Source organism: Monodelphis domestica, chromosome 4, assembly GCF_027887165.1.
Source record: "Monodelphis domestica isolate mMonDom1 chromosome 4, mMonDom1.pri, whole genome shotgun sequence".
Classification (NCBI taxonomy): domain Eukaryota; kingdom Metazoa; phylum Chordata; class Mammalia; order Didelphimorphia; family Didelphidae; genus Monodelphis; species Monodelphis domestica.
Window position 1 is genome coordinate 72,275,664 of NC_077230.1, and position 487,225 is coordinate 72,762,888.

The 487,225-nt window shown below is 37.2% G+C and overlaps 2 protein-coding genes across 2 annotated transcripts; both read left to right on the forward strand.

Annotated features, from left to right (window-relative positions):
• Positions 1-11,468: 11,468 nt before the first annotated feature.
• Positions 11,469-190,220, forward strand: CD96 (CD96 molecule). Its single transcript, XM_056826082.1, has 11 exons — positions 11,469-13,320; positions 17,176-17,532; positions 32,233-32,357; positions 48,789-48,981; positions 54,810-54,865; positions 72,020-72,110; positions 74,254-74,442; positions 85,330-85,422; positions 88,194-88,298; positions 97,944-98,033; positions 190,135-190,220. The coding sequence occupies exons 1-11, from the start codon at positions 13,260-13,262 to the stop codon at positions 190,218-190,220; spliced, it is 1,446 nt and encodes a 481-aa protein (XP_056682060.1). The 5' UTR covers positions 11,469-13,259.
• On the forward strand, positions 190,067-281,197 carry PLCXD2 (phosphatidylinositol specific phospholipase C X domain containing 2). The gene is given in 6 exon segments (XM_003341211.4): positions 190,067-190,818; positions 252,025-252,485; positions 267,704-267,767; positions 267,770-267,899; positions 267,901-267,942; positions 273,934-281,197. Coding segments are annotated over 6 exon segments (1,029 nt in total). The 5' UTR covers positions 190,067-190,649; the 3' UTR covers positions 274,097-281,197.
• Positions 281,198-487,225: the final 206,028 nt, after the last annotated feature.

Below are 487,225 nucleotides of genomic sequence, written 5' to 3' on the forward strand. Positions count from 1 at the left end.
GAGACAGTTTATATGCCTGAACTAAAAAACAAAGTCTTCCATCAGGCACAACTTATCAGTTAAAATGACAGGATGATAGAATTCCTGTTCATCTCTCATTTTCTTAGTAACTAATTCTTTTTTAACCCTTAACTTCTATCTTCGAATTGCTACTGAGAATCACTTCTAAGGCAGGAGAGTGGGAAGGACTGGTTTGTCCAGGGTCACACAGCTAAGCAGCATCTGAGGCCAAATTTGAATCCAGGACCTCCCATCTCTCTACCTACTGAGCCATCTAGCTGCCCCTCAATAAGTAATTCTTAACTGTGACTTATCTATCCAACTGCTAGTGCCTTTCCTTTGAAATTACTGTATATTTGCCTTGAATATGGTTATATGTGTGCATCCTATTTTTTAATAGTATTCAAGCTTCTCAAATTCAGAGATGACTTGATTTTCATATTTTTATCCCTAGCACAGTGCCTGGCACATAATGGATGCTTAATATGTGGCCTTTCCCTTCTTTTTCCAGGTCCTTCTTCACAGCTTGGCAATCTTATATTCTTTTCTGCTCTATCATCAACTTGTTCCTTTAGATGCTTTACCTTGAATATGCAGGGGAAAATTGTCACAGTCTTCTCTCTGTCTCTCTTTGTTTCTCCTTCTCTCTCTCTCTCTCTCTCTGTCTCCCCATCTCTGCATCTCTCTCTCTCTCTCTCTCTCTCTCTCTCTCTCTCTCTCTCTCTCTCTCTCTGTCTCCCCATCTCTGCATCTCTCTCTCTCTCTCTCTCTCTCTCTCTTTCTCTCTGTCTGTCTCCCCATCTCTGCATCTCTCTCTCTCTCTCTCTCTCTCTCTCTCTCTCTCTCTCTCTCTCTCTCTCTCTCTCTCTCTCTCTCTCTCTCTCTCTCTCTCTCTCTCTCTCCAGGATTCTACCTGGATTCATTGTGAGGATCAAATGACATAATATCTCCAAAGTTCTTAGTACAATGACTGTCCCAAAATAAGTATGCTTGTTTTCTTCTTTCCTTTAGCAACTCCAGTCTTTAAGCAGTTCACATTCTCACTTAACCACAAAATATAGTGAATTTAGAATATCTTTCTAATTTAGAATTCAATCTAAATATCCACTAAAAATTCATAGCATTTTTCAAAACCAGAGCTGTTATAGTACTGAAAAACAAGTATGTATAAGAAGCCATCATGAAAAATAAACAAATCCCCAAATACTTAAACAACCATTTAGTCGTTATTGTCCTTCATACTTGAAGAGGACCAAAATGGTATCACTATGTCAGGGTAGCCCCATGGCCACTTCCTGTGTTATCCTGGTCAGTCACTTAACCCAATTGCATAGTCTTTAGCTCTTCTCCTTTGGAAGCAATACGTAGTAACTTAACATTGACTCTATGACAGAAGGTACAAGTAAAATGTTAGAAAAGACCTGGTCCCTGACCTTAGGAAGTCTCTAAGCTGATAAATGCAGATGATTTATACTCTGTAGGCTCCAAGGACAGAAATGGCTAGATGATACAATAGAGATAGTACTGGCCCTGAAGTCAAGAAGACTCCTCATCCTGAGTTCAAATCTGGCCTCAGACACTAACTGGCGGTGTGACCCTGGGCAAGTCACTTAACCCTGTTTGCCTCAGTTTCCTCATCTATAAAATGAGCTGGAGAAGGAAATGGCAAAACATTCCAGTATCTTTGCCAAGAAAACTCTCAATGGGATCTCAAAGAGTTGGGTATGACTGAAAAACAACTGAACAACAATGCTCCAATGCCTTGGTGATGGTGTCCTGTCAGGAACTGGTTGAGAAAAAGAGTTCATTAAATATTTGTTGATTTGTTGACAAAGACAAATTTTTGATATTTCTGAAAGCAATTGTCTAACCATGTTGCTCCCCCATGCTCAGGATATTCCAGTAGCACCTTCTTGCCTCTTGAATAAAACACAAATTCCTCTGTTCGATTTTTAAAGCCCTCCTATCTCCATGTCTTTGTCCAGGTTGTCTCTCATGCCTGGATTAGATGCCTTCTCACCTATATTTTAGAATCTACCTTCTTTAAAAACCAACACACAAACAAAAAGAACCTTACTTGTCATCTTAGTACTCTATATTAGTTTCAAGTACTCAATAGTACTCTATAGTACATCAGTACTCTATATTAGTTCCAAAGCAGAAGAGTGGTAAGGGCTAGAAAAGGGTTAAGTGACTTGCTCAGGATCACATAGCCAGGAAGTGTCTGACATCACATTTGAACCCAGGACCTCCCGTCTCCAGACCTGACTCTCGATCCTGAGCCACTTAGCTGCCCCCTCAGACCAGCTGCTTTTAAAAACTCAACTCAAGTATCACTTAATACATGAGACTGGTCCCATTTAGTGCAAAAAATGAAACCATTTGGAGGCAGCTAGGTGGCATAATAGAGGGATGGATCTGGAGTCAGGAAAAGCTGTTTGTATTTCCATATTTAAATGTTTCCCTTGGTTTCTGGGTGACCCTGAACAAGTAGCTTAACCGCTGTCTGACTCAGTTTCCCCATCTGTAAAAAGAATCCACTGGAGAAGAAAATGGCAAACCACTCCCAGTATCCTTACCAAGAAAACCCCCATGGAGAACCATGGCCCCAAGGATCACGAAGAGAGTCAGACACAACTGAGTGACTGAACAACAAAATAGGAATAATCATAAAATCTACCTTCCAAGGTTGTTGTAAGAGATAATATTTGAGAGATAAATGAGGTAATATTTGTAAAGCACTTACTGCAATGTCTGGCACATAGTAGATGCTCAACCAAATACTAAATTCTTTCTGTATCTGAAGTAGACACATTATCTGAGTTTGAACAACATATTTCCATTGGGCTAGAAGCAAATGCTATATTTTACATAATTATTATTTTGAATAGTGTGCATTCCAATTTATTCAGCCACTTAAGCAGTTTCACTGTTTGCTCTAACCAAATCCTATCTATGAGTTTAATCCCGTGCACACTAAAAATTAATTCGTATTTACTTTCCCTGTATTGTGCGTTTACCTACAGGGGTACATAGAATTTCTTCTACTAGACTGTAAGCTCTTTGAAGGGAGGCAATTACATCCAGTAACTAACATAGGACCTGGCATATGATAGATATTAACAAATTACCTATCGACTGACTTGTTGGAAGACAAAAACTTGAATAAGCAAAGCCTTCTACCATTTTCATTATTTATTGATTTATGACTAAGAGTCAAAGTCAAAGACTGGCCTTTGAATGAAGCTGGTGCTCACTATATTCAAATGTTTTTTCTTTTGCTCAGCTTCCTATTTCGGGGCTTTTTCCTTTCTCCCTGGAGACAAGAGCAGGGTGGTAGCATTTAAAAGACATTTTGTCCAGAAAATACAATCATGGCTTGCCTAGAGCAGAAATTATGTTTGTTCCTGCTTCTCTTTGTAAATAATTGAATTTGTCTCTTAAGTTCAAGAAGTTCAAGATTCGTCTTTATATGTGGAGCTGACTGGCTCTGTTTTCCTCATATATGCACCAGACTGTAATCTAAGGCGGAAGAAATAGTGTGCAATTGAAATTTTGGTGAACAGGAAGAATAATAGAGGAGATTGACATGTCTTCCTTAGAAAAGTTATTTTTAAACATAGAGAATGCCTGTTCTCATGCTGAAAAGGCCTTTAGAGAATCCTACTGGGACCGAAAAGTCGCTGGGTGAAATTCCCATCACCTGGGATACTTGGGAATATGAGTTGTTGGTGCCATCTGCTGCTTGCAAGCAGCTATTAAGGAGCTGCCACTTGAATTAGGAAGAGATAGAAAGACCACAAAAGAAACCCCAGAGGCAATGTCCCATCATTCCATGCTGCTGGAATTTCTAGGGACAGCAGATTATTGCTGCTCTCTGTTTCACTTCAGCCCATACCTCTCCTTCACCAGGGAGAAGAAGCTCTCCTAAGTCTTTGCCTGTAAGTTATTGAGTTACTGTCTTTGGTAGTCCAATGCTGCTTAGAGACAAGACTGGCTATTTTTTTTTAATGAAAAGTGAGTCTTGGAATCTTGGAGTAGAAACTTGGATTTTTCCTTTTACTGTATTTTTAAGGATGTATTTTCAAGAACATGGAATGGTATATTCAGACTTGGAAGAGATTAAAGATCATCGAATCCAACCCCTTTTTTACAGATTAAGAAACCAAGGTTCAGGGGAGTTCTCTAGGGTCCCTTATCTAGTTAGTAAGGTATTTGATATTTTTTTATTTGAAATTTGAAAATAAAATTTGAGGTAGGATTTGACCCTAAGTCTAGAACTCAGCCTTCCTACTCCACACTGTTATTCTCTAAAGACTAGGAAATCTTTGGACATTCCTAAGGCCTGGAGTTTGGGGGCAGAGAGATGCAGAAAACTTAGGCTTGGGCAGGTTTCTACTTTTGTGAATTTATCAGAAGCCGAAAAATCACATAAGTGGCTCTCACTTATATAGCATTTCTGAGATTTACAAAGAAATTCTGAGGTGATTGAATATCATCCAGCTATCTGCTTGAAGACTATACTTTGCAAACTTTCAGAGCAATTTACATTGGTAGGTACTCACTAAAGAGTACATGATGCCAAGTAAATCATAGGTCTTGCCTAGAAAAAAAAATCTGCTCAAAAGCCTTCCTTCTTTACCATGTCTGATCCTTTCAGGTGGGTTTGGGAAATAAATACGATTCTGTCAAAACTAGCCCAACTTTTTTCTCTGTTTCTCTCTTTTTTTTTTTAACAGATGTGAGATTTGGAAAGGTTGTTTGAACAATAAACAGATGAATTTCTTCTCTCAGCCTGAGACTGTGCTTACCTCCTACCCAGGTTTTTGTAATGGAGTTGTTATGAACTGTCCATATTCTGTCAATGCTTTTATAGTTATCCATTATTATTATTATACATAATAATAATAAACTTAAGTGTTATAAAAATATTAACAAATGAACCAACTACAGAGTGAATTGCTAAATAAAACTTAAATTTGAATAATTTATGTTTTATTTAAAATAAATGTTAATTAAATTTTAAAATAAATATTAATAAATTAAAATAAATGTAAATAAATATAAATAAAGCCAATATAGTGGAGAGATTGATTTGGCCTGGGGGGGGGGGGGCGGGTAGTTCCATGGAACACATTCAGAAAGGTCATTGCTGATTCTGGTCAGTAATACTGAGCATGCTCCATGTAATGGTCCCTGTAAACCAAATCCATCTCACTATTCTCTGGTACTCTAGTGAACCCATGAGGTCATCGGTCCAAGCGTTCCTTTCGGTGTTCCTTCCAAACTACATATTTACTTCTTCTTAGCATCTAAGATTCTGCTCACTCTTTTACATTTCTGTGGTCATTAGTACAGAAGCTTGCCAGTTTACTCTTCCTCTCTCCACAACTAGAGCGCATCCTTTTCTGAGCAGAAATTTTCTGGATGGTATCTTCTGTGATACTTCTTCGTATCAAACACTCTTACTAATATGCTGCCACTTACTAATGCTCAGCATGCCTCTTCCCATGGCCCTTTGGGTCACCCATCATTTTGATGCTTTTCAGGATTGTATTAGATGATCTACCATCATATGAGATTTGTATTTGAGAGCAGCTTTGGAGCATCAAGAGATATGAGGTTTCCTCAGATACAACCCAGTCCACTCTTTGCCATCCATTTCCTGCCCCATCTATCTTGTCTCCTCAACATAATATTAATTGGATTAACTAAATATTCTGCCAATCTAACTGCATTTCTTTATCTGGAAAACAACCATTTTCTTTTTTTTTTCTTTTCTGTGCCCCCTCCCCCACCCCAGCCAAAAATATTGTTAGGTTGCTTCTTTTGAGAGGATTTTTTTTCTTTTTTGAGGAGAAACTCTAGAGGTTTGGGGCTTGGTGCACAGAGTACAATATATGCCAACAAAAAGATCTCAGTAAACTTACCCTCTAAAGAATATTTAAACCCTATGAAGGATATGTTTTAAATCCGTGCAAAACACTTTTGGTAAGTTTACAGATTATGTCTTTTGAGATTTTGTGTTTTATTTTGATATTAATAATTAGGAAAACACAAAATAAGATTTGTGGAGGGGGCAGCTGGGTGACTCAGTGGATTGAGAGCCAAGCTTAGAGCTGAGAGGTCCTAGGTTCAAATCTGGCCTCAGACACTTCCTAGCTGTGTGATACTGGACAAGTCACTTAACCCCCATTACCTAGCCCTTACCACTCTTCTGCCTTCAAATCAATACACTATATTTTGATTCTAAGATAAAAATAAGGGTATTTTTTAGAGAGATTGTTTCAACAAAATCTAAATTAAAACAATATTCTGCCTTTATTTTCTTCCTCTTACTTTTTTAATCCTTTCCTGGATAATACTCCTCAGTCTAGAAATACTTATTGAGCACTTGCTATGATGCAGGATGCTATCCTAGATAGAAGATATAGGACCTTCCGTAGAAGACTTTATAATCTAGTTGGAAAGATGAGATATCCATATAAATGCTTCATTAATAATATAAAGCATTCTATGGTAAGTATTAAATAAGTGGAACAGATAGTAATTGCTTTGAGGAGTGTACTAAGCATACAATATGGAATGCAAATAAGAGACACATGATCTTGACATTGTCTGTGCCAGTGAGAAGGAATCACCTAGGACCAGGTTGGTGAAGCTGTGACATTGGTGCCAGGCTGGCACGGAGGGGGTTGTTCCATTCCCCCTCTCCACAGCACCCCAAGATATTTTGCATGCCTTGCCCCTTTGTCCAGCTGCTCAATGCAAGCACTTGCTCCCTCCACTGTCTAGGGTAATGTGAAGGGCTACAGTTTGACCATGCAATCTTGAAAACATTCACCAACACTGACCTAAGATTATCTGGGAGCTGAATGGCTGAGGGGTGCCAAGCTTTGGAAATATTACATTTTGTAGTAAAGTAGGGAGTCATTACAATATAAATATAATGAAGAGTTTGGAAAAACAGGTACACTGATACCCTCTTGGTGGATCTGGGAATTTGGTACAGTCATTCTGGAAAGTAAGTTAAGATTATGCCCCAAAGTTACTGATCTGTGCAGACCCTTTGACTGATAAATATCACTCCCTATAAGAAGGAGGAAAAAATCCCCTACATCAAAAAATATTTACAGATCTTTTGTGGTAGCAAAAACTAGAAAATAAGAGTGAGCTAAACAAATTATTATTTATAAATACAATGGAATCTTGTAGTGCATGGGTATCAAACATGTGACTTATAGATAACATGTACTCATTCTCCTGAGAATATCCTGGACCATATTAAAATGTATTTAAGAGGGACAGCTAGCTAGCTCAGTGAAAAGAGAGCCAGATGAAGAGACACACAGTCCTGGGTTCACTGGTTTGAGATACTGCCCATCTGGAGGACCCTAGCTAAGTTACTTAACCTCTGTTCCCCAACCCTTACTTTTCTTCTGCCTTGGAACCAATGCACTGTATTCATTCTAAGATTAAGGTAAGGATTTTCAAAACATAATTGAGAAATATTTAACAAAATAAGTAAAAATGAAATAAGGTATAGATAATATTACATTTTAAAACTGTCATTGTGTAGCCTATGAGAATCTTTACGTCACAGTTCCTGTTTCTATTTAAGTCTGACACTATTGCCATAGTGTTCTAAGAACTGAAGAGGATAATTTTGAAAAAAAAATCTGTAAGACTCGCATGAACTAATGAAGAGTAAAATGAGCAGAACCAGAGGAATAATTTATTCTATACCATCAATATTGCAAAATGAACGATTTTGAAAGACTTAAGAAATATAACCAAAAGCAACGAGCAGCCATAATTCCACAAGATCAATAATGAAAATTCTGCCCACTTTCTGAAAGAGAAGTCATGGACTAATATATTATACATAATGAGACAGATATTTTTTGGACATGACTAATATGAGGATTTTTGATGATCAGTTTATTTGCTATGAAGGTTTTCTTTTCCTTTTTCTTTCATAAATCTTTAATAATTTTTTTTATTTAAACCCTTACCTTCGTCTTGGAGTCAATACTGTGTATTGGCTCCAAGGCAGAAGAGTGGTAAGGGCTAGGCAATGGGGGTCAAGTGACTTGCCCAGGGTCACACAGCTGGGAAGTGTCTGAGGCCAGATTTGAACCTAGGACCTCCCATCTCTTATAAATCCTTAATAATTTTTAAAAGTTAAAAAAATTAATGTGGTGGGAAAAGTCCTGAATTGGTAGTCATGAAATCACAGAATTTTAGAGTTGAAAGGGTCCTTAGGCTTTAACAGATGAGCAAAGTCATCCACAATATAGGAAAGGCTAAGATCTATACATAGTATAGATTCTAAGATGGAAGCTAAGGATTTAAAAAATTCAATTGGGAAAGAATTAACAGAACAAATACAAATGCAATAAAATATAGATAATACATTTTTAAACCATCAATATGTGGTCTATAAAGATCTTTATATTCCTGTTTCTATTTGAGTCTGACACTACTGCTTGCCCTCCCTCAGGGACAAGAATCTTTCCCCTTCCATGCTAGGAAGTTGGGGCAAGACATATATAGAGAATCAAGAGGAAAACCATCTTTATTCAATTTAAAGAATTCTTCTCATAAGATTAGAATTTCTATTAAATAAATCACATCTAAATCTACAAAAGCATTTAGTCATATGCTGAATTAGGAGTCAGGAGACCTGAGGTGACTTCCCACCTCTGATGCTTTCTATCTATATTAAAATAGACAGACCCTCTCAGAATCCATTCCTCCATCTTGACAATGAGCATAATAAACTGGTGTCATCTGCTTCACAGAGTTGTAGTAAGGAAATCATTTTTCAAACTTTTGTATATTTAGATAAGTAAAGGGACTCATGAGTTCATTGATATAAGGATTTCTAGGTGATAAAACTGGCACCTCACAATGCAGACTGGCAAATGTCCTGCATATCACATACTAAGAAAGTTAGCTGGGGGCCCAAGATAGGGCATTCATTTATTAATATTAGTCAAAGGAAGGTACCAAACCCAGGTCTTCCCAACTCTGAAGCCATTTCTTTATTCATTCTGCTATCCTATCTTGCTTTATAAGCATGAATTGCTATTCTTTTTTGGACCATAGTTGTGATTTCTTCAATATTGGGAACACCTATTGAGGAAATTCCTTATTTTGGAAGACTAGTACAAATGTATATATATAAAAATAATTCATTTCATTTGAACAATAATTATTGACTGCCTTGTCTTGTCAAACACTGTGCTTGGTGCTGGGAATCAAAATGAAAATCACTGCTTTCAAAGATATTTCATTTCACCAGATATATGTTGGTGGGGGAAAAAAGGTATAGCAATCATTTCTTTCAATGGATGATTGGTTCTGTTTACTCTTAACCGGGTTGATTCTTCATAAGCTCTGTACGGAAGTACTTTTGTCATGCAGCTGCAAAGATTGCAACTTTGGTTTATATCATTCAGGAAGACTTTTTAGATTTTTCTTGGTTAGTAATTTGGTGGCACAACTAACAAATTGGTCAGGTTATTTGTTGTTAGAAGCATTATTGTCTGTAGATGACTTTAAAGAGACTAATTAATATAGTTCAATGACCAGATACTCATATTTGTGGTTACCAAAGTTATTACAATAATTATTTTCCTGAATTTTTGAGAGGCTGTATATTAAGACAGTTCTAAATCAGTTGGTGATTCTAATGTTTCGCTTAGAAAATGAGGGCAATTTTTTCTAAAATCACACAATGATAAAAGCAAAGACCTAAGCAAATACCTAGTCCAACCCATACACCAAAAGAACACATTATAGCACCCCAAAGGGTCATTCAGTCTGTTTTAAGGATTCACAACCTCTCAAGACAGCTGTGATTTTTAGGAAGTTTTTCCTGACATCAAGCTTAATTTGTTTGTATTTTTTTTGTTTTGTTTTTTACAATTTCTACCCTTCTCTCCTTGTTCTGCTCCAGAGGCTAAATAGAACAGGTGTAAGCTTTCTTCTATATGATCACCCTTTAAGTACCTGAAGATACCTTTTATAAAACTCTCTCTATTACCTTCAGTACCCATTCCATTCCACCCCTTTCACCTTTTCTAGCCTCTCCAGTTTTCTGTTCTTTAGATTAAACATGTCCAATTGTTCTAAATTTAATTTTTTTCAACTAACACTTTCTCTCCCCTATATTTCCCATTGGAGAAGGAGGAGATAGAAAAAAAAACCCTTGTAATAACTTCTAATAAATTTGACTTAGCCATGTGAAAAAACATGTCTTATTCTGCAGTTCAGTTTGAATCCACTAACATCTCTAATAGGGAAGGGGAAACAGAACAAGCATTTATTAATTGCCTGGAACTGTGCTAAGTACTTTACAGATATGGCCTCATTTGGTCCTCACAACAACCCTGGGAAGTCGGTGCTATTATGACATCCATCTTATAGTTCAGGAAACTGAGTCAGATAGAGATTGTGTGTTATGCCCAGGGTCACATAACCAGGGACTGTCTGAGGTTGGATTTAAACTTGGATCTTCCTGACTCTAGGCTCCATGCTCTATCTTCTGTACCACCTAGCTGCCTGACAGGATGTAGATAGCATGCTTTGTCATCAGTCTTGAGAACCTTATTAGTCACTGCATTATCAGATGGTTTCAGAGAAACCTGGTAAAACTTGTATAAATAGATGTAGAATACATTGAGCAGAACCAGGAGAATAATAACATTGTAAAGAAAATGACTTAGTTTCATGTAACGTGGACTAGGGATGCTCTCCAACTTGCTCATGTCCTTTTTAAACTCTGACACCCAGGACTGAGCACAATGCTGAAGTTGAGATCTGAGGAGAGGAGAGTACAGTTTCTTTCAAGTTTATCAACTGTTTTCTCCCCAGTTTTTTTTGTTTTGTTTTTGTTGGTGGTGGTGGTTTTTTGGTTTTTATTTGCTGTCCAATAGGGATCTTAGATATAGAGCTGGAGTGGGTTTTAAATAGTATTTAGTCTCACTTCCTTATTTTAAAGATTAGAAAAATGAGTCCCTGAGAGGTTAAATGACTTACCTAAAGTACACAGAATATAGCAGAGCTGGTGTTTGTTCTCCAAATTCAACACTCTTTCTACTGTACTTTGCCCTTCCTTTTCTTCTATTCCTTTGTCAATGGCTATGTAATTTAGTAACTAAAACACTAAACTTAGGGGACATCAAGGTGGTTTAGTAGATTGAGAGCCAAGCCTAGAGACAGGAGATCCTGGGTTAAAATGTGGCCTCAGACACTTCCAGGTATGTGACCCTGGGCAAGTCACTTAATTCCAATTATCTAGCCCTGGTGCCTCTTCTGCCTTTGAATCAATATATAGTATTAATTGTAAGACAGGAGGTAAGGGATTATTTTTTTTTAATGAGACCAAAACAAAGAACACTAGATTTGAAATCAGATGCCTTCGATTTGAATGCTAGCTTTGTCCCTCCCTATCTTTGGCACATTGGATGAGTCATTTATCTGCACTTGTTTTCAATTTTTCTTTTTCTTTTTTTTAAGGTTTAACATTTATTTTACATCTAGCTTTCCACATCTGTGTTCAAACAAGCAGTAAAATTGCACATAACTGTTAAGTAGTGCAAAAACATAGCTCTAGAAAAAAGTCACAGATGTACTAAAAACTGCAAGTACAGAGCCATAAGAAATGAAGTAAAAGATAATCAAAATGACTAAGAAAAACAAGCAAAAACTTCAGAACTGAATGCATGCATGTTTGAAAGAAGAATGACTAAAAAACGCCTTATTGTTATAAACTAGTGGTACAGATCTAGCACTTGTTGAATGAACCTCCTCCCAGTGGCAATGACTTTTATTCATTCATTTTCAGTCTCTTGAAATGTCTGTTGCATTAAAAATGCTCAATTTAAATGGCTGAACAAATCCTTTGTAATAAGGATAAAAATCCTACATAAGTAAAGTCACTTTGACCCAGTCTCATGACAACTCCCACACCAAATAGTGCTTTATTTCAGGTGTTTTCACATGTAAAAAATGTGAATAGTAACCATATGGCTTCTAAGATTTCAATTCTTGCTCAGAAAGCACTCTCTTCTTACACAGCCCCAAGCTCGTGTAGAGGGTGTCTAGGGAGTGGGGCAGGTGGTTTCCTTTCAGTCCAATTTCTACCATGGACCAGTACTGCTCAGTGACAGAGGTTAGGAGAGCTCAAGAAATTCTGCTGCTAAGAGCTACATTGACCACTAGCCAAGGACGAACAATCTTGGTCAGCATAATACAAGCCTACTTTAGGAGAATGGAGGAGGAAAGTAGTTGGGGAAGTCCTCTGATTATTCCATGCTTGGAGAAACAATATGCCTCTGCAAGAAGTGGAGGTAATCAAGTCTATAAATCAATCCCTACTTCTTGTTACTATTCATATTATTTCTTTGTCATTGTGTACCGTATAGCTCTAAAGTGAAAGGAATGCACATTAAAGCTGAAGATAAAGATATGCGCCAGATTGATTTCCCCTTTATTAAATGGCTCTTTTAGCTCCTAGAGAGGTAGAGACCATATATGGGATTTCATGGGTATAGGGGACTCCCAGGTAAGGAAGCTCCCTCCACAACGCAGATAGACACCTTTTCTAGAATAGTTACAGCCTTAGAGTGTTGCCTAGAACACTGGAAAGATAAAGAACTCACTGGGTGGGGGAAGGAATGGTGCAACAACTGCCTCAAAGTTGTTATGCATTTTCTTTTGGATCAGTGTTAAGTTATCCCATTTGCTGAACAACTTTATGTATTCTCTTACAGGAGAGAAATTCTGGATAATACTTAAGAATATACACATTAGCAGAAGTTATTTTATCTCTTTAAATGTTTCTTTGTAACTTTTGTTTTTGTCACGGCCACTTCTGTATACCTCTTTCCTCTCCCTAAAACTGAACAAAGTAGCTAAAGAAAAGTCACCTGCAGTATTAGAGAGACTGCATGTGTAGACCCTTGAGAGGAGAGAGGTAAGGCCATTACTTTGATCATTTGCTTATGGAACCTTACACTTTCTCACCTACTAATTAAAAGTAAACCTCAGCTGTAAACCACAGCTTTCTGGTCTAGTGTTCATTTCCTGGAGCATTAAGCAACTGACAAACAGCCTCGTATATGTCATATATTGAGGGTATTTCTTTTCTTGTATGAAACAGATTCTTTTAGTTTATTTATGCTAGTTACAATAACCAATTCATTCCTGTGACTATAATAGAACTACTGGTATAGGCCATTTAGGAGACCATGGAGAAAGGATGGACATATGGAATGATTTATTCAGTCATCCAGATACATCTTGTCTGGGGTAAGCTTCCTAACTGTACTATGTTTACCATACTGCTTTTTTTTAGGGCTAATGGGACCTTTGTTTATTCTTTTTTTAAATGGCCTGCAAATATCTATTGTGATGGATCACTAAGAAGAAAATTATTAACACAATTTGAAGAGTATATATTTAGTTGTAACTAATATTCCTCCATCACAACTTATAGATATTACGTTTCCATATGAGAAAGAGAAATAGAAAGTGAGCTTGCTTCTCGGCCCAAAGACATTTCCATCTACCCTTTGCTGAGACAAGTTTCTACAGTAATTTTTAAATTTGTGTCTGCTGGTAGATGAAATGCTCTCCGAACACTAGTTAGGATACCTCTAAAACACTGGCAGGGGGTGGTGGTGTTAGAGATGCAGAGAGACTCCTTACCACACCTTCCCTCTCATTAGTGTCTTTTTAATATAAAAAAAGCATTTCCTCTTCAAATACAAGTTGGGTCCTTGGCAGCTGAGCATATCTTGGACTTTAATGAGGTATGTGCTTTAGTGGACCTAGAAGAGAAAATAGAGCATCCTTATGTCAGTTGAAAACTGAGCCTCAAAAGCCTCATTTAAAAATAGAAAGGAAAAAGATTAATTTTGCATTCCATAGTATGTGTGTATTAGAGTGTGTCTAAATGTCTTTGGAATTAACTACATTACTCAGATAGACTACAGTGATCAGGAAGTATTTAAGGAGAATTTTGACATCAAAGAGGGCATTGCAGAAGAAAGAAAAAGAGAGAGGGGGGAGGGAGAGACAGAGAGACAGAGAAAGAAAGAGGGAGAAAGAAAGGAAAAAAGAAAGAAAGAAAGAGGGAGGGAGAGAGAGAAAGAGAAAGAGAGGAAGAAAAAGAAATAGAACCAGAGGTATATTATAAGCAACTATATACCTCCCTGGATATGACATTACATTATGCTAATCTCTGGCTACTCCAACTTTCTTGTCTACAAAAGTTTGACAACTTCTATTTGCAAAAATCCTCACTTGATCTCTGTTGCTTGCTGGCTTGCCTGCTTTTCTTTAAATGTCTTCTGTTGCATATTTGGTTCATAGTTAGCATAATATTTCAGTCCTCAGTACTGTACACAAAACAGGCAAATACTATCATCAAAGGACCTATAAGAAGTATCACTATTAGAAACTCCATTTGAAACAACCTATTTAAAAATTCCTCTTCTGTCCCAATCTTCCTTTGATGTCTCACTTTGGAGTAAACACAAGCCTGAGTCCTGCAAGGTCATGTATGTTAGCCAAAAATAAGCTTGATAGGTCCTCTCAGGCTGAAACAACTTTAAATAAGGAAGAAGAAGCCCCATTTTGTAAGACAGCTTAAGAAACGTGGATTCTTTTTCTTCTAAGACTTTGGACTGCTGAGCCAGAGAAGACCCTACTGGCCAATTAGATTTTTACTTTTTTCCTTTTTATTTTGGTTTTAACAATCTAACTCAAAATGATTGGATTAATTTTCAAAGCTGTCCTTTCAACTAAATCTTCCCATTCTTCCTCCTCAGTAACTAGAATAAGGAGGATAGAACATGGAAGACTCTCTAATGATGGTTTTGATAAAGATGATGTTATCCCCTCAAGATCAGTGTGTGTGTGTGTGTGTGTGTGTGTGTGTGTGTGTGTGTGTGTGTGTGAACCTCTTTGGTAATCCAATGAAACCTACGAATCCCTTCTCAGAATAATGTTTTGAAATGCAAAAGCAACAGGATTACAAAAGAAAACAATTCTATCAAAATATGTGTGTGTGTATATATATAGATATATATTTTGGGGGTTCATTAGTCTCAGGATAAGAACCCTCCCTCCCAAATATTGAATTACCTCTCCCAACCTGCCAAATATTAGATCTACATGTGTTGTATAGTATTAATGGGTTCAAAATTCAATCCAATTCAATCCAGTCCAATAATCTTCTAATAAGTACACATTTTATGCTAAGCACTATGCAAGGTCCAAGAGATATAAAAAACAAGACAAAAAATGATCCTCCCTTTCAGAGAGATAACATGCTCTTGGAGGGATAGGGTAGTAATAATATGCCAAACAGCTCATTATATACATAATGGTGGGGCAACTAGTGCCAACCATAGAGTCAGAAAGATTCATCTTCTTTAGTTCAAATCTGACCTCAGATAACTTACTATTGTGTGACCCTAAGTAAGTCACTTAACCTTGTTACTTTCAGTTTCCTCATCTGTAAAATGAGGTAGAGAGAGAAATGGCTAACCACTCCCCTATCTTAACAAAGGAAAGCCCAAATGGGGTCACAAAGAGTCAGACACAACTGAAAATTACTGAATAGCAACAATATAGACATGACAGTTTATATGAAGAGGAAAAAAAACTTTTTAATGAAATCAGGAAAGGTTTCCTAAAGGAAAGGTGATCTAAACTGAGCCTTGAAGAAAACACAGAAGTCTAGAAATTGGGCTAAAGAATAGAATGCATTCCAGGAGAGGGGAGGAAATCTTTTACAAAGTCAAGGAGGTAATGGAATATTGAGTTTAAGCAAGTAGTCTGGATAAGTAATAACTTAGAGCACATTAATGGGTGTCTTGTGAAATAATAAGCCTTTAAGCACAAGACAGAGCCAAGTTTTAAAGAGATTTAAATGCTAAATGGAGACATTTCTATTTTTCCTAGAGATATTCAAGAGCCATTGAAAGTTCTTGAGCAGAGGAGTGGCAGAAGTAGGCTTCTGTTTTAAAATATTGATTTTTTTTCATTGAACAAAATTCTATTTTCCCTTCTACATGTATTACTTCCCTCTCCAAATAAAAAGGAAACAAATATGTGTGTGGACACAAAAAAAAATTCTTCCTTTTTCCATGTCCCAAAAGTTTATCTGAGGCTGTATTATAAATCCATCATCTCTCAGATAGAAGATATGTAACCTGGAGGCAGCTGGGTAGCTCAGTGGATTGAGAGTCAGACCTAGAGATGGGAGGTCCTAGCTTCAAATCTGGCCTCAGACACTTCCCAGCTGTGTGACCTTGGGCAAGTCACTTGACCCCCATTGCCTAGCCCTTACCACTCTTCTGCCTTGGAGCCAATACACAGTATTGACTCCAAGACAAAAGGTAAGGGTTTAAAAAAAAAAAAAAAGAAGAAGATATGTAACCTGTCCCATCATCAGTCCTCCAAAATCATGGTCAGTCATTAAGAAGATTATATTGGCAGCTTTGTGGAGGGTAGATTGGGTCAAGGGGAGGCCAAGTGCCAGGAGTCTGTTGTATATATGTCTGTTGTAAAAGATTGGGAACAGGTGACATGGGCCTGAATTGGGATTGTAGACATATGATTGGAGAAAAGAGAATAGATGTTCCAGATGTTGTGAAAGTAGAATTGACAACACCAAACAAATGAAGAGATATAGGAAGAAAAGATAAAGAGGGAAGATGCCAAGGGTGCAAACAGTGTCTAGACAGGTGGTATTACTCTTATTAGAAATAGGAAGCACATTATCAAACCAAGGAAACAAATCACCCTAAATTTTAAAATTATCTTATCAAGAACAGTTTAATTCATATTTTCAAATAGTTTGAACTATATTTAACATTAAAAAATTTTACCAACCCATTTCTAGCTAAGTGGATGAGTTGGCTTAGCCTATCCTGATACTACGTCCTCTGGGCTGCCCAGATTCTTCCCTACCACCATCAAAATGACAAAGGCCTCCTGTGGACAAGTTCCCCCAGTTTGAACAGCAATCTCAGAAAACCATGGAAAAAGGAAGAATTTTTTTTTGTGCCCACACACATATTTGTTTCTTTTTTATTTGGAGGACCAAAAAAAAGTCAACCAGATAAATTGATGTCTGGTATTCTTCTCTTCTAGGTCTCGTAAAAGCGACATCTGATGGAAAAAATGTCATCTATGCTTCTCCTGGCACGGATGTGAAATTGATGTGTGAGGTTCAGAAGACATCCTCTTTGGTGCAGACGCAATGGTCTAAGCTCACCAACAGCACAGAAATGATAGCTCTCTACCACCCTCAGCATGGCTATCATTGTAATGCTAGGACTGCCTGCACATCCTTAGTAACATTCACCAAAATATCTCCAAATGTTTCAGAATGGATTTTGCACTTGAGAAACGTATCTGCGGCAGCGAATGGGAAATATGAATGTAGTTTTACTTTGTTTCCAGATGGCATTTGGACAAAGGTCCTGAACTTACTTATACAGACTGAAGGTAAGCTATAGAAATAGAGCAAAATTAAGTATGAGAGGTGATTGTGCCTTCCTGTATTATTTCAAATTAAGAAAGTAGTGTGGAGTAGTGAGTACAGACCTGGTCTAGTCCCAGGAAGTCCTGGGTTCAAATTTTACCTCTACCCATTATATGTGTTATTATTGTTCAATCATTTGTTTTCAGTCATGTCTAACTTTTCCTGACCCCTCATGTGGGGTTTTCTTGGCAAAGATTCTAGAGTGGTTTCCCATTTCCTTCTCCAATTGATTTTGCAGATGAGGAAACTGAGGCAAACAGGTTAAGTGACTTGCTTTGGGTGAGACAGTATCTGAAGCAATATTTCAAGTCAAGAAGATGAGTCTTCCTGACTCCAGGAATAGCACTCTATCTGCTGCACCTAGCTGCCCTAATCAGACTTTGTAAACCTCAAATTTCCTTAGACTTATAAAATGTTGGAAATTTCACCATTGGGATATTTCATACTTGGAAAATTTCTTACTGATAGTCTATTGGAATGGGAACCCCATTGGCATGGGAGGTTCCTTCTCTTCCCTTCTTAAGATTACTTTAGGACAGAAACCTTTTGCTGAACAATGGAAAGGACTTTGACCTATGCTTAAGCATAGAACAGGAATTTCTTTGAGTCTTGATTGATTTTAGAATTGATACAATGGAGATACTTGGAATAAATCTCCACCCTATTCAGTCCTAATAGGATTGAGTAAGGGCTGCAGCCTAGATCAAAATTTAATTATTCCAATCTCTACCCTACTCAAGTTAACCAGGATTTAGAAAGGGCTGTAGCAAAGGAGTATAGATTTAATCATTTGAAAATATGACCTTCAACAGACATGTGCAAAAGCCAGAAACCTCTGGGCAGTCCTGGGTTAAGCTAGAGCCTCCATTGGCACAAGGAAATTGATGAAGAGTGATTGGTAGATGGGGGAACTGAGGGGATGAACTTGGATGGTTTTCCTTAAAGATAGGGGGTCTGGAGACTCCAGGGGTTGTTGAGGTTTTGGTCGGTGTGGTTCCTGGGCTCTGGGAAGGCTTGCTCTGAAGGAAGCTGAAGGTGGGGGCCTCTGAGACTGTTTCTCCATTTTGGACACGTGAGTAATAGGGACTGATCTCCTTTCTTTGCCCCAGCTATCTAAGGGCTTGGGCCTTTTGGCCCAGCCTAAACAGAAGGGGTATTTAAGCCCTATTCCCTTCTCTCCCTTTTTCTCTCTCTCTATCTCTAATTCCTTTCTTACTCCTATTGTAATTAAACTCCAAAAAAGGCTGACGGCTGACTTGAGTTTTTCATTTAGGAATTACATAGCTGGATCCTTGGCGACCTTAAATTAATATATATCAGTCTTTTAAAGTGATTCCCTTGTCACAACTTCCACAGAAATACTAAAAAGGTTTGCCACACCAAGCTTCTCAATACAAAGGCTAAGAAAAAGGATGAAATCTTATTTTTGATATTACCTGGGTGGCTTTAGGTAAGTCACTTAATCTCTCTATGCCTCAGTTTGCCTATTTGTAAAAGGAAGGAATTGGACTAGATGATATCTGACCTTGTAAATCCAGATTGAGGATCTCATGCTGATAAGAAAAACAAGGAGCCTTGCTTGCATTTAACTCAAAGTTACTCACCTTCTCAACCTCAGGAAACTGCAAATGTCAGTCAGACCAGCAGCTTACCTTTGTCGAGTAATCACTTTAAAGCAAGTCAGGTTTTTTTTGGAAGGAAACAAAAGGGAGTCCTCTTTTTCAAGAATTAAAAATAAAACACTGATTCCATAAAACTGAAGCGAGCGAGAGAGACAAAGAGAAGGTTATGGCTTTTCCAGGGATATACAACTAGGAAGAGTCTGAGGTAGGATTTGAATTCAGGTCTTTCCGACTCCTAACTACAGAATGATTACTCTTTTCACTATACCGCTTAGTTGAAAGAAAAAAAAAAAGGAACAAAGAAAAAAATAAAGGTAATAATTCAGGGATGAAGGATGAAGGATGAACAGGTCACACCATCTCCTTATTAGGCTTGACAACTACAACAATATCGGGTACTAACAAGTACATAATTCTTTAAGGGTTGGTTGCAAAACACTTTACATACGTTATATGTTGCTCAATACTCATTGGTGCCTAGGTTATCAAGTAGTCATGGGGCTAAATGTCTTGCCACACAGCCAGGAAGTGTGTTAGGATTCAAACCCATCTTGGCATATGATGCCATATGATTCTGGAATCAAGAAGATTTGAGAATAAACACAGCCTCAATCGTTTTCTAGTTGTGTTACTCTGGACAAGTCACCTAACCTCTATCTTCCTCAGTTTCCTCAAGTGTAAAATGGGGATAAAATTAGCTCTGACCTCCCAGGATTTGGGGAGGATCAAATGAAATAATATACATAAAGCACTGAGTACAGTGCCAGGCATGTTGTAGCATATAGTAAATGCTTGTTTCTTTCCTTCTTATCCACTGCAGCAGCTAACTGCCTCTTAACAATTGAATCCAAGAATAGGAATCAAGGTATCCAGGGACCTGATTGCTTTGTTTGCCTGACCTTGTTCAAAGAAAGGTCTTTCATTGATTTGGCAGGTAATCAAGGAAGAGAAAGAATGCTTTGAGAATAGAACATCTGTAGCTTTAATCAAGGAAGTCTAACTGAACTTAAAAGTCCTACAGACAACTTTTCACTGACTCTTCCTGTCACCTGTTGTTAATTTGACAAGTCCTTTGGCTTGTCATCATCTTGATTTTCCTATAACTTTGTCCATGGGGTCATTCACAGCATTTTCAATTGTGAATGTTCAGCAATCTCCATAAGCAAGGAGGTTTGAGACTCTCTCTTAGAAGGTACTATGCAGGATGACAAGGAAAAGAGCAGTTGAAGCATCATCCAAAAGATACTGATACAACAACGAAAATGGATTAAGAACCTGAATATGGCACATCGGCAACTCCAATGCTTAGTCTCACCTCTCCAGCATAGCTTTGATGTAGTAGATAAGGCTTCAACTTGGGAATCAGGGAGACTTCAGCTCGAATCTTCCCTCATCTTTTACTAATGGTATAAGACTGGGTAAGCCACTTAACCCTAGGATTCTTCACTCTTCTTACAATGAGGGGTTTGAACTGGATGGACGTTAAATTTCCTTCCAACTTTACATTTATAATCTGCAAATTTAAATATAATACAAATGTAAATAACTAATATATGTTAATCAAAGATGCTCTCATGGTTTTTGTTGTTTTGTTTTCTAAAAAACTATGTAGGCAACAGGGGGGAAACTTCATGATCTAAGCATACAAAATGACTTATCTAGATGTATGACTTCTTTTAATGTTGCATATATTCATATATCTATGGTAAGTAGCTCTGTGACCAGGAGCAAGTTAATTAGCCTCTGCAATCTAAATTTCCTTATCTATAAAATGGGGAGGATATTTATACTAGCTACCTATCTACCTTAATTTAGTTTTGAGGTTCAAATGAAATAAAATATGTTAAGATCTTGGTGAACCTTAAAGTCTCATATAAATGCCATAATTCTTTCTTTTCTCCTCTCTCTCTCCTTCCATCTATTCATCCATCCATCCATTTATCCATCCATCCATCCATTTATCCATCCATCCATCCATCCATCTATTCATCTATCTATTCATCCACATATACATATGTAGATATATATACATTCATACACATATGTATGCATATATTCACCCACACATGTATGTTGCAAAAATAAAAAGTAAGGTATTGGTTAACCTTTTGGGGCTATATTCAGTAATAAAAATAATGGACAAGAGATGTGGAGAAATCCCACAAGTATGCAGTTCTGGCTTGACTATAAGTGATATCCAAGTATTTTGAAAGTAATACAATGAGAGCATCTCAAAGTGAGTGATTCCTAGTTCCACTATGGGATAAATATGCTTATATAAACCACATTAGGGGAAAAGACAAACAGAGACCAAAAATGAGACAGAGACAGCAATAGAGAGACAAAGTCAGAGAGATAGCAAGACAGAGAAACAGAGACATAGAGAAAGATTAAGAGACAAAGACAAAGACAAAGAGATGGAGATGGAGACACAGGGACACAGAGACAGAGAGTCAGAAAGAGTCACACGCAAAGAGAGACAGAGACAGAAAGGCAGGCAAAAATAAACATCTATGAACAGAAACAAGAAAGATATAAAGACAGGCACAGAGAGATGGAGAGAGCCAGAGAGACCCTACAGAGATAGAGAGAGACAGAGACAGAAAGATAGAAGAACAATTCTGTGCTATAAATTGCTGTAGATTTGGAGTCAAGAGAACATGGGTTCATATCTCAGTTATGCTATTTATTACCTTTCTGACATTTGTTACTCTTTAGTCCTCAGTTTTCTCATCTGTAAAAGGAAGTTAAATTAAAAGATCCTTAAGATCTTTTCCAAATCTAAACACTATCATTCAAAATAGAAGACACCTGGCTAAAAAAAATTAATATATGGGAAATATGCTTTTATAGCAAAAGGATATGAACATGAGTCATTGTGATAGTAGGATGCTGACCAAAATAAGCAAAATCCAAAGTTCAATTCCTTGTTGCCCACTCTTTAAATCACAGCTGCTTGTGGCTTGGATCTAAGGCCACAGTATTGGTATAGCCTACTGCTATTGGTCAAATTTCTTCAACATTCCACTCTGTTTCCACATTGAATTCAAAGAAAGATTTTGACATATGGTGGCATAAGAATGAGGGAGACTACTGCCATGATCTTTCACTTCTCGGCTCCTATTTTTGTTTATAAGATATATTTCATAGAATGATAGATTCAGAGATTGAAAGGAGTTTAGAAATCATCTAATCCAGTTCCTCCTTTTATAAATGAGGAACTGAGTTGCATAAAGGTAATATGAATGGCAAAGCCTCACAGGTAGTAAATGTCAAAGCTAGGATTCAAACTCAGTTCCCCTTTCCACTTATCAAAATGAAAAGAGCACAATGTTGGGAGGAATAACTAACACCATGGATAAAAAGAATCAGGAAACGAAAGTGATCTGGGGGCAGCTGGGTGGCTCACTGGTTTCAGAGCCAGACCAAGAGATGAAAGGCCCTAGGGAGCAGCTGGATAGCTCAGTGGATTGAGAGCCAGGCCTAGAGACAGGAGGTCCTAGGTTCAAATATGGCCTCAGACACTTCCCAGCTGTGTGACCCTGGGCAAGTCACTTGACTCCCATTGCCTAGTCCTTACCACTCTTCTGCCTTGGAGCCAATACACAGTATTGACTCCAAGATGGAAGATAAAGGTTTAAAAAAAAAAAAGAGATGGAAAGTCCTAGGTTCAAATCTGGCCTCAGATACTTGCTAGATGTATGACCCTGGACAAGTCACCTAACCCCCATTGCCTAGTACTTACCATTCTTCTACCTTGGAACCAATACACAGTATTGATTCTAAGATGGAAGATAAGGGTTTTAAAAAAAAGTGATCTGTATGGTCTGGAATTAAAGCATTAAAAAGGAGAATTTTAATAGTGAAAAAGGAAAAGTCCTTCATTTAAGGATTTCTCAAAAATTGTATATTTTTATTTTCAATGAAAATTTATTTTCACAATCTGAAAATAATACAGAATATACTTATCTGATTCCATATCACAATTCAAGATTTTTTTTTTAGGAAGTGTTATCATATCTTTTAAGTAAGGGATATTCAGAGGGTCATAGTGGTCTGGCAATCCATTCAGATATTTTTGGTTTCTAAGAAACACAGAAGTTATTCAATACTTCCATGGGCTTGGAGCAGATTAATCTGACTCTGAATGTATTCATACTTCTTTCACTCTTACAACCTATTATTTATAGACAAGGTTGTATGAAGTTCCTATGTATAAGTCTATCTAGAGGATAATACATAAGAAAGGGGGGTATGGGATGTTCCAAGAGACCTGACCTCTAGTGTAAGGGCTTTCTAAGTTTTTTCTTCCTTTCTTCCTTCCTTATTTCCTTCCTTTTGGTTTTCTTTCTTTCTTTCTCTTTTTCTTTCTTCCCTTTCATGCTTCTTTCTTTTGTTCTTTCTTTCCTTTCATGTTTCCCTTTCTTTCTTTCTTTCTTTCTTCATTTGTTTCTTTGTTTCTTTCTTCCTTCCTTCCTTTCTTTCTTGGTTTCTTTCTTTCTTTCTTCCTTTGTTTCTTTCTTTCTTTGTTTCTTTCTTCCTTTGTTTGTTTGTTTCTTTCTTTCTTTCTCTTCGTTTCTTTGTTTCTCTGTTTCTCTGTTTCTCTCTTTCTTTCTTTCTTTCTTTCTTTCTTTCTTTCTTTCTTTCTTTCTTTCTTTCTTTCTTTCTTTCTTTCTTTCTTTCTTTCTTTCTTTCTTTCTTTCTTTCTTTCTTTCTTTCTTTCTTTCTTTCCCTTACCTTCTGTCTTCGAATCAATACTAAGTGTTGGTTAGAAGGGAGAAGAACAGTAAGGGCTAGACAATGTACTTTAATGACTTGCCCAGGGCCACACAGCTAGCAAGTGTCTGAGACCAAATTTAAACATGCACAGTGACCATATCCTGGTAAAACCAGCTGGAATGAAGACTAAACCAGGTTGAGGGTAAAAGACAGGCCACAAGTTCATTTATGAATTATGGGGATGTTTGCCCCAAACATGTGAAGACTTCCCTCAGCAGAATGGGCAAATGAGAACAATCTATTCTAAAGGGCATGAAGGCAGCTAAAGTAGGTGCTATGAAGTATCTAGATTTTGGTCAGACATGGAAGACATCAAGCCCTCCACTGAATTCCAAGTCATCAATAGTCATCCTGAATTTGGGCTTGCAACTGTACTTCAATGACTCCAGAAGAAACAGAGGCTGATGATTTTATGCAACTTCACTTCACTTCAAGAGCAAGTCAAGACATCATCCCATGATGTCATTTGTCCTCTTTGAGAACAAAGGATGAACAAGAACATAAAAAGAGAAATGTAAACATAACTTAAATGTGTGATGTAGCAAACAAAAGGAAATCTTTCCAACCAAAAACTAATATGATTTTAGACTACATTAAAAGAAACATAAGCATCCAAAAAAGATAGGAGATAGTGCCATTATATTCTACCTTTGTTAGGACACATATTGTGTTGAGTTCTAAAGGTCACACTTAAAAATATATATTTTATTGTCATGTAAAACACATTTTCATATTGGTCATTGTTGTAGGAGCACACTCATACACAACCAAAATCCCAAAATAAAACCATCAATACACTGATGTGAAAAATGACCCCAACAGTTCTTTCTCTGGAGGTGAAGAGCATTTCCTGTCATAAGTCTTCCAGGATTGAGCCAAGTTTTCACAGATGATCATTGTCCAATATTGCTGTTACTGTGTATAATATTCTCCCACTTCTTTTTATCTCTCTGCATCAGTTCCTGCAGATCTTTCCAGCCTTTTCTGAAATCATCTTATCATTTCTTATAGCACGATAGTATTCCAACACCAACATGTACCACAATTTGTTCAGCCATTCTGAACTAATAAACATCCCCTCAATTTTCAATTTAAAAGTCACGTTTTAAAAAGAACAAACCACAGTATATCCTGTGCCGAGGCTCAAATCCTGTGAGAGGATTTGAAACCATGTCATACAAGGACTAGGGCTAGGGGGAATATGATTTCTATTTATTTGAAGCATTATCATGAGGAAAAGGGACTGGATATTTTTGCTTAGACCCAGAGGGCAGAACTAGGACCACTGGGTGTAAGTTATAGGGAGTCAGTTCAATTTTTCTATGCAATTAAAGGAAGAACTATATTTTTTTAAACACAAGTTTCTAAATGTGGAATAGACTTGCCTTGGAAGAAAGTGAATTCTTTTTCTAGAGGTCTTCAAGATAAGATTAAGTTATCAGTTATTATTAATTTTACAATGCTGCACACTTTAGGGCTATTAAAGTAGGTGACCTCTTGGGTACCTTCTATCTTCATAAATCATAGTTTAGAAATTAGTGATTCTTCTTTCATTTCACTTCCTGCTAATGATTTACATAGTTGCTCTGAAAATGGACACAAGTATGTTCCATCTTGTCTTCATTCTTGCCATTAAAAAAATCTACTGTCCTAGCCAATGAGTCATTATATTATTTTATTCTGCTTCAGTAACTTATATGAATTCACCATCCAAAGGGGGATTTGCTGAATGGCGTTGCAGATGAAAGGAGACAACAGATGATGGGTTAAAAAAGAAAGGAGAGTCTTGTTCACTTTTAAAGAAAGTACATTCTTGACAAAAAAGAAACCATACAATGTGAACCTACGTCCCTTAAGCTGGAAGCTATCCCAAACCTCCTCAGACCAGTAGGGAGATAGTAGTCACACAGATACACAGAGGCAGAACTAATTCTACCCTGTTCTGACTGTAACTTTACAAAAAATTAAATGGATCACTTTCAAGGTCATGATCTGAACCTTTCAGAAATGGACCTGCTGCCTTTTTACAGACAGGGCCAGCCTATAGCAGACAAGTAATCAACATGAGCTTAAAAACTATGATAAAGGCAAAGGGAGAGGGTTTTTGGCAGTTGATTTTGAGTTCTAGTAATGTACACTGTAGTAGAGTATACTTTCGTATGTTGGATTTGAAGTAAAAAGATTACAATTTCATATACTTCCTTTGCCAGTCACCACCTAAGTGACTTTGAGCAAATGATTTAACTATTCAATTCCTTCATTCCCTCAACTTTTAGAAAAATTGGGATGAATTATATAACATTAAGGATCACTCTTCTGGGGGCTGCTGAGTGGCTCAGTGAATTGAGAGCCAGGCCCAGAGACAGGAGGTCCTGGGTTCAAATCTGGCCTCAGACACTTCCTAGCTGTGTGACCCTGTGCAAGTCACTTGACCCCCATTGCCTAGCCCTTACCACTCCTTTACCTTAGAACCAATACATAGTATTGATTCTAAGATGGAAGGTAAGGGTTTAAAAAAAATGATCACTCTTCTATCTAAATCTATGATCCTATCATCTGCCACCAGAGATCCTTATTAGTGTTAGTTCCCTTCCCTCAAAAAAGACTTTTCTTTTTACCCATTTTCCCTTTACCTTTCCTCCCTTCCTCTTCTTTCACTACATCAGACAAAATTTCAGGGACTTCCATTTCTTCTGCTGTAAAATAGGAAAAGAGGAGACATAACTAGATAACTTTTAAATTCTCATCTGCTATAGAGATTCTTTCTTTCACCTCTTTTTTTTCCATTTTTTTTTCTTACTTGAGTCACAGAGTTGCCAGGCAAGAGATGTATCATCTCTGTTGTTAATTCTTGTGACTAATGTGACCTCTGACTCCTATAATTTTGATGTTGTCATTGTTTCATTGATTTAGTTGTGCCTGACTTTTTTTTTTCGATTTTAGCAAAGCATTTAATAAAATATCTCTTAGTTCTCATTTTGGAAAAGATGGAGTGGTGTTGACAAGATGATAATATTATTGGATATATTTGTTTATTTTTTGTTTTTTAATTGAAATTTTTTATTTATTTAATTAATTTAGAATATTTTTCCATGTTTACATGATTCATGTTCTTTCTCTCCTCTCTTCACCCCCTCCCATAGCCAACATGTAATTCCACTGGGTTTTATATTATCATTGATCAAGACTTATTTCTCTATTTTTGATAATTGCACCAGGGTGATTGCTTAGAGTCTACAACCCCAATCATATTCCCATTGACCCATATGATCAAGCAATTGTTTTTCTTCTATATTTCTAATCCCACAGTTCTTCCTCTGAATGTGGATGGCATTCTTTCTCATAATTCCCTCAGAATTGTCCTGCATCATTGCATTGCTGCTTGTAGAGAAGTCCATTATATTTGATTATACCACAGGCTTAGAGAGTAGAGCCTGCATTCTCTCAAGGTTCAGGGTCCTCTGTCTAGGTGTGACAGTCAATCCGATAAGTGGCGAGAGATACTTTATGCTCAATCCTGTGTTTAGGCATCACACAGGCAGGGTTTGCATTTATTTTATAGGTTCAGTGAGTACATACATTTCTGGCGCACAATCATTTCTCAACATACATGTTTCCATAGAACCTAACAATACATGCAAAGCCTAAGGAGATAATCAATGAAACATTGTTGCTATAACAGAAATAGATGAATGACATAAACTGGGTGATGTGAAGGTTAGTTCCCCCTGACCAATGGGATGACCAGCTAGGAGAATCATTGTTGCTTTTGATCAGATTTCACAATCAATTACAATTACTTAGGAAATGGGTAGCAAAACATTTCATAGCTAGGTATGGGGTTAGAAGGTAATTTAAAGCAGACCAGAATTGGAATTTTCCTCAATTTCCAAGTTGCATTTTTCTTGTGTTTGATTCAAGCTCCTGGAAAAGTTGCCTGGTTATGGTATATATATATATATATATATATATATATACAATGAACCAATGAAGCATGTCTGTAACTTATGTTTCAGAGGAATGATTAATGTATCTGTCATGCTTGGTCTGCAATGGGTATGGGGCCTCTGAATGTACCTCTGCTAAGAGAAAGAATGGAGGGGTAATGGGTTTTAATTCTGTGAATGTAATATTTTGGGGTACTATTCTAAGGGGGTTAAAGTGGGACATATATGTATTAACTCTATAAGTATTTGCTCTCATATTATTTCTCCTGTATTAGGGAGAGAACAATAATCATAACAAGTCCATTAGTAAGGGAAATTAAAGAGAGAAGTCATATAGAGAGGGTTCTGTGGGTGCCTTATTGTCTGGGGACTGCTTTGCAGTCTCCATTTCCCCAGAATGTGACTCTGTCAGACAGTGGGGGTAAGATGGCTTCCTACACACAGTGTATCAGTCTCTATGTATAATGTTCTCCTGGTTCTGCTCCTTTCACTCTTTAACAACTTCTGAAGGTCGATCCAGTTCACATGGAATTCCTCCAGTTCATTATTCCTTTCAGCACAATAGTATTCCATCACCAACATATACCACAATTTATTCAGCCATTCCCTAATTGAAGGGCATCCCCTCATTTTCTAATGTTTTGCTACCACAAAGAGTGCATTTATAAATATTTTTGTTCAAGTATTTTTCCTTATGATCTCTTTGGGGTATAAACCCAGCAGTGGTATGGATAGATCAAAGGGCAAACAGTATTTTAAAGCCCTTTGAGCATAGTTCCAAATTGCTATCCAAAATGGTTATATCAATTCACAATTCTAACAGCAATGCATTAATGTCCCAATTTTGCCACATCAACTCCGACATTTATTACTTTTCTTTGCTGTCATGTCAGCTAATCTTCTAGGTATAAGGTGGTACCTCAGAGTTGTTTTGCCCATTTATAAATTGGGGAATGGTTTGATTTTTTGTACAATTGATTTAGCTCCTTATATATTTGAGTAGTTAGATCTTTGTCAGAGTTTTTTGTTATAAAGATTTTTTCCCAATTTATTGTTTCCCTTCTAATTTTGTTGAATTGGTTTTGTTTGTACAAAATCTTTTTAATTTAATGTAATTAAAATTATTTATTTTAAATTTTGTAATTTTTTTTAAAATTCTTTCTTGGTCTTAAAATCTTTCCTTTACCAGATTTGACAAGTATACTATTCTATGTTCACCTAATTTATTTATAGTTTCCTTCTTTATATTCAACTCATTCATCCATTCTGAGTTTATCTTGCTTTAGGGTATGAGATATTGATCTAAACCTAGTCTCTCCCATCCTGTTTTCCAATTTTCCCAGTAGTTTTTGTCAAATAGTGGATTTTGGGGGCAAAAGCTGGGATCTTTTTATCATAGACTGTCTTGCTAAGGTCACTTACCCCAAGTCTATTCCACTGATCCTCCCTTCTGTTTCTTAGCCAGTACCATATTGTTTTAATGACCACTGTTTTATAGTAAAGTTTGAGATCTGGTACTACTAGGTCACCTTCCTTCACATTTTTTTCATTATTTCCCTTGATATTCTTGATCTTTTTTTCTTCCAAATAAACTTTGTTATAGTTTTTTTTTTCTAATTTGTTAAAAAAAAGTTCTTGGTAGTGTGAATTTTAAAACTATTCCTCCCTAATCAGGCTGTACTTTAGAAGATCTGATTTAGCTATTTCCTGGTCAGTAACAATGGAGATACTTGGAATAACAGAATCAGGTCTTGGAAACTCTACATTTCTCCATCCTTCTTAGTTTAATAAGATTAGGAAGGTCTGCATCAAACTCCAGATGTAATTATCTGAGGAAATGACATTCAACATACATGTGCAGAAAAATGGACAGACCCCTGGGCTGTCCTAAGTCAAACTAAGCAATCATTGGTACAGATGAGATGCAGGAAAGTGATGTAAAACTGTCCATAAAAGGCACATCACTTCCTCTCTCTTCCTCTTTCCCTGGAGAGGTGACTCTGGCTGAGAGTGTGCTAGACGTTTCGACATCTTGGAATGTTGGTGGTGATTTTTGCCCTTGAGCTGATTCAGGTTCGGGCATCTTAGCTGAGCCCCTTTGGAGGTTGGGCTGGTTCTTTCCTCTTTCACACTCAAAACCTTACTTTCTAGATCTCCTAATCTTCCTGCCCAGTACTGGCCCCGTCCTTCTTCCTTCTTCTTAATCTCCTCCACTATATCAATTAAATCACCATAAAATTTCCAGCTGAGTTTGGGTATTTCATTAGGATTTTATAAATAAAGTCCTTGGTGACCAAATATAATTATTACATTCAGTCTCAACCATAATTTTAACTTCTACAGTAGTTTGATGGGTATGGCACTGAATAAGTAAATTATTTTGGGTAGGGTTGTCATTTTTATTAAGTTAGCTCATACTACCCATGAGCAATTAATGTTTTTTTCAGTTGTTTAGATCTAGTTTTAATTGTGTGGAAAGTGTTTTGTACTTGTGTTTGTATAATTCCTGTGTTGTCTTGTGTCTGACTCTTCTTGACCATACTTGGGATCTTCTTGGCAAAGATACTGAAGTGGCTTTCCATTTCCTTCTCCAGCTCATTTTACAGATGAGGAACTAAGGCAAGCAAGGTTGAGTGACTTGCACAGTTTCACACATCAAGTAAGTGTCTGAGGTCTCAGTTCCTCCTGATTCCAGGTCTAGCATTCTATCCACTATACTACCTAGGGTTGCCCTGGGGAAAACAGAGGAATCATTCACTCATTCACCCACTCATTGGTGAATCAGTAGTTACTAAGCACTTAAAACATGTTGCCTTCTAGGAATTTGCAAGCTAATTAGGTAGTTAAATCTTATGTGGGAGTTAAATTATTTCTAAAGTATTTACATACAAGCATACACACAAACTCATGTTCAAGATGGTTAAGTGTTTAGGTCTTTAATGTTAATAAGCTTTTCTTGTTTGTTCTTAGAGTCTTTTGAGTCTTTTCTTTTCCTCTATTTATAAAATAGGATGTGCCTATAAAATAGGACGTGCCTAATGGATCAGCCCAAATTTCTTCCAGAACCTGGTAGTTTCTGAGAAGCCATTCTGGACTCTTCTGCCTTCCAGAGGTGTTTCAAATGTCACGTCCATGTTTATCATCCATGTTCTGATCTTACAACACTAATGTAAAATATGACAGTTTACACTTAGCAGAAGGACCAATAAAACCCCAAATAGGGTCACAACTGAACAACAACAGCAACAGCAGAGATAGATATATGTGTGTGTATATATGTAGATACACACACATATGTGTACATATATACACACACATACATGATATATATGCTTGTGTCTATATGTATACATTTATGTATAAATTCTATAAATTTGTTTACAGTGTTTTGGGGGGGTTTGTGTGATTTTCTGATTGTTACTAAAGCTTTAGAGATATTTTCTATTCTTACCCTTTATACACATCCCATGACTGATCATCTTTTTTCCAAGTATTTGGGAATGTGAGGATAGGTTCTACTGCTTTTACATAGAAAAAATATACTTTGGTTGATCTGTGATCTCATTAATACAAAATATAAGCATTTCAAATCTAAAAGCAAAGAGTTGTTAAGTCCTCATATGGGAGAGACAGGGACCGAGGTCAGACAGAGAATTGTATAAGTTAAGGGAAAAGGAAAAGGATAAGGAAAAGGAGAGAGAAAGAAGGAAGGAATGAGAAAAAGGATATTTTAAATCTACTCTATGTTATATGAAATGAAGGAAATTACCACACAATTCCATGACATATAAATTTCATACTTTCAAAATATAGCCTCAATAGGATCTCTGGATAGAAAAAATCTGCTCAAAGGTTATGGGCCAGTTCAGCTTTATTTTTAGTTTATTACTTCTTGAGGTTTGCCTATATGTATAATATGCATTTTTTTCTATTTTTAACTAAAAGTATAAAATGAGTATGGGTTAAAAGATAAAAAAAAAATTTTGTGAACTGGGCAAAAATGGCCAGACTAGACAAATTAATTCAGGATCGAGACTTATAATTTTCATTAGTTTGAATGGCCATTTGGTTCTGTTCTCTTCTGCCTATGAATTTCGATCTTGCATTTACAATTTATTTTTAATTTTGGCATCTCAGTTTTTACTTGTGAAGTGTGGGATGATAGTCATTGTTTCTCCACTATTTTATAAGAATGCTCTGAAGATGAATGTTTCCTGTTTGGCGACGGTGACTATGTTCTTTGGATGGAAGAAACTTTATAAGCTTAAAACATGATTGTTTGTATTATCTTTTTTCTTCTTGCATTTTGCTACAGTTGCACAAGAGGAGAGGGGAGGCAACTATACAGCAGAAGTATTATTCAACCACACCCTGGAAATCCCGTGCTTTCGAAATATATCCTCAGTAGCTTCATCTGGAATTACTTTTGCCTGGCTGATGGTGAGCATTATTCTTTTCAGTGGAAAAACTAACCTAAATTTACACATTGGTGGAGATTTAAAAGTAGTAAAATCCAGTCAACAAGCATTTATGATGTGCTTTTTACTTGCTAGGCCCTGAAGTAGGTGCTTGAGATTTGGTCACAAAAATCAGAGCAATTCTCCCTTCTAGAAGCTTACATGCTTTGGAGGAAGACAATGTATATATATAATTGTAGAAATATGAAAATACATTAAAATAAATTCAATGTAAATGTTGGGAAAAAGTAGAAAAGAAACTGTAAATGAAATTAATTTTAAAATTTTGAGAGGGAGGTAGTAGAAATGTGAGGAATTGAAAAAATGACTCCTGACTGAGTTGAGTCTTAGAGAAAAGTAGAGATTCTAAAGGAATGAGGAGAGGAAGGAATGCTTCCTAGACTTGGGGACACAAACAGTACAGAGACATGAAGGTGAGAGATAGAGTGTATTATGAGACTATTTAGGCAAAAATGCCCAGTTGTTATGGAGAAATATATGTAAATCTAGCCATCGTCCCAATTTTCCAAATCCTGAACTGCTTTTCTCTGTTAATTTGTATTTGCTGTATTATTGCTTTGTAGTGTTCTTATCTAATGGGCATAGAGTATAGTTTCCCCAAGTAAGGTGGTATTTCCATTTTGTTTATGATACTTCCCCATCCCCTTCACCCCACAGAGTGACCCTTTACTGTGCTATATATAGTAGGAGAGTAATAGTGTTTTGAATGAGCAGGAATTCACTGACTAGCCAACTCCTTCATCTAATACTTTAGGCCTTAGCTCAGTATCCTGCTGAGACATCTGCTTAGATAAATGGAGGAGGTAAAGAGAGATCAAATGACTTTCTGGAGGTCATACAGTGAAAGAATAGAGGAAGCAAATTTCAGATCTGTCTTACTTTGATTCTGCTACCAGATCTTAGAAATCTGCCCCTTCACTACAAAAAAAGGGGGGGGGGAGAAAAAATGATACTGTAGCTTAGAGTAGTCTCTTTGGAATAAACCTTTTCTTAAAAAGGATTATTGCATTAGCACGTTTGTGTATTTCTTTGTGCAAAAAAAAAAAGGCTGCTTATATTTTTAAGCCCTTGACTCAGATTGATAGCTATGGGATTGGAAGAGTCATATATAAAACAACTTAAAAACTTACTTTCATCCCTTCATAGAATAAAATGTGACTTTTCATTTTATAGTAGTTAATTTACCTCAAAAGACTTGCAATTTCTAAAATATTACCTTGGGAGGTATTTTATTGGCTATTAAATTAATATTAGTATGGTTCCAATATTAGTGATTATTATCCATGCATGTTGGGCAGATATTTTATGGAAGATTTGGAAAGGGGGAGGGGACATGAACAAGAATTAAATAAAATGAGAATGTCTGCCCAGGTTGAAGGAATATGTACAGCAAAGATGTCAACAATTATGTAGATTGCCTTACTGAGGATGACCCCACCCTAAAATTTATTCACTTTTTGCTAATTCTTCAACTGGTTTACCTCCACACTGGCTGCATTGCCCCCATCCTCCAATACCCTATCCTCTTGATCTTTTTCTCCCTTCCAGCTACTCTTTATGTTTCCTATCCCCAGTTCTTAGTACAGTGTTTGGGACATAGTTAAGTATTCTTAATAAATGTTCATTCCATCTATCTATTTATCATCTCTGTTTGTATAACTATAACCAAGAGATAACTTTGCAATCAAGTAGATCTAGGTTCAAGATGTACAGTGATTCCTCACCTATCACAGGTGTTACATTCCAGAAACCTCTGCAATAGGTGAAAATCCACAAATTTGCAGTGTTATATTAATTTTATTATTCTTTGATGGTAAGCATCTTCCTCTGGCATTTGGGGTCACTGCCAGAAGCCTTAGAAGGCACAGAACATTTGGGTGAAATAGGCTTGGAAAAAATTCAAACTTTTACCAAACTTCACAAAAGCACACCGCAGAGCAACACTATGCACACCAATAAGACATAGATGTGAAGAGGACAAGGGGAGATGCTGAATATATGGGTACAATGCAGGAGAGCAAACAGTCTGATTCTAAGAAACTGATTCAATCAGCACCCAGGATACAGAACACAGTGCTGTGGTTGGTTGTTTTTCATTCCATTAGCCAATAGTGTGCGTATACAATTTCACATTGGCAAACTTGTACAAGTGGTAATAGCATACTGCATTTTTATTGTGTACAGTATGGTATTCATTCACAAAATCCAGCAATGTAGCAAAAATTCTGCAATATATAATTAGATATATATTTTTTAAAAACCCAAGATAGAGTGAAGGTTCCATAAGTGAACCTTCATATAGCAAGAGACAACTACACTTCTCAGAAGTACTAGTAGTGAGGCAGTCAAGATGGTGGCTTAGAGGCAGCGAAAGTTTAGACCTGTGAAAACCCTTCCTTACAGATAACAAACTAAATGCTCCAAGGGGACTGAAAATCAAACCTAACAACATGACAGAGCCAAGGAACTCTCCTGCTGGACTCATCTTAAAATATATGCCCCCAAAAGTCTGATTTGAGAATACTTGGGTTTAAGAGGAAGGAAGAAGAAAGGTCCTGGGATGCCTCCCCCACCTAGAGCCCTAAACTTCCAGTGGCAGTTAGAACCTGTGGAAGGGCAAGGGTGCTAATCAGGAGGGAGTACCTTGTGGGCAAAGCTGTGCCAGGCTTAGAGCATTGAACACAGGCAGTGAGAAAGCAGCTAGAGAAGAAGTGCAGCACGCAGAGCGAGCAGCCTAGTTGCAGCAGCAGATACACTCCATATTCCCCCCCTCCTTTCAGGAGGTTTTGGCCTTAGGGAATATACAGCTCAACCCATCTGTACTTAATCCCATCAAAGCTTTCCGAGGGCAGGAAAGCTCAATCTCCAACATCCCTCCCCCACCAACTGAGCTGAGAGATTTGCTGGCAAAGCTACAAGGGTGAACCTGACAGAAAAGCCCAAAACTACAAAAAAAAATGAGAGAAGCAAAAGCGCAGGCAACTGCAGGGAGTAAAGAAGGGGGTAAATATGAGCAAACAACAGAAAAAAGAAATCAGAATTGACAGCTTTTATACAGGCAATAAACAAAGAGCAAATGGAACAGAGAAGGATGAGGGAACACCAAGCAAAAAAAAAAAAAATAACAGAAACCACAGCGAATTGGATACAGACTTTGGAAGAACTCAAAATACAATTCAAAACACAATTAAAAGAGGCTAAGGACAACTGAGGAAAAAAAAAACTTAAAAATCAAGATAAGTGATATAGAAACAGAAAACAGTGTCTTGAAAACCAAAATTAATCATCTTGAAAATGAGACAAAGGAGATGAAAATTAAGGCAAAAAATATGAAAGATGAGGCAAAGAAAATGAAAGATGAGACAGAGAAGATGAAAGATGACCTCCAAAGAAAGTCAGATCAGAAGGAGAAGGATGACCAAAAAAGCCAGAGAAGAAATCCAGTCTTTAAAATCCAGAATACAACAACTAGGAGCAAGTGACTTCACAAGGCAGCAGGACACTATAAACAAAATCAAAAGAATGAAAAAATTAAGAAAAATATGAAGCACCTCATTCACAAAACAGAAGATTTATAAAATTATTTCTGGAGGGACAACTTAAGAATCATTGGTCTACTGAAAGACCATGACAGAAGAAAAAGCCTGGACATCATACTACAAGAAATTATCCATGAAAACTGCCCTGATATTCTAGAACAAGAGAGAAAAGTGGAGATTGAAATAATCCAAAGATCACCTCCTGTCCTTAATTCCCAACTGACAATACTCAGGAATGTTATAGCCAAATTCAAGAACTACCAGACCAAGGAAAAACTATTACAAGCTACTAAGAAGTCATTCAGATACCATGGAACCACAGTGAAGATAACACAGGATCTGGCTGCATCTACACTGGAGGACCAAAAGGCATAGAATATGATATTCTGGAAAGCAAGGGAACTAGGTCTACAACCAAGAATCAATTACCCAGCAAAACTGCAAAACTGACTATATTCTTACAGGGGAAAGTATGGTCATTTAACAAAATAGAAGAATTCCAAGCATTTGTAAAGAAAAGACCAGACCTGAACAGAAAATCTGATGCCCAAGCACAGAATTCAAGAGAATCATCAAAAGGTAATTAAGAAAGAGGGAAAAAAGAAAACAAAACAAACAAATAAAAACCCTATTTTTAAGAGACCCAATAAATTAATATATGTATACTTATAAGAAAAGAGGTCATTGGTAACTCTTAAAAAACGTTATCACCTGAGCAGCTAGAAGAATTACACTTATAAGGAACAGTAACAAACTGTATAGGATGAAATGCTAAGACACAAATATGTATATATATATATATATATATATATATGAATGCATAAAAACATATATATGTAAATATATATATATATATATATATATAACTAGAGCTAAAAAAGAGGTTAATACTAAAAGAAATGGGAAAAGAAATAAAAGGGGGTAAATTTATATGTCACAAAGAAGCTGATGGTGGGAGAGGGGAGAACATCAATACACTGGAAGGGTAAAGGGGTTGGAGATAGGAAATATTCAACTCTTAAGAGCATTGAAATTGACTCAGAGAGGGAAGAACAATCAAATACATTGGGGCAAAGAATTGATTTGCACCCTATAGGTAAGTAGAATGGTAATAAAAGGTCTGGTGGGAAGGGAAGCAGTTCAAGGGAGGGAAAGGGAGTGGGTAGTATAAAAAGAATGCAAAGAAAATAAGAGGAGAATAAAAAGGGAGAGGGTAGAAAGGGAGGTAAAATAAAGGTGGGAATTAGGGGAATGATTAAAAACAAAACATTGGCATAGAAGAAAATATTGAAAGCAGAAAAGGCAGAACTAGGAGTAGAAATCAAAATGTTTGGAAATACACAGCTGATAATCATAACTCTCAATGTGAATGGAATGAACTCAACCATAAAACTCAAGCAAATAGCAGAATGGATTAGAAACCAAAACCCTACCATATGCTGTCTACAAGATACATACATGAGGAAGGGAGACAAACATAGGGTAAAAGTAAGAGGATGGAGCCAAATCTATTGTGCACCAACTGATAAAAAGAAGGTAGGAGTCACAATCATGATATCTGACAAAGCCAAAGTTAAAAAAGAAAGGGAAGGTATTTACATCCTGATAAAAGGCAGTATAGACAATGAGTAAATATCAGTACTCAACATGTATGCACCAAATGGCATAGCATCCAGATTTCAAAATGAGAAACTAGTGGAGCTCATGGATGCAATAGATAGCAAATTATACTAGTGGGGGACCTGAAACTTCCTTTATCAGAACTAGATAAATCAAACCAAAAAATAAATAGGTAAGATGTAAGAAAAGTGAATGAAATCTTAGAAAAAATAGAATTAGTAGATATGTGGAGAAAAATAAATAGGGACAAAAAGGAATACACATTCCTTTCAGCAGCACATGGTACATTCATAAAGATTGACCATGCATTAGGGCATAAAATATTGCAAACATGTGCAAAAGAGTAGAAATAATAAATGCAACCGTCTCAGATTACAAAGCAATGAAAATAATAATTAGTAGCAGTACATGGAGAGTAAAATAAAAAATTAATTGGAAATTAAGCAATATGATTCTCCAGAATTGGTTAGCTAAAGAACAAATCATAGAAACAATTAATAATATCATTGAAGCAAATGACAATGATTAGACATCCTTTCAAAATCTATGGGATGCAGCCAAAGTAGTACTCAAGGGGAAATTTATATCCTTGAGTTCATATATTAACAAATTAAAGAGGGCAGAGTTCAATGAATTGAGCATGCAAATTAAAAAACTAGAAAGTGAACAAATTAGAGATCCTAAAAATCAAAGGAGAAATTAATAAAATTGAAAGTCAAACAACTATTGATTTTATAAATAAGACTAGAAGCTGATACTTTGAAAAAAGAAACAAAATAGACAAAGTACTGGTCAATCTAATTTAAAAAAGGAAAGAAGAAAACCAAATTGGCAGTATCCAAGATGAAAAGGAAGACCTCACCTCAAAGAAAAGGAAATTAAGGCAATCATAAAAACTATTAAGCCCAATTATGTGGCAATAAATATCGCAATCTATGGGATATGGATGAATATTTATGAAAAATATAAATTGCCTAGACTAACAGAAGAAGAAATAGAATTCTTAAATAATCCCATATAAGGAAAAGAAATCCAACAGACCATCAAAGAACTCCCTAAGAAAAAATCCCCAGATCCAGATGGATTCAGAAATGAATTCTATCAAACATTCAAAGAACAACTAACCCCAATATTATACAAACTATTTGACAGAATAAGCAAAGAAGGAGTTCTACCAAATTCCTTTTACGTCACAAATATGGTACTGATTCCAAAGCCAGGCAGGTCAAAAACAGAGAGAGAAAACTATAGACCAATCTCCTTAATGAATATGGATGCAAAAATTTTAAATAGGATACTAGGAAAAAGACTACAGTAAGTGATCACAAGGGTTATTCACTATGACCAGGTAGGATTTATAAAAGGAATGCAAGGATGGTTCAATATAAGGAAACCGTCTACATAATTGACCATATTAACAAGAAAACTGACAAAAATCACAATTATCTCAATAGATGCAGAAGAAGCCTGTGACAAAATACAACACTCATTCCTATTGAAAGAACTAGAAAGCATAGGAATAGAAGGATCTTTCCTAAAAATAATAAACAGTATATATCTAAAACCATCAGCAAACACCATCTGAAATGGGGATAAAGTACAAACCTTCCCAATAAGATCAGGAGTGAACAAGGATGTCCATTATCACTTCTATTATCATTGTACTAGAAACACTAGCAGTAGCAATTAGAGAAGAAAAAGTAATTGAAAGTATTAAAATTGGCAATGAGGAGACAAACATATCACTCATTGCAAATGTTATGATGGTCTACTTAAAAAATCCTAGGGAATCAACCAAAAAGCTAGTCAAAATAATCAACAATTTTAGCAAAGTTGTAGGATACAAAATAAACCCACATAAGTCATTAGCATTTCCATATATTTCCAACATATCTTAGAACCAAGAATTAGAAAGAGAAATTCCATTTAAAATCACGCTAGACAATATAAAATACTTAGGAATCTATCTGCCAAGACAAACACAGGAACTATATGAACACAACTACAAAACACTCTCCACACAATTAAAACTATATCTAAACAATTGGTAAAACATTAATTGCTAATGGGTAGGACAAACTAACATAATAAAAATGACCATCCTACCCAAATTAATTTACTTATTTAGTGCCATACCCATTGAACTACCAAAAAACTTTTTTACTGAATTAGAAAAAACATAACAAAGTTCATTTGGAAGAACAAAAGATCAAGGATATCCAGGGAAATCATGGGGGAAAATGCAAAGAAAGGTGGTCTAGCAGTCCCAGATCTTAAACTATACTATAAACCAGTTGTCATCCAAACAATTTGGTACTGGCTAAGAGACAGAAAAGAGGATCAGTGGAATAGACTTGGGGTAAGTGACCTCAGTAAGACAGTATATGATAAGTCCAAAGATCATAGCTTTGGGGACATAAATCCACTATTTGATAAAAACTGCTGGGAAAATTGGAAGACAGTATGGGAGAGATTAGGTTTGGATCAACATATCACACCCTACACCAAGATAAATTCAGAATATAAAGAAGGAAACTATAAGCGAATTAGGTGAACACAGGATATCATACTTGTCAGATCTTTTGATAGGAAAGACTTTAAAACCAAGCAAGAGCTAGAAAAAAATCACAAAGTGTAAAATCAATAATTTTGATTAAATCAAATTAAAAAGGCTTTGTACCAACAAAACTAATGCAAACAAAATTAGAAGGGAAGCAAAAAATTGGGAAATAATCTTCATAAAAAAAGCCTCTGACAAAGGTCTAATTACTCAAATTTATAAAAAGCTAAATCAATTGTACAAAAAATCAAGCCATTTTCCAATTGATAAATGGGCAAGGGACAAGAATAGGCAATTTTCAGATAAAGAAATCAAAACTATTAATAAGCACATGAAAAAGTGTTTTAAATCTCTTATATTCAGAGAGATGCAACTCAAAACAGCTCTGATGTATTACCTCACACCTAGCTGATTGACTAACATGACAACAAAGGAAAGTAATGTATGCTTGAGGGGATATGGCAAAGTTGGGACATTAATGCATTGCTGCTGGAGTTGTGAATTAATCCAACCATTCTGGAAGGCAATTTGGAACCATGCCCAAAGGGCGCTAAAAGACTGTCTGCCCTTTGATCCTGTCATAGCACTGCTGGGTTTGTACCCCAAAGAGATAATAAGGAAAAAGACTTGAACAAGAATATTCATAGCTGTGCTCTTTGTGGTGGCAAAAAATTGGAAAATCAGGGGATGCCCTTCAGTTGGATAATGGCTGAACAAATTGTGGTATCATTAATTATGGAGGTGTAAAAGATAATTTTATAGTTGTGACTTAAAATCTAAATTAATTGGTCACCAAGGAAAAATCCCAAATATAATACCCAAGTCAGCTAGAAGTTTATGGTTATTTTAATTAATATAGAGGAAGAAATTAAGAGAGAGAGAGAGAGAGGAAAAGAGTTAACTTAAACTGCTCCAGCTTAGGCTGAGCCTGGAAGGAGTTCAAGGCCTTGGCCAAGGGGACCTCCCCTGAGAGCCAAGGGAAAGGGAGTCAGTCTTATCACTCACCATGTGACGGTCTCAAGGAAGCTGTCTGAGGGAGCTTCTCCAGGCTCGAGTTCCAGGATCGAACTCACGCTCAGGCTTGCTCACAGGAAGTCAGCAGCCAGATCCACATCTTAGGGGAAAGGGGCCAAAGAGAGGAAGTGACGCAAAATATATGCATGGTTCTACATCACTTTTCTGCATCTCATCTGTACCAATGGTGGCTTAAGCTTCTTTTAGAACATCCCAGGGGTCTGTCAGCTATTTTCTTCACGTGTCTATCAAAGGTCATCCTCCTGAACACTCAATCCCTAAGTATGGGTATAGACATTCCTGATTTTTGTCAGACTAAGTATCTTCATTGTTACAATCAAGAGAAAGCTAAATCCAATCTTCACAGAGGGGATGTGGCAGAAATGGGAAATTAATACACTTCTGGTAGAGTTGTAAATTGATCCAACCATTCTGGAAGGCAATTTGAAATTATGCCCAAAGAGCTTTAAAAGACTGCCTACTCTATGATCCAACCATACTACTGCTGTTTTTTTTGTCCCAAAGAGATAATAAGGAAAAAATGCCTGTACAAACATATTTATAACCATACTCTTTGTAGTGGGAAAAAAATTGGAAAATAAGAAGAAGTCTATTGATTGGGCGATGGCTGAACAAACTGTGTTATCTGTTGGTGGTGGAACACTATTGTGCTGAAAGGAATAATGAACTGGAGGAATTTCATGTGAACTGGAAATACTTTGAGGAATTGATACAGAGCAAAAAGAGAAGAACATTGTTCACAGAGACTGACACACTGTGGCACAATTGAATATAATAGACTTTTCTACTAGAAGCAATGCAATGATCAAGGACAATCCAGAGGAACTTATGAGAAAGAACACTATCCACATCCAGAGAAAGAATTGTGGGAGTAGAAACACAGAAGAAAAATATGGTCGATCACATGGTTTGATGGGTACATGATTGGGAATTTTGACTTTAAATGATCACTCTATTGCAAATATTAATAATATAGAAATAGGTTTGGAAAATGATACATGTATAACCCAATGGAATTTCTTGTCAGCTCTGGGAAGGGGGAAGAAAAGAGAGAAGGGCATGTAATGATGAAAAATGTTATTAATTAATTTTTAAAAAGAAAAAAGGCAAAGAATTTACAGATCTGATTCTTGTGAAATTATTTTTTAAATATATGGATTTTCCTAAAGATATTCTATCTCTAGACTCTTCCTCATTCTCTATTCACCATTAATTAATCAATCAATAAGTATTTATTAATTAAATTCTTAACTTCTACTATCTTAGAATTGATACAAAGTATCAGTTCCAAAGCACTGGAGCTAGTCAACTGAGACTGAGTGATTTTCCTAGTATCACACAACTAGGAAGTGTATGAAGCCAGTTTTGAATCAAGGACCTCCTATCTCTAGGTTTGGCACTCTATCCAATGAGCCACCTAGCTGCCCCTCAATGATCATTTCTTAGTCACTAGGGACATAAATACAACATGGGAGATTATACTTACCTTGAAGAATGAGCAAGCAACAAAAAAAAGAAACTCAACATAGAGTCATTATGGTGACAGGGAAAACCAAAAATACAAACTCAAAGAAGTCAATCAATTCAATTGACAGCAGTATTCAAGGTCACCAAAATAAAAACATGAACTTACTCTTCAATGCAAAATGAATTAATGGAGGACCTCAAAAAGGATTTTAAAAATCAAATAGGAGAGGTAAAAGAAAAATTAGGGAAATAAATGAGAATAATACAGGAAAAGTATGGAAGAAGAGTCAATAGGTTAGACACAAAAAAATATATTGAAGCAATTAATATCTTAAAAATAAGAATAGGCCAAAAAGTAAGAGAGATAAAAAAAAAATCCATTAAGTGAGGAATTTCTTTTTTTTAATTAATTTATTTAGTAAATTTAGAACATTATTCCTTGGTTACATTAGTTACATTTTTTCCCTCCCTCCTCTCCCCCCACCTTCCTGCAGTCGACATGCAATTTCATTGGGTATTACATGTGTCCTTGTTCAGAACCTGTTTCCATGTTGTTGGTGTTTGCATTAGGATGTTCATTTAGAGTCTACATCTCCAGCCATATACCCTCAACCCATGTATTCAAGAAGTTGTTTTTCTTCTGTGTTTCTACTCCCGCAGTTTTTCCTCTGAATGTGGATTGTGTTCTTTCTTATAGATTCCTCCAAGTTGTTCAGGATCACTACATTGCCACTAATGGAGAACTCCATTACATTTGAGTATCCTACAGTGTATTGGTCTCTGTGTACAATGTCTCCTGGTTCTGCTCCTTTTGCTCCACATCAATTCCTGGAGGTCATTCCAGTTCCCATTGAATTTTTCCAGTTTATTATTCCTTTGAGCACAACAGTATTCCATCACCAACATATACCACAATTTGTTCAGCCATTATCCAACTGAAGGGCGTCCCCTCATTTTCCAATTTTTGGCCACCACAAAGAGTGCAGCTATGAATATTCTTGTACATGTCTTTTTCCTTATTATCTCTTTGGGATACAAACCCAACAGTGCTATGGCTGGATCAAAGGAAGACAGTCTTTTAGCACCCTTTAGGCATAGTACCAAATTGCCCTCCAGAATGGTTGGATCAATTCACAACTCCACCAGAAATGAATTAATGTCCCAATTTGGCCACATTCCCTCCAGCATTCATTATTTTCTGTTGCTGTCTTGTTAGCCAATCTGCTGGGTGTGAGGTGATACCTCAGAGTTGTTTTGATTTGCATCTAAGAAAGGAATTTCTTAAAAAGCAGAATTGTCCAAATTTAAAAAGATATACAAAAATGCACTGAATCAAAAGAATATCTTGAAAGGCAGAATGGGCCATATGGAAAAAAGAGGTACAAAAATTCATTGTGGAAAAGAACTATTTACAAAGTAGAATTGGCCAAATGGAAAAGGAGTTTAGTTGGTTGGATAGGGAAATGACATAGTTAAATTTGCATTTAAGGAAAACCACTTTGCCAACAAAGTACAGGGTCAACTGGTGTGGTTAAATTTGGAGAAAGATCAATTAGGAAGCTCTTGCAATAATCTAGATGAAAGGTGGTAAAGGCATTCTAAATGAAAGCTGCATGAGGAGAGAGAAAGGGTGGGACATGGAAGATACTGTGGAGGTAGATAGAAATCATAAGTTCTGGCAACTGATTAGATAAATAAGAAGGAAGAGGTTAGAAGCCTAGATGGCTGGAAGGAAAATGGTGCCTTTATACAAATATTGTGGGGATTAAATGAGATAATGGATATAGAGCACTTTGCAAACAATAAAGTATTATATAAGTTCCAGTTATTATTATTTTATTATTCATATTTTACAGTCTCTACATCTCCTGTGTAGTGATATTTTCATGCTATTAACCTTTAATTCTATTCCTGGTGAATTCAAGCAATGTTTATAGACCAACACAGAGATATATTGAAAAAATTTTAACCACAGAAAGATTTTCCAGGCTCTCTGGGGGAAAAATGTATGCACACATGCTTATAAATTTAATCTTCATTATTACCATTTCTCCCTCATTTTCTTAGGTTTAGATATTCAGCAAAACAATAAATGAAACCCTTATATTTTTTCTGAGCAAATGTCTTTCTGAGATGTAAATGCTCACCCTACAAATTTAATAATTGTCTTTTAAACTAAGTTAGAGTTGGCTCCAGCACAGCCCTGTGCTATTGACAGTAATAGGGAAGGTTGGAAAAAGAAAAATGTTTCAAGGAAAGATAATGACTGAAATGGCCAATAGGCAATTGGTGATACAGGACTGAAGTTCAGAGCGGATATTGGAGCTATCGATAGATAGATAGATAGATAGATAGATAGATAGATAGATAGATAGATAGATAGATAGATAGATTCATAGATTCATAGATTCATAGATTCATAGATTCATAGACAGAGAGATAGAGTATATAAGATAGTTATATGGATATATAAAGTAGATATATCAATATATAGATTATAGATACATAAATATATCCAAGTGTACACATATGCATATATATGTGGGGGCATAAATGTATAGGTATATATAAGAATATAAATGTATTTTTATACTTTGAAAATATAAATTTTACATCTACTTAGAGATAACAGTTCAATCTAAGAGAAATGATGGGATGAGAGCTAGAGTAAAAGAGTGAGAGAGGGATAGGGGAAGATGGAGGGAAGGGGGCAGAGGAGGAGAAAAGGGAGAGTGGGAGGATGAAGAGGGGAAGGGAGGAAGAGAAAGAAGTATAAAAGGAGGGAGAGAAAAGATCCCTAGAGCAAAACCCTAGGACACATGCATAGTTAGTAATCATGACACTAATGATGAATCAGCAATGAAATATGAGGGGGGGGTGGAGTCAGAAAGGCAAAAGAACTAATCAACCATAGAGTAGTTATAGAAACCCAGAGTTGAGAGAAAATGCAAGAGGAAATGTTAATTATGTCATATGTGCCAGATTGACCAAGAAGGATGAAGACTTAAAAAACCCTACTGACTTGGAAATTAAGATATCATTGATAACTTCAGAAAGAGTGGTTCAATTGAGTGGTGAGGTCAGATAGTAAAAGCATTAAGGGATAAGTGAAAGGAAGAGGAAAAGAAAAGGGAAGGGAAGAAGTATTTATTAAGTACCTAGTATGTACCAGGCATTGTGTTAAGTGCTTTATAAATATTATCTCTTTTTATCCTCACAAAAATCTCTTAAGGTAGGTGCTCTTATTATTCCAATTTTACAATTGAGGAAACTGTGGCAGATGGAGATGAGATGACTTGCTGAATATCATACAGAATGGATTTGAACTTGTGTTCCTAATCCATATACCAGTACTCTATCCACTCTGCCACTTACTTAAAAAAAAAAAAGGAAAGTGAGGCATATAAAGATTAAGTAACTTGCCCAGGGTCATGCAGCTAATAAGTGTCTGAGGCTAGATTTAAACTCTCGTCTTTCTGAGTCCTGGTCTTGTGCTCTATTCGCTTCATTACTTAAGTACTTAAGGAAGCAAGTATAGACAGCTTCTTCAAGAAATCTGACTGAAAAGGGGAGAAGAGATAAAGATAATAGCATAACAAGTAGAAGGATCTAAAATTTTGTTTTTTTTGTTGGAGGGATAATATCAAGAACACATTTAAAGGGGTTGGCTTCAGCAAAGAGAAAAAAACAAACAAACCCCCTTTTCCCCCCAGAAACTGGGGGAAAGTTGGAAAGGGAGGGGATGTCCTGGTTTTCAGATGACTAGAAAAATGGAAGAGGGAGCTTACCTTTAATGGCCTTAATTTTAACTTCACTAAAACTAAGTTTCCTCACCTGGAAAATGATTCTAATAATTACACCTCCAACCTACTGGATTGCTGTAAGGAAAGTGCTTTATAAATCATAAAGTGCTCAATCTATCAGTCCATTAACAAGAATTTATCAAGCACTAATTATGTACTAGGGAGCATGCTAGGAATTAGAGATACAAATATAAAAGAATGAAGCAATTCTGAATTTCGAGGTTTTTTTTATAATCTAATAAAAATATACACAATGCTATGCTTTAACATACCATAACACACTTCACTGTACCATACCATGCCATGCTATTTGTTGTTCAATCATTTCAGTTGTGCCTGACTTTTCATGACCCCATTTGAGGTTTTCTTGGCAGAGGCACTAAAGTACTTTGCCATTTCCTTCTCCACATGGAAATGAGGCAAAGAGGAAGAAGTGACTTGTCCAGGGTCATACAGCTAGCAAGTGTTTAAGGCCACATATGAACTCAGGAAGATGAGTATTCCTGATTCCAGGTCTGCCACTGTTAAAATCCTCCATTCTATTGGAAATCTTTCAAGTCTCATGACTTCCCCATGTCAATTATTTCAAATTTGTGTTGTATATAGCCTATATGTATGTCATTAGATGGGAAGAAAGAAAGAAAGAAAGAAAGAAAGAAAGAAAGAAAGAAAGAAAGAAAGAAAGAAAGAAAGAAAGAAAGAAAGAAAGAAAGAAAGAAAGAAAGAAAGAAAGAAAGAAAGAAAGAAAGAAAGAAAGAAAGAAAGAAAGAAAGAAAGAAAGAAAGAAAGAAAGAAAGAAAGAAAGGTAGATAGAGAGATAGAGAGAGAGACAGATAGAGAGATAGAGAGAGAGATAGAGAGAGAGATAGAGAGAGAGATAGAGAATGTATATATGTGTATATATGTAGCTTACAAATTCTTTCTCCCATTAGACTGTAAAGTCCTTGAGAATATGGACTTTTGCATTTCTATTGCTTAGCACAATGCCTGGCACAGAGTATGTGCTTATTTATTGACTTGTAACAAAAAGCTTGAGATAGATGCCTGCTGGTTTGAGGCAGAGTTTTCCCAGTCTCTTTCTCAACTACTTGGGGAGTTTTACCTCTTGACCTTGGGACTATTGAAGCTTATCTTTGAGAAACTAGTTTCTTCCATCCTAAGGCATTGCAGGAGGAAAAGAAAAAGCTCAGACCTGGACAGGAACAGTGGCAGAAAGACTGTAGGGAACTTGAATAGAGAAAGCCACAGAGAGAGTAGTTCCTATATGTTTATTACTGCCAGATTCTTAGACTGAGTCCAGGTAGATAAATTATGCACTGGATGCATCTGGGGTAACCTTTTGCTTCTAATTAATTTCCTTTGGCTTACATATGGAGCCTGGTGAGTTTTATATCTTCCCTTCAGACTCTCTTTCTCTCCATGTTTCCCTTGTTCTCCAAAGATGTGAGACAATGTCTTTGAGTCTGATGCATGCCCCTCAGAAAGAGATGCTTCCTTTAAGACATAAAAGTTTATTTACCTTTCTATAAAAATTGTTTACTTTTTCTTGTAAGCAGGAATACTAAATAGTACTCATCTAAATGTGTATTATTATCACTCAAATGTAGCAGCAATTAGGGGGCCCCTGTAGTGAGAGAGATAGATATAAAACAATAACATTTTGCCAAGGGGTTCAGGGCAGAGAGAATATTTAAACCAGGGTTGCCCTACACAATGAGTTATGCAGTATGGAGTGCTGTAATTAGTTAGATCATAATAGAGGCAGGGCCTTTGCTATTTTTTTTTTATTGTTGTTGGATCAATTAGTTGTATCTAATTCTCCATGACTCCATTTGGGATTTTCTTGGCAGAGATACTGGAGTGCTTTGCCATTTCCTTCTTTGGGTCATTTTGCAGATGGGGAAATGGAAACAAACAGGGTTTTTTCCAGGGTCACAGAGTAAGTATCTAAGGCCACATTTGAGGCCAGGTATTCCTGACTCCAGCCCTGGTGTTCTACCCCCTATTCTACCTAGCTTCCAATCAGCTATCTTGCCTTGGCTAAATTTGAAAGAAAAGTTATTGTTTGAGGATAGAAACAAAGAGAGTAGCTTAAGAAGGTCATTGGGAAAGGAGAGGTAGCACAGACCCCCCAAAAGAAGGGATAAATGAATAAAAGTGATTGACAACTCTGCCTGCCTGCTACCTAATATAACCATCCCCCCAACACTATTATGACTTTAAATCAGATCCCTTAATATGATGGATATTCCTGGAGAGCAAAGACTGCTACATTTTGTATTTGTACCCGAAGTAATCTAGCATGGTACCTGACAAATATCAGGCTCAATTAATGCATGTTTACTGATTGATTTTTATATTCTCAACAGGAAGAAAATGGAATGCAAGAAACTCGTATTATCCAAAACAACACTTTTCCAGACAATAGAATCATCCTACGTAAAGACCATGCACTCTATCTGTCACCAATTGAAATTCTTGACAATAACAGAAAGTTTTCCTGCCATGTTACAATCCATTCTGGCAAAATCCTGAAGAATGTCACCAGAATTACAGTTTTTGGTAAGGACTTTCTTATTCTCCTTTCAGTCTCACTGCTGTTTTCAGGTATATCTCCTGCATTTAACTCTACCATGCATTCAGAAGAGCAAGATTTGGTTCTGCACAGTCTAATTGAAAACTGTTTTATTATATATTTGGTTCAGAAAGGCAATAAAAAAAATAACTACAAAAACTCAGCTAGCAAAATAGAATAAAATAAAAAGCAACAGTGTTGACTGTTAACTTGCTGGTGACCATTAGATCATGTATAACTCTATTTTTTTCTCCATAGTATTGGAAGTCACTTTTATTGTCATTGCTAAAAACCTAATCATAGAGGCTGGTGAAGTTGCTCAGTTGATTGAGAGTCAGGCCTAGAGATGGGAGGTTCTGGGTTCAAATCTGTCCTCAGACTAGCTATGTGACACTGGGCAAGTGATTTAGCCCTCTTTGCCTAGTTCTTCTTATTCTCTGCTTTTGAACCAATACACAGTATTGATTCTAAGATGGAACATATGGTTAAAAAAAAAAAAAACCCTGGCCATCTGGCATTGCTTTCTGGAACACCAAGATGTAAAAGTAGAAAGAGACTGGGCAAATGAGGAAACTTATCCAACCTCCCATTCCAAGTAGTCCTTGCAGGCACAATTTCAGACCTGGTGAATTAAATAAATACCCAAGCTCTTCCAGGAAAGTAATTTGTTAAGATTCCCACTGTACCACCTCTTGATTAAGTAATACTGGCTTCTTAGGGGTTCAAGAACAAAATACTTCCTCTCTTATCTCCAAATATTTTCTTTGTCTCTCCCCTGTATCTGGAGCCCTCTCTCATATCTGTTTCACTGCTCACCTTCTTTGGCTTCTTTTTAAGTCCCAAATAAAATCCCTACCACTATAAGGAGCCTTTCTTAACCCTCCCTAAGTCTAGTGCCTTTCCTCTGTCAATTGTTTACCATTTATCCTATATCTAGCATACTTTGTATATGTGTGTTTACTGTGAAATTTATTATGGTGGTTGGACTTGAATATATTAATTGGTGGTCTCCAGGGATTTTATTACTAAATTCTAAAATGAATTACTCAAGTAAATGAAATTTATGGTAATTTATTTTTACAATAAAGGAAAGATAAAAAAGAGGAAGAGATAAAAGGGAGAGAGAGAGAGAGAGAGAGAGAGAGAGAGAGAGAGAGAGAGAGAGAGAGAGAGAGAGAGAGAGAGAGAGAGAGAGAGAGAGAGAGAACCCTCTGGCTTCCTCAGAACCAGGTAGAAATTCTAACCCCAGCCAGGGGAAAGGAGTCTCAAGATAATGGGCCTTTCCCAGAGGTTCACACCTCCAGAGAGGGCAAGGAAACTAAGTTAGCCTTTCACTCACCACAGTGAAAAAGAAGCAGTCTGAGGTATCCTTTGTGAGCTCCTCCAGGGGTACAGGACTATGAATATAATTTTAGCGTTGTGACTTAAAATCTAGATTTAATTGATCACCAGGGAAAATTCCGAATAAAATACCCAAGTCAGTCTGGAAATTTATGGTAATTTAATTAATATAGAGGGAAGGAATTTAAGGATAAGGAGGGAAGAGGATATAGGATTTCTCCTGCGTGGCCTGTGCCAGGGGGAGTTTTAAAATCCCCACCTCTAGGTCTCTGAAGATTAGAGGCTGCTAAGAGGATAAAATTGGAAAGTAAAGGAGGAAAACTCAGCCAGAAACTCACCACCAAACCAGACAATAGCTTGTAGCCATGCTAAGATGCTGAAAGACCCAACATGCTGCTATCAGTCAATTCTCTGCCACAAAAAGTACCAGAGAGAGGGAATGAGCCAATATATAGACCTTTCACCCTTGTGTCCCATCCTCTAAATGCTAAATGCCCATTCTTTAGTTCTCCTCTCCTTTGATTAGATTATATCTTTAGTTAAACTCTTCTTTGTTAAATTCACCTTTTATTAATTACTTGACCTTTTTGTGATTAATTTAATCTTTATAGTTACTTAACACCTTTTTGTGTATTAAGATCTTAAAATAGACTTAGCTTAAAGTTCTAGCTTCACTATAAGGTAAGAGTTTAGTACCTTCATTGTTCAATCAGGAGATTACAACTTTATCTTCCCTTAAAGTCCAGTCTAAGTAGGATGGAGTAATTTAGAGTTCCCAAGACATTCATGATTTTGTTAAATTAAGTATCTTCATTGTTACAATAAGGAAATAGCTAAATCCATTCTTCACAGTTCCACAGCCAAGTGTCTTCATTCCAAGTCTGAGTGACTGATCTTCCAGACTCTCTTCTGAGTGACTGAATCCTCCTGTGCCTCTATGTTCTATATTTAAAGACCTTTTTCTCTTGTGTCACCTCCCCTAAATTTTAGGTCTACCAATAACAGCAGAAGCTCCTCTCCAGGACTGCCCATTCTTTCACACATGGGTCACAAACCTCCCACTCAATGTATGAAATGGGTGTTCATATTTTTTGTGGTTAAAATAGGTAGATCTTCTTTAAATACTGAGTTAACACTTTGGGGATTAACATATAAAAATAGACCAGGGATTACAATTTTATCTTCACTATCAAGGAAGAGCTAAGTACCTTCATTGTTACAATCAGGAGAGAGCCACATCCAATCTTCACATTACATGTTGGTGTCCTCCATTAGATTTTAAGTTCCTTGAGTATACAGACAGTTTTTTGCCTCTTTTTGTATTCCCAGTGCTTGGTACAGTGATTGGCACATAAATGTTTATTCATTGATTGATTGTTTGGAAACAAAGGATCTGGGTTCATGTTTTTAACTCTGTGTCTTTGGACAAATCTTTTCACCCCAGTTCCCTCATCTGTAAAGTGAGAAATTTAGTTGAGATGAATTTTGAGCTTCCTTTCAATTCTAAATCTATACTCTAGTGATCCCCAAAAGACCAGGGGGACCCAGGGCCAGTTCAATTCCCTGCAGCTGTACTGAACTGGAAGAGATCTTGATTCTAATACATTAAAATAAGCATGAAAACTGTACAACTACCCACTCTTACCATTTCTAAGTCTGGTATTTACTCATCACTCACCTTCCTTTGTCTGATTTCAACAGTGCTAGCCTCCTGCAATTGTGTCCTCTGGTTTAAAAGAGGTTCATCAGTCCCCTTCTAGCACTTGTTTTGACATCACTGAACCCTTTGTATCCTAACTCTAGAGTCTAGCTTCCAAGGATCTGGCAGGTAGTTTGTTGTCTATCACAGATCCAATCCATACTTTAGTTCAAAATGAAGTCAGCCATAGTCCAGGGGCAGTTTGCCTCATTGATAAACCTGATCCTGTTCAGCTTCTGACAATGGCCCCATTCTACAGTCCTTCAATTCTCCCAGCATTCCTTTGTTAATAGGCATAATCAGGCATATGTTCCTCTCTCATATCTCTTTGAACATGATGTTAATCTCTATATCTACTTTGCTAATGCAAATTAAGCCTTCACAAAGCAAAATAATCAAATGTTCCTTATATTTTTATGGCACTAGACATTCAAATCATAGCTCCCACCTAATAATAACCTATAATATTGGCTCCTTTAGCCTCACTTTCTAACCAAGTGAGCTTAACAACTGAGTTGAAAAGTATAAGTGGCAATTGGATTGGGAGTGGAATCTTTCTCTAAGAGTGAATAAGAACCAGAGGTAAGAAAGTCACTTAACATCTTTGGACCTCAATGTCTCCATCTTGAAAATGAAGATGTTGGAGTAGATAAGACTTTTGGTCTGTGAATTTCTTATTTTTATACTTGTATTTAAATATTATTAGCCTCCATTGTAATTGTATATATTTTATTTTATATATCTTAAAACATTATTCTGAGAAGGGGTCCCTAGACATCAATCAACTCAATTAAGACAGAGCACTATGTGCCAAGCACTGGACTAATCTGGGAACACAAAAAAAAAATAGAAAAAAAATATTTGACCACAAGGAATTTTTATTCTAATGGCAAAAGACAACACATTAATAAAAGATTTAGGTGTGGGGAAGACAAATGCATAAGATATGAGGGCACAGTAAAGAAAGGGTAGTGAGTAAAAAAAAAGAAGCCAGAGCAGTCTTCTCCAGGGCAAGATATCATTTTATTAACAGTAATGTGTGTGTGTGTGTGTGTGTGTGTGTGTGTGTGTGTGTGTGTGTGTGTGTACACTCTAGAAAAAGGATCTCAGTAGCACCTTAGCAAGAAGCCAAAAACCTGAGCATAATCCATTTATTAGTTAAGCTAGCAATAACCAATAAGTTGGATCAGGGGCATCTTTTGATAACCAAAGACTCAGTGAAGGCCCGAAGGGTCTTTTAAATCTAAGTGTGTCTTCCCTCAGATTGGCCTGGAAGTATATTATTTGGAATTACCCTGGCAAAGATGAGACAATCCTAACTGGTAGAGAAGGATTGAGAGTTACCTCAGCTCCTCCCCATTCCTTCATCATTACAAGGCAGGAGTAATCTTCAGGGGACAGGATTAGTCTACAGCTGGGGAAAGTGAGCTGGCCTTCACATATGGCCCATTCTTCCCCTCTCCGACACTTAAGGAATGCTAGTTGCTTTATGAGACTCAGCTGCCTCCCGCAATCTTGGTTACAAAAACCAAAACCATTTCAATTCGGTCCTTCTGCTCTCCCTTCCACCCTTTTTGGCCTCCCCTCAGAGATCAATTCACCTCTAAATCTGATAAGGAAAAGCAAGAACAGGACAGTGTTCCCCTGGAGAGGGTCTAGCCCAAGCTAGTTAACAAGCAGGTCACTTGGGGGGTTGGGAGTGATCACATTATTCAATCCTACCCTTCAGAAACTATCTGATGAGCTAGACTAAGTAGTCTGACAAAATGAGGAAAAGGATGGATTACAGAGTAATTTTAGTTATTAAATAATACAACATAATATTAATTTTCCTTAGATGAATACAGTCTGGAGATGAATGATACATTGCTAGATTAATAACCTTCCTGAAATGGGGGTTCTGGGAAGAACCATTAAATAGCAGGGAGAAGTCACAGAGGTGCCAAAATGTCAAGAGGCTTTTGACACACAAAAGACTTCAAAACTTCTAGTCTATATGATCTTTACAAGTACTCTTCTAGTTTTAAAATTCTCTAATTCCTTGTACTGGGAATATCTTTAAAGTAGAGCCTTGACCAAAAATTCATCCCTCTAGTGTTAAGACCTCAGAGTCTCTCCTATCCACCATCATAACTACTCAGGATCCTCCCCCCTTCTCTCCACACTTCCTTTTAGATGCCATCGTCAAAGAGCCTATTGTCTGTCTTGCCACTATTAGCTAAGAACAAAAAAAATTAAAATGAAATAATTAATATGGACATTTATTAGGTCAGCCATCAGATGGGAGACCTGAAAAGGGTCTTTCCTGAGTGCCGGTTAAGTTACATATTATATTATTGTTTTTTGAGTTGTGTCTGATTCTATAAAATCTAGACATAAAATATATCTCTATATAAATATACATATACATAGAAAGCTCTATGCAATATATGTATATTATATATAATGCATAGAGAGATATATGTAATATCTGCATATAAAACCTATTTGAGGTTTTCTTGACAAACATACGTAAGTGGTGTGCCATTTCCTTCTCCAGCTCCTTTAACTGATGAGAAACTGAAGCTACACTAAGATTAAAGTGTTTGCTTAGATTCACACAGCTAGTAAGTGTCTCAGGCTAGGTTTGAACTCATTAAGATCAGTGTTGCTGATTACACACACACATACACACACTCATTTGAAACCTGGCTCTAACCTGTTATGAAATGATTATGAAATTTAAAAAAATCATGAAATGATCTGCAATTGACCATGTTTATATTTTCTTTCAAGCTAAACCAGAAATCTCTATGGATATGCAGAACAGCTCCACTGATATCTTGGAAGAGGTAAGTAACATTAAAGCTTTTAGAAAACCTTAGGCTCTATAATAGGCTCAAATTTATGTCCATCAAGAACATTTTCATTAAACGATTTGAATTTCAATTCTATTAACACTTACTTATTGGAAAAGGTGGAAAGAGAGAGACTATGTTGTCTCTGTAAAAGACAAACTGGATCCCCCATTGTTAGATGTGGTTTTCAAATGACCCATGGACTCTCCCCCAGTCTTTAATATCTTTTAAAAAGATAGCTTCCAGTTCTATAGTCTTCATTTCTGAGGTACAGTAGATACGGTGCTGGACCTCTCTTAGTCTCAGTTTCCCTGTTGGTAAATGGGGTTGATAATAACATCTATCTCTCAGAGTTGTTAAGAGGATAAAATAAGATGATTCATAGAGTGCTTTGCAAAACTTAAAGTACTATACAGGGTGTCCCAAAAGTCTTAGTGCAATTTTAAGCTTTGCTAGCTGTTATTTTGGCAAAAGACAATAGAAACTCAATGGCGAGGATGAAGCATTAGCTCAGATAGTATTCACACCAGCTTTATTTCCTGTTTTTTCTTCCTGTTATTTTTATTTTGAATTGATAAGAGATAAATGGAAACCAGTGGGTTCTTCATAGTGGTCCAGTTATAAAGCTTCCAATTTCTAGAATGTGTACTAGAGGGGTCAGGAACCAAAGTTAGAAAGGTCTGAGTAAGAGAGAGGACAGATAAAAGAAAGCTCTACTTCCTCTCTTAGGTAATCCAGAGCTGAGAGGTAAAGAGGAAATCCCTTTATTGGTCTCTGATTTCTGGTTTCTTCCCTTGATAGAGATTATCCTGATTCCCTTAGCCCATTAGATGAAAAAAGATGATCAGTCTGTCCTAAATAAAAAGGTCTGTTTATTCTTTGGAGTGTACAGGAATGTGAGGTTTAGGATAGAGGGGAAAATAGGTGTCCCTAACTACTGTTAATCTTAAACTTCCCCTCTGGGGTTGATGGCTCCAGGGACCTAAGTCCGTGAAGAGAAGTAGAGTCAGGCTGTTGGATTTTCCTGATCTAGAGAAAATACAGATAGAGAATATGTCTTCTGGTGATTAGTCTCTTCTGTTCCCCAAAGGAAAAGGTCTTTATTCACTAATGAGGAATTGATGACTAATCTGATTTTTTTTTCATATAACTGAGGGACCACAACAGGTTGAGCTCAGCAGGATGCTTCTCTCTCTTCTTGTTCGAGAGAGAAAAGAACCCTTTCTCCAACTGTCCAGCTGGTTTTCTTAGCTAGAGATTCTGTTCCATCCCCCAGTGGTAGAATTCCATCATCTTCCTGAATGATGTTTTTTCAACAAGTCCTTGAAATGCAATCTGTAATTCTCTCATCCACAAATGTCTATTCTTTGATTCAAGGCTCCATACTTTCTCAGCTCTTCTCTATGCATCCTTTTTAGGTTCTTCCACAGAGTTGTCTTACAATCTACTAAATAAGGCATTTTTACTACTACAGGTTTGTTAGCAGGAAAAGATGGGTGAATGAAACAAGCAAGGATATCAAAGTCAGCACATGTGGGACAGTGAGAAAAAGGTCATCAGATAGGGAGTAATACCATGACTCCTGGGAAAAGGGAAATCAAAAAAGTCTGAACATGACCCTATGGTCATGATGGATATGGCAGTCATAAAGGCAAAAGTGGCATATTAGTTGTGGTAATAGCCAGTGGGGACAAGGACCAGATGAAAATATTCCTTTGGTGGGCACAGTACAAGTGAGGGAACCAAGGAGTCCTCCATTCTCATTGTTCTTCACTTCCTCTTTCATCTTCACATCCTCCTCTCCCTCCATCCCAGATTGCTCTTCTTCCTTTTCTTCCTGCTTCATTCTTCCCCTCAACCAATTCTTTGCTTCACAAGTGCTCTAGGAAGCTTACTGGACATAAATAGGAAACCTCAGGATAGTGCAAAGACTAAATATTTTAATCTTAGAAGTAGTTATTAGTGATCATCATTTGGCACCCTGAATAAACCCAATAATATCTGGGATTTTATGTGAATGAAAAATATGGAGATATCTGCTTGATCTAGTCTTCCTTTCTTCTTCATTAGAGGGTCTGAGTTGGGGCTGGGGTAAAACCACACCTCCAAGCACAATGTTATATGAGGTCTTTCCCTAATGAGACCAATAAAACCAACCAGGGAAAAAGTAATGGGGCCCTATTGCTAATGACTTCCTTTCTGGTAACTACCAATAAACTTTAGGGGGTTCTATATCCCCCTGACCACAGATCATCACTATGTTTTCTAAATAGAGGGAGGTGAATTTTAAGCCAATATCAGTTTTTCTTTCTGTTGCTTCTCTTGTCTGCTACCTTCTAAAACACAATTTCTGAGCTGGGTGCTATTCATACAAATTGCCTCCAAACTCTGACTGCTCCTGGTCTTTTTACTTTAAGGGAGCAGAAATTTGGCCTGTGTGCTCAAAGATTACTAGCCTTCCAGTAGTAGATTCAGGAACTTAGAATGATGAAATCTTTCCCCATAGAAGTGTCTGAGAGGATCCAATGCACCAATAAATCCAGCTAGTGGGACAATTTTCAAAATCAACAAGCCATCAAGTCTCCATTTTCCTCTCCAGAGAGGCCACAACAAGAATCTTAATATTACACAGAAAGTTGAAGATGAGATTGACTTGGTCTTTGTTAACACTAGAATCTCAAGACCTGGACACGTCCAAACCCAACATTCACCTTCACCCATTTTGTTTTCCCGTGTAACTTTATGATTTCTATAGTAGCAATAGCAATAGCTGGTAAGAATTCTTTCTGGCTGGAAGTTCTTATCAATGCATAAAGCTGGCTCTATTCATACAGGACGTTCGTTAAATATGTCCTGTGGGGGAAAAATAGATAAAGTTAAAGTGCGTGTTCTTCTTTTCTGTCAACAAATATTGTTCTATTAGGTAGTTTTGCTAAACTCTTTTGGAGGAATGACTTTAGAAGGGCATCGTATTTGTTGTGTCATGAAGCAATTTTCTAAGGCTATGTTGCATAGAAGGTGCCAATCTGTACTAGTAGAGAGTTTCCTTACTTAGAAGTTTCCCATATCAATAAAATCACAGGTCCAATCCCCATTCCTATACCCATATATTTCTATGTCCAAAAGATTGTGTCAATAAAGTACATAAATCTCATGAACTATAAGTAATACACAATTAAGTCGGGAGTCAGAAAGACTCATCTTCATGAGTTCAAAACAACCTCAGACATTTTTAGTAGGTGGCCATGGATGAACTACTTAACCCTGTTTGCTTCAGTTTTTTCATCCATAATGGTAAGAAAATCCCAAATGGGGTCAAAAAGAACCAGACATGATAGAAATGACTAAACAACAAAATATGTGTTTTAAAAATAGACAATGACATAAAGATGTATTCTCACTTTACTTCCTTTCTTGGATTCTTTATTATGTTGAAAAATAGACAATGAAACTTTGCAAGTCAGAATAGTATGGAAGGCTACACCATGTCACCTGTACTCATTTACCAAACTCGGGTTTTGTCTGTCTATCTTGCATAGTGCTTATCTTTGACACTCTCTCTCTGATTCTGGATCACTGGCTGATTTCTTCTTCTAATGAGGATGCCCTTCTATTCTTTCCTTCTATCTTTGTCAAGGAATCTAACTTATTAGTAGCAGCATGCCCAACTGTCAGGTTTGGCGATATCTCCCCCTTAAATCCAATTGAAAATCTTGTCTTACTAACTGCTTCCTTGCCATTATTTCTCAGTCTCGGAATCAGTAGAGTGCAGGAGGTACTTTCTCACTCTCCTGATTATGTCATTCTCAAAACAGAATATTTTTTTTAATTTCAAATGTCTCAAGAAGCAAGATGATATAGTGGAAAGAATAGTGGACTTGGAATTAAAGGAATTGATTTCAAATCCTACCTCTACTCTTATTAGATAGCCTTAGGAAAACTAGTTTTAGCACTCTGAGATTTGCTTTCATTCTATATAAAATCAGGTAGGAAGAAAGGATAAGGATTGACCCAGGATAATCTCCAACATGGTATGGTACACTGGAGAATTCCTTGGCTCTTAAAGCTTTCTGGCCCTCAGCTTCCTCATCTATAAAATGAAAGGGTTAAACTAGATAACCTTAGATATCCTTTCCATTCCCTGGCTACAACTACCTTTTACAACTCCAAATCCCTATAAAGAACAAATCCTTCCCACACCTATCCCTTTATTTCTTTTTCCTAGACATTTGTGTCATGGTAAACAGTTTTCAGAAGAGACCTGAAAGCTAGAAATAATTTTAAGAGAGCAAAGAGGGAATACTATTAATAAATACCTGAAATGAAGGAAAGAGCCTGTTGGGGTATAAGTATTTCAGGCAGCTAGGTGGCTCAGTGGATTGAGAACTAGATCTAGATATGGGAGGTTCTGGGTTCAAATTTGACCTCAGACACTTCCTGACTCTAGAAATACAGACATTTGTAAGATTGTAACTTTCTGAGGAGATGCTGACTTGCATTGGTAGAGGGAATCTTTTCATCTGGGGCTTCCTTATGTCAGTAAAACAATAAATGCTGTCCTTTTGTTGTTGTTTAGCAGTTTCTAACTCTTCATGACCCATTTGGGAATTTTTCTTTTACAAAGATACTGGATAGTAGCCTTATCTTTCTCCAGCTTGTTTTTTTTTTTTTTTTAACAAATGAGGAAACTGAGCTAAATAGGATGAAGTGATTTGCCTAGGGTCACATAAGTAGCAAGTGTCTGAGGCATGCTCACATTCACAAAAAACGTCTTCTTGACTCAAAGCCCTGAGGTTTATCCATGGTGTCACCTAGTGGCTCCAGCTCCAGTCTCTTTTCCTTACTTTAGTACTTTCCTAAAAACTTCATTAGGAAAGTTCTTTAAAAACTTTTAAATCTTTGCATAAATGTGAACCATAGTGAGTCTTAACTGAACTCAAATGTGGGATAGGCTATTCAGTGAATTACCCCAAACCATTTTTGCCAGTGGTTTCCATATTTCCTTCTAAATCAGAACCAGGAGAATGAATTAGAAATTTGGTTGTAATTGTAAAAATAAATAAATAAATAACACAATCATAGATTTAAAGCTGGAAGGAAACTGAAAAGCCATTAAGTCTAACACACTCATTTCATAGACAAGGAAACTGAGGTAAATTAATAAGTGACTAACTCAAAGTCACACAGCTGGTAATCCAATAAATCCAATCCAATAAGTCAATATTAACAACCTATTATGTGCCAGACTCTATGCTAAGTGCGAGTCTTTCCTTCAGAAGCTTGCAACCTAATGGACATACAGATGCTAAGTACAAAAAACAGGATTTGATTCTAGTACTTTCTGACTCCAAGTTCCCTATCAAGTCTACTTTTATAGTATAAGGTCATGAATGTCATGATTATAACAACTTACATTATTATAAGACCAGACAATTTTTAAAATTATTTTTAAACCTATAATCAAAACTGTTTATTGGTTCCAAGGCAGAAGAGTGTTAAGAGTGTGTATTTGGGGGTTGGGAGTTGGGGGGTGGGGTGGTGAAGTGACTTGCTGAGGGTCAAATAATTAGGAAATGGCTAAAACCAGATTTGAACCCAGGAGCTCCTGTCTCCAGGCCTGGTTCTCAATCCACTGAGCCACCTAGCTTCCTCAGACTTAGCAATTTTTAGGGTGCTTTCATGAAGGTCATTTCATTCAGATTTTCAGATTTTTCAGATAATTCCAGAGTAGGATTCTTTTTTTTAAAAAGATTATTCTATAAAATGTGGATCTTCAAATACACATTTGCCTAGATGAAAGTGTATTCTGTAAAGACTGGAACACATTTCACAAAACAGATGGAGCTGATTACATGTCCTTCTCTTCTTGCAGGCATCTGTTATTTGATATTAAGACACAAAGTCTAATAACACTGCCTCCTCAACTCCCAACCCCCTAATATTCTTCAGTTATTTCTGTGAGATGAAAAAGTGAGAGCTAAAGAACCCTCTTTTATCAATCACCTCTATTACACTACACAGAATACAAGCATAACTCCCCATTCCCATGCCTTCCAAAATAGCATCAAATAGCTTAAATGTACTGGAGAGTTCACAGAATAGATAACTCTCATGTATCTTATGTAGCATCAAAGGTATAGTCCTCATCAAGCCTCTCTCCTATTCTTCTGTATTTTAAGATTTTAAAAATTATTTTGTTGTTCTTTTTTTCATTTCAACTTGATAGCATTGGTGTAGGGAACTCCTGGTAAAGCAATTCCCTTCATTGAGGATGCAGACAAACAGTTCATTTCCAGCATGAAACTTTAGTGCCCAAAACACTGAGAAGGGTCAGCTGGCAGGATTCAGAGGCAGTATCTACTCTGCCAAACTGCAGACCTAAAATGATGGCTCAAACAGGGCTGTGAAGCTATTCTGCAAAGATGGAAAGCATTCAGAGACCTCATGTAATTGAAATGCTAACAAATTAATTCCTTTGTTCCAAGAGTAATTGTGCATTTGTAATGCTGCTGTTATTGTTATTATTGTCATTGTTTTATTTTAAGTTTAGCTTGTTTTAAATGTCTGGACTACTCTTGGAAAAAAAAAAAAGGTGTTAGTAACCCTTAGAGTTAGTAAGCCGCCTTGGAGTTTACTAAAAGGGTTCTAATGGATCTCTTCTATGTTTTTAAGTCTTCTATCTCTCTCCCTCTGCCTTCCAAACTTAACTCCAGGTTGAACTAATCTGGATTTGTCTAACACTTGTTTACTATGCTCATTTACTGCTGTGTGTTGAATGCCTAAACTAGTCCACTACTACTCTCTTTTCTTTCTCTATTTTTCTCTTCCTAGTTTTTATATCAAGATTATATTTGTGTCATAAAAGGAATTTCATAGTTTCTTCCTCAACTATTTTTCCAAATATGTTATTATAATTAATTGTTCTTTAAATGTTTGATAGAATTCATTTGTGATTCCAACTGGCCCTGAGATTTTCATCTTAAGGAATTCACTGATGACTTGTTCAACTTCTTTTTTTAAGATGAGGTTGTTCAAATATTCGATTTCCTCTTCCATTAATGGCAATTTATATTTTTTTTCAATATTCATCTATTTCACTTAGATTATCAGACTTATTGGCATATAATTGAGCAAAATAACTCTCCATAATGGCTTTAATTTTCTCTTTGTTGGTTGTGAATTTGCCCTTTTCATTTTTGATACTGGTAGTTTGGTTTTCTTTTTACTTTTTTTTTTCAATTGAATTAACCAAGGCTGAGGAAATTTGGGTAGGATAAGCCTGAATACCTACCCAAAACATACTAGGTGCCTTCATTTTCTTTCTGATGTCTCTGGGCTTATAAGAGCCATCAAAAGGTGCATCCGATGGGTATTATAGATTATTAAATTGGAGAAGGCACAACCTAAAAAACAACTCCTAGGTTTTCTTGCTCCTCAGCTATTGCAGAATAACTTTTGTTATTCCATTTGCTCAACTCTCAGGGAAATAAAATAAGCAAGCCATTTGCCTCTTCTCAACAACCTTTTTTGTTGTTGTTCAGTCATGTTTCATTCTTGTCAGATATGGCATGACCTGGGTTTTTCTTGTCAAAGATAGTGAGGTGGTTTGCCATTTCCTTCTCGAGCTCATTTTACAGTCAAAGAAACTGAGACAAAGAAGGTTAAATGACTTGCCTAGGGTAACATAAATAGGAAGTGTCTGAGACCAGATCTGAATTCAGGAAAATTTATCTTCCTGACTCAGGCCCAACACACTATCTACTATAACACCTAGCTGCCCCTGTGTATGCTTTAGCTAGAGAAAAAGGTGATCTTAATAGATGTAGAAGTGCTTCAATTCAATTATTCACCAAATACGTATATCTTGTCCTCTTTCCCAAAGCACTGTGCTAGGCACTAAGGGTTAGGGGATAAAAAAGCAAACTAGAATACTGTTTATGTAGTCAAGGTACTTACTTGAAGAGGGACTATGACACTGTGGAAAGTGTATTGGATTGGAAGTCAGAGGATATGTGTTTAAATCCCATTTTTACTCTTTACCTGTATGACCATGAGCAAATCACTAAAAGTATAGATATTGATTCCTATTTTGTGGCAGGAGACAGCTGGACCAGTTGTCTTCTAAGGTCCTTTCACTCAAAATCTCTTAAGGTCTTGCAATTGAGTAGAGGGGAAGGGAAACAAGGGTCACACAATAAAATGGCAAGGGAAGGTGCTCCAAGTACATACTTCTGTGTTTTGTCCCACTAGAGTATTATGATTCTGTGATGTTAAAACAAAAGGCATTGTAAAAATTAAGTTGATATCTCTAATAATAAAATTATTATATTTTACGATGTTTATTAATGATCATTAGAAATCAAGGAATCAAGAAGATACAAAATAAAGACCACATGCCCATGGCTGGTTAGCCATCTTTAGGCCTCCCCACTTACCACCATCATTGTGGATTCTACATCAGAGAGGAGGAGCCTCCAAAGCCCACACCCTTTATCCTCTGTCTACAGGAAGTATGTAATGACAGGAAGTCAGTGGGCTCTTGGGATATGTAGTTCTTTTTTAGGGTAACAGATTTTCAATCATATATTCCCCCCTTAGACCCACGGAAGACTAGTCTCTCCAATGGGTCTTGTAAACATACCAACTTTGAAATTGCAGTAACTTGAGGATAAGAGAAAAAGAGAACAAAACCAATAATTGCTAGGCACATTGACAAAAAGCCAGTTAGGGGGAATTCCCCTTTTGGCATAAGAGTATACATTCAAATTAAATGTTCAATCAATTTTCAGTTCAATCAACCACAACCAAAGCTCATTCTGGATCTTCTTGATAGAGCTTGTGGTCTGTGGAGGCATCTTCATGGTGCCTTCTAAGAAGAGTTCATTTTCTGGATTTGGAGAGGTAGCATGTTTCTTAACCTAAAATTACTCTAAAAAATAATTTAAAATTTGCAATTTAAAATAATAATAATACATTTCCCCCTGAAGAGGGTGTTGAAAAACACAGGGATTGCTTAGGGATACATGACTGAGTTATAAGGTATATGAATCAATTGGCAGGAGAAATAAAAAAAAAATTTAATCCAAATAAAAAATAAGTTATGGATGAAATATAGACTATCAAAGTCTTATGTGTAAAAATTCTAAGTAAAGGAAAAATAAATACATAACAGGTCCTTGAATCAGGGCCCAATTAAAATGATTTAAGCAATTATGCATTTACCAAATCAGTAGCCAGCACTACAAAAAGTTGCCACATTATGAAAGACAGAATAGGGTCTAGATTGTAGGAGCCAGGTAGGAGCCAAATTTGAGATACTTGGTAGAATGTGGGACAAGGAAGACCTGCCTTTAATACATGTTAAACAGCCACAACCTCAAACCCCAAACAAGTTCAAGTCCTCTTATCTTGGCTCAAAATTTTCATCAATCCCATCAGGATTGGTTGGTCTCTTTGACCTTGTGCTTGATTGGCACTATGCAGTTTAGCTTTATGCTTCTTTGGCATTGTGCAATGGCTCTTTTTATATTCTCTTGTCCTGGAATCAGACAGAATCATTAAGCAAAGTCCCATAATTTTTTTTCTTAAACAATCAGTGGCATCATGTTTATAGTTTAAAGCTTTTTGGGTATGCATTGGCATTATAGCAAATATATTTTAAAGTTATAGTACTGCAAAATCAAAAAAGTTAAAGAAAATCTCAATGCTGGTGACATGTGCTTCAAATACAAAAAGGAAAGAAAAAATAAAACTGAAATAGTATGTTGCACATACAAGCAAAAACAATAATAAAAGTTTTAAATATATATATATATATATATATATATATATATATATATATATATATATAACTTAAAATCATTGACACACTGTGTCAGCTAAGGAAATGTAGAATACAAGGTTTCTCACCAAAAATGAGATCCATTTCCTCTTCATACCTGGCCATGATCCACTGTGAGTGCAAAGCAAATGATTTTCACAAAGAAACAGCTTTTTTATTATAAAGAACAATAGTACAACATGTAATGCACATTCAAAAAGTATCAATATCCCCAGAGTTATATTAGCCCATTTAATTACAATAGCAAACAAACCGACTATCATATTTCATATAAGTTGCTCTATGACAAAAATCAAACAAACAAACAACAAACTATGAACTGATGAATATTTGTCACAATTTTTATAGATGTAGCAAATCTTTCAACCTTGGAAAATATATTTTTAAATAAAACTTATTTGGGTCTAGAACATCACCAAGAAATCTAGATTGTTCTGGTGGAAGTAAATTAAACTGAAGAATTTTGCAGGAGCTCTTTTTGGCTTCTTGCTTCATATAAATACCTTGGTAGGAATATCTCTTTGTTTCTTTACCTTCAATACAACATTCCTTAAAATATAAATATAAAAAAACTCATCCATTCAGAAACCACTAGTTAATTAAAATTATTTCTGAGGACCCCTTAACATTACAATTAAATTCTTAGCTTATTAAATTCTCTCAAGGTTGCTAGCCAGGTTGAGTCCACCCATCATCAATTAACAAATGCAAAATGGAAAAAAAATGCTGTTTATGGGCTTTTACAATATTTTACAATATTTTCTTCAGTTAGTCATAAGGGTAAAGTAATAGACTATATCTAATAATTAAAACACAGTAGATTAAAATGATTCAGTGTAACAGAACAGTATTGAATACATTAATATATGCACTTAAAACAACAAAATTAAATTTAAAAAAAAACAACCAGCAAAATACAATAAGATGCAGACTTTCATTAAAAAAAAATGGAGTCTGAAAAGGCTTAAAATTTCACCTACAGACTCTTTAAAGTTCCTTTTTTTAAAATTCAGATTCCTATTGTCAGCACTGTGGGATCTCCCATAGGGAGGGAGAACATGGGTTTAAGGAATCTCAAACTGGATGAATTTTAGAGATTGGGCAGGTGCAAAAAATGGCAAAGGATTGTAGGGGGATGAATTTCTCCCCTGAATCTAAGGCAAAGTAATTGGAAGGATCAGTGGTAGAAAGAAAAAATATCCTAAAGCTAGAAGCTGTTTGAAATAGGTAGTGAAGTGCTCTTTCATAGAATACACCATGATTGTAATCAACTTCCTGTTTGGAAGAGTCTCTTCCTTCTCCCCTTCCCCCTGTGAGGTAAAAAGCTAGTTTCCCCAGAGGGAGTTAGGAGGCTAATCGTTGCCTAAAGAAAAATACACTACAGTTTTTAGGGGGTTTGGGGGGTTATTTTATGCCCTGAAGAGAAATTCCAAGTACTCCTAACTTCTTGGTGGCAGCAAAAAGCCCAGCAAGAGCAGCATCATTGATCAGGGTCAGGTCGGAGGCAAATTTAGGATCAGAACTGGAGATCAGGAGGATTTTTGGAGGCCAGGGGCTGGGGCTGGGTGAGCGATCTAGGTCAAGAAGATCAAGAGGAAGCAGTATCAGCAGAGTCCCCCTGCTAAAAATAGCCTGGCCAGTAGGTAGAACAAGCATCTGGGCAAAAAGTAGGAAAAGAAAAATGAAGCAAAATGCAGAAGCTCCAAAGAGAGTTGGAGTTTGTGAGGGGGACTAGGGTGGGCAAAAAGCTTTGGCAGGAGAAATGTGATTTAAAAAAATTTTATCTAGCCTATATTAAAAATTTGAGAGGTTCTTCTCTGACTAGTGGTTGCCATCAATGCAAAAATTAAATTTATATCTCTAATAATAAAAAGATTATATTTTATGTAGTTTATTAAAGATCATTAGAAATCAAGGAATAAAGACGATACAAAATAATGACCACGTGCCCATGGCTAATTAGCCATTTTTAGTCATCCCCACTCATCACTATCACTGCTGATTCTACATCAGAGAGGAAGATCCTCCAAACCCACACCCTTTATCCTCTGTCTACAGGAAGTATGTAATGACAGGAAGTCAGTGAGTTCTTGGGATATGTAGTTCTTTTTTAGGGTAACAGATTTCCAATCATACAACATTAAAAGTGTATATGGGTGGAAATTAATGAGAAGGAAGCAAACTCCTCTCTTTTCCTCAGCCAAAGAATATTAAATGAAAAGAAATGAATCAATACTCAACATACCTCAGTAGGGAAATGGATGAGGAAATAGACCTAGGGCTAAATTCTTTTTCCCTCATGTAATTATTTGAAGAGGATGCTGAAATATAACTAATCTAATCTCAGAGTTACAACGGTGGGAAATATGACCCCAAACATGAAAATAGGGAAATGTATAAAGGAGAGACAATTTTTCTAAAAAAAAAAACAACACATAAAGCAAGAGGGAGGAAATGGAAATTATCATAGTAGAAAGCATATTTTGAGGGAAATAATTTTAAATGAAAAATGAAAATGAAAGTCACATGTCTATAATTTGAAAATCACTGGGCTGAAAAACTAAGGCAACTAAAGGGAATGGGAACAGGGAATAGAACACGAGGCCTAGTGTCAGGAAGACTCATCTTCATGAGTTCAAAATTGGCCTCAGACATTTATTACCTGGATGACATTGAGCAAGTCATTTAACATTCTTTGCCTCAGTTTCTTTATCAATAGAATGAGCTGGAGAAGCAAATGGCAAACCAGTCCAGTATTCTTGTCAAGAAAATCCCATAGGAGACCATGAAGAATTGGATACAACTAAAATTAATGAACAACAACAACAAAAAACCCTGAAACACAAAATTTAGAAGTGAGTTTTATGATAAATATATAGCTAAAACTTAGGAAGACTTTAAAATATTGATAAACATTATCTATAGATTGAAGACAAGCCTACTTAACACTTACAATTTCAGTCTTTTATTAATAATGATATGAAATTTGACCAAATCTCTCCATTTATATAGACCTAAAAATAATGATTTCTTTATGTGACTCCCCAGAGAAATTTTTTTAAAAAATAATTTGTAAATCCCTATTTACAGGGATAAAGTACAAACTTCTCCTTTTGGCTTTTAAGACCCCATAATCTCCCATTTTCTCCATCCAATCTTATCTTCCACTATTTCCCAACACTGTATGATGGCTCCCAATTAGGGGATTTGGGTCATTTCTGACTCTTCATTACCTCAGTTGTAGTTTCCTTGGCCAAGACACTGGAGGCGTTTTGCCATTTCCTTCTCCAGCTCATTTTACAGATGAGGAACTGAGGCCAAGAGGATGAATGCAGGGCATATGGTTAGTAAGTGTAAGAGGCCAGCTGGCTATATTTTACTTCAGGAGACAAAATAGAGAACTAGAATAAAAGTCATGAAAGTCATGAAAATTTTTAATTTAAATCCAGTCTCACACATTTGCTATCTATATGACTTTGGGCTGGTCACAACCTCTTGGAAACTTAGTTTCTTCATCTAAATGAAAAAGGGGTGGTGGAAATTGCCCCTTCTTTATAATGCTGTCATGAGAATTAAATAAGGTAATGTATGGCAAGGATTTGCAAAATTACTATATATAGCTATAAAGATAATTCTCATTTCATTGATATGGGTGCACTGTACAAAAGGATCGAATGTACTTGTTCATACCTTATCCTGTGTGAGTCTTGTCAGCTCCTACCCCAGTACTCTGGAAACCTTATCACAGCTCCCATCCTTAAATCTCCGTTCCCTGAGTCCCCCGCTTTCTTTTCCAGTCATATACAACGTGACCCTGTAAAATTTTAAATTATTATAGTAAAAATATTATAATTTAAGGGATTTATTAAGATCATTAGAAACCAATGAATAAAGAGGATGAAAAATAAAGACCACATGCCCATGGCTGATCAACCCATTTAAAGTCCCTGTGCTTAGCTTACCACCACCACCAAAATCAATGTCATCATGCCAAAGTGAGAGAACAGGACCACCCATTCAGTATTTATCCCCTATTTACAGGAAGTATGTAAAAGGAAGTCAGTGGGCTCCCAGGAAATGTAGTTCTTTTTTAAGGTAACATTTTCAATTATACAACCCCAAAGCCTTAGTGTCATTAAAAACTTTAATAACTTATAAAACAATGCAGTTTATTTAAAACAATGAAGTTTTAGTGTAAAACTGAACTAAAACTTTTGGACTCTCTATTTCCTAAAGAATATATACATACATATATAATGATTACTTTCTGTCTTAGTATCATTTCTAAGACAGAAGATAGTTAAAGGGTAGGCACACAGGGTTTAGTGACTTGCCCAGGCTTACACAACTGGAAGTTGACTAACGCCTGATTGGAGTCCAGTTCCTCCTGACTCTAAGCCTGGTGCTCTATCTACTGTGCTACCTAGCTTCCCAGATAGACTTTTCTTCCTGCATGATTTTATTTGATTCTGACAACAGCCTGATGAGGTAGATACTGTTATTTATATATTTGCTGTTTTTATTGTTGTTGTTATTTTACAAATGAAAGTGGGTACAAAGAAAGCAAATGGGTTGTGCAGGGTCACAGATTTAGGAACCATTTGATATTGGATTTGAACCCAGGTCTTTCTGACTCCAGTCTCAACATTCTCTGTCAACTATGCTATCCTGCCTTAAATGATTAACATGTTTTTAATGATTAAAGTGTTTGACCAAACTTAATGCAATATAGAAATGTGAACCATGTTTTTTCAGCTAGTTCTTACAGATAAAGCATTATATATTTTAAACATACATCTCACTATTGATTTTTAAAACTTTAAATTATTTTAAATTTTTAAACTTATTTTAATTTTAGTATTTATTTTTAATTTAATGTTATATTATTTTATTTTTAAAAAATTTATATTAAGTTCTTTATGAGAGAAACAAGTATTAGATAAGCACCTATTATGTACTAATACTAGCCAATGTGCTCAGTGGATTGAGAGCCAGGCCTAGAGATGGGAGGTCTTGGGTTCAAATCTGGCTTCAGACACTTCCCAGCTGTGTGACCCTGGGCAAGTCACTTGACCCCCATGGCCTAGCCCTTACCACTCTTCTGCCTTGGAGCCAATACACAGTATTGACTCCAAGACAGAAGGTAAGGGTTTAAAAAAAATCCTTTCTTTCCTTTTCTTAATCCTTAACCTCTACTTTCGTATCAATTCTTTTGTTAAAAACTCTTCTCTCTTAGAATTGATGCTTAGTAACTGTTCCATGAAAGAAGAGTGGCAAGTGCTAGGCAACTGAATGAATGAATGGGGCCATTAGATTTTTCTTCCCCAAATCTTGTCTTATCAATACATGCTGTCCCAGTAGTCTATTGGGGCATCATTTACAGAGCATCCCCAACTTACAGATGCATCCAAAAGCTGATGTAAAATTGGAATTGCTGGCCCCAAAACACATAGTTAGGAAGACTCTGAGGCCAGATTTAAAACCAAGACCTCCTGATTCCAGGCCTTGGAGTTCTATCCACTGTGCTACCTAGCTTCCCCCACAAATATTATTGCATTTAAACCTCATTGAACATTTCATGTGAACCTCACAACAACCCTGAGAGGTAGATGCTACTATTATTCCAATTTTACAGTTGAGGAAATTAAGGCAGATAGAAGTAAAGCGACTTGCCCAGGATCACACAGCTAGTCTATGTCTGAGACCAAACTTTAATTCAGGACTTCCTAACTCCATGCCCAGTGCTCTATCCACTGCTTTTAGAATCCAATATTCAAAATAATCAATCAATCAATAAACAATATCCACTATATACCAGACCCTGTGCTAAGAGATAGGGATACAAAGCGGCAAAAGACAGTCCCTGACCTCAAGGAACTTACAATCTAATGAGAAGATGACCTGCAAACTAAGACATGCAAAGCAAGCTATATATATTTCATATAATCTTATTCCTATTACCTAGTATGCTGCTTTCCCATAGTAGGCACTTAATAAATACTTGCAGATGGATTAACCAAATAGGGGTTAAACATGCTCTCATAAAGAGACAATTTGGAATAATGAAAAGGGTTGCCAAAATACTTGGACCCAGCCTTGACTATGTGATCTAAGTTGTCACTTACCTCTCTTACCTTAATTTCTTCCTCTGTAAAATGAGGGGAATAATTGTAATAGAGGGTTAGTCAGGTGGTAAATAGAGAGAGGGAGAAAGAGTGGAGACCTCCCCTCTCAAAGTAGGGTTCAGGGGAGACAGCTGCTGTTTAACTTGGCCAAGGGAGAGGAGAGGAGAGGAGTGAGTAGTTTCCCCCTTCAGCCTCTCCTCAGCTTTGGCTGCTCACTCCAAACTGCCTCTTGACTTCCCTCTACTACTAATGTTTTTCCTCAGAGGGAGAAAGAGTTACCCTCTCCCCTCAAGCTGGAACTGGTTTCTACTCACACTAGAGTCAGGGGGGCAAGAAGACAAACTTTATTCTAACTGATCAATTTGGGAAAAATTCAGGGAAAGGGCTGCAAGAAGGGTTTTTGTGAGGAAAGAGGGAAAGTGGTCCCTATTCTAGCTACCTTCACCTCCCTCCTCAATTTGGGGAACCCAGGCCTTGGCAGCTTTGGGCCCCTGAGAGATTCAGGCGTGGCTGGCCCTGGTCCTGGCCCTACAGGCAGAGTTCAGACCCTGGGCACCAGGAGCTGTGAGGTGATCTTGTCAGCTGCTTGGTGTCTTCTCAAACTGGCCATTTCAGTTGGGAATCAGTGGTGGGGAAAGGTGTCCACTCACCAGGAGAAGATGTAAGTCTTTCCTCAGGAGTTAACTCTTGACCTCTCCTTAGGCTGTCTCAGAATTGAGAGAGCTAACTGCCTCTCTCTGACAGAAAACTCTTGTTCTCCCAAGATCCAGAACATCTCCTGGAGTCCCTCCCTCATTGTGGCTGAGGCTCCAGCAACTTCCCAGACTGTAACTCCAGTTCTAGGGTGTGAAACCTCTATCATATAATCCATAGATTGCTTGATATTCTGTTGAGATTGTTGTGAGGAAAAGTTAATAAAAATGCACAAAATATTCTCAAACTTAAAAGCAATTCCAATTTTACATCAGCTTTTGGATGCATCTGTAAGTTGGGGATGCTCTGTAAATGATACCCCAATAGACTACTGGAACAGCATGTATTGATAAGACAAGATTTGGGGAAGAAAAATCTAATGGCCAAAGAAGTACCAACTATCTGAGTTATCAGAAGAATAGGAAGTCCCAAGCCCTAACATAATCAGAACATAAGAGTGATTGTTTCTGTGTTTTCTCTCTGCTACAGAAAAATTTTAGCTGTTTGGTGAGGAATGTATTCCCCACAGCAAACCTCTCATGGTATATAGATGGAGAGCTTCTTCAGGACCAAAAAGAAGGTGAGAAAATGAATGAATGAAAATGTTTGTAGAAGACAGATGGGCTACAGTAAGCGCCAATGCCATTGGCTAAATTGCGTTTGGCATTGAAGGAGCATTCCCATTCCAAGAAAAACATTGAATTGCCTGCCAGATGCTATTCAGTACCTCAGCTTACTCCTTCAAGGAGGGAGGAAACATTTCCCAGAACTGAAGAAGCAGGATTGAATTAATCAAACCACAGGCAAATATGCTAATTTGCTTTTTGTTTGTTTGTTTGTTAAATTGTAAGTAAAGAGAAAACTGCTTTGTGGACCTACAGGATTTCCTCAGGGTGATGATAGTCAATTAAATAAGTTGAAAGAATGCTCTCATTATTTATAATTCAATTAACTGTGATTGTTTTAAGCAAAGAAAACTATTATTTCTTAGGAAGGCTGAAGATAGGTAAAGGACCCCACAGTCACAAAGAGAAGGACACAAGGTCCCAGTTACTCCTGAGACAAAGAACATTTCCATCAAAGGGAGTAAAAGACACTGAGCAGGAATGTACACTGAAGACAAATCCAGCTGATGAGAAAGGAAGGCATGTTTTCCATGAGTGGCGCGACATAATGCACTATATAAGAAGCATCTTGTTTTGGCTGCTTCAAAGCGTACCTCTTCTCTCTGTGATTACAGTTTTTGCCCTTCTACTAAGTCATTTTTTCTCACAATGTCTACTGCATTTTACCAGCAACAATCCCTATCACTGACATTAACATATATAATGATATTATTATGTATATATACATAATAATATCATTATATAATTATATTGTGCCATAATATAGTAGATTATAATATATAATTGTATGCGTGTATATATATACATATGCATATATACATGCTATATATATATAGTATGTATATATATATATAAACATATTACATGTTTATATATATATATATAAACTTTAGGAGAAAAAAGACCAGGCACCATGGTAAAATTAGTAGAGTATTCTATAATAATCAGGAAGACCTAGAATCCAAATTCAAACTCTCAGGCACTTACTAGCTATATAACCCTGGGCAAATCACTTAACCTTTCTAGGCTTCAGTTTTCTCATTTGTAAGAATGAGAGATTTCACTTAACCTCTAAGATCCTTTTTTTTCTTTTTATCTATAATTCTATAAATGATTATGAATGTTTCTCAAAGCATTCCTCTATCACTACTATTTGTATAGTCAACATTCATAAAATAAAAACAAAAATTCAACCATAGCAATAAGTTTCCCAAGATTCTACAATGAAAAAAGATGTTTTCATGGCTTATAGTGGCTTTGAGCTGTTAACCTCTGTGTGTGTGTGTGTGTGTGTGTGTGTGTGTGTGTGTGTGTGTGTGTGAGAGAGAGAGAGAGAGAGAGAGAGAGAGAGAGAGAGAGAGAGAGAATGAGAGAGAGAGAGAGAGAGAGAGAGAGAATGAGAGAGAGAGAGAGAGAGAGAATGAGAGAGAGAGAGAGAGAGAGAGAGAGAGAGAGAGGCCCTTTGGCAGTCTGATAAAGGCTATATATACATCACATCTCAGAATAATGTTTTTAAAAGCATAAAATAAATTTACAAAGCTACAAAATAATCTAATTATGTAAGGCTACAAAATAAACTAATTACATAAAAAATACAGTCTTCTATCTATATAAATATATTGAAATTTCCCGTCCCCATGAAATCTCTCCCTGGACTTCTTAGGGATTCTGTGGTCCTCAGGCTAAGAACCAATGCTTGAAGGATATCTTATGAATGAAAATCGTCCCAATTTGCTCTGCTCTGCCTTCAGCTTTGGGGTCTGCAGTTGCAGCTAAAAAACCACAGGCATACATCTCTATTGCCTGCCAACTTTAGTTCCAGATGAAATGTGCTGAAGGTATATGAAAAGAAACTCTGGGACTTTCATGGGCAAACTGGCTTCAGGTGCCCTCTGTCTGAAGGTGTCAGGGAGTGATGGCCTGGGCTGAAAGCTGACTCTCCCACTCATCTATTTGCAGCTGACAGCTTTAGGCTTCACCACCTCTGGTACCTCTCCTTAATGACATCAAGCAAAATCCCCACCCTTGAGGTGGTTTTGGCTTTACAACGTGCACAACACATGATTGTAGCTAACCAAGTTCCTTGTTCTCTTCTAGGCATAGACATGACCACTGAAAAGAGAAACAGGGATGAAGGCTTTTATGAACTGACATCTATGTTGAGGGTGCTGAAGCCTAACCAGTCAATTGTACCCAATAATTTGACAGTTTGGTGCATGACTCTATTTCCGGTCCCTGGAAATGAAGTGTGGAACATTTCATCCAGAAAAATAACTTTTTCCTTTGGTGAGTTACCTACCTAACAAGAGCAATAAGATTCTTCCCTCATCCAAAATCTGTCTCCCTGGGGCTGGCTGTCAGATTTTACATGATGCTTAGAATAGGTTATCATGCATAATTCATTTTTATAAAATTCAATTTGACATCAACACAAATATTTACTGGCAAGTGTAATCCTGTGAAGAATTCTCCCAAACTGGAGGGTTTCCATACAGAAAGGACTATAATACTTGCAGCTGGACCCTATGGAGCAATCCGTGAGGTTTCCATGACTCTCTATTGGCCCACACTCCAGAATAGCCCTGGTGATCTGTCTCTGCTCTCTCCTTCTCTGTCTGTATGTCTGCCTGTCTGTCTCTTTCCTTCTCTCCTCACCTCATCCTCATCATTTACTAGATGGCTTTTTGGGATACTTTGATTCCATCAGAACTCCTGGCTAGATGATCTATCTCTAGGGTCCCTTCTTGCTCTCAATCTATGGCATTGTGACTTACAGAGCATGGAAATCTCTTCTTAAATGTCAAATATGCACATACATATGTATTGTCTAATAAATGCAGTTTGTAGAGAACATAGATAGATATGATCTGAGATCTCACTTGCCTGTAGGTAGAGGAAAAGAACTAAGGAGTGTCTAAACCACCAGCTGAGGGAAAAGAAACAGGGCAAAGCCCTAGGAGCTAAGAATGAAGGATGCTCTTTTCTCCAATCTCCAGGGGGAACATTGGGCTAGAATTAGGTCTATTTTAGCCCTTCAAACATCTCTGTCCTAGTCATATGAGTGATTTTAAAGGAAAGTTACTTCCTTGGTTACTCTAAAGGGAAAACAAAATCCTTAGTTTACTTTTGCCAACTTAGTTCTTTCTTGTTACAAGCTGATCACACAGAAGATTTTATGTATACATGTAACAAATAGTGAGGAAGTCTATCCAAACAAAACAGCAACTAGAAATATACATTCAACAAATTAGAATATACCAAAAAAAAAATGAATCCTCAGTCCTGAAGCTCATTGGTTTGAGTCTCTCTCCTTACTGATGTTCCATGTTTAAGAATGAACGAGCTCTTCACATAGGAGTTAGTTAATATCTCAGCTCAAACTAAGAAATAGAACTTAATCTCACTCAGGGGCCCATTCTAGCAGCTTTTGTGAAGCAACCTGGAAATCTGGAACAAGTTGAGAAGCCAGCTTCCCCTACAGAAATCCTACTTGCCTTTCCATGTCTTTTCTCAAATTTGGATCCAATTCCTCCCCAAGATACTTTGAAATCTGCTCAGCAAGGCTCTTCAGTGGGGGTCCCATTATCTATGGAGAAATACTTAGACAGGACAGAAAAATCTCTATGAGAAGAGTTTATAGATCGCCAATTGTTTTTCTCACATCACCTTTTTCCTTCTAAGTAATCCTAACCACATGGCCTCAGGATTCTCTCTTCCAGTCAGTCACACCTCCTTTCAAATGTGCAGAAGCACAGAAAATCTAAGACTTGGTTGGAAGCCTGGTTCAGTGAGATATCCCCAGAATGGATACGGTTGGCTGACACAGTGTCCTAGGGCTAATTAGGTTTCCATTAACATTGAATCAGTATCTGTTTCAGCATTAAAGCAGTATATGCCTTCTTCATATTGGCAATTCTATAAAGGGGGTCTAATGCTTCCTCTAAAGGGGATATCAACATTGCCTCCATTTAATCAACATTGCCTCCATCACTTTTTAAACCTGGCTCCTTCCTAGCTAGGGTCTCTCTTTATAGAGAGTAATGATTCTCCTATGCCTACTTCAGAATCTTTATCACAAGCAATATAGTTTTCTTTTTCAGCATTCTGTTAATCAGACTCTATTAATTCATGTTTTAATTCATCTACAAAGCAGTAATAATTTAAATTCATCATGATGGCCTTGAAAGACTGGAATTTTTTAAATTCTTTCCAAATTTTCCCCCAAGTAAGATCACTTCTGGTGCAATTTTATTATCCAATATAACTTACTGTATTCTTATTTTTGACAACTGGAGTTATTGCACATATGGTAAATATCACCACTAACCAAAGTATTTGACTAATCAGAATGACTCATTCCTCAACTTTGCCAAGTAAGACTTGACCATATTTAGGATAAGAATTGGCCTCTCTACAAATACAGAGATAGGTAAACCTACACATACTGTAGTTTACAGTATGGAAATTCAAAATAAAAAATGTTTATTACTATCGAAGTGGGGGGTTTTGTCGTTTTTGTTGTGCTTTTGGATTCTGCAAATGAATATATTTTCCACTAATCCAAAGGGTCAAACTTAAATCAAAAGTGTCAAATACATGCTTCATGGGTTACATGTGGCCCACAAAACTTTCAAATGCCAGGAAATAAATTTAAACTTCAAAACTTAACAAAATAAATAAAATGCATTGAAACATAGTTAACATTACATTTTAAAATCTAAGTCAATATATAGCCTGTAGGAATCCTTTTGTATGGATTAGTGGCCCTGGTTTCTATTTGAACATAGCACATGACCTATGAAATTTAATTTGCTCTTCACAGCAACTCTGAGTGAGAGGCGCAATTATTATAACTATTGTAGAAAAAAGAAACTGAGGCTTGGAGATGTGTTTTGCTTAATGTGAATAAATTTTTGTGATGCAGAATTCAAGCCCATGTCTTTTAGAATTTGACTAGTACTCTTCCCATCATACACATTGTTCCACACAACTCTGCCATTACTTAGTATTATAATAATTATCATAATAAATGAACAATAATAATTACATATTTTGTCATATATAAATGCTAGCTATTAATAATAGTTACTTTTATTATTATAGCTAATACATTATTCCAGTATTCATGTAGCACTTTAAAGTGTGCAAAGCCTTTCATAAACATCATTTGCCTTTTATCCTCACAACAACCCTGAAAAGTAGTTGCTCTTATTGTCCTTATTTTACATGTGGGGAAACTGAGGCATGTGGAGATTAAGTGATTTATACAAGATACTATATGCAAGATATGTCTGAAACTAGATTTTCTCTCATGTTTTCCTGACTCTAGGTCCAATACTCTAGTAGCTGGGGTCCAAAATTCATCAATTAGTGGCCAAACTTCTGGAGATGTACCTCTCTTCTGAATTTAGCTAGGTTTCATCCTGAAATAAGAGAGAACTCCAGCCTATATTACAAAATGCTCATTTCTCACCTATCTAAGACTTCTTTGGAACTTCTCTGACTTCTCCATACCCCAAAGAATTGGGATATTCTCATTACCCTTCAAGATCTCATTTCTGCCTTGGTACTCTACTTCATCAATTTCTTCTGACTCTCTGATTGGCCAGTAGGGCCATGAACTCCAAACTTCCATTTAAGGAGAGAACTCTGCTCAGAAATCTCTTCATTTCTTATCTATCTATATTCCTTTCCCCCACTAGGTACCTTCTCCTCCCCTCCTCTTCCTCTTTTCAACAACATATAAAAGTTTTGTCTTCCCCCATTAGATTGTAAACTTCTTGAAGATAGAAACTTTCTCCTTTAGTATTTGTATCCCTAATTCCCAGTAGAATGCCCAGTACATAATAGATATTTAATAAATATTTATTGATTGATTAACTATTCCAGCTTGACTTTTATTTTACTTAGCCTCACCTAAGAGTTATCATCTTGGCACTCTGATGGAGTGGAAGTGTAGTGACTGATATCAAATGTAAAGTTAACTAAATTAAAAAGATAATTTTTAAAATGTGAACAGTTAAAAGCTTCACTTGTGCTAGATATTTACTGTCATTAAAGATAGGTTTATAATCAACCATACTAATTTAATAAATGCCTATTTTTCATCTGTGGGTAAGATACTTCTCATCCTACAAAGCACAAGTACTAATGAAGTCAAAATAATCCTTTCTGTTATCCTAAGAACCCACTATCTCCTTTCTGCTCCATGATCAAAACCTTGCCATTGTCACTGGCAGCTGGGTGGTAAACTGTAGTCAGTGAGGCCTGAATTCAAATCCATCTTCAAATATTTGCTAATTCTGTGACTCTGGGCAAGTTACTTAACCTTTGTATATCTGTTTCTTCAACTATAAGATGAGGATAATAATAGCATCTATTTTTCAAGGTTGCTATCAGCATTAACTATCAAAGGGAATCATATCTTAAGCAATTAGCACCTGGCATAGAGGAGGTACTTAATAGAAATTTATTTCCTTCCTTTCTTTGGCTCTATCCAATTATCTCATGAATTCCAGTCACTAGGTATAGAAGAGATTGAGTGAATGGGAGTAATGGCTGGAAAAAAAATAGAGCCAAAATCCCTAACTTTCTACTGTTAAATCTTTAATATCATCTTTGTATAAACAACCCATTACTAGAAGGCATCTCTACTTTAATTACCCAGGAAATTCACTGACCTAAGAAGTTGGTGAATATGTAGGTAACCCAAGTCTTCCTTAATTATCTGTGCAAGTTTAGATGAGCTACTCCAATTCTATGGGATGAAACGTCCTCCATTGTAAAGAGAGGCAGTATTGTAGGTAGCATGATGCAGTGGAAAGAATGCTGGATTAGGAGTCAGATGATTAGAATTTGGCTTCCAGCTCTGACACCTAATATCTACTCAGTCATTTTAGTCCTGTCCAACTCTTCATGACACCATTTGGGATTGTCTTCAGAAAATGCTATTTCCTTTTTGCTATTTCCTTCTCCAGCTCTTTTTATTCATGAGGAAACTGAGGCAAAAAAGGTTAAGTGACTTGACTACTAAGTATCTAAGTCCAAATTTGAATTAAGGAAGATGAATCTCCCTGACTACAGGTCCAGTACTCTATCCACTTTGCCACCTCACTCATTGTCCCTCCTGTGTAACACTAGAAATATCAATTAGCCTTTCTGAAACTTATTTTCCTCATATATAAAATGAGAGTATTGGACCATATTATCTGTAAGGTTCCTTCTAGCTCTAAATCTATGACATTAGAAATAGATAATTTCAAGTCCTTCCCAACTCTAGAAATCCATCATCTGAATAAGTGAAGAGTATTCATTAATCATTTGATCTTTGCCAAGTATTATACTAAACATGGTAGTAATGGCACCTACTTCACAAAGTTTCCATAAAGACAAAATGAGTTAACATATATAAAGGGCTTTGTAAACCTTAATGTGCTATATATGTCTTGGTTATTATTTTCATCATCATCCACAGTGGAATCTTTTCCAAATATTACTCAGATCCATAACATACTTACATGGCTTAATAAGTTTCATCCTAGAAAATGCCAGGAGAGTGCTTGGTAGTCCCTTCATAGTCACTTATGTACATACATAGTCATGCTTTGAAATGTTTTAAGAAGGAATCTCTTCCCAAAAAAGTCTCTCTCACCCATCTGAAAAAAACCTACCAACTCTCCTAGTTAATTGCATTTTAGGTCTATTGTTAAGCCTTGGTTCTCTGTATGGTAGAAAAAGTATTAGATTTATAATCGATCTTGGAGTAAAAAGACCTGGAGTTTCCATCCTAGCTCTGCCACTCACTTAAGTGTAGGATTTTGGACAAGTCCCTATATTTGTCTAAGCCTCACTTTCTTCACCTATAAAATGGAATGTCTATAATATCTATCTCCCCCCAAAATAAAATGAAACAAAACTCCCAAAAATTTTTGTATGAAGTTTAAAGCAGCATGTAAATGTGAGAAGTTGTTTGAGTTCTGGCTTTCTAACATTAAGCAAATCATTTCACATTACTTTCTCTTAGATTTCCAACTAAGTGAAGGACATTCAATGATATAAATTAAAAGTATACTAAAAATAGAAGAAAATTTTTAAAAAATGATACAAAACATTGCAGAAAACTGTTTTCTCAAGTGAAGAATAGTGGAATCTGACCTCAGATACTTCTTGGTTCTTTGATCCTGGGCAAGTCACTTAACCCCACTTGTTAAGTCCTTACTGCTCCTCAGTCTTAGAATTAATCCTTAAAAAAAAAGAATAATGGAACTATGATATTTAGATCCCAGCATCATACTCCTTGAGATACTCTCAAAAGAAGTAGGAATGGCAAGAGACAGATGACAGACAGAGAAATAGAGAAAGACAAACAACAATAGAGAGGGGCCGGGACAGAGTGCATTAATTTTTTATTTATTTAATTAATTTGGAATATTTTTCCATGGTTACATGATTCATATTCCTTTCCTTCCCTCCCCCCTCCTGTAGCTAACAAGCAATTCCACTGGGGTTTACATGTATCATTGATCAAAATCTTTTTCCACATTATAAATATTTGCAAAAGAGTGATTACTTAGAGTCTACATCCCCAATCATATCCCCACTGAACCATGTGATTAAGGAAAGGTGTTTCTTCTGTTTTTCTAATTCCACAGTTCTTTCTCTGGATGTGAATAGCGTTCTTTCTCATAAGTGCCTCAGAATTGTCCTAGATTATTGCATTACTGCTAGTAGAGAAGTCTGTTACGTTCGATTGTGCAACAGTTTTTCAGTCTCTGTGTACAATGTTCTCCTGGTTCTGCCCCTTTCACTCTGCATCAATTCCTGGAGATCATTCCAGTACAAATGGTTTTCTTCTAGTTCATTATTCCTTTTGGCACGATAATATTCCATCACCACCAAATACCACAATTTGTTCAGCCATTCTCCAATCAAAGGACAGCCCCTCGTTTTCCAATTTTTTGCTGCCACAAAGAGCACAGCTATAAATATTTTTGTACATGTCTTTTTTCTTATTATCTCTTTGGGGGTACAAACCCAGTAGTAGTATGGCTGGATCAAAGGGCAGGCAGTCATTTAAAGCCCTTTAGGCATAATATTGCCTTCCAGAATGCTAGGATCAACTCACAACTCCACCAGAAGTGAATTAGTGTCCCAATTTTACCACATCCCCTCCAACATTTATTAATTTCCTTTGCTGTCATATTAGCCAATCTGCTATCAGATTTGTTTGGATTTGTATTTCGCTAATTCTAAGATATTTAGAAAACTTTTTCATGTGCTTCTTGATAGTTTTTTTTTTCATTGCTGTCTCTGATACCTATTGTTTTTTAAAAATTGTATTTAATTAGTCAACTTAGAATATTTTTCCTTGGTTACAAGAGTCATTTTCTTTTGTTCCACTTCCCCAACCCGCTCCCATAGCCGACACACAGTTCCACTAGGTTTTACATGTGTCCTTGATCAAAACTTTTTTTCATATTTTTGATGTTTGTACTAGAGTGATCATTTAGTCTACATCCCCAAGCATATCCCCATCAACCCATGTGATCAAGCAATTGTTTTTCTTCTGTGTTTCTGCTCCCACAGTTCTTCCTTTGGATGTGGACAATGTTCTTTCTCATAAATCCCTCTGAATTGTTCTGGATCATTGCATTGCTACTAATAGAGAAGTTCATTACATTCAATTTTACCCCAATGTATCAATCTCTATGTATAATGTTCTCCTGGTTCTGCTCCTTTCACTCAGTATCAATTCCTGTAGGTTGTTCCACTTCACATGGAACTCCTCCAGTTCATCATTCCTTTGAGCACAATAGTATTCCGTCACCAACATATACCACAATTTGTTCAGTCATTCCCCAATCAGAGGGCATCCCCTAATTTTCCAATTTTTGCCACCCCAAAGACAGCAATGAATATTCTTGTACATCTTTTTCCTTATTATTTATTTGGGGTACAAACCCAGCAATGCTATGGCTGGATCAAAGGGCAGACAGTCTTTTATCGCCCTTTGGGCATAGTTCCAAATTGCCCTCCAGAATGGTTGGATCAATTCACAACTCCACCGGCAGTGCATTAATGTCCCAATTTTGCCACATCCCCTCCAGCATTCATTACTTTCCTTTGCTGTCATGTTAGCCAATCAGCTAGGTGTGAGGTGATACCTCAGAGTTGTTTTGATTTGCATCTCTCTGATTATAAGAGATTTAGAACACTTTTTCATGTGCTTATTAATAGTTTTGTTTTCTTTATCTGAAAATTGCCTATTCATGTCCATTGCCCATATATCAATTGGAGAATGCCTTGATTTTTTGTATAATTAATTTATCTCTTAATAAATTTGAGTAATTAGACCTTTGTCAGAGGTTTTTGTTATGAAGATTGTTTCCCAGTTTGTTATTTCCCTTCTCATCTTGGTTACATTGGTTTTGTTTGTACTAAAACTTTTTAATTTGATGTAATCAAAATTATTCATTTTATATTTTGTGACTCTAAGTCTTGCTTGGTTTTAAAATATTTCCCTTCCCAAAGGTCTGACATGCATACTGTTCTGTGTTCACATAATTTACTTATAGTTTCCTTCTTTATGTTCAAGTCATTCACCTATTCTGAGTTTATCTTGGTGTAGGGTGTGAGGTGTTGATCCAAGCCTAATCTCTCCCACACTGTCTTCCAATTTCCCCAGCAGTTTTTTATCAAATACTGGATATGTGTCCCAAATGCTGGGATCTTTGGGCATGTCATAGACTGTCTTGCTGAGGTCACTTACTCCAAGTCCATTCCATTAGTCCTCCTTTCTGTCTCTTCGCCAGTACCATATTGTTTTGATGACCACTGCTTTATAGTATAATTTGAAATCTGGTACTGCTAGGCCACCTTCCTTCATATTTTTTTTCATTATTTCCCTGAATATCCTTGATCTTTTTTCTTTCAAATGAACTTTGTTATGTTTTTTTCTAATTCAATAAAAAAGTTTCTTGGTTGCTCGATGGGTATGGCACTCAACAAGTAAATAAGTTTGGGTTGAATTATTATTTTTATAATGTTAGTTTGTCCTACCCATGAGCAATTAATGTTTTTCCAGTTATTTATACCTAGTTTTAATTGTGTGGAAAGTATTTTGTAGTTGTGTTCATATAGTTCCTGTGTTTATCTTGGCAAATAGATTCCTAAGTATTTTATATTGTTTAGGGTAGTTTTAAATGGAATTTCTCTTTCTAATTCTCGCTGCTGAGATGTGTGGGAACTATATGGAAATGCTGATGACTTATGTGGGTTTATTTTGTATTCTGCAACTTTGCTAAAGTTGTTGATTATTTCCACTAGCTTTTTAATTGATTCTCTATGATTCTTTAAGCAGATCCTCATATCATCCACAAAGAGTGATAGCTTGATCTCCTCATTGCTCATTTTAATACCTTCAATTTCTTTTTGTTCTCTAATTGCTACTGTTAGTGTTTTTAGTACAATGTTAAATAATAGAGGTGATAATGGGCATCCTTATTTCATTCCTGATCTTATTAGGAATGCTTCTAATTTATTCCCATTGCAGATGATGTTTGCTGATGGTTTTAGATGTATACTGTTTATTAATTTTAGAAAAGGCGCTCCTATTATTATGCTTTCTAGTGTTTTCAATAGGAATGGGTGTTGTATTTTATCAAAGGCTTTTTCTGCATCTATTGAGATAATCATATGATTTTTATTGGTTTGCTTATTGATGTGGTCAATTATGTGGATGGTTTTCCTCATATTGAACCATCCTTGCATTCCTGGTATAAATCCCACCTGCTCATAATGAATATCCTTCGTGATAACTTGATGGAGTCTTTTTGCTAGTATTCTATTTAGGATTTTTACATCAATGTTCATTGAGGAAATCTGTCTATAATGTTCTTTCTCTGTTTTTGACCTGCCTGGCTTTGGAATCAATACCATATTTGTGTCTTGGTGTTGGGAAGTTGTTCCTGGGCACTGTTTGCCATCACTATGGTGGTTTTTCCTTCCCTTTGAAATCAGAAATCTGAGTGAGGAGGGCAGTATAGCTCTCTGTATGTAGCTAAGGAACTAGGTTTTTGCCTGAGGCCACCTCTTGAGTCTCTGCAGCTTCTATTGTTTGCTGCCTTTCTCTGTACTATCTCCCTGCAGGCACCCAAGGTCTGAGCTCTTCAACCTACTGGGGTCTCATCTCTAACTGCTCTCAGGGGTAAGTCTTTGGTGGTCATAGTCAGCTGCCAGGACCTAGAGGTGCCCCTCACTCACTCACTGATTTTAGTGCACTGGCTCTGACTCTGGCTTCGTAGGTGGGGTGGGGGAGGGTTGATCAGCTCACATTTTGGTGGAAGTTATTTCACCTCCTTATAGTGTGGAAATGCCTAAATCCCATATACCTTCAATGCTGTGCCCTACTGTAGAGCCCCTTTATTCATATAAATTTGGGGGTTTGGGGCCTTTTGAAGTAGTATATATTGGTAGGTGGTGAGGAGAGGAAAAGTCCTAGGTCTACACTGCCACTATGTTTATCCAGAAGTACCTATTGCTTCTTGGTAGTTTTGATTTCTTTATCTGAAAATTGCCTATTCATTTCCCTTGCCCATTTAATAATTGGGTAATGGCTTGATTTTTTGTGCAATTGATTTAGCTCCTTATAAATCTGAGTAATTAGACCTTTGTTAGAGGTTTTTGTTATAAAGATTTTTTCCCCAATTTGTTGCTTCCCTTCTTATTTTGGTTGCATTGGTTTTATCTGTAGAAAACCTTTTTTTAATTTAATGTAATCAAATTTTACATTCTGTAACATTTTCTAACTCTTGCTTGGTCTTAAATTCTTTTCTTTCCCATAGATCTGACAGGTACAGAGTGCATTTATTAAAAATGTACTCTATGTGCCAGACTCTGGGCAAAATATTGGAGAATATAAAAATATCTTTATATATGTATACATATGTATACTTATACCAAGAAAATAAATATAATTATAAGCAAAAGTAATAGTCCTTGCCTCCAAGGAGCTTACATTCTAATAGGTAGAAAGAAGAGCTGGAAAGCAGGTGATGGAGTGAGGGGGAAAGCACATGCCTAAGAAGAAAGCTGCTGGTTAGTAGATGGAGAAGCAAGAAGAAATTTTTATAGAGAGAGTGACATATATATGTATATTTGCTGTTCTTATTGTAGGCTATGTGAATACTCCAACAGATTCATCCAATTTCACAGAATCTACCTTCTCTGCCTTTACATCTTCCCTCAGTAGCACAGGCACAGCAGCAGGTAAGAAGACTTCTACATCTGTTTTCTCTAAAAGAAAGAGCTACTATTTATTATTTAACCATATTAAAATATGCTATTATCAATATTATATATAAAAATGTATTATTATATATATACATAAATAGATGTTGATATAATACTGCACCAGGTCCAAATCCAAGTAGGTGTATGTAAAGCATTTTAAATTACTAACAGTGTGGGAGATGGGTTTTTAGTGGTTCTTCTACACTCATTTTTTTTAGTAAGACCACAGACCAGTTTTTATACTACATTAGAATGGGCTTGAAAGGCTGAGTAGCCAATAGCACCAAATGAGGAGAACACATTTAATAATTATACCAAAGCATAGATATCAAATTAAGAGGTGAAGGACATCAGTAAATAGCAATGCAAATATCTATAAGCATATATACATTCTTACTTTGTTTTTAAAAAACTAACAAAAAAACTGGATTGTAGCAGTAACAATGTTAGCATTTTAATACTGCAAGGATATATCTTTTTTTCCCTTCATAACTAGGGATTATGGTGAAAAATATTGGATTTGGAGTCAAGCAGACCTGGGTCTAATTAGGAATGCCCCCTCCCACATTTGGCACTGATTCCATGTTCTATGCCAAAGCCATTTTTAAAGTATACAGGATTACGATCCTGCTTAAACCTCACATTCTGACGAAATCCCCTCCCCTCACAGTATGAGTTTCTTGCATCCAGGGGGACCAACTTCTGTCTATTATTACAGAATATGGAGGGATGGGGAGGAGGTGGAGGTGGAAATGTGGGGGTGTCTACATACTTTGGGGGTTCTTTTGACTGATTGCTACTCCACATAACTTCTGAAGTACTCATGTCTTATATATTCTCAGACTCAGGACTCTGCTTTCACTTGAGCTGTGAGGCCAAATAAAGCAGCTGCGTTTTCCTATGTCAACTTATTTCCTATTTCAACTATCTCAAAGTGCAGAAGCCCTTTCAAGGGCCCAATCCCACTCCTCATAAATACCTAACCTCTGATCTTTTCCATTTCCAACATGGACTGGTTGATCCCTTCTTAGGCATCCTGGTGGCACCCATTGCTCCCCAGGAGCTTACCACATTGGTGCCAACCTTCATGAGGACCTCAGATCAGCTTAGTCTACTGCAACTCAGAAACCCCCAAGTTTAAGCTATCTAGCAACCTCACCCTCCCCAGGAGTGGGAACTACAGGAGAATGTCACCAATTAACATTACAAAGCATTTTTTATACATTATCTCATTTGATATTATGAATGTTACTGTTCAGTTCTTACAGTCCTGTCTGACTCTTTGTGACTCCATTTGGGGTTTTCTTTGGAAAGATACTGGAGTGGTTTACCATTTCTTTCTCCAAATCATTTTATAGATTAGGAAACTGAAGTTGAGTAAGTGACTTGTCCAAGGTCACACTGCTAATAACCGTTTGAGGCTGGATTTGAATTCAGGTTCTCCTGACTCTAAGCACCCAAACTCTTTCCATTGTACTACCTAGTTGCCCTTTCCTATGAATGAGTTATAATAATTCATATTGTGACAAGGAAATCACTTTAAAAGACTGATATATATTAATTTAAGGTTGCCAAGGAATTCAGCTATGTAATTCCTAAATGAAAACTCAAGTCAGCAGTCAACCTTTTATAAAGTTTTAATTAAAAACAGGATGAAGAAAGGTATTAGAGATAGAGAGAGAGAGGGAGAGAGAAAGGGGAGAGAAGGGAATAGGGCTTAAATACCCCTTCTGTTTAGGCTGAACCAAAAGGCCCAAGCCCTTAGATAGCTGGGGCAAAGAAAGGAGATCAGTCCCTATTACTCACGTGACCAAAATGGAGAAACAGTGTCAGGGGCCTCGACCTCCAGCTTCCTTCAGAGCAAGCTTCTCAGAGCACCTCTCCAACCACTCAGAGCCAAAACTCTCCAACCCCCTCAGTCCTCAGACCCCGCTATCTTTAAGGAAACCATCCAAGTTCCCTCCCCTCAGTTCTCACATCTACCAATCACTGTCCATGTCTTCCCTGTGCCAATGGTGGCTCTAGCTTAACCCAGGACCGCCCAGAGGTCTGTGGCTTTGCACATGTCTGTTGAAGGTTATATTCTCAATAATTAAATCTTGATCCTTTGCTACAGCCCTTCCTAAATCCTGTTACCCTGAGTAGGGTAGAGATTGGAATAATTAAATTTTGATCTATGCTGCAGCCCTTCCTAAATCCTGTTAGGACTAAGTAGGGTGGAGATTGTAATTTCCAAGACCTGGTTCTGTCATTCCAAGTATCTCGATTGTATCAATTCTAAAATCAATCATGACTCAGAGAAATTCCTGTTCTATGCTTAAGCATAGGTCAAAGCCCTTTCCATTGTTCAGCAAAAGGTTTCTGTCTTAAAGTAATCTTAAGAAGGGAGGAGGAGGAACCTCCCTTGCCAATGGGGTTCATATTCCAATGCTGAAAATTCCAACATTCATAAGTCTAAGAAATTTTAAGGTTTACAATATATGTAAATCATTAGAGTTCACAAAGCACTTTTTAAAAACATCTCTGTGAGCTGAATAATGAAAATCTTATTACCCTTATTTTGACAGATGAGTAAATTGAGACTTAGGAAAGTTAAATAATTTCCCCAGAACTAGTAATTGGCAGAGCTACAACTTAGACCAAAGACTTCCCATTTAAAGTCCAATGATTTGTTTCCATAGCATCACAAATACTCTTTCTACACTATAATAGAAATATAAGTACTCTACTTGTTGTTTCCATTGCAGGTTACACGAATACTTCAACACATCCATCCAATATCACAGCATCTGATGTCTCTGTCGCTACACCTTCTCTCAGCAGCACAGACACAACAGGTAAGGAAGCTTCTTGCATATTATTTTTCTTTAAAAGAAAGCTCTTAATTATTATTTAACTGAAATGGGAGCAGTTTATAGAATATTAGAGGACTACACTGAAGTTTCCTCAATTGGGGGCAAATAAACATAACAAAGCCATTGTTTTTAAATTTCAAATTTATAGTCATGAAATAATGCATAAGAGCTAGCTTGGAAACTAAGAAAACCTGGGCTGAAGTGCCACCTCTGATGCAAACTGGCAATGTGATGTTACTCAAGTCACTTAACTTCTCACTGTTCTAGGCAACTCCCTAAGTCAGTTGGTCAATAAGTATCTAAATGCCTACTGTGTGCCAATGTAGTATCAGGCACCTAATAAGTGACTACTTCATAGGCTTAATACCCCTTAAATGCTAAAGATGCAAAGAGAGACAAAAGAGTGCCCCCTGCTCTCAAGGAGCTCATATTCGAAATCTTTAAGTTGCAGGAAATGTGCTGATCTGGTTAGAAGGAGTTTTCTCACTGGGAGTTCCCCATGCCAATAACATCACAGGTCCAGGCCCTATCCCAAATTTATATAGCACATTAAGTCTTACAGAGCATTTCCTAATTTATTCTGTCCTGTCCTCCTTCACAAAGATTTTGTGAATTATTTGGGAGTGTTGCTCTTGCTTTTAGCCATTTGACCAAACTGAGATGATTTGTTCATTTGGGGGGCAATCATATTAAAGAAAACTGAATTCACTAAACATTGTAGCCTTAGAAAGTTATTCTAACTTCCAAAGAGGTGTCTGTGGTACTCAGGGAGGATTAGCACTTCTGGTGTGAGGTCTTGCCAAGCCCTTTTCAGGGCTGCTCATCCACCTCTGGGGTGCTTTCACCCACTCTCACCTGTGGTTTCAAGAAGCTACCAGACCCTGGTAAAAGCATCTCAGTAGCCAGACTAAGCCAGTTTGAATGTAACCGATAGACCTCCAACTCATCAGTGGGGTAGGGAGATGTCTCCCCCATGCCTGTGAAGATTTCCCAAGGCAGAATGGGCAGATGAGAATAAGGTATTCCAACGAGCATGATGGAGGCTAAAGCAGGAACTATGGAGTGCTTAGAGCTTAGTCAGACATCAATGAAGTCAAGGCCATCCACTGCTTCCTGAGTCATCACCCATTCTGCCTTTTACCTTTCCACTGGACTTCAAGGCTTGAAAGAGAAAGTGAGTCTGACAACTTTGAGTGACTCTGCCTCACTTAAATCCAGTTCATGCACAAGTCAAAACATCACTGTGTGGTGTCATTGATCTTCTTCAATAGTTAAAAAAAATCAACAACTTCCAAACTACCTCATTTAACACTAAAAAACAATGTAGTCACTGAGAAAAACTCAATAAATATTTAGTATGATCTTGAAATTATCATTATCTTTAAGCAGCTCACTTGGGCACTGTGGTTTAATGAAAAGAGAGTTGGATTCATAGAACTCTAAAGTCATTTCCTGCCACAAACCCTATGATCCTAGATACCATGTCTTTTAGGCAACTCCAAAGAGAGTATTCTTTTTCCACTGAGATAGGAAGGCACTTATTGGAAATAAGGCTCCTGTGGATTGCTCCTATATGAATTCCTTCTCCTTGCCCACTTCAGTGTATTTGTGATCTTGTAATATAGATGAACCTTTCATTGACACTAATTACAACCTCCTTGCCTTCTTATTCTCTGTGATATTGGCCCATGGTATTCACTAAATTTTCCTTAGAGTCCTTCCTCTAGCAACCTAGCTCTCATTTTTGAATGCCAACTCTGGGATCGTATGTAAGTCACTTTACTTATCTGGACCTCAGTTTCTTCCTATGTAGAATGAGGTGAGTAGATATGATGACTTCCGAATTCTCTTCAAGCTTTAAATCCTGTGGATATGGGGATCTCTTTTTAATGTGAAAAAATGTCTGCTGAATCTTACTTGATGGTAGTTGCAATATTTACTGAGAAAAATAAGATATGAGGATTAAAAGTTACTAGGAAAGAAATAATACTTAGTGAATGAGAGTGTACAGGATGTTTAGGGAGGACTAGTATCTCTGGTGTCAAGGCTTGCTGAGCCCTCTTCAGGGCTTCTCATCTACCTTTGGTGTCTTCTTTTCACCCAACTCTCACCTGTGCTTCCAAGAAGCACAACAGCATGCACAACAGCTACACTCTAGTAAAACCTTTTCAGCCAAAGTGCTAAACCAGGTTGAGGGTTATTGACAAGCCTCAAACCCATGGTAAGTTGGGGGTACCTACTCCAAGCATGTGAAGACTTCCTCTAGTGAAATGGGCAAAGAACAATTTGTTCCAAGGGCTATGAAAGTGGCCAAAGCCACTGGGGAGAGCTTAGAGCTTGGTCAGACATTGAAGATGCTGAGACCACCCACTGCATACTGGGCCATTACCAGTCACCCTGACTTTTGTGGGGCTTTCTGTCTTGCTTTCAATTCATGGCTGACCTCTTTTTTTCCATCAATTACCTCCTAGATGAGATATTTTATACCACTTTTGTCACACAAGTCAATGTTGGCAAAATCTGATCTATTGTTACATCAATAGCAGTAGTGGATGCTACACAGATTATGGCACCTTGTTATTCATAAGCAAAATATTATGGTAGAATATTGGGATTTAAAGGACTTTTTTCATAAGAGATCAATTTAGAATGGGTAAGAGTACTGCATATCTTCCTAAATGACTGTTCTCTTCTTACTCTTCAGTTTGAGGACCATTTTTAATACACATACAGCACTTGTCCAAGGTGTGTTATCTGTCAGATTAACTCAATGGACCATCCATCTAACCACATGCAATAGTCTAGATAATAGGTATTTTTTATCCAGAAAAAAAACATACACATTTACTATTATCTATTGGTAGACCAAGTTGTTTTTTTTTTTCTTCAGGAGATTGTGGATCTTCCTGGAGGTGTTTTGTGGTAATCTGAAGCTTGATACAGTTAGCACAATATCATCTAAAGATCCTATTAATCCTCCATGACAGCAGAGAACAGCTCTTGAGAACAAAATTTTCCATTTTTAATATTTCATTGGATGGTGACAATCAGATTAAACAAAGTTATCACCATGGTTACATCCATTAGGCACTCTTATTTGGTATTATCATTCACATGCAAGATAACCTGTTAGAAGAGTAGCTGGGCCAAACCAAGTTCAAATAAAAGAAATATTTAGTAAAGATAACATAATTTTTAAAGTATCAACGATGAATTTTCAAGATAACAAAAGAAGAGAGATTCCAAACGCTTAAAGAAAAAGGATGGGTGGGACTATTGTGATTAAAATAAGTAATAGAGAAGCCAATAATTATGGATCCACATGGCTTTTTTCCCACAAAAAAAAAATCCTTATGACAATGATCTATGAATGAATCAAGGGTACTATTATTTATTCAGTAAATCCTATTCAAATTGACCTAGTCTAAATTAATTTTGACAATATTCCTATTCAGGCAGTATGATTACACTTTCACCAAGGGCCTCTTGGAAGGAGTTAAGTCTGAATAAGCAGTGCAAAGGTAACAGATACTTTTAAGCATTTGTCCTTAGTACAATTGAATTATAAAGCTTATCAAAATTCTCTTTTTGCTTCTTTTATAATCAGGAAAAAACTAATGTGTTTAAGACAAAACAGAAAAGTTAGTTTTATTCCTAATTTAATTAAACCTATTAATTTGAGGAAAACAATGAGCAGTGATGTCAGAACTAAGTCACCAGAGTCAATCTTTTTGTCCTTTTTTCCTTTGTCTTAGTGACAATCTCATTATTATATGCTGGCTAGTTCAGAAATATCTGTCAACACATCCATTTAGTTTTTAACTTTGTCCTACTCTGATTACTTAGATTTAATCTGAGACTTGTTTTTTTCCTGATGACTCTGTCTAGGCAATATCTCAAAGAATGGCAAGATTCCCTCCTACCTTCTGCCTCCTTTCTATCTCTGTAACATTTATTAAGTGACAAAATAATGTACATAGTGCTCTGCTAGACACAGCCAACCATATGGTCTCTGGCCTCATAACTTTACACTCTAGTTGGGGAGATGGAACACACAGACAACAATACACAGGACAAAAACAAGTGATATCAGAAGACAGTATATGATCAGTGCCAAATGAGAGGTTCAGACTGTAAGCTCAGAGGAAAAAACAAAAAATTCATTGAGAGGGGAATGGTCAATAAAGCCTGAATGTGAAGTTAACAATAGACAAACAACCAACATAAGTAATGACACAAGGTGGAGTACACGTGAGAAGTGCTTTTCTTGGTCATGGAAGCCTTAATACAGAGGTCTGATCTCATCTTTGAAAACTAGATAGGATTTGGACAAGTGGAAAGAGTCAACAGGGCTATCTAAGGCACAAGAATAATATTTGAGGGATGGGAGAGAAGGAAAATGGTGAATTTGCTAGTCTCTTCAAAGCAGAGAAGCTCATGTGGGGAGAAATGTGGGATTAAGTGGGGAAGATGAGATTCAGATGTGAGGCAAAGAGTTTGGATTCTATACATATACGTAATGAAAACCATTCAAAGTGCTTTAGGCCCTCTGGTCCAGAAGAGGGGAGGATACATTCAGAACCAAAGCTCATGTAAGAATAAGAGTTACCAACAAAAAGTAAATGCAAAGGAAATAAATGGAGAAAATGGCATGTGGGGATTAATAAGCAGAAAAGCATCATACAGATACAAAGAGAAAGTAAATAGCACTTAATGCAATAAAGGACTATGAATTAACCTCTTGTGTCTGAGTCTTCTAAATGCCTCTGAAGTGAGCATTTACTGAGCACTGGCCAGTCAATAGTCAGGTGACAAAGATTTATTAAAAGCCTGTCATGTGCCAAGCATGGTACTAAGTGTTGGATTAGGGACCAAGCACTGTACAAGGTGCTATAATATATTAAAAGTACACTGCCATTGTCTTCAAAGCACTCATAATCCCACTGTGGGTTTGGAATCCACTGTGGTGCTCTCTCTCTCTCTGTCTCTCTCTCTCTGTATCTCTCTCTCTCTGTCTCTCTGTCTCTCTGTCTCTCTCTCTGTCTCTTTGTCTCTCTGTCTCTGTCTCTGTCTATCTCTGTCTCTGTCTCTCTCTGTCTCTGACTCTGTCTCTCTGACTCTCTCTCTGTCTCTCTCTCTCTCTGTATCTCTCTCTCTGTCTCTCTGTCTCTCTGTCTCTCTCTCTGTCTCTTTGTCTCTCTGTCTCTGTCTCTCTCTGTCTCTGTCTCTGTCTCTCTCTGTCTCTGTCTCTCTGTCTCTCTGTCTCTCTCTCTGTCTCTCTCTGTCTCTGTCTCTCTCTGTCTCTCTCTCTGTCTCTCTGTCTCTTTGTCTCTCTATCTCTCTCTGTCTCTGTCTCTCTCTCTGTCTCTCTCTCTCTCTGTCTCTGTCTCTCTCTGTCTCTGTCTCTCTCTGTCTCTCTCTCTCTCTCTCTCTCTCTCTATCCATCTATCTATCTCTGTCTCTCTCTCTCTCTTCAAATCTGAATTCAGATACTTCCTAGTTATGTGACCCTGGGCAAGTCTCACTGAACCCCTATCACCTAGCCCTTATTGTTCTTCTGCCTTGGAACCAATACTTGATATCAATTCTAAGAGAGAAGGTAAGGGTTTTATTTTTAAACAGATAAAGTTACTGAATATATGGGAGTGGGTCCTGGTAGGGCAAACCACTAATTCATTTGAATATCATTTAATCTCCAAAGGCTTCAGTTTGCTCATCTATGAAATGCAAGAGTTGTATGCAACGGGTTAGATGGTCTTTAAGGTCCCTTCCACCTCTTAATTCAATGGTTTTAAGTCTTGCTCCTTGATCTCCTCTAAAAGAGAAGTTGGTATATCATTGCACCTTCTTAAATTTTTGGAAGAGCTTCATAATAACAAGATGTCTTCTCTAGCAGAGTCCTACCACTTTGAACCCAAGGACATCGTTATTGGAGGAAAACTCCAAAACAACATTTCTTCAATTTTAGAAGTTAAACCCTATTGTCAAGATCCCAAGAAGACACAAAAACTTCTTCAGTATTACTTGTATGGTCAAAACCTACATTAATTCAGTGGCTAATTATATAGATATAGAAATTAACCTTCTAGCTTACCCCCAGAGTTGCTATAGGAATTTTAAAACCCTGTATTTAACCCTGCAGTCTAAAGTGTCATTATTGAATCAAAAAGCAAATAAGCTCCATCCTTGAAAGTTCTTTGAGCAAAAGGCCACAGCATAGAAAACGCCACAGTCAATCATTGCCTTCAAAGGCCCCTGCTTCTCTTCTGGGATCAGAGGACCAATGTACTATAATTTAGACACATCTATGTCAAGGCACAACTATCTAGCCTTTGTTTGCTCTCCCTCTGGGGAAGGATTTGTCAAAATGCAGAAAGCAATGGAAATAGAGCTTTTAAAGGGATGGGGAAACATTAAAATTCCTACATGCTATGAAAACCACACAGGGTACCTGGCTGAAGTAAAAGATATATGTCTTTATGGAGTCCTAGACTATATTCCCAATTCTATTCTAATAATTATAGTTTTCATTATCATCATCATCATTTATCATAAGGAAATAGTATAGTGGATGAAGTGCTAGACTAATAATAGTCGGGAACATCTGGGTTCAAATCCTTCCTATATTTATTATTAATATATTACTAGATGTTTACTAGCTATAGGAACCTGGATATGTCATTTAACCTCTTTTGGACTCATCTATAAAATGGGTATAATAGTAACACCCACTTAATAGGGTTGCCATGAGAACAAAATGTCACAATGCACATAAAATTACTTCACAAATCTTGAAGTGCTATATAAATATGAACTATTAATACTAATAATTATTATAACGAAAGGTAGAGGATATAGTTATGCTCTTGAGAAGATTAGAAACTGATTAGGTAGATAAAAGTATAATTTAAAAAATTTAAAATAGTTGTAATAGTAATAATAATAGCTTACATTTATATTGCACTTTCAATGGATAGAGTCACAGGCAGGAAGCTCATGCTCAGTTCGAAACTGGCCTCATTCATTTACTAGCTATAGAATCCTGGGCGAATCACTTCACTCTGTTGCCTCAGTTTCCTCATCTGTAAAATGAGCTCAAGAAGGAAATGGCAAACCCCATTAATATCTTTACCAAGAAAACTTCCCAAAATGGGATTATGAAGAGCCAGATATGACTAAACAACATCCTGCATTTTATAGTGAAGTATGCTTTCACAAATACTTTTCCATTTCATCCCCAGAACTTGGGAGGTAGTTAGGATATTATATTATTGTTTAAAAATAAAAAAAAAACAACGCCATGTGGGGGCAGCTAGGTGGGTCAGTACATAGAGGGCCAGGCCTAGAGATGGAAAGTCCTGGGATCAAATCTGGTCTCAGACACTTATTAGTTTTTCTGTCTATGTCCAGACTCCATGTCTGGCCCAAATTCTTCCAATGTTCTAGCCAGGTCCTCATGTGGCTGGCCCCACCCTACATGTTTCTCTTCTTGCTCTCACTTCCCTGTCCCACCACACCCCCAAATTCTTAGATACCAAATCAGCCCCCTCCCTCTGTGGGCATTCAGGCCCCCTTCCTGTTTCCCTCTCTATGTCAGTGGCAAATAAATATTACTTAAAAATTGCTTTACATAGAGCTCTGCAGACTAGTTCACTTAAGTAAATCAAGAATTATCTTTATGTGGTGCCAATAATTTTTATCTTTCCTTTAATTTCTGTATATTGCATAGCTAAACTCAATGACTGGTATATCACGAATATTTGTTGATTAATCATTTATGAAATGTTTCCTTTTGTATAAGACCTCTCTCTAAAGATGGGGACACACAGCTATTCTATTTTTCAAATTAATTTGTAACGTCTATAACACTACGCTTAAAGCCCTGTACTATTTACTATTGGTTTTCCCTAGAAGAGTTCTAAAAATTCTTCCTCAACTACACACATTGTCCTCTTCAACCATTTAGGAAATATATCTATCCCATTTCATAAAATCAAGCTAGAATGGGACCTCAGAGATCAAGCAGTTCACTCGCATCCTTTTACAGATGAAGAAAATGAGGTCTGAAGTGTGGCAGAACTTCAAATCCAAATTCCTCTGGCTCTGAATCCCACATTCCTTCCCCTGAACTACATTAGATAGCTTCTCACATTTGAATGTAGAGCATGGAGCAGAAATTAAGCATTCACACTGCATAGCTCCTTTCCATGGAGGCTGAAGGTCAGCATCAATCTTAGGACAATTGGGATTGATGAGGCTCCTTCTACAGTGTTTTTAAAAAGAAGGTGTATTTTTTGAAGTACTGTACCCCAGTTAATGTCACTGGTGTCTTAATGGCTTTCTGTGCCCCAGAAAGACCCAATAAAGTGGAATAGCACATTTGTCAAGAAACCTGAGCAAGTTAGAGATACTATAGAAATACATAGTGAATGGTCATGTTACAATGTCCCCATTGAAAGAAATAAGGTGACATTTGCTTTCAATTTTACTTAGAAATACAATGAAGCCTTGCTTCATTTGTAATCAGCTAAATAGGACATTCAATGGAGTTAATGGTACTTTTTCCAATGTCAAAAGTTTAGACTAAACATAAGAGAATCTGACACTCCTCAAATGATCCTATAGTCAAAAGGCAGTGAAACTAGAAGGAAAGTCTGTGATTGGTACTTCTGAAGTACTCATGTCTTATATATTCTCAGACTCAGGACTCTGCTTTCACTTGAGCTGTGAGGCCAAATAAAGCAGCTGGGTTTTCCTATGTCAACTTGTTTCCTATTTCAACTATCTCAAAGTGCAGAAGCCCTTTCAAGGGCTCAATCCCACTCCTCATAAATACCTAACCTCTGATCTATTCCATTTCCAAAATGGACTGGTTGATCCCTTCTTAGGCATCCTGGTGGCACCCATTGCTCCCCAGGAGCTTACCACTTTGGTGCCAACCTTCATGAGGACCTCTGATCAGCTTAGTCTACTGCAACTCAGAAACCCCCGAGTTTAAGCTATCTAGCAACCTCACCCTCCCCAGGAGTGGGAACTACAGGAGAATGTCACCAATTAACATTACAAAGCATTTTTTATACATTATCTCATTTGATATTATGAATGTTACTGTTCAGTTCTTACAGTCCTGTCTGACTCTTTGTGACTCCATTTGGGTTTTTCTTTGGAAAGATACTGGAGTGGTTTACCATTTCTTTCTCCAAATCATTTTATAGATTAGGAAACTGAACTTGAGTAAGTGACTTGTCTAAGGTCACACTGCTAATAACCATTTGAGGCTAGATTTGAATTCAAGTTCTCCTGACTCTAAGCACCCAAACTCTTTCCATTGTACTACCTAGTTGCCCTTTCCTATGAATGAGTTATAATTCATACATGTAAATCATTAGAGTTCACAAAGCACTTTTTGAAAACATCCCTGTGAGCTGAATAGTGAAAATCTTATTACCCTTATTTTGACAGATGAGTAAATTGAGACTTAGGAAAGTTAAATAATTTCCCCAGAACTAGTAATTGGCAGAACTACGATTTAGACCTAAAACTTCCCATTTAAAGTTCAATGATTGGTTTCCACAGCACCACAAATACTCTTTCTACACTATAATAGAAATATAAGTACTCTACTTGTTGTTTCCATTGCAGGTTACACAAATACTTCAACACATCCATCCAATATCACAGCATCTGATGTCTCTGTCGCTACACCTTCTCTCAGCAGCACAGACACAACAGGTAAGGAAGCTTCTTGCATATTATTTTTCTTTAAAAGAAAGCTCTTAATTATTATTTAACTGAAATGGGAGCAGTTTATAGGATATTAGAGGACTACACTGAAGTTTCCTCAATTGGGGGCAAATAAACACAACAAAGCCATTGTTTTTAAATTTCAAATTTATAGTCATGAAATAATGCATGAGCTAGCTTTGAAACTAAGAAAACCTGGGCTGAAGTGCCACCTCTGATGCAAACTGGCAATGTGATGTTACTCAAGTCACTTAACTTCTCACTGTTCTAGGCAACTCCCTAAGTCAGTTGGTCAATAAGTACCTAAATGCCTACTGTGTGCCAATGTAGTATCAGGCACCTAATAAGTGACTACTTCATAGGCGTAATACCCCTTAAATGCTAAAGATGCAAAGAGAGACAAAAGAGTGCCCCCTGCTCTCAAGGAGCTCATATTCGAAATCTTTAAGTTGCAGGAAATGTGCTGATCTGGTTAGAAGGAGTTTTCTCACTGGGGGTTCCCCATGCCAATAACATCACAGGTCCAGGCCCTATCCCAAATTTATATAGCACATTAAGTCTTACAGAGCATTTCCTAATTTGTTCTGTCCTGTCCTCCTTCACAAAGATTTTGTGAATTATTTGGGAGTGTTGCTCTTGCTTTTAGCCATTTGACCAAACTGAGATGATTGGTTCATTTTGGGGGCAATCATATTAAAGAAAACTGAATTGACTAAACATTGTAGCCTTAGAAAGTTATTCTAACTTCCAAAGAGGTGTCTGTGGTACTCAGGGAGGATTAGCACTTCTGGTGTGAGGTCTTGCCAAGCCCTTTTCAGGGCTGCTCATCCACCTCTGGGGTGCTTTCACCCACTCTCACCTGTGGTTTCAAGAAGCTACCAGACCCTGGTAAAAGCATCTCAGTAGCCAGACTTTGAATGTGACTGATAGACCTCCAACTCATCAGTGGGGTAGGGAGATGTCTCCCCCATGCCTGTGAAGATTTCCCAAGGCAGAATGGGCAGATGAGAATAAGGTATTCCAACGAGCATGATGGAGGCTAAAGCAGGAACTATGGAGTGCTTAGAGCTTAGTCAGACATCAATGAAGTCAAGGCCATCCACTGCTTCCTGAGAAAAAAATGCCAGTGGGGCTCTATGAACTGAATCCTGTGAGAGCCAGATCATAAAATAGGAGGAAAGTTGAAAAAATGCAAAGGGAATGAAAAAAAAGAGGCTCATTGAGAGGAAATGTTTCTCTTTCTTCTCTAAGTCCATCATCCCTCTTCTAGTCTCCTCCTGTTAACACGGGGTAAAATTTAGGGTTGCTACTGAATATATTTTTTAGTAGTCACCAAGTCACCATTATATTCTAAATACCAATGAAATACTGAAGTCAGGATGGAATTTTATGGTGGTTTATTTACAATAGAAGGAAGAAATTAAGAATGAGGGAGAGAGAAAGGGAAGAAGATCTTCTCTGGCCTGGTCTGAGCCAGGGAGAGTTCAGAGGCCTCAGCCAAGGGGCCTTCCCAGAAGATTAAATCTAGCTTGGCTTCCAGCCACGAGGCCTCCTTTAATATAGGGGCCTCCTTGGAGGCTAGTGCCTCCAGAAAGAGACAAGGAAAAGGGGAGTCAGCCTTATCACTCACCACGTGATCTTCTAAGGCAGGGGTCCCCAAATATTTTACACAAGGGGCCGGTTCACTGTCCCTCAGACCATTGGAGGGCCAGACTATAAAAAAATACTATGAACAAATCTGTATACCACTGCCTGAGATAGTGGAGGCTGCAGCACTGGCTTTGATGGGCCTGTTACACCTTGCACAGGCCCATAACCACCACCATTATCCCAGGCAGCAGTATACATCGTTTGGAATCCCCTCCCCCAAATCGCCACTCACCATGTTGACCTCTTCCATTGTGCAGCCACATAATCCTTTGTGTGATGCCTCATTCTCATTAAGTTACTCTCAGAACAAGGCACCATGCAAAGGATTATGTCACCAGAAGTAGTACTGTGCATGAGCAAAGCCACGCTTTGTGGTGCCACCACGTACAGTGCTCCTCTCGCTGACCACTAATGAAAGAGGTGCCCCTTCTGGAAGTTTGGAGGGGGCCTGATAAATGGCCTCAGGGGCGTAGTTTGGGAACCCCTGGTAAGGGAAGCAGTCTGGGGTCCCATACTCCAGCTATTCCAAGTCAAGTTCCACTGCCAAAGTCCCTCCCACAGGAAGTGACACAGAATATAAAGACAGTTCTTTACATCATTTCCAGTGTCTCACTTGTGCCAATGGTGGCTTAAACTTGGCTTTGGATAGCCCAGGAGGTCAGTCAGTTGTTTCTGACTTGTCACTTGCTAGCACACACCGGTCATAGACCTTCCTCCCCTATACTTAATCCTTAAGAGGGGGTGTATGCATTCCTGGTTGCTAAAATTCTAAAGACTAAGCAGGGTGGAGTAAATCTAAAATTCCCTCTTCTAAATTTATCCTTCATCCTGACTCTGACATACATTCCCTCTTCTTCTCAATGTTCTTCCAAGCCATCACCATCATGTTACCCTCAAGTTTCATTTTTGTTCACTACCAATCTAGAATTTCAAAATAAATAGCCAGCATTGATTAAAACATTGTGCTTTAAGTTTTGCAAAGTGCTTTTCAAATGTTTTATCCTCATAAAGGTAAAGTGTTATTATTATTCTCATTTGAGGCTGGCCAGGATTAAGTCATTTGTTCAAGATCTCACAGTTAAGATAAGTCCAAGGCATGATTTGAAATCAGATCTTTCTGATTCCAGGCCCAGCACACTGTCCACTGCATAATCTCGCTTTAATTAACTATTTCAACTTCACTGTCCTCTGCACTTTAATCCTTCCCAACTCCTTGTCCTATTCTCACTCATGTTTTATAAAACTCTGGCCCTAGGTTACCCACCTTATTTACCTTCTTCACAATCTCCAGGCTCCTGAATGTTGTTATTCCCTCCTGTCTATCTATTCTATCTATCACTCTATTGTGACCCCATTTGGGGTTTTCTTGGCAAAGATTCTGGAATGAATTTCCTTTTCCTTTACAAGCTCATTTTACAGATAAGGACACTGGGGCAAACAGGATTAAGTGAAGTTAACTTGCCCAGAATCATACAGCTAATAAGTGTTTGAGGCCAGATTTAAACTTAGGAAGATGAGTCTTCCTGATTCCAGACCTTCCACTCTATCCACTGATTCACCTAGTTGCCCCTCACTGTGTAATGCCACCATACAATCACACAACTATGATAACTGGATCCACCTATTAACTAATTTCTAATGGATCCTCATTGCAATGTGGCAATCCTTTTATTCTTCCCTAATTGTCAATCTTCCTACAGCAATTGTTCAAGATCCTTTCTTCTCTCCTCATCCTGGCACCACCCCCTTTCCCTCTTTTCTCTCAGAAGAATAGCTTGCTACCTATTTTACCAAGTAGAGGCTGTCATAAACTTCTTGTTCTTTCCTTCCCACACCTCAAAGCCCCTCAATATTGAATCCCTTCTTGTCTTCTTTGCTCCAGTCTCTGAATCAGTTTTTCTTCCTATTAAGGTTACTATGTTCTTCTGACTCCTCTAGGAACTTATCTCTTCCCTTGTTCCCTCTATCACTAATCCTCAATATCTCCCTGTGTCTTGATTACTTTCATGCTGTCTACAGATGTGGCCAAGCCCTCCCTCCTCTAAAAACCTTTACTTGACTGTACCATCTCTTCAAGTCCTAGTCCTGTATTTTTCCTCTATTTCTTAACCCAACTATCAGAAAAAAATAGATCTCCACTTGCAATTTCTTCTTCCTCTCCTCCCCATCTCTTCTCTATGCCTTGCAATCTAGCAACAGACCTCACCACTCAACTGAAGCCATTTTTTCCAAGGTTACCACTGATATATTGGTTGTTAAATACAATGACCTTTTCTTAATTCTTACCTTCTTGACCTCTTTGTAGCATTTTACATTTTTAATGATCCCTCTTCTTAGTACTGTCTTTCTCATAGTTTTTATCATACTGCTTGCTCCTAGTTTACTTGCTGATTGCGCCTTTTCAACATATCTAGTTATATCATCACACATAGCCTATCCCTTAACCACTGATGGCCCTATGTGTATGTGTATGGTTTTCCTTCCAATTTGTTCTTTTTTCTTTTTGTATCCTCTCTTAATTGTATCATCAGTTCCCATGATTTCAATGATCATATCTGTGTAAATAATTCCTAGCATTATATGTCCAGCCTTAAACTCCCTCCTAAGTTCCATTCACACATCACCAACTACAAATTGTATTGTATATCTCTAGCTAGATGTCTTGTAGGCATCCCAAACTCAATTCACCCCAAATAGAAACTTATCTTTCACCCTAAATGTACATCTCCTTCAGACTTCCTATTTCTTTCAAAAAGCCACCCAGATTCACCATTTTAGCATCACAGTCACCTCTTCCATCCGCCTCACTCACCATATCCAACTTCTCTGATATCCATCTCCTTTCCTCCAATTATACAATACCACCATATTTGGGACTTATCAGCTGCCTTCCTGGACTGTTAATCTATATTCCAAATCGAATCTCAATCTCCCTCTTCCCCAATTTATCTTCTAAACTATTGGCATATAATAATATTCATGAAACAAAAATCTGACTATGATACTCTCCTTGCTCAAGGACCTTTAGTGGTTCTCTATTTACTTTAGGAATAACAAGCAAATAAAGTCCTTGTCTTAACATTTAAAATATGACTACAACATTTATAGTCTTATTTCACATTATTTCTTTTGTTGAGTTTTAAGTTCCAGAAAAACTGACCTAATTGTTATCTTCTCCAAAACAGGTAATTCTTCTCTCACCTTCATGAGTTGAAGACCTATTTCTGACCCATATTAACTTTGTGACCATGCACAAATAATTAAATTTCTCTGTACCACCAGAAAACTCTAAGATAAGACTAACAAATCACAGGTGTTAAATGATAATAGCTAGCACTTATATAGTGCTTACCATGTACCAAGTAATATCTTTAGCATATGATCCCCACAACAACAGTGGGAATAGGTGCTATTATTATCCCCATTTTACAGATAAGGCAGAAAGGAGTTAAGTGACTTGCCCAGGGCCACACAGCTAGTAAATAGATAAAGCCTTATTTAAAGTCAGGTCTTCCTGACTCCAGGTCCAGAACTCAATCCACTTTACCACCTAGTTACTAATACATTAGCTACCTACATTGGTCATGAAATAATAGGTCCAAATTCCCCTTCTCCCAATTTTTTTCTTTTTTCTTTTTATTAATTAATTTGGTTTTTGGTTACATTAAAATTTCCAAATATCATCATCTCTCTTTCTCCTCCCTCCACCAGAGAAGTTATCATTTTTTAAAAATCCTATGTATATATAAATTATGTCTTTAGTGTTTCTATTTATCAATTCTTTCTATGGATGTGGATATTCATAAGTTATTCTTCAAATACTATTTAGGTAATTATATATAATATTCTCTTGGTTCCAATCATTTTGCTTTTCATAGTTTCATGCAGTTGTTTTCAAAATAAAAAAAAATTAGCTTGCTCATCATTTCTTATGGCACAATAATATTCCATCACAATCTGTGCCACACCTTTTTAGTCATTTCCTGGGTAATGGACATCCCTTCAATTTTCAGTCCTATGCTACTGCAAAGAGAATTGCCATAAATATTTTAGAACCTATAGATTATTTTCTTTTAACCTTGATCTCCTTGAGAAACAGATCTAACAGTGGTATTGCTCCATTTAAAAGTATAGTTTTTTACTGTAGGAGTAGAAACACCAAAGAAAAACAGCTGCTTGAATACATGGGTCAAGGGGCTACGATTGGGAATATAGACTCTAAACGAGCATCCTAGTGCAAACATCAACAGCATGGAAATAGGTTCTGATCAAGGACACAAGTAATACCCAGTAAAATTGCACATCGACTGCTGGAAGGGGTGGAGGGGAGGGAGAGAAATATTGTAATTAGAGTAACCAAGGAATAATGTTCTAAATTGACAAAATAAATAAATTCAAATTGAAAAAAAAATTTAAGTATACAGTTTTTTAACTCTGAATTTTTTTTGAAGGAAGTGTTCACTCTGAAAAAATAATCAATAAGGAAATCTATTTAATATCTAGGCATATAGAAGCATAGCTTTCATAAAACTAACCCAACAATAGATTAATACATGATAAACCATTACTACCCTCTAGTGAGGGTAACCATCATAAAATCAATCTTTCAGTAAATCCCAAAGACAAGCTCAGTCAACCTGTTCACTTTTAGACTTTATTTTTTCCACTTTAATTACTGAATATTACAGAGGGAGAAGAATGCTTCCTATATAAACAGCTCACCAATTAGAGTATTGCCCTTAGCAAACTTATCTGTATTCACAGCAAAAAAAAAAATGTCTGCTTCCTTATAAATGTTTTTAGGCCACCCAGGAAAAGAAACCAAGAAAAATGATCCTGACAGGTTTTTAATTTATTTTTAGCCCAATTTCTGCAACTTCAAAGTCACCTTTCCCTTGGTTCAATGAATTGATTGCATAAACATTGGAAGGGAGAGACATAACTAGACAATGGTTTCTGTGATAACAATCCTGAGACTCTTAGTGAACTGTAAGCTCAAAAGGAATCAAAACTGTGAGTTGGTAACCAAGAAATTTCATTTGAATTTGCTCTGCATTAGCAGAAGTACAGTGCTCAGAACAATGGAAATCCTATTCTCACTGAACTTTGCTCTCAACAGAACACATCTAAAGTATGTGACTCAATTCAATAAACAATTAGTAACTATTTTAAGTAACATTGATACAGTGCTGTAAGGCTAACAAAGTTCTTTGCAGATATTATCTCATTTATTCTGCACAACATCCATCCCTGTGAGGAAGATGCTATATTCATCCCCACTTTACAGATGAGGAAACTGAGGCTGAGAAATGAAGTAATTTAGTCAAGGGTGACACAGCTAATAAGCTATATGCTTTTAGTCTATATCCAATTAGTTTGTTTGGTCTAAGTGCATTCATTATGTATTCAAATATTCTTCCTACTGTTCCATTTAGCCACCTAAGACCTACAAAGAAACAATCAGTCAGTCCAGTCAACAAGTATTTATTTAAACACTTAACCATTTACCAGGCACTATGTTAATTTCTAAATATAAAAAGAAATGCAAAAAATCCCCCCAAAAAAAGTCCCTACTCTACCATCAATGAGTGAATATTCCAATGGAGAATTTAAATTTTATAGCATGTGGTTTAGTGGATGAAGGGCTGGCCTCAGAGTTAAGAAGATTTGGGTTCAAATTCCTCTTATGATACCCCCTGGTTGTGGGACCCCCGACAAGGTGTATGGCATCTCTATGCCCCTGGAAGCTTTCTAATTATTATAACTTGCAGAAATGCTGCCAAACTGAATGGATAGAAAGCAGTTCTTTATTAGAATTTCTATACTAGTGACATTACAGGTTCAAGAACCTACCCCCAAGCACAGAATAATAATAATCTCAAGGGTCTAGGCTGGTTGCTGGGGATCGAAATATAGAAAACGAAGCAGTCTGTTTTTAAGGAATGTACCTTCTGTTGAGGAAGAATATTATGTACATAGAAAATGAAATAAAAAGTGATTTTCTGGGAAAGAAGATGAATGACAGTAGGAAGTGAACTTTAAGTTGAGCTTTGATGGAGGTCAGAGACTAGCAGTGGGAAAGTTGTTTAACCTTGTTTGTCACAATTTTCTCATCTTTAATATGAGCTGGAGAAGGAAACGGCAAACCACTCCTGCATCTTTGCCAGGAAAATCCCAAATGAGATCATGAAGAATTTGGACATGACCAAAATGACGGAACAGCAAGAGGGAAACTATGAGGTAGAGATGAAGAGAGAATACATTCCACTTATAAAAGACAGCCTGAGCAAAGATGTGGAGATGGGAAATAGAATATCATAGAGAGAAACAAGTAGGTCATTTTATTTTTGCTAGAATATGGAGTGGGTAGAGAATAACGTACAATTAGTCTAGAAAGGTGGGGGCATCTGGGTGGCTCAGTGGATTGAGAGCCAGTACTAGAGACAGGAGGTCCTAGGTTCAAATCTGGCCTCAGATACTTCCCAGCTGTGTGACCCTGGGCAAGTCACTTAACCCCCATTGCCTAGCCCTTACCACTCTTCTGCCTTGGAACCAATACACAATTAGTCTAAAAAGTTGATAGAACCAGAATATGAAAAGTTCTAAAAGTCAAACCAAAGAATTTATGTTTTGTGTTAGAGGCAAGAGAAAAATTCACTAGAATTTCTTGAATGAAGTAGTCACAAGATCAAACATATGTAATTTTAATAAGGTCATTAACAATTTGGGGTATATTTAGAACAGGAGATAACCTTTTATTGTCATGGAACTCTTTGGAAATCTGGTGAAGCCCTTGGGCTTCTTCTCAGGATGTTTTAAGTGGATAAAATAGTGTACACAACCATTGTAGAGAGCAATGTGACCCTGCTAATCTCTGACCTCCATCAAAGCTCAACTTAAAGTCCAGTTTCTATTGTCATTCATATTCTTTCCCAGAAAATCACTTTTTATTTAATTTTCTGTGTACATAATATTCTTCCTCAATAGGGCCATAACTGTTTCTAACCTTTGACCCAGCAACACCATTGAGCTTGTATCTCAAAGAGATCATATATATGGGGAAAGGAACTACTTTTATGAAAAATGTTAGCAGTTCTTTCAGTAGTGGTGAAGAATTGGAAACTGAAGGAATAGCAATCAATAGAGGAATGGGTAAATAAATTATGTTTTATGATCATAATGGAGTATTATTGTTCCATAAAAAATGTCAGGATAAGTTGAGAAAACAAAAAACCTTGAAATATTTGTATGAACTGATGCAAAGTGAAGTTGGTAGAACCAGGTGAATATTACATACAGCAACAGAAATGCTATATGATGATCAACTCTGGAGGACTAAACTACTCACAGCAAAACAAGGTCCCAAGATAACCCCATGGAATCATGAGAAAAAATGCTCTCAAAAACCAAAGAAAGCACTAGCACTGTCAGATCAAAGCATGTACTCCTTCACTTTATGTCTATCGTGAGTTGTTTTTTTTTTGTTCTTTGTATAATAAGTCTTTTGTCATGGCATGAAGAATATGGAAATATGTATTGCATGAAAGCTCTGCTACAACCAACTTGGAAAGGAGGGGAGAAGGGATGGAAAGAGAGAATGTAAATCACAAAATGTCAGAAAAAATTGTAGAAATTATTTCTATATGTAATTGAGAAAAATAAAAGAAAGTAAAAAACAAATTAAGTGTATAAAATAAAATGCAGAGCATGTCAAAGGAAACAGTTATGTTGAAATAAGATTATCTAGCTCTAGTTATAGATATAAAATAAATTCACAGACTCCAAGTTAAGAAACTTCATTGGAGAAGAAACTGACCATGATTATGAGGGACCTAGAAATCATGCTGCACTTTTAGTTAAAGGAAAAAAAAATATGGGAAAGGAGAGAATTAGTGAGTGGGCAAAATAGCTGACTTCAGTTATTTGAAGGACTCTCTCATGGAGGATAAACTTCATTTACTTTGCTTGACTTCAGAAAGCAAAATTTGGAGTAATTCAAGAGGAAAGGAATAAAGCTGATTGAAAGTAGAATAGGTTGCCTTTTTAGGTAAAAAATTTCCCAGTCATTGGAAGTCTTCAATCAGAAATCAGATGACCTCTCCTCTGGAATATTATATTTTTAAAAAGAATTTTGGTTCAAGTTCAGGAAATATTATCCCAAAGGTTCCTTATAATTCTGATATTATTTGATTCTGTGATTGATTTGACCCTTCAGTCTCTTGAAATAGGGGAAATAGGAGGATTTGGCTTCTAAATGACCATACCTCAAATCTGATTGCTTTAATTTTATATTGGATCTCGGAGACAATATAAGTTGATGAATGGCACACTGGAGTTGGAGTCAAGAAGACCTGGGTTCAAAGCTTACCTCAGATATTTGTGACTTTGAGAGTAGCTAGGTGGTACAGTGGATAGAGTCCCTGACCTGGAGTCAGGATAACTCCTCTCCTTGAGTCCAAATCCCACCTCAGACACTTACTAGTTGTGTGACCATGGGCAAGTCTCTGTTTGCCTCTGTTTCCTGATCTGTAAATTGAACTGGAGAAGGAAGTTGAAAACCACTCCAGTATCTTTGCCAAGAAAACTCAAATAGTCTCAAAGAATCAGACATGATTGAAAATGACTGACCAACAACAATAATACTTGTGACCTTGGACAAATCACTGCTATGATTGAGGTTTCCTCATTTGTCAAATGAAGAGTTGGACCTGGTAGCACTTACGACCTCTCTAGCTTTAAATCCATGATGCTATGGGTTGTTGACAATAGGTTTATGTGAGTATTTGAGGTGTGGAGATTGTGAGGTTTTATTTTGTTTTGGTTTTTTGTGTGAGGTTGGTAGTTGGTTAGTTTTGAGAAAAAATTTTCAGTCATCTGAAAATTTCATTTCTAACTAGATCACAGATTTAAAATGAGAGATTTCCTGGAGAGAAAAGTATTTCCTTTGTTTCACATTCCTCTTCTTGAATGGTGATGGATTCTTCACTCTTAGTCCTTGAAGTAGCAATTTGTCCAACCCTGTTCTGTCCTCCTGGAAGTCATCTGCAAACCTCAAGTCCTCTTCTGATGTTAACAGGATCCAAGCAAAGTCTAGCCCAGCCTCCTGCTTTATTGTATAGTATCAACTACCCCCATGACCTAGGATGGTCACAGTCTCAGATCTCTGTAGAGGCTGAGGTTGAAGCTTTCATTATTTGAATTCAGGCTACTCAGTAACATATCTTCCATTTATAACATTTTATAGGACCTGTTTCTTGCCTCAACAATATCATTCTTAAATGATTTTATTTGAGGGGAGGTAGAGGTGAGACAACTAGGTGGTGTAGCAGAATAGGCTTAGAGCTAGTATGAGAATGACCTGAGTTCAAATCTAAAGTCTGACACTTACTAACTATGACTCTGAGCATGTAATCTCTCTCAATCTCAGTTTCTTTAACAACAAAACTTTTTTTCTAATAATAATTATTAATATTTACTAACAAGGGTTTGCAAAATGCTTTATAAATGATACTTTGTTAGATCCTTACACAATCTTATGCAATATGTACTATTGTTATCCCCATTTTATATGAGAAGAAATTGAGGCTGGCAGAGGCTGTGATTTTCAAAGGATCCCACAGCTAATAAGTGTCAGAGAATGATTTTAAATTCAGGCTTTTTCTCATTCCAGGTCTAGCTTTATATGCACTGTACCATCTAGCTACCTCCCATTCTTTCCAAATAAAATTTAAAAAAGAATGCTTTTGTAATGACTCTTATAGTTTTTTAAAAACCCTTATCTTTTATCTTAGAATCAATACTATCTATTGGTTCCATAGCAGAATGATTTGTAAGGGCTAACCAAGGACATTTAAGTGATTTGCCCAAGTTCTTCCCACTAGTAAGTGTCTGAGGACATATTTAAACCCAGGACCTCCCATCTCTAGACCTAGATCTCTAGCCACTGAACTACCCAACTGCCTCAGATGGATAGGTTTTAAGAAATAATTTTGTAAAATTTAAAGTATTAAGTATTAACTATTTTGTTTATTGTTGTTATTATTTCACCAAAAGTAATATTTATATAGCATTAATGTCATTAAATAGGGTTCATCTTATATAAATTCATCTCTTGGGATTCAAATACCACACAACACATTCCCTGCATTATTTTTCATATTTTCAATATGACTAGGAAATACAATCTTTTCAAAGTCTTGAGCCTGAGCATTCAAGGATCAATTCATTGGATTACAGATTTCAAGCTAGAAGGGACCTCAGAGGCCGTCTAGTCTGCACTCCATATCACCTCATGTTCATTTTCTTCAGTCACTTTTCAGTCACGTCTGACTTTTTGTGACCCCATTTGAAGTTTTCTTGACAAAGATACTGGAGTGGTTTGTCATTTCTTTCTCCAGCTCATTTTCTGGATAAGGAAACTGAGGCAAACAGGTTAAAGTGATTTGCTCAGAGTCTTTACACAACCAATGTCTGAGGCAGGATTTGACCTCAGGAAGATGAGTCTTCTTGACTTCCAGCTTGGCATTCTATCCACTGGTATCACCTATCTGCCATTTTTACAAGTGAGAAAAGTGAGACCAAGAGAATTAAGGTAACTTGCTCTCAGACACATCGATAGTAGAGCCAGAATTTGAACCCAGGTCTTCTAACTCCAGTGCCAATATTTTTCCCACTTCATCATACTGCCTCCTTATCTACCTCTATTTAAAAAAAAACGAGAATACTAAAGAGTGTTTTAGATTTTGTTTGTTTTGTCAAAATTAAAGTGCAGAATAAATATGTGACACTGAGCTTATCTAAGTCCTATAGAAATAATTTGGTGGAAAATGAATGTCTTTCCCCTAACCACTACTTCTGCCCATGAACTAACTCTCTTGGCTTGTAGTGGTTTATCAATCGAAACGATACACTGCTATTTCTTATTGACTATCCAGGACCACCCATTTCTAGGTCTGGCTCTCAATCCACTGAACCTCCCAGCTACCCACTAATTTTGCTCTTTCCTCAAACTCAGTATTCCATCTCCCATCTGAGACTGGGAAAAAGACAGCTACCATTCCTGGCATGTGCTCCCACCTTGGAATCAGGGTATCACCTCTCAGAACTAAAAGTCTCTGATTTTTCATGTAACTTTCCTTTATTGCCCGGTTGTTTGCATTCTTTCCATTCTCAATTTACCTTATATTATATGTGTGTATAATATGATTTATGTATATATATACTTATATATGTATACTTCTTATTTATGTGTGTGTATGAATGTATGCATGTATATCTATATCCCCCAGGAGAATATAAGCTCCTTAAAGGCAGGAATTCTCTCTCTTTTTCTGTTTGCTTCTCCTTTTTAACCTCATTTCCCCAATAGGAGAGAGACAGAGAGAGACAGAAAGAGATAGACAGACAGAGACAGAGACAGAGACAGAGACTTAAATTTGGGAACAGAAAAAGAAGCACTAAGAAAGGCATCCCTGTTCTCAAGGAACTTACATTGAAGGCAGGAAGATATCACATAAAAAGGATTTGGAAAGAGATAGAAGGTACATGCCTGAAGAAAAGGCAGAAAAGTGGTTCAAAATTTGCAAACCTGGAGTTTAGTCAATCAACTCACAAGTATTTATTAAGTACATACAATATGTGATGTACTTAATCTTGATAGATTGAAACAGAATAAAACAAAGTTGCAAGTCTATTCTTAAAAAAAGGAGTCACTTATCTACTGGAGGAACTCCTAGAAATAAGAAAAATCGATTTCTGGTTTCAGATTTGATAGAGGATTTGCCATGTACTGAGACATCCTGCTTCAAACAGGTGCTCCTTCCTGCTTCATGAGATTTAAAACTGAATTTGAATGAGCAAGACACAAATGTATAACCAAGGAGCACTATATCAATATGTTTATATGACTGACATTTAACATATATGTAAATGTGTGCACACACACAAATATTTCTATATGAGAAGCTAGTATAGTGATAGATAGCCAGCCTGAAAGTCAGGAAGAACTGAATTCAAATTCTTGTCATTTGTTCCTTTGCTCATAAGATTTCACAATTACCTGAAAGAAATAGACCTACATTAAGAGATTATTTCCAGTAGAAAAAGAAACTTCATTGAGCGATTCTTTTTTCTAAGGAAGTAGCAAAACAATAGTTATAGCTTAAGTATTATCAATTAACATATATTATATTATTATATCATACTATACTATATTATTTCCTTTTAGTTTTCTTATGCATGTATCATATAATATATCCATGACAAATATATATATGTATATATGCACATAGATATAATATGCATGACAAAATTGGAGAGAAAAAAAGACATCAGATAGGTATTAAAAAACCTGGGTTTTAATTTTAATTCTGACTCTAGTTTAATGTGTGGCTTTAGAAAACAGTATTTAACCCTTCTTGGACAGTTTCTTTTTATGTAAAGTGAGAGGGATAATCTCTCTAAGATCCCTTCTAACCCTTAGTTTATTCACCTGCAAAATGGGTATAATACTTTCACTACCTACTTTAAAGGGGTAGTATAAGGAATAAATAACTATGTTTCCAACTCAACAATTCTATGGTTCTTGGTTTGTTAGTGCCTAGGTGGAATGATCCTTCAAATCACTGCTTAATCACTGGATGACCCTTTAAGGCTCTTCTATTCTCTGAACCAGTGAATGAGGCCCCTGGTATAAAGAAATCATTTTCTAATGACATTGTAAATTTTGTGCAGACCTCACAGACACAAGTACTGTAAACAAAAGAAATCCATCTGTGGAAAAGTAATGAATCCCCCTTCCCTAAGTTTTTATCACCCTATATTCTAATGTGTGGAGCAGAAATCTGGGATAATCAAATTTTACTAAAAGTTAAATTCCTAATCCCATAACCTGTATTGTATCTCAGGTTTCTAGCACCTCCAGGTAGAATCAGATGAGATGAAAAATCACTAAGGCATTGATCACTGTGAGAATCCTTGAGTAAAATTTAGCTAGCTGGAAAAAAATTGTCTATTACTTGATACAAAAGATATCTTTATACACAGCTGCTAGTGATCTTCTCTAAATTCACTGACAAAGGTAGTGTTCTATATGTAAATGCAAAGGGCTGTGATTATAATTTTCTATTCACCATCATCATCATCATCACCATCATCATTATCATCATCATCACCTAAGTATTGCTTCTGACTATTCATTTGTGCTCTCACTCATTTAGTGGCTCAAAGCAGTACATCTGTATAGACTAGGACAAAGCTTTTTCAGGGACTACTAAAAGCTTGAAAATTGCATTGTCCCCACTGCCTTATGCCAGAAGATTGTACCTCTCTGTTATTCTCCATCAAAGGTTTGAGCATTCTATAAAACACAGGCTACTTACCTGTTCACAAAATAAATACCTCCTTGCCATAGAGAGTATGGTTTTCTGCTTAAAATATTTTAAGTAATATTTTAAAGTACCCAAAGTCTTGCACTCTAAACAAAAACCTACCCTATCTAGTCCTGACACTGAATGAAATTAGCCTAGAAATTCTGGGGAAAACATAGGCTTTTTGTACTAGCCATCTGCCTGCCTCACTAGAAAAAAATTCAGCTTTCTACAAGATGGGGGGTTTTGAGTCTGAGAAACAGGATTTAGAACTTTTTTTCTTTCCAGTCAGCATACAGAAATGCAACTTAAATACTCTTTGAAAATGCTGAGAATCTTTCAGTTCCTCAAGAAATAGATCTAATTTTTCAGTAAACCACTTTGTGAGTGTGGGTGCTTTAGGTTCACAGCTTTCCATACAGTGATGCCATCTACAGTCTTTAGTTATAGTAAACAGTAGAAAAGAGTCATTAGCAAGGAGATACTGATGTGCCACTTTTCTGTCAATCAAGATGAAATTGTTAATGCTACCCAACTCATCTGTGCCCTGTGTGTTTGTAAATCATGAATAATACAGTAGGATGCCCCCAAGTATTACGTAGTTGTTCTAGTCTGTGTTGGTAAAGGCACACATATCCCCAGCGTGCCTGAGGGAGCCACTCTGTTCCTCCTCTCTACCATGCCTGAGGACAATTTTCACATGCTTCACTCCTCTGTCCAGCAGCCCAATGTGAGCACTTCCTCCCTCTGCTGTCTGGAGTAAGGCAGGGGGCTCACAGGTGTAATCAAGAGAAGGCTTAGTTGCAAAAGACAGAAAGGTTAAGTCTCTCAGTATAGAGAGAGAGAAAAAGAGGGGAGACCTCCCTTCTCAAAGTGGGGTTCAGGGGAGACAGCAGGTGTAATGGAGAAAGGATTGGGGATGGTAAAGGGACCAGGATCTAGGAGAGGACAGCTGATGTTTAGGGTTGGCTCAGAGAGAGGAGAAGGGGTTTGAAGATTTTCCCCTTCTGCCTTCCCTCCTTAGCTATGGCTGCTCTCCTAGATTTGCTCTTGTTCCTCTTGTCCCTCTTGTCCCCCCTCCACTACAAAAGACCAAAGGGTTTCTTCCTAGGAAGATGTCTTTCCACTTGATCTATTCACTCACACTTGATTCACAGCTTGGGGAAAAGATAACTATTTTAATGTCAACTCAATCAGGGTAATACAAAGGAATACCTGGCAGGGAAAGAATGGGAAAGGAAAGTGGGGGAAAAGGGGGTCTCTGTCTCTATCTAAACCCCTTTTCCCTCCTCTTTGAGTTTGAGAGGTTTTGGCAGCCTGAGCCCCTGAGAGATAGTCATCAGGTTGGCTGACCCTGGGTTTGGTCCCTTAGCCACAGTTCAGACCCAGGGCAACAGGAGCTGAGGTAAAGTCTGACAGAGATTCAAAATGCCTTTTCTCAGGTTTCTCTTCAGTGAATCCCTTCAATTGGAAATGTTGGGGGGAAGATTTATATATATTTATATATATATATATATATATATATATAGAGAGAGAGAGAGAGAGAGAGAGAGAGAGAGAGAGAGAGATGATTCACAGTTCCCATCTTTTTCTCAAAGTCCTAATTAGGTTCCTTACTTCTTTAACTTTTTTTTATCACTGCTTAAATTTAAAAACGAATTTACTATATTTTATTTAAAACAAAAGATTAATTCAGTAAAATTCTTCATGCTTCCTTGGTGAAATGATTTTTTTAATAAAGGTTTCCCCAAATTTTAACATCAAATAAACAAATCCACTTGCTAATTATTATTTGGAAGCTCAATAAATGCATCAAAGGGGCACTGAGGTGGCTCGGTGAATAGAAAGCCAGGCCTAGAGATAGAAGGTCATGAGCCCAAAAATGACCTCAGACATTTCCTAGCTATGTGACTCAGGTAAGTCAGTTAAATGCAGTTACATAGTCCCTTCCCACTCTTCTGCCTTGTAACTGATATTTAGTAGCAATTCTAAAACAGAAGCATTCAAAACAATAAATATATCATTGCTATCATTAATCAGTCTAATTAGTACAAAAACCAGATTGTCTAAAGAACGTCTTTATATCTGTCTATCTGTCTAATCTTTTTAAAAAACACCTCTTTTCTATCCTTTGGATAGTTGAGAATTCTCTATGGTCTCTATGCTTTTTTAATGTTTTTAATGAATTTTACAAGTATAAGCAAACATTGATGTTTTAAGAAAAAAGAATTATATGTAAAAATATTAACTTCTTTGGTATACAGTTTAAATGCATATTAAATTTAACTCATGGTTTAAAAAAAAAAAACTTCCCTTGCTTATCTGTGTTCCCTGCTGTATTTCCTTCTGCTTTCTTCCAAATATTAAAAAATATTTTTTCTTTTGTTTGTCTTTATCTTTTGTGCATGTGACTATAACAAATAAATAATATATTATTCATACATCTGCTGATAGAAGTCCTATTGTGTAACAAATTAATATAATCAAGCATGGCCACATCAGAAAAATGCATGTCTCTATCTGCATCTCTACTGCATGACCTCCTTGCCAAGGGATGGGAAGCATCCTTCATCATCAGTCCTTTGAAGTTCTGATTTGTCACTTCATTGATCAGAAATCTCATGTCTTTCAAGGTTGTTTTCTTTTTATGAAAGAAACTTCTGGGTAACAATAACACCTAACAGATCAATCAGGTGCATAGTTATCAGGAATGGCTTAGTTCTCTTTGAACTTGTTGTACTGCAAGTCTAAGATAGCAAGATTAAAACAGTATCACCTTGTATATATAACCAACATAGATGTAAAGTAAATCTTCCCCGGTCTGCTTTGAGTCTAGAACTATCTTGGTTCCCAGTAGGTCATTTTTCATACGGTTGAATCAAAGTACACTTCTGTCCATTTTATACTGTATTATATATTCAAAAGACTCTCCACCCCCACCCTTATAGTCAACAAAGTCTTGGCAAGGAGAGGAGGATCATTCATTGGTTCCAAGGTAGGACTTGCAGCAGCATCAATAAATTATTGCCTCCTTTTGCATCATGTGTCTAATTCTCTTGCCTATTGAGTATAGTTCTTCTCTCACTTATAAGGATCACTTACAAGGCTTTCAGGGACCATAGCCTGGGCCTTCTCACCTAGCTGTGAAATGATGGATCATGAATTTGGAATTTCAATCTGCCTAGTGAGAATTAGAACAGAGGAAGGGAAGCCTGGATTACAAATTAGGTTCCAGGGCCAGTTCCATCACTAATTAGCTATATGACTCTGTGATAGTCACATTACCTCACTGAGCCTTAGTTTCCTCATCTGAAAAATGACATTTGCCTATGTGATTTCCAAGTTCCTGTCGATGATACACCCTGTATTCTGTTCCACTTCCTCAAGTCTATAAATGACAAGTATGATTATAAAGAGATAGAACAGTTCGAGAATTTGTCTTGAAAACAGAGTTTTCCTGTAATGCTTCCCCAACTCTGGTAGAGATGAGTTCTGCACTATTATAGACTCTACTTCCCATAGTTAGTATAATCAAAGCTCATTACTTGGCTCTGAATATTTAACACACTCACCAGTTCTACAAAGAAAACCAGTGTTGATGTCTGGGCAAAAAGCCCATTTAAATAGTACTCTTCATTGACTGTTGATGGTTCTTGGGTTTCAAGTTGGGGCTGTGGCCAATTTGTAATCTGATGCACTCTATGCTGATATAAACACTAATATGTGTTTTTTTTAAGGCATCTGTTGTCCTGTAGTATTTTCTATCTGCCTCAGGATTTTGCTGTTATTTTTTATTAGTTTTCAGAACACTTCTAGGGTTTGGGTTGATGAAAAGAGCCAAGAGTAGAAACATTCTTCTCTTCATCCTATAGCAAATCAGATCTAGCATTAAAACTTGTATTTGTATATTCAAAGTCAACTACTTGTAACTGTTCCTGCCCAGGGATATCTATTGTTTAAGTATAAGGCACCTTTATAAAAGGTTGACATCATTTCTTTCTAAATTCAGTAAAATCTTCAGATAAAGATAGTTTTTATGTAACTACAAAAAAACCACCAAAGTATGTGATTTGGTATTCATCATTATCATCATCATCATCTTGCTATTGATTCTGACTATTCATTTGTTATTTAATTCACTCAGAGGTTCAAAGCAAAAATTCTTATTTCTTTAGAATCAGTGATCTGTGATGAAAAGCTTGAACAGGAAAACTTCACATTATAAACTTTTAGGGAACTGATTTTTGTTGTGGTGGTAGTTTATTTGTTTCTTTTTGTTTTTGGACTTTCAGCTGACCAGTTCAATTCCAGTATAACTACACAAAGCTATCCAGACCATAGCCAGAAGGAAATAAAACCAAGTGAGTACAATGATGGTTCCTTCTGAGGTCATAATTTGCTCAAAGTAGATCTACACTTGAGGCTAGTGATGGTGAACTTATGGTATATGTGCCAAAGATGGCACACAGAGCATGCTTTGTGGGCAGGAGCACTGCCCCCTCCCTTAAGTTTGTTACTAGAAAGGTAGAGGGACTGGAGCAGAACTGCTCCTTCCCCCCCCCCCCACACTGTGTCTGGTGACATTTTCTCCCATCACCCACCCCTCTGCACAGAAGTCTAATGGGAGCACACAGGGGGTAAGGTGGGTGGCTCACAAGTGACAGAGCTGGAGGGAAACAGAGTGCTCCAGCCACTCCCCTCCCCTTCTTCACCTGTGCTGAGAATATTCTTCACTTCACCCACCCCTCAGCCCAGCAGTCCAATGGGAGTGCTTCCTCCCTCCCTTGTGTGGGGTAAGGGGGAAGAGAGTACACTATGGTACACAGTCTCTAAAAGGTTTGCCATCACTGCTCTAGGCAAACTAAAATAGGAAATGAAAGAAAATCACATAACCCTCCAAAGAGTAGTGAGAGGAAGGGAAGGAGGAATATGTGGATATATATGGATGTGAGGATCTGTGGTGGGGCTTACTGATACCCTCTGGACCTTTTTTCAAAACCTAGATGAATAAAAGGCGATTGGTCTTTATGTACATAGGTTGTATATGCTGCCTCCTAGTGATTTAAGTCAATGTCTGAGGCAGTGAAGAAGTTGTATAGAAAGAAGTTAGAAAATGGAGCACAAGATAAGGGAGAGTTGCAAATGCCCCAAATATAAAGTTTTGATTGCTCTACCAGTTTCAGAGGCATAAATGGGAATTTTGGATCTATTGAAAATTTCACAAATCTTCCAGGGCAAATGGTATCAGGCTAGTAGACTCAGAACTGGGAAGAGCTCAATTTGAATTCCCCCCTCAGAAACTTAGTAATTATGTGACCTTGGGCAAGTGTCTTCAGCCATGTGATCTTCTGTTTCCTCAACTTTAAAAATGAAGGGTTGGATTGGATTACCCCTAAAATCCCTTCCCATTTCTTATCATTGATCCTTTGATGCTAGATGTTCCCGTGGTTGAATTTGAGAAAATGTAGAGAGCAGTATGGACAACTGAGTTAATTCATTATTCTAAATTAACTACAATAAGAGTTAAGTTCTATTGTTTCCATCTGATAACAGGCACCAAATGTGGTCAGTACCCTCTCTAAATTCAGTGCTAAGAACAAAGCCCTTGCCTCACCACTCTAGTCAGGATACCAAATATGATTTGTTTACCATCAGTTTTTAGGGTTCAATCAATTTCAACCCTTTGTGATTATTTGGGAATTTCTTAGTAGATATTGGAGTGGCTTGCCATTTGCTTCTCCAGGTTAACCACCATGGCCTTGGGCAACTACATCAGCAGCTATGACCAGACCAGCTAATTCCTTACTCTAAGATCTTTTTCAGACTCTGGGAGTCTATAATTCTGTGGTTCTTTCCTGCAGTAAAGGCTGAGGGATTCCTGTTGAAAAGCATTTTGAAAATCACTATAATAGCTATTGGCATTTTCAAGATCTTCTCAATAAAAAAGAAAAGCTATGAACCCCCTTTCTCTCTTCTATTACCCCAAAACTGAATTTAGTAGACTAGTAAGTAGAAGGGGAATGGATATGAACTGAGGAGACTTAGATGCCAGTCCTGGCTTGGTCATTTGTTAGTTTGTGACATAGAACAAGTCTCTTTACTTCTATGGCCCTCAAATTCTTTAAGTATAAAATACTCTCTGTGAGGTAATATCCCATAATCTATAAATTGCTACATAAATGTGAATGATTATTATGAGCTATTATTAATTCAGGCTCAGAAAAACCGATCTCACCCTTGTAAATAAATTCTTTGCTGTTGCTATGATAGCTTCTACTAAATGACTTTGGAGACAAATAAGTTTCATTGGCAATGCAGGCAATATTCCCAGAGTTTTACTTAGGCAAGAATAGGAAAGTCTACAGCTTTCTACCTCATAGCCATCTTTTTTTTTCTTTCCTTTGAGCTTTTAGGAAAAATTCCCTGCCACTAGCTGCGCTATTTGCAATAGTTCACAAAAACAAATTAGGATCCAACAAGCTAATATTGATTGCTCCCTCCCAAACTGTTTTTGAAACATGTTCTACTAGTTAGATAGGACTGTAATGTGGCATCTGATATTAGATGACACATTTGGCAAGATTCATGACAGGCATTGGTAATTGGATTTTTTCCCTCATAGTATGTTTATGAAATAGGTTTATGAAATGTGAAGCAGCAGGAAAGAGAATGCGAGCAAATAGATTTCTAGTGAAACAAACTCAATAATAATGCTTAAGGATCATTTTTTATATGCTAACCAGCATGCTGCATGTAATATTTAGTATTCGTGTTTATTAATAATTCATATTTAAAGCACTTGAAGGCATTTGAAGCATTTCCCTCACAATCACCCTATGAAGAAGGTAATGTAAGTATTATTATCCACATTTTAGAAATGAGGAAACTATGGGAGAGAGAATTTAAGCCATTTGCTCATCATTTCATAATTAATAAATAGCTGATGCAGGACTAGAACTCATGCCTTCTGATCTCAAGACTTGTACAGTAGTGAACAAGACATTGCTGCACTGCCCCCAAAAAAACAGCCTAAAGGGGATAATGCCTACACAATGCCTCTTGAGTCTTCATTTTCTCATATGTGAAAAAGAAAAGATCAGCCTGGAATAGTATATGGAAAGTTGGCCTTGGGACAGAAAGAGATGTGTCTTCAAATCTTGCCTCTGACACATATTGGCTGAGTGACTGATGGCATATCATACCTCTCGGTGTCTGAGGCAACTCTCTAAGACTATGAGTGGCAAAATATGTTTTGATCTGTTTGGCAGAAAAATATCCCCATCTGGAGCTCTCTACACCCATGAAATCATAGGTCTGGTAAAAATAATAATAATAAAATGAAGGTAAGAGTAAAAGAAATCTTGTGTCTTGACTATATCTGTCTTAAGCCTAGAGCGTATATTTCTCCCTAAGTTCTCCAAGAAGTCCCCCCCCAAGTTCTTGGTTCCAACCTTTTGTTCTCTTTCAGGTAAAATAAAATTATTCTTCCCCTCAATAATCTTTGTCTTGTGAAGAGGCAATTATTTTCCATCAGTGGTCCAGTTTCTAGTTCTGGATTGAGGTTGAACTCAATCCTGGTTAGGAATTCTCCACCCTGACCTCCATTTCTTCTGAAGACTCCAACTCTTAGCTAAAATCAATTTCATCCCTCAAAGAAATATTGTTTGTCTACAAGATGTAATGATTTTTCTAGGTGTTAGGAATAAAAAGATGAATATGACATAGATTTCTGTTCTCAAAAAGCTTACTGTCTAACTGATATGCAACAGGGAGAAGAGGAAGACATGTAAAAGAATGCATTAACACAAGTACAATAAATATGACATAAATGATATTGGCAAATCAGTTAACTTCTCTCAATCTCAATTTCATCATCTGCAAAATGGGCATAATTAAAACACATACTTTAAAGAATTATTGTGAAAGTCAAATGTGATAATATGTGTGTGTATATATAAAGTTTTTTACAAAAATTTATAAATGTTAATTAGACAATTAATGACTTGTCACTTTGACTAATGAATGTAACTTATTCAATCCCCAATGTGATATCTACCATTTCAATCAGAAAAATACATTTCTCTCACAAATCCAGTTTTTATAAAAGCTGAATATCTCTTATACATTCTATAATTTTCCCATATATAGATATTATATACATTCATAAAATACATGTTTATTCTTTAATGAAATTACAGTCTCAGATATATAAGTACTACCCTCAGTAGTTATACATGCTTTCTCATTCTATTTAATTCTTGTTCACCTTTTCCTAAAAATTCTCCATAGAGGAGATATATAATATACTGGGGACCTTCTTATATGAGTTTTGTAACATCTTGTGGGTACCAGTGTATCACTTAAGCTTTCCATTAATATTCCTTACTCAACACCTTTTTTCATACATTTATTTGTATTTTATGCAATATTATATCAATTCTCTTCAGTAATATATTAAAGGCAGGTCACACCCATGATAAAGTTCTTTATTATTCATTAGGTAACTTGAAATTTTCATTCCTTCAAAATCTTGCTATTCCATGAATCTTAGCCAAATATTACTGCCAGAATAATATTGGTATAAAAAATTGTGTATACATGCTAGAGGGCAGCTTCAGTTCTTTGAAAATACAACAAAATTTCTCTAATTCATATTCTCTTTCTCCTATTAAATTCTGAGTCCAAGTCATTATCCATCCACAGTATATCTATAATGTATATACTGATTGGCAACTATCTATCCAATTATTTGTTATAATATAGGCAAAATCCCTTTTTTATCAATTCTTTTTTGTTTGTTTTGTTTTGTTTTTGTAAAAGGGCTGATAGTCTGATCTCTTTGAAGTATTTTTTAATTACATGAGTAGGTGCTATAGTATTCTAGGACTTGCAATTATCAACCTACTGTTAAGCAAAACAGAATTATCTAGGAGTCCTTTGTCATCTGGAGCCTAACCCTCTTCTATTTGAAGTCCTGAGGACAATTCATGAGAGTGGTATCTCCAGTTAACCACTACCATTGGGCTTGTCCATTTTGTTTTTACCTCATCTTCCTGGTTACTGAGGGCAGTGTCTTTCTCAGAGAACTCACACTCTGACTTAAGGTTAGAAATCCCTTGTGACTCCCTGATTAATTTCAGATTGCTAAATTGCCCTTAGTTAGTGTCTACTTAGACGTTTCTCTTCTGGAAAACTATCAAGGACTTTCTTAGTTCTGGGCCTCCTCAATTTGTGAAACCTAATACATTTTAATCTCCCATGCAAATCAATGGATAGAAAGGTAGGAAAGGCAAAGATTAAACGACAACAAAAACAACCTTAGACCATGGGTAAGGCCATTTTCTTTCAAATATATGCGAGTAAATTATATGTGGGTAAAATCAAACTATTATCTATATCCTTAGAACAAAGAGAAAGAAAAGCACACACACACACAGAGAGAGAGAGAGAGAGAGAGAGAGAGAGAGAGAAAGAGAGAGAGAAGGAGAGACAGACAGATACATAGATTTTAATGAACTTTAATTTAATTTTTAGAGTGGGCAGTTAGGTGGTGTAACAGATAGAGTATAAGGCCTAGAATCTGGAAGATTCATCTCCCTGAGTGCAAATCTGTCTTCAGACACTGGTCATGTGACCCTAGGAAAGTCACTTAATCCTGTTTGCCTCAATGTCATCATCTGTAAAATGAGTTGGAAAGGGTAATGGCAAACCACTCCTGTATCCTTACCAAGAAAACCTCACATGGGGTCATGAAGGATTGGACAATCCTAAAAACCAACTAAACAACAAATTTCAGGGCAATATGTGTTTCTGAACCATGGTAGTATCTTCCTTTCCAAATACAGGCAATATGCCCAATGAGCTTACAGATGTTGAAAGATGAATTCTAAAAGCCATATGCTCTGCTGAGTTTCATGATATCCTGTCAGGGGAGATTCTATTACTAATATCTCTCAAAGATTTACCCAACAGCTAACAGCTCCACTGGGGACCATGCTTTAAAAATTGAGCTCGAACATCCTTTCTAGTTCTAACAGCCTATGATTCCATGACTGCTGAAATTAAGTTCTAGTTCACATAACAGAATTTGAAGGACTAAAATCAGTGGTATGAGCACTTCATTAACTCCATATATATGTCTCCTAAATAAAAGTGAAAGTTTCCCCCCAATTTAGTGAGTGAGGGTCTTCTTTTAGCTGAAGAATACTAACTCTGGAGTAAAAGAATCTTAGTTCAAATCCTGTCTCTGACACTTAACTATGCAACTAACTTCACTGAACCTTCATTTCCTCCTCAGTAAAATGAAGAGTTTAGAAGTTATCTAGATAGCCTTTGAGTTTACTTCAAGTTCTAACTTTATGTTGTGATCCTGATCATGCCCTGTTATTACATTTGCCCTTCCACACCAGCTTTGATTTTCTTTCTCTCTTTGTATGTCAACTCATCTATGGAATCAGTCCCCAAATTTTCCAAACACTTTTTTTTAAGTGACTGAAGGAATTCCTCTTTTTTATAATACTTCTTTTTCTGTGCTTCTCCCTGCTACTTTGCTATTCTAGATGACTACTTTAAAATTATTTTCATTAAACCTTTCTAGATTACATTCTAGATTACATCTAGATTACATAGATACAGCACATTCATTCATGCAGTAAACATTTATTAAGTATTTACTCTGTGCTTGGTGTTGGTGGAGAGACAAAGTTTGGGCAATAGACATGGTAGAGTTTGAAGAAATAAAATCAGTGGTATGAGCAACTAATCAATCATGGGCAATAATTTAATAAGGTAAGTAATATAACTGTTATTATCGCCATTTTATGAATGAAAAAGTAGAAGATCAGAGGTATTAAATGAACTGACCGAGGTCACACAGAGAAGTGTCAGTGTCAGGATCTGAAACAAGGGTTCTTGACTCCAAGGCCAGTGCTCACTCTACTACACCAAAATGCCTTGTTTGTAGCTCTCTATTAATATACTTCCTGCTCAGGTCTATCACGGGTAAAGAAAACAAACTTAGCTAAGCATCTTTTTTTTTCTTAACTGATGAAAACTTAACTAAAAATTTTTTCCTGGAAAAGAAATTTTGTAGACTGAATCTCTTGAACTATTTTCCCTTTAGCAGATTTGTGGGCATCCACTTTGACCTACAATTCAACTCCTTCAAAAGCAAGCACAACATTGAATGGTGAGTATTCTCCAAGGACTGGGCACTGGGAGGAATGGTCCATTCCATGTGACTATAGTTGAAAGTAGAGAAAAGCTACTATGATATAATTAGAAGCAATTCACACATAAACACTTGAATTTATTTTGGATGGTGGCACTGCTAGTGGTGAGGATGCTTATGAATGAGCATAATTCATATCAGGAGAAGAAAATTAAATATTCCAAATTACTTATTGTGAAGAATCAGAGTCATGCTAAGCCTTGAATTTCCCTAGAACTATTTCGAAACAAGACTTAAATAATATTTCCCCCCAGTTGTGGGTATGGAAAACAAATTTCAACTCTTCAAAAGGAATAAATTAAAAAAAAAAGAATTTACCTACTTTAGTGATCTTTACTGAACTCATGCTGTGGTTTCTAAAGGCTTGATGTTTAAATGAGCCTATCCAGTCCTTAAATCTGACCTCTTTTTTGTTTTAGAGAAGAATGACATACAAGCTTTTATCAGGCATCACAAAGGGATGGATGGTGCTTCCACAAGAATCCCTGAAAGTTGTCAAAATTCTGATCTCATTAGGCACAATGTCTCTATTGTTTAGAATCTTCCTGTTCATCTTTTCTCCCCCTTGGAAATGAGAGATTGTCAGCCTTGGCCAAAATACTAGTCGGCTCACACTTTTCATTCTAGGCACTTGTTAGCATAATTCATTGGTTGTCTTATAACAAACAATACCCAAAATAGTTCTAGAGTGGGAGGGAAAGAAGGAGAGAGAAAGTGGGGAGAGACAGAGACAGAACAGAGAGACAGTGGAAAAGAGAGGGAGAAACAAAACCTGCTTCTAATTCTGATTCTATAATTTGATCATGTTACAGTTGAGATTGTCAATTAAATCCCTGTGGTCTCAAAGGCTAATAAAGAACACTACATAATATTCCCTTCATCACAAGCAGTGAATTACCTGCAGGGACCACAACTGCCAATCTGTTTACAGAAAATGATTATTCCCATGTCATTAGTAAGTCCCCCTCCATATATTTTCTTGCCTTTGTGTTTAAATATTAATGTTTTTGTTTTTGTTTGGCTTCTAAAATCATATTACTCAACTAGAATATCAAAAGTGTTGGACTATTTTTTTACAAGGAAGTTAATAGCATTATGGGCTTTCTGTTGGGGAAACAAAGAACCCTCAATGCCAGAGCTGTCAGAAACTGGCCACAATTAACCATTTCACTTCCACACAGGAGTTTCCATATGGCTTCCTTTTCCTTGGAGTATTCATCTCTAGATACTAATCAATTAGTGTCTTGGGGAATGGAATTAGCTACTTTAATTTCAATATTCAGAGCTGGAAGAGATCTTAAAAATCTTGTGTTTGTGGCACATCTAGGTGTCTAAGTAGATTGAGAGCCAGGACTAGAAACAGGAGGTCCTCAGTTCAAATCTGGTCTCAAACACTTCCTAAATGTGTGACCCTAGGCAAATCACTTAACCCCCATTGCCTAGCACTTAACCACTTTTTTGCCTTGAAACCAATTCACAGAATTCACAGTATCGACTATAAAATAGAAGGTAAGAGGTTATTTTTTATCTCCTATTATAACATTTATTACAAATGAAGAAATAAGAGCCCAGAAAAGTGTAATCACTTTCCCAGGCAGAAAAATGCAGTGTCAGGATAGAAACTCAAGTCCTCTGACTCCAAATCCAAAACTCTTTCCAGTGCTTTTGCTTTATTATTTACTTATTACTAAGTCATTAAATTCATTATGAAGGCCAAAAGGACCCCAAGAAAGGATTGCTTTTAAGGCCTAGAGAAGCAAATAGCTATCTGAGCTAGAAGTATGTTTACCCAAATTTAAGATTCAATTCAATAAAAATAGGGCAGCACTCAGTTTCTAAAAGGTTCACCATCACTGTTATAGGGTATTCTAGATAGAAAACCCTAGAAAATGAGCACTGAAGGAAGAGTCCAAATTCAGGAAGAAGTGTGGTTTTAGGTCTGATGCATCATCAGTAATCTTGAGGACACCAGCAAGGGAGTAAGGAGCATGTGCCAGTCCAGGGGATTCCCTTGGACTGCCAGAGCCCTTAAGGTACACATCTCATGTTTCCCCTCATTGCCTCACCTGCCATCATTTGTCAGTGTTGGAGAGGTCTTGCTACCCCTCTGTAATGCCTTCATCAAAAAGGGGACCATAGTGAGGATAGACAATCACTATAAGTAATTAATAATGCCTAACAGTTCAGAATGAAAGTAATTACAGAATAATATAAATGATTAATAATACAGAAGAGCACAAAGCTGGTGCACAGAACAGAATAGTACAGAACCATTATGAATGATTAAAAATGTGTAATGGTTAACTGATTAATAATACAGACTTTGCAATGTATGCTTACCTAGTACTAACTAGTGAGAAATACAGGATTTCAGAACATGAAGGTCTTGCTTCTATCACTGCCTATTACTGCCCACCACCTACAGCTCCCCAACAAACAAATCTACTGAATTCCTACTATGAGTAAAAAACTTTACTAGGCAGTAAATATACAGAAACAAAAAAATAGTCCCTTCCTTCAAAGAACTTATATTCTACCAATGTGGTAGCGGGATGATACCTATTATTGCTGCTTAGTTATTTTTCAGTTGTGCCTATCTATTCTTGACCACATTGGGGGGTTCTCTTGACAAAGATACTGCAATAGTTTGCCATTTCCTTCTCCATCTTATTTTACAGATAATAAAACAGAGATCTGTGGGGATAAGTGACTTGCCCAAGGTCACACAGCTAGGATCTGAGGTTAGGTTTGAACTTGAGTTTTCCTGATTCCATATCTGGTACACTATCCACTGTGACACTTAGCTGCCCAAGTGATAAATAAAGAAAGAAAATATAAAGTAAAATAAAATTATTTAAAGAGTGTTTACAAATGGGGAACAGGAGAGGAAATCAGAAAAGACCTCTTATAGGAAGTAGCTTCTGAGCTGTAATTTCAATAAAGTCAAGAAGAAATTCTATTAAATACTTACTATGTTCTAGAGATATAAAGACAAAAGAGAGAAGGAAGGAAGGAAGGAAGGAAGGAAGGAAGGAAGGAAGGAAGGAAGGAAGGAAGGAAGGAAGGAAGGAAGGAAGGAAGAAAAGAAGAATTTTTCCTTCTAAGTGACTTGAAACTATCATAAGTTTTAGAGCTAGAAAAGAATCCAACCTTCTGATTTTATAAGGATTAAATGACTTACCCATAGGTATCCAGCTAGTGAGTATCTGAAGTGGGTTTTGAATGAATGTTTTGGTTTTTTTTTACTCCAAGTCTAGCACTCTATCACTTATATCACATTTTCTCTTATGGCTTCAAGGAAGATATTATGTTCAAATACAAGTACATACAAAATATATCCAAAATCAATGCAAGGCATTTTGAGTGAAAGACTATACTAGCTGCCATGGGCATCAGGAGCCTCACACAAAAGGCATAATCTTAACTTAGAAGAAATAGAGAGACAGAGGTGAGAGAAAGTGCATTCTACGCATGAGGGCCAACCTGTGCAAAACACAGAGACATGAGATGGAATATCATGTATGAAGACCAGAAAGACAACTGGTGTGATGGGATCATAGAGTATATGAAGGGGAATGATATACAATAAGCTTGAGAAGTAAGGTTAAAGCCAGGTTATGCAGGTCTATTAATGACAAATAGAAAAGTATGTATTAGGTCCTACAAGTAATAGGGAACCATTGGAGTTTCTTGAGCAGAGGACTGATATGGTGATATCTAGGCTTTAGGAATATCTTTTTGGCAACAGCGTGGAAGATGTAATGAAGAGGGAAGAGACTTTAATCAAAGAAAGACAATAAACATTTATTTAGTACCTAATAGGTGCTAAAGACCATAGTAAATGATGGACATTCAAACACAAACAAAACGAAAGATGGTCTCCTCCCTCAAGGAACTTACTTTTTAATGGGGGAGTAAATACTAAAAATATGAGCAGGTAGGTGGCCCAGTGGTTAAAATGCCAGGCTTACAGTTAGAAAGGTTCATTTTCCTAAGTTCATATATTATTAGCTAAATTAGCTAAGTTATTTAGTAAGTATCCTAAGTTCAAATCAACCTCAGATATTTACTAGCTATGTGACCCTGAGCAAGTCATTTAACCTTATTTGTCTCCATTTGTTCATATGTACAATGAGATGAACAAGTAAATAGCAAGCCACTCCAGTATTTTTGTCAAGAAAATCACATATGGGGTCATGGAGAGATGGCTATTACTGAAAAACCAGTGAATGATCCCCCTAAAATATCCAAAATGGTTTTGAAAGGTGGCATGAAATAAAGGTGCTTACCAGGGGCTAGCAATGAAGTTCTAAATCCTATGTGAGAGGAGAATAAAAGTTTAAAAATTTCAGCCCCTCCTCCAAGTGGAAGCCCTGAGAAGAAATTATTAATAGGAGAGTCAAAAGAAGTGATTATAATAGTCTATTCAAGAGATGATGAGAGCCTATTTGGGAAGCCAAGTGTAGGGAAGGCATACATTCTAGACATGGGGACCATCTGTTCAAAGGCCTGGAGACAGAAGATGTAAGGTTCAGAAACAGATAGTAAGTCAGTTTGAGCAGAATGAAGAGTGTGGAAAGGGTAATAAAGTGAAATAAGATTGGAAGGTAGGGGGCAGCTGGGTGGCTCAGTGGATTGAGAGCCAGGCCTAGAGACAGGAAGTCCTGGGTTCAAATCTGGCCTCAGACACTTCCTAGCTTTGTGACCCTGGGCAAGTCACTTAACCCCCATTGCCTAGCCCTTACTACGCTTCTGCCTTGAAGCCAACACACAGTATTTGGCTCCAAGACAGAACGTAAGGGTTTTTAAAAAAAATTTTTAAAAGATTGGAAGATAAATTGAAGCCAAATTAGGAGGTTGGAGGGGGTTTTAAATAATAGGCAGAGGTGTTTGTATTTTTATTTTTTCCTAAAATTATTATAGGTGTTATTAAAGATTTTGAGTAAGAATATGGATTTGGTAGCTTGGAAAAGAGAGAGACTGATGTCAAGGAGAATAAACTGGAAGCTATTGCAGTAGTCTAGGCAAGAGGTAATAAAGTCCTGAAGTATAGAGTATGTTCTGTAAGACTGGAAAGATTATATGCAAAATACATGAAAGAAAGACCAACAAGACTTGTCAACTTATTGGATATGAGATCTGAGGGAAAGAGGAATCAAGGATAACTCCAAAGGCGAAAATAGGACAAGGATAGCATACCCACCCCCATTAACTCCTGACTCAACTACTTGAACTGATGTAACCATACTTCTGGGTTAAGATGGCTGCAATGTAGAAGCAGAACTCTTCCTCTCCTCAACACTGACCAATATAAACTACCTCAAAAAGTTAAAGAAAAAAAGTGAAGTTCAGATGAACAAAGTGACTCCATAGTTGGGTGCAGAAATGAAGGTATAGGGTATTTGGGCATTTTCATGCTATAAGGGGGTGAAATACCTCCCACCAAAATGTGAACTGATCAACCCTCCTCCACCTCACCAACGGTGCCAGAGTCTGAGCCAGAACTCTAGAATCAGAGCAAGTGAGGGGCAATGTTTAGGCCTTGGAAGCTGACCAAGAACACCCAGGGACATACCCCTCAGAACAGCTAGACTTGAGACCCCAAAAGGCTGAAGTGTGTGGACCTTGGGCATGGAGATAGAGTAGAGAGAGGCATTACACAGTAGAAGCCACAGAGACTCAAAAAGTAGCCTCAGGCAAAAACCACAATCCATAGCTTCCTACACAAAAAGTTTGCCCTCTTTGCTCAGATTTCTGACTGGGAAGGGAAGGAAAAACCAGCATAGTAATGGTCAGCAATGTCCAAAAAATACAACCTCCAACAAGCAAAAAGAACAAGAGAAAAGTACTGACCCTGGATCATTTTTATGGAGAAAAAAATCCAGACTACAAGAGGAAGAAGCAGATGACAAACAAGTAAATGAATCCAAAACTTCCAAAAAAAAAATGAAAATTGGTCACATGCTCTTGAAGAGTTTAAATCTGAGATTATGAGAAAGATAGAAGAGATTTGACAAGAAAAGTAGGAAATAGTTCAAAAAGAAAATAACAGTTTAAAAAACAGAAACTCCCAATTAGAGAAAGAAGTCCAGAAATCAAATGAAATGATAAGCAACTGGGAGACCAAATTAAATAGATGGAAGTCATAAAATGCAGGATAGTCCAAATGGAAAAGGAAAATCAAAAGATTATAGTGGAAAAACAGTCTTTAAAGACCAGAATTGGGCAATTAGAAGCCAACAACCTCACAAGACAGCAAGAATTAATAAAACAAAGTCAAATGACTGACAAAATTTAGAAGAAAACATGAAATATCTCACTGATAGAATGACTGACCATGAAAATCCATCTAGAAGAGACAATTTGACAATCATTGGTCTACCTGAAAACCCAGAAATAAACCGAAACCTTGACATCATACTACAAGAAATTATCCAAGAAAACTGCCCTGTTGTCCTTGAATAAGAGGGCAAAATAGACATTGAAAGAGCCCATAGATCACCCTCTACACTAAATCATCAAAAGACAACCCCCAGGAATGTAATTGCCAAAATCAAGATTTTCCAAGTTAAGGAGAAAATTTTATAAGAAGCCAGAAAAAAGACAATTCAGATATCAAGGAGCAATAATAAGGATTACACAAGATCTGTCAGCTTCCACACTAAAGGACCTCAAGGCTTGGAATATTCAGAAAAGCAAGAGAATTGGGTCTACAACAAAGGATCACCTTCCCATCAAAACTGACTATATACTTCTGGGGGAAAGTATGGGTATTCCACAAAATAGAAGCTTTCTAAGCATTTGTAAAGAAAAGACCAGAACTAAGTGGAAAATTTGATATCCAAACATAAAAATCAAGAGAAATATGAAAAGGTAAATACAAAAGAGAGAAGGAAAAAAAAATAATTTTCTTCAAGGGCTTCAATAAGATCAAATTGTTTATATTCCTATATGAAAAAATGTTATTTGTAACTCTCAAAATTGTATTCATCATTACAGTAATTAGAAGAATTATTAATAGGTAGATTTGGGAGTACAAAGTGATCTAAATTCATATGCAAAAAAAGAAAATGTGAAGGAAGGTTGCCTAGCAGTACCAGATCTTAAACTATGCTATAAAGCAGTGGTCATCAAAACAATATGGTACTGGCTAAGAGACAGAAGGGAGGATCAGTGGAATAGACTTGTGGTAAGTGACCTCAGCAAGACAGTCTATGATAAACCCCAAGATCCCAGTTTTGGGGGAAATAATCCACTATTTGACAAAAACTGCTGGGAAAATTGGAAAACAGTATGGGAGAGATTGGGTTTAGACCAACATCTCACACCCTATACCAAGATAAATACAGAATGGGTGAATGACTTGAATATAAAAATGGAGACTATAAGTAAATTAGAATAGTATAATAGTATACTTGTAAGATCTATGGGAAAGAAAAGATTGTAAAACCAAGCAAGAATTAGAATTACAAAATCTAAAATAAATAATATTGTTTATGTTAAGTTAAAAAGTATTTGTACAAACAAAACCAGTGCAACCAAAATTAGAAGGGAAGCAACAAATTGGAGAAAATGTTTATAAAAAAACCTCTGACAAAGGTCTAATTACTCAAACATATAAGGAGCTAAATCAATTGTACAAAAAAAAAAAATCAAGCCATTCCCCAATTGATAATTGGGCAATGGACATGAATAGGCAATTTTCAGATAAAGAAATCAAAACTATCAATAAGCACATGAAAAAGTGTTCTAAATCTCTTATAATCAGAGAAATGCAAATCAAAGCAACTCTGAGGTATCACCTCACACCTAGCTGATTGGCTAACATGACAGCAAAGGAAAGTAATGAATGCTGGAGGGGATGTGGCAAAATTGGGACCTTAATGCACTGCTGGTGGAGTCGCAAATTGATCCAATCATTCTAGATGGCAATTTGGAACTATGCCCAAAGGGCTTTAAAAAACTGTTTAGCCTTTGATCCAGCCATACTACTGCTGGGCTTATACCCCCAAAGAGATAATAAGAAAAAATACATGTACAAAAATATTTATACCTTCTCTCTTTGTGCTGGCAAAAAAATTGGAATATGAAGGGATGCCCTTCAATTGAGGAATAGCTGAACAAATTGTGTTATCTGTTGGTGATGGAATACTATCGTGCTGAAAGAAATAATGAATTGGAGAAATCCCATGTGAACTGGAATGACCTCCATGAATTGATGATGAGTGAAAGGAGAAGAATCAGGAGAACATTATACACAAAGACTGATACACTATGGTACAATTGAATGTAATGGACTTCTCTTCTAGTAGCAGTGCAATGATCCATGACAATTCTGAGGCACTTATGAGAAAGAACACTATCCACATTCAGAGGAAGAACTGTGGGAGTAGAAACACAAAAGAAAAACAATTGCTTGATCACACCAGTTGATGGGGATATGATTGGAGATGTAGACTAAAAGATCACCCTAATGAAAAATATTAATAATATGGAAATATTTCGATTAAAGTAAATAAATAAATGAACTGATTTAACCATAAAACTTTCTGTAATAAGAACAAGCCAGTGTTACAAAGCCTAGAGAGAAGGTTTGGGGAACTATTTTTTAAAATTCTATATATTAAATATGTAATTATTCAGACTTTTTTCTTTTTTCAGCCTTGGTAAAACATTGTGGGCATAATGAAAGAACTATAAGGCTCCATTTTCTACTTTTATAATATTTATTATCTAGCTAAATTAACTGAAAAGTTATTTTGATTGACTTCCTTTCCCTTTTTTGCCTTGTATTAGTGTGTCAATTACATATTATACATTTACTAGAAATTACAAACCTTCATCATCTTTTCTAATGCCCAGCTAGTAAGTGGCTGTGTGACCTTGGATGATTTTTTTTGCCTTTCAGGTTTTCAAGTTCCTCACACCTAAAATTATGGAACCAAGCTAATTGGTGTCTAATGCCACTTATAGCTTTAAAAAAATTCCCCGGGAAAGATTAGGTTTAGATCAACACCTCACACCCTACACCAAGATAAATTCAAAATGGGTGAATGATTTGAACATAAAGAAGGAAACTATAAGAAAATTAGGCAAACACAGAATAGTATACATGTCAGACCTTTGGGAAGGGAAAGACTTCAAAACCAAGCAAGAATTAGAAAGGGTTACAAAATGCAAAATAAATAATCTGGATTACATCAAATTAAAAAGTTTTTGTACAAACAAAACCAATGTAACCAAAATCAGAAGGGTAGCAACAAATTGGGAAACAATCTTCATAAAAACCTCTGACAAAGGTTTAATTACTCAAATTTATAAAGAACTAAATCAATTGTACAAAAAATCAAGCCATTCTCCAATTGACAAATGGGCAAGAGACATGAACAGGCAGTTCGCAGCCAAAGAAATCAAAACTATTACTAAGCACATGAAAAAGTGCTCTACATCTCTTATAATCAGAGAGATGCAAATCAAAACAACTCTGAGGTATCACCTCACACCTAGCAGATTGGCTAAAATGACAGCTATGCAAAGTAATGAATGCTGGAGGGGATGTGGCAAAGTAGGGACATTAATTCATTGCTGGTGGAGTTGTGAATTGATCCAACCATTCTGGAGGGCAATTTGGAACTATGCCCAAAGGGTGATAAAAGACTGTCTGCCCTTTGATCCAGCTATAGCACTGATGGGTTTGTACCCCAAAGAGATAATAAGGAAAAAGACTTGTACAAGAATATTCATAGCTGCACTCTTTGTGGTGGCCCAAAACTGGAAAATGAGGGGATGCCCATCAATTGTGGAATGGCTGAACAAATTGTGGTATATGTTGGTGATGGAATACTATTGTGCTAAAAGGAATAATAAAGTAGAGGAATTCCATAGAGACTGGAACGACCTCCAAGAAGTGATGCAGAGCAAAAGGAGCAGAACCAGGAAATCATTATACACAGAGTGACCAATACACTGTGGTACAATCGAAGGTAATGGACTTCTCCATTAGTGTCAATGCAATGTCCCTGAACAATCTGCAGGGATCTAAAAAATATTATCCACAAGCAGAGGATAAACTGTGGGAGTAAAAACACCGATGAAAAGCAACTACTTGACTACAGGGTTGGAGGGGATAAGATTGAGGAGAGACTCTAAATGAACACTATAATGCAAATTCCAACAACAGGGAAATGGGTTCGAGTCAAGAACACATGTGATAACCAGTGGAATCATGCGTCGGCTATGGGAGAGTTAAGGTGGTGGGAGGGGGGTAGGGGAGGAAAAGAAAATGATCTTCGTTTCCAGTGAATAATGTATGGAAATGACCAAATAAAATAATGTTTAAAATTTAAAAAAATTCCCCAATTACATGTCAATACAATTTTTAATAATTATTTTCTGAAATTTTGTAATCTATGTTCTCTCAGAGATTTCCCCTCCATGAGTTGGCATATAATATGATAAAATTGTGCATATTTTATCATACAGTATGCATTTCCATGTTCATTATATTGTGAAAGAAGACACCTATCATTTACACAATAAAAAATATGAAGGAAATGAAATGAAAAATGGTTTGCTTCAATGGGCATTCAGATTCCATCAGTTCCTTCTATAGTAGTGGATACCTTTTTGGTAATAAATCCCTTAGAGTTGTCCTGGATTCTTGCATTGCTGATAATAGTTTAGTCATTCACAGTTGATCATCATACTTTATTGTTGATACTGTATACAAGTTCTCCTGTTTCTTCTCACTTCACTTTGCATTTTTTCATATGTCTTTCCAGTTTTTTTTGTGATTGTCCTATTTATCATTTCTTATGGCACAATAACATTCCATTACAAGCACATACCACAACTTGTTTAGCCATTCCCTAATTGATGGACATTCCCTCAATTTCAAATTCTTGCTGTCAAAAAAAAAAAAAGAACTGTTATAAATATTTTTGTACAAGTATGCCATTTCTCCTACCTTTCATCTCTTTCGGATATAAACCAAGTTGCTAGGTCAAAGGGTATGCACATCCTTATAGTTGTAAAAGTCTTGAATTCTAAACAATCCCCTATATATATATATATATATATATATATATATATATATATATATATATATATATATATATACACACATACATATATATACATATTTCCAGAGATAGGCAGTATTCTGTCCTGTATCCATAGTCTTGTGGGGTGGAGGGATCATAATGTAACAATATACTGCCCTCTATTATTGCAACAGTTATTTGAGAGTTTTCTCTTTAAAATATATTCATGGATAGCATGGTTAAATGAAATTCAAAGATAATCCAAAGACCTCCTCTGTCTCTTGTTTTACACATGCCAGATACTGTGCTTGACAGGAAAATATATTAATTCCCAGGACAGAACAAGAAGCAAAAATAATTGTTTTTGTTTTTTTTCTTTTCCTTCCTCTTTGTGAAAATAGATAAAATGATTAAAGTACTAGGGGGGTCTCTAGTTCCCTTAGAAATCAGGGGTCCTTAATCTGTCTTTATGAAATTTTTGTGGGTTTTGATAGCAATATTCCAATATATGGAATTGATTTCCTTTGTAATCATGATACATTTAATTTTTCCATTTAAACATTTTATTTTTAAGTAGTAATTTATTTTTCTCAATTACTTATAAAAACAACTTCTAAAATTAATTTTCTAACATTTCAAGTTCCAAATTTTCTCTCTACCTCCCTCCCCTTCCTCTTCCTGAGAGAGGAACAAGAAGGTATATTTGCCCCAACTATAACAGATGTCCAAACTCCTGGTTTAGATCATCCTTACCTGAAGTAATGCAATCCTAGATAATTAAGAGTTGATTGGAGGAAAAAATCTTGACTGAAAGAACAATAAGGCTCTGTAGTCTTTGGGTCTCAAGAGGACTTTTATCCTTGTAATCTACAGGATTTCTATTGAACTTTTCAAGTTTCCAAATGACACATGACCCTTCCCCCAACATCTAGGCCATTAAATTTTGATCAAGTCTCAACCTTAATTAGCATTCTTTAATACAACATATTCAAAGTCCTCCAATCTCAGTCTCTAACTTCTATTCCTCCCCCATTTCACATCTTTCTTTCAAATTATACTGCACACTCTTCTCAAAGCCACTGTATCCTCTTCCATCTGCCATTACTTGGCCATACATTTTATTATTCCTCCAAAGCCATAACCCTACCACTGATTTTTTAAATCTTCATACTTTCAAGACCCAGCTTAAATGCTACTCTTACATGAAATCTCCCTATCTTCCATAAAATTGCCTTATTTTTAAGTCATCTATCTTGTCTCAAAACTCACAATCCCACTCCTATTGATCTATAATTATTTCAATTCAATAAACATTTATGGAGAGCTTACCACATGAAAAATATTGTATAAAGAGTAGGGAATCAAAAAACAAATATATTCATTCTCTGACCTCAAGAGTCTACTTTGTATTGGAGATTACTCTATGGAAACTAAGTATTTATATATGTATATATATATGTGATTAGGTGAAAGAATTCACAGTTATTCAAAGTGATTTCTTCTTTACAAATAATCTAAATCATTTTTTTCAATTTATACTACTTTATTTCCAATTATACATTGTATTTTATATTCAAATATATGTCCAAGTATATATACATACATGCATATATAAATATACACACATGAGTACATATGTGTATGTATATATAAAGACAAATGTATACATAAACACATATATGTATATATCCAAGTAAGGACCCACTTCCCTATGAATGAAACTACCCCTTATAACAAAGATTTTTAAAGTAGAAAAGAAAGAGTTCAATAAAGTCAACCAAAATGTCAACTGTGTCTTGACAGTATTACAATACCAGCGTCTTCCAACTTAGCAAAGTAGGAATGAGATACACTTCCTGAGTTCTGTACCAATGCCACGCTTGGCCATTATTGTTATAAGATATTTCATTTTAAAAATTTTTTGTCATTTTATTATTGTTCTTTCTGTACCTGTTGTGCAGATAATCAGAATGTCTCTTCAAGAGGTAGAGAGCAATGATTACTGAGATTCAGTAGAAACTTCTGAAGAATGAAGAACCTGAGCTGTGCTTTGAAACAAGCTCTAGGAGGTAGATGCTCCTGTTCTAGTCTGCAAAGGCCTGACATGGAATGTGTATAACTGTTGACTGAGGACTAGCTTTGCTCAGTACTGAGAGGCACATCAGATTTACTGAAAAATAATGAATTTTTCAGCCATAGCTAGGAGTAGATTCACAAGTCAGCACTAATTGACTTGAGAGCTGATTGTTAAATTTTCAATATGAGCATTTACACCTCAGGAAATCAGCAATTGCTTCAAATCAGTGCTTGATTTATTGCTTTGTTAAATGACTAAACTTAAGAAAAATGTTAATAATGTGGATTAAGCTTAAAAATTGTGTGCATATTTTTTTTCCTGGATAGCCTAGTTGTTAGACATTTGCTGGCACATTCATATTAAGCTCAAATGTTCTTGAACTTAGCAAGAGCTTCATGAATCCATCACTAGAGTGGAGGCTAATAAGTAATGATAATAATGACAATTGGCACTTACATAGAGCTTTAAGATTTGCAAGGTGCTCTCTCTCCTCTGGACTTCACCATGCCCCAGAAACTTCTTCATCCTGCAAGGTGGTTTCATCCCTAGTTCTCACACCTTCTTGGTACCTTTGGTCCCAAAAGTCCCTCCCTTCTCCCTCCCTCAGTTTGGAGCCCTCTCTCCTCCCAGAACTTCTATTTAAGGGAGAACTCGGGTCAGTGGATTCTTCTTTTCCCCACCTATCATTTTTCTGTTTACTTTTGTACCTTGTCTCTCCCATTATACTGTGAGCTCCCTAAAGGCAGGAATAGGCTTTTGTCTTATTTTGCATCCTCAGCACTTGTGGGCACTTAATAGATGTTTATTGATTGACTGACTTTATTTTTATTAACATTATCATTGTTCTATTGTACTTTTATTTACTTGGTTAAATATTTCCAAATTTACATATATATATATATATATATATACATATATATGTATATTTTAAACCTTACCTTCTGCCTTGGAGTCGATACTGTGTATTGAGAAGGCAAGCAATTTGATACAGACTACACATGTGAATTGATCAGCATATATTATCTAATTTGAATATCACAACACTCCTAGCTACAGCCTTGAACTACTCTTGAAGACTGTCTACAGAGAGGCAGAAATCAGTCTTGATCTGTCTTGGTGGAATGGAGTCCATGACCTGATGAAATAACAGCTCCTTTAAGTATTATACTGTAGTTATGTACAGCTCATCTCCCCTATAAGATCCTTGAGGGCAGATTTTGTACCTTGCATGCCTTTATATCCATTCCAGTGTCTAGTACAACTCTCTCATGCTTTAATGTTTCTTGATTAGAATCAAATGGACTAAAACTTCATTGTCCTAATGAAAAAAAAATCGAAGAATTGCCAAAGGAAACATTTTCTTTTCCATTTTCCTAGTGGGAAATCTTTTGAGTTATGCTGAACATTGAAATTGCTGTATCTGTATGTTTTTCTCAGGTACATTGCCTAATAAGTCAGAAGGTGGAATGTCCTGGCCAGTGATTGTGGCAAGTCTGCTTTTTATCTGCTTCTTTCTATTTGGTCTTGGAGTAAGAAAATGGTGTCAGTACTTGAAGGAAATGTGAGTATTCCATCAGGAAGAGGAAGTATATTGTTCAATGGGTGGAGGCTGGTGGTACTTTTTACTTTCTATTTTCAGTATTCTTTTAATTCATACTCATGGGAGTTCTTCAATGATATTATTCTTGTTCATTCATTTCAGTTGTGTCTGACTCTTTGTGAATCCTTTTTGGAGTTTTCTGGACAAAAATTCTAGAAGGATTTTTTCCTTCCTTCTCCTGTTCATTTTACAGAAAATAAACTGAGGCAAACAGAGTTATATGCTTTGCTCAGGGTCACACAGCTAATATGTGGCTGAGACCAGATTTGAACTCAAAAAATTGAGTCTTTTTGACTCCAGGCCTGGCACTCTGGCACTTTGCCTCATAGCTGCCCATTTTACTAATGGAAGAAAAACTTTAAAATACAGAGAGGTAATATAGATTGTTCAGAGTCATAAGGCCAGGAATAAAGGATTATAGACTTCAAATTTAGAAACAGCTAATAGACATCATGAAGTCAAAACTCTCTCCCTATTCAAAACATTATTTTATAATTGAGAAAATAAAGGCCAAAACTATAAATAATAAATTAAATGAATAATATAAAATAATAAAATAAATAAATGTCAAATTAGAAGGATTAAAACTGAGCTATCCTATCTTCAAACTCGTTTTTTTTCTCCTATATGCCACAATGAATAATAATTAGCCCTAGTGCAAAGCATTTTCTTCACAACAATATTAGAGTGGAAGCTAAAAGGGCTACGATCACAAATTTAGAGAAAATGAAAAAACATCTCAGAGACTTGGCCAGGATAATACAACTGGGATTTGAACCAAAGTGTACTAATTCTAAGACCAATGTGCACTCCAATATTCCACAGTCTCCTAAGACTATTCTTCATTCACTTGGCCAAGTCCTAGCAGTCATTCATTTATCAGGCTGAACAAATCAGTGTGTGTGAAATGAGAAATGAGCCTCACTCCTGTCCAAAATCTAAACTGGGTTTTCTTTTAAATCTTCATTATTTTTCATTTTCATGCATCTCTGAACTGTCTGGGCCCAGCTGAGCCTGGATGTCGAAGTGTGAAATTAGGGGAGAAAGTAATTTCAAGAAAAAATTCTAACCCTTTTTCAACAAAGTGAGCTTTTAGGGGATTTTTTTTTAGGTAGAGGGTGCATGGGAGGTAGAGGTAAGAGGTGAAGGATTTGTATATACCCTCTTCTATACCTGAAGAGACACTGAGTGACAAATTGAATAGAGTATAGAACTGGGGAGAAGGACTTGGACTCAAATCCTGCCTCAGACACATCTAATAATTTGTTGCCCTTTAGCAAGCCATAAAAACTCTGTATCCTCATCTGCAAAATGGTGATAATACTTACCTTCCAGACTTGCATAGCATTTAAAGGCTGTTCCTAAAAGCATAAAGCACTATAAAAATATGAGCTATTATCCTTATGTTTCAGGGAGGGAAAAAACACTTTCTAAAATCTTTCAGGTCCTATCAAATGAAGAGCTTTGAATTCAGAGCACTGAGGTTGATATCCAACTTCTTTGCTTCCTTTGTGACCTTGAGTATGTCATTTAATCTCAATTTTGTTTTGATTGTTTTTTATCAGTAAAATGAAGGATTGGATTCATGGCCTCAAAGAGAAGTCCTTTGCAGTTCTCTGTCTATGAATATCCAGCAAACCATGAGACCTCCTGAGCTCTAGTTTTCTCAGTTGTCAATTGAGAACAATAGCTGCCTTTCCCATTTGATACAGTTGTTGCGAGGATGATGTCAAGTAATAATTTATGTAAAGTAGTCAAGCTCCATGTCCAGAGAGACCACTAGCAACTAGCAGTCAGGGCTCTGTCCCAGGTACTAGCGTAGGGGAGGAGGAGTAGGAGTAATTCTTTCCCAGTTTCCATTCCCTTGCCTGGGCCCCAGGTTCTTATTCCTACAGTCTCAAAATCATTGCTTCTCTCACCTGAAACTCCTTGTGACAAATCAGTTCAGGATGAAAAAGGGGCAAGGATTAGCAGTGAAGACAAATGAAGCTGACAGCCACCATCCCTATCAGCTTAGCCTGATCATGCACAGTTCCTGCCTTCCCACTGTGCCCCCTGAGAACTGTTCTCTTTAGTTAACAAAATCCTCTTCATCTTAGATCTCTTCCGCCCATATTCTTAACATTTTCCTCATTAAAATCCAGTTTCTTCTGAGGACATCTTGTCTCTTGGCACCCTCTGCAAAGCTAACTGCTCCTCAGCTAACACCCTTTTATATACAAGACCAGAAGCTGACATACTCCTTGCTTTCCACTCTCATATTCAGTCCCTTCTTCTGCCAGCATCACTTAGCACTCACTTCTCCCTTAAATTTCGAATCCTTGTTGCAATCATCTATGGAATTCTAGAACACTTTCTCCTCCCCAGCAAGTTTAGTACCTAACTCACAGTCTTCTTCCCCATCTCAAAGCACTCCAAAATCCTAGACATCCTAGTTCTTCAATCTGTTTCAATATCATGATCTCTATTTCTAAACTAGAATTCTCCCTCATCCATGATTAGAAGTGGTTATATCTTAGGTCCCTGGTATCAAACTCAAATACAAAAAGAGGGTCACTGAATAGTAACTAAGGGTCTTTTTGGACACATACTAACTTAGAAAATCACATATTAACATTACTTATATTTTATTGTATTTTTATTTATGTTGTTAAATATTTCCCAGTTATTTCTTAATTTAATTCCGACAGGGCTATGGGATACATGTAAGCCTCAGGCTATGCGTTTGTCACCCATGCCTTAGTCTATATTTCTTAACGTACATTCTCTCAGTGGATAGATGGCAGAAGATCTGTGAAATTGGAAGGAGAAAGAATACCTCATGGTTTTTACTTTCTTCTAAATGAAATTTAACATTTTCTTCAGTTATTAAAAAACCGTATTTGGAGAAGGGGGTCTATGCTCTTTACCGGACTGCCAAAGGGTTCCATGGAACAAATTATGTTGAGAGTTTGTGACTTAAAGGCTGTAAGCCTCCAATTCAATTGGCTTTTCTCCAAGAATGTGGAACATATCAAAATGTAGAATTATATTTATCCATGTTAGTATCAATAACCATCACCACTATCATCAGTAATAGTAGCTATAAGCACTGCCTAATATAAATCTACTTTTCTAAATAAAAAGTTCATGTTAGTTTGGAAAAATAACCCACAATTAGTTCAAATTGGATGATGCATATAAAAGATCTTCTCTACCACCTGTTGCTATGAAAGGAGATGATGATCTGATTCATATAGCATTCTTTTTCTCAAAAGATCTCAGAAGATCTTTATACAGTTGTAAAGCAAGGATAATCCAAAAATTTAAGTTTTATATATGCTGTTGTCATCTAATAACTGAATGACCTTGAGGAAATCGTTGAAACTCTTGAGGCTCAGTTTCCTAATCTATAAAATGGAGATAAACACTGCCTATTCCACAATGTTGTAAGAATCAAGTGAGAGTGCATTTATGAAAGTGGTTTTTCCAAAACTGCAAAACCTCAATGAAAGGCATTATTAATTGTAATCTACAGAATACAATGTCATCTATGTGTACTCTACTGGAGTCTCAATCTGATGCCTCATTTATGAGGAGAAAATAGTCCTAGCCTCATGTCTAAGAGGATCATAGAAGCATAGAAGTTTAGAGCCAGATGATTTATGGGCCATCTAATCTAGCCCATCCTTGAATAGCAATTACTTCTAAAGAATCTCTAATAATTGGACTTCTTGAAAACTGAAGGAGGGAAGATTCCTCCAGTGGCAGCCCATTGTATCTCTGGACAAATGTATTTGTTAGAAGGTTTTTCTTTCTTTTGAGGGAAAATCTACCCATGCAAATTTCACCTGTTATTTCTAGTTCTTTCTTCTAGGATTAAGCAAACCAATAATAATTCTTCAAATAAATTATACATTGTCTGAAATAAGTGATTACAATTCTCATATGCTGCCTATGTCTTTCCTTTTTGGTGTAAAATTTTTATTTCCACCATGGATCTTTATATGACATGATAGTCAATCCCTCAATAATCCTGGTCACCTTCTGCTGAATATGTTATATTTCATCAATGCCCTTTCTAAAATGAAGTGCTCAGAACAAAACACAATATTGCAGAGATGTGACCTGACCAAAACAAATGATTATGTAACATTCTGACCCTCATTCTGGACTTAGGCTTATATTCCAAAGCCTAAGAGAGATCACATTAACTTGTCTGACTTACATATCACATTTTGAATCATTTTAAGCTTGCAGTCCATGAAATAATCCCAGATCTTGTGCAATTTGTGAACATGTATTAGTGCTTTTCTTATCCTGTATTGTCCAGTTTATTTTTATTTTAATCTAAGTTATGCCTTTGCTTGTATCCCTATAAAATATTGTCCATTTTATTTTGGTCTATTTTAATTATTTACTGAGATCTTTTGAGAACCAGATAATTTTATCATGAAGTTTATCAGCTATATTTCCTAGATGGCACAGCAGATAGAGAATTAGATTTAGAGTCAGGCAACCCTGAGGTTGAATCCTGTCTCAAATATGTACTAACAGTGTGGCCCTGAACAGCTCATTTAGCATCCGTTTTCTCTTCTGTAAAATAGATATTAGAATAGCATCTTCCTAACAGGGTTTTTGTGAGTATCAAATATACAAAAAATTTTACAAACACTAAAGGACTATATAAATGCTAATTATTATTATGTCATATACAAAAATGAATTAAATTCCTGTGAATAATGAATACCATAAAGCGGTAGCATATATTCAAATTCATACTATATAATAGTATAACGCATATATGTTTATGGTTATTGGCTCTAGTTTGACAGAAATACGCAGTATGAATTTGAATAATGTGACCACTTCTTGAGATTCATAATTCATATTAATTGGGACCTAGCTGTATAATTTAGATAAACTTGTCATAAATGTCTTCATCTTAGTCACTGATTTGTAGCCTGAACAGAAGCAAAAACAAATACTTAGGATATAAAGATATCATTAACAGTCATCCTTCAATTGACATTGATCCCTGATCACTGCTCTTTGGTTCTCAACATTTAATTATTTCCAAGTCTAGACTACTTAAATATAAACTCAGGTAGCTTGCATCCTTCTAGCTTGTCAAGGATATCCAGTTGAGTAATCCTGTCAAATTTCATTTTAAAGTACTCCTCGATTTCTACATGATTTTCAAAATTACTAAAATGTTGTTCATCCATCATATTTCCAAGTTCCATCGGTATCCTGGGTTATTGTTAATCTGGAGTTAGGAGATCTTTTATCTCAAAATATTATATATCAAGGTGGATTGAGTGGCTCTGTTGAACTTATTTTAAGTACAATGGTCTGGCCAGATGACAAAATGACATCTTCCAGGTCCTATCAAGGACACATGCCTCTTATGATGAAGTAATAAGGAAGTAGCTGAGGTCTATAAATCTGTCTCCTCAGGGACTATTTACCAAACAGAAATGTTGTGAGATGTCCAAGAGAAGGATTGAGTGGTGAGCTCTCCAGGGTTTTATATAGACCTTTGCCAGAGCTGAGGAGGCCTTTTGGGACTGTGGAGAGAGAGAATTGATCTGATTCAATTAATAAATTAACTTAAAATTTTAAAAATTATATAAGTTATTCTGTATTATTATTTTCATCTTATAGTTGGCTTAACAGAGTTATTGCTGTTGTTTTTAGTCATTCATTTATTGTGGTTATAAAATCCCTTTTAATTATTTTTGTACTATTATTTCCAAACAAAAGATAATCCTTTTTGGTGTGAGTCAATAGGCAAAATAACATCAAATAGTTCTGCTTTCTCTTCAGTGACTGTAATTATCATTTCTTGAGTAATGGTCTTAACTATTTGATGGTGGTTTTTTTTTTTATCCCCAGGATAGCCATAATAATCATAAGTAAGTTTCCTTTGCCTTTGTTACCAACTTCAGTTCATTCTAAGCTTTAACATGCCCAACATTAATCTTATAATACCATGATATTCTTTTGTATTTCTCTTTTATTATTTGCCTTTGTGTCCTTCTCCCATTCATTTCAACTTTATCTGAAAAAAAAAATAAACTCAGGAGATCAATGTATTTCTTTTACATCTAAAGTTTGCCTCTTTAGACAACTCACGCTTTTATCTTTATTAAAATATTTTATGTTTGTCTTGGCAACATTTCATTTTTATGCACATTCTTTATCATATAATGGTAGGCCATAAATCCTAAATATAATTATAGAAATAACAATAATAATTATCATAACAAAAACAACTACAGAGATAATAATCCAAATGAGTCAAATCAAGACTCACAACGATATATCCAAAATGGGACTCATCCATGTTATACTCAGAGTGGAAATCTCCTTCAAAGAGGGAAACCCCCAAGAAATGGCTAAGGACCTTTATGAAGGTTTGAGATGGGAGAAAAGACTCTGGAATCAGAGAGTGAAACCTTTGATTTCCCTTATCCTGGTATCTTAACACCAGTTATCTCGGCCCATTCTCCCCCACATAATAATGAAACTCACATAACCCTAAAAGTTGGGAACACATATTATGATTGCCTCCAAATACTGGAGCTTCCAGATCAGTTTTTATGAGTGAACCAGATGCTGAATGCAGTCCTATTGGCTCTCTAAAAGTAATAGATGTATCAGGAACACCTCTAAAGGTCCCAAAGCTTTCCCCTCAAATGCTATCTGTGGGACTCCTATCAGTAGAACATTCTTTTCTTTTAATGCCTAATTCCCCTATAAATTTGTTAGGGAGAGACCTATTATGTAAACTTAGAAGCACAAGAACATGCTCTCAAGATGGCGCTATGACACTAGAATTACCTGAGGAATCTTTAAATTTGTTCCCTGTACTTCTCTCAAGACAAGCCCTCCATACCAAGGGTGCTACCCCTCCCAGAACACCCCATACAACCCAATCCAGCACTTTGCTGACATGAAAAACTATAAACAATTTTTCAGTTCCCTAAAGACTGTCTATGGGCCATTAAAATCCGCCACCACCCCTTTGCTATCCTCTAACAGTGACACTCTCATAAAAGACAAAAAAGGCATCAGCAACAGGTGGAAAGAACACTTCAGTCAGCTTCTCAACTGACCCTCTTCAGTCGACCAAAGCGCCCTTGACCAGATCCCCCAAAACCGTTCCATTGAACAACTTGACATCCCTCCTTCAATAGAGGAAGTCCAAAAAGCCATTAAACAAATGAGTGCAGGCAAGGCACCCGGTAAAGACGGGATCCCAACCGAGGTGTACAAGGCCTTAAATGGAAAGGCGCTCCAGGGATTCCACATAGTGCTGACCAGCATATGGGAAGAGGAAGACATGCCCCCAGAACTCAGAGATGCCTCCATCGTAGCCCTATACAAGAACAAAGGCTCACGAGCAGCCTGTGACAACTACAGAGGCATCTCACTACTCTCCACTGCCGCAAAGATCCTCGCCTGTGTCATACTCAAAAGACTCCTGTCATCTGTTTCAGAGCAGAACCTGCCTGAATCACAATGTGGCTTCTGACCAGATTGCAGCACCATCGACATGATCTTCACCGTGAGGCAAATGCAGGAAAAATGCCTTGAGCAGAACCTAAGTCTCTACATTGTCTTCATAGACCTGACAAAGGCGTTCGACACAGTGAACAGGGATGCATTGTGGGTGATCCTCAGCAAGCTCAGTTGCCCAGCAAAATTCATCAAATTGATCCAGCTCTTTCATGTCAACATGGCAGGGGAAGTCATATCTGGTGGAGAGACTTCTGATCACTTCAACATCTCCAATGGTGTGAAACAAGGCTGTGTCTTCGCTCCGGTACTATTCAACCTATCCTTCACCCAAGTATTACGACATGCTGTGATGGATCTAGACCTGGGCGTCTACATCAAATACCAACTGGATGGCTCACTATTCGACCTTTGCTACCTGACTGCACAAACAAAGACAACAGAGAGACTCATCCTGGAAGCTCTCTTCACAGATGAATGTGCTCTCATGGCCCACCAAGAAAATCATCTCCAAACCATTGTGGACAGGTTCTCCACCGCAACAAAATTGTTTGGCCTGACCATCAGCCTCAGCAAAACAGAGGTGCTGTTCCAACCTGCACCAGGGAGGCCAACGAACCAGCCGTGCAATACAATCGATGGCACGCAGCTTTCTAACGTCAACACTTTCAAGTACCTGGGCAGCACCATCGCCAACGACGGGTCCCTAGACCATGAGATTAATGCCAGGATCCAAAAGGCCAGCCAGGCACTCGGGCGGCTGCGCTCCAAAGTCCTCCAACACAGCGGTGTAAGCACTGCGACGAAGCTCAAAGTGTACAACGCAGTGGTCCTCAGCTCGCTCCTGTATGGTTGTGAGACATGGACACTGTACCGGAAGCACATGAAGCAGCTGGAGCAATTCCACCAATGCTCCCTCCGGTCAATCATGAGGATCCGATGGCAGGACCGAATCACCAACCAGGAAGTCCTCGACAGAGCCAACTCCACCAGCATCAAAGTCCTGGTCCTCCAAACCCAGCTTCGATGGTCTGGACACGGCCTCCGCATGGACCCACAGCGAATACCAAGACAGGTATTCTAGGGTGAACTGTCAGCTGGACTCAGGAAACAAGGCCGACCAAAGGAAAGATTCAAGGATCAGCTAAAGTCCAACTTGAAGTGGGCTGGCATGACACCAAAGCAACTAGAACTCGCTGCCTCTGACAGAAGCAGCTGGCAAACCCACATTCACCAAGCCGCCACCACCTTTGAATATGAGCGACGTCGACGTCTTGCCGCTGCGCGTGAACGCCGACACCAGGCCACAGCCGCACCTCCCGTAACAACTGGCGTCCAATGCCCCATGTGCCACAGACTGTGCGCCTCAGCCTTTGGACTCCAAAGCCACATGAGGGTACATCAATAGATGATAATGCACAAAGACAATCGTCATTCTTGGCTTCTAAGAGACTACTACTACTTCTCTCAGACAGTCAGGAGGTGAGTCTTCCACCTTTGAAAAACAGCTGATATACCTGAATCTCTCTGGGTCATCTTTTTTCCAATGTAGGCCTACTTAAATCAGCTGTTCCTGTACAAATTAGGAAAAATAAAAGTGGCCCTTTTCCTTCCATTTTTCAGTATCTCCTATCAAAAGAGGCAATTGAGGGAATTATCCCAGTAATAAATTCATTAATTGAGCAAGGAATAATAATTCCACAAAAATATGAATATAATACACCTCTATTACCTGTTAAAAAGACAAAATTAGGCCCACATGGAAAATAAGTATATTGATTTGTACAAGATTTAAAGGCTGTAAATAATCATGTCATAAAAAGACATCCTGTGGTCCCAAGCCCAGCCACAATTATCTCCTGTATTCCTAGCACAGCTACATATTTTGCTGTAGTAGACTTGTGCTCAGCATTTTTCTCAATACCAATTCATGATAATTCCAGGAATATAGTTCCCTTCACCTGGAAATGTTCCTAGGAACCTAGTGCTTGCTTCCATGAGGTTATGTGGACAGTCCTACATTATTCTCACAAATTTTGAGTGAAGACTAGAAAATATTAAATTTAAGAATAGCTGCTTGATACAATATGTGGATGATTTGCTCTTGGCTTCACCAAATGCCGCAATATGCCAATAAAATAGAAAATATCTTCTTTTAGAACTACATAAGAGAGGTCACAAGGTATCAAAAGAAAAGATTCACTGGTGTATCCCCAGAGCGGAATATTTAGGGTTCATTTTAACTGCTGGTGCCCATTCCATTTCCCCCTAAGCATATTGAAGATATTCAAAAATTGAGTGCTCCCTCCACTAAAAAACAGTTGAGATCAATTTTAGGAGCAACAGGATTTTGTAAACAAAGGATCCCTTTCTATGGGGAAATCACTAAGCCCCTTATAACACTAACAAAAAATTCAGTCTCTGAACCACTTAGATTAGAGGTAGAGCACCTGTCAGCTCTTTTAAAATTAAAACAGGCTATCAGGTCTACCCCTGCTCTAGGCGTCCGGATTACAAAAAGCCATTTACTTTGTATGTACATAAACAAAAAAAGGTGATTTCATGTGCTTTAACCCAAACTTTGAGACTGGTTCAGTTGCTTATTATTCAGTCCAACTGGACCCAATAGCTTCAGGAACACCACCATGTCTTAGAGGTGTAGCTGCCACAGCTTTATTAGTAACTAAATCTGCTGATTTAGTATTGAGATTCACATTAACAATAATGCGTTGAAGCATTGTTGCTAAGGCATAGAACACGGGCAATTTCTGTCCAAAGATTCGCAAGATACACAGTACCTTTGCTGAGCAATGAGAATATTACTTTAAAACACTGTACAACTCTTACTGCCACCTTGCTTCCAGATTTACCAGTTTCAGGAGGATCATTACACAGTTGTGAATCTTTAGTGTCCATGACTGAAAAGCCTCAAGAGAATCTCCTGGACACTCCTTTAGACAACCCTGATCTAGTCTTATTCACCGATGGTCCTTCTTTCATGACGAATGGCATACATTAAGCTGGAGTTGCTGTAGTCACAGAATTTGCCACTCTGAGATCAGTTTCACTGCCCTCAAACATGTGCTCAAGGAACAGAACTTATATCTCTAAAACATGCCTGTATAATTTCCAAAGACAAAAAGGCAAAAATGTGTGTGGATTCCAGGTATACATTTGAAATTTGTCAGGCAGTGGGTGTCTTATGGCTTCAAAGGGAATTTTTAACATCTACTGGAAAATGTATAGCAAATTCAAAAATAATTAATGAAGTTATTTCTTCTCTCCAGCTACCTGAAGCCCTAGCCATAGTTCATTGCTCTGCCCATACAGGTGGGACTGACCCTACCTCTGGAGGGAACCACCAGGCAGAATCTGCGACAAAACTCGCTGCCTTAGAAGGGCCTGAATTAAATTTAACTTTGGCAATGAGTTACAAATCCAATTTGTTCCTTTCCTATAATGAAAAGAAAGTGAAAAAATAGAAACAAAAATTCAAAGCAAAACAGATCAATGGAATATGTGTGTCATCTGAAGGAAAACCCCTGTTCCCTAAAAGTTTTTATCACCAAATATGCCAATCTATTCATTAAAATGGTCACTTTGGCAACCAGGGCATTGTAGACTCTGTTAAAAGAGTATGGATACTACCCTATGATCCAGTTATAGCACTGCTGGGTTTGTACCCCAAAGAGATAATAAGGAAAAAGACATGTATAAGAATATTCATAGCTCATACTAGTGGGAGACTTAAACCAACCATTATCAAATTTAGATAAATCAAATCAAAAAATAAATAAGAAAGAGGTAAAAGAAGTGAATGAAATCTTAGAAAAATTAGAATTAATAGACATATGGAGAAAAATAAATAGGGATAAAAAGGAATACACCTTCTTCTCAGCACCACATGGCACATTCACAAAAATTGACCATACATTAGGTCACAGAAACATAGCACACAAATGCAAAAAAGCAGAAATAATGAATGCAGCCTTCTCAGATCACAAGGCAATAAAAATAATGATTAGTAATGGTACATGGAAAACCAAATCTAAAACCAATTGGAAATTAAACAATATGATACTCCAAAACCGTTTAGCTAAAGAAGAAATCATAGAAACAATTAATAATTTCATCAAGGAAAATGACAATGGCGAAACATCCTTTCAAACCTTTTGGGATGCAGCCAAAGCGGTAATCAGAGGCAAATTCATATCCCTGAAAGCTCATATTAACAAACAAGGGAGAGCAGAGATCAATCAATTGGAAATGCAATTGAAAAAACTCGAAAGCGATCAAATTAAAAACCCCCAGCAGAAAACCAAATTAGAAATCCTAAAAATTAAGGGAGAAATTAATAAAATCGAAAGTGATAGAACTATTGATTTAATAAATAAGACAAGAAGCTGGTACTTTGAAAAAACAAACAAAATAGACAAAGTACTGGTCAATCTAATTAAAAAAAGGAAGGAAGAAAAGCAAATTCACAGCATTAAAGATGAAAAGGGGGACAGCACCTCCAATGAGGAGGAAATTAAGGCAATCATTAGAAATTACTTTGCCCAATTATATGGCAATAAATACACCAATTTAGGAGAAATGGATGAATATATACAAAAATACAAACTGCCTAGACTAACAGAAGAGGAAATAGAATTCTTAAATAATCCCATATCAGAAATTGAAATCCATCAAGCCATCAAAGAACTTCCTAAGAAAAAATCCCCAGGGCCTGATGGATTCACCTGTGAATTCTATCAAACATTCAGAGAACAGTTGACCCCAATACTATACAAACTATTTGACATAATAAGCAAAGAGGGAGTTCTACCAAACTCCTTTTACGACACAAACATGGTACTGATTCCAAAACCAGGCAGGTCAAAAACAGAGAAAGAAAACTATAGACCAATCTCCCTAATGAATATAGATGCAAAAATTTTAAATAGGATACTAGCAAAAAGACTCCAGCAAGTGATCAGAAGGATCATTCACCATGATCAAGTAGGATTCATACCAGGGATGCAGGGCTGGTTCAACATTAGGAAAACCATCCACATAATTGACCACATCAACAAGCAAACTAGCAAGAACCACATGATTATCTCAATAGATGCAGAAAAAGCCTTTGATAAAATACAACACCCATTCCTATTAAAAACACTAGAAAGCATAGGAATAGAAGGGTCATTCCTAAAAATAATAAACAGTATATATCTAAAACCAACAGCTAATATCATCTGCAATGGGGATAAACTAGATGCATTCCCAATAAGATCAGGAGTGAAACAAGGATGCCCATTATCACCTCTACTATTTGACATTGTACTAGAAACACTAGCAGTAGCAATTAGAGAAGATAAAGAAATTGAAGGTATCAGAATAGGCAAGGAGGAGACCAAGTTATCACTCTTTGCGGATGACATGATGGTCTACTTAAAGAATCCTAGAGATTCAACCAAAAAGCTAATTGAAATAATCAACAACTTTAGCAAAGTTGCAGGATACAAAATAAACCCACATAAGTCATCAGCTTTTCTATATATCTCCAACACAGCTCAGCAGCAAGAACTAGAAAGAGAAATCCCATTCAAAATCACCTTAGACAAAATAAAATACCTAGGAATCTATCTCCCAAGACAAACACAGGAACTATATGAACACAACTACAAAACACTCGCCACACAACTAAAACTAGACTTGAACAATTGGAAAAACATTAACTGCTCATGGATAGGACGAGCCAATATAATAAAAATGACCATCCTACCCAAACTTATTTATCTATTTAGTGCCATACCCATTGAACTACCAAAATACTTCTTCACTGATTTAGAAAAAACCATAACAAAGTTCATTTGGAAGAACAAAAGATCAAGGATATCCAGGGAATTAATGAAAAAAAACACATATGATGGGGGCCTTGCAGTCCCTGACCTAAAACTATATTACAAAGCAGCAGTCATCAAAACAATTTGGTACTGGCTAAGAAACAGAAAGGAAGATCAGTGGAATAGACTGGGGGAAAACGACCTCAGCAAGACAGTATACGATAAACCCAAAGATCCCAGCTTTTGGGACAAAAATCCACTATTCGATAAAAACTGCTGGGAAAATTGGAAGACAGTGTGGGAGAGACTAGGAATAGATCAACACCTCACACCCTACACCAAGATAAATTCAAAATGGGTGAGTGACTTAAACATAAAGAAGGAAACCATAAGTAAATTGGGTAAACACAGAATAGTATACATGTCAGACCTTTGGGAGGGGAAAGGCTTTAAAACCAAGCAAGATATAGAAAGAATCACAAAATGTAAAATAAATAATTTTGACTACATCAAACTAAAAAGCTTTTGTACAAACAAAACCAATATAACTAAAATCAGAAGGGAAACAACAAATTGGGAAAAAATCTTCATAGAAACCTCTGACAAAGGTTTAATTACTCATATTTATAATGAGCTAAATCAATTGTACAAAAAATCAAGCCATTCTTCAATTGATAAATGGGCAAGGGAAATGGATAGGCAGTTCTCAGATAAAGAAATCAAAACTATTAACAAGCACATGAAGAAGTGTTCTACATCTCTTATAATCAGAGAGATGCAAATCAAAACAACTCTGAGGTATCACCTCACACCTAGCAGATTGGCTAACATAACAGCAAAGGAAAGTAATGAATGCTGGAGGGGATGTGGCAAAGTAGGGACATTAATTCATTGCTGGTGGAGTTGTGAACTGATCCAACCATTTTGGAGGGCAATTTGGAACTATGCCCAAAGGGCGACAAAAGAATATCTACCCTTTGACCCAGCCATAGCACTGCTGGGTCTGTACCCCAAAGAGATAATGGACACAAAGACTTGTACAAAAATATTCATAGCTGCGCTCTTTGTGGTGGCCCAAAACTGGAAAACGAGGGGATGCCCATCAATTGGGGAATGGCTGAACAAACTGTGGTATATGTTGGTGATGGAATACTATTGTGCTCAAAGGAATAATAAAGTGGAGAAGTTCCATGGAGACTGGAACAACCTCCAGGAAGTGATGCAGAGCGAGAGGAGCAGAACCAGGAGAACATTGTACACAGAGACTAATACACTGTGGTATAATCGAACGTAATGGACTTCTCCATTAGGGGCGGTGTAATGTCCCTGAACAACTTTCAGGGATCCAGGAGAAAAAAAACACCATTCATAAGCAAAGGATAAACTATGGGAGTGGAAACACCGAGAAAAAGCAACTGCCTGAATACAGAGGTTGAGGGGACATGACAGAGGATAGACTTTAAATGAACACTCTAATGCAAATACTATCAACAAAGCAATGGGTTCAAATCAAGAAAACATCTAATGCCCAGTGGACTTACGCGTCGGCTATGGGGGGTGGGGGGGAGGAAAAGAAAATGATCTATGTCTTTAACGAATAATGCTTGGAAATGATCAAATAAAATATATTTAAAAAAAAAAAAAGAAAAAAAAGAAAAAAAAAGAAAAAAAAAGAATATTCATAGCTGCACTCTTTGTGGTGGCAAAAAAAAATGGAAAATGAGAGGATGCCCTCCAATTAGAGAATGGTTGAACAAATTGTGGTATCTGTTGGTGATGGAATACTATTGTGCTCAAAGGAATAATAAACTAGAGGAATTCTGTGTGAACTGGAATGACCTCCAGGAATTGATGAAAAGAGAAGAACCAGGAGAATATTATACACAAAGACTGATACCCTATGGTACGTGTGGTATGTAATGGACTTCTCTACTAGCAGCAGTGCAATGATCCATGACAATTCTGAGGGACTTATGAGAAAGAACGCTATCCACATTCAGAGGAAAAACTGTGGGAATAGAAACACTGAAGAAAAACAACTGCTTGATTACATGGATCGAGGGGGATATGATTGGGGATATAGACTCTAAGTGAACATCCTAGTGCAAACATCAACAACATGGAAATAGGTTCTGATCAAGGACAAATGTAATACCCAGTGGAATTGTGTGTCAGCTATGGAAAGGGGAGGGGAGGGAGGGAAAGAATATGATTCTTGTAAACAAGGAATAATGTTCTAAATTGACTAAATAAAATTTTTTAAAAAGAGTATGGATAGCCCCTGGTATAGCTATCATAGTCTCTAAAGTGTATGCAGCCTGCTCCACCTGCAAAGCATATAACCAACACGCCTTTTGTGGCAAAGCATTTGGTGGGCATCCTCTGGCTTATATACCTTTTGAACATATGCAAATTGATTTTATTATAATTCCAAAGGCTGGACATTATAAATTTTGTCTACTCATAGTGGATCAGCTAACCAGATGACCAGAACCATTTCTTACCACCTGAGCCACAGCAGCTTTTGTTGCCAAGGTCCTCTTAAAAGAGATTATTCCTCACTTTGGCCTGCCAGTGTGAATTGATTTAGACAGGAGAACTTATTTTACCAATTCAGTTCTGTCCCAAATTTATTTCTGTTTGGGGATAACTCCTAAATTCCACGTACTGTATCATCTCCAGATTTCAGGCCAAATTGAAAGAATGAACAGAGAACTTAAGACCATGATGAGAAAACTGTGCACTGACACTCCCAAATGTGAAGGTGAAATTCATTGGTTGGACAATAATTTTATGAAATTATGTGGTCACCAATATTTATTATATCTCAAGTCAAAAATTTATTTGCAAAATAGAGCAGAAATGTGAAGGGGATAGAAAAGTTATCTATCCTATCTTAATCCATGTAGAGATTAATTAGCTCTCAACCAGGAAGGCTGGTAGTAGGTAACCAAGGGGCCTCCTCCAAGATGGAAGTTAGTCTCTTAGGAAAGTAGGAAAGTAATCAGCCTTTTACTCACCCAATGAAGTACTTCAAGAGTCAGAGTCTAAATTGAAGTCAAGCTCCACACCCACAATCCAAGCTGCACTCTCCAGCAAAGCTCCCTTGAAGACTCTGCCCAGTTAGAAGAATATCTCCAGAAGACAGTCTCTTCAGACTATCTCCTCAAAGACTATCTCTCCCTCTAGCTCTATTTTATCTCCAAAACTGGCCCAGGGAAGATATACACATCTCACCATTTGAGATGCTTTTTGTACATCCCTCTATATAGGCTAAGTCTTTTTCTCCTGCATATACATCACTACTAGGGGGGACACTTCTATTGCTCCATATACATAGGAATTACAGATCAAATTGCAAGAACTCCATGAATCCAGAGTTGCAGTACAAGCAGGACCTTTCGACTTCTCCTTTCATTACCTAAACCCAGGAGACAAGGAGTACATAAAGAACTTCTAGCTCACTGGAGCAATTCAGCCTGCCTGGGAAGGTCCATTTTACGTATTGTTAACCACTCCATCATCTATCAAAATTGGAGAAAAGGACTCCTGGACTCATTGCTCATATGTAAAGAGAGTACCTTCTATAAACACTGATTGACTGTATCCTATCATATGCATTAGAGAAAAAAGTCCATAGACAAGTGGACACTGTTTTTGTTGACACATTGAATTTCTCAATATTTTTATTGTATTGCTTTTCTTTTTATTTTCAATAGAATATTTGATTTTTTCCTTTTTTATTTCTTATACTTAAAGTACATATAATCAATATTATATTTTTGACAGAATAAGTTTAAAGTATCTATTAGTTTTCATATTAATGCATATCCAAAAGCTTTAGACTATGGAAACCTGCCATTAATTGATAAATTTTATGGGACTGTGATTAATAATTGTGTCTGATTCCAGGAGAAGGGATCACAAAAGAGCCATTACATTTTATTACATTTGCATTACAATCCAAAGAAGCACAAGGTCAAGAAGACCAACAACACTTGTGGGATTAATGAGATCTGCACCAAGACAGAGGACTTGTTTGAGGTTCAAGGTAGAGACTGTTTGACATTTGTCAGACTCAGGTCTTCCCTGTGCCACATTCCGACAAGTACCTAAGTTTGGCTGCCATTTTGGATCTCCTATCCCTGAGAGCGAAGATAAAATCTGGGCACATACTTCCCTTTTACATCAAAATTTAGTCCTTTTTTCTCTCTTACAGTATGGCAACTTTCTGTAGTCCTGGCTACCAATTGATAAGTGCAATATTACTGCATTTGTCCTACAGACTCATGGGACAGAAATCACTTTAATTGGACTCTGATTTAAGAACCTGTTATGGATTTATTCTTTTTTTAACTCAGAAATTTATGCATAAATTTTGATATTTTGGTTTTGATTTTGATTTTCTTTTCTCCCAAAGTTTAATTTTTTCTTCTATTTGTTTTTCCTTTTTCTTTTTTAATTTTTTTTGTTTTTCCTTTTGAAACTTGACTGATATACTCCATAACTCAACCATGTGTCATGAGTTGATCTGGGTGCTGGTCAACACCTTCCTTAGGGGGATTGTATAATTTTTGTAAAATCCAAGATTTAAAAATTTCTTGAGAAAATTTTTAGGAAAAGTAGCTTACTAAAAATGAACTGTTTGAAGAAAGTACCATTAAGAAACCTATACTGCATGAGAAGATCCAGAATGAACTTTGGGATATAATTGATTGAACTGAAGGGGGTTGAACACATTTATTCTGAATGTAAATTCCTATGCCAAAGGGGACTGAGCCCTGATTGGCTTTTTGTCAATGTACCTAGAAAACATTGGTTTTGCTCTCTCTCTTTCTTATTTCCCTCTTATCTCCAACTACTGTAGTTTCTTCTTTGAAACTACAATATTGTATGCACCTTTAGCTAGAAGATCTTTAGAGGTATAACCTTGTTATGATAAATGATTCATTGGGGAGACTAGTCTCCCAAAGAATCACAGGGGGTAATTGTGAAGAGTGAATCAAACTTTCTTTGTCTATCCATCATCAACTTTTAAATTAATCAATCAAAAATTTAACCCCTACCTAACACTAAGTAAGAGAGTTCACAAGTCACTTGAGAAAGTAGGTGACAACTCCAGAGGCCACTGCCCTGCCCCTGGGTAGTGCTAGGCAAATTGAAAGACTGCAACTGGTTCCCATAAAGTAGAAGAAGGGACAGGAAGTGATGTGGAAAAAGGACTATAAAAAGTCCTGAACTTCTTGTCCAGGGGATTTCTCTTTGGGACTACTTCTTTGGAGGCCTGCTTCAGAGAATCTGTGTCCATGAGCTGGAGTGAAGGAGGAGACTCTTTCCTGAATCTTGTGTTGGCTTACTGGTTGAGTAGCTGGCCTACCTCTTGTGGATTCTGGAGAGATTGGTTCCAGAGAGGTCTTCCTTTCCTGGAGGAGGCTGCATTGGTGGAACCCTTGCTGAAGATACCATAGGGTCCTCTGGCTGAAGCTTACCAAGACCTGCTGGGGCTGAGCAGGACATCAGAATAACATTTAGGGTGATAAGCTAGACATTTCTCTATCCTCTTCTTATAGTTCTCCACTTTCACTCTTTATACCTCTTTGTAAATAAAAGTCATCTTGACTTAAGCTATAATATTTTTAAATCGGAGACCACAATATTACTTTAGAACTTTCATATTAGTATATAAACCTAATTTTTTTTTATGTTCTGGCAATATGCCCCTGATTTGTTGAACTATCTCCAATAAATGCATATAGAATTTGTTTCAAGTCTTTTGCTATCAGCAGAAAAAGAATTCTCTAAATAATTTGGTATATAGGACCTTTCTTTTTGTCTTTGTCTTTTTTTGCTACTTCATTTAAAAAATGAATTATGCTTTTACCTTCCCACCCACTCCTTATGCAGTTAGGATTTAAACATTGATTTTTTTTCTTTCCCATAGCATGGAAAGACCACCACCATTCAAACCTCCCCCACCACCAATCAAGTACACTTGCATTGGAGAAGCAGTTGGAGATGATCTGCCCTGCCATGAGATGGAAACTCTCTAATATTTCCTCCTGGGACTTTATTGACTAGCAGTACCTGGCCTCTGTCCTACTGAGAAGATAAAGAGTAGAGAGTTGGTATACTACGTTACTCTGGCCCATCTGTCAAACTTAAAACAGTGCTAAAATGGATGTCAGATGTGAATAATCACCTCTTTATACAGTTGCTAACTGGGCCATCTGCATAAGCCTCCAATTGAAACAGGATGCTTGGAAATGTCTCTAGGATCAGTGGTACTCATTCCGAACATTATGATCTTCAGAGATTTTATTGGCTTAATAAGAAATATAATTTAAAAGAAATATCCTTTCAACTTCCTACTGCAGCTGAAAAATGTTGACGTTTTTCATTTTAACTGTGATTAATATGACAGCAGTGGCTATAAGCATATGGCAGACCCATATCAACCCACCTATTTTTTTCTGCCAGAATTCTGAGCTATTTACTCATGTGATAATGATCTCTGAAGTTTTGCTGGTTTGCTACGAAAACAGAAAAGAGAAAAAAAAAGTAGAAGCAAAATACCTAGCAATGAGACAGAATAATAAAGAGTTGAGGATGGCTTCAACAACAGCATTCCAAGTTGTTATTTTCACCTTAGAACTGACATAAGATTTACAAGGGCAAAATCATGAAACATCTTTTATTCCTTTCCTTCTTCTTGCAATATCCATGGTTTTGTTTTATTTTATTTTATTCTTCTTGATACTTGATCCATTTAGTAGGCTGAAATATTTGGGAAAACACAGAGCAGACAGGCTAGCAGAATAAAGACTGCTCTGGCTTTGGAATTACACTGTCCTCAATGTCCCCAAGCAAAGAATAGCTTACTGCCTTTTCTTCTTATTGCCTTAGAACACTTAATGACTAAATTGTTGGTTAGCAAATAACCAGTCTTCCCCAAATCTAGTCCATTACATTTCACTCATTCCATTTTTAAATCCAGAGACCATTTTAGTCATTCCCTCAACTTGCTTTGACCTGTCATGGGACAAGTCAGAGTACTAAGGCAAATCAGCTTTAAAAAAATTAGCCCTTCTCTCACTTTGCTATTATTTTGCATCTAAGCCAGAATTCTGTGCATCCAAAGATTGAACAGGTAATGGAGAAAATGTCAGTGAGGTATGCTATTGGTTTTCCTGGGTGACAGCCCACTTTTTTTCTCACCCCACCCCAAAAGAGGAGGAGGAACAGATGTTAGAGATCCATAAAATGGCTGGCATTTCCTGTGAGGTCTGTGGTCAGAAAAGGAATCTTTTAGCTAATGATCCATCTTTATTCTTTAGAATTCTTAGTGAGGTACTTATCTCTATAAAAGGAATAAAAGCTACCATTTCCTTTATTAATCATTCCTTTTCGCTCATCCATTTTAAAACTTCAACAAGGCAGCTTTACAGATGTTTCCTATGTAAAATCATTTGCATGTAAATACAGAAATCAAGTCTAGATTATCATTGACCTCCAGAAAGGTCATCATACCCTTTCTTCCCTCCCTTCCTTGCTCTCTCTCTTTCTTTTCTCAATCTTTTTTTAAAAGGAAAAATGTTCTATGAAAGACGAGGTACAGTGAAAATACTATAGCAAAGTTGACAGATTCATATTTTTCGGCTTCCCATTGTCATTTCCTTAGGTAACATTTCTTAGGATTATTAAGGTCTGAGTGATTTTTACCAAGCAGCAGAAGACCACAGAATTTTTGCACTGCAAGGTCTCAAAAAAATTTTTTTTCTGCATTATTTATCCTTTGTGATACCATCCCCCCCTCTCCTTTTCTCTTGTACATAAAAAATGCCCCCTAAGCATGTGCATGTCATTAAGAATGTCCACAGCTGCTTGCAAACAGAGCTCTCCCTAAATAAGATAAATCCAGCAGTGGCTTAGAATATAAGATGATATCATTCAATACTCTGTAGGGGTGTCAGGAGCCCTGGAAGGGAGAGAGAGAATGCATTCCAAGCAGCATGATCATAGATTTAGATCTAGAGTGAGCTTAGAGGCCATCAGATACAACACCAGCATTTAACAAGTGAGTAAATTGAGGCACCGAGAGATTGAATAATTTGCTGATGTCACACAGGTAATAAATAGCATAGATAGAATTTGAATTCAAGTCTTCCTGACTGGAAGTTCCATACCCTATACTCTATGCCAAGGGAAATAACTATCCAGCTTAGACCTGTTAGCTGTGCAGAAGTTCACACAACCTAAAGTATGGCAGTCACACTCTTCCTCTCACAGAAGGGATGGATTCAGTCCTAGATGCTAAAGAACAAAATCTCTTCTAGATTCTGGAGGAATCCCTATTTGTCATTTAATCATATCAAAGAGGTGAAGGAACATTTGGGGAGTATATATATATAATATACATACTATCCATACACTTGACCCAGCTATACCACTATCAGTCCTATACCCAAAGAAAATCAAAGAAATAGAAAGAAGGCCTTGTAAATACAAAATATTTGTATTATCTCTTTGGTGATGGCAAAAACTTAGAAAACTTAGAGATGTCCATCAGCTGGAGAATGGCTGAATAAATTCTGGTATTTGAATATTATAGAATACTATTATTGTGTAAGAAATGAAGAAATAAATATTTCAAAAAGACATGGAATAACTTATGTGAACTGATATGGGATTAAGTAAGCAGAACCAGAAGAAGATTTTATACTATGAATATTAGTATTATAAAAATGAAAATTTGTGAAGACTTGTATAGCTGATGAAGAATAAAATGAGCATAACAAAGAGAATAAGTTATACTATAACATTATAACAAAAACAATTTGAAAACTGTAGGAACTATGATCAATGCAATGAACATTTTGATTCCAATGGATCAATGATGAAATTCATTGTTTGGCAGAGAGATGAGAGATTTAGGATGCTGAGGATTTTATCTATTTTTGTATGTAGCCAACAGAGGAATTTATTTTGCTTGATTTTGCTTTATTTTGCTTGTTCTTATAAGAAATTTGTTATTTTTTCTTCTTTTCAGTGGAGTATATGTAATTAGAAAATCTTGAACCCTTGGGCTCCATCTCCCAGAATTCTGTTTCTTGTCCCAAAATTCCTTTCCCCTTCATGCACATAGCATCCTTACATATTGTAAATAAGTTTGCTGTAACCCCTCCTCTGACTCACTTTTTTCCTCATGTATGGCTAGAAAAGCTGGTTTTACTCAAGCTTTTACTTTTGTCTTTTTATTCCTTTTATATTTTGTTATTATTAATAAATCTTATTAAATATGATACTTGGAGTTATATATTAATTTTTAAGCTTACAAGTAGGAAATAGAGGGGATAAAAATTAATAATATCTTTTAATTTTTTAAATAATTAAGTTGCTGAGAAAAAAATAAGAGAAAAAAATTGATGGAATCTGAATATAGATCAAAACTTATTTGTTTTACTTTTCTATTTTTGGGGGGGTGGAGTTTTCTGTTTTCTTCACAACATGACTAGTATGAAAATGTTTTGCATGAATACACATGTATATCAAATTTCCTGCCTTCTCAAGGAATCCAAGGATAGAGAGGAAGGGTAAGGGGTAATCTGTACATTTTTATGATGCAGAAACAAGACATATCAATAAAATAATTTTTAAAAGAACAGACTTTGGATATGATATCAAATACAGCTGATAATTACATAGCGTTTTACATTATATAAATAATAACCTTGCAAGGCAGGTAGTTCAAGTATTACTATTTTCATTTTATAAATGAGGAAACTGAGGTTTAATGAGGATAAGTGATTTCCCCAAAGTCATAGTCATAAGGTATCAGAGCCAGTGTTTGAACCCAGGTCTTTTGATCCTAAAACTATTATTCTTTCTTCTAATTTCAACCCTTTCTTTCTGTCTTGGAATCGAAGGTAGAATAGTTAAAACAGTGCTAAGGGGTAGGCAATTGGGGTTAAGTGATTTTACTGGGGTCACAAGCTAGAAAGCTAGAAAATATTTGAGGCCAGACTTGAACCAGGATATCCCAACTCAGACCTGGTTATCCATCCACTGAACTACCTACTTGACCCCTTTCTACTGATTTCTAATACTAAATTCTTTCTAGTTTGACAATTGCCTCATACTACCTACAGCAGGTAACCATGAGTCTATCAGTCAACAAGCATGTATTAAGAGTCTGCTATGTGTGAGGCACCGTGCTAAGTTCTGAGGATACAAAAAAAAAAAGAGGGAGGGACATTGTCCATGCTTTCAGGGAGCTCATATTCTAGTAAGTAAGGAGAAATCAATGTAAATAATTAAGTCCATACAAAATAGAGTCAGAGTAGATGTAGTGGCAATTTCAGAGAAGGTACTAATAACTGTTCTCATTCTTTAGGCCAATGTAACTTTCCTCTGGGTCTAGAATTCCTAGTTAGGGCTCCGCTTACCAGACTAGAAAAATCTAATACCATATCACTAGTTGACAATCATGAGTACAAACAGAAGTGGCAGATGCCCTAAGTAACTATCCTAGTTCTTCAAAAATGATAAATGTCCTTACAATCCTGCAGATTTTGCACTGAAACTCAAGTATCTTTCTGCTTCAATCATGGTGGTCTTTCTCTAAAGAGAGGAGGCTGCCAAGTAATTGAGGATCTACCTTTGAATGCCTAGAATCTAATTTACTTACCTTTAAAGGGGAGGGAGGAATTTAATATCTATACTTGGCAAAATATTTTAAAATTGTAAAGGAGCTGTGTGAGATGTAACTTGGAGTAGTTAAAATAGTTAAAAGTGGGATGGATAGTTTATTAAAATGATTTTTAGTACTCACAGTAGAAAATTAAAAGATGATATTTTGATACTGCTCTGTAAAAAATCTATATTACAGGTCATTTGGATTTCTGTAAATAAAATTTTATGTACTCTACCTAAAAAGTATGTTTATGGGGCTCAATGGATAAGAGAGCCATGCCTGTTGGTCCTGGGTTCAAATGTGGCCCTCAAACACTTCCTAACTGTGTGTCCCTGGTCAAGTCATTTAACCCCCAGTTGCCAGTGCCTTATTACTCTTCTGCTTTGGAATTAATATTGACTCCAATTTATTCTAAGTCTAAAGGTAAGAGTTTAATATTTTTTTAAAAGGTTGTTCATGGATCACTCAATAAATAAATATTAAGAACCTTCTGAATGCCAGGCATTGTGATAAACCCCTGAGATGCAAATACAAAAGAAAAGAAAGACATTTCCTACCCTCAAGTAATTTACAATCTGATGGGGTAAAACAAAACACAAAAGGAAGCAGAAAGGGTGGGGTGGGTAAGGCAGTACATGTGGAAAGAGCATTATGAAAAAATAAAAACAGTAAGAGAGAGACATATAGATGGAAGCTGCTTTGACATTTCAAATATTATCTGTCTAAAAGATAACCTTTATTATGACTAAATTTCTCTGTTTTTCTCTAATATTCTACCATTTAATATGACCAATTATTTGGATTTATTTTTTCTAACTTCAAAACTCTACTCTCAGTTTCTAATTATTGTCTAATATGAAATTTAAGTGAAAATTTGTTCTTTGTGTTTCAAAGTTCAATCTGAATCCTGTTCTGACCTATGTATTGACTGAGATAAATCAAAATTTTAATCAGTATTTTTAGGAGGGTAATGAATGCAATTCTTTGCTTTTTCCAGCCCCCTAATAAAAACTTCTCTTTTCACCATTAGGCTATTTCATGTCAAAGTTAATTAATTTGAGTTTTTCACAACTTCATACAAGAAAGAATTCATTTCTTCCCATGTCTCTTAGGTAGAGTCCTTCCCCCCTCTCCCCCGCCCCCCCCCACACACACTGTTGATAGAAACCATGTAAAGAGTATTTTATTCAGACCAACTCTGAAGGCAGATTTCCCTCACGACTAATACTGATGGGAAAAGTTCATGCCAAATTGTGGTTTTATCAAACAGGAGTTTCTGAGTCAGAATCTTGAATAATTTTTTTCTAGTTTACATATGGATAAGTTGTGGTTTTGTAGCCTCAACTAGTTCAGTGGCTGGTATATAGTAGGTATTCAAAAACTGCCTATGGAGTATTTGATGTTATTAGAAATGTGCGTCGGTCAAGACTATCAAGTTCGGCAGCCATTGCAGATGGCCAAAAGGAAATGACAGAGATGTGTGGAAGAGAAGCACATATAATTATTATACATCCCACCCATGAGAGCAGTTATCCAAGGATGGGGATATTGTAATACTATTACAAAAATAGAATTACTGAATTACAAAAGCCCAGAATTGGAATGAATCTCCAAGACTGAGCTTCTGTGATTATGTGATTTAAATCACTAGAATCTACTTTAGACTATAAATACTCTTATTCTTTCTACACTGAAGCTACTATTTATGGCACCAAATCTAGTATGGCCGATATATGGAGATGATAGGGAACTCTTGGGAAATGAAAGCATGCAATGAAAGGTATAGTTCCTACTAACTTCAAAAGTCAAAGACTCATAGTATACAAAGAGCTATGAGCGTCACCTTGGCACTAATAGACCCTGGTATTTCTTCTCTGTTGATATCTACATATCCTGAGTCCCAACCGACTTTTTAACTTTTCCTTGTTTTCTCCCACTTAGCATCTTTCTTTATCAGTTCTGCTCCTTTCTTGACTGAACCTGCTAGCTACCAATCATGTTCTACAATAAGTTAAATCTTCACCCTTTGCTCTTTTCATTTCCCTAATACCACAGACTAATTCCTGGCAGAGTTGTCTAGCCAGAGCAGCAGATTTAATTGGTCAGGTCATGAACCGGTCAGATGTGATCCAGGAAATTTTTTACTCACTTGTAACCCCCCCCCCAATCTGGTTGTATGAATTGGTGTATCTTCTTTGGAATATATCCATTAAGATTTGGATCTAAGGAAGACTCATAATCTGTGCACTGCGAAAGAAGAGACTACTCTCTGGGGACCCTATTAGTCTATGACTAACTGGGTGGGAATGAAGAAATTAGGGAATTGGCCAGAAGCTACTAGATAAATCAGTAAACAGAGTACTGGATCTGGAGTTGGGAAGAACTGAGTTCAAAAGTTGCCTCAGATATTTACTGTGTTACTGTAGGCAAGTGATTTAAGTACTGTTTGACTTAGTTTCCTCAATTGTAAAATGAGGATAATAATGACACTTAATAATATTTTTTTAAACCCTTACCTTCCGTCTTGGAGTTAATACTGTGTATTGTCTCCAAGGCAGAAGAGTGGTAAGGGCTAGGCAATGGGGGTCAAGTGACTTGCCCAGGGTCACAGCTGGGAAGTGTCTGAGGCCAGATTTGAACTTAAGACCTCCCATCTCTAGGCCTGACTCTCAATCCACTGAGTTACCTAACTGCCCCTGCACTTAATGATATTTTTAAAACATAGCACAGGGGGAAGATGGGTAGCTCAGATGGAAAACCACTAAGAATTAAGCAGCCTGAGATATCATTGATGCCTGACAGCAAACTACCTAAAAGGACTCAAGATTCAAGGTGACTATAAAAGAAACATTAAAGATTATTCAGAATCATTTTGTAGACATTTAAAATATATACTTTGAAAGAACTCCCTGATTTATTGCTTCAAATTAAGTTTAGCTTATTTTAACTTGCATTTTTCATTTTTTGGGGGGGTGATACAAAACACTAGCTTAGTTAAACACTGCTATATTCTCCCTCTTCCTGCATGGTACAGTTGAAAAAGCACTTAATTATGTCCCTATGGTTTCTGGGTTTGTTTTGGTAGATACATTCCTAGGTATTCATCTTCCACCCATCAGATTGGCTAAAATGATAAAAGGGCAAAATATTAGAAGAATGGGCACACTAACACAATGTTGGTAGAACTGTAAAGTGATCCAACCATTTTGGAGAGCAATATGGAATTGGACCCAGACATTTATAAAACTGTGTATACCCTTAGACTCAATAATACCATTATTAGGTTTATTTCCTAGATGATCAGGGAAAAAAGGAAAAGAAATTTTATGTTCTAAATTATTTCTAGCAGCTCTGGTGGTGAAGAAGTAGAAATTGAATGGATGGTCATCAACCAGAGAATGACTGAAAAAGTTGTGGCAGAAGCTTGTAATAGGGATATTACTGAGCCATAAGAAATGGCAAACAAGTTAATTCTGGAGAAACATGGAAAGACATACGTGCAATTATGAAGAATTGAAAAGAGCAGAAAAAAGAAAGCATTATATACAGTAACAGAAATATTTTTTTGAGAATAACTTGTGTGTGTCCACCTCGAGAGAAAGAACCATTAAGTAGAAATAAGTAAGGCATAGTTTTAAATATACATATGCCTTTTTTTCAAATGATGCCTCTATAATGGGATACAAGATAGGGAATTAAGTGGGTATTTTATTTTAACAAACAAATTCATTTAAAATTAAAATTAAAATCCTCCTCCCTTCACTCCCTCCCTTCTCCTAACACTAACAAACGCTAACCTACAATCATAATACAATCTAACTTCTGTGCTTCAGAATTTCTATGTCTCTACTTTCTTAAGCCTTAAACAAAATCACTAGGCTATCACTATTGTTAGTGGTTAGAATGTTAATAAGTTACTCTAATATAGTTAGCAAGTTAGTTAGTTTAGTAATTATAGGTGCACATAGGATCCATGCAAATTTACATATGTACAACATTCTAAATTTCTGTGCAAACTCATGCAGAATGGAAAAATCTCTATCCCTTTGAATTTTCCACAGAAATCTTCATCGGTGTGTCTTTGTTTTGCAACTATGCATGTTGTATACTTACCCAATCCATGAGTATCCATGTGTTAGGAGGCATGGAGAGAGAGAGAGAGAGGACTTGTAAGCCAAGATGCAAGAAACAAGCTGGGGACCTGACCTGCCTGTCAATCAAGGAGAAGGTTCTAAATGGAATGTTCCCAGTTGTTGGCAGTTGGGGGTCTGGACACCCCCAGGGAGGGAGAGAGGGTAGGAGGAGATTAGGAGAAAGATTGATCTATTAGCCATCAATAGAGATCAGTAGGCAAACCCCAGTGCATTTCCCTTTAGCAGTATCCCTAGGGCAACATCTCAGTGTCCCTCAAAGTACTTCCATCTCCATTGCAAATAGGCAGGTGTGTCCCCATACTTGTAGCAGCTCTCTCTAGTCACAGTCACAAGCCAGAGTACATCAGTCACTAGCAACAAGAAATAGCACCACACAGATTATCCATTCTATTTCAGTTGGTATTTTATTTTAACAAATTAATTTAAAAAGACAAAGAAAAAAACACTTTCTCTAGACTTAGCAGAATAGTGTTCAAATCACACCACTGAAGCTTCTTGTTATTGTTCCTCCTCCATTTCCTAAGAGGACCAATGACATCATGGGTGATGTCTTCACTTGCCTGTGAAATGGATTTAAGTAAAGTGGAGCTGTACAAAATGATCAGCCTACTCTCTTCCAGAGTCATCAAAATCCAGTGAATTAGAGTCAAGATTACTGACTTTGGCCCAAGACAGACATCCTTGGATTCTTCGATACTTAACCCAGCTCTAGGCACTCTACAAAACCTGATGGAGCCACCCTTGTGGCCATTAAACAAATTGTTCTCATCCACCCATTCACTGGGTAAAGTCTTCACAGGCTTCAGGTAGACAGTCCCCTAACTCACCAATGAATTTGAGACATGTCGATTACCCTTAACCTGCTCTAGTCTGTCTGCTAGATAGTTTACTGGAATGTGACCACGTTGTATACTACAGGTGAGTCTTCTTGAAGCCACAGGTGAGTGTTAGAGGATAGGGAGATAACAAAGGCAGATGAGTAGCCCTGAAAAGGGTTCAACAAGTCCTCACAACAGAGGTGCTAGTCCCCTCTGAGCGCCCCATAGATCTCTGTTGAAGCTTAGGAGCTATATGACTTGGGTCAAATCATTTCACACTCCTGGACCTCTGTTTGCAAATCTGTAATATGAGGGGGGTTGACTAAATGGGTCTCTGACATCCCTTTGGGCTATCATAGCATGCTACTTAAATCACAGAGCTGCGGCTCAATAGTGTCACCTAGTGGTGTCATACTTAAATTGCTGGGTCAGATTGCTGGATATTGTTTTTGTTTTAGAGGCTAATGTTTTATATTTTTATGTATACTTCTGTATAATAATATAAATACAGATGTTTTATATTATATATATATGATAATATAAAAACATATTTGATATTATATGTATACATAGAATAATATAAATACATGTATTTTATATTATAGGTACATATATAATAATATTAATTATATCTGTTCTATATACATATATAATAATAGAACTACATGCATTTTATATTATATGTTGTGTTCTATGGAAAGAGCGTTATATCTGGAACCATAAGAACTAGGTTAAGAGTTCATTTCATCTTTAATCACTGGTGAATGGCTGTGTTTGGATCTGTTTTTACTATGGAACTCATTATATATCTAGTTTGGGGGCCACTTTCCCCTTGTGTGTTTCCTTCTAGATCAGTGCTTTGGATTCTGCTCCAGCAAAGATGGGTCAATGAAGATGATGTTACCTAAAACATGTTACCTACTGGTTGGTTATGAGAGTCAAATGAGTGGCATATGTAAAGCATTCCATAAGCTATAAAGCTATGTAAATGTACAGTATAAGGTAATTTACCTAGTCAAAATTAAGAAGCAACAGCAAGTGTTTAGGAGATCCTTCTTGTAAAGCTCCAAGTGTCTGAGTACAGACAGGCCTGGCAATGAGTTTCCTTTATCAATAGTCTCAGGGGGGATGTACTGACCTTTGCTGACCCATTTGCTAGTTGATCCTTCTATTGCTAGACATACAATTAGAGACTCAAAGCCCATTCCAGTACAGGAGCCAATGGACTAAGTTGAAATTCCCTCTCTTCAGTAGGTGCCAACTTCAGGTAAACTTACTAGTCTAGAACCCACTTCTAAAGCAGTTCAGCCCAGCACAGATGTACTTAGACAAGTAGACATCTACAGACAGCTTCATCTATCTCTGGAGCAGAACCCAAAGCACTGCTCTTGAAGGAAACACAGACTTATAATCCAGTCCAAGAACTAGATGCTGTATAACAGAGTTCCATGGAAAAATTGGATCCAAACACATTTCCCTTACATTTTACTGCTTGAAGACACAATTCTGTACTCTCTCTAGCTCTCTGGGACTCTAAAAATGAACCAGACTTCTTGTAATTGGTACAAAGGGATATCTTATTTGGTTATTATAATTATACTCTACAGTTGATTCAGTTGTGGTATATGAATGTGAAATGAAATATTATTGAGCTGTGAGAAATGAATAAACATGACTTCAGAGACATCATCATCTTAGCTAACATTTATATAGCACCTGCTATGTGCTAGGCACTGTGCTAAGTGTTTTACAATTATTGGATCAATTTAATTCTCACAACAATCCTGGGAGCTAGGTGCTACTATTATCCCCATTTTACAGAGAAGAAAACTGGGAAAAAGAGAGGTTAAGTGACTTATCCAGGGTCACACAGTTAGTGTAAGTCACTCCAGGACTGATACTCTTTCTATTACAACACCAAATTGCCTCTAGACATATGAACTAATTTAATTTAATTTTTTTAATTTTTTTTAATTTTTTAATTTTTAATTAATAAAAAAACTAATTTAATAAAAAAATAAAATAATTTAATGCTAAGTAAAGTGAGCAGAACCAGAAAAACAACTTATACAATAACAGCAATATTATAAAAAATATAAAAGTTAGAAGACTTTTATAAAATAATAAAGAATGAAATGAACAGAACCAGAACAAGTTAATCACTTCAAAACAATAAACTGTTAGAATTATGTTTAATACAATGACCAGCCATGATTTCAGAAAATCAATGATAAAACATACTAACCCCTCAGAATGAGATACATTTATTTTTGTACATAGCCAATGAGAGATTGTGTTTTGCTTGACTACGCACATTTGTATGAGGAATATAGTTTCTTTTTTTCTTCCAAAGAGTCTAGGGGAGAAAAAACAAATTTTTTCATTAAAAAAAAACTAGAAAAATAGAGCAGTAGAGGTGATAGTTCATATATGAAATGTTCTGTTCACTTGGAATGAGGTCATGGTATTGTTAGTTTTGCTTAAATTGTTTTACTTTGTTATAAGAAACTTCATTGTATAGATTGCCAGGTCTGGAGTCAGGAAAATCTGAGTTCAGATCCAATCTCAGACACTCACTAGCTGTGTGACTTTAGATAAGTCACTTACCCCAATTTGCCTTATTTTCTTCTTCTGTCAGATAAGCCAGAGAAGAAAATAGCAAAGCATTCTAGTATCTTTGCCAAGAAAACCCCAAATGGGAGTCACAAAAAGTCAGACACAGTTAAAACAACTCAACAATAACAAAAACAACAATAACATGGGACAGAGTGATTTGAAAGTGTAAATTATAAATTAATAAACATTCTTTTTAAGTAAGCAGCTTCATTGTTTCATAGACAATCATAGATGTGAATTCTAAGTGAAACCACAAGTTACACAGTCACAGGAGGGATATTAAAATTCAGCTAATCCAACCACTTCATTTTAAAAGTGAGGAAAGTGAGACCCTCAAAAAATTAGGTGACTTACAAAAACTACACAACTAGTAAGTGGCAGGCTGGGGACTCAGATTCAGTTCTTCCAATTCTCTAGCTAGTGGCCTAACAAATACACTGTATTGTCCTAAACTCTATGATTGTTCCTGGTCGCAAGAGTCTTTTGGGCAATTTCATGGATACTGCTCAAAGATTCCACAGCCCCATCTCTCTCCCAATTAAGGTTAACCATACATGTTCAGTTTAGTTCAGCACTCACAGGGATATCACAGATCTTTCGTAGACTAACCCAAAGTTCTGGACCACAACTTATCTTCCTATCATAAATGAAATCACAGAAAGAATTCAGAAAAACTACTCAATGCACTTTTGAAAAGAATATATTTTAAGGAGAAAAAAGGTTGTCCTTGGAAATATATCTGTTGTTTTGTTTAGTTTTTCAAAAATCTGATTATAGAAAAACAGACCACAATAAAGTTAAAATGTATCAGGCACTTTATACAAAAGGCAGGGTATACACTGCTTGTATACTGGGGATACAAAAGAAGGCAAAACATAGTTGCTGCCCTCATGATTTCTTTACTAATGTAATAGAGTTCTCCAAGATGTCAGTGGTCAACCCACCCCAATCACTGTTGTGGTCATCATCATCATTAGCATCACCAACACTAGTAACGCAGTCATCCTTATCAAACATTGGGTTGGGGGGCAGCTGGGTGGCTCAGTGAATTGAGGACCAGCACCAGAGACAGGAAGTACTATGTTCAAATCTGACCTAAGGCACTTCCCAGCTGTGTGACTCTGGGAAAGTCACTTAATTCCCACTGCCTAGACCTTGTTGATAGTCTGCCTTGGAACCAATTCACAGTATTGATTCTAAGATGGAAGGTAAGATTTTAAAAAAAATTTAGGTTAAAGGTATTCTCACACACTTTTTGTTGCTAGATGAAAAGTTGTCTCCATCCCCAAGCAGATGACACTAACAAAAAGGCCCCTGATGGAGTGCGCCAGGAATCTTTGGAGTCCTGGATCTAAATGGAGTGAGTACCCTTTGTTCCGTTCTATTTAACACTTTTTATGGATGACCTGGCTTAAAGAATAGATTACACACTGATCAAATTTATAAATGACAGAAATCTGGAAAGACAGCTTAAAAAAACTGAAAGATTTCAGAAATGAAACAGAATTCAGCAGGCTAGAATGATAGGCCAAGTCTATCAAGATGAAATTTAACAGAAGGTAAGAGTAATAATCTCATAATCCTAAATTTCAAAAAATCAACTGCATAAACACAGGCCAGGGATTGTTGTTGTTCCGTTGTTTTTCATCATGTCTGGCTTTTCACCATCCCACTTGAGATTTTCTTTGCAAAGATACTAGAATAGTTTGCCATCCCTCCCAACCCGACTTATTTTATAGATGCGAAAACTGAGAAGAATAGGGATGCATGACTTGCAAAGTGTCACAAAGCTGATGAATGAGGTCAGATTTGAACTCAGGAGATAGGGAAGGAATGGGCAAATAATAGTTCACCTAGAGTTTTCAGTGGATCAAGATTTCAACATAGAGCAATAGTATAATTTGATAGCTTAAAAAAAGTTATTTTGATCAAAGCCTGTGCTAACTAAATCACAATGTATAGAACTAGGGAGGAAATGATCCTGCTGTACTCTGTCCTGGGCATACTATGTTTGTAATATTATATGCTGTGTGGCACGCTTTAGGAATGACCTGGGCAAACGGGATAAAATTAAGAAAAGGTTAACTAGTTTGATGAAGGTCCTTGAAGTCATGTCATATAATAAGCTATTAGAAAAAGTGAGGATATTCATTTGGAGAAAAGAAAACTAAAATGGGACCTAAGAGCTGTCTTCAAACACTTAAAGGGCCATTTTGTGGGAAAAGGAGTAGACCTGTTTTATTTCACTCCAGAGGGAAGCACTAGAAGTGGGTGAAGAGAGATGTTCAAAAATGAAATGGGCAGCCATGAAAGGTGGTTAGTTCTGGGATTCTGAACTTTTCAAATAAGACTTAAAAAAAAAAAACTTACTTACTGTCTTAGTAACAACTCTAAGAGAGACAGGCACAGGCTAGGCAAATAGGTTAAGCAACTTGCCCAGGGTCACATAGCTAGGAAGGGTCTAAGGCCAGATTTGAACCCATCCTCCTGACTCTAAATAAAGTCTTGATGGCCTCTTATCAGGGATATTCTAGGAAAGATTTCTGTTCAGGTAGACGTCTCAATGGCCTTTATGATCTCTATGTCATTCACCTTTGAAGTTCTTTCCAATAATGAGATATTAGAGTTTTTAATCATGCAATCACATTCAGTTCTATAAAGTAGATGAATGTAGTACGTACAAATTTCCTTATAGCTGATGTTTGAGAACAGGTGGTACATATGATATTTTCTGAAACGGGAAAGGAACAATATTCTTCCATTTCAGTTAAACTGAAGAAATCATAGACTTTAGAACTGGAAAAAAACCATTAGAGATAATCCCATTCGAGACAATTAAAGGCAGTATATGTATAGCAATGGAAAAAATGCTGGATTTATAGTCTAGACACCTGGGTCCAAATCTAAGTTTTCCCACTAACAGCCATGTGATCTTTGGATCTTTGGAAAGTTGCTTAGCTTCCTAATCTGTAAACTGAAAGGATAGGACTGGTGGGTTATCTGCCTTTACGACCTTTTACACCATTTTCTGACCTTGGCATTTTAGAGAAGAGGAAACTTGGGTCCAGAGAAGGGAAATTATTTGCCCAAGTTAAATGAATCAAAAGTAGCAGTACATAGAGCTCATAGAGTGCAGGGAAAAGAGTATTGTATTTTAAGATAGGGGACCTGGGTTTGAGTCCAGTTCTACCACTTTCTAACTGTGCAATTTGGGGTAAGTTACTTCATATTGCTGCATCTGAGTTTCCTCAGCTGTAAAATAAGGGGAAAGCTCTAGATCACAGCCAAGTTCATATGAACCTATGGCTCCAGTGTAGACACTCTTCCTCGCTATACCACAGAGTAACTTTGGAGATGAGTAGGATCTCCAAAGGTCTTTGAAAAAAGGAAGAGAGGGTAGTAAGTGAATTGAAATGGCCATTTTCTCCATATCCTACAGAGCATAGTTCTCACATCTCAGGAATCTGAGGTATCAAAGGGCCGAGGGGGGTGGGGGAGAGGAACATCCCCAAATACTTCATTGAATGGAATTTACTCTGCAATTGTAGTTTACCTGTAATACCAGAAGGTGGCCTCATGGCATCTTAAATCAAGGCATTCTAAAGCTACAGATGAACTGAATCTTTTTTTTTCTCTGAGAATTTTAATTTTCTGTTGTTTGGAACTTGACCAGTATCAAGAAATTCAAATAGTTCCATTTGCTACAAGAAAAATAGAAGACTGATACAAAATGGAAGCTTCATTACACACAGCTTGGGAACATTACTGATGTTTCAAATATATAAAATAATCCAACATATTCATTTCAAAGATATTATACTTATCTCTATCTCCTCTCTAACTTCCTTCTGTTCTCTTTAGTCCAATGAAGAAAAAGTTTCATTGGCATTCTTTTTTTCCATTCCGTTCTCCTTTTTCTTCTCTTCTCCTCACCTATCCCTCTCCTTGCCACAAACTTCCTCTTAGTGAGAGAAACCCTTGTTTTTGCAACAAATGAGTACATTGAAACAAGACAAATTCACCCATTGCCCAGATCTGAAAGTGTATATCTCATTATGCATCTCTAGTCTGCTCTTCTCCATTAAGAAGTAGGAAATATGTTTAATTAGTGGATCTCTGGAGTTGTACTTGGTTATTGCATTGGTCAGAGTTCTTATGTCTTTCAAAGTTGTTTGTCTTTATAATGTTGTCATTATAGAAAATTTTTTTATGATTCTACACCAATAAAATTTTGAGAAAAGAGTGAAAAAAAAATTCCAATAAAGAAAAATAAATGTAATTAAGTAAAAATAAAGTTCAAAGGGAGGAAGGGAGGTGGCTCAATTTTTTGAGAGTCAGGTCTAGAGATGGGAGGTCTTGGGTTCAAATCTTCCCTCAAACACTTTTTAGCTGTGAAACCCTGGGCAAGTCTCTTAATACCCATTGCCTTGCTCTTATCACTCTTCTGCTTGGAACCAATACAGTGTTGATGCTAAGACAAAAGGTAATGTTTTTTTTTTTAATATTAAATAAACAAATAGATAAATAACTTAATTTCATATATATATGAATACGTGAATGAATGGGATAAGCACTTGTGGGCTCTGTTCAGTATAAAAAATTAAACTAGCTATTAAATTTATGACCAAAAAATTAACTCTGTACATACAAAAAATTCCAGTGTGTAGCCTTAGTTAGCCTCTGTTTTTATAAATATACACTCTCAGAGCACTGTAACCCAATGCTTTTTTTTTCTCAATAACCCAACATTTTCATTATCTCTTGGGAATATTTCAAAGTTCCCTTTTATTTCATATGTGTGTGTTTCTTTATACACATATGACACCACAAAATTTTATACATAAATACTTTTTTAAGTGGAGAGGTTATCACCAAATCAAGCAAATGATAAGCATTCATAAAAGAATAACTCTAAATATAATCTCTCAGAGAGGGAGCCAAGCTGTTTCCTCTGTTTCTCATTAATTCATTTTGAATGATGGGGAAAATGCAGGTTCATTCACTCCATATCTAAACTGACAATTGTGCTCATTGTTTCTGTTGCTGTCTGAGATCACTTACCCTCCTTGGGTCTCTCTTTCCTTATCTACAAAATGTCAGAATTGGACTAGATGACCTCTAAGATTCATTCCTGGTCTAGATCTATGATCCTTTGTTCCTGTAACCAATTCTGAACAAGACTTGTTCAACCATCTATGTGGTCCCACAGGATCTTAATTTACATTTAGTAAAATTGTTCCTCAAGGACTTGGTCTCTTATATGATTCTTATTTGCTTTCCTCAAACAGCCATTATGAAAGCAAGCTATCCTATGTGGCTGCCTGACTATTGTATGAATTAAACAACTTTTAATGAAATGTCTAAACTTTAGGCTCCCTGGAATATTTCCTCTGATGAAATGAGCGAGTATTATTGACAAAATTTTGCAGAAATTCAGTGACCAGAGAGTGTAAAAACTTCTGTCAGAGCAGGACCTACAGACACAAAAATGAAAATACTGCTTAGCATCTAGGTCTTGCTTTTAAAATAGTAATCCTTCCATAACAGATGTTAATGATCAGGACTTCAGGTAAGCATGGCGTGGGACGCTTCCTCTCCTCAGCACCCACCGGCATAGACTACCTCAAAAGACAATAAAAACAATTTTCAGAAGAAAGGAGGAACTCTGCAGTAGGGTGCATAATTAAAGGTCCATGGGATTTGGGCATTTCCACAGTATAAGAGGGTGAAATACCTCCCACCCAAATGTGAGCCGATCTACCCTTCCTTACCCCACCTACAGTGCCAGAGTCAGAGCCAGCATGCGCCAGAATCAGCAAGTGAGCAAGGGGGACCTCTAGAGCAAACAAGGGGTACCTCTAGGTCCTTGGGAGTGGACTAAGACTACCAAAGACCTACCCCTAGGAGCAGGTATACCAGAAACTTCGGCTGGCAGGGGAGCACAGACTTTGGGTGCATAGAGCCAGTGCATGCCAGAATCAGCAAGTGAGCGAGGGGCACCTCTAGAGGGAGCAAGGGGAACCTCTATGTTCTTAGGAACTGACTAAGACCACCAAAGACCTACCTCTGAGAGCAACTACACCTGAAACCCAGGTGGGTGAGGGAGGACAGACCATGGGCGCTCCTGGGAAGATAGCATAGAGAAAAGCTGCAAACATTTGCAGAGATTCGAGAGCTTGCCTCAGGCAAAATCCTCGCTCCTTAACTACATACACAGAGAACCTGCCTAGCTCACTCAGATTTTTGAATAAAAAGGGAAAGTAAAACCTCCATAGTGATGGCTAATTGTGCACAGGTGCTACAAACTTACTCCAAGAAAAGCAAAAAAAGGCAGTGACCCTCAAAAATTTTTACGGAGGAAAAACCCAGGCTACAGAAGAAACACAGAAGGAAAATCAAACAGAGATAAAATCTTCTAAAAAATGGAAATTGTCCACAAGCTCTGGAAGAATTTAAATTGGAGTTTCTCAAAAAGATGGAAGCCCTCTGGCAAGAGAAATGGGAAATAGTATAAAGAGAAAATAACAGTTTAAAGGGAAAGAACTCCCAATTGGAGAAACAGGTGGAAGCTGCGAAAAACAAGATAGAACAAACCGAATAGGAAAACCAATCTTTAAAGACCAGAATTAGGCAACTGGAAGCCAATGATCTTGCAAAACAACAAGAATTAATAAAGCAAAGTAAAAAGACTGTCAAAATAGAAGAAAACATAAAATATCACACTGAAAAGGTGACAGATCAGGAAAACAGAGGAAGAAGAGACACTTTGAGAATCACTGGTCTACCTGAAAAGCCAGAAATGAATGGAAATATTGACATCATACTACAAGAAATCATCCAAGAAAACTGCCCTGATGTTCTTGAACAAGGGGGCAAAATAGACATTGAAAGATTTCATAAAACACCCTCTACACTAAATCCCCAAAAGACAACTCCCAGGAATATAATTGCCAAACTCCAGAGCTTTCGATCTAAGAAGAAAATTCTACAATAAGCCAAAAAGAGACAATTCAGATACCAAGGAGCACCAATCAGGATCACACAAGACCTGGCAGCTTCCACACTAAAGGACCACAAGGCCTGGAACACGATATTTGGAAAGGCAAGAGAATTGGGTCTTCAATCAAGAATCACATATCCATCAAAACTGACCATATAGTTCCAGGGGAAAGTATGGGTATTCAACAAAATAGAAGATTTCCAATTATTTGTAAAGAAAAGGCCAGAGCTCTGTGGAAAGTTTGATATCCAAACACAAAGATTAAGAGAAACATGAAAGGGTAAATATGAAAGAGAGGGAAAAGGAGAAAAAAAATGTTTTTTTTTAGTTCAAACTCCCTTCTTTAAGGGTTGCAATTAGATCAAATTATATATATTAATATATGAGGGTAATGTTACTTGTAACTCTTAAAAACTGTATTCATTATGAGAGTAATTAGAAGAATCACTCACAGAAAGAGATTGGGGCATTAAGGGCTCTAAGATGATATACAAAAAAAGACAAAGGGAGGAGGTAATCAATGATGCTACTAAGAGATACTTGAAGAAATAAAATAAATAGAATAATCTTTTTCACACAAATATACACATGGGAAGGGGAAGGGAAGAACACTTCTTATAAGAAGGAGAGGAAGAGAGTGCTAATAGGTAATACTTAAACATTACTCTCAGTGAAATCAACTCTAAGAGTGAAGAACATCTAGATCCATTTGGATCTTGAATTCTATATTATCCTACAAGGTAAGGGAGAAGGGAAAACTCAGGGAGGTGGAGGGAGTACAAAAAAGGAGGGAAGGAGAGGGGGGAGGGAACTTAAGAGACCCTAAAAAAAAAAGAAGGGAACAAAAAGGGAGGGACCAGAAAGGGAAGCATATCAAGGGAGGGGATTGGGAGGATTGATTAAAAGTAAACCACTGATTTAAAAGGATATAGCAAAAATAGAAAGGACAAAACTAGGAGAGGATATCAAAATGCTAGGGAATTCACAAGTGACAATTATAACTTTGAATGTGAATAGGATGAACTCACCTATAAAATGTAGATGAATAGGAAAGTGGATTAGAATCCAAAATCCTACCATATATTGTGTACAAGAAACACACCTGAGGCAGGTAGATACTCACAAGGTCAGAATTAAAGGTTGGAGCAAGACCTACTAGGCCTCAATTGATAGAAAGAATGCAAGAGTTGTAATCATTATATCTGACAAAGCCAAAGTAAAAATAGACCTGATTAAAAGGGATATGGAAGGTAAATACATCCTGATAAAAGGGAGTATAGACAATGAGGAAATATCACTAATCAACATATATGCACCAAATGGTATAGCATCCAGATTTCTAAAGGAGAAACTAGTAGAATTGAAGGAGGAAATAGATAGTAAAACTATACTAGTGGGAGTCCTGAACCTACCACTATCAAATTTAGATAAATCAAATCAAAAAATAAATAAGAAAGAGGTAAAGGAGGTGAATGAAATCTTAGAAAAATTAGAGTTAATAGATATATGAAGAAAAATGAATAGGGACAAAAAGGAATATACCTTCTTATCAGCAGCACGTGGTACATTCACAAAGATTGACTATATACTAGATCATAAAAACATGGCATACAAATGCAGAAAAGCAGAAATAATAAATTCAAATCTTTCAGATCAAAAGGCAATAAAAATACTGTTCAATAAGGGTACATGGAGAGTCAAATCAAAAATTAATTGGAAATTAAATAATATGATTCTCCAAAATTGGTTAGAGAACAAATCATAGAAACAATTAATAATTTCAATGAAGAAAATGACAATGATGAGACATCCTTTCAAACTCTATGGGATGCAGTCAAAGCAGTACTCAGAGGAAAATTTATATCCTTGAGTTCATAGATTAACAAATTAGGGAGGGCAGAGGTCAACGAATTGGACATGCACATCAAAAATCTTGAAAGCAAACAAATTAAAAACCCCCAAAAGAAAAACAAATTGGAGATCCTAAAAATTAAGGGAGAAATTAATAAAAATCAAAAGTGATAGAATTATTAAGCTCATAAATAAGACTAGAAGCTGGTATTTTGAAAAAACAAACAAAATTGACAAAGTACTGGTCAATCTAATAAAAAAAGGAAAGAAGAAAACCAAATTAACAGTATCATATATGAAAAGGGAGAGCTCACGTCCAATGAAGAGGAAATTAAGGCAATCATTAAAAACTATTATGCCCAATTATATGGCAACAATTATGGCAATCTAGGTGATATGGATGAATGCTTATAAAAATATAAGCTGCCTAGATTAACAGAAGAAGAAATAGAATTTTAAGATAATCCCATATCAGAAAAAGAAATCAAACAGGCCATCAAAGAACTCCCTAAGAAAAATCCCCAGGGTCTGATGAATTAAGGAGTGAATTCTATCAAACATTCAAAGGACAGCTAATCCCAATACTATACAAACTATTTGACATAATAAGCAAAGAGGGAGTTCTAACCAAATTCCTTTTATGACACAAATATGGTACTGATTCCAAAGCCAGGAAGATCAAAAATGGAGAAAGAAAACTACAGACCAATCTCCTTAATGAACATAGATGCAAAAATATTAAATAGGATACTAGCAAAAATACTCCAGCAAGTGATCAGGAGGGTTATTCACTATGATCAGGTGGGATTTATACCAGGAATGCAAGGATGGTTCAATATCTGGAAAACCATCCACATAATTGACCATATCAACTAGCAAATCAACAAAAATCACATGATTATCTCAATAGATGCAGAAAAAACCTTTGACAAAACACAACATTCATTGCTATTGAAAACACTAGAAAGTAGAGGAACAGAAGGGTCTTTCCTAAGAATAATAAACAGTGTCTATCTAAAACCATCAGCCAACATAATCTGCAATGGGGATAAACTAGATGCATTCCCAATAAGATCAGGAGTGAAACAAAGATGCCCATTCTCACCTCTATTATTTAACATTGCACTAGAAACACTAGCAGTAACAATTAGAGAACAAAAAGAAATTGAAGGTTTAAAATGGGCAATGAAGACACCAAGCTATCACTCTTTGTGGATGATATGATGATCTACTTAAAATATTCTAGAGAATCAACTAAAAAGCTAGTTGAAATAATCAACAACTTTAGCAAAGTTGCAGGATACAAAATAAACCCACATAAGTCATCAGCATTTCTATATATCTCCAACACAGCTCAGCAGCAAAAACTAGAAAGAGAAATTCCATTCAAAATCACCTTAGACTATATAAAATACTTAGGAATCCATCTGCGGAGACAAACACAGGAACTATATGAACAAAACTACAAAACAGTTTCCACACACCTAAAACTGGATCTGAGCAATTGGAAAAATATTAATTTACTTATTGGATGCCATACCCATCAAACTACCAAGAAACTTTTTTACAGAATTAGAAAAAAACAAAGAAAGTTTATTCAGAGGAACAAAAGATCAAGAATATCCAGGGAAATAATGAAAAAAAAAATACAAAGGAAGGTGGCCTTGTAGTATCAGATCTCAAACTATATTATAAAGCAGTGGTCATCAAAAACAATTTGGTACTGGCTAAGAGATAGAAAGGAGGATCAGTGGAATAGACTTGGGGTAAGTGACCTCAGCAAGACAATCTATGACAAGCTCAAAGATCCCAGCTTTTGGGACAAAAATCCATTATTTGAAAAAAACTGCCGGGAAAATTGGAAGACAGAGTGGGAGAGATTAGGTTTGGGTCAACACCTCACATCCTACACCAAGATAAACTCAGAATGGGTGAAAGACTAGAACATAAAGAAGGAAACTATAAGTAAATTATGTGAACACAGAATAGTATACATGTCAGACCTTTGGGGAGGGAAATATTTTAAAACCAAGCAAGACTTAGAGTCACAAAATATAAAATGAATAATTTTGATTACATCAAATTAAAAAGTTTTAGTACAAATAAAACCAATGTAACCAAAATCAGAAAGGAAATAACAAACTGAGAAACAATTTTAATAATAAAAACCTCTGACAAAGGTCTAATTACTCAAATTTACAAAGAGCTAAATCAATTGTACAAAAAAATCAAGCCATTCTCTAACTGATAAATGGGCAAATGACATGAATAGGCAATTTTCAGTCAAAGAAATCAAAACCGTTAATAAAAACATGAAAAAGTGCTCTAGATCTCTTATAATCAGAGAGATGCAAATTAAAACAACTCTGAGGTATCACCTCACACCTAGCAGATTGGCTAACATGACAGCAACGGAAAGTGATGAATGCTACAGTGGATGTGGCAAAGTTGGGACATTAATTCATTGCTAGTTGAGTTGTGAACTGATCTAACCATTCTGGAGGGCAATTTGGAACTATACCCAAAGGGTGCTAAAAGACTGTCTGCCTTTTGACCCAGCCATAGCACTGCTTAGTTTGTACCCCAAAGAGATAATAAGGAAAAATACATGTACAAGAATATTCATAGTTGCCCTCTTTGTGGTGGCAAAAAAATTGGAAAATGAGAGAATAACCTTCAATTGGAGAATGGCTGAACAAATTGTGGTATATGTTGGTGATGGAATACTATTGTGCTCAAAGGAATAATAAAGTGGAGGAATTCCATGTGAACTGGAACAATCTCCAGGAAGTGATGCAGAGCAAAAGGAGTAGAAGCAGGGGAACAATGTACACAGAGACTGATACACTGTGGTAAAATTGAATGTAATGGAGTTCTCCATTAGTGTCAATGCAGTGTTCCTGAACAACCCGAAGGGATCTATGAGAAGGAACACTATCCACATTCAGATGAAAAACTGTGGGAGTAAAAACTCCCACAGTAAAGTGGGAGTAAAAAAAAAAAAAAGAAAAACAAATCCTTAATGACATGGGTCAAAGGGGATATGATTGGGGATGTAGACCCTAAATGAACAGCCTAGTGCAAATACCAACAACATGGAAATGGGTTCTGATCAAGGACATATGTAATACCCAGTGGAATTACTCATTGGCTATGGGAGTGGTTGGGGGAGGGGAGGGAGGAATAGAAAATTATGTTTGTAACCAAGGAATAATGTTTGAAATTGACCAAATAAAAAAATAATGTTTAAAAAAATGTTAATGATCAATGTTGGACAGGCTGTAGGAAGAAAGATACACTATTAATTTGATTCAGTCAGTCTGATAATGCAGTTTTAAATTATTCTGATTAAAACATCTGCACCTTTAGACTTTCAGATCTCACTACAGGGTATTGTAATAGTTAAAGGAATTGTAGAGAATTGAAGAGGTACAGGGGATATGGAAGGTTTTGTAACAGGGAATGGAGGGGTTAAAAGGATAGAGGGAATATGGATACTAGTGAGGGAAAAGGAGAGGGATACCCCCTGCTGAGAGACTGTCTTTGAAAAAATAGGATTCCTGAGAAATGGGCCAACTATGATAGCCTGAGGGGATGTCTTTTCTATTGACTGATGTTGAAGATACCTCAGGGCAGGTAAGCATGGACCCTCCTGAGGGACAAGCCTCCCCCCAGAACATGGTCACCTGGCAGGAATCCAATAAAAACCGTTTATGGTTGAATGGCTGTCCTTAGGTTCTGCTCCCTCTATGTACCCCTAAAATGATAGTCCTTCTCTTATATGACTGCAGGTTATTTAACTCAAGATGATGAACTTTTGAGTAATTTATACCAGAAAAGTTCTGAGTAAGTTTCCACCTCTTTGCTCCTTGTAAGTTCACAAGTTGCCTGACCTTTATGGGTACTTAGCACCCCTTTGTATTAGTTCTAAAAATAGGCATGGCTTAAGTATGAGTTTAAGTACTTTTCATTGTTCAGCAAGGAGTTTTTTCCCCCTAAAGCAGGCTTAAGTAAGGGTGGAGTAGAGGTCTTCACATTTCTGATCTAAGTAGCTTCACTGCCCAAATGGGGAATGATCCCAATGGGGAATTTTTAAGGTTTACAATCCTAACCCTATGAAGTAGGGTCTGAAAATGTTTAAGGTTCACATGTAATAACCAGTTTGGATTGAGAAGGTATCAGGGTAGAGGGAATAGGGATTGTCCTATACTTTGCCACAAAGTGAGTTTGAGTCTTCCTCAGCTTTTGAGCTGAGGCCAGGCCTCACAGGCTTGTGGAGGGTTTCTTTTATTCCTGTCTATGCTATATCTGTGCTAGTTTTCTTAAGTTCAAAGTCTTTAGCAGAAGACAGCAAGAGGAAGAAAACATTCTGACCTTCGGGGTTGGTTGGGCCTGTCTCTTCAGGCTAATGCCCTAAAGACCACTCTTACAGTTCAAGCTGCTCCCCTTAAATCCTTTGATCCCAGGAATCCAGGTAGAACACACAGTTGAGAAAATCCAGGAAGAGGTACTTCTAAGGAAAAAGTAACCACTGGCAAGCAACTCTCACTCTCCAACTCAGTGAATTGAGAACCAAGTCTTGATATGGGAGGTCTTGGATTCAAATTTGACCTCAGATTCTTTCTAGCTGTGTGACCCTGGGCATGTCACTTAACCCCCATTCCCTAGCACATACTGCTCTTCTGCCTTAGAACAAATATACAGTATTGATTTGAAGACAAGAGGTAAGGATTTTTAAAAAATCTATTGTGATTCAAAATGTGATTTTTCTGCTTTAATATTAAATCATCATTTCCCACTAAAGGTCTATGCAGTTATAAGACATTCTTTAAATATTCTAGTTTTAAGGACATCTTCTATATAAAGAAAACAAAACAGAAAAAAAAAAACCTATGCTTTTAGCTGAAAGAAACTAAACAGTGATCTGGAGGAGCATTCCTATGCTAGATCCAAACATGAAGTCCACAAGGAAAAGTAAATTTTCATTTTCATTCCCAACATACCAGAATTTTTCTCTCTCTCGTTAAGAAATATTCACTATGTTTTAAAAGGCAGTTTTCTATTTTGATTCACATGAGTATAATTTGAAATCAGATTGACAATTGGGCCAGACCAATGGTTCTTTCAGCCTAACATCTATTTCTGACTGTCCAGAGGAATTTTTTGTGAGAATAGTTGTCCTTGATAGTATTGTCCTCAGAATGTTATCAGACTACTTTGAAGGGAAAATGAACTTGGCTTGTCTAACTCACAATACTATATGTCTTTTCTATTCAACCATTTTTTGCCATAAAATTATCGATTCAGTTCTTTTTTTTTTTAATTAAATTCTTACATTCTGACTTAGAATCCATGCTAAGTTAATTTCCAAGGTAAAAAGAATGATAAGGGATAGGCAACTGGGTTTAAGTGACTTGTCCAGGAGTATACAGCTAAGAAATATTTGATGTCAGACTTGCACCTCTCATCTCCAGGCCTGGCTGTCTGTCCACTGTGCCACCTCACTGCTCCAACACAATTCATTTTAACAGACATTTATTCATTAAGTGTCTCTAGTTTTCTTAGAACCCAGGGGAGAAAGAAAGTCTCCTTTGGGTTCTAATTAGAAAATTAGATGCTTAGGAAATATAGATGTTTATAATATATCAGAAAGGAGGGAGAGGGGAAATGGGACAAAGAAACAAGTGTATAGTAAGCCTTTACTCTATATGCCAAGTATGGTGCTAAGTGCTGGGAACACAAAACAAGACCCCCAAAAAGTGAAGTTTCTACTCTCTCAAGATAGAATCAAAAAGGCAGATGAAGAGTAGGGGACAGGAGAGAGAGAGTACTTTTACAGGAGCATTTGTCAAATTCAGGAAAGATGGAAGCAGAGCTATGAAGGATCAAAGCATGGGCAATCTGGACCTGCTTTAAAGTGGGGATCCTTTTTGATGCAGAGTAAAAGGAACAGAATCAGGAGAACATTATACACAGAGACTGATACACTGTGGCACAATCAAATATAATAGACTTCTCTACTAGCAGCAATGCAATGATCCAGGATAATTCTAAGGGACTTGAGAAAGAATGCTATCTACATTCAGAGAAAGAACTGTGGGAATAGAAACACAGAAGAAAAACAACTGCTTGATCACATGGGTTGATGGGGATATGATTGGGGATGTCGACTCTAAATTATCATCCTAGTTGAAACACCAACAACATGGAAATGGGTTCTGATCAATGACATATGTAAAACCCAGAGGAATTGCACGTTGGCTGGGGGAGAGGGAAGGGAAGGAAAGAACATGAATCATGTAACCATGGAAAAAATATTCTAAATTAATTAATTAAATAAAAATTTTCAATTAAAAAAAATAAATAAAAGTGGGGGCCCTTGGAAGGAGCTCACTGATGGGAGGAGGGCACTGGCTTGGCAAAAGGATGTATAGTGCCCCGGGTTCTCAGAGAAGTTTCAGAGTGATAGATGGCAGATGAGGTAGCAAGATGGTATAGTCTGGTAAGTCATAAGAGAGCCTGGACATAAATGAAGGGGATAAGACAAACAAATATGATATAAGGCCTAGAAGGCAGTGACGTGGCTCAGTGGATACAGTACTAGGCCTGGAGTCAGGAAGACCTTAGTTAAAGTCTGGCCTCAGACTCTTCCAGCTGTGTAACACTGGGCAAGCCACTTGACCTCTGATTACCTGACAAAAAGATCTTCTCAAGAAGGAATTGACAAACCATTCATGTCTTTGCCAAGAAAAACCCAAGGATAGGTCCATGGGGGCCAAAAGAGTTGGACATGACTGCAAAACAACAATAATAATAAAGCAGAATATAGTAAGTGCAAAGTAAGTTTCTGGACTTTTCATAGTCATCTAGCATTGACAGAGTGCTATAAATTTTATCCTGGCTGTGTAAAATCCAGAGACAAACATCAAGTTCTATTTTCACAAATAATTTCAAACTTCTCTACCAAAATTGATTAAAACTGATGACAAGTTCAAAAAAAACCTCATAGTCACATACAGCCTCTTTCTGTACCTGTAGATGCAGGAAAGGGTGAGTAGGGATTAAGAATCAAGCAGTTCTTAGATTATCTAAAAACAAATTCTAACAATTGATCTTTCCTGGGTGATCTTTGACCAACAACTAACGAGTAGATGTTTACTGGACAAAACCATATTTAAGTCGATAGTCTCCTAACAGACTGTCAATTGGGGATCATGCTGTGTGGTCCCAGTTGGAGCCTGGAAACCTGGTTTCCAAGCCTTTTTCTCTATCTCATAACAATTATAACTGACATTTATAGAACAAATTTTGCAAATTTTGTTGTTTTTATTCAGTCCTTTTTCAGTCACATCCAACTCTTCATAAACCTGTTGCAGGTTTTCTTGACAAAGATATTAGAGGTGTTTGTCATTTCCTTCTCCAATATGGGGAAACTGAGGCAATCAGGGTCATGTGACTTGTCCAGGGTCACACAGAATTGAACTCAGGAAGATGTCTTCCTGACCTCAGGTCTTGTGCTCCATCTCCTGCATCACCTAGCAGTAAACTTTTATACCAGGTTATCTCCTTTAATATAATTACCATCTGAGGGAAATACTTGTATTGTTTTCAATTTGAAAAAGAGGAAACTATTCCCCAAAGAGGTTAAGTGGATTGTGTAGCTAGTGTCTGAGATGGACTATGATGAGTATTGATCATCTCTGACTTCAAATCCAAACACTGAATACTACACCAAATTGCCTACCCTACCAAGAATATTAGTTTGGGTAAGTTGCTTACCCCATCTATTTCTCATTTTCCTCCCCTGTAAAATGAATGAATTGGACTATATAATCTCCCAGATTTCCTTGGATTCCAATGTTTTATGCCATTTTTTAAAAGGGAGAGATGATAAGCATCTTCCTATCTGACCATGAGCCATAGCAACAGAATAGGTAGCTATCCCCTGAATGATTGAGAAGAGAACTTATAATTCAATCTACTATCTAATAATGCCATTGTTGAGGTAACAAATGGAAACATTGGCTTCCCCCCCCCCTTTTTTTTCTTTTAGATAAATCTAAGATTGGAAAAGGAAAGAAAGGAAAATATTAGCTCTATAAGGTCTTTAAAACTTCCTCAGCCTGAAATCTTCAGCTTAAATTTGTAAACAGTAATGTTTTTGAGCCCATAGATTTTGTTCTTTTCTTTGAAGACTTTCTCAGAAAGTGGAAAAAATCAAGAGAAGATTAAACAAGAGGGTGAGCATTTAGTATTTAACTTAAATCACAACACTAGGCATTTTTGCTGTTTAAGTTCAAGTACTATGAGATTTGAAGATATATTGGGAGGAGGGATTGAAAAGTTTGAGTTCATGGGAAACTTAGAAAGGAAACATTTCAAAATTCAATATTGTAGGATTTTTCCTCCTCCCGCCAAGGATGTAAGTGTTGGAGAAACTCATACAGGCTCATTCATGAGAGTTGAAGTTAAAATTTGTAGGGTGAATATTTACAACTCAGAAATCAGCAACTGCTAAACTTAAGAAAAAGTAATGAAGAAAATATTAACAGTGAAGATTAAACTGAAAAGTGTGCCAAAGAGCCAGTTATTAAAACATTTACTGTCACTGCCTAGTAGAGGGGAAACAACATTTTTTCTAATTCATATCAGGGTGTGAATACTTTAGAACAATGATTCAAAGGTAGCTTCCCAAAGAAGTCTTCTTTCTTATTGAAATAGGAAACCTGTTTCCACAAGGATGAATGCAATTTAGAATTAGGTTGCCTTACTTGACTTTTGCATATTATACTACCTTTATTCTTCTTACCAACAGGATATAGGACCAAGTTAAATAATTATTATCTGCCTTTCCTTAGAATCAGGGATTGATAGTTGTAAGGATCCTGTAAGTTTACCTAATCCAATTATTCCATTTTACAATTGAGGAAGCTGAGAACAAAAATAGGGAAATGACTTACCCAGGACCCCAAGAGAATTAGGATCTGAATACAAGTCCTCAAACACCAGAGTTAGTATTCCTTCCCTATTAAGATTTTTTTCAATGAGTGAACTAGGTAAAACAAATTGTTTAAAACAAATGATCCTGAGCAAATCTAAAGGATGAAAGAATGGAATGTGTCACAAAAGAGCAAAGAAAAGTGGGAGAACTTGGAGAAAAGGGAATGGAGAGCACAGCAGTCTAGCAGCCAACATTAGTGACATGGGTCATGTGCTAATTGTGTATATGAGCATCTCAGATGTTTTGTTTTCTTTTGAAGTGTTGTGGTGTCACCTCCTTCACCCCACTGGGGTTCCCCGAGTCACTGAAAAACTCTAGCCTTCTGATTCTTGAAGCATTGGTGGGCAGGTAGTGAATGATGCTTTCCGGACTAAAGATTTCTACTTTTTTGAGGCTTACCGGTGGACAAATGAATTCAAAAGTCACATCTGTATTGTTCTGGATGAGAAGAGATACTTTTATTGAAGAGAATACTGAAAAAGGAAACCTGGCTTTTGTGGCTAGGGAGCGCTAGAGTTTTGTGTTACCTTCCAAGCTGAGGTCTCATCTTTGTCACAGTCAGTAGTACCTGGAGCCCCTCATCCGTGTAACTTTGGGCAAGTCATTTGACCTCTCTGGGGCTGGATTTGTACATCTGTAAAATGAGGGGATGGAACTAGTTTATCTCTAAATTCCATTCTAGTTCTCAATTCCATTATCTTGCTGAATAACCTTAGACTTCCATTTCACTGCAAATTGGATGTGTCATATTACCTCCTTCTACATACTCCACAAAGTTGCGGTAAAGTCTCAGTCTAGATCTGCGAGGGACTTTAGAAGTCGGGTAATCCAATCTCCTCAAGAAACGAAAGCCCAGAGTGCTTTGCCCAAGGTCACATAGGTACTATTAATCTTAATGGCAGAGCGGGGGCATTTGACCTTATTTAGCGAATCCAGATTCAGCACTCCAAATTCAGTGGTTTTTCCACAAACGAGAAAATGTGCTGGACATCCCTCTGAAATCGGGGAACCTTGATAGCTCTGTCTAGGTGGGGGATTATTATTTTCCGCGCCTGTAAAATAGAAATGAAAGTCCTCGACCGCTGCTCTGTATTGTGTCTGTGAAATTTAATTTCTTAATTTTTGTAAACAAGTTGCAGAATTGTAGTTATCCCTATCGATCCCAGGGATCCAGAACTCGCAAGCCCCCTTCCCCAATTTGCCTTAGAATAGGAGACTCGCTTCCGCGTATGAGTGCCTAGGGGTGGAGTGGGAAGTGGGCTGTAAAATACCCCGATCCTAGAGGTTTACAGAAATATTCTTGGACAACTTGAACTATTGACGGCCTGTAAGGCCAGGAAGAAGAAGAAAAAGAAGCTTTGGGCATGGAATAATAAGTAAATAGCCTCTTACTTTTTTTTCTTTTTTTTTTTCCCCTGTAACTGCTGGTCTGTGGAGAGAGAATAGGAGGGGGGAGGGAGGGAAAAGACAGCAATCGAAATGACTGACAGTCCAAGAGGAAGCCAGCCAATCGCAGCTTCCTCTGGCACGGACCAATCGCTGCCTGCCTTGCCATGCAAATCTGCCCTGCAGTGAAGCAGTCAGAAAGTGGGCCGGGCGTAGTAGGGGAGGGGCTGCTGGGGAATTGGCTTGCTGTCTATGACACTCCTGGATGCCTTTCAGGAAGCTGCAGCGCCGAGGGGAATTCTCTACTGAGTAGCAGTGGGAATGATTTGCGGGCAGGGGGAGCAGATGTAGCAACAGCCTAGTGGCACGTTCACAAGCATTCATCAGGCTGCATATGGTGCCCGCACACCAGGGTATATGGATTGTGCATATGCTGCCTGTGCACCTGTCCTGTGCGTGCCTCTGGGTAAAGGTGCTCCTTGGCCATTTATTTGCTCAGGCCTACCTTCCCCTGCTTGGGAAGGCTTGTAAGAAGTTTAACCAAGCTGGAGCTGAGGAGATTAAGTGCCTGGAGCGACTGCGCTAGGATAGAAAGGACAGGGGATTTCGGGGCCGGTGAGCAAGGAGCCACAGACTCCCAACACACTACTTCTAGCCAGAAGGGCATTTGATTTCCTTCTTTCTTTTTGGAAGTCTGGGGTGACAATGAAGGGTGACCCTGAAAGGATTGCAAAGCTGGGGGTGATGCTCACTGAGTAAGTGACAGAAGCCTGAGAAGAGATGACTTACTGATGAGAGGAATGCTAGCTTTTAGGAAAGCGAAGAAGAAACTCAGGATGGGGACCATATGCTCCCCCAACTCAGGAGGGACAAAGACCATGGAAGTCTGCAATGCCGACTGGATGGGCTCACTCCCTCCTCGTCTCAGCACACTCCCCCTTTCCAATCTGGCTATCCCAGGTATTCATCTGATTTCCTGCTTATTCCTAGAATGTATTTGTGCCTTCACAGTGTTTGGGGTTTGGGCTATTTTTCTACTATGTGAGGGGAGTGAAAAAATATTATTTAATTGCCTGAACTTAACCTTATTTATTTATTTTTTTTAGTTCAAACTTATCTGTGAAATAGTTTTATGGAGAGATTTATATGCACTGCCTCGTTGATCATATTGCAAAATGGACAGGTGGGAATGGGGGAGATACAGGTCCTTTCTTTTGTTTTGACATTATACTTCTAAGATTCATTTATTCTTATTGTGCAGTCGGAAGTGATAATTAAGAGTGAGAGAGGGTTTGCTTCCTTGTTTCTTTAAAAGAAAAAGGGTGGCTTGTAAGCGTCTCATTGGAGAACTCCAGAACTGCATTGAATCTGGTACTGAGAAATGTTTCTTTTTTAATTGGTTGGTTGACCTGATTTCTTTGAGGAGCAAATAATAAATAGCTCAGCATTAGAGAACAGATGCAGAATTGGGAACTGATTTAGAGAACATCTGTTTCACTTATTGGAAAAGACAGAAATAGAGAATGTAAGCACTCATCACAAGCAGGCACAAATAGTCGCTGTCAGGTGTGATGAGCTAGTCTTGTTTCAGGCATTGTCTTTAACCTGGAACTTTGGACAATCTTGAACTGGGGGCCCCAAGATTTTTGTTCTAGCTACTATCACTCTGATGAGCAACTTGATGTCATTCTCATTCAGAGTGACATGGGGGCTCCCATTTTTTCCCTCCAAACCAGTGAAGTCATTCATTCTACATTGGATCTATTTAGAATGGGATGAACTTTGTAAAACAGACCTAGGCAAATTCCCATGATGCTCTTCCACTGAGCATTGTTTGTAAGACCAGGGATGAAGTCCCCACTATTCTTTTCTTTGATTTGAAAAAAATAGAAATGACTATAGCAGGTTATTTCCATAGGTCATCATGCAAGTGTCCAAATGCCCTCTGGGTAGCCTGACATTGCTACCAACTAGTCAGAGGGTTTTTAGCCATCTTCAGATTTTAATATCTTCCTATGCTGATTAAGAATGAGGAGGGGGCAGCTGGGTGGCTCAGTGGGTTGAGAACAAGACTCAGAGACAAGAAGTGCTGGGTTCAAATATGGCCTCAGACACTTCTTTCTGTGTGACCCTGGGCAAGTCACTTAACCCCCATTGCCTTTCTGCCTTGGAACCAATACACAGTATTGATTCTAAGACAGAAGGTAAGGGTTTAATTTAAAAAAAGAAGAAGAAGAATGAGGAGTGGATTGCCTTCATATTCATTCAGCTCTTCATCTGCCTCCCCTGTCAGACAATTTAATTAATAGTGAGGCCACAACCTTTCCAGTTCTTGGATGAGAGAAGTAATGTTGTATTGCCTGGTTTCTCAAATTTCTTTAAAATCAGATGTACTTGTAATTTTCAGGCTATTGGCTTTGGCTATTGGGAAAATGTCTGGTGGTTCTGCTTTAGAATTATTTTTTAAAAGTTATAGTGAATAGAATGGTGAACCTGATTTCAGGAAAACCTGGGGTTGAGTCCTTAGAGCACCAGGAGTGGAATTAGGAAGACTTGACTTTATTAAATCCAACCTCAGACATTTATTAGCTGTGTGACCCTGGGTAAGTAATTTCATCTTGTTTGCCTCAGTTTCCTTATCTGTAAAATAATCTGGAGAAGAAAATGGCAAACCACTCCAGTATCTTTGCCAAGAAATCCCAAATGGAGTCATGACGCGTCTGATATAACTGAAATAACTGGACAACAATGGCTGTTGTTGTTCCTAACACTTACTAGCTGTGTGATCAAGGTTTTACCTATCTGAAGCTCAGAAGCCTCATTTATATAATGCCCTAGTAATAGTACCTATCTCACATAATTGATAGAACCCCAAACTCAGAATCAAGAAGACCAGATTTCTCTCCTACCTCAGACATTTAATAGCTATGAGATCTTGCACAAGTCTCTTAACCTCTTGTAGCCTCAACGTCTTCATCTGTAAAATGGTGCCAAGTAGAGCACCAACCTCGGAAGTCTTCTTTGAGGATCAATTGAAATAATATGTAAAGTACTTTATTAACTTTAAAGTGCTATGTAGATGCTACCCTTTTATTATAATAATGTAATGGCAGCACTTTCTAGACCTTGAAGTGCTTTGCGAATGTTGGTTATTATTATGATTGTTATTATCTTTAATTACGATCTAGAGAGTCAACACAAGAGTATCTCTGACACATCTAGCATTAGTCATTACCCCAGAACGCTTTATTATAGTAGAGTTGCCTCATGGTTTGGTATGGCTAGCATATGATTGTCATTTAGAATGGAATCTTAGGCAGGGCCTGCATAGCTCTGCCATTCAGGGTATGTAAACAGGTTGTTGTTTCTTCCTGCCTCATTATATTTTGGACTGGCCTGAGATCAGCACCCTGACTGTTGGTTTGGCCCTGAAGCTCAGTTGCCACAGTAGTCAATCAAGCCACAACAGAGGGGAATCAAGCATTTGCTAGTAATCTTTTGGAATAATTTCATTTTTGCCCTTTCCTAGGAGAAGGGAAGGAGAGTGGCTTGCTGCCACTGGTAATTCTGCCTAATATCCTTGGCATCATGGGAATTTGCCAACCTTGTTTTGTGCAGATAAGGAAATCCTATTAAGAAGTCAGCTAAGGAATCTCCCCATGCCTAAGATCTTATTCATCACAGAATCTCTATGGTCACAAATTGTCACTATCCTGCTAGGTTACTTTTCTAAAGATGAAACAATAAAAGAGATTTGACTCTATCACTCATTCCAGAGAGGCAAGGGGGCTCCTAAGAAAGCTTGTTATTTCCTTTTTATTCCCCCAGAGTGCCGTGAAAATATCATGTCCCCAATAATGACTCTGTTCTCTTAATTCTTTCTGAAAATCCAGCCTAGTAGATAATGATTAAAACCCAGAAGACCTTCAGAGAATACAGAGTAAAGGAATCTAAAAAGAATTAGCACTCTCCCATAGAGGTGACATGGAAGCATTGAGAAAAATCTCTACATGAAACCTCCTCTTATAAATTATATTTTCTAAATGAGCTAGACTTTTTATGGTACTCAGGAGGAGAAAGAGAGGAAAGATGGAAGAGAAAAGGAGAGGAGATAAAAGAAAAGAATGAAGAGAAAGGGGGAAGAAAGAAGGAAAGGACAGAAGTGGTGGAGAGACAAAGAAAGGGAGAGGGAGAGAGAGAGAGGGATAGGGAGACAGAGAGAGAGGAAGAGGGAGACAGAGAGGGAGAGGGAGAGAGAAAGGGAGATGGGGAGGGAGAGAGAGAGAGAGGAAGATGGAGAGAAAGAGGAAGAGGGAGGGAGAAGGGAGAGAGAGAGAGAGAGAGAGAGAGAGAGAGAGAGAGAGAGAGAGAGAGAGAGAGAGAGAGAGAGACAGACAGAGAGAGAGAGAGAGAGAGAGAGAGAGGAGGTGGAGTCATTTTTATTCTGGGGAAAATGTACCTCTGTTTCAAGTTGGGTACAGAGTTGGTTTATAATTTTAAACTCAGTGATTGGATCTCATGTTTTTCCATGCTAGTCCATCAATTAGAGTTGGCTACCATCTGTAGGGAAGGATCAGATCTGTCAGACTGAAGGGAGCAAGGGAAGAGGATTCAAGGAGTTCAGACAGTAACAGTTAGGTTGAGATGAACTATATCTAGGTTGAAGCTTGGGTGCACCTGCTATATCTGCTTAAGACCATGATATGTGTGACCACATGTGTGTGTATCCTCTTAACATAGCCTTGTCATCTTATGTCACTTCTGCAACTGTTGAGAACACCTGTTAATAATCAGTGTCACTCGTAAGGCATAGAAATGCCCAACAAAAACCTCTCTGATTTTTTCACAGCAGGGCAGAATCACAGTGCAATGCCTTAAGCTTAAAAGAATCTGAAGTATTAAAGATTAGATATTTGAAAATTAAAACACAAACATGCTTTTAAAACTTCTAGGCATTATTTTAGCTAACAGTAGAGAAAAGTGTGATGCCTTTTGTTGTCTCAGGCTTATGAAAAAGCATTTTTCCATGCATTATACACTGCCTTTTACCTGCCCCTTGAATAGTGAATTCTTTTTTTAAAACAGTGAGTGTATGCCTTAGTGTTTCCCCCTCTTTTTTAATCTGCTAAACTGTCCTTTTTTTTTTCTTTCATTAGCAGGTAAAATCTGTGGTATAGTGGGGAGAACATGGGACTAAATCAGACCCCTTAGTTTCTAATCCTAGCTCTGCCTTTAATTAACTACTGTGCCTGAATTTCATTTCACCTGGAACCTCCTTCTTCATTTTAAGTCAATAATTTAATGCAAAAAAAAAATGTCTATAGTGTGCAAGGTACTAATGCAACACCCCTGACCCCAATAAAAATGCCTCTGGCCTCAAGTTACCTACACTTCAACATTCTACTGGCAGGATGTAGCATATACACATAAGTGCAAAATAATTCAAGGAAAGGAAAAATACAACTAGTAGGAGTCGAAGAGACATCTCATAGGAAGTGGCATCTGAGCTGCATCTCTCAGGAAGCTAAGGGTTCTAAGAGAGGACAATGAAAAGGAAATGTATGTCAGAAACAGGGAGTAAGTCTGTGCAAAGCGGAGAGAAGAAACAAGGATTCTGAGTTCAAGAAACAGCAAGAAAAGCGAATGTGGACAGAACACAGAGTATATAAAGGAGCAATATAGTAAAGGCAATGGATCGCTGGATCTGAAGTCAGGATAAACAGGGTTTGAATCCCTCCTAAGACAGTAGAGCAAGTTACTTAAACTCTCTTTTTCTCAGGTTCCTCATATGCAAAATGGAATGATGATAGTACCTTCTTTCCAGGGTTGTAACCCCATCGGGGGTTTTCTTGGCAAAGATACTGTTTCTTTCTCCAGCTCATTTTACAGATGAGGAAACTGAGGCAAACAAGGTTAAATGACTTTTCCAGGATCATACACCTGGTAAGTGTCTGAGGCCAGATCTGAACACTGATCTTCCTCACTCCAGATCCAGCAGTGTCCAACATGCACCTAGCTGCCTAGGGTTATGCGGAGGGTGAAATGAAAAAAAAAATTATATATATATATATATATATATATATATATATATATATATATAATGTTTTGAAAACCTAAAGCATAAAATCTGCATCATGATGATGGTGATTGTTAGTGATTAAAGAGAACAATATGAAATAAATTTTAAAAGGTAAGTTTAAGTCAGATTATGATGGACTCTAAGTAGCAGGCTGGGGAGTATGTAATTCATTCTAGAGACAACAGGGAGCTACTGAAGATTTTTAGGTAGAGGAGTGACCTTGTTGGAAGATTATTTTGTCAGCTATTTATAATATGTATTGGAGAGAGAGGATATAACAGGAGGCTAACACTATATTCCAGGCAAGAAGTGTCAAGTGCCTAAACTGACTGAAGATTATGTGACAAGTAGAGAAAACAGAAGAAATAAAGGGATGTTCTAAAAGGGAGATGCTGGTGTTGTTGTGGAGATAAAGTCAATATGTACAGTTCAGATCTCTTGATTCAGAATCAGGTGACCTAGGTTCAAATCCTAGCTCTGTTACTTTTTACCTATATGATCTTGGGCAAGTCACTAAGCCCTCTGGGTCATGCTCTTCTCATCCATAAAATGAAGGGATTTGACCAGATGGCCTCTCTAATTTCTTTCTGCTACAAATCTGTGATGCTACAATTGGATATGAGGTGTGAGGGAGAGCGCAGGGTTAGAGTTGACTCTCAAGTTGGGGAATTGGAATCATATTAAAATGAATGAGATAAGTTTGAGAGTCCCTACGGATCTACTGTTTTGTATGTACACTTGGATTTAAAATTTTTCACAACTAATAGGGATGAAGATGGAAGGATGAATAAGACTAGAAATGTGCTGGTAAATATTTAACAACCAGCTTTTGGGCATGGAGATGGAAGGGGAATACCCATCTGACACAATTTTAAACTTAATCTCCATTATTAATATTTTGTCCAGTACTTTATTAAGTCTAAACAATAAAGAAAACAGTAAAGCTAACCCTATTTGTAGTGTTTTGCTCATTTTTAAGGCATAAATGCTCACTCTGAAAATTTAACAATGGGTTTTCAGTATGAGCTGGTTCTAGTATACTCCTGAAAGGATCATTTTATGTCTATAAGCAATTTCTTAATTCTCTCTTGCAATTAAGACATTTTGTAAGAGGAAATACAATGCTATGAGAAGAAGCACTTTTGGGATCCAAAGAGACCTGGACTTTAATACTAACTTTTCCACTTCTATAATTTGGGCGATCATGGGAAAGTCATTTAATATCTCTATACCTGTCTCCTCACCTGTTAAATAAATGGTATGGACTAGATACACTATTAATAATAATAATAATACCTAGTATTTATAGAGTGCTTTAAGGTTTTCAAAGAGCTCTATAACTATTACCTCATTTGATCCTCACAACAATTCTGGAAGATAGTTGCTCTTATTATCCTCATTTTTCAGAGGAAGAAACCAAGGCAGGCAGGAAAGACAAGATTAGTCCAGTGGAATAGAACTAGTATCTGAGGCAGAATTTGAATTCAGGTCTTCCTGCCTCCCATTTTCATATGTTATCTATTGTACCATCTAGCTGCCAAATCTAAACCTTCTTCTGTGTTTTGTTCATTGTAACCAGAGACCAGACAGCATGTATTCTCTATATAAGTGGTGTGATTCATTTATTCTGTCTACATTCAATCTGCCTATAGTCATCATTGCCTACTACAAAGAGAGCTATATTGTTGTTGTTATTCAGTCATGTTAAACTTCATGATGCCTTTTGGTGTTTTCTTAGCCAAGACAATGTAGTGGTTTTTCATTTCCTTCTCCAGCTCATTTTATAGATGAGGAAACTGAGGCAAACAAGGTCACATGACTTGTCCAGGGTCATATGGCTAATAAGTTCTAGGACTGGATCTGAAATCTAGACCTGAGGCTATAACCACTATGGCCATATATGGTGCCTTTCTTCTCTTCACTGACTACAAACAACTGCAAGTTTTGGTCAAGCCAAAGAATGTCTGTGTTCCTTCCTTATTTATTCAACACAGTATCTCCATGACTATGTTAGATATCATATTTGTTGTATAGATGAGGACTCTAAGTCACCAAGTATCATAATATCAGTCACGTATAAGGGACAGAAATAGGCTTCTTAGGAGAAATCAAGACTACTAGAGACACTTTCTTTTTAAAATTAATACCTTTTACATTTGGCTTCTTCCTTCCCTCCTCAAATTTGAGCTTCTTATCTTCCCCGTCAGGTCTCTGCCTCACCCAGCTCTCATTTCCTATCACCTTTTTCCTCTCTACTGGCCTTGCTGTAAGCGAACCCATCCTTTTACCGAATTTCCTTTTTTTTGCCTTCCTTTGTATCTCTAGCACTCAACACAGTTCCTGGCACACAGTTAGTGCTTAATAAATGCTTTATAGATTGATTTGCCCAAGGTTGCACAGGTACTAGATGCCAGTGGAAGGATGGTTCTTTGAGTCTAAATCCAACTTGCTTTCTTTGGTACCTTGGTGTCTCCATCAAGGTCAGTGGGGTAGATGGACTGTTTTTCAGCACATTCACTAAATTATCAAAGGAAAAGGAATGAGTAGAATTAGAAGCTCAAATGGAGGGAGAAATAAACAGACACGCTTCCAGCTGCAATGCTGGAGAAAGGAGATAAGAAATAAATTACAATTTTTCCCCACCTCAGTAAGTACTGTGAGGAGAGAATAATAAAAGATAGAAGACTTAACATGGATCCAGGAAGGTTAGCTAGAATTTGTTAGAGTCTGACAGCCTTGCCGCTATCCCACAGGCAAAGAATATTTTTAAAGTGTTTGATCTGGGATTTTTGAGGTTGTTAGATGTTAACTCTGTGTCTAAGTATGTAGATAAATATGTATTTTAACCTTTTATTTATGTGTACATGCCATGTAATCTTAGGAGTTCATTTGGGCTGAAAACTGTTTCTTTATCAAGCTACCAAGTATAAAACACCGTGAGAGAAAAAAAAATTATCAAGGTTCTCCCTGGGAGAGGGGGAAGACAGGGAGGAGCAAAGTAAAGTTGATAATTTCATGAAGAAAAGAATTTTTAAAATTCAGAATTTTAAAATTGTGATCCTAATTCTTTGAATCTGTCAATGAAATTTTGTAAAACAATATTTAATAAAACTTGGATTGACATTTCTATCTGGCTAGTATAGGGCAATAAAATTGAAGCATAAAATTAATTGTGATGATCTACATAAATTTAGTAGCTGTGTCTGTAAAAATAAATTGGTCTATATGAAGAACATTTCCCTGCACAGTAGTCCAGGGCCACTGAAGTTATGATTTCAGTTGAGAGGATAACTTGGTAAAAGTCACTATAGTCCCTTTAAAAAAACTGTGAATTAGGTGCAAGTTATAATAGAATGGGGGGGGGGAGAATTGTCAGTTATCAATGACTATAAGAAAATGTGTTATATCCCTAATAATTAGAGGGATGCTAATGAAAACAACTCAGGTTTCATTTCAGACCCAACAAATTGATATAGATTATATAAATAGTATATATGTGGGGCTGAGGGAAGATAGGCATATCAATATACTCTTGCTGTATTTGTCCAATCATGATGAGAAGCCATTTGGAATTATTAAGAGTGTTATGTCCAGGGGGCAGCTATGTAACTTGGTGTATTGAGAGCCAGACCTAGAGACAGGAGGTCCTAGGTTCAAATCTGGCCTCAGACACTTCCCAGCTGTGTGACCCTGGGCAAGTCACTTAACCCCCATTGCCTAGCCTTTACCACTCTTCTGCCTTGGAACCAATACACAGTATTGATTCCAAGATGGAAGGTAAGGGTTTTAAAAAACAATAATGAAATAAAATGAAATAAAAAGAGCTTTATGTCCAGAAATTAATCAAATGTCAAAATAAAAGGCATCAGCACATTATTTTAAAAAATAATTACCCTGGAATAGATGTTAGGTTTCTGCATGATTCTAATTAGAGCTTTTTTATAATTGTTTTGAAATTCAGATTTTTATTTGCATATATTCACTTGCATGGTCTGTCATTGATAGGAATTGGAGTCTGACCCTTTTTAAAAGATAGTTTACCTTAAATTTCATGTTTTACTCTGTAATGGGTTTGTATCCACTATGGACTAAAAAAATTAGAGAATACTGGTATTCCATGTGAATTAGTTGCATAATCATTGTGCCTCATGTTATAGGGTGCCATAAGGTTTATAAAACATTTCATGTATATTTTACCCTCACAACAGTTCAGTTAGGTAGTTGCTAGTGTTATCCCCATTTTACAGATGAAGAAGTAGGCTGAGAAAGGACTTGCCCTGGATCATATAGGTAGTAAGAATCTGAGACTAAATTAAAATTCAGATATTTCTCACTCTAGGACCAGTACTCTATTATGTCATACTTTTTCCAAACTGCAATAAAACTTCAAAAAAGGGTATATTTAAATTCTGGCCCAGATCATATAGAAAGTGCAGCTGTACTTTTAAATCTTTCTTTTGGGGTGAGAACTCTAATAAATTTCTGCTTTTGATGCCTGCTAGTCTGTGTGACTGGGCAACTAAGTATCACAGTGGATAGAGTGTCAGGCCTGGAGTCAGGAAGATCCGAGTTCAAATTTGCATTCAGATACTTACTACATGTGGGACCCTGAACAAGTCACTTAACCCTATTTATCTCAGTTTCTTCATCTGTAAAATGAACTGGAAAAGGAAATGGCAAACCACTATAATATCTTTGCCAAGAAAATCCCCCAAAAGACCACTGAGTCAAGCATGACTGAAAATGACAGAACAAGGAAAAGTTAAATGACCACAGAAATATCATTTTGCCTAAGTTGTAATTTTTTTGTAAATTGCTCATAATATAGCTGTAGTACTAATCTCTCAGGGTTCTTGTGGGAATTGAGTGTGATGATATGTATAATAACTTTCATTTATAAAATGTAAGATTTATAAAGCGTTCTTGTTAATATACATGTAGAGTTAAAATGTTAGTTCTAAGGATTGTTTCATTGTCTATAATTGTTCCCCAAGTGCCTAATACAGTCCTTGGCACTTAGTAAGTGGTTATCAATGTATAATAGATATCATATTGCTTGCCTTCTCAGTGAGAAGGGGAGGGTCTAAGAGTGGGAGAAAATTTGGAACTCAAAGTTTTAAAAAATGAATATTTAAAAAATTGATTAAAAAATAAACAAATGGGGGGCAGCTGTGTAGCTCAGTGGATTGAGAGCCAGGCCTAGAGATGGGAGGTCCTAGGTTCAAATCTGGCCTCAGACACTTCCCAGCTGTGTGACCCTGGGCAAGTCACTTGACCCCCATTGCCTAGCCCTTACCACTCTTCTACCTTAGTGCCAATACACAGTATTGACTCCAAGATGGAAGGTAAGGGTTTAAAAAAAATAAATAAACAAAAATAAACAAATGACATATCATTAACTAGTTTAAAATGCTGTTAAGTAGGTGATTCAAATATTATTTTCCCCATTTTACAAATGAGGAAACTGAGTCTCAGAAGGTTAATTTATAAAGCTAGTGAATATATCATGTGGGATTTGAACTTCAGCCTCATGACTTCACTATCCACTATACATTGCTTCTCAAAAAAAAAAAATATTGTTGCTATTGATCTTTCATTTTCAGAGAAGATCAATTACCTCACAAGAGTAATGTCTTGATTTGTGTGAGTGGGGTTTAAATGAAGCGAGAGTTGGGCAAAATTGTCAGGATAACTGGTGATGGTCCATGATGCAGTAGGTCACTTTGGTGTCTTCAATGATGGACCAAGCTCTGAGTGCTCCATAGCATCTGCTTCAACTGCCTTCATGGCCTTTGCTACAAATTGTTCTCATCCACCCTTTCTGCTGAGAGAAGTCTTCATGTGCTTGGGGTAGACACCCCCCCCCCCAACTCACAGATGGGTTATTCTCAGCCTCATTTAGTCCATCTGCCAAGGCAGTTTTGCTGGAGTGTGGCCACTGTACATACTATAGCTTCTTATAGCCACAAGTGAGAGGTGGGTGAGAGTAGGTAGATGACACCAAAGGCAGATGAGCAGCCCTTAAAGGGCTCAGCAAGCCCTCACAGGAGAGGTGCTAGTCTTCCCTGAATACCCCATCCCAACAAGGATATAGTGTTGACTCAGCTGGGCATAGCTTCTCTCTTTTTTGCGCTGTCCATGGTGGTCAGATGTTTGAAAAAGAAATCACTTCTAACACAAGCTTTGAACTTAGGGCACCAGGAAATTATATTAACGACCTGAGTCTTAGTTTTCTGAATCAATTAAGTTTCGATGACAGTTTCAACATCTTTGACAGAAAAATTAGTCTAGACTAAGACCCAAGTTCAAATCCTACTTCAAACACTAACTAGCTATGTAACCCTAGGGAAGTCACTTACCTTTCATTCTCCTCAGTTTTCTCATCTATAAAATAGGAAAATAATATTATGTAATTAGAATTTTTTTCCCCAGGATTCATTCTCCCAGAATCCCATTTACATATCTACCTTACATAAACTAATGTAAGGAAGATCTGTGTAGCTCTTGCTCTGCTCCTGAGAGGGTGACTGGTAGAGGTTGAAAGAGTGCCAGGCAGGAAAATTTTACACACATACTTGAGTTTTGTACTTTGTTTCTTCTATTTCTTCTTCTTCAAGTGATTATTAATAAATCTTATAAAATATTTTAAATTTAAATTTTACAATACCTACATTCCAAGATTGTTGCGAGGTTAAAATAAGATGACATTTATAAAGCATTTTCAAATCTTAAAGGGTTATATAAATTTAACTAAAGATATTGTTCCTACCACAATCTTAGATGATAGGGAAGATTAGTTATACAAGATGTAGAGATACTCCCATTCAGTGGCAAGAAGAGAATCCTTCTGTATAACTTCTGGTGGCAAGGGGATCATGGGGACTACAGGGGAGAATTGCTTGGGATTTTCTGAAAGTACCCAGAAGATGAATAAGATTTGATCTTTGGTCCAGGGATAAGGTCATGTTCTGTCTTTTGAGTTATGCTAACAGCAGTCGGGTAAAAATCCAGATTTAACATTTGACTTTGCAAAGGTTCTCTCTTAAGATTAAGAATATTGAATTGTGGAAGCCACTAGGAAATACAATCAGATATAAAGGAAGAATGGTGTCATGTGGAATGAAGACCCAATATTAAGGCTACCTGGTCAGTTGAAACCCTCAGCCCACAGAGTAAACTTAGTATGAAAAAGAGTATAGTAAGGACCCAATAATTATAATGGCTTACATTTATAATAGCATTTTAAATTTTGCATGAAGTTTTAAATGTTTTTATTTGATTCTCACCACATCCTTGCTGTTATCATGCCTATCTTACAAATGACCAAATTTGAAAGATAGTAAGTGACTTGCCCAAGGTCACACAAATGTCTGAGGCAGGCTTCAAACTGAGATCAATCTGACCCCAAGTCTAGCTTTCTGTCCATGATGCCACCTAGCTACCTGGGAGTGATGAGTCATCCAACATCCTGGAGGTTTCCTGAACATTACAAAAAAACAAAACAAAACAAAACAAAAAAACTCATGCCCTATGACTTATTCTCATCCCTCATTTAGGATCTAGAAGAAACCTGAAATTAGGCATGACTTAATGGTGACTCTGAGTCTAGATGCCTGAAGCTATTTTTAGCCCAGTGAAAGAAAAGAAGGAGAAGAACTGCCTACAATGGTCATAATGTTGGGAGCAGGAATGAGTGACTATAAATTGTATCTCTGTAGTCCAGATGAAGAAAGACTGAACTCTAACTCAGAACTCAAATCTTTCCTCTGGCATATTCTCTGTGATCTTGGGCTTTCCTAAGACTCATTTCCTTTTCTGCAAAATGAAGGGGGTTGACAAGATAGCCTTTGCTGTCCCCTCTCCTTCTCCATCTATGTTTCTATTATTATTATACCTGGGGGAAAGGGTGCCATGATGGTCACTGAGTCTCAGTGCCCATGTGTACTCCTCCTACAATGGTGCTGATGGATGCATGTGGCCCAACCAAGGAATAAAAGCAGGTATGAGGAAAGGATCCTCCAAGCTCATCTGTGTCTCAGGTATATTATTGTCACATGTCTATAGAAACAACTCCAACCTGTAGATGAATCTGGCTACTCTTTCTATCATCACATCATTGAAGGATAATAGAGAATAGATAATGCATTCAAGGGAGAATTGTTTAAGGTCTAATTTTGCTGGCAACAAGAACTTACAGGTCAGTTGTATAGCATTAATCAGGAATTCTTAACCGGGGGTCCATAAACTTGAAAATTAACATATGTTGACAACTGAATCTCATTATAGTTGGTTTCCTTTTTCATTTTCTGTATTTTATTTTATCTAAGAAAAAAATTATACTGAGTAGTCTTTAGGATTCCCCAGGGATTCACAGCACAATTCTGCTATCTAGGAAATAAGGGAAATGGAATGGCTTTAAGGGGCCAAATAACAAACTCAAAATGCCTAAGGCTTTTATCAACAACATATTTCTAGGCTACCTTTATCCACTGGTCACCTGGGGAAACATGATAGGCCTAGAGCAATGCAGAGGAGCTAACTAATGTGGACAAAATGGGCCCATAGGCCTTGTTATTGAGAGATTGTCTCCATTTAAAAGATTCATCATGCTCTCCGTTTATAAGCCCTCAGCCTACCAATTCCTGGAATTGCTTCTTTCTTGTTTTTGCTGCCAATATTGGGCACAGATAAGACTTCATACCCTTAGGCAAATGGGGTTTGATGTGATACCTATGCTGCTGTGAGCTTCATGGGTTATAATTCTATACCCTGACTGGTTCATATGGAGCATGACTGCAAGAACCTGATCTTGCTTGAGAGAAGAGTATGCAATAATTCTAAAATGCTTGCCAATGTATGAGATAATGAGATGATATTTGTAATGAGTTTAGTGGAGTTCTTGGCATGTAATGGGCATGTAATAAATGTTTGTTCCCTTCCACTTATTGAAACACTCTGTCATGCTTTGCACAGAACTAAACAAAGCCAATTGGTTCAGTACTCTTTCTGGCTTATACTAAAAAGCTATTATCTTTCCCTTGCTGTCTCTCAAAAAAAGAGTAAGATTTGGCAACTAGATAGCTCAGTGCATTGTGAACCAGGCCTAGAGATGGGAGCTCAAATCTGGGTTCAAATCTGACCTCAGACATTTCCTGGCTGTGTGACCCTGGGCAAGTCACTTAAACCCAATTGCCTGGCCTTACCACTCTTCTGCCTTGGAAGTGATACTTAGTATTGATTTTAAGATAGAAGAGAAGGGTTTAGGAAATATATATATTTTTATTTTATTATTTATTTTATTTTTTAACATTATTTTTTATTTGGTCAATTTCAAACATTATTCCTTGGTTACAAAAATCATTTTCTATTCCTCCCTCCCCTCCACACACCCCTCCCATATCTGACATGCATTTCCACTGGATAGTACATGTATCCTTGATCAGAACCCATTTCCATATTGTTGGTGTTTGCACTACGATGTTCATTTACAGTTTACATCCCCACTCATATCCCCATCAACCCATCTTATCAAGCAGTTGTTTTTCTTCTGTTTTTCTACTCCCACAGTTTTTCCTCTGAATGTGAATAGTGTTCTTTCTCATAGATCCCTCCAGGTTGTTCAGGATCACTGCATTGCCACTAATGGAGAAGTCCATTACATTAGATTGCACCACAATGTATCAGTCTCTTTGTATAATATTCTCCTTGTTCTGCTCCTTTCACTCTGCATCACTTCTTGGAGTTCATTCCAGTTTGCATGGATTTCCTCCAGTTTATTATTCCTTTGAGCACAATAGTATTCCATCACCAACATATACCACAATTTGTTCATCCATTCTACAATTGAAGGGTATCCCCTCATTGTGGCAAAGTAGGGACATTAATGCATTGCTGGTGGAGTTGTGAATTGATCCAACCATTCTGGAGAGCAATTTGGAACTATGCCCAAAGGGCACTAAAATACTGTCTGCCTTTTGACTCAGACATAGCATTGCTGGGTTTGTACCCCAAAGAGATAATAAGGAAAAAGACATGATATTCTTGTACATGTCTTTTTCCTTATTATCTCTTTGGGGTCTTTTTCCTTATTATCTCTTTGGGGTACAAACCCAGCAATGCTATGTCTGAGTCAAAAGGCAGACAGTATTTTAGTGCCCTTTGGGCATAGTTCCAAATTGCTCTCCAGAATGGTTGGATCAATTCACAACTCCACCAGCAATGCATTAATGTCCCTACTTTGCCACATCCCCTCCAGCATTTATTACTTTCCTTTGCTATCATGTTAGCCAATCTGCTTGGTGTGAGGTGATACCTCAGAGTTGTTTTGATTTGCATCTCTCTGATTATAAGAGATTTAGAACACCTTTTTCATGTTTTTATTAATGGTTTTGATTTCTTTGACTGAAAATTGCCTATTCATGTCATTTGCCCATTTATCAGTTAGAGAATGGCTTGATTTTTTATAAAACTGATTTAGCTCTTTGTAAATTTGAGTAATTAGACCTTTGTCAGAGGTTTTTGTTATGAAGATTGTTTCCCAGTTTGTTATTTCCCTTCTCATTTTGGTTACATTGGTTTTGTTTGTACTAAAACTTTTTAATTTGATGTAATCAAAATTATTCATTTTATATTTTGTGACTCTTTCTAAGTCTTGCTTGGTTTTAAAATATTTCCCTTCCCAAAGGTCTGACATGCATACTCTTCTGTGTTCACATAATTTACTTATAGTTTCCTTCTTTATGTTCAAGTCATTCACCTATTCTAAGTTTATCTTGGTGTAGGGTGTGAGGTGTTGATCTAAGCCTAATCTCTCCCACACTGTCTTCCAATTTCCCCAGCAGTTTTTTATCAAATACTGGATATGTGTCCCAAATGCTGGGATCTTTGGGCATGTCATAGACTGTCTTGCTGAGGTCACTTACTCCAAGTCTATTCCATTAATCCTCCTTTCTGTCTCTTTGGCAGTACCAAATTGTTTTGATGACCACTGCTTTATAGTATAGTTTAAGATATGGTACTGTAAGGGCACCTTCTTTTGCATTTTTTTCCCATTATTTCCCTGGATATCCTTGATCTTTTGTTCTTCCAAATGAACTTTGTTATGGTTTTTTCTTATTCAGTAAAAAGTTTTTTGGAAGTTCGATGCGTATGGCACTAAATAAATAGATAAGTTTGGGTACGATGATCCTTTTTATTATGTTAGCTCATCCTACCCATGAGCAGTTAATGTTTTTTCAATTGCTCAGATCTAGTTTTAGTTGTGTGGAAACTGTTTTGTAGTTTTGTTCATATAGTTCCTGTGTTTGTCTCAGCAGATAGATTCCTAAGTATTTTATATTGTCTAGGGTGATTTTGAATGGAATTTCTCTTTCTAATTCCTGCTGCTGAGATGTGTTGGAGATATATAGAAATGCTTATGATTTATATGGGTTTATTTTGTATCCTGAAACTTTGCTAAAGTTGTTGATTATTTCCACTAGCTTTTTAGTTGATTCTCTAGGACCATCATATCATCAGCAAAGAGTGATAGCTTGGTGTCTTCATTGCCAATTTTAAACCTTCAATTTCTTTTTGTTCTCTAATTGTTATTGCTAGTGTTTCTAATACAATGTTAAATAATAGAGGTGATAATGGGCATCCTTGTTTCACTCCTGATCTTATTGGGAATGCATCTAGTTTATCCCCAGTGCAGATGATGTTGGCTGATGGTTTTAGATAGATACTATTTATTATTTTAGGAAAGACCTTTCCAATCCTATACTTTCTAGTGTAGGAATGAGTGTTGTTTTTTGTCAAAGGCTTTTTCTGCATCTATTGAGATAATCATGTGATTTTTGATGGTTTGCTTGTTGATATGGTCAATTATGTGGATGGTTTTATCCCACTTGATCATAGTAAATAGCCCTCCTGATCAGGTGCTGGAGTCTTTTTACTATTATTCTATTTAAAATTTTTGCATCTCTGTTCATTAAGGAGATTGGTCTGTAGTTTTCTTTCTCCCATTTTTGACCTGCCTGGCTTTGAATCAATACCATATTTGTGTCATAAAAGGAATTTGGTAGAACTCCCTCTTTGCTTATTATGTCATATAGTTTGTATAGTATTGGGATTAGCTGTTCTTTGAATGTCTGATGTAATTCACTCGTGAATCCATCAGGCCTTGGGAATTTTTTCTTAGGGAGTTCTTCGATGGCCTGTTCGATTTCTTTTTCTGATATGAGATTATTTAAGAATTCCATTTCTTCTTCTGTTAATCTAGTCAACTTATATTATTGTAAATATTCATCCATATCACCTAGATTACCATAATTGTTGCCATATAATTGGGCATAATAGTTTTTAATGATTGCCTTAATTTCCTCTTCATTGCAGATGAGCTCTCCCTTTTCATTTGTGATACTGTTAATTTGGTTTTCTTCTATCCTTTTTTTAATTAGATTGACCAGTACTTTTTCTATTTTGTTTGTTTTTTTCAAAATACCAGCTTCTAGTCTTATTTATTAGTTCAATAGTTCTATCGCTTTCAATTTTATTAATTTCTCCCTTAATTTTTAGGATATCTAATTTAGTTTTCTTCTGGGGGGCATAATTTGTTGACTTTAAAGTTTTTTTTTTTATTTGTATGTCCAATTCATTGACCTCTGCCCTCCCTCATTTGTTAATATATAAACTTAAGGATATAAATTTTTCCCTGTGTACTGCTTTGTCTGTAGCCCATAGAGTTTGAGAGGATGTCTCATCATTGTCATTTTCTTCAATGAAATTATTAATTGCTTCTATGATTTGTTCTCTAACTAATCAATTTTATTATTTAATTTCCAATTAATTTTTGATTTGGCTTTCCATGTACCCTTACTAATTATTATTTTCATTGCATTGTGATCTGAGAAGGTTGCATTGATTATTTCTGCTCTTTTGCACTTGTTTGCAATGTTTTTATGACCTAATACATGGTCAATTTTTGTGAATGTACCATGTGCTGCTGATAAGAAGGTATATTCCTTTTTATCCCTATTCATTTTTCTCCATATATCTATTAACTCTAATTTTTCTAAGATTTCATTCACCTCTTTTACCTCTTTCTTATTTATTTTTTGATTTGATTTATCTAAATTTGATAGTGGTAGGTTCAGGACTCCCACTAGTATAGTTTTACTATCTATTTCCTCCTTCAATTCTACTAGTTTCTCCTTTAGAAATCTGGATGCTATACCATTTGGTGCATACATGTTGATTAGTGATATTTCCTCATTGTCTATACTCCCTTTTATCAGGATGTATTTACCTTCCATATCCCTTTTAATCATGTCTATTTTTACTTTGGCTTTGTCAGATATCATGATTGCAACTCCTGCCTTCTTTCTATCAGTTGAGGCCCAATAGGTCTTGCTCCAACCTTTAATTTAGACCTTGTGAGTATCTACATGCCTCAGATGTGTTTCTTGTAGACAACATATGGCAGGATTTTGGATTCTAATCCACTCTCCTATTTGGCTATGTTTTATGGATGAGTTCAAACCATTCACGTTCAAAGTATTGTCACTTGTGACTTCCCTGGCATTTTGATATCCTCTCCTAGTTTTGTTCTTTCTTCTTTTGCTATATCCTTTTAAAGCAGTGGCTTACTTCTAATCAATCCCCCTAATCCCTTCTCTTTATATGCTTCCCCTTCTGGTCCCTCCCTTTTTGTTCCCTTCTTGGTTTTTTTTAAAGATCTATTAAGTTCCCTCCCCCCTCTCCTTCCCTCCCTTTTTGTACTCCCTCCGCCCCTAACCCCCTGAGTTTTCCCTTTTCCCTTACCCTGTAGGATAATATAGAATTCAAGATCCCAATGGATCTAGATGCTCTTCACTCTCAGAGTTGATTTCACTGAGAGTAATGTTTAAGTATTACCTATTAGCACTCTCTTCCTCTCCTTGTTATAAGAGTGTTCTTCCCCTCCCCCTCCCATGTATATCTTTGTGTGAAAAAGATTATTCTATTTATTTTATTTCCTCAAGTATCTCTTGGTACCATCATTGATTCCCCCCCTCCCTTTTTCATTTTTTGTATATTATCTTATAGCCCTTAATGCCCCAATCTCTTTCTGTGACTGATTCTTCTAATTACTCTCATAATGAATACAGTTTTTAAGTTACAAATAACATTTTCCCCATATATTAACATATATAATTTGATCTAATTGTAACCCTTAAAGAAGAGAGTTTGAATTTAAAAAAAATTTTTTTTTCTCCTTTTCCCTCTCTTTCATATTTACCTTTTCATGTTTCTCTTGATCTTTGTGTTTGGATCATCATGGCAGCATGAGTATAGCTCATGATGCCCATACCAAAGTAGTCTGGAGTCAGTGCTGAAGCATAAGAAGAGAGACTGGATTAGGTCTATAGGAAATGATAAATGCATCTAGATTGTATTGTGGCCTATTTACTAGCAAATTAAATTTAGTGGCAGTCAGGATTTAAATCCTGCCCCATTCTCAAAGACCTATGTGACCCTGGCTAAGGGATTTAATCTATCTGAGCCTCTGATTCTTCATCAATAAAATGAAAATAATAATGTTACATATTTCAGGATGGCTGTGTGGATGAAGTAAGAAAATGTTTGTAAATGTATGTTTGCTTTGTAAACTCCAAAGTGCTATGTAATTGCTAGCATTTATATAATGCTTTAAGATTTGCAAAGTGTTTTACAAATGTTATTTCTTTCTTACCACAAACCCAAAAGATAGATGCTATTATTATCATCATTTTACAGATGAGGAAACTGAGACAGACAGGTTACGTGACTTGCCCAGGTTTGAACAGCTAGTAAATATCTGAGGTCAGATTTGAATTCAGGCCTTCCTGACTCCAGTGTACTACTGGTACCACTTAGTTATCACTGTCATTGTCATCATCATAATCATCATTGTTATTTATTAATAGTTAAATAAAACTCTTATTCTCATTCCTAATATATTAGGGTTGACCAGAATTTTGACTTTTCCAGATATCCTGAAGCTTTTGGAAAATTTGTTTCTCTAGGACAGTAATTGCTGTCTCTTGAATGTCTCTATGTTTAGTTTCCTTGCTTTGCTACCCCTATCACTTGGCCCTCTATCCCTGATCCTCCAGTCATACATTAAAGGCTTGAGGAAATAAAATATGTCTCCACTGGAATAAATTTTTCCTACATTTTACAAGCCTCTCGCCTCCTGATAATCACCCCACATACTTAGCCTGTGCTAATAACCACAACATCTACAAAATCCATTTCTAAGGTCTCATGAAATGTACTACTCCTCATCAATTATCTCAGGTCTTGGGGTTTTTAAGGCTCACATTTAGAGTGTGTTTAGTTGATAGAATGCTTTTCTCATATCATCTCGAGGGATGATTAGAGATAGTAATATTATCTCCATTTTACAGATGGGCATACAAAGTCTTGAAAGGGCAAGCAGGTTCAAACAACCACTGTGTGAAAGAATCAGGAATTCTATGTGCCAGACCACTGCTCTTTATACAACCGCATGCTTTTTGTCATGAGAGAATTAATATTATTATTTTATGGCTTATTTATATATATTTTTTTCATTTATGAACTGTTTATTTCAAAGCTCCTAGTTATGAGGAGCCTAGCAGAATCAAGGAATGGTTTTCTAATCTATAACCAGACTTGCTCATACAGTTATAGAAGGTCATCTTCAAAACTTTCTAAGCCATTATCAAAAACCTTCCAGTCAGGACAAGTAGGTGGTTCAGTGGATAGATAGCTAGGCATGGAGACAGGAGGGCCTGAATTCAAATTTGGCCCCAGACATTTCCTATCATTCATGATCCTGGGCAAGTCACTTAAGCCCAACTGTCTATGCCTTACCATTCATATACTTTGGGAATAATATTTATTGATTCTTAAATAGACTTAAGAATGTAAAAGGAAAAGTTATTCAGTTTCAGAGAGAAGACATGCCTTACTATGAAATTCCTTAGTGAATTAGTGAATATAATTTACTCTTCAGGGGAAAAAAAAAAGTCATGCCTTTTTGCAGATGCGGACTAATTAAAACCTCCAACTGGGCTTGCAGAAGAGGGAGTATTTTTACCCAGTTAATAAATGGATGGGTGTGTATGAAAAGTATCTGTGTCAATAATAAACCAAATTTAGATCAAGGAAAGCGATGACTAAAATGCTTTGGCCATTTGTATGTGTAATTGGGCAGAGAAGCTTCTGTTTGCCCATTTGGGAGGGTAGAACACCGGAGGGAATTTGGTTTAGACATTTGCTAAAGATCCAGAGAGAGACTGGATACCACCTGGGACTCCATTAGAAAACCTCTGAATGACAACACGTGGAAAAACCTGAAACCTCCAAGTTTGTTATATCTAACGTTGTAGAGTCACACTGTGTTAAGCTGTTATAATTACCTTTTTTAAAAAAAAAATTCCTTGTCTGTTTTAGAATCAATACTGCTACTGGTTCCAAGGTAGAAGTGATAAAGGCTGGTCAATGTGTGTGCGGGTGGGGGAGTGGCGGTATAAAATGACTTGTCCAACTACTCTCAGACAGCTAGGAAGTGTCCCAGGCCAAATTGAAAGCCAGGACCTCCCCTCTCTGGGTCTTTCTGTCGATCCACAGTGCCTCTCTTCCTTTCCAGTTTAAAATGAATTCTTGGAGACCATTCATTTCCCCCCATCCCCATCCTCAGTTTTCCTCTCAATATTTTTCCAGTTCTAAGCCCTACAGATTTGAGGATTGTTCTTTGAAGAGGGGTCAAGCTCAAAATAGGGCTAAAGGGGAAGAAAGGGGCAAAGCATTCTGCGCACACCTCAGTGAAGTTTAGAAAAGCAAAATCCCTGCATTCCATCGCACAAGAGCGAATATGTTGTGATTTGGTTGTGTGTGATATGAGGGCTGTATACGAGACTGGCAACTGTTTAAACAACTAAGTTGTGGTGATGAGCAAGGAGTCAAATTGTCAGTCACCTAGAGCCCGGGAACTAACTGCCGAATGAAGGAAATTCACTTGGCCCTCCCTTTAGGGGGTGGAGCTTTCCCAGTCACTCCGTGGAGGAGGCTTGCTTTTGTTTTAGGTTCTCTGCCTTCCTGGAAAGAAAAACACAGCTACCTCACTCATTTGCTTACTTTGGGGGCGTACTGCAGTATTTTTCTAGAGATAGGGGGGTGGGAGGATGAGGAACGGGGAGGGGGGAGACAGACAGACAGACAGACAGACAGAGACAGGCAGACAGAAACACAGACACAGACACAGACACAGACACAGAGACAGAGTCAGAGACAGAGACACACACACAGAGACAGACAGACAGAAAGAGAGACAGAGACAGAGACACACAGAGAGAGACAAAGACAGACAGAGAGACAGACACAGAGACACAGAGAGAGAGAGAGACAGAGACAGAGAGACAGAGACAGAGACAGACAGAGAGAGACAGAGAGAGAGCTAGAGAGCGAGTGAGAGCTCGCTCTCTCTCAGGACATTTATTAGAACAACCTAATCTCTGTTCTCTACCCTCAGAGAGATTAAACCCCTTAGCCAGGGTCATACAGGTCAGTAAAAATGGAGCAGGATTTAGATCCAGGGCCTCCCAGCTCTCAGTTCAGCCCTCTCTAACCACTATACTACAGTGTCCTCATGCTGTATTTAGATTATCCCTCCCCTCACTCTAGATAGAAACTAGCAAAACAGTCCTGATAATCAGTGTCCCTAGTTTAAGTTAGTTCAAGTCAATAGTACTCCAGATTCCTAGATCAAATGCAAGGTGCTAGTTTAGGAATACTAGAAAAAAGTTTTCCAGTACCTGGAAGATCCCTGACTCCCCATAGCATTCTATGGAGAAGCACTTGATGATTTTTCAAAGGAAAATTTCAACAATATTTTAAGATGCCTATTTTAAAAAACAAACCTATATGGGAGAGTCCTCTTTTCTCTCATTCATGAGTTTAAATTCTGGTGAAGCCCATGTAGAAAAGGAATCAAAAACAATACTATATTAGAGGGTTGAGTTGGATGTGAACATAAACTTGTACTTTATTAGTTTTGATTCTTTTGGTTTTTCAGTATCTATAAGAAAGAATTTTTTCCTTTCCCAGGAAACTAGAACTAAGCTGTGATGAAAAGAAGAGGCTTCATTTAATTTAATAAGGTTTTGTACTTAAACAGAGAAGAAACAGATATAGGGAAAGATATGAATGAGGTTAGAAAAGGATAAGTTAAAGGATGAGAAGGGATGTTTGAGAATAGAATAAAAAAAAAACAAGAAAAGAAGAGAAAGTGACATTCAGTTAAGACCTTTTTAAACAGTGAGCTTTCCTACCTCACACTGTATACCTTCCAACCAGAAAATCCTGCCAAAGCTAGTAGAAAAGGGTATGGAGGAATCATCTAAAAATCCTTTATTTCTGTGAGTCAAGGAAGAGTTCATTAATTCCAGAGTCGGAACTTCTATTCAAATCCTTTCAGGAAACTCATTTTCCCACTTTGTTTTTCCATCTTTCCATCTGTAAAATGGTTAGTCTAGGTAGCCTTTCATGTACTTTCCAGATCTAAATCTATAATCCTGTCATTGTAACCTTGAGTAAGTCACTTTGTATCTTAAGGTTCATTTCTTCCTCTATAAAATGAGAGTTGTACTGGGTGATAGAGTTGACAGATCATGGCTACAGTTAATGTTTTGTTGATTGTCTAGACTTAAAAAACATGATGGAGAAAATGTTAAAAATAAGGATCAAATTTTATAATGTAATTTGCATTAATTTTCCCCCTGGAGAACTGGATGGTAAACAATTACCAGCACACCCCTGCTTACATTTCAACTTTGCACTTATGGCACAATGATCTAGGAAATGATAGAAAACCACAGATCTGTATTGTAAGAGACGTTTGTGATATACTAGAGAATTGAGTTCAGCCCAGATAATGTCATTTAGTACCAGATGTCAAAAGAAGAATAAATCATTGCATATCACCACCCTTATTAATGTTTGTCAAGAGACCTGAGATCCATATAGCTTCAAATTAAAAGTTTGTGGCAGAAAATTTCTCAGACTGCTTTTCCTCCTAACCTAGAAAAATTTTCACATAATCCCTTCAACACATCACTTGAGTAGTATTTCATGCCTAATGAAGCATAAATGTGCTTAGCAAGGCTTTAGCAACTCACTCATAGTAAATATGGTCAAGTGCCAAAAATAGAGAAATTGAGGAAAAGCCATTCAAAACAAACCCTCTCCTTGGTACTAGGTTTATAATACTGGACTTATGTTAGGTTGGGAATAGGGAAATGGATGCCAGTTCAATTATAACATTCTTTTCTTTACCTCTCCTATTTATGACATAGGGTTGGCTTAAAACTCAGTGAGTATTAGCACTATGGCTGAACAGCTCTTTGTTTTCCCTACTGATTTAGCCCCAGGGGATGGCCCCAAACTGAGCACTAAGGGAATCTATTATGTTCATTCCAACACTTTCCCTAAAAATCTAAGAGCCAAGTCTAGTGTGCTAAAAGTAGTTTTGATGGATCAAAGATGAAGAATTAAAATATAAAAAGGAGGAAAATGAGTAGAACACTGAAAGGGAACGATGGGGAGCAGTTAGGAGCTTCGCAGTATATGGAAAACTAAAGGATTGTCTGACTGCAAAGAATGTGGAGACCTTCTGCTGGGATATTTGATTGGGCAGTTTATTAGTACCTACTCTTCTGAGTGGCAGCTAGTGAAAAATGTTTTATGTTTTATCTCTTACCCAACTGCATATAGTCATATTACATCCACACTGCCAACAGTATCTCTAAAATCATTAGTTCTTTTAGTTCCTTATTTGTCTCTAGGGGACACTTGGATAGAGCTTGAAGTAAAGAAGAACTGGGTTCAAATGTGACCTCAGACTTTTGCTACCTTGAGCAAGTCCTTTAATCTTTGACTCATTTTCCTCATCTGGTCAATGAGGATAATAACAATACCTACCTTCTAGAAATGTTTTGAGGATTAAATTTGTAGTGTTTGGTACAGTTTCTGGTACATTGTAGGTGCTTATCAAATGCTTCTTTCCTTCCTGACACATAGTAGGTGTTTAACAAATTTTTCATTCCTTCCTCCTTCCTTTTTTTCCTTCCTTCCTTCCTTCCTTCCTTCCATCCTTCCTTCCTTCCTTCCTTCTTTCCTTCTTTCCTTCCTTCCTTCCTTCCTTCCTTCCTTCCTTCCTTCCTTCCTTCCTTCCTTCCTTCCTTCCTTCCTTCCTTCTTCCCTACAGAAACAGGTTTTGGGGAAAAAACCAGTTGATTTATTCCTCTTGAAGTCTATGCCTATCTGTCCCTTCTTAGAATTTTCCACTAGCCAATCCTGATCACACACACACACACACACACACACACACACACACACACACAACATCCTCTAAAGTTTTTCCTAAAAATATTCTTACTATGCTTTCTAGAATTGCTCTGTCTCTTAAGTGATGTTAAATGAATTACATTTCATCTGAGAAAAAAATTAATATCATTGTCCTGGGGAAAAGAAGACTAAAGAATTACCTAATGCCCTCCAAGCATGCAAGGGAAAAAAAAATTTTTTTTTGACTCAGAACAGTGATTTCATTAGTGTAGGGATTTTCACATTGTGGAAACCCCTGTTATCCATACAGATTAGCAATTTATTTGTGGAAACTTAAAAAATTGTCTGAGGCACTGAGAAGTTAAATGCCTTCACCATGATCATATATTTAGTGATATATCAAAGGAATGATTTGATTTCCAGTCTTCTAAGTTCCATGTCTCTCATGTTAGTGGTCAATATGTGACCCCCATCCCCCCCCCAAAAAAATCATGCCAATCTATTCTTTTTCTTCTTTGCTAGGGAAAAGAAAAAGGTTGATTTTTAACTTAAGTCTCATGTAAGGAAAAATATCATGTGAGGATTGTTAGAAGTTTGTAAAGGACTGCTTGGTGATGTGAGTTGGAGGTGGAAATATTTAAAAATAAAATAGGCAGCCATATGTCTGGACTAACATGAATTCATTTCTGCCAAAATGCCTAAGGATGGACATGTATTCCCTTGTGACTATGGAAGATAGGATCCCTGACTATCCTTTTGGTCAACAGAAAAGAGCCTTGAGAGAATAAAAAGGATTCAGCCTCCAAAGCACTGCAGAGATGGCTTTACTGCATTATGAATAATTAAGAATTTAATAGGTGACTGATTAAAAATGAACGTGGTCACATGGTCCTGTGAGTGGCCAGAGGCAGTGTGTGGTTACGGATTATTATTAGCATTCTCCCCATCCCCTGAGATGAGAGAAAATTAGATCTGATAAGTTTGTCCCTAAAAATTAGCAAAAAGATTTTTAAGATGTTAATCTTTTGACTAGGAAGTCTGGATGCCAGAGACCCCAATGCTGAAGCCTTGAGCTAGAGATGGAGGTCATCAAATGTGGCTTGTTTATCCTCAAGACACCTCATAGACTCAGGACTTTCTAAATGAGCAGCACTGGAGCCTAGAGAAGAAGTACAGTCAAACAGCAATTTTCTGAGGGCTCTGTCCAATTAGGGAGCATTAAACAGAAAAGACACAAACATGTTTGCTTTCCTGTCATTTAAGTGCCATTCTCATATGCACAGACAATCTACAGTGTCCAGGCAATTTTCCATTTACACTTTTCAAATGAACATTTTATCACAGGTACCATTTCAGTTTTGACATTTCGTGGTTTCCTTTGTACTTTCTTACACTTTCATCTTCACTGACATGCACCCTGCATAAATCAGAGAGAAGGCATGCGCCCAGAGCCAGGGTGGAAGCCCTGGCACAACAGGTAGGATGTTCGCTGGACAAGGGCCAGGAGTCTTGTTCAAACTTAGGACTCAGTTCTGTAAGGAACTAGGAGAGAATTGTAAATGCCTTTGAGAAGCAGAAATTAGTACAGATACAGAAGATAATTAGATTATACTCAGTACAGTACTTATAATGAATTTTGGGCAGAATTCCAATTATGTTGATTAACTTCAAGACCTATTTCTCATACACACAGCCTTGCAGATTTCTGTCTGTGAACTAGTCAGCCCATGGAGAATTGTTATTGTGCTATAACTATCAATAACTGCCCCAAACTTGATAACATTTTAGCAATGGAGCTAATGAAGGTGAACATCTGAAGTATGATGCCAATCCTTCTTCATTCCTTTAAATGTCTAATCAAAAGCAAATGCTTTTCACTGGATAAACATTTCATATGTTTGTTGCATTGAATTGATTATGATCAGGAGCAATGGGGGCATAGAAATTTACATGAATCTCTTGTCCATATTTTGTCTATTCTTGTTTTGGGAAGAACTTGATTTTGTAACATCCAGAACAGTGCGATGCAGACAGTGCTAAATTGTCCTCAGAAGCCTGATTCTGACACTTACATACTTATGTGACCTTAGGCAAATTGCTTCACTTTTCTGAGTCTCAGTTTCTTCCTTTGCAAAATGAAGAGTTTGGATTAGATAAACTCTAAGTTCTCTTCTTACTCTAACTCTAAAGCTGTGATCTTATAATCTTTCCTTCATTTTTTTATACTGAATTTAACAATAATAATAATAATAATAATAATAATAAAAACAATAAAAAACCTCAATATACAAGAAAAAAGACAATATGAAATTATGATTTAATATATAAATGTTTCACAATAATAATAAAACTTTCTGGACACTGTCACTTTCTGAACTTCTTTTACTTGTTATTATTTATTATTATTTGTGTATTTGTTATTTATTTATTATTATTTTAAAATATCTTGTTGATACTCTTTGCTTTAAAAATATATCTCTCTGGTTACAAATTTACCTATCCCTCCTTCATAATAATCAGTATTATAATGTTTCTGCCAAAATATTTTATGAACTCTCAGCGATCTTTATAATGCTCATCAGAGAATTACACAGTAAGGATGGCTATTCCCAATTCACAAGAGGAAAAACTAGGACACCAAGAGGGAAACTTAGTGACTGGAATTTGATCACAATAGTGTAGTTACCTTATAGAGAAAAGAAAGGCGAAATAAAAGAAAAATAATAGCTAAAGTTCAGGAAAGGATGTCAATACCTTTCTTATCCCACTGCAATGTTGGAAGATATTTGTAGACTCAAAGACTGACCCAGTGTCTTAGATGCCACTGGTTGTGCTTGCAGTGATGAAAGTAAGCCTTTGTTTCAGAATGTTGACCTGCATCCAGAGACTTCTCAGCAAATCCATTTACTGGGTGTAGTTTCTGAATGTGTGAGCTACTCCAGATAGCAGAACTGGCTGCTGACCTGCTCCAACTGAACAATGCCCATTTTTCTCAAATGAAACAACTGAAAAGCTTTTTTATTGACCCAAAGTCAAAATGGTTCCATAGAGTAATTATCCAGCATTACTCCAACATAGAAAATAGACTTTTAAGTCAATATTTAGAAGTACAAGCATGAGGTTTTTAGTAAATATAGCCAGCTTGTCAAAATACTGGTCTTTCTGTGTTTATATATATGTATGTATATGTATACATTTTAATTAACTTTTCCCACTGGGTATAATGTACAAATTCCCTTCCAGTCTATTCTGAACCATTTAGACCATTGCTTCCTGGAGTTTTCTTTCCATCTTTTTTAAGAACACTTGGCTTACTCTTCTACTAACATAATAAGAGAAGACATGACAATAAATTAGTTGTTGGGCTTTACTATGTATGGATGGTAAAATGATTTAGTTCTCTAAAAGATTCCAGCCAAGCAAAAATGAATATGGAGGTACCCTCTCTCACCAACTAAAGAATTCCACAATCTAGTCTTATTCAATCCCCACAAAGCAATGAGATAGCCTTTGGTATAAATGTAATTTTCTCTTTGTTCTATTTTTTATTTTAAAATTTTATTGGTATTTTTCTTTCCAAATGTATATATCCTTCCTCCCCCTCTCCCCACCAAGTTCCCTTTTGTAATTTAAAAAAAGAGGAGAGGGCATCTAGGTGTCTCAGTGGATTGGGAAGCAGTTCTAAAGACAGGAGATCATGCATTCAAATTTGGCCTTAGATACTTACTAGCTGATTGATGCTGAGCAAATCACTTAACCCCAATCCCCAGTTCTTATGGATTTTCTATCAAGGAACCACCACATACTCTTGATTCTAAGACAGAAGGTAAGGGTTTTAAAAGGTGGGGATGTGGAGGAGTTTAACAAAACTAACAAATATCATCTTGGTTCTGACAGTATATACAATGTCCTACATCCGTAATCCACCACCTCCACAACAAAGGAAAGGAATGTCATTTTCTCATTTCTTCTTGGTAATAAACTTGTCTACCCTAATTCTTAAAAAGGAAAACTATTTTCAATAAAATTAGTGAAGAATAGAAGCAGAGAGGAATCAAAGCAATATGAGAGAATCAGTCTGGATCTGTATTAGACTGGACTTTTGTCCATAATCTGTATATTTTCCATGTTTTCCTAACTCTGCCGTTCCTCACACGATTCCAAAAACAATTCTATTAAGCAAATATTTATTCAAGTTATGTCTCTTCTCCCTTTCATAACTAAATTACTAGAGTTTCCTATACTAGTTGCTTCTACTTTCTCACCTCCCACTCACTTCTCAATCCTATGCAATCTAATTTTCTATTTACACTCCACTAAATTGCTCTCTTCCAGGTTACTGTGGATCTTTTATGGCTGATAAAATCGAATGTCTTTTTCTCAGTCCTAATTCTTTTTGACTTATGTGTAACTCCCCCCCCCCCTTCTTTGTTTATTTTTAAAAATAATATATCATTTTCCCCCAATTATGTGTAAAAACAGTTTTAATTTAAAGTTTTGAGTTCCTGATTCTCTCCCTCCTTTCTACCGTCTCTTCGCCTTCTGAGATGATAATCAATCTGATATAGATTTCACTTGTACAGTCGCCATATGTAACTTTTGGCGTGGTTAAACTCTTCCTACTGGACACTACATTCTCCCTTAGCTTCTATGATACTGATCTGTCTTTGTTCTCTTACTGGTATGACTGTTCCTTTGCTGAATTACTCTCTCCCTTTTCACTAAATATAAGTACCACCCAAACCTCTGGTCTGGGATCTCATTTTCTGCCATGTAATAAATTATCACTTCTGTGGAAATTATTCCCAAATCTCTATTTCCTGCCACAATATCTCTTCTGAATGTTACTGCTAGTTACTCCAAAGTTAATCTAAACTTATATATGTGTATATATAAGTGTATATGTAAATGTATATTTATCTTCTAGACATCTCACAATGTACAAGTCTAAATATATATATACATATATATATATATATATTATATTTTTATATTTATCCTTTCTTCTCCAAACTTCCCCATTTCCAGTGATCCCATTGGAGCCATGGAGTATGGAGTCATTCTTGATGTTTTCCTTTTCTTCAAACCCCCATACTCAATCAGTTGTCAAACTTTGTCAATGCTAAATCTATATCTCTTATATCTAACCCCTTCTCCTCATTCAGACACCTTCTACCCTAGTTCATTCTTTTTTCTCTTTTAACTATTTCAAGAACATCCTAATTGGTCTCTCTACCTCAATCTGTCATTTTGACAAATTCATTTGCAACACAGCTGCCAAATTAATGTTCCTAAAGCACCAATTTGACCAGGTCCCCATCTCCTCCTCTCAAGAAAATCTTCAATTGCCTTCTTTGTTCATTAGAATAAAATAAAAAATGCATAGCCTAGGACTGAAAGTCCATTGTAATCTAATTTCTATATACATGTCTAGTCATTCTATTCCCTTTCATATATTCCCTTTTCTTCTTAAACTGGCCTACTAACAAGCTAAATCTCAGACTTTTCATCTGTTTTTCTACATATTTTCACGAGTTATCCCCCTTCTACCAGTATGACTCTTCCTTCTCAGTCTTTTTTTTTTTTGCTGTATTTCCTTCTTAGTTCCACCTAAAAGAACTTCCATTGTAATTTATTTTCCAATTCCTATTTGAGGACCATTTTGATCCCTCTAGCTATTACCTTTTTGTGTATCTTAAGATTGCTTGTACTTTGTATTTACATTTCTTTTGCACAGGACTTATTTACCTCATTTCTGTCATACTGTTAATTTCATTTGCATCTGATGCTTTGTAACTTCATTTGGAATTTCCTTCCTTTCGTCCCTCCATGGCTTCTCTTCCTTCCTTCCTTCCTTCCTTCCTTCCTTCCTTCCTTCCTTCCTTCCTTCCTTCCTTCCTTCCTTCCTTCCTTCCTTCCTTCCTTCCTTCCTTCCTGCCTTCCTTCCTGCCTTCCTTCCTGCCTTCCTTTCTGCCTTCCTCCTTTCCTTCTTCCCTATCTCTCTAAAGCTAGACCTAGGGTGGAGAATTTGTTGTTCAGTCATTTTTCATTGATGTCCAAATCTTTGTGACCCAGTTTGGGGGTTTCCATATTTGCTTCTCTGGCTAATTTCACAGATGAGGAAACTGAGACAAAATTGTGACTTACCAAGGACATACAATTAGTCAGTGTCTGAGGCTGGATTTGAACTCACATCTTCCTGACTTCAGGCCCAACATTCTATCTAGTCTGCCACTTAGCTTCCCATAGCATATTGTAAAATACCTCAGGGGATCTCTAAGGTCTTCAATACAATATGGCAGTGATTGCAAATCTATGGCATGTGTGCCAAAGATGGCATGCAGAGACCTCTCTGTGGGTACCTGAGCCATTGCCTGCCAGAGTTAGTTACTAGAAAGGCAGAGTAACTTGGGCAGAGCTATTCCCTTCCCCCTCTCCATCCCACCTCCCCACCCCTCTGCCCAGCAGTTGAATAGAAGCACTTACTTCTTCCCCTGGGCATAGCATTCAGGCCAGTCCCCCCCTTTTTTTCCTCCTACATCTGGGGTATGGGATAGGGAGTGGGGAGGGGAGGGGCAAGAGCTTCACTTAGTCAGGGGTAGGGTGGGGCAAGGGCATCAGCATTTGTCATTTTCCTGTTTTTTCATTTTTACCAATCTGATAGGTATGGGATGGTATCTCAAAGTTGTTTTAATTTGTATTTTGCTAATCAGTAATGATTTAAGGCATTTTTTCATATGACTATATGTAGTTTGGATTTCTTTTTTTCAAAAGCTATCTGTTTGTATCCTTTGACCATTTACCAATTGGAAAATGACTTGTTTTATAAATTTGAATCAGTTCTCTATATATTTGAGATATGAAGCCTTTATCCAGGAAACTGACTTCAATTTTCTTCTAGTTTTCTGCTTGCATTCTAATCTTGGCATGCTGGTTTTATTTGTAAAAATACTTTTTTATTTAACATAATAAAAAGTATCCATTTTGGATCCTATAATTTTCTTTGCCTCTTACTTAATAATTTCTTAATAATTAATAATTACTTAATAAATTCTTCTTGTATCCATAAACCTGGTAGCTAACATGTTCCATGAACCTCTTATTTGCTTATGATATCTTCCTTTATACCTAGATCATATATTCACTTTGACTTAATCTTTGTAAATGGTGTAAAATATTGGTCTAAACCTAGTTTCTGCCAGATTGCTTTGCAGTTTTTCTAGAAATCTTTACCAAATCATGAATTCTTATCTCAAAAACTTAGATGTTGGCATTTATCAAACATAAGGTTACTATTGTCATTTATTACTTTGTATTGTATGCCTATTCTGTTCTGCTGACCTATCTTTCTATTGTTTAGCTACTACAAGAAAGCTTTGACAATGACCACTTTATAGTACAATTTAAGATCTGGTCTTGCCAGACCCCGTTTCTTTATATTTTTCCCCATTAATTCCTTTGTTATTCTTGACTTTTCATTTTTTCAAATGAGTTTTATTATTTTCTCTTGCTCAGTAATGTAATTTTTTGGTAGTTTAATTGGAATGACACACTGAATAAGTAGATGAGTTTAGGTAGAATTATCGTTTTTATTATAGTCCCAGCCCATCCATCAACAATGAATATTTTCCCAATTATTTAAATCTAGCTTTATTTGTGTAAAAAGGATTTTTATAATTATGTTCATATAGTTCCTAAGTGTCTTGTCAGATATACTCCCAGGTATTTTATATTGCCTATAGTAATATAAATGAAACATCTCTTATGCTCTTTTCTTTCAGGGATTTGTCTGTATTACATAGAAATGCTAATGATTTGTGCATGTTCATTTGGTACCCTGCTACTTTGCTAAAATTATTGTTTCAACTAGCTTTTTACTTAAATCTCTAGGATTTTCCAAGTATAGCATCATATTATCTACAAAAATTGATATTTTTATTTCCTCATTGACCATTCAATTGCTTGTTTCTAGTCCTACTTTAAAGATGAGGAAGCTGAAGCTTGGAGAGTTTAGTATCTTCCTCAGGGTCGTACGGTTAAGTAGGAAAGGCAGAATTTTAACCCAATCATTAGATACCTGATGTAGCATTCTTTCTATTATAACATGCTGACTCACTGTATTGCTTTTGGAGTTTCTCTTTACACTGCCCATAGTAGTTAGTAGAAGCTTTTATATATTAGATATTTCATCCATATTCATGGTATGAATGAAATAAATGAGAGCTCCCCAGTAGTCTCCTTAAAGATAGAGTCAAGTTGTGATTTATGATTGTGATGGAATACCGTTGTGCCATAAGAAATGACAAATAAGATGATCACAAAAAACCTGGAAAGATTTATATGAGGGGATGAAGTAGGCAGCACCAGGAGAACATTGTACATATAACAAAAGTGTACAATGATCCAACTATAAATGACTTAATTATTATCAGCAAGACAAGGATCCAGGACAGCTCCAATGGACTCATGGTGAAAAAGGCTACACTACGAAAGAAAAGATAGGAACAGTTGGGAGTCTAAATGGCAGATTGAAACATACTGTTTTTCACTTTATTTCGTCCATTAATTTTTCTATAATGTAAGCAATGAGTGTCTTGTTTCACAACTTGATAATCAGGAAAATATATATTACATCATAAAATGTGTACAACTTATATGATATTACCTGCCTTTTGTGGAAGGAGGAAAGGTGGGAAAGAGGAGGGGAAAGAATTCAACACAATTTTTTTTGATATAGCTAATGTGAGAATTTTTTTCTCTTAGAGAAACATATTTATTACATATTTATAACAAAAAAGTTAAAAAGTCTTTTAATTTTACAAAGAAAATTAATTGCCTGATGTAAATGTCTCTTTTGATAGTTGGTTAGAGTACCCTCTTATATCTATATTTTAAGATTATATTAGGACTTTAAAAGGATATTTGCCAAATCTCATAAGTAATGTAGTTAATTACATATATACACTAAATGCATTAAATATGTATAACATATGTATATGTTAGAGAATATATACACATAAGAATATGTGTATATAGATTATATATTTTATACATATAAATATATATATTAAAAATTAGTCAAGGGTTTCACTTAAAGCTCTAAAGAGCTTGAGGAGTAGGTCCATTGCAGTGATTATTCCCTGTTATCTAGGCACACAAGAATTTTGGACCTGGAAAATAGAATTAAAGAGGATAATAATAATATGCCTAGTGCAAGAGGCTACGCTGATAATCTGGAGGTTAATGATTAAGAAGCAGAGCCATGGGCTTTAAGAGGACAACCAGAGGTCTGTTTGTTGTTGTTTTTAATGAGAAGCATTATGTAAGCAGGAGAATTCAAGCATTTTAGAATTTCTGAATGGCTGTGTTATTCTCATGAAATATACCATCTTATCAGTGGGAAAGCTCAAACAGGATTAGAGCAAATGAGTTGATAAGCACTAATTATTTATTGCCTCCCTAGTTCTGAGGTATTCACATTTTTAAAAAAATAAAACAAAAGAAAAACCTCTACAAGAAAACAAAAAGGCAAAAATTGAATTCTTTATAGATGAATCAATAGTCATAAAAAATAAAAAATCTATCTAACATGTTGAATTGAATTCCATCTAATTGACTATATGGAACTGAAATTAACCTAATCTATATAAAAAGTCTATCAGTCCTTGAAAGCCTCAGTTTATAGGTCAAACATATTAAAACTAATAAAATACAAATACTAGGTTAGTAATACTTAGTGCTTATAAATAATAGCAGCCTTTGATTAAAAGAAAAATATATGATGATAGCTATTAGTAGGGCAAAAAATAAGATAGGAGCTAGGTGACAGAGTGGGCCTGGAGTCAGGAATACTGAGTTTAAATCCAGCCTCAGATACTTACTAGATGTGTAACCCTAGGCAAATCACTTACCCAGGTTTGCCTCCATTTTTTTATCTGTAAAATGAACTGGAGAAGGAAATGCTCAATCACTTGTGTATCTTTGCCAAGAAACCCCAAATGGGGTCAGAAAGAGTCATCCAAGAATGAAAAATGACTGAACAATAACCTCTTGATTCCAGGCCTAGCTTTAAAGAGACTGAAGAGATGGAAAGGAAAAAAAAAGGAAAGAACAAAGGAACAAAGGGAGAAAAGATGACAGAAGAAATTGCATATGAAGACTATGAAGAATAATCTTTCCCAACTTGGGGGATACCAAGAAAAGTCTTCAAGCCACCTAGAAAAGGAATATTTTTTAAAGATTTTTTTTAAAGTTAGGTAATATTTCCTTTTTCCCAATTAGATGTAAAAACAATTTTAAACATTCATTTTTTAAAATTTTGAGTTCCAAATTCTCTGCTACCTTCCTCCCTTCCTGAGAGGGAAGTGATTTCATGTAGGTTATACCTGTGCTTTTACACAAAAAAATATTTCCATACTCATATTGTAAACATTTTTTAATGAAAAAAATGAAGTGAAAAGTAGTATGCTTCTACCTCTATTGAGACTCTATCAGCTCCTTCTCTAGAGGTAGATAGCATTTTTTATAATGAGTCCTTCGGAATTGTCTTGGGTCATTGTATTGCTGATAATAATTAAGACATTCACAATTAATCATTGAACAATATTACTATTACTGTATACAATGTTCTCCTGGTTCTACTTACTTCACCTTGCATAAATTCATATGTCTTTCCAGGAGTTTCTAAAATCATCCTGCTTATCATTTCTTAGCACAATAATTTCTTATCAAAATCAAATCCCACAACTTGTTCAGTAGTTCCTCTATTGATAGACATCCCTTCAATTTCCAATTTTTTGCCATCACAAAAAGAGCTACTATAAATATTTTTTTGTTCAAATAGGTCCATTTTCTCTCTGCCTCTCTGCCTCTGTCTCCCATGATGGAATATGGGGAAGCAGTTGAAATCTCGAATTTCACCTCCTGTTTTAAATCATCCAAAATTCAAGATTTGTAGGGGAGGTTCAAAGGACACACTGTCATGTCAGTTAGAATAAAAGATAGCCTTGGTATAAAAGATGTTTGGCATTTTTCTGCATACTTAGGAATAATTAGTCCATCTTTTAACAGTAGATTGCCTGCCTATACTAATAAATATTATTCTTGAAAAAAAATAAAAGAGTAGTCAGAGAGAAAATGACCAAATGTAGAACCTAAAGGATTGTATAGCAGAAGCTACTAGCTTCAAAATCATAGGATCTGAGTTTACATGCCACCACCAAGAATTGCTACTGTACAACCTAAGGCAAATCACTTAAACCTCTCTGGGCCTCAGTTTCTAGGAGACTAGTCTCATGGAAGAAAGGAGAAGAAAGAATGATAATAAAGGGAGAAAGGATTAAAAGTGGTAGATGAAATCTACAGGGCCAGATGAATTCACCAGTGAATTTTATCAAACATTTAAAGAATAATTAAGCCTAATGCTATACAAATTATTTGACGAAATAAGCACAGAAAGAGTCTTAACAAATTCTTTTTATGACACAAATATGGTACTGGTTCCAAAGTCATGCAGACCAAAACCAGAGAAAGAAAATTACAGATGAATCCCCTTAATGAACATAAATGCAAAATTCTTAAATAAAATGCTAGCAAGAGATGATAGCAAGCTATAACAAGAATTATCTACCATGACCAGGTGGGGTTTATACCAGGAATGAAAGGTTGGTTTAATATTTGGAAAACCATCAAGGGGGAATGAGCCGCAGTTGGACAGCTTGAGGGGGCGGAGGGGTGGTGATGGTGGTGGGGTGGCGGTGGTGAAAACTCCGCAGAAAAGCAGCTTTTGGTTGCAAACCAGTAGCAACTTTAAACCATGGGGCTGCTCAGCTGCAGCCTGGTTGCCAGCTTTAAAAAAAAACAAAACAACAACAAACAGCTCTGAGTCCTAAAGTCCCTTTGTGGTCACCAAAAATGGAAGGATTAAAATTAATATTCAATACTCCAAGTATTATTTTAACACTATTTTTAAAAATCCACTTAGAACTGAGAGAATTTAAGAAATAACCAGAGAAATTAAGAGAAAAAAAAAACATAGAAAAGCCAAAAGCTGCTCCCTCCTTCCCACTGATACCAGCCCCAGAGATTTCTGCCCACTGGGCAGAAATGGAAACTCAGAACTCCATCCATGCAAGGAGACACACAAACAGGAAGAGGAAAGGGGGATTGTGGGAAATGTAGTCTCTACGGTACAAGATTCTAAATCAATACATTACCATATCAATAATCAGTCTAACAGAAATCACATGATTATCTCAATAGATGCAGAAAAAGCCTTTGACAAAATACAACACTCATTCCTATTGAAAACACTAGAAAGCATAGGAATAAAAGGGCCTTTCCTCAAAATAATAAGTAATGTTTGTTTAAAACCATCAGCAAGTATCATCTGTAATGTGCTAGCAGTAGCAATTAGAGAAGAAAAAGAAATTGAAGGAATTAAAGTAGGCAGTGAAGAAATATTGATCTTTGCAGATATGATGGTATATTTAGGGAATCCTAGAGAATCAACTAAAAAGCCAGTGGAAATGATAATTTTAGCAAAGTTGCAGAATACAAAATAAACCCACATAAATCTTCGGCATTTCTATATATTTCCAACAAAAAATAGCAAGTGTTAGAAAGAGAAATTCCATTTAAAAACACTCCATGGTAGCCAGGTATCTCAGAGGAATAAGAATCAGGTCTAGAGATGGGAAGTCTTAGGTTCAAATCTGACCTCAGACATTTCCTACCTGTGTGACCATGGGGAAGTCACTTAACCCCCACTGCCTAGCCCTTACCACTCTTTTGCTTTGAAAACAATACATTGTATTAATTTTAAGGTGGAAGGTAAAGGTTTAAAAAAAATCACTCTAGACAATATAAACTATATGGGAATCTTTCTTCTAGACAATATAAACTATATGGGAATCCATCTGTCAAGACAAACACAGGAATTATATGAACACAACTACAAAACACTTCACACAAATAAAACTAGATCTAAACAATTAGAAAAATATTAATTGCACATGGGCAGGATGAGCTAATTTGGTAAAAATGACAATCCTATCTAAATTAATTTACCTATCATAACTATCAAAAAACTATTTTATAGAACTAGAAAAAAATAATAAAATTCAACTGGAAGTACAAAAGATCAAGGCTATCAAGGGAACTAATGGGGGGGAAATGTGAAGGAAGGGGCCTAGCAGTATCAGATCTTAACTTGTACTATAAAGCAGTGATCATCAAAACAATTTGGTACTGGCTAAGAGATAGAAGGGAGGATCAATAGAATAGACTTAGGGTAAATGACCTCAGCCAGCTAGCGTTTGATAAACCCAAAGATACCAGCTTTTGGGATAAGGACTCACTATTTGACAAAAGCTGCTCAGAAAACTGTAAAACAATATGACAAAATTAGAATTAGTTCAATATCTCACATCCTATACCAAGGTAAGATCAAAATGGGTTTATGATTTAAACGTAAAGAGTGATATTATAAGTAAATTAGGTGAACATAGAACATACTATATCTGTCATATCTATGGAGAAGGAAGGAAGGAAAGAAAGAAAGAGAAAGAGAGAAAGAGAGAAAGAGAGAAAGAAAGAGAGAAAGAGAGAAAGAAAGAAAGAAAGAAAGAAAGAAAGAAAGAAAGAAAGAAAGAAAGAAAGAAAGAAAGAAAGAAAGAAAGAAAGAAAGAAAGAAAGAAAGAAAGAAAGAAAGAAAGAAAGAAAGAAAGAAAGAAAGAAAGAAAGAAAGAAAGAAAGAAAGAAAGAAAGGAAGGAAGGAAGGAAGGAAGGAAGGAAGGAAGGAAGGAAGGAAGGAAGAAAAGAAATTTTTGAACATAAAGTGCTTTGTAAACTTGTAGAAATGCTTATATAAATCAGTTGTAATTAAAGTTAAGGCACATGTTCTTATAACAAACTATATTATCAAAGTGTAAGATGGCATATATTATCAGTCAACTTATTTATGCTCTTTTGTTCTAATATTTTGGTAGAATATGCTTTGCTGAAGGTGTGTGAGGATTCTTATGCTTTTCTGCTGGGTCAAAATGTACCTGCAAAAATAACAGAGGAAGTGTGTTCTACCACTTATCTTCCTTATTTCTATTGAGGACTCCAGCTTCTTCAGAGCCATCTAGCTGCTTGCCTTTAAGTCAACTCAAGTCACATCAACAAATATATAAGATATGCTAAGCACTGGGAATACAAATACAAGCAGAAAACAAACAAACAAACAAACCCTACCCTCTAACTTTCCAACAGGGAATCAGCACATAAAAGGAACCTGGAGAGGCAACCAGGTATCACCATGCCTAAAGAAGAGAAGGCTTAGGTTCAAATTTGATTGGCCTTTGACACTTCCTGTGTGACCCTGGACAAGTCACTTAATCTCAGTTGCCTACTCCTTGCCACACCTTTGCCTTGGAACCCATACTTAGTATTGATTCTAAAAAAGGAAGTAAGGGGTTTAATAATTGAAAAAGAAAAGGAACCCTGAAAAGGAGGGGTGAAATGAGGAAGAGATGAAAGCATCCCATGGAGGAGGAATTGTACAGAAAATCTGGAACTGGGGAATGTAGCTTGGAGAGCAGTGAAAGCATGGAAATTCTAAGCATCCTCCTCAAAAGAAAGGTTCGGAAAGAGCCAAACCAGACAGAAGGAGAGGCAGAAGCATGGGAGAACATTTTCAATGTGTGAAATCCAGAACTGGAGTGAACTTTTAGGGTGAAGAAGTTTCTCTATAGAGCATTGTAGGGAAAGTCAGGGGGAGCCAGAATATAACCAGGAGAGGAATGAAGACCCCAATGGCCCTTGATTCCTCCTTCTGCACATAAAGACGGAAGGTCCCTAAATTCAAACATTTTTCTTGTTCTGTTCCTTCTCCTTCCACATTTCTCATATAGGCATCATCCTTGTTCAGACCTTATCAGATCTCACCTAGACTATTATAATCACCTCCTAATTGCTGGCCCTGTTTTCAAATGCTTTCCTCTTCTCTACATTTTTCATACAGCTGCCAAAATAATCTTGCTAGGGCTCAGGATGGACTATGTCACTCTGCTGATTGAAACATTTGTTGATTTCCCATTGGCTCTGGGATAAAATACAAACTCTTGAATCTAGTTTTGAAGGCCTTCTTCCAATCTAGTGCCCCTTTCCAAACTTATTTCATGCTACTCCTCATTAAAAATTCCAGCCAAACTGAAGTCTAGAGTGACGTCCATATTATGTTCTCTGGATTTAACAATCTAATTCCACATAGTATTTAAGCCATCTCATGGCTTGGAATGCACTCATTCCACATCTAAGCCTTTCAGGGTTCTTAACATTCTTCCAGGCAGATGCCACCTTCTCTGTGAAGCTTTCTCGGACCACCCCTTCCTCAGTTACATGTATTCTCACCCTCATCAAGTTACTTTTCCTAATGTTTATTTGCATAAATCTTTCATTCCCCCAATAGAATGAAGGCTCCTTGAGGACAGTGACTATTTTGTTTTGCCTTTGTAGCCCCAAAAATTATTTAAAATTAATAAATGAGGGTCAGCTAGGTAGTTCAGAGGATAGAAAGCCAGACCTGGAGACTGTGACAAGGAAATCACTTTAAAAGACTGATATATATCAATTTAAGGTCGCCAAGGAATTCAGCTATGTAATTCCTAAATGAAAACTCAAGTCAGCAGTCAACCTTTTATGGAGTTTAATTACAAACAGGAGGAAGAAAGGTATTAGAGATAGAGAGAGAGAGGGAGAGAGAAAGGGGGAGAAAAGGGAATAGGGCTTAAATACCCCTTCTGTTTAGGCTGGGCCAAAAGGCCCAAGCCCTTAGATAGCTGAGGCAAAAAAAAGAGATCAGTCCCTATCACTCACGTGACCAAAATGGAGAAACAGTCTCAGAGGCCCCCACCTTCAGCTTCCTTCAGAGCAAGCTTCTCAGAGCACATTCCAACCACTCAGACAAACTCCTCAACCACCACTTTGAGTCTTCAGACCCCTCTATCTTTAAGGAAACCATCCAACTTCCCTCCCCTCAGTTCTCACATCTACCAATCACTGTCCATCAATTTCCCTGTGCCAATGGAGGCTCTAGCTTAACCCAGGACCGCCCAGAGGTCTCTGGCTTTGCACATGTCTGTTGAAGGTCATATTTTCAAATAATTAAATCTTTGATCCTTTGCTACAGCCCTTCCTAAATCCTGTTAACCTGAGCAGGGTAGAGATTGGAATAATTAAATTTTGATCTATGCTGCAGCCCTTCCTTAATCCTGTTAGGACTGAGTAGGGTGGAGATTGATTCCAAGTATCTCCATTGTATCAATTCTAAAATCAATCATGACTCAAAGAAATTGCTGTTCTATGCTTAAGCATAGGTCAAAGTCCTTTCCATTGTTCAGCAAAAGGTTTCTGTCCTAAAGTAATCTTAAGAAGGGAGGAGGAGGAACCTCCCATGCCAATGGGGTTCACATTCCAATAGACTATCAGTAAGAAATTTTCCAAGTATAAAATTTCCCAATGGTGAAATTTCCAACATTTATAAGTCTAAGGAATTTTAAGGTTTACAAGACAGAAGGTCCTCAGTTCAAATTTGGCCTCAGACACACAGCTGTGTGACCCTGGGCAGGTCACTTAACCTCCATTGCTTAACCCTTACTGCTTTTCTGCTTTGGAATCAATACTTAGACTAGTATTCCAAGACCAAAGATAAGGGTTCTTTAAAAAAAAAAGGAAATTAAATTAACAAATGAATCACAAATTAAAGTTCATTCTCTAACGATTCTTCAGATTTTGTACTTAACTTTCCACAGTGCTTGTCATATGGTGAACATTTAATAAGTTCTTATTGGTTGACTGATTAATTGACTAATGTTATGGGGAAGCATTTATAATATGTTGTATTATCTTTTATGAGAGACATGAAGTATAAAATCATAGCAACTCAGGTTGTGTATCTACATGTGCAAATTTGAAAATCTGAGAAGCATACTGATAGTTGGATTTTTTTTAAAATCCAACCATAACATCACAATAATTTCTTAATTTATTTGCATTCTTCAGGTGATGGTTGGCATGTTGTAGGATATTGTTGGCAATGGTATAGGACAGCTGCAGTGATAATAAAATTCACTTACCTTGTTCTTTCTGTGGTTTCCTCCATTACTAGAATTATTAAAATCATATCAGGTTACTGACCTCTTAGATCCTTCCTCTTCCAATGATTAGCCAGTCTTTTCCTGAAACATTACCTTGAAAGGAGTTAGAGGCAGATCCATTTATTATTTATAGTTTGTCAATAATTAAATTTATTTCTGATTGTTGCAAAGGATAGTGAGTTTGTTTCTGAAACATAGTAGTGCAGACTACTGTATTTTGTAGCATTTTATGTTCACATTTTTTCATAACTTTTTTTTATCTCATGCCACCAAATAAAAGGATCTTTTCTGTCCTTTTCTGTAATTCCCATCAGTAGTAGTACTTTGGAACTAGACCCCTCATGACCTTCTCCTATGTTGGAGAGTATTTTAAAACTTTTTTTTTTCCATTCCTAGAGTTTATTCTGCTTTCTATGTCATAACTTCATTTATTACTTTGTACAGATTTATTCTCCTTTAATGACCTCAAAATCCATGCTTATAATTTTTATTATTTGAAAGTGAAGCACACATACAAAATCAGAGGCTGCATGAAATAAATTCAGAAAAGGCCTTTCTTTGGTTAGTTACAAAAGATCCTTCTCCATACGAGAAGGATCTGTCCAAGGTATGCTTTTCCACCAGCCCTACTCTAGTACAGCTGCCATTTAAGCAACACCCACTCCAACTGTTTCAGTGCCAGGCTGTGGTCACAGGGGGGGAAGTAGACTTAGGGGAGAAGGAGCTGAAACTGGGAGAGCCAAAGCAAAACAAGGAAGACTAGATAGCTAGTGACCAGAATAGGCTTGATGGTCAAGTAGCTATAGACGAAGCTGGGAAAATCTTGAAAATAGAAAACCAGAGTGAGGGAGAGAATATTATGTAGGCAGACAAAGGCTTGAAGGATTAGGGAGATGTCTCAGGGTAAAACCAGGGAATGAGTCACAAGTCCAAAGACTTCAGATATCAGGTACCCAGGTCAGAATCCCTGATGCCCAGCAATAAAAATGAAATTTGATTACAGACCAAAGATTATTCTCTATGTTGTTTCTTGTTAAGGAAGAAAATGTATTCAGAGTACAGGTGAACTTGAGTGATAGTTAAAATTAAATTATCTACTCTAGACAACGTGAGCATTATAAACTTTTGATAGACTTGGAAGGGACATTTGCGATCCAGTTTAATTCCTCCATTTTTAGAGGTGAGAAAACTGAAAATAAGATTGTATTCTGATATTGTACTCATGGATTACCAGGGGTTCTTAACCCTGAAGTCCACAAACTTGTTTTTAATTAATATTTTTTCTAATCCTACATATTTCATTTTATACATTTTTAAACATTATTCTGAGGAATGCATAGACTTTACCAGACTTCCAAAAGGGTCCCTGACATACACACACAAATTAAGAACTTCTAATCTAGGCCTCCCAAGGCAAACTCCCTGAGTAACCCTAACTTTTCTGATGTATACATATATATAAACATATATATGTTTTAATTATTTATGTATAAAAATAATTAATCTCTCAGACCATGAAAAATTAACCAATGTTGGGCCAAAACAAACTTGAATCATTTTAGTTTTACCTGAATTTGAATTTTTTTTTAGTCTTTGATTTGGCAGAAACTTAAATGTCCATGTAACTAACTTCAAACATCTTTAACAGGGTCATTTGTTTGAAATTTATATGTAATTCCACACCTTTAGATTAAAGAAAATTATACTGTTTGAAATGTATTATGTACATACTCAGAAGTCAAGAGCTTAGGGATTTTTAGTTCACTATGTACTATAAGTATTTGTGAGTTGGAGAGAAAGAATTCAATATTTTCTTACCAAAAGTTAACCTTTTTTAAATGAAAGAAAAAAAAAACAGAACCATTCTTTTCAGAGGTACTAAGAATTAGCTATGGTAGAATGAATCTTAATCCTGCATTAAGAGACTATTAGGAGCTGCCATTTTCCTAGCTAGGTATGTATTTTTCCAGCTCTATTTATACTTGGGTGCACCCTCTTCTTCTCTTTTTTCCTTTGCAATAAAAAAAAATGCTTATTTGTCTTTTTTCCATTTAATCTTCTCTTTATGGAGCCTACTACTTTTCTTTTTCCCATCTACTTTTTTCTCATTCTAGAAGTCAAGAACTCATTTGTGTGGTTTCTTTATTACTCTTCCTCATTCTGCTTCCTTCCTTATTCCTTCTCTTTCCACCTTCTTCATACCTCATCCTCTTTTTCTCTTTTTCCTTTTTATTCTCCTTAATCAGACATCATTGTTTCCTTTACTCTCTACCTTCTTCCTGTTTTTCTTCCTATTTTTCTCTATTCTCTCTCTTCTTCTCACCTTCACATTTTTCTCTCTTCTCCTCCCTCCCTCCCCCTTTTCCCCTTCTTTCCATCTTCTCTCTTCTCATCCTCCACCTTGCCTCTCAGTCTCTGTTTCTGTTTCTGTATCTCACTGTGTTTCTGTCTCTTTCTGTCACTGTCTCTCTGTCTCTGTCTGTCTATCCTTCTCTCTCCTCCCCCCCCCCTTCTCTCTATCTCTGACTCTCTTGCTCTTTTTCTCTCATACCTCTTTTTTCTGGTTTCATACTGATTTAGTTCCTTCTCTCCTATCGCACTTTACTCAGGCTTCTAGAAGGACCTCACTAACTTTATTTCTATCATTTGACTACTAAACACTGTGTAAGCTAATGATGCTTGTGATTTGTTTTAATTAAGATTAGACCTCAGTAAGAATCTAGCACTTCTGTATTTTAGCATTTTTAATAGTCTGCAGTACTTGTCTGCTTATATTTTTGGCTTTGTGTCTCAGATTCTGTTAGTTCATATAATTAAAATGCTCACACTTTTTTCTCAAACCAAGAATCAAAGAATTTAGAACAGGAAGGAGACTTGAATGTCACTGAGTCCAAACTCCTTCTTTTATAGATTAAGAAATTCAGGCCCAGAAAGGTAGTGACTTACAGAGGGTCACATAACTAGTTAATATCAGAAGTAGGACCAGAACCCACATCTGCCCACTCAGGCTCAAATTCATTCCACTACATCATTCTCAAAGTGTTACTCAGAGACCTCTGGGAGATCCTGTGACACTTTTAAGGAGTTCAGGAGATTAAAATCATTTTTATAATAATACTAAGAATATTGATAGATATAATTCCTCTAAACAAAAGCTCTTTGGGAGGTTTTTAGTTATTTTGAAGCATATAAAGGGGTCCTGAGACAAAAAAAAGTTTCGGAACTGCTATACTACATGATGCTACATTCTTTATTTCATGGTGTATAATATTCTCAACTCTAAGAAATGATAGACTCTAGGTATATTTTATTAATTATGAGCAGTTTCTAATTTATTGACACATTGTGTTCCAAAATTCAAATATAAATTATTTGTTTGTAATTTGGAATGGAGAAACATCATTACAGAGGATGATAAAAAGTTTCCAGCTTACAAAAGTCCATTGGACCCATAAAGTCCCTTCCCTCTAATATTAATAGTAATATAAAACCTTACCACCATAATTACAATGTTTCTCTATAAAGGCCTTGTTCTGGAGTCAGGGTAGGGGGGATGTTTGTAGGAGGAAAGACCTGGATTTTTGTCATAATTCTTTTGTTTTAAGAACTTATCCAGAAACCTTAGGTAATTCTTCTCTGGGACAACCTAGAAAGCTGTCACCGACTTTTCACTCACAAAAAAACACAAAATAATGAATCAAGAAAATATTTTACTGAAAGAAAAAAATTTTTTAAATCAACATTTTATATTCTGTAAAAAGTAAGTTATAGTAACAATAACTGCAAATCCTAAAGATCCAAGAGTGTCAATCTTCCAGTTTCACTTATAATCCCAGAATGAAGAATCCCAGAACTTCAGAGTTCTGAAGAACCACAGAGGTCATCTAATTCAACTTACAATAGAACAGGAATACCTTGCCAGCATTTTTGATACTGTTATCCAGGCTTTATCTGAGGACTTCTAGATCTAAGAAACCATTCCCTCCTAAAGTAATCCATGTCACTTTTGAACAGATTTTATCATTAGATATTTTTCTCTTATGCTGAGCAAAAATCTGACTTTCCACAGTTCCCACCTATTGCTCAAACTATTTATTCAAAGCTTCACTCTTTTCCCACCAAAAATCAGTACCACAAAAAAACACAAACAGCAAATTGGGGGTGGGGGTGGAGAGAGGAACCATCTATCTAAACTGATAGCAAACAGAAATCAGAGAAGGTACACAATTGAAAGCATACCAGACAATGCTCATAGAAAATGAGTTCTCTCATTGAGAGTGAAGGTAAGGTTCTTAAATGAGAAGGTGGACAGAAAAAGAACTGTAGGGGGCTCAAAGAAGGAAGAAAAAAATGGAATAGTTGCTACTGTAAATATATTAATGAGTTGATTATGTTATTCTAAATACAATACCATCAGAAAAATATTATACATGAACAGGACAACATGGAAGACTTCATCTTTTATAAAGAATTTCTCTTTCATTTGGATTCTGCACAGGTAATCCTTCATGACAGTTACGAATGGGAATCTTCTGTAATAGTTATGACACCATGCTGATTATATTACTAAAGTTTATATTATATAATCTCAACTGGTTACTCATTATAACAATTATTCTAAATATCTTTTCACCCCTCCTCAAGCCTCCTGTAGCTTACTTTCTGTCCACTTTCTCATTTCAGCACCTTACCTAATATTTTACTGAAAAAAATGTCTACTTGCCAACTGTTTTGTCTCCTATCCCTCCTATCTTTCCAATCTTTTTATATTCCATTCCTATCTCTGTGCTGGATGTTCTAATCAGACTAGCCTACATCATGCTCCATCTCTCACCTCTGAGATTTTGTACTTGCAAATTGAGATTTGCAATTGATAATGCAAATTTGAAGAATGATGGTACCTTCCATTGTAATATAATCAGAACAGGAAAGAGTTGAGGAGGAGAGGATAGATCAATCACAATCAAGAAGCATTTATTATGTGGACATTGTAGGATGTTCCAAAGGTTTAACATGTCTAGTGTGAGAGTTTGCCCTTTCACCCAACTCTCACCTGTGGCTCCAAGAAACTATAGCATGCCCAGTGGCCACACACTGGTAAACCATCTTAGCAAATGGACTAAACCGAATCAAGGGTAACCAATAAGCCTGAAACCTATTGATGAGTTAGAGGGATGTCTTTCCCAAGCATGTAAAAATTTTCCACAAGACAATGAGTGGATGAGAACAGTTTGTCCCAATAGCTAGGAAAGCTGCTGAAGCATGTGCTATAAAGCACTTAGAGCTTCCTCAGACTTCAAAGTTGCAGAGAACATCCTCTACAACCTGGGTAATCACCAGTCATCCTGACTTCTGTCTTGCCATTGGACTTAGATGACTTTGGAAGAGAGAATGAGGTTGACAACTTTGTGCAATTGTGCCTCACTAAAATTCAGTTCAAAAATTCAGTAAAAATCAAGACATCACCCTGTGATGTAATTGGTTTCTTTGAAAATGAAGGATGAACAACAATTTTCTATTATCCCATATTTATCCTCTATTTTGTAGTTAAGTTCCTTAAGAAGACCATCTACAATAGACACCTTCCTTATGTGTTACCATTCTGCCTTCTGACCTCATCTTTCAACTGAGACCACTCTTCAAAATTACTAAAAATCTCTTAATTGCCAAATCCAATGGATCTTTTATCAATACTCATCATTCTTGACCTCTGAGACTTCTGATGCTCTTGATAACCTTGTCTTCACAATACCCATTTTTCCCTAGATATTCAGGGTAAGTCCTTTCTCCTGGTTCTCCTCCTACCTATCTGATAGCCCTTTCTCTGTCTCCTGTGCTGGATCTTCATCCCAGTCATGCCTTCTAAGCCACAGATAATCCCCATGATCTCTATCCTGGGCCTTCTTCTCTTCTTCTAAACTATTTTATTTGGTGATTTCATCAGCTTCTATAAATTTAATTATCACCTCTATACTGATGGTTCTCAAATCTACTTATATTCTACTTTAATCTCTCTCTCTCTCTCTCTCTCTCTCTCAACTGACTTTCAGATTTATATTCAAAGTACCTATTGTGTATTTTTAACTGAATGTCCCATAGATAGCATAAACTCAACATGTCCAAACTTGAACCCATTAACCTTTTCCCCAAACCTTTCCTTCTTCTTAACTTCTTGGTGTCAAGAGCAACACCATCTTTCCCAGTCATAGGGGCTCCCAACCTAGATTTTATCTTCAACTCTTCAACATACTCACCACACACATCCTGGTGACAAGGGCTATAGACTTTATTTTGATAACATCTTTCATATATACTCCTCTCCATCCTTTGATACCACCACCAACCTACTGCAGTCCTTCATCACCTCAATAGCCTTCTGGTGCTTCTCTCTGATGTAAGTCTTTCTGCATTCTTGTCCATCCTCTCCTCAGCAGCCAAGATCTTCCTAAAGTATAAATCTGGCCATGTCATGCCTCCCCCAACCATTCCAAAAACAAACCCCAGGGGCTCTCTACCTCCTCCAAGATCAAATATAAAATCCTTTTTTGACATTCAAAGCACTTCATACACTGCTGCCTTCCCAACTTACCAGTCTTCTTATACTATGCAATGACGCTGACTTCCTTGTTGTTCTTCACACAAGACACTTTACCACCAGATTCCAAGCATTTTCACAGGTGATTCCCCATACCTGGAATTCTCCCTCCTTACCTTGATCTCTTGACCTCAATGGTTTCCTTCAAATTCCAGTGAAAATCTTATCTTTTATAAAAAGTCTTTCATAATCCCCTATTATTCTAATATATTACCTCCATTGATCATTTCTGATATGCCTTGTTTATAACATATTTGTTCAATGTTGTTGGCATGTTGGCTCCTCTATTGGTCTAAGAGCTCCTTGAGAGAATGATTTTTGCCTTTGTATTGCCAGCATTTAGCTTGGGCCTAGTACATATTTGGTGCTTAATAAATGCTTAATGACTAAATGACTATCACAAATACTGTTAATGAATGAACATAAGTATCCTTATCTGTCTTTCATTAATAAGAGAATCTTTGAATAAAGTTATCTCTGCATTTTCTCTTGTAATTGTGACAGGATCCATAGAAGGGGGGGGGATATGGATAAAAAGTAATGCCCCCCATCTTTATGGAGCTACTCATTGACTCTATCATTTCTCTGCCTCTTTCTTACCTTTGTTCTCTGGTCAACACTATTCTATATTTTCTCTTTCTTCTCTCTTCCTCAGCCTTGTTCTCTAAAATCTTTTTCCTTTTCAATCTTTGCTTCTCAATATATTAGGAATATTATTAACAGGTAGCCTAGTGTCATTCTTTTTAGTGTTTTATCCCTTATACTTTGTGTACATGATGATAGATGATGTACATGATGGTATAGCAGTCACTGATCAAGAAACTGAATGTGCAAAATGACCTGGATGATTGGACACCAAGGAAATCGGGCAGAACTGATTCACAGCATAGTGTTAAAGCAAGAAGTCTGTGGAGAATTAAGCTAGGAAGGCGGTCCTAGAATGCTCTCTTATAGGATCCATGCCAAAGCACACAGTAGTAAGCATTGCTAACTTCTATTCAAAACTCTCCTCCCTCAAATTCTTCTTGCTCAATCCTCATGTAATAAATGCTTGTTGAATATTGGGCATTGTTCCTGAATTCCAGGCTCTCTCGCCCAGGCCAGTCCAGATAACAAAAGGCTTACTTAACCTCAAGAATCTCATCTAATTGACCTAATAAAAGGGGTAGGCATGCAATGTGTCTTACCTTTACTCAAGCCATTAATCAAAGGACTAGGAACATTATTACTATACTAAGTATGTAGTAAGAAGTGCCTTTTTCCTTCATTCACAGGAAGATGGTAGAGACGACTTTTTACTTAAATATAACAGAGACACGCTTTTGACACATGCCAGACGGTTTTAAGATCAAAATTAAAATAATACAACTTTGAAGACTTCTTTGAAATAGTGCTGACAGACTAAATAAAGGCCCAGAAGGGGACAAGGACATATGCTTAAAGGAGTAAAGAATTTAAATTAAGCTAGAGTTTGGGATGGAGAAAAATGAGCAAAATACTTTTTGCTTCACATATATGAGTCTGTGTATAGAAATTTGAAAAGAAACACTAGATTCATAATCCTTGTCATGAGGAGATGGGGTTAAGGAAAAGTGGGAAAATTGCCAATAACAGATGTGGGGACCACAAAAAAAAATCTCATAGTTTTCGACTTCTTAACCTAAGAAAGTAAGACTAGGCAAAGTTGCCAGGATTGTGGAATTGGGAACTTGGTCATGTTTCCCCAGAATGCTGACTGACTCTGCAGAGAACTAACTTGAGGTGACTTGAGAAGTCTCTGTGCCTTGAAAGTAACAAAGACTAATCTCCTGTTCAGTGCAAAACATTTCCTATATCTTTTCCCAGAAAGGAATATAAAGAGAGAAAGAGAGGAGAAATTCTATTGCTGACTCCAAGATATAATGAGCTAGGAAGATGAATCTGACATGAAATTCAGGGAAACATAGGAAGATTTTCATGAGCTTGTGAGGGTAAAATACAGAGATCCAAAATGTACACCATTACTCCTCTACTGTCAATGAAAAGATCCCTAAAAGGAAGCTGAGCTCCAAATAAATGAAAAACAAATACTGTTTCCAGAGAACAGTTACTAAATTCTACTTCCATCTTCTCAGCAAAAGGAAGTGAGTAACTGTTAAGACTAGGTGCTTGAAGGAGTCAGTGGTTGAGGTAAAGAAGGGCCAAGTTAGGAAATTATTGAAGAGGAATAATTGATCCAGAAGTCTGTAGGGGACAGCAGCAAAGAACTAGACAGAACCCCAGATAATAAGTACGATAGCTTTGAAAGCAACATGTAGAATTTCATATATAGAATCTCATATAGAATGCCCTGCCACCTGTATAGAAATGATCTCTTTATATTTAAATTTAGAATGAATTTCTATTTCCAAAATTAAAAATAAAACATCAAAAGAAAGGAAGTGCTTATCAAGTGATGGTGGAGGAGGAAGGACTTGAAATTTAGTGAGGAGCAGAGTTCATCTATTGGTTCCAGATGTGTATCAGGTGCACATAAAAGAAGGAATGTCAAGAGATATGGAATGTATAGAAGAAAATAGAGTTTCAGTGAGATCCAGAAAAGAGTGGAGGCAGGAGGAAGAGATCCAATCCTCTTACTTTATAGATAAGAAATAGTCTCAGAGAGTGAAAGTAACTTGCCAAAAGTCATACAGGCAACAGAACCAGGATTCATGCGTAAGATCTCTAAGACTGGGGTTCTTAACCTGAGATCTGCGAAACTGTTGGATTTTTGTTTGTTTGCTTTTTAAGATTTTGATAACTGTGTCAATATAATTGTTTTATTTTTCAAATCTATAAATTGTATTTCATGTATTTAAGAGAATCCACAGACTTCAAATTGCTAAAGGGACCTATGACACAAAAAAGACTAAGAACCCTTACTCTGTAGGAAACAAGGCTAATCGTATGACTTTAGGGACCTAAAAAATCATTTAGAATGCCTAGAACCTTTATCAAGGACTTGTTTCCAGGTTACCTCAACCCACCAGTTATCTGTGAAAACAATTGGTTTCTAGCAAGTACTGCCAGAAGCTTGTTTTAAATCTGTCAGAGAGAGAACCGAAAAGGATTAAGGTCTGTGGGGTGGGAAGTTTGTCCTCACTAACAATCATGATCCCAAGACATCATGATCTAGGAACTGGTTCTAGCTCTGATGAAAAGACATAAAGACTGCAGGCAGGAACTAGGGTCTAGGAAGGAGGATGATTTAATTAGACAACCAGTCTACCAACATTGATTAATTGATTGACTATGGGCAACTAGGTGGTACAACTGATAGAATACTGAGCCTGGAGTAAAGCTCATCTTCCTGAGTTCAAATCTGGTCATAGATACTAGCTCTGTGACCCTGGGCAAGTCACTTAACCCTCTTTGCCTCAGTTTTCTTATCTGTCAAATGAGCTAGAGAAGGAAATGGAAAACTACTCAAGGATCTTTGCCAAGAAAACCCAAAAGGCTGTCACAAAGAGTTGCACACAACTGAATAACTACTAAACAACAAATTGCATGAGATGACCAAAGGCAAGTCATAGGCAAGATTAGAAAAGGCAAAGTAATGCATGGGACCTGATCAGAATAGTGTGCCCCAGAAACAAAGATTAACTAAGAGAGGTTGGTGGGAATCAGAGATCAGGCAGCCCCCTAGAACATTAATATGACCCAGAAATGCAGTCTGACCTGAAGTACTTAATACATATAAAACCAAGTCAGAAAGTATCTAAGCCATTCATTGTAAACTTTTGGTGAATTGAATTGGTAAAAGGAAAACTAAGAGTGTGTCATCACCTAAAGATCAATGTTGTTCAGACTTTCTGACTCTCTGATCTCATTTGGAGCTTTCTTGGCCAAGATAGTACAATGTTTTCTCACTTCCTTCTCCAGCTCATTTTACAGTTGTCCAAACTGGGGCAAACAGGGTTAGGTGACTTGCCCAGGGTCACACAACTTTTAGGTGTCTGAGGCTAGATTTAACTCAGGTTTTCATGATTCCAGGCCCAGTACTTTATACACTGCATCACCCAGATGGTACACATGAGAAAAGAATTAGAAAGTGAAACTGAACTGAGTTGATTGTAAAAACTTTGCCACCATGTCACACAACATATTGACGCCATGCTGAATTGGAAAAACTGGGTTTTGTACCTATATATTTCTTCACATATAGATTATGTCTTTTTTTTTTTAACAAATCAGAAAACTGTAGACTTGGAAGAAACTTTAGCTATCATCTAGTCCAACCTCCATCATTTTTCAGGTGAGATAATTAAGGCTCAGAAAGTTAAAGGGACTTTCCCTCAAGAAGTTCATATACTCAGTCAGTGATTAAACTAGGACTAGAACTTAGATACCATGACTTTCACTCCCCATAGTCCATTATAATTTGTTTGGAGGCAGTGTGATAGAATGGTGGGTTGAGTCATATTTGACATCAGAAAAAGACAGAGTTCAAATCCCACATCTCATACTTCTTAGCATTGTGATGTTGTGCTAGTCATTTAGTCTCTGAGCCTGTTTCCCTATCCATAAATTGTGGATAATAATACCTGTAGCATTTACTTCACAGACATAAATATTAAATAAAATGATATATGTTGACATGCTTTACAAATCCTTAAAGAACTACATAAATGTCAGCTATCATCATACCATTCCCTCACATTATGGACTTTTTTTGATGCCATATATTGATGAGTAAACTTGAATTATGGTGGAATAAATATATAAGAAAGAAGTAAAGAATTGAGGTCTTAAATTCAAGGAGATGGTTTTGAAAAAGAAGCTCTGGAGAGATCAGGTAGTGGCACTGGGAAGTTTACTGAGGACAGAATGTTGGGTGCTCATTTTGGAGGGGAGTCAAGCTGATTTCAGTGCAGAATTGACAAGTACTTTGCATCTTTTAAGGCTATCTCCTGAGCCACTTTTAAAAACATTTATTCATTTATGAAAATTCCTAGGTTTCTCCTGCCCTTACTCATATATAGAGATATAGATATAGATGTGTATATGTATGTATATATGCATGTATATATTGGTTCTTTCTCTAGAGGAGTATATTCACAAGACATTCTTCAAACAATATTTCTTTTGCTGTATATAATGTTTTCTTGCTTCTGCTCATTTTGCTTTTATATATATATCTTTCCATTTAAAAAAAATACTAACCTGCTTGTTGTTTTTTACGGTGTAGTAGTATTCTTTCCCAATCATATACCATTGTTTGTTCGGCCATTTCCCAATTGATGGACATCTTGTCAATTTCCAGAATGGCTCAATTCTTTGTGATAGCAAGGAACTGAGCTACATTTAAGGGAAACAATATGGCTGGAAGCATGTAGGCCACTATCCAAAAAGAAGCAGATCTTTCCTGGAGCAAAATAATACATTAGTGCCATGTGAAGAAAAAATGTGGGTTGAGGCTGGAGGCAAAGTTTTTTTATCCTCTCACATTTAAGAATAATATTGCTTTCGTGTTCCTGGATCAGAGAAACTCATTATCTTCAAAAAAATATCTTTTAAAAGGATAATATTTGGGGGAAATGTTGGAACTGTTGATGCTAATACTCAGAACTTATTAGATATGGATTATAAATTCTTAGACTTAGATGTATGTCTATCTGCCCATGCCTTTGGGTGTATTTTGTGGCTTGTGATTGGCTAACACTGTAGGATATAAATTTTATACCTCAGTTTATCTTGGAAGAAATAGTAAGGATGTTAAACAAAGGGCAATTTAGACATTTTCCCTTTTAGACCAAGGACGAGCTTTGGAAAGATCAATCAATAATGACCGATTTCAAATACCAGAGGCTTACCAAGCACAGCCATTTACAAGCTGTTTAATATTTGAAAACATGTGGCTATATTGTCCAACTCAAAAAAACAGGGATCAGACCCCCTTTAAGCCTACCTCTTGGAAATTACTTCCTTGGTCTAAGGGTAGAGGGGAAGGAGGAGAGCAGTCCTTTCTCTCCCCAAGGCTTCCCTGTGAATGATTAGACTCATCACCTTCATCTCCTATATCCTGTTCATTTTACACAGAGCATCTATCACGTGCCATCCCTGAGCATTCAGAACAGGTCCCGAGAGCCTCATTGTGTCACATTTTAGTGCATGACTCAGACACTTAGAAAAAGTGTTGAAGGTCATCATCAATTCTCTCTCTGGGGAGAGTTATGGGCACAGCTCCAAGAGAAAATACCAGAGGGGACTTCCTCTGCTCTCTGTGCTGGGCAAATGCATGTTCCCTAATGCCTACGGAAGAACTGCCTTCAATAATAAATGCTGGTTGAATTGAATTGGACAGAATATTACTTCCACAATTGTATGGCTGCACTATTAATAAAATCCACAAAGGAAAAGTGAGGTCTGGTTGTTCATGGAAGCTTTAATGCACTAATAATGTATCTCTGGGCGAAGAACTGTAACAATTGCCCGTCATCCTCTCAATTGCATTCAAATCTTTCTGAGAGAGTAGCCTCCCCCCCAGTCCCCCCTCCCCATAACTGTGCTCCAATCTTTCCCTCTTTCCCTTCAGCAATTAAATATACCATTCACCTGGGATCTATGACCGATATTTCGCTTCAAATTTTTAATTAGAATTTTGAAGCTGATTTGTTTCTCCATCTCCTTCCTATTTCTTCTACCCTCGTCCTGGCTGCTCCCCTATTCCCCATCATTAAGGAATACTTCGAATAATAAACCTCATTCTATACTGTCATCTTCATGAGGACATCTCTGCCTTTCTTGTATCTTTGACTCTCTGCTTCTCCCCATTCCATTGTGCCTTTGTAACCTTTCTCTACTGTTACCGAACTTCCCATCATCCTTGAACTCACCCAACCTTGTGGTAAAAGCACTCCTTCCTTACTGTCATCCCCAGAGCCAGCTGTCTTCACCTCTCATCAAGAACAGTCAGCAGGCTCCATTGAATATGTTGTTGTCCCTTTAAGAAGGTGTGCTCCCAAAAGGTAGTAACCATTTTGGTTTAGCATGTGGGGAGAGAGAGAAAGCTGACCTTAGGGTTAGGAAGACCTGGGTTCCAGTTCTGCTTCTGAGATATGCTGGCTGAGATATCCTGGACGAGTCATTTAATCTCTCAGTGGCTCAGGTGGCCCATTCTAAGACAATAAATTATAGAGAAGGTGCTGATCTGAATTAGCGAAGGAATTTATTTGCTAGAATGTTACCTACAAGAAGGAAATTGTGTGGGGAGGAGAGAGAAGGGAGGAATGGAGGGGCGTTTCCTGGGAATTTTAATGTAACAAACAAATAAATTTTAAATTTTAAAAAGAAAAGTAATTTTTTCTTCAAAAAGGGGGAGAGGGTCAGTTAGGTGGCTTAGTGAATAGAGACTCAAGTCTTGAGATGGGAGGTCCTGAGTTCAAATTTGACCTCATTACATCCTAGTAATCTTCAATGCATAACACAGAGGAAGTATTTAACAAATCCATGTTGTTCATTGATTGGTTGCCACTTTCAGATCTTTGATATTCTAATTCTATATCTATAATCAATCAGAACTTCTCTTCCTTCAATGTTCTTACCATCTAATTATCTCCTCCTGTCTAAATCTTTGTTGATGCCACAATTTCATGTTCGTCATTAACTACACCTTTTAGCTGGTATCTCCTTTGATCATAGACTCTTGTCTTTCTACTTCTACTGACTATCTTCTTCTCAATTTGTTCTTTACCTTCATAATGACCATAAGACGTTGTCTACCCCGAAATCCCTTGATTTCTTGTCTTTCTGTTGTTGACAACCTAAAGTCCCCAAGACGGGATTGCCTCCATTTTAGTGCAAAAACCAGTCTCCTTTAGTTGTTCTGTCTTTTTTTAACATTTTATTTTTTCCACAATTACATTTAGCCCTCAGGCTTTTTTTAAGTAAGTTTGAGTCATATTCTCACCCTCTCTCCCTTTTCTCCCCCCCTAAGATGGCAAACAATCTGATTTAGATTTTTGCATGTGTAATAGTGTAAAATACCTTTCCATATTAGTAATTTCATGAAAAAGAACTAGAACAAACGAAAGTGAAGACATAAGGTAAAATATAGTATGTCTCAGTCTGGATGCAGACTCTATCAGTTCTTTTTCTGAAAGTAGATCACATTTTTCATCATGGATTCTTGAAGATTTTCTTGATTCATTGTATTGCTAAGAATAGGTGGCATTCATAAATGTTCATCATATAATATTACTGTTAACTGTGTACAGTGTTCTCCTAGTTCTGCTTTCCTCAATTTGTATCAGTTCATTATGTCTTTCCAGGATTTTCCAAAATCGTTCTGATCATTATTTCTTATAGCCCACTAGTATTCCATTACAATCATATTACACAACTTGTTCAGCCATTCTCCAATTGATAGGCATCCCCTCATTTTTCAATACTTTCTCACCACAAAAATATTTTTGCTAGAAATATTTTTGTACAGACAGTTCCTTTTCCCTCCTTCTTGACTTCACTGTCAAATTTATAGAAATAGTTTATGCTTGCTGCCTTCATTAGCTGCATTGTTAACTACTTACTCTTCAGACTCCTATAGTCTGACTTCTATATCTATCCCTCCTTTCAAATTGCTCTTTCCAAGGTCACTAAATATCTCTTAATTAACAAATCCAATATTTTTTCAGTCACCATACTCCTTGACCTCTCTTTAATATTTAACATGGTTATTGATTTTTTCTTCTTAATGCTCTATTTTCCTTTAGCTTCTAACACATTGTTATACTTGGTTTTCTTTCTCCTTGTCTATTCCACATGTCTCTTTATTGATTCATCTTCCTCCTCCTGTTCCTGAAGGATTACTGTCACCTAAGACTTTGTTCTCAGCCCTCTTGTCTTGTGTCTCTGCCCTGTTCTCTCTTGGTTACCTCATTTGCTTCTGTAACTTTCATTATCATATTTATCCAAATGGCTTCCAAAATCATGTGTGTGTGGTTCAGCTTTCATTTTGAAGAGGACCAGTGACATCACTGGGTGTATCTTGACCTGTGCAAATTGGATTTAAGTAAGACATTGTTGCACAAAATTATCATCCTCAGTCTCTCTTCCAGAGTCATTGAGGTCTGGTGGCTTATTTCAGAATCAAAGTTCTTCCTTGAGTTCTACTCCTACATTTCTAGCTACCTACTGCTTTTGGACATTGTCTTCTAAATGTCCCCAAATTAATTCATTATCTTCTCTCCAAAACTTGCATCTTCTCTCAACTTCTCCTTTACTTTTAATGGCCCCATTATCCCTGAATTAATCTAAATTAAGTTCAGACTCACTCATCTTTAACTCTTTATTTTTCCTTTGTGTTACAGTAGGAGTGGCTCAGGCCAATCTGGTTGTTTCTATTCAGAAGAGGAATAAAATAAGATACTCATAAATATTTTGAGATGAACAAAAAGAGGTTTACTTAAGCATAGGTACAGAATTGATTCATTTAAAGATAGTTTCCCTAACTCTGCATTGGACAATCTGACTGATACACTGATCAAGCCTGAGGACAGAATTTATGACTCATTTGGCTGGTTTTTGCCCTAAAGGTATCAAGAAGCTGTGAGAATGGTTTGAGCCAATGTTTTCTAAATCTTTTAAAGAAAAACCAGCCTAGCTTGGTAGGTGTCATAGATGCTGCACCTACAACCCCTACATCTAATGTATTGCCAAGTCCTGAGACTGTGACCTCCAAAAAGCCTCTTCATTCACACTATCATCCTCCTAAGTTTGCCCTTCATCACCTCTCACTTGAACTATTGTAATATCTTTTTATAAGGTGTCTCTACCTGCAGTATCTCCTTGTTCTAGTCCATCCTTCACACAACTGCCAAGATAATCTTCCCCATTCACATGTCTGACTCTTTCATTCCTCTTCCCCAAAACCTTTAATGGCTCCCTATCACCTATAAAATAAAATATAGGGGGCAGCTGGGTGGCTCAGTGTATTGAGATTCAGACCTGGAGATGGGAAGTCCTGGGTTCAAATATGGCCTCAGACACTTCCTAGCTGTGTGACCCTGGGCAAATCACTTAAACCCTATTGCCTACCTCTTACCTCTCTTCTGCCTTGGAACTACTCTATGGTATACATTCTAAGATGGAAGATATGGGTTAAAAAAATAGACAGAATATTAACTTCTTATCCTAGTGTTTAAGACCCTGCACAATTCACCTTCCATTTGTACAATATTATCTCATAATATTATTCTTCATTTTCTACATTCAAGCTGAAATGTATTACTAAATTTGTCATAAACTCTCTCAGCCTCCATATCTAGAATATATCAAATTCATATCTTTTCTCATTAAAATTCTCTTCTTTCAGGGCCCAGCACAGGTGACATTTCTTCTTTGAAATATCCTAATTCCCTCTCTGAAAGTGATCTCTCCCTCCCCACATTTTCTTATAGCACCTTCCCAGGTTCTCGTCTTTTCAATTATTACCTTATATTGTGTTCATTTGTGAACAGTCTCTGTGCCCCTATTAAATTGTAAATTTCTTGTGAGAAATGACCATTGAAATTATTACCTCTGCAATCTAAGAACTTCACATGGTTTCTTGCAAATGGTAGATATCTTGTTGAACTCCAATGATTTCACTGGTAGAAAAAAAGAAGTCTGAATAAACCTAGTAAAATATCTCTATTTTTTCTATTAACAGTTATTTTCTTTTACTTCTATATATGTATGAATATACATATATGTGCATATATACATATTTATACATATACAGAAGATCATTGAGATCTTCTGTTTTTATATCACCTACATTTACCAATTTATCCCTTCCATCCTTCAGCCAGAGGGTTATCTCAAATGAAGAATTTAAAAAGGGGAAGAAAGGTTAAAAAATACTTTGTCTTCCTATTTCAAGTCCAGTGTTATTCTGGGTCACTTTATTTGTCAGAACAAGAGTTCTGACTGCCTTAAGGCAAAGATATTTTATCACTACAAATTCTCCTTCCATCCCATCAGGAATGTTCAAAAGTACATTATTAACAAAGTGTCTTTTTGAATTCTAGCATTTCCAAAATAACCCATACTGGACACTAGAGAAACTAGAAATCTGCCCGCAACAGGGCTCTCTTTCCCCCTTCATCCTCTCCCTAAGTTGTCCCAGACTCCTCTGGGCTGCTTGATGGCTTGGGTAAGATAAGAGTCCCCAGCTCCATTCCTTCCAGTGAGATAAAGGTCTGCCAGGCCTTACCACCTTCCCTGCCATTCCCTCCTAAGGTCCTCCAGCCTTTACCATCTGCCCTGGTTCTATGCTCTGCAGGCCAATGACCCTATAATTTAATTACTCACAAAAACTTAAGGACCGACCGCTGAGCTCCACCACAGTGCTATTAAGATTTAGAGTTTTTCAATTTGCCCCTGAATTTGCTCCTTTCATGTGTTGTCTCTCCCAATAAGAGTGGGAGCTCCTTAAAAGCAGGGATGACCCTACTTTTTTCTATTCCCAGACCTGGGTTGAAGAATTTGAGGCAAACAGAAGCTAAGTGGCTCACCCAACTTCTTCAACTATAAAATGGAGATAAATTAGCTCCTATATCCCAGGGTTCTCATGAAGATCAAATGAGATAATGTTTATGAAAATGCTTAGCATGGTGCCTGGTACATTGTCAGTGCTACATAGATAAGCACAATGTTTGGCACATAGTAAACAGGTAAATGTTTGTTCATTCATTCATTCTAGAAAGGGCTCCGTATCTGGAGTTAGTGGACTTTGCTTCCTGCCTTAGATCTGCTATGTATTGACTGTGTAACCCTGTGAAAGTTAATTTCACTATTCCAGGTAACTTTTTTATCTATAAAATGATGGAGTTCAACTAGATGCTCTCTGAGTTCTTTCCAGCTCTAGATTCTGTAATTAGAGATGAGTAAGGGGATAAGAAAAGATGAGTATGCTAGATAATGCCGGTGGTTTTTGTCTCTCTGGGGGGAAAAACATTGGCTTAGCAAAATATATTTTTGCTACTAGCAACATTTATTGTCTGCCTTATTCTTTCTCCTCTTAGGGTCCCATGATTCCTTCAGCTACTGGGTAGATGAAAAGTCTCCTGTGGGGCCAGATCAAACCCTGGCTATCAAACGTCTTGCCAGGATCTCCTTTGTAAAGAAGCTGATGAAGAAATGGTCTGTGACTCAGAACCTGACGTTCAGGGAGCAGTTAGAGGCAGGGATTCGCTACTTTGACCTTCGTGTGTCATCCAAGCCTGGCGACACAGACCAGGAGATCTACTTCATCCACGGTCTTTTTGGCATCAAAGTCTGGGATGGGCTGATGGAAATCGACTCCTTCCTCACACAGCACCCCAAAGAAGTGGTCTTCCTGGATTTCAATCACTTTTATGCCATGGATGATGTCCACCACGAATACCTAATCCAACGGATCCAGGAGGCATTTGGTGCCAAGCTCTTCCCAGCTGGGAGAGTGGAGAATGTGACATTAAACACTCTGTGGGAGAAAAAATGTCAGGTGGGTAGAAGACTCCAAGATATTAGGCTCTCTTGGACCAGGTCTTCAGTAAAAATCAACTATTGCTATTGTTATTCACAAGAATTCTCCAAAATCTAAAATAGTTTTAGAAATTTATTTGGTAATTTAGCAGAGATGAGAGCCAGAAGTAGGAGCAGTTTCCTGCCATGTCTGTGTAAGTTTATATTACCTAGAGTTCAGACAAGAACAGAAAGACATTCACCCAGTTGGCTTCATGTAGGCAGTAGAAAATGTCCTGAGAAAGACAGTTGGAGATGAATATCAACAGATAAATCTTTCTAATTTGAGGGATCCAGAATGTGAGTTTTGAGTGAACCCAAAACAAGACCTGAGCAGACCCCAAAAAAGAACTGGATGGATTCTAACATTTCTTACAGCTACCCAGCTTCCCTAGAACATTCTGAGGTCAGTCTGATGTCTATAGGAAGCTTTTAGGTCAGACTATTTTTAGCCATGAAAAATGAATATCAACTAAATATTAATGAATAAATAAATAAAGCATTTCCCCCCTACTATCTTATACATTTCCAGACACTGCACCAGTTAACCAGCTTTTTAGAGTGTTCCGGGGGACAGTAAAGTAGTTCAGTGGAATGAGAGCCAAGCCTAGAAACAGGAAGTCCTGGGTTCAAATCTGTCCTCAGATACTTCCTAGCTTCCTGGCTTCCTGAGCAAATCACTTAACCCCCACTGCCTAGTGCTTACCTCTCATCTGCCTTGTAACCAATGCACTCAGTATTGATCTTAAGATGGAAGGTAAAGGGAGAGACAGAGACAGAGACAGAGAGAGAGGTGGGGGGAGAGAGGGAGGGAGGGAAAGAGAGAGAGAGAGAAGAGAGAGAGAGAGAGAGAGAGAGAGAGAGAGAGAGAGAGAGAGAGAGAGACAGAGAGAGACAGAGAGAGACAGAGAGAGACAGAGACAGAGACAGAGACAGAGACAGAGAGAGGAGGGAGGGAGAGAGAGAAAGAGAGAGACAGAGACAGAGAGAGAGAGAGGGAGAGAGGGAGGGAGGGAAAGAGAGAGAGAGAAAGAGAGAGAGAAAGAGAGAGAGGAGGGAGAAAGAGAAGAGAGAGAGAGAGGAGGGAGGGAGAGAGAGAAAGAGAGAGACAGAGACAGAGAGAGGGAGAGAGGGAGAGAGAGACAGACAGAGACAGAGAGAGACAGAGAGAGGGAAAGAGAGAAAGAGAGAGACAGAAGCAGAGAGAGGGAGAGAGGGAGAGAGAGACAGACAGAGAGACAGAGACAGACATAGACAGAGAGAGGGAGAGAGGGATATATATATTTTCATATATATATATATATATATATATATATATAGAGAGAGAGAGAGAGAGAGAGAGAGAGAGAGAAAGAGAGAGACAGAGAGACAGAGACAGAGAGAGGGAGAGAGGGATAGAGAGACAGACAGAGAGACAGAGATAGACAGAGACAAACAGAGAGAGGGATATATATGTTTATATATATATATATATATATATATATATATATAGAGAGAGAGAGAGAGAGAGAGAGAGAGAGAGAGAGAGAGAGAGAGAGAGAGAAAATTCTAGCCCTTATGGCTACTTATGGGAAATGTGAGAGAAAAGAATGAGCATTTATATAGTACATACTATGTGCTTAGACACTATGCAAAACATTTTTTATAAATATTATCTTGTTTGATCTTTACAATAGCACTGCAATGTAGATTATATTTTTATCTCCAGTTTATAGTTGAAAAACCTTAGGTAAACAGAGACTGAGTGACTTGCCAAGAGTCATATTGCTAATAAGTATCTGAGGTCAGGGTTCAGTTCAGGTTTTCTTGACTCCAGTGTCAGCATTTACCCCACTCTGCCATCAGTGGTTTCTCTCTGCCAGTTCATAGGAACCTAAAATACGCCAGTTTGCTGATAGATTTGGACATGATTGGGCTATTGGGCTTAAATGATACACAATCCAGGGTAGGCTGAGGTTGACATAAGGACATTGATAGAATGATGTAATTGAAAACAGTGATATTGAGAGGTGTAATTTTCTAGCCTCTCCTCTTCCTTCTTAAATAGAAAACATATGCCAAGCGTTGCCCCATTTCGCACAGATGGTTTAATATAGACATCAAAGTAAATAGTCAGAATATAAATACAGTCAGGCAGTTTTGAAAAGAAAAATTATAAATTATTCATGATCACTTAAAAATTCTCCCCTTGCTAATAACCATAGGAATAGCATAAAAAGATACAAATTAAAATAATTGTGAGATTCTACCTCATATCAATCAAATTTTGGAAAAAAAATATTAAAGATAATGAAACTCAATACTGGCAGGGTTGTGGAGAACCAGATTCACTCATTCTTTGCTAGCGGTTTATAGACAGAAATTTTTTTTGGCAAGCAATCTGGCAATACATAATAGAAACTACAAAAACAATCATAGCCTTTAGCCTAATAATTCTGTTATTGAGAACATGTCCTAATAGTTTGATGAACAACAAATATAAAAAGAAAGAAATAGCTATCTGCTCAAAATTTTTCATACTGGTATTATTTATAGTTGAAAAAAATGTATAGGCCAGCACAACATAGACATGTTTGCCCAAAAGACATACCTGGCAGGCACTTAGAGTAGCTTTCGAGATCTCCTTGGACTCTAAATGATGAGAAAGACCATGGTGAACAAATCCTAGAGCAGGTGTCGCTAACCTGTCTGGAATTCCAAATAAATCGGAGTAGCATAGGCATCAACTGCTGTAGCTAAAGTTCCCCTTTGGGGTCCTCTCACCTCCCTGATGAGTATTTTCTGCCTCCCAACTCGTGCTCCTGAGCATTCTCCTCTTCACTGCCCCACTGCCATACATATAACTCAAGAGCTACCTTATGTCTCAATCTCAGCATCCTCTAGATGTCAAATAATCTTTACCAGGACATGGCTAATTGTAGCATTAACAGATAAGGGCTGACTCTATCAGCCATTCATTTCTATTAAACTCTTACCTTCTGATTTAGAATCAATACTAAGAATTAGTTCCAATATGGAAAACCAGTAAAAATTAGGCAATGACTTGCTCAGGTCATACAACTAGCAAGTGTCTGAGGACAGATTTGAACTCAGGTGCTCCCATCTCCAGGCCTAACTCTCTATCCACTGAACCATCCAGCTGCCACCCATTCACATTTTTAATATGAATCTTTATTTAATTTAATTATTTATTTATTATTATTAATTATATATTTGTCAATATAATTTAATTATTTAAATTTAATTTAATTAATTTAATATCTTTATATACTCTTTGGCAGGGATGGAAATATAAACCAATAGCCACCTAGCTGCACCCCTATTCATTTTTTAAAAGTATTCTTTATAAACTCTTTGGTAGGGATGGAAATATAGGAAATATTGGAATGGAGAGTGGAGGAAGGAACAAAGAAGAAAAGCCCATTCTCTAGAAGTCTGTGACCAGGTGTGACAAGGAAATCACTTTAAAAGACTGATATATATATTAATTTAAGGTCGCCAAGGAATTCAGCTATGTAATTCCTAAATGAAAACTCAAATCAGCCGTCAGCCTTTTATAGAGTTTAATTACAAACAGGAGGAAGAAAGGAATTAGAGAGAGAGAGAGAGAGAGAGAGAGAGAGAGAGAGAGAGAGAGAGAGAGAGAGAGAGAGAGAGCGAAAGGGGAGAGAAGGGAATAGGGCTTAAATACCCCCTCTGTTTAGGCTGGGCCAAAAGGCCCAAGCCCTTAGATAGCTGGGGCAAAGAAAGATCAGTCCCTATTACTCACATGACCAAAATGGAGAAAAAGTCTCAGAGGCCCCCACCTTCAGCTTCCTTCAGAGCAAGCTTCTCAGAGCACACTCCAACCACTCAGACAAACTCCTCAACCACCACCCTGAGTCTTCAGACCCCTCTATCTTTAAGGAAACCATCCAAGTTCCCTCCCCTCAGTTCTCCCATCTACCAATCACTGTCCATCAATTTCCCTGTGCCAATGGAGGCTCTAGCTTAACCCAGGACCACCCAGGGGTCTCTGGCTTTGCACATGTCTGTTGAAGGTCATATTTTCAAATAATTAAATCTTTGATCCTTTGCTACAGCCCTTCCTAAATCCTGTTAACCTGAGTAGGGTAGAGATTGGAATAATTAAATTTTGGTCTATGCTGCAGCCCTTCCTCAATCCTGTTAGGACTGAGTAGGGTGGAGATTGATTCCAAGTATCTCTGTTGTATCAATTCTAAAATCAATCATGACTCAAAGAAATTCCTGTTCTATGCTTAAGCATAGGTCAAAGTCCTTTCCATTGTTCAGCAAAAGGTTCCTGTCCTAAAGTAATCTTAAGAAGGGAGGAGAAGGAACCTCCCATGCCAATGGGGTTCACATTCCAATAGACTATCAGCAAGAAATTTTACAAGTATGAAATTTCCCAATGGTAAAATTTCCAACATTTATAAGTCTAAGGAATTTTAAGGTTTACACAGGAAGATATCATAATTATTAATATTTGTACTGGGCAGCTAGGTGGCACAGAATATAGAGTGTGGAGTGTAAAGTCATCTTCCTGAATTCAAATCTAACTTCAGATACTAACTAGCTGTGTGATCCTGGGTAAGTCACTCCTATTTACTTCAGTTTCCTCATCTGTAAAATGAATTGGAGAAGGAAATGACCACTCTAGTATCTTTGCCAAGAAAATCCTAAATGGCTTCACAAAGTCAGACATGACTAAAAGCAACTGAACAACATTTATGTAAACTTATAAATGTACATATACATTTATATATCATTGCATAATACATAAAAATATAATGTATAATTTATAAATACATTATATGTTTATAAATATATACACTTTTAAATTTTGTAAAGCTTTTTATATGTATTATCTCATTTAATCATTTTTATTAGATCTTCACAATACTATGTGAAATGCTAGTATGAGCCCGATTTTGCATATGGGGAAACTGAGGCTAGGAGAAGCCAAATGATTTTCCCAGGGACACAGCTGTTAAATGTCTAAGGGACAATTCAAATAAGATTTTCTAATTCCAAATTCTGTGTGCCACCTAGTGGCGGCATCCAGCTTGTCCCTGATCAGTTCTGCTAAGAAGCTGGTTCTTGTCATTACCTACTCAGATGCTTTTCAGGGGCTGTACCCCTGTATCAATGAAGAAAAACCACTGCCACCATCTTTTTTGCTCCTTTCCTTCCATAGCCAATATATCTTAAATGGCTTATATCAATAATAATTTTTAAATCTTTTAATTTTGATGAGTGTTTCACATCCATTATTTAATTGGATCCACACAATATTTTTGAGATAGTCCAAGCAGATGGTATTATTCATACTCTTGAGAGATAAAGCTCTTAAGATTCAGAGAGGTTAAGTGTGATTCTCAGTCACAAAGGTAGCAAAGGACAGAGGCAGGTCTAGGTGCTTTTTAAAAATCCTAACCTCCACAGGGCCAGGTGGGTGACTCAGTAGACTGCCAGCTGGGGCTAGAGAAGGGTTCAAATCTAGCCACTTTCTAACTGTGTGACCCTGAGCAAATCACTTAATCCAAGTGGCCCAGCCTTGGCCACTGTTCTGCCTTAGAATCAATTCTAAGACAGAGGGAAAGATTTTTTAAAAGGGTGAGGATTGCTCTTTTCCCAAGATTTTCACTGCAGACCAGCTTATAATTAGAGGAAAAACAAGCAACCTAAATGTTCAATAGTAGGGGACAGTTTAAATGAATTAATACAAAAATATTAATATAAAATAATACATTAATGAAATGGAATGTGTTCAATCATTTCAGTAACATCCCACTCTTAGGGTCCCCATTTGGGGTGTTTTTAATAATGATGCTGGAGTGGTTTGCCATTTCCTTCTTCAGATCATTTTACATATGAGGAACTGAGGCAAGCAGAGTTAAGTGACTTGCCCAGGACCATAAAGCTAGTTGCTTCTGAGGCCTGATTTGGACTCGGAAGGATAAATCATCCATAATTCAAGTTTTGTGCTCTATTCAATGTGCCACCTAGCTGCCGTCTAATGTAATGGGATACTCCAATGCAATGAACATTGACGAGTACAAGAATATAAAGAAACTTGGACAATTTAAAGAATAATGGAAAGGGAAAAAAGTCAAACTTCAAGAATGGAATATTCACTAACTGGACGTATGTAAAATAATATTAGTGTGATGCCATTATTTGTGCCATTAAACAAGATTGTTTTTATTTATTAAAAGTACTTCTTGCCCAAATATCCCAGTGACTACACACATACATGATGATTATTAATTCCATTCAACATGTATCTAATAAAGTACCAACTAGATGCTAGACTCTATGATGATAATAACTGGTAACATTCATATAGAAGTTTAAGATTTACAAAGTACTTTTAAGTAACTAAGCTTATGAACCTTAATGTTATTAGGAGTGAGAATATACAAGATGATGTCATTTGGAAATCTTGATTATTTCCATGCTAATAAAGTTCCATAGAGGCAACCTTCATAGTCCTCACAAAAATAGCATTCTAGGTTAAAAGTTTATTTCATTCTAAATTGGACAAAAATCACTATCAAAATAACAAGTTCAGAAAAACAAAACAGACCAAATAGACCAGGAATGGGGGGAAGCTTGCCCTCTGCAGGGATTTAGAGCATAGCTTTTATCTTGTGACAAAAGGCTTTTTTTTTTTTTTAGTTAAAAAACCCCCTACCTTCCATCTTAGAATCAATACTGCATATTGGTTCCAAAGAAAAAGAACTGTAAGGGATAGGCAATGGGGCTTAAGAGACTTGCCCAGGGTCATGCAACTAGGAAGTGTCTTTGGTCAGATTTGAACTCAGGATGTCCCATATCTAGACCTGCCTATGAATCCACTGAACCAAATAACATTTATCATTGTGCTTCATAGTGTTTACAAGGAGGGCGTAATCATATTTCTTTTATGGTGAAGAAAGTCACTTTTAGACAGTTTTAAGTTTATTTTCATCCTTTTATTAATCTTGTCATTCAGTGAACAAATGTAGTAAATAGTATATGTGTACATATAATGTTGTATAGATATATACACACATATATTATTATCTGTTAAACTACAAAGTTCTCCAGTTGTAAGGAAAGTTAACTACGGTAAACAGAATCTAAGGAGAATAGAAAAGGAAAATTATTTGTTGGTGAGTGTCATCCATTTCATCTCTGATCCCTGTCCCCATTTTTTCCTTCCCTTCTTGTTTCTCTCTCATGGATTTTTTCATTGCAGGTTTTTTTTTTTGGGGGGGGGGTTTACATAATCAGTACACTTCAATAGAAGTGATTGCTACTCTTCACTGTCATAGCAAAAGCAGAATAGAGGCTTTTCTGGAAGGATTATCCCTCTGTTGAACAACGAAGTGAAAAATGTTTCACCTAATGCACCTGACCTTGTATCTAAGAGTTTCTACATATTTATTAGTATAAGATGGGAGCAAGGAGTGTTCCCCATTCAGTTGTCTCTCATTCTTCCAACAAGCAAGCACCTCTTACATAGAGAGCGGTGTACAGAGGAAGTACTTGAGTTGGGGAGAATTACAATTGATTTAGAAGACTCAATCTTTGCCTCCTGGGAGCCCTTAATCTAGTTGGAGAGACACAAGAAACAGCTATTACAAAGCAATAGATGAACAGTTTATAGAGGCTGAACATGAGCTCACTCATAAAAGAAAAGAAAAGCGTGTTATCATTTTCAATTCTGATCCCTGCTCCCATTTTTTCCAGTAACACCTCTCCTCCCCTTCTTGCTTCTCCTCCACTGATTTCCCCTTTTTTAAACCCTTTTAAAAACAATACTGTAGGGGGCAGCTGGGTAGCTCAGTGGATTGAGAACCAGTCCTAGAGACGGGAGGTCCCAGGTTCAAATCTGGCCTCAGACACTTCCCAGCTGTGTGACCCTGGGCAAGTCACTTGACCCCCATTGCCTAGCCCTTACTGCTCTTCTGCCTTGGAGCCAATACACAGTATTGACTCCAAGACAGAAGGTAAGGGTTTAAAAAAAAAATACTGTATATTGGTTTCAAGGCAGAAGAGTGGTAAGGACTAGGCAATGGAGGTCAAGTCATCTGCCCAGGGTCACACATATCTAGAAATTGTCTGAAGCCAGGTTTGAACCCAGGACCTCCTGTCTCTGGCTCTCAATCCACTGAGCCACCTAGCTGCCCTCTCCTTCCTTGATTTCTTTAGAAAGTTTCTAGTGAAGAATTCCTAGCTAACTATGAAAGGAAATTATAGATGAGAAGAGAATTTATGCATAAGCAATAGCAAAGAAATAGGAGCAAGTGCGATTGTTAAAATTGTTTTTTGCTAATAGTGAAATATAAGCAAAGAGCCAGTCAGTCAATAAATATCTATTAAGTACCTACTATATGCCACTGTGATTAGCACTGGGAATATAAATAAAAGTATGAGATAACTCCTACTCTCAAGGAGCTCACAGTCTAATAAGAGAGATAACATGCCAACAACTATGTACAAATAAGATATAGACAGAGAGAGAGAGACAGAGAGGGGGAGAAGAGAGGGAAATAGATATTGATCTATAGAGAGATCAGTAAATAAGTAGGTAGAGAAAGATAGATGGAAAAAGAGAGGAGAGATACAAAGATAAGAAGATGAAGAGAAAGACATAGATGGAGGTAGAGAGATGGCAAAATAGAGAGGAGAAGGAGAGAGAAAGAGACAGACAGACAGACAGACAGAGAGAGAGAGAGAGAGAGAGAGAGAGAGAGAGAGAGAGAGAGAGAAAGGGGAGATAGAGACAGAGATAAAGATAGACACTGAGAAATAGCTATCTGTCTATATTTTTGTACCTAATTATTATATACCAGATACAGATATTACTAAGTCTATATCTATCATGTTTGTCCCTAGTTATTTGTAAACATATATATTATGCATTATCATATATGATCATTGGTAAATAACAAATTAGAAGTAATTAACAGAGGGACAGCACTAGAACTGAGGAAGATGGGGAAAGTCAAAGAGTGGTAGAACTGAAAGGACCTTAGGAGTTATCTAATATTTCCTCACTTTACAGATGAAGACTTAGAAATTAGAGAGGTTATATCACTTGCCCAAAGTTAAACGAGTGTTCAGTTTTGTAGAACCAGATCATTGAATCATAGAATTGGAGAGATGGAAGGGATCTCAACAGTCATCTAGTCTAACCCATACAGTAAATGAATCTCTACTAGTGCATATTTATCTAACCTCTGCTTGAAGACCTCTAAGGAGAAGGGACTCATCCCCTGTCAAAGCAGCTCATTTCACTTTTGGACTATTCTGCTCATTAGGAAGTGTATCTGGACATCAAACCTATTAAATGGTTCTACTTACTGCTCCAATTCTGCCTTCTGGGGTCAAACAGAACAATAATAGTCCTTCAACCACATTACAATCCTTCGAATATTTAGAAATAAAAGCTTCTTATTCCCATACTCCGGCCCCTCAGTTTTCTTTTCCATACCCAATTTCTTCAATCAGTCCTCCTGCAATGTGATTCAAGGCCTCTCACTATCCTGGTTGACATCCTCTGGAAATTCTTCCATTTCCTAATGTATTTCTTAAACCTCAGAACTCAGAATTAAGCATAATATTCCTGATGAGGTTTGATGAGAGCATCATAAACACTCCCTTCTTTTACTTATGAAGTCTATTTTATAACCAAGTGGAAAATTTTACAATAATCCCATTATACTTCATCTTACTAGATTCAGTCCAATGCCTTTACTTGCCAGGATCCTTTTAGAGTCTGATTCTGCCTTCCAGTATGTTAACCTTCCCTCCCACCTTTGTGTCATCTGCAAATATGATGGGCATGCCATCTATGCCTTTGTCAAGTCATTGATAAAACATGTTAAATAGCTCAGGGCCAAGCACAGATCCCTGGGTCCTCCACTGGAAATATCTTGCCATATTGGTGTTGAACTATTCACAATTGTTCTTTGAATCTGGCCATCTAACCAACTCGGAATCTATATGCTTATTTTATTAGTATCTCTTGAGCAAGGATTTTTTAATTTTTATCTTTCAATCAGTCAGTCAATAAACAAATATTAGGCACCCACTGTGTGCCAGCAGCTGTGCCAAATTCTGGAAATATAAAGAAAGGCAAAAGACAGTGCCTTTCCTCAAGGAGCTCACAGTCTAATGAAGGAAGACAACACTCAACAATAACTTGAAATGTGAGGAAAAGAAAAGGACAGAATCATTGGGGCCATATTGAAGTCATGAGTGAAGCTGATGGAAATCAAATGATTGCCCTGGGTGCCCTCTTTAAATGGAGCATCTGAGAAGAGCTCTCTGCCATTGACCCTCCATCCTTTCCAGAGGGAGGGACCTCAGGGGAAGGGGGGGGGGGGGATGAAGAGATATGTTTCTGAGTCAATGTGACCTTGTAGGATGATGAGATTCTAATGAAATACAGCTGGATATGAAATGTCTGCATTCTCAGTGATTAGTGCGGTATCTATCACAAAGCAGATAATTAATTAATGAATGTTAAATTGAATATACTTGAATTTTATGTTGCAGAGCAGAAATAGGAATAACTGTGAGCCTTCCATTTGTAGAATCTTTACCTAGCGAGCTAGACAGTTCTGCTAACTTATATGCCCATTAGGATTAGAGCTCTAGGACCAGAAGGAATGTCAAATGATAAAGTCCAAAGACTTTATTTTACACATGAGGAAACTGAGGCCTGGGCAAATTAAATGGCACAAAGTCATACAGACCAAGATTAAAAAGTGAATATTCTTTAAGGTATATTCTAATTTTATGAGGAAAACATTTTACAAAGTTTAAAGCATTATATATAAATTGTTATTATTATTACTATTATTATTATTATAAGAATCTATAATTTGGTCTTGTTTAAATGAATTCAGCATATCTTTAAAAAGTACTTATTCTATGTAAGGCACAGTGAATGCATGGTCTCTTGACATTTTGTCCATTAATTCATTCTACCTTAAGAGATTATGCTAACAATATTTAACCCTTGAACAATAATATGACTATTTGGAGAAAGGAGTCCCTTCCCAAACTCTAGTGCAATCTTCTGCTTATGAGGAACATGTGGGTAAGCTTATTAAAATTCATATTTGCCACAGATATCATTAGCAATCAATTATTCAAAAACATTTTTTTGAAAAGCATATCCAGTCTCATTGACCTCCTGGAGTAATGAAATATCCACTCTTCAAGGCTGTTCTGTACTTAGCATGCAGAACAGGTTACTCAGGCACCGTAATCATTAGCTAGATGCCCATGACAGACAATCAAAACAGTCAGAACATTCCTATTCCCCAGCTGGAAGAGTCTTCTCTCAGCCAAGCTAGCTGGAATTTAGAGGGTAAGCAGATTTGCATTCCTTCCAGGAGAGGGCATTGGCACTGCGGCTGTATCCGTGTAATCATGGGACTCTTGGCATTTGTAATAGCCTTTTGGAAATTAGCTGTTTTCTGGGAGCATATTCATTGCCTTCACCCATCCCACCTCCCATATTTCCACAGAGAAATCCTTCTAGAAAACTGTGACAAATTGTCTTAGCTAACATAAATCCTAGTATATGATCGTATATCTTTGAATAAACCACAATCTATCTGAGCTTCATTTCTTAATCTATGCCTGAAGACAGACCAAAACAGGCCAAAGCAGCTAAGGAGCTCTCTCCATTAAAGGGTGCAACAGTGGGTAGAGTACCAGACCTGCAGGTAAGATTTATCTTCCTGACATCAAATCCAGCCTCTGACACTTAATAGCTGTGTGATCCTAGGCAAATCATGTGATAATCCTCTTTGCCTCAGTTTCCTCATCTGTAAAATAAACTGAAAGAGGAAATGATGAACCAGTCTAGTATCTTTCCCAAGAAAACCCCAAATGGGAGTCACAAAGAGTCAGACACTTCTGAAATGACTGAAAAACAACAATAACCAACTCTGCTTTGACGTCACCCAAACAGGGATCCATCCATCTTGGCAGAGTCAGCCTTTTTCTCATTGACTCTGACTCATTGCAACTCCAGCCCCAAGAAGAACTCTGGGAATAATCACTTTAAACAAAACTTCATTTTGTCTCACTTCTTTGATTTCTCTCAAAAAATTTCTTTTGGAAAAGTGTTCAGTGTACAAGTAGAGGAAAGCTATTTATTTCCTTAAGCACCAAAAGGATTCTTAGTACACAAAAGACCTCATAAGGTCCCATTGGCAAGGGCTTGGAATATGGAACATCAATCCACAACTCATATTCTATCCTTTGGAGAAGGTGGATGCTTAAACCATTAAAATAGGAAGCACTTGGTTTCTCCTCTTGTCACTGGAAGCCCAAGGGAGGGCTGTTGGAATCTCAAGTCACAGTCAGAAGAAAAGAGAAAAGAAAACAAGAAATGAAATTATCTCTGATTTTAAAGTCTCCTGAATGGGAAGCTCATACTGCTTAGTGACCAAACCTCTCATGGAGAAGATTGGAGGAGAGGACAGGACCTGAGACAGTGTCAAGCAGATGTCTCTGGTTGCAGAAGAAGCCCAAGCCTGTGCCTTGCCAGAAGCACCCAGGGCATGGGCTCAGCACTGAACAGGTCTCATGGGGTTCTTCCCCAACTCTGACCCCAGGTCCATCCCCAAATAGCCTCCACTGAGTATAAACTGCATCCTGACTCCACCTCCAACAGCTAGACAGCTCAGTGGATGGGGCACCAGGCTTGGAGTCAGACTTGAGTTCAAATACCACCCTCAGATTGGGTGATTTTGAAGAGGTGATTCAATATCTATTTGTTTCCTCAGCTGTCAAATGGAGATAATAATAATAATAATAACAATAGCATCACACCCCAGTGAGAATCAGATAAGATAATAGTTGTAAAGATCATGGCATAGTGCCTGGCACATGGTAGGTGCTTAATAAATACTTTTCCCTTCCCCCTTTCAAGACATAAAAATAAAGTTCTTGAAGATTTCACAGTCTCTAAGAACTCTTTTAGCTAAGGAATGTTGTGCTATCATTTTATGTATCACTACTGTCTCCCCCTAAATACATATTCCCTCAAATTAATTAACATCACAGACATGACCAACAATTCATTATCCAGTCTACTAGCCTGCTAGCTACTTTTATGAGTAACAATTAAAAAAAAAAAAAACCTTACCTTCCACCTTAGAATTGAAAAGGATAATTTTAGCGTTGTGACCTAAACTATATTAATTATTGGTCGTCATGGGATATCCCAAATTAAAAAATACCCAAGTCAGCTTGAAATTTATGGTGATTTAATTAATAGAGTGGAAAGAAATTAAGAAGAAGGGAGAAGGAAAGGGTGTAGGATTTCTCCTGCCTGGATTGTGCCAGGGGGGAAGATTAGAGGCTCTAGGCAGATAAAGTTTTAGAGTAAAGGAGGAAGGAATCAGCCTGAACTCCAAAAGGGCTCAGCCAAGATGCCTGAATCTGAATTAGCTCAAGGGCAAACTCATCACTAAAACCCAGACAAATAGCTGCCACCACACCAAGATTTTGGAACACTTAGCGCGCTGCCAGCCAGAGCCACCTCTCTGGGAAAAGAGACCGATGAGAGCAAGCCCTGTGAAAAAAGCTAGATGATTCTACCTCACTTTCCTGTGTCTCCTCTGCACCAATCATAGCCTAAGCTTGACTTAGGACAGCCCAGGGGTCTGTAGGCTGTTTCTGATTTGTCAATTTCTCTATCAAAGGCCACCCTCTTAAAACTCAATCCTCAAGCATGGTTACAGACATTCCCAATTTTGTTAGACAAAGTAGGGTGGAATAATGCAAAGTTCCCAAGACATTTCTGATTTTGTTAGAATAAGCATCTTCATTGTTACAAATCAGGAGATAGCTAAATCCAATCTTCACAGAATCAATACTGTGCATTAGTTCCAAGGCAGAAGAGTGGTAAGGGCTAGGCAATGGGGGTGAAATGACTTGCCCAGGGTCACACAGATAGGAAGTGTCTGAGGCCAAATTTGAACTCATGGCCTCCCATCTCTAGGCCTGACTCTCCATCCACTGAGATACCAAGATTTCCCCAATATGAGTAAAAATAGTTACTCATCTATCTAGATCTATATCTAGAAGTTATGCAGGTGCTTGTGGTTATCCAATACTTTGCTTTGCCATCAATTTTGCCATCAATTTTAATGTCGAGTCAAAATTAAGATTTTGATTTTTATGAGAGCAGACTACATTAAATATAATAATAACTGACATGGGTATAGTGCTTTAAGAACAAAGTGCTTTATAAATATCTCATTTGACTCTCACAGTGAAGGGGGGTGCTATTATTCCCCCCATTTAAAAGATAAGAAAACTGTGGCAGACAGAGGTTAAGTGACTCATCCAGGGTCATATATCTAGGACTTGTGTAAGTTCTGATTTGAACTTGAAAATGTTCCCAAGAGACAGCTGGGTAAGTCAAAGGATAGAGAGCCGGGTCTGGAAATGGGAGGTTCTGGGTTCCAGTCTAGCCTCAAGCATTTCCTAGCTGTGTGACCCTGGGCAAGTCACTTAACCACAATTGCCTAGCCCTTACTGCTCTTCTGCCTTGGGACCAATACATAGTATTGATTCTAAAATAGAAGATAAGGGAAAGAGGAAGAAAGAAAGAAAGAAAGAAAGAAAGAAAGAAAGAAAGAAAGAAAGAAAGAAAAGAAAGAAAGAAAGAAAGAAAGAAAGAAAGAAAGAAAGAAAGAAAGAAGAAAGAAAGAGAGAGAGAGAGAGAGAGAGAGAGAGAGAGAGAAAGAAAGAAAGAAAGAAAGAAAGAAAGAAAGAAAGAAAGAAAGAAAGAAAGAAAGAAAGAAAGAAAGAAAGAAAGAAAGAAAGAAAGAAAGAAAGAAGAAAGAAAGAAAGAAAGAAGAAGAAAGAAAGAAAGAAAGAAAGAAGAAAGAAAGAAAGAAAGAAAGAAAGAAAGAAAGAAAGAAAGAAAGAAAGAAAGAAAGAAAGAAAGAAAGAAAGAAAGAAAGAAAGAAAGAAAGAAAGAAAGAAAGAAAGAAAGAAAGAAAGAAAGAAAGAAGAAAGAAAGAAAGAAAGAAGAAGAAAGAAAGAAAGAAAGAAAGAAAGAAATCAAGCAGCTCTGGGTCCAATGTTCTATCTACCGCACCACCTAGTTATCAATCTATACATTAATTTCTCATTTTCTTCCTCTCCTTTCTCTGTTTCTACCAACTTCAGGTTCTTATTTTCTACCATTCTCCCTTCTCCACGCAATATCCCTTCCTATGGCCAGGACACAGGATTCAGCACCATGGGCCAACACAACGTGCGTGAGGAAACTCATTCTCTTCTTGGAAACAACTCTTGGTGAAAGAGCTCCCCGTGGAGCTTTCCATGTCTCCCAAGCTATTCTTACACCAGAGTGAAGACCATTGCCGAGGCCTGGTTGGTGGTCTCAAGAACACACTGGTGCACAAGTAAGGATTGGCATTGATTTCATAAGTGAAGCTTTTCATTAACCTTAGTTACTTTGGTTGCAGGTTGTATAAAGCAGCACACCCGCCATAATATTTTATGGATTCCTTCTCTGTAAATATATATACATATGTATTTATAAATTATATGTTATATGTATGATATTTATACTTAGTGTATATTATATTTATTTTATATATCCTATATAATAATTATTATTATATATCATTTATATTACATATAAATTTGTAAAAAACTAAATATAAATCCTTCTCATATCTGAGCCAGGTTCATCTAAAGGGACTCTAAAACATCACTAAAATATGTTCATGGCATGCAAGCTCTGTAGTTTCTTTTGAATGGCACCATAAGCAAATAAATACTCTCTGTGTGTCATCTGATCAGTGGCTGCTGCCCCTGTGACCCATGATGGACCAGACAACAAGACAGGTTTCTCTCTTCCATGGTGACAGCAAGGTCTAAGGAGCTAAGCTGTAATAACAGTAGCAACTACTCCTCAGCAAGTTCCTGCCCATTTGCCAGAGATGTAGGGAAATCAAAGTTTTATCATTTTAAGTTGAAAGAGGCAATCTGTTACGGGAGAAAGATAACTGTTGGTCCTTGAAACTCAAGTCTTGGTTTCAAATCCTAACTCTGATAACTTTGTCTGTAGTACCCAAGATCAATCACTTAACTTCCTGGGACTCAGTTTCCTCCTCTCTAAAATGAAAGAATTGTACTATGTTAATTGACAATCATTTTTAAGCACCCACTATGTGCTAGACACTGTGCTGTTGATAAAAAAAAAACATTTTTTACTCTTCTTATGAGAAAACAGAAACCTATATTAGTATAAGTAGTACAACTATGAAGAGATTTTGTTGTTCAGTCATTTTTCAGTCATGTCCAACTCTTCCTGACCCCATTTGGGGTTTCTTGACAAAAATAATGGAGTGGTTTGCCATTTCTCCAGCTCATTTTATAGATGAGGAATGGAGGCAAACAGGATTAAGTGATTTTCCCAGGATCGCATGACTAATAAGTGTCTGAGGCTGGATTTGAATTTAGGTCTTCCTGATTCTAGGTCTGGTGCTCCACTGCTGCTCATGTAAATATATACAGTATAACTTTGAAGAGAATAAATACAATTAAATATGAGGTGATTAAGTACAAGGTGATTTGGAAGGAAGCAACTGGGATAAACAAGGAAAGCTTCCTGTAGAAGGTGATACCTAAGCTGCATCTCAGAGGGGGAAAAAAAAGGTTCTATGAACTAAAGGTGGACAAGAAGGCAAAATTTGGTATGGGGGAGATCTAGTCCATAGACACAGGAGCTTGGAGAGAGAATGGCATTTTGAGGAACGCAGAAAAGGCCAGTTTAGATACACCAAAGTATTCAGAAGTGGAAGGGGAGATGATGTAGGAGTCTTTTGAAAAAAGAAGGATTAGGCACAAGTCTATCATGCCATGACCTATAAAAAAAAAGAGAGTGGACTTCATGAAATCTCAGTCCCTTAGAGCTCTTAATTCTTGGTCCCAACCATTCAAAACTCATATAAATAGCACAGAGTCATCCTAATCCATAGCTCTGCCTATGGGAGGGATTGCATTATATTAAATGCCCCAAAGATGGTGACCATAAGTTCCCATTGACCACAGAGGCTATTACCCTATAAGACATACTATTTCAGGAGGTCCTGAGTTCAAATTTTGTCTCAAATATTTCCTAATTGTGTGACCCTGGGAAGTCACTTAACCCCCATTTCCTAGTCCTTACCACTCTTCTGCCTTGGAACAATATAGTTCTAAAGTTAAAGGTAACGGTTAAAAAAAAAAATTCTACTATTTGCACAAAGGACAGTTAGGTGATGCAGTAGATAGAGTACCTGCAGGATCTGGAGTCAAGAAGAATTACCTTCCTGAGTTCAAATCTGGCCTCAGACACTTATTGGTTTTGTGATCCTGATAAAGTCCCTTATTCTGTTTGCCTCAGTTTCCTCATGTGCCAAATGAGCTAAAGAAGGAAATGACAAACCGCTCCAGTATTTTTGCCAAGAAAACCCTAAATGGGGTCATAAAAAGTCAGATACAACTGCAAAAATTGAACAATAACAACCATGTACACATACACACACCAAAAAAAAAAAAATTAGGAAGCCATGTAGAGGGTAAGTTAGAGACCTCAAAGAGAGGCTATATAGTTCTGGCAAAGAGCTTATTCCAGAAGATTGCATATAAAGTGAGACTAACTTGTCCTCTGGGCATGGAGACTGGAAGCACTGATGGTTCAGCACCCTTCCCCCTAAAGCACAGTCCCTCACATCCAATAAAGTCTAAAGTAATGCTGTGAAAATGGAAGTGGGCACTGTTTTCCTGACCAAATCCAACAGGGAAAAATTCTAAAGTGGGTTTGCTCAGTATAAAGTTGTTAACTTCCAGAGGCCTTAGATAAACAAGGTCAGTGGTGACACACTCTTTGGTCTGGACTGAAACCACCAGAAATACAGCCTTTCTGGCTGAATTCCGAAGGTAATTTGGACCAGACTCCCAGGGGCTAGGACTTCCTGTTGGCGGAGACAGAAATCAGACTTTTGCAAAATGGTGCCCTACCTCATTCCACCTTTGAGAAAATTTTGCCTTTTTTCTATTCTATCTACTAGCCACTACTGGTAGATAAGAGATGAGATTTGATTCATCAAATTCCCAAAGGATGGAATTCACATCTATGACTTAGATAAGTATTAGGGCCAACTGGAGCACATGGATTTGCCAGAGTTGCACAGCTGGCAAGGTTTGGAGGCTAGATAGGAATACAGAGCTTCCTAATTCCAAAAGCGGTACCCTGTCCACAATCCACAATGCTTCTTTTCATCTTAATACAAAAGAACTGCCTATGAGATTGCAAAAGTGAATTTTCTATTGTTTAATTTAAAAAATCAAATATGTGCAATTTTAAAAGTAACATTTAACATTCATTATGTGAATTCCTACCCTAAACAACTTCTTTTCTTCCCTACCTCAAATCTACCTCTGCTCTCTAGAATCAAAAAAGGTATGATTTTGCTTGAAAAATCATGAGCAAAAAAAGCTTCCTGGGAGCAGTAGAAAGGACCTCCATTCCTGCTTAGAACTCTGAGATCAGGCTCATTCAATAGCTTTCAAGATCATGGGGGATGGGGGGAATCTAGGTGAATCCCAGGACTTGATATGGGAGGTCTTGGATTCAAATGTGACCTCAGACTCTTCCTAGCTGTGACCCTGAGCAAGTCACCTAATCCCCATTGCCTAGTCCTTACCACTCTTCTGCCTTGGAACCAATATACATTATTGATTCTAGAATGGAAGGTAAGGGTTAAAAAAAAAAAAAAGAGCAGAGGCAGGTCTCTACCTCCCTACCTTATAACCTTTCAGAGTTAGTTAATTCTGATGCTTTGTGACCCCATTTGGGGTTTTCTAGGAAAAGATACTGGAGTGGTTTTTCATTTCCTTCTTTAGCTCATTTGACAGCTGAGAAAACTGAGGCAGACATAGTAAGTGACTTGCCCAGGATCATACAACTAGTAAGTGTCTGAGGCCAGATTTTAACTCAGGAAGAAGAGTCTTCTCGACTTCAGGTCCTGCAAGCACTCTACTGTGCCACCTAACTGAGCCAGTGAAGGATTCTTATTTTTAGCAAAACCTCTTACATCTTCTCTTACATCAAGATCACTGATTCTGATATTGACAGATTCATGTTTTGGTGAAAAGGGGAAAAAGAGGGCCAGAAAGTGTCTGAGCTGTTTCTTTGTTTCACCTTCCTTTCCTTCTTTGTAACCCCAGCTTTGGAACAAAGGTGACATCTGCAGCTTGAAACCTAAAACAAAGTTCTTTGTCTCTGGTGACCACAGAGAAACACAATACTTTCCTCTCCCTGCTTGACCTCCCCAGATCCTAGCTCAGGGGAGCTGGAATTGGCTACTTGCATTTTCTTGTGCTGAACAGAGAGGGGCACTTGTGTTCCATTTTTTAAAGCCTGCCACTGTTCAGAGAGTGCACAGAGCTGTGAAATTTCTCCTGACACTCAGCGTTGCTGCATCTTTTTAGTAGGTGGAGTTTCAAAGTTCCCTTTTTTCCACCAACCAGTAGTGTTTACATTTCCCATCAACGCTGTCTCCTTAGGACTGCCAGACAAAGTTAACCAGATCCTGGAGGCAGCCTTATAATGCAGTGAAAAGAGCATCCCTATGTAAACCCGGAGACCCGGATTCTTATCCAACCGTTTTCATTCATTTGCTGTGTTCCCTTTCTAGCACTAGCATTTTAGGTTTCTCTGAGATAAAGAAATCTGCTTGGATGGCCTTGGGACCGGTCAGGACTTTTGACCTGAAGGATTCAGTGATGGTTCTCCCAACTGAAAGGGCCCTCAGGCCAGATTAGAGCACTGTGTTGGACCAGAACCTTCAGTAGCCTGGATAACCATTGGCTGATTTCCCACATGAACCCACCACTTATGTGTTAATTTCTGCCATTTATTAATTTGAGAGGTAATATAATATAGAGGATAGAGAACTGGCCACAGTCAGGAAAACCTGACTGAAAGCAGAGCCATATTGTTTGTGTGACACTAGATAAGTCACCTAAATTCTCATTGTCCTAGATAATTGACTATGAGTGGCAGAACAGATTATTAATAAAAGTAATTTCCTCACCAGAAGTTATCCACAAAATTACAGGTTCAGTCCAATAGAAAAACATTATTTAAACTAAAGCAAAAGATTTGGGAATTTCAAAGGATCACAAGCTTTAAGCTGAAAGAGAATTTAGAGATAATATAGTCCAATTTCTTCATTTTACAGATGGGGAAACTGAGGCCCAGTTAGGTTAAGCAGTTTGCCCAAATTCCTTGCACATACGCTGTCAGAAGTGAAATTTGAACTTTCATCCTCTGTCTTAAGAATCAGTGACCAAGGATACTCTATACCACATCAAACCATTAATATCTAATTTAATATCTAATTGTAAATTGATTTCTGATTTTTTTCCCATAAAGAACCAAGTGATTTGGGGTCTTTATGGGAACAGGACATAGAACAAGTAGGTTCTGCTTCCTGAGAAAGTAGAGTAAATTAGGTTTAGAAAATAGTTTCAGTCTTGTAAATCAGGACCTCATACAACAGTGGGAGACTGTGAACACCTATAGACAACCCAAAAGACATTGTAGTGTTGGGATGGAGAGAATGGAAAAGTAAACCAGGAAAGGCCAGAGGATTGATAAATGCCAATTTTGCCATCTAACTCTTACCTAAGACTGACTCTACTTAAACGACTATCCTGTCCCAAGACCTTAAATTATGTACAATCTGTGAACCCACAGCAGCGTTCCTGATTCAGCCTTTTTTAAACCCTCACCTTTTGTCTTAGTAACAATTCAACAGAAAGCCAAAAGCCAAACAAACAGGGTTAAAAGACTTGCCCAGTGGCAGGTGGCTAGGAAGTTCCCAAGGTCCGATTTGAACCAGAGTCCTTCTGGCTCCAGGTCTGACACTATCCATGGTGCCACTTACCTCTGCCCCCTGATTCAATAAATCTTAATGGAAGTAATTCTTAATAGGAATACAGCACTGAAATAGCCCTTTGGTAATCACTGTGGTAATCACTCATATGCATCCTGAATTGGGAGATCTAAGCCAATTGGTAAATGGAGGAATGTGTTTTCCATTAGGTTTCCCATAGGTAAGCTTTCCATGTTAAGTCCATGATAGCTTCAAGATCTAACATGGCACTTCTTGGCATTTGAGTTAATTGGATGGTCGTCTCTCTAGCAGTATAGTTACTTGGCTAAACGCTGGAAGGTTTCCAATCATTCTCTTATTTGGAGAGGATCACTGAAGATCCCTGAAAGTAGTCTATAACCATCAAGCAGGAGAACTCCCTGGATATGCTGCCCTTTAATTTAATTAATTTAATTTAATTAATTTAATTAAATTTAATGAATCTCCATTCATTATTTTTAGGAACCTTCCTGTGATTTTGAACTGGGTGAAGACACAAAAGCCTGGAGAACTAGGGGTCAACATCATCACGTCAGACTTCGTCGACCTGGTGGACTTTGCCACGACTGTCATTGAGTTGAATGACCTCCTCCTACAAGGGGACAGAGCTCTGGCTACATGCTGATTTCGTTTTTATTTAACTCCGTATTGAATTTATTGATTCAGGGCAGAGTTTTGACAGGTGTCCCTGCCAATGGTAGTAGTCCCTGGGCAGAGTTTTGGAGGTGAATTCAGTGGAGGCCCTTTTCCTTTATTCATAGGGCTGTCAATTTTAGTTTTCCAGGTGAAACTTTTGGCATATTGGAAACTCTAAGGGGTGAAATCCCACTTTAAATAATCAGTGTCAGAGTTTCTTTTCACTGGATCATAGGATGGAATAATTGGTCAGGAATGTGGATAATAGGTCCCATCGGGGTATTTTATGTCCATTATCTGGTTTCTTTCTCTGCTGTCTTTCAAGATGTTGTGTTTATGGCAGTAAGAGGCCCGACATCCGTGAACAGGGAGACATCCTATTCCAAGTGTTTCTGTCCTGTGGTAGTTAGACACCAACTTAGGACTCTGATGGGATCCCCTGAGTATTAAAAAGAAAGAACTGGTGTTAGGGAAGGGGCGAGGAGATAAATGACCCACTCCTTTATAGAGCCAGCCAGTAGAATTTAGCATGGTGGTATTAATAAGGGGGCTGCTATTATATTTCTTGCCCTGTTCACATGCCAATTGATTTCCTCAGAGAAATAGAGCCCAGAGATTTAGGTGTATTTGATAGTCCCAAAACATTACTTCCTTTCCATTTGTTTTAGTTGTGTATAAGAGAAAGAAAGGAAGAAGAAAATTTTAAATTGGGTACGAAGAAGGGTTAGATTTGCATGCTATCTCATGTCAGGGTTTTTTGTTTGTTTCAGAATCATTACTTAATGGAATACCAGTTGAATTCTAAATTATTTTGGCAGAGCATGGTCCTCAAGCCAGCTACTGAGGTCATGGTCAACTCTGGGTACATCTGGGATTGGTGTCTGTCTTTTGTGACAGTACCACGGCAAAATCATGCTTGAAAAGTGCAATGGCATTGCATTGACATGTTCCCAGTGAGTTTGGAGCCATTCTCTGATTATCTGGAACCGAGACTACCTGGGGGACATTTAGGATGGTTTGCGTGTCACCCAAAACAAAAAAGCAGTAGTAGGAGAGCTTTGATTTCATTTGTCAATTTGATCAGCCTCCTACAGGGTATTTGGACTGGAGCTAACCATCACTAGATGAAGGACTTTGAAACTCAAAAGAAAACTTTTCTTGATTGATAAGAGGTGCTTACTAGATTGAGAAAGCTCTTTTCTCACTTAATTTATGTATTTATTTACTTATTTCTACACAGTTTATTGACAGTGCTTCCTAGGTCAGACGGAGCTTCCAGGACTCCTTCCTGCCCAGGACAGAGAGGATGGCCATTTTCTCTAGGTTGGCAGGACCACCTTTCTCAGTGCATCTGTGTGTGACTCAGTCTGCTATTTACCTTCGCGCTATGTTGTCTTTTCTCCTATGCTTTCTAAGGACTTTGTAAATTTGGTAGACTTTTCAGGACCATTCTTGCTGCACCAGTGCAATGGCTGAGGAAGAAATGGATAATGAGAATTATTTTTCATCTCATCTATGAAGAAAACCCTCCAGAACAGGAGTGAAAAGTGAATGCTAGCAGGAGAAAACAGGGAAAGATAATATGCATTTCTACCAATCTGGATCTGATTGCGGAGCACCTTATACAGCAGGGAATTCTCTAGAAATGGCAGCCTCTGGAGTCTGGAAAAAAAAGGAAAAACCAAGATGCCAAATGTATGTGGGTTTTGGTGGGGAGAGGGGGAAGGAGTGCACACACATATGTACATACACACATGCATTTGTATGCACACTTGCACACATGCACACACACGTGTGAGTGTGTGTGTGTGTGTGCGTGTGTGTGTGTGTCTTGCTGGGCATCTCTTTCAATTGCTTTCTGTTTTGTCCCTGTGTTGCTGGTAGCTGGAGGTTGGCATTTTTCTGCAATGGGAGCATCCAGCCGGCTGCTAAGAAGATATCTCTTCATTCTCCAGCTTTTTTTCTCTAGCCTTGCTACAAATGCCACTTCTTCAAACAAAGGGGAAGTTCAGATGCTCTGTCTACAGACCCTGAATTGCTCACATCCCAGTCCCCAGTGGAAAAATCGGGCTTTCCTTGTCTTGGAACGTTTCTTTAGAAGAGGCAGTGTCTGGGATTATACTGTCAAAGAAAGGGAGGGAAAGAGTAAAACAAAAAGGTATTGTTGCTTGAAACTAGAGGATGCTCCCTGTGTGCACCCTGCTTCAGTACAAACAAGGTGAAGAGGAGGAAGAGAAGAGCCTAAGACCCTGTCTAGTCTGGAGAAGTTGCATGGGGCTGGATCAGAAGCCTGCCAGCTCCTTGTCTGTAACCGTACAGTGACGGGGAGGCTAGGGAAGGACAGTTTGTTCTCCCCTGTTTTATGAGCCTCGGCACTTTCAGTTCCATGGTGCTATGGGGACAGGTGTTCCTAGCATTAATGAATAGAATGCCAGTGGCACCCAAGGGCTCCTTACTGATCAAAGAACTGTTTACTTGCTTTTCCCCTTCAGTATTTTGTTCTGTTTCATTTTAAGCATGTCATTGAGTTTCATTTTAATCATTTCCTGCTGTGTTGACCAAGTGGATTTCAGGTTTGGGATAAATAAGAAAAAAGTCCTCAATCTTGCTTCCAAAGTACAGAAACCAGCAGCTGCCCACATGAATATGGCAGGGTGCTGGAGATCATTATTGCCACTTCGGTTTGTCATCCTTGTTTACATTTGGGAAACAGTCTGTCTTGGAGTCAGTGGGATGGGGCAAGGGATGTGATTTATAATTCTACTGTAAACACTGGCCCAGATTTGGCTGCCTCTCAGCCCTAGGAAAAGGTTAACACAGATGTTAAAGGATACTCACATTCTCTTCCTTTGACAACAGAGTCGGGGAAGAGAATTGGGAGAGGAGAGGGAGGCGGGTGGAGAGGGACATCTGTTTGGGTCAGTGACCCATCCTGTGGCTGCCATAAGAAAAGTGGCCCCAACCACATTATTGATTCTTCCAAGTTGTGTGGGACTTAAAAACTAAAACAGTATTTATGCTTATTCAGAACTGAATATTGTTGGACTCCACAATCAGCTAAATGTTTGCTTCTGAGCCAAACAGGAACCCAGTTTCCTAAGATCTGGGGCCACATTTCTATGGAGATGTAATCTGAGTATCCCTTGAGTTGCCTGATCTAACTTCCCATTGGCAGATAAGGGTTGTCGTCCTGAACTGCCTATCATTGTTTACAAGACCGGGCTTTTGATCCTACTGGGGTACCAATATGGTTCATGAAGATGTCAGGGACAGAGAGAGATGGGGATAAGGTTAGGCTAAAGGGATGGTGAAAAAAATATGACATTAACATTTAAATTAAGGCAGCTGTCAGAGGCTCTCTGCAGACAATATTTGAAAATGCATGCATTAAACTAGAGCAATCACTTGAGCCAATGCTTCTTTAGTTTTATAGTCCCAGGCTACAGAAATTCTTGGTGGTACATTGGCCACCTAGGCAAAACCCAGGATTTTGCTTTAAACGCTAGAAAAGCACAAGGAATTTGATTCCAAGAAAATCCAAGCTCCTTAGCACCATAGGGCTCCCTCCTAATTTTCCTCTGATAGAATTCATATCATCAGATTTAAGAAGCTCACATTTCTTTAGGAAAAGGACTTGATTGTTTTAGGGAGCCACCAGGTCAAGCAAATTTCCCATTTGAAACAGTCAGTGTTGGCTGATGGAATCAGGTTAGGGGAGCATTGGAATGAATGCTATCATGTTGTAGTCTTTGTTTTTGCTTTCTTTGGATCTAACCTTTAGAAAGGGTTGCACAAAAGGATATTAAAACCATGCCCCTTGTGGGACAAAAGGGGAGGGTGGAGTGCCATTAAACCTACCCATTCAATGGGAGGAGGTAGAAGTTCCAACTCCAGCTGAAACCCTCTGCTTCCATCACCCTTGGAATTCTTTAGAGGGCCCCTCATAAGCTAATGGAAGTCTTGGATGGATACCATATGTATATACCTCCAAATTAAATGTACTTGGGAAAAAACACACTAATAAGTGAGAATCCAGTGTAGACCTTCCAGGTGCATCAGTCTGTCTCTTCTCATGGTGTTTCCAGCTTTGTGGAAGGTTTCAGCACAATTCCTAGCAAATAAGCAGACTCTTAATGAATGCTTTTTGACCAAGTTTTGGGGTCAAGGCTTTGTCCCACTGTGTCCCCTAATCTTCACCAATCGATGATGAGGGATGCCTTTTGCCACTAGCTTATTTGAGCATTTGGAGATGTCCAGATGAGAGATAGATCAAGAATATAATGTTTCAGGGAAGTCACTAAGACTAAGATTAATAGTATTCTGTATATGAAATTAATTTGGTCATCTGGGGGTTAACTGTGAAAAAGAATGAGACGAAGATTGCTCTTCAATAATGTTCTGGGTGAAAAGAGCATCCCTGAGTCAGCACACTCCCCCCAATTTTTTAAAAACTCTATGACCAATGATAAAGCACATATAGGCAATCCCATCCTTCAGAGTTATTTAGAGAAAAGAGTTTACAGGAATTCAAGGAGCCAATCCACCATTTAAAAGTCTCTGATCATTCCACTCAGTGTGATCAATGTTTTGAGTCCCAGTTTAAAGTTGAAGTGATATTAATTTCTTATAGGGCTAGTTGAAAAACCAAGGATTGAGTTTCATTTTTAGAGAAATGACAGAAGATGGCAGGGGAGGGCTAACTACAGGGTAAAGGTAGGTATCTTCTTAGCACTAACATGTAAGTGTATGCTTTCAGATGCTGAGAAGATAAATAAAGCATTGCTGCATTTTTTTAAAAATAGCAAACATTCTATAACTTCTAGGTTATAAATATTAGGAGAGTAGGAGAAAGGATAGAGATAGACAACAGGAAGTGAAACAGGATCCTGGGATTTTCTCCATGATAACCTTCCTTTGGCCAGTTTTGCCAATCATCTGACCAACACCACAATTCCTGATGTGTTTAGTCAGGCTTTAGTCAAATTGAGAGGCTTTGCTCCTGTTCCTACTGAGGATTTCTTGTTAGCTTTCCAGTTCTTTATCAGTGTTCATGTCCAACTCTTAAGAAAACCCATGCCAATCTCTCCCTTTACTTGCTGTTATCTCCCTACCTGGCTATTTATTTGTCTGCCCTCTCCTCCCAAGCCTTCTTTGGCAAGAACAGAAGGTTCTCCATGGCAGAGCCACCTGGCTATCTGGGAGATAGGAAAAGGGGGAAAGAGGAATATGCCTGTGAACTGTCAGCATAGTCATTGGCACCCATAATACATGCAGAATCCCAGAATGAGCTGCAGAACATTATGTGAAACAAGAAAGAAAAATCAATCTTGGAGTAGGGAGAACACTTAGTAAGAGGCAAGCTTGATAACATGAAACATTGGATGTGGAATTAGGCTTCTTTCTAGGGTTTAAAACATATTTGTTCATTTAAAAATGATTTATTTTCCAGCAAACTGTTGAGGACTTTTTCTTTCCTCTAAGGTACTTGACATTAAGGACAAGTACACTGAGCAAAACAAGACAGATTGGAGTGGCATGAGAAAAACAGGTTTGAAGAGGTAGAAACCAGCATGTTGGTTTGCCTCCAATTAAACTTGAGCAATTCTTTTGCACCCCTACGAGTCCTCTCTTCAAGTTGTGGCTTTTTCAGTTTCCCTCCAAAGAATGGCATGATTGCCCCATGACCCTGTGACATTTCTGAGCTGGCCCAAAACCAGAATGCATTATGGATTTCACACACATGTGTGTGCACACACACACACTCACATACATTTTTTTAAAACAATACCATGCTGGAAAAAACTCCCTCCCTCTTAACCCTCTCAGAATTAAGTTTAAGATGACCCTGGCTGGCCCCATCCTATGGTATTTATTGTTTGCAAGCTCTCCAAGAGAATTTGTTCACATGATTCTTTCAGCCCGTCTCCAGACCAAACTGGTTTCGATAAAGTTTTGTAGTTCTTATCTGTTGGCACCTAATCCCTCAGTCCCTTCCTATAATTCCATCACTAGAAGAGTCCTCTCTCATCACTTTCCTTTAACACCATCTTCTGTTCTTTACTCACATCTAACTTCCACCACCTGCCAAATGCTCTGGGTCACAGAAGGTTAGGAAGATCTGTGTTAGCCAACAGGAAGGGCATGCACAACCCAAGCTATAGGAGCACAATTTTTTTCTGACCTCATTAATGTGACTCTCACTCTTCTTCCTGTTTAGACCTTCTTCCCATCCCACCCTCACCCCCATCCCCTTTCAGTCTCCGTGCCTCCACCCACAGGGGAAGGAGGATGGCTAACAAGGGCTGTTTTACAAGTCTAGATGCTCTGGAAATTTAAGAGACAGCACTTTGAGATGTCACATGGAACCTATGTGGCTTTGTACATTTCCAGTTTGTATTACTAGAGCATGAATACATGCTTCCATCTTGGAATTGTAGTGTCCATGCGATAGCTTGTAGGAGCAGATTGTGTCACCTGTGGTTGCTGCTAAGATCCTTACTACCTTATAGCCTAATATTTAATCCGCATTGAGTAAAGTGTTACTATACACAATTTGTACAATGTGAATGCCTATTGTCATCTCAGTTAACCTCGTGATAACCAGGTAATGAGTTAGAACATATGCTGTAATAGTCAAAATAAGTATTGGTCAGTTTAGAAAAACCATGAAATTAATGATGTACTGTATGTACTAACTGTTGTATTTTGTTCTATATTGGCTGGATCACATTAAAGTGCATGAAACAAAAGGAATGCTACTTGATCTAATAATTAACAGTTTGCATATCTGTGCACTTTCACATTAAAATGTATTTTGTGGCTTAATTATACTGTATGTCTATATTTCTTTCATTTTTTTTCTTCAGGTAACAATTGTTCAGTTTATTCTCTATTCTCATTTCTTGATAGAATTATGCAATCTCCTCTGCATTGTTAAGCCAGAATACCTCATTTTAACTGTGAAGATTTTATTTTTTAATGGCCTATCATGTAACTTATTTTTTGGATTGGTTTGTTTTATGTTGTATTTTATCTGAATTACCCACAGAAGTTTTCATCTCTGACAATAAACATCACATTTTAGCACACAGCTCCTCTGTATTGGTATTTAGTCATTGAACTATTGTTTATCTTAACACATAATTTATTATTGACAACTCCCAGGAAAATGTATTTAGAGATCTATCTTTTGAGCATCTAGCACTAGAATCAACTGAGTGTGTCTGGAATCTCTAGAACGAGCAAGAAAGAAAATATGTAAGACCGTATCAGAGCTTCTAATTAGATAAAACAACCAGATTTTGTTCCTGGGAAGAGAAATAAGATGGTTCTGACAGCACAACCTCAGAGACAATATCTGGTCTGCTCCAAAATCCTCTGTTCCTAAACCTTTAGCAACTCCTTAAGTGAATCAAGATAATAAAGCCTCCAAGTTCTCTCCATAGTCCACCATGGTCCTCTAGGAATAGAATGACTGGAAAGCGTGATTTTATCCCTTTTCCCACAAGGAGTTCTTCCAGATGAGCAGCATATTCTTTTCCTTTATATTTTGTCCATATTCTTCACAACGCCCTGTGAGCAATTCTAGCTTTAGTGAGACTCATTCTAGGGATGGGTTGTACGATAACAAGGAAGGAAGAATAGAAAAAAGGTGAAAACCTCAATGAAGCTAACTTTACTGAGGTTGACCCATGCACCCAGAATGCAAATAGGACAACATAAAATCTGGGCAGACCTAAGGTATTTTTTTCCTGCTATTCAGTGTCATTTTGCTGTCTCAGGTGGCAGGTTCCATCTCCTGTCCTAGAGCAGCTGATTTTGATTAAATGAACAAAGTCTCTAGAAAATACAGTTAAGCCTCAGGAAGGGGGTCCATGTGCAAAGAATACTTTGTAAACCTGGGAGTCATATTTGCTTTTGGCCTCAGCAATTTACTTTAGTCATCTATTGGTGCTTTAGAGAAACAATAATCTTGCATTCCATTTCTAATGCTTTCAGAGAATTGGAATATGAACTTGAGCTTTTGTCCTTGCCACCATCTGCTCCTCTCTTTGGCCTGGATCAGACTCAATCTTCTCTCATTCTTTTCTCCTTTGATCAATTTCTCTCTCTCTCTCTCTCTCTCTCTCTCTCTCTCTCTCTCTCTCTCTCTCTCTCTCTCTCTCTCTCTCTCTCTCTCTCTCTCTCTCTTTTATGCTTTCACAGATATGCCCAGGTTTCCCTCATCCTTAAAAAAACATCATTTAATCTTGCCCTTAAGTGATTTCCCATAGCTTTTCTTCTGTTCCCAAACACCACAAGGAAAAAAAAGTCATTTTTGTTACCTACCCTTCCTCACTATCTATTCATTTCTCAACTCCTTGTCATGTGCTTTCCAACATACCATTCAGCTGAAACTTGATTCCAGGTGACTCCTGATGATCTGTTTCCTATTAGAAACTTTTCTCTATATTCATCCTTCTTGATCTTTAGCTGTTTTTGACACTGTTAACAAAGATTCTCTCCAGATGTGGTCTTCCATCTCCACTTTAATGACACTGTTTTCTCCTGGTTCCCTTCATACCTCTCTGACTTCTTCTCAGCCTCCTTTGTTGGACCATCATCCATTCAAGGTTCTTTCCTGGAGCTTCTCTTCTTTCTCCATAGTCTTTCTCTTGGTGATTCGGGCAGCCGCATGTGTTCAGATGCCATCTCTATATGGTTGACTCACCAAATAACACATGCAATCTTAATGTGTCTCCTAAACCCCAGTCCCATATCACCAATAGCTGGGTGTTTATATATGGATATTCTACAGACAGCACAATTCAGTATGTCTAAAACAAAATTGAATTATCATTCCTTCTAAGCCCAGTCCTCTTCCTAGAACCTCTATCTCAGCTAAGGGTGACTTTCATCCTTTTAGCCACTCAGGTTCATAATCTCAGAGCCATAGAACCATAGATTTATATCTAGAAGACTTCCTCAATTCTTCACTCAATTTCATTGGGCATTACTTGTGTCTTTGATCAGAACCTATTTCCATGCTGTTGATGTTTGCACTAGGATGTTCATTTAGAGTCTACATCCCCAGCCATATCCCCTCGATCCATGTATTCAAGCAGTTGTTTTTCTCTGTGTTTCTACTCCCACAGTTTTTCCTCTGAATATGGATAGTGGTTTTTCTCATAGATTCCTCCAAGTTGTTCAGGATCACTGCATTGCCTTAATGGAGCAATCCATTACATTCAATTGTACCACAGTGTATCAGTCTCTGTGTTCAAAGTTTTCCTGGTTCTCCTCCTCTCACTCTGCATCAATTCCTGGAGGTTGTTCCAGTCTCCATGGAATTTCTCTACTTTATTATTCCTTTGAGCACAGTAGTATTCCATTACCAACATATACCACAATTTGTTCAGCCATTCCCCAATTAAAGGATATCCTCTCATTTTCCAATTTTTTGCCACCACAGAGTACAGCTATGAATATTTTATGGGTGAGTTCATTCCATTCACATTCAGAGTTATGATTAACAGCTGTGTATTTCCCAGCATTTTGATTTCTACTCCTAGTCCTGCCTTTACTTCTTTCACTATTTCCTTCTACAACAATGTTTGTTTTTAATGTTTCCCTACTTCCTACCCTTATTTTACTTCCCTTACTATGCCCTTCCCTTCTTGTTCCCCCTCTTATGTTCTTTTGCAGTCTTTTTAAAACTACCCCCCACCCTCCCCCTCCCTTGTACTGCTTCCCTCCTCACCAGTCTGTTTTTTACCCTTCTACTTCCCTATAGGGTGCAAATCTATTCTCTGCCCCAATGGATTAGATTGTTCTTCCCTTTTTGGGTCAATTTTTTTTAATTTTTTTTTAAACCCTTACCTTCTGTCTTGGAGTCAATACTGTGTATTGGCTCCAAGGCAGAAGAGTGGTAAGGGCTAGGCAATGGGGCTCAAGTGACTTGCCCAGGGTCACACAGCTGGGAAGTGTCTGAGGCCAGATTTGAACCTAAGACCTCCCATCTCTAAGCTTGGCTCTCAATCCACTGAGCCACCCAGCTGCCCCCTGGGTCAATTTCAATGCACATAAGAATTGAGTATTTCCTATCTCCAACCTCTTTACCCTTCCAGTGTATTGATGTTCTCCCCCCTCCCACCCTGAGCTTCCTTGGGACATATAAATTTACCCCCTTTTGTTTCTTTTCCCATTTCTTTTAGTATTAACCTCTTTTTTTAGCTCTAGTTGTATATGTATATATATATGTATTTATGCATACATATATCTGTATACATATTTATGTCTTGTCATTTCATCCTATACAGTTTTTCACTGTTCCCTCTAAGTGTAATTCTTCTAGCTGCCCAGGTGATAATAACAATTTTTAAGAGTTACCAATGACCTCTTTTCTTATAAGGATATATATCATTTTAACTTATTGGGTCTCTTAAAAAAAGAGTTGGGGTTTTTTTGTTTCTTTTCTTTTGTTTTGTTTTTCTTTTTCCCTCTTTTTTAATTACCTTTTGATGATTCTCTTAAGTTCTGTGTTTGTGTATTGAATTTTCTGTTCAGGTCTGGTCTTTTCTTTACAAATGCTTGGAATTCTTCTATTTTGTTGAATGACCACACTTTTCCATATAAGAATATAGTCAGTTTTGCTGGGTAGTTGATTCTTAGTTATAGACCTAGTTCCCCTGCTTAATGGAATATCATATTCCATGCCTTTCGGTCCTTCAGTGTCAATGCAGCTAGATCCTGTGTTATCCTCACTGTGGTTCCATGGTATCTGAATTACTTCTTCACAGTTTGTAATATTTTTTCCTTGGTCTAATAGTTCTTGAATTTAGCTGTAACATTCCTGGGTGTTGTCAGCTGGGTATTAAATACAAGAGATGATCTGTGGATTCTTTCAATCTCCACTTTTCCCTCTTGCTCTAGAATATTGGGACAGTGTTCTTGGATAATTTCCTGTAGTATTATGTCCAGGGTTTTTCTTTTGTCATGGTCTTCTGATAGACCAATGATTCTTAAGTTGTCTCTCCACGAGCGATTTTCTAAATCTTCTGTTTTATGAATGAGATGCTTCATATTTTCCTCAATTTTTTCATTCTTTTGGTTTTGTTTTATAATATCCTGCTTCCTTGTGATGTCACTTAATTCTAGTTGTATTCTGGTTCTTAAAGACTGGATTTCATCCCTGGCTTTTTGGTCATCCTTCTCCTTCTGGTCTGATTTTCTTTGGAGGTCATCTTTCATTCTCTTTATCTCATCTCGCATCTCCTTTGCCTCATATTTCATCCTCTTTACCTCATCTTTCATCTCCTTTGCCTCATGTTTCATCTTCTTTGCCTCGTCTTTCATCTCCTTTGCCTCATTTTCAAACTGGTTGATTTTGGCTTTCAAGACACTATTTTCTGTTTCCAAATGACTTATCTTTGTTTTTAAGTTCTTTTCCCAGTTGTCTTCAGCCTCGTTTAATTGTGTTTTGAATTGCATTTTGAGTTCTTCCAAAGCCTGTGTCCAATTTGCTGGAGTTTCTGTGTTTTTGTTTGATGTTTATTGATACTCCTCTGTTCTATTTGCTCTTTGTTCATTGCCTGTATAGAAGCTGTTGATTGTAATTTTGTTTTCCTTTATCTGTTGTTTGCTCATATTTACCCCTTCTTTACTTCCCACAGTTGTCTGTGCTCTTGCTCCTCTCATTTTTTTTGGTTTTGGGGTTTTCTGTCAGTCTCCCCTCTTGGAGCTTTGTCAGGAGATCTCTCAGTGTAGTCTATGGGGGAGGGGTGTTGGAGCTTGAGCTTCCCTGTCCTCTGGAGGCTTTTGATTGGATTAAAGTCCAGCAGTCTGTGAGGGAAGGGGTGTTGAAGCTTGAGCTTCCCTGACCTCTGAAGACTTTTGATGGGATTAAGTTCAGCTGGGTTGGGCTAGATGTGCCCTGAGACCAAAACCTCCAGGAAGGTTGGAGCAATATGGAGGGTCTCCACCACTGTGACCAGGCTGCCTGCTCTGTGATCCCTCTCCAGCTCCTTCCCCACCACCTGTGTTCAATACTCTAAGCCTGGCACAGCCCTGCCCTCAAGGTACTCCCTCAAGACTTGTGCCTTTACCTGCCCAGAGGTTCCTGCTGCAGCTGGAGGCTTAGTGCTCTAGGGGAGGGGGGGCATCCTGGGACCTTCCTTCCCCTTAAACCCAAGTGTTCTCAAATTCTGGTTTTGGGGGGGGCATACCTTTTGAATTGAGTCCAGCATGGGGTTCCTTGACTCTGTCTTGTTGTTAGGTTTGATTTTCAGCCCTCTAGGAGCATTCAGTTTGTAATAAGGAAGGAAGGGTTTTCAGAGGTCTGAACTTTTGCTGCCTCTATGCCACCATCTTAACTCTGCCTCTCCCCTAGAGTATATCTTTATGGTATGCAAGTTCTTAATTTCCTCTGTCTCTTTTTGTTTCAATGATTCCTCTGTGCTTTGCAGTTTTTATTTTAGTTCCTGAATTTCTGCCTGTTGTTCATTATGATTCTTCCATAAGTAAGCTGCAGCCTCTTGGAGTTCAGACAGATTTACAGTGTCATATTTGGGGAAATAGTTTTTGAAGAAGTTTTTCAGATGTGAGGTGCAACCGTGAAGGAACTGTCTACTCACATGAGCCACAGACTCTTCTGAATCCTTGTCTATACCCATAATAGACTCAGCTGTTTTGGATAAGTGATCTATAAAGGTGGCAGGATGCTCTGTACTTTCTTGAAGCAATTTATCAAATTTTCCCCATGCATTGGGCTTTGAACAAAAAGAGTTTTATGGCCTGGAGAAGATCCTCCCTACATTTTCTTAAATATGTCATGCTTGCCAGATTGGAAAAATCAAAATCTTCCCTCTGCTCTTCAGTAGGCCAGTTTATCAGAGTGCTATCATTCCTCATCCTCTCAATAAATTGCCTGTGCTTGTGGGGGCTAAATAATTCTGAAAGGAAGAACTCTGTATCCCCAAAATTGGGTTCAAAGATTTTAAATGCTCTTTTTAATTCCTTGAGCGCACAGTAAGGCTTAGATACAAATTTTGGAAATCTACAGCACATAGATTTGAGTTCTTGGGTAGAAAACTATGCACTTTGGAATGAACTACGCCTGTAGTATCTGATATCTTTGCAATGTCCCTGAATGGAAAAATTTTTTCAGCCTCATTGTTGATGCTCTTGCCCTTTTCTTTGCCATTTTCTTTAACTCCTGTCTTATTCTTTCCTTTTGCTTTCTTATCTTTGTCCTTAAGCCCAGTATCTTCCTGCCCACTTCCACCCTTAGCCTAGTCTAATCCCTGGTTTATTTTTTTCCAGAAACTCCTCACACATATTCTTCACTAGCTGTTCCAGGTTTGTATCTACAACCATGATCTGAGCTGCCTTCTTTGGTGTTATGAACTTGATGGTATTCCTTAGATAAGTGAAGGTCTATATGGCAGCCATGGTGAAAATATACATCTGGATAAGGATTTGCCATATCACAGTGTCAGTACTGAAGAATATATTCATTATAAAAGAAGTAGAATTGGATATAAGGCCTATAGTATCCATCAAGATGTTAGTCACTGCACTGTACATCAGATTATAAATCCAGTAACAGGCAATGATTGAAAGTACCACCAGTCCACAGATTACTTGTAGAAACATTTCTTTTCTTTTCTTTTCTTTTCTGTCACTGTTTTATGGGAAGGGTAAGACCTTTTCCAGGGTGCCAAATTGTATTGGGGGTTCCTTTTACTGGGTTGATTAAGGTAACTGAAAGTGATGGGCAAACACACTGAGAAATAAGGTAATAGGAAAGACAGCATTCTTTCCTGTCCTCCCCCCCCCCAATTCTGCTATCTTTTCAGTTGGAGTCAAGCAGGGATTAAGAATTGGTAAGTTGACTAAAGCTTTTAACAGTTAAATCACTCTCTATAATACTGGAAACAGGGATTTATTTTAAAGGAAAGAAGTACAAGGGAATTTATATGGAAGAGAGGGAATTTAGGATTTCCCTAATTTAATATAAGGGTGTATAGTCTTTAATAGGGATATTATTAGCAACTTTCAAAGATCTTCAGAGCCAAGCCCCAAATCTTTCAGGGAGAAAACAATAGCCAGAAAGGCAGAGATATCTCTCTATAGATCCTTCTCCAAGGTCCAAAGAAAAAGAGTGAGTAAGAAACAGTTTGTTCCAGCTTGTTCAAACAGTCTTCCACCTGCTCACATTCTCCTTTGGAATTTTCCTTGATGGACAAATCTTCAAGCTTCTATTCATTGCATCTGCTTTGCAAGGTTTTCCTTAGCCTTAATCAATCCTTCACAGTTATCACATCTTCTTTCTACTTCCACAAAGTCTCTCATATCCACTTTCCTCTTTCTACTCAAATGCTTTATCACCCTAATTCTGGTCTTCTCCATTTCTCTCTTGAATTATATTTCAATAGCCTCCTGATTGATTACCTGCTTCCTCTATCTCCATTTTTCTATGTATCTCCTAAGCATCGGACAAAAATAATATCCTGGAAATTTTGTGGTAAGTTTGCCCATGCCACTCCCCTGCTCAAAAGTCTTCAGTGGATCCCTGTTGAATAAAATGGAGTTATGAGGCACAGTGGATAGAGCACCAGGTCTCAATTGAGGAAGACTCATATTCCTGAGTTCAAATCTGGCTTCAGACACTTACTAGCTATATGACCCTGGACAAATAACTTGACCCTGTTTACCCCAGTTTCCTCCTCTATAAAGTGAGCTGGAGAAAGAAATGGCAAACCACTCCAATATCTCTGCCAATAAAACCTCAAATGTGGTGACAAAGAATCAAACATGATTAAGAAACAACTGAACAGACTTCCGGTCAAGATGGCAGCTTAGAGAAAGCTAAAGTTCAGATCTTCAGGAACCCTTCCCAACCGAACTCAAACTATATGCTCCTAGGGCACCGAAATTCAAAATGAACAAGAGCATAGACCCCGGGAATCCTCCTCCTGGACCATGGACCAAAAGGTACACCCCCCCCCCAAAAGCCAGAACCCGAGACCACTCAGACCTAAGGGGTAGGCAGAAGGAAGGTCCCAGGACCCATCCACCCCAACCCAGAGTGCTGAGTCCCAGGCAGCAGAGGGAAACTCAGAGCCTCAGGGTCAGTATTCTGAAGGCCACTTCCTGAAAACAACCTGACTCAGTCGAGGGGGCACCCAACACAGACAGCAGGGAAACACAGAGAGATGGGGGGGGGGGAGCCTGTAACCCCCTGGCTGGATCCTTCCATTCGAGTCTCAAGGAAGGTGCCTGCCTCAGGGCATACTCAGTTCAACCCAGCTAAAGCTAATCTTATCAGGAGCCCTCAGAGCTCCGGGAAGCCGCGGCCCCTCCCCCCTCAGAGTGTAAGCTCTTCTGGCCAGGTAAGGCACTGAAAAACCTCGCGGAGTGTGCTGAGCCAGGTTCAGAGCATGGAAGTAAGGCAACAGAGAAGCATCGGGAGGGAACTGAGGAGGGTAGTAACACAGAAACACCAGCAATTCCTGGCTTCCCTGGGAAGACAGAACAACAACTGCATAGAATAGACAATCTGCCCGGGGCAAAAACCTCTGAACACCAGACAGAGATAAGAAAAGCTAGTCCTCCCCACTCAGATAGAGATGGCAAACTCCACAGAAGCACAAAAGCCCCAAAATTCCAAGAAAAACAAGAAGAAGGGGGCGAATTTGGACACATTTTATGGAGCAAAAATACAAAATACAGAGGAGATAGAAGAGAAAACAAGCAAATGCTCTGAAACCTTCCAGAGGAAACAGAAACTCTCCAAAAACCCATGAAGAATCTGAATCAGAAAGGATCAAAAAGATGGAAGCCTTCTGGGAGGAAAAGTGGGAAATAATGCAAAAGAAATTCACGCATCTACAAAACCAGTTTGACCAAAGTGAAAAGGAAAACCAGGCTTTAAAGATCAGAATTAGGCAACTCGAAGACAACGAGCAAGAACTAATAAAGCAAAGCCAAAAGACCAAGAAATTAGAAGAGAACATAAAATATCTCACAGACAAGGTGACAGACTTGGAAAATAGAGGGAGAAGAGACAATTTAAGAATAATTGGAGGAAAGTAATGAATGCTGGAGGGGATGTGGCAAAGTAGGGACATTAATTCATTGTTGATGGAGTTGTGGACTGATCCAACCATTCTGGAGGACAATTTGGAACTATGCCCAAAGGGCGACAAAAGAATATCTACCCTTTGATCCAGCCATAGCACTGCTGGGTCTGTACCCCAAAGAGATAATGGACAAAAAGATTTGTACAAAAATATTCATAACTGCACTCTTTGTGGTGGCCAAAAACTGGAAAACGAGGGGATGCCCATCAATTGGGGAATGGCTGAACAAATTGTGGTATATGTTGGTGATGGAATACTATTGTGCTAAAAGGAATAATAAAGTGGAGGAATTCCATGGAGACTGGAACGACCTCCAAGAAGTGATACAGAGCGAGAGGAGCAGAACCAGGAGAACATTGTACACAGAGACTAATACACTGTGGTATAATCGAACATAATGGACTTTTCCATTAGTGGCGGTGTAATGTCCCTGAACAATCTGCAGGGATCCAGCAGAAAAAACACCATTCATAAGCAGAGGATAAACTGTGGGAGTAGAAACACCAAGGAAAAGCAACTGCCTGACTACAGCGGTTGAGGGGACATGATAGAGGAGAGACTCTAAAGGAAACCCTAATGCAAATATTAACAACATAGCAATGGGTTTGAATCAAGATCACATGTAATACCCAGTGGAATCACGTGTTGGCTATGGGGGTTGGGGGGAGGAAAAGAAAATGATCTTTGTCTTTAATGAATAATGCATGGAAATGATCAAATAAAATATTATAAAATTTAAAAAAAAGAATAATTGGGCTACCAGAAAAGCCAGAAATAAACAGCAAACTCAACATCGTAATACAAGATATAATCAAAGAAAATTGTCCAGAGATCCTAGAACAAGAGGGCAATACAGGCATTGAAAGAGTTCACAGAACACCCTCTACACTAAATCTCCAAAAGACAACTCCCAGGAATGTAATTGCCAAATTCCAAAGCTTTCAAGCAAAAGAAAAAACCTTATAAGAAGCCAGAAAAAGACACTTTAGATATAAAGGAATGCCAATCAGGATCACACAAGACCTTGCAAGTTCCACTCTAAATGACCATAAATGTTCCATAAGGCATGGAACATGATTTTCAGAAAAGCAAGAGAGCTGGGCCTTCAAGCAAGAATCAGCTATCCAGCAAAACTGACTATATATTTCCAAGGGAAAGTATGGGCATTCAACAAAATAGAAGATTTCCAAATTTTTGCAAAGAAAAGACCAGAGCTATGTGGAAAGTTTGATATCAAAAAACAAAGAGCATGGAATACCTGAAAAGGTAAATATGAAGGAAAGGGAAAAGGAGAAAAATGTTATCTTTTTCTTTTACTCAAACTCTCTTCTATAAGGACTACATTTATATCAAACTATGTATACTAACATGTGCGGAAAATGTAATGTGTAAATAGGGGGAAAAGAAAGACCAAATAGAATAATCTTTCTCACACAAAGGCTCACATGGGAAGGGGAGGGGAAGAAAACTCCTATAAGAAGGAGAGGAAGAGAGTTTTTACTTAAACCTTACTCTCAGGGAAATCAACTCTGAGAGGGAAGAGCATCCAGATCCATTGGGATCTTGAATTCTATCTTACCCAACAAGGGAAGGGAGAAGGGAAAACCAAGGTGGGTGGAGGGGAGGGAACACAAAAAAGGGAGGGAAGAAGAGGGGGGAGGGGGAGGGAACAAAAAGGGAGGGACTAGAAAGGGAAACATATCAAGGGAGGGGACTGATTTAAAGTAAATTACTGGACTAAAAGGTAGAGCTGAAGAAGAAAGGTTAGAATTAGGGAAGGATATCAAAATGCCAGGGAGTCCACAAGTGACAGTCATAACTTTGAACGTGAATGGGATGAACTCACCCATAAAATGTATATGAATAGCAGAATGGATTAGAATCCAAAACCCTACCATATGTTGTCTTCAAGAAACACACATGAGGTGGGTAGACACCCACAAGGTAAGAATTAAAGGATGGAGTAAGACCTTCTGGGCCTCAACTGACAGAAAGAAGGCAGGAGTGGCAATCATGATATCTGATAAAGCCAAAGCAAAAATAGACCTGATCAAAAGGGATAGGGAAGGTAATTATATTTTGTTAAAAGGGACTTTAGATAATGAGGAAATATCACTAATCAACATGTATGCACCAAATAATATAGCACCCAAATTTCTAATGGAGAAACTAGGAGAACTGAAGGAAGAAATAGACAGTAAAACCATATTAGTGGGAGACTTAAACCAACCTTTATCAAATTTAGATAAATCAACTCAAAAAATAAATAAGAAAAAGGTAGAAGAAGTGAATGAAATCTTAGAAAAATTAGAATTAACAGACATATGGAGAAAAATAAATAGGGATAAAAAGGAATACACCTTCTTCTCAGCACCACATGGCACATTCACAAAGATTGACCATACATTAGGTCACAGAAACATGGCACACAAATGCAGAAAAGCAGAAATAATAAATGCAGCCTTTTCAGATCACAAGGCAATAAAAATAATGATCAGTAATGGTACATGGAAAACCAAATCAAAAACTAATTGGAAATTAAACAATATGATACTCCAAAATCATTTAGTTAGAGAAGAAATCATAGAAACAATTAATAATTTCATTGAGGAAAATGACAATGGCAAGACATCCTTTCAAACCTTTTGGGATGCAGCCAAAGCAGTAATCAGAGGTAAATTCATATCACTGAGTGCATATATTAACAAACTAGGGAGAGCAGAGATCAATCAATTGGAAATGCAAATAAAAAACTCGAAAGCAATCAAATTAAAAACCCCCAGCAGAAAACCAAACTAGAAATCCTAAAAATTAAGGGAGAAATTAATAAAATCGAAAGTGATAGAACTATTGATTTAATAAATAAGACAAGAAGCTGGTACTTTGAAAAAACAAACAAAATAGACAAAGTACTGGTCAATCTAATTTAAAAAAGGAAGGAAGAAAAGCAAATTAACAGCATCAAAGATGAAAAGGGGGACAGCACCTCCGATGAAGAGGAAATAAAGGCAATCATTAGAAATTACTTTGCCCAATTATATGGCAATTAATACACCAATTTAGGTGATATTGATGAATATATACAAAAATACAAACTGCCTAGACTAACAGAAGAAGAAATAGAATTCTTAAATATTCCCATATCAGAAAAAGAAATCCAACAAGCCATCAAAGAACTTCCTAAGAAAAAATCCCCAGGGCCTGATGGATTCACCTGTGAATTCTATCAAACATTCAGAGAACAGTTAATCCCAATACTATACAAACTATTTGACATAATAAGCAAAGAGGGAGTTCTACCAAACTCCTTTTATGACACAAACATGGTACTGATTCCAAAACCAGGTAGGTCAAAAATGGAGAAAGAAAACTATAGACCAATCTCCCTAATGAAAGAGATGCAAAAATCTTAAATATGATACTAACAAAAAGACTTCAGTAAGTGATCAGGAGGGTTATTCACTATGACCAAGTAGGATTTATACCAGGAAGTCAGGGCTGGTTCTATCTTAGGAAAACCATCCACATTATTGACCATATTGACAAACAAACCAACAAAAATCACATGATTATTTCAATAGACACAGAAAAAGCCTTTGATAAAATACAGCACCCATTCCTATTAAAAACACTAGAAAGCATAGGAATAGAAGGGTCATTCCTAAAAATAATAAACAGTATATATCTAAAACCATCAGCTAATATCATCTGCAATGGGGATAAACTAGACGCATTCCCAATAAGATCAGGAGTGAAACAAGGATGCTCATTATCACCTCTACTATTTGACATTGTACTAGAAACACTAGCAGTAGCAATTAGAGAAGAAAAAGAAATTGAAGGCATCAAAATAGGCAATGAGGAGACCAAGTTATCACTCTTTGCAGATGACATGATGGTCTACTTAAAGAATCCTAGAGATTCAACCAAAAAGCTAATTGAAATAATCAACAACTTTAGCAAAGTTGCAGGATACAAAATAAACCCACATAAGTCATCAGCATTTCTATATATCTCCAACACAGCTCAGCAGCAAGAACTAGAAAGAGAAATCTCATTCAAAATCACCTTAGACAAAATAAAATACCTAGGAATCTATCTCCCGAGACAAACACAGGAACTATATGAACACAACTACAAAACACTCCCCACACGACTAAAACTAGACTTGAGCAATTGGAAAAACATTAACTGCTCATGGATAGGACGAGCCAATATAATAAAAAAGACCATCCTACCCAAACTTAGAAAAAAACATAACAAAGTTCATTTGGAATAACAAAAGAGCAAGGATATCCAGGGAAATAATGAAAAAAAAACAAACACAAATGATGGGGGTCTTGCAGTCCCAGACCTTAAACTATATTACAAAGCAGCAGTCATCAAAACAATTTGGTACTGGCTAAGGGACAGAAAGGAGGATCAGTGGAATAGACTGGGGGCAAGCGACCTCAGCAAGACAGTTTACGATAAACCCAAAGATCCCAGCTTTTGGGACAAAAATCCACTATTAGATAAAAACTGCTGGGAAAATTGGAAGACAGTGTGGGAGAGACTAAGAATAGATCAACACCTCACACCCTACACCAAGATAAATTCAAAATGGGTGAATGACTTAAACATAAAGAAGGAAACCATAAGTAAATTGAGTAAACACAGAATAGTATACATGTCAGACCTTTGGGAGGGGAAAGACTTTAAACCAAGCAAGACATAGAAAGAATCACAAAATGTAAAATAAATAATTTTGACTACATCAAATTAAAAAGCTTTTGTACAAATAAAACCAATGTAACTAAAATCAGAAGGGAAACAACAAATTGGGAAAAAATCTTCATAGAAAACTCTGACAAAGGTTTAATTACTCAAATTTATAAAGAGCTAAATCAATTGTACAAAAAACCAAGCCATTCTCCAATTGATAAATGGACAAGGGACATGGATAGGCAGTTTTCAGATAAAGAAATCAAAACAATTAATAAATACATGAAGAAGTGTTCTAAATCTCTTATAATTAGAGAGATGCAAATCAAAACAACTCTGAGATATCACCTCACTCCTAGCAGATTGGCTAGCATGATACCAAAGGAAAGTAATGAATGCTGGAGGGGATGTGGCAAAGTTGGGACATTAATTCATTGCTGGTGGAGTTGTGAACTGATCCAACCATTCTGGAGGGCAATTTGGAACTATGCCCAAAGGGCGATAAATGAGTGTCTGCCCTTTGATCCAGCCATAGCACTGCTGGGTCTGTACCCCAAAGAGATAATAAGGAAAAAGCCTTGTACAAGAATATTCATAGCTGCACTCTTTGTGGTGGCCAAAAATTGGAAAATGAGGGGATGCCCTTCAATTGGGGAATGGCTGAACAAATTGTGGTATATGTTGGTGATGGAATACTATTGTGCTAAAAGGAATAATAAAGTAGAGGAATTCCATGGAGACTGGAACAACCTCCAGGAAGTGATGCAGAGCGAGAGGAGCAGAACCAGGAGAACATTGTATACAGAGACTGATACACTGTGGTATAATCGAACGTAATGGACTTCTCCATTAGTGGCGGTGTAATGTCCCTGAACAATCTGCAGGGATCTAGGAGAAAAATCACTACGCATAAGAAGAGGACAAACTGTGGGAGCAGAAACACTGAGGAAAAGCAACTTCCTGACTACAGCGGTTGAGGGGACATGACAGAGAAGAGAGACTCTAAATGAACACTCTAATGCAAATATTAACAACATAGCAATGGGTTCGAATGAAGAACACATGTGATACCCAGTGGAATCACGCATTGGCTATGGGGGTTGGGGGGGAGGAAAAGAAAATGATCTTTGTCTTTAATGAATAATGCATGGAAATGATCAAATAAAATATTATAAAATTTAAAAAAAAGAAACAACTGAACAACAGTATTGGACAAAATACACACTTTTCAACTTTGGCATTTAAGATCTTCACAATCTGATTGCAAATGACATTTCTAGACTTACATCATATTATCATTTGCTTTGATATACTTAGCATTCCAGACAAGACAGACTACTTGCTGTTCCTGAAACTCAGAATTCTATCTTCTACTTCTATGCCTTTTCACACACTACCTGCCTATATTTGCAATGCATTTTCTCCTCACTTGCACTTCTTAAAATCCTTAATCTGCTTTAAGAACCAACTTGGGAATTACTTCCCATGGGAAGTCTTACTTGATCCCTCTAATTGTTAGTACTTTCCCTTCCATCAAATTATCCTTAGTTTACTAATGTATTTACATGTTCTATCTCCCTAGTATAATTTATAGATCCATGAGGGCTGAATTTTTTCTTTATATCTTCAGCTGCCTACCACAGTTAATTATTCTGATGAAATGATTGATGAATGGAAATGGATTTGAACTATTCCACCCACATATTGCCTTACCTTGTCAACTTCAGTCAGTATAATATTAGATCTCAAAGATATTTTTTTGCATTGACAATATTTGAACCTCCAGTGCTCCCCCCCCCCCCATTCTGGGGATTAAATTGAAATTCTTATTTCTTCTAGGGAACTTCCTTTATACCTGCTTATGTAAAATAAAATTGTTTTGTTACTGGTAAACTATGAAATGTCCAAATGAGCCTAAAAGATGGAGTAATGAGAAAGAGAACAATTAAAATCATAGGACCAAAAAAAAGTAATAAGAAAAAAGCTCAACGTTGTAGTACGGTGTCCTGTGCTAAGCACCATATTTGAAATTGGCAAATTGGCAAATTAAAAATCTCTCTGACCAGCATGGTAAAGGGCTGTCAACATGGAATCTAGAAGCCCTCAAACTTGTAGCCTAGTAAGATTTGATGACCTCCCCCCAAATTTAGTTAGCTTAAAAGTTAAAAGTTTGGGGACTTCTAGATTCCATGTTGACACAGTCAATCATGAACAAGTATTTATCAAGTTCTTAGAATATAATATGCCAGGCATTGTTCTTAGTACTGAGAATACAAAGAAAAGTACAAATAGAAACATTGACCTCACCTCCCTTACATTCAGTGATAATAATTTCATATGATGGGTAAAGGGATGATTGACATGAAAGATGGTATGAGAGTAGTCTTCAGGTTTGATTTGTCCTGCTCCAGAGGTAGGAGTCAGCACTATTGCAGTAGAAGTAAGAAAGGGAAGAAGCTTCTAAGCTCAACCATAAGAGAATTTCCAAGAAATTGGGGCTCTTTAAGAAAAAAGAGGCTAAGGGGCAGCTGGGTGGCTCACTGAATTGAGAGCCAAATCCAGAGATTGGAGGTTCTGAGTTCAAATCTTGCCTCAGACACTTCCTAGCTGTGTGACTCTGCGCAAGTACTTAACCCCCATTGCCTAGCCCTTACCACTCTTCTGTCTTAGAACCAATATTTAGTATTGATTCTAAGATGAAAGGGTTTAAGAAAAAAAGAAAAAGGAAAAAAAAGAGACTCCTTTGTAGAATCATCAGTGGAACAATTTAAAGAGAGACAAAATAACTACCAGCCAAATGTTATAGAGAAATCAAATAGTAGATTAAATATTGAACTAACTCTACTCCATAATTCTACAAGTCAGTGACTGCACAAACCCAACAATGTCCCTTTCTAGTCTTTTGGACAAAACATTAATTTGGAACTTAATTTACTATATATTTTTGTTATAATAATTTATATGCTCCCCTTATGGCAGCAGGTACCAGGAATAAGGCTGTATTCTCTTATTGTTCCTGAATTTATCAAGAGAAAACAATTAAAATGCCAATCTTGGAGGGTGGGGCTAGAAGGGGGGCACCACAACAAAGATATTAATTCTACTTTCAAAGCAGATAATATGAAGAAAACACATTTCTGCTTGTTTGTTTGTTTGTTTGTGGGCTAAGAACTTTTAAATCAAAGCAAAAGGGATTCACAGCAAGGGAATTCTCTGCCTTGGAGTTAGCAGACATAAACACTTAGGGAAAAAAAAAACAACACCTCTAAGTTGTTGGAGAGGAATTAATATTGTTTACCTTACCTTATCTTATGGGATAAAGCAAGTCAATCATTTATTCTATTATCTACCTTTTATGTGTGATAAAAAAAAAGCTTCTTCTGCCAAAGTTTCCCGATTAAAGAAAGATGCAGAATAAAGGGAAAAACGAAAACAAAACAAAACTTTGTTTTCCCATGTTAAGAGACATCACATAATGGATTCAGGGAACTCAATGACACAAGACCCAGATTTGAATTCTGTTTTTTTCTCATTTCTAGCTTTGTGGCTATGGACAGAAGTCAGTAAACCTCTATGGTCCTATTTCCTTATCTGCAAAATACGGGGTTGGATCAGGTGACCAAATAGGCAGAGAGTCATAGAACTTGGAGTATTAGATTTGAAAGGCTTGGAAATTCAGATCCTGTCTCAGACACTTAGACTTTAGACAAGCCACTTAACTACTTTCTCAGCTGTAAAATGGGGGTATTATTAGTACCTGTTTCTCAGGGTGTTTGTATGGCTGGAATGAGATCAATTTATAAAGCTCTTTGCAAACCTTAAAGAATGAATATTCTTCTATTTAATTTTTTTTTAATTAACAACAACCTCATTTGTTCTCTCCCACTCATCCCAGTCTATCATTCTACACACATAAATATCTACTGCATAGAACAGCACAAGAGAGCCAATGTGCCCTGAGAAGTCCGTACTGCTCTGACTTTGACACCAACTGCTGTGAAACTTTGGATCTATCTGTGACTCACCTAATAAGAATGTTGTCAGGAATGACCGAAAACTGATTGATCTCCTTGAAAAGATGAAGAGATTAGATGTTCTAAGGAAAAGGCTTGTGTGTGTGTGTGTGCTTACAAATGTTACATTTGTAAATTATGAGTGATGAATTCAGCTGAAGAGAAACCAAGTTTTTCCTTGGGCATTCAGACTGATTGGTCAGATTTGTCCAAACCAAAAGGCAAAGACAATTTCCTTTATTGATAGATACAGTGTCTCCCGTACAAGTCAAACACTTACCAAGCTGGTTGTGAGGGTGTACTTGCTCTGAGCAATCCACATGGAGGAGAGGATCCAGGGCTCTGAAACTTCCCCTTTAGCACAGGGCTAAGCCTAGATACATCTGGGATAGGCGGGAGACACCCAACCTCCATGAAAGAGGCTGACCCTTTCTTCCAGCCCAAATCTTTCAGACCAAATGGTGCTGCCCAAAATTTAAAAAGCAATTTCCTCTGGCCCCTTCAGGGAAAGGTGTTCCAAGCCACAGTGGGCCTTCCTTCTGACCACAGGGCTTTCTTTAAAATTGCCTGCACTGATGAAAGCATACAATTTTTCACTTGTTATTTGGGTTCATGTTTTGGGGTTTGGGTTCTATAAGATTATTCACTTACAAAAATGGAAATAGGTTTTGGGTGATAATGCATGTTTAACCCAGATTGAATTGTTTCTCACCTACAGAAGTAGGGAGGGAAAGAAGGGGGGAGACCATTTAGAATATATAACTTTGGAAAACTTATGGGGAAATTTTTTGTTACATGTAATTGGTAAAAAAAGAAAATTTTAAAAATTAAAAAAAAAACCTTCACTTTAACAAATAAATAAAATAAAATAAAATTACCTGCATAAGGATCAATACAATCCCACATCTAAGCTTATCACCCATGTAACCTTGGACAAAGCATTTAATTTCCCTCTAGTATCCCCACTTTCACCTTGGATCCCTTTCCACCTTCTTTAGGAGCCAACTGCAGCAAACATTCCTTCCTTTCTTCCTTCCTTCCTTTTTTTCTTCCTTCCTTCTTTTCTTTGTTTCTTTGTGCTATTTTCTTTCTTTCCCCAGTCCTTACCTTATGTCTTTGTACCAACTCCAGAATAGAAAATCAAGGACTAGGCAAACAGAATTAAGTGACTTGCCCAGGATCACACATAGATAGGAAATATTTAAAGTCACATTTGAACCTAGGTCCTCCAGTGTCCATGCTTGGCATTATATTTACTGTACTATAGCTGCACCCTTCAGCAGGCATTTTAATTCTGTTTCCCCTTTGTAATATATGTCTAATTTTTCCAACTCCATTATTTTTTCTCTTTACTTCAGGTACTTTAAGTTTTATAAAATGGCTTTTTGTCTTTAGACTCTCCTATCAGAAAATAATAGGACTTATGAATTCTTTCATTACTCCCAATTAAGGTAGTTATTAAATGAACTGGTCTATATGGTCTAATAAGAACCATAGTCAGAATGCAAACCTTGTCTTCTAGCCTGTGCTACCTCTTATTTATTAAGTGACTTCTCTAAAGAAGGGTAGGTACAAGATACTAAAATCCAGTGCAAGGGGATGGGTAGATGGCTCAATGTGTTGAGAGACTTAGAGACAGGAGGTCCTGAGTTCAAATTAGACTTCAGACACTTCCTGGCTATGTGACCCTAAGCAAGTCACTTAACCCACATTGCTCAGCCTTTACTTCTCTTCTGTCTTGGAGCTGATACATAGTATTGATTATAAGAGAGAAGGTAAGAGTTAAAAACAAACAAACAAACAAACAAACAAAAACCCTGTGCATAATGAAATCATTTCCTGGTAATGTCTGCAACAATTAGTATATACTTTAGATTGGTATAAGCTCATATTTTGAATGCTTAAGGCAAAAAAAAAAAGGTAAAACCAGAAAAAATTTATTCTCCTTTGGTCATTGCAAAATAAACAACAGATAGAACCTACTCCTTTTTGTACCCTCTCCACAGTGCTGCCCAAATAAAATGAGTGCCAGGAAGTATTTTCCTTTTGATGTACTCAGCTGTCCATTTTGAACTATGCAATCCAAACTTGACATATTCAAACAAAACATGTTCTGTTCTCAAACCCTTCCCTCTTCCCAACTTCCTTTTAGCTGTCTAGGGCTTTACCATTCTTCCTCCCTGGCACCCAGATTCACAATACTGATGTCATCCTTGACCCTCTTCACCTTCAATCGCCACACAGAGCCAATCAATTGTCCAATTTTGTCATTTCCATCTCTATGACATCTCATCTCTTTTGTCACAGCTCCCCCACGGCACTGGCCCTGATCAACTCCGACCCCATCTATTGCAAGACCCTGCTTGTCTTGCCCCTTCAAATCTCTTCCCCCTCCAACCTATCCTCCACACATCTCCCCAAAAGATTTTCTAAACTGAAGGTCTTAATAAATGGTTGTTGATTGATTGACTAATCCTGTTGTGGTTAGAGTTTCTTATCAGAAAATAATAGCACTTAAGAATCCTTTCATTGCTCCCAAGCAAGATGATTGTTAGAGAAATCACTCAACAAATGTGTATTAAGCACCTACTATATGTCAAGCACTCTGCCAAACAGATAATTTTATATTTTATTCTAGAGATAATAGGAAGTCACTAGAGTTCTTTGATCAGGAGTTACAGAAAACAATAGAATAAGGCTCGTTGAGGCTATTTCTATTCATTGTTGGGCAGCATGGTACAAAGGAAGAGATTACTGGGTCTTGGGACCAGATGGACTTGAGTTTCATTCTTGACCCTGTTAATCCCTACCAATATAATAATCCTGATGCCTTCTAATGTCCCTTCTAGCTCTAAATATATCATCTATGATCTTTCTCCTATCAAACACTTCAAGAACTATATGCAATGGGGGCATCTGGGTAGCTCAGTGGATTGAGAGCCAGTCCTAGAGATGGGAGGTCCTAGGTTCAAATCTGGCCTCAGACACTTCCCAGCTGTGTGACCCTGGGCAAGTCACTTGACCCCCATTGCCTAGCCCTTACCACTCTTCTGCCTTGGAGCCAATACACAGTACTGACTCCAAGATGGAAGGTAAGGGTTTAAAAAAAAAAAAAAGAACTATATGCAGTGTTCAATATTCAGGCCACAATATGGATGATCAATGGCTGGGGATAGCGCTTCTTCATTCTGACAATAATTGTCCCAGTATTGTGGCCTTTACACTCTTCTTTCCAGACATATACCGTCCAGTACTTCAGTCAGTTTGTGATACTATCACATAATACGTTCCCCTTCATTGGAAGCACAGTTGTTCTGTAGTGGGAATTCTTTTTTAGGTATGGCTTGAATTGCCTCTTTCAACTCTAACATTTTGAGGATAATATCAGTACTTTCTCCATTGACACAGATTACAACTTCTCCATGTTTCAGAAAATGTTTTCATGGGTTGACAAAAGCAAATAAGCAAATGAAAGTTTATGATTCCTGAACCAACCTCCCAGAGGCTGCAGACAGAACATCTAGATGACAGACATATAGCCGATGGCCAGGTCCATACTCAAAGCTTTTCTAGTTTGGTCAAGACTTTTCAGATCTTGCTCTCTAAAGACATAGACTTTAAGAACTTTAAGAACAATGGAAAGAATCCTGTCTCTGAAATCAAAGGAGGACCTGGGTTTGAATCCTACCTGTCACTACTGCATAATTAAAATTACGAGGCTGATAGTAGCTTAATAACTTTATTAAATCAAAGTAGTAGTAGTAAAGAGAGGGAACAATAGGAGAAAAGTAGAGAGACACTTAGCTTTCTAATCTATTGACTGCCATGATGGGTCTGTGGCTAACTCTAACTAGGGTTCCTTTTGCTCTCAACGATCCAGCCAGCAGCCCCCAAAGACCACCTGATCTTCATTTAGGAGCTCTTTTCTCCATCCGCTCTCACAAGTCATATCTCAGGAACCAACAATAGTTTCTTAATTTGCCCAGGCTGTCCAGGGAGGGCAGTGCCTGTGGAATCAGTTTCCTCTCTTCTTGGTTCCTCAGTTCCTTAACTTCCTTTCTTTGAGGGTTTATCTATACCTGAATTTACTCAGTGGTCTTTAACCTCCAGGTCACTGAGAGATAACATTAAAGTAAAAGTGGCATAATGGAGAGAGAAATTTACTTCCAGCACTACCTGATTGGCCCTGGACAAGATATCTGGCAAGTGGACTCAGTTTTCTTTCTGTAAAAATGAAGGGTTTCCTCAGACACTTCCTAGCTTTGTGATCCTGGGCAAGTCACTTAACCCCCATTGCCTAGCCCTTACCACTCTTCTGCCTTAGAAATGACACACAGTATTGATTCTAAGACAGAAGTAAAGGTTTTAAAAAAATGAAAGATTTTCTCTATATTGGTTGCTAATGCTAATGCTAATCCAAACTCTAGATCCCATAATGAAATGCATGCTTACATGTTCACCTCCACACCATGGTGGCATATCAGAATAGAACTTTTGTGGAGGTTTTATTGTATAACTAAAGGAATGTTGAATAAAGACTAAAAGTGAAGAAGAAACTTTAAAAAGTAGAGAGGGGAGTAAAGGCAGGGACTCTTTTGAGCTCTTCCAAATTCATTTCCAAAAAATTTAAAAGAACACCTCAAAATGAATTCCAGAGTAGCAAAACCAACAAAAGGATAGGGTAAAACAATTTCAACCTAAAAGATTGGCAAGAAAGGTTTGTCTCACTGGGGTAAGAGTGAAGCACATTTCAGCACCCCAGTAAAGTCAGAAGCAGGCTTTAAGGGTGACTGAATTTGATAGAGTATTCAGTCCACTGATGGTAATGGGGTTAGACAACTAAGAAGAAGAAGACTTTTTGCTGGCATTAGGTGCAGGACTCAATTGCATTGCCCATATGTGGTTCCAGATCATAGTCCCAAAGTGAGAAAACACACTAGCACATTAGAGCCTATTATTCCGGGGGGTGAGGGGTGTGTGGGAGGGTCCTCACAGACAAGAGCACAGATCCCCAAAGTAGTCTGAAAACATCAATACAAAAAACAAAAACAAAACCTAAAGCTTAGGACAATTCCTTTCCACCCTGGGAGTACAACCCAACTTTAACATAAAGTTAAAAGTCAAGAAATAGACTAGAAAAATGAGCAAACAAACAAATAAAACAAATCTAATCACAGTAAGTTACCATAGTGACAGGGAAAATAAAAACACAAACTAAGAATAAGATAACAAAGCCAAAATAGCTATATCCAAAGCCTTGGGGAAAAAAAATGTAAATTGGTTAAGCCCACCCCCAACAAAAAAATTCCCAGAAAAGCACAAAAATATATATTAAAAATTAAATAAAAGAAGTAGAGGAAAATTAGAAAAAAGAAATGAGAGTGATGAAAGAAAATCATGGGGGAAAAGTCAACAACATAGTAAAGGAGACAAAAAAAAAAACTAATAAAATATCCTAAAAAACAAAATTGGCCAAATTGGTATAATAGGCACAAAATCCAGTGGGAGGAAAAGTTCTTAAAAAGAAGAATTGGCCAAATTGAAAAAGAAGTTATACAAATTTACCAAAGAAAATAATTTCTTAAAAGGTAGAATTGGGCAAATGGAAACTTATGACTCTATAAGATATCAAAAAGCAATTTTAAAAAATCAAAAGAATAAAAAAAGAAAAGAAAATGTGAAACATCTCACTGGGAAAACAACTCATCTGGAAAATGGACCAATGAGAGATAATGTTAGTTATTGTACTGCCTGAAACACATGAACGTTATCAAGGAAAACGCCTTGATATCCTAGAATCAAAGGGTTCTAGAAATTTTAAAAATCTATTGCTCATCTCTTAAAAGAGACCCCAAAATGAAAACTTTAGGAATATAATAGCCAAATGTGAGAGTTCCTATATCAAGAACAAAATCTTGTAAGCAGTCAGAAAGAAACAATTCAAATATTGCAGAGCAACAATCAGGCAAACAGAATATTTAGCAGTTTCTATATTAAAGGATTAGAAGGCTGGGGATATGATATTCTAGAGGGCAAAAGAGCTAGGATTACAACCAAGAATCACATACTTAGCAAAATGGAGCATAACCTTTCAGGAGGGAAATGAATATTTTATGAAATAAAGGACTTTTAAGCATTCCTTATGGAAAAAAACCAGAGCTGAAGAGAAAACTTTGCTTTTGGATTGAGAGCCAGGCCTAGAGATGGAAGGTCATAGGTTCAAATCTGACCTCAGACACTTCCCAGCTGTGTGACCCTGGGCAAGTCACTTGACCCCCATTGCCTAGCCCTTACCACTATTCTGCCTTGGAACAAATACACAGTATTGATTCCAAGATGGAAGATAAGGGTTTTTAAAAAAAGAGAAAAAGGACTTGAGAAGCATGGATAGGTAATCAGAAAAGAGAAATCATATGGGATTCAATAATGTTAAACTTTTTATGTTTCCACATGGGAAGATTATACTTATAACTTCTAAAAACTTTAGCATTATTAGGGCAATTAGAAGGAAGATGAGCAGACAGAGGGTATGTGTGTGATTTGTCTCTGATGGGATGATATCTAAAAGTAATTAAATTAACAGGAGATAAAGAGGAATGCAATAGGAGAATGGGGAAGAGAGAGGTAGAATGGGATCATAAAAAGTCATGAAAAAGTTTTTATAGGAGAGGGGAAGATTGGCAAGAATGGATGTTTGAATCTTATTTACAGCAGAATTGGTTCAAAGAAGAAATAACATACAAACTCAGTTGGGTATAAAAATCTTTTCCTTGTAGGGAAGTAGGAGAGGAAGGAGATGAGAGGGGGACTGATAGAAGGGATGGTATATTAGAGGAAGCAATGGTTATAAGCAAAAGACTTTTGAGGAGGGACAAGTTAAATCAAGAGAAAGAAGGATAAATAGTAAGGAAAAAGTAAGCCAGAAGGAAATACTGAGTAATAATAATGGTGAAAAAATTACAAGTTTCTCTAATAAAGGTCTCTATTCTCAAATATATAGAGAACTGAGTCAAATTTGCAAGAATATAAGTCATTCACCAATTGATAAATGATCAAAAAATATGAACAGGCAATTTTCCAGATAAGGAAATCAAAGCTATCAATAGTCATATTAAAAGGCTCTGAGTCACTATTGACTAGAAAAATGCAAACTAAAACTACTCTGAGATGCTGCCTCACATCTTTCAGATTGGCAAATATGACAGGAAAAGAAAATGACAAATGTTGGTGGGGAGCTGGGAAAATTGGAACTCTAAAACACTGTTGGTGAACTTATGAACTGAACTGGAGGACATTTGGAACTATTTCCAAAGGGCTATAAAACCTTGCATACTTATTGATCCAGAAATACCACTACTAGATCTTTATCCCAAAGAAATTTAAAACAAAAAATAAAAAGGGCCTATATGTGCAAAAATATTTATAGCAGCGATTTTTGTGGTAGCAAACAATTTAAAATGGAGGGATGACCATCAATTGGGGAATGACAAAACATGCTGTGGTATATTATTATGATAGAATATTATTGTGCCATAATAAATTACAAGCAGGATGATTTCAGAAAAACCTGGGAAGACTTAGGTGAAATGATGCAAAATGAAATAAGTGGATCCAAGAAAACAGTGTAGAGATTTGAACAATAATATTGTAAGGAGGATCAACTACGAATGATTAGCTATTCTCAGCAATACAGTGATCCATGACAATTGTGAAGGAGTTACCATGAAAAATGCCTTCCATTTTCAGAAAAGAACTGATGGAGTCCAAATGCAGATCAGAGCATACATTTTTACTTTCTTTTTTCTTATTTTTTTCCTTTGTTTTCTTTCACAATATCACGAATATGGAAATACATTTTGAACAACTAAACATGTATAACCTATATCAAATTTCTTGCCTTCTCAATGAGGGTGAAAGGAAGGGAGGAAGAGAATTTGGAAATTAAAATTCCTAAAAAATGAATGTTAAAAATTGTTTTTGTGTATAATTGGAAAAAATAAAATATTTTAAAGAATCATTTTTTTAAATAAAGAAAGACATCTAAGAAAACATTAAAAGTGTAGAGACATTATGAGAAGAGTAAAATGTAAGCTCCTCAAAGACATGGAATTTTTTTTTAATCTTTCCATCCTGTGTCAACTTATCTCCTATCTTACTATTATAAGATCATGTCAGGTTTGACTCCTGCTCTGCTGCTCCTGTGCACCCAAGATTGCATGCATTGCAGCACGTAGGGGAACCTTCAGCATGGATGATGTAGGTGCTTCAGCTTTAAGGATTATGACATTGCTCAACTGAATACTATTCAAATGAGACATATCCTTTCCCCTGAAGCTTGCTGGGATTTTGACAGCAGATATGGGAAGTACAAATCAATCTGGTTTCATCCTTGAGGATACTTTAGATCTCCACTAGGTTCCTTCTAAAGCTCACAAGCAACAAGAGGTCATGGAATAATTAGGTTTACAGAGGGAATTTCCTGATTTATTTAGAAGCCTGAAACTACTGTAAATTGGAGTTCCTTCCCTCCTTTCTCAACTAGAGGGGAAAGCCCCGATCCCAGTTCAGTACTTACCAAAACACAGAGATTAGATGGAATGAAGCCAACTTCAGGAATGTAGTGAATTGAGCAGCTGTTTAGGCCTTTGTACTCACAGCCAGATGCAGAGTTCCTAGAACCATGTGGATTACCTCTGTCTCCTGGAACATAGATTTAAAACTGGAAGAGAGTATGAAGACCATTAAGTTCAACCCTCCTCATTTTACAGATTAAGAAACTGAGGCAAAGGTTAAATACCTTGCCCAGAGCCACACAACTAATAATTGTCTAAGTTGGAATTTGAGCACAGGTCTTCCTATTCCCAAGTACTATGTCCTATCCATTGCATCATACTGCTACTAAATCTTCTGGCTTTTTTCTTTAAAAAAAACATACAAAGAAACAAAAACCCTCCCCTTCCATCTTAGTATCAATATTGTGTATTGATTCCAAGGCAGAAAAATGGTAAGGACTGGGCAATGGGGGTTAAATGATTTGCCCAGGGTCACACAGCTAGGAAGTGTCTGAGATCAGATTTGAACCTAGGACCTCCTGTCTCCAGGCCTGGCTCTCACTATATTGAGTCATCTAGCTGCCCCTTCTGGCTTTTAATACAGTCAAGAGTCTCATTTCATTTCAGACAAGTAATCTTAACATTTTTGTGTGTCATAGACAACTTTGGCACCAAATAAAGCCTATGAACTTCTCAGAATAAACTTTTCTTTCTTTTTTTAGTTAAACAACATTTGATTTTTCAAATAGCAAGGTATTTTTAAAAAACAAGTCTGTCTTTCCCATTTCCTTCCCCCATTAAGAAAAAGATCAAAATCTGAAAAACTCCAAATAAGGAAATATCTATAGAAATGCAAAGCTATACATGGGGACCACAAGTATTGCAGGATCACTAAATACATATATAAATATATATATATATGTATGTATACAAAGAAAAGAAAGGAGGGAGGGAGAAAGAAAAAGAAGTAGGGAAAGGAGAAAAGGAAATTTTGTATTATAAGACACAGTCAAACAAAACATATTCAAAAATTAACCTTTCATTTTTTGTATTAGTTAATCATCTCTCTGTCATGAATTGGGTACCATTCTTCCTCATTAGTCCTTATATTTATAACTGATGATTTAGCAGGTAATAATTCTTACGTCTTTCAAAATTGTTCATTTTTAAATTAATGGTATAGTACACATTGTTCTGATTTTTCTTAATTCCCTCTGAATTAGTTCACACATGTCTTTTCACAGCTCTCTGAAATCACCTTTGCTCCCTTCCCATTACAGAAAATAGTATTTCATCACATTTCTATATCACAAATTGATTAGTCATTCTTCAGTTGAGGAAACAACATATCAAAAAATTTAGGACCTTAAGATTCTCTGGAGACTGTATTTTAATTTATATTTATAATTATTTATTAAATAAATTTTAAAAGCAGGTCGAAGTAAGAAAAGGCACCAACCAGTCACATGTGGTAGGTTGTTCCACTGGCAAACTTCCTTCCCTAGCAAGGGCTTGCCTGAGCTCACACTCTCGTCACTCTAGTTAGACACTTTCTAGCCTCCTTCCCTGAGTCCACTGCACCGTCCCCCCTAATCACCTTCTCTGTCCTTCATTCTGGGCAAAAGAGATATATTTCCTTTCCAGACCCAAACTTATATCTTTCAGTGATGTCACTTTTTATGAGTCACTCTGATTTAGAGAACTGGACCTTAGTCTGGACCAGAGGTCCATCTCCCAAGTGCCAGGAGTCATATGGAACAAGAGGTTAGCATCTTCTGGATGCCAGGAAGCCAGGAGGTTGCTGGCATCCTTTCAGAGTGTGCATGTGTCCCCCTTATATAGATAAGGCCCAGATCTTGTACTTAATTAAATCAAAGGGTGGGAATGAATTGTACTTCCTAGAAGGAGCTATATTTGAATTCAACATGAAATTTTCCCCTTTGAAATACAAGAGTGATCTTAGGATACAGAGAAAAAGAAAAGGGGTTCAGACTGGGGTTAAACTCCAATAGCAAATAGTAAATAGCAAACATGAACTTGTTAAAGTCTCAAAGACAGGAAATGAAGCACCTTGCGCTTTATCCAGTCCTGAAAACAGGCTGATGTTTGAGACTTATACTTCTAGCTATGGGTGTTCCTAAGTGGTTTATCACATAATTTTATTGGTGGTTTACTATATAAATTTCTGATAAAGTTGTTTCTACTATTTTTCATTGATGATCTGTCCTCTATCAAAGGGTCTACATATGTCTATCAGTAATTTTAAAATGCACACATTTTTTTACTACATGAAAAGAAAGAAAGAAGCCAGATCCTTGAAGACTATACAGAAGTCTCATACCTCTAAGAGAAAGAGAGCTGAGAGGTATTGAATATTGAATAACATCAAAAAATCAAATCAAATGCATTATATTCTAACAGATGGAAAATGGTTGGTTGCCCATTTCAGTGCCATTTCTTCATCATTCATCTGTATGCAGAAAGATTTAGAACAAAGATAACAATTAGAAGAATAAAAATAAAATCTGATATTTAATTGCAGTAACCCCAAATAAATGACCCAAAACTCAACACTATTTCCTAAAGAACTTAAAACAAAAGTAAATTAATTACTATGGTAAAGAATCAAAAAGATACTTAGATAATAATTCCACAAGAAAGCTCCTGATCTTCTTGTCAACCAAAGAGCTTTGGAAGACAAGGACAACATTAGGAGTGATTTATGTAAACTCATCTGTAAAATATGAGAGAAGTGGGGTGGGGATGGGGAAGGGTGAAAGGCTAAGAACAATAGCTCCTTATTTTTTTTTTAAATGAGTTTACAGAAAACTTTATCAAAAGATTCAGCTAAACTAGATCTAAACTTTACTTGACAAGAGGTTATGCAGCCATTATCTGAATACTTTCAGATAGGTCCTCACTGATTCCCAGGAAGTCTTATTTCACTTTAGGACAGTTCGAATTTTTAGGAATTTTTTTTCCTGACCTCAAGTTTAATCTTCCTATATATCAAAACTTCTACCCATTGCTCTTAGATCTGGTCTCTGGGGGCAAACAGAAATCTCATTACTCTAAAATGGGACAATCCTTCAAATAATTGAAGACAGTTATTGTCCTGATTACCACTTACTAGATAGGTAGTCCTAACCAGGTCATTATACGTCTCTGAGCCATAATATTTAATTCCTAAAATAAAACATTGTGCTTATAGTGGAACTGGGTTTGAAGTCAGGGAAGTTGGGGTCGAATCCTAGTTCTCCCACTTATTAAAGTATATGACCTTGGACAAATCATATACACTCCCTACCACTCCCACACCTATGGAACTATTTTTGCCTTAGGTGAAAACATTCCTAACTGCAGCTCTACCCAGCATTGACATACCTGTGTGTCATTAATAATTATTCACCAACAAGCAGGAAGTCATGGTCATTATGGTTTTATAAACAAACAGGCATTAAGAGGTGAATAACACTTGCCCAAGGTTACTGAACATTATTATGAGTCAGATGAGTGTATGAACTACTTACGTCTCTACATCTAGAGATATGCAGAGCAATGTATGGGGATCCCAAGCTTTGGGAAACTGGTAAAAAAAAATAGAAGAAAGCTTCAAGTTTCCTTTGGAATCTGAGACCAGACAGATTGCTCCCCTCCTATGCTACTCTACTACAAGGGTTACTCACCCAGGTTGTTGCAAAATAAATGCTTGTTTCAAGTTTCTCCTCTTAAGTTTTATGAAAGGCTATTTGTAAGGAAGAAGAGAGGGGATGAATAAGGAAAGGAGGACTTCACAGACCTCTTCAGAATTCTTCCCCAGGGCACTGGAATGAAAACTATTCCCCCCACAACCCCCCACCCCCCACCAGACTTTTATCTTTATGTTCTTTTATCCTGAAGAAATGAATACTAATGAGGATTGACAATATGACAGAGTTCTATTCCTAGACTTAATAACAACTTTTTTGTCCCTTAGCAATCATTTTAACTTCCCTACAAAGAAAAAAACTAAGAGTCGCCATTCATTGCTTTACCCAAAAGAAAATAGTCCAGCAATCAGAGTGAGAACTTGATTCCTAATTCCTGGCAAAATTCTAGATTGTGATCTATATCGGGTACATGAATCTGTGGCTGTACCACTGCCACCTGATCATCTACCTACCCATGATCATGGACTCCTGAACTGAGAACAGTCATCATTCTCATGCTTCCTTCATTTTGTTTCTAGTGCTTCTAGAGACAGCCATGGGCTGGCCCAAGAGTCCAGAGAGATTAGAGAAGAAAAGCAAGGAGAAGAGGTGAAGAGTCTTTCAGAAACCCAAGATTCAGTAGGAAATGAGGTATTTGATATGGAAGGGATCACCCTAACAGAGAGGAGGTAAGAATAGAATAGAACTCAATAGAACAGAGATAAAAGAGAGAGGTTTCCTCCCCTACCTGAAGAAACCAATTACATTGAGGATTAAGGAAATAAAACCTGGGTAAAAAGGCAGAAAGTATTAAATGGCCTAAAGACATTGCATCACATTGTGATGTGACCAAAAAAAAAGGTGAAAAGTTTTCAAATAGATCGCAAACACATTGGCCCTGGTGTTGTTTTTAAGAAATATGAGGGGGCAGCTGGGTAACTCAGTGGATTGAGAACCAGGCCTAGAGATGGGAGGTCCCAGGTTCAAATCTGGCCTCAGACACTTCCTAGCTGTGTGACCCTGGGCAAGTCACTTGACCCCCATTGCCTAGTCTTTACCACTCTTCTGCCTTGGAGCCAATACACAGTATTGACTCCAAAATGAAGGTAAGTGTTTAAAAAAAAAGAAAAGAAAAGAAATATGGCATCATCCTTATAAAGGAAGAAACAGGCCTAGCAAGATTAAATTACTTGCCAGTTATCAATCTGAAAAAATGCAGAACTACCAAAATAGTTGCAAAAGAACATATCTTTAATCAGGAATATGGGAAATAATGCTCTTATGACTACCACACAGAGTCATACACACACCACAGAGAGCCAAGCTCTGGGACCCTGGGAACACTCTCTCTGGAAAAGACACCAATAAAATGTAGAACTCAGGAGTTTATATACACTTTAGGAAGTATAAGAAAGGAAGGACAACTGATTGGCTTATATGGTGTGACAAAGGCTGGCACATAAGAAAAGTGGATATGATCACCTTGACAGGAGAGGGGCCCCAGGAGATTGGAATCTTGAGGAGCAGAAGTTTCCTTCTGAAGAGCAGTTGGTCTCTCAGACTGGAGAAGCTGAAGAGGGGAAGGTGAATAAGACTTTTTCCTGAGGGTTACCCTATTTTTTCCTGCTTGTGACTGGAAATCCTTCCCCCCAACATCTCCCAATTGAAGAGACTCACTGAAAAGAAACCTGAGAAAGGCATTTTGAATCTCAGCTCCTGTTGCCCTGAGTCTGAACTGTGGCCAAGGGACCAAACCCAGGGTCAGCCAACCTGACTATCTTTCAGGGGCTCAGGCTGCCAAAGCCAGAGTTCCCCCCAAACTACAGGAGGGAGGGAAAAGGGGTTTAGATAGAGACAGGGACCCCCTTTCCCCCCACTTTCCTTTCCCATTCTTTCCCTGTCAATTATTCCTTTGTATTACCCTAATTGAGTTAATTGAAATTAAAGTAGTTATCTTTTCCCTAAGCTGTGAATCAAGTGTGAGTAAACAGCTCAAGGGGAGAGGCATGTTCCTAAGAAAAAACTCTTTGGTCTCTAGTTCTGGAGAGGGGACAAGAGGGACAAGAGAAAATCTGGGAAAGCAGCCATAGCTAAGGAGGGAAGGCAGAAGGGGGAAAATCTTCAAAACCCCTCTCCTCTCTCTGAGCCAACTCTAAACATCAGCTGTCCTCTCCTAGATCCTGTTCCCATTACCATCCCCAACCTTTTTCTAGATTACAATGGAGGCTACAGAAAGAAGAGGCTAGAATGCCTGGGAGAAGTCCAGATACAATAAGAGAAACTAAGAGGACAAAAAGGATACTTTTGATTTACTTATAGCTAGATTTATATATATATATAGGGTGATCAAAGGTACTTCAAGGTTCATTATTTGGTTTAGGGAACAAACCTACTAATTTTATCTAGGGTGATCAAGGGGTGCTTAAGGGCTTCATAAAATAAGGTTATCACAGTACAGGTCATTCAAAATGCAAGCTTCTTAGGTAGAATTTGGACATAGGTACTATGACTCTATAGAGTCAGTGTACCATGCTGCTGATTAGATCACTCTTTTGCTCAAAAGCTTGTGTCTCCTTATTGCCTATTAAAAAACAAATTACACTCTTTTCGACTGGCATTTAAGGACATCCAAACTTTAGTTCCCATCTGGCTTTCCAGCTTTATTTCATATTTTTCTGTTTGAGCATTTATGTTCTAGACAAAATGGCCTTTTGGCTTTTTCTTAATCTTGTTCCATGCTCAATCATCTCCACATAGTTATAAAAGTGTTTGGGGGAAAGAGGAAGGAAAGAAATGAGCTTTTATATCATGCCTACTATGTGCCAAGTGGGACATCTAGGTGACATAAACAATAGATTATCTGACCTTGAGTCAGGAAGACTTAACTTCTTGAGTTGAAATCTGGCCATAAACAAGTTGTTTAACTCATTTGCCTCAGTTTCCTTATCTGTAAAATGAGCTAGAGAAGGAAATGGCAAAGGACTCTAGTATCTTTGCCAAGAAAACCCTAAATAAGGCCACAAAGAGTTGGATACAACTAAAAACAGTTGAATGTGTTATATTCTGTGTTAAGCTCTGCAATTCTTATTTGATCCTCACAATAATTTTGGGAGGTAGATATTATTATCCATATTTTATAGTTGAGGAAATTGAGGCAGAGGTTAAATGACTTGCCCAGGGACATCCAATTAGTAAATGTCTGAGCCTGGATTTGGACTCAGTTCTTCCTTACTCCAGGTCTAATCCTTTATTCACTATCAGTTAATTGCCCTCAATAGGGTAGTCTTTCTGCTCCTACCCCTCCCCTCCAAACTCCATGCCTTTGAGAACGCATTCCCTTCTTATCTCTGCTTGTTGAAATCTTTATCTTCCTTCAAATCAGGTGACAGATTCTCCATGAAGCCATGCTTCACTCTCTCGACTTGAGCTAACAAATAACTCTTAAAAATCATTAACCAATCTACTAAAGCATGGAGTAGTTTTGAACTCTTATCAGGCCAGGAAGAATCCACATGGACCAATTCAATTGTAACTGCTTAAAAGTCTAGAGGAAACAGACAATAACTAGTCATTTGATTTAAAAGGATTATAAAAGCATAAATTCAATGATAGAAATGTTGTTATGGCCTAGATATACTTGATTTTTAGAGAGAGAGACTTTGACTCATTTTTGCCTTTAAAAAGAACTATTTTTTTTCCTTTCTTTGTAGCAGAATTGCGGTTGTCTAATTGATTTTTCTTTAGCTGTGGGTGCATTGAGAGGGGTGTATCATCTATGTATTCCCCTGTCCCTTCTCCCTGTTTAGAATTTAATATCTTGGGGAGTTATGAGGCTTCCTGTAAAATCTAGAGCACTTTTGATTACAATCCTCTCTCCCCTGATGGATCAGGAATGTATCTGAACCGAAGTGAATAAGGCTTCACAGGACCCTGAGCTACAAAGTACCTTAAAGGTCACCTGGTCCAACCCTCAATTTCTGTGGTTGAGGAAACTGATACAGGACACTCGGGAAGGAAGTACCAAAGCTGGGGTCTAAGTTCTCTGATTAATCCATCACTACTGCTAGTAGTTCAGTGAAGTGCCCCATGTTCCCTTTTAGCTGATCACTTCTGTTTTTACAATGCCTTCATTTCTAAATAGATCCCTCTCTTATTCAAAAGTCATCCCCTTTATGAAAGAATGAAAAAGAAAGATGGGAAAAAAGCAATTCATCAAAGCTAATCAATACTCAACGACTGAGTCTGACAGTATATGCAATGATCCAATTCAGCAGTCCTCTGCAAAGAAGGGAAAGAGTACTTTCTCCTTTCTCCTTCAGAGCCAAGGTTGGTCATCCTAATAATGAACACCAATTTCATGTTGCTGTTTTTTCCTTTCCATTTATATTGTTACAGTCATTGGCCATACATTGCTTTTCTGGTTCTGCTTTACATTGGTTTACATCTCTTTCCATGTTTCCCCAACAGTTTACAGCAAATCTTCCCATACTTCAATGCAGTCTTCATATTCATCAGTAGTATGCCTTTACATTTATATATCACAGTTTGTTAGTCATTTCCCTATAGATTGGTTTCTCTTTGTTTCTGATTTTTTTTGGGGGGGGGGGGGAGGAATGGATTTTTATTTTTTTACTTGACTTTGCTATAAGAATAAGTCCTGATTTAAACACTGGGTGTCCTTAAAGTCTTAATGCCGTTTTATAGTATCTGTGACTTTGGGGATTCCATATATTTTATGGCATATGATACCCTGCCTTTTATAGGCTCAGAATTTAAATGTAGTCATTGTCCATTTTATGCTGGGATAAGCAAGCCAAACATAATAATGAAAAGGATTCAATTCCTAATTCTTTAGTGGTTGAGAAGGGGTGTGGGGCAGGGCACAGAACTCCTTCACTCCCTTCCACTTGGGTTACAAAAAAGAAGCCATCAAACAAACACCAATCCAATTTTGCCTGACCCAATCTTACTCGAGACTAAGAGGAGCAGAAGCTGTCACAGGCTCTATGACCTTGTATCAGCTGGACTGCTCTGGGTGTGGTGGGGTTTGGCAGATGGAGGCTTTCCAGAAGCCTCAGGGGCTGTAGGCTTCAATTCCCCTAGTTCCCCTTGTCTGGCCTTCTGGGCTGCAAGGGCGGGAACATTACAAATAGAGAAGCCTTTGATACCATAAATATCCAGGGATGAAGAGAAAGGGACATCAACTGTCACGCTGTGACTTAATTGGCACAGAAATGTCCCATCATCAGGTGCCCTAACTCATAAGAAAAGTGCTTGTCTTGTTTGATGCTTCTCAGGGTGGTACAAATTCAAGTTTTTGTGTGAAAGACTGAATCATGAATCTTTTTTTTTTCTTCCCAATAATAGACTCTCTTGTTAAAAAGATTATAAAGGTATAGTTACCCAAGGTCCAAATATATATATATATATATATATATATATATATATATATATATATTTATTTATTTATCTTTATATTATATAATATTATGTTGTGTTGTGTTATGTTATGTTATGTTATGTTATGTTATGTTATGTTATGTTATGTTAAATGTATATTTAATTCCTGGAGTAAATAGGTAGTTCGGTTAATAACTGAGTAGTAGGATCCCAACTGGAAGGAACCCCAAAGGCTTCATTTTCTAGATGAGAAATTTGACACCCAAGGAGATTAAGTGATTTGCCCTAGGACAGACAGATAGTGTTAGAGAGAGGGAGATTTAAACCCAGGTCATTGGAGCCAACGTTCTTTCCACTGTACCTTATTGTGAATAACTCTCATACGCATAGCCTCTGAGGCTTAGAGAGCACTTTGCATAGCTTGGTGTCTCACTTGAACCTCATAACAAACCTAGGAAGTAGGAATTTTATAGATGAGGAAATTGATCCTGAGAAAGGTTAGAGACTTGACCAGGGTCATCTGAGACAGGACTTTTAAAATCATACTTTTAGCACTCTAACCACCGTGCTCCACTTCCTCTTATAAAATGTTGACTAGAGATGACACTTCGTAGCAGCTCCCTTCCCCTCAGACATCTACAGAATGAACATTTTTATCATTCTGAGAAACAGTCTAAGACAACAACCTTTGGTATGTAAAAAATGCTTTTGACATGTCTAGTTGAATCTCAACATTTCCAGGAAGGCTGAATTTTCCATCCAGAGTTGCCCAGTTAAGGGTGGTCCTCTTTGAAACACAATGGAAAGGAGGATTAAATAAATCAGTGATAAACTGATCATTGATGCCAGTTGTGTGAGATTATTGAAGTTAAGATGTACCCCATTTGGATCCATTTTCCCCCTTGCTCAAACATGCTTTCCCATTATGACTGCTTATCCCTGAACTCTGGCTGCTCCCTCTGTTTAAGAGAGCATCACCAATCCTTTTCCTTTTGGACAAAAAGTCAGATATCTCCAAGAAGACTTTGGGTCTTTTTTGTTGTTTTTTTGCTTTTTTCTATTTTTCATATCAATATTTCCTTTGAAAACTCAGTTCTATTACCCTTATAAAGCACAATGTAATGGAGAAATGTTTGACATGATTGCACATGTATAATCTAAATGAGATTGCTTATCATCTCAAGGGAAGTAGGGTGTTGGGGAGAGGGAGGGAAGAAGAGAATTCAAGACAGTATTCTTTGAAAAATGCTTTTACATGAAATCAGGGGGAAATTTTAATTTATTTTTTTGAAAAAGCACCAAAAAATTACATTTTGATAACATAAAAAAATATATCAAATATTTGCTCCCATATTCAGATTCAGATTCTTGTGTCAGGATGCAGGGACCAGGACCATTGCACACCAAGCCACAATTTCCCTTGAGGCTCCAGAGATCAGGAAAGGAACTAGAGTCCCTGTAGGGATGGGAAGGATAAAGAAGTCAGGAGCTACATCAAGGCAGGTATCTGGGAGGAAACTACCAGGAGATGGTAAGGAACTGGGTTTGATATAGGAAGAAGACATAAAAATAAGGAGATGATGGTGGAGGGAAGTAGAACAGGAGAGATTTGAAGAATTAAGGAAGCTGTCAGTGGATGTAAAACTTGTAATTTAACCTCAATTATTGGAGCCAGATGATGAAGACTATTACTCATCTTCTGATAGGGAGATGATGGATACAAAATCAAAAGACCTAGTTCTGGATATGAACAAAGTGAAAATTTGTTTTTCTTAACTATTCATATTTGTTACAAGGGTTCTATTTTTACAATAATGGGGATGGAGTGGAAGGGAGTGAATAAAAATGCTTGATAATTTAAATATTTATGTATATATATATATTTTTTTTTAAGTATTTAACCTTTCCTACAATTATCATTCCCTCTTCTAAATACAAATACAAACTTGAGATTTGAAATTCAAAAAGGGATGCTCCCAAAATCTAAGTGACCAGTCACTATACTCTGCCTGGTATAATAATCTCTTCATGGAAGTGGGGGGTAGGGGGTTGCTGGAATGGGAAATGAAACCCATAATGGGAGTGGGTGGCCCTTAGAAAGTTCAGAGTGGGAAGGAGAATCAGAGGGTATGAGATAGGGATGTGTTCACCCTGCCTCCCACAACTCTAACCTCTTAAAAGACTCTTGCTAGTTAATTTAGATGAATTCAAATTAATTCAGAAATGAAAGAAAGGCAAATTTTCTTTTGGAAGTCTGGCCCAATCTCCCAGGGAAAGAAGAACACTCACTCTGGTAGCTGACAAAAGAGATGGGTACAGTGACAGTGACCATGACTATGACTGTCCCTGCACTATCTCAAGGATAAATGGGAAAAGACTTATCAGGAAGTTGGCAGGCCTGGTGACTCTCACAGATCCTTAGAATTCCAAAGCCTGGAAAGAAGAAGCGGGAAATTGTGGCCAGAAGTTAGGGTTACTGTGGAATTTTAAGTTTAACAACTTGGGGACTTTTTTTTTTAATACCTACCTAGGGTATGGCCAGGCCTCACTTCCCTTCCATAATCATGAATATTTTTGGGGGGTACAAAGGATTGGTTTTCAATACATAATTTGACTTTGTTCTTTGTAAACTCTTTTTATTTAACAAAAGGGAAGTTTATAACAGAAATTTGAAGATAACCTTGAGTAAGTCATATGACCTCTCTTGGACTAAGTTTCCTCATCTATAAAATGATAAATTTGGACCAGATTATATTTCCCACAATGATTTGTTTTCAAAACCTAAATATTCTATTAGGTTTGGAAAAGTCAGAGCTTTTTAGGAAGTTTATCAGATTTCCAAAAGTGACTATTGGGCCAAGGACTCTCTTTCAGACTCCAGCTTCCATCTTTGGCCACCACTATATCACATTTACCATTCAGAGGTTGTAATAAGGTAGATTCTAAAGAGGAGGGGCATAATTAATGTCTACTGCATGAATGATCTTTGCACCAGTACAGCATTGGCTGATGGGAAAACAAGCATCATAATTCATATTTTTAGAGACTTGTTAAGTTTTACAATGTGTTTTTCTCCAAACCACTCTGCAAGGTGGGTAGTGCAAATACTTTCATAGAATCATAAAATTAGAGGCCATTTAGCCTCTTTTTATAGTAGAGAAAGTTGAGTTCCAAAGAGGTTATATGTCTTGTTCATTATTTCTTACTCAGCTGCTTTTCTGGACTTCATGATCTCTAGAACCATCATTCTTCAAGATGAAAGCAACTTAGAAACTCTCCCTTCCACATGTTCCTGGGGTCCCTTCTTAACTGATTGGGGAGAGTAGAGGGTTGACATTGGAGACATCTTCCCTCATCCTCTACGATGTAAGGAAAACTCTTTGAGAATTCACTTGATCATTTCCCATCCTGGACATCATGATCTCCAGAAATTTAAAATTTTGTGAGATGAAATAAACTCTGAAATTTACCTCTTTATATCATTTTCCTCTCCAGCTACAGAAATTCATCATGCTCCTGTGCTGGAAACCTTGCTCCCATCTACTTCTATCCCCCAACCCTCCAACCTCTGTCTTTTCAACTTCTTTCTATATGTCATTGTCTTTCATTAGATTGGGAGATCCTTGAGGACAGGAACTGTCTTTTGCCCTTTCTTTGTATCCTCAATCCTTAGCAAAGTGCCAGGCACATAGTAGAATCTTAATAAACGTTTTCTGACTCTGAGTCTGCTCAAGGTAACATGGATAACTCATGGCTGGGCTAGGATTCAAACCAAGGTCCTCAGTTTACAGATTCAGGCAATGGGTTGTTCTCCCACCTAAAGTCATGCCCTCTCCTTTGTACCATAGGCTCATCTGAATTGGTTCCTCTCTCATATCAGTCAAAATCAACCCACAGGAAGAATTTAAATATGAGAAAAAACCAATTTCTCATAGACAGGTACTGTAGCCAATCTATATATATATATATCAAGGATAGCAAATATCTTATAATCACTACATATCCTGCCTCCACATCTTGGAAATTATTATTTAATTGTTCACAAAACAGTTTCACATGTTCCTTTTCCCTCTACCCCTCCACTGGTTTCTCTCTGGTTAATATGCTATCATTAAAGGATTTACCCAATGTGTTGATGACTTATCTGTTGCTCCTTTCATCACCCTGGACTGTCCATTTGATATCTCTAATTCTCTAATATATCACAAGTACATTCCTTTCCCCAGCTTATGTCCTTGATAATATCTTTGTCACCACTTCTCACATGCAAGTTGTCTTTGACAATATGGTGCTGCCTATTTGCATCTATAATAGAAGGCAACCAAACAGAAACACATTTGAATTTTTAAAACAAAACAAAACAAGACAAATTAAAAAAAAAACTCTCAGAAAAGTAAAGCTTTGCCCTAAAAAATTGTTAGGTCCCGGGGTACTTGGATGGAGAAATCATTTGGGGCCTTTAGGGAATACCTGAAGCAACTTAAATCACACTAACATATAGCTTGGTGCCATGGAAAGAGCATCACATTCAAATTTCAGTTCTACAACTTACAACTGGAAAGACTTTGACAAAAGTTTTCAGTCTCTCTAGGTCAAGGTTTCTTCATTTGAAAAATGAATTGGATTGAACTAGATGGCTTCTCAAGTCCTTTCCAAATTTAAGTCTATGATTCTTTGACTCCTACTCTAAGTAGAAGGTAGATCCTTACCCTATGAAATTGGGTTTAATAGAATTTCCACAAATGCTCTTTGTCAATAAACATTTATTGAGTCAAAAATTTAATTGTGTTCTATTAACTAAGTTTCTTCAAAGCTTTATTTTCCTTAAAAGTCAGACTTTTCTCATTTAAGTCTTTTTATACTTCAAAAAAAGTTTATTTTCAGGATACATTGGTCTACATTCTTTAGTCATTAATATTCCCATTATAGAGCTCTTGAAGACTTACTTAATGGTACCTTAACACAGACAATGAAAACAACCACTGAATTGATCAGCTTGAAGGATAAATAGACCTTGCAAAAAATTATTAACAGCAAAGTTTTACTATAAAATGACAATATTCGTTGATATCTAATGACCCCAGGAATTGAACAGAATGGAATGGTAAGGAATGAACCATTAAGGTCACAAAGCTGAGCAGATTAAGTGACTTTGTCAAAGTTACACAGATAGGTAGTAAGTGACAAAACTAGAATTTGAACAAATGTACTCTGACTACAGATACAATATTTATTTCACAGCATCAAGATAAGAAAGGACAGTTAATCTTTATTGAAACTTTGATTAATTGAAATATTAATTATTAAACAGATCTTGGCAAAATGTCAGTGTTCTAAGACCTAATCTGAAGCAAGATCTCCTTGTCATCAGCAAATCTGACTCTTGTATTTATGACCACTCATCAATGTCTCCAGAAGAAATTTAAAAGATGTATGATCATCCCATTTCCTGTGTATGTTTTTCTCTCTTACTCTTACGGTAGGGGGTAAAGGAGAAGAAGGAGGTACTTAAGTGAAATTTGCCAACCAAAGTTTAATATTACAGGAATTCAGGTCAAGCTATTGAATAAACAACAGAGGCCTACATGAGGTCTTTCGTTGACTAGTCCAAAGAAACCACAGTTGAAGGGCTGAAATCTCTTCCTTTTTTTCTTTTTCTTTAAGTTTAATGGGCTCAAACCAACAATGGCATCTTTGTTGAATCTTTTCACTGAAAGTTTAACCCTACACTAGTACAGTCTAATTAAACTGAACAGCAAGCCACCAGTTGATAGGCTTAAAGAATGCACTTCCATTCTGCAACAGAAAGCAAAGGTGATTTTGTCAGTGTATGCAAATAGCTTCCAGCTTGATCTTCCATAGAGGAAACTCCTGACTTGGATTTTTCTTGTGATGGAACACTACTAACCTTCAGAACTGACTACACCAGGAGGACTATTTTGTTCCCTGGTGACTATCAAGGGATAGTGCATCATCAAGGCCACTGCCCTATTTACTTTTATAAAAGATTGAAGGATTGGCTGAGTAACAACTGCACCACCTAGGAGAAAACGAAGCTTTCCAAATCTTCCTGCTTCTTTATAGGTGGTCACCACATACAGGGAGCCTAAGAAACTCTACCCAGTCAGTGTAACTTAAACTCCAAGAATAGGACATTTTAAACAGACAAATCATTTCAATGGGTATTTGTGACTGTTATTTACTAGACATTAATTCATTTTTTTTTGTATTAACTGCTCTATGGATTAAGGATCATATAGAGATGTATGACTATTCCTGCCCAGGCTCAGCTTTACTGTATCAGATAACTGTTAAGTTAGGAGGGATTTCAGGGCACATTTGGTCCAATCCATTCACTAAAGGAGTCTCCTATGTAACATACCTGTTAAGTGGCCTCCAAATTTTGCTTGAAGAACTCTAAAGAGGAGGAATTTGTCACATTTCTTGAAGCATATTATTAAAACTTCTGGGCAACTCTAATTGTTACATTAAATTTAAATTGGTCTCTTTACAACTTCTAGTCATTGATCCTGGCTCTGCCCTCAGGAACCAAATAGAAAAAAAATCTAGTTCTTTGTCTCCATGATAGTCCTTCAAATACTTGAACTGCAATGACTCTGTCTACTCCCTCCCAGTCTTCTCTTCTCCATGCTAAACATGCTCAGTTCATTCAAATGACTTTCATATGTCTAGCTCAAGGTATATTCTTTGGACATTCTCTAAATTGTTTTGTTGTTGTAAAATCATTTCAAGCATGTCTGACTCTTCATGACCCCATATGGGGTTTTCTTGGGAAAGATACTGGAATGGTTTTTCCATTTCCATATCCAGCTTATTTTAAAAATCAGGAAACTGAAGTAAGCAAGGTTTAGCAACTTGCCTGGAGTCACACATCTAGTAAGTTTCTGAAGTATCCGAAGATAAGTCTTCCTGACTCCAGGCCCACTATGCTATCCATTGTGCCATTTCCCACTTATATAATATCTTTAAACCAGTAGGACCAATCACAGTTTTTCTTCTGCATAATTGAAAATCTGTTACCCTAAAAAAAGAACTACATTTCCCAGGAGCCCACTGACTTCCTGTCATTACATACTTCCTATAGCCAGAGGATATTAGAGAGTAAGTGGTCCTCTTGGACCTCTTTCTTGGGTTTACAGCCAGCATGGTGGTGGTGGTAAGCTAAGTGTGGGGATTTTGAAAGGACTAATCAGTCATGGGCACATGGTCGTTATTTTATATCATCTTTATTCCTTGATTTATTTTTTTTATAACACTTACCTTCATTTTGGAGTCAATACTGTTTATTGGCTCCAAGGCAGAAGAGTGGAAAGGGCTAGGCAATGGGGGTTAAGTGACTTGCCTAGGGTCACACAGCTGAGAAGTGTCTGAGGTCAGATTTGAACCTAGGACCTCCCATCTCTAGGCCTGACTCTCAATCCACTAAGCCACCAGCCTCCCCCTATTCTTTGATTTCTAATGATCATATCTCCTAAAATATAATATTTTATTGAGATCTAATTTTAATTCTTACACTTACTCAAGAATTCAAAGGTTGGAAGTAGGCACATGGCTACTATGGGTACTTCCACAATGGAAGTAAGGATGGACTTGCCTAATGGAGAAAGAGGGATCACCAGTATGAGAAAGACCATAGAAGTAGAGAGGTTGACAGAGGAGTCATGAGATGGTCAGAATATGAAGTGAGCATGGCTAGCTCAGATACTTCCTTGAATGGAGGTTGGGAAGTACCAAGAGGAGCCATTGATTAGAGATTTGTTGTTTTTCATTGAGTTTCTGTTTTTGCAGGTGTTAGTAGGAAAATTACTAAATCAGCTAGAACCACTACTAATTCAGACCTTAGTGTGAATTAATTAAATCAATTACTTCTTAATCTTTTTGGGCTGAGAAGGAGGAGAGTAAGGTGATTTTGGAACACGTATAGGGGTTTGTGTCACTTTGGGGACATCGATAGTCAAAAGACCAGTGCAAAGCCAGAGACTAGGGAAGCAGAGACAGGAAAACTGCTTTCATGCAGAATAGATTGATAATCTCCCTCTCCCTGGATAATTCCCTGTCCTTTAAAATTGTAAAACCTTAATCTTTTCCAATTTTCATAATATTGATGTTAATAACTGAATGAAAAGTTTAGGATATTTTCTAGTACTGACCTTGGTTTCTTCATAATTAATTTATAGTTTTGACATTTGTGTTGCTTTCAAAGGCTTGCCTTCCTTCCTTCCTTCCTTCCTTCTTTACTTCTGTCCTTCCTTCCTTCCTTCCTTCCGTGTTTACTTCCTTCCTTCCTTTCTTCAAGGAATTAAATTAAGGGTTTGACTAAAATATATGAGAATTTTAAGATAATACTGTGGTTGTGGATTTTAAAATTAATACAGCCCAAGTCAAAAAGACTTTCAGGAGCTTTATTTACAAAGAAGGTAGAGAGAGTGAAAGTAGGGAAATGTGAAAGAGAGTAGAGTAAGAAGTCTAGCTTATCACCCTAAATGTTGCCCAGCTCAACCCATGCAGGGCTCATTAACCCCTTAGTCAGAGGACTTGGTGGTGAATTAAGCAAGGGTTCAATCCACTCAGCCTCCTCCAAGAAGTGGAGGCCTCTCTGGAACTAAGCTCTCCAGAAGCCAGAAAAGGATGGTCAGCTTTTCACTCACCAGGAGAAAATCCAAAGGGAGAAGATACAGGAGCAGTCTTACCAGAAGCAGTCCAAGAGCTGCAGTCCCAGTCCAACCTCCTTCAACCCAAAAATTCAGGATGAAGACCTCTTTCATAGTCCTTTTTTTAATGTCATTTCTTGTCCCTTCCTTCACCTTATGGGGAATAATTGTAGTCTTTAAATTTGCTTAGCACTGCCCAGGGGGTAGTGTTTGTAGGTTCCACCTCTTCCTCTGAGGATGTAAACTCTAATCAAAGGATTCACAAGTTTCTGACTGAGTTGAAAGGATGGAGCTCTGTAAGTGGCTTGTGAACTCCCCCACCTAGTTCCAAGTAGGGGTGTTCAAGCTTTGGTTGATTAATTCAAAAATAAGCAAGGGGAGAGTCAGTCCTATCTCCACACTTTACTCTTACCTTCTATCTTAGAATTGATACTAAGTGATTTACCCAGAATCATAGAGTTAGGAAGTATCTGAAGTCACATTTGAACCCAAGACCTCCTATCTTCAGGCCTTGCTTTTTATTCATTGAGCCATCTAGCTGCCCCTTCTTTCATACTTATTGGATTCATCCCTCCCACAACCTCAGGCACTGAATTTACCTAGAGCCACTGTGGCCACTCATACTCAATTATCCTGGCACAGATTTGTAGGTTTTTCAGTTTTGGTTTTTCTTTAAGTGTTCCTGGCAATTATAACATAATCTCCAATTCAGGGTTGCTTTTTTCATCACCGAAAGACTGTTTACAAATTGACTGTGTGTAACACTACACAGAGAAAATAACATTGACCTCCTCTTTGACCTCTGAGAATTTACCATCTAAAACAGACACAGTATTCCAAACACAAGTGCACAAGATATGCAGACTCACACTCTCTTCATTCCATTCTGCATACCAGGCAGGTTAATCTCTAAAGTCTTTTCCAATTCAGACCATTTTCTGGCTTGCTCTTTGCAATACATCACTTTTGCAACATCAATTCCTTGTTCTAGGACTCCCTGCCCAATCAAAATGACAATGTAGTAGTGTGGAAAGCGAATGAAAAAGAATCCAGGACTTGTGCACAAATCCTGATGTTGCCACTAATTCTCCCTATGGCTTTGAACAAGTTGCTTCTTTTCTCAGGGCTTTAGGGGTCTCCTATGTAAAATGAGGGAGTTGGGATGAATGATCTGGAAGGTTCCTTTCAAACTCTCAGGTATATTCACTAGTAAAAACTTCAGTGAACTAGTGATTAAATTTATCCCTAAAATCTGTCCAGAGAGATAGAGAACTACAATTGGAAAATGAGGAATTCATTTTCAGACGTGACCAATATGTCGATTCATCTTGCTTAGTTTTATTCCTTCATTGTGAGGGTGAGTTCCACTTAGTATGTAAGGAAGACAGCAATTTGTTGTTATGTTCAGTCTTTTCCATCATGTCCAACTCTTCTTGACCCATTCAGGATTTTCTTGGCAAAAACACTAGAATGGTTTGCCATTTTCTTCTCTGGGTCATTTTACAGATAGGGAAAATGAGGCAAATAGAGTGAAGTAACTTGCCTGGGGTCATTTAAACTGCATTTGAACTTGGATTTTCCTGACTCCAGGCCCAGTGTCACCTAGCTGCCCTGAAAGAAATTACTGTAGGAAGTAATTTCAATGTTTAAAAAAGAACATTTTAAGAAATTTATTAGTGAAAGAAAAATATAAGTTCTATTATCCTACCTGTCCAGTTTCTTTCCCACAATTCTTCCATGATTTTTACCGTTTTGATATGGTCCATCTCCTTGTGTTAAAAAACATTCTGTGTAACATAATCACGATAAAATCCAGCACACTGGAAAAGCATAACTTTCACTTCAGGTTCATTCTCACCTCCTTGCCTTTACTAATGCTGTTATTCCATTTAGCATGTCTATCTGTGTCTCCTCTCTAACCAAGTGCCAACCATCCTTTGAGTTCCCCCTTAAGCCGAGATTACTCCATGAATCTTTTCTTCACTGTTCTAGACTTTCCCGCTTACAGAATTCATACAGTACTAATCTGACCACCACACAATTCAGCAACTAACTGAATGCTGCCTTGTATTATTCTACTGTATTTTTTTTTGTGCTAACATGTTTTATTGAATTAGACAATGACTTCCTTGAGGGCAGAAATCATTCTTCTACATCTTCCCACACTACATAGTAAATGCTCAGTAGTTGACACTGAACCAGTAGGTCTAGTCAACAACAGGTGCAAGCCTAATGATGGTGTATTTCAGGTATAAAAAGCAAAAGTAAACCATTTTCTTGAGAGAATATTATGTAAAAAAAATTATTGGAGTTCCATCGCTGGAGAATATATACCTCAAGACTTTGTACATGAAGATGTTTCAAAAATGTGTTGGGATGAATGTAGTTAAGTCAACAAGCATTTATTAAGCATCTACGATGTTCCAGGTAAGGCAGCTAGACAGCACGATGGATAAAGTACTGAACCTAAAGTCAGAAAAATTCATCTGCCTGACTTCAAATTTGGCTTCAAATATTTATTAGTTGTATGTCTCTGGCCAAGTCAATTAACTGGTTCCTTTTCTGTAAAATGAGCTGGAGAAATGACAAACCACTCCAGTATCTTTTCAGGATCACAAAGAGTTGGACAGAGTTAAGTATTGAATAATAACAATACTATGGTTCTACTACTATGTTAAAGAGGGAAAGAGAGAGAGAGAGAGAGAGAGAGAAAGAGAGAGAGAGAGAGAGAGAGAGAGAGAGAGAGAGAGAGAGAGAGAGAGAGACAGGCAGACAGAGAGACAGAGAGACAGAAAGATAGAGACAGAGACAGAGAGAAAGAGAAAAAGCAGGAGCAAAAGGAGAAAGAAAGAAAGAAAGAAAGAAAGAAAGAAAGAAAGAAAGAAAGAAAGAAAGAAAGAAAGAAAGAAAGAAAGAAAGAAAGAAAGAAAGAAAGAAAGAAAGAAAGAAAGAAAGAAAGAAAGAAAGAAAGAAAGAAAGAAAGAAAGAAAGAAAGAAAGAAAGAAAGAAAGAAAGAAAGAAAGAAAGAAAGGAAGAAAGGAAGGATGGAAGGAAGGAAGGAAGGATGGAAGGAAGGAAGGAAGGAAGAAAGGAAGAGTTGAAGGAAGGAACAAAGGAATGAAGGAAGGAAAGAACAAAGGAAGAAAAGAGAAAGGAAGGAATGAAAAAGGCTTATGCATCCAGGGGGACACTGCTGAGGTAAAGAAGACCATGGTTAAAATCCTGCTTTGATCCATACTTTCTGTGTGATGTTGAGGAAATCATTTAACCTCTCAGTATCTCAGATAATTCTCTAAGACTATACCAACTATAGACGAGTTGATTTGCATCAGCGAAGAATTCCTTACAAAAATGAATTAAAGGAAGGGCTACACATACTACACTTAAAAAAAAAATCAGTACATAAAATATGGTAATAATTTTTCATTCATTCTTTCTAAGTCCCCACTAGGATTTTTTTTTCTGTCCATCCATTCTCTTTTTTTTCCTCTTAAATGATTACAGCTAATGTGTATTCCATTTTTCTTTCCATCTTTTTTGTTTTTTATTTCATGGAAAGTCTTTCCAAGATTTCTTCTAGTCTATATTTTTTCTTAGTTTGTGACCTATATATAAATTAATTACATTCAGTGAAAATTGTTTTATGGACCATTGATTTTATGATTAGATTATCCTAGATTTTGTAAATCATATAGTAATACTAAACAAGAGTAGCCTGAGTCTGAAAGAGATTTAAACTGTAAGAAGGTAGGGGAGGTAGGGAAATCACTCATGTGTATTGTAGTGGTGGAGAGAACTGAAATTTTAGAAAAAGAGTCTATAGACTGAGTCTCTGAGGACGTATCCAGATGCTTATTAGATTGATGAATATCCTATGAAAGCCTGTGATAGAATGAATAATTCACTAGTAATTCAAAGCTGGTTAAGGGAGTTATAAAGAAAATTACTTAAAGCTAGTCTAGGGTCTAGGTGAGCCAGTGGATAATAAATTATTTTGACTATATTAGAGATGATCTCATGTTGGCAGAATGAAGAAAATGACAATACATTTCTCTGTCATTTTTGTTAATTCCTTAGTTCATGGTGCCATGCTTGGATATCAGAAGTTGGATTGGAGCAGACGCTATGGAGCATATTTGGGGATGTGGTAACAGCTTTTCCTTGGGCTCAGAATTGTGCAGAGTTCCATCTCATGAATCATGAATGGAACTGAACTGAGATCCCCATGACACTTATGGGGACATATGTGCTCACTTTTGAAGTGAAGGTGCAACTTCACTTGAGTGAAGATGCAACAATCTTTCAGGAATCTAAATAATAGCAAGGGAGGGTAGTTGTACCAAAAAGGCAGCTAGGTATCATGCTGGATAACCCTGATTTCTGGGACAGAAATCAGGAAGACTTGAATTCAAATCCAACTTCGAACCTTTACTAGCTGTGTCTGCACAAGTCATTCAGTTCTTCATCTGTAAAATGGGAGGAAGAGCAATAGTATCTAATCTTAGGATTTTTGTAAAGATCAAATAAGATAATTTTTGTAAAGTGCTTCAGCTAGTGCCTGATCCATAGCATGTGCTTAATAAATGTCTATTCCATCTATTTGCCAGAAGATTGGTCACTGAACCAGGAAGAGTATCCCATTCAATAGACTTCTGCTGTCATTCTCTTCTTCCTCTTTCCTAAAAATGTGACTAAGAACTTTCTGGAATTTCTCCAGAGTAGAAGAAAAGTGCCTCCTCCACATCCCTACAGCAATGGTGGCTGTTTGACTATGGCATAGAGAACATGTTCACTAGGTGAGACCAAGATTGGATCTCAAGGCTTTGCTGCCTCTTTTGCTTTGTGTCTTTTCTTGAACCCAAGTTGCAGAAGAGTAATCTTGACATAGATGGGACTACCTTTAGGAGTAGCCTCAAGAATTTAGGAGTCCTACGTTTTTCAGTTGGAGATGATTGGAAGGGAAAGGAGTTTTATTCAACTATAACCTTATACCCTTCTCAAGGAAGATGACTGCCAACAGGATGATGAGGTGAAGACATGCCCCTGTTGGCCAAAAGATAGACCTCTTGAGTGATTTGTTTAGACAGTGTGGAATTGAAGTGAAGGTGAAAAGGTAGCTTAGTAATCCCATTAAGTATTTCATTTTTGATGCTTTAAGTATCCAAATCCTAAAAAAACAACATGAGTAAAAAGCTATAGTTTCACGCTTTAAATTTTTCTCAGTGTAAGCTTACAAATCTTTTTGTGGAAAAATAAATAAATAGTTGCCCCATACCTGATTCACATTATGTTCTGAATACCTTTTTGATCCTACTAGATGTGAGTCAAATCTAAGCTTTAAGGGACTTTCCAAAGGCTGTGGGATGAGTAAAGGCATAAACAGTCAAAGACAGCAAGAAAGTCTGGACTCTATAAAGAGGAGTCAGGTTCCCACCCTTCCAACACCCCCAAGGACTAAGCAGATCTGGAGCTTCTTTAGGGGGAAAGGCTATTTCGAGTCCCCCTGAATTAAGAGGGATCTATTGTTATATATGGATTCTTATAGCATAATAGTACTTAAGTAATGCAAATCAGTTGATAGAGAGCTAGGCCTTAAGTTGAGCAGACTCATCTTCCTAGGTTCAAATCTGGCCTCAGACTCGTACTAACTCTGTAACCCTGGACAAGTTACTTAATCTGTTTGCCTCAATTCCTCATCTATAAAATAAGCTGAAGGAAATGGAAAACCATTCCTGTATCTTTGCCAAGAAAATCTCAAATGGGATCATGGATAGTTAGACACTACTAAAACAATAAGACAACAGAAAGTATTTATGTATTCAAACAGAATTGATAATCCATATCAAGGTATTCCTTCTCACACACAAATTAGTAATCCAGGTAACTGAAAATTCATGGGTTTTGAAACTGATTCAAATCATAAATGTGAAACAAGGTATTGCAAAAGATCAAAAGCACAATTCAGAAATGAAATCACTAATTTGCCATTGCTTAAATTCCTACACAACAGGAAAGACTATTGACTTTCTGGACTCTCTTCCTCACATTTTCAAAAGACAATTGTCAAGGGGGCAGCTGAGTAGCTCAGTGGATTGAGAGTCAGGCCTAGAGATGGGAGGTCCTAGCTTCAAATCTGGCCTCAGACACTTCCCAGCTGGGTGACCCTGGGCAAGTCACTTGACCACCATTTCCTAGCCCTTATCACTCTTCTACCTTGGAACCAATACACAGTATTGATTTCAAGATAGAAGGTAAAGGTTTTAAAAAAAAAAGACAATTGTCAAAGGAAGTATTCCACAACTGTTAATAATGCTTATATTTATATATATGCTCAATTGGAATAGAAATCTACCTCACCCAATAGGAAAGTAGGAGAAGAGTGTAAAAGAAAGCTGAGAGAGAGAGAGAGAGAGAGAGAGAGAGAGAGAGAGAGAGAGAGAGAGAGAGAGAGAGAGAGAGAGAGAGAGAGAGAAGAAAATAGGATAGGGAAAAATGCACAGTTAGTAATCATAACTGTGAATGAAAGATGAATCACCTATAAAATAGAAGTGAACAGCAGAATGGATTAAAAATAAGAATCTAACAATAATACTATTTACAAGAAACACACTTAAAACACTCAGAGATAATGCTAAAATAAAATTTTAGAGGAGAATCTATTATGCTCCAGCTCAAGTAAAAAAAAAAGCAACAAAAGCAGAGAAAGAAAACTATAGACCAATTTTCCTAATGAATCTTAATGCAAAAATTTTAAATAAAATGCAAGCAAAGGAGATTAGAGCAATATATCACAAAAATCACACACTATTACCAGGATTTCAGGGCTGGTTCAATACTTGGAAACTATTAGCCTAATTAACCATATCAACAATAATAACAAAAATCATATGATTATGTCCAGAGATGCAGAAAAAAGCCTTTGACAAAATACAGCACTCCTTCCTACTAACAACACTAGAAAACATAAGTCTCAATGGAGCATTTCTTTAAATGATAAGTAGCATCTATCTAAAACCAAATGGAAACATCTACAGTAGGTTTAAACTTGAAGGTTTCCCAATAAAACCAAGGGTGAAGCAAGTATGTCCACTATCACAACAATTATTCGACATTGTACTAGAAATCCTAACTATTGCAATGGGATAAGAAAAAGAAATTGGAAAGAAAAATGGACACTAAAGAAACAAAAGTATCACTCTGCAAATGATAATGGTATACTTACAGAATTCAATAAAATAAATTTTAAAATAGTCAAAAAAATTAACTTCAGCAAAGTTTCAGAGTATAAAATAGACCCACATAAAGCATCGACATTTCTTTACATCATCAACAAAGATATAATAAAAATGATTAAATGATTTAGGCATAAAGGGGAATACCATAACTAAATTATGGGAGAATGGGAAAATGTACCTATCAGACCTATGGATTAGAGAAGATTATATGATCAAATGAGAAGTAGAAAGTAATATGAGAAGTAAATAGATTACTCTGATTTCATGAAATTAAAATCTTTTGTACAAACAAAACTAATACATCCAAAATGAGAAGAAAAGCAGAAAACTGACAGAAAATTTTGCAGTAAATTTCTTTGAAAAAGGTCTCATTTCTCAAAAGTATAAGGAACTGGAGCAAATTTATAAAAGTGAAAGCCATTCCTCAGTTACTAAATGGCCAAAGGATATGAACGGGCAATTTTCAGACAAAATAATGAGTGTTAATATTGAATGAAATTTCATTAATATTGAATGAAAATTAATATTGAAATTAAAATGCTCTAGCTCACAATTGATTAGAGAAATGCAAATTAAAACAACTCAGATATTACCTTACACTTGTCCAATTGGCTAATCTGACTAAAAAGAAAAATGACAAATCCTGGAGGGGATATGAAAAAATTGAGGCACTAATGCATTGTTGGTCAAGTTGTGAACTAGTTTCACCATTCTGGAAAACAATTTGGAATGATGTCCCAAGTTCTGGTCCATCAATACTACTATTAGCTCCGTATTCCAAAGAGATCAAAGAAGAGGATAAAAGACCTATATGCATAAAACATATTTATAGCAACTTTTTTTTGGTGACAAAAAATTAGAAGTTGAGGAAATGCCCATCAATTGGGGAATTGCTGAAGAACCTGTGATAAATGATTATACTGAATACTATTGCACTATAAGAAATGATAAACATGATGGTTTCAGAAAAATCTGGAAAGGTTTATGTGAACTGATGCAAAGTAAAGTGAGCAGAACCAAAAGAACATTACAGCAAAAGCAGTATTGTAAGAATGATCAACTGCAAAAAAACAGTTACTCTGATCAAGACAATGATTCAAGGCAATTCCAAAAAACTCATAATGAAAAAATATATGTATTATCTGCCTCCAGAGAAAGAACTAATGATGAACTCTGCATGCAGATTGAAGTATATATATTTTTTAAATGTCTTTGTTTTTATTGTTTTATTTTGTTTGTGTTTTCTTTTGCAACATGGATAATATGAAAATATATTTTTGCATGACTGCACATTTATAATTGAAATCAAATAGCTGGCCTTCTCAAGGAGAGGATGGGGCAGGAGAGAGAGAGAGGACTTGGAACTCAAATGTTTTTAAATGTTAAATTTTTTGCATGTAATTTGGAAATATTTAATTAAATAAATAAAATATTTTAAAAATCAAGTCAAATGATGAAGATATTTGGCATAATGATATTCTGGAACAATCATTGGGTCTGGAGTTACGAGAACTTTGGTTCTAGTTCTGACTTTGCAAGTTGCTAGCGTTATGACAAGCAGAAATTCATTTCACCTTTCTTGGTCTCTGTAAATGAGAAGGTAAAGTCAGGGAAGGCTGGTCTGGTACTACATCCCATGAGACAAATACAATTTGGGTCCAGACACTTTGAATTGCTTCAGTGTTAGTCCTCCCAAAGTTCTCTCATTTCAGCTTTTTTTTTTTTTGGTGTTATTTTCAGGCTGTAACTATGGCAATCTGCTTTTCAAAAAGGCATCTGACTAAAAGTATCTGACATGCCTCTCCCTGTCTGCAGTACATCTATAAGTTAGGCTGACTGTCTCCATTCTCTAATAGCAGGTTTTAATACATATAATAAGTCTTGCTGTCGTGTATGCTCCTCGACCAGAGCTCATGGATTGCATTCTTTTGGTGTGTGTGGAGCAGATTAAAATGAGATGATGTAGCATCCCCGACTGCTGAGGCAAAGCTTTTGGAAACTCAAAAATAGTTGCTGGGAACTCGGACCAGGTTTACATTTTTTAGATTCCTGCTTTACCTTATTTGGATATGAGAGATGGAGTCAAGAGAACTCCTGGGACTGAAATTCAATTTTAGTGGTGCTTTGTTAAGAAAAAAGAAAATGTCCTTCTTCCTCAGAGACCCATTACTAAATACAGGTCAATTTAATAGCAATTGTTTTTGTTTTCTGACAAAGGCAAATACAATTTCCTATTGTCTCTTTCAAGTTAAGAAAGACAGAGACTCATCCCAAAGACAGAAACAGGCTTCTGTATTGACAGGAGGCACTTAAAGCAGTATATCTCAAGTTATGTTTACACTACTATTAAAAGAAAGATTTATACGGGATTTTAAGAAACATTGTACATTGGCCTCTGGAAAGGATGACCCAAGTGGGAATGAAAACTAACTTTCTTTCTTTCTTCCTTTCTTTCTTTCTTTCTTTCTTTCTTTCTTTCTTTCTTTCTTTCTTTCTTTCTTTCTTTCTTTCTTTCTTTCTTTCTTTCTTTCTTTCTTTCTTTCTTTCTCTCTCTCTTTCTTTCTTTCTTTCTTTCTTTCTCTCTCTCTCTCTTTCTTTCTTTCTTTCTTTCTTTCTTTCTTTCTTTCTTTCTTTCTTCCTTTCTTTCTTTCTTTCTTTCTTTCTTTCTTTCTTTCTTTCTTTCTTTCTTTCTTTCTTTCTTTCTTTCTTTCTTTCTTTCTTTCTTTCTTTCTTTCTTTCTTTCTTTCTTTCTTTCTTTCTTTCTTTCTTTCTTTCTTTCTTTCTTTCTTTCTTTCTCTTTCTCTCTTTCTTGCTTTCTGAAAATAAATCTGTCTACATCCCAATCCACTGAACTATATAGCTGCCCCCTCTTTTTTTTCTTTTCTAATTTCTATTATTTGAAATTAAGTTTTAAGTTCCTTAAAACAATCATAATCAGAGTAAAGTGACCAGGGCTTTGTCCTAGGACATCAACATCTGAGGGAGTTCTGCTTCCTCCTATAGCAGTCCTTCACTGATCTGCCCTACTTCTTCTTCTGGCCTGGGCATTTCCCTTGGGTCCTCTCATCATGGCATTCCTCTTCCAGAGCCCACTTTTTCCCTCTACTTCACATTGTCAGTAGCTGCTAAGGTTTCATTCTATCCAGCTATCCATTCAATTGAGGATTTCTGTCCTTTTAAGAAAAAGAATCAACCCAATGCATCTCATTCAGATATTTTTCATGACTCTAGCCAGTGTTATCAAATATAGAGATTTAGCTACATCCACGTTTAGCTGTCACAATAATGAAATTCTCTTCTGTAAACCTTATAATTTCCCAGACCCTACTTTATAAGATTGGATTAAGACCATTCCCCATTTGGGCAGTGAACTCTACTTAAAGCAGGAATGTGAGAATTCTACTTTACCTACTTGGGTCTGCCCTAGGGGAAGATAAAGTTGTAAACTCTTTTCTGAACAATGAAAAGTACTTAAACCCATACTTTTCTTAAGCTAAGTACCTATAAAGGTCAAGCAACTTGTGAATTTACAAGGAACAAAGAACTGGAAAACTTACTCAGAGCTTTCCTGGTGTGAATTACTCAAAAATCCATACCTTCTTAGGTGTGGACTAAGAATGGGCAGTCCTTTAGAAACATCTACAGTGATTGGTAGATGTAAGGACTTAGGGGAGGTGACAGAGGAAATTTTGCCCTTAAAAATAAGAGCTCAGAGAAGAGCAAAAGATCTGGTTTCTGATTCTCATTCTGAAGGAGAGCTCCTTGAGGAGCTCCTCTGAGGGGCTCTGTCCCTCTGGGGTAGGAGCTCTGGAGGCTCTTGAGAGAGGCCCTTTGAAACAATCTCTGGCTGGAAGACTCTTTGAGGAAGAACGCTGGCCTAGTGTCATTAGAATTCCTTACTTAGACAGATCTTATGGTGAGTTATAAAAAACTGACTGATTTCTCTTTTAAGACTCAGGTCTAGGCCATATTGCCTTGAGGCTCTTCATACTTATTCCTTTCTTACTCTCTCTCTCTTTCTTTGATTACTCATTGTATTGTTAATTAAAATCTCTATAAAACCCAATTGACTTGGGTATTTGAATAATTGGGAATATTTCCCTGGCGACCACCTTATATTTGATTTTAAACCCAAGACACTGTAGTGAAACATATTTCTGCGGTCAAATTTACTCACCCTCTCTTATATCTATTACAATTTATATCTTCCACTATTTTTATCACTACAGTTTAAGACCTCAACCATTTTAAATCTCACACTTCCTATTCATTGTTGTCTCACATTTTTATTCTGATTGGGTAACCTCCCTAGACTACCATATATTCCCTCTTTTTGACTTTCACTGCATTCTCCTGAAGACTGATTCTTTGGGAGAAAGTGCCTCCCTCTCAGTATGAATTGGAACATACAGGAAAGAGCATGGGACAGGGAAACACCATAACTATTCTCAGGAGAGAATTTCTACCACCATCATCCTTTCCTGTTTGGTACACAAGCATCTCTAGTTATGGCTCTAGAGTGAATCAGATCATATAAGAGTATCAATCTAGGTCAGGGTTTCAAAACTTGATTTAGACCCCATCAGAGGTTGAGAGTATATTCAGGAAACCAGAGAAATTTATTTAATCCAACTCTTTGTTTCAGGACCAGCTCTGTTTCTTCACCAATCTGAATTCTAGCACTAGAAACGACATGGCTCACTAGATTCATGTTTGGCAGGGAAGCTTTGAAAGCATGACTCAACCATGGCCCTGCCATTGGCTTGCTTAATGACATTCAAACCAACTGAATAAAACCCTAGCCTCAGTGCCCTCTCTTTCTCTTCTATAAATGAGGATTATAGTTACAGGCAGGAAAAAAAATGAGCCCGTTCTCAGAAATGTGCCCAAGTAGGTTTACTCATCCAGAATATGAAAGAAAGCAAGTGATGACAGGAACAGAATTAGGTCATGGTGACAGGTAGCAGTGGATAGAGTGCTTAGTAACACTGACTTTTAGGAAGGCATGAAACCTCATTCCAGATAGAGACACATTTGGGCAGATCCTTTATTCTAAAAAAGATAGAAATCCTAGAGTGAATGAAGGGATGGATAGAATGAGTCACTAGCAGCTGTTGACAGTGATATAGCACTCTGTCCCCTATTTAATTCTCCCTACTCCACTTGCTAGGTAACATCAGCTTCCAGAATTGAAGTCTGAAGGGGGGTGGTCTTATTGTTTACCTTCTAAGCTAGGGGAACATTTTTCAACCATGGATGCTTCCCTATCCACTTGGAAGGAAACTCTTTAAAAACCAAGACCAAGGAAGGTCATAGAGGTATAACTATCAAGCAATTTACAAATAAATAGTTTTTAGCTACTTATACTGTGATTGAAAGAGCACTGATTCTGGAATGATAAGATCTGAATTCAAATCTTACTTTGGTGTTATCTACCTTTGACTTTGGGCAAATCATTAAAATTCCTTGGCCTCAGTTTTCCAAGGGAAAGGGAGGATCAGGTGACCTTTGAAGTCCCACCCAGCTAAGGAGTTATGATCATCCTCTATAATTAAACTCCAACATTGTGCCTAGTTCACTAAGTCCACCAGCTTCTGAAGAGATAGGGTGATTCTCATCATCTACTTGATGGCTGGGATTAGGGTGGGAGTATTATTTTTTTTTTACTTTTTGTTGTTGAAATTTTTATTTAGTCAATTTAGAACATTATTCCTGGGTTACAAGAATCATATTCTTTCCCTCCCTCCCCTCCCCCCACCTTTCCCATAGCCAAAGAACAATTCCACTGGGTTTTACATGTGTCCTCCATCAGAACCTATTTCCATGTTGTTGTTTGCACTAGGATGTTCATTCAGAGTCTACATCCCCAACCATATCCCCTCGACCCATGTAATCAAGCACTTGTTTTTCTTCGGTGTTTCTACTCTGGGGTGGGAGCATTCTAAGGTGTGTTCTGGATGATTTTAGAGCTTGGCAAAGTTCCTCTATCATACCTCCCAGAGCCTGCTCAACTTGGAACAAGGTGCTATTCCCTCAGGCATTCTCCTAAGTATATTCTCCACTCTGCTGGCTCATACTCTGTACTGCCCAGTACCAATCTGAAATGGAAAACTTCGTAACATAAGATAAAATCCCTTAGTCTCCCAGGCCCTTCAGCCATTTTTGTGGAAAGGGGTAGGAAATGAAGTGGGAGGCAGGATTTTTAAAAAATAGAATTTAAATATAAAAAGAACCATTTCCCAGGGGTCTTCAGAGATTCATAAAGACTCCTGTTGGTTCCTCAGAATTCAATCACATTGCCCTGCTTTTCTGAATATGGAGAAAGAAGACCAGGGAGTGAGAAAAGAAAAGAAGGGGTGGGAGGAAGGAGGAGAGAGTTAATGTTTCCCTTCAGATTAAATGCATTGGTCTCTGCTCCCCTCCTTCCTCATCTCCTTTCCACAGTGTATCATTTTCACCCTAACCACAAGCACCCCAAAGAAAGCAAAGGGAATCCCAGCTATGCCCTAGCTGCATGACATCAGCCTGAATTTAATAGGACAGAGCTTTTGGAAGGATATTTTGCTCACTGACTGGGCAAAGTTCCTAGGATCTAGAATGTATACATGCTTCATGGTCAGGGTAAACTAAGAGAGCAGATCAAGTTTTTAATCTGTAAAAATTATAATCATTAATAATAAGAAAAGAAAAAATAGTTCATTATAGGCATATATAGGTAATACAGCCAATAGAGTAGACTTAATGTCAGGGCTTACTTAATATCATGGACTTAACGTCAAAAAGATCTGGGTTCAAATCCCATCTCAGACTAAGTGTCTGGACAAGTTAGTTAACCTCTTAATTTCAATTTTCTTCATCCATAAAATGTAAATGATGCTAACATCTGCCTCACAAAGTACTATGTAAATGTAGATAGGTGGTACAGGGGATAGATAGTGTACTGGATCTGGAGTCAGGATGACTTGAGTTCACATCCAACACCAGACACTTACTAGCTGTTGACCCACAGTAAATCATTTTGCTTGTTTGCCTCAGTTTTCCCATCTGTAAAATGAGGGTAATGATAGTACCTCATAGGATAGTTGTGAGGATCAAATGAGATATTTGTAAAAAGTGCTTAGCACGGTACCTGACACATAGTATGTGCTATATAAGTGTTATATATTAACAATAATAATATTTATAAAGATAAAGATATTCCCAAAAGTACTAAGCACAGTGCCTAGCACATAGGGGGTACTATGTATTATATTAATAATAATGGCAATAATATTTGTAAAGATAAATTATAAAGATAATATTTGTAAAAGTACTCACCACAGTGCCTGGCACATATTAGGTATCATATAAGTACTATTTATTAATGAGAATAATAATATTGATAAAGATAAATTATAAAGATAATTATTGTGAAAGCTCTTAGCATGGTGCCAACATATAATGGGTGCTATATAAGTGCTATGTATTATTATTATCAATAATAATATTCATAAAGATAAAATATAAGGATAATTTTGTGAAAGTTCTTAGCATAGTGCCTAGCACATAGTGGGTGCTATATAAGTATTCTTTTCTCCTTTATATTTATTTTATTTTATTTATTATTATATCTATATATGTTATTATTATATTTATTTATATATTTATAATGATGATAATATTAGTAAAGATAAATTATATAGATAATATTTATAAAGTACTAAGCAAAGTGAGTGAATATTATGAGTTCACTAGCAATACTTTCAGATACAGTGTGTTAGGTTGTACACTTTTGACTACATATATTTGGGGATTTCTCAATTACTTTAGAAAGCATGTCAGATTTTTTTTGTAGATATTTACACATTTTGGAGCTTGAATAAACTGGTAACTTGTATAGATTTATAAGATATATGAAGTACTTTGACGAGGCAAAAAGGTACAAATGAGAGTGTCACCTATTATGTTGCTTTGTCTGTCTATACTGCTATATATGCCAGTAATAATAGTTTTTGCTCCTAATTTAATTTTTTAAAATCAGATTTATTGTAGTTAACCCAAAGTGTCAATGTAAACTTAGAACCAGTCTTGATTAAAGATTTTTGTTAATCTCAGCGTAGATTAAAAAAAAAAAGAAATATATATATATATATATGTGTGTGTGTGTGTGTGTGTGTGTGTGCGTGTATATATATATATATATATATATATATCACATAGTAGGTGCTATATAAATGTAAGCCACTATTATTTTTGAGGTCAAAATGCTTTCCTAGGAACTACCCTGTCAGGTAGGTAGTACATGTTGGTATCTTTGTTTTACAAATGATGTTAAGGGACTTGGCCGCAGTCAATGAACATGGAAGACCCAAAGCTGGGATTGACTGCCAGGCTCTCTGGCTCCAGGCCCCAAAAGAGGGTTTCTTCTGTCCCTTCACACTGATGCTCTTTTAAACAAAGATTTTCTTTTTTTAATGCCCACGAGGCTGTTCTACCTATTACTGCCAAGAATTATAATTAAGTCATGATTATAGCAGCTAAAGAGGGAAGTGCAATACCTAGAACTGCAGAAATGAATATAAATTGGTTAAATATAGTGAAAAAGAGCTGAATTTGTTGCCAAAAGACCTGGGTTCAAATCCTGGATCTGTTCCTTACTACCAGGGTGATCTTGGCCAGGCTTCTTAATATATTTCTGGGTTTTGATGATCTCTTAGATTCCTTTCAGGACAAAAGCCTAGGACCCCACTGAAAATGGACAAAGATATTCTTTAGCTCTGAAAGTATCCATAGCTATCATGAGTATTTCAAGTGGTTAAACCCTTTCAAAGGAAGAAATTCCTGTGGTGTTGAGGGGGGGATGAAAAGTCAGGAGAAAAGGACAAGAGAAAATAATAGAGATTCATTCTGATTTTTGATTCTGCTTTTTCTCTGTTGGTTCCCTGTTGAACAAACTATTTGCTGTGGAGGTGATACATTTCTGGGACCTAGTTGCCTTTTCTTTTTTTGGTACTGTCTCCCTGTAGAGCATCATGTATGTACTTTTGCTAGGATTCCTAAATAACTGTAGAGGACCTCATATGCCCTGGGTTTTCCATCACAGCCTATCTGAGGTGACTCATCGTGTGTGTAGGTACTATGAAGCCTAGCAGAAATCCAGGAAGCAAGGTCTAGTTGCTCTGACGACATCACGTTTTAAGCCCCTTGCCTCCACTCTGGTGAGTCACCTTCTATCTGAAATCTTCATCGAGATCTGCTCAGCAACAGGGTTTGAATTACTCACTCACGCAACGTTTTCAAGAAGCCACTCTCTCCTATTTGTTTTCTGATCGCATTCGGTAGGTCTGGGAGAGAAAAATAAAAGGCTCTCAAGCAAGGACTTCCTAACTCTGTTGATACAAGGACTCCATGTTCCCATGTTTGGAGCCATATGATTCATCAGGGCTGGCGGGTGGGGGAGGGCAAATGACTCCTCATTGAAGGAGGGCAAAACTGCAGAGCTTGGATGGAGCTCAAGGGCATGGGCCCTGGGTCTGGCCTGTCAGGATCTGTAGGTGAAGCTCTCTAGTGAAGCCTGATGGTTTGGTTCCCAAACACCCAGTGGAGTCTTGGCCATTACCTTGGACCTCCATTCTGTTCCCCTGCTTTTGGATACTCTCCCCTTCACCCACACCAGTTTCATCCCAGAAAACACCATTGTCGTCGATGACCCAGATACAGCTGATGCTTTTAATGCTTAATCAATAAACATTTGTTAAACGTCGGCTGTGTGCCAGGCACTGTGCTAGGAATGGGGACACAAGTACAAAGAATGAAACAATCCCTATGCTGAAGAAACTTACATTCTAATGGGGGGAAGAACAAATATATATAATGTGAATATATAGAGAATATACTCATATATGTGTGCATATATATACAATATAGTATAGATATATGATATGCCATATAACGTGCATATGGTATAAATTCAATATTATATATTGCATTTAATTTATCAAACAACAAATATGACATACATTACATGTCATATGCATCATATATTGCATGTAATATATCAAATAATGACATGACATACATTATGTAATTACATAATATAATATAAAAATACACACAGCAGAGGGCACCTCTAGAGAACTATATTCTGAGAAGAGACAGCAAGGAACATTGTGTCCCAATCTTTCAGCATTTCTACTGATACAGATTCCCTGCTGTAGAGCCCACAGAGCTATAAAAATTTTCTGTCTTGAGATCAACTCAGGATAAATCAATACCCACTAAAGACTCCTGAGGATTCGAGGTTCTCATTGAGAATAAGATGTTAAATTTTGATGAATCAGATGTTTAATGTTTAAATTGTCATTAATATGTCTAGGAAATTACTACAAGTGAGAGACAAGAAGCTTTACCTCAACCCATATCAAAGTTCTAGTTTTTCTTTTTCCATCCAGACACACAAATACAGTTCAAGAAACATTTATTTAATGATTTATTAGACAATAGGGGGTTCAAAGAGGTATGTAATATGGGCTCTTGCCCTCAGGGAGATTCTTGTGTTTAAAAGGATAAATATATATAACTGTGTTTTGGGATTGGGATGGGAATGCTGAATTATGATGAATTCAAATTCATTAAAATTTTCAGACTAAGTATTCTGAACTTATATAGTCACAATCATGAATAGAGAGCTGGAAGGAGCTCCAGAAGCCTATAATTCAATTTTCTCATTTTGCAGATAAAGAAATTAGAGGTTAAGTGACTTGTCAACCAAGGTTACACAGAGAGTATCAGAGGAAGGATTTGAACTAAGGTCTTGTGACTCCAGAAGCAGTATTCTTTCCAGGGTAGCATGGTAGCTCCTCATATATAATCCATGTGACCAGCTCTTAATTCCTCAGGAGATTTATAATTGACCTGTATCCATGTATAACACAGGTGTCAAACTGACCCCAAGATGAAATCAGGTAACCCTGGATGTGATTTTGGCTTGCTTTTGGTTTTAGGACTAGAATATTCCCTCACGGTTTCTCCAGCTTGTTCCCTTTCTTGGGAATTGCTGGGAATGTCAGTATGTGTGTCATTTTTCTGTCTACCTCCCTTCGTCCCCCAAAAAAGATCTCTCAGCTTTTCTTCAAGTCCTTAGGCTAACAAGACATTGAACATAATTTTTTTTTTTCTAGATGATAAAAATACGGGAAAAAATTCATTCCTGAGTTTATACCCAGTCAAGGGAATTCTTCTACCTTTCCCACCCTTCCTACAGGACACATTTTACAATCCTTTGACTTATTATTCTAATACTTTGTTTAGTTTGAGTTATCTGAAGAATAAGACAAACCTGCAAAGCATCTGTAAGACTTTTTATAAGAAAATATTCTTCCATATATTATAAAATAGCCCTCACCTTTGTACTCTTGTGTCACAGTCCTGGTGGGCTGAAGAATGCAGAGCAATACAGAGCCCAGAGGAGAATGAAGCCATGACTGGCCTGGGTACTTTCCTCAAAATGGAGAGCAGAACACTTTCTTTGCTAAGCATCCTGGACAGTTTCCCTACACTTCATTCCAGCTGGGCAAAAAAAGGATACCTGAATCTATTTGTTCATCCTGATTTGCCATAATTTTCAGCCTCCCATCCTGCCTCTGATGCCCCAAACACTCTTGACTGAAGAGAGATGGTTGGTCAGCTCACATCTAATAAATTTGACACTCCCTCCAAATCAGCTGATGAAATCTCAGAAGGGAGTGGTAACAGAAATAATTGGGGGGGTTATAAATTAAACAAAGTACAAAGATATGTCAATGTTCTGTTATACCTTTATGAAGTATGAAGGAATTTTTCATTTTACTGGAATTTGAGGATGATGTCAGTAATGTCTAGATGAAGACTGGACACACACTACTGGTGGATTATAAAAAGCCCACTCTGGACATTCTTGAGGCAGAACATAGTGAAGGGTGATCCCTAAAATCTACTGGAGAGCTAAATATGCAGGAAGAACTAGCTATTGTATTTCTACCAAGCAGCTGAAGGGATGAGAGGAGGGAGATGTTTTTCTTTCCTCTCCTCTTCACTGACCATTGCACTTTGCATGTCTCTGCTCACACAATAGGAGACATCACACCAGAGAGCCAAAGAGACACTCACTAGAAGTGTCTAGGAGTGGGGCTCCTGGCAGCAGAGAAGAGAGTAGATTCAAGGGAGAAATAGACTTGATGGTCAGGAGAAAACCTGTAGAGAAAGGCAGATCTAGGTAGCCCAGCAACATGGCCTTCCCAACAGAGATGTGGAGCCCAGGAGGAGCAGCAGGGGAAGATCATGAAAAAGAGAAAGATCATTGGAGTCCTTTCCTTCTTGAAGCATTCGATGACTTTGCCACATGTGGTCACTGCCATTGTGCTCTAGGTTATTTTGTACTCTTGCTAGTTATATAGTATCTATTTATGAGAGAATGTGCTTCAGTTTTATGGAGAGGATTTTTGTAGCTATTGTTACTATGTCATCTTAGTAACTGTCTTTGTTTTGAGCTCATTGTGTCTACCAGCTGACTACTAATGGAAAGATATAGGTGGGGGATTATGAGCTACAGCTTTTGTTTTCTTTTGTTTTACATTAGAATCAATACTATGATTTGGTTCCAAGGCAGAACAGTGGTAAGGGCTGCACAATGGGGGTTAAATGACTTGTCCAGGGAAACACATGAGCTATAATTTTAAGAGTGCAAATTCAACAAGTATTTTTTTTTTAATCCTTACTTTCTATCCTAGTAACAACTCTAAAACGGGAGTACAGGAGCTAGGCAATAGGGTTTAAATGACTTTTCAAGGGTTATACAGCTAGGAAGCATCCAAGGCCGTATTTAAAACCAGGATCTTCTATCTCTAGTACTGTCACTCTATTCCCTGAGTCAGCTAACTTCCCCAAGAGTATCTTTAAAGGGGCAGACTTGGTGGATAGAGAGCCAGAACTGGAGACAGAAGATCCTAGGTTTAAATCTGACCTCAGACAATTCCTATCTGTGTGACCCTGGGCAAGTCACTTAACCCTCATTGCCTAGCCCTTACCCTCTTCTGCCTTAGAACCAATTCATAACATTGATTCTAAGACATAAGAAAGATTTTTTTTTAATTATCTTTGAACACAAAAGGAGGAGTCATCCTCTGAGACCCAATCCTGAAGTTAACATGAACCTTAGAGACATAGATCCTGAAGGTATTAAACTACAAGAGTCCAATAGTTTATGAGATTTGAATCTCTTTATATTCATGCTGAGTCATCAGTGAGTACCAGCTACATTCTTAGAACCAGATATGCCCCAGCCACCAGCTTTCCTCCAGCAGTCTAGCCATGCCCACGTGGTGCTAAGGTCCTAAGGGACAATACTGAGATTCATAGCAGGAATGTGGCTGCATACCACTGAACCTCCTCCCACTCCACATTGTCCAGAAAACAAATTCACAAATCAAAAGAACCTTCTCTTGCTTCTGATAAGCAATTTCTTAAGGTTTTAATTACAGCCCAATGAAAAGAATGCATTGAGTCGACTGCTGCCTCCCTTCCATATTTGGCTTCTCCACTAAAAATTCTGCTGTAAGTACTGCCAGATGGAAATTGTTATGAAAGATCCACACTTAGCCAGGACTAGTCTGATGACCTATGATCAGCACTTGCTTAGCTTGCCCTTGGCTTGAATAGGGGTTTTCATTAATATCTAACAACTCTAATCCCAGCACATGATGTTCAATGTATTTGGGCAAAGTTTGTGGTCTAGGTAGAAGATAGTTCTTGTTTTTTTCTTCAGAATCAAATATTTTTCTTCTCCTTGATAATCCTTCTAAAGACCCCAGCTATATCTTGTGTAGAAGAAATGGCTATTTTGTCCTATAAATTCATGAATGGAAAGATGTGATGTTTCATAGTTAGTCATTTCCATCATGACCCACTCTCCATGACCATATTTGGGGTTTTCTTGGCAAAGATCCTGGAGTGGTTTGCCATTTCCTTCTCCAGCTCATTTTACAGATGAGGAAATTGAGGCAATATGGTTAAGTGACTTGTCTACAATCACACTGCTAGTAAGTTTCTGAGGCCAGATTTGAACTTAGAAAGATGAGTCTATCTGACTCTAGGCCCAGTGTTCTATCCACTGTCCTTATGAATGGAAAGAATGTTATTTAAATGTGGGCAAGATGAAAGAATATGGAGTACATGACTCCTTTACTCAATCAACTCTAACAATTCCCTATTGACTCTAGGATAAAATATCCTATGTTCAACTTCTAAAGCCCTATAGAAATAGTCTGCAACCTATCTGTGTAGTTTCTTTGAACAGCATTTCCTTCCTTGAATCCTGTATATAGTACAGTTTTTCTGACTTTCTCTTTATTCCTCTCATGCATTGGCCACTCCAGTTGTCTGGAATGAATTCCCTCCTTACTTGTGCTTCATGTAATCCCTCTCCTTCCTTTAAAACATTATTTCCTCTCCAAAACTGGCCTTTTTTTGATCCTCATTCTTGACATCCTTCCCTATCTTAGAACCTTTTCACTAGCTATCCTTCATTCATTCTTGGAATGCACTCCCTCCTTATAAAGTAGCTGGGCTGCACACTGGATAGAGCTCTGAACTGGAGATCAAATTTGGACTCAGCCACTTACTGACTATTTCAGCTTGGGCAAGTCACTAAATCTGTTTGTTTCAGTTTCCTTAACCATAACGTCATGATGATGATAGTAGTGCCTGCTTCCTAGGTTATTGTGAGGATCAATGAGATCATATTTGTAAAGCATTTAACACAGTGTCTGGTACATATTAGGTATTTAATAAATGTTCATTTCCTTCCTTTCTGCCTTAGAGAAGATCTCTCTTCATTTAAGTTGCAGCTCAAGCACCATCTTCTTTCTGAAGCCTTTTCTGATGTCTTCAGCAATTGCTGTGCCCTCCCTCCTAAATTACCTAGTATTTAACTACTTTTATATATGTTTGTATCTAGTCACCTTATATTTATGCTGTATTTATATATATATGTGTGTGTGTGTGTGTGTGTATACATACTTGTCACTTCCTTAATAATTTAAACTCCTTGTGAATAAAGTTTTTTTCATTCTTTAAATTTATATCACCAGTTCCAAAAGTACCATGCCTGACATCTAGCAGACATGTACTTACTTTAAAGTTTTCTAAGACTATCTTAGAGGAGGAAGTTTATTTTCCTCATGCAACATGTAAATAGTTTATAAATACTATGTACATAGTCTATGATATAATTTGTACATAACATGTACGTAGATGTAGAAATTATATATACTGTATATTTATATAGATGTGCATATAGTTAAATTGTTACAAAGTTTTGATTTTATTAGTATAGCAAGTTGATTTTGAGTTTTAATGTCCTTAGTTTTGGTTTTCTGTATTAGTGATAGGATAATGTCTTAGTATAGTAAAAAGTTTCATTTGAATTGTTCAAATAGGATTTGTAAAAAGCAGTTTACATGAGTTTTGCATAGTTATTATTTTAGATAGACTTTAGTTTTTTGTAAAACATAAGTTAAATTGGTTTTTTGTAACTGTATTTTTTTGTTTCAAAGGTTTTTCAAAAGTTTGCATTTTGTATTTTGAATGTAATTGTATGTTTTGCTCTTGTATTTATGCAAGTATGTTTTCCTTGATTATTTGTTTTCATTAAAATTTTCTTTTCTTTGATTTATATCCCTAGTGCAGGTTAGCATAGATAAGGTGCAGCATTAAGAATAAGATAAAATAAGCATAAGATTAAGAATATTTTTTTTTTGGAAATGTAATAATAAAAAGGTTAGGTATAGCTTTAGAATTACATAGAATAGTGAGTATATGGGAGAGATTTTTTATCTCTCTATATGCTCAAAGGGGGAAAATTATTAGGATGATATTAGAAATTGTCTTGTTATATTAGTTTAGAGATAAGAAGTAGAGAAGCTGGCTTGAGAAAGAATTGGAGTTCCAAACAGAACTGAGACAGAGTGTCAGTTTCAAGTCTAAGGGTTTTTCTGTGGCGGTTGCTATTGGGGTGTGATTGTTGGTCTCTGAGAGTTAGAGTCTCAGTCTCTCTTGAGAGCTTGGAGGAGGTAACATCTTTCTCTCTCTCTCTCTTTCTCTATCTTTCTCACTGTCTGAGGGAGAAGGTGTGGCATTTAAAAGAGTGGATGCCATAAACTGTAAGAGTTAAAATGGTTGAAGATATAAATTGTGATAGATATAAGAGTGGGTGAGTAAATTTGACTGCAGGAAATATGTTTTCACCACAGTGTCTTGTTTTAAATCAAATATAAGGTGGTCACCAGGGAAATATTCCCAATTATGAATATACCCAAGTCAACTGGGTTTTATAGAGAATTTAATTAATAATACAATGAGGAATCAAAGAAAGAGAGAGAGAAAAAGGAAATAAATGAGAAAAGAATAGGCCGGCCCAGGCAGCCCTGGCCAACCCAGGCCTAAGCCCTAAAAGAAAAGATTAGTCAGTCCTTAATCACTCACCATAAGATCTGTTCAAGTGAGGATTCAGGGGGACAGAGTCTCCCCAGAGGGAGTTCCAGCCAGAGTCAGCCTCCCTTGAGAGACCTCCTTAGAGATTGTCCTTCTCTCAACAACCTCCTTAGAGACTGTCTCTCAAGAGATTCTCCAGAGAGACCCTGTTTTTCAGCTTTTCCTTTCCTTATAAAGGGAAATTTTCCTTTGTCACCTCCCCTAAATTCTTACATCTACCAATCACAGTAGACGTTTTTCAAAGGACAGACCATTCTTAGTCCACATCTAAGAAGGTGTGGGTTTTCGAGTAATTCACACCAGGAAAGCTCTGAGTAAGTTTCCCAGTTCTTTGTTCCTTGTAAATTCACAAATTGCCTGACCTTTATAGGTACTTAGCACCCTCTTGTATTAATTCTAAAAATAGGCATTGTAAACCTTAAAATTCCTTAGACTTATAAATGTTGGAAATTTCCCCATCCAACATTTATAAGTCTAAGGAATTTTAAGGTTTACAGCATGGCTTAAGTATGGGTGTAAGTATTTTTCATTGTTTCAGCAAGGAGTTTTCTCCCCTAAAGAAGTCTTAAGTACGGGTAGAGTAGAGGTCTTCCCATTTCTGATCTAAGTAGAGTTCTCACATTTTAGATCTAAGTAGCTTCACTGTTTAAATGGGGAATAGTCCCAATAGGGAATTGTCCCAATGAAAAATTCCCCAATGGGGAATTTTTTAACATTCACAAGTCTGAGAAATTTCAAGATTCACAAAGGAAAGGAGAGAAAAACCTGAAGGAGCTAAGTGTTTTCCTTTCCAAACTTAGGAAACACTAGTGATTATCTATTGCTGTTTTTATAGATTGTTTTAACTCTGAGAAGACCAAAAAAAACCATGGTCTTTGTTTTGGACTCTGCGTCAGCTAAGGCCTTCAGAGTCCTAACTTGGTTCTTGCTGAGGCTCAGTCAGCTAGCCTTTGTTATTTTTATAACTTGGAGATGAAGTTAAGAATTATAAGGATAATAGTGTTAGTTTATTTAAAATAGTAAAAATTTGGGTTAGTCAGATTAGGAGAGATCAGTGTAGCCTATGGAAACAGGAGAAACAGTTCCTTGAGGAACCAGGGAGTTTCATTTGGGTGGAGTTAGAATCCCTTAGAGTTAGAAATCCTTTGTATATTTATATTTTCAATAAATATTTTATTTTTTTATAACAAGAATTTCTTTATTGTTTTTGTGCCTGGTCCTGAAGAGAAGTTCACTTATGAGCTTTACTTCACTTATATAAACTGCAGATATTTTGTAAGCACAACAAGCAGAGTATCTAATCAGTTTATAATCCATAATCAATCCATTGCCTTTTATTTTTACAGTTCACCTTTTATTTTTACAATGGATTGATTGCTATCAAAAGGACAAGGTGATTTTTAAACCTTTTTTTCCCCTTTAAACCTTTTTTCTTATGTTAGCATCAATTCTAGACAATTAAGTTAAAATGGCTTGCCCAGTCACACAGTTAGGAAGTGTCTGAGGTCATCTTTGAACTCAGGGAGATGAGTTTTTTTTTTTTAAATTCTAAATTCAGTTCTCTATCCACTTCATAAAGATTATATATATATATTTTTTAAGTCTTTAAGGTGGCAGTTATGTATAGGATAGAGAAGATAGAGAGCCAGGTCTAAAGATAGGAAGTTCCTGATTTAAATCTAGACTCAGACACTTCCCAGCTGTGTGACTCTGGACAAGTCACCTAACCACAATTGCCTAGCCCTTACCATTCTTATGCCTTGGAACCAATTCCAATCAATATACAGTATTGATTTTAAGACAGAAGTATAGCATATTTAAGGCATAGGTACGCTTTTACATACATAAAAGATATGTAGCAAAATGCTAGGCACATAATACCAGCTATATAAATGTTTATTCTCCTTCCTACCGCTCTTCACCTCAACCTCTCACTTCTGCCTTTCTATTTCCTTATCTAAGAATAGGTCAGAGAATCATGATCCTGAGAATCAATGTTTCTAGTGAATGTTTTTCATCCTTATCTCATGAGTACTCTTGAATTTTAAACAGAGAGACAGACAGACAGACACAGAGACAGAGACAGAGACAGAGGCAGGCAGAGAGAGCACTCTGGAGTTAAAGAGTTGCGTACAAAATTCCCTAGGAAATATTTCCTTTACACAACATTTCTTAGAGATAAAGAACCCCAACATGACTGCTTTCTGCACAACTGATGTCTAAAACCATGTTCTTAAAGGTCAGAAGAACTTGACATTGCCAACCATCTATGATATTACTGTGAACTGCTTGAACAGTAGAGGTCTAAGGTAAATGGGGAATACTTGTTCCGCAGTCTTGTCTAATGAGTCTAATGGACTCTTTGAATACTTTATATTCACTATACTTATTTAGGGATGTCTATTAGTCTTTGGTGTCTTTTTCTCCCTTTGTGATAGGTGAAATAAAAGTTGTCCTTTAGGTAATAATTCATATGGTACAGTTTATCATCTTTGCTTATATTTGTATTCCTAATGTTTAGAATAGTGCCTGCAACATCATAAGTGGTTCCTCACCCCAATCTTTTATTTATTTATTTTAATGGTGAAATAAATATATACGTATACATATCAATTTTCTTCATACATAAAGTTGTATGATAAAATATGTCCATGATAAAATACAAACATCATAAGTGGTTTTATGTTTTAGTGGTAGAATATAAATATATATACACGTACCTATGAATTTTGCTCAAATATAAAGTTGGATGATAAAATATGTCCATCGTAATATATGAACATCATAAGTGGTTTAAAAATATTTATTTATTTTAGTGATAGCATATGATATATTTACTCATATGTAAAGTGGTATAAAATATGTGCATCATAAAATATGAACATCATAAGTATTTGACAAATGTCTTTTACCTTCCTGACTGTTATTCCTCACATATTATTCTCCATCTCATCCCCATGTTCTCCCTTCACCTCTACCTCACATTCCTGGTTTCCTTCAAGACATCGGTCAATTGTTACCTTCAACATGAGACTTTCTGGGTCCCTCTAGCTTTTAGTCCCCTCTACCCGCTTTCTGAAGGTTATCGTGTATATCTGTGTGTGGTCTTTATATATACTCACATACGGGCATGCTGTTTCCTTCTTCACAATGTAAGCTTCTAGAAGACACTTTGGCCTTTGTACCCCTAGCACCTAATACATGGCCTGGAATATAACAACTTTCTAATAGATGCTTATTAACTTTTGAGGAAATTGAGTTTCAGAGAGGTTAAGTAATTTGTCCTAAGTCCTACAGATAGCAGAGAGTGTCAGAAGTAGTTGACAATAGAAAGTAAGCTCTTTCGGGTCGACTATTTCATTTTTGTCTTCCAATCTCCATGAACATATTGTATATAGTGGGTACTTAATAAATGTTAGTAAAATTGAGTGAGGAAATAGCAGTAGAGATTCAGACCAGAAAGATGAGTTCTGGATTAATAGGATTAAAAAACTCTGAATGCAGATTGAAGTACACTTGACTTTTTTGCTTTTTTCATCCTTCAGCATGGATAATGTAGAAATAGGTTTCACATGACTTCAGTATATATTGAATGTCATTTTTCTTGCCTTCATAATGAAGAATTTGGGAGAGAATTTGGAACCAATTCTTTTTAATAAAAGAAGAAACAAAAATTGTTAGTGAGCAGTCATTTGACATAACATTTTCCAATACTTTCGATTGTTTTTCTTTTTAATACTTTTAACATTCTGTTTTATTCTTTAAAGACAATATCCATTCTCCCCCTGCTCCTTACCATGGCATACCGGTAGGGTCACAGACTATATCCTCCATACTCCATCCTGATTGGCTATTCTGATTAAGCCATGGGTTCCAATTGGCAGATCTACTATGAATAAATAAAAGTTACATAAAGCTGATCTTGTTTAAATGTAAAGAATTCATCAACAAAATTGATCAATAATAGAATGGATTGTTTTTTTAGGTGTTTGATCAGAGGCTAGATATGACTCCACTAAGGGGAAAAAAAGGAAGACAATAGGGAAGAGTCCCTTTGATGTAAGTTCTGGCTCCAAACCAGGCAAGCCAACAGCATCTGTTAACAGCTAAATGAATATGTTTTCAGCTTTAATGACTCCACTGGGAATGCTTATTTTGACCTAATAATTTCCCCCAAACCAGGAGCAAGGACAGAAGGCAACCTTCTAACGAAGCTAATTCATCTGAGATGGAAAAGGCAGTCTTGGTTCACATGCATAAGGACAAGAAGATGTGTCTCTATCAAACATTAGGGCTAGAACAACTAGGTGGCTCAGTGGATAGAGAGCCAGGTCTGGAGACAGGAGTTCCTGGGTTCAAATCTGACCTCAGATACTTTCTAGCTGTGTGACCCTGGGCAAGTCACTTAACTCCCACTGCCTAGCCTTTACTGTTCTTCTGCTTTGGAACCAATACTAGTAACAATTCTATGATAGGAAGTAATAGATTAAAAATTTTAAAACATTAGGGCCCATATAAATGGTCATTTCATTTAATCATCTTTAGAGCTTTAATTTAAAGTATTTGAAGGGGACGGGTAGATGGTTCAGTGGATTGAGAGCCAGACCTAGAGATGGGAGATCTTAGGGAGGTCAAGTCTGGTCTCAGATACTTCCTAGCTGTGTGGTCCTGGGCAAGTCACTTAACCCCCATTGCCTAGCCCTTACCACTCTTCTACCTCATACCAATAAACAGTTTTGGTTCTAAGATGTAAGGTAATGGTTAAAAAAAAATAAAGCATTCTAAATTATGTTCCTGCCCATTGGATTGAGGTTTTAATACTAAAGGCAATGTAGTTAATAGATTAGACTTTAAAATAAACAGGCAGCTAGTTAGCACAGTGGTTAGGATGTCAGACCTGGTGTCAAGAAGACTCATTTTCCTGAGTCTAAATCCATCCTCAGACACTTACTGGCTGTGTGACCCTGAGCAAGTCACTTCCTCTGTCTCAATTTCCTCATCTAAAAAATGAGCTGGAGGAGGAAATGACAAACCACTCCAGTATCTTTGCCAAGAAAACCCCAAATGAGGTCATAAAAGTCAGACATGACTTAAAAATAACTGAAAAATAAAGAAATAAATAACGATTAACATGTATATTGTGCATCAAAGTTTGCATTTTGTGTTACCGTCACTGAGACTGTCAAGTGGTTCAGTAGATATAATGCTAGACTTGGAGTCAGGAAGAATTGAATTCAAATACAATCTGAGTTACCTGCTAGCTGTGTGATCCTGGGCAAGTCATTTAACCTCTGCCTGACAAAAGGAACTGCTGGAGGAAACAACAAACCACTCCAGTATCCTTGACAAAAAACTCAACGGGTAGCAATGGTTCATAGAGATCTCAACTGCAACAACAGGTACCAGATCAGCCTAAGCTGATGAAATCACTAATCTTTCAAGTATTAAGCTTATTACTAAGCTTATTCATTTATCCAGGATCAGGGGATAAACCAACGTGGCACAGAACACTATCACCTTTGCGTATGGTGTTCCGAACAAAAGAAAAAAGGAATACGTGAAAGATACTTGGGGTATAGCTGGAGGTTTTCTAATTCTTTCAGAAGCTTGCCTGCCAACATTTTTAGGAGGTTCATCAGATGGTACTTTGCTGAGCAGTGACAGACTATAAATGAGGGTCAGGGAAACATTATTCATATGTGCCTTGAGATACAGTGGCATACACTTAAATTACAGAGAAAATTTCTTCCTTTGTCTGTAGCTCCAGAGAGGATACCATAGCTTGTGAAATAATAACAGCATAATAATAATTTCTAGCATTTACATAAAAGTTTTGAGGGACGGCTAGGTGGTGCAACGGATAGAGCATTTGGTCTAAAATAAGTTAGATCTAAGTTCATATCTGGCTTCAGATACCTACTAGATGTGTGTCCCTAGGCAAGTTACTTAACCCCTTATTTACCCCAGTTCCTCATCTGTAAAATAGGGACACACTGGAGAAGGAAATAGCAAACTCCTCCAGTATCTTTGCCAAGAAAACTCCATGGATGGAGCAGTTGGGTGGCTCAACAGATTGGGGGCCAGACCTAGAGACAGGAGGTCCTGGATTCAAATCTGCTCTCAGACTCTTCCTAGCTGTGTTCCCCTGGATAAGTCACTTAACCCCCATTGCCTAGCCCTTCCTGGTTTTCTTCCTTGAAACCAATATTTAGTATTGATCCCAAGATGTAAGGTAAGGGTTAAAAAAAGAAAAAAATAACTCCATGGACAAAGTTATCATCATTCTAGTTGACTGACTGAACAACAGTTACATCAACAACATAGAGCAGTTTAAGGTTTGCAAAGTACTTTGCAAATGTCGTCTCATTTGAACCTCACAACACCACCACCATGGTTGGTGCTAATATTATCCTGATTTGATCAATGAGGAAACTTAGGCAGAAAGAGGTGAAGTGACTTGCCCAGAATCACACAAATAGTAAGTGTCCAAGGCAGGATTGAGCTTGGGTTCAAATCCAGCATTCTACTCTTCTGTTAACTAGCTAGATATCTGTAAATTATGGTAGTTAGAAAGAAAAAAATTACATCAAAAGCTGTTTTAATACATAACATTGCACCATTGGTTATTGAATGGGACAATGAGCTAAAGAAATACACAAAAAGAAATATCTGGCTTTTATTTTTTTTTAATTTCACATCTCTCATTAGCTGTATTGATTGAGAAACCAGAAACATTCCAGAGTTAAGAGTGCAAAGACCAGTCCTGGATCCTGGGAAAGGGCATTCATTGTCCATGGTTGCTTCTGTCTGTTCTTGGCTTTCATAAAAAACACTGTAGGGGGCAGCTGGGTAGCTCAGTGAATTGAGAGCCAGGCCTAGAGATGGGACAAATCTGGCCTCAGACACTTCCCAGCTGTGTGACCCTGGGCAAGTCACTTAACCCCATTGCCTAGCCCTTACCATTCCTCTTCAGCCTTGGAATCCAAGACAGAAGATATGGCTTTAAAAACAAACAAACAAACAAACAAACAAACAAACAAACAAACAAACAAACAAACACTGTAGCCAGAGATAACTTGAAAGCGTTTTAGTGCTAAATGTGCATCTATTTCACACTGTGCTTTCTTCTTGTCCCATTTCCCTTTTTTTCTAGTTCTCATAAAGATATTGTTAAATTATTAAACCAAAATGGAGGCCTTAGTGAGTGCAACAGACTTTAGAGTTTGTCAGACTTAATCTAGTAATTCCTTTATTAAAAACAAAACAATCTGCACAGCTTGGGATATCTCATTTCACAGAAGGATACAGGGAGAAAAACACAATACAATAGTGGGGGAAAGAGAAAATGGCCTGGTAAATTGGAGTCTCTCAGCATGGAGATTGAGAGGCCAGCTGTGGAATGAAGTACAGAAACACAGAAAACCAAACACAATTTTGTAAGAGACCTAGACCAGAATCCATCAGTCAGGTTGCCAATACATATTCATTCTATGTTTATTATGTATTGTAAGGGTTAAATTAGGAGTTTTGACAAAGTAAGAGAGCAGCTTTTAATAATTTAAGCTTTAATGAGAATATATTAGGGCTGTAAATCAATATTATCCCTTTAAGCCAGAGAAAAGAAAACTTCTAGCAGCTTTTAACAATTAACAATTTAGTTTAATTAAAATATAGTAAAATGAATATAGTAATGGAGAGAAATATAGGAAAAGAGGTAGAGAAAGAAAATTTCCTAATATCTATACTAGTTATCCTATAACTACCTATGATTACTACCTAAAACTGCCTATATCAACCTATAACTGTCATTAGAGAAAGTCCAGATGATCACCCTTCAAGCTCAGCTCACCAGGGAGATATATATCTCCCAACCACCAACTTATCACCAATCCATGCCGCCAACAACCAACTCACTTCTAGCAGCCAACTTCCCCAAAATTGTCAGCCCTCAACTGTCAGCAACTGACCCACCAACTCACACTGGCTCCCTTTTTCTACCTCACTTCTTGTCTTTATTTTTCCTCCTTCTTGTCTCTATGGTTTTTCCTTCCTATCTCTATGGTTTCTCCTTCCTGTCTCTATGGTTTCTACTTCCGGCCACTGTGGGCTGATCAATCTTTATACATCTCTATGGTAAAAGGACCTCCAGGTCCCCTGTTAAATTAGGACAGGAACAAAGAATTCATTTTTACAGTATTATAACAAGTACTGGGCATAAGAGGGACAAAAAGAGCTCCTGCCCTCAAGGAGCTTCTTCATTATACCGTTGGAAAAGCAATAAATTTGGAATCTGTCTCCTGAATTCAAGTCCAAGCTCTCTTTCCTACTTACATAATTTTGGGTAAGTCATTTCTCCTTGGACTCAGGTTCCTCATCTATTCAATCAGAAAGGCTATGATCCCTTGCACACATAAGTCTCACATTCTGGTATGGAATCCCACATTTACTGCTTACTGGTTATGTGAATGGACAAGTAATTGTGCTTAGTTCTTCATTATTAAAATGAGATGATAATAATTAGAAGTACCTGCCTTGTATGATTCTGGAGCTATCACATAAGAAAATGTATATAATCACTTTACTCCCATAAGGTACTTAGAAAATGTATGTGGTTAGGGATAGCAAGGTAGTACAGTGGGCAGAGTGCCAGGCCAAGAGTGGAGAGGTCCTGGGTTTAAATCTGGCCCCAGAAATTTCCTGGGTCATCCTGGGCAAGTCGCTTGACCCCAGTTGCCAAGCTCTTATCTGTCTTCTGCCTTGGATCCAATTCTTGGTATGCATTCTAAGGTAGAAGGTAAAGATTACTTTTTTTTTAATTTATGTGGTTACAAAGCTACAGAAAATAAACACGGATACATATTTACAATGGATTTTGTTTTTCTTGTTTTCTTAGTTTGGGCAGGGGAGAGGGCAAGAACATTTATCTGAAAACAAAATAAAATTTAATTTTAAAATATTCAAAAATGTTTAAATATCAATAATTTAATTTGAAAACACTATGGATAATAGAGTTGAAAAAATATTAGATATGGAGCCAAAGCACTTGAGTAAAAAGAAATTCTCACTCTATTGCCATGTACCATCTGGCAAGACATTTAACCTGTAACAACTTCATCTAGAAGGACTAACTGATTTCCAAGTTCTGTTCTAACTTCAAATCTATGGCACAGATCTGATTCTCTCATAGGAAATGAAGGTAACTATTGGGGGGGGGGGGATAGGGGGAGGGGAAAGGGAGAAAAAATGTCACAGAATTATAGAATTTACAAATTGATAGGGATCTCAATGAACATGTATTCCTGCCCATTTCGGAAAGAAGGATTTTTTCCAGATTTTTTCCTGACAAGTCATTGTAGTAGAACAGGATGGACTCAGGCAGCTCTGTAGTTACAGATTGATTTTATCTTACATATTACAGGTTTGAGATTATAATGAGACATACCCAGTCCATCTCATAGGTAGCAAAAGGAGATTCCCTTCGCAATAGCAAGGACCACTGATATGAGCATGGGTTCCGTTGAGTATAGCTTCCTTATCTCTGTGTTTTCCATGCTGAGCCCAAATGCAGAACTTCTTTTGCCTCCTGCACTTGCTTTCTTTTATTTAAACCATTAGGAAGCTCCATCAAAGATCCAAGACTTAGTTCTTTGAGCCAATTAAGTCATAAAGATGATTCTAGTACCTTTTAAGGAAAAACTAGACTAACCTGCATAGTCTAGTACTCCAGTGTATTTTTCTTACCACAATAGTCAATCATTAAACTTAGACTTGAGGCCCTTCATGGAATGAGGAGGGATTATTGCATGGGTGACAGTCCTATAAAAAGTACTAACAAAAAGAAGTGAAGCCACAAAGCTGCGAATAATGTCCTGCAAAGGAGAGATGCTGGAGTTAGACAAAGAGCTAAATATACTTGTAGCAGAAAAAATATTTAAAAAGAAAGTGAAGGAAAAAACACTTTGATATGTCAGTAGAAAAGTGTTATCTAACCTATGATTCAGCTAAGTTTTTTGTCATAGTGTTTGGTTTTTTTTTTTGTTTTTTATTTTGCTCCTTAAAGTTCTTTTCTTTTTACCTTTTTTGGATTCTAAGCACCTAGCAAAATGCTTGGTACTCAATAGATCTTGCTGACTGACAGACTGACTGGCATATTGGTCTTCACTAACCTTTAAACTTCAAGTACATGGGATTCAAGTATGTGTATTCAAAAATAGTGTCTCAGTCAAAAGAAATTAAAAAAAGGAAAAAATCAAATAAACGTGCAGTTAGTATTACCTAGATACAAGAACAGTTGTATGATCTCCTCAACTTTGACGTTCACTCTAACAATGAATATTGCATCCCATCCATTTTTGCCAGCTTTTGTCTGTCTTGTTTCTTACATTCTTCACTGCAGCCTCTACCAAAGGAGCTAGGGGCCACCCTCTCTTTCTTCTTACATTGAAGGATATCAGTGGGTTGCCCACCAGTTATCCCCCAGGTTTCATCCTTTTCTAGGCTCTGATCTTGATTTTCTAAATGTCTTTCTCCATTATTCTACAGCAGTTTTCTCACTCTCAAACTTTCTTTTGTCCTTGATATCTTCAAACCCTGAAAGTTCACTTTCCTCCTGAAGGCCTCATCCTGGCAGATAACTCCACACCTGGTGTCCCATCCTTTGTCTGCATTTTAAGGAAATTACCCTGGCCAATCATAAACAATCCTTCATTCCTCCTCTCCAGGCTCCAAACCCCTGTGTGAGTACCTTCCCCTTTCTCATGTGTTGCTTTCTCCCATCCTAGAATATAACTCCTAAAAGGCAGTCATTTTATTTCTTTTTTGCTTTTGTCTGTATTTAGTCCATGTTTAGCATGGACACTGGAATGCAGTAAGCATTTAATAAATATTCATTGACATGAGTTTACTTGACTCTCACCATGTTACCTCAATTTATCATGAGCCTACCCAGCTCCTCTTTTTCATACATTTCATACATTTCCTTGATGACATCTTTTACTCTTATGTCTCTTCTAAAGTCTCTCTTCTGAGATTTTCATTCTTTAACTCTGTATTTCTTACGTGTGTTATTATTTGAAGTCATGTCCAATTTTTCATGAACCCATTTTGGATTTTCTTAGTAGAGATACTGGAGTGGTTTGACCTTTACTTTTCAACTCATTTTACAGATGAGGAAACTGAGGCAAACAAGGTGAAGTGACTTGCCCAGATTCAGATAACTAGTATGTGACTGAGACTATGACAGTTTGACTTGCTTTCTTCAGAAAGCACTGGTGAAGCCCCAGCCTTGGACAGGCAATGGCTCTCTCTAAATATCTATTGTCTTCTTGACTGTGATCCCTGAGCTCTATCCACTGTCCCACAGAACTGCCATTTTCTGAAAGGAGATTACGTTATAATGAAGGAGGCAACATGTAAATAACTAGGTACATGTAAGAAATGTTGTCTCCCTTCTCAGAATGTAAGCTCCTTGAGGGCAAGGTCTGACTTTGCCTTCCTGTGTGTTTCCCTTTCTTTGTTGAGATCATACATATACCTTTGTATCTTAATAATACTAACTGCACTAACTTACTTTGTTTTATGGACAGTGTTTGGCAAGAGCAAGCATCTCCTAAATGCTTCTTAACAAAGGATGAGTTTTGCCAGGTTCTACCATGCTAGAGGGACTTTGGCTCAGCAACAGATTAAGGCTATTTTCTGAAAAGCAACCTAAGTGTGGAAAGGTCCGCAACCAATGGAATGGCCATTTGGCAAGGCATTCTTTTGGCCACAGCAACCCATGAAACAAAAAGTTAAGGAGAGCAATAAGAAAATTTTAAATTCAAAGTTGGATAGGAACATAACCATTCTAGATAGAAATTTCGCATGGGCAGATAATCCTCTGATTGTGTGTGTAGTTTTTAGAAAAAATATTTCCTCACAATTTATACCTTTCAAAGGATCAACTAAATTTGTTATGTTGCCAGTTTATTGGATTGCCATAATTTGCATTGCATTTCCTTCAATGGTTATTTATTTCTCTGAGATGCTTGATAAATATCTCTATTAGCTTGCTATAGAACCAGCTTTGAAGATCACTCAGATTGCTGTTGAATGAATGAATAAATGAATGAATGAGAAAAGCATTTATTAAGTAGTTATGTGAAGGCAACTAGGTAGTACAATGGAAATAGTACCAAGCCTAGAGTCAGGAGGACCCAGATTCAAATTTGACCTCATAGTCATCCTAACTGCATGACCTTGGGAAAGTCACCTAACCCTGACTGCCTAGTGCTTGCTTTTCTGTCATAGAAATGACACTAAGATAGGAGTAAGTTGCTTTTTTAAAGCTCTTCTGTGCAAAGCACTGTGCCAACTAAAACTAGAAATAGAAATGAGGAGACTCTTCAAGGAACTCATTCTAATGGAGAAGAAAATATACATAGCAGGTTTAGATAGAAGTTATGAAGGTCCCATAGCCCATATAGTTTGGGAGCAGAGCAGGTGGAAATGCATCTTGCAAGTCATGTAAATAATTGAGTATGTTTAGCATCTTATTTTTTTTAGGTAGATGCACTGCAAATACAAAAACAAGGGTTCTAACCAAGGTACTTAAAATATTAAAAACACATTTAAGGTGCTTTGTGAACTTAGGTTGAAGGTGACACTGAGGAGGAGGAAATTAATGATTTAATTTGCTTTCTTTGGAAGGCACTGTTGAAGCCCTGATGGCTCACTCTATATACTAATATTATGATACAATCTTGGACAGGACTTCTTGACTCAAAATAACAACTTTCCTACTTATCAGTCAACAAATAATATTCCTTCCGACCTTAGAGCCTTTTTATTTCTTTCTTTCCTTCCTTCCTTCATCCCTCCATCCTTTTCATCTTTTCTTCCTTCTTCCTTCACTTTCTCCCTTCCTTCCTTTTCTTCTTTCTTTCTTTCATATTCAAGCATCTCATCTTAAAATAAGGATACTTCTAAGAGAGGATTTATATCCACTTTGTTATCAGTTACACAGTAATGAATAGTTACTATCTCACCAGGATTTAGTGCAGTGGATTCTTAACCTAAAGTCTATAAAAAATATTTTGGGCAATTTAATTGGTTTTCTGTTATACCTTTAAAAACATTATTCTAAGAAGGGTCCATAGGCTTTAGCAAACTACTGTTATGGTGAAAATATCACCTTTAAAGATTGTTATAATATTAAAACTATGGCCGCCAAGGAATTTACTTATGAAATTCCTAAAAATGAAACACTCAAGTCAAAATGGAATTTATGGTGGTTTTAATCATAATGGGAGTAAGAAAAAGGAGAGGGAGAGAAGTAAAGAGGAGAAAAAAGGAAAGGGGTTACTCAACCTCTGGCAGGGAGCCAGAGAGAGTTTAGGCCCAAAGGGGCCAAGGTAGAGAAGAATCAGTCCTTGACTCACGTGACCGATCTGAAGGGAAGCTGTCTGCAGGCCTCCTCCCTGTTCAAGCTCCTAGCACCAACTGCTTCTCTAGCTCTGTCCACAGGAAGTGAGCGAATCCCAGAGCTGCTTTCTCCGTCACTTCCTGTGCCTCACAAGTGCCAATGGTGGCTCAAGCTTGGCTTAGGACAGCCCAGGTGGGCAGTTAGTTATTTCTAATTTGTCATTGACTAGCACATGCCTGTGTAGTGTGGGTGTGCACAATTTGGGGTGCAAGATCAAGCAAGATGGAGATTTTAAAATTCACTCCATAAGGACCCCTATTTTAGTGGATGCCTATTTGAAAACAAGAATACAGCACAGAACAAATCTTAAAGAAATTCTGGTAAGGAGATAAGGAGGGATACAGGGAAGGAAGAAAACCAAAAACAAATGTAATCTATCTCATAATATTGTCTAGAGGTAGCCCCTAAGTGTTGATTGTATGGGCTAGAAGAAAATCTTAAGTCATTTTTTTAGTCTTTGCATTATGTTTTTTTCTCTATTGTTATTTTTTTCAATATTCTTTGTACTATACTTTAATGCTATTGATGATGCTATGGTCAGTTGATATCTTGTGCTAGTTTAATTTTAATATATTAATTTCTCTCAACTTAAACATTCTTCTTACAATATTTCAATTTGGTCATTGAAAATATTGACAGAAGAAGCTAATCTAAGTTCATAAGTCTAAATGCAATCCAGGTTAAAAATCCTAGTAGAGGTCATCATATTAGAAAACCCAGTAGTTATATTCAGTTTTTAATGTTTTATATCCGTCAATTAGATAAATGATATCTCCTTTAGACATCAGGCACCCTAAATAATGCAGTTTCTTTAAGGTTCATAAATCAGGACTTGCAGCCACTTGTAATTATTTTGTCTGTTGTAATTGTTGTTCGGTTGTTTCAGTCCTGTCTGCCTCTTCGTGACCCTATTTGGGGTTTTCTTGGCAAAGATACTGGAGTGATTTGCCATTTCCTTCTCCAGCTCATTTTACAGATGGGGAAACTGAAGCAAACAGGATTAAGTGGCCTGCTCAGGGTCACATAGCTAGTAAGTGTCAGAGGCCAGATTTGAACTCATGAAGGAGGGTCTTCCTGACTCCAGGCCCAACACTTTGTCAGCCAGCCAATTCTTTTACAAATAAATTCTGAACTCCCAATGCAAGACTGCTAGTGTCTGCATCTTGTCTTACAGTTGCCTGAGGACATTGAGAGGTGGAGTGAGTCACATAGCCAGCATGTGTCAGAGACAGGACTTGAGCCCAGGTCTTCCTGACTTTCAGATTGGCTCTCTTTCAGCTCCATGAGACTACTCTTCATACACACGTATATATATATATATAGCCATTAAATATTATTATAAAGTACTTAAAATGATAGCACTTTATTTGTTAAGCCAATCATTCGTACTTCCCTGTAAATATAAAACAGCAAATGAAATGGCTATTCATACATATCATCCCTGAAACATTTACCCTAAGATAGGAAGGAAAGAATTATGTGAACAATTCTCCACTGTCTACATTCATCTTTGAGATTCTTAGCATTCAAATATTAATTAAACATTTATTAAGCAACAAACCTGTATCGTGTCTTGTGATAGGGGAAAAATGAAGACAATATATTGCTTCTTCCTTCACTATGTTATAAGGAAGAGAGGATTTGAGCATATGAGGTGGGGCTGCAGGGAGATGCAGATGCAGAGAAAAGATCTAGAGTGTGCAACAGTTAACTGGGGTTGGAGCTGGGTCTTTCTCTGGTTTGACCAGGAAGGACTGGCTGCTTTCCTTTGATGGCTGCTTCTATCTTGTCTTTCCCATCCTACCTGCTTACTTGCTGGCTTGTTGTCATCTACTGAGCTTCCTGGTGTGGTCCTGAACCAATCTGGGCCATCTGTCTGTAAGATAGGTCTGGGGGTCCATCTGGATCCAGCACCACTCCTGGGCCCTAACCTGCCAAACTGCCAAAACCCACTACCTCTATTACCATCAAAAGGAGGGCTTTGGGGTTCGGGTAAATTTAGCTATTTCAGGGACTGCCATCTTTAGACACAAAGGTAAGGATTAGGTAGCTCAGAATCCGTGAAGACTCTCAGTGAAGAGATATTTAGATCTGGGGAAGGTTTAGTTTAGGATTATCCAAATTCCCTTTTCACCTTCCTTGTCCATCCCTGTATAGAGTGGTCTGTGTTTATTACCTCAGGACAGGCTCTGCCTGGCCTGGGTCTGTTAGCCTATCAGTCCACCTACTGACACTGCCTTCCCAAATCAGTTAAATCTTCTGACACTGGCCCTATCTGAACCATCTAATCCCATCCCCAAACCACCCTCCATTACAACTACCAGTTATTATGAAAAATGATTTAGGTCAGGGGAAGCAGGAGGATCTAGGTTCAAATCTGGCCTCAGACACTTCCTAACTGTGTGACCCTTCAATGGAGTCACCTAACTCCATTTGCCTAGGTCTTGCCCTCCTGTCCTAGAGTTGTTACTAAGACAGAAGGCAAAGCTTTAAAAAATGATAAAGGATTGAATGAAGTTATACTGCAGTAAAGAGCAAAACTATTTACATTTATAGCTCCTAACATTCTTTCCTTCTTTAGGAATTCTGAGCATCTGAAAGTGCTACTTTTTTTTTAAGTACACCCCAATTCTAGAGTACAATATTTACTTTTTAAAAAGGAATGCTTTAGGTTAGACTGTTAGGTGGTATTTGCATTTGAGAGAAAGAAATAGAAGGGGTAAAGTGGGAGAAGGAAATTATTTCTTTTTTCTGGAGTATACATGTATCATCATACAAAATATTTTTCCATATTGTTCATTTTTGTAAGTAATTTTATAGAACCCAAACCCCAAAACACATACCCAAATAAACAAGTGAAAAATCGTCTGCTTTCACTTGCATTCTGACAGTTCTTTCTCTGGAAGTGGATAGCATTCTTTGCCATCTCAGAATTGTCCCAGATCATTGTACTGTTGATAATAGTTAAAGTCTATCACAGTTGAACATTCCACAATATTGCTTTTACTGTGTACAGTATTTTCATGGTTCTGTTTATTTCACTCTGCATCAGTTCATGTAGGTCTTTTCAGTTCTTTCTGAAATCAAGTGGTTCATCATTCCTTATAGCACAATAGTATTCCATCGCCATCATATGCCACAGTTTGTTCAGCCATTCCCCAAATGAGTGACGTCCCTTCAATTTCCAGTTCTTTGCCATCACAAAAGATCAGCTATATATATATTTTTGTAAGAACAACTCCTTTCTTCCCCCTTTTTTTTAATCTCTCCAGACTCAGTCCTAGTAGTGGTATTACTGGATTAAATGCATTGTTTTATAGCCTTCTGGGCATAATTCCAAATTGCCCTCCAGAATGGTTGGATCAATTCACAACTCTACCAGCAATGTATTAGAGTCCCAATTTTGACATATCCTCTCTAACATTTATCATTTTTCTTCACTGTCAAATAGGTCGATCTGACAGGTGAGAGGAGGTACCTCAAAGTTGTTTTAATTTGCATTTCTCCCATCAAGGGGAATTTAGAACATTTTTTCATATGATTATTGATAGCTTTGAGTTCATCTGAAAACTGCTTATTCATATCCTTTTACCATTTGTCAATTGGGGAACAGTTTGGATTCCTATAAATGCGATTTAATTCTTTGTATATTTGAGAAATGAAACCTTTGTCAGAGAAATTCATTGTAAAATTTTTTTCTCAGTTTGTTGTTTCCCTTCTAATTTTGGTTTCATTGGTTTTGTTTGTACAGTAACAGAAATCATTTCTAAAGGGATCAAAAGTCAGTCTTTTGGGATTTCCTTTCTTTTTAGTTTCTGGATAAGCATTTAAACATCTCTGGTCCAAGCTAAAGAATGCTGCAATCTCAGTTTCATTGTACATCCTTTCCATAAGACTGGGCCCTTACCAGGAACAAAGAGCATTCTGCTTAACTGGCAGCTCTAGTTAATGCTTTAAATCAGAAGAGGAAAAAGCGAAGATAAGAAAGTTTTTCTTGATTTTCTATCCAAACATGGGGGTAGGGCCCAGTAGCAGACTCCTTCCTGGTAGTTCACATTTCAATAACACTCTGTTGTTTTCCTTTGCATATGAAGAGGACCAAAATGGCATCATTTGTGATGTCTTTTGAGTTACATAAATTGAAATTCAGGGAGGCAGAGTTGCCCAAAGTCATCAGCCTCACTCTCTCTTTGATCATCATCAAAGTCCAGTGGCAAGACAGAAGTCAAGATGACTGGTAATGGCTCAGGATGCAGTGGATGACCTCAGCTTCACTTTAAGGCTGACAAAGACAAAAATGATCTATCTAATAATTTTGCTGGAAGTGGTCCCTAGGTGTGCCTTCTTCCTCATGGATACTCTGTTAGTTGATAGTCCAAGAAGGGGATGGAATCAGTCAAAGGTCCTGTGTCCAAATTCTGACTCTGCCCTTTGCTACCTTGATAAAATGAAGTTATCACTCTAAGCTTTATCTATTAGTGAAGTGTCTGGACTAAATGGCTCTCCAGCTCTAAATCTATGATCCTTATTTTATAGAAAAATGATCTCAACCCCCAATTAGTGAAATGAAATTCAGTAATCTTTATCCTACCACTTGATGTCTTATCTATTACTATTAGGAGACAATAGGAAGGCAAATAATGAAGTCTAATAAGTAGAATTTCTTAAATGTAGGAGGGATGGAAAGGAAAGGATTCTTTCTGGTTTTTATTGAGTCAACCAACAAAACTCTCAGATGAATCTGAAATTAATATGTCAGCTTGTAAGTTAAATTCCAAAGCAGATTATTCTGATATTTCCCTTTTTTTATTTGCCAGTAAAGAAGCATTTAATACACTATCATAAGTGAGAAAGGCCTTCTTAAATGTGAATGTTGGAGAGAACAAAGAAACTGAGGACATTTTGGTTCCAGATTACTGGAAAGAGCTTTTCCATTTCCCCTTCATCTCTGGGTGATTTGCTTTCATTATTTACCACATAACCCCTTGCCCCAAAAGACATTGGCTACAGTAAGCCCTTATGCAAGATATTCATGTCCAGCTTCATGGAATCCATCTAACACAATAAAAAACAATTAGGCATTGTATCAGATGAGCTTGAATTTCCTGAGATCCTCTTCCAGAAAACATGTGTCCCTGCTGTTGTTAGCAAGAATCCTGGGCTGCTAAAGCCTCAGGATGCATTTCAGATGTGAAACACATGTTTCTCCTCAGCACAGATGTTAGATATTTGTCTACATCAGTGCCATCCCCTTTCCTGGTAGTATGATCTTTAAAAGTCAGGATTTAAGTAAATCACCTGGTCATGAATAATAGGGCTGGATAAGCTACAAATAAATGAATAATACTCTAACCAGGCATCAATATTATAATTAAAAAAAAATGAATACCTACTTCAGCCAACTGGCACATTCTCCAAAGGCCTTACTCAGAAAGATCTGCTTTCTCCTTGCACAGGAGGACTATAGGATTCCATTTCACTGAAACCCATCCATAATAAAGTAGGGGGGGAAAAAGCAACACAACTCCCTACACTAGAAATTTAGAAACATATTATAGTATAGTGGAAAGAGTATTAGATTTCCAATTAAGAAGACAGTCTAAGCATACAGCTCTTTTCCCACATAACAAATAGAGGGCTAACTTATAGAAGTGGTTCCCATTTTGTATTTTACAAAGATAGGTTCACTCCAATGGCCCAAGGGGTTCATACTAAAAATTCTTTAATCCTTAAGCAGTAAATAATTATAAAGAATTTTATGAATAACAGTTTAAATTTTCTTAGGGTTTCACAACTCACATTTTCCTTTGTTTAAAGGGATTCAAAGAACAAAAACGTTGAGCAAAAGGAAAGAACATTAAATTTATTAATAATAGCATTTATATAGCATCTTGAGGTTTGCAACATGCCTTCTCTATGTTTACTCATTTCATCCTTACTGTAACCCTGCTATTATTATCCCCATTTTACAGTTGAGGAAACACAGCTAGGGCAAATCTGAGGATCCATTCAGGTCTTCCTAACTCCAAACCCTGCTCTTTGTCCACTATACCATCTAGCTGCCTATGTATGATTAGAGTTTGGGGATTTGCATTATATCTCGGGGACTCTCCATGCCTTCATGAGCACAGATCATTTCTCTGGGCTTCAGTTTCTTCATATGAACAATTTGGGAGAAGAATTAGGTTAGTTCCAAGATCCCTTCCTATTCTATATTTTGTAATTTCATAATTGATTCAATTTAACTCAATCTAGCAAGAAGTGTCTACAATGTCCTGGAGCTAGAATCATAGTATTATCAACTTAAAATCATCAGAAACTTCACAAAGACAAAAAATGAAATAGTCCCTGCCTCTAGGGAGCTTACATTCTTTTAGGGCAAATAATATGTTGACAGGTAAAGGAATAAATAAATGAAAAAAGTATTTTTTAAGCAGTTAGACTGTGCCAGGCACTTTGCTAAACACTAATTAAACAAAGACATAAGGTAAGAGTTTAAAAAATATATAAAAATAAACTTTTTAAATTTACAAATTGATTATGAGAAGGAAAAAAAACATTAAAAAAAGTCATTTGCAGGATGTGGCATTTGCAACTATAGATTATTGACTAAATGAAATTAAGTATTCTTAGAGGTTTCTTCTGCTTCCCTTTCTGTCTGGTTCTTATTCAGCTTCACTTGGGCTGGTGGTACAGATCTGTTGACTCCCTCACTTTCAGTCCTGTGGAGAAAGCAGATTTTCTATAGTAAAACTCATCCACGTATGGCCTCAGACACTTTGTTTTGTTTTGTTTACCTCTCTGAGGTTCAGTTTCCTCTTCTGAAAAAATGGACCTAAATAATCGGAGTTCACTACCTACCTGAATGAATGAATGAATACAACAAAAATTAATTGAATGAATTTCTCCTTTTGCTCTATCTGTCATAATGGAGCTCTATCAAATATGAAATTTATTCTGATAGTCCATTTGCAACTCTGTAGAAAGGCAATGCAGTATCCTCGATAGAGAAATACTTGACATTACTGGCTATGTGAAGTTGAGGAAATCACATAATGATTCAGTGCTGACGGGCATCTAGCTGAAGATTATAATTGCATAAAGTTCTCATTTGGGTTGGTAGAAGAAGTTCCTCAATTGTAATCACCCTATAGAAATGAAATCCCAACAAAAAATGTTTCTTGTAAACTTTTTCTTTAAAAAAATTTTTCCATACAATTTTTAACAATCATTTTCTGACATTTTGTGATTCATGTCTTCTCCCTCCCTCTCATCCTTCTCCCCTCTCCAAGATTGTACATGCATTATCATACAGCACATATTTCTGTGTTCTTCATGTTGTGAAAGAAGATCCATATTGCTTAAACCAGAGAAAAATTCAAGGAAATAAAGTGAAAATGGTATGTTTCAATCTGTGTTTGGATTCCATTTGTTCCTTCTATGGTGGTGGCTAGCCTTTCTTATCATGAGTTGTCTTGAATCCTTGAATTGCTGATAATGTTTAAACTTGGTAAACTTTCTCAAAGATGTATGTCCACATCTCAACAGCCCAATTCCTTTAACATGTTATATTTCTGCCTCTATCAGATCAGAGAATTTAGAGCCAGAGTTACCTTAGAGATCATAGAATCATACCTTAAGTGGTCTAATGGGGTTTCAGAAGTCATCTAGGATAATCCCTTCATTTTGCAAATTAATTAACTGAGACACAGAAAAGTGATGCTAATTGGCTATAGTCATACAGTTAATAAACGACAAAATCAAATTAGAATCCTGGTCCTTTCATACTGAATCCAGTATGTTTTTCATTATGCCATCTTATCCCATATCTTCTCATTTTATAAAAATATGGTCCAAAGAAAATAAGTGATTTGCCCACAGTCACAAAGGATCAAAGTTCAAAACTGGGCCCTGTGAGCTAAAAATCCAGTGTTCTTGGCATTATGCAAAGGGAGTCATAAATACATCTTTTCTTCGATGGACATCACAATATTATTCACCATATCATACATGACCACATTCCCTAAATATGAGTTTTTAAGGCATGAATTTCCTCCACAGTTCTGCTGTGCAGAAGGCATTCTTTTCTCCCTATACTCTCATAAACCTTCAAATTCTTCAACAGTCTGTGTAATTTTTTTTCTCCTTAGCAAAAAATCCAAGGCACTTTGCAAGCTTTTCTCAAGTGCTCTTTACTCAAAAATATTCACTTGGCCACTCCTCTGAATCATGTCAGGACAGTCTTATGCAAAGAAAGCATTACTTCCAAAACCCTGGAACTGGGTACAGTTGGGTACAAGCACTGGGGATAATCTGCATGTTTAAATACAATTCCACAGATATTTATTAAGCATATATTATATACAAGGCTGAAAACTAGATAGCTCAATGGATAGAATGCTGAGCCTAGTCAGGAAGACCCCAAATCAACTATGGTCTCATGTATGTGACCCTGTACAAATACTTAACTTCCATTTGCCTTAATCCACTAGAGAAGGAAATAATAAGCCACTCGAGATCTGGGCCAAGAAAATTCCATGGGCAGTATAGCCTATTGAATTATGAAGAGTCAGATGTGATTGAACAATTGAAGAAAAACAAAAAATGTTCAAGACTGGGGACATAAAGTAATTTGTGTTATTTTATACATGAAGGAAACAGCCTTGGTCTACTAGTAGACTCAGTAACTATTTAGACGAATGGAATCATTGGAACAGAATGTGTCAAAACCATTCAGAACACTGGAAAACCTCTTTTAGTTAAAGGGGGGAAGAATGAGAGGAAATGGGGCACACAAATGGCTGCTAGCAATTAAAGCCAAAACTCAATCCTTGCATCCCTCCTAAAAAAGGAAGATTTTGAGCTGTATAATAATTGACCTTTTAGCAAGGTGGGAAATGCTGACTTATTTTTTCTTCAATAATGTTGAGTTCCTGAAGAGTTCTAGTATGTCAGCCTTAGTGATAAAAAAGGGAAATTTCCTGAGCAATATTGAGTACCTAAAGATTTCAGGGATCTGGATTTCTGAAAAGAAAAGAGAATTGTCCTGAGTAGCATCAACATTTTGGAGAGAAGAATATTATGAATGTGGCTCTAGGACTGAAGGAGTAACAAGGAACTAAGTCACAAAACAAAGAAAAGAAGAACTGAGTTTTCCTTTCTCCTATTATTATGTTCTCTGAATTTTTTGGTGTGTCAAATGAAGTAAAGGCTAATATAGTGTCCAATATACATTACTAAAATTTACAAGAATTGGAAAGCCTTTTCCCACTATATCTGTAAAAAGTCAAACACAAATTATATTTTAGAATTTCTCAAAAAGAAATTTGAACATGATGGTGGAGTCAAGATGGTGAATTAGAGGCAGCAACCCAACTGAACTCTCTCAATATTCCTCTCCAAACTACTTTAAAATGATTCATCAAATAAAATTTCAGAGAGGTAGAGTCAACAAAAGATCAGGATGAAACATTTTTCTAGCCGAATAAAACTTGGGAGATCAGCAAGTAACACTTTTTACAGCACAGCAATGGTGGTAAACCTTAGCAGTTGCCACAATATCAGCAGAAACTTTGGAAGCTCTCATTCCAGAGATAGTAAGGGACAACTAGTCCGAAAGAGATTATAGAGGACCCATTTCTGGTATTGGGTACATCTGGGACTGATTGAAAACTCTATTGTCCATAAATAGCTCTTGGTCAGGGAGCTGGGTAAGTAACTGGCCTTCCTTTCCAGGCTTCTGAAGAGATTGGTTCTGGAGAGGCCTTTCTTCCCTGGAGGAGGCTAGATAGAACCCTTTCTGAAAACACCACTGGGTTTCTGGATGAGGATTACCAGAAAATCCACATGGGCAACAAGGGATGTGGTGAAGCCCTCCCTACTGGGACTGAGCTCCAAACTGGAGCAACACTTTGGGTGAAAGGCTAGATAATTCTCTACCTTCTTCTTACATTTTCCCAGTTTCACTCTTTCCATCTCTGTAAATAAAGCTACTAAAAGTCATTCTGATTTGTTATAATATCTTTAAATTGGCAACCATAATATTACTATAGAATTCTTACATTAGCATAAAACCTAAATTTTAAATGCTTACAAAGCTCACTGCTGAAAATATTTTCTTAAAGACAAGAATTGGACAAATGAAACCTAATGACTCTGTGAGACATCAAGAAACAATAAAATCAAGTCAAAAGAATAAAATAATAGAAGGAAATGTGAAATATTAAATCATAAAAACAAATGACCTAGAAAATAATCAAGAAGAAATAATTTAAAATTTATTAAGCTAAGGAGCAGCTGGGTGACTCAGTGGATTGAGAGTCAGGCCTAGAGATGGGAGGTCCTAGGTTCAAATCTGACCTCAGACACTTCCCAGCTGTGTGACCCTGGGAAAGTCACTTAACCCCCATTGCTGTGAAGATTGGATTTAGCTATCTCCTGGTTGTAACAATGAAGATACTTAGTCTAACAAAATCAGGAATGTCTTGTGAACTTTACATTACTCCTCCCTACTTAGTCTAACAAAGTCAGGAATGTCTACACTCATACTTAAGGATTAAGTATTTAGGAGGATGGCCTTTGATAGACATGTGCTAGGAATGTCAAATCAGAAACAGCTGACAGACCCCTGGGCTGTCCTAAGTCAAGCTTAAGCTACCATTGGTACAGATGAGACACAGGAAAGTGATGTAAAACCATCTATATATATATTTCATGTCACTTCCTCTCTTTGGTCTCTTTCCCCAGAGAGGTTGGCTCTGGCTGGCAGCATGCTAAGTGTTCCAGCATCTTGGTGTGGTGGAAGTTATTGTCTGGTTTGGCAATGAGTTTTCCCTTGATACTATACTGGGAGAAGCTGAGTAGCTAGTTCAGGTTCAGGCATCTTATCTGAGTCCGCTTGGAGTTTTAGGCTGATTCCTTTCTCCTTTACCTTCCAACACTATCCTCTTAAAAGCCTCTAATCTTCCCCCTGGTGCAGGCCAGGCAGGAGAAATCCTACACCCTTTCCCACTCCCTTCTCCTTACTTTTTCTTCTATGTTAATTAAAATCACCATAAATTTCCAGCTGACTTGGGTATTTTATTTGGGATGTCCCCTGGCAACCAATAAATAATTTAGATTTAGGTCATAACCCTAAAATTATCCTTTACATTGCCTAGCCCTTGCCACTCTTCTGCCTTGGAGCCAATACACAGTATTGACTCCAAGATGGAAGTTAAGGATTTAAAAAAAAATTATTAAGCTACCTGAAAGCCATGGTCAAAAAAAAAAAGAGCATAGACATCATATTTCAAGAATTTATCAAGGAAAAATTTCCTGCTATCTTAGAACCAAAGGGTAAAATAGATATGGAAAGAATTCACTGATCACCTCCTGAAAGAGATTCCTAAATGAAAACTTCCAGGATTATAGCCAAATTCCAGAGCTCCAGGTCAAGGAGTATATATTTCAAGGAACTAGAAAGAAGCAATTCAAATATGGAGCCACAGTCAAGATCATATAAGATTTTTCATTTTCCATGTTAAGAGACAGGGGAATGTAGTTAGGTAGCAAATGGATAGAGAGCCAAACTTGAAGTCAGGAGGACCTGGGTTCAAATTTGGCCTCAGTCACTTCCTGGGGAAGTTATATAACTTCAATTGCCTAGCCTTTATATCTCTTCTGTCTTTGAATTAATACTTAGTATAAAATCTAGGATGGAAAGTAAGACTTTTAAAAATATATGAAAAATAAAGGAGAAGAGAACTTGGAATGTGATATTTTAGAAGACAAGAGAGGTAGAATTACAATCAAGAATGTCCAATCCAGAAAAACTGAGCATAATACTTTAGGGCAATAAATAAATAAATAAATAAATGTGTATTTAATTAAATATATGAGGTTTAAGCATTCCTGATGAAAAGACCAGAGTTGAATAGAAAATTTGACATTCAAACATGTCTCAAAAGAAGGATAAAAAGGCAAACAGAAAAAAGTAAAGTGGATAAAAGACTCAATGAAGTAAAACTATATTCCTATATGGGAAGATGCTACATATAAGTCCTATGAATTGTATCATTTTAGAGCAGTTAGGAGGAATTTACATAGGCAAAAGGCATGGGTGTATTAATTATATTAGGATGATCTTTGAAAATAAATGAAAGAATGAGAAAAAAATGGCTATCCTGGAAGAAAGGGGAAGGGAGATGCAAAATGAAGAAAATTTTCTCACAAGAAAGAGGCACACCCACACACATGCAAAAGGTTTTACCATAGAGGGGGAAATTACAGGCTGGGCAATGCTTGAACCTCACTCTCATCTGAACTGGTTCAAAGGAAGAACAAACATATCTACAAACTCAGTTGTGTATTGAAATCTATATCACCCACTAAGAAAATAGAAGGGTTAGGGGAATAAGATAAAGGAAGTGAGGATGATAAAAAGAGAGTGAATCAAGAGAAGCAGTGGTTTGAAGCAATGCCAACTTTTAAGGAGGGAGAAGGGAAAAAGGAGAAACATAAGAAAATGAGGCAGAGGGAAGCACAGTTAATAATCGTAACTGCATATAAATGGGATGAGCTCATGAATAAGCAGAATTAGATAGTAGAATGGATTAGAATTCAGAATCTAACACATTGTTTGCATCAGACATACTTAAAACAGAAAGACATAAAGAGTTAAAATAAAGAGCTGAAGGAGAATCTAATATGATTCAGTTGAAATAAAAAAAGACAGATAGAAATCATGATCTCAGACAAAACAAAAGCCAAAATAGACCTAATTAAATGAGAAATTACATTTTGCTAAAAGGTATCATAAACAATGAAGTAATATCAAAAGATATTATGGCAAGTTTCTCTAATAAAGGCCTCATTTCTCAAATATATAGAAATCTCAGTCAAATTTATAAAGATAGGAGCCATTCTGTGCTTATGATATGGTCAAAGACGGCAAACATGTAGTTTTCAGGACAAATTATAGCCTTCTGTAGTCAATATTGATTAGACAAAGGCAAATTAAAACAACTCTGAAGGAACATCTCGTATCTATCAGAAATGTCAAATGGTGGAGGGAATTGGGGAATAATAGGTACATTGATGCACTCTTGGTACAGTTATAAACTGCTCCATTCTGGAGAACAATTTGGAACTATGTCCAAAGGGATGGCATACCCTTTTCCTAAGCAATGCCATTATAATGTCTGTACACCAAAGAGATAAAAGGAAAAGGACCTATCTATGTGTACAAAAATATTTATACCAGTTCTTTTTACAGTGTCAAAGAAATGGAAATTGAAGAAATGCTCATCAATTGAGGAATAGTTAATTCAGTTATCATATATGATTTCCTCAAGTACTATTGTGCTATAAGGAATGGCCAAAGAGTTTGGTAGAGCTAATGTGAATTGATACAAAGTAAAGTGAGAAGAACCAGGAGGTCCTTGTGCTCAGTAACAGAAATGTTGTAATGATAATCAACTGTGAAAGACTTGTCTACTCTGATCAATACAATGATCCAAGACAATTCCAAAGGACTCATCATGAAAAACTGCTATCTATCTCAGAGAGAAAAATGAGGAACTTTGAATTGAAGTATAATTTTCTCTTTATTTTTCTTGCTTTTTTTTCCAATGTGGCTAACATAGAAATATGTTTTGCATAATTTCACATGTATAATTGATATCATATTGTTTGCCGTCTCAGTGGGTGGTGGAGGGGAAGAAGGGATGAAGAGAATATGGAATTCAAATTTTTTTAAAAGAATGTTTGAAATAAATAAATAATACTAAAAAAAAAGAAGAACTTTGGGCACAATCAAAATAAGCCAGAGAAAGATGTTTTGGGGGACTACTCTGGAGATTAAAAACAATTTTGCATAATAACAGTTTGGGATTCTGGGCCATGGGTTAAATGTGAGTTCAGACTCTCTTCATCTCATCCTTTCAGAACTCCAAGCTTTCTTCAAAGCCCAGCTCAGGTACCACCACTGTTAAGAAACTTTTCTTGATTCCTCAAATTGTTAGAACAATTTCTCTTCTCAAATTATCTAGTATATGGTTGTTTGTTGTAATTATAGATCCCTTAGTAGAATGTAATCTCTTTGAAGACAAAAATTACTTTTTTAATGCCCAGTGCGTAGCACAATACTTTGCACATAGCAGGTGCTTAAATGCTCATTGAAGAATAAGAGACGATAGAGAAGCAATGAGGATAATAAATAAATATGTGCTCATGGAATCAGAAAGACTTAGATTCCAATTCTGATCATAGGGAAGTGTCATTAAACTTCTCACTGCTCCCAGGTGACTTTAATGAAACAAGTTTTGGACCAGTATAGGTAAATAATGGAAATGGAAGGAAGTTAGAGGTCAGCTATTCTAACTCCCTCATCTTATTGATGAGAAACTGCAGTCTAGAGAGGTTGACTAACTTGCCCAAGATCTCCCAGAGAGTAAGTGGCAGACCTGAGATTAGAACCCAGATCCTCTGATTCCAAATACAGAATTCTTTGCATTGCACAATGTTGTAAATGGAGCTTTAAATGCTAATGAAATTATTCACTGAGACTTCTGGTCAAGATGGCGGCATAGAAGCAGCGAAAGTTCAGACCTCGGAAACCCTTCCTTACCGATTGCAAACCAAGTGCTCCTAAAACATCGAAATTCAAGCTGAACAACAAGATAGACCTGGGGAACCCTCCTCCTGGACCTGGATCAAAAGGTACCACACCCCAAAAGCCAGAACCCTAGATCACTCGGATCTAAGGGGTAGGCAGAAGGAAGGTCCCAGGCCCCATCCCCCCCAACCCAGAGTGCTGAGGCCATGGCAGCAGTGGGAACCTCAGGGCTCTGAGGTCTCACCTTGAAAGCAAACTGAGCCAGTCTCCGGGGAGCCCAACACAGAAGGCAGGGAAACATAGAGCGAAGGGGGAAGCCTGTAGCCCCCTAGCTGGGTGCTTCCATCTGAGTCTCAAGGGAGGTCCCAGCTTTAGGGAACCAGCTGAACCCAATCCCATCAGAAGCCCTCAGAGCTACTGAAAAAACAGAAAACTCAGAGCCAGCAAAGGGGTTGCTCCAAAGAGTGTACCTTGAAAGTAACCTGGGCCAGTCTCCGGGCATCCAACACAGACTGTGGAAGAGGAAGTTGTTTTTTTTCTCTTTTTTTTGGCTCGGGTATCATTAGGCCCACACCACCTGAACCTAATCCCATCAGGAGCCCTCAGAGCTTCTGAAAGAACAAAAACCTCAGGGCCAGGGAAGGGCTTACCTTGAAAATAACCTGAGCCAGTCTCCAGGCATTCAACACAGATTGTGGAGGAGGAGGTTTTTTTGCTTCAGGGCTCATTCGGCCCAAACCAGGTGAACCTAATCCCATCAGGATCCCTCAGAGCCCAGGGAAGTCATGACCCCTCCCCCCCTTAGAGAGCAGGGTCTTCTGAAAGAACCAGCTGAAACTAATCTCATCAGGATCCCTCAGAGCCCAGGGAGGCCACACACCTCCCCCCTTAGAGAGCAGGGTCTTCTGAAAGAACCAGCTGAAACTAATCTCATCAGGAGCCCTCAGAGCCCAGGGAGGCCACACACCTCCCCCTTAGAGAGCAGGGTCTTCTGAAAAAACAGAAACCTAGAGGCGAAGTCAAGATGGCAGCCTAGAAGGAGCATAGACCTGCCAGCCTGGCCAGAGCTTTGGAGATCCTCTATCTCTGCTCCAGCCATCCAAGAAGTTTAAAACTCAGAGTAAACCCAGCCCAACTAAGCTGAACTCAATCCCATCAAGTCTCCAGAACACAGGGAAGCCCAGGCTCCCCATCCATCCTCATTGACTGCTGGACTTTAAGCCAATCAAAAGCCTCCAGAGGGCAGGAAAGCTCAAACCCCCAACAACCCTCCCCCAGAGATTACACCAAGAGATCCTCTGTTAAAGCTTCAAGAGGGGAGACTGATAGAAGTCCCCCAAAAACAAAAAAAAATGAGAGGAACAAGAGCACAGACAAATACGGGGAGGAAAGAAGGGGTGAATTTGAACAAACAACAGAAACAGAAGAAAGAAACTACAATAGACATCTACTACTCACCAAATGGAACAGAGGGGGAGAGATCAGCAAACAATAAACCAGAAATCCCAGAGAATTGGATACAGGCTGTGGAAGAACTCAAAACACAACTAAGAGAGGCTGAAGACAATTGGGAAAAGAACTTAAAAATTAAGATAAGTCATCTGGAAACAGAGGCACTTGAACTAAAACAAGAAAATAGTGTTCTGAAAGCCAAAATCATCCAGCTGGAAAATGAGGCAAAGGAGATGAAAGATGAGGCAAAGGAGATGAAAGATGAGATAAAGAGGATGAAAGACGAACTTCAAAGAAAATCAGACCAGAAGGAAAAAGACGACCAAAAAGCCAGAGATGAAATCCAATCTTTAAGAACCAGAATAAAACAACTAGAATCAAGTGACCTCACAAGGCAGCAGGACACTATAAAACAAAACAAAAAGAATGAAAAAATTGAGGAAAATGTGAAGCATCTCATTCACAAATCAGACGATTTAGAAAATCTTTCAAGAAGAGACAATTTAAGAATAATTGGACTACCAGAATACCATGGCAAAAGAAAAAGCCTGGACATAATACTAGAGGAAATTATCCAGGAAAACTGTCCTGAGATCCTAGAACAAGAGGGGAAAGTGGAGATTGAAAGAATCCACAGATCACACCCTGTATTTAATCCCCAACTGACAACACCAAGAAATGTTATAGCCAAATTCAAAAACAATCAGATGAAAGAACAGATATTAAAAGCTGCCAAGAAGAAGCCATTCAGATATCATGGAAACACGGTGAGGATAACGCAGGATCTGTCTGCATCCACACTGAAGGACCGAAAGGCATGGAATACAATATTCCGGAAAGCAAGGGAACTAGGTCTACAGCCAAGAATAAAATACCCATCAAAACTGACTATATTCTTACAGGGGAAAGTATGGTCATTTAACACAACAGAAGAGTTCCAAGCATTCATAAATAAAAGACCAGACCTGAACAGAAAATTTGAAGTCCAACCACAGAAATCAAGAGAATCATCAAAAGGTAATTAAAAAAGAGGGGTAAACAACAACAACAACAACAACAAATTTTTAAGAGACTCAATAAGTTAAAATGATATGTATCCCTATAAGAAAAGAGGTCAATGGCAACTCTTAAAAACTGTTGCTATCACCTGAGCAGCTAGAAGAACTACACTCAGAGAGAACAGTGACAAACTGTATAGGATGAAAGGACAAGACATAAATAGGTATATAGATATATGCATGCATAAATACATATACATGTGTATGTATATATATATGTATATATATATATATATATATATATATATACATGACTAAGGCTAAAAAAGAAAAGAGGTTATGACTAAAAGAAATGGGAAAAGAAATAAATGGGGGTAAATTTATATGTCACAAAGAAGCTCATGGTGGGAAGGGGGAGAACATCGATACACTGGAAGGGTAAAGAGGTTGGAGATAGGAAATACTCAACTCTTATGTACTTTGAAACTGACCCAAAGAGGGAGGAACAATCCAACCCGTTGGGGAAGACAATAGATTTGCGCCCTATAGGGGAGTAGAAGGGTAAAAAACAGACCGGTAGGGAGGGAAGCAGTACAAGGGAGGGAGAGGGGGGGGGGAATTTAAAAAGACTACAGGGGAAAATAAGGGAGAGAATAAGAAGGGAGGGGGGTAGAAAGGGAAGTACAAGGGGGACTGATATAAAGTAAATCACTGGACTAAAAGGTAGAGCTGAAGAAGAAAGGTTAGAATTAGGGAAGTATATCAAAATGCCAGGGAGTCCACCAGTGACAGTCATAACTTTGAACGTGAATGGGATGAACTCACCCATAAAACGTAGACGAATAGTAGAATGGATTAGAATCCCAAACCCTACCATATGTTGTCTTCAAGAAACACACATGAGGCGGGTAGACACCCACAAGGTCAGAATTAAAGGATGGAGTAAGACCTTCTGGGCCTCAACTGACAGAAAAAAGGCAGGAGTGGCAATCATGGTATCTGATAAAGCCAAAGCAAAAATAGACCTGATCAAAAGGGATAGGGAAGGTAATTATATTTTGTTAAAAGGGACTTTAGATAATGAGGAAATATCACTAATCAACATGTATGCACCAAATAATATAGCACCCAAATTTCTAATGGAGAAACTAGGAGAATTGAAGGAAGAAATAGACAGTAAAACCATATTAGTGGGAGACTTGAACCAACCATTATCAAATTTAGATAAATCAAATCAAAAAAATAAATAAGAAAGAGGTAAAAGAAGTGAATGAAATCTTAGAAAAATTAGAATTAACAGACATATGGAGAAAAATAAATAGGGATAAAAAGGAATACACCTTCTTCTCAGTACCACATGGCACATTCACAAAGATTGGCCATACATTAGGTCACAGAAACATGGCACACAAATGCAGAAAAGCAGAAATAATAAATGCAGCCTTTTCAGATCACAAGGCAATAAAAATAATGATCAGTAATGGTACATGGAAAACCAAATAAAAAACTAATTAGAAATTAAACAATATGATACTCCAAAATCGTTTAGTTAGAGAAGAAATCATAGAAACAATTAATAATTTCATCGAGGAAAATGACAATGGTGAGACATCCTTTCAAACCTTTTGGGATGCAGTCAAAGCAGTAATCAGAGGTAAATTCATATCCCTGAATGCTTATATTAACAAACTAGGGAGAGCAGAGATCAATCAATTGGAAATGCAAATGAAAAAACTCAAAAGCGATAAAATTAAAAACTCCCAGCAGAAAACCAAACTAGAAATCCTAAAAATTAAGGGAGAAATTAATAAAATTGAAAGTGATAGAACTATTGATTTAATAAATAAGACAAGAAGCTGGTACTTTGAAAAAACAAACAAAATAGACAAAGTACTGGTCAATCTAATTAAAAAAAGGAAGGAAGAAAAGCAAATTAACAGCATCAAAGATGAAAAGGGGGACATCACCTCTGATGAAGAGGAAATTAAGGCAATCATTAAAAATTACTTTGCCCAATTACATGGCAATAAATACACCAATTTAGGTGATGTGTATGAATATATACAAAAATACAAACTGCCTAGTCTAACAGAAGAAGAAATAGAATTCTTAAATAATCCCATATCAGAAAATGAAATCCAACAAGCCATCAAAGAACTTCCTAAGAAAAAATCCCCAGGGCCTGATGGATTCACCAGTGAATTCTATCAAACATTCAGAGAACAGTTAATCCCAATACTATATAAACTATTTGACATAATAAGCAAAGAAGGAGTTCTACCAAACTCCTTTTATGACACAAACATGGTACTGATTCCAAAACCAGGCAGGTCAAAAGCAGAGAAAGAAAACTATAGACCAATCTCCCTAATGAATATAGATGCAAAAATCTTATATAGGATACTAGCAAAAAGATTCCGGCAAGTGATCAGAAGGGTCATCCACCATGATCAAGTAGGATTTATACCAGGGATGCAGGGCTGGTTCAATATTAGGAAAACCATCCACATAATTGACCACATCAACAAGCAAACCAACAAGAACCACATGATTATCTCAATAGACGCAGAAAAAGCCTTTGATAAAATACAACACCCATTCCTATTAAAAACACTAGAAAGCATAGGAATAGAAGGGTCGTTCCTAAAAATAATAAACAGTATATATCTAAAACCATCAGCTAATATCATCTGCAATGGGGATAAACTAGATGCATTCCCAATAAGATCAGGAGTGAAACAAGGATGCTCATTATCACCTCTACTATTTGACATTGTACTAGAAATACTAGTAGTAGCAATTAGAGAAGAAAAAGAAATTGAAGGCATCAAAATAGGCAATGAGGAGACCAAGTTATCACTCTTTGCAGATGACATGATGGTCTACTTAAAGAATCCTAGAGATTCAACCAAAAAGCTAATTGAAATAATCAACAACTTTGGCAAAATTGCAGGATACAAAATAAACCCACATAAGTCATCAGCATTTCTATATATCTCCAACACAACTCAGCAGCAAAATCTAGAAAGAGAAATCCCATTCAAAATTACCTTAGACAAAATAAAATACTTAGGAATCTATCTCCCGAGACAAACACAGGAACTATATGAACACAACTACAAAACACTCCCCACACGACTAAAACTAGACTTGAGCAATTGGAAAAACATTAACTGCTCATGGATAGGACGAGCCAATATAATAAAAATGACCATCCTACCCAAACTTATTTATCTATTTAGTGCCATACCCATTGAACTCCCAAATAATTTCTTTACTGATTTAGAAAAAACATAACAAAGTTCATTTGGAATAACAAAAGATCAAGGATATCCAGGGAAATCATGAAAAAAAACACAAATGAGGGGGGCCTTGCAGTCCCAGACCTCAAACTATATTACAAAGCAGCAGTCATCAAAACAATCTGGTACTGGCTAAGAGACAGAAATGAGGATCAGTGGAATAGACTGGGGGCAAGGAACCTCAGCAAGACAGTATACGATAAACCCAAAGATCCCAGCTTTTGGGACAAAAATCCACTATTCGATAAAAACTGCTGGGAAAATTGGAAGACAGTGTGGGAGAGATTAGGAATAGATCAATACCTCACACCCTACACCAAGATAAATTCAAAATGGGTGAATGACTTAAACATAAAGAAGGAAACCATAAGTAAATTGAGTAAACACAGAATAGTATACATGTCAGACCTTTGGGAGGGGAAAGACTTTAAAACCAAGCAAGGCATAGAAAGAATCACAAAATGTAAAATAAATAATTTTGACTACATCAAATTAAAAAGCTTGTGTACAAACAAAACCAATGTAACTAAAATCAGAAGGGAAACAACTAATTGGGAAAAAATCTTCATAGAAAACTCTGACAAAGGTTTAATTGCTCAAATTTATAAAGAGCTAAATCAATTGTACAAAAAACCAAGCCATTCTCCAATTGATAAATGGGCAAGGGACATGGATAGGCAGTTTTCAGATAAAGAAATCAAAACTATTAATAAGTACATGAAGAAGTGCTCTAAATATCTTATATTCAGAGAGATGCAAATCAAAACAACTCTGAGGTATCACCTCACACCTAGCAGATTGGCTAACATGACAGCAAAGGAAAGTAATGAATGCTGGAGGGGATGTGGCAAAGTAGGGACATTAATTCATTGCTGGTGGAGTTGTGAACTGATCCAACCATTCTGGAGGGCAATTTGGAACTATGCACAAAGGGCGATAAAAGAATGTCTACCCTTTGATCCAGCCATAGCACTGCTGGGTCTGTACCCCAAAGAGATAATAAGGAAAAAGACTTTTAGAAGAATATTCATAGCTGCGCTCTTTGTGGTGGCCAAAAATTGGAAAACGAGGGGATGCCCATCAATTGGGGAATGGCTGAACAAATTGTGGTATATGTTGGTGATGGAATACTATTGTTCAAAAAGGAATAACAAAGTGGAGGAATTCCATGGAGACTGGAACAACCTCCAGGAAGTGATGCAGAGTGAGAGGAGCAGAACCAGGAGAACATTGTACACAGAGACTAATACACTGTGTTATAATCGAACGTAATGGACTTCTCCATTAGTGGCGGTGTAATGTCCCTGAACAATCTGCAGGGATCTAGGAGAAAAAACACTATTCATAGCAGAGGACACACTGTGGGAGTAGAAACACCAAGGAAAAGCAACTGCCTGACTATAGCGGTTGAGGGGACATGATAGAGGAGAGACTCTAAACGAACACTCTAATGCAAATATTAACAACATGGCAATGGGTTCAAATCAAGAACACATGTGATACCCAGTGGAATCACGCATCAGCTATGGGGGTTGAAGGGGGAGGAAAAGAAAATGATCTTTGTCTTTAATAAATAATGCATAGAAATGATCAAATAAAATATTATAAAATTTAAAAAAAAGAAATTATTCACTGAGAGAGACAGAGATACAAAGATAGAGACAGAAAAAGAAGAGACAGAGACAGATAGAAAAAGAGAGATAGAGACAGAGACAGAGTCAAAGACAGTGTCAAACTGGGTTTTTGGGGACCCCAAGTTTACTCCTCTCCCTTGGGAAAATGTGTTAAGGAGAGTCACAGAATGACTTTGTTTCAGACTAAAATACTTAATGATCCCAGTTTAGGTGGGACTAGTAGATATAATCAAATATTAAGTACTCTTCTTGTCTTAGTTTCTCCCAGTACTTCTATGCTACTCATGTACTCTGGTTTTCCTGTTTGGTTTTCCATAAATTTGCTCCTCTCCCCTTCTCCTCTCCCCTCGATCCCATCCTATGCATGCTTAGCTCTTCAGCAATAACCATCAAATCACGGACTTCGGGGAAGAACTTAGAATACTTGTTCTCTTTGCATCTTGCTCCCAATATATGACAAACAGGTTGGGGTGACTTGGCAATCTTTTTTCCCATGATCTTCTACTGGCCCCACAACTCACCATCCTGTCCCCTTCTTATCCATCTCATCTCAAAAAAGATACAATGGGAGAGAAGGGTAGAAATTCCATGGGTCCAGCTTAGAAGGAAGGACCACCCTAGCTAGGGTAGATAACTGTCTCCAGAATTGCTGGCAGCCCACAGAAACTATTCTGGGGAAGATTAAGACCCATTGCATATTTTGCTAAAATAGCACATCAAGTTTTAAAAGACTCACTAAATATGTTTTCTCTAAAGGAAAAAAGACATGGGGTTTTTAAGATCCCAAAATTCAACCTCAGAGGAATCAGATGTAGACTAGCAACTTGGATCAAAACGTTAGGCAATTAGAAAGGAGCCTCCAACTGAAGAAACAGACAGGAAAGAGAGTGTAGTAGACTGTCAAGAGTTTAAAATGCCCCAGCAGGCCAGTTGTATACACATTGATCTCCTCGTGCATTCTGACCCTCATGGGGTTCATTGTTTCCAGGGAAGCAGTCCAGAACATTTCCCAGCAGGGGAGTTCAGCCTTATAAATGTGCTGGCCCAGCAAGTTAGCCCCCAGCAAGGTAGCTAACTGAGGTAGTTATTAATCACTCTGTGCTTTGGGGGATTGTAATTTCAGGGTGGTTGATGATTCACAACCCTTTGGAAAGCAGGTCAGTATTGTTGTTCTTATAAGTCAGGCAGGAATCAAGGCTGACAGTAAAGCTGTAAACAAGCAGCTACAAAACTAGAACCTGGAAGTCCTGAACACTGGGCCTGCCCTTGTGCTAAGATTTCTTCTTAAAGATGGCAAAGACTGAGGTTAGAGGGAAACGGTGCTCCATTTTTGCTCTTAATGAATTTTTTCTACCAGTCATCCATCATTTCTCTATTCCTTATGCCTTTGAATATCATTTTTTCTCATTCTTCTTCTGCCTTCACTGAAGTTCCTTTCAAATAATTTTCCCATTCTACTACCACATTTTTGTTTCCTGAGCAATCATTTTTCTTTTTCTCCTCTCAAAATCCAAAGTGGTGTGTGGGGATGTGGGTAACCATTCCAACTCTCCTACCTCAAGTTAGAGGATAAACAACCTTATTGGCTTTAAAACACTGACCCACCTTGTTTCTTGTCCTAATAGCATTCTTGTAATTCTTCTATTTTCACACCAGGAAGTCTCTTCCAGCTATAATGATCTATGGCTCCTATGAAGTTCTCTTAAGACCTATTTGTTGTTCTTGAGCATCCTCAGATTGCTTCAGTTCACTGACAGGAAAACAACATGGATAGTTAACAGTTTTCATTATTTCCTGATGTTTATTTTATAAGCTGTTGCTAAGGCTTGTGCTAGAGGCTATAGAGAACAACTCCAGTAGAAGGCATCTCTTTTATTTTAAGAGTAGCTCTTATTTTACATTCCAAGTGCTCTTCTGCTCAAGGATCGCACTGCTGATTTTTCTTAGAAATAGGAAAAAAGGGGGAAGCTGGGTAGCTCAGTGGATTGAGAGCCAGGCCTAGAGACGGGAGGTCCTAGGTTCAAATCTGGCCTCAGCCACTTCCCAGCTGTGTGACCCTGGGCAAGTTACTTGACCCCCATTGCCTGGCCCTGACCGCTCTTCTGCCTTGGAGCCAATACACAGTATTGACTCCAAGATGGAAGGTAAGGGTTTAAAAAAAAAAGAAATAGGAAAGAAACACTATTTGGGAAATGGGCAGTCGGGAAAGGAAGAGAGGACTGCATCTGGGATTTCATAGTACAAGGGATTTACTCACCTCCAAAGGTATAGATTGCCAACTTCTCCGCAACCTAGTTTTAGAGAATTACTCAGACATATCAGAGTAAAGCAATCACTTTCTGTTTTAGTGAATAGATATTATTATGGTTCAGTTATGTCTAATTCTTTGGGACCTCATTTGGGGTTTTCTTGGCAAAATTACTAGAGTGGTTTTCCATTTCCTCTTCTGCCTCATTTTACACTTGAGGAAACTGAGGCAAAAAGTTTAGGTGACTTTCCCAGGATCACATAGCTAGTAAGTGTCTGTGGTCAGATTTAAACTCAGAAAGATGAGTCTTCCTGACTCCAAACAGGATACTATCTATTGCTCCATCGCACTGCCCCATCAGATACTGTAGAGATTAAGTGATTTGTCCAAGGTCACATAACCAGTATGTATCAGAGGCATGATTTGAACCCAAGTGTTCCTGGCTCCAAAGCATAGGCATGTGTGGTCTTGGATGGAAAGATCAATAGAACAGGGGTAGATTTCATTCATACTTTTATGCATCCTGTCCCTCCCTCCACTCTCCCATGATGCTTCTAAAAATCTTACATAGAATCACAGGGCTGGAAGATAATTTAGTTTGCCTAATATTGCTCCTTTGTTTTAAAGACAAGGAAATCAGACCTCAAAAGGTTAAGTGGCTTCCCAAATTCATGTAGTTAGTCAACATCAGGGCCAGGATTAGAGCTCACAAAGGGACTGAATAATTTATGGCAAAGAACTAAAAAGCTGTTGCTCCCAGCTAGAAGCTGTGGGATGCCAATTAATAGGATTATGTGTACTCTTTCTTTCATTGCTATAAGAGGTCCTGATTTCCAAAGCAGGGCTTAGAATCCTAATGACAGAAGGACAAATCTCAAACTCCTTAGCCTGTCATTCAAAGTCCTCTGCTGTCTGGCCTCAATTCTCTCTTCCAGCCTTATCTCTTAATACTTTCTTATACAAGCTCTCTATTCTAGCCAAACTGGTGTGCTCACCACCCCTCCAGCCCAGCCTTGACTTCTTGTTCTCATTGTTTGGCCCATGGTAGCTAAGCACCAAGGGCTCCTCTTTTTTTACTCCCCAAATCCTCCTAGCTTGGTTGGTAACAACCACCCTTTCTCCTAGTCTGACTCCCCCAGCATGGAATAGCTTCCAGTGGAAAGGAATGCACATCAAGTCAACAAGCCTTTTTCTGAGTGATTACATACAGTGAATAGAACATTGGGTTTGGAGTCAGGAAGACCTGAGTTCCAGCTTAGCTTCAGACTTTTTGTGGGACCCTTAGAAAGGTATTTTACTCTATTTGCCTCAGTTTCCTCATCTGTAAAATGAGCTAGGGAAGAAAATGGTCAACTACGTCTATATCTTTGCCAAGAAAACCATAAACAGGGTCATGAAAAGTTAGATTTCCATTACTGAAACAACTGAAAAAGTACTAAGTACTAGGAATAGAAATGCAAGCAAAAAATAGAAAATAGTTCATGCTCTTAAGGATCTTATGCTCTAATAGAGAGTGAGGAACTTGATGGCAAAGTTCAGACATGGTAAGTCTCCACTTCTATCTTGCTCTGCCTTGCCCTTCTGGACTCAGCCTTTTGACATTTTAGAGAATAAGAAAGAGGGGTATTTTGTTGTTGTTTTGTTTTTTTACTGCTTATCTATACAGACAGAGGCTTAAAATAAGTAAAAGACAGACCTACAGCCCCCAAAGTCTTCAGGGGTAAGCCTAGTGTTGCAGTCAGATCAGGGAGTTTGCTTTCTTTACCTCCCTCTACATTCTCTGACTAAACTTTCAGATCTCGTCCCCAGGGCTAGGCTGGCCTCTACTCTCCAATTTTGGCTCATGGAAATCCAAATAAATCCCTGCTTCCCTCTTCTCTGCCCTGACTGATTTTTTCTGAAGCAGGCCAATGGAAATAGGAGTTCACAGATTTTGAGTTGGAAAGGATCTTAGAGGACATCTAAATCCAAACTCTATTTATAGATGAGGAAACTGCAATCAAAGAGGTTTGAAGGGTCACATAGTAAGAACCAGAGGTGGGATGTGAGCTGAAATTTTCTGGATTCTCTAGTGTTAGTCTCTGCAGGAGTGTGCTGCTAAGTATTTGACAACTTGCTCTCTGAGGGAAAATATGCATGCTGGACACACTTAAATTTAATATACACTTATATAAAATAAAATATAGAAATATATAAAATTAATATACACTTATTACCATTTTCTTCATCACTTTCATAAGTCCAAACAATCAACAAAACAGTAAGTCAAGTCTGTTTAAAAAAAAAGTATAGATACTCACACCAAAAATTTAACAATGGACTGGAGACCGGGCCAACCTGCCTCTGGCACAACCCATCCCTCTGTCTCCCAAGTTCATAATCCTTTTCTGAAATTTTATTACCCTTGGTGTGAAAGCATGAGGTCAACACCTATTACCCTGGACTGTCATCTGGGCATAACTCTGTCGTAGAGGCCTGTGACTAAGCATCATTAAATCTTGATGATCACTTACCTTTCTATTTGCCTTCTTTATGGTACTCCCTGCCTGTAGGCCCTATAGACCAAAATTTCCTTCCTGTTTCAAAGCCCATTGGACCAGCTCAAAACTTCTGTTTTCTGGCTGCCCCTTAACTCCCAGCTCTTTGAGAGATCTGAATTGACAGACAGTCAAAACTCTGTGACTGGCAGCTCAAATACTTAGCTCTACCCACATTGCCCCAAATCTCTCCAATGATGGACCTCTTAGACATTGAACCACCTTAAATAGAACCCGATTCAATATAGGTTTATAAAAATACATCATGCATGCAAAAATTCACCAGAAATGGTCATGGCACCATTTGATTACTTCAACTTTTAAAGAAGCCAAGCCATGGATTTTCTTATCTTATTGGACTTTCTAATCCCAACCACTCATCTAAAAGAATGAAAACAACAACAGACTTCACGACCCAGAAAGGTGAGATCTGAGGAGTGGCAAGGCTCCTCTAACCATCATCCTCTGACCGCCAGCCTGGGATTCTTTGCTGCTATGCTACATGGACCATCTTACTTTTCCTCCTTTCAAAGAATGCCACCTAAGTGAGATAAGGAAGTTTTGTCTGCTCATCAGAATCCTTTCAGAGATTAGGGCTCTGACCCAACACTCCTTTGAAATCTCTGTTCTTTTGGAGCCTGAAATGTATCCCATTTGGCCAATATCCCATGCATTTTAGTAATGTACTGGAAGGGGCCAGCCTTGCTGAGCCAAAGAGGGTTTCCCTAAATGACACGACTTTTTAGGTCTGCAGCCTGTCTGGCATCAGATTAGAAATCCCTTTGAAGAAATGATTGTATTTTTGAATAGAATACCTTATTAGCATCTCTTCCTAGAGGTTGTAATAATAGTTTTCTGTGGGTTATAGCAGGCAATTAAAGAAGCCCAGTCCATCGGCTTAGGCACTGTTTTAGTGCACATCTTCCTGTCTGGATGATTTTTTAGGCGATAAGAGTAGAAATGGTCTCCCTTAAGTCTGCCCGGTAGGCAATATTTGACTTGGCATGTATCGCTCAAGTCTGACATCTGAGTTTAATTTTTTGTCCTACTGACCATGATGCCCAGACCTAGCCTTCTGAGGCTGTCTCTCCTGGCTTCTCTACAATGCTTTGTTGGCCTAAATAAGGCAGGGGTTCTTAATCTCAGGTATAACGATCTCCAAGAGATCTACAGATAGGTTTTAAGAGGTCTGTAAACTTGAATAAGAAAGAAAAATACTTCTTTATTTCAATAAAATTGAATTCAGTTCCAATACTCTGAATTTTTACACATTGAAGACATTATTCTGAGGACTTCATAGGCTTCAATAGGCTACCAAAGGGGTTTGTGGTGCAAACAAATAAACCAATTTAAGAACTCTTGTCCTAAAATGTGTTTCTTCCGAAGATCTAGGTGATTGTTCAACCATTTTAGTTGTGACCTCATTTGGGATTTTCTTGGCAGAGATATGACACTGGTTTGCCATTTCTTTCTCCAGCTCATTTTGCAGATGAGGAATCTGAGGCAAATCGAATTAAGTGAGTTAGCCAGCTAGTAAGTGTCTGAGGATGGATTGGATGAGTGTTTCTGACTCCAAGCTTGGCATTCTACCAACTGGGCCACCTAGCTGCCCTTTGTGTGAATAGTGTAATTTGTACAGTATAGAGCCCCCGTGGTCCTTAGGGACCTATGAGGTAGGTGCTATTATTATCCCCATTTTATAGTTAAGAAAACGAAAGCAAATAATGGTTAAATGACTTTCCTGGAGTTATTCATCTGGTAAGGGTCTGGGGCCATGCTTGAACTCAGATTTTCCTGACTTCAGGCCTGGCACTCTATCTACCATGCCACCTCGATGCCCAGATTTAAGTGGAAGAACCACTAGCATGCTTACACTCATTCCCCATTTCTAATGACTCATTAGATCAGGAAACAAAAATGAACTATGCTTCCTATCTGCTAGGCTGACGCTACTGCCCTACCATTGGGAGGGTAGAAAGCATGGCATAGATGTTTTTATTTTTCAGAGTTGTCGTAAAGATCATAGAATCAGAAGTTTAAAGATAGAGGAGATCTGAGAAATCCTCTAGTCCCACCCCACCCCCAATTTTTTATGTGACATATTTTATAGGTTTTCTATATTTGTATATAAATTATAGATATAAAACATATATTATACATATGTAATATGTATAGTATATATAACATACCTAATATATACATATTTATTCATGTATAAATTATAGGTATAAAATATAAATATATATAAATTATATATGTAATATGTATAAACTATGTATTTAATATACAAATATGTAAATTCTATCTCTATAGATTTTATTGATTTTATAGGAAATGGAGGTTCCAAAAGGTGAAGTGAATGTCCAGGTCCAGACAGAGAGAAGATTACAGAACAGAGATAGTGTCCTTCCCCCCAAGCTCTGCCACCTCCTAAGAAAACACAACTGTACAGCACTTTACACACTGAACACCATTTTATGAGTCTCAGTTGCTTTTATAAGAGCAACAACAAATGCAGAATCAAAAAAACCTGGTTTCTAGTCTTATTTCTGCTGCCCAGAAACTGTATTATTCTTAGTAAGCTACTTAATTTCACTGAGCCTTAGTTTTCTCCTTGGTATAATGGGAATAATAATGTTTGTACCACTTACCTGACAAGGCTATTGAAATGATCAAATGAGACAATGTACAAAAACACCTTCTTGGGGCAGTTAGATGGGTATACTGGCTAGAGTACTGGGTCTGGAATCAGGAAGAACTGAATTCAAATCCAGTCTCAGGTGCTTACTAGTGTATAATCTTGGGCAAATCATTTCATCCTGTTTACCTCAGTGTCCTCATCTGGAAAATGAACTGGAGAAGGAAATGGCAAATCAATCCAGTATCTCTGCCAAAAAAACTCCACTATGGGGTCATGAAGAGTCAGACAGGACTGAAACAACCAAACAAAAGCAAAAAGTGTCCATGGAACAGAGCAAAACTAGCCAGCCTGTGATGGAATCATCCATAGCTGTCCTGATCCACCAAACTGACTAGTCATAGAGACAGAAGTGAATTCTGAGCAGGCAGCTAAGTAGTACAGTATATAGAATGGTGACTCTGTACTCAAGAAGAGCTGAGTTCAATTCCAGTCTTAAATACTATATGACTGTGGACAAGTCACTTAACAAGTAACTTAACTTTGGACAAGTCTCACTTAGGAGAAAGAAAGCTATCCACATCCAGAGAAAGAACCGTGGGAGCAGAATCACAGAAAGAAAACATATGATTGATCACGTGGTTCAATGGAGATATGATTGGGGGTTTGGCATTAAAAGATCACTCTACTACAAATATGAATACCATGGAAATAGGTTTTGAACAATGACACATGTATAGCCCAGTGGAATTGCTTGTCAGCTCCTGGAAGAGGGGAGGGAGCTGGAGGGAGGGAATCATGAATCATATACTCATGGAAAAATGTTAAAAATAAATAATTTTTTTAAAAAGTCACTTAACCTTTTTTAGTTTGCCCATTTATAAAAATGAGAATAATAACCATTTCTCAGACTTTGGGCTAAGATTAAGTGCAAAAACGAGAATAATAATAGCATCTAGTTGTCAAGGTCATTTTGAGGGTAAAATGAATTCATATTTTTAAATGCTCAGTAAATATTAAAAAGCTATATAAATGTTAGCTATTATTAGTAGTAGAAGTCTGGCCACCTTAGCATAGAGAAAACTACCTAGGAAAGGTATCACTTAACAGAAGCAACATTGACAGCTCATAGCATCATAGAACCAAGGGTTTAGAGCTGATAGAAACCTTGGAAATCATCTTTCATATTACAGATGAGTGAAATGAAGCCTGCAGAACCTAAGTGGCTTGCCTAAAGTCACTGAGCTGGTAAATGTGAGAAGAATTTAAACTCAATTCCCTTGATTCCCAACTAAGCACTGTTTCCACATTCCCAATGTTCTGGGTGGTCATTGATCTGGCTCAGGCTCTGTCATTATTTAATGAAATTGATGTGTGTTCTCATGGGAATCTAAAATTGAATTACCAGGTCCAAAACCAAAACAAGTGATCTGAGTGAAGCTATGGGATGCCCTCTTGTTCTCTCCTAAAGCCTTGAGCCTGGCCACTCCAGAACCATTGAGGAGGAGGCAATGGAGGGCATATGGTCAGGGAACAGTGCCATCTGGAATGCCAGCAATGCTTTTCTTTGCCTCTCTGGCCTGAATGCCAACATATGCTCTCCTGCTGTTTCAGTGTGCACTCATTCCAATAACACCCTCATCTTTGCTTTCCAATCCTAAAGAATTCTCATATACTCTTCCAACATTTCTTCTAGAATTGTACAGCTTCTCTTTCCTTAAGCATCCTTTACCCATACCCCTCTTGCCCCAATTAATATAGTTATTTAAAGTTTACAACAGTCCTCTAAGGTAAGTAAAGAATTAAGTATTGTTCTTTTTTCTACAAGATTTGGGATTTCAGTGGTGTTGACAGGTGCTGTTGAGGAACTCCTTCCTCCACCAGTGTAAATCAGGACCCATAGAGCAAATTACAGATTTGGAGCAATCAGTTTGGGAATGGCTAAATATATGATGGTAATGGATATTATTGTGCCATAGGAAATGAAAAACAGGATGATCATAAAAAAATCCTGGAAAGACTTTTGTGAAGCCATGCAAAGTCAAATGAGTAAAACCAAGAGAATGTTGAACATAGTAACAGTAATAATGTACCATGATCGGCTTAACTATTATCTGCAGTACAAGGATCTAAGACAACTCCAAGGGACTCATGATGAAAAAGGCAATCCACCACCATAGAAGGAACTGACAATCTGTATGCAAATTTAAATATACTATTTTCTTATTTATTTCCTTCATGAGTTTTTTTCTTGTATGTATATGTATATGTATACACACACACACACACACACACACACACACATATATATATATATGTTTCTTCTTTCACAACTTGGTGAACATAGAAGTATGTATTGTATGATAGCATATGTATAACCTAGGTTATATTACCTGATGCCTCAGGGAAGAGAGACAAGTGGGAAGGAGGGAGAGAACAAGGATCACAGAATATCAGGTAACAATTATTAAAAATTGTATCTGTGTAATTGGGAAAATTATAATTAAAATGAAATAAAAATTTAAAATGAATGCTTAAAAAATAGTAAAAAGCATCAAAGAAAGAACATTCATAGATGTATGTGTCAGAAAGGTAGTAAAGGAACAAATAACAAGGCATCCCAAGACTGGAAGAAGGAAAAAGCAATAAAGGAAAAAAATTGATACAACTGTCTTGCAGCATAAGTAGCATTCCACAAGCATAGCCTCCCCTACATTCCAACCCCCAATCTCACCAATAAAAGGAAGGAGTGTTTTGACTCTGCCTCCCGCTCCCATCATTTTGTATTATCTGATATATTGCCAGTAGAACTATTGCTAGTAATTCTGGTGCCCCAGGAAAGTACACTTGAGCCCTGAACCTTGGGACACAGAGCTCCATGTGAAGAGAGATCCAAAGATAACATTATGTTGTTCCAGAAGTGCCTTGGGTGAAAGGAGAAGGGCAGGGCTAGAATGAAAAGGATGAAAGATTCATTTTTATTGGTCACTGGGTGCTGAGCTCAGTTATTTCTACCTTCTGTGTAGTACAAGTATTTTCAGCCCTTCTAAATTTCAGCACCCTAGGGGAAAGTGCCATTTGCTTTGCCAATATTGATATAATCAATATTTAGGTCATCAATAGGAATATAATATTTCATGTTACTATGATTTACTTACTCATTCTTCTTTTGTGCACTCTTCGGTTAACTATTTTCTTACGGTTCATTTTTTGCTAACAAGCGTTGCATTTTATCTAAGGAAACTAAAGAAATGAAAATTAGAAACATTTTTTAAAATCTAATTATGCTAAGCAGAAAAACACATATCCCACTGAGATGTGTTTCCATTTAGATGTTTATTTGTTGTTTACCACAGACCAAAAAAATTAAAGGGTAAATTATTTGGACCTCATACTATGCAATAAATTTCTGACTATTAATAAATCCAATAAAAGCTGTTTTATCTGGAACTTTACCAAGGGAGATGGATAACTAAAAATTGACATTTCTGATATGCTCCAACACACATCTTTTTGAGGAGATGGAAAGAACTGTGATAAAAATCTAGCCATATTAAGTCATTACCCCAAATGGAAACCCTGAGATTCTAACTGGAGATCCTAAAACCAGAAAATGTCTGAGCTGGTCTTCTGACTCCAGTTCAGTCTTTTTTCTCCTTATTATTTTGTGTTGTGACAGAGTTTTTGCACTCAAGGAAGAGCGGCAGACTGAAGGGCTGCTGAATCTTTTCTCCTCGATGGAGGAGGGGCCCCAGGAGATCTGGAATCTTGAGAAGCAAGAAGATTCTGACTGAGATTCAGTTAGCTCCCTCAATCTTGAGAAGTCTAGGAGAGAGGTCTGGCCAAGACTTTCTCCTGGTGACTGGACATCCTCCCCCATCCTCTGTCAAACTTACCTCACAGCTCCTGGTGCTCTGGGTCTAAATTGTGCCAGTTGGGCCAAGACCAGGGCAAGCCAAGTCTGACTCTCTCAGGGGGCCCAAGGCTACCAAGGCCTGGGTTCCCCAACTCAAGGAGGAAGGAAAAAGGGTAGCTAGAGTAGGGACACTAACCCTGCTTTCCTCACAAACCTTTTCCTGCCATCCATTTTTGGTGTTATCCTCAGCTGACTTACTTTATAATAAAGGTGTTGTCTTTTCCCCAAAGAGACTCAAGTGTGAGTGGGCCAGCTTGTTAGGGAGAGTAATCTCCCTGAAGAGGAAGTTTTAGACACTAGTATTGGAGGAAGTCAAAAGCCAGTTTTTGAGAGCAGCCATAGCTGAGGAGGGAAGACTGAAGGGGGAAACTACTCAACAACCTTTTTCTCTTTCTGGGCCAACTTTAAACATCAGCTGCCTCTCCTGGATCCTGCTTTCAGGGGAATATCCATTCCTCCTCTATCCCTTTTACCACCAACTAATTCCTCCATTATAGTATATATGTGAACATGTGCATATGTGTGTGTCTACATTATTGTTGTGATTATCCAGCTGTTTTTCAGTTGTGTCTGACTCTTAGTGACCCCATTTGGGGTTTTCTTGACAAAGATTCTGAAGTAGTTTGCCATTTCCTTCTCCAACTCATTTTACACATGAGGAAACTGAAACAAAAAGGATTAAGTGACTTACCCAGGGTCACATAGCTAGTGAGCGTCTGAGGCCAGATTTGAACTCACAAAGTTTATGTATGTTGTAGATAAGTACACACAGTCAATACTTATAGAACTGTGATTTATTCAATAGGGATATTTGCTTTACTGATTCAAATAATCACAGCTTTCCCATAAAGTGGAAGTTGGTTTCATGACTTGCTGTGGCAACAACACTAATGGTAAACCTTCTTTTGATGAACCTCTCTTCACTTATGTAATTCAATAGACTGTCAACACACAGTCCATTACCAGGTCTTCATTCAGAGTCTTCCCAGTCTACTAAGACCAAAATTTCTATTCCTCTCCAGTGACTCTCCAGAGCCCAGACTTGGCTGCATGCCACCATAAGGCATTTTGCAGGGTAGATGGTGTTGGTTGGTGGAAGAAGAATCAGTTCCAGAGTCAGAAGATCTGGGTTTAATCACAGATCTTCTACTTCCTATCTGTATAAGAGTAAAAGAGTAATTTAATTTCTCTAGACCAGTCTCCTTGTCTATACAATGAGATTGTTGATATAGCAAGTCTCTGTGGTCCCTTACAGCTCCAGAATTATGGTCCTATAATCCTTAGAACAGCAATAGGAACTAGATCTGTGATTTCATTGGTATAGGCTTCTGATTAGGGAACTCCTTCAACCAATGCAAATTAGAATCTCCTTTGCAATTTATAGTATGAGAAATTTGGAGTGAAAGTTCCCTAAAGTCTCTGCTGTAGCAACTTAGGATCAAGGCATGATGGAAACTGCCAGATCCTTTCACAACAGCTTCTTCCCCAAGTTCTTTGCCTTTAACAACCTAAAGTGAGACTGGCATCATCCATCTTGTCTCTCAAAACGGGAAATCAGAATCTCCCAAAGTCCACAAAGTCTGAGTGACCCCTCAGAACCAAAAAACTGAAGAGCTCTCTTCTCTCTCTTGCCAATACCACCCCAGTCGTCACTCAGGAATGAGTCATTGATCTCAACAATAAGGAGAGTTCCATCCATCCCATTGAGATTTGGGACTAGGATTACATATGGGTGTGTGTGTGTGTGTGTGGACAGATACATTTTTATTTTCAACCAGTGGGCCTGGTAAACAGATTGAGCTAAAATCATACTAGAAATGTCTTTTTCAACATTGAGACTAGAATTCAGCAGTAAAATGAAAAGAAATGCATGAATCAACGTGTTCAGACTCATTTTTCTTTTCTTGACCTTTTCATAAAATATCACTTTTTTTATAAAAAATATTTGTATAAAATATCCCATGTGACCCTTTTTTTTTTCAGCATTTGTAAATGAACTCAAGTCTGTAGAGCATCCAAAGCCTTACCTGGACCACAAAATCCTTCTAGTCTTACATATTATTGAAAATTTTAAAAACCCCGTCTGCAACATAATCAATAAGTTACCTAATGTAGTCTTTCCTTGAAAACTTTCCATGATGCACAGCACACTACTTCCCAAGGAAATATGTCCTGCTTTTAGTTCTACTAGCACAGTTTTCTTTACATCAAACCAAATTCTCCTCTTTGCAGCTTATACAAGTTCTTCCTTCAGGTGCCAAGCAAAACAAGACTAATCTTTCTTCCATAAAATAGTACTTCAAAAATTTGAACAAATCTTTCATGCATAGCACCTCCAAACTTTTACCCACTCCAAGTTAAATGTGATCCTATAATGAATTGTGCATTATATATTTATAATTTGATCAGTTTCATGTTATACCCAACATTTCATAATTAACTATGATTTGTAAAACATTTTTCTTTTGTATTCCCTGGCTCTTCTGGTCATTTAAAATAAATTCAAGATCTCATGTTATATCTTTTTTTCTTTTCATTAAAGTACCAGCAAAATATGTTTGGGGAAACAATGGGGGAAATGTGACATAACACATACACACAGTCATTAATTCATTCAAAATTCATTGAATATATATATATATATATATATATATATATATATACAAAACATTGTGTAGAAAACAGTGACTGTCATCATAGATCTTAAAAGCTAAATCAAGAAACTGAGATCATAATATGCATGTTAACAATTATAATAAGACCAACTAGGTTATTCAGTGAAGAGATATCCAGGAGATGAGAGGTCCTTGGTTCAAATTTTACCTCAGATATTTCCTAGATACTAGTGTATAATTTTTGTAAAATCCAAGATATATTATTTTTTTTCTGAGAGAAGTTTCAGGAAAAAGAAGCTCACTAACTCCCTGAATCAAGAAAGTGAACTCTTTTTAAGAAGGCACCATAAAGAAGCCTGTGGAAACCATACACTGCATCAAAAGATGCAGAATGAACTTTGGAATGTAGAGAATCAAACTGAAGGGGGTTGAACACATTTATTTTGAATGTAAACTCTTATGCCAAAGGGGATTGATTACTCCTTAATTGGCTTTTGTCAATGTACCTATTAATCATTGGTTTTGCTCTCTTCCTCTTTTATTTTCCTCTTATCTCCAACTATTGTAATTTCTTAGAAAGTACAGTATTGTATTCACCCTTAGCTAGAATATTTTTAGAGGTATAAGCAGGATATTTGAAATGATTCACTGGGGAGACGAGGCATGTAAATCTGGGAAATTTCAACACTCATCTCCCAATAGAATCATAGGGGGGATTGTGAAAGGGAATTTTTTTATCTTAACTTAATCAAGTACTTGGAGTGCTCCATCCTTTTAACTTAATCAGTCAGAAACTTGTGAATCCTTTTGATAAGAATTAATCCCCTCAGAAGACAGGAAATGGATCCCATATGCACTGACCCCTGGGCAGTGCTAGACAAATTGAGAGACTTTGATTACTTCCTGAGTGAAAGGAAGCCCACAGTGAAAGAAAGGAGAAACCAGGAAGTGATGTGGAGAAAACTGCTTATAAAAGCCAGCCAAGAGTATTCTGGGGGACTTTCTCTGCTTCTGCTGTGTTGGAGGACTTCTACTTTTGAGGCTAAGACTCTCCTGTTCCTCTGTCCAGAGATTGGAACTTTGTTGGGAAGTGAGCTAGATTTCTTTGGAACAGACTTAGAGTGATAAGCTAAATGATTCCCCTATTGCCTTCCTACATTTCTCTCTTTACTATCTCTACCCTGCTGTAATTGAGCTACTAAAGCTGCTAATAGCCTCATGACTTTATTAATGGTAAGCACAATAACTTTTTTAAAAAATTCTTATGTTTGTCAAACCTATTTTTAATTAATATACTGGATACTCAGATACTAACTAGATTTAGCAAGTCACTTAACCCCAATTGCCTACCCACTCATTACCCATGCTTCTGCCTTGGAACCAATACTTAGTGTATATTCTAAAGCAGAAGTTAAGAATATATATATATATATATATATGCCTGGAAGTTTATGATAAATTTTTTTGAATGATATAGATGAAAGAGAAATCATTTTCATCTCAGGCAAGTGGAAAAGACTTGAATTTAAAATGATCTTTTAAGGTGAATAGGCAGTACAATTCAATGGAATGTAGAATGGATTTGAAATTAGAGGACCTAAATTCAGATCTTGGCTTTGCTTCTAACTACCTCTGTAATCTTGGGGAAGTAAATCATTTAAGTTATTCACATCTCAATATCCTCATGTGTAAAATGTGGAGTAGAGGAAATCCAACTCTAAGTCTGTGATGATGAGATTTCATTAAGTGGAGATGGGGTTCATTCTAAGTGGTGAGAACTAAATATTCTTCTTGCCATCATGGAACCTAGTCTCTTTGTCAATCATGGGCCTGAATCTATCACCTTCATTTTACAGATGACAAAATTGAGTTTGGTTCTAAATTCTTCTTTCTACTGTCCTTGTACCTAGGAATCTTTGAGATAATTTTTATAAGTAAGAGGGGGAAGGGGAAGGGAGGAGGAATTATGAATAATAAGAAACCAATTATAATTGGTCATATATTGCTTTTGTAGCATTATATTACAGAACAAACTATATTTCCACAATAAGGTTAATTTCAAGAGTGGAAATGAACTTCAGTGATCCTTCTAGGCCAACTTCCTCATTTTCCTCATAATGAAGCAGGGAGAACTGAATAAAGTTAATAAGTCCATAAATCAATTGGTGATCAAAAAAACTTGAATTCAAATTTCCCCTCTGACATGTACTAGCTGTGTGACCTAGGGCAAGTCACTTAACCTTTGTCTGCCACATAGTGAAAATGAAGAGGCTTGAATCAATGGTTTCATTTTTTTAAACCTTTCCTTATATGTCTTAGTATCAACTCTAAAACAGAAGAGCAGCATTTCAGTCTTCTGACTTTCAATTGATTGTTCTTTCAGCTACTTAATGCTGTTTTTCTGAGAAAATTAGCATCAGGAAAATGTTACTCTAGTATATAGTAACTTATGAAATGTTTTGGAAGAATATATTCAAAGATTATGAAAAGGATCACTTCTCATAAGAAGGAAGAGTGAAAGGAAGGAAACCAGGTCAGCAGAAGGCTTTTTATATACTCTAACTAAGCCATATAAATCTGAGTTTTTATAGAAAAAAAAATACCAACAACCATAGATGGAAAAATAGAATTGATCTAACCACTTCTGTGAAAATTTTTTAGCATTAATAATGGTGGAACCAAAACATTTTCACTTGCAAATGACATGAACAAAGACAAGGTAACTTGAAAAAGGCAACAGGATAAGCATTAAATCTGTCTACTATCCTATTATGCCTCATATTGGGCCATGCTGGAGGTCTTCTTTTATTTCTTTTTTTTTTAAAGCTTTTATCTTCTGTCTTAGAGTTGATATCAAGTATCTGTTCCAAGATAGAAAAGCAGTAAGGGCTAGGCAATTGGAGTTAAGTAACTTGCCAAGGGTCACAGAGCTAAGAAGCTTTTGAAGTTTGAACCCAGGACTTTCTGTCTCCAGGTTTCGCTCTTCATCCACTGAGCCACATCTAGTGGCTCCCATGCTGGATTGCTTCTGATACATACTTCCAAAAATAGTTCTATTCTTAGTTTTGAGCCCATTTCCAGAACCCAGGATCTCCCATTTCTAGGCCTGATTCTCAATCCACTGAGCCACCTAGCTACTCTCTTCTCTTCTCTTAAATGAAGGAGTTAGCCCAGAATTTTATCCTGTTCATTTTCTCTTTCAACATTTATATAATAGGACAATTATATGGGGTGGAGAAGTTGCAAATATAAGTTGCCGATAAAGTACTGTTCTGCACCAGTAAGAGAGTTTCTTTATCTTAAGAAATAAAATCACCAGCTTACTTCCCATCCCAAATTCTAACTCATGAAATCATTTGTTCACCAGAAATGGTACACAAACTATCATTTAGCATATGTAATCCTAGAAAAAAGGTGCCTTCCACCTTGAGGTCCAGCTGTCCTGTTTGGTGAGAATTCTTCTAAAAACCACTATTTCAGGAAAGGCCTTAGTCACATTTCATACTTAAATCTCAACTCACTCTCTGTACTGCTCACTCGACTTCTTACTCGAAAAAGTCCGAAGTCAGTACAGGTTCTGTTACTTGCCTATGGTCACACAACTGGGACACTGAACACAGGTCCTTTGACTATAAGTTCACTGTTATTTCTACTGTCCCACATTTCATAAAGATGCTCATTGAATCCAATGAAAGCTGATGAGATTACCAAGAGAGAAGGAAGGGACAAACGAGAAGATGGCCCAAGACCAATCCCTTGGGACATCTTGTTTAGGTGAAGGAAGATAAATGATGAATCCATGAATGTTAAAGGAATGTCATAAAATTAGAGACTTCGTGTCATGAAAGGCAAAGAAACTGTGTCCAAGAGTAGGGGGTGGCCAAAAACATCAAAAACTTCAGAAAAGTAAAAAAAGATGAGGACTAGATAGAAATATCAATGAATTTCTTTGGATGTTTTGAAAATTCTAAGTACTACATATTAAACTCTCATTCCATCCACCATACTGCAGGAGTCAGTGTCATTGTAATATAGGTGGAAATTTGTCTCTCTGTCTTAACCAGGCTGGAAATAAGTGAATTAACTTCTCAAAGATCTGACCTCTCTACTGATCTACACAGAGGCATTAGCCTGTATGTTATTTTGACTAAGGCCTGACTTTGCCCCTCTGTAGGCAATCTGGTGTCCACCTCCTTTCAGGGGCCCAATATTGGTGTCAAACTTAGTATGAACACCAAATTACTGTTGACCCATCACATTGTAGAATTTCTCAATTCTCAAACAAGCCACCAGTCCCAACCTCCCTCAGGAAGAGATCACAAGTGTTCACCACTATACCCAATGAGATGTCATTTTAAATGAGTGTTATACACTTGATTGGCAAATTAGGGCAGAGAGCTAGATGGGCAGCAAGTGACCTGATATGAGATTAGCTAGTCAGGTTCCAAAAGATTTCTTGCTCCTTGGGTTTAATCATATGAAGACAAAATGTCATCATATTCATTCAGCAACAGAAGAGGACCAAAGTCCTCAGTGGACTGGAATCTGTATCACTTCTTAGCTTCGTGATGCTTTGGCATCTCTCTTTTCCCCCAGGATATTCTGCCCTACAGATCACTGGGATCAGCTGGCTATTCCCTCTACAATAGTGGTATAGCTCTTCTGAAATGTAATATGAGATCTGTTTACTAGGACTATTCCTAGGGAATATAAAACAAGTCACCTTGGTCAACCCATCTATCACTAACAATGATGATAAGGATAAAGAAAAGATTATGTTCTGTAGTACTATATCACATGCAGCTTTGCTTTCAAAAATTAAAAAAAAAAATAAACCTTTACTTTCAATCTTTGAATGTAAGGGATAAATTTAGGGATTTTTGACTACTATATTATCCTTATGATCTCCAGGGATTAATTCAAATCCCAATAAAAATATTCAAGTCAGTTTGAGAATTTTGTGGTGGTTTAATTAATATAGAGGGAAGGAATTAAGAAGAAGAGAGAGGGAAAGAGGTATAAGAATTTCCGGCCTAGCCTAAGCTAAGGGAAGTTCAGAGAACTCAGCCATGAGGCCTCCACAGAAGATTAGGGGCTTCCTAAGAGGATAATGTTGTGGAAGGTAAAGGAAAAAGGAATCAGTCTAAACTACTCACCTAGTATGCCCAGGCCAAGATGCCAAAATGCTGCCCAGCACCCCCCACATTGCCAACAGAGACCAACGTCTCCACTAGTGAGAGACAGAGCAAGAGCCATGTCTCTGTGAAAAGAGCTGGAGAGAGAAAGTGATGCAAAACATATAGACCACTTTTTACATCACTTCCTGCATCTCACACATACCAATGGTAGCTTAAGCTTGACTTAAGACAGCCCTGGGGGTCTCTCAGTTATTTCTGATTTGTCATTTGCTAGCACATGTCTGTCATAGGTCATCCTTCTCAACACTTAATACTTAAGTAGGGGTGTAGACATTCCTGTTTGTTAGACTAAGCAGGATGAAGTAAATCTAAAATTCACACTACTCAATACTGTGTATTGGTTCTAAAGCAGAAGAACAGTAAGGGCTGGACAATGGTCACATAGCTAGGAAGTATCTGAAGCCAGATTTGAACCAGAACCTCCTATCTCCAAACTGGATATTTATCCACTGAGCCACCTAACTGCCCCTTCAAAGACTTTTAAAAATATAATCTTTCAAGGGCAGCTAAGGTTTTCTAGGAACCCACAAATTTGTATGTAATTAAATCTCTCAAGAATTCAAGAAATAGGTGTGTCACTATATTTCCTTCTATATTAGTCAAGTAATTAATAAAATAATGAATTTTATATAGCAATTTAAAGTTTGTAAGACAGTTTACAAATATTACCTCATTCTATCCTTCAACAACCCAAGGAGATGGGTACCATTGTGAACCTCATTTTGCAGATGAAGAAATTGAAGTTCAGAAAAGTTAAGTGGTTGATAATACTAAGAATAATAACATGACTTATATAGCACTAACTATGTGATAGGCAGTGTGCCAAGCACTTTAGACTTATTATTTCATTGAATCCTAACAAAAGCCCTGGGAAGTAGATGCTATCATTATCCTCATTTTACATGTAAAGAAACTGAGGGAGACAGATTAAGTGATGCATCCAAGCTCATACCATTAGTAACTTGTCTAGGGCCAAATTTAAATTCAGGTCTTCCTGACTCCAGACCCAACATTACATATGCTGTACTACTTCTACTACTGTAGCTATTTCTAGCAAAGAAAAGGGAATCTTGGTCAGTCAAGAGATAGAAGAATCATTTTTGGTCAGTTATCTAGTATTGATTCCTCAAAGAGTGAAGCTATTACATCTCCTTTAATTCTCACTCTCCCAACAACTATCCTCCAAACTCAACAAATGCTATCATCTCCAAGGAAAGGCCCTGCCTAAGAAGAAGGCATAGAAAAGGCAAGGGAGAATTTTTTCTGTCTTTTTTTTCATTTTTCTTTTCCTTTCTTTTCTGACATTTTGCAATCCAAATTCTTTTCCTCCCTTTCTCCCTTCCCTACTTCTTGAGATGGTAAATAATCTGATGTAGGTTGTACCAGTTTTGTCATGTAGTACATATTTCCATATTCATCATGCTATGAAAGAAGATACATATTGTGCGTACAAGGAAAAACTTATGAAGGAAATCATCAAAAATGGTATGTTTCAGTATGCATTCAGATTCCAACAGTTCCTTCTATGACTATGGAGAGCATTTTTGGTAGGAAGAAATTTTTAACAACATTTTTGATCTGCCCAACTCCCAAGATTGGTTTAACTCCAAATCTTACTTCTGGTTTCCTCCTTAGAACTCTCTGGGTTTATGTATGTATGGGTATATACGTGTGTGTTTGCATAAGTATGTACATGTTATATATATTTATATATATATACACATATATATGTATGTATATGATGCACGCAAGTAAGTATGTAACATGTTATATATAAATATATTGTGTAATATGTCGTGTATATACATAATATATGCATATATGTATGTGTACATGGTGTGATATGTTTATATGTATATGTATGTGTTTATATTCTGATATTTTATAGGTAAATGCATTCTGAGTACATGTGTGTGTATATATAAATATAGATGTTTATTTTTTTCTCCATTCCCTTCCTTCTCAAATGACAGCATGACATTTTGACTATGATTAATTATGTATCTTTTGGGAACAAGACCCTAAGATCTTATTTTTCCTGGCAAGAAAGCACATATGCTGACAGAAACCATAACTCCTTCACAGTTTCTGTACAAGAAAAGGTGGGGAGCTAGAAGAGGAAAGGTTATTTCAATGTCAATATAGCTCTGCTTCAATTCTCCAATGGATTCCAGTGTAGATATTATGTCCAAACATTGCCTCTCACCATCCATCCACACCTTCTCTTCTTATATGATTCTTGTCTTTCTCTCTCCCCAGAAATTAACATAATGGCATCTTCCCCCCAAATAAAAAATTTTTTGTTTTGTTTTGTTTTGTTTTAATTTCTTTTTTGTTATTTTATTTTATATTAATTTATTCCCTTAATAGTATCTTTTATATGATTTTTTAGGATGTCATATGCCACTCATCTTAGTGAGATTTTAATCTACTTTGGTGAATTTTAAATTTGGGGGGGGGAATGCTTTCTATTTCTACATAAAAATTATTTCCAGATATCAGATACACACACCAAGCACACATTATAAACTTTCTCTTGTAATCAAACAATAAATAAACAAAATCAACCCCCCCCCACAACATTTTTGACAATATATGTGACAATTCATATCCATTATCTCTCACCTGGCCAAGAAGATTACAGAAGTACATTCCCTCATCCTTTTCAGATTTGTTTTAAAGTTCTTTTCATTTACATTATTATAGTCATTATTTAAGGATATTCCTCACATGTTAGTCACAATAAATAACATACTGCAGCATCAATATCCCCAAGCACATGTCCATTATCATTTGAGTCACCCACAAATTTGGTTCTTCAAAGAGAGTAGTGTTCCAAGATTCTCATTCACAGAGTATAGTGGAGGAAATATTCTTTTTTTCTTTATTCAAAGATATTTTATTTTCCCAATTAGATGTAATAATGACTTTCAACATACATTTTCCAAAATTTTAAGATCTAAATTGTCTTCCTTCCTCTCAGAGATGGTAAGCAATTTGATTTGACTTATACCTATTTTATTATGCAAAACATACTTTCATATTGGACATTATAAGAGAAAGCTCAAATAAAACCAAAACCCCCAAATAAAAGCATAAATAAATGAATGTGGAAAATAGTATGCTATGTCCAATGTTTTCCTGGTTCTGCTTATTTAATTCTGCCTCAGTGCATATTGATCTTTACAGCTTTTTCTGAAATCATCCTGGTTATCATTTCATAAGGCACAATAGTATTCCATCATAATCATATACCACAATTTGTTCAGTCATTTCCCAATTAATGGACATCCCCTCAATTTCCAATTCTTTGACACCACAAAGACAATATTAGTATCATTAAAAAGATGAATTCTTGTTGAGGGAGCAATGGGATCATTTGAAATATTGCACAATTTCCCAAGGACAATCAAAATGAACCATTCTCTTCTTTCTATTCAATTTCAAGTTCAGATCATTGTGTATAATTAGTGTTTGTGCTAGATATATTTACTGATGAATCAAAATTTAATGTATTAACCATCTGAATCCATGTTGACAAACCTATGGTCCATGAGCTGGAGTGGGCTGCTCCCTTTCCCCTCTTCACCATGCCTGAGTGATTTCACTCACCTCTCTGCCAGTAGCCCAGTGAAAGTGCTTCTTCTCTCTCTTGTCTGGGATAAAGGAGCAGCTCACATGAGGCATGAGGGTGCAGTTTGGGCATTCTCTAAAAGGTTCACCATCATTGAATTCTAAATGAGTGTTGTAGTCAATATAGGCAATTTTTATCCATTTAATTTTCCAGTGTGGAGTGTTGGAAAAATATATTTTGAATAACTATGAATCTCATTGATGACGTCTTATGATGTTAGTCTCTGGCATATGATAAGCACTTAATAAAAATGAGGACATCACCATGTATCAGGAATGCCTCCTACATTTGTTTGGTTTATGTAAAGTTCTTCATGATGATAGCAAAATCCTTTGGAGAACATAGCTCACTGATTATATGCCTTGTTTGGTATGAATAATCTCTAGAGGTTCATTAAGCTGACTTATCTCTGTGATTGTATTTTTCAAGGATTCTTCTCTGATCTTCATAAATTTTAATGTGTCTTAGATTTTGAATTGGAAGTAACTTAGAGACATCTAGTCCAACTCCATCATGTATTTCACCAATGTGGACTCTGGGGTCTGGGAAGGTTGTGACTTGCTCAGAAACACACAGGTAGCAAATGGTAGAATCATGAAACTCTTTATTAGAAGAAATACTTTTAAATTACATTTTATTCTGATGAGTCAATTTTTTTATTAGAGAAGTCATCACTTGAAAAAATATATATGTGCATATATAAAACTGTCTCACCTATTTCTATTTCTCTGCTTTTTCTCTGGAGATGGGGGATACACAAGTCATTTTCTAAATAATATTTCTGTTGCTGTATAGGTGTTCTCTAGGTTCTGCTCATTTCACTCCTCAAAATTTCAGGTAGACTTTTCCATATTTTTTCCAAAATTACTCTGTTCATTTCATATGATACAGTGGTAGTATTCCAATACAATCAGATGCCACAACTTGTTTAACCATTTCATTCCCCAATTGATGGGCATCCGTTCAGTTTCTAGTTCTTTGCCACCACATAGATAGTTGCTTATAGGTTCTTTTCCTTTTTCTCTGTTCATCTTACGAAATAAACTGAATAGTTATTTCTGGGTCTAAAGGCATACATAGGTTTGTAACTCTTTGAGCATAATTCCATGTTGTTCTTCAAAATTGTTGGATTAGTTACATCAACAGTATATTAGTGTCCCCATTTTTCCACACCTCCTCCAATATTTGTCATTTTGTCCTTATATTAGCCAAATTGATAGGTTTGAGATATCTCAAGTTATTTTGATTTTCATTTCTCTAATCAATAATTATTTTAGAGATAGTTTTAATATAGTTATATATAGCTTTGATTTCTTCATCCAAAAAAGTCTGTTCATACCTTTTTATTTTAGGGAACGGCTCTCATTCTTATTTCACAAATTATAATATATAATTATATTATATCATCAATAATATAATTATATATGATATTATATATAATAATATATTATATAATTTGACAGTCTTCTATATTTTTTTAGATATGAGACTTCTGTCAGAGATAATCTGTAGAAAAAATTTCCCCAATTTATTGCTTTCCTTCTAAGCTACATTAGTTTTAATTGTACAAAAAAGTTTTCAGTTTAGCATATTCAAAATTGTCCATTTTATATCTTACAATGCTTTCTATTACTTGTTTATTCATAATTCTTTTCCATAAATCTGACAGGTAATAAGTTCCCTGTTCTTCTAAATTGCTTATGATATCTCCCTTTATGCCTAGGTCATGAATCCAGTTTGATCTTATTTTGGTAAATGGTGTAAGACATTTGTCTATTTCTAGTTTCTGCCAGATGTTTCTCAAAATTTTTTACCAAATATTGAATTCTTATTCCAAAAACTTGGATTTTTACTTTTGCCAGACACAAGGTTACTAAAATCTTTTACAACTATTTGTGGTATTTTTATTCTGCTCTACTGACCTACTTTTATATTTCCTAGCCAGTACCAGACAGAGTTGATCATTAATACTTTATAATATAATTCAAAATCTGATACTGCTAAAACTCCCTCCTTTATATTTTTTATTAATTCTTTTGATATTCCTGACATTTTGCTTTTCCAAATGAATTTTGTTATTTTTCTAGCTCAATAAAATAATGTTTTTAGTTTGAATATTTAGTTGGGATGGCATTAAATAAGTAGATTAGTTTAGGTAGGATTGTTATTTTAAATATTTTGGCTCTGCCTATTCATGAACAATGAATATGTCTACAATTCTTTAAACCTGAATTCATTTATATAAAAAGTTGTTTTGTAATTATGTTCACGTAGTTTCTGTGTTTGTTTTGCCAAATATACTCCTAAGTATTTCATTATATCTGTGGTTAGTTTAAAAGGGAATAGTCAATAATAATAAATACAGTAAGCTCTTATAAGCCCTGAAATTTAAGTAAATTGTTATAACTGAAGTTACATTTAAGAAGGACATAGTTCAGCCTGTACTTTATTATACTAAGACCTGTAAATAAAGCATGGAATTTTATTAATCAATCATTCAAGAATTCATTAATTCCATATATATCATTATTTCATCTTCCAAAGATTTCTGGCCCTCAGTGCTGTTCATTAGTTACAATTAACCAAAAAAAAATTATCACTCCCTGACCAACCTAATACTGAATTCCTTCTAACTCATCCTCAAGTTATAGATACACAACCCATACTCAGATTTTTTTTTTAATCTTAGAAGCATTACAATCTTGCTGTCACAATCTTCTGTATCATAATGAATCAGTCAAACTTTCATACAGGAAACAAATTATTCTTTCACAAAAACATCAATAGAATTCAGTCATAAATTTAACAATTATTCTATCTTATGTTTGATTATAATATAACCGCAATTGATCTTCAGTAAGTCCTTAAGGACTTTGGTGTATCTTCCATCTAGCACAATTCCCCCCTTTCCTTACCACCAACTGAGAATTGGAAACCAAAATTAGAAGAATTGCCATGGCCATGGAACTGAGGGAAAGTTTGTTTAAAGAAATGAAAACAACTCTAAATAGCAGAGTAAATATTTTCATCTGACTTTAGGTGACCTTATGTTAAACTTCTCTTCTGAGAAGACTGTCTCCAGACTTGTGGGTTTGTGGAATGTTAATAATTTTGTAGACTCCATCCACAGCAGCTTCCCAACCACATAAAACCTCATTTCCTCCCTCTTCTCTCAAAACAGTTGAGTATTTATTCAGGTTTATCATGTCTCAAGATAGAAGTCAGTTCTCTTATCACTGACTCTTGAATATACGTCATGCCTTTTTCTTTCAAAGTAGTTCTATATGATCTTCTTCTTATTCCTTACCTATGAAATACAGCCACTGCTAAAGTACAGGGAACATGTCTTCTTGAGTTGGAGGCAATTTCACTTTATGATTCAATCAGTTTGGTTTACAGTCATGTTCACTCCACAGCAAGTCTATTGATTAGCTATTTGAAGAGAATTCATGAAAAGCACAGATTATTTAAATTCCAGGCAGACATTTTATAAACCAGAGAGTTCTAAAATTTAAAGTGATCTTTTTTTTGATCATTTAATCCTATTCTTCTCTAATAAATTAATTCCATTCTCCAACATTCCTGATGAGTGATCATACAGTCTCTGCATAAATTCCATTGACAGAAAATTTATTTCTTCATGAGACAATTCATTCCATTTTTTAACAACTCTAATAATTAAAAAAAAAAGTTTTCCATGTGTTGAGCTGAAATCTGCCCCCATGTAACTTTTACCAATAGTCCTAAAGCTAAGTAGAACTCTAAGAAACCACAGGTTCCTCAAGAGCAAGGAAGGCTTGGGTCTTCTTGTATCTTTGTATACTCAAGACATCCTTTCAAATATGTGGGAAAAAAGCTATCATGCCCCATTTAAGTCTTTTCTTCTCCAGGCTAAACATCCCCAGATTTTAACTCTTCTTCATGTAGCATGATTTTGAATACCTTCATCATCTTTCTCTTCTTATTGTACTCTCTTCTTGTCATTTTCTTAAATAAGTTCCCAGAACTGAACAAATATTCCAAATATAATAAATTATGAACAAAGAATTATATGTGACTGACAGCAAAGAAATGCTATCATGAGAATGGTTTGCTGGCACCCAGAATGGGAAGACTTAGCCAAAATGACAAGCTTTATAATCCAGACACAAAAAATAACCAAAGAATAAGCATGCAAAAGTTTTTGTTTTTTTTTAAGATAGAGTATTGTAGTATTGTAGCCACTGATTGCACTATTCTCTTCTATCTGTTCTACATTATACTATTGATCATATCATTTACCACCACTCATTTTATAGTACAGCCAAATTATGAATTATATTACATTCATATACCTAAATTTGTTTGTCTATTTCCTAACTGATGAGTCCTCACTTTGTTTATAGATTTTTGCTATTGAAAGGAGTATTGCTATAAATATCTTTGTTCAAATGAGTTCTTTCCTTCTGTATTTGATCTTATTCATGTATATGCCCCAAAATATCATCGGGTGAAAGTGTGTATACAATTTAATAACTTTAGTGATATAGCTCTTACTTTCCAGAATTTTGTGATCAATTCACATTACCAATGGGGCATGAGTATGCCTGTCTTCCCATTGCTGCTCTAACAATTGTTTTTCTCATCTTCTGTCTTCTTTGCCATTCAACTGGCTATAAGGAGGTTTTTGTTGTTTTATTTATTTTTTTTTAGTTCTCATTTCTCTCATTATTAGTATCTTGGAGTATTTTTAATATGATTATTTATAGTTTTGTATTTCTTCATTTGTAAACTGTCCATTTATATCCTTTGACCAGTATTTATCAGGAAATGTCTCTTGTTCTTTTATTGTTGCTGTCAGGAAATAGATTTTAGTGCATTTCCCTTATGCTACTGTCAGTTTACTCAGGCACAAGTGGACAGTGGCTTCCTGCAGAGAATCTTGTGGGCACACCCCCACCTGCCATGTGATCAGTGTAGCACCAGAAGGACCCTCAGCTAAGCTTAAACTTTTGAGACCAAACATCCATAATACCTACCAGCTGTAAGCTGGCTATGGAGCTCTGGATATATCCTTTTAATAGAGCCAGCACTAAAACTTGGTTCTGGGCTCCTTGAAAACACAAGATTCTTCACCTACATCTGCTGGCTGTCCAGACATCCCTGTTACCATCATAAGAGGTTCTAGAGGATGTCTATCAAGGTCTACATTTTCCCCATTAGAATCTTGATAGTACTCCATCCTGTGGACCTGATGACTCCCCTCTCCTTCTTCTGTTCTGCAATTTGACTGGTTCAACCCTTCATAGGCAACTTGCTCCCTTGCCTATGGTCTATGGTTTCCATTGGCCAAAGAACTCTTTAACAAGGCATCAGCTTCCAAGTTTCTTCCTACTGGATGACTTTTGCTCCCTTCTATTTTCGACATGGAATGACTCCAAGTTGTTCCTTCCAGGTCTAGAAAGCCAAAAGAAAGGGTTTGCTTTCTCTCTGAACCCACTGTCTACCTTTCTCCTACTCAAAGAATACTCAGGATGGGTCTTCTAGCTTGGAGCCTATGAAAAATGCCTTCTGAATCATGAACTCACACTTTTCTTTGAGTGATGCTCAGACAATCGCCTGGACCCAGCCTTTGTTCATGTCATTATTTGCCCTCCAACTGCTTTCCTTCATGATATTCCTGCAGTTTCTTGAACTCTACATCCTGCTCTACTTTGATCTGTTGATGTCACACCCTAAGGGCGCTGGTCTCTAGCCTTTACACCAAGGTAACCTGATAGCTCAGGACAGTCCTAAACTGGCTGGAGAAACTCAGCACAAGCTTTTGCTTTTGGCTTTAACTACTCTTGACCCGAGAGAGAGAAGGCTGAATCTTTATCGTTTTCCTATACCGTTTAGGGCATCATGAGCTGTAAATGGAGTGAAAAACATTCTAGAGCATGTGTATTAGCCACCCATTTAATTAATAGCAAATCCTTTCTTTTGATAGCTGCAGAAGAGACCTCGGAGATGTCCAGTGCAAAATCCCTGGAGGAAGTCATAGATTTCAGTAGCATAAGGAAGGTCACAATTGTTGATGTCAAGATCAGGGGCTTCATGGTTGTGATAATCACATCTATGTTCCTTGCTGTTCTTTGTCCTCTCTTCTAGAAGTTGTTGATCCAGGCAGTCTTCCTCATTATTAAAGAAAGAATCCCTGCTGTCCTCTGGAATGGACACTTCTATCACTGGAGGAAGGATGAGGAGCTCTCTGTTCCAGCTGCCTGTCTGAAGATGCAGTACATTCTACTTTTCCAGAGTCATCTTCTTCATCTTTTTTGAACTCTTGGATTGTGCAAAGGCACTACAGTATCATCTGCAAAATCCAGGTCTCTGACTAAGGCCTTGTTAGAATGCAATTTTGTCCCATTTAACATGCAGAATTAGGAGTCTAAATAGGAACTATAACTATCTCATGCTACCTTCTAAATAGGAACTAAAGAGGCATAATCTGACAAACTCTTTGTGGGTCTTTCCAGTGACTTTTAAATTTTTTTTTAATTTTTATCATCATGTAAAACATTGTTGTAAGAGAACACTCATATAAAACCACTCCCCCCAAAAACATAAATACACAGATGTAAAATATACACTTTGATCCACACTTTTTTTAACCCTTACCTCCTGTCTTAGAATGTATACTAAGTATTAGTTCCAAGCAGAACAGAAATAAGGACTAAGCAATTATGATTAAGTGACTTGCCCAGGGTCACACAGCTAGGTAGTATCTGAGGTCACATTTGAACCCAGGACCTCCCACCTCTAGGTCTGGCATGCTATCCACTGATTCACCTAGTTGCTCCACCTTTTTTCCCATTAAATTTTTTTTTAACCCTTAACTTTCAGTTTTAGAATCAATATAGTATATTGGTTCCAAGGCTGAAGAGTGGTAAAAGCTAGGCAATGGGGGTTAGGTGACTTGCCCAGGGTCACACAGCCAGGAGTTTAGGTTAGATTTGAATCCATGATCTTTTGTCCTGGCTCTCTATCCAACAATCCACCTTGCTTCTCCTCCCCCCCCCCCCCATTGACTCTTGATATCTGGATGAAGTATCTTCCATGTATAAGCAGCTAAGTTGCTTGAATTTTCATTCCCATTCCAAGTTAGCTACTAAAAGCTTCATTATATAAGTACTTACTCCCATATATTCTAGGAAATGATTTATTCTGCTCCAAGCCTATTCAGAGATTCCACTCGCAACTATTGGGGTGCTGCTCACATATGTTCATCAGATATCCCATCTTTAATGCTCATACATTCCTGGTTGGTGATATCACTATCATTCTCCTGTTTACTACCTATAGATGGTTTCATCAGCAAAATCACCTAAAATATGAGATAGCACACCTGCGGCTCTTCAACAGGGTCATTATCCTTGTAAGACCTTTTACTTACGCACGTTGGATCTGCGATGGCATGGGCATTCTCTAATTTCCTGAATATATGCATGTGGTCAGAGAAGGGACCCCCAAACCCAAAAGTAGAAGCCAAACTTTTCAGATTCAAGATGCCAACTGTACTGTTGGTTGGGTCCCTGACATTCTTAGATTCATGTTTGATGATGGCACCCTCTGAGCTCCCCTGAACATCAATGTTCTTTATGTATTCAGAAGGTTTAGTATGCCACCTATCATAGGGATGCTTTCTGGCACAGTTCCAGAAGATGAATTTAGCTGTGTGGGGAAAGCACACTGTTAGGATTCAAAACAGAACTGCAACCTATATGCTCATTGGAAAACTGGGTGCTAGATACTGTCTGCCCTACTCTACAATCAGTATTAACGCTCTTTGCTCATCTCATTTAGTTCTTCCTTTGAAGTCCCATAATTTCACACTTCAGAATGGTTGACTGTGAAGCTAAGTCTCACAGGTTTCTGGATTAGAAGTCCTAATGGTACTGCCATATTGCTGGTTTTAGAATGCATACTTTTCTTTCTTTGGTTTAAAATGTTTGTGAAAATATATTAGAAAAACTACTAGGATACGGGATCTTTTGTTAATTTGCCATAGTAAACATTTCTTTGGGTGTTTCATTTCGAATATGGGATCTTCCTCTATTTTTGTCTTTCAAGTATGTGACATTTTTTAAAATTAGATCTCTTTCCATCTGTGGTCTCTGTTTCTGTTTGCTGGGATTTTTTTAAGTTCACAATGGACTAAAAATGTCATTCTTTAGGAAAAGATAACTTTCTTCTTGTCCTTGCTTCACTACAACATTCAAATGACTTTGGCTCATTTCCTATGATTTGATATGGGAAGCACACCAAACTTTGGGTACATAAATGGCCAAGGTCTACATCTATCACATCATTCTGTATGATGCCACTTTGATCAGAATACTACTACTTATTTCTGACAAGTTATAGAGGGACAGAAGAGAGACTATACACAAAAATATGGGGGAAATTAGACATTTTCAAAAGAAAAAGGAGGAAAATTCTCATAATGTCTTTATATTCACCAATATTGATACCAGATCCCAACCATCATCACCATTTCTGTAAGCTCTTCTGCTGGCACATGCCTCCCCCACACCAAATCCAGGCCCCAGCCTGGCTCTTGTTCTGAAATATTTCCATCCATTACTTACATATTTTGTACTCTAGTCCTTTAGCAGGATTCAAATTGGATTCAAAGATTTTTGTCAATTTATTCTTTTCCTTCTAATTCTATCTGTATTGATTTTGCCTGTGCAATTTCATTTCAATTTTATTCAAGAGAATTGGTCCATTTTATCTTTTGTTATCTTGTCTATCCCTTCTTTGTTTGAGAATTACTCCCTCTGACAGTTATTAATTCAATTCCCCCATTCAGGTGAGTAAATTGAGATCTAGGAAAAACTGAGTGTCTTACCTCAAATCAAATGTGTATTAAGTAGCAGATCTGAGATTCAATTCCAGTTACTTATGACTCTAAATCCAATGTTCCATCCCATTTTGCTCAGAATAAAGTCACATAAGCTATCAACCAATGGTGATTTCATATCGCCATGGAATCAGGGTAGAGTCAGATTTGGGGGTTTCTTTTTCTGCTTTATTTTAGTAACTAGCTATATCCCAGATTTTCTGAAAAGATGGAACTAAATGGTTTCATACTGAGTCACTCATTTCTCGGGTAGATCAAAGCACTCAATCCTGAATCTTATTGCCTTGTCACAAATTGTTAGCCATCCCTTCAGAAAGATAACATTTTGGCAGGTGACTGACAAAAAACAAGGGACCAAAAAACAAAGAATTTTCTTGGAAAAAGAATCAAAGCTTCATGTCAGGTGGGGAGTGGGGGGGGGGGTGTAGAAAAAGAGAGAACTCACCCTTGTCAGGATAGTAGAGAATGAAAGAATATTATAAAGAGGAAAATGTCAAGGAAAATGACTCCTGCACAATTAGAACCCCAAAAGAGAGGAAAAGAGGGTGAGAGTGAAGAGAGAGTTGTATGTTAGAAGGAAAAAGAAACTTTTTGTCCCCCTAAGAATAGTACAGAAACTATCCCATGAGAGATCATGCAGTAAGGAGCAAAGGAAAAAGAAAAGAGTATGCATTAGTGACTGATTACTCCAGGGTACTGAGGCTATTTGTTTACCTGTTAACAACTGAGCTATTTGCTGTTATCATGAGCACTGCACTATTTCTTGACCTGTTAACAACAATAGAGACATTTGTTGTCTTCCACAGGTTTATATCCAGAACATAATAGAGACCCTCCCAAGATTTATCAGAATGGATGACAACTACCCAATCCAGTGATTCATATAAGTACAAATTAAACTTCCAGATGTAACCTAAAAAGTATTGCCAAAGATTATTGCACCCTGGGTAAGAAACTAAAGATCACAGGGACACAGGTATTGTTTTCCCTACTAGTCCCCATTGTAAGCAAGGCGTGAAGAAGAGAAAAATTTGCTTGGGAAGTGAATAATTGGCTCAAAAGATGTTGTTAAAGGATAAGGTGCTTTTGTTGTTTTTTAATTCTGGACTTTGACTTACAGTATAGGTTTGCCAAATCCTTTTTTTTAAATCTGGCAAGAGTGTATTTGATTGTTGTATTACAAATCTAATCAAAAGTGCTTTAAACTAACAAGGATATGAAAAAAAGGCAAGATTGACTTAAGTATTTCCTTAAAGTTAAATGCTATAGAAATTAGCCACAAGGAAAAATAATAGTTGAGGGGGCAGCTGGGTAGCTCAGTGGATTGAGAACCAGCCCTAGAGACGGGAGGTCCTAGGTTCAAATCTGGCCTCAAACACTTCCCAGCTGTGTGACCCTGGGCAAGTCACTTGACCCCCATTGCCTAACCCTTACCACTCTTCTGCCTTGGAGCCAATACACAGTATTGGCTCCAAGACAGAAGGTAAGGGTTATTAAAAAAAAATAATAATAATAATAGTTGAGACACCCAGAAATTCACAGGTCACAAAAGCCAAGAATGGAGCTAGTAGTAAAACCCATGGCTTTAAATGCTAATAAATAAATATCCCAGGGGGCAGCTGGGTAGCTCAGTGGATTGAGAGCCAGGCCTAGAGACGGGAGGTCCTAGGTTCAAATCTGACCTCAGCCACTTCCTAGCTGTGTGACCCTGGGCAAGTCACTTGACCCCCATTGCCTACCCTTACCACTCTTCTGCCTTGGAGCCAATACACAGTATTGACTCCAAGACAGAAGGTAAGGGTTTTAAAAAAAAAAAATATCCCAAATGTAAACAACAAAGAAATAAAACTAGAGACACCAATGCAAGAGGCCAAATTTAAATTCATAACTACTATTAAAACCTGGTGGGATAAAACCTATAACTATACTAAATCTCTGGAAGATATATCAATCAAAAGAAATAGGAGAGGGAGGGAAAAATGATTGGAAAAGGTTGCTAAAACTGATGGAACTCTTGGTCTCAAGACTTGTGAACCTCAATAGGCTAAACCAATAAGATGTTGTTCACACTATATTTGGCAAAATGGTGAGGCTCTGGAGTTGAAAGGCCATCAAGGTTGCTTAGAGAGAGCAAAGGGGCAAATAAGCTGCAGTAAGAAATGGAACAGGTTAAATCTCCCATGTTGGGGGCAGCTGGGTGGCTCAGTGGATTGAGAGCCAGGCCTAGAGATGGGAGGTCCTAGGTTCAAATCTGGCCTCAGCCACTTCCCAGCTGTGTGACCCTGGGCAAGTCACTTGACCCCCATTGCCTAGCCTTTACCACTCTTCTGTCTTGGAACCAATACACAGTATTGACTCCAAGAGGGAAGGTAAGGGTTTAAAAAAATTTTTTTTTTAAATCTCCCATATTGATAAGCATGGTATCAGGCCTCTGAATGACCCCTGGTACATCTAGTCTGAGGGAAATAGAAAGACTCAATCTTTTTTTTTTTTAAAGAAAAAGATATAATGTGAGAAAATTAAGGAACTATAACAAAAGAAACATAATGGAGAATACTTTGAAGAGTCCCTTGGTAAAAGTCAGTGGAAGGACAAAGAAAAATGATTCCTGTCATTAAATTATACTATAGACCACCTGGCCAGAAAGGAAATAAATGAGGAGATTGGGACAGAGACACTATATAAGTAGCACATAGGGACTTCAACTATCCAGTGTAAAAAATAGACTCGAATACAGGACTACAATCCCCAAAAGCCTTTGCTCCACTTCCCCAAAATGCTTTGTAATCTCACGGGAATTCTGAGGTGGGCCGAGATGGAGGAAGGATTTAAGTTGGTGGCAAAGGTTTTTGGGTCTCTTTTTGGACTTCCGTTTTGGAGCAGATGTGGCTCTTTCCATAATGTAGGTGAGGTCTTGTCTAGGCCACTCTGGCCTAGGCACGTTTTCTTATCCTGTATTTTCCTTAATCCTTAATCTTCAATAAACCTCATAAAAATATAATACTCCTTGCAGAGAGAAACTAATTTCTACCTGCCTCAGTCTCCCCTAAATTTTAATCTTTACACCAGACATCTGCTATATCTCTCTATGCCAAAGCATGAGTAACAATAACTTCTTGACTCAAGTTAGTGATTATTGCATCCTTCAAAAGTTGGGCGAGATAGCTAATAGAATTGACAACAGAGACAGGATCCAAAAAGATCTTGACAGAATACAGCAATGGCCTAATCAAATGAGAAGAAGAAATTCAATATGGACAAATGTAAAGTCTTGCACTTGGATATAAAAGGGGAAGCTTGGAGAGACCACAGATGTTCTTTAAAAGAAGTTAGGGTAGAGGCAGCTGGGTAGCTCAGTGGATATGAGTCAGGCATAGAGATAGGAGATCCTGGATTCAGATCTGGCTCTGACACTTCCTAGCTGTGGAATCCTGGGCAAATCACTTAACCCTGATTGCTTAGCCCTTACCACTCCTCTGCCTTGGAATTAATACACAGCATTGATTTTAAAATGGAAGGTCAGGGTTAAAAAAAAGAACTGGCAGTTTTAGGAGATTAAAAGCTCATACTGATCAATAGGGTGTGGCAGCCAAAAAGAAAAAATAAAAAAAGAAAAACTTAATGTGATCTTGGGATGCTTTAAATAAGGGCATAGCTTTCAAGAATATGAAAGTGACAGCCCTTCCATACTCTTTCTTCCTCAGAATACCATGTTCAGTCCAAGATAGATGCTGATAAATTATAAAGTATCTAGAAAAGTTCCATCAGGATAATCAAGGGCTTTAATGCACAGGGATCTCCTGAAGAAACTGGGAACATTTAACCAGGAGAAGATGACTTGGGGGAAGGGCATAATAACTATCTTCAAAATTTTTTAAAGTAATTATGTGGAGGAAAGAGTAAACTCAGACTATTTGGCCCCAAGTGGCATAACCAAGAACAATTAGTAGAAGTTGTAAAGAAGCAAATTTAGATGTGGTGTCAAGAAAGACTTCCTAACAATCAAAGCTGCTTGAATGTGGAATCAGGCTTCTTCAAGAGTTTATAAGTTCCAGGGGCTAGAGGGCTCAGGGTATTGAGAACCAGGCTTAAAGAGAGGAGATCATGAATTCAAATGTGGCCTCAGACACTTCCGAGCTGGGCAAGTCCCTTAACCCTTATTGCCCAGCTCTTATCTCTCCCTTCTGTCTTTGAGCCAATGCAGAATAATGATTCCAAGACAAAGGTTATGGGTTGTTATAAAAGGAGGTTATGGCTTCCATCCTTGGATGTATTCAAGCTACAGATGAACAACCTCTGTCCTATCCTAAAAATGATTTGTAATCAGGTCTGAGGTGGGTATATTTCAATATTCTTATCTTGGGTACAAAATGGTCTAGGTTCAGTGGTGCTTTTAATCAATCTATTTGATACCTAGAACACACTTGGCATGCCTTTGGTTACAAGGCCCAGTGATTGGAAAAAATTATTTCTCATTTTCCTCTTCCCTAGCTTCATTTCAAACTGATCATATTATCCTTGACTATTAGAACCAGAAGATATCTAAATCTAGAAATATTTTGGATCAATCCCCTCATTTTACATATGAACAAACTGAGGCAAAGACAGATAGAATGACTCTTTAGCAAAAATGTGGCTCTGAATGGGGGAAGAAGACAGCATATAGTTATATAGGAACTATCTAGGATCACTCCTTCTACTATGTCTAGAACTTTGGAAAATAAAAAGAAGTGTGAAGGGAGGAAGAGAATGAATATTTTCTGGGTACTCTAGTTCCTTTCCTTTTGGTCCTGAGCCAATATATTAAATGGAAAATGGAGGGGAAAATGAAGGAAAAAAAACATTTTCATGTTTCCAGAATCACAAGGGATCCATAAAGTTTAGTTGTTTTTAACATATTTTTTTTCTTATTTTGGAATGTAAACATTATGGTTAAAGGCCTGAAACATGGTACTTTTTATGCCATAAAAAAATTATCAAAAGAAATGGAAAGAACATCTAGAAAGAAGGGAAAATGGTAGAGTGCCAAAAGATCTTTAAAATATAAACAAATTGAGGGAAAAAGGCATATGCAGGAAAAGATGAGATCAAGTCTTTTTGATGAAAAGAACTCTATCCCTTAACATGTAATTTGTTATTGTGGCATGAAAGATAATACCTATTGACCCAGAGATTTTCCCTTGTATTTGTTGTGGAAAAATACTTCATTTTGCAGTCAGGAAACCCTATGATTCAGAACACATATAGAATGTCAGCCTAGGATAAGTACAAAGCAATTTGTACTCCAGACCTCCTACCAACCACCACCTGCAAAGGCTAGTCTAGCTCCAGTGCCTCCCTGGTACAAGGACCTCTCACAGAATGGGTAGTTGGTTCAGGATCCATTGCAAAATGAGATTCTGGATGAAAGGTACTCTTCACTCACCCCCTGTCCCTACTAGGTTCTTTTGTCCATTTCTCACCTATGTCTACTTATTTGTGAAATAAGACTGGGTCCAATGTCAGAACTGACTTAAAAAAAAAAAAGCCAAACTTCTTTCTTTTTGAACTCCTTTTAAATCTCTGCAAAGTTCTTTTATGATGCCTCATCATGGCATGGAAGTAACCCAATGTTCTGAAAGCTATGTTAAAAGAGCACAAACTCTTTAAGTAGTAGTAAGTGTAAGTAGTTTCTGCCAGGCTAAAATGGTTTCGAGTGAGGTCCCAGCAACAGACTGAGTCTGTTTTCCAAAAACCAGACTGGCAAAAGAAGAGGGTCATCACATGGTGATGGTCACATGGAGAGGGTCATCACATGGTGATCAATTATTTGGCCATGACAACTCATGAATAAGACCAAAATGGCTCTTAGTCTAGTGAAGTCTCCTGCTCCTATAGTAATAATGTATGCTGAAAAAAGTGAGAGCAAATACTAACATAATTCACTCAAAATAATTTTCAAATGGAAATTCAAAATTATTTATCCAGAACTATACAGATTCAATGCCACTCCATCATGTTTATCCATTTCTTTCTGCTATTTTTTAAAGCATACTTAAATCTGCATTCAGATTCCATCAGTCTCTTTTTGGAGATGGATAGCACTTTTTATAATAAGTCCTTCAGAATTGTCTTGGACAGATGTATTGCTGAGAATAGCTAAGTCTTTCACAGTTGATCATCATTAAAACATTGTTGTGATTATATACACTGTTCTCGTGGTTCTGCTCATTTCATGTTCCGTTAGTTTGTATAAGTCTTTCCAGGTTTTTCTGAAAGCATCCTGCTTGTGATTTCTTATAGCCCTACAGTATCCTATCACAATCATATACCACAACTTGTTTAGCCATTCCCCGATTGATGGGCATTCCTCCATTTTCAATTCTTTGCTACCACGAAAAGAGCTGCTATAAATACTAACAACATGGCAATGGGTTCAAGTCAAGAACACATATGATACCAGTGGAATCACACGTCGGCCACGGGGGGTGGGAGGGAGGAAAAGAAAATGATCTTTGTCTTTAATGAAAAATGCATGGAAATGATCAAATAAAATACTATATAAAAAAAAAAAAGAAAAGAGCTGCTATAAATATTTTTGTATATAGAGAGCCTTTTCTTTTTATCTCTTTTGGTTTCAGACTTGGTTGTGGTATTGTTAGGTCAAAAGATAAGCTGTTTTATAATCCTTTGACTGTAGTTCCAAATTGCTCTCTAGAATGGTTGGATCAATTTGAGTGTGGACTTTTAAAATACATATAGTTTTACATACGTAAGTGTATGTATGTATACAAAATTGTCTTTAATATAATTGATTTCCTTTGGAATTCTAGGTATTTTATGTTAAGCATCTAAAAACATTACTCTGAGATGTGTATGGGTTTCTCCAGACTGCTGAAATGATCCATGACACAAAAAAGGTTAAGAACCCTTAGTAATAACAGCACATTTTTTAAAATGCAGTTTCATTATTTTAAGTACAATAACAACTGCCTTCCTAAAGCATTAGTGGATTAATTGCCAGTAGGCCATATGATTTCATAATATCAAAGTATAGACATTCCAATGTTTTTCTTCGTTTATCTGAAAATATATAACAAATCTGACAATAAACTTCTGGAGAAATAACTGGAGAGAGAAAAGAGTGGGAAAGGGAGAACAAAGAAATCTTCACTGATGATTGGCACTGTTATGGGAACAGAGTTGGGAAGAAACTTAGAGTTTTATAGGAACTGTAGGTTCAAAAAGACTGCCAAAGGTTTTGGAGCATGAGAAGATGAAAGAGATGTTAGAATGTAATCATCAAAGGCTAAAAGCCAGAAGAACTTTCAGAGGCTGGGCAGATCAGAGCTGTTAATCAGAGGGTTAAGTGCCAAGATAAGACAGAGTTTAGTTGAGGGACATTCTATAGACAGAATGCCTCTAAGCCTGGGGTTGCTTCACTGTAAAGAGAGCAGTCTCAACATGGAAGCACAGAAGTCTAAAAAGAAAAGACATTGCTTAACCAGTAACCATGAGAGCTGAGATATTCTTCCATCAACACATACGCTATATGAACCACTATTAAATTGTATAAACAGAAAGAAAGAAAGAAAAAAAGAAAGAAAGAAAGAAAGAAAGAAAGAAAGAAAGAAAGAAAGGGAGGAAGGAGGGAGGAAGGAGGGAAACAAGGGAGGGAGGAAGAAGGAAGGAAGAAAGAAGTACAAAACAATTGTATCACATAAGCATAGTTAAAGCAAAACAATTCACACTTTGGCCTATTAATCCATTGTTTCTCAGTCAAGCATTGTTCATCAGGAGTTCTCTGGAATCATGGTTGATTATTTTGTTGATCAGAGTTCTTAAGGCTTTCACAATTGTTTAGTTTATGCTATTTATACATAAGGACACTATGGTAAAGACAAAAAAAAAGCTTGAAAAATCTCTGATCAGTGCAATGCAATGATTCTTGACAAGGAGGTGATAAGAATGAAATGGACCTGTTTTGGACAAGGCCAAAACAAATATTTATTAAGATTGACTATGCATACTGCCAAAACGGTTTTCTTTTTCTTTTTTCCCCCCAATTTGGAGAATAGAATTCAGAGAAAATATTTTTTATTTAAATTGAATCTGAAAATAAATTGAATTGTTTAAGCAACCAAGAGTTGCAATGAGCTTACCTAGTTGTAAGAAGCACAGCGTGCCATTGGATTGGAGTGGCACAGAGGTCAGAATTTCAAAAAGAACACTGAAAAGAAAACGAGAGACAAAAGGAGGCAGGTGACAAAAAGAAATTTCTCTAGTGGCCTGCAACTTCTCATCTAGGCTTGCAGACAATAAATGAAATATTATTTTCCTGAAGAAGCAAATCATTTTGTTCCAGCAATGATCCTATGCCCTGCTAATGTCTTGATGTTAGATTGCCCATCCACATTAGGACAAATGAATACTAATTTTATTTCCATTTTTCATAGCAGGCTGTGAGGGGACCCAACACAAAATCTGATCTCTCATAGAACTCTGTAATGGGGACAGCCTAGAAGACCAGACATAAAAACCTATCTTTTGTGTTTATCCATGACACACCCTGCCCCTATCATTCCCCTTATCTCACTGTGTGATGTGATGAAACAGAGGTGGGGAGCAGAAGTGAAGCACCAAAGGCCCTGACTTGCTGGAACTATGAGTTGAATACATTCAAATCAAGTGTTCTGGGACCATTAATTTATTGTTCCTTTGATGTTATTGATGATATTATTAGTGCTTGCTAGTAAGCAATTAAAAAAATTTAACTGTGTTGCTTTTACTATCATACAAGATCTGAGTGATTTTTAATTCTTTAGATCTTTAATTAATTTCAATTTACTTGAAGGAATTCCCATAGGTGGGGTCTAAGCCAAGGAGACCATGTAGAATTGCAATTCTGAGTAGTGTCTTAGGAAGTAAAAACAAAAGAATAAGTCTTTAAATGACCCTATATGCCTTTTTATAGACATTGGAGGTTTTGTCTGAGATCATTCATTATCTTTCTTTTTAAAATTTTAATAGACCATTTGAGTACTGCAAGACAAACTATTCCAAGATCCTCTAAATAAGTTTTTACCCATTTTTATGTCCTAGTTTATAATTGACAACTTAAAGTTTTTGTTTTTCCCACTGGAAGTTACCCAGCCAACCTAGTTGTTGTTTCATGCTACCTCTTATATCAATGTGTATTCAATTCTACTGCAATGTTGTTATTTATTAACCTTGTTGAACTGCTTACCTATTTATGATTAAATAGGAATACTGTCTCATCACTGTGGTACACTGATTGCTGATGCAAAAAAAAGAAAGAAAGAAAGAAAATTTTAAATTATCCCAGACAAAATCTAGGAAAAACAAAAGGAGGAAGGAAGGAAGGAAGGAAGGAAGGAAGGAAGGAAGGAAGGAAGGAAGGAAGGAAGGAAGGAAGGAAGGAAGGAAGGAAGGAAGGAAGGAATAGAGGGAGGGAGGAATTATTTCATGCTACATGAGTAGTATTCTTCCAATGCCATATAAACAGTATATTTTTTGATCTACTTTAGTTCATTCTTGCAGCATTGCAATAGCATGTAAACAATATTACTGGCCTCATTATGGGTCTGTGTGGTGTTGAGAAACTATCAGTATATAATGATATATCTTGCTTATGTGGTGTTTAAAGAATACCATTCATTGTAAGGTAGGTGCTTTCATGACCAGCCTCATGAGCACTTAGATGATATTTAACTGAACAAATTCTGCATCACTGTCCTGGGCTCACCCTTCTTTGGAGATAGTCACTTTCTGAGCCATTTGATTTGAAAGCCAAGTATCACAAAGTCCAGTGATTACTGGCTAAATGATTTCATCAGGCTTTTTTGGATCCCACTTTTTCTAGTTTTCCTAGGAACTGTGGCAAACACTCAATTTGTCTTTTTAAAAAAAAACCCTACCTTCTCTGTTGGAATTAATAATTGTGTGTTAGTGCCAAAGCAAAAGAGTGGTAAGGACTAAGTAATGGGGGTTAAATGACTTGCCCAGGGTCACAAAGCTAAGATGATTCTGAAGTTATATTTGAACAGGATCTCCTATCTCCAAATCTGGCTCCCAATCCACTGAGCCACCCTCCAAACCCTGATCAACATATTCCCAATAATAGGTCAAGGCTGGTCAGTCAGCTAACAACTTGCAGTGGTAGGCTTTGGCTAATCAAGTAAGTTTCCCAATGGTCAAATTGAATATTTGGATGTTCCATGTACTATAACAATAGAATATATTTGAAAGCATTTAGTTCATCCAGGTCATCTACCCATACAAGGAAAGAAAAATTAATTGAGATGAGTCATATTCACAATTTCTTTGTTGCTGTTATGTTACCAAATAGCAACCCCCTTCACCACTAGATACACTGTCACCCATTTTATCATGTCAGAAGTGTACAGGAATTGTGCATCGGCTGTGGGAGAGGGTTTGGGGAAAGTCAGGGAAAGAACATGAATCTTGTAACCATGGAAAAATATTCTAAATTAATTAATTAAATATTTTTTTAAAAAGACTGGTATTGCACAGGTGTTAGTTCCTCTATATGTGTTCTTAATAAGCTTTGACTTCAGCATAACAATCTCAACATAAACAACCTCTACTTTCTCTATTATTTTTATTACATAATCCACATTGCTCAATAAGGCCAGGTTCCACAAGAATAATATTTTTGCAGTTTCTAACAGCAGATCCTGAATCACAATCATAAACTCTTCCATAACTATAAACAAATATGAACTATAGTTATTTTTTAAATGATTCTTTGTCTACATATTACTGGTTGAATTCATATGGAAGTCCCTTGGGGGGGGGCATTTATTAAGCATCTACTATGTGCCAGATGGTAAACTAGATGTTTTACAAATATTATCTCATTTGATCCTCATAACAACCCTGGAAAATAAGTGCTATTTTTATTCCCATTTTATAGTTGAGGAAATTGAGGCAGAGAAGATTTAAAGACTTACCCAGGACAACACAGCTAGTAAGTATCTGAGGATGGATTTGAACTGAGTTCTTCTTGACTCCTGGCACAGTGATCTATCCACTATACCATCTATCTACCCATGAAGAGTCTTTTGACCTAATTTTTAGATCATGGGCTTTTCATGGCCTCTATCTGGAGATGAAATAGTTTTAGTTACTGCATACAAAATAGTCATACTTCTAGTCTCTGCTCCTGGGGAGGTGAAGACTTGTAGATTGCTTGAGATCAGAGTTAAGAATTGCAGTAAAGCTAAAGCTAGTTGGATATCTGCACTAATTTTGGAACTTATATGGTGAGTCCTTGTTCAGGGAGGGAGGCATCAAGCTGCTGAAAGAGGGAAAAATTGGTTGAGTTAAAGCCTCTGTGACTATCAGCAGTGGGATCAGGCACATGCACTCTGGGCTAGAGAGAGAGATCGAGAGAGATACCCACACACAGAGAGACAGAGATGTACAAAGCCATGGAGATGTTGAGAAGACAGAGACAGTGAGGCAAAGGCATAATTTCACAGAAAGTTGTTTAATATGTTTTTCAGGAGTCTCATGATATCATCTATATACCTGAGAGAGGGAGGGAGGAAGAGGGAGAGAGAGAGGGAGAGAGAGAGAGAGAGAGAGAGAGAGAGAGAGAGAGAGAGAGAGAGAGAGAGAGAGAGAGAGAGAGAGAGAGAGGGCCTTTAGCTCCCCTTCCTGCAGAATGTGAATATGCTTTCTGTCCTCCATGACCCATGGCTGTGCAGTTCCTCATGAATCCTGGTTTCAAACCCTTTTATCACCAGATGTCAGCTCCCTCATCTCTCTCTGTGACCAGCTTCTTTTCTTCTACCTCCCTACATCACTACCACCATCAAATGTGTTACCTGCTCCTGGCCACATTTTCTCTTTCCCCTCAAGGAGAGGAAGTAAATGTAACCATGGGTCAAGGATACATTTAAACTTAGAATGTCACTCCAATGAGCCAGGAATGGTTTTCAAAACTCTTCAAATCCCATTTTGCTTTAAATGGGGGATTATTTAACATAGGCCTAAGGACAGCTGTGCCCAGAAAAACCCCAGCTGAATCACCTCCAAGACTCCTTTGTGTTCAGACTTAGAAATCTAAACCAGTGTTTGGTCTCTTGCCAGTACATAATTTCTCCTGGTCCAGCTGCAGTGTAATGATGAGTACACAACAGAGATTGTGGATTATATAACCACATTAAATGAAACATTCAGCAAATAAATAGGTAAGGCAGGCACTTTTCAGTCCCCTATGACCCAGAATGAATGATTCAAATTTAGTATGATACCCAGTGGATTAGCAAGTGGGACAGCTCATAGAACTAGCATTAAGATAAGAAAACAGATTTTCTTAATACATTTTGAAAATGCCCTGGTTAGAGAGGTAGGAGCACATTTAAAGTCTCTTCCAGCTCAAAATCTATGAGCTTGTGATCCCACATATATAACTGCCTATTATCTATTTTCTTTATTGCTCCTCCTCCTCCTTCTTCTTGTTCTTATTCTTCCTCTTCTTGTTCTTATTCTTTCTTCTTGTTCTTCTCTTTCTCTTCTCCATCCTTTCCCTTCCCCCTCCTTCCTTCCCTCCCTCCCTCTCTCTTTCTCTCTCTCTGCCCATCCCTTCCATTTTTCCTTGTTAAGATAATTCCCCAACTACCATCTTTCTGACTTCCAGATCTAGTTCTGAGCTCCAAACTTCCAGTAGAATATAAGTTCTTGAGAGCAAAGTATATCTTGCTTTTGTAGTTGTATATCCAGAACCTAGGTCAGTGCCTAAACTGAATTAATGTTTGTTTGATTGATTCTTTGATGACCTTTTGTACAAGATGATAACAAAATGCTAAAATAGCTGACTTTTAGATGCTTCTAAATATGTGAAAAAAAGAAATGTATTTCTATGGATCAAGTGGTCCAAGTGTATGCCTCATGATTGAACCACAGAGTTCATTTTCAAGGTATGGTATCAGAGAAGTGAACAGGAAATTAGAAGATTTGTGTTTTAGTCCTGTTCCTTTCCATGAGTAAATGATCTCAAACAATTCGTTTTACCTCTCTTGGGCCTCCAGTTTCCTCATTTATAAAATAAAGAAGATTAAATTAGATGCTTTACAGGATCGCTTCTATCTAACTCTAACATTCTATAATTCAAGATGGATGATATTCAATCAAAATGTGGCAAACCATACCTTTTATTTCTTAAGAACTTGCAACAAGGTATAAAAAATATCCTAAATATCCTTTACTGTTACTTCAGGATATACTCTGTTAGTGCTAATGCCTGGATCTTTCTCATCCCCACCCTTTTTTAGAAAACTGCAAGAAGTTGCCCAGAGTAATTTGCACAATTTGTCCCAGTTATATCTAAGAAATAAAGGAGAAAAATGGAAAGCAAGACCCTCAAAGACTCAGTGTTTATGGAGCAGGAGACATGCCCATCCCCAGGTGCTAGGGAAGGGAGAAGCAAATGGAACTACATCCTTGACTGGCAAGGAAATTATAAAATCCTTAGTTATCCAAGAAAGTAGAAGTCTAGCAGCTATCTGGAGAAATACTTTGTGTAGCTAGGGGAGCACTGGGTACAAAATGTAGAACATGTCAGTGGTGTTCGGGATGTAGATATAAAAGAAGAGGGAAAGAGCTGCAATATTTTCAACCCACTCCCCTTGGGTTTCAGTCTCAAGAACTGACCTCATCTCCTGAGAGAAGAGTTAACACAAGAGGATTGAAGAGAACAATAGAAATAAGAAGTACCGTATGGACAGGAATTCCACCAGAACTTTAGGAAATGGATATAGCTCCAATAGCAGAAAAACTGAGAAACTGGAGGAGCAAAAAGGCCCATTACCAGAGTCAAAACCAGAACATGGCAACTGGATCTTTGACCTCAGTGTCTCAAATTTAGAGTGTATAAAATTGGTTTTGGCAAGCTCCCACCAAAAGCTAATCCTCCAACTTCCTGTCAGGAATGAGGAAAGTAGCTATGCATTCAAAAATTGGAATGTAAAATAATGTTTGTAATTGACCAAATAAAAAAATAATGTTATAAATGCTAAAAAAAAATTGGAATGTAAGAACAGATTGATGGGGACCACTGAGACCCTAGGCTCTTCCTGCAGACATGGTTCATCTGGCATAGGACTCTGAACTCCTGAAATCTGAGGAAGTCAGATCTAGGCATGCCTTTTCTGAGAAGCCTACACAGACCCTGACATCCTTGGTGTCTACCATTAAACAAAGGCTAAGAGGAATGTATGGAGGTAGAAAGGCTAGGCAACCACTGAATCTTTACATTTAAAAGGTGCCAGGTCCCTGAGCATAGGATCTAGCAAAAGCATTGGGTTACCCCCTCCCTTTGTACCAAGATTTTCCTGTACTGAAAAGGAGGCTTGATTGGTCAAGGAACCAGGAGCAAAGAATTTATGGCACCTCATTACCTCATTCTCATAGGACTAAGTGAGGCCAGAGAGATAATCAAATCAAGATTAAAAGATTGCCATCATAAACTGCTGCCATCTTCTATGTCATAAGGTTCTTAATCCCTTACCCTCCAATAATGGGCTTCTCTAAAGAGGCAGAAGAGATGGGTCACCTGGATCATGTATGAAGCAGGGAAGGGGCTATGAGTAAGGGGCAGTGCTGATGATAACTGTCCTGCCATTCTCTGTCCATCCAATCCTCACATTCTAATATAAGGGGCAAAGCCATGGGATTAACCTTAGAGGATGCAGGACTATGTTCTAACTCATAACACTATCTCTCCTACCTGGATGAGGTCTCCCTCATGAGACAGTCAAGCAAGCACTTATTAAACATTTGCTAGCTGCTAGACATGTACTGAGTCCTAGAAATACCCCCCCCAAAAAAAAGGGGGCAAAAAAAATACCAGTCTCTTCACTCAAAGATTTCAGATTCTTATAGGGGAGACAACATAAACAACTGTATAGATGAGAGAAAGAGAGGAGGAGAGGGAGAGGGAGAGAGAGAGAAATGGAGAGAAAGAGATCTACATTTATGTAGGACAAATTGGAGTTAATCACAAGCAATTAGGGGGATTGGGAAAGACTTCTTAGGACTTTAAGGAAGCCATAGAATCCAGGAAATGGAGATAAGGAGGAGAGAATTCCAGGTGTAGGGGATAGCAAGTAAAAATTCAGAAGTGAGATATGGAGTATCTTGTGCTAGGTATGTCAAAATTGGCAGTATCACAAGATTATCCAGTATATGAAAGGGAGATAAGGCATAAGAAAATTGAAAATATAAGAAAGGGCCAAGTTGGGGGCAGCTGGGCAGCTCAGTGGATTGAAAACCAGGCCTAGAGATGGGAGGTCCTGGGTTCAAATTTGGCCTCAGATACTTCCCAGCTGTGTGACCCTGGGCAAGTCACTTGACCCCCAATTGCCTACCCTTACCACTCTTCTGCCTTGGAGCCAATACACAATATTGACTCTAAGACAGAAGGTCAGGGTTAAAAAAAAAAAAGAAAGGGCCAAGTGATAAAGGGCTTTGAAGGACCAAGAGAGGATTTTATATTTGATCTTGGAGGTAATAGGGAGTCACTAGAAATTACTGAATGGGGGATGCCATGGTCAGTCTTGCTCTTTAGGAAAATCAATTAAACCACTGAGTGGAGAAAGTGGGGGGAGACAAAGCAGAGACCAACCATGATGATTAGCTAGTAAGTGTCAGAGATGAATGTCCACTGGCTCTGAGTTCAGCATTCCTGTCTCTACATTATACTCTACACTTTAACTTGAAGTAAAAAAAAACAACAAAAACATCAAGCCCTAATAGATGCCCTATGGCCAGTATAAAGTCATGAATTTCTAGCTTTTCTTATGCAGTATATTGGCGGAGGGAGAGAGAAGCAAAATATACAATATAAATATTGAGAACATTAAACTATAACGTAACTATAATGACTAGTATGAAACAAATGAGGAAATATATCTTCTTTCACTTAGAAGTTGGGAACCATTTGGGAAGAATGCTACATTCTTTGGAAGCTGCAGTCAGTACTTTGATTGCTTTTGTTTAACTGACTCTGTTATCAGAAGAATCATTTCCGGAGAAGGAGAGAATAATATATCTAGAAATTCCCATGACAAAAAGCAAAAGATATCACTAAGATCTTTTTAAAACATAAATTAAAAAGTAAAATCCAATGTAAATCTGACATTCATAGAATAAGAACTTTTCTAAGGCTTGCAATATTTCCACAGGTAAATATTAAGTTCAGTAAATGAAATTCTATATTGAGGGTAGCTAGGTGGTTCAGTGGACAATCTAAGCATGGAGACAACAGGTCTTGGGTTCAAATCTGATCTTAGACTCTTCCTGGCTGTGTGATCCTGATAAGTCACTCCAATTGCCTAGCCCTTGTCACTCTCCTAACTTAAAACCAATATTTAGTATTGATCCCAAGACAGAAAGTAAGGGGTTTTGGAAAAAAGAAACTCTATATTGGATATAATGGAGTGAAGTGTCAAACTCTTTTTAATTGTAACCCAGGCTTCCAACCAAGCTGATTGGACTGCTGTATATTTAGAAGAGAAATAAGTGACTCATGAATGATGGAAAGAAGCAGAATACATGCACAAGATATTTATTGAGTTGGTTCCAGAATTTCTAAGAGGAGACAAGTGGACAGAGGACATTCCACAGAGGTGGAAGAGAAAGATTTGAAAATAGCAGGCATCTATGGGAAGCCAGCTCAATCTAGTTTGGACTTGTTTAAAATTCTAGTAACTGCTAGAATGGACCTGGCATGTTTGCTTTTTTTTTTCTTGGTTTGAATTGAGATCTGATCTCACTTCCCAGATAAAGAGCTCTTCCTATCTTTTATGTTATTTTATCTTTTCTAATATGTATAACATCTTCAATCTCTATTTAGTTGGATAAATTGTTTTACTTACTATTTTCTCTTTGGGATGGTATTTTGAATAACCAGCTTTTGATGGGAAGGAACTAAGTTGGTAAATATCAGCCAAAAGATCCACCATGGAAACAATTTTCCTTCTGAACCAGACTGATAACCTTGGGATACTAATATATAAAAGGGCATATATATATATATATATACATATATATATATATATATAATTCTAGTTTGACAGCCCTCTAAGAGACAGACAAGAGAACATATAAGTCCCTAGCCAACACTGTTCTTGATTCCTTCACTGTAGAAATTGGCAATTTTCTTGATCCAGAAAGGGGCAGATTCCAGAGACATTCCTCCAAGACACTCTTAAGCCAGGTTTATGCAGTTAGACAATCTATAAGGAAATATCACTCCTTTCTTATATAAATATAGGAAGGTTTTAGGGAAGGCCAAGTGTTCTTTTGAATTTTAGACAAGAAAATATATGCCTTATACATAGTACTTTTCTCTATATATTCAACTAAATATTCTATTTTCTCTACATAGTCAACTGAAAGCAAATGAACAAAACAAAACAAAATGCTTTGCATTTTCTAATGTCACTTGGAAATCCACTGAAACTTCCAGTGGTCTAGGTCAGTGGTCTAGGTCAAATCTGCCACATTTTCCAGATACTCAATTTAGAAACTGAAAAGACTTAGAGTAAATAGTAACTAGATAAAGATAAAAGGAAGAAAGACAGAAATGGAATTGAGGTGCCCTCTGTTCACAAGTCTCCTAAAAAACCTCTGGAACCAACTGGGTAAATATCTCATGCAGGTACAAAGGGGGGAAAGAGGAAAACTTGAATAATATTGTGGCAACTTCCTAAATATAGAGGAAAGCTGGAAAGAACCTCTGCTCTATTGAAGTAAAAATTCATTATGTGGCTTACACACTGACTTGTAGTTGGTGGATGCTTAAAAATTATTTATTGATGATTGACACCCCTGACTTTAGGCAGGAAGCTGCTTACATAATCCCAGAGAAATGAAATTTGATCTTTTTTTTTTAAAACCTACAGATAAGAAAATTTCAGTTGGGTTAGGTCAGCCTAGAGGATGAAAACCCTTTAAATAGGCATCAGGACATAGACCTTATTGTAAAACCTTATCAAACTTATTGAACATATAGAATGATTTACATGGTAAGAAAATAGTGAATTAGATGATTTAAAAAATTAGACACAAGGTAAATATAGTCCCTAAACTATTGTTCCCAGTGGTCTCTTAAAGCCCCTTCCAGTCCCTCCTTACTATGCAACACATAACATCCAAGAAATTCATTCCTCTTTAGATTCTCAAACTTTTAAGCCTGATCAGGAAGTCTGCCAGCTTTTTATAAATGGACAAAGGCTTCCTTTACACCTGTTTATAAACAGATGAATTCATAACAGTTGGCAGGCTTATACCTGTGACTAATGTGAAATTATCATTTTCAAGGTTTAGTATTTAACCCAATGTTTACAAGGAGCTGGTTGCTTTGCAGAACAGTTCTATATTCCTTTCCCTACATATTCCCTATAACTAGCACAAGATGAACAAAGTTTTCTATGATGATGCTGATCCCCACCACATGGTGCCTCCCCAGAAGAGAATGCTTCTACCCTGCAGCAACAGCCACCTCTGAGTATCACATCACCTTTCATCCTCTACTCAATCAGTCTGCTACATGGCATAATTTTCTCTAAATTAACTTCAAGTGCAGATCTTGTGCTCTCTTCAATGAGGCTTGGGACAGAAAATGAGCCTAAGCTCCCATCAAGATGGATGTGGTAGGAATATCTCTTGCAAGTTAGACTAGTTTTTCCTTAAAAGGTACTGAGATTGGTTGATGGGAACGAACGGCTCAAAAAGTTGACATCATTTCCTTACTATCTGAGTACAAAAAAACCACTAGCAAATTTATAGACTGATGCTTGGCTCTTCTTCACAATGAATAACTCAGACAAGAGCACACTTTCAGCTGAATCACTTCTAGGTGCCTTTACTGCCTCTCCTTGTTGAATATATTTCTTTGGCTATAGCTAAGAAGAGCTATGAGCATCTCATTTTGTTCTAATATCAAAATCTAAGCTACCAAAGCCCAGCCCAGAATAATTGATGCAGTTGTTGGTTTTTTTTTTCTTTTAAAACCTTTACCTTTTTGTGGAATCAATACTCTATATTATTTCCAAAGTAGAAGATTGTTAAGGGCTAGGCAATGGGAGTTAAGTCTCTAGACTGGGCTCTCAATCCACTGAGCTGCTAGCTGACCCCTGATGTAATCCTGCAAAACTGCAATATAATAATCTGGGGCAGCTAGTTGATTCAGTGTATTGAAAGACAGATCTAGAGGCAAGAGGTCCTGGGTTCAAATCCAATTTCAGACACTTCCTAACTGTGTGACTCTGGATAAGTCACTTGTCTACTGCTCTTTTACCTTTGAACTGATACACAGTATTGATTCTAAGATAAAAAGTAAAGAGAAAGAAAGAGAGAGAAAGAGTGAGAAAGAAAGGCAGAAAGAAAGAAAGTGAGAGAGAAAGAGAGAAAAAGAACTCAATGAAATTGGGATTGGGCAGTGCAGAGGAAGGTGAGTGAGCCCACACTGGCCTTTTTATACTTCTGGTGGTGTTTTTGTTAATGCCTCTAGAAATGGTAGTTGCTTACTATGAGGAACCCCAACTCTTAGGAGATTAAAGAATAATCTGACTCTCACCATTCAATGGAAAGAATTTTTATGTGAGTATGGTTGGTATTCTTGAGAACTGTGCCTTGAAGAGAATTGCAATCAGTAGTTTTAGTTCCTCTAGTCTTGTGGGCCTTCTGTCCTGGTCATGTAAGTCTCCTCCAAGGTCCAAGTAAGAAATTCTCAAAGTGTGATCTCGGGACCTGTGAAGATTGGATTTAGCTTTCCCCTGATTGTAGCAATGAAGGTACTTAGCTCTTCCTTTATTGTGAAGATTAAATTGTAATCCCCTGTCTATTTTTAGATTTTAATACTGTGATTTTTAAATTTCCTCTATCTTGCTTGGTCTAGCACCCAGGAATGTGCACACCCACACTACATGGGTATGGGCTAGCTAATGACAAATCAGAAACAACTAACTGCCCCTCCTGGTCTGTCCTAAGCCAAGCTTGAGCCACCATTGGTACATGTGACATGCAGGAAGTAAGGTAGAGAACAGTTTCTGGAGTTCCCTCACTTCTTGTGGAGAAGGCTAGATGACAGTTCTATTCTGGAGCTTCAGCTTGGAGGAGCTCCTCAGACAGCTTTCCTTCAATCAGTCACATGGGTGAGTGATAAGAACTGACTCCTCTTTTTCCTTTTGGCTCCCAGGCCAAACCCTTGAGCTCCTACCTCTGGCTGAGCCTGGGCCAAAGCAGTTGAGCTAACTCCCTTTCCTTCTCTGCTCTCTCTCTCTCCCTCTTTTAGTTTCTTCCCCCTGTTGTAATTAAATCACCTTAAAACTCCATTCTGACTTGAGTGTTTTATTTTAGGATTCATGAGTAAAATCCTTGGTAACCTATAATTAATATAATCAACCTATAACCATAAATTTAAATCTAATAATACCCAAAGTGTAAACCTGGTATTTAAAGTAGATCTACCCATTTTAACCACAAAAATGTATGAACTAACCACAAAAAGGTATGAACACCCACTTCATACATTGAATGGGAGCCCTGTGACCACTTGTGAAAGAGTGGGCAGTCCTGGAGAAGAGCATCTGCTGTGATTGGTAGATATAAAATTTAGGGGAGGTGACCCAAGAGAAAAAGGTCTTTAAATAGTGGAAACAGGGACACACAGATTCATTCAGTCACTTGGAGTTGGACTGGAAGACAGACAGTCAGACTTGGAGTGAAGACACTTGACTATAGAACTGGACCTCTGGAGCTCATGCAGGAGAACTCAGACTGCTTTCCTTTTAGACAGTCACCATAGTGAGTGTAAAGGCTGACTTCTTTGCTTGCCTTTCTGCAGGTGTGAACCTCCAAGAAGGCCCATCAACTTGAGACTCCTTTCCCCTGACTGGTGCCTTAGAATTTCTAACTGGGGACTTCTGATCAATTTGGTGGCTTAGAAGCAGCAAAAGTTCAGACCTCTGAAAACCCTTCCTTACTAATACAAACTGAATACTACTAGGAGACTGAAATTCAAACTTAACAACAGGACAGAGCCAGGGAACCCTCCTTCTGGCCTCAAATCAAAAGGTATGCCCCCCAAAAGCCAGAATCCTAGAACACTCGGTTCTAAGGGGAAGGCAAAAGGAAGTTCCCAGGACCCCTCTCCCCCCCAACCCAGAGCCCTGAGCCTCCAGCAGCAGCGGGAACCTCAGGGCTGGCAAAGGTGCTGTTCTGAAGGGCTCACCTTGAAAGCAAGCTGGGCCAGTCTTGGGGCGTCCAACACAGATGGCAGGGAAGCAGCCTGAGAGAGATGGGGGGAGCCAGTAGCCCCCTGACTGGGTCCTTCCATCAGAGACTCACCTGAGGTTTCTGCCTCAGGGCACATCCAGACTGACACAGTAGAACCTAATCCCATCAGGAGCCCTCAGAGCTCAGGGAGGCCAGGATCCCTCCCCACCTCAAGTGCAGGGCCCTCTGAAAGGACAGGAACCTCGGGGAGGGCAAAGGCACTGGGGTCCTTGGGGACAGTGCTGTGCCAGGCTCAGAGCGTGGAAGTAAGGCAGCAGAGAAGCAACTGGAGGGAACTGAGAGCAGTAATGCCCAAAACGCCAGCAGGCAGAAGAGGGCAGACCCTGGGCTTCCCTGGGAAGACAGCACAGCTGCGGAGAACGGGCAATTTGCCTGGGGCTTAAGCCTCGGATTAAAGGACAGATATACTGAGAGCCAGTCCTCCTCACTCAGATTTTTGACTGGAAAAAGGAGAAAAAAACCATAGAGATGGCAAACAGTACAGAGGTGCAACAGCCTCTGAACACCAAGAAAAGCAAGAAGAAGGGGGTGACTTTGGACACATTTTATGGAGCAAAAATACAAAATACAGAGGAGATAGAAGAGGAAACACAAACAAATGCTCCAGTACCTTCCAAAAAAAATGGAAATTCTCCACAAGCTCTTGAAGAATTTAAATTGGAAATTATCAAAAAGATGGAAGCCTTCTGGCAGGAAAAATGGGAAACAATGCAAAAGGAACTCAGCAATCTGAGGGACCAAAATATGCAAATGCAGAAACAGCTCAAAGCCTCAAAAAACAGGTCAGACCAAACTGAAAAGGAAAACCAATCTTTAAAGGTCAGAATCAGGCAACTGGAAGATAATGATATTGCAAAAGAGCAAGAATTAATAAAGCAAAGTCAAAAGACCAAAGAATTAGAAGTTAACATAAAATATCTCACTGACAAGGTGACAGACCTGGAAAACAGAGGAAGGAGAGACAGTCTGAGAATCATTGGTTTACCAGAAAAGCCAGAAATAAACAGTAATCTTGATATCATAATACATGATATCATCAAAGAAAACTGCCCAGAGATTCTAGAACAAGGGGACAAAATATGCATTGAAAGAGTTCACAGAACAACTTCTACACTAAATCCCCAAAAGACAACTCCCAGGAATGTAATTGCCAAATTCCAAAGCTTCCAAGAAAAAGAAAAAAATCTTACAAGAAGACAGAAAAAGACAATTTAGATATAAAGGAACACCAATCAGGGTCACACAGGACCTAGCAATTTCCACTCTGAACAAACATAAGGCATGGATGATATTCAGAAAAGCAAGAAAGCTGGGTCTTCAACCAAGAATCAGTTATCCATCAAAACTGACTATATACTTTTAGGGGAAAATATGGGCATTCAACAAAATACAAGATTTCCAAGTATTTGTAAAGAAAAGACCAGACCTCTGCGAAAAGTTTGACATCCAAACACAAAGAGCAAGAAAAACTTGAAAAGGTAAATATGAAGGAAAGGGAAAAGGAGAAAAATGCTATCTTTTTCTTTTATTCAAACTCTCTTCTATAAGGACTACATTTATATCAAGTTATATATATATATATATGTATATATATATATATATTAATATGTGGGTAAAATGTTTTGTGTAACTCTCAAAAATTGTATGCATCATTAGAGTAGTAAGAAAAATCATGCATAGGGAAAGTTTGTGGCATCAAGATGATATGGAGAAAGGGGGAGGAATTAGGAAAGAAAAAGGGAGGGGGAGAATTGTTGATGGTACTAAGATATACTCCAAGAAATGGAAAAAAAACTAAATAGAATAATCATTCTCACACAAAGATACACATGGGAAGGGGAGGGGAAGAAATCTCCTATAAGAAGGAGAGGAAGAGAGTTTTTACTAAAACAATGCTCTCAGTGAAATCAACTTTGAGAGGGAAGAGCATCTAGATCCATTGGGATCTTGAATTCTATCTTATCCAACAGGGAAAGGGAGAAGGGAAAACCAAGGGGGTGGGGGAGGGGAACACAAAAATGGAGGGAAGGAGAGGGGGGAGGGGAAGGGAACAAAAAGGGAGGGGCTAGAAAGGGAAACATATCAAGGGAGGGGACTAGGGGGACTGAGTTAAAGTAAATCACTGGCTCAAAAGGATTATAGCTAAAGAAGAAAGGTCAAAACGAGGGGAGGATATCAAAATGCCAGGGAATCCACAAGTGACCATCATAACTTTGAACATGAATGAACTCACCCATAAAATGTAGACAAATAGCAGAATGGATTAGAACCCAAAACCCTACCATATGTTGTCTTCAAAAAACACACATGAGGCGGGTAGACACTCATAAGGTCAGAATTAAAGGATGGAGTAAGACCTTTTGGGCCTCAACGGATAGAAAGAAGGCAGGAGTTGCAATCATGAAATCTGACAAAGCCAAAGCAAAAATAGACCTGATTAAAAGGGATAGGGAAGGTAAATATATTTTGTTAAAAGGGACTATAGACAATGAGGAAATATCACTAATCAACATGTATGCACCAAATGGTATAGCACCCAAACTTCTAAAGGAGAAACTAGGAGAATTGAAGGAGGAAATAGACAGTAAAACCATATTAGTGGGAGACTTGAATCAACCACTATAAAATTTAGACGAATCAAATAAAAAAATTAATAAGAAAGAGGTAAAAGAAGTGAATGAAATCTTAGAAAAATTAGAGTTAATAGACATATGGAGAAAAATAAATAGGGTCAAAAAGGAATACACCTTCTTCTCAGCACCACATGGCATATTCACAACAATTGACCATACACTAGGTCACAGAAACATGGCATACAAATGCATAAAAGCAGAAATAATAAATGCAGCCTTTTCAGATCATAAGGCAATAAAAATAATGATCAGTAAGGGTACATGGAGAGCCAAATCAAAAATTAATTGGAAATTAAATAATATGATACTCCAAAATCGGTTAGAGAACAAATCATAGAAACAATAATTTCATCGAAGAGAATGACAATGGTGAGACATCCATTCAAACCTTATGGGATGCAGTACTCAGTACTCATTACAAAGCAGTACTCAGGGGAAAATTCATATCCCTGAGTGCATATATAACAAACTAGGGAGGGCAGAGATCAATGAATTGGAAATGCAAATAAAAAAACTTGAAAGTGAATAAATTAAAAACCCCCAGAAGAAAACCAAACTAGAGATCCTAAAAATTAAGGGAGAAATTAATAAAATCAAAAGTGATAGAACTATTGAACTAATAAACAAGACTAGAAGCTGGTACTTTGAAAAAACAAACAAAATAGACAATGTACTGGTCAGACTAATTAAAAAAAGGAAAGAAGAAAAGCAAATTAACAGCATCAAAAATGAAAAGGGGGACATCACCTCCAATGAAGAGGAAATTAAGGCAATCATTAAAAACTATTTTGCCCAATTATATGGCAATAAATATACCAATCTTGGCTATATGGATGAATATTTACAAAAATATAAACTACCTAGACTAACAGAAGAAGAAATAAAATTCTTAAATAATCCCATATCAGAACAAGAAATCCAACAAGCCATCAAAGAACTCCCTAAGAAAATATCCCCATGGCCTGATGGATTCACAAGTGAATTCTATCAAACATTCAAAGAACAGCTAATCCCAATACTATACAAACTATTTGACATAAGAAGCAAAGAGGGAGTTCTACCAAATTCCTTTCATGACACAAACATGGTACTGATTCCAAAGCCAGGCAGGTCAAAAACAGAGAAAGAAAATTAAAGACCAACCTCCCTAATGAATATAGATGCAAAAATCTTAAATAGGATACTAGCAAAAAGACTCCAGTAAGTGATCAGAAGGGTTATTCACCATGATCAAGTAGGGTTTATACCAGGGATGCAGGGCTGGTTCAATATTAGGAAAACCATCCACATAATTCACCATATCAACAAGCAAACCAACAAGAATCACATGATTATCTCAATACACATAGAAAAAGCCTTTGATAAAATGCAACACCCATTCCTATTAAAAACACTAGAAAGCATAGGAATAGAAGGGTCATTCCTAAAAATAATAAACAGTATATATCTAAAACCATCAGCTAATATCATCTGCAATGGGGATAAACTAGATGCATTCCCAATAAGATCAGGAGAAACAAGGATGCCCATTATCACCTCTATTATTTGACATTGTACTAAAAGCACTAGCAGTTGCAATTAGAGAAGAAAAAGAAATTGAAGGCATTAAAATAGGCAAGGAGACTAAGTTATCGCTCTTTGTGGATGACATGACTTAAAGAATCCTAGAGATTCAACCAAAAAGCTAGTCAAAATAATCAACAACTTTAGCAAAGTTGCAGGATACAAAATAAACCCCCATAAATCATCAGCATCCCTATACATTTCCAACACATTTCAGCAGCAAGAATTAGAAAAAGAAATCCCATTCAAAATCACCTTAGACAAAATAAAATACTTAGGAATCTATCTCTCGAGACAAACACAGGAACTATATGAACAGAACTACAAAACACTCGCCACACAACTAAAACTAGACTTGAACAATTGGAAGAACATTAACTACTCATGGGTAGGACGAGCCAATATAATAAAAATGACCATCCTACCCAGACTCATCTATCTATTTAGTGCCATACCCATGGAACTTCCAAAAATTTTTTTTACTGATTTAGAAAAAAAAAACATAACAAAGTTCATTTGGAATAACAAAAGATCAAGGATATCCAGGGAAATAATGAAAAAAAAAAATACAAAGGAAGGTAGCCTTGCAGTCCCAGATCTCAAACTATATTATAAAGCAGGGGTCATCAAAACAATTTGGTACTGGCTAAGAGACAGAAAGGAGGATCAGTGGAATAGACTTGGGGTAAGTGACCCCAGCAAGACAGTATATGATAAACCCAAAGATCCTAGCTTTTGGGACAAAAATCCACTATTTGATAAAAACTGCTGGGAAAATTGGAAGACAGTGTGGGAGAGATTAGGTTTGGATCAACACCTCACACCCTACACCAAGATAAATTCAGAATCGGTGAATGACTTGAACATAAAGAAGGAAACTATAAGTAAATTAGGTGAACACAGAATAGTATACATGTCAGAACTTTGGGAAGGGGAAAGATTTTAAAACCAAACAAGACTTAGAAAGCATCACAAAATGTAAAATAAGTAATTTTGACTATATCAAATTAAAAAGTTTTTGTACAAACAAAACCAATGTAACTAAAATCAGAAGGGAAGCAACAAATTGGGAAACAATCTTCATAAAAACCTCTGACAAAGGTCTAATTACTCAAATTTATAAAGAGCTAAATCAATTGTACAAAAAAATCAAGTCATTCTCCAATTGATAAATGGGCAAGGGACATGGATAGGCAGTTTTCAATTAAAGAAATCAGAACTATTAATAAGCACATGAAAACGTGTTCTAAATCTCTTATAATCAGAGATATGCAAATCAAAACAACTCTGAGGTATCACCTCACACCTAGCAGATTGGCTAACATGACAGCAAAGGAAAGTAATGAATGCTGGAGGAGATGTGGCAAAGTTGGGACATTAATGCTTTGCTGGTGGAGTTGTGAATTGATCCAACAATTCTGGAGGACAATTTGGAACTATGCCCAAAGGACGATAAAAGACTGTCTGCCTTTTGATCCAGCCATAGCACTGCTGGGTCTGTACCCCAATGAGATAATAAGAAAAAAGACTTGTACAAGAATATTCATAGCTGCACTCTTTCTTCTGGCCAAAAATTAGAAAATGAGGGGATGCCCTTCAATTGGAGAACGACTGACCAAATTGTGGTATCTGTTGGTAATGGAATACTATTGTGCTAAAAGGAATAATAAAGTGGAGGAATTCCATGGAGACTGGAACAACCTCCAGGAAGTGATGCAGAGCGAGAGGAGCAGAACCAGGAGAACATTGTACACAGAGACTGATACACTGTGGTACAATCGAACGTAATGGACTTCTCCATTAGTGTCAATGCAATGTCCCTGAACAAACTGCAGGGATTTAGGAGAAAAAATGCTATCCACAAGCAGAAGACAATGTATGGGAGTAAAAACACCGAGTAAAAGCAACTGCTTGACTACAGGGGTTGAGGTGATATGACTGGGGAGAGACTCTAAATGAACACCCTAATACAAATACCAACAACAAGGAAATGGGTTCGAATCAAGAACCCATGTGATACCCAGTGGAATCGCGAGGCAGCTATGGGAGAGGGAGGGGGGTGAGGAAAAGAAAATGATCTTTGTCTCCAATGAATAATGTTTGGAAATAACCAAATAAAACAATGTTAAAAAAAAAAGAATTTCTAACTGTTTTAGAGGAAGCTGGAGCTTTCTCTCTCTCTCTCTCCATCTCTCTTTCTCTCTCTCTCTCTCTCTCTCTCTCTCTCTCTCTCTCTCTCTCTCTCTCTCTCTCGCTCGTAAAAATAAATTACCATAAATTCCATTTACTTGAGTAATTCATTTTGGGATTTAGAAATTAAATACCTGGTGACTACCAATTAAATATTAAGTCTAACGAGATAAATTTAACAGACCCCTGTGACTATGGGGGGATTTGTGAGATCCAAACTATGTTATAATAATGACTTCTTTTTGAGTTGTCATTTATATATATACATATATATATATAACATAATATCATATAACATTATAATAATATAATACATATAATTTGTTATTACATCCAAAAATTTATGTTTCATTCTCTTTTTTCTTTTTCTCTCCCATCCCTACTTTCTAGTGTGGTAAATGTCAATAGATATAACTTACAAAAAGCTCTTGTAGGAATCTCACAAATTTTTAAGAGTATAAGAAGGCTCCAAATCCAAAATTTTGAAAGCCACTATACTAGAGAATCTCTTCAAAACTACATACTTTTAAAGTACCTGGAGGGCTTGAATTTTGTGGAATCCAGATTCTTTTGTTGTTGGATTCTAATCCAGTTTGTTGGAAAGTCTCCAAAAAGCTATAGCATACACAGTGGCCCCAGTCCAATAAAACCATTTTAGCAGACAGACTAAACCAGGTTGAGGGTAACTAAACATCCTCAAATCCATCAATGAATTAGTCATCCTAATTTTTATCTTGCCACTGGACTTGGATGTCTTTGGAAGAGAGAATGATGACTGTGCAATTCTGCCTCATTTGAATCCAATTCATGCTCAAGTTAAGACATCACCCCATGATGCCATTGGTCCTCTTAAAAAAAAAAGAAAGAAAGAACAAACATCAACACTTTATCTTAAAGGTATCAAGACCTTCCTAGAGGCATGGTGGTCTCATGGGACTGAAGGAGCAACATAATCACTTCCTCATCACCTGAGAATAAAATATCTTTGAGGAGCTCCAGGTACTCTGGTGGATCATGAAGGGTAATTCAAGGGAACTTTTCTTAGCTGAATCAGCTCCAGGCATTCTAGTGTTTACTCTTATGAATATCCTCCTCTTTCTATTGCTAAGTAAATCACTTTTGAATAACCTACCAGTATGTTTCATTTTGTTCTCATACTGAATCTAAATTATCAGGGGACTAGCCTGAGTCAGTCCCAGGCCAGAACACTGGAACAATTTTTTCAGAACCTAATTTTCCCACAACCCCAAAGGAATGAAGATCAGACTTCCAACATCTAAGTACAACAGCTATGGTATGTCTTCTAGAAGGCTAGGCATGCCAGCCTCAAATGGTTTTGCCCCATATATTTGCTATATTTCTAGTTGTGGAGTGTCTGCTTCTCTTCTCCCTTGCTTTCTTCTCTCTCTCCCCAACAAAAGAAAAACTAAATAATGTGTGCAAGATCTCTTTATCAAATATATTGTTTTCATTTTTTAATGTACTTTTAAAATGACTACTAGATAATAGATAAATCCAAATCTCTCTGAAAGAGAAACTAAGTTCTAAAAAGGGATTTCATTTCCTTATAATTTCCTATAGTGAATATCCTAGGAATCCACTTGTTTTCCTGGTTAAAAATTTAAAAAAAAAATGAGTTAGAGTAATAGAATGTTAGAAGTCTTAGAAAAGAATGGGGGGGAGGGGTAATGACAAATAGGTGGCTCAATGAAGAGAAAATCAGGCCTGTAGATTGAAGGTATTGGATTCAAATGTGACCTCAGATATTTCCCAGTTGCTTGACCCTGTGTGTAATTAGAATCTGTTATCCTACAATCCCCACTTCACCAAAGCCACAACAGGAAGGAAAGAGAGTGAGATACGGAACTACACTCAATTTATATCCTGTCTATGTCAACACATAACACTTAAAGTGAGTAGGGTGCTAGGAATCGTAGTTTTGCTGGGGATTGTAGTTTTTAGGATAACAGATTCTAATTACACAGTTTATAAGTTGGTTATGTTTACAAGATCCATTGGGGAGACTAGTCTTCCAAAGGATCTCAGGGGGGTTGTGTAATTGTGTGATCTCTTATTCTCTTTCCTTCCTGTCATGACTTTGATGGAGCATGAATTTTGAGCAAGTAGAAAAACTCAGTCATGTGGTTCTGTTTTGTCAAATAATAAACTTTATAAAATTAATAGTTGAAGTATTGGACATTAATTTAAATCCTATACCTGGAGGTATAGGATTTAAACCCAGTTGGCTAGCCCTTACTGCTCGTCCAGCTTATAACCAATACTCAGTACCAATTCTAAGACTAAAGGGTTTGTTTTCTAAGAAAAGATAAAAATAAGGAAACTAGAGGCTCAGAAAAGTAAAGGGACTTGCCCAATATTACATAACAAAATTAAGGTTAGTATTCAGGATGCTAATTAATATAAGTTCACAAGACCATTACTAGAAATTACTTTATTGTTATTATTCAACCTTCCTTAAACTGTTTTTCTTCTATGGATATTAAGATCTATATTAGTAAATACAGATTAAATGAAATATAATTAAAAGAATTTGACAAAACTGAGATATCTAGCTCAGTTCTTTCAGTCAACCAACCAATTAATCAACAAACTTTTATTAATTATTTCCTGTGTGCCTGGCACTTAGCTAGACCCAAGATACACGAACACACTATGTAACAATCTCCACAAGAAGCTGATATTCTTAAAGGGGAGAACACAAGTATATGTATAAGCAGATATAAACACTAGATCCAGCTCCCAAAAAACTGTTAAATTTTCATTGTGAGCATTTACACTCCAGAGATCATCAGACAGCTACAATTCAGGGCCTGATTTTATTTTTTTAATTTATCATCTGAAATAAAGGGATGGGAAAACAGCTCCCTCCTATGTATAAGTATGCTAAAATAAATAAATAGAAAATAAACAGAGGGGATTTAGGGTGGAGAGACATTAGTCCCTGGAGGGATTAAGAAAGACTTTATGAAGAAGCTTTAACTGTATCTAGAAGAAAGAGAGTGATTCTATAAGCCCGAGGTGAGGAGAGAATACATTCCTGTCATGGAAGACCCAATGCAAAAAGAAGCAGAGATGAGGGTTGGAGAAAAAACCAGCATGACTGAATCATAGAATATTCACAGAGATCTCTATGTTCAGCCTCAAGATCCTGAATAAAATAAGATTGAATTCAGAGGTCCTTTCTACCTGATACCCTCTTTCTGCTGGTCTCCTTCTCTTTAACTTTCATTTTAAAAACTAAAATATTCTACTATGCCTCTGTTTGTGCCTTCTAAACTTTGGTTTTGCTAGGCCAATACCCAAAGGGCAACTATGTGGTGCAGTGGATAGACCTGGGCTTACAATTAGGAAGACATCTTTCTGAGTTCAAATCCCACCTCAGACACTTATTAGCTGTGTGACCCTGAGTAGGTCACTTAATCCTGTTTGCTTCAGTTTCCTCATCTGCCAAAAGAACTAGAAAGGGAAATGGCCAACCACTCCAGTATCTTTGCCAAGAAAAATCTCTAGAATGGGTTCACAGAGTCAGACACAATTGAAATGATTAAACAACAAAAAAGATCCTTATCCCACCGGAGAGTGAGCAGAGGAAGGAAAGGGAAAATGGGTAAAATTCAGTAAATTTATCGATCTTCTAGTAAAATTTTGCTATAGTTGATTAGTGAAAGTTTTTGATAAGTATCTGTCTGTCTGTCTCTGTCTCTCTCTCCCTCCCTCCCTCTCTCGCTCGATCGCTCACTCGAAAAGATCCTGGAGTGGTTTGCCATTTTCTTCTTCAACTCATTTTATAGATGAGGAAACAGGCAAACAGGGTACAGTGACTTGTCCAGGATTATAGTTAGTAAGTGTTGGCCATTTCCTTCTCCATCTCATATTATAGATAAGGAAACTGAGGCAAACAGGGTGAAGTGACTTGTCCAGGGTCACATAGACAGTAAATATCTAATACCAGATCTGAACTCAGAAAGATGAGTTTTGCTGACTTTAGGCCTGGCATTCTTTACTCTGAGCCACCTACCTACCCTGAAAATTCTCTTTTTCATTCTACATCTTCTTAACACATCTGTTTTATTAAGAATATGATAATATAATTCAGGTAATCTTATTTTTACTAAATTTGCAATGTCATCTAAAATATTACTTTGGCACAAATTAGGTACATGCTTTAGAAAGGGAAATGAGAAGGCAAAGTGCTTTTATAATTAATGTGCTAAAATAGTGTAAATAGGTATTTTAAAGCTTAAATAATTATTAAACTAGTATTTCAAGTAATATAATTTCATTAACAATTAAAATTCACTTTAAGGAGACCAATTTATCAGTAATAATAAAACATAGAATTATATTTAGCATTTGTTTCATATTTCAAATCCTTTTTTTAAAAGTTGACAATATTTATTATACATTTTTAATAAATTTCATCAAACTAAAAAAAAAGAATATGATAATATACTTAATATTTAGTGCTACAAAGACTTAAAGGGCAGACAAAAATATCAAAATTAGTCAGTCAACAAGCATTTTCTAAGTATTTGTTATATACCCAAAATATTGTGCTAAGTGGTCAGAAGTTCAAAAATAAAACCATAGTCCCTGTTCTGAAGGACCATCCCTACTACTACCATGTAAATACCTACATCCATATGAGAGATACATGAGCATCTGAAGATGATCTGAAAAGGGGGAGCGGAGGTGGTAGGAAACCAGAGAAGACCTCCGGTAGAAGGTGATACTTGAGCTGAGTTTTGAAGGAAGCCAAGGAAACTCAGAGGCAGAACTGAGAGAAAAGAGCATTCTAGGCATGAGGAGACAGACAGTCAAAAATGCAGACCTCTCGTACAAGGAAGAGAAGGCCAGAGACACTCAGTCATAGAATATGTGAAGGGTGGTTAGGTAGAAGAAGGATGTAAATGCAGAAAGGGGCCAGGTGGGAACATCAAAGAATAAGACCTAAAAAAGAGGAGGAGATGTGGTATAGAATGGAGAGGGTACTAGACTTGAACTCAGAAAGACTTGGGTTCAAATCCTACCAGCTCTGTGATCCTGGTCAAGCCATATAACTTCTCAGTGCCTCATTTCCTGAAATTGTGAAATAAGAGAGATAGACATTAACATCCCTAAATCTATGAATCTAGTCCATTGTTTTCATTTTTCTGTCGTGTTTGTGACCCTGTTTGGGGTTCTCTTGGTGAAGATACTGGATTGGCTTGACATTTCCTTTTCCAGGTCATTTAAAAATGAGGAAACTGAGGCAAACAGAGTTAAGTGATTTGCCATGGGCTACAGAGCTAGGAAATATGGGAGGGAATACAGGAACTCAGGTCTTTCTGACTCCATACCCAGCACTATCTACAGTCACCTAGCTGTCCCATTTTATTCTTGCAACTACCTATTGAAGTAGGTACATTTATTACCCCATTTTAAAGATGAGGAAACAGAGGCAAACAAGGTTCAGTGATTTGTCCAGAATCATAGTTAGTAAGTATCTGAGGCCAGATTTGAACTTGTGAAAATGAATCTTCCTGACTCCAGGCCCAGCATTCTATCCCCTGAGCCACCTAGCTGCCCTGCATCCTAGCTCCTTCATTTTGCTGAGGCCCAAAAATATAGCATGACCTGCCCAACGTCACATAAATGTAGTCAAAGTCAGGACTGGGACTTTAAACCCAGCTTTAAATCTAAATTTTATAATTTTAATTTCAAAATTTTAAACTTAAAATATAAAATTTTTATTTTAAAACTTTAAATTTAAATTTTAAAATTTTTATTTTAAAACTTTAACTATTCATATTCCAAAGCCAACATTACTACTATATCAATCTGTCTTTCTTCTTGATACTAAGCTATTGGAATAAGAATATCATTTTGTTTCTGATGATAAAATCAAGCACTCTATGGGAACTGTACACTCAAGGACTCCATTCAAGCCTAGAATGGTTAGTTTTGTGAAGCATAGAGCTAATTCAAACCACTTGTGCTGCCTTTCCTTCCTCTGCATCAGCACTTTGGAATCTTGGGAGTCAAAGCCAGAACACAACCTCGTATTGTCTTTGAAGCAGGTAAAGCTCAGTGCAAAATAATGAAAACTCATGAGGTTATCAAAAATGTCTGAATTTTGCTGCATATTCCCAAAAGGAAAGCAGGAACTTTGGCATGTTGATCACTTTTCAGGGGGTGGTTTTAAATGTGGTCAACAGAACTAGAAGCAGAAGGCACTCCTCCACTGACTATGCCCACATCCCTGAGGATGGAGAGCAGACAAGAACAGCAACTTGGGATTTAGGTTTACACTGACTCAGTCCACAGCTTTCTGGGTGGTCTTAAGTCCCCTTCCCCACCCATTCTTTTTATACTCCTGACTGACCTCACTAGGAGAATGCCAGATACAACTATGGAAATACACACAGATGCCTATTAACAGTTCTGAAGTGAGAAGGATTAATGATGTAGGTGGCTCTGATACTCTCCATTAAGAATTCCATTAAGGGGGCAGCTGGGTAGCTCAGTGGATTGAGAGCCAGACTTAGAGATGGGAGGTCCTGGGTTCAAATATGGCCTCAGACACTTCCCAGCTGTGTGACCCTGGGCAAGTCATTTGACCCCCATTGCCTAGCCCTTACCACTCTTCTGCCTTGGAGCCAATTTCTATTGGCTCCAAGACGGAAGGTAAGGGTTTAACTAAAAGAAAAAAATAATTCCATTAAGAAGTAGTTCAAGTAACATTTTTTTAGGCATCAAATGCATACAAGACAAAAATAAAGAGAGAGAGAGAGAGAGAGAGAGAGAGAGAGAGAGAGAGAGAGAGAGAGAGAGAGAGAGAGAGAGTCTGCCCTTAAGGAATTTACTTTCTATTATATAGATATAAGGGGGCAACTTGGTGGCACAGTGGCTAGAGAACTGGGCCTGGAGTCAGAGGAACCTGCGTTCAAATCCAGTCTCAGACACCAGCTGTGTCTAATCTATGATGTCTAGGCATCTAACCTTGTTTGCCTCAGTTTCCTCATCTGTCAAATGCACTGTAGAAGGAAATGAAAAACCATTCTTATATCTTTGCCAATGGACTCAAAGAGACTGAAATAACTGAAAAAAAACCATAGATACAAATGTGTGCAAATAATAAGAAAAAGCTATTTCTAGGAGGGAGAAATCATTAATTGCTGGTGGTAAGGGGAAAATCAGGGAAAGCTTTATAGAAGAAGTGGCCCATGAGTTATGCCTTGAGAGGAGTAATTTGTGGATTCTGAGATTCAGGGATAAGAAGGTAGTATATTTCAGACATGGAAAAAGTCTGGAGAAGGAAGGCACTGTCACAAAGAATTATTAGTTTAGTTTGGTTGAAATAAAGAACATTAGTTAGCCAACATGCATAAATTGAGCACTTACTGTGTGCCAGCACTATACACAAAGAAAGTGCAAATATCCCCTTCTCTCAAGGAATTTACTCATATTTTAATAGTGGGAGAGAAGATACGTACAAACATTTATTTATATACAAGATCCATACAAGATAAACTGCAGAAGTAATCTCAAAGGGAAAAATAGTTCAGAAAGAGGGATAAGAAAAAGGATACTGCTGGGAAGATCCTGTTGCTGAAAGCAAGATATAAGATGAGATGAAGAAAGCAAGAGGAAGAACATTCAGGGAGCAGGGAGATGGAAGAGGAGGAAATGCAAACAGGGCAGGATCACTCACTCATGGAATATATTGAGGTGAATAAAATATAAGAATATAGAAATACAGGAAAGAACCAGATTGTGAAGGGTTTTAAAAAGCCAGAGGATTTTATATTTGATCCTGCAGCTAATAAGGAGTCAATGAAACTTATTGAGTAAAACCCTTGATAAATAAACACAGAGCCCATGAATCCAACAAAATCGCACAAGAAGAAATAGAGATACTAAGCAGAGACAGTGAAACCAAAATTGAATAATGCCCAACACAGATAGTATAAATTTGGGTTAGTTAGATAAGGGATGATTAGTGTAGACTGTGAAATATAGGAGAAGTGGTTCCTTGCAGAACCTGGGAGTTTATTTGGGTGGATTTAGAATCCCTTAGAATTAGTAAACATATACAAATCTCCATCTCAAGCCTAGACTAAAATATCATTAACCTCTACAATCAACCACAAAGGAATATAATAATTGTCTTAGAATCACACATTAAGAAAGAAACCTACATTCATTACAAAAAAAAAATCTCACTTGCACACATGAAGATGGCACAAACATCCCGTATAAAGTTTCACTCACATGCATCAACATATTCACTTTTATATTCACACACATGCTAATCTTACACACATGCATGATCCTGTAGTTCTGGATATCAGAGATCGTCTTTCAAGGTGAGACGACAGGCAAGTATGTCTCCTGTAAAGGAGAAGATAAGGGACTGGTGACAAGCTTCAAGCAACATCAAAGGATGGAAGACATACTGACAACTGAAAAGAACTTTGAATCAAAGACATTATGGGGAATGAACTTCAGGAAAATGGGTCACATAAGATTAATCACTGATCACATTAAGTTCACAAATGGGGAATTGCATCCACATGCACATTGGAATTTACACAGGAAGAATGAAGAAGAAATCTTCAGGCAACATGAGAAGTGGATTTCCTGAAGAGGAATAAGTATACATCCACCACAACACATCTAGAACATGAAAAAATTTCACACTGACATTAGGGACTGTGCCGTAAATAAGAACAGCCCATAAATTGTATATCTGTAAATAGATCTCTACTATCAGAGGATGTATGTATATATATGTATATAAATAACATATGACATATGTAAATGTGTAGAAATATACATATGTAGCATACTAATGAGCTAATCCACTAATATATATAGAAAGGAAAGAGTTAACATACTAACCATTAGCAGGGACAGAGTAGTTTAGGGTGGAAAAGGGAATGTTATAACTAGAGAAGTAACATAAGGACAGAATAAATCAGATTTCATTTATATACAAGTTAATATACATATATATACATATAATTATTATTAATTGTTACATTGGAATTAGTATTACATAAGGCATAGGATAGTTCAATTTTACTTGAGATAAATTTTATATTGATTGCAATAGGAATAACGTTTGTATTAAGAAATTGTTAAATTGTAAAACTTTGTTGGCACATAATCCTAACCCTCTTCCCACAACTCAGTCTTAGCATAAAATAGGAACTTAGATTAGCAAATAGACAGATTAAGATAAGATCTATTATTGGGGGCGGGGGGGGGGGGGGGGGGGGAAGGTTAGATGGGAACAATAAGTAACATAGATAGGTTAGAATAGACATAGAAGGTAAGTAACTGGCACGGGCCAGGGTGGCACCACACAAACAACAGGAAATGGAGGATTTGTGACAGAGGCCAGCACTAAAGAAAAAGTGCCAGGCTGAAGAGTGTATGGGATTGGTCACCTCATCAGGGGAGGGGCCCCAGGAGTTTGGAATCTGGAGGAGGAGAAGACTCTGGCTGGTAGAGGAGTTGGTCTCTCAGTATTGAGAAACCAAAGAGAGAAAGTGGAAAAAGACTTTCTCTTGAGGGTTACCCACCTTTCCTGCTGTTGTCTGGAAACATTTCCCAATTGAAAAGGACTATTGAAGAGGAAGCTTGAGAAAGACATTTTATTTTTTTTTTAAACCCTTACCTTCTGTCTTGGAGTCAATACTGTGTATTGGCTCCAAGGCAGAAGAGTGGTAAGGGCTAGGCAATGGGGGTCAAGTGACTTGTCCAGGGTCACACAGCTGGGAAGTGTCTGAGGCCAGATTTGAACCTAGGACCTCCCATCTCTAGGACTGGCTCTCAATCCACTGAGCTACCCAGCTGCCCCCGAGAAAGACATTTTAAACCTCTCTCTGGCTTTACCTCAGCTCCTGTTGCCCTGAGTCTGGGACAAGGGGCCAAACCCAGGGTGAGTCAACTGACTTTCTCTCAGGGGGCTCAGTCTGCCAAGACCTGAGTTCCTCCCAAACTCAAGGAAGGAGGGAAAAGGGTTTTATATAGAGATAGCGACCCCGTTTCCCCCACTTCCCTCTTGCATTCTTTCCTTGTTAGTTATTCTTTTGTATTATCCTGATTGAGTTGACATTAAAAAGTTATCTGTTTCCCAAGCTGTGAACAAGTGTGAGTGAACAGATCTGGGGAAACCCTTTAGTCTCTAGTAGTGGAGGGGGGACAATAGGGGCAAGAGCAAATCTGAGAGAGCAACTTTAGTTAAGGAGGGAAAACAGAAGGGGGAAAATCTTCAAACCCCCCTCTTCTCCTCTGAGCCAACACTAAACATCAGCTGTCTCCCCTGAACCCTGCTTTGAGAAGGGATTTTCTCCTTTCTTTCCCCTCTCTATACTGAAAGCCTGAATCCCTCGGTTACAAATTAACCTCCCCTTATCATACAAAGGAATAACTAACAAGGAAAGATTAGGTGAGAGGGAAGTGGGGGGAAAAGGGGTCCCTGTCTCTATCTAAAACCCTTTTCCCTCCCTCCTCAAGTCTGGGGGGAACTCAGGCCTTAGCAGACTGAGCCCCCTGAGAAAAAGTCAGGTTGACTAATCCTGGGTTTGGCCCCTGGTCTACAGTTCAGACTCAGGGCAACAGGAGCTAAGGTAAAGTCAGACAGAGATTTAAAATGTCTTTCTCAGGCTTCCTCTTCAATAGTCTTTTTCAACTGGGAAATGTTGAGGGGAAAGATTTCCAGTCACCAGCAAGAAAGGTGGGTAAGCTTCAGGAGAAAGTATTTTTCCACTTTCTCTCTTTGGCTTCTCAAGACTGAGAGACCAACTCCTCTGCCAGCCAGAGTCTTCTCCTCCAGATTCCAACTCTTGGGCCCCTCCCCTGACGAGGTGATCAATTCCACACATTCTTCAGCCTGGCACTTTTTCTTTAGTACCAACCTCTGTCAGAGTAGATGCAGGACATCTTGATACCTAAAATCACTTTGGTAGCTGAAGGAAGGAAGGACTAGAGTGGAGAGACCTGAGGCAGACAGATCCACCATCAGGTTATTGCATGTCCAGGTATGAGATGATGAGAACCTACACAAGGTGGTTGTGGTGTCAGAAAAGGAAAGGGGATACACACAAAATGTACTGTGGTGTAAGAAATGACTTGGCCACAGAACTGGATACATTGGGTAAGGGCAAGTAATGAGTTAAGGATGAACTAAGGTTGCATGAACCTACCTAGGTGACTGGGAGGCTGTTATTGTCTTTACCAGTAACAGTGAAATTAGGATGAGGAAAGGGTTTAGGGAGAAAGATAATAAATTCTATTTTGGATATGCTAAACTTAAGATGTCTATAGGACAGCCAGTTCAAGATGTTCAAATTTCCAAATCAGTGAAATTACAGATCCAATCCTATGGTCATCATTATTATTATCTACATCAAATGGAGGGGAAAATCTTATCTGAAAGTCCCCAATATTGCAATGGATTCAAAATCTGCTTCACATGGGTACCTTTCCCCCCCAAATGAAGATTGCAACTGTTTCCCTATGAAATTCTTATCCAACTAAAGTAGTGGCTCCTCAAATGTTACACAACATATAAGTGGCAGGAAAGGGCACAAAACACATGTATTCCATGCCTTCTCTTCTTCTTATAGCCACACTCATTATTATATAAAGTAGCCTTTGGCCTTGATCTCTATTTTCATTTCCATGTATGGAGCTACACCCAGGTTGTCCTGCCTATATAGACAGAGACTTTCTTTGTAATATATATATGTACTTTCTTAATTGTTTTTGTCTTAATCTAGAGTTCAAATGATTTCGATTATAAATCAACGCTCAACAAGATCCTCTGTTACACAAAAAAAGATTGTCCCAGCTATCCATGCAGGAAAAGCAAAGTGGATGAAGAGAAAGTCTTCCAGGACACTAATATGCAATGTAGACAGGCAAACCATGAAGTTGATCCATTAATAAATATATCTTAGACTGGTACTACAGAAGGACAACAAACCTGGCCCAGAATTTAATGAAAGTAGGAAAGTAGGCTGGATCACATGTGTTAAACTACACACTGCTTTCAATGAGTCAAAGCTTCTTGCTGCTTCAGGACTTGTATTAGTGATATCATATGGCTGGAACTTGTAAATTACTGCGATCTCAGAGGAATTACAATTGCATGTGACTCAAAGGGCAATATAAAGACATATTATGAGTATAAACAGTCTGTATCCTAAAAAGACCATATGGAATAGTTAGAAAGCATGCAAGATTTAAAGTTAGAAGCTTAGATATGAATACGAGAACTGTTATTTACAAGGTATGTGTTTTTAGTAAAAACACACACACACACAAATAACTTTCTATATTCCATTTCTGTCAACTATAAAACATGGGAGTAATTCTCCCTTGAAGTGCCCATTTTCTAGCAGAAAGTTTAAAGAGCAGAAGCAGTAATAAATTAGTTAAAAGCATGAGGAAAAGATTATACCATCTATAAACCAGATAATGCATTCCTCATTGGATACCTGAAGGTGAAACCAGAAGACACTTTTTAGGTCCTCCAGGTCGACTTTCTTCTCTTATTTAAAGGATAAAGAAGAGACATAGGTCTAAAGAGATTGAGTGAGTTACCAGAGTTTATCCTAGTAGTAAGGGGGAAAACCAATATGCATGCATTTAGGTTATGTTGTATATGTATTGCATGCCTGTGTATACTATGTATGTCTGTGGGCATGTGTATTGTGTTGGTATGTGCATACATATTGATGTGTTTCTAGTCATTTTTATATAATGTGTATGAATGTACATATATAAATATATAAATGTGTACATATACATGGAGACAGCTCGGTGACTTGGTGGATAGAGGACTAGGACCAGAGAAGAATTTCAATCCAGCCTTAGACCTTCACTAGCTGTGTAACCCTGAGCAAGATGCTTAATTTCTGTTTGCTTTAATTCACAAAAGAAAAAAATTACAAATCACTTCAGTGTCTTTGTTAAGAAAACCCCATGAAGTGTCCATCAATTGGGGAATGGCTGAACAAATTGTGGTATATGTTGGTGATGGAATACTCTTGTGCTCAAAGGAATAATAAAGTGGAGGAATTCCATGGAGACTGGAATGACCTCCAGGAAGTGATGCAGAGCGAAAGGAGCAGAACCAGGAAAACACTGTACACAGAGACTGATACACTGTGGTACAATCGAATGTAATGAACTTCTCTGCCAGAAGCAATGCAATGACCCAGGACAATTTTGAGGGACTTATGAGAAAGATGCTGTCCACATCCAGAGAAAGAACTGTGGGAGTAGAAAAGCAGAAGAAAAGCATATGATTGATCAAGTAGTTCTTTAGGGATATGATTGGGGTTTTGATGTTAAAGGATCGCTCTACTGCAAATATGAATAACAAGGAAATAGGTTTTGAACAATGATAATATGTAAAACCCAGTGGAATTACCTGTTGGCTCCAGGATGGGGAGGGAAGAGGGGAGGGAAAGAACTTGAATCATGTAACCATGGAAAAATATTATAAATCAATTAATTAAATATAAAATATAAAAGAAAAAGAAAACCCCATGGATAATATGGTCCATCAAGCGTCAGACACAACTAAACTACTGAACAAGTAAATCCATGAAATATGTGCATCTGTAAAGTGTTTTATTTCATGTGTACATCTATGTACATGCAAATACATAAGCAATATAGTTTATCTGTTCTCCCTGCTTCTCTATATTGACATAAGAATCAGAGTGAATGGGGGGCAGCTGGGTAGCTCAGTAGATTGAGAGCCAGGCCTAGAGATGGGAGGTCCTAGGTTCAAATCTGACCTCAGCCACTTCCTAGCTGTGTGACCCTGGGCAAGTCACTTGACCCCCATTGCCTAGCCCTTACAACTCTTCTGACTTAGAGCCAATACTTAGTATTGACTCCAAGAGGGAAGGTAAGGGTTTAAAAAATAAAAAAAAGCATCGGAGTGAATGGCCAGAAGCATATTTTGCAAAACTTCAAATGAAGATTAGGAAAATGTTTTTTTTTAACTAACTAAAAAGAATTGATTCTCCTTTTGGTATTCAGCAGGACTCATAAAGTTTACAGGACCTTCTCTACTTACATCCCTTTTTATCTTTCTCTTCCACTCCACTCAAAACCCTTCTTGAAGGCCAGAAGTTATTAAGAAGAAACTGATTTTATAAGACTTTACTCCTGATTTCACAAGTTGTTTTTCCCCAGACAACTGGGAAGAAAATTCACTTGGTGCTGCCCAAGAACATCTTTGCTCGCCCACTCCTAGCCTGAGCATAATGCTAATTAAGGCCACTGGTCATGAGGAGAGCCAATAAGCTCTATTACACAGATACATGTTACACCATTTCCCAAGGCATGCCTTTAGTTACAAGAAGCACTGGGTGAAAGAGTGCCAATTCATCCTCACTTCTGGAAAAACAGCCCCAAGCAAGAGGTTCCAACTTCATCTTTATATATGAAGTCAGGACATTTATCTCTACCCTACCCTTCCAATTTCTGAGTTTGTTGAAAACACCTGAATCAATTTGGCAAACCCTAAACAGACTGGTTTACAAGGAACCCTACACTGGTTTCTACTTTATGTTCCATCATTCTAGTTCATTATTGCCATTTCCAAAGTCACATAGTATTATGATTCTTATTTTAAAAGACTCAGATACCTATATTCTCAGTTTGATTCCTACTTTCCACCCTTGTCATTGTTAACTATGAAAATCCTCAGAAAAGAAGTGAATGACAAGTAAGCTGGTTTTAGGACCAAAAAGTCCTGGATTCAAGATTCTAACACTTAACTGCTTGCTACTCTTGGAAATTCTCTAGAATACCTGATGCACAGAATGTGCTAATCTGCAGCAGTAGAAGGAATTTCCTCATCCAAAATTTCTCTGCATCAATGAAATCACAAGTCCAGTTCATTCCCTAAGGAAATGTGTAATTGTGTTTTTCTACGGAGTTGCATTAATGAAGCATTTCAGCTGCTAAAATTAGTAGGGGATCTCCATTTTCTCACTGTATGCCAGGAAATCAGCTTCTCTCCTACTTCCAGACCTCCATTAGATTAATACCAGAAGCATAAAGTAACTTCTAACAGGAACATATTGCTTTTTTTTTTTTTAATTTAGAGACTCTTGGCAGCATATCTGGAGATGATGACAGGAGGATGAATAAAATCAGAACCTCCATTTAAAAAATAAAACTATAAAATTAAAGCATCCTAGATTCTATGAACACAAATAAAATCTTGTTCCATTGTTTTATGAGATAATATAATTGCATCATCAATGACAAAATCATGAAGAAGAAGCTTCTGAATTCTGCTTTCCATTGCATAATTTTTGTGTCCCAAATTCAACTTTACAAGTATAAATAGTGTGACATAGGTAGAGAGCATTTTATCTGACAATAACCTTGGGTTTTTAGGGGAGTGCAAGATTACCGTAAGTTAAATAGTATAACATGGCAATCCAAAAAATCATTTGACTTGAGTTAGGCTTTGAAGAAAGCGGTCTAGTGTCCAAGACAAAATGAGAGTCCTGATAAACTCTGCCATAGTTAGATCTTATCTAGAAAATTGGTTTTGTCACAGAAGAAAAAATTAGGAAAGAATGCTTGACAATCTAGATGCTGGGGACTAGGCAAAAGCAATTAGTATGGTCAAGAGTCTTATGATCATGCCATTTACCATTGATCTAAGGAAACAGGATATTTAGCCTAGAGAAGATTTAGAGAAAATTTCAATGGTTTTCAAGCATTTGGAGGACTGACTTGTAGAATGGGGATTGTTGTTTATGTTTAGATATTTCAGTCATGTCCCACTCTCCTTGATCCCATTTGGGGTTTTCTTGGCAAAAAAATGGAAGGATTTAGGTATACTTCAAACTAAATGTCCTAGAGGCATTTCCAACTTAATATATCCAATACAGAACTAATTATCTCTTCCCCGAAACCCACTCCTCTACCAAACTTCTCTGATTCAGCCAATCTTCCACCACAATCATTCTTCCAGTGTCTTAGGTTAGCAACCTCAGAGTTACCTTCGACTCATCACTCTCCTTCACCAGAAATATCTAATCAGTTGCCAGATCTTACCATTTGTACCTCTTACAACATCTCTCATATGACTTATTCCTTCTGTCCATACAGTCCATACACTGCCTAAGGTCAGATTCTCATCACCTCTAATTTATTCTGTTACAATGACCTCCTACTTGGTCTCCCTGCTATGTCTTTTCCTGCTGCAATCCATCTTCCAATCAGTTGTCAAAGTTAAGCAAAGACCATACCATGTCTCTACCCTACTCAATCATCTCTAATGGCTTTGTATTGCTTCTACTATAAAATATTAACTTCTTTGTTTGACTTTTAATGTCCTTCAGAAACTAGTTCCAAACTATCTTTCTAGTGTCAAGATATATTATTCCCTTTTCTGTACTATGGTTCAGCTAAAGTAGTATTCTCTCTGTTACTCACATAGAAAAGTCTATCTCTGTGCATTTTCATTAGCTACCTCCCTCTCTGGAATTCACTTCCATTTTATCTCTACTTCCTAGAATCCTTTTCTTCCTTAAGTATTCAGCTTAAATACCACCTTCTACTTTAAAACATTTCTAGTTCTCCCAAGGGCTAGTGCCATAGTGGCCTCCATATCTACCTACTACATTTCTAATTGTAATTTCTTTTGTATTTGTTATATACACAAATACACACACATATATATTTCTCCTACAAATATACATATATTTATATATATATACACGTGTGTGTATATATGTGAATATTACGAGCATTTGTTTGTTATATTCTGTATTAATTTCCATATACATTGCATATAAATTCCTGTGTCTGGGATCTGAGTCAGAGATACCATAGAGTCTGTTACTTTTTACATTTTCTTTGTTCTTAGGAATCCCAAAGTATGTCTCCCTTTTTAATAGAATTTGATCAATTAATGAAGCAGACAAGTATCCTTTTCCCTCATACATGGCCTATCTACCTGTGGAGATGGAGAGTGGAGAAGGTGATAGACCACCTCTTAAGTAACTATCACCAATTAAAGATGTCTTAGGATGTTCAAGGAAGGAACTGAATAAAGAGCTCCTAAAAATCTATTTATTAAGTGACCTGACCCAGCTTGCATCATCTCTTGTAGCCAGAGAGCCATGGAAACCTATAGCACTTTTATCAGCTATGATTCTGGCCTAACCAATAAACATATTCTTACCTAAAAATCGGTGTCTCAAGATAATTTTAATCCTAGCAATATACATATATATCCAGACGGATGATAGATAGTTTCTTAGAGAGAATACAGATTCCTCCAGATTAGCTAGTGTTTCTCTTTTTCTTTCTTTCTTATTTTTGGTGGGGGGAAGTGGCACCCCAGTAACAGGTACAGCACCTAGCACTTAATAAATACTTTTCAACTTCTGGATTGACTTTTGTCCTTAATTTCTAAAAAAGAGCAAATAGTAAAGATGAATTCCCTTCTAGAAAAATCACAAGCCATTAGTAGTGTAATTAAAACATTTTATTAAAATGTATGAGTCCTAATAGCCTTTTGGGGGGGGGGATTTGGGGGCCTTTAAAGAAAAAATCTCAGAACTCCATGGCAAATGGGGATAGACGTCCTATATAACTCGAGTAAGTTCCCTTTGCAATTTTTTTTTCAAGAAAATACATTTTTGTGAGATTTGGAAGAGTCTTTAGAAGTTGCCTGGCATCAAGGTCAAGCCCCTCAAATTATACATGAGGAAACCATAGGCTAAAGAGACAAGTGATCATTATAAAGTCAATTTAAGAAAGGAAACCAAGATTCAAGATATTTTCTATTATATTAAAACCAGTCGCCTTGAAAATAAAAATCACCCCAAATTATTTTTTTATTGGTAAAGTCTGATGGCTATGGATGAGGTGGGCTTTTTTTTTTTAAGGGATCAAATAACTAGCCTAGGAAATCACTATTGCCATCAGCCATTTACTGGCCTTGTAGTACAGGAAACAACCTTGAACCAACATGGGACCAGATGTTAGAGTAGAGTTTTTAAAAAGAGGGATTCTATCCATGTTATTTCCCAGCTCATTAGATGCTCTATTGAGTGAGATAACCCAGTGTAATGAAAAGAACCCTAAACTTAAAGGCTTGCCTCCTGTTTACAGCTCTGCTGTTCTCTAGCTGAGAGATCCCCATAGAGTCATTCACCAGCCCTGAGCCCCAGCTTCCCCATCTATAACATTTGCATCTCTCTCTCTCCTGCTTGCTACAAAGGGTTGCTATTAGGCTCGTATGAGGTAATTCCTGCAAAGTGTTTCATAAACTCTAAAATGCTATGTATATATCAGTTTTCATTCTTATTATTCATACAACTAAAAAATACTAGTTAATTCAAATTCCATTTTCCCAGGCCTTTACATTTTTAATTTATAGGTTTTAAAATTTGGAAATACAGTAGCATAGAAACACCTCGAGGGTGAGTAAAGACTTTCACATAGCATAGTGCCTGGCTGAATAAATACTTGTTGAAACAATGAATGAAAACTGAATAGGCTTCTATTTCCTGCATAATTTTAAAAACTATGTGAAAAAGTGAAAGAAAAACATAGTCAAGTGCAACTTAATAATGAACATACAAATGACTATATTTTTGCCTGAGAGCTACTAATTTTACGTTCTCACTGATTACAAAATAGAATGAAAGTCTGATCTTTTTTTTATTTAAGTATTTTTCCATGATTCACATTTTTCCTTCCCTCTTCCCCCTCTCAGAGCCTACAAGCAATTCCACTATTTCCATATTAATCATTTTTTGCAATAATCTTTTTAAAAAAAACTCCACATCCAATACCCATATAAACAAATGAAAAATCAAATGTTTTCCTTTTGTGTTTCTATTCCCACAGTTCTTTCTCTCAATGTGGACATCATTCCTTCTCATAGTGTCTCCAGATTGTCTTGGATCATTGCATTGCTATCAGTACCAAAGTCAATTACATAAGATCGTCCCACAATGTTTCAGTCTCTGTGTACAATGTTCTCCTGGTTCTGCTCATTTCACTCTGTATCAGTTCATGGAAGTCTTCTTTCCAGTTCGTATGGAAATCAAACAGCTTATCATTCCTTATTACACAATAGTATTCCAACACCATCATATAGCACAATTTGTTCAGCTATTCCCCAATTGGACACTCCCTCATTTTCCAAGAAAATCTGATCTTTTAAAGAAAAGATAGGAATAAAATAGGGCCTGTGATTTCATTGGTATAGGGAACTTCCCGGATGAAAAAAGTTGCCTCTACAAATGCAGGTCAACACTTTGTCAACAAATGATATCTTAGCTGCCTTGAGCATTAAGCCATTAAGTGACCATTCAGTATCTATCATTAGTAACAAAACACTTGAAATTTTCCCCGCTGGGTAAGCAATTTCCATTTCATACTTACTTATCCTTAATAATTCTTAATATGTATTAGTTTGACTTAAAAAAATAAATATATGAAGTTGTCTGAGATGCTACCCATTCCACACCACAAAAAGTAAAGTCCCAAAAATAATAATAAAAGGAGAAAAACTTAGGAAAATGTAGGAAAGTAATATGTTTTCAGAGACAGGTAGCCAAATTACCAGACTAGTTACCCCAGAATGTGATATTGACTAGAAATATAAATAATTTCAAAAAATATTTAAATAATGTAGTTGATTAGATAAAAAATTGATTCATTATAGAAGGAAAAGGAGGGATTTTTTCAGTACTATACTCCTAAACTTATGAGGTAAATGGTCCAAATTCTTTTCCATAAATCATTCTTTAGTGCTTCCTTTCAGAGACAACATGTATATATTGGGCTGAATGAAATGTGGATCTGACCTAAAACAGTCTTATCTTATGTGATTTCCAACAACTCTGTAACACTTTGATATATCAAGATTTGGTTCCAACCATTCTGGAAGACAATTTGGAATTATGCCCAAAGGGCTTTAAAAGGTTGCATATCATTGCTGGGTTTGTACCCCAAAGAGATAATAATGAAAAATATTTGTACAGAAATATGCATAGCCACGCTTTCATAGCGGCAAAAAATGGAAAATGGGGGGGGGGTGTCCTTTGAATGGGGAATAGCTGAACAAATTGTGATATATGATGGTGATGGAATACTATTGTGCTGTAAGGAATAATGAACTGGAGGAATTCCATGGGAACTGGTAGAACCTTAATGAACTGATGCAGAGTGAATTGAGCAGAACCAAGAGAACATTCTACACAAAAAATGAAACATTGTTGAACTATCCAATGTAATGGATTTTACCACTAGTAGTAATACAGAACACTCCTGAAGGATTTGTGAGAAAGAATGCTATCCACATTGAGAGAAAGAACTGTGGGAGTAGAAATGCAAAAGAAAAACATCTGACTTCTCACTTATCACTTGTATATATGGGTATATGATTTGGGGCTTTGGCTTTAAAAGACTGCTCTATAGCAAAAATGAATAATATGGAAATTGGTATCAAGTGATAACATTAGTACAAAACAATGGTATTGCTGGTTGGTTCTGGGAGTGGGGAGGGAAAGAAAATGAGTCATGTAAACATGGAAAACTATTTTAAAAGCAAATAAATAAAAATTTTAAAAGAAAAAAGATTTGGTGCTCACTCTGCCATATGAATATATGGATAACACAAGGGAAAAGAACACTGACTGAAATCAGATCTGGGTTCAAATCTCACCCACAATGTTTACTTCCTATGTTATTTTGGAGCTAGATTGTTGGCCTTCATTTTCTTCATCTGTAAAATGAAGAGATTAGATCTAACTGGACTCTAAGGTCCCTTCCCAGATCTCTGATGCCATGAAAACATAGAGAGAAGTTTATCAGGTTCAATTTATATCAGTTCATTCAATGACTGACACGCACTTATCAGATGGCACAGTGGAAAGATTCTTGCATTTGGAGTCAGAGAACCTTAATTCAACTCCTGGATCAGATTCTTGCTACCTCCATGAACTTGAGCAAATCACTTAAACTCTCTGGCTCTCAGTTTCTTCATGTCTAAAATAAGGGGACTAGATCTTGATCACCCCTTCAATTTGATTGATCTATAATCGATAATCTGTACTTTCCTTAGCTGTGATTGTTGTTATTATTTAGTTATTTCTGTTGTGTCCAATGCTTCAAGGTCCCATTTAGAGTTTTCTTGGCAAAGATACTAGCGTAGGTTGCCATTTCCTTTTTCTGGTATTTTTACAGAGGAAGAAAATGAGGCAAACAGGAACAAATGACTTGCCCAAGGTCACAAACTAGTAAATATCTGAGGCCAGATTTGGATCCAGGAAGATGAGTCTTCATGACTCCAGGTCCTGTACTCTCCACTGTGCTGCCTACCTGCAATAAAGAACATTTATTAAGATTTGCAAAGAGTTTCACATCCATTATCTCACTGGAGGAGACTGACCTTTATTAACACAAATTGTAACCATCTGTGACTGAACAGATAAATTCTAGAGCATTGCCTGGGGTTCTGAAAAGTTAAGTGACTTGTCTGGAGTCACATGGCTATGTTAAATATCAGAGATAGAATTTGAACCCGTGAGTTCCTGACTCAAACCCAGTCCTCTATCCACCATTCTTTGGTGTATTTATAAAGACACTCTATCTCTCTACATTTAATTTTCTTTTTTTTCCTATTATTAATCACCCTGATGTTCAGGAAGGGATAGTTTTAACATGTAAATAAGACTCTTTCTTTTTAAATTTTATCTTTATTTTATTCCAATAATCAATTTACACGTTTTCCAAAGTTACATGATTTGTGTTGTCTCCTTCCCCTCTTCCTTCCCCTTTCCTGAAGATGACAAGCAATTCCACTGGGTTATGTATATTAGCATTCAGAACACTAAATGTGACTCTTAACAGGCAAATAGAGGGAGAATGTCTCAATAATGGGAGAAAAGTCACTGTACTATAGTGGGAAGAACTCTGGTATTCGAGCCAGAAGATCAAAACGCATGTCCCAACTTTGATGCCAATGACTTGTGCGAGCCTGATCAAGGCACCTGTCCTTGCTTTTCCTCCTGTCCTTTGTGTGCAACATAGGAATAACTCTAATTACCAGCAGTCAAGGACTTCCATGAGGAATATTTTGAAGGGACACATTGTCGAAAGGGAGAGGAAAGCAAGTTATAGTCTTGCTTAAGGCTTGGTCATTTTTTTTGGCTTACTGATTGTCAATAAACATTGATCAAGTACTTGGAAGAAAGAGTAAGACTGATAACTCTGTGCAATTCTGCCTCACTTAAATCCAATTCACTCAAAAGTCGACACCATCCCGTGATGTCATTGGTCGTCTTCCAAACAAATAATTAAATGCCTACTCTATGCCAGGTACTGTGCGAGGCACTGTGGGTACAAATATGGAAAGAAAAAGACTATTCAAGGAACTTACTATCTAACGGAGGAAGAAAATATTCAAAGGAAAGCTGAAAAAAGAGAGGAAGATGGAAATGTCAGTAAAGTTCCAAGTGAAAAATGAGGGGAGGTTTTAAGCTGAGCTCCCTCCTTACGTGAAGGTTTTGGAGTCCGTGGCTCTGTTCTCCTATTAAAGGGACAGAGAATGATGATACTTCACAAAAGCACAGAGTCTCAGAGATGGTTGTAGGCTAAGCATCTCAGCTCCCTCCATCCTCATTTTCTGTAATTGAAAACTGAGAAAGTTGACTAGATAGCTTCTGATGTCCTTACTAATTTGGATCCAAAATCCGGAGGTCCTGCAGTCTCTCCTCATCTCTCCACAGTCACTGACAATAGGTCAGCAGTCACATCTGTCATTTCTTTCAATATTCTAGGGTGCGATTCATCCTGGTCTGGTGACACCATCATCATCATACTGTTGGTGACTCAGTGGTTAGAGCACAAGGCATGGAGTCAGAAAGAGCTGAGTTCAAATTCATCTTCAGATACCCTACTAACTAGGTGATCCTGGGGAAGTCACTTAATCACCATTTACCTGTTTCTATAAGTATAAAATGATGATAATAGCACCTACTTTAGGGGTTTATTGTGAGAATCAAATAGGATATTTGGCTGTTTCTTTTTTTTTTTTAACCTGTACTTTCCAATCTTAGAATCAATACTATGTACATACTGGTTCCAAGGCAGAAGAGTGGTAAGGGCTAGGCAATGGGGTGTTAAGTGACTTGCCCAGGTTCACCCCGCTAGGAAGTGTCTGAAGCCAGATTTGAATCCAGCATCTCCCAATTCTAGGCCTGGTTCTCAATCCACTGAGCTTCACAATATTTGTTAAAAATAAACAAATAAAAATAAATAAAAAATTTAAAAAATATATATTTTTTAAATTTTAATTTAAAAATTAAAAAAAATAAAAAAACAACTTAGCACAGCACCTAGCACATAGTAGGTGCAATATAAATCTTATTCCCTCTCTTCTAATAGTAATAATAATAACTATCATTATATAGCACTCTAAGGCTTATAAAGTGTTTTATTAATATTATTTCATCTTATCTTCACAATTCTAGGATGTAGGTGCTTACTATCTCCATTTTACAGATGAGGGAATTGAAGTAAACAAAGGTTAAGTGACTTGACCAGGATCACACAGTTACTAAGAGTCTGAAGCCAGATTTTAATTTAAATCTCCCTGAGCCCAAGTCCAGCGCTCTCTCCCCCACTGGAGTCAACTGCCTATTAATTGTTTTTATTCTCTTTTTTGCAGTCCAGCAACCACTCATCTTCCCTCGTCAGCAATACTGATCTTGCTGAATCTTCCTCTTTTCTTCATATAACTTGTTTGTTTGTTTTTTTCAACTTCCTTCTATTTCCTCACTAACCTCAGCTCACTCTGAGCTTTAGCCTTCCATGACACCATGTTTATAGGATGGAGTCACTATTTTGTATCCCTCTTCACAAACATACTCATCTTAAAATCCAAGTTGCTTGATGAGTTCCCCATTCATCTACCACTTCAGGTTGGTCCTGTCTTTCTCCAAAGTTTGAATGTGGAAACAGGATAGGAGCCCTGGGGAACGAAAGAAGAGCTGTTGGCATTCCCCACTAAACCTTCTGTGCAACCATGTGGTTTTATCACACATGCAGAATTGCTTGTCTTGGACTTGCAGCTCAGTCTTGGACTTCACTAAGGGCTCCATGGCTGTGGATTTTCTGGCTGACAGGATTAAAGGCTTGAAATCCAACATAGATGTTAGGCTTCTTTGGCTTCTTTAAAACAGCTCAAAAAATTACTTTCTGCAGGAGGTCTTTCCCATAATCCCACCCCACACCATCTAAAATGCCTTCTCAATGCAAAAGATCTTGGATCCTTGGAAATAGAGAGTTGGATGACCAATAAGAATAAGTTAGTGTATTTTATATATAAGTATATATATTACAAACATAAATATACATACACATAGATTTATTTCCAAACATAGAATATATTCATATGAATTATGTATAAATAATATATTTATATTTCTGTGTAGATATATAAAATTACATTTAATTTTATTTGTTTTCTTAGCATTCGAATGTATTTTATTTTATACATTTCAAAATGTTATTCTAAGAATGTATCTAGAGGCTTTGCCACATTCCCAAAGGGATCCATGATACAAAAATGCTATGAATTCTTGCCCTAAAGATTGTTGTTGTTGTTGTTGTGAGGTTGTTTCTGACTCTTCATGATTCCATTTGGTGTTTTCTTGGCAAAAATAGTAGAGTGGTTTGCCAAAGAAGGAAACAGGACTTTAGTGATTTGCCCAGAATCACAGAGCTATTTAGGGTTTGGGTCTAGATTTGAACTCACAAAGATGAGTCTTTCTGACTCTAGACCCAGCAATCCATCCACTCTGCTGCCTAGCTGCCCACCCCCATTGCTTACCTTCAAACAATGGTGATTACCCTATAATTGCATAGGTTTGTTCGTGGCATGCGTATCTGTGTATGTATCCATAACTGTGTCTTATGGATATACATCCACATACATATAGACACACACGTGTAAATACTTTGTCTTTTTGACTAGACTGTAAGGTTTTTGAGGGAATTTCGTTTCAGACAAAAGGACCTCAATTTTATGTCTTGTCCTTCTTTGTAGTCTGGCATTTCATAATGCATTTTGTACATTGTAGTGTTAGTGGGTAAGGATAATGATATCATACACATCATTTTGGCTGAGACCAAAGGCAATCAAAGTAATTTGGAATTATTTTACTGTAAATTAAATTAATGTACTCCCCAAAACAATTTAGATTGCCTTAAAATTTCTCCTCTCTGTTTCTCAGGTATCCTTCTTAGATGCCAAATAATAAATTCTTTTTATATACAAATTTAATCTACAAAACCTTTGACCTGTTGTGGATTCTAAAAAAAAAATTGCAATGAAATGAGAATTGAATTTGGAGTCAGGAGACTTTGACTTCGCTATGCCAACTTATTATAAATGTGTTCTTGAGAGACCCATTTTCCTCTCTGGGCCTCAGTTTATACTACGAAGATTTCCTTCAGCTCCAAAACAATGATCTGATGATCTTGGAACCTTGAAGTGTGTCTTTTAGCAGTTGGCTGCTTTACTGTTCAACATTAATCAGTTGCTGGCTCGATTGATCTAGCACAAAATAGTGAGGAATTGAGGGAAATGGACCAGGAGAGAAGTAGTCTCTTCATTTTACACAGGACTGATACTCACTACGTGACTTGCTGCAGGTAGTTGGTGACAGGGCTGAAACGGTTTTGCTAGAGATTTATTAGTTCTTAAGTGATTATCATATTTAGAAGCCTTAGCCACCAACTAGTTCAGTTCCCTCATTTTATTAATGAGAAAACTCAGGGTTTTGGTTCATCACTTATGTGTTACAGAACTGCCAACAGAAGAGCTTCATCATAAATCAAGCCTAATCAGAAGAGATTTTTAGCTTCATTCTGGCTTCTTTTAGAAGTTATGAGCAAAAAAATATCTCATTCAATAAAACAAAAACTCCTGAAGTCATGCTACAGCTAAGTTTGGCCAAGGAAATTCATATTGTCTAAGGACAATTCTGGTCTGTGATATTCAGAGTCCCCTAATTAAGTCTCAGTTCTGCCATCTATGGAGGTTGTGAGAATTGTGGTGAACCCCAGTCTTCCTCAGAAAAAAGATTCTCTACCATAGTAGGAAGAGAGCAATTTCAAGGCGTGCTTTTGCTCCTGAGACAGTAAAGGGAAGCAGAACCACAGTGTGATATTCTAAAGAGATCCACAAGATATCGTGAGCCTCAGGGGCCAAAGGTACCAGGAGGTATGTTCTTCTGGGGATTGCGGATGAAGGGTTTATTGCACCCACTCAGAATCTGATGGGCATGCTTCATTTCTCTCATGGGATAAAGCTTTAGGACTATCCTTCAGAGTGATTCAGTTCAGCCTAAAGGATATGAGAGCAAGTCATTCATTGCCTCAGATATTTAGTTTGTCCTGACACTGGACTTCATGAAGAGAGAACGAGGGTGTCAGCTTTGTGTAATTCTGCCTCATTGAAATCCAATTCATGAGCATAGTAAGACATCATTATCATGAAATCATCCATCCTCTTCCAAAATAAAGGACAAACAAGGACAAGGGCCAGAACCCCCTGCCTTGTACCCCCAGGTGCTTAAGCTCCTGTTTTCCAGTGACTGAAAAGATAGTCTATGGAAGCTGATGCCACTATCCTCACAACACAAGGCTCATTCATCAGAAGATCCTAGGAAGTGGGGACTTCCTGACTAACTAGTTCTTCCCCAGTTCTGTGTCAGACATAATTCTACCTACTGTTTCCTGACCCCTGGGATTCAGAGTCAATGTCTATATCAACTATGGCAAATTTTCTTCCACACCATTACTTTGTTCCTATCCATTCCATTTCCATCACATTTCTTGCATTGTGCTCTTTGGAATCCATACTCTATTGTTTCAAAATTCCCCTTCATCTTAGAGCTCTTTATCTCACTTTTTGCTTTCTCTGATATAGAAACTTGGATCCCCTAGAAGAGGTGGCATTTCTGATCATCCTTTCTTATACTCAGTAAGCCCTCTATTCTGCTCCCTGACATACTGGACTTGCTAGAAAAGGAAGAATATACTTTACTCCTCATTGCTGCCTCTAAGCCTCTTCTTTGTCATCCTCACTAACCTTTCCTATGATGTTTACCCCATCAATTTACATTACCCAGTCCAGCCAGCTATTGTCATTTATCAGCCTTCGGGTCATTCTTTATTATTTCTCAAGGAGGTTAGAAACTGACTTATAACCCTGAATCCTCAAGAACCTAGGATCATACACATTTTGGGAGTTTGAAGGGACCTCGAAAGTCATTTAGCCTGTCCTATACTGGAAAAAGAGATTTCCTCTACAAATAGTTGTTGACAACATTTTTGTTCCAAAAATTCCACTTGGCAACAATAATCAACTTACAACAAAAAGTGGCAAGGGTAATTCAAAATACTACTCATATTATTTTAGATATTTATTAAGGATAAACACATTTATTAAGTGGTATAATAACTACAATAATAAATTTTGCTCCTCCCATCCGCAAATTAAAATTTATGTTGTATTTGTTGTTGTGCAGTCATATTTCAGTTGTGTACAATTCTTGGTAACCCCATTTAGGGTTTTCTTGGCAAAGACAATGGAATAGTTTGCCATTTCCAGCTCTGGCTCACTTTATAGATAGGAATTGAGGCCAACAAGGTTAAATGACTTGCCCAAAGTCACATGGCTAGTAAGTGTCTGATGACATATTTGAACTCAGGTCTTCCTGACCCCAGGTCAGGGGCTCTATCCACTGTGCCAGCTAACTATCCTACTTTGGGGATAGTTCTATGGAGAGAGTTCTGTTGTCAGAGTTCTAACTGTTAGCAATTTCATTTTTTTATCAAAGATAAATTTGGCCTTCTTTCAACTTCCATTCATTGCTCTTAGTCCTGCCTCAAGAATACAAAAAAATAAAATAAAATAAAAAAAGACAGGAGGAAGAAGAGGAGGAAAAGAAAGAAAAGAAAGAGGAGGAGGAGGAAATACAAAAGTCAAGATGACTGACAATAGATGGAGATGTAGTGGATAACCATGGAATCTTCATTGTCTGACTAAGCTCTAAGCATTCCACAGCACCTGATTCAGCCACTTTCATAGCCATTGGAACAAATTGTTTTCATCCACCCCTTCCATGAGGGTAAGTCTTCACATGCTTGGAGTAATTATCCCCCTAACTCATTGATGGGTCTGAGACCTGCCAGTTACCCACAACATGGTTTTGCTTGTCTACTGAGATGGTTTTACTGAGGAGTGGCTGCTACAGCTTCTTGAAACCTAGGTAAGAGTTGGGTGGCAGGTGCAACCGCAAAAATGTGAGTTTCAAGACTGTGAATTGCCAAAACTGTAAAGATAATTTTTAGTGTCTTGATTTAAATAAAAAATAAGTGGTCGCCATGGGGAAAATTCTCAAATATGAAAATAGCCAAGTCAGCTGGGTTTTATGGAGATTTTAATTAATACAAATGAAGGAATTAAGGAAAGGGAGAGAGAGATAATAAGAGAAAATAGTATGAAGGGCCTAGGCCTGAGCCTTAAGGGAGACTAGTCAGTCTTTAATCACTCACCACAAGATCGTTCTAAAGCAAAACTTTAGTCCTTCACTGAAATTCTCAACTCCTGAACTGAGTTCAGAGACCCAGCTCCTCCAACTAACTCCAAACTCCAACTAAATTCAGAGAGAGCCAGCTCCTTTTAAAGAGAAATTTCTCTTATGTCACCTCCCCTAAATTTTCACACCAATCACAGTAGATGTTTTCCCCAGGACTGTCCATTCTTAGTTCACATCTTCTTTTGTTATCACCTTCTCTGAGTAGACTAAAACTTCACACCTCGTGCCTTTTATAAGTTGTTTGACCTTTTAGTGATTAATTTAATCTTTATAAGTACTTAGCACCCTTTTGTATTAGATTTAAAAATAGACCTAGCTTAGAGTTTTTGCTTCACGATAAGTATGAGTTGGGGACATTTCATTGTTCAGTAAGGAATTTTACAACTTTATCTTCCCCTAAGGCACTGTCTGAGTAGGGTGGAGTAATTTTAAAGTTCTCAATACATTCCTGACCAAGTACCTATATTGTTTAAAATGGGGAATAGCTTAACCAAATCTTCTGAAGCAGAGTCTGAGAAATTTTAAGATTCATACAGGTGGACACCAAAAGTGCATGGGTAGCCCTGAGAATAGCTTGGCAAGCCTTCACAAAGAGGGGTTAGTCTTTTCTGAGTATCCCATATACCCCAATAGATTATTATAATAAGTTATTATTACACTGTTGTAGAGTGAAGTAGAACTAGAAAAACAATTTATAAAATAACAATGTTAAGACAACTTTGAAAGACTGAAGATGAATGCAGTCACCAACCACAATTCCAAAAGACTCAGGATAAAAAATCCTACCTACCTCCTGACAGAAGTGATGGACTCATGGTAAAGATTGAGAAATATGCATATATACACACCTACATGTTTAGATATGCACACATATATGTGTCCACACACCTATTTGGACATTCACAATGTTTTACTTAACCACACATATTTGATACAAGGATTTAGTTTTTCTTTCTGTTTTTTCTATCAGGAGATATTTCTAAATTTATTTTTTAATTTAATTTGAAAAGAAGAAACAGTATACATCTGTACAATTATCCCTATTTACTTCTGCTTTCAAACTTTAATGCTGATGTCCCTTTGAGCATCTTGGCCTGCTTCCTTAGCTCCCATGACCTACATCACAACTCTTCTTCAGTCCCTCACAGGAATGCTCACATCATAGATTTCTTAGCCACACATAACTATGCAACTTTATTATTTTGAACTCTTAAATTCTTCTCTTTGGTCATAATGTCCTGTCTTCCCATATTTCCCTCTGCCTCTCCTCTTCTAACCCTGGCCTTTGTTCTCCCATTGACCTCCAGGCTCTTCATCACTCCCTGTTCTTCCAGTCTGTCATTTCTCTGGCCCCTTTTCCCTTCCATCACAGACTTGACTCTGGTTAACCAGTTAACTCTGCACTATCTTCTAACCTTGTCTGTTTGTCCTATTGCTGATCAGCCAAACCCTAACTCTGAGTTTAATCTCCCATCCACCTATTCTGTTCCTACCTGAATGTACTAGCAATGTACATTGCTAGAAGAGTTATGAAACTGTTTTGACTGGGTCCACTAAAATTTTATGTAGGAGCAGCTGGGTGGCTCAGAGAATTGAGAGCCAGGCCTAGAGATGGGAGGTCTGTAATCTAATCTCAACTGGAATTTCACTACTGTGTGGTAATCCTTGTATTCTTCCTCCAATCAACTTTATCAAATTCCTTGCAGCATCCAAACATTTTCTTTTCAGGTCATTGAACCCAGCTAAGAACCTAATCTTCTATTTTACAGAGGAAAGAGAGGCCATCAGGAAGTTTCCTTTGAATTGCTATGGATATCAATTGACATTAAAGAAAGTAAAATGAGGAAAAAATATACAATAGTATAAATAAAGTGTACATATATAATATATAAATAAATGAAAGTATAAATAAATAAAATTCTTTTAAAAATAGCATTCACCTTCAATACAATGATGAGCACTGATTCCAAAAAAATTGACCTAGAAATATATTTACTTCTTTTCTGTGGAAAAATGGCAAACAATGTATATGTAAATTTTTCTTTCTTTCTTTCCTTCTTTCTTTCTCTTTCTTCCTTTCTCTGTCTTTCTCCCCCCCCTCCCCTTTCTTCTTTTAAAGTAGGAGGAAGAGCAAACAAATTCATGTTCATTTCTAAAAAATAAAATGTAAAAATATATACATTTTGTAATTTTAAGAGTAAAAGGCCTTTAAAAAGAGTAAAAGGTCTTCCTTAATAAAATTAGCAAACAGGTTTAGGGTCACACAGCTAATACATGTCTGAGGGTAGTCACTATACCACCTACCAGTATTGGATAGTTTTATTTAATTGTTTTGCTGCTGCTGTAATAAGTGGTGGTGTAAAAATGGAGCTGAAGTGAAATACAATTATAACCCCCAACCTTCCCGCATTTCTAAATACGTGAATGGAAGTTGGGGCAGTTAATCTCAGGGCATTTGTATCCCTAAAAAGCCTCCAAAAAAGGAGCACCCCTCATTTATACTCTTCAGCTCACTACTTTACTTCCACTAGAAAGATATCTAGATTTCTTGATGATGTTCTAAACCCAAAATGAATTTTACTTTGTTTTTAAAATATATTTATTACCAAGGTTGAAAGATTTGCTACGTTTATAAAAACTGGTGACAAATATCCATCAATTCATAGGCTTTTAAATGCCATACAGCAACTCGTGTAAAAATGAGTGTGTTTGTTTGCTATTATAATTAATTGGGCTATTGAGAATTTTGGGAATATTGACAACTACATATTTGTAATACGGTTCTTTAAAAATGAAAAATGTTACCTTGTTCAATTCATTTACTCATACTTACAGTGGATCATGGCCAGATATGAAGAGGAAATGGATCTCCTTTTTGATGAGAAAGCCTTGTAATCTTTATTTTCTTAGCTGACACAGAGTGTCAATGATTATAAGCTGTATTTTCGAATTTTTAAAAACTCCTTTCTTATTATATTTTTCTTGCATGTGCAATATGCTATTTCAGATTTTTTTATTTTTTCTCTCCTTTTTATATTTGAAGCACATGTCACCAGCATTAAGATTTTCTTTAATTTTTTGACTTTTCAGTACTATAAGTTTAAAATACATTTGTCAATGCATGCCCAAAAAGCTAGAGACTATAAAAATGATGTCACTAATCATTTAAAAAATTATGGGACTTTGCTTAATGATTCTATCTGATTCCAGGACAAGATATACACAAAAGAGCCATTGCACAGGGCCAAAGAAAACCCAATCCAGGATGGATTGATGCACTTCTAGGACGATGCAAAGGTTTTGAACCTAGTGTGAAGACTCGAGGTTACTGTGTTTAATATTGTTAGACATAGGCTTTCCTCGTGTCCATACTCACTCTGAAGATACTCACAGACGAGTATCCCCAAAACCTTGGCTCCTATAACCTGGTCCCTTTTTCCTGTCTTTCATAGTGTGGTACCTTTCTGTAGTGTTGGCTATTGACGGGGTAAATGCATCATTGCTTAGATCATTTTAATTGGGCCCCAATTCAAGGACCTGTTATAGATTTATTTTTCTTTTACTTGGAGTTTTTACACTTAAGGCTTTGATTGTCTATATTTTTAGCCAGAAATTTTTTTTTATTTGGATTTTTCTGATGTCTTTTTAATTTCTTTTACCAATTGATTCATATACCTCATACCTCAGCCATGCATCCCTAAGTGATCCTGTATTTTTCAATCACTCTCTTAACAGGGGAATGTAAAAAATATCATTATTTAAATTGCAAAGTTTAAATTCCTTTTAGAAGAATTTTAGGTAAAGAAAGATGATACCTCTCTGAATCCAGAACTGAACTGTTGGAGAAGATACCATGAAGAAGCCTCCAGACCACAAGCTGCACAAAAATGAACTTTGGGTGTGGTTGATTGAACGTTTATTTGTATGTATACTTTCATGTCAAAGGGGACTTCCCCCTAACTGGCTTTTTGTCAATGCATCCAGCAATTATTGGTTTTGTTTTTTCCTCTTAATCCTCAAATTATTGTAATCTTTAAATTGATTATGTTTTTATGATCCTTTGGGGAAGTCCTTCTTCCCAGAGGATCAAATGGAGATATGTGAAAATGGAGATTTGAACTCTGGACTCCAAACCCCAGAAGTCCTTGCTCACTTCCCAAAAATGCCTTGTAACCTCACCTGGGCCAAGAGCGAGAGGGGGTATTTAACCTGGTTGTAAAGACTTCTGGTGCTCTTTTTTCCTACTTCCACTTTGGAGCAGACACGTCTGTCATGATGTGAGTTAAATTGAATTAGGTGTCTCGGCCCACCTAGCACATGCCTTTCTTACTTGTATTTTCTTTATATTTTAATCTTCAATAAAACTCTAAAAAAAAATATTCCTTGCAGAGAGAAACTAATTTCTACTTGCCTCAGTTTCCCTAAATTTTAATCTTTACAGGGGTAAGAGAGGGGAAAAGTTATTGGGAAATGATTGTGGTATAAAATGTATCAATAGACATTTATTTAATAGAAAAGGAGAAAAATAAGAATAATTTTTCATTACTTTCCTCTCCTCTTCCCTATTCTATAACTCAAAATTCTACCTGAGAATCTACTTTCTCCTCATTCTTTTCAGTCTCTAAGGAAAGAGTTGTCCTTCACTTTCACAGGGTCTCCCTCTCAGCTTGTATCCATGGTCTTATTTATATGTTCCTACCTCCTCCAAATGATTATCTTTTTCATTATTCATTTTCTCTCTCATCTTCATTCTCTCCTTACCTATCAGTTCCTTTCTGGCTCCCTATAGGTGTGCTCAGGTCTTACCTACACTTCATTAGACTTTGTCTTCTGTTTTATAGTCAGATTTCTAAAAGAATCATTTACACTAACTTTTTCTGTTTCTTCATATCCCACTTCATTTCCCATCCTCTTAATACCTTATTTCTAACCCACTCACTTATGATACCAAATGTGGGCATCAAGGTGGCACAAAGGATAGTGCTGGATCTTATCGGGAAGACCTGAGTTCATATTCAACCTCAGACACTTACTATCTGGGCGAGCCTGGGCAAGCCACTTAATTCTGTTTTGCCTTAGTTTTCTCATCTCTAAAGTGAGCAGGAGAAGGAAATGGCAAACCACTTCAGTGTCTGCCAAGAAAATTTCAAAAGGCATCATAAAGGATCACACCTGAAAAAACGACTGAATAACATATTGTAAGTGTTGAGTCCACTGGCATTCTTTTAGTCCTCAACCTTATGGACGCTCTTTCTTGGTTGTCCTACTAAAGTCTATAACCAATATATCTCCGTTTCCTTTGCTCATTTTTCTAGCCTCTGTGTGTGTGTGTGTGTGTGTGTGAAAGAGAGAGAGAGAGAGAGAGAGAGAGAGAGAGAGAGAGAGAGAGAGAGAGAGAGAGGAAGAGAAAGAGAGAGAGAGGAAGAGAAAGAGAGAGACAAGGAAAAGAGGAAGAGAAAGAGATGGAAAGGGAGAGGGAGACAGAGATAGAGAGACAGCGAGACAGAGCTCTTGCCTATATGTTTAAGGTCAACTCTGTTCCTGAGGTAGAGGAAGTACTGTACAGGGATTGCCCTGTGTACTGGATGCCACGTGTACTGGATTGAACTGAATTCTGCTTCCCAGCTGCCAGTTCCCTTAGATGTCACAAGCTCCAGGCTGTTCTTCCTGCTAAGGGTTCCCTTGTATATGCTTGCACTCCTTCTGCTTCTGGTTCTCCTGATTCTTAGTGTGCTGGGCTGCTCCTTAGTTTGCATTGGGCTGCTCCTCTTGCTGCTTGGCACCGCAGAAGTTCTGCTGTTCTTTCCTCTTATCCATCTGGATGGCCTTTCCTGCTGCTTCTCCATATTTTCTTGGAATAAAACACTGCTTCATCATTTTCTTTTGTTGGTTCTGTAGCTACAGAATTTATTTAGAGGACTGTGTGTGTGTGTGTGTGTGTGTGTGTGTGTGTGTGTGTGTGTGTGTTTCTTTGGAGGTGGGTTTGGGTGAGCTGAGTGTTTCTTATTCTGTCATCTTGACTCCTAGAAGTGGAAGTCAGATCATGATCTGTCTCTCAAAAACTAATCCTCATTATCCAAGGCTCTATTCTGAACTTTCTCTTCTCATCAGTTCTCAAAGGTTCATTGATAACCTCTGCTCAGATGGCTTTTTTAAAAAGTAATATTTTATTTTTTCTCAGTTAATGAAAAAATAATTTTTAACCTTTTTTAAAAGTTCTAACCAAACTCTTACCTTCTCTTCCTCTCTGCCCCCTAGATGGTAACCAATCTGATCTTAGATTATGTGTATAATAGTTTAAAACATATGCCATATTAGTCATTTTGTGAAAAAGAATTCTAGTATATATCTAAAACCATCAACTAATATCATCTGCAATGGGGATAAACTAGATGCATTCCCAATAAGATCAGGAGTGAAACAAGGATGCCCATTATCACCTCTACTATTTGACATTGTACTAGAAACACTAGCAGTAGCAATTAGAGAAGAAAAAGAAATTGAAGGCATCAAAATAGGCAAGGAGGAGACCAAGTTATCACTCTTTGCAGATGACATGATGGTCTACTTAAAGAATCCTAGAGATTCAACCAAAAAGCTAATTGAAATAATCAACAACTTTAGCAAAGTTGCAGGATACAAAATAAACCCACATAAGTCATCAGCATTTCTATATATTTCCAACACAGCTTAGCAGCAAGAACTAGAAAGAGAAATCCCATTCAAAATCACCTTAGACAAAATAAAATACTTAGGAATCTATCTCTCGAGACAAACACAGGAACTATATGAACACAACTACAAAACACTCTCTACACAACTAAAACTAGATTTGAACAATTGGAAGAACATTAAGAACATTAACTGCTCATGGGTAGGACGAGCCAATATAATAAAAATGACCATCCTACCCAAACTTATTTATCTATTTAGTGCCATAACCATTGAACTTCAAATTTTTTTTTTTACTGATTTAGAAAAAACCATAACAAAGTTCACTTGGAAGAACGAAGGATCAAGGATATCTAGGGAAATAATGAAAAAAAATACAAAGGAAGGGGGCCTTGCAGTCCCAGATCTCAGACTATATTATAAAGCAGCAGTCATTAAAACAATTTGGTACTGGCTAAGAGACAGAAAGGAGGATCAGTGGAATAGACTCGGGGTAAGTGACCTCAGCAGGACAGTATACAACAAACCCAGAGAACCCAGCTTTTGGGACAAAAATACACTATTTCATAAAAACTGCTGGGAAAATTGGAGGACAGTGTGGGAAAGATTAGGTTTGGATCAACACCTCACACCCTACACCAAGATAAATTCAAAATGGGTGAATGACTTGAACATAAAGAAGGAAACTATAAGAAAATTGGACAAACACAGAATAGTATACATGTCAGACCTTTGGGAAGGGAAAGATTTTAAAACCGAGCAAGACATAGAAAGAGTCACAAAATGCAAAATAAATAATTTGGAATACATCAAATTTAAAAGGTTTTGTACAGACAAAACCAATGTAACTAAAATCAGAAGGAAAGCAACAAATTGGGAAACAATCTTCATAAAAACCTCTGACAAAGGTCTAATTACTCAAATTTACAAAGAGCTAAATCAATTGTACAAAAAACCAAGCCAGGGGGCAGCTGGGTAGCTCAGTGGATTGAGAGCCAGTCCTAGAGACGGGAGGTTCTAGGTTCAAATCTGGCCTCAGACACTTCCCAGCTGTGTGACCCTGGGCAAGTCACTTGACCCCCATTGCCTACCCTTACCACTCTTCTGCCTTGGAGCCAATACACAGTATTGACTCCAAAAGGGAAGGGAAGTATTTAAAAAAAAAAAAACCAAGCCATTCTCCAATTGATAAATGGGCAAGGGCATTAACAGGCAGTTCTCAGCCAAAGAAATCAAAACTATTAATAAGCACATGAAAAAGTGTTCTACATCTCTTATAATCAGAGAGATGCAAATCAAAACAACTCTGAGGTATCACCTCACACCTAGCAGATTGGCTAACATGACAGCTATGGAAAGTAATGAATGCTGGAGGGGATGCAGCAAAGTAGGGACACTAATTCATTGCTGGTGGAGTTGTGAATTGATCCAACCATTCTGGAGGGCAATTTGGAACTATGCCCAAAGGGTGATAAAAGACTGTCTGCCCTTTGATCCAGCCATAGCACTGCTGGGTCTGTACCCCAAAGAGATAATAAGGAAAAAGACTTGTACAAGAATATTTATAGCTGCACTCTTTGTGGTGGCCAAAAATTGGAAAACGAGGGGATGCCCATCAATTGGGGAATGGCTGAACAAACTGTGGTATATGTTGGTGATGGAATACTATTGTGCTAAAAGGAATAACAAAGTGGAGGAATTCCATGGAGACTGGAAGAACCTCCAGGAAGTGATGCAAAGCGAAAGGAGCAGAACCAGGAGAACATTGTACACAGAGACTGATACACTGTGGTACAATTGAAGGTAATGGACTTCTTCATTAGTGTCAATGCAGTGTCCCTGAACAATCTGAAGGGATCTAAAAAAACACTATCCACAAGCAGAGGATAAACTGTGGGAGTAGAAACACCAAGGAAAAGCAACTGCTTGACTACAGGGGTTGAGGGGACATGTCTGAGGAGAGACTCTAAATGAACACTCTAATGCAAATACCAACAACACAGAAATGGGTTCGAATCAAGAACACATGTGATACCCAGTGGAATCATGCGTCGGCGATGGGAGAGGTGGTGGGAGGGGGAGGGATGAGGAAAAGAAAATGATCTTTGTTTCCAATGAATAATGTTTGGGAATGACCAAATAAAATAATGTTTAAAAAAAATTAAAAAAAATTCTATCAAACAAAAGAAAATTGAAGAATTAAAATGTAATACATTATCTCACTGCATTCAGATTACATCAGTTCTTATTTTTTAAACCCTTACCTCCCATCTTAGGATCAATATTGTATATTGGTACTAGGCAGAACAATAGTAATGGCTAGGCAATGGGGGCTAAGTGACTTGCCCAGAGACACACAGCTAGAAGTGTCTGAGACCAAATTTAAACCCAGGACCTCCCAAGTGTAGGTCTGGCTCCCAATTCACTGAGCTACCCAGCTGTCCCTTGTTTTTTCTCTGGAGGCAGATGGTATTTTTCATCATGATTCATTGATCACTATATTGTGCAGATGACTCTCAAACTTCTTTATTTCTGTTTAAGGAAGCATCATCTTTTCAATCACTTAGGTTCACAACTTCAGAAACATCTTTGTCTCTTCCACTTCAACATCCCCTATTCAATCATTTCTCAGTTCTTGTCAGTTCCACCACCACCACCACATTTCATATATCTCCATCTCCATCTCCATCTCCATCTCCATCTCCATCTCCATCTCCATCTCCATCTCCATCTCCAACTCCATCTCCATCTCTATCTCTATCTCTATCTCTATCTCTATCTCTATCTCTATCTCTATCTCTATCTCACCTTCTCCTTACCTGGGTCATTGCTCTAGTTTGGATTCTCATCATGTCTCACCTGGACTATTGCAACAGCCTCCTACTTCCATTTTCCCTCCCCTCAGTCAGTCATCAAAAGAATTGTCAAATTAGTTTTCTTAAAATACAGGTCTGTCTATGTCACTCCCTCATGAAAAGCCTTCACTACTGTACTTCCCTATTACCTCTCTGATATGATATGCTATCCAGTGAAAGCCCTCTACAATGTATTTCCTACCTACTTTTCCAGAATTATCGCATATTCATCTTCTTTACTCATTCTTTATTCCAGCTGAACTGTCCTACTTGGTATTTCATCTGTTTTTTATCTTTATCTTAACCAGGCTGTTCCCAGGCCTGGAATGTACTCCCAAGCTCACCAAGCCCACCACCACCACCACCACCATGCCCTTCAGCACTCCCTCTCCTTCCTAGATCCCTTATTTCCCTTTAAGGATCAGTTCAGGTACCAACTCCTCCATGGAGTCTGACCTGATTCTCCCTACTCCCAGAGGACAGTGCTCTCTTCCTCAAGTTTTCTCCTATTTCTGTCATCTGAACTTCCACAATATTTCAACTCATTCTGGAACTTCCCTCAGGGATTGGTACCTCCTTGCCCTTAAGGGCTACCCAATCAGCCTTCTCAAGCGGAAATATCCCTCTATAAGGTTCACGTTCTCCCACTGATGAAACTGCCTAAACTGCCCTTCATTTCCCTCCCAGTTCTGTTCCTGACTTCTAGACTTCAAAACCATGTGCCACACTATGTACCTTCTCTCTCTCCCTCCCATTCGCTTTTCAGGTCCCTTTCTTATATTACCTTTCCACATTAGAACATAAGTTCCTTGAAGGCCTTTCTCTTGGATTTGTATCTCCATCAGTTAGCACTGTACCAAGCTTATAGTAAATGCTTATTTCCTTCCTTCCTAAATGTTATATTCCTACACACACCTCCTTCCCACTTCCCCTCTTCCTCTGGTAAATATAACAAAATCAATATAGAAAGAGCATAGCAATCAATTACTCTCTGGCTCCCCTCATCATCAAATTCTGTGACTCTTTCCCAAAACCAAAAAACACTCCTTCCTGGCCATCATTCTCTCATATGTTTTCATTTCTTCCTATTAGAAAGTAAACTTGACGGCAGGGACTATCGTGATTTTATGTTTGTATTCCAAAGATTAGGGTAATGCCTGACACATAGTAATAGATAATAGATAGATAGATAGATGATATGTACATAAAAATATATGTAATATATATTTGTTCATCTCAAATATCTCATCTCTCATCCATTCATCCCAAATCCAACCCCCTACAGAACATAAGCATTTCGAGTCCAAGCTATTTCTTTGTACCTCTTGAACCAAGCAGTGTCTGACACATAGTCATTTAACAAATGTTTATTGAAATGAATTAAATTTATTCATAATCATTGTGACTACTTTAATGGAAAACACAAGATTATGTTTTAGGATCATAGAATCTTAGCATTGAAAGGAATTCTAGTGGTCATATAGTCCTAGTTCATGAAGCATAATACTTTCCTACAAAATTTCCCTTAAGTGAGCATGCAGCCTCGACTTGAAGAGGATGTTGTACTAATTCTCAGAATGTGCAACAATAAGCCCATAATTTACTTTCAGATTGTCCTAGACAAGTTGTATTAAATGTGTGTGTGTGTGCAAGAAAAGAGAGAGAGAGAGAGAGAGAGAGAGAGAGAGAGAGAGAGAGAGAGAGAGAGAGAGAGAGAGAGAGAGAGAGAAGAAAAAATAGAAGGAGGGACAGAGAGATTTGGGTAATCACTGTCCTCCATGCCAAATGACTGTGATGGGAAGGAGTGGAAGAAGGTGTGGTGGATAGAGAACATACATGGGTGGAGAACAAGGGAATTAAAGTATTGATCTTCTTTTCCTTCATATTTCACATAATATTATAGAGTAATGCAACCACAGGTATGTTGTAGAAGACAAAGTTCCACCCCTAGAGGCTTAGCATCTTACTTAAAAGAATACCCAGTGCATAAGTAAAAACTGCACCATTATTAACAAGCCTGGAGCACATTCTACATTCCTGCTCTATGAGACAGGCTAGTTAATGTTTGCAAACTGAAACTCAGAGAGGTTGTGATTTTCCAGATTAGGAAATTGGAATGAACAGCAACTCTAAGCACAGTAATATCATTTACTTAAATAGAAAAAATTATATATAGTATTAATCACCAAACAAATAATATTTTTGCTAATTTATAAGAAATTGTTTGACCCAAGGAGATAATGGGGAAAAAAGACTTGTACAAGAATATTCATAGCTGCACTCTTTGTGGTGGCCAAAAATTGGAAAACGAGGGGATGCCCATTAATTGGGGAATGGCTGAACAAATTGTGGTATCTGTTGGTGATGGAATACTATTGTGCTAAAAGGAATAATAAAGTAGAGGAATTCCATGGAGACTGGAACGACCTCCAGGAAGTGATGCAGAGCGAGAGGAGCAGAACCAGGAGAACATTGTACACAGAGACTGAGACACTGTGGTACAATCAAACGGAATGGACTTCTCTATTAGTGTCAATGCAATGTCCCTGAACAATCTGCAGGGATCTAGGAGAAAAACACTATCCATAAGCAGAGGACAAACTGTGGGAGTAGAAACACCGAGGAAAAGCAACTGCCTGACTATAGCAGTTGAGGGGACATGTCAGAGGAGAGACTCTAAAGGAACACTCTAATGCAAATACTAACAACATGGCAATGGGTTCGAATCATGAACACATGTGATACCCAGTGGAATCACGAGTTGGCTATGGGGGGTAGGGGGGGAGGAAAAGAAAATGATCTTTGTCTCTAATGAATAATGCTTGGAAATGATCAAATAAAATATTATTTAAAAAAAAAAAGAAATTGTTTGAAAGTCCACCTTAGAACTGGAATAGTGACAGAAGACTCTTCATTTGTCATCGATTGTTATTGTAGCCACCAAATTCTTTTTTTAATTAATTAATTTGTTACCCAGTTAACTTCCTCCCTCCAGTTCCCCCCATTAAGGAAGGCATCATTTGACAAACATATGTATATACAAAATTATGTCTTACTTATTTCTATTTATTCCTTCTTTTGCTGGAGTTAGACATACACAAGTCATTCATCAAACAATACTTCTGTTGCATATAATGTTATCTTCTGCTCATTTCACTCCTCATAATTTCATGTTGATCTTTCCATGTTTTTTCAAAATTAATTATTTAGTGTTTGCCATTTCTTATAACATAATGTATTCTGTCACAATCAAATGCTACAATTTGTTTAGCCATTGCTCAGTTGATGAGCATCCCTTCAATGTCCAGTTCTTTGCCACCACAAAGAAAGCTGCTATAAATATTTTTGAACATATAGATTATTTTCCTTTTCCCCTGATCCCCTGATCAGTTAGGAAATAAGCTATAATGGTGAGTCAAAAAGTATACAGTTTTATGACTCAGGGCGTAATTCAAGACTGCTCTCCAAAATGATTAGATCAGTGCAGTTTATTTTATTTTTAAAAGGAAAGGATTCATACATGAAATCTAATGTGATTTTAGAGGGTTTTTTGGTGTCTTTTATTTTTTACACCACAATTATTCCACAATATACTTCTCTTTGTAACAAAAAAAAATTATAAAGTTCACTGCTATCACTATTCAGCTAAGTTTTGGTCCTCCCTTATCCCTGTCTTCTCCTGAAGAGAAAACTTTCCATTGAACCCTCTAGAACCCTTCTCCATTGTTAAAAAAAATTTCCCTTCATCCTACATCTCATCTTCTCATAGATCAAACTTTCTGCCCCATCTCCTGCTACTTTCTGAAACCTAGCTTCCTTCCTGAAGATACCATGTCTTTTGAGTCTCTTGGAATCCTCTATGTGACTGACTGGTTATTCTTTCTCTCACAAACCCTGATATGGAAGGCTTAGAGGAGGAGTTAGCACACTCTTTCCCATTACCACTTTTAGACCCTCCTTTTGCCACCATTGCTCAGTAATCACTGTTTTGCCTTTAACATTCCTTCCATCTTGTCCAGATCTCTGTCCTTACCTATTGCTTTCTGTATCACTCTCCTTCCCCAATAAGTTTAGCATTTTGCTCCCAATGTTCTTTTCCACCATAATCTCTGCCCTTTGAAATATCCTGGCCATCCACTTCCTCAAACTCTTCATTTCCCACGATTTGTGGCTCAGTTTATCTTGACTATGCAGACTAATGGATATCAGATATTCTTCATTCCCAATTATCAATTGGATTTGACCCAAGTGTCAGAATTGTCAGTGAGCCTCTGTATATTTGTCTGGATGAAGAGAAGAAAGACTAAGAAGTTACAAGAACAGCAATTTGCTTTTAAGCCAGACATTTCACATTCTCCGTATGGCTAAATCTGAATTTAAGATGGAATGCCAGTGTAATAGGAGTTGGAGAACTGACTAGACTTCTGGGATTTGTAGTCCAGATGGACAAGCATTCCTGTAGGGCCTTGAGAGTAATCTGGACCATTATGATCTTTGAATTTGAAATATGTTAAAAATATGAAAAAAGGCAATCTGAAAACAAGAGATTGAGAAGAAGGCACTGGAAGGGCATGAGTTTAGCAGCAACAGCAGCTGCAGAAGAAATGCATCCTCATTCAATCTGGCCCATAACAGAGCTAGAGAAAAGTAGCAACAGAGGGGTAATGAATAAAGAGATAAAAAAGACAACTGAGCTGAAACAGAGATGAAACAAAATGATAGAGGCTACTGAGTTCCTGTGGGCATTCTGGAACAAAGAGCTCAGACTAAAACTACTTAGCTCCAAAAGATCTACTCATACCCCCAAATTCCCCTCTACGTGCCTTTCCAGTAATAGGGATTATTATTCCCAAACTCTTTTTCCTTCTTTTATCTAAGCATTTCCTATATCTTTATTTTGCTTCATTTATAAACAAACTTGAGGTCAGTCATGAGGGTTAAAATTGTATATTCATGCTAGAGAAAAAGGGGAATATTGATATTCACAGATTAGCTGGAAATACCCAAGATTTAAATTAAGGCTAAGAGCCAAATCTCTGCACAAATGTTAAATTTTCTAATTAAGAGCTCTGAGTTATTATATCAATAATTGTTGTCTGTTACAAATTTCATAAAAATAACAGAGAAAGGATCCTAGTGAAGATGAGGACCATTATATTACAGCTAAAAATAGACAAC

What these genes read in the sequence shown, in the direction of transcription:
- CD96 (XM_056826082.1), top strand. Translation starts at nt 13,260, where the DNA reads ATGGAGAAAGGATGGACATATGGAATGATTTATTCAGTCATCCAGATA. An exon ending in CACCAGAATTACAGTTTTTG is followed by an intron (nt 48,982 to 54,809) that starts GTAAGGACTTTC and finishes TTTTCTTTCAAG; the next exon opens with CTAAACCAGAAATCTCTATG. An exon ending in TCTTCAGGACCAAAAAGAAG is followed by an intron (nt 72,111 to 74,253) that starts GTGAGAAAATGA and finishes GTTCTCTTCTAG; the next exon opens with GCATAGACATGACCACTGAA.